The following is a 570,767-nucleotide window of genomic DNA, read 5'->3' as shown; positions in this document are numbered from 1 at the left end:
GTGTGTGTCTTTATCCAAAAATGAAAAAAGATTCTTTTAGTAAGGATTATCCCTGCACATAATTACTTTATTACCCCACCACTCTCCACAAGCACTTCTTTCTGGCACCAACCTGGTGGGGAGGAATGATGGAAGAGTGAGAAACAGGTAGGGAAAGGAGATTAAGAAAAAGAGAGGCTGGGGAGATCCCTTACAGTCCAGTGGTTAGGACACAGCGCTTTCACTGCCATGGCCCCGTGTTCAAACCTTGTTCATGAAACTAAAAAATGTGTTAGTTCAATCATGTGTGACTCTTCACGACCCCATGGACTGTAGCCTACCAGGCTTCTCAGTCCATGGAATTCTCCAGGCAAGGGAACTAAGATCTCACAAACAAACAAACAAACAAACAAACAAAAAAAGACATTGATAGGCAAAACTGCTGTGATGAAAAGAGTTGAGGAGTAAGGGAGATTTTCTTTCCTCCAAAGAATTACCAACTGTGTTCTTAGGGGCCTCATTTTCTCTTCCCTGTAGTTCTCTTCCATTACTGAAAGTTAGCTCGAAATGCACAATTCATCAGCTCTGTGGGAAGAGGGAATTTCAGGAAGTCTTTACACAATTGAAGTGACTTGCAAGGACAAGGTGTCATATAACTCAGTTGTCTTAGATGGAGATTAAAGCATTAAAAAGTCATTTCCAGGACCTCCCCATCATCATTCACATTTTAGTTTTAAGTCCCTATCCTGTAGTTGTAACCTTTGGGGTCACTGCCATTTCAGGTTAGTGATTATTCCCTTTAATCACAGTCCACATGCCAGAATGAAGCTGAGATCCTCTCTTTTTCCTCTCTTAACTTCACAGGTATCTGAAATAACACGACCCTTTTGCAACTGTGCGTCAGAGCCTTAACTTGGCTGTAGGGTCGAAATTGCAGTTCTCCTTTTCCATTGTTTCTACCCGAGTTTTGGAGGCTGCTTCATTCATTCATTCATCCTATAAGTAATTATTGAACATCTATTATGTGCTAGGTAGGCACTTGTTTGAATGCTGAGAAATCAAAAGTAAATTAGACAGATACCATCTCTGTTTAAATAACATTTATTGGGTAGGGGCTTTATGCATTAAGCAAATGAATAAATAAAATGAATGCGTTAGAGATGATAAACGTAATGAGGAAAACAAAACAGGATAATGTGATAGAAAGTGACTAGAGGGCTCCTTTGGTCAATATTTTTACTCATTTGCCTAATCCTATTACATATGCAAGATAGTTTGGAATTACTTCACAAATATACTATCAACAAACCTACTAAGTAAAGTTCAAGATTTTTTTCCACCAACTTTTGATTTGGCAAGTTTTCAATTCTACAGAAAAGTTGCATGAATAAAATGGTGAACGCATGTATTCTTCATTAATATTCACCAGTTCTTAACATTTTGCCACAATTTCTTGATATCTATAAACTATCAACTTTCTTGGTCGCTCTCTGCTTTAAATCATTTGGAAATTAATTGCAGACATCATGAACTCCACCCATAAGCATTTTAGCATATATCTCATAAGAACAAAAGCATTCTTGCATATATACTTACCATATTAAATATATATATATGTTACATATAATATATATTTAATATATACCATATTTAATTTATATATGTACTTACCATATTTAATATATACATGGTAATATATAATTACCATATTTAGGAATTTTAACAATAACACTATTATCTATTATTTAAACAACATATATTAAAATTTCTCCAATTGTCCTAATAACGCTCAGTATAGCTTTATAAAAATAGAAATAAAGAGTCAAATCATAAATTGCATGTAACTGTTCTTGCCTCTTTAGTCTCCTTTTATGTAGACTAGTCCCAGCTTTAGTTTTTCTCTCAGGACACTGGCATTTTTGAAGAGCCCAGGTCAGTTGACTTTCAGACTGTCCCTCGATTGGAATTTGTCTGATTGTGGAAGGCATCTCTAAAGGGGCAACTTTCAGCTGAATCCTGAATAAAAAGAAGGATTCAGCCATGCAAAGATCTGGGGAGAGTGATTTCTGGCAGAGGGAATAGGAACCACAAAGGCGCTGAGTTGGAAACAAGCTTGTGTTTGAGGAAGAGAAAGTAGACCAGAGGGGCTGGAGCCTAGATATTGGTGGTGCGGGGAGTGGTATGAGATAAAGTAAGATAGTTAGACATGACTCAGAGCCCTATACATCATGGGGAAGAGTTAGAATTTTATTCTAATTGCAATAGTAAGCTACTAGGAGTTTTAAACAGTTTGGTGACATGATCTGATTAGAATTTTCTTTTAAAAGTAGTTTTTATTATTTTCTAAAAATTTTACTTTATATGCAGTTTAAAGAGAGAAAATTATTTGTTACAGCTGTCAGTGTCCCCTGCCCCCTTTATGTGCTGTGCTGTGCTTACTCTTTGCGACTTCGTGGACTGCAGCCTGCCAGGCTCCTCTGTCCATGGGATTCTCCAGGCAAGAATACTGGAGTGGGTTGCCATGCCCTCCTCCAGGAGATCTTTCCAACCCAGGTCTCCCGCATTGAAGGCAGATTTTTACTGTCTGAGCGATCAGAGAAGCCCACTCCTATTATCTACTTCCCAGAGGCAACTACTTTCAACCCCTTTAGTCGAATAGCATGCTTATAAAGCTAATGCATAATTTTCAGATTAAAGCATTCTATGGAAAAGGGGAGGTTAGCTCATCATCACCATCAGCCGTCATGCACACACAAACTTCCCATTTCACCAGTTTCCTGGTATAATTATGTCATAATTTAATTACATCCATATTCAGTGTTTACATTATTATTACTAGGGAAATTCTATTCACAGTAAAGTTATGTAGTATTCTGTGATTACCTTTGCTTTCTTGCACATCTGTTTGTTTTTAATGGAGCTGATAATTGTCTTGTTTATTCAATTTCTTAATTTTCTATATACTCAACATTACTTCATCTGTAACCTGTTCTCCAATTAACTAAATCTTCTCCAAATATGTGGAGATTGAAAGCATTGAGAACATTGACTCTTCTATCAATTTCAACTTCTGGAGACATTCTTTTGAATTTCTCCAGTATGGCCTGTTTGCTCTGTAGATTTGTGGCACTGCTCTCATCCCATGATATCCCTAAATAATTTTGAAGACATTGCTTCATGGTGTTCTAGCTCCTAACTTTTAAGAAACCTAAAGCCATTCTTATATCTGATATCTTACAATGTGCATCAGTCGTGTCTAACTCTTTGCAACTCCATGGACTGTAGCCTGCCAGGCTCCCTGTACATGGGATTCTCCAGGAAAGAATACTGGAGTGGGTTGCCATTTCCTACTCCACAGGATCTTCCCGACCAAGGGATTGAATCCAGGGATCCTGGGGCTCCTGCATTGGCAGACAGATTCTTTATCACTGAGCTACCTGGGATATCTTATAAGTGACCTTTAATTTTTTTCTTCTCTGGAAGTTGTTAGGTTTTTTGTTTTGCCTTTAATATGCAATATCACACTGAAAGACCCTAGTGCTTATCTATTTTCTTCCATTGTGGTGGGCATTTTGTGGGCCCTTTAAATTCTAAAACTGTCCTTTAAATTATGATAAATTTTCTTTATTTATTTCATATTTTTTCTCTCCAATTTTTCTGACTTTTTTTTTGGAATTCATGTTATTCTTACATTGGGCTTCCTGCACTGATCTCATAATTTGCTTATATTTTATTTTCTATCTTTCTTTGTCTCTTTGTCTGTTTTACTTCTGAAAGATTTCCTCAGTTTTATCTTCTAAACCTTCTGCAATACTGACACTAGCTACCCAGAGTTAGCACAGACTTCACTGGTTAGGTGCACAGTTCCCAATAAGATCACCCTCCTTTGATACACCAGCCAAAATTCAGGGGTCTCCACGTGACTCACATTTCTGACCAACTGATTACAAACTTAGGGGTTCCCAGTATCCTCTCAGACTTGGTAATTCCCTAGAACAACTCACATAACTCAGGAAAGTGTTATGCTTGCAATTACATTTTTATTATAAAGGATGCAAATCAGGACTAATCAAGTGAAGAGATTCATAGGATGAGGTCTGGGCGAGGGGGGGAGTATGCAAAATGAAGCTTCCATGCCCTCCCTCCCATGATTCCATGGGATCAGGATGCATTGCTTTCCTGGCATATTGATGTATTCACCAATCAGGAAGCTCACCTGAGCTTTCCTCTCCAGAGTTTTTATTGTGGTTTCATTATGTAGATATGTTTGGTTGAATTATTGAACTCAATCTCCAGCTCTCCATTCCCTCCCCAGGTATCAAGTTGGATTTATATAATCTGGCTCAAAGCCCTGCCTCTCTAGTCACATGGCTGGTCATTCCAGCACAGTCAGCTCCCATCCTGAAACTATCTAGAGTCATACCATCAGTTACCTAATTAGCATAAATTTAGGCACAGTCCCAGAGACCTACCATGAATAACAAAGACAATCCTATCACTCAAGAAATTCCAAGAGTTTAGAAGCTCCATCCCAGGATCCTGGGATAGAGACCAGATAAATTCCTTATTTTATGACACTTTCTAATAAGAAATTCAAAAGCAGGAATTTTTTTTTTTTCAGTGGGTTTTGTCATACATTGATATGAATCAGCCATAGATTTACACGTATTCCCCATCCCGATTCCTTTTTAAGAGTAATTTTTTGTTTTCTGAGTGTTCTCTCCCCCAACTCTTATGTATCATCCTGTTCTTAGTTGGTGGAGGCATCAGCTTCTGGAATCTCTTTGAGGATAATATTTTTTTTCTCTCCCTATTTCTTTTTTTTTTCCATTTATTTTTATTAGTTGGAGGCTAATTACTTTACAATATTGTAGTGGTTTTTGTCATACATTGACATGAATCAGCCATGGATTTACATGTATCTTCAACAAAGGAGGCAAGAATATACAATGGAAAAAAGACAACCTCTTTAACAAGTGGTGCTGGGAAAACTGGTCAACCACTTGTAAAAGAATGAAACTAGAACACTTTCTAACACCATACACACAAATAAACTCAAAATGGATTAAAGATCTAAATGTAAGACCAGAAACTATAAAACTCCTAGAGGAGAACATAGGCAAAACACTCTCCGACATAAATCACAGCAGGATCCTCTATGACCCACCTCCCAGAATATTGGAAATAAAAGCAAAAATAAACAAATGGGAAGTCCCTATTTCTTTTAAGTTTTTGATTTATTTGTTGATTTAGATCTCTACCTTGATATCAGAGACTTTCCTCAGATACCTCATCATCCTTAGCTTTCTGCTCATATTTATGAGTAAGTTCCTAAAAATTGTGATTAGAAGATCGGGGTGCTTAGTTGAGACTTGCAGACTGTCTCAGTACACTAATTTTCTATTGCTGTGTAACAAATTACCACAAACTTTGTGGCTTAAAATGAGACATTGATTATCTCACAGTTTCTATGCATCCAGGGGGATGGAGTATAGCTGGGTCTTTTGTTCAAGGTCTCACAGGGTGAGTCAAGGTGTGGGTCAAGATGCATTCTCATCTAAAAATTTGGGGAAGAATTTGCTTTCAGACTCATTCAGGTTTTTGGCAGAATTTATTTCCTTGTGACCATATACTTGAGAACCCTGGCTTATTGCTAGCTATTGGCTGAAGGTCACCCTTAGGTCCTAGAAGCCACCCACAGTTCCTTAAGGCTGCTGGCAGTTCTTTGCCATGTGGAATTACCCAGCATGACTTCTTATTTCATCTAGTTCAGAAGAAGAGACTCTGGCTCCAATCTGCTAAGCAGAACTTTATATATCATAACTTAAAGATGGGAATGAATCACCTTTGCCATATTCCATTGGTTAGAAGCAAGTCACAGGTTCAACAGCATTTAAGAAAAGAAAATTATACAAAGGCATGAATATCAGGAGGTGGGACTCATTGACAATCACCTTAGGGTCTATCTACCATGAGAAGCTTCACTGCAAGATAATCTGGTTGAGTCATTTCACTGGACAACCACACATGCTAGCATCTTTAAGTCTTTTCTTAGACTTCTCACATTCTTAAAGGAGAATATTCCAATACTCTGCCTGACAGTTGACTGCCAACATTCCAAGAACCAAGTGAAATAAGGGGCTAGGGGTCTCAACCATCAAAATGTGAAATTTTTAAGCTTTCCATATGATATCTCTGCCTCAGCTATGCTCAATGTTTCCCCAGTCCAGAGAACTTCTGTTTTACTCTCTCTAGAGAATAAACCTCACATCTTCTGTTAAGGAGGAGGGCAGAGACAATCACCTAACTGTGTGAAGTTTTATAGGGGATCTTGGGATCTAACTGCTTAATAAAAATTTCAAGTAATACTCTTCTTTTAAGCCTCCCATTCACCTTCACTTATAGAAGTACTGATACCACTGATTGCTAAGCCTTTGGGGTTCTTTGTTTCAAGTTGTGTAGCTTATCAACTTCCCCCACTGCCAGTTTTGGATTCAATTTCCTCTGGTATGCAAAGGCAGTTTTTCTTGTATTTCTATTTTCTAGCTCAAAAAAAAAGATGTTGTTATCATCATCTCTTCCCTAATTACTGTCATTGAGTTTGCCAAAGGAGTGGAGGTAAATGTGTATGTTCAAATTTTTATGGTCAGTGGGATGTTACGATTTACATGCTAAGAAGATTACACTGACCTTTTTGTGAAGAATAGACTAGGAGGGAGGAATAAGAGAAGGTGGGAAAGCAATTAGGTAGCCAGTCAAGAGCTATTTAAGAGAAGAAATAGAGCTTGATGGTAGATTGAGTGTGTGTGTGTGTGTGTGTGCGTGTGGTGCGTGTATGAGAGAGAGAGGGAGGGGGGAGAAAGAGAGAGAGATGTCACTGATGACTCTCAAGCTCGTGTAGCAGGATGGATGGTACTTTCATCTATTTTTTGATTTACTGTCAGGTTGTTTTCCAGGACTGCTATCAGCTCACTTATCTCCCCTAACTACCACAATTGATGTCACCACAAAACTGACTCAGAGAAACCTAACATTGCCAGGCACACAGTAATCATGTTAAATTAAGTTATCTTAATTTAAACAGCACCACCAGCAACAACAACTACAACAGTGGCTCCCATTTATGGAGTAATTATTATAAGCCTTGTTATACCCTTTCTAGATATTATTTCATTTAATTTCCCCAACAGCCCTGGGAGGTAAATACCCACTATGGTTTATTACTGTTGGATCCTTCAAGTGGATACTTTCTAAATCAATCAAGGTCTGGGGAGAATAGTTTCCCTAAAAATTGTGTCAGGTCTCTAGAAGTGATAAAAGGGCATTACGTGAGCCATCGTCATTCCTAATCATTTGCTGTACATGGATTTGCTGTACCAAACCTGTGGTAAGAGACATCTGCTCTTTATCAATACTCCCTCCCCTGCCCATGAACCACTTCCTCCCATTCTTTCCTTGCCATTCTTTCCTTTTAAAATCCTTTCTTATGCTTTATTCCATCTGCAGCACAGAACTGCAGCCTTATTCTACTCCACAACTTCTTCGTAGGAGAAATAGAGACTTAGAATGGAGATGAAGAGGACTTTGCAAGCTAATGTGCAATTTGGGGAATAAAGCACTTAAGAATGGAAATGTCTTAAATTGTTCACGTGAACATAGCTTGCAGGAAGACAACCAAGGGGGTCTGGGAAAAGTGATTTTAATGCAATTTGGAACTTTTCCTGAGCTTCCTGAGAAATAGAATAGTTGGAAGAACTGGGAATAATATACACTAAATTAATTCACCATTAATTACTTGGGGTTGTGACCCTTGGGAAAACCTAGGAGGATATCTTAGTCAGCTTGTGTTGCCATAACAAAATGTGATAAACTGGTTGACATTATTAAGCAATAGGAATTTATTTCTCACAGTTCTGTAGGCTGGGAGTCTGAGATCAAGATGGCTGGGTTCTGGTGAGAGCTCACTTCCTGGCTTGCAAATGGCTGCCTCCTCACTGTGTCCTCATACAGTGAAGAGAGAGCAAGCTTTCTGTTGTCTCTTCTTTGAAGGGTATTAATCCCTCCACCCTCAAGACCTCATTTTTAAAATTTATTTTTATTGAAGGGTAATAGCTTTGCAGAATTTTGCTGTTTTCTGTCAAACCTCTCCAAACAAACTCTCAAGACCTCATTTAAGCCTAATTACCTCCCAGAGGCCCCACCTCCAAATCCCATCACATTAGGGGTTAAGGCTTCAGCATCATGAATTTTCATAAGACACAGTTCAGTACATGGCGGAAGATCAAACTCCGTTTTGTGGGGTCCTCACTGAACCTCCCCCTCCCCTCAGTGTTAATCAGTAGAGTGAGAACATAAGGCACTGAAAACAAAGTCAGGCTGTTGTCTCAAACACAGGTGAGGTTTGCATGCATGTCCATGTTTTCCTAGGTACCACTAGCTATGGCAGTGCCTGTAGAGATGACTCACTCTTTGCCTTTAACCATTTTGTTTCTGCTGAGTTCTGGTTAGATTTTTAGTCTTTCTCCGTAAATTTCTTTCTTCTGTGCTATATTAAGCTTCATCAAGACATACTTTTGGTATGATGATAAAAGAGATGACTAGATTGGTTGACTACATACTTAAATATCATAGATTTTCCTCCCTTGATAAAGGTCTTTTTTTATTTGACTAGTGAAGGTGGATGAGTGGAAGTCAGAGGATAGAGTTCTTAAAAGAGATTTGACTTCTTTGGAGTCAAGAATGATGAGGGAAGATTTTGTAGTCTTGACGACATCACACATGTGCTCGCTCTCTCTCCTCCATGGAAACTGAAACGTGTGAATGAGACTCAATAAGTCAGCTAATCCTGACTCCCCCCCCCCTCCACTCCCACCTCTACCACTAGCCTTAAGGGTGAGTGTTTTTCTTCTGCACTGAGAATGAATGTACTAAAGAATGAAAAAAAATCACAGTGCCATAAGTAACTAAGTAACTTAGTTTCTGGGTTATTACAGTTCAGGTTGCTGCTATAGAATCTTCCATTATTGCCCTAGGCACCTTTATAATAGAGTTCATGCAGCCATTGACTGTGAACCCAGACGTTTGAGTTTCAACTAATTAATGAGTCTCAATGCATGCATGCAACTCTGGATAGGGAGTAGTTTTTATTAATTTTTTTTTCTTTGGTTTAGTGCCTGTTTAGGCAGTCAACCATATTCACCCTTTCACCAAGCATCTATTGAGCATCTACTCTATGCCAGTTACTGTAATAAGTATTGAAGGTGTAAAGACACATGTGCTGTGTTGTCCTCAGTCACTCAGTTGTGTCCAGTCTTTGTGATCCTATGGGAGGGACCCCCCACCCCCGCCATAGCCAACCAGGCTCTTCTGTCTATGGGATTTCTCAGACAAGAATACTGGATTGGGTTGTTATTTCCTTCTATAGGGGATCTTCCCAACCCAGGGACTGAACCTTCATCTCATGAGTCTCCTGCATTGGCGGGGGGATTCTTTACCACTGTGCCACCTACAATTTACTGCCTTCCATACTGCTAAAGCTCCATAGACAGATCTCCCTCTAAGACAAAAGCATGCACAAATCACTGAAATACAGAATAATAGGATTAGATGCCTAGATGAAATGATAACTCAGAAGAGGAATAATCTATCTTTGCTCCAGGGGAACCAGAGAAGTGTTCATAAAGGAGGTGACAGTTGAGATATGTTTCGAAGAAGGAGAAAAAGGGAAAAGTCATTCCAGGCATAAGAAAAGGTATTTGTGAAGAAACAGAAATATAAAGGGGTTTAGAATATTCAAGGATCTGTAACAAGTTCAGTTTGACTGAAGCAATGTCAAATGATCCTGCTAGAAGGGGAAATTAGGGTGATTATGAAGGACATCCTTAAAGAACTTGGTTAGCTTTGAATGTTCATAGGCAGAAGCATCAGATAACATTATTGACAACTGACAAAGTTCACTCCAACAACTACATGGAGGACAGTTTGGAAAGAGGCAAGAATGAATGCAGGGAGAGCAATTAGAAGGCTGTCAGAACAATCCAAGTGAGAGGTGATAAGGGTCAGAACAAAGGCAGTGACAGTGGAAGTAATAAGGAGGTAATATGATTAAGAGGCAATTCTAAAAAAGATTATAACAGTATTTTGTGGCTAACTGAATGTGGTTGCTGGGGAGAAGAAAAAGTTTTGTGTGATTCCCAGATTTCCACTTTAGGTGACTTGATAGATGACAGGGCCATAAGTTGGCTGAAGAGATCCAGTAGATAGTTGAACACATGGGTCTAGAGTAGAGGAGAGATGTGTAGGTTGGAGGTAAAAATGTATGTATCATCAATGTAGTAGTTGTGGCCATGGAAGTAGGGAAGATTTCCCTGGTAAAGTTTGCAGACATATAAAATGGGCATTGTGAATAGGACCTCTAGAAATAGCAATCTTTAAGGGATAGGCACAGTTTGTTGAAGGAAGAGAATGAATAATGAGAGAGACAGAAGGAAAACCTGGAGATATGAAAGGCCTGGTTCCCAGTGTCAACTACTACGTAGAGGTCAAGAAAGATGATGATAGGAGAAGGGCCCACATGATTCAGTACTAGAGAGCATATTCAGTAGAATTGCACCAGAAGAAACCCAGGCCAAGGGGGTTGAGACACAAATGGGAGAAAAGGAAGTGGAGACTGAGAGATTACCCTTTTGTGTTTACTTTGCATTGTGGATTTATAAACATTCCAATAACAAAACTTGCCCTGAGAGTCTATTGTACACTGAGATGCAGTGATTAGCAACAGATTCTTTTTATCTGAATCTCATATTTAGTATTTCTTTTTGTATATTGTACTGTGGTTTACATAACATACACATAAGTAAAGATACATATATGAGGGTGTCTTTGGTTTCTCATAAGGTAAGCACAATTACAGTGTAGGAACTCCCATCTGGAGAGTAAGGTCCAAAGACCTACTGACTCCTTTGGTTTAAGAAAAGCTTCTACCTACATAAAAAGCTCCCTAACCTAGCGGGAATGTTATTCTGTAGGGTATGAATCCTTCCTGGAATCATCTGAATTAATACATGCTGGGAATATTGCTCTTTCTGTGTGCCTTTTATAGGCATAAAGACTTCTCTGCAAATCAAGACTGAGGAGCACTTCTGAGTCCATCAGGGATCCTCAAGGCAGTTATGAAGACTAAACTCTGAAATCCATGGAGGAACCATCTCAGACGCTGGTGCTTAATCCTTTCCTCACTCTATCACACCAGGAGTGGGGTTGTCTGGCTTGCAGTATCAGAAACGATAATTCAGTTATAGCCAAGAAGAGAGATAATAATGATGGGCCACTTTTATTAAATAGCCAGACGTTGTCCTCAACATTTTACATCAATTAAGTAAATTACTGTGTTTCCAGGATACAGATGTGGAAACAAAATTAGAGAGGTCAAGTGACTTGTCCTGACAGACTACTTTTTAAGAAGTGTGGTGGTAAAGGAAGAGAGAAAGTGGAAAGAACAGTTTTGGAGAATACAGGTGTATTTTGCCATTTAACTGAATTCTTATTTGAACTCTGTCCTCTTTGAAGAAGATATAGATTGTGTGCCTAGTCCAGTGTCAAGGGAACACTGGGAACGGATAAGAGATGAAAATGGCAGACGTCCTGACTTTGTGGTGCAAATGGAGTATTTGATGAGGCAAGAAACAGACAAGTAGAAAAGTGAAAACTAAATGGTGCTTCTTAAAGTTTGGTTGTAAGGCAGTTGCTTGGAACTTAAAGTGCACTTCATATCAGGAACTTGCTAAAGATGGGTAGTATAACAGATGCATCCACAAATACAATTTGTCCCATGACATAGCTGAAATGCTGTATATTTGTTATAAAAATTAGTATGATAAATAATGTGCTTTTGCTGTTGTTCAGTTGCTAGGTCATGTCCGAATCTTTGTGACCTCATGGGCAGCAGCAAACTAGTATTCCCTGTCCTTCACTATCTCCCAGAGTTTGCTCAAATTCATGTCCACTGAGTCAGTGATGCTATCCAGCCATCTTATCCTCTGTCACCCTCTTCTCATTTGGTTTCAGTCATTCCCGGCATTAGAGTTTTTCCCAGTGAATGGGCTCTTCGTATCAGGTGGCCAAAGTATTGGAGCTTCAGCTTCAGTATCAGTCCTTCCAGTGGCTGTTCAGGGTTGAGTTCCTTTAGGATTTACTGGTTTGATCTCTTTAAGAGTCTCAGAGAATCTCAAGAGTCTTCTCTACACCACAATTTGAAAGCATCATTTCTTGGGCACTTAGCCTTCTCTTTAAAGAATGTTTTTAAAGATTCTTCTTAAAGAATCCACCAGCAATGTGGGAGAACTGGGTTCAGTCTCTGGGTTGGGAAGATCCATACATGATTACTAGAAAAACTATAGCTTTGACTCTATGGACCTTTGCTAGCAAAGTGATGTCTTTGCTTTTTAATATGCTGTCTAGCTTTGTCATAGTTTTCCTTCTAAGGAGCAAATGCCTTTTCATTTCATGGCCACAGTCAACGTCTGAAGTGATTTTGGAGATCAAGAAAATAAAATGGGTCACTGATTCCACTTTCTCCCCCTTCCATTTGCCATCAAGTCATGGGGCCAGACGCCATGACTTAGTTTTTTGAATGTTGAATTTTAAGCAGAATTTTTCACTCTCCTTTTTACCCTCATCATGAGGCTCTTTAGTTCCTCTTCCATTTCTGCCATTAAAGTGGTATCATCTGCATATCTGAGATTGTTGATATTTCTCCCAGTAATCTTGATTGCAGCCTGTGATTCATCCAGCCCAGCACTTTACGTGATGTACTCTGTTCAGTTCAGTCACTCAGTCATGTCCAACTCTTTGCCACCCCATAAACTGAAGTATGCTGGGCTTCCCTGTCCATCACCAACTCCCAGAGCTTTCTTAAGCTCATGTCCATCAAGTCGGTGGTGCCATCCAACCATCTCATCCTCTGCCATCCCCTTCTCCTCCTGCCTTCAATCTTTCCCAGCATCAGGGTATTTTTCAGTGAGTCAGTTCTTCGTATCAGGTGGCCGAAGTATTGAAGCTTCAGCATCAGTCCTTCCAATGAATATTCAGGACTGATTTCCTTTAGGATTGGCTAGTTTGATCTCCTTGCAGTCCAAGGGACTCTCAAGAGTCTTCTCCAAGACCACAGTTCAAAAGCATCAATTCTTCAGTACTCAGCTTTCTTTACAGTCCAACTCTCACATCCATACATAACTGCTGGAAAAACCATAACTTCAACTTGACAGAAGTTTGTCTGAAAAGTAATGTCTGCTTTTTAATATGCTGTCTAGGATGGTCATAACTTTCATTCCAAGGAGCAAGCTGCAGTCACCATCTGCAGTGACTTTGGAGCCCAAGAAAATAAAGTCTGTCACTGTTTCCATTATTTGCCCATCTATTTGCCATAAAGTGATGGGACCAGATGCCATGATCTTCATGTTTTGAATGTTGAGTTCTAAGCCAGCTTTTTCACTCTCCTCTTTCACTTTCATCAAGAGGCTTTTTAGTTCCTCTTCACTTTCTGAGATAAGGGTGGTGTCATCTGCATATCAGAGGTTATTGATAGTTCTCCCTGCAGTCTTGATTCCAGCTTGTGTTGCATCCAGCCCGTCATTTCTCATGATGTATTCTGCATATAAGTTAAATAAGCAGGGTGACAATATACAGCCTTGATGTACTCCTTTCCCAATTTTGAACCACTCCATTGTTCCATGTAAGATTCTAACTGTTGTTTCTTGACCCACATACAGATTTCTCACAAAACAGGTAAGGTGGTCTGGTATTCCCATCTCTTTAAGAGTTTTCCACAGTGTGTTGTCATCCACACAGTCAAAGGATTTGGCTTAGTCAATGAAGCAGAAGTAGATGTTTTCTGGAATTCCCTTTCTTTCTCTGTGATCCAACAAAGGTTGGCAACTTGATCTCTGGTTCCTCTGCCTTTTCTTAATCCAGCTTGTACATCTGGAATTTCTCAGTTGACGTACTGCTGAATTGTAGCTTGAAGGATTTTGAGCATAACCTTGCTGTCATGCAAAATGAGCACAATTGTCTGGTAGTTTGAACATTCTTTGGCACTGCCCTTCTTTGGGATTGGTATGAAAACTGACATTTTCCAGTCCTGTGGCCACTGCTGAATTTTCCAAATTTGCTGAAATATCGAATGCAAGACTTTAACAGCATCATCTCTTAGGATTTAAATAGCTCAGCTGGAATTCCATCACCTCCACTATCTTTGTTTGTAATAACGATTCATAAGGCCCACTTGACTTCATACTCCAGGATGTCTGGCTCTATGTGAGTGACCACACCATCATGGTTATCCCAGTCATTAAGACATTTTTTGGTACAGTTTTTCTGTGTATTCTTGCCACCTCTTCTTAATCTCTCTGCCTCTGTTAGGTCCTTAACATTTCTGTCCTTTATCGTGCCCATGCTTGCATGAAAAGTTCCCTTGATATCTCCAATTTTCTTAAAGAGATCTCTAGTCTTTTGCATTCTCTTGTTTTCCTCTACTTCTTTGTATTGTTCACTTAAGAAGGCCTTCTTATCTGTCCTTGTTATTCTCTGGTACCCTGCATTCACTTGGGTATATCTTTCCCTTTCTCCCTTGCTTTTCACTTCTCTTCTTTCCTCAGCTATTTGTAAAGCCTTCTCAGCAACCACTTTGCCTTCTTGCATTTCTTTTTCTTTGGGATGATTTTGGTCACTGCCTCCTGTACAATTTTATGAACCTCTGTCCATAGTTCTTCAGGCACTCTGTTTGCCAGATCTAATCCCTTGAACTTATTTGTCACCTCTACTGTATAATCATAAAGAATTTGATTTAGGTCATACCTAAATGGCCTAGTGATTTTCCCTGCTTTTTTCAATTTAAGCCAGGATTTTGCAATAAGGAGCTGATGATCTGAGCCACAGTCAACTTCAGGTCTTGTTTTTGCTGACTGTAAAGGGTTTTATCATCTTCGGCTGCAAAGAATGTAATCAATCTGATTTCGGTATTGACAATTTGGTGATGTCCATATGTAGAGTTGTCTCTTGTACTGTTGGAAAATGGTGTTTACTATGACCAGTGTGTTCTCTTGACAAAACTCCTTTAGCCTTTGACCTGATTCATTTTATCCTCCAAGGCCAAACTTGCCTGTTACTCCAGGTATCTCTTGACTTCCTACTTTCGCATTCTAGTCCCCTAAGATGAAAAGGACATCTTTTTTGGTTTTAATTCTAGAAGATCTTATAGGTCTTCATAGAACTGATCAACTTCAGCTTCTTTGGCATCAGTGGTTGGGACATAGACTTGGAATACTGTGATGTTGAATGGGTTGCCTTGGAAAAGAACCGAGGTCATTCTGTTGTTTTTCAGATTGTACCCAAGTACTGCATTTATGAATCTTTTGTTGTACATGAGGAGTACTTATTCCATTTTTCCTAAGGAATTCTTGCCCACAGTAGTAGATATAATGGTCATCAGAATTAAATTTACCAATTCCTGTCCATTTTAGTTCACTGATTCCTAAGATGTTGATGTTCTCTTTTGCCATCCCCTGCTTGACCACATCCAATTTACCTTGATTCATGGACAAAACATGATCCACCAGAGGAGGGGATGACAAACCACTCCAGTATTCTTCCCATGAGAACCCCATGAACATGAACAGTATGAAAAGCAAAAAGATATGACACTGTATTATGAGCCCACCAGGTGGAAGGTGTCCAATATGCCACTGAGGTAGAGCAGAAGGCAATTACTAATAGCTCCAGAAAGAATAAAGTGGCTGGGCCAAAGCAGAAATGACACTCATTTGTCTTTTTTTTTTCTTTTCTTTTTCCATTTATTTTTATTAGTTGGAGGCTAATTACTTTACAACATTGTACTGGTTTTTGTCATACATTGATATGAATCAGCCATGGGTTTATATGTATTCCCCATCCTGATCCCCCCTCCCACCTCCCTCTCCACCCGATCCCTCTGGGTCTTCCCAGTGCACCAGGCCCGAGCACTTGTCTCATGCATCCAACCTGGGCTGGTGATCTGTTTCACCATAGATAATATACATGTTTTGATGCTGTTCTCTCGAAATATCCCACCCTCGCCTTCACCCACAGAGTCCAAAAGTCTGTTCTGTATTTCTGTGTCTCTTATTCTGGTTTGCATATAGGGTTATCATTACCATCTTTCTAAATTCCATATATAAGCGTTAGTATACTGTAATGGTCTTTATGTTTCTGGCTTACTTCACTCTGTATAATGGGCTCCAGTTTCATCCATCTCATTAGAACTGACTCAAATGAATTCTTTTTAATGGCTGAGTAATAGTCCATGGTGTATATGTACCACAGCTTCCTTATCCATTTGTCTGCTGATGGGCATCTAGGTTGCTTCCATGTCCTGGCTATTATAAACAGTGCTGTGATGAACATTGGGGTGCATGTTTCTCTTTCAGATCTGGTTTCCTCGGTGTGTATGCCCAGAAGTGGGATTGCTGGGTCATATGGCAGTTCTATTTCCAGTTTTTTAAGAAATCTCCACACTGTTCTCCATAGTGGCTGTACTAGTTTGCATTCCCACCAACAGTGCAAGAGGGTTCCCTTTTCTCCACACCCTCTCCAGCATTTATTGCTTGTAGACTTTTGGATAGCAGCCATCTTGACTGGCATGTAATGGTACCTCATTGTGGTTTTGATGTGCATTTCTCTGATAATGAGTGATGTTGAGCATCTTTTCATGTGTTTGTTAGCCATCTGTCTGTCTTCTTTGGAGAAATGTCTGTTTAGTTCTTTGGCCCATTTTTTGATTTGGTCATTTATTTTTCTGGAATTGAGCTTCAGGAGTTGCTTGTATATTTTTGAGATTAATTCTTTGTTCGTTGCTTCGTTTGCTATTATTTTCTCCCAATCTGAGGGCTGTCTTTTCACCTTGCTTATAGTTTCCTTTGTAGTGCAAAAGCTTTTAAGTTTCATTAGATCCCATTTGTTTATTTTTGCTTTTATTTCCATTATTCTGGGTCATAGGGGATCCTGCTGTGATTTATGTTGGAGAGTGTTTTGCCTATGTTTTCCTCTAGGAGTTTTATAGTTTCTGGTCTTACATTTAGATCTTTAATCCATTTTGAATTTATTTTTGAGTATGGTGTTAGAAAATGTTCTAGTTTCATTGTTTTATGAGTGACTGACCAGTTTTCCCAGCACCACTTGTTAAAGAGGTTGTCTTTTTTCCGCTGTATATCCTTGCCTCCTTTGTCGAAGATAAGGTGTCCATAGGTTCGTGGATTTATCTCTGGGCTTTCTATTCTGTTCCATTGATCTATATTTCTGTCTTTGTGCCAGTACCATACTGTCTTGATGATTGTGGCTTTGTAGTATAGTCTGAAGTCAGGCAGGTGGATTCCTCCAGTTCCATTCTTCTTTCTCAAGATTACTTTGGCTATTCGAGGTTTTTTTGTATTTCCATACAAATTGTGAAATTATTTGTTCTAGTTCTGTGAAAAATGGCACTCATTTGTGGATGTGTCTGGTGGTGAGATAAAGTCTGATGCTGTAAAGAACAATATTTAATAGGAACTTGGGGTGCTAGATCCATGAATCAAGGTATATTGGATGTGGTCAAGCAAGAGAAATAATGCACTAATAATTAAAATTATAAAGTTTATTAAGATGTGTTTAAGTGCTGGTACTTGAAGAGAAACTGGTTTAATTAGGAATGGGATAAAATAAGATGAAGGCCCATGAGTAGAGCTTCTGAATAGGACTTTTGGCATTTTTAAGGACCTTAGAAGATGTTGCACAGGTTTTATTTCTACCATATTTAATTTCACTTTAAAGCACATGTTTCTGAATTCATTAATTTGGTTGCATCAGCACTGCTTTTACACTCATCAACCATAATTATAATCTTTGGTTGAATCAGAAATGAAAAAAGAAGAAAACATTAAGGCTATCATAGATCCTTGGGTACCTAGGAGTAGGTATCATAGATTCTTGGTTACCTTTTCACCTCCTATACACTTGGTCCATAGTTTCCATCCAGCCTGTTTTCTCCCTAGTTGTATAGCTCTTCCATTTTCTTTCTGCCTTGGTTTTTCCCTCCCCCAGACTGCTTCATCCATTTCTTTTATCTGGAAATCCTGAGGTGACTTCTCTCTATATATTTTTACCTAGCCTCTGCCCTCTTTTATAAAATTCCCAATAAATGCCCAACATGACCACAAGATCTTTGCTGCTTCCACTTTCCTTGAAGTAGAAAAAGTTGTAAGCTTCCAGTCTTACCCATTTTGACCCATATTTGGACAAGAGAAAATGAGGGAGTCTTTTAGGGTCAATGGAAAAGTACCAGAAGAGAAATGCAGCTGTGCTTGAAGATATAAGAATATTTATGAAAAAATACCAAAAGGAGAAATACATGGTGGAAGAGAGACAAAAAGGAGGTAACACAGGATTCCTAAGTGGGAAGAAAATATATGTATGGTAGAAAATTTCAGAACAGATGATGTCCTGAAGCAGGAAAGCTGTGTTATTCTACAGAAAGGTCTTGATGTGGGTGGTGATATGAAATTGATTGTTTGAAAGGTTAAAAACCAGAGAGTGTCTATGAGCCAAAAGAGGAAATAAAGTTGCTGAAAGAAATTATGGACTTGGAAGTTACAGTGAAGTAAACTGGTCAGAAATAGTTTCACAGAGGAGAGAGGATATAATGATCATAAAAATAGTAAGACTCAGATATATAGAAAGGGGAACTAAAGAGAAGCAGCATTGTAAATATAGGCAGCAAATTTATATTTAAGGGAAGGTATTTCTGATTGAAGTGGAGTTTCTTAGGGGAAGTAACTAATGTTAAAATTAGAAAGGTAGAAATGGACTGGATTGTGACTTTAAGTGTCAGGTCAAAGAGTTTATATTTTATTGTATATGGAATGAGGAGCTCATGATAATTTCTTGATCAAAGTGGAGGTGTATGAAACTCAGATCAACTATGGTTGTGAGGATTGATTAGAGGAGGTAGAGGACTGAGGCAGTGAGATCAGATAGGACGTTAACCTGAGTTGATATTAGAGGAGGTGGGAAAAGGAGAAATGTAAGAGACATTACCAAGTAAAATTTACCAAAGTTTTGTAACTAACTCGATGAGGAGGAGGGCGAAATTGTGAATAGTTAACAATGACCATTAAGTTTGAGCCAGAGTAGAGGATTGTAGAAAGGAATTTATCACAGGAAGCAAATGGACACGTGCAAAAGTTGTTCATTGTGGCATTATTTGAAGTAGCAAAAGCTTTAAGACAACCTAAAGGTATATATTAATCAGGATAATAAATGATAGATATTGTAATAAACAACCCTGAAATCTCTATGACTTGAAACCATAAAAATATACTGTTTGTTCATATATGACCAATGATATATTGTTCACACAGATGGTCCAATGAAGTCAGTGAGGGATCATCTGCTTCTCACAGTCATCCAGATATCCAGTTTCTGCCATCTTGTAAACCACTATCTTCCACATAAGGGCCCCATAGTCACAATAGAAGGGAAAGAGAGAGAGCAGAAGGACTTGTATTTTAGCACCAAGGTTTAGCAGTAGAATGTATCACTTCCATTCACATTCCATTGACCAGAACTAGTCATATTGCCCACCTGTAAATTTTTATGTGTTTAGCAGGAAAACAGAATAGGTCACTGAACACATAACAGTGTCTCTGACACAAGGTACATCAATAGGAAATGACTAAATAAGCTGTGGATGTCTTCTATGTGATACTATTCAACACTTAAAAAAGAGAATGCGATATATCTATGTAGACCGACATGGAAATATCTACAGAATAATTTGTTGATTGAAAAGAACAATTTTTCGAAATATCCCACCCTCACCTTCTCCCACAGAGTTCAAAAGTCTGTTCTGTACTTCTGTGTCTCTTTTTCTGTTTTGCATATAGGGTTATTGTTACCATCTTTCTAAATTCCATATATATGTGTTAGTATGCTGTAATGTTCTTTATCTTTCTGGCTTACTTCACTCTGTATAATGGGCTCCAGTTTCATCCATCTCATTAGAATGTATATTATCTATGGTGAAACAGATCACCAGCCCAGGTGCGATGCATGAGACAAGTGCTCGGGCCTGGTGCACTGGGAAGACCCAGAGGAATTGGGTGGAGAGGGAGGTGGGAGGGAAGATGGGGATGGGGAATACGTGTAACTCTATGGCTGATTCATATCAATGTATGACAAAACCCACTGAAATGTTGTGAAGTAATTAGCCTCCAACTAATAAAAAAAAAAAGAAAAGAAAAGAACAATTTTTAAATGATACATTGCAATATAACACTGAGATGAAAAAGCCAAAATGCCTTTGTTTTCTATAAGTAAATATTCTGTATGTATATATGTCCATGTGTAGAAAAAGATCTAGAAGTGTACCAAAACCCAAACTGTCAACAAGGATTATTTCTGAGGAGGAGAGGAGTGGACCTTGACAATTAATGGTATGCAAAATGAGCCTCATCTGTAACATCAAAAAATTTATAAGGAAAATGAATGCATATATTGTGCATATGGTCAAAATTTATATAAAAAGATGTATTTGGTTTTATTGTAGTTTTATTTGTTTCAAAAAAGGATTATAGGTGTGAGTTTAGTTTTTGATTTGCTGAGTTTAAAGAGCTAATATAATATCCAGGTTGTTGTTGGTTGTTGGGGTCTAACAGTCAGCTAGAGATGCAGGTTTGGAACTTTGGGAGAGAAGCTGGGGTTAGGGGTGTTGACTAGAGGCTAGTAGTGAAGCCAAAACAATGTAAAGGACCTCAAAGGCAATACTCCTCAAAGCACCAGACTGTGATGAGAGCAGACACTTTGGGTAGAATGTAAATTAATGCACTGCTTCCTTCATCGAGAAAGCTTTGTTACCCAAAACCGCCAGATGGGCTAATCTATGTGCTTAATGATGTGAGTGATTTACATTCTGGACAAGCTTCTTATCTTACTGTGGACTAGTAACTAAAAATTTGAGTATCAGTACTGGTACATGAACTATGGTTTGTGTAGCAGTGCTCTGTGGGAGAGACAATGTAGAGACATAAGGGATTTCCCTTGTGAACCTTGGACTGTGACTGTATTTGGAGGGGATAGGAGGAAAAGAGAAAAATATTATGGCACTACACTAATGGGTAGTGTTCCTGGAATCAAGTGAGAGAAACTTTGAGGAATGGAAGGAGAGTGGTCAACAGTATCAAATGCTACAAAGAGGTAAAGAATGAGAGAGGGAAAGTCATTGGAGTTGACTGTGTCTGTGTATATGTGTGTGTGTGTGTGTGTGTGTGTGTGTGTGTGCATGGGTGCACACATATGCATATGTTTGAGAAAACCTACAATGTTATAAAGCATGAATTCTGTGTCATGAACTGTGCCATATACTCTACAATTATTATTTCATTTCATGGGTTTACTGATAAAAGTAGAAGAGTATAGGAGAGTGATGGGGCTAGAAGCCAGAAGGCTGGAGATTAAGGAAAGGGCAAATAGATGAACATAGACAGTTTTTGCAGAGAAAGTAGGTAATACAAAGAAGAAAACAGAATACTGGGTAGAAATGTAGGGAGAAGGGAATTCTATGGTGCTCACTTAGAATGATGTTTTCAGTAAGGTGGTAGGCAGGATTGCATGGGGGGGGGGCTTGACTGAGCAGAGAAGGTGTGTGATGAATACTCTAGGGAATGTAATGGAGAAGCCAAAATCTATGTATAAAATGACTTCAGTATATGAAAACAAAAACTCAAGGTACTGGATGCAATGCAGTTTCCTTGGTTTAGAGTGTACTCTACTTCAAATCCCACACAAAGTTTCTTAACTTCCTTGTATCATTCAATTACAAGTTCAATCTCTTTAAGGAATTTCCCCAAATCTCTTTTTCCTTGGGATGTATTGTTGTCACTAAGTTGTGTTGTTGTTGCTAAGTCATGTCTTACTCTTTGTGATGCTATGGACTGTAGCCCGCCAGTCTCCTCTGTCCATGAGATTTTCCAGGCAAGAATACTGGAGTGGGTTGTCATTTCCTCCTCCAGGAGATCTTCCTGACCCAGGCATCAAACCAGCATCTCCTGCATTGCAGGCGGGTTCTTTACCACTGAGCCACTGGAGAAGCTCCTTTTAGGATAGTGGCAAATTAAAAGGAGGATATTTGAGTTGTCCCATAGTCATGGGGAAGGGGAGACCAGTGGTGATTCACTTGCTGTAGGCCAGGCAACTAACTGGCTTCACCTTAGACATTTGCCATTCTACCTAATCACTATGTGTTCTATGCATGTGTCAATTGAGATTTGGCTGGTCTTTTTGGCTGGCAGACAACCTTGAATATTGCTATAGTCTATGGGTTTGAGAACCTCTGGCTTTGAGGTCCAGGTACTCGGTAGCACCTAGGCTTTCTGTTTATAGGCTTTGACTAGCTGACCAGCCCTTTTAGAATTTCTCTATCCCTAAAGTGTCAGTTTTTTAAGGCAATCCTGCTGTTCTCAGATTTCCTTCTGAAGCTAACCGGTTGTTCTTTTTATCATGATCACTATTATCATCAGCACCTCCCTGTTTCCTACTTTAATTTTCAGCCTCTGAAAAGGTATGTAGGTGAATGAAGACACTGACCTATGGCTCTTCTCAGCACTGGAAAAGATTTCTTCTTCTAGTGTGACAGAAATTTCCTGTCACCCTGAGTTCTTTATATACTGTTGCTTATAGTAAAATTATGTATAGGTTTTCAAGTCATGCTCTTAATACACACTGAGGAGTTTCTAGAATTTACATGTATATGTACAGTTGAGTCTCTTTGCTGTCCACTTAAAACTATCACAACATTGTTAATCAGCTGTGCTCCAAAACAAGATAAAAAGTTTAAAAAATAGAATTTAAAACATCCTCATTTCTCTCAGAAAATCCAGAATATTATGACTCCTATTGGGTATAGACAAAAAATTAATTTAAAACTTAGTTTAAAATATTAGACTTTGACCCAGTAATTCTATTCTTAAGAATTTATCATATTGATAAACATCTATGTATGCAAAATGATGTATGGTCAGGATTACTCACTATAGCATTTATTTGTAAAAGCATAAGATAAGGAATTGAACTGCCCACCAATTGGTTATGGTTACTATAGGCAGTAAGGGTGAGGTACTGCTGCTGCTGCTGCTGTTAAGTCACGTCAGTCGTGTCCGACTCTGTGCGACCCCATAGACGGCAGCCCACCAGGCTCCCGTCCCTGGGATTTTCCAGGCAAGAACACTGGAGTGGGTTGCCATTTCCTTCCCCAGTGCATGAAAGTGAAAAGTGAAAGTGAAGTTTCTCAGTTGTGTCCGACTCTTAGCGACCCCATGGACTGCAGCCTACCAGGTTCCTCCATCCATGGGATTTCCCAGGCAAGAGTACTGGAGTGGGGTGCCACTGCCTTCTCCCAAGGGTGAGGTAGTTTCATACATATCATTATGAAACTATACAGAAATATTATGTAAAAGAAGCAAGGTTTACAAGAGTGTAAACTATGTATCTTTTGTGTACACAGAACCGAATGACAGAGAGAAAGGGTGGAGGTCACCAGCAGGGTGGGAGGAGGTAGGGGGAGGAGATTCATGTAAAATTATATCCTTATGAATTTTGTAACTAAACATGTGTTTCACATACGAAAACAAAACTCAAAGCTGAAGAAAATGACTTTAGCATAATTTTATGACCTCTGTTATCAAGGCTCAGAAGGGCAGAAATCACAAATGCACATGGTCGGGGTTACTTGTGTGTTGATAGAAGGTTAAGATGGTTGAGTAACTGATGCTACAGGGCTTCTAGCCAGTTTCCTTAATCTTGAATTTATAATAGCTTAATTTCTTTCAGGACCCTATTTCAAACAGACAGCTGTGACAACTAAAAAATCCCTCCTCTCAATTGGGATGTCACTGATGTGTTGGTAGAAAAAGCTTTGGAGCCTTTCAGTTCCCTCCTTCTCAAAAATAAATCTGAAAAGAAAACTAAATCATGTAATTAAGTCCATAGGGGCATTGTCTCTGCCCATCCATAAGTGGCTGTAACACCAAAGGATAGATGGGAGCCTGTCTGACCCAAAAAGAGACAGAAGATTGGGTAGGATTCAGTGCGGGGTGAAAGTGTCACACATCACAGCCTGGGGATAAGGACAATTGAAGAGATCATAGTGGGGGAATGGAAGACCAACCCAAGGTGACTAATAGCAATACAAAGATGACAGCGACTGAGCTCAAGGATCATATAATTCCCAATAGAATTTGCAGTATGACTCTCAAAATAGTTTCTGTGCAGATTCTGTTCAGTTAGTAAGTATTGGAAATTTCACAACTTCCCAGATCCTTATCCCCATCAAAGCTCCTGAATCATTTGAAATCTACTGTGCTTTCTTTTTCCTTCTCCCTGTTTTTCCTTTATCCCTTATCTTTGTGTCCATTGTTTTATAGCTTTTGTCGGGTATGCTTAAATTTGTGGACCACCAGAGTAGTTCCCGACAAACTTGTGAGTCAAGGCAATGAATTGGTTATTTCAAGATGGGTTATTTCAGTTCTGTCACGACTGGCAATGTAACCTTGGGCAAGTGCTTTCTGGACTTCACATTCTAAAATTTTAAAATGAAGAGTTTGAACTAGATCAACCAACGGTGTGCATTAGAAAATCTAGTTGCCCAGGTCTCCTTGTTGGAGCCGCGATAAATACGGACTAAGGCCTAGGTGCCTTGTTTTAAAAAGTGACCTCAGCTCAGTTCAGTTCAGTCACTCAGTCATGTTCGACTCTTTGCGACCGCATGGACTGCAGCATGCCAGACCTCCCCGTCTATCACAAACTCCCAGAGTTTATTCAAACTCATGTCCATGGAGTCGGTGATGCCATACAACTATCTCTTCCTCTGTCATCCCCTTCTCCCAACTTCAATGTTTCCCAGCATCAGGGTCTTTTCCAATGAGTCAGTTCTTCGCATCAGGGGGCCAAAGTATTGGAGTTGCAGCTTCAACATCAGTCCTTCCAATGAATATTCAGGACTGATTTCTTTTAGGATGGACTGGTTTGATCTCCTTGCAGTCCAAGGGACTCTCAAGAGTCTCCTCCAACACCACAGTTCAAAGCCATCAATTCCCGGCACTCAACTTTCTTTACAGTCCATCTCACATCCATACATGACTACTGGAAAAGCCATAACTTCGACTAGATGGACCTTTGTTGGCAAAGTAATGTCTCTGCTTTTTAATATGCTATCTAGGTTGGTCATAACTTTCCTTCCAAGGAGCAAGTGTCTTTTAATTTCATGGCTGCAATCACCATCTGCAGTGATTTTTGAGCCCCCAAAATAAAGTCTCTCACTGTTTCCATTGTTTCCCCATCTATTTGCCGTGAAGTGATGGGACCAGATGTCATGATCTTAGTTTTCTGAATGTTGAGGTTTTTTTTTTTTAGTTCAATATGATTTTATTTAAAAATCTGCAAAGCCAAAGGAGGGATCTGATGTTTTGTTAAAACAATTTTCACAGTATATATTTCAGCCTTTTTAGCTTTGTGTTGAATAACAACAGAAAAGGAAGTTTCTGTTCAAGACCCTAACTCCAGCACAGCACACTCAGCCAGGCACCCTGGATCCAGTGGCTGGGCGGGTCACCCTGGCCTGAGCTCACAGTGAATCCTCCCCCTTGAATGGAGCCCCAGTTCTTCCCCAGGCACACACACTTATTTTCACTGCTCTCCACAGGCCCTGAGAATCCTTCATCTTAAAGTTGAGAAAAGTGCGAAAGGATTCCTTAACTCATTGCCTGTAATACTGGTTAACTCCCGACAACCACAAGTATAAAATACTTGAAATGTATAAGATGTTCCATGTTGAATGGAACAACTTAAATTTTAAAAAATTAAGTCAAGTAACATGCTTTCATGCTTTAAAACGTTACTTAATAAAACTTACTGAGACAAGATATATAGCACTTTCTTGTATCTGGTATTACAAACTCCTACTGACGATAGCTACTTGATGGTTGAAAAAAATAAAAAAGAGAAGAAACCGTACATATTGTTTTATAAACGATGCCTGAAGGAATGTCATGTTGTAAATTTTGTTACTAAGATTAAGCCTGGAAAAAAAATGATCTACAAAAGCAACACCCATGTTCTTTTAAATGATGAGGTAGATTTTTTCCTATGCAGCAAATGGAAGATAACCGAAAATGCATACAACTCACAAATCTTCTTTAAAAAAAAAAAAAACAGTTCAGGTTATAGTCACTTTCACAAATAAGACATTTATAAACCACGAAGTGGAGAGGTCATACTCAGGGAAGCTCCACACTTTATGTGTTACTCGGAGATTCGATAATCAGTCTTGGATCTATTAACTCTCTCCAAAAAACGCTTATCCTCTTCTCCTGCGTCACAGCGTACTCCACTACCTCAGCTCTATTTTTGTTGTGATAAACCAAATCAAATTTCCCAGGTTCTTTCATGGCAGGTAAGGATTAAAGAATTTCTATGTCTACTTGCTCGGTCTCCGGGTTATGGCTTAATATTCTTCCTTCCTTGTAGTCAGAGACATCAGGAGAATAATCGGATGTTAGTTCCAAAAGCTTAAATGCAATCTTTTCTCCAACTTGAGGGGCAGCTGCTAACAATGGTAAGAGACTGTAGTCCTTCTTGTGTGTCTCTATGGGATTCTGGATAATGGTAGATGAATTTGTCACCATTTCATTCAACTGTTGTTGCTTCTGATAGTCGGCGTTTCTATTTAAAACATAGGAAAAAAAAAATAAAACATAGGGAACAGCATGCCCTCGTCCTCGACCTCTCCCCCGCATACCCCGCCCCCTCGCTCCTTTCCAGGAAAGAAGGTCCTCTCCTCTACCCCAACCTCTTCCCAAACTGGCGGGGAAAGTCACGTTGGGAGGGGGACACAGGACCTGTCTGCCACTGTTTGGGTCCGACTGCTTCCATCCAGTGGCGTTTGGAACCTGTGATGATGGCCCTGGACAATTTCTTGCTACAAAGAGGCCTACAGTCTTTAAGAACTCTGCAGTACACTCGGGGGTGCTCTTTGGCATCGCGCATTGATCGTCTGACTCTGAACTAGAGTCTGAACTAGAAGATGATGTTCTGGAGGTCTTGCCCTTGACAGGGGCTGAGGTAAAACCAGTTTTTGGAGCCATTTAGTTTGCAGCTGTGGTTTTCACAGAGGATCCGTCTTTTGACATGTCAGTCGAGATTTTCTGTGAGGAATGTCTGACCTCCAAGATGACGTTGCTGACAGCATCACTAGTTGATTCGTGGTTAAGACTCAGACTCCGAGGAGGAATCAGGACTGTCTTTTGTAAGGACGACCATGCCACCTTTCCGGTTGGCTTTCACAAGGCTGTTTCTAGCAGGAAGAGCTTTAGGGCTGCACTTCTGGATGGTCCACTCTTTCACAGACTGTGCTTTAGAAGACTTGGGAGTCTTGGCATGCTTTTTATATTCACGTTTCTCCTTCTTCTTTGGCAATTTTTTTTCAGTCTCTCCATCATCAACCTCCACCACATCACACGTGGCTTTGTTCTTCCTCTTGTTTTTTTTCCCCACACTCTGCTCTGTGGCGGCTTTCGGTTCTAGATCCAAGGTCTTCTCACTGTTACTGTTCTCATGCCTCTTCCAATGCTTCTTTGAATTTCTGTAATCTGGTTCGGTTTCTTCATCTTCGTCCAACTTAAATGCCCGCTTCTTTGCTTTTCTAGGTAATAAACGAGTATTGTCCCCATTACTAACTGTTACAGGACTCTCAGCAACTCCTCTCTCTTCTAATTTAACTCTGAGGCAGTCGTTGTCTCCTACCAGGCGCTCTCGGCGGGGGGCAAGAGCTCCCCCTCCAAGTAGAGGCCCAGGAGGGCCCCGGAACTGAAGCCGAAGCGCTGGTGGATCAGACTAATGAGGTCCGTGACGACTCGGCATCCGTTCAGGTCGATGAGAAGCCAGAAAGACGTGCAGTGCGGGGCGCCGGGCGGCGGGTAATCGAATTGAAGCCGTAGCCTAACCGTCTTGTTGAGTTTTAAACCAGCTTTTTCACTCTCCTCTTTCGCTTTCATCAAGAGGCTCTTTAGTTCTTCTTCACTTTTTGCCATAAGGGTGGTGTCATCTGCATATCTGAGGTTATTGATATTTCTCCCGACAATCTTGATTCCAGCTTGTGCTTCATCCAGACCAGTAGAGACTACATCTCATGATGTAGTCTGCATATAAGTTAAATAAGCACCGTGACAATATACAGCCTTGATGTACTCCTTTCTCAATTTGGAACCAGCCTGTTTTTCCATGTCCAGTTCTAACTGTTGCTTCCTGACCTGCATACAGATTTCTCAAGAGGCAGGTCAGGTGGTCTGGTAGTCCCATCTCTTTTTAGAATTTTCCACAGTTTGTTGTGATCCACACAGTCAAAGGCTTTGGCATAGTCAATAAAGCAGAAATAGATGTTTTTCTGGAATTCTCTTGCTTTTTCAATGATCCAACGAATGCTGGCAATTTGATCTCTGGTTCTTCTGCCTTTTCTAAACCCAGCTTGAAGATCTGGAATTTCATGGTTCACGTACTGTTGAAGCCTGGCTTGGAGAATTTTGAGCATTACTTTATTAGCGTGTGAGATGAGTGCCATTGTGTAGTAGTTTGAGCATTCTTTGGTATTGCCTTTCTTTGGGTTTGGAATGAAAACTGACCTTTTCCAGTCCTGTGACCACTGATGAGTTTTCCAAATTTGCTGGCACACTGAGTGCAGCACTTTCACAGCATCATCTTTCAGGATTTGAAATAGCTCAACTGGAATTCCATCACCTCCACTACCTTTGTTCATACTGATGCTTCCTAAGGCCCACTTGACTTTGCATTCCAGGATGTCTGGCTCTAGGTGAGTGATCACACCTTCATGATTATCTGGGTTGTGAAGATCTTTTTTGCATAGTTTTTCTGTGTATTCGTGCCCCCTCTTCTTAATATCTTCTGCTTCTCTTAGGTCCATACCATTTCTGTCCTTTATTGTGCCCATCTTTGCATGAAATTGTTCCTTGATATTTCTAATTTTCTTGACCAGATCTCTAGTCTTTCTCATTCTATTGATTTGCTGTATTTATTTGCATTGATCACTGAGGAAGTCTTTCTTATCTCTCCTTGCCGTTGTTTGGAACTCTGCATTCAAATGGATTTATCTTTCCTTTTCTCCTTTGCCTTTTGCTTCTCTCCTTTCCTCAGCTATTTGTGAGGCTTCCTCAGACAACCATTTTGCCTTTTTGCATTTCTTTATCTTGGGGATGGTCTTGATTCCTGTCTCCTGTACAATGTCACGAAGTTCTGTCCAAAGTTCTTCAGGCACTCTGTCTATCAGATCTAATCCCTTGAAACTTTTTGTCACTTCCACTGTATAATTGTAAGGGATTTGATTTAGGTCATACCTGAATGGTCCAGTGGTTTTCCCTACTTTCTTCAATTTAAGTCTGAATTTTGCAATAAGGAGTTCATGATCTGAGCCATAGTCAACTCCTGGTCTTCTGAAAAAATGTGGTCCACTGGTGAAGGGAATGGCAAACCACTTCAGTATTCTTGCCTTGAGAACCCCATGAATAGTATGAAAAGGCAAAATGATTGGACACTGAAGGATGATCTACCCAGGTTTGTAGGTGCCCAATATTCTACTGGTGATCAGTGGAGAAATAACTCCAGAAAGAATAGAGATAGAGCCAAAGCAAAAACAACACCCAGCTGTGGATGTGACTGGTGATAAAAGCAAGGTCCAATGCTGTAAAGAGCAATATTGCATAGGAACCTGGAATGTTAGGTCCATGAATCAAGAGAAATTGGAAGTGATCAAACAGGAGATGGCAAGAGTGAACATCAACATTTTGGGAATCAGCGAACTAAAATGGACTGGAATGGGTGAATTTAACTCAGATGACCATTATATCTACTACTGTGGGTAAGAATCCCTTAGAAGAAATGAAGTGGCCGACATAGTCAACAAAAGAGTCCAAAATACAGTACTTGGATACAATTTCAAAAATGACAGAATGGCCTCTGTTTGTTTCCAAGGCAAACCATTCAATATCACAGTAATCCAAATCTATGCCCTGACCAGTATGCTGAAGAAGCTGAAGTTGAATGGTTCTATGAAGACCTACAAGACTAACACACAGAAACGATGTCTTTTTCATTAGAAAGTGAAAGTCGCTCAGTCGTGTCCAACTCTTTGCGACCCCGTGGACTGTAGCCCACCAGGCTTCTCCGCCCATGGGATTCTCCGGCAAGAATACTGGAGTGGGTTGCCATTTCCTTCTCCAGGTGATCTTCCCGACCTAGGGATCGAACCCAGGTCTCCCACATTGCAGGCAGACGCTTTAACCTGTGAGCCACCAGGGAAGCCCCTTTTCATTAGAACTAACACCCAAAAAAAGATGTCCTTTTCATTATAGGGGATTGGAATGTGAAAGTCGGAAGTCAAGAAATACCTGGAGTAACAGGGAAATTTTGCCTTGGAATACAGAATGAAGCAGGGCAAAGGCTAATAGAGTTTTGTCAAGAGAACGCACTGGTCATAGCAAACACCTTCTTCCAACAACACAAGAGAAGACTCTACACGTGGACATCACCAGATGGTCAATACCGAAATCAGGTTGATTATATTCTTTGCAGCCATAAAGTGACCTAGGTGATTCTAATACATTCCTCCAACTGAGAAACATGGGCAACAGATCATCATGAAGGGATTTCCAGCTGTAACATTACATAGAGAGACATGTGTATGTGTGTGTGTGTGAGAGAGAGAGAGAGAGACAGAGAGAAAGAGAGACAGCCAGATAGGACTTTCACTGTCTGGAAAGAAAGCTATCTATTGTTTACAAAAGTCAAAACTGGAGACCTGGCACAGTAAAGTAAAACTTCTACGTTTTCAATATACAGATATGTTCTGAAAGACTTAGTAGCTAATGCATGCACACTCTTAACTGGCTTCCCCAAAGAAACAACAAAATAAGAAAAGAAACAGGGCAGAATAAAAGCAGGACCTTCCTGGGAATATGAATATGGAGATATGTCAACCATAGGCCCAGCTCTTTAGAATCTTGCATTATATGCCCCATCTTTTCCTAGCTTGCTGACACTTGGAAAGGACTCCCAGAATCACTGACATTAAGGTATAAAGAATTATTGTGTTTTGAAGTCTTATTCTGCCAGGGATGTTTGTATTTTGAGCAGCCTATGCCAAAGGACTATATTTTGAACCAATGTTTCTTGGAAAATTAGGGAAATATTGTCTATCAGGGGATCTGAATCTGGCTTCTGGATACCTATGATGGTGTTGTTATAAGGGGGAAATAAATAATTGAGAGTCTAGAGTGGAAGTGGATAGCTATTATGGGCATCAAGCATAGCACAGAGAGTCTTAAGAAGCAGTGGGGAGAGGGGCTTTGCATAAGCCCTATGTGATGCATTATTACCTCCAATGGTAGCTGGACTGTAGATAGGCGTTTAGGAAAGTTGATATGGATGTTCCAGAATGCAGAATTCCCAGGCATGTACTTTAATTAGTGGGAGAACTGAAAAGGCCCATGTATCTATGTTCCATCATTTTTGAAATGAATTGTTGGTGAGACAATATTTTACAGCTGTTCCACTGAAAGGAAAAGTCCCTCCCAGTCAAGTGGATTCACTGTTAAAACAGATCTATAGGCTCCATATTTCCCATTAGCCCTCAAATCCCCAAGGTGTGAGCTCAGGCTTGAACCAGTGCCAATAATGTGATTTGGACAAGACCCAAAAAGCCCTAGAAAAGTCCTGAACACATCCCCTCCAGGGTTGGCTGTTTGCCATTGTGGCTTTGATGAGCAGTCAAGAGGAGATTCTCCCCTTGGGCCTTCTTATGTTGCACACAGTAGCTGCATAGTCTCTAGATGAAGAGCAGGCATATAGTTTTTATGATTGGAGGGGCAAATTCCTGGCTCTAAAAAAAGCAACCCTACTTTGTGCTTCTCTGTAGGCAGAGCCTCAGTCTCTCAGCTTCCATAATCCCCTATTTAAAATGCAGTTGCTCTGGAAGAATTCACACCTTATTATCATCTAAAATCTCTTGAACTGCTTTTAGATGTTCTTTGAAAGCAAACCTCCAGTTTAGGGGTTTTGTGCAGTGGTCCTTAGCAAGGTCTCTAGACTAATAGCAGCAGTAGCAGCTGGGAACTTGTTAGAAATGTAAATTCTCAGAGTCCCCCCAGACCTAAAACTCTAGGGGAAAAACCTAGTAACTTGTGTTTTAGCTCATGTTCTAAGTCATTCTGATGCATGCTAAGATTTGAGAACCCGTGGTATAATGAAAGCACTTGGGCTTTGGGGCCTGACAGAGCCGGGTTTGAATCTGGACTCCATGCTACTTGGGTAACTTTGGATAATGACAGCAGCTAATATTTATTGAACAATGATGTACTATTTACTAGATAATGTGTTAAGCACTTTCACAGGATACGTGTGTGTGTGCGTGTGTGTGTGTGTGTGTGTGTGTGTGTAATCCCTGTGGATTTTCACCATGACTTTAGAGATGAGGAAGCTGAGGCTCTGAAGGGTTAAGTGATGGAGCTCAGGTCAGGTAGTCTGGCTTCAGAGTCTGAACTTTTAAACTTCTACTTAACTTGAGTCTCAGTTTTTTCGTTTGTAAAATGAGGCCAGTATTATCCTTCTTTGGAGAGTTTGGAAAAATAGAAGTAACATATCTCTGGACCAATTCTTCACAGATAATCCAGCTCAGCCCTGTTGAACTGGTGCTTTTAGAAAGAGCCTTTCTGTACAACCTACAGTATAGACAGTGCTTTTCCAGAACATGTCACCAATAGGGCAGCAGGGGCGAGATGCAGCTGTAGGAAGAAGTGGCACAGAGCCTCCTTCCTGCTTCCTAAGTTGCAGCTTTAATCTAGGCTAGGCCCCTTCCCACTTGCCATCCCCACCTTTCATCTAGGCCTAATGGAGTTAAGGGAAGAAGCCCTCTCCATGGAAACTCCTCCTCCGCAGTGATTCAGGCAGGCCTCCAGGGATCCCCTTACTAGGAAACTGGTGCTGTGCTGTACTCCTCCATCAGTGAGCTCTGGTGGGAACAAGATTGATGGAGAGGCCTCTCCCCAAACAGACCTCCCGCAAACAGTTTGAAGATCCACACCCTGTTAGTAGAAAGGAGAGGTGACATAAAGCCTTGGAAAAAAATTCCTTTCCTTTTCTCATCTTCTTTACAGCTCCAATTTGGCCTGGCAGAAAGGTGTAAGATAGATCCCTTCCTATGCTTTCTATTGAAAGGTTGCCATGGAGACCAGACCAAGCCTCTGCCTTTAGCCATTTGGTAGTCAACTAATAATTCTTGGACTGCTTTCTTCATTATTGTGGCCCCCTTCCCCAGGGACTATCCCTAGCTCATTGTTGCACACAGTAGGTGCACAGCTTATTCCTTCATTTAACCATTGTTAGTTGAGCATCTACAATGTGCCAGGCTCTATTCTTAGGTTCTAGAGAATCAGAGGTGAATAACACAAATAAATGCTTGCTGGACTAAATTAAATTGAGTCAGATTGAATTTTTCAGCCTTTGGAAAGACACTGAACTATCTCAGTACTGAAAAGTATCCCAACTGATTTTCACAATAATTTATTTCATGAATATTTATTAAAGACTTACTCTGTACGAGGCACTATTCTAACTGCAGAGGATACAGCAGTGTACAAGACCTTTGCTTTAATAGAACTTACTTTCTTAAAGAAAAAGACACACAGTAAGTAAGTATATAAATAAAATAATGATATTAGATGGTGGTAAGTGCTGTAAAGTGAAGTGAAAGTCGCTCAGTTATGTCTGACTCATTGCGACCCCATGGACTATACAGTCTGGAAATCTCCAGACCAGAATACTAGAGTGGGTAGCTTTTCCCTTCTCCAGGGAATCTTCCCAACCCAGGGATCGAACCCAGGTCTCCTGCATTGCAGGCGGATTCTTTACCAGCTGAGCCACAAGGGAAGTCCATGAATACTGGAGAGGGTAGCCTATCCATTCTCCAATGGATCTTCCTGACCCAGGAATCAAACTGGGGTCTCCTGCATTGCAGGTGGATTCTTTACCAATTGAGCTATCAGGGAAGTCCAAGTGCTATAAAGGTAATGACTTTAGAAAGTGACCAACGTTGGGATGAAGGATTTCTTTAAGTAAAGTGGTCAGGGTATGGTATTTAACTGGAGACCAGGAAGATGAAAAGGAATCAGCCTTGGGAAGAGCTAAGAGAAGAGCATTCAGGGCAAGGAAACTATTTGCAAAGTCTCTAAGCTGGGAATAGCTTGACTTGTTCCAGGAACTGAACAACAATCAGAGTGAGGTGGAGAATAGTTAAGAGAAGTAGGTAGGGTTTGAGTCATCTGAGATCCGCTAGACTGAGATAGGGAGTTTGTATTTTTGCTCTCATGTTGTGTGAAGCCATTGGAGAGTTGCAAGCAGTATACATATATGATATGATTTATGTTTTCATTAGAAAACTCTGGCAAACTGTGTGGGAAGCAGATTGTGCAAGGGAAAGTGTTTCTACTGGGAGACCAGTGGAGTAGAGATGGCAATGTTCTGTTTAATTTTTCAAAGTTGTGACCAAAGTATGCAATATAAGCAAGAAATTAAAGACTGAATATACATGTCTTGAGTTTAAATTAGTGCCTTGCAAAAGTGTCAGGCTATGTTCATTATGCTGCCTCTCATCTCAGTTAACTGTAGCCCTCTCAGGTTAGAGCTAAGACCAAAAAGGTCTCTCTAATTTGCAACCCTTTTCCCATATGTGTGTGTGTGTGCATGCATATGACATCTCAGTGTCTTCTCATTTAGTTCTCTAAATTAATTCTGGCATACACACACACACACACACACACACAAATATATATAGGTTAATTCTGACCATTTCATATATATATATATATATATATATATATATATATATATATATTCTGAGAAGCAAAACGGTAAAATTGAAAAATTTGAAGTAATCACAAGAGTACGCTTCTTTTTGCAGTAAGAAAAATCTATTTATGAACTATTGGATTTACAAACCAGCTAAACTAAGAGATAATTACTCACATTACACCATCCATATTTTTTTTTGCTGCCCCCAAACATTTGCTAAGGGGTTCTTTAAAATAGCAATTTCTCTAGTGCAGTTAAGTTTTTGTTTACAGATCATGAACCAATCATTGCTAATCATCAGCTGTGTGACAGTGGGGCTAGAGGGCAGAAAAATTCAATTCAATTCAACAAACATTTATTGAGGTCTACTTTGTACAAATAAGGAAGAGTGTAGGTCCTAGGGAAAATACAGAGATAGATAAGGTCAATTCCTTGCCCCTAGAAGCATGAAACATTGTGAGGGAAGACATCTTGTACACAACTAATTATAACATGAGACAGCCTAGAGTAGAGGTCTGTAAAAAAGTGCTATAAAACATGGAAAGAACAATTTGTCCTGACTGAGGGAGGTAGGGGAGGCTTCATAGAAATGAATTTTCTTTCATTTGTTCATTTAATAGCCTTCATTTTGCCACTGTGCCAGAAACTGTGATGGATGCCGAGACGACCATGGTAAACCAGACCATAAACAAGCCAGTACAATCTAGTGTGATCAGGACTATGAGAAGGATAGTAAAGGGTGCTATGGGAGTAAAGAGGAATGACATCAAATTTAGCCTTGTGTGGCCTTGGAAGAAAATTTATGACAAAACTAGACAGCATATTAAAAAGCAAAGACATCACTTTGCCAACAAAGGTCCTTATAGTCAAAGCTATGGTTTTTCCAGTAGTCATGTATGGATGTGAGAGTTGGACGTAAAGAAGGCTGAGCACTGAAGAATTCATGCTTTTGAACTGTGGTGCTGGAGAAGATTCTTGAGAGTCCCTTGGACAGCAAGGAGATCAAACCAATCAATCCTAAAGGAAATCAACCCTGAATATTCATTGGAAGGACTGTTACTGAAGCTGAAGTTCCAATACTTGGGCCACCTGATGTGAAGAGCTGACTCATTGGAAAAGACCCTGATGCTGGGAAAGACTGAGGGCAAAAGGAGAAGTCAATGGTAGAGGATGAGTTGATTAGATAGCATCACCAACTCAATGGACATGGATTTGAGCAAACTCTAGGAAATGGTGAAGGACAGGGAAGCCTGGTCTGCTGCAGTCCATAAGGTCACAAAGAGTTGGACATGACTTAATGACTGAACAACAACAACAAGAATATAGGTTAGCAAAGTAAGAGCTGTGATGAAAACGGGGGACAGTGTTCTAGACAGAGGAAACAGCATGTAATAAGGCTTGAGGGTGTATACAGGGAAAGGAAGACAGAGACAGAGGATATGGCGACTGAAGATAATAATTTCCCGACATTTTATTGTGTTACTATAGTTTGAATCTGCAGCAAGAGATTTTGTACAGCTGCTCCTTAGCAATCAGGTTCTTTTCATTAGCCATTGGTACTGTAGTGTCTTTGGTTAAGTCAAAGAAATATCCAATAACAAATACTGCAGTAGCTACCACCATTCTTATATTCATAACTAGTCCTGGGTAGGTTGGGAAAGAGAAGTAAGATGACCATTCTTGGGTGTTTGTTTTTTCCATAGCAGCATTGTATCAAATTAGTCATTTTGCTTCAGATAATGGGCTTCCTAGGTGGTTCAGTGGTTTAAAAAAAGATTCACCTTCCAGTGCAGGAGACACAGGTTCAATCCCTGGGTTAGGAAGATCCCCTGGAGGAGGAAATGGCAACCCACTCTAGTATTCTCACCTGGAAAACTCTATGGACAGAGGAGCCTGGTGGGCTACAGTCTTTAGGGTCGCAAAGAGTTGGACACGACTGAATGGCTAAGCATGCATGCAATGTCAACAGGATTCTAGAGGACAGTAACACGTACACAATTTTTTTTCAGAGATTTGTACCCCAAACCAATCCTTGTGGATCTTCTAGAGGTTATTGCCTTCATTTAAAAAGGGACAAAGTAGGACCTTTTATGGGGCTTTCAGAGTTAATGGAAGTCTTATCATTTGTGACATGTTCCAGAGATAATAAAGACAACCGATTACTTTTATATATTTCAGAAGCACTATATTGTAATCATTTTCTACATTTTAATACTTCAAAAAAAATCTGCACAAGCATATACTTAACTTTGTTCATTGGAAACAACAGATACAAATAAAACAACTTTGTGTGTGTGTGTGTGAAATATAGCATACACACAGAAAAATGCATGAAACATAAATTGTTTAACATTCAGTTCAGTTTAGTTGCTCTGTCTTGTCCAACTCTTTGTGACCCCATGGACTGCAGCATGCCAGGCTTCCCTGTCCATAACCAACTCCCAGAGCTTGCTCAAATTCATGTCCATCGAGTCGGTGATGTCATCCAACCATCTCATCCTCTGTCATCCCCTTCTCCTCCTGCCTTCAATCTGTCCCAGCATCAGGGTCTTTTTCAATGAGTCAATTCTTCCATCAGGTGGCCAAAGTATTGGAGTTTTAGCTTCAGCATCAGTCCTTCTAATGAATATTCAGGACTGATTTCCTTTAGAATGGACTGGTTGGATCTCCTGGCAGTCCGAGGGACTCTCAAGAATTTTCTCCAACACCATGGTTCAAAACCAGGGAACCCACTTACACTGTTGGTGGGAATGCAAACTAGTACAGCCACTATGGAGAACAGTGTGGAGATTCCTTTAAAAACTGCAAATAGAATTGCCATATGACCCAGCAATCCCACTCCTGGGCATACACACAGAGGAAACCAGATCTGAAAGAGACACGTGCCCCCCAATGTTCATTGCAGCACTGTTTATAATAGCCAGGACATGGAAGCAACCTAGATGCCCATCAGCAGACAAATGGATAAGGAAGCTATGGTACATATACACAATGGAATATTACTCAGCCATTAAAAAGAATACATTTGAATCAGTTCTAATGAGATGGATGAAACTGGAGCCCATTATACAGAGTGAAGTAAGCCAGGAAGATAAACACCAATACAGTATACTAACACACATATAGGGAATTTTAAAAGATGGTAATGATAACCCTATATGCAAAACAGAAAAAGACACAGATGTACAGAACAGACTTTTGGACTCTGTGGGAGAAGGCAAGGGTGGGATGTTCTGAGAGAATAGCACAGAAAGAAGTATACTATCAAGTGTGAAACAGATCGCCAGCCCAGGTTGGATGCATGAGACAAGTGCTCAGGGCTGGTGCACTGGGAAGATCCAGAGGGCTGGGATGGGGAGGGAGGTGGGAGGGGGGATCGGGAAGGGGTACACATGTAAATCCATGGCTGATTCATGTCAATGTATGACAAAAACCACTACAATATTGTAAAGTATTTAGCCTCCAACTAATATAAATAAATGAAAAACAAAGAAACAAACAAACAAGAGCATTGATTCTTCGGCGCTCAGCTTTCTTTATAGTCCAACTCTCACATGCATACATGACTACTGGAAAAACCATAGCTTTAAACTAGATGGACTGTGGTCAGCAAAAGAACGTCTCTGCTTTTTAAAAGGCTGTCTAGGTTGGTCACAGCTTTTCTTGCAAGGAGCAAGCTACTTTTAATTTCATGGCTGCAGTCACCATCTGCAGTGATTTTGGAGCCCAAAACAATAAAGTCTCTCATTGTTTCCATTGTCTCCCCATTTATTTGCCATGAAGTGATGGGACCAGATGCCATGATCTTAGTTTTCTGAATTATTTCAATGTAAACAACTGCGCCCCCTGGAAACCAATGGAAAGTGTGCACCATTGGATCTGTTATAATGTGTGCACCTGTGTGTATGTACATGCGTGTTTGCACATTTGTGAGCGTGCATTTCTGTGTGTGTGTGTCATATTTTCAAAATGAAACATGGTTGATCACATAGTGGACAACCATTGTTGTCATTGCTATCAGTATTGTGCTGGAAGACTGGTGTGCCTTGTCACACTTTGTCCTCATAACTGCTGCACGGAGATGAGATGAGGCTCATAGTGGTTAGTGACCTGTTCATTTTCATCCAGGTAGGCCTTACATAGATCACTCATCTGCATCCAAAGACTGGGCCCTCTAAAAGAAGGCTAGTGGGTGAGGGGGATAAATCAGGCTGTGGCTGACTCCTTATAGGAGGATAGGAGAGTTTGCAAAGGAAAGAGCTTTAAATCATAGTTATCAGAAGGGCACGACAAGCTGCTCTTGCAGATGGGTCTGGGCAGCTAAAGTTTCTAGATAGAGTTGATCCCTGCAATAAGTGCAGATTCCTATATTTACCATTTACCAGCAAGTCACTTCAGTTCTCCAAACCTCAGCTTTTTTTTACATTAAAAAAATTATTGAGACATAGCTGATTTACAAATGTTGTATTAATTTCTTTTGTACAGCAAAGTCACAGAGTTACTCAGTTATACACATACACATGACTGGGTGTTTGTGTGTATATGTATGTGTGTGTGTGTATATATATATATATGTGTGTGTTTATATATATATATATATATATATATATATTCTTTTACATTATGCTTCAGTATTTTTTAACCTATAAAATTGTAATATAAACTGTACCTCACACTTGCTGTGAGGATTAAATGTGACAATTGATATGAGGAACCTTTGCAAACTAGATTGTGTCTCACAAGTGTTAGGTGTCATTATCATCTCCTAGACCTATTTCTGTTAAGGCATTTCTAAGGACCTTTTTGATTGTGTGCAAAATAAGATTCATCCTTGGAAACTCCTTAGAAACTCTTTAAAATAATACACAGAGTTTATTTGTTTTAGTGAAAAAATAAAAATAAAAATGCCTTAAAATCAGCCTTTGTCCTAAAATGTGAGGTTACATTTTGTAGGCAGCAGAGCTGTCATCATTCAGTAGGAATATATTAAGGGGTTCTTCTAGGAAGGTAGGTTGACTAAGAACAGTTTTGTGATTCCCAATATGGTCTCCAAAGCAATAAGCAGCCTTCAGCCACCATTACTGGGAAGTTGCCATTCCTTTCTACTTTAAGACAGTTTCTTGGAGAATAAGATCAATCCGCGATTTATCTGAAGAATACTGGGATTTTCTACTTAGTTAATTCACTCACTTTACTGTTTTTTGAGCACCTATTATGTGTCTAGCTCTGTTTTAGGAAGAGCTGTGGTCAACAGATCTCTATACTCAATGACTACCCAGAAAAGGCAACAACCTGTATAATCAGACTCTCAGAGCAAGATGGATACCATAAACAGGGCAATCAGAGTCCCAAGTGGTGAGGGGCATGACTGAGGCTTGGTGTGGTCTGGAGGATCAAGCATTCATGCAAACAGAGATAGGCATAAACTCTGCTAGGTCTGTCATATCTCTGAAGAGAATTTTATTCTTTAGCTCTCACCTAACTTTCTACAGCAGAGAAGGCAATGGCAGCCCACTCCAGTACTCTTGCCTGGAAAATCCCATGGACGGAAGAGCCTGGTAGGCTGCAGTCCATGGGGTCGCTCAGAGTCGGATATGACTGAGCGACTTCACTTTCACTTTTCACTTTCATGCATTGGAGAAGGAAATGGCAACCCACTCCAGTGTTCTTGCCTGGAGAATCCCAGCGACAGTGGGGCCTGGTGGGCTGCCGTCTGTGGGGTCGCACAGAGTCAGACACGACTGGAGCGACTTAGCAGCAGCAACTTTCTACAGCAGTATGCATATGTACCTGTGTGCACACGCACACATATACCTATCCCAAATCACACAGAATCCTTGTGAATACTCACAATGGGCCAGGCACTGAACTAGGCATTTAGGGCACAATGATGACTAAGGCTATGTCTCATTTGGCTCTCCACCTTAGGCACCTCTTAAAATAGCTGGACCTCAAGTACTTTTTAGCTTGAATCTTTGCCACATGCTTCTCTTTGGCCTTTTCCCAGCTTCTTTAGGGCTTCAGTTTCTGGTTTTCCTCATCATTTCTTTTCTTTTTCTTCTTCTTCTTCTTCTTTTTTTTTTTTTTTTTTTACTATTTCCCCCCTCTTTTGATGTCCTTTTTATTTTGAGCCTGTTGAAAAATGAATGCAAATACCTATAGCTGATCCTTGCAGACAGCCCTGAGCCACCCCTTGCTGACTTAGAGTTGCTCCACACTGTACTACCCTGGAGTCCCCTTCATTACCCTAGCCAGCAGCAGGCAGAAAGTCAGCACTGCTGATTTTCTTCTCCATCTTCATCATTGTTATCATCAAACATCCCCAGGGTGTCTAAAAGTATTTCTCCCACCCCTTTTTCTTCTTTCCCTCCTTTCCTATTTGTTAGTTCTTCATCTCCCTGCTCCCATCTCTTTAACATGTATAAATCTTTTATTTTTCAGTGGCAATGAGCTTTCAGACCATTCCGTTTTTTTTCTCTGGTGTTTCATCTAGTTCTCTGATTTCTAGTCTATTATCAGCCAGATATCAAAAGTGATCTGCCTCTGGACAGCTACAATATATACAGTGCCTATTTTTGCTGCATGAGTTTCATCAGATTACATGTTTATATGTGCCTCAGCATGCCTTCAGAGAATCAAGCCCACTCTTAATTATATGCACTACTCGAGGTTATCATTGATATTGATAAACTCTGAATTCTCTCTTTTTGTCTTAGAGATGGATTTAAGAGTTTCCTTACCTTATAGCCACCTCTTTTCCTAATTCTGTTTTTCTTGGGCCAATATTAGAATGAGTTTGCATTTCCTGAGCACATAAGAATTATTGGCAAAGGGAGAAGGGGAGCCTGGTGGTTGGGAGTGGAGGTGCCTGGATGCAGCCTCTGCAACTGGGAGGAGGGGCAAACAAGGGCTCTAAATGACCACAGATAATTCACAAAATAAATGATCCACAGGCTGATAATCAAGTGGCGAATATGCTTTAAACACTGCAGCAGGCTTCAAGCCATGATGAAGTGCTTTTTGGCGCTGCTCTTGTCACAGCTGTGAGACTGCTTTTCATAGTGAAGCAAAACAGCACTGTAGACACTAACTGGGCTGCAGAGGCCAGCCTTTAAGGGGCCATCAGTGGGTCTAATGCACTGTGTCCAAAGGATGAGACAAGCTTTGACCACCAGAAAAAGCTGATAGAGAGTCAAAAGTCCAAAGGTTATAGGGGTCCTCAAAGTCAAGAGCTTCTGAAAATTACCGTATTAACTATAGATTGCATTTGGGGACTGGGGAGTTCAGAGATCTGGGTTCAGTCTCATCCATGTGGGCTTTGGGTTTGAAGTAGGGCCTTAGGACCAGAGAAATAGATTCTTAAGAAAAATAGAGATGGACAGACTCCCTGTTGTAATGCTTGGACTAATATAAAAAAGTGAGAGGAAGTGGGAAAAGGGAAATCAGTTTTAAGGAAGTGCTATAACTCAGAGGTTATACAAAAGCTTTGTGTTTAGCCTTAGCATTGCCAATGGATTGCTAGTGAAGCTCTTTTAGGTCCCATCAAGTGGTGGGGCTAAGACTGCAAATACTTGTGTTTTATCCTTAAGATGCATGCTCTTCTTTGAAGACAGAATGGGTCTTAAAGTTAATGACATCTTCCAATGGCCCTCAGTCATTTTGCATTTTGATGGTTTTGAAATTTGGAAGTAGCCTTCACCTGATGCCATCTTAGACTTGAAATGTACTACTGTGCCTTATCTAAGTCAGGAAGGCACATAATGGGGACAGAACTGAGTTGCAGTGATTCTAGCTATGAAAATCTGAGCTAACGAGGGTTGCCATTCCTTTAGACTTTTTTTTGACAGCTACACCCTACTATTGACTGGAATGGGGATACCTGTCAAACCACACACTATATAGTTCTTATTCAGGCTGGTGTTAAGATACACTGCCCATCATACATTGTAAAGCTTGTTCTTTTTTTTTTTTCTTTCTTTATTTTTTTTCCATCTATTTTTATTAGTTGGAGGCTAATTACTTTACAATATTGTAGTGGTTTTTGCCATACATTGACATGAATCAGCCATGCATTTACATGTATTCCCCATCCCGATCCCCCCTCCTGCCTCCCTCTCCATCCCATCCCTCTGGGTCTTCCCAGTGCACCAGCCCTGAGCACTTTAAAGCTTGTTCTTGAGACTCAAAGGCAACCCCTTACATACATTCCTGTTCACTTTTCTTTCATTCAACTCATTATCCCATTCATTCACTCAGAAAACATTTAGAGGGCTAGGTCCTGTGCCAGGGCTGAGATACAAAAACAGCCCCATAACTTCTACATATTGTGGGAGGAATAGACAATTAAAAGACTAATCGATGAATGCTAAGTTGATGTCATGTTTAGAGTTACATGGAAGCACATAAAAAGGGTACCAAATCTCAGTTTGGGCTTGGGAGGGATGAGCCTAGAGTGATATATTCACTTAACTTCTTATTAGTTGTGTGATCCCTCTGTGCCTCATTCTCTTTATCAATAAAACGAGGATAATTATATCATCCATCCATGGAATTGTAGGAATAAAATGAGTTGATGTGTGTGGAACTTTACATATGTGTTAAATACATCAAGAAAGGCTCTTCAGGGGTTTGAGTTTGAGCATTTGAGTAGTTTCTTAAAAGATGAAAATATTTATTTTAAAAGGGCAGGACAAATTGTTTCAGGCAGTAGAGATAGGAAGAACATGGTACATTCTGAAAACTACAAATTTAATACAGCTTAGACTGCATGAGCAATGTCAGAGGAGAAAATGACAGGGAAAGTGTCAAAACATGGGACTGAACCTTGTTTACTATGATAATGGGTTTCAATTGGATCCTGAAGGAAGGGGAAAGCCTTTGAAAATTTTTTTGTCTTTTTTAAAAAATTAATTAATTTTACTTTACAATATTGTATTGGTTTTGCCATACATTAACTTGAATCCTCCATGGGTGTACATGTGTTCCCCATCCTGAACCCCCCTCCCACCTCCCTCCCCATCCCATCCCTCTGGGTCATCCCAGTGCACCAGCCCTGAGCACCTGTCTAATTTTTAAGTCATAATGATCCATCCTTTAACCTATGAGATAATTACTATCTCGCATTACAAATGATGAAGCTGATGCACTGAAAAATTAAATAACTTGCCCATATCTATGTAGCTAGTAATAAACTGAACTTGGGAATCTAGGCTACAGAGTATGTATGTTTAACCACTATATCCTTAACCACTCCTTCAAGAATACAAGCAAAAAATCACTTTTCAGGTGAAAAATGACGAGTTTAGTTTTTGACATGTTAAATTTCTGGTACTTATAGATATTTACGTGTTTATGCCCTGCAGGCAACTGGATATACACATGGAGAGTTTGACCAAGAAAGCTGAGCTTGATAGGTCTGAAAGTCAATATTGATAGAGCATAGAGTGCTAAAATTAGAAATCTGATGTAGAACCTGGGAAGCTCCAAAATTTATCAAATGTGTGGGGAAAAGAAATCCATAATGTCAACTAAGAATGAGCAGCAAGATGATTCTAAAGAAAAGCAGAGAGTAGGATAACAATCAAAATATGAGAATTTCAAGAAGGAAGGTGTAGTTGACAGAGTCAAATGTTGCAGGGAGGTCAAATAAATCAAAGATGTAAGATGATTATTTGGGATTATGGGATTTGTATTTCCAGTAAGATTGAGTAGACATAGTTTTCCTTATTCTGCCCACCTGTTGTGCTTGTACTCAGTCACTGAGTCATGTCCGACTGTTTGTGACCCCATGGACTGTAGCCCACAGGCTTCTCTGTCCATGGAATTTTCAAGACAAGAATACTGGAGAGGGTTGCCATTTCCTACTCCAGGGGAACTTCTTGACCCAGGGATCAGATCTGCTAAAAACCCTGGAAATTTTCTGTAGAACAAAAAGACTATTAGGTAGAGAGAAGGCAGACCAGCTAGAAACTTTGGATCCAACGGAATGACATAGAGATGAATCCTCTGAACTGAATTCCGTTGTGTTTCATATATCCCAGCTTGGGTGTTACAGAAGCCAACAACAATAGGTACAGGAAAAAAAGGCCTAGAAAATCTTGTTATCTCCAGACAAAAGACCAGGAAAGGGGGAAAATAGCAAGAAAGAAAACTCCAAGTCAACAGCACAGAAAACTCTGTGGACCATTCCCCCACCCGCATTGTCAACAAAGACAAAATGAGTGCAGCCTTTCACCCTGACCAGGCTGTAACAAGGTACCCAACCCCACACCACCTCCTGCCAGGGAAGTGTCAGAGAGTGTGAAGTGGGAAGTTGGGATTTTCATCCTACCAATAGGTGACAGGACCACCCTTCCAGGATGTCAGTGAAAATCACAGGGAGAACTTGGACTTTCATTTCCACCTGGCGGTGATGACAGACCTCACCCCCTACTTGCTGGAGTGAAGTCAGAGGAAGCCTTGTGGAGAGTTGAGACTTTTAACAATACTCCCCCTACATATCCATCAATGGAGGCCTATGGAGAACCTGGACTTTAATTCTTGCATGAAAAAACCCACCCCTCCCACACCAGAGCAGTATCAGAGAAGACCTGTAAAGCAAAAAGTTTAAGTAAAAACCCATGTCCCACAACAAAATACCCCAAGTGTCCAGATTTCAATTTTAAAAAATGACTCTTCACATTAAGAACTAGGGTAATCTCCACTTGAATGACAAAAAACTATCAACAGACACCAACAGCAAGATGACACCAAGAGATGTTAGAATTATCAAAACAAATATAAATAGATGTCATAAAAATGCGTCAATGAGTAATTACAAACATCCCTGAAATAAATGATAAAAGAAAAACTTTTAGCAAATAAATAGAAATTCTCAGCACAGAAATGAAAGATATAAAGAAGAAGCAAGTGGAGATTTTAGAACTTATAATACAATAACCAAATTCAAAAAGTCAATGGATGGGTTTAATATCAGGATAGAAAAGGCAGAGGAAAGACTCTGTGGACTTGAAATTAGAGCAATAGAAAATACCCAATGTGAATAATAGACTGAAAACAAAGAAGGCCTCACTAACTTCCATGTTATTGGTGTTCCAGAAGGAGAGGGAAAAAAGGGTGGGGCTAAAAAAGTATTTGGAGAAAAATAAATGGCTGAAATTTCTTCTAATTTGGCAAAAGACACAAACCTACAGATTCAAGATGCTAAGTGAACTCAAAATATCCATGCCAGGAAATCTGTGCCAAGACACATCATTTTCAAAGTTTTGAAAACTAAAGACAAATAAAAACAATCTTAAAGTAACAATAGAAAAATAATGTGCTTCCTACAAGAGAAAAACAGCTAGAATGAGAGTGAATTAACCATTAAGGTTGGGAGGAAATGGCACAGGATTTTTAAAGAATGTTAAAAAAATAATTTCTGAATCAGAATTCTATACCTAGTAAAATATGCTTTAGATATGATGGAGAAATAAAGACATTCTCAGAGGAAGGAAACTGGGGCTAGCAGACCTATTTACCTTAAAAGAATGGCAGGGAAAGTTTTCAAAACAGAAAAGAAATTATAAAATAAGGGATCTTGAAACATCAGGAAGGAAGAGCTGCCAACAGAGCAAAAATATAGGTAAATACAATAAGCTTTCTATTATGGAAAGAATGGTGTACTTCCAAAATTCATATGTTGATGTCTTAACCTGTAGGACCTCAGCATGTGACTGTATTGGAGATGGAGCCTTTAAAGAGATGATTAAGGTAATATAAGGTCATATGGGTGGACGCTGATCCAATGTGACTGGTGATCTTATTTATAGGAAGAGGAGCTTAGGACACAGACATGCACACAAACCAAGAAAAAATCATGTGACCACACAGCAAGACAATGATCACCTGCAAGCTAAGCAGAGAGGCCTTGGGAAAAAACAAACCTAAAAAAATGCCTTGGTTTTAGACTTCTAGCCTTCAGAACTGTAAGAAAGCAAATTTTTGTTGTTTAAACCACCCAGTTTATGATATTTTGTTATGGAAGCCCTAGGGAGTTAATACACTTTCCCTCTCATAAGTTTATAAATTGTACTTGATGGTTGAAGAAAAATGATAACACTGATGCTGTACTCAATGTATATAGAGGGGATATTTAAGACAATTGTGTTATAAATGTAGGAGAGCAAAGAACATAAAAAGAAGTAAGGTCTCTATACTTAACTGTAACTAGAAAAGCACTGACACCAGTAGAATGTGTTATTATACATGTATAATGGAGAACTAAGATTAATCACTCAAATGCTATACAAATAAATAAATTAAAACTAAACTAAAAAGTTCAATTAAATTATAGAGAGGGAGGGCTTCCCAGGTGTTACTAGTGGTAAAGAGCCTGCCTGCCAATGCAGGAGACTTTAGAGACACAGGTTCAATCCCTGGGTTGGGAAGATGCCCTAAAGGAGGGCATGGCAACCCACTCCAGTGATCTTGCCTGGAGAATCCCATGGACAGAGGAGCCTGATGGGCTACGGTCTACAGGGTCATGAAGAGTCAGACACAACTGAAGTGAATTAGCACAGCACAGCAATTTTTAAAAAGCTGTAAGAGTGCTTACCTTTATAATGGAGACATTCTCACCCTTCGTGTTATTTCAATTTTCTTTCTTTCTTGATTATGTTTAAAATAAAAGAGGCTAATTATAAATTAAAAAAAAAACAAAACAGAGAACTGAGAAACCAAATAACAGAAAACCAGATTTGCTAAAAATAAAATTGTAGGCTTAAGCCCTAGTATCAATAATTACATTAAATTCAAGTAGTCTATCTCAATTCAAAAACAGAGATTGACTGAATTGAAATAAAAAATTCTAACTAAATGCCAACTACAAGAAACTCACTTCAAATATAATTATATATATATATAATATATGATGAAATTAAAAGTATGGAAAAAGATATATTATGCAAGCATTAATTAAAAGAAGGCAAGAAGCTTGCCTGGTGACTCAGTGGTAAAGAATCTGCCTGACAATGTAGGAGACATGGCTTCAATCCCTGGTTCAGGAAGATCTTACATACTGCAGAGCAACTAAGCCTGGGCACCGCAACTGTTGAGCCTGTGCTCTAGAGACCGGGAACCAAAACTTCTGAAGTTTGCTCACCTTAGAGCCGATGTTCTGTAACAAGAGAAGCCACCACAACGAGAAGCCCAGTGCACCACAACTACAGAGTAGCTCTCCACAGCTAGTAAAAAAGCCCGAGCAGCAACAAAAACCCATCCCAGCCAAAACCAAACAAACAACTTTTTTTTAAAACAGAAGAAAGCAAAAGGGGATAAATTGAATTTATGTAAGGCAGATTTCAGAGCAAAAAATAAAAATCACCAGGAACAAAGAGGAATATTTGTGGTTGTTCAGTCACTAAGTTGTGTGGGACTCTTTGGGACCCCATGGACTGCAGCACACTAGGCTCCTCTGTCCTCCACTATCTCCCGGAGTTTGCACAAATCCATGTCCCCTGAGTCAGTGATGCTATCTAACCATCTCATCCTCTGTCGCTGCCTTCTCCTTTTGCCTTCAATCTTTCCCAGTGTCAGGATTTTTTTTTCCCAATGGTTCTTTGCCAAAGTATTGGAGCTTCAGATTCAGCAACGGTCCTTCCAATGAATATTCAGGGTTGACTTCCTTTAGCATTAACTGGTTTGATCTCCTTGCTGCCCAAGGGACTCCCAAGAGTCTTCTCCAACACCACAATTCGAAAGCATCAATTCTTTGGTGCTCAGCCTTCTTTATGGTCCAACTCTCACATTCATACATGACTACTAGAAAAGCCATAGCTTTGACTATATGAACCTTTGTTGGCAAAGTGATGTCTCTGCTTTTTAATATGCTGTCTAGGTTTGTCATAGCCTTCCTTCCAAGGAGAAAACATCTTTTAATTTCATGGCTGCAGTCACTGTCCACAGTGATGTTGGAGCCCAAGAAAATAAAATCTGTCATTGCTTCCACTTTTCCCCCTTCTGTTTGTCATGAAGTGATGGGACTAGATGCCATGATCTTAGTTTCTTTTTTTTTCTTAGTTTCTTTATGTTGAGTTTCAAGCCAGCTTTTTCATTCTCCCCTTTCACCCTCATCAAGGGGCTCTTTGCTTTCTGCCATTAGAGTGGTATCATCTGCATATCTGAGGTTGTTGATATTTTTGCTGGCAATCTTTATTCCAACTTGTGATTCATCCAGGCCAGTGTTTCACATGATGTACTCTGTGTATAAGTTAAATAAGTAGGGTGCAGTATACAGGCTTGTCGTACTCCCTTCCCAAGTTTTAACCAGTCAGTTGTTCCATGTCCAGTTCTAACTGTTGCTTCTTGCCTACAGATTTCTCAGAAAATAGGTAAAGAGGTCTTGTAATCTCATCTCTTTGAGAATTTTCCACAGTTTGTTGTGATCCACACAGTGAAAGGCTTTAGTGTAGTCAATGAAGCAGAAATCAATGTTTTTCTGGAACTCCCTTGCTTTCTCCATGATCCAACGAATGTTGGAGATTTGATCTCTGGTCCCTCTGCCTCTTTGAAACCCTCCTTGAAACTCTTGTATTATTACAAGAGGAATATTACATCATGATAAAATGATCAATTCATCAAGAAGACATAAGAATTCTAAATGTATAGAAACAAACCAACAAACTACATAATATTTGAAGCAAAAATTGATGAAACTGAAAGAAGAAATAGACAAATCCTGAATTATAATTGCAGACTTCAAATATTCTCTCTCAGGAATCAGTAGAACAACTTTTCAGAACATTAACAAGGATTATAGAAGAACTCAACAGGATCTAATTGATGTTTATACAGTATTTTACTCCAAAACGTCAGCATACGCATTCTTTACAAGTGCTCAAAGAATATATACCAAGAGAACCCATGCCCTGAGTTATAAAGCAGACCACAAGAAATTTAAAAGAACTGAAATCATACAGAATATGTTCTATGACTCCAATAGAATCAAGTTAGAAATCACTAACAGAAAGACAAGTGTTTATTTCAAGGATTAAAAAAAAATGGCTTCATTATTTGAAAATCAAGCAATGTCATCCAGCACACTGAGGCTAAAAGACAAAATATAAGATGTTGATATCAATTGATGCGGAAATACAATTGACTAAATTCAACACTCATTCATAACAAAAACTCTCAGCAAACTAAGGATGGAGCGAGACGTCCTAAGGTTGATAAAGAACATATACAAAAGATCCACAGGTAACATCATAATGGTTAAAGACTGAATGTTCTCCTAAGATCAAAAAACAAGGCAAGGATTTTTGTTCTCACCATTGCTACTCAACACAGCACTGGAAGTTTTAACCAGTTCAATAAGGAAATAAAAAGATAGGAAAGGAAGAAATACTATTTTCTCCATTTCCAGAAGACTTGATTGTCTATGTATCAAATCTCAGGGAAGGTGCAATAAAACTCCTGGAACTAATCAGTAAGTTCAGCAAATACATAGGATATGAGGTCAACTACAAAAGTCAATTTTATTCCTATACATCAGCAATGAACATGTAGAAACCAAAATTTAAAATACAATACCATTTACAGTGGGCTTCCCAGGTGGTGCTAGTGGTAAACAACCTGCTTACCAATGCAGGTTTGATTCCTATATTGGGAAGATCCCCTGCAGGAGGGCATGGCAACCCACTCCAGTATTCTTGCCTGGAGAATCTCATGGACAGAGGAGCCTGGCAGGCTACAGTCCACAGGGTCAAAAAGAGTCAGACACAACTGAGGCAACTTAGCATGCACACATGCACCATTTACAATATCACTCAAAAATAAAAATTAAACACTTAGGTGTAAATCTAACAAAACATGTATGAGATTTGTATGTTGAAATCATAAAATACTGATGAAAGAATTAAAAAATATATTTAAATGGAGATATAGATTGTGTTCATGGATTGGAAGATTCAACCTAGTAAGGATGACAATTCTCCCTAAAGTGTTATACACAGGTTTAATGCAGTCCCTATAAATCCCAACAAGATTATTTGTAGACATTAGACAAATTTTTTATTTTATATAGAAATGTACAGGATCTAGGATAGTTTAAAAATTCTTTGTTTTTAATTGCCTCAAACTGGAAATAATAATTATATCCTACACAGATGAATGGGTAAACTATCGTATATTTATACCATGGAATACTATTTGGCAATGAAAATGAATGAACCATTCAACAACTTGGATGGATCTCAAAGGAAATGTTTTGAGTGAAAAAAGCAGATCTCAAAAAGTCACATACTATTTGCCATTTATATGACATCTTCAAAATCACAAAATTATAGAGATGGAAAACAGTTCCATGATTAACCAGAGTTAAGGATAATGGGGGTAAGGAGGTGTTTGGAGTGTAAAGGAGTAGCATGATGAAGACCCTTATGGTGATGGTGTAGTTCTGTATCTTGATGCAGTGGTTATTACAGGAATCCACATGATATGATGACATGGCACACACACATTGTACCAATACAATTTCTTATTTTGATTTTGTACTATAATTAAGATGTGATCATTGGGGAAAACTGGGTGAAGGGTACATGGGACCACTCTATAATATCTTTGTAATTTCCTGTGAATCTGTAATTATTTCAAAATAAGTTAAACAAAAATTTGAAAAAACAAACATTGTCCAAGTAGTCATTGGAGACATTGAAAAGGGCCATTTCAGTAGAAAAGGAGATGTTGAAGGTAGAGAAGAGAGAAAAGATAATGGAGCAACATTCTCAAGGAAGCAAAATATGAGATAAAGGGTACAGATAGAGAAATAAACCTTGGCTTGAAGGAGATACGTCTTTTCCTCTGAGGCATGAGGGATAAGTTTAGGGTAGTTGCAGGTGAAGGTAAGTTTCTAGGAAGAGAAATAAAGTTGGGAGAATTTCTATCCTGATGACCTCTGCTTTCTTAGTAAATAGGAGGCAAGTTCATCTACTGAATGTATTGGGAGATATGGTGGGTAGGGGACTTGAAGTACTTGGTGAAAGTTTCAAACAGCCACTGATGGTATTGAAAAAGGAATCTGATTAGGGTAGCATAGGAAGATTTTCTGGTCATTTGAAGATCAGGCAAAGATTGGAGATCAAGATTTTTTTGTGTGATTTTTCACACAAAAATCAGATTTGTGTGATTTTTCTCTGTCACACTCAGCCTAGGATAGGTGAAGAAAAGGCAGGTGACCCTTATAAAAGTTTGATTGCTAGGGTGCAGTGGAGGGACAAGATGGAAAGGCAGTGTCAGAGAGAGGACAGTAAAGAGGTGAAATTTATTGCTCAAGGGTCCTATGGTGGTTAAAGGAAGCAACAAGTTTCAGTGAGATTGAAGAATTGATGTCCTAGGGGTTAGGGAGTGAGAGAGTTAGAAACATAGGAAAGCCTGGTCAGATAATAGGATATTCAAGTGCAAGTTTTAGAAATGGAACTGTTCCAAGTGCTAAAAAAATGTCTAAGGTGTGGTTACAATTGAAGCAAGAAAGAGAAGGTCACCAGAGTCTCTTATACAGAGTGAAGGAAGTCAGAAAGAGAAAGACAAATACTGTGCATATGTATGGAATTTAGAAAGACAATACCAACAATCCTACATGCAGGGCAGCAAGGAGACACAGATGTAAAGAACAGACTTTTGGACTCAGTGGGAGAAGGCAAAGGTGGGATGATTTGAAAGAATTGCATTGAAACATGTACACTGCCATATGTAAAACAGATGACCAGTTTAAGTTTCATTCATGAAGCAGGGCACCCAAAGCCAGTGCTCTGAGACAACCCAGAGGGATAGGATGGGGGAGGTGGGAGGGGGTGATCAGGATTGGGGAGACACATGTATCCCTGTGACCAATTCATGTTGACTTTGGCTAAAACCATCACAATACTGTAAAGAAATTATCTTCCAATTAAAATAATTTTTTTTAAAAAAGCAGAAAAAAAGAACTCTGAGCCCACATGGATTAATGGGTTAGTGACCACTGAAGTCCCCTGAGGATGGCACTGAACCTTGTATGAGACAGGAAGAAACTAGGCGTAGGATCCAAAGTCTTAAATAAGTGTGGAAGAATGACCAGGAGGTTTTTGCATGGTATTGACCACTTGCTGAAAGTGTAAACCTCAAAAAATGATTTTTTTTTAATATGAGGAGTAGTTCTTTGGAAGCAGCAGTGGAGAATTAGAAAGACCCTTGATACCATCTCCTGACTATAGCACACTTAAAAGGACTTAAGGAGAAGTGGTATTCTTAAGTGAGATTCATTCATGCATTTGTACATTCATTCATGTGATAAATTGTTACAGATCAGAGACTGTATAACCTGGTCTGCCTGGGGTCAGTCCTGGTTCATGCATATTTCACTGATATAATTGTTAAAAATTACCTCTGTCACTCTCAAAATGTTCCAGTTTGGATGATAAATTATATGGTCATTCTAGTTATAGAGTACTTACGGCCTGGTTAAGAGGAAAGATTTTTGTGCCTCCTTATTAAGTTTTCCATCACACCTGATTTCATTTACATGTTTGGGGATGCTCATTCACCCTATCGGGAATCATCAAATTCTACTATCAACCACCCTCATTTCTCCAATTGTTGAAAAAAATATCAGGAGAAACTGTCTGGCACACAGATATGCCCTGCTTGTAGCATTTCCCTAAGTTAAAAGTTCCATAAATAAAGAAAACGAAGTTAGTCTGCCATGGCTAACACTTGATAAGGCCTACTTATTTTTTTATTTTTTTAAAAATATGTTTTTAAACTACCAATACATTTAGAAATATGGACCTGGGTTAACATCAGACACACTGGTCAATAGTTTATGGAACTCCTTTTCCCCCATTTTTTGAAAGTCAAAATTATATTTTTCAATATCTAGTATTTTAGAATTTTTCCCAGACTTCATTCCTACTTGTCACCCCCTCCCCTTCAAAAACCCTTTAGTTTTCCCTTTCTGACCTCGTGATATACAACCAACAATTTGACACTTAGCTGACCTTAAGTAATTTCCATATTTTGCTTTCTTGCCTTGGGGACTTTGCACATGTTATTTTCTTTGCCAGGAATAGCCTTCCACCCCTTCCTAACTCTCTCTTTTGCCTTGTTAATTCCTGCTTGTCCTTCAGTCATTGCCTTAGCTATCACCACCTCTCAGAAGTCTTTTCAGCCTCCAGGAAGCATAAAAGTGTCCCCTCCTTTATGTTCCTATAGCACTGTTCCACTCCATGATAACCTTTATTCAATGTCTATAGTGGTGTGTTTACTTGTCTGTGTTTTTCACCAGATTATGAGTTCCATGAAGCCAGAGACTTTGTCTTGTTTATCATTGTATCCCTAGCCACCTTGTGCAATGCTTGCCTCACAGCAGACACCTAACACACACACACACACATATATATATATATATAGAGAGAGAGAGAGAGAGAGGGAGAGAATAACTGAATGACCAAAAGTTCTAAACCAAGTTGTTTAAAATGTTTTCTTTTGCAACTATGAATATACAATTGGGATCATGGAGTAGAATATTTTAAATGAGGTCTGATCTGGAAAACCCAGGCCTTTAGTAGCCAGATTCACTTGCTAGAGCTGTTTTCCTCACCCACATAGGATCTCCTTTGGGAGAGCAAATTAAACATCATGTCTCACCTACATCTCTCACAGACTTACATAGTATGGAATACATAAAAGCATCTCAAAAATACTTTTCAATTTATAGATGATATTAGAGTGTCATTTTGACTGCATGTTATTTGGTGCTGTCTCCATTTAATTACTTCAGATAATGAGATGAAAAGCCCATTTCTTGCTATGACGGCCAGACCTTTCTCACAGGCATTTTCCTCTTTTGTTTACACCTATTTCTGGATCTATCTACTCCCTGATTCCTGGAGATGAGTTTGGGGGTGGGAGATGGCATTTGGCTCTGGTGTCTCTTTGTCCCAATTATCCTCAGTTCTAGACCCACACAGATAGTATGAGTGACCAATTGTATGGGGAGCACTGGTTCCTGACCTAAAAGCCCAGATCCCATAGTAATTCATTAGGCAAATACCTTTCCTTTATGAACCACAGCATCTTTATCTGTCAAGGGGAGGATTCAATTAGCTGATTTCTTAGTTCTAAAATTCATCTGATTCTTTCCTTTGTAGCTTTACTTCTAACCCCACAATAGGCAGCCATCACTGAGGCTTCCAACTTACCTCAAAATTCTGTCATGCCTCAGATTTAAATCATATCAAATAGATCCCCGGGAAGCATCCCAATGTGTAAATTATTAATGTTCCCACCACACAGTCTCCGTGTGAGTATTTACTTAATATCACTGGGTATCTAATCCTGACAACAAATCATCATTTGAATGGTTTACTGATGTTTTCTCTTCCCTTCAGTGATTCTGCATAATGTCTTTCTTTCACCTTGAGGATTGTGTAATTCTTTCTTCTCCCGTGAGACTCTGATAGTAAACAGCAAAGGGAATGTCAACATCTGAATCTCACCTTTAATGTTTTTCTTTCTATTCTTTTACAGATTGCTGCATTTTCCTCTATTCTCTATCCTCTTCTACCCCTGACCCCCTCAAGTCATTCCCACACCTAGAAGCTTGTCTTTTGCCCTCCCCAATCCATAGTTCCAAGCAGCTGTAGCCACAGTTCTGCTCAATGAAGTTCTTAATATGCTTCCTGATCTGGTTTTTCCCAGAGGGGGGAAAAAACTTCCCAGATATATTGGCTCTGTGCTCTGGGGATTGATCAGCAGCTGTTGCATCCTTCACCTTCTCTCCAGTCTTTGCTATCCAGTACTCCACTCACTCTCACCCTTCACTTTCGCCTCTTATCTCCCTTCCCCTCCCCCTTCCTCTCCTCCTTTCTTTTCCCACAACAGTTGCTTCAGGCTTGGTTTCAGCCAACACTTTTCTCTGCCTATAGGTTGGAGAAGCTCTTTACTTTCTCTGAAATCCTCAGAGCTAACTCCCATTCATCACCTCTACTGGGGGTGGGTGCCGCAACATTGATTTGATTCAAGATATAATGAAGTCAAGCTTCAGAAAAACACTTAGAATGGTAATTCTCTAACTTGTTACAAGCCACTCTCTGTACTGCTTTGCAGATTGGAAACTTGTGAAGGGAGGTGTGATCTAGTATATGCATCATTTCTTATTCATGATAGGATTGGAGAGTGCCCACTTCAATTAGTGTATGCCTTTCTGCAAGCTGGGGTGTCCTGGTCAGCTTAATCGGCCTCTGGAATGATGGGCTAAATTCCAAATGTGTGGGGGAACCTGAGTTGAATTTCACTGAGTGGCAGGCAGCGAGCGATTCGTATATCAGATGGAAGTGCCTTTTGTTGTTGTTCAGTCACTAAGTTGTGTCTGACTTTTTGCAACCCCATGGACTGCAGCATACCAGGCTTCCCCGTCCTTCATTAAAGGAAGTGCCTTTAGGAGACACAACTGGGACCAGCCCCTCATGTCTGCTCTACTTGGCTATCTATTAAAACCAACTAAAAAACATTAGGGAAAATCATTCACCAAAGTGACCTGACAAATGTTAATAACATATAGTCAGCTATTTTGTTATAAACCGAGGCAACAGAAGTGAAAGATAAGTTGAATAGTGAGGCGGTCAGGAAAGACATTGATTTTGACAACCCATATCCAACAAATCAACAGGCTTGTTGCTGGAAGGACAGTGACTTCTCACAGGGGAGAAGGGAAAGGCTACCTACTCTAGTATTCTGGCCTGGAGAATTCCATGGACTGTATAGCCCATGGGGTTGCAAAGAGTCTGACACGACTAAGTGACTTTCAGTTTCACTTTCAGAACACTCTTTCACTCCTTACCTTGTGTCCCTGCAGTTCAGAACTAGAAGATGTCGTGCTTTCCCTCAAGCTTCCTTAAATGGGACACCCCCATCATGAGTTAACTCTGCCAATTCTCTTTGGCATGGTATCTCTGGGTGGAAAATAGGGCAAACTGAGGAGAAATGTAAGGATCTAGTGTCAGTCATTGTGCATTTCTCTAGGATAAGGTTGAGGGGGTTCATCATGGAGTATCCCTAAAAAGATTAACTATGCCCTTGTTAGATTGAGTGACAAGGGTGAGGGAGAGGTTTGTGACCTCAGTGCCGCTTAGCTGCCATCCACCCACACTTCTCTGACCTTAGAGTAAAGCAGGGGAAGAAAAGAGGTAGTGAGAAATGCTGGTTTCCCCTGCTGACCCCAGTTCTCTTTTCCTTTTCTCTATTATACCTATCCCAGTCTCAACTTTACAGGAAGAATTGTACTAATGCTCTGGTAGAATTGGGAAAGCAAATGCTTCCTCCTAGCTAACTAGGAGGCCTAACATAGTGGAAACAGCCTAGTATATATGGTTTAAGAGACAGATGACTCATGTTTGAATTCTGGCTCTAGTCTCCACCATACCACCCTGAACACACTCGATCTTGTCTGAATTCTGACTGTATCATTTTTTGCTCTATGTGAGTGAAAGTCGCTCAGTCGTGTCTGACTCTTTGCAACCCCATAGACTGTACAGTCCATGGAATTTCCCAGGCCAGAATACTGGAGTGGGTAGCCTTTCGCTTCTCTAAGGGATCTTCCCAACCCAGGGATCGAACCCAGGTTGCCCGCATTGCAGGTGGATTCTTTACCAGCTGAGCTGCAAGGGAAGCCCAAGAGTACTGGAGTGGGTAGCCTATCCCTTCTCCAGCCGATCTTCCCAACCCAGGAATGGAACTGGGGTCTCCTGAATTGCAGGTGGATTCTTTACCAACTGCACTATCAGGGAAGCCCTTTTGCTATATGATCTAGTGCAAATTGCTTAATTTCCTTGTGTTTCAATTTTATTTTCTGTAAAATAATATGGCAATATTAGCACCTACCTCAATGGGATGTTAAGAGGATTAAATAACTTACTAAATGTAACACCCTAAGAAATATGCCTTATAATTAATAAGGCCTATATAAGAGTTTGCTCCCAATATTCATGGAAGAGCCCTAAAACTGAAGTTAAACTGATCTTCATCATTTATAAATCACTTCACTTCCTGTCTTCAGCATCATTACTATAAAATGGGAGAAAAACTCTTCTTATGATTTTTTTGAGTACTAAATGAAATAATATACATCAAATGTACAGCGCATAAGAGGCATGTGGAGATTCTTTTTTTATCCTCCATCTTTTATTTCTTATAAAGAACCAATGCTTTAAGCCCTGGCAACCCATGCCCTTAAGCCTCAAGATCCTTTCTTTAACTTGTTTTCACTAAAAATTCTAAAATCAAGTGATCTCTGCCAACTGTATTCCATTTCCATTATTTATTTAGGTAATGGCATTATTACTGCCATTTATTATGCATCCATTTATTGAAATGGCACTGCAGTGGCTGCTGAATGGGGCTGTGCCACCATCTCTGAGAAATGTTTTCTAACACCTTTACCTTGCCCACCCTTCCCTTGCCCACCCTACCCCCAGTCAATTCTTTTCTCTGTGCTTCCACAGCACTTTATGCATGATTTTACCTGTATCACAGTTTATTGAATGAGTGAGTGATGAAAGAAAGACAGAAAGACAAAAAGAAGCTTATCTCAGCTTCCAGAATATGCAGATATCATCCTGCCACTAATGACTAATGAAATTGATGATCAAGCCACACTACCTTGCCTAATATCACCCATAAACATGATTTAAGTTTGTTTCTGTTTGATATTCAAGGTGAAATTGTGGATTAAGTTGGAAGCTGATTTTTATTGAATAGATATTTATGATACCTCTTTCTTGCCAGTACTATGCTACTAGGCACACTGGAACTATAAAGATAAATAAGACAGAGTTGTTCTCCTCAACTGGCTCAGAATTAAGCTAGGGAGCTAAGAGAAACATGTGAAGACAAGCCTAAGGACATCAGCCAGTGGAATGTTGGGAAAAGTGTGGTCTTAGAGATTACATCAGAGAAGGCAATGGCACCCCACTCCAGTACTCTTGCCTGGAAAATCCCATGGACAGAGGAGCCTGGTAGGCTGCAGTCCGTGGGGTCGCTAAGAGTCGGACAAGACTGAAGCGACTTAGCAGCAGGGATTACATACCCCAAATGGGAACCCTGTCTTCTCCATTTATGAGCCATTAACAAATAACTTAGCCTTGCTATGCCTCAGTTTCCTTATTTATAAAATGAGGCTGTTAATCAAAGTACTTAGCTCTGAGCTTCATGGGAGGATTAAATGAGATCATGCATTTAACTGCTTAGCATGATACTTGGGCAAACACTAGGCACCTCAGTAAGTGTTAGTTGCTAGTAGTAAAGTCATCAGTTTGATGAAGACATTAAGAATGCCAGAGTTGAGAGGCAAATAGATCAGTGTGGGCTGGAGACCAAGTCACTGCAGCTCCATTTTGCAGGGTATAATTTCACTTAGAATCTGATTAAGAGAAGTGCTAAGAAAGGGGAAATGGCATTTCAAGCAAGGGATACAGTGTTTGTGAAGGTGTGCTGGGGAAAGATATATTTGGGGATCAGTGGATATACTACTCTGAAGAAGGAAGTTTATGCAAGGGAGGGTTGGGCAATAAGGGAAGGGGAAAAAACTCGAGGAAAAAGTACATTCAGACTATACTCAAATCCTGGATATACTACTTCTAATTGTAAGATTTTAGATAAGCTACTTAATCTCTGTATTCCAGTTTCCTCATCGTTAAAATTCACTTCCCTGGGCTTTCTTCAATGTTTCCCTTGTCCCACTCAGTCTTCCTAGAAGGCATTGTCTCAAGAATTCTATGTGAAATAGCCCATTTAATCTTGACCATAACCTTATCATGAAAGTGCTCTTATTACACTCTTTTCGTAATTGAGGAAAGTGAGACAGACAAGTTAAGTAACTCAATGAATATCACACAGTGATAGGGACACAAGTTGAACTCAAGCCCTTTTTTTTTTTTTTTAATTTGAAAGCTAAGGGAAAGCAAGCAGCATGCCAGTGTATTGAAAGAAATAGGTTTACAAATCATGGCTGTCTGATCTAAAGTTTAGGCATAGTTTGTCTTGGCTGATACAACCGGCTAATTACCCTACCCATTAGTTAAATAATGATAGCTACCCTTATTGAATATCAATGTCCTATGACTTAGGCACTTTTAATACAGTCTTTTATAAACATATTTTCTTGTCACAGAAACCCTAGGAAGTAGGTACTATTAGTCACCCTATTTTAGAGGAGGAAATAGGGACACCAAGAGTTAAATCATTTACCCAAGGCTAAGAACTGAAATTTGAATTGAAGCAGCCTGGTTCTAGATACTGCTTACTGAGTCATAAGGCAGGATAGTTCATAATAGATGAGGCTGGTTTTAGGGATAATGTTGAGAAAACAAAACAAAGACAATTATGAGAGTGAAGTTAGTTTCTTGTTGTATATGATTGTTCTTATACAATTTCCCTTTCCTGCTTACACATTCTGACATTCCCTTGTCCATCTATTTGGGGGCATTTTGGTATGTCTCATGTGTCAGAACAGGCTTATAGTTGACTTGCATGTGGAAGGGGGTCATCTCTACAGGAGATTAAAAGTTACCAAGAATCAATTCACAGAGCAAAGACAGGCCCCTGTCTGGCACATTTTCCATACCCACACATTAGGACCATTGTAAATGGGCCTGGTAAGTTGAAGACTTTGAATGGCATATGTTGTGGTGTTTGGTTCTTTTTCTAGGTGTAGAGCCTGTCAGCTCTATAAAGACAGCCTGGCAATGCTTTATACAAATAAAGGAAAAGATATCCACTGTTTTCCCTCTTGTTGTTGAAATAATTAGGAAGAACAGTTAGGGATAGTTTGAGGTCATATTCACCCAAGAAGTTCAAAGTCTGGCTATTTGCAGTCCATAGTTATTATTTTGTTATATTCTGTTTAAGAAACTTGAAAGGATGGACACACATCTCATGGAAGAGCAAATAAAGAGAATCTTAGGTTTGTTAGTAAGTAACCTCAGGAAAATGGAAAACTTTCTTTTAGCATATTCTGTATTTTGTTTCTGATGTTTGAACCATACTCAGGACCCTCAGGACCCCATGACACTGATTGGATGAATCCTACAACCCCGTCTCTCAATTATATGAATTATGAAGCTTGCGGTAGAGTTGTGATTTGGTTCTATCACTTGTTTCCAGCAAATGATTTTAGATATAAGTCCATTATCCTTTGGATCCATTGAGAAGATGCTGTATTTCTCTTAACTATACTAAGAAATACATCTCTATTCTATTTCTGCAATATACTAATTTGATCATATGTGAAGAAAACAGTATTCTTATTAAACAGAGAGCAATCAGAGGTGGTTTTTTTTTTTTTTTGTAGTAATAATTACAGCTCCATTCCTCTCTCCCCATAACTTCCACTATTTCTGGAAAAGGGTTGGGGGAAAGCAAAGGAGCACTAGTTCAAGCAGAAGCAAAAAGGATGCTTCAGAAGCATCTTCCTAAATGGGGCAACTATTGAGTTGGGCAACTATTGAGTCTTTCCTAGAGAAGAGGGAAATATACTCACTTGTCTCGAGGAGTTTACACTGTATAGTAGTTAGGAAAATCAGACTAATCCTTATAAGAATAATTTTTAAGTCAATGTTAGGTAATTCTGGGAGGAAGAGAATAGAAGCTGAGAAATTCTTCATACCCAAACCCCACTCTCTGAGAGACCTCAAGATGTGTCCCTCATTAATAAAATCTCTAAGAAACAGGTAAATCTTCCAACATTTCTTCCTCACACAAATTGTTTCAGATGGCTTCCCACTAATTTTCCAATGATCTTCATTTTTCAATGATCTTTCAAATTGTCTCATTGCATAATATAGGCAACTTTTGTTAGGTGCTTGGAATAACCCATTTTTTTCCAACATATATTTGTTGAGTACCAACTATATTTGTGGTGCTATTCTAGGAGTTGGGGATATATCAGTGGAAAAAAGTAGATCAAAATCTCTGCTCTCATGAAGTTTATATTCCACTGGGACTATGTTAATGATCCTTACTGTCACCTATAGTAACACTTTATGCGAGGGTTCACCCCACAGATATTTGCTCAAAAATAAAATATTGAGCATAGACCTGAACAATTAGGAGAGTGAGCTGGAGGAAGAGTTTTACAGCTATAAGAGCAGCAAGTGCCAAAGCTCCTACATGAGAGTGTTCAAAGAACAGGTTAGTGGAATGGAAAGACACTAGTATGGCTGGAATGCGAGGGATAAAGGAGACTGGACTCAAATTTCTATTGAGCACTCACTGTATGTTTCTTACTGTGCTAAGCATCAGTAATACAATGGGAAGCACAACAAATACAATCCCTGGCCCTTCCCCCATCTTACAGTCTAATGAGGGAGATAGACATCAATTAAATAATCACTTAGGCAAATCGAAAGGTCCAACTTTGAAATGTGCTGGGAAGAAAGACTTCCACGTGCTATGAGAGAATAATTATGAGGGCCTAATTGAGACTGGAAGATCAAGCAAGGCTTCTTAGGGGAATTGCTATGTAGTAGAGATTTGAGAATGAACAAGAGCTAAGTAGGTGAAGAAAAAAAACATTTTAGGCTGAAGGAACAGTGTATTCAAAGACCCCCATGGCAACTGAGACATGGGAAGGAAGAAGGTCTGAAAGAAGGCTGGTGTGACTGATTGTAGAGAATAGGGGATGTATGTTTTGAGGTGTGGTTGGAGATACAGTAGGGGACAAGCCATGGAAGGCCATGTTAAGAAGTTTTGTTTCCTAAAAGCAGTGGGAAACCACTGAGTAGCTTAAACATGTGTATCACAACCAGATTGGCTTTCTGTAAAGGTCCCTCTGACTGCAGCGTGGATTGGTTGAAGGTGGCAAGTATGTATGTGGGAGGATATTTTGGTAGTCAGATGAGAGATGGTGGCTTGGACTATGGAGGAGGCAGTGGAGGCTTCTATGGCAGGAGAGAAGTAGGTGAATTCAGAATATATTTGCAAGGTTGGGCTTACAGGATTTGTTGAATAAAGTGGGAATGAAGAGGTAGGATGTGTCAAAGGAAATTTCCTAGGTTTTTCACCTGATGCAGATAGGTGGGTGTTGGTATTATTTATTCATTGAGTTTAGGAGTACAGGAAAAGGATAGACCATAATGTGGAGGAGAAGGTAATGATTTCTGTACACAGATATGCTGCTGCTAAGTCACTTCAGTCATGTCCAACTCTGTGTGACCCCAGAGACGGCAGCCCACCAGGCTCCCTCGTCCCTGGGATTCTCCAGGCAAGAACACTGGAGTGGGTTGCCATTTCCTTCTCCAATGCATGAAAGTAAAAAGTGAAAGTGAAGTTGCTCAGTCGGGTCCGACTCTTAGCGACCCCATGGACTGCAGCCTACCAGGCTCTTCCATCCATGGGATTTTCCAGGCAAGAGTACTGAAGTGGGGTGCCATTGCCTTCTCCATTTGTAACTCTAGTGTAAGATAAAAAGAAGGTGATCATACTACAGTTGATTAAATAAGAAGCAGAATGTGTTTTGCTGTTGAGTTCATTTTCTTGCACCTTCAGCTCATGCACAGTCCAACACCCACACTATCAAGGTACAAGAAGGGAACTTACTAATCACATCCTTTTGTGCATTTTTTTGGCTGTTTCTTTCAACAAGTAGGATTTAGCAAAGCTTTTTCCTAAACCACAAATTTGAGACTAATGATTTGTCTTGAAATTGTTAAAGCATTTCTTCTCTCATTCTGCTGTTTCATAATAACCTCGGTTTTATTTTGAATATTGAACTTGGTTTTGATTTAGTTTATTTCTAATTTGGAGGCAAGCAATAAATAACATTTTTTTTGTGTTGTCGAAGCAGAAATATTTATAATCAAACTGTGAATATCTGTTTATGCTACATTTATATATACTGAAGAGAAGACTGTCACCTAAGTTGCTGGTTGACTGAGTCTGAATAAGTTGATGCAAATTTAATCAACAGATTGGATGGAAACGGATTGTCACCTGCTAATTGAATGGAATACCAGAGGAGGAAAGATTTAAAACTTACTTGTCTTTTGCCAAAGGGATAAATCTGAAGAAAGTTTTTTAAAAATGTCTTTTTAAAAGCTGAAATAGCAATTTTCAACTCATTGCTTTTGTGGCAAGTGACATGAAAATGCATTTTTGTGTCCAATTTCTCTACGTTGTTTTGCTGCCATAAAGTTTCTAGGTGCCAACTGGGATGTCTTCTTGCCAAGAGAAGGAAGAGTTCTTGTCTGATAGAGAGTATCAGTTGGACAGCTGTCATTTTCATCTGCTTATTTGGAAAGTTGAAGTTTACCTACATTATCTGCATGCTTCTTGCCAAAGAAATCAGCAACAGGAAGGTGAGGATTGAGAAGGACAAGAGTTCTGTTAACATACTTAAAGGTCTGCTGCAGACTTTTCTCCCAATAGTAGGGTTTCAACTGTTTCCAGCAATGTCCAGTTATTCTCTACCCAAGACCCCAACCTTCCAACCTCTTTTAGCTACAAGGTGTGTTTTTTTCTATGTTATTGATTTATTTCCTTGCTTGACTCCGTTCTACCCCTTAATCTCCAAGTAAGTTTGGAGTGCCTTTTATTCAACCCCTAATTGTGGACTGGATTCATGAGTCAGGAAGATACTTTACCGATACTGCACTGGCTAGGTAAAAAACACTGGTGCAATCAATGGAGAGTCATCAAGGGCACTGTGTGAGCAGTCATCTATTCAATACCAAGATGACCACTCAATTCTCTGGCGAAGGCTACACCCAAATCATCCCAGCATGCTTCTATTTTAAAATTCCTAGAAAGTTTATTTTTTATAATTACAAAATAAATTACTGATATTTATAAAAGAAAAATGCAAAATACACAAAGACTATAAAATCACATAAAAGATAACTTATGCTGATTTGGTTTACCATTATCTTTCTTTTGGTCTTTCACGGATGTTAGAACTTATTTCAATTACTGCTGCAAAATTTAGTGGCTTAAAACAATAATAGTTTCTTAAATTTCATTATTCTGCGGTGTTGACAAGGCAGTTTTGTTTCATGTGCTGTCAGTTGAGATGCTAGGATGACTGTGATGTGCTGTACTAAGTCGCTTCATTTGTGTCTGACTCTTTGCGACCCTATGGACTGTAGCCCACCAGGCTCCTCTTTCCGTGGGATTCTCCTGGCAAGAATACTGGAGTGGGTTCATGTGCCCTCCTCCAGGGGATCTTTCCAACCCAGGGATTGAACCTTTGTCTCTAAAGTCTCCTGCATTGGCAGGCAGGCTCTTTACGACTAGCGCCACCTGGGAAGCCCTCTGGGATGACTTGAAGGTCCAAAATGATCTCATTCAAATTACTAACTGTTGGCTGAGAAATCATCTGGACTGTTGGCTGAGGGCTTGGTTTTCCTTCATTCAGCCCTCTTCACAAGACTGCTTGGGCTGCCTCATAGCAAGACAGTTGGATTCAATAAGGAGAGTACTAAGTGGTGAAAACAGAAACTTCAGATCCCTTAAGACCTGACTTCAGAGGTTACAAAACATCATTTCTGCCACATACTATTGGTGAAAATGAGTCACAGTGCCAGCTCAAAATCACTGTGGGATGGGAACTATGCAAAGATGTGAACACTGAGAAGTATGGTTCACTGGGGGTCATTTTTGGAGACTAACCACCACAAAGCACATCCTGTCCCTTGATTCCAACAGTCTTGCTTCTCTGAAGCTACAGCTGGGCAGATTTGCAGGGATGAGGATGATGGTGGTGGTGGTGTGTATATGCATGGGAGTGAGGATCAGTTGAATGTGCCACTGGGCTCCCTGACATTAAATGATTCCTAATTTACGGTTTTTGCCCTATTTCTAAGTAGCTGACCACTGAGGAAGTTGATGAAAATTGAGGTCTCAAATATCACTTCCTCAAAGAATTCTTGGGGAATTCCCCTAGTTATTCTCTACTTTCATGTCATCATAGTTTTCGTAATTTCTATTATATATTTTTGTTCTAGCTCTGACATTTTATTTTTTTATTTTATTTTTATAAATTTATTCATTTTAATTGGAGGCTAACTACTTTACAATATTTTAGTGGTTTTGCCATCTATGTGATTACTTGTTTTATGGTGCCTTATTCACAATCCCATGTATCACATGAAGGCAGGCACTTAATCCGTCTTGTTTAGGCCAGTACCTGGCACAGAGTTTGATAGAAAGTAGGCACTTGTTGAATAAATGGGTGGCTGAAAGGGAACCTAGATGTCTATCCTCATCACTCATTCAATCACAAACGTGCAACCAAAGTAATCTGGTCCTAGTTTATAAATAGGAAGGTCTTAATAACTATCTTCCCCAAATCTGTGGGAGATAGGGTGATAGAGGGAAATTTCACTCAAACTAATTCCTGTTGTGACATCAGTTTTCTTTTTTAAAAAAGTAATTTTGTTTATTTGTTTCCTTATTTATTTTTCACTGCTCTGGGTCTTCATTGCTGCACGGGCTTTTCTCTAGTTACAGAGAGCCGGGGCTATTCTCTAGTTGTGGTATGCAGGCTTCTCATTGCGGTGGCTTCTCTTGTTGCAGAGCAATGGGTCTAGGACACACAGTTTTCAGTAATTGTGGCATGTGAGCTCAGTAGTTGTGGTCCCTAGGCTATAGAGCACAGGCTCAGTAGTTGTGGCACATGGGCCTAGTTGCTCCACTGCATGTTGCACCTTCCCAGACCATGGATCGAATCTGTGTTCCCCACAGTGGCAGATGGATTCTTTACCACTGAGCTACCAGAAAAGCCTTTGACATCTGTTTTCTAGATGAGAAGTCCATTTTCAGGTTCTGTATTGGAAATCTCAGTTTCCTTCCCAAGATTTGTCTATTTCCAGTGGCTCTGAATTGCTAGCTGGATGTGTCATGTTTACCCTCAATATAACCAATCCTATTTCAGCATTCCAATGCAGAGTAAGTCATCCTTAGTTGCTCTCCTTTGCTCCCCAGCAATCCAACCAAGTCACCAAGTCACATTAATTTTATCCTTCAAATAACTCTCAGATATATTCTTTTGTCTCTAGTCTTTCTGCCCCTGCCTTAATTTGGCAACCATCATGTATGTTTCAATCCTATTAACCTTCCATTCTCTGACATTGATACCAACATTTCCAGTTACCTTTGATGTTTTGTTCATCTTCTCTTTTCCATACCCAGTCAAGGTCAATTCTCTCTTCTATGTTATATTCTTATGGTTGCTATCATAGACTGGATCTCTGTTATTTTTATGTATTGGACATTTATTTTACATACATATTACACCTTTATATACATATATATACACACACATACAATTCATTCTTTAAATTCAACATTCATTGAGCATCTACTCCGTACAAGGCATTGAAGATACAGCAATGTTTGTGACACAGTTTTTGTCTTTGAGGAACATAATAATGATTGTTATTGGAATCTGTTACTGCTATTAAAGGTCCTGTTTTGAAACAGAGCACAAAGCAACAAACTGTGTCTGATGGATTGAGACATGTGAAAAGATAGGAGTAGAGAAATTGCAGGCAGGCAGGTCAGATAGAACAAAGGAAACTACATTTGAACTGACTCTTAAAGGAAGAGGAGTTCAGTGATCAGGGAAAAGAAATGTGTGAAAAAAAGAGGAAGCAAAGCACATGAAAGCTATCAGGGAATGAAAAAAATACATTAAATATGGCTGGAAAACAGAGTATGCAGGAAAGAGAGGAAAAAGATGAAGCTGAATGTTGAAGAAGGACCATAATTCTATAAGGGACATGTATAATGAACTATGTAGGCTTTTATTTGAATTGAAGGATTTTAAGTGGGGCAATAATATGATTAGATTTACATTTTAGAAAGCTCAGTCTTATGGTCAGTGTGGAGAATGAATCCATATGAGAGATGATAAAAGTGGAGAAAGGTTTATGCAGACAAGCAATGATGGGGTCCTGAAGTAAAGTGATGGTGTGAAAGTTAATAACAGAGGACACAGTGCAAGAGGAACAAGGAGAAAAGACTGAAACAGAGAGATTAGGTAACATAAGGACTGAAGTAAAAATGTGTCAATTTGGTGGCTTTAGCCAAAGTGATATCATGTAGTGGTAGAAACTGAGACCAGATTCCAGTGTGGGAGGTGAGGAAGTAGAGACAGGGTAGACAAATATTTACAGGCACATGGAGTGATGAATATGAACTAGGATGATGTTTATAGGAGAAAAATGGGTTAAATGGACTCTTTCGTTGGCTTGATATTGTTTTTTAGTGCATGAGAATTTAGGGTATATATTCACTGAGAGGGAAAAGTCTGCAGAAATAGAGGTTGACTTTACTGGAGAAAAACAGGGAGTAGCTGTTGGAAAAGACCCCCGTTGGAGGTGAAAGGAGATGGATAGAATGGAGCCCAAGAGGAGAGTGGTATACCTTTCACTCCCATTCCGTAGTAGTAATAAGGTGATCTTAGAATCAAATAACCCTAGGTTAAAATCCCAAATTAGCCACTTGCTGTCTGGATGAACTTGACAAGCACTGAACCACTCCAGGCCTCAATTTTCTCAGTTACTAATTGAGGATAACTAAACCTTTTCTCACACAAGAGAAGACTCTACACATGGACATCACCAGATGGTCAACACTGAAATCAGATTGATTATATTCTTTGCAGCCAAAGATGGAGAGGTTCTATACAGTCAGCAAAAACAAGACCGGGAGCTGACTGTGGTTCAGATCATGAATTCCTTATTGCCAAATTCAGACTTAAACTGAAGAAAGTAGGGAAAACCACTAGACCATTCAGGTATGATCTAAATCAAATCCCTTATGACTACACAGTGGAAGTGAGAAATAGATTTAAGGGACTAGATCTGATAAACAGAGTGCCTGATGAACTATGGACGGAAGTTCATGACATTGTACAGGAGACAGGGATCAAGACCATCCCCATGGAAAAGAAATGCAAAAAGGCAAAATGGGTGTCTGAGGAAGCCTTACAAATAACTGTGAAAAGAAGAGAAGGGAAAAGCAAAGGAAAAAACGAAAGATATTCCCATTTGAATGCAGGGTCCAAAGAATAGCAAGGAGATATAAGAAAGCCTTCCTCAGTAATCAATGCAAAGAAATAGAGGAAAACAACAGAATGGGAAAGACTAGAAATCTCTTCAAGAAAATTAGAGATAGCAAGGGAACATGTCATGCAAAGATGGGCACAATAAAGGACAGAAGTGGTATGGACCTAACAGAAGCAGAAGATATTAAGAAGAGGTGGCAAGAATGCACAGAAGAACAGTAGAAAAACGATCCTCACAACCCAGATAATCATGATGTTGTGATCACTCACCTAGAGCCAGACATCCTGGAATGTGAAGTCAAGTGGGCCTTAGAAAGCATTACTACGAACAAAGCTAGTGGAGGTGATGGAATTCCAGTTGAGCTATTTCAAATCCTAAAAGATGATGCTGTGAAAGTGCTGCACTCAATATGCCAGCACATTTGGAAAACTCAGCAGTGGCCACAGGACTGGAAAAGGTCAGTTTTCATTCCAATCCCAAAGAAAGACAATGCCAAAGAATTCTCAAACTACCACACAATTGCACTCATCTCACACGCTAGTAAGGTAATGCTCAAATTCTCCAAGTCAGGCTTCAGCAAAACTTGAACCGTGAACTTCCAGATGTTCCAGCTGGTTTTAGAAAAGGCAAAGGAACCAGAGATTAAATTGCCAACATTCGCTGGATCATCGAAAATGCAAGAGAGTTCCAGAAAAACATCTATTTCTGCTTTATTGACTACGCCAAAGCCTTTGACTGTATGTGTAACAATAAACTGTGGAAAATTCTGAAGGAGATGGGAATACGAGACCACCTGACCTGCCTCTTGAGAAACCTGTATGCAGGTCAGGAAGCAATAGTTAGAACTGGACATGAAAAAACAGACTGATTCCAAATAGGAAAAGGAGTATGTCAAGGCTGTATATTGTCACCCTGCTTATTAAACTTATATGCAGAGTACATCATGAGAAACGCTGGGCTGGAAGATGCATAAGCTGGAATCAAGATTGCCAGGAGAAATATCAATAACCCCAGATATGCAGATGACATCACCCTTATGGCAGAAAGTGAAGAGGAACTAAAAAGTCTCTTCATGAAAGTGAAAGAGGAGAGTGAAAAAGTTGGCTTAAAGCTCAACATTCAGAAAACTAAGATCATGGCATCTGGCCCCATCACTTCATGGGAAATAGATGGGGAAACAGTGGAAACAGTGTCAGACTTTGTTTTGGGGGGCTCCAAAATCACTGCAGATGGTGATTGCAGCCATGAAATTAAAAGACCCTTACTCCTTGGAAGGAAAATTATGACCAACCTAGATAGCATATTAAAAAGCAGAGACATTACGTTGCCAACAAAGGTCCGTCTAGTCAAGGCTATGGTTTTTCTAGTAGTCATGTATGGATGTGAGAGTTGGACTGTGAAGAAAGCTGAGCACCGAAAAATTGATGCTTTTGAACTGTGGTGTTGGAGAAGACTCTTGAGAATCCCTTGGACTGCAAGGAGATCCAACCAGTCCAACCTAAAGGAGATCCGTCCTGGGTGTTTATTGGAAGGACTGATGCTGAAGCTGAAACTCCAGTACTTTGGCCACCTCATGCGAAGAGTTGACTCATTGGAAAAGACCCTGATGCTGGGAGGGATTAGGTCAGGAGGAGAAGGGGACAGCAGAGGATTAGATGGCTGGATGGCATCACCGACTCGATGGACATGTTTGAGTAAACTCCAGGAGTTTGTGATGGACAGGGAGGCCTGGCGTGCTGTGATTCATGGGGTCGTAAAGAGTCAGACAGGACTGAGTGACTGAAATGAACTGAAACCTTTTTCACAGTGTAGCTGCAAGGATTGCATGTGACAGTAAGTGCTCAAAATCGTAGCTATCATTACTAAGAAAAATGGATAGGGACAAGCTAGAGATAAATTTGGCAGTAGAAAGTCAAGAATGGAAGGCATTCCTACCTAAGTCCTTTAACTTATCTCAAAAAGGTCAGTTGCTGAAAGTGCAAGCAATGGGGCAGTTATGGGGCTGAATAAATGTATTTAAGAGCTTGGAACATGTTGAGAGGAAAGAGAGAGGGAAGTGCTGAGGAACAAGATTGCTGAGCAACATCAACAGCCCTGACTTGTTTCCTGTCCTCCAGTTTCTTGGCTTCAAACCCATCTTGTACAGTGACACTTGATTAATATTCTCAAAAGGACACATTCAGCATGTCACTCTTATATATGTCTGCTAAATAAGTCCATGCTTCTTGGTTTGACATTTGAAGCTATCTACATTCAGATGTCTTCCTATCATGCCAGGTTCTATAAATCTATAAACTAAGTGAACTCTTTACTGTTTCCCATATATGTTTTCTATCTTCTGAATTCTGCACCTTTGTTTATACTACTCACTATATCCCCAACCCGCGGTTAACTCCAGAAGTTTATAAAGTGTAAGCTTCAGAGTCCTGAGGAACTGAGCTACAATTCAGTTACTGCCACTGATCAGCCATATAATCTTAGGCAAGGGCTTTGCTTCTCTGTGCCTCAGTTTCCTCATGTACAAAAAGAGATTATAATAATACAAATTGTGCAGGGTTATTGAAAGTGCTGCACTAACATGTGAAAAAAAATGGTAGAGTATCTAAGTGGTAACCATCACTCATGTACTTAAGAAACTCACTCACTAGACTAGAATCAGCCTGCAATGCAGGAGACCCTGGTTTGATTCCTGGGCCAGGAAGATCCGCTGGAGAAGGGATAGGCTACCCACTCCTGTATTCTTGGACTTCCCTTGTGGCTCAGCTGGTAAAGAATCCGCATGCAATGTGGGAGACCTGGGTTTGATCCCTGGGTTGGGAAGATCCCCTGGAGTGGGAAAGGGAAAGGCTATCCACTTCAGTATTCTAGCCTAGAGAATTCCATGGACTGTATAGTCCATGGGGTTGCAAAGAGTAGGACATGACTGAGCAACTTTCAATTTAACTTTAACTTAGGCTGGAGTAGGCACTGTGCTAGGACTCATGGATACAGTGATGAACACTACACTTGAAACCTACAGGCCTAGTGAAGGAGACAATGCCTCGTTTAGTATAGGCATATCAAGGATGGCCTCACAGAAGAGTTGGTTTTCAAATGAATTTTAAAGAATTTATAGACATTGTCAGGCAGTCAAGATATGTAAGTAGGGTACCCTAACTTTTTGAAGAGCTTCTGAGAAGATGAGAAAGCAACCAAAAGCCTGCTTCATTTGCTGAGTAGCACAAAGAGATCATTAACTTGTTGGAATTGTTATCATGAGAAATGGAGACCTAATCTAAAGCAAGAAAGATGTTCATTAACAGAATATTTGGTAACTTTGGATATATGATTGGAAGAGATGGAGGAAGGCAGAAATTGGTAAGAGATACAATCCGATAAGTGGTCAGGGGCAAAGTCATGTAGGGCTTTATCAGTCAGTCAGTCAGTTCAGTCGCTCAGTCGTGTCCAACTCTTTGTGATCCCATGAATCGCAACACGCCAGGCCTCCCTGTCCATCACAAACTCCCGGAGTTTACTCAAACATGTCCATCGAGTCGGTGATGCCATCCAGCCATCTAATCCTCTGCTGTCCCCTTCTCCTCCTGCCCCCAATCCCTCCCAGCATCAGGGTCTTTTCCAATGAGTCAACTCTTCGCATGAGGTGGCCAAAGTATTGGAGTTTCAGCTTCAGCATCAGTCCTTCCAATGAACATCCAGGACTGACTTCCTTTAGGATGGACTGGTTGGATCTCCTTGCAGTCCAAGGGATTCTCAAGAGTCTTCTCCAACACCATAGTTCAAAAGCATCAATTTTTCAATGCTCCGCTTTCCTCACAGTCCAACTCTCACATCCATACATGACCACTGGCAAGACCATAGCCTTGACCAGACGGACCTTTGTTGGCAACGTAATGTTTCTGCTTTTTAATATGCTATCTAGGTTGGTCATAATTTTCCTTCCAAGGAGTAAGGGTCTTTTAATTTCATGGCTGCAATCACCATCTGCAGTGATTTTGGAGCCCCCCAAAACAAAGTCTGACACTGTTTCCACTGTTTCCCCATCTATTTCCCATGAAGTGATGGGGCCAGATGCCATGATCTTAGTTTTCTGAATGTTGAGCTTTAAGCCAACTTTTTCACTCTCCTCTTTCACTTTCATGAAGAGGCTTTTTAGTTCCTCTTCACTTTCTGCCATAAGGGTGATGTCATCTGCATATCTGGAGTTATTGATATTTCTCCTGGCAATCTTGATTCCAGCTTATGCATCTTCCAGCCCAGCGTTTCTCATGATGTACTCTGCATATAAGTTTAATATGCAGGGTGACAATATACAGCCTTGATGTACTCCTTTTCCTATTTGGACCAGTCTGTTGTTCCATGTCCAGCTCTGACTGTTGCTTCATAGAACATAAGAAATTTGAATATTATCCTTCTGGTGATGAGGAGCTGTCATAGAATTTTCAGCAGTAGTCATAAGACTGGAAAAGGTCATTTTTCCTTCCAATCCCAAAGAAAGGTGATGCCAAAGAATGTTCAAACTACTGTACAATTTCTCAATTTCACATACTAGCAAGGTAATGCTCAAAATCATTTAAGCTAGGCTTCAGCAGTATGTGAAGTGAGAAATTCCAGATGCACAACCTAGATTTAGAAAAGGCAGAGGAACAAGAGATCAAATTGCCAACATTCGTTGGATCATAATGAAAACAAGGGAATTCCAGAAAATACATCTACTTTTGCTTTATTGACTACACTATAGTCTTTGTGTGGAGCACAACAAATTGTGAAAAATTCTTAAAGAGACAGGAATACCAAACCACCTTCTCTGTCTCCTGAGAAACCTGTATGCAGGTCAGGAAGCAACAGAACCAGACATGAAACAACAGACTAGTTCAAAATTGGGAAAGGTGTATGTCAAGGCTGTATATTGTCACCCTTCTTATTTAACTTATACGCAGAATATATCATGCCAAATGCTGGACTGGATGAATCACTGGCTGAAATCAAGATTGCTGGGAGAAATATCAACAACCTCAGATATGCAAATGATACCATTCTAGTGGCAGAAAGCGAAGAGGAAATAAGAGTCTCTTGATAAAGGTGAAAGGAAAGTGAAAAAAAAAAACTGGCTTAAAAATCAATATTCAAAAAACTAAGATCATGGCTTCTGGTCCCATCACTTCATGGCAAATAGAAGTGGGAAAAGTGAAAGCAGTGACAGATTTTATTTTCTTGGGCTCCAAAATCACTGCTAATATTGACTGCAGCCATGTAATTAAGACACTTGCTCCTTGGAAGGAAAGCTATGAAAACCTAGACAGCATATTAAAAAGCAGAGACATCGCTTTGCTGACAAAGGTCCATATAGTTAAAGCCATGGTTTTTCCAGTAGTCATGATTGGGTGTGAGAATTGGACCATAAAGAAAGCTGAGCACTGAAGAATTGATGCTTTTGAATTGTGGTGTGGAAAAGACTCTTGAGAGTCCTTTGGACTGTAAGGAGACCAAAGAAGTCAACCCTAAAGGAAATCAACCTTGAATATTTTTTGGAAGGACTGATGCTGATACTGAAACTCTAATATTTTCACCACCTGATGCAAAGAGCTGACTCATTGGAAAGGACCCTGATGCTGGGAGAGATTGAGGACTGGAGGAGAAGGGGACAACAGAGAATGAGATGATTGGATAGCATCAATTGGATAGCCTCATGTCCAATTCAATGGACATGAGTCTGAGCAAACCCTGGGAGATAGTGAAGGACTGGGAAGCCTGGTGTGCTGCAGTTCATGGGGTCAGACACAACTTAGTGACTGAAAAACAACAAAATAACATCATTTATATATATTATAGATACCTCATTCTGACTGCTGTATCAAGAATGGGGAGGTACTGGGGCTGGACTAGAACATGGAGACCATTAGGTAAAGGGTATACATGATGGTTGCCGAATTAAGGCAGGGGCAGAAAGACTAGAGACAAAAGAATAAATCTGAGAGTTTTAAAGATAAAACCTGAGAGTTTTTAAAATTTATTTATTTATTTTAATTTAAGGCTAATTACTTTACAATATTGTGGTGATTTTTGCCATACATTGACATTAATCAGCCATGGGTGTACATGTGTACATATTTTAAAAAGGACAAAATTAATGGGACTTGGTTACTTGATTGGATTGCTGGGGAGCAAAGGGGAGCAATTAAGGATGACTTACTGGTTTCTGTACTGAGGAGTTTGTGGATATGGAGCAATTTATTGAAAATGAAAATACAGAATGAACAGGTTTCAGGGGAGATAGACAATAAGGCTTGTAGATGTTGAATTTGAAGAGCCCAGGAAACATCAGTGTGAAGATTTTCAGTAGGCTTTTGGATACACAAGTATCAAGTTCCAGGCAAGATAATATAGATGTAGATTTGGTAGGCACTTTATTATCAGAAGTACTTGAAATGAAGAGGGTGAATTTACTTTCCAAGGGAGAGTTTATAGAGGAAGAAGCAATAACAAGAAGAAGAGTCTGGGAAAACTCTTCATTTAAGAAGAAGGTAAATAAAGAAGAGTCTAAAAGAATATCAAAGCATAGTTGGAAAAGTAGGAGGAGACTCAGGAGCGAAAGACATTACAGAAACCAACATTGGAGAGAGTTTCAAAAGGGGATTGGTCCAATAAGTCAGATTCTGCTAAGAGTTGCAGGTGTAATTAGAACTGAAAAGTTTCCATTGCTTTGACTGAGAGGAGATTACCAGGAAACTTACCACATAGGAATAGTAGGGGCAGGAGCCAGACTTCAACAGGTTGAGGAGGGAAAGTAAGGAGGAAGTGGAGAGACTAAGTGTAAACAACTTACTCTACTCAAGTGGTTATAAAAGGGAAAAGGACGATCTTTCAACTTCCAGAATGGCTATGGAGCTGAAGGAAATTTCTCCCTCAGAAAAACATTTAGTAAGCTGGCAAAATTATCAAAGCCTCTGGAGATTGATCAAAGGTCTTAAAAAAGTTGAGAAATGTTTAGTTTTAAAAAATATAAAAACAAGAATAGTGGAAAGAGGCCAGGGCTTTTGAGGCAGATATTGCAGCCATCCCTGGCAGCTCTGTCATGCAGAACTATTTCAACAGTCTCTGCTGCCAAGTGACGATTCTCATCTCCCCAGACCCCTGGGGTGGAAGAGCTATTTTGTGTGCTTTTGGAAGTTGGTAAACTTCAGCAATTCATTTTCCATAGCTCTGTTATGTGGAAGATCTATATACAATGGGTGGCAGTAGCCAGGATGCACCTGTTCCCCACCCCAACTCCCGCGATATATGGAGAATCCAGGCAGGGTAGGGCAGCTGATGAAGAAAATAGTCCCTCTTTCCAGCAGAGCTCTGTCTTATGAGAGAGTTGTTCCAAAACACTTAGTAGTTGAGTCATAACTCCCACAATGCCAAGATTTCCAGGGTAGAAGACCTATTCCATGTAGAATCAGTGACCAGTGAACATTGCAGATCCTATCTTCTCCAGCTCTTAACTGCAAAAATGCATACTACATTGTGTCAGCAATTGGGGATGACACCAGTGCCTCCTGCATGTACCAGTGCCTCCTGCACACTCAGGCACACACACACATACACCACTGACTCTAGAGGGAGAATCTAGGTGGAGTATCTAGTACCTAACAGGTTTCCCATTTCTTATTCCCACTCCACCCACCAGCTCCTGATCTATGATGCAAAATTTCTTCCCAGAAGCAGATCTAAGCAAGCCTAAAAGACTGGCAACACTGTATCTCTGTTAAGGAATGCAACTACAATTAGATCAGACCATGGAGCAATTTATGCTGCAGAGCATTCTTGAAAACTACACAGCAATGGTTAGCAATTGACAGAGGCCAACAGCTGGGTATAATACTAATAGGAGCAGATTAGCCACAAGTTTAATAAGAACATCAGGGAGAGAGATAGTCAAAGAGAGACATATTAAAACTACAGCCATTCCTAGTGGGCAGGAAAACTGTGCATGTCTAAGGCTGTACCCTCTGAGGAGCAACAGAAGCTCTGTATCAAGGGAGAAATAGACTTCACTGAAATAGTCTGACTAAGTCACAAAACAAACAAACAAATAAGCAATCAAGCAATAAAAACCTAAATGGGAGAGAGGGAATTTATATCCAGAACTGTTTTAATATATTATCTAAAATTTCCATTTTAACAAAAAAATTGGGACATGCAAATAAACAGAAAAGTATGATCCATATACAGGAAAAAAGCATGCAATGGAAACTGCCTTTGAGGGGACCTGGATATTGACTGAGTAGGCAACGACTCATTATAAAGATGTTCAACTAGGTAATTAAAATCTTTCTTAAAAATTAAAAGAAGTATGATGACATATCTTACAAAATAGATAAATTATAAAAAAGAATCAAAATGAATTTCTAGATTTGAAAAGAACAATAACCAAAGTGAAAAATGTCAGTAACAGGGCTCAACAATAGATCTGAGTGGGCAAAAGAAAGAAAAAAAAAAAAACAGTGAACTTGAAGATAGATTAAAAATATTAGGCAACCTGAACATAGAGGAAAAAGAGTGAAAAACAATTGAACAGGGCTTCAGATAAATATGGGACTTCATTCAGTATACCAATATATGCATAGTGGGAATACCAGAAGGAGAAGACAAAGAGAAATGAACAGGAAAGTACATAGAAATATTGGTTGAAATCTTCCCAAATTGATCGAAAATATTAATCTACATATGCAAGGAGATCAATAAAGTCCAAGAAGAATAAATTTAAGAAGATCCACATACAGACATATCGTAGTCAAAATGCTGAAAGACGACAAAGAGAAAATCTTGAAATCAGTGAGAAAAAATTGATTCATTATGTTCAAGGAAGACACAATAAGATGGATAAATGGCTTCTCATCAGAAACAATAGAGGCCAGGAAGCAGTGACATGACATATTAAAAGAGGTAAAAAGTCTGCCAAGCAAGTGTCTGATACAGCTGACCTTTCAACAGAAAGAGTTTGAACTGTGTCAGTGCACTTTTACATAATTTTTTTCAGTAGTCAATACTGTTGTACTACACAATCTATGGTTGATTGAACCCAAGGGTGCAAATATGTGGTTCCTCTGTATCTACAGATATAAAAGAATCACATATAAAGAAGACTGACTTTAAGTTATATAAGGATTTTTGACTTCAAGGAAGGTTGGCACCCCTAACTCCTGCATTGTTCAAGAATCAACTGGAAGAAGAAATAAAGACATTCTCAGATCAGCAAAACCTGAGAGAACTTCTTATTAGCAGACATGGTTTGCAAGAAATACTAAAGTTCTTCAGGCTGAAAGCAGGTGACACACCAGATAGTAATTAAAATCCATAAGAAAGAAATGAACACTTATAAAGGTAATTATGTAAAAAATTATAACAGTATAGCCAATTTAAAAGCAAATTTTTCAACAAATATGCAAAGTCTTAAACATCATCTTGCAACCACATATCCCACCTCAATGTGCTGGCAAGATCATATGCAAATCTAATAGCAGATCAAGCACTAAATAACTTACAGCGAGGAGCCTAAAGTGACCTAAAGCCATTCAATGACACGAGAAACATACAGAATGTATTCAAATGAGCTATAGGACACTTGCACGAATGAAATTGTCATGGGCCCATGATATTTCCAGGTAATACTTCAGTGATTTTCTTACACCATTGAATATACTTGAATGTCAAAGACTCTCCTTCTGTCCTAGGCTCATTTCAGCAGGAGTCAAGACTACCAGACCAAGGTAAGGCACTATTCCAACATTTCTGTTTTACCTGGGAAACAAATGTTACCTAAAGCAAATCCAGAGGGAGAACTGCCTTGCAGCAATGAAGCCTGGTGCTAACAACTCTTCCTGTATCTCCTACAGTCAGTAAGGTGTGCTGAAATGCCCTTGAGGTACATGCTTCTCACTGTAAGTCAGTCCCACACGTGCAGGAGACACCTGAGGACAGCAAGTCACAACCCCATCAAAGTTACCTCCCAAACAGGGGAGTTTGAGTCCTTTGCAAACACAAGTGTCACTTATGATGATAAGAATAAACAGATATTCTCCATCTTTACCTTAAAGAAAGTGGTAACTCTATGGCATCATGACAAGTTGAATGTAGGTTTTTTTTTAAATTGAATTCTGGAAGAACTACATGGAGAAGGAGGCCAGATAAGCTCAGGATCAACAAACTTCTGAGCCCATGCTCACTGCAGGATCCTTGAGACTACTGCTTTGCTTAACTTTGTACTTTGCTCACCACAAAGATCTTTCTTTTTGAACAGTCTTTTGTAGCAAAGTGGACAGTAATATTTTGCTGCTTGTGGATATTGTTCCTCATTAATCCTCCTTGCCGTCTAATATCTATGTACAGATTGACCTAGCATCTTACCCCAAATCCCTCTCATTGTAGATCTGCTGCCTTTTGGGTATAAGACATAAGATCTTAGAGAAATTTTTCTTATCCCAGTATGTCCCAGTACACAGGAATTGCCCAATAAAGCTTATATGTTGGTTAGTTGATATTTTAAAAAACAATCATATTTTGAGCCTATGACATGTAGAATGTGATCCATTTGATAATAAAAGGGCAAAGGATGCAGGCAGGGAAAGAGCTGATTTGGAGTAAGAAAAGGACAACAGATGGTAACTTGAATGCATAGGAAGAAATAAAGACAACTGAAAATAGTTAATTAAAAAGGCTACTATAATAAACTGTATAAAATATACTAGCTGTTCTTTCTTCTCTGAGTTTCTTTCAAGTATATAAATTTATACAATATGATAATTAAAACAATATGCATTGGTTTTATCATATATAGATAAGTATGTGCATACTCAGTCACTAAGTCATGTCTGACTCTTTGCGACCCTGTGGACCATAGCCTGCCATCCTCCTCTGTCTATGGGATTTTCTAGGCAAGAATACTGGAATGGGTTGCCATTTCCTCTTCCAGGGAATCTTCCCAACCCAGGGATCAAACCCACATCTCCTACATTGGCAGACGGATTCTTTACCACTGAGCCACCCGGGAAGCCCAGAATAGCACAGAAGAGGGGAAGATACAGCTTTATAGGAATAAAGTTTCTACATCATACTGGAATTTATTGTTTAGTTGCTCAGTTGTGTCTGACTCTTTCCGATCCCATGGACTGCAGCCCACCTGGCTCCTCTTTCCACGTGATTTCCCAGGCAAGAATACTGGACTGGGTTGCCATTTTCTACTCCACATACTGGAATTAAGTTAGTATAATTCTAAAGTAGATTCTTATACTTTAAGAGGTATTTGGCAATTTCTAGAGAAACCAGTAAGAATATGACTATGAATACATAGTGAAAAAATCATTAATGATACTAAAATGTTTCACTAAGGATACTCACTTAATGCAAAAAAGGTATTAAAGGACAGAAACGACATGGGGCATACAGGAAACCAAAAGTAAAACAAGAGACACAAATCCAATCTCTCAATAGTAACATTCAATGTTAATGGATTTGAAAATTCAAAAAAAAAAAAACAAAACAAAAAAAAACAAGATCACCAAATTGTGTAAAAACACAGGCCCACTGAAAGAATGGTATCCAATCATAGGATTATGGAATATTTCCCTTCCCCTCACACCTAACTGCAACATCAAGAGTGTTCCTTTATAATAACAGTCAATCACAGCTAAAACAACAGTGAACACTTGTCTAGGACAACAGGGGAGACAAAAATGAGGACACTACAGGAAATTGAAATTTACTACAGAAAACATTAAAGATAGCCTAACTCCTAGCTAGATAAATATAAAATCTCACACTAAAGGCATACTTACTTCAGTTCCTATTTACCTGATACATCATAAATCCAGACACCCTGGAATGTAAAGTAAAGTGGGCCTTAGAAAGCATCACTATGAACAAAGCTAGTGGAGGTGATGGAATTCCAGTTGAGCTATTTCAAATCCTAAAAGATGATACTGTGAAAGTGCTGCATGAAATATGTCAGCAAATTTGGAAAACTCAGCAGTGACCACAGGACTGGAAAAGGTCAGCTTTCATATACACTATGGAATATTACTCAGCCGTTAAAAAGAATTCATTTGAATCAGTTCTAATGAGATGAATGAAACTGGAGCCCATTATACAGAGTGAAGTAAGCCAGAAAGATAAAGAACATTACAGCATACTAACACATATATATGGAATTTAGAAAGATGGTAACGATAACCCTATATGCAAAACAGCTTTCATTTCAATCCCAAAGAAAGGCAATGCCAAAGAATACTCAAGCTACCGCACAATTGCACTCATCTCACACGCTAGTAAGGTAATGCTCAAAATTCTCCAAGTCAGGCTTCAACAGTACTTGAACCATGAACTTCCAGATGTTCAAGCTGGTTTTAGGAAAGGCAGAGGAACCAGAGATCAAATTGCCAACATCTGCTGGATCATCGAAAAAGCAAGATAATTCCAGAAAAACATCTATTTCTGCTTTATTGACTATACCAAAGCCTTTGACTGCGTGGATCACAATAAACTGTGGAAGATTCTGAAGGAGATGGGAATACCAGACCACCTGACCTGCCTTTTGAGAAACCTGTATGCAGGTCAGGAAGCAATAGTTAGAACTGGACATGGAACAACAGACTGATTCCAAATAGGAAAAGGAGTATGTCAAGGCTGTATATTGTCACCATGCTTATTTAACTTATATGAAGAGTACATCATGAGAAATGCTGGGCTGGAGGGAGCACAAGCTGGAATCAAGATTGCTGGGAGAATATCAATAACCTCAGATATGCAGATGACACTACCCTTATGTCAGAAAGTGAAGAAGAACTAAAGAGCCTCTTGATGAAAGTGAAAGAGGAGAGTGAAAAAGTTGGCTTAAAACTCAACATTCAGAAAACTAAGACCATGGCATCCGGTTCCATCACTTTATGGCAAATAGATAGGGAAACAGTGGAAACAGTGGCTGACTTTATTTTTCTGGGCTCCAAAATCACTGCAGTTGGTGATTGCAGCTATGAAATTAAAAGATGCTTACTCCTTGGAAGGAAAATTATGACCAACCTAGACAGATAGTATAAACCAAAAAAAATGTAGAGACATTACTTTGTCAACAAAGGTCCATCTAGTCAAGGCTATGGTTTTTCCAGTGGTCATGTATGGATGTGAGAGTTGGACTATAAAGAAAGCTGAGTGCTGAAGAACTGATGCTTTTGAACTGTGGTGTTGGAGAAGACTCTTGAGAGTCCCTTGGATTGCAAGGAGATCCAACCAGTCCATCCTATCAGTCCTGGGTGTTTATTGGAAGGACTGATGTTGAAGCCGAAACTCCAATACTTTGGCCACCTGATGCGAAGAGCTCATTGGAAAAGACCCTGATGCTGGGAAAGATTGAGGGCAGGAGCAGAAGGGACGACAGAGTATGAATTGGTTGGATGGCATCACCAACTCAATGGACATGAGTTTGTGTAAACTTTGGGAGATGGTGATGGGCAGGTAAGCCTGGCGTGCTATGGTTCATGGGCTCGCAAAGAGTCAGACACGACTGAGTGACTGAACTGAACTGATACATCATATCTGAAAGTGAAAGTTGTTCAGTCGTGTCTGACTCTTTGCAACTGTACAGTCCATGGAATTCTTCAGGCCAGAGTACTGGAGTGGGTAGCCGTTTCCTTCTCCAGGGGATCTTCCCAATCCAGGATTGAACCCAGGTCTCTCACATTGCAGGCAGATTTTTTTATCAGCTGAGCCACCAGGGAAGCCCACATCATGTCTAGTTTTCAACAAAAACTTACAAGGGGAGGTAAAAGGCAAAACAAAATGGAATGCTGACTGGTAAGAGTGTTTTGCACATTTACAGCTTTGAGCCATATGGTAACAATTTGTCTACACAGGTTATACAAATAATATGATTTATGTTGAACACCTAATTTTTCTTGGAATTAGATAGCAATAATGGTTTTATTACATCTGTGAATGTAGTAAATGCCCTTGAATCATACACTTTTAAATGGTTCATTTTATTTATATGAATTTTACCTCAATAAAAAACAATAGCAATTTTTATAATAAGGCAAATGATTTTAATAAACATTTCTCATAAAAGCCATATAACTGGCTATTAAACATATGGAAAAATTCTCAACATCAGTAGTTCTTAGGGGAATGCAATCAAAACCATGATGTGATACTACTTCACACCCACTAGGATAGCTATAATCAAAAAGATAGATAATGACAACAGTTGGTGAGGATGTAAGGAATTAAAACACTCCTGTATTTCTGGTGAATATGTAAATCAGTGCAGTTTCTGTGAAAATCAATTTAACAGTCCCTCATAAAGTGAAAAAGAGAATTATTATATAGTCCAGCAAATCTGCTCCTAGATATATACCCAAGAAAAATAAAAACTATGTTTTATTTTCACATGATGTTTATAGTAGCATAATTCATAACAGTCAAAAAGTGGACACAACCCAAATGTTCATCAAGTGATGAATGGGTAAGTATAATGTACACCCGTTCAATGAAATATTATTCTACAATAAAAAGAAATTAAGAACTAATATTCATTACAACATAGATAAATCTTTAAAGTAATATTCCCAATTTTAAAAAAATCACAAAAAATAAAATAATATGAGGAGACAAAGCAAGCATCAAAACAAGATTCAGATACGGTAGAAGGTGTGTTAATAGAACTTCCAAAATTGAAATGCAAAGAGAAAAAAGAATGAAAAAGCCATAACAGAATATCTAAGAACTGGGGAAAATTAGAAAATGTGTAACATTTGTGTAATAGGAATACCAGAAAGAAAGTAGAGAAAGGAAAAGAAGAAATATTTAGAGTAATAATGGCTGGGAATTTTCCAATATTAATGACAGACAGCAAATCATAGATTCCAGAAGCTCAGAGAACACTATGCTGATTAAATATCAAAGGATCTGTACATAGGCATATCACATTCAAACTGCAGAAAGTCAAAGATAATAAGGAAATTTTAAAAGAAGCCGGGGGGGGGGGGGGGACTTTACCTGTAGAGGAGCAAGTGTAAGAATCACATCAGTCTTCTCTTCAGAAATAATACAAGCTCAAAGAGAGTAGAGTGAAACATTTAAGTTTTGAAAGAGAAAAATCTATTCTTTCAGAGTTTTTCATCCTTCAAAAGTGAAGGAAAGGTAAAAGTTGGCTCCTCAAACCAACGGAAAGTGTAGCAATTTGTCACTAGTAAACCTTCCATGTGAGAAATGTTAAAAGAAGAAGAAGGAAAGTGATATGTCAGAAACTCAGATGAAAGAAAAGTGTTAGAGAATAAACGAAGATACAATAACATTGAATTTTTCTTATTCCTAGTCAGTCTAGCAGATAGGAGTTTATTCAAAATAACAATAATAATAACAATGTATTTGGTGATCATAGCTTATGGATAGGTGAAATGAATGACAGCAATGTTATAAGGAATGAGTGGGAGGAATTGGGAATACTTTGTTATAAAATATCCACACTTCTTGTGAATAAATATTATTTTATTTTATGATATTTTCAAGTGGACTTAGATTAATTGTAAATGTATACTGCAAACTCTAGGGAAACTACTAAAAATACAAAAGAAATATAATTGATATGCTAAGAAAGTAAAGAAAATGGAATAATACAAAATGCTCTATTAAAATCAGAGGAAGCAGAGGAACAGAAGATAAAATAAGAAAAACTAGTTTAGAAGTCATTGAAATTGAAGACAGAAAATTTACAGAAAAAAATTAACAAAACTATAAGTTGATTCTTTGAAAAAACTGGCAAAATTACTGAACTACTCAGCAGATTTCCACAAAAAAGGAAAGAAGACATGAATTACTTATATTAGAAATAAAAGAGAAGTTATCACTGCTGATCACTGGTATTAAAAGGATAATAAAGGAATATGGACAACTCTCTGTCCACAAATTTGATAACGTATATATAAGGGACAAATTCTTGAAAGACAGAAACTACCAAAACTCACACAATGAGGAACAGATATATCCATTATATAAATTAAGTCAATAGTTGATAACGTTCCAAAACAGAAAACACAAGGCTCAGATGGTTTCTCTGGTGAATCTACCAAACATTCAAGAAAGAAAGAAATGAATTCATTTGAATCAGTTCTAATGAGATGGATGAAACTGGAGCCCATTATACAGAGTGAAGTAAGCCAGAAAGATAAACACCTCTTTCATCACTTTAAGTATGTCCTGCCATTCCCTTCTGGCCTGAAGACTTTCCTTTGAAAGATCAGCTGTTAACCTTATGGGAATCCCCTTGTGTGTTATTTGTTTCTTTTCCCTTGCTGATTTTAATATTTGCTCTTTGTGTTTGATCTTTGTTAATTTGATTAATATATGTCTTGGGGTGCTTCACCTTGGGTTAATCCTGTTAAATCTCTGGGTTTCTTGGACTTGGGTGACTATTTCCTTCCCCATTTTAGGGACGTTTTCAACTATTATCTCCTCAAGTATTTTCTCATGCCCTTTCTTTTTGTCTTCTTCTGGGACTTCTATGATTCGAATGTTGGGCTGTTTAACATTCTTGCAGAGGTCTCTGAGGTTGTCGTCATTTCTTTTAATTATTTTTCCTCTCTGCTTCATTTATTTCCACCATTCTATCTTCCACCTCACTTATCCTATCCTCTGCCTCAGTTATTCTACTGTTGGTTCCCTCCAGAGTGCTTTTGATACCAGTTGTTGCATTATTCATTATTGATTGACTCTTTTTAAATTTCTTTTAGGTCCTTGTTAAACATTTCTCGCGTCTTCTTAATCCTTGACTCTAGTCCTTTTATCTGTAACTCCATTTTGTTTCCAAGATTTTGGATCATCTTTGCTATCATTATTCTGAATTATTTTTTCAGGTAGACTCCCTATCTCCTCCTCTTTTGTTTGATTTGGTGGAAATTTATCATGTTCCTTTACCTGCTGAATATTTCTCTGCCTTTTCATTTTGTTTAGATTGTTGTGCTTGGAGTGGCCTTTATGTAGGCTGGAAGGTTGTGGTTCCTCTTTATTGTGAAGGTTGCTCCCTGTGGGTGGGGTTGGAGTATTGTCTTGTCAAGGTTTCCTGATTAGGGAAGCTTGTGTCGGTGTTCTGGTGGGTGGAGCTGGATCTCTTCTCTCTGGAGTGCAGTGAAGTGTCCAGTAGTGAGTTTTGGGGTGTCTAGGGGTTTGGTGTGACTTTGGCCAGCCTGTATTTTAATGCTCAGGGCTGTGTTCCTGCATTTCTGGGGAATTAGTGTGGTATGTCTTGCTCTGGAACTTATTGGCTCTTGGGTGGAGCTTGGTTTCAGTGTAGGTATGGAGGCTTTTGAATGAGCTCATGTCAATTAATGTTCCCTGAAGTAAGGAGTTTTCTGGTGTTCTCAAGTTTTGGAGTTAAGCCTCCTGCCTCTGTCTTTCAGTCTTCTTACAGTAGCCTCAAGACTTCTCCATCCATACAGCACAGATGATAAAACATCTAGGTTAACGGTGAAAAGATTCTCCACAGTGAGCAACACCCAGAAGGGTTCACAGAGTTACATGGAGAAGAGAAGTGGGAGGAGGGAGATAGAGGTGACCGGGAGGAGAAGAGGGGGAGTCAAAAGGGGAGAGAGAGCAATCTAGCCAGTAATCAGTTCCCTAAGTGTTCTCCACAGCCAGGAACACACAGAGAGATTCACAGAGTTAAGTAGAGTAGAGAAGGAGGAGGGAGGAGGTGGAGGTGACCTGGGGAGAAAATGGAGAGTCAAAAGGGGAGAGAGCAATCAAGCCAGTAATCACACCCCTAAGTAAAAATGGGTACTGAAGATTAGATTCTTAATGGTACAAATACCCAAAAGCAAAGATTAAAAATCTAGATTAGAGATTAGACTCTCAAAATACAATATTAAAATACATAACAAAATCAATCACAAAAATTAAAATATACATATGAAATTTGATTTAAAAATAGGGTCTTTTTTTGAAAGATAATAGTAGGTTAAAAACACAAATTAAAGGAGTAATAAAGAACTTAAAAATAAAATTTTAAAAAATTTAAAAAAATGATAATAGTAAAAATACATCTAGGAATTTCTCTGGAGCTGTTGAGGGCAGTGTGGGGTCAGTTCAGTTTCAGATAGTTCCTTGTTCCAGGTTATACTTCTTCTCAAGGTCTATAGGCCCCTTCCAATGCTTAGTCAATGTTAACTACAGGGTTTTAATCTGTTGCTCCTATCATTTCCAGAGCAGTTCCCCCTTCTTCATGTTTTTGTTTGTTTGTTTGTTTGTTTCCTCTGTTTGCAAGTCTCTTCAGTATCTAATTTCTGCCCTGACACAAGGGGGCAAAGGTGGTCACTTATTTTGTCTCACTTGTTCAGTTGTGTTGTGTGGAGGGAGGAACACTGCAAACAAATATCACTGGAGTGTGTGGGGAGTGCGCACAATGTACGGACCACACTGGGTTCGCCCCAGCTCATGGCAGTGTGTTCTTTCCCAGTCTACACTGCTTACGCTCCAGGTTGCTCTGTCCAAAGCGGACCCTGTGTTTTGTGCACTTCCCAGGTTTAAGCTGCTCAGGTTCAGGTTCAGGTTCTCAGGTACTCCACAAAGGCACAAACTTGGCTAGGCATGCATTTTGTGCCCTTCCCAGGTCCGGGCAGCTCAGGCGACCAGGTGCTTGGTGAGTGCATTGTACTAGGTGGGTCGTGTGTCTTAATCACCTCCCCAGTCCCAGCCACTCGGTTTCCTGGGTGCACTACAAGAGGGCCATCTCAGGTGTGCTGTGTATCTCCTCTGGGGAGCTGGTCTCAGGCTGCAGCCCTTCTGGCAGATGTCAACCATCCAGGATCCCAGGAAGACTTGGTTAGTAACTGGGAGCCTGCTCACAGTTTGGTGCAGGTTGCCCTCTCTGGAGCCGAGATTGCCTCTTGCCTTCTGGCTCTGGCTCTCGCTTGCCTGCCTCTCTCCCTCCAGCCAGGGGAGGGGCCAGTCCGCAGCTGGCTAGCTCTCCTTTGGTATTCGCTCAATCCTTTGTTCTGTGAGTGGGCCAGGCTGTGCCTTAGGTTAGAGCTTTTCGTGGGAAAGTTCTCTCGCTCTCTTTTATTTCTCTCTCTCTGGCTATCCCACAGTTTGGGTTGCAATCTCACATTAGCTGCCTGAGATTGTCCTCAGGGAATTCAGGCCTGGTCCTTAACTAAGCATGCAACCCCCTCCTCTGTCCAGCCCCTGCTTGCTGGTGGCAGATGTGAGTGTCTGGGCCACTTCTCCACTGGGAGTTGCGGTTAGGCACGTATTCTGTGGGGTTTTTTTTTTTTTTTTCCTCTTGGTTATGCTGCCCTCTGAGATTCCAAAATTCCCCACAGACCCGCCGGTGAGAGGGTTTCCTGCTGTTTGTAAACTTCTTCCCCTTTGCAACTCCCTCCCCAGGACGTTCTCTGTCCCTAACTCTTGTCTCTTTTTTTGTATTTTATATTTTGTTCTACTTCCTTTTGAAGAGAATGGGCTGCCTTTCTGGGTGCCTGGTGTCCTCCGCCAGCGTTCAGAAGTTGTTTTGAGGAAGTTGCTCATCATTCAAATGATCTTTTGATAAATTTGTGGGGGAGAAAGCAGTCTCCCCATCCTATTCTTCTGCCATCTTAGAACCAACCTCTGACCTGACGTCTTTACTATAAAGTTGCAGTAATCAAGATAGCATAGTATTGGAAAATAAAAAGATAAATTGATCGATGGAACAGAATAGAGATAATTACTGTAATGTTATAGTAATCAAGACAGTGTGGAAGTGTCAAAGTGATAGATAAGAATAGAATAGGAAGTCCAGAAATACATCCACAAAAATATGGCCATTTGTTTTTTTACAAAGGTGCAAGAACAATTCAATAAAGAATGGATAGTCTTTTCTACAGTGTTAGAATAATTGGATATTCATAAACAAATAAGTGGACCTTTATCTAAACCTTACATAAAAATTACCTCAAAGTAGATCATAGATCCACTCTAAAACTTTCAGAAGGAATCATAGGTGAAAATCTTGTGGCTTGAGGTTAGATGGAAAGTTCCTAGACACAGTAACAAAAGTGAGATCTGTAAAAGAAAATGTAGACAAGTTGGAATGCATCAGAATAAGAAACTGATACATAGAAGACACTACTAAGAGTAAGAAAAAGCAAGCTACAGATTGGGAAAATATAGTTTCAAATCATTTATCCAACAAAGGGCTTATATTCAGAATACATAGTGACATATAAAACTCTCAAACTCAACAATAAATCAAAAAACCTAACTTTTAAAAGTGAAGGTGGAGGGGGGGACTTGAACAAATATTTCACCATCTGGATATGAGGATGTCAAATTAGCACATAAAAGATACTCAATATCTTCGACTATTAGGAAAATGTAAGTTAAAAACCATGTTGAGATAACCACTACACATGTATTATAATGGCTGAAATAAAAATTACCAACAATACCAATTGGTGAAAGTGTCAAGCAACTGAAGCTCTCATACAATTCTTATGGGAATGCAAAATAGCCACTATGGAAAATGGTATGGCAGTTTTTTCACAAAATTAAACTTTGATTTACCACATGACTTGGAAATCTGATTCCTAGAGAAATGAAGAACAGCAATAACAACTATATTCACACATAAATCTATACATGAGTATTTAGAGCAGCACTATTCATAATCACCAGGAAGAAGGGGGTAAATTCAGATGGCTTTCCACAGGTGAATAGATAAACTCTTGGACATCCATACAATGGAATATTATTCAGCAGTCAAAAGGAATTAACTACTGATACATGCAACAACTTAGATGAATTTCAAAGACATCATGCTGAGTGAAAGAAGCCAAGTCACAAAAGGTTACATATTGTATGATTCCTTTTATATGACATTCTTGAAAAGACGTAACTATAGTAATAAAGAATAGATCAGTGGCTTCCAAGGGAGTGATTGTGTGTGTTTATACATAAAGGCAGAACTTGAACTTATTTTTGGTGGTAGTGGAACCATTTAACCTCCTTATTGTGGTGATGATATGTGGAGAACTTTTTAAAAAGTTAAAGAACAAAGATGGTAATTGATTTCTTTAAAAATAAACAAAACTTCCCCTAAAACAAAGTCAGGATTACTCTGGCTGCTGTTTAAAGATTTGACTGTAGGAGTCAAGTATAGAATTAGGGAGAATGGCTGGGAAGCTTCTAAAATAGTCTAGTCTAAAAATCTTGATAAGTTGTACTAGTGTAGCAATGGCGGGCTGAGTGAAATTTGATTGAATTTGAGATATACTTTGGAGGTGGAGCCAGTAGGACAAGATGACAGATTGGACAGAGTAATAAGTGGAAAAAGTGCATTTCCTTTCATTATCTTTCTTGGAACAGCATTACAGAGATTGATTGACATCATTATTTTATCCTGCATTTATCCATTAGGTAAACTTTCTTTATTAAGCTTTGTTCAGGGTGTTGAAGGTCCAGAAATTATTAACATAGAGATCATTAAGACAAATTTCTTGTTTTCAAAGATCTCAAGCTTTAGTCAGAGACAGATATACAAAGGGGAATTTATAGTATGGTGTGAAAAGACTTATATGATGGAGTTAAGCCCTGGGGAGTGTGGAGCACTTAACAGTGGCACTTATTTCATGCTTGACTCATTTGAGTCCTCTCAAAGAAGGCTTTCTGTTTACTTGGCAGTGGAAGATAATAGCATCAGTTGTAAAGTATTTTTTATTTAATAAACTCTATTGTAAGCATACATTCATTTGTTTAACAAACATTTCAATATCAGCTACAACACTTACATGCTAGGCAGTGAAAAACATCCATATGTAAGTAACATATGATTCCTTTATTCAAGAAGTTTGAAATCTAGAAGAGATAATGGTACAAATATACAAATAACTGTAAAGTGGGGTAGAAAACAAAGAATACTATAAAAAAGACAAATGGAAATCCCAGTTTCCATATTTCTTATTTGTTTGATTTTGGCTCAATCACTTAACCTCACAGAACGATAGTTTCCTCAACTTTAAAATGGTGTAACACTACTTACCATGTAGAATCTTTGGGGTGATTGAATGTGAAGATACCTATCATAATGCCTGCAATAATTCTGAGGTTGGAACTCAGCATATGCCATGGAAACAAGTTTTGTGGATGAAGTGACACAGAAGTTGTGGCATGGAGCTAGTTATTGACAAGTGGAATATTGGGAGGCCAAAACCAAGAATGTGCCTCCCTTAACATCTACTCCAGAATAAACTAAACCTCATCATTTATGCCTCTGGCTACTGAACAACTTCCTCACTTCTGTTTGTTTTTGTTCTGTTAAATGTAAGACCAGAAACTATAAAATTCTTAGAGGAAAACATAGGCAGAACACTGTCTGACACAAATCACATCAAGATCCTCTATGACCCACCTCCTAGAGTAATGGAAATAAAAAAACAAAAATAAATGAATGGGACCTAACTAAACTTAAAAGCTCTTGCACAACAAAGAAAACTATAAGCAAGGTGAAAGACAAGCCTCAGAATGGGAAAAAATAATAGCAAACAAAACAATTGACAAAGAATTAATCTGCAACATATACAAGTAGCTCATGTGACCTAACAGAAGCAGAAGATATTAAGAAGAGGTGGCAAGAATACACAGAAGAACTGTACAAAAAAGATCTTCACAACCCAGATAATCACGATGGTGTGATCACTCACATAGAGCTGGACATCCTGGAATGTGAAGTCAAGTGGGCCTTAGGAAGCATCACTACAAACAAAGCTAGTGGAGGTGATGGAATACCAGTTGAGCTATTTCAAATCCTGATGCTGTGAAAGTAGCCAAAAATGATGCTGTGAAAGTGCTGCACTCAATATGCCAGCAAATTTGGAAAACTCAGCAGTGGCCACAGGACTGGAAAAGGTCCATTTTCATTCAAATCCAAAAGAAAGGCAATGCCAAAGAATGCTCAAGCTACTGCACAATTGCACTCATCTCACACGCTAGTAAGGTAATGCTCAAAATTCTCCAAGCCAGGCTTCAGCAATACATGAACCGTGAACTTCCAGATGTTCAAGCTGGTTTTAGAAAAGGCAGAGGAACCAGAGATCAACTTGCCAACATCTGCTGGATCATTGAAAAAGCAAGATAATTCCAGAAAAACATCTATTTCTGCTTTATTGGCTATGCCAAAGCCTTTGACTGTGTGGATCACAATAAACTGTAGAAAATTCTGAAGGAGATGGGAATACCAGACCACCTGACCTGCCTCTTGAGAAACCTGTATGTAGGTCAGGAAGCAACAGTTAGAACTGGACATGGAACAACAGACTGGTTCCAAATAGGAAAAGGAGTAAGTCAAGGCTGTGTATTGTCACCCTGCTTATTAAACTTGTTTCATGAGAAATGCTGGGCTGGAGGGAGCACAAGCTGGAATCAAGATTGCCGGGAGAAATATCAATAACCTCAGATATGCAGATGACATCACCCTTGTGGCAGAAAGTGAAGAAAAACTAAAGAGCTTCTTGATTAAAGTGAAAGAGGAGAGTGAAAAAGTTGGCTTAAAGCTCAACATTCAGAAAACTAAGATCATGCCATCTGGTCCCATCACTTCAAGGCAAATAGATTGGGAAACAGTGAAAACAGTGGCTGACTTTATTTTTCTGGACTCCAAAATCACTGCAGATGGTGACTGCAGCTATTAAATTAAAAGACGCATACTGCTTGGATGAAAAGTTATGACCATCCTAGACAGCATATTAAAAAGCAGAGACATTACTTTGCCAACAAAGGTCCATCTAGTCAAGGCTATGGCTTTTCCAGTGGTCATGTATGGATGTGAGAGTTGGACTATAAAGAAAACTGAGCACAGAAGAATTGATGCTTTTGAACTGTGGTGTTGGAGAAGACTCTTGAGAGTCCCTTGGACTGCAAGGAGATCCAACCAGTCCATCCTAAAGGAGATCAGTCCTGGGTGTTCATTGGAAGGACTGATGTTGAAGTTGAAACTCCAATACTTTGGCCACCTGATGCGAAGAGCTGACTCATTTGAAAATTCCCTGATGCTGGGAAAGATTGAGGGCAGGAAGAGAAGGGGACGACAGAGGGTTAGATGGCTGCATGGCATCACCGGCTCGATGGACATGGGTTTGGGTGGACTCCGGGTGTTGGTGATGGACAGGGAGGCCTGGTGTGCTGCAGTTCATGGGGTCACAAAGAGTCAGACATGACTGAGCGAGTGAACTGAACTGAACTGAACATGAGGCTCAATATCAGGAGAAAAAAAAAAAAAACAATCAAAAAGTGGGCAGAAAACCTAAACAGACATTTTCCCAAAGAAGACATACATAAGGCTGATAAACATATGCAAAGGTGCTCAACATCACTCATTATTAGAGAAATGCAAATCAATTTTACAGTGATGTTTCATCTCATACCAGTCAGAATGGCCATCATCAAAAAATGTACAAAGAGTAAATGCTGGAGATGGTTTGGAGAAAATGGAACCCTATTACACTATTGATGGGAGTACAAACTGTTTTTCACTTTTTATAGTGATATAATTTACAAATCATAAAATCACACTTTGAATGTGTATAATACAATGTTTAGTATATGCAAAGCTAAAATTTTCATCACCTCAGAAAGAAATGCCTCAGATTTACACTTCAGGAAAGATGAATAGACATACATTTCCATATTCCCCAAATTAAATACAGATAAAATCATGTACATTATATTTAAAGTAAAAATTAGATGCATTGAAAAAGTGAAATAAAGAAGACAGTACAGGAGTCCTTTCCCACAAGGGGTCAACAGAAACCAAGTGGAGAACCTGAACTTCCACATCTAGCTGGCAGCAATGAGGTGGCACAAAAAGAGTTGTGTCACAGACTTTCTAAAACGTAAGGTTCTGATTTTCAAAACAGAATACCAGAAACATCTATGTTACAATTGAAAATCAACGTAACAAAACCAAGATTTCAACTTGAATGACAAAAACCAATCAACAGATGCTAATAAGATGACACAGATGTTAGATTTATTTGACAAATATTTTAAAACAATTGTCATAAAAATGAGTCAATGAGTAATCATGAACATAATTGAAAAATGAAAACAAAAGAAAACAAATTTCATTCTTGGATATTTATCCCAGAGAAATGAAAATTTATATACACACAATAGCCTGTATACAATTGCTCATACTAGATTTATTTGTAATAAGTGCAAAAAGGTAAATAAATGCCCAAATGGGTGAATGGTTAAACAAAATGTGGTACATCAATAGTATGGAATACTATGTGGTAATAAAAAGTTATGAACTATTGATGTATGCCACCACTTGGATGGATCTCATGGGCACTTCACTAAGTAAAAAAAGGATAGCTTCAAAAGATGACATACTGCATTATTCTATTTATACAACAGTCTTGAAATGACAAAACTATAGAGATGGAAAATAGACTACCAAAGAATAAGGATTTGGGGAATAGAGTTGGTAGATATAATCATAAAGCGGTGACATGAGGGAGATAGTTGTAGTGATGGAATAGTTTTGTATTCTTGATTGTAATGGTGTTTACACGGATCTACACATGTGATAAAATGACACAGAATTACAGTTGATCATTGAACAACATGAGTTTGAACTGTGAAGGTCCACATACATGTGGATTTTTTTCAATAGTAAATACTACAGTACTATATGATCTGTGCTTGGTTGGATCCAAGGATGTAGAACCATGGGTATGAAGGAACCATGGATTCAATGTAACTGCATATACTGAGGGCCAGCTATAAGTTATTTATGGATTTTTTACTTCATGGAAGGTTAGCCCTCCTAACCTCCATGTTGTTTAAAGGTTAAGTGTACAGACACACTTTTTAGCAATGTTAACTTCTTGCTTTTAATATTGTACTATAGTTACATAAGTTATAAACATCAGAGAAAACTGGGTGAGGAGTATATGGAATATCTTTCTACTATCTTTGCAACTTCCCATGGATCTTAATTTTTTTAAGTTTTATGTGTACAAAATAATCCCTATTACACATTAACAGTTACTCCCCATTTGCCAGTCCTTCCTCACTCCAGCCCTAAATATATGGTCTTTTGCGACTAGCTTCTTTCACATAACATAATGTTTTTAAGGTTCATCTACATTGTACCACATACTACTAGTTCATTCCCTTCTGTTGCCAAATATTCTGTCATAGAAGTATGCCTTTTTTTTTTCATTCACCAGTTGATTGAAGTTTTGTTTGTTTCTACTTTTTGACTATTATGAATAATGCTGCTATGAACATTCATGTAAAAGTTTTTGTGTAGAATTTTTTCAATTCTCTTAGGTAAATATTGATATCTAGGAGAAAGTTTGCTAGATCATATGGTAACTCTATGTTTAAGATTTTGAGAAACTATCAAGAGTTTTTCAAAGTATTTGAACCATTTTACATCTCCACTAGTAATATATGAGATTTCCAATATCTCCACATCTTCACCAATGCTTATTTTTTGTTTTTTTGATTATAGGTGACTGGTGAGTGTGGAGCATTATCTCATTGTGATTTTGATTTGCATTTGCCTAATAACTAATCATGTTGAACATCTTTTTATATACTTATTGGCCATTATGTATATCTTCTTTAGAGAAATGCCTATTCAAAAATTTTTGCCCATTTTAAAATCAGGTTATTTGTCTTCTTAGTGTTGAGTTCTAAGAATTCATTTTGTAATTTCCACACAAGTCCTTTCTCAGGTATAAAGATTGCAAATGCTTTCTCCCATTTCATGGATTGTCTTTTCACTTTATTGATGGTGTCCTTTTGTGTAGGTAGATGATTCACATTTAAAATGATTATTGATATGGTTAGATTAATATCTACTATACTTGTAACTCTTTTGTATTGATGTTTGTTGCACTTGTTCTTTTTTCTGAAGTCAAGGAATTTCTTCATTGTCATTTTACTCACCATGGGATAGAGTTAAGAATCCCAGGCCCAATACCCAAGGCCCTTGAACTTCTGACCCCATTATTAACTTTTGCAAAGTTTTCATTTAAAACAGAGTGGCATATTTCACCAGTCTCTTGCTATGAATTCAATTTTTCTGCACCCATGCCCTCTTTCATGTTTCCTCTACAGTCTCCCTTTCACTGCAACATATACAATATACCATCTCATTTTTCCATGTATTTGAATAATAACCAAACTTAAAGACATTGTCTGGGATATATTTAATGTATATTTATTTATACTATTTTAATACTATTTATATTTGTTTATAACAGCAGCTTATGTATTAAAAGTTTATCTCATGCCAAACACTGTGCTTAATACTTGGCATGCCTTATATAATATTTAGCCTATGTTTTAAAACATTAATTCTACTGTTTTATTTCACAAACAGCCTTTGAGTGTTTAAAAGGTTATGGTTAAATAAGTCAAGACATCTAAAAGCCAAAGGGGGGTGATATAAAAAAGAAATGTCAGAATGAGTGCTAGCACACAAAAATTTCTCAATAAATATTTGTTGAATGAATGAGGTTTTTGCAAGTGTTATCTCCTCCATGAGGCTTTATAAGACCACTTTAAGTCACAAGGCTTTTTTCTTGTGAAATTTCATAGATTTACATCTGAGCCCACATATTCAGCAGATAGCTGTTTCTCCTTAGGAAAGTTCTTGTCTCATTTCTGTGATTTTCATTTGGTTTTACTATTATTTGTTTCTCTCTTCCCCCTTCTTGAAATCAGAGGGTGTATTGTATAACAGCAAGAATTCATATTTGTTAATAATCTCTTCATTGACAGGGGTTGATATTGATATAAATAAAATGAAGTTTCTGTTTGTTTCTACATTGCTTTCTTGGAAACTAGATGGAAGTATGTGTTTCAAGTTTATTGTAAGTGTGATGGATTGAGAATAGGGGAGTGACATAATCTGATTTATGCTTCAAAATTTTTCCTGAAGGAGTTCTGATTCCAGGTAGATTGAGGAAATATATGCCCAGCCTTTCTCTCCAGTTGAGTATAACTATAAAACCTGGAAAGAATTTATATGCAGTTATTTGAGAACTGTGAAAAGTAAATATCAGCAGGGGAAGACTGCCAGAAATCAAAGTAACACTGAACTAATTGCAAATTTACTATTTTTCCTCTTCTGGAATATTCTGACGTAAAGTCAGTTCAACTCAAAACCTAAAAGTGAGCACCGTAGTACAGACAGAGAAAGATTATAGGAAAAAACATTATACTCTTGGATCAACAAAAGAAAATAGGAACTCTTAGAACTCAGAAAGAAGAAGAAATCCCTTGGTTCTTTTTTTCCCCCTTTTTCTCCATTTTCTCATGCCCCAGCCTACAAGTGACTCCTCAGTAGCAGATAAAGTAGCAGTGGATGTGAATGGCAACAGGAAACCAAAGGATCCAACTCTATGAAAAAAAGAAAGTTTCTGCTCTGTTCAGTGGAGCTGTGATGCTAAGAAAGCCAGGCCAAATTCCATTGATTATCCTACATGCCCTCAATTCTCCTGTTGATTTGACTCCAGGTGCAGCACAATCACAGAAGTGGGCAGTTTGGTGATGGAGGACAGAAAAGGGGAGACCCAGGAAACCAGAAAACACTAGGGAGATAGCAGATAAGGAATATGTGAAAATGATCCCATAAAAAGTGTTTTGAATTCTTGGACAAAAATCCTGACTTGATCATGCATGGGTTTTATCTCCATTAGCATCACACAGATTTTGAGAACTGAGATAATGAACAGAGTGCAGTCCAAGTTCTAGACTGACCACTGGGTGGTGCACACACAGGACAGATCTGGATAGCACTGCAAAAACTTTGAAAACTAAACTGACATTGGAACCACAGCCTACAGAAAGTAGGTCGGAAATTGTGGCTTGAACTAAACAAGGTCAAGTGTCTGCTGAAACAAAATATCAATCTTTTCTATAGGATTTAAACAAATTCTAAAGTCCCACAACAGAGTAGTTAAAATGTCCAAATTGTAATCCCAAATTACTAACATACAAAGAATGATGAAAATCTCAACTCACATAGGAAAAGAAGCAAACAAGATGGCACAAACATTGGAATTATGGCTTCCCTGGTGGCTCACTGGTAAAAGAATCCACCTGCAGTGCAGGAGACCTGGGTTTTATCCCTGGGTCAGGAAGACCCCCTGGAGAAGGAAATGGCAACACACTCCAGTATTCTTGCCTAGGGATTCCCATGGACAGAGGAGCCTGGCAGGCTACAGTCCATGGGGTCACAAAGAGTTGGACATGACTTAGTGACTAAACAACAGCAAACAACAAAGTGTGTATTATAAAAATGCTTGAACAGAGAACTTCTGGTTTCAGTTCCAATATGCAAATAACTTAGAAATGGTCACTCCAACCTTCACAGTAAGAGTTAAACAAACTTAAAATCAACTACTTGTCTTAGATTTATCAGAGTTGAGGTAATAGAACAAACTGCTATCCTCAAATTTGGAGAGATAGAGACCTACAGAGGAACACAGCTTACAAGGAGCAGAAACTGCTGGAGCAAGGAAATGGGAGGAAGACTTAAATGATCATTTCAGTGAATTTCTAGAGTTTCCATGTGAACTATCTTGAGAATTAAAAGCACCTGAGAAATATCTAAAACGTACAAAGAACTCTTAAAACTCACCAATAAGAAAACAAACAACTTGATTAAAACACAGGATGAAGATCTTAAAAGATACCTCTTCAAAGAATATAAACAGATGGCAAATAAGCATATAAAAATATACTTCATATCATATTCCACCAGAAAAATACAAATTGAAACAAGGAGAAACCACTATACACCTATTGCAATGTCCAAAATCCAGAACACTGACAATGCCAAATGCTGGAGAAGATGTGGAGCATCAGGAATTCTCATTCATTGCTGGTGGGAAAGCAAAATAGTATAGCCAGTTTGGAAGACAGCTTGGTGATTTCTCACAAACCTCAATATACTCTTAATATATCAATTTTACCCCTTGCTATTTATTCAAAGGAGTTGAAATTCTATGTCCCACCAAAACCTGCATCTGGATGTTTATAGCAGTTTTATTCATAACCTCCAAAAACCTGGAAGCAACCTAGATGTCTTTCAGTAGGTGAATTAATGAATGAACTGTGGTACATCCAGGCAATGTAATGTTAGTCAAAGAAGATATTATTACTCCCAATTTACAGATGAGAAAACTGGGGATTGATGAACTGATATGTCCAAGGTTGTATACAATTATCTGGAAGAGTTCATATTCTAATTTAGGCCTGTCAGATGCCAAAAGTCTGTGCTCATTCTATTGTACCAAGTTCAGAAAAAGAGTGAATCAGATTCATTTAAAGATTTATTGACTTCATAATTTTATTATTTTCTAAACATTTTTATTAAATTATAATGTGCATACAGAAAAGCACATGGGTAATAAGGTAATAAATAATCACATACTGAAACTACCCATGCAACTGAAACTCATAAAGAAGCAGAACATTCTCTTTCTCCCATTCCCCAGCTCTCAAAGACCTCCTGTTCCCTTTCCAGTCACTATTACTGACCAATGAAAACCACTATCTTACTTTGATCATTATATATTAATTTTGCCTATTACTGAACTTCATATAAATGGAATTATATAGCATACTCTTTTATGCCTTTTTATGTAGCTTCTGATCAACTTTTCTCGCTGTCCATCTGTTTATTGTTTGCATGTTTAGATTATTCATTGTCATAAGCAGTCCATTGTATGCCTATAGAAGAATATATATGCATTCATTCTATTATTGGTACGTTGTACAGAGTTCAGAGCTATCACAAATGTACTGCTATAAACATTCTTGTGCATGTCATCTGGTAAATGTAACTACATTTTTGTTTGAGTAATCTTCATTGGGTAGTCGGAACTGGTAACAGGGCAGAGAAGGATGGAAATAGAGCGGTTGGAAGACTACTGCAAAAGGTCAAGCCTAAGCTGCGATTCATGGGGGTCGCAAAGAGTCAGACACGACTAAACGACTGAATTGAACTGAACTGAAGCTACTGAAGGTAAAGAAAAATACAATAATGATGGGACTGGAGAGAAAGGAATAGAACAGAAAGAAATAAAATTGCTTAGATATAGAGATCAGTTGGTGCTAAGGAATAAAATTGACAAAAAAGTCAAATATGAGAAAAAATTTTAATCTATTTAAAGAGGAAAGAAATTTGGTTACAATGCTCATTGGCAGAGGGGGTTTACATTTGTTTCAGTATTATTGAGATATAAATGACATATACCACAGTATAAGTTTAAGATGTACAACAGAATAATCTGATTTGCATACATAGTAGTCCCACTTATCTGCAGATTTGTTTTCTTTTTTTCTTGATATTTATTTATTTATTTTTTAAATATAAATTTATTGCTTTAATTGGAGGCTAATTATTTTACAATATTGTAGTGGTTTTGCCATACATTGACATTGATCTGCCACACGTGTACATGTGTTCCCCATCCTGAACCCCTCTCCCATCTCCCACCCCATCCCATTCCTCTGGGTCATCCCAATGCACCAGCCCCAAGCACCCTGTCTCATGCCTCAAACCTGGACTGGCAATCCATTTCACATATGATAATATACATGTTTCAGTGCTGTTCTCCCAAATCATTCCACCCTCGCCCTCTGCCACAGAGTCCAAAAGACTGTTCTATACATCTGTGTCTCTTTTGCTGTCTTGCATATAAGGTTATCATTACAATCTTTCTAAATTACATATCTATGTGTTAGTATACTGTATTGGTGTTTTTCTTTCTGGCTTACTTCAATCTGTATAATAGGCTCCAGTTTCATCCACCTCATTAGAACTGATTCAAATGTACTTTTTTTAATGGCTGAGTAATATTCCATGGTGTATATATACCACAGCTTTCTTATCCATTCGTCTCCTGATGGACATCTAGGTTGCTTCATGTCCTGGCTATTATAAATAGTGCTGCAATGAATATTGGGGTACACGTGTCTCTTTCAATTCAGGTTTCCTCGGTGTGTATGCCTAGCAGTGGGATTGCTGGGTCATATGGCAGTTCTATTTCCAGTTTTTTAAGGAATCTCCACACTGTTCTCCATAGTGGCTGTACTAGTTTGCATTCCCACCAACAGTGTAAGAGGGTTCCCTTTTCTCCACACCCTCTCAAGCATTTATTGCTTGTAGACTTTTGGATAACAGTCATTCTGACCGGTATGAGATGGTACTTCATTGTGGTTTTGATTTCACTTCTCTGATAATGAGTGATGTTGAGCATCTTTTCATGTGTTTGTTAGCCATCTGTATCTCTTCTTTGGAGAAATGTCTGTTTAGTTCTTTGGCCCATTTGTTGGTTGGGTCGTTTATTTTTCTGGAATTGAGCTTCAGGAGTTGCTTGTATATTTTTGAGATTAATTCTTTGTTCGTTGCTTCATTTGCTATTGTTTTCTCCCATTCTGAAGGCTGTCTTTTCACCTTGCTTATAGTTTCCTTTGTTGTGCAAAAGCTTTTAAGTTTCATTAGGTCCCATTTGTTTATTTTTGCTTTTATTTCCAATACTCTGGGGGGTGGGTCATAGAGGATCCTGCTGTGATTTATGTTGGAGAGTGTTTTGCCTATGTTTTCCTCTAGGAGTTTTATAGCTTCTGGTCTTACATTTAGATCTTTAATCCATTTTGAGTTTATCTTTGTGTATGGTGTTAGAAAGTGTTTGTTTCATTGTTTTATGAGTGGCTGACCAGTTTTCCCAGCACCACTTGTTAAAGACATTGTCTTTTATCCATTGCATATTCTCGCCTCCTTTGTCAAAGATAAAGTTTCCATAGGTATGTGGATTTATCTCTGGGCTTTCTACTCTGTTCCATTGATCTATATTTCTTTGTGCCAGTACCATCTGGTACTGGTCTTTGTGCCAGTACCATCCTGTCTTGATGACTGTAGGTTTGTATTAGAGCCTGAAGGCAGGCAGGTTGATTCCTCCAGTTCCATTCTTCTTTCTCAAGATTGCTTTGGCTATTCGAGTTTTTTGTTTTTTTCCCATACAAATTGTGAAATTATTTGTTCTAGTTCTCTGAAAAATGCCGTTGGTAGCTTGATAGGGATTGCATTGAATCTATAGATTACTTTGGGTAGTATACTCATTTTCACTGTATTGATTCTTCCAATCCATGAGCATGGTATGTTTCTCCATCTGTTTGTGTCCTCTTTGATTTCTTTCATCAGTGTTTTATAGTTTTCTATATATAGGTCTTTTGTTTCTTTAGGTAGATATATTCCTAAGTATTTTATTCTTTTCGTTGCAATGGTGAAAGGAATTGTTTCCTTAATTTCTCTTTCTGTTTTCTCATTGTTAGTGTATAGGAATACAAGGGATTCCTGTGTGTTAATTTTATATCCTACAACTTTACTATATTCATTGGTTAGCTCTAGTAATTTTCTGGTGGAGTTTTTAGGGTTTTCTATGTAGAGGATCATGTCATCTGCAAACAGGGAGAGTTTGACTTCTTCTTTTCCAATCTGGATTCTTTTTATTTCTTTTTCTGCTCTGATTGCTGTGGCCAAAACTTCCAAAACTATGTTAAATAGTAGTGGTGGGAGTGGGCACCCTTGTCTTGTTCGTAACTTTAGGGAAAATGTTTTTGATTTTTCACCATTGAGGATAATGTTTTCTGTGGGTTTGTCATATATAGCTTTTATTATGTTGAGGTATGTTCCTTCTATTCCTGCTTTCTGAAGGGTTTTTTTTTCATAAATGGATGTTGAATATTGTCAAGGGCTTTCTCTGTATCTATTGAGATAATCATATGGTTTTTATCTTTCAATTTGTTAATGTGATGTAACACATTGATTGATTTGCAGATATTGAAGAATCCTTGCATCCCTGGGATGAAGCCCACTTGGTCATGATCTTTTAAATATGTTGTTGGATTCTGTTTGCTAGAATTTTGTTAAGGATTTTTGCATCTGTGTTCATCAGTGATATTGGCCTGTAGTTTTCTTTTTTTGTGGCATCTGTCAGGTTTTGGTATTAGGGTGATGGTGGTCTCATAGAATGAGTTTGGAAGTTTTCCTTCCTCTGTAATTTCCTGGAAGAGTTTGAGTAGGATAGGCGTTAGCTCTTCTCTAAATATTTGGTAGCATTCAACTGTGAAGCCGTCTGGTCCTGGGCTTCTGTTTGCTGGAAGATTTCTGATTACAGTTTCAATTTCCATGCTTGTCATGGGTCTGTTAAGATTTTCTATTTCTTCCTGATTCAGTTTTGGAAAGTTGTACTTTTCTAAGAATTTGTCCATTTCTTCCAAGTTGTCCATTTTATTGACATATTGTTGCTGATAGTAGTCTCTTATGATCCCTTGTATTTTTGTGTTGTCTGTTGTGATTTCTCCATTTTCATTTTTAATTTTGTTGATTTGATTCTTCTCCCTTTGTTTTTTGGTGAGTCTGTCTAATGGTTTTTCAATTTTATTTATCTTCTCAAAGAACCAGCTTTTAGCTTTGTTGATTTTTGCTATGGTCTCTTTTGTTTCTTTTGTATTTATTTCTGCCCTAATTTTTAAGATATCTTTCCTTCTACTAAACCTGGGGTTCTTTATTTCTTCCTTTTCTAGTTGCTTTATGTGTAGAGTTAGGTTATTTATTTGACTTTTTTCTTGTTTCTTGCACATAGTGACTGCAGCCATGAAATTAAAAGACGCTTACTCCTTGGAAGAAAAGTTATAACCATCCTAGACAGCATATTAAAAAGCAGAGACATTACTTTGTCAACAAAGGTCCGTCTAGCAAAGGCTATGGTTTTTCCAGTGGTCATGTATGGATGCGAGAGTTGGACTATAAAGAAAGCTGAGCACAGAAGAATTGATGCTTTTGAACTGTGGTGTTGGAGAAGACTCTTGAGAGTCCCTTGGACTGCAAGGAGATCCAACCAGTCCATGCTAAAGGAGATCAGTCCTGGGTATTCATTGGAAGGACTGATGTTGAAGCTGAAACTCTAATACTTTGGCCACCTCATGTGAAGAGCTGACTCATTGGGAAAGACCCTGATGCTGGGAAAGATTGAGGGCGGGAGGAGAAGGGGACGACAGAGGATGAGATGGTTGGATGGCATCACTGACTAAATGGACATGGGTTTGGGTGGACTCTGGGAGTTGGTGATGGACAGGGAGGCTTGGGTTGCTATGGTTCATGGCGTCGCAAAGAGTTGAACACAACTGAGCGACTGAACTGAACTTATTTCTTGAGGTAAACCTGTGTTGCTATGAACCTTCCTCTTAGCACTGCTTTTACAGTGTCCCAAAGGTTTTGGGTTGTTGTGTTTTCATTTTCATTCGTTTCTATGCATATTTTGATTTCTTTTTAGATTTCTTCTGTGATTTGTTGGTTTTTCAGGAGCGTGTTGTATAGCCTCAATATGTTGGATTTTTTAATAGTTTTTCTCTTGTAATTGACATCTAATCTAAATGCTTTGTGGTCAGAAAAGATGCTTGGAATGATTTCATTTTTTTAAAAACTTACCAAGGCTAGATTTATGGCCCAGGGCGTGATCTATCCTGGAGAAGGTTCCATGTGCACTTGAGAAAAAGGTGAAATTCATTGTTTTGGGGTGAAATGTCCTATAGATATCAATTAGGTATAACTGGTCTATTGCATTATTTAAAGTTTGTGTTTCCTTGTTAATTTTCTGTTTAGTTGATCTATCCATAGGTTTGAGTGGGGTATTAAAATCTCCCACTATTATTGTGTTATTGTTAATTTCCCATTTCGTACTTGTTAGCTTTTGCTTTACATATTGTGGTGCTCCTATGTTGGGTGCATATATATTTATAATTGTTATATCTTCTTCTTGGATTGATCCTTTGATCATTATGTAGTGTCTTTCTTTGTCTCTTTTCACAGACTTTATTTTAAAGTCTATTTTATCTGATATGAGTGTTGCTACTCCTGCTTTCTTTTGGTCTCTATTTGCATGGAATATCTTTTTCCAGCCCTTCACTTTCAGTCTATATGTGTCCCGTGTTTTGAGGTGGGTCTCTTGTAGTAAACATATATAGGAGTCTTGTTTTTGTATCCATTCAGCCAGTCTTTGTCTTTTGGTTGGGCCATTCAATCCATTTACATTTAAGGCAATTATTGATTAGTATGATCCTGTTGCCATTTGTTTTTGGGGGTTCGAGCTTATACACCCTTTCTATGTTTCCTGTCTAGAGAAGATCCTTTTGCATTTGTTGGAGAGCTGGTTTGGTGGTGCTGAATTCTCTCAGCTTTTACTTGTCTGTAAAGCTTTTGATTTCTTCTTCATATTTGAATGAGATCCTTGCTGGGTACAGTAATCTGGGTTGTAGGTTTTCCTCTTTCATCACTTTAAGTATGTCCTGCCATTCCCTTCTGGCCTGAAGTGTGTTATTTGTTGTTTTTCCCTGGTTTCTTTTAATATTTGTTCTTTGTGTTTTATCTTTGTTAATTTGATTAATGTGTGTCTTGGGGTGTTTCACCTTGGGTTTATCCTGTTTGGGACTCTCTGGGTTTCTTGGACTTGGGTGACTATTTCCTTCCCCATTTTAGGGACGTTTTCAACTATTATCTCCTCAAGTATTTTCCCATGCCCTTTCTTTTTGTCTTCTCCTTCTGGGACTCCTATGATTCGAATGTTGGGGCATTTAACATTGTCCCAGATGTCTCTGAAGTTGTCCTCATTTTTTAAAATTCTTTTTTCTTTTTTTCTTCTCTGCTTCTTTTATTTCTACCATTTTATCTTCTACCTCACTTATCCTATCTTCTGCCTCCGTTATTCTACTGTTGGTTCCCTCCAGAGTGTTTGTGATCTCATTTATTGCATTATTCTTTATATATTGTCTCTTTTTTATTTCTTCTAGGTCCTTGTTAAAGATTTCTTGCATCTTCTCAATCCTTGTCTCCAGGCTATTTATCTGTAACTCCATTTTGTTTTCAAGATTTTGGATCATTTTCACTATCATTATTCAGAATTCTTTATCACATAGATTCCCTATCTCTTCCTCTTTTATTTGGTTTGGTGGGCATTTATTCTGTTCCTTTACCTGCTGAGTATTTTTCTGCCTCTTCATCTTGTTTATATTGCTGTGTTTGGGGTGGCCTTTCTGTATTCTGGCAGTTTGTGGCTCCTCTTTATTGTGGAGGTTCCTCTCTGTGGGTGGGGTTGGATGGATGGCTTGTCAACGTTTCCTGGTTAGGGAAGCTTTTGTCGGTGTTCTGGTGGATGGAGCTGGATTTCTCTCTGGAGTGCAATGAAGTGTCCAGTAGTGAGTTTTGAGATGTCAGTGGGTTTGGTGTGACTTTGGACAGCCTATATATTGAATCTCAGGACTATGTTCCTGTGTTGCTGGAGAATTTGCATGGTATGTCTTGCTCTGAAACTTGTTGGCTCTTGGGTGGTGCTTGGTTTCAGTGTAGGTATGGAGGCTTTTGATGAGCTCTTATCAATTAATGTTCTCTGGAGTCAGGAGTTCTCTGGTGTTCTCAGATTTTGGACTTAAGCCTCCTGCCTCTGGCTTTCAGTCTTATTCCTACATTAGCCTCAAGACTTCTCCATCTATACAGCACTGATGATAAAACATCTAGGTTAATGATGAAAGTTTCTCCACAGTGAGGGACACCTTGAGAGGTTCACAGAGTTACGTGGAGAAGAGAAGAGGGAGGAAGGAGATAGAGGTGACCAGGAGGAAAAGAGGGGGAATCAAAAGGAGAGAGAGCAAGCTAGCCAGTAATCACTTCCCAATGTGCTCTCCACAGTCTGGACCCCTCAGAATTGTTCAAAGAGTTACACAGAGAAGAGAAGAGGGAGGAAGGAGACAGAGGTGGCCAGGAGGAGAAAAGGGGGAATCAAAAGGAAAGAGACGGTTGCAGCCAGTAATCAGTTCCCTCAGTGTTCTCCACAGCCCGGAACACACAAAGAGATTCACAGAGTTGAGTAGAGAAGAGAAGGTGGAGGGAGGAGATAGAGGCAACCTAGTGGAGAAAAAGGAGAATCAAAAGAGGGAAAGAGTAATCAAGCCAGTAGTCTCACTCCCAAGTAAAAATGGGTACTGAAGAGTGGGTTTTTAAAGGTACAAAATTGATAACAAATACCAAAAAGCAAAGATTAAAAAGCTAGAGTAGACATTAGATTCTCAAAAATACACTATTAAAAAAACAAAACAAAGTCACAAGAATTATAAATTATATATATGAAGTTTGCTTTAAAATAGGGTATTTTTTTGGCAAGGTAACAGTAGGTTATAAAAATGAAAATTAAAGCAGTAATAGAGGACTTAAAAATGAAATAATATTTTTAATTTTAAAAAATGATAATAGTAAGAATATATCTAAGAATTTTTCTGGAGCTGTTGTGGATAGTGTGGGGTCAGTTCATTTTCAGATAGTTCCTTGATCCAACTTATACTTCTCAAGATCTATAGGCCCCTTCCTATGTAGTTGGTGTTAACTACAGGGTTTTAATCTATTGCACCTGTCAGTTCCAAAGTGGTTCCCTTTGTTTATTTTAGCTTCTTCTGTTTGCTGGTCTCTTCAGTGTCTAATTTCCACCCTGACACAAGGGGGCGATGGTGGTCACTTTTTAAGGCTCACTTGTTCAGTGTGCTGTGGGGAGGGAGGAACACTGCAAACAAGCATCACTGGCGTGTGTGGGGAGTGCCCGCAGTGTCTCAGCTGCACTGGGTTTGCCCCGCTCACGGCGTGTGTGCTTTCATGATCTACACTTCTCAGGCTCTAGGTTGCTCTGCTGGGAACTGTCTGAGGTGGGCCCTGGGTTGCGTGCACTTCCCAGGTCTAAGTCGCTCAAGTTCGGGTTCTCAGGTACTCCACAAAGGTGCAGAGTCAGTTGGGCCTGCGTTTTGTGCCCTTCCCAGGTCTGAGCAGCTCAGGTGACCAGTTGCTTGGTGAGCGCAGTCACCCCCAGGTTGGGGGTGAGTCTTATTGCCTCCCCCGTCCCAGCCTCTCCGTTTTCTGGGTGTACAATGGGCGTGCCTTCTCAGGTGTGCTGTGTGTCTCTGCTGGGGATCTGATCTCTGGCTGCGACCCTCCCGGTGGATGTCAACCATCCAGAATCCCAAGAAGTCTTGGTTAGCAATGAAGCCTGCTTGCAGTTTGGTAGAGGATGCCTCTCTGGGGCCGTGATTGCCCCCTTCTGGCTCTTGCTGCCCCCGCCTGCCTGTGTCTGGCAGGGGGTGGGGCAGTCTGCTGCCCTGCTGGCTAGCTCTGCTCAGTCCTTTGTTCTGTGAGCGGGCTTGGCAGTGTCTTAGGTTAGGGCTTTTCGCTGGATAGTTCTCTCTCTTGCCCTCTTTTTTTTTTTTTTCCTCTCTCTCTCTCCCTCTCTGGCTGTCCTACAGTCTGGGTTGCTCTCTCACGTTAATTCCCTCAGATTGCCCTCGGGGAATTCAGGCCTGGTCCTTACCTTAAGCAATGCAGCCCGCACCTCCCTGTCCAGCCTCCGCTTGCTAGTGGTGGATGCCAGCATCTGGGCTGTTTCTCCACTGGGAGTTTCCATTAAGCATGTAATCTGTGGGGCTTAATTATTTATTTATTTATTTTTCCTCCCGGTTATGTTGCCTTCTGAGATTCCAAGACTCACCACAGACCCGCTGGTGAGAGTGTTTCCTGGAGTTTGGAAACTTCTCTCTTTTTTAAGACTCCCTTCCCCAGATGGATCTTCGTCCCTACATCTTTTGCCTCTCTTTTTATCTTTTATATTTTGTCCTACCTCCTTTCGAAGACAATGGACTGCCTTTCTGGGTGCCTGATGGCCTCTGCCAGCATTCAGAAATTGTTTTGTGGAATTTGCTCAGCGTTCAAATGTTCTTTCGATGAATTTGTGGGGGAGAAAGTGGTCTCCCCGTCCTATTCCTCCACCATCTTAGGACCCCCCTCCTGCAGATTTGCTTTCTATGGCTTCAGTTACCTGTGGTCAATTGTATGCAGAAAATATTAAATAGAAAATTCCAGAAACAAATAATTCACAAAGTTAAAATTTTTAAGTTTTAAATTCTAAGTAGCATGATAATTTTTTAAAATTCAAGTATGGTTGGTTTAGGGCTTCCCTCGTAACTCAAGTCAGTAAAGAATCTGCCTACAATGCAGAAGACCTAGGTTCAATCCCTGGGTCGGGAAGATCCCCTGGAGAAAGAAATGGCAACCCACTCCAGAATTATTGCTTGGAGAATCTCATGGACAGAGGAGTCTGGTAGGCTGCAGTCCATGTGGTCATAAGAGTTGGACACAACTTAGTGACTAAACCACCATAGTTGCTTTGTAATATTATATTAGTTTCATGTGTACAACATAGCGATTCAGTATTTTTATAGATTATACTCCATTAAAAGTTATTACAAGATAATGGCTGTATTATACAATATTATATATTGTATATACATACAATATATAAAATTATTATATCATATATTATAGTATATATATTATATTATGCAATATAATACATTGTATTATACAATATACTATATTATATTATACAATATATACTGTATTATACAATATACTATATATATTGTTGCTTATCTATCCTATATATAGTAGTTTGTATCTCTTATTTCCATACCCTTGTCTTACCCCTCCACCCTTCCCTCTCCCTGCCCTTCCCTCTCCCCACTAGTAACCACTAGTTTGTCATCTCTTTGAATCTGTTTCTGTTTTGCTATATATATTTGTTTTATATTTTAAATTCCACAATAGGTGATAACATAAAGTATGTCTTTCTCTGCATGACTAATTTCACTAATTACTCTAAATACATCCTCATTGCTGCAAGTGGCAGAATTTCATTTTTTATGGTTGAGTAATATTCCATTATATATATATATATATATATATATTCCATTTGTCTGATGCACCATCCAGCTTTCTCATGCCTGGGACATGAATCATCCCTTTGTCCAGTGTATTCTGTCTGTTGGTCATTTAGTCACCATTTCAATTATCCAATCCACTGTTGAGGTAATCACAGTGCTTGCATTCAATTCAGTTCAGTTCAGTCACTCAGTCATGTCTGACTGTTTGTGACCCCATGGACTGCAGCATGCCAGGCCTCCCTGTCCATCACCAACTCCCAGAGTTTACTTAAACTTATGTCCATTGAGTCAGTGGTGTCATCCAACCATCTCATGCTCTGTTGTCCCCTTCTCCTCCCGCCTTCAATCTTTCCCAGCATCAGGGTCTTTTCCAATGAGTCAGTTCTTTGCATCAGGTGGCCAAAGTATTGGAGTTTCAGTTTCAGCATCAGTCCTTCCAATGAATATTCAGGACTGATTTCCTTTAAGATGTACTGGTTGGATCTCCTTGCAGTCCAAGAGACTCTTAAGAGTCTTCTCCAACACCATAGTTCAAAAGCATCAATTCTCTTGAGCTCAGCTTTATTTATTGTCCAACTCTCAAACGCATACATGACTACTGGAAAAATCATAGCTTTGACTAGACGGACCTTTGTTGGCAAAGTAATGTCTCTGCTTTTTAATATGCTGTCTACATTTTTCATAGCTTTTCTTCCAAGGAGCAAGCGTCTTTTAATGTCATGGCTGGAGCCACCATCTGCAGTGATTTTGGAGCCCCAAAATAAGCCTTATTTTATTTAATAATGGCCCCAAAGGACAAGAATAGTGATGCTAGCAATTTGGATATGCCAAAGACAAGTTATAAAGTGCTTCCTTTAAGTGAAAAGTTAAAAGTTCTTGACTTTATAAGGAAAGAAAAAATCATATGCTGAAGTTGCTAAGATCTACAGTAAGAGCAATTCTTCTATTCATGAAATTGTGAAGAAAATGGAAATTCATGCTAGTTTTGCTGTCATATATTGAACTGCAAAATTTATGGTGATAGTGTATAAATGTGCAGTTAATATGGAAATGGCATTAAATTTATACAACAAGATATTTTCAGAGAGGAAAAAGAGAGTGAGATCAGTCACATAACTTTTATTGTATTGTTGTTGTAGTTGTTCAGTCATCCAGTCGTGGCCAAATCTTTGTGACTCCATGAACTGCAGCATGCCAGACCTCTCTGTCCTTCACCATCTTCCAGAGTTTGTCCAAGTTCATGTCCATTGCATCAATAATGTCATCCAGCCATCTCATTCTCTGACATCCTATTCTCCTTCTGCCTTCAATCTTTCCCAGCATCAGGGTCTTTTCCAACAAGTCAGCTGCTCACATCTGGTGACCAAAGTACTGGAGCTTCAGCTTCAGCAACAGTCCTTCCAATGATTATTCAGGACTGATTTCCTTTAGGATGGACTGGTTGATCTCCTTGCTGTCCAAGGGACTCTCAAGAGTCTTCTCCAGCACCACAGTTTGAAAGCATCAATTCTTTGGTGCTCTGCCTTCTTCACAGTCCAGCTCTCATGACCCTATGTGACTATGGGAAATATCATAGCCTTGACTATATGGACCTTTGTTTGCAAAGTGATGTTTTTGCTTTTTAACACAGTCTAGGTTTGTCATAGTGTTTCTGTCAAGAAGCAATCATCTTCTAATTTCATGGCTGTAGACACCATGCACAGTGATTTTAGAGCCCAATCTGTCGCTGATTCCACCATTTCTCCTTCTACTTGCCATGAAAGTTGTTACAATGTTCTATTTTATAAGTAGTTTTTTTGTTTATCTTTTACTGTGCCTAATTTATAAATTCAGCTTTAGCATATGGTTTTGTTGTTCAGTCATTAAGTTGTGTCTGACTTTTTGCGAACCCATGGACTGTAGCATGCCAGGCCTCCCTGCTCCTCATTATCTCCTGGAGTTTTATCATATGTATGTATGGGAAAATTCATGGTATGTATATGTTTCAGTACTATCCATGGTTTCAAACATCCATTGGGGATATTGGAACAGTATACACCATGGATAAGGAATAATGTGAAATAATTGGCACAGTAAGTTTAGTTAACATACATCATCTCATATAGATACATAAAAAGAACAAAATGAAAAAAAATATTTCTTAGGATGGCAACTTTTAGGATTTACACTCTTGACAACTTTTATACATACCATACAGCAGTGTTATACACTGTACACCATATTGCAAATTACATCCCTAGTACTTATTTCTCTTATAACTGGAAGTTTGTACCCTTGATCATCTTCCTCCAATTCCATCTCTTCTGCCCCCTGCCTATGGTAACTACAAATCTGACCTTTTTTTCTATGAGTGTTTTTTCTTTTGATTCCACATCTAAGTAAGATTATATAGTATCTGTCCTTCTCTGTCTGATTTAGCATAATGCTCTCAAAGTCTATCCATGTTGTCACATATGGCAAGATTTCCTTCTTTCTGTGGATGAATAATCCATCGTGTGTGTGTGTGTGTGTGTGTATAGCAACTTCTTTATCCATTTATCTGTCGATGGACACTAAGTCTGTTTCCATGTTTTGGCTATGATAAATAATGCTGCTGTGAACATAAGCATGCATATATCTCTTTGATATGGTGTTTTCGTTTTCTTTGGATATATATGAAGTGGAATTATTGGGTCATGTGGTGTTCTATTTTTAATTCTTTGAGAAAGCTCTCTATTTTTTTCCCCAAAATGTCTGTAACACTTTACAATCACATCAAGAGTGCTCTAGGGTTTCCTTTTCTCCACATCCTCACCAGGTTTAATAACTATGTTTTTTTTGTGCAAGACATTCTAACAGGCATGAAGTGATATCTCATTGTACTTTTGATTTGCACTTCCCGGCGATTAATGATATTGAGTATTTGTTCATGTACTTGTTGGCCATTTGCATGTCTCCTTGGAAAAATGTCTTTTCATGTCCTTTGCCCAGTTTTAATCGGATTGTTAGGTTTTTTGCTGCTGAGTTGTTTGAATTCTTTATATAGTTTGGATATCAATCCCTTATCAAATATATGGCTTACAAATAATTTTTCCCATTCCATAGGTTGTCATTTCATTTTGTCGATCATTTCTTCTGCTGTGCAGAAGTGCTAGTTAGTGTTAGCATGGTATAATTTTTTCCATCCATTTACTTTTTCTAGTTTTTCAAAAATATATATTGTATTAAAGAATAGTTGACTTACAATGTTTAAGGTGCACAGTGAGGGGATTTAATTTTACAAATACACATAGATTATGTTTGAAATTATTTTCCATCATAGATTATTATAAGATATTGACTATAGTTCCCTATGCTATACAGTCCACCTTTGTTGCTTGTTGTATATCTATTTTTCAATTAAAAACCTAGCATTCTATTTATACTAAGTCAAACAAGTGAAATCAAAATATCATAATTTTTTAGATAGACAAAAATTCATGTTTTCTAAAGTATATATTATACATATTTATATATATATGTATACAAAAGCTTTCCCACTACACTTGATAAAAGCTTGAGAAAGAACATAAAAAAAAAAAGAGATGGAGAAATTAGAGAACATAAACTAAATGAAATGGGAGCACTGAATATGAACTAGAAAAAGTGAAACAAACTAGGCAAAAGTAAAAGATCATCATATAGCTTAGTTGTTTTTTTTTTCCATTTATTTTTATTAGTTGGAGGCTAATTCCTTTACTCTTACACTGTTGGTGGGAATGCAAACTAGTACAGCCGCTATGGAGAACAGTGTGGAGATTTCTTAAAAAACTGGAAATAGAACTGCCATATGACCCAGCAATCCCACTGCTGGGCACACACACTGAGGAAACCAGATCTGAAAGAGACACGTGCACACCAATGTTCGTCGCAGCACAGTTTATAATAGCCTAGTTGTTTTTAAACATGACTGCTCATTAGAAACATTTGGAGCTTTGGAGAAAAAAAGCAACACCCAAGGATTTGTATTTTTTAAAAAAATTCAAGATAATTCTGATACACATCTGGATTTTAAAAAGTTATTGCAGGTTTTTCTAGTTTTGGCAATATACAGTTCTATTATTTTTCTGTTGATCAATCATGATACAATGGTATTAAGTGAGTAATAGTTATATAATCACAAGAATAAAAGATCAGTTTTCACAATCAGTAGCCAGACAAAAAATAAAAGATAATTACAATTGCAAGCCATAATGGGAACATGGTTAACTTAACAATATAAAATAATTACATACAATTTGGGGAGTCAAGCAGAGTGATGTAGTAAGTGAAAGTGCATACATGCACATGTTTTCATCCACCTGGTCAGTCTATATCTTTTGGTTGGTGTATTTAGTCCATTTACATTTAAGGTAGCATCTATATGTATGATCCTTTTACCATTTTGTTAATTGTTTTGGGTTTATTTTCTGTAGGTCTTTCCCTTCTCTTGTGTTTCCTGCCTAGAGAAGTTCCTTTAGCATTTGTTGTAAAGCTGGTTTGGTGGTGCTGAATTCTCTTAACTTTTGCTTGTCTGGAAAGCTTCTGATTTCTCTATCAAATCTGAAAGAGAATCTTGCTGGGTAGAGTATTCTTGGTTGTAGGTTCTTCTCTTTCATCACTTTAAATATACCATTTAAAGCCATTCTCTTCTGGCTTGTAGAGTTTCTGTTGAGAAATCAGCTGATAACCTGATGGGAGTTCCCTAGTATGTTATTTGTTGTTTTTCCCTTGTTTATTTTAATATTTTATCTGTCTTTAATTTTTGTCTGTTTGATTACCATGTTTCTCAGTATTCCTCCTTGGTTTATTCTTCCTGGGACTCTCTGTGCTTCCTGGACTTGGCTGACTATTTCCTTTCCCATATTAGGGAAGTTTTCAGCTATTATCTCCACAAATATTTCCTCAGATCCTTTCTCTCTCTCTTCTCCTTCTGAGACCTCTATAATGTGAAATGTTGGTGTGTTTAATGTTGTCCCAGGGGTCTCTTAGGCTGGCTTTGTTGCTTTCCATTCTTTTTTTTTCTATATTCTGTTCTGTGGCAGTGATTTCCACCATTCTGTCCTCCAGGTCATTTATCCATTCTTCTGCCTCAGTTATTCTGCTATTGATTCCTTCTAGTATATCTGCTTGTATCTAGTTTCTATCTAGTGTATCTCTGTTTGTTTTTTCTTTAGTTCTCCTAGGCCTTTGGTAAACATTTATTGTATCTTCTCAATCTTTACCTCCATTCTTTTCCTGAGATACAGGATCATCTTCACTATCATTATTCTGAATTTTTCTGGAAGGTTGCCTATCTCTACTTCATTTACTTGTTTTTCTGGGATTTTATCTTGTCCATTCATCTGGGACATAACTTTCTGCTTTTTCATCATGATTAACTTTCTGTAATATGGTTTTAATTTTAGCCACTGTGAGACTGTGCTTCTTCTTGCTTCTTCTGTTTGCCCTCTGATGGATGAGGCTAAGAGGCTTTTATAAGCCTTTTGATAGGTGGGACTGGCAATGGGAAAAACTGGGTCTTGCTCTGGTGGTCTGGCCTTGCTTGGTAAAGCTTTAATCCATAACAAGACAGGAGGAAGGGGTATAGATGGAGTATAGTCAAGACCCACACCCCTGGGTCGATGACCCACAAAAAAGGGAGGATAATTACAATCGCAGAAATTCTATCCAAGGAACAAGTGGTCCAAACCCCACATCATGCTCCCCAGACTCAGGATCCTATACTATGAAGACAGTCCTCAGAATGTCTGGCTTTGAAAGCAAATAGGTTTCTGTACAGGAGAGCTGAAGGGCTGTAGGAAACTGATACTCTGCTCATCAATGGCACATGCAAACTCTTACACATTCCAAGTCCCAGGACAGCAGCAATAATTTGAAAGGAACCTGAGTTATATTCACTTGCTAATCTTGGTGTCTCCTGAAGGGAAAGAGGCTACTGGGACTTACCTTGGAGACAGAGACACTGTGGAAGCCATTTTGGGGAGCTCATTCTACCACAAAGACACTGGTGCTGACAATGATAGCTCTGGAGTCCTTCTTCTAGCCTATTAGTACTGGGTGCTGGTACCAGCCCTGGGCCCCCTTGGCCTGGGAACCACCTAGCTCCAGTTCTACTTGTCTGCACAATCAGATGCACCAGGACTTGGCCCTGCCCACCAGCAAGCAGGCAGTCCAGCATGAGGCAGGCCTGAAAGCCAACTGGTCCAGGGACCAGCCACACCCATCTGTGTACCCACAGTACACTAACACCTAAGGGCCCACATAGGTGGCACCCTTAGAGCATACAGCTCTGGTGACAAGAGGGAGTATGCTGCTGAGTGCAGTAGAACATATCCTACATAAGTCCATTTCTCTAAGATCAGTAAATGTAACCAAACCTGCATGACACATAGAAATAAACACAAGAACTTAGGCAAAATGAGATGACAGAAAAATAGGTTCAAAACAAAGGAATAAGACGAAATCCCAGAAGAACAAAGCCAAGTGGAGATAAGCAATCAACACAATAAAGAGTTCAAGTTAACAATTGTAAAGGTGATCAATGAATTCAGAAGAATGAATGAACATAGAAATTTAACAGAGACTAAAAAATATAAAGAAGAACCAAACAGAACTCAAGAATACAATAACTGAAATTAAAAATACAACAGAAAGAATCGTACTGTTCATGGCATTCTTGAAGCAAGAATAGTGAAGTGTTTTGCCATTCCCTTCTCCAGTGGACAATAGAACTCTCCACCATGACCCATCTGTATTTGGTGGCTCTGCATGGCATGGCTCATAGCGACATTAAGCCACACAAGGCTGTGATCCATGTGATCAATTTGGTTAGTTTTCTGTGATTGTGGTTTTCATTCTGGAGGCTGTGGGATTATAGCTCTTGCTTCTTCCATCCCTCCTCTGATAGATGAGGATAAGAGGCTTGTGCAAGCTTCCTAATGGGAGGGACTGGCATGGGGAAACCTGGGTCTTACTCTGGTAGGCAGAGACATGCTCAATAAATCTTTAATCCAATTTTCTGCTGATGCGTGAGGCTGTGATCCCTTCCTGTTAGTTGATTTAGTGGAGGTGATGGAATTCCAGCTGAGCTATTTCAAATCTTAAAAGATGATGCTGTTACAGTACCACACTCAATATGTTAGCAAATTTGGAAACCTCAGCAGTGACCACAGGACTGGAAAAGGTCAGTTTTCATTCCAATCCCCAAAAAAAGGCAATGTAAAATAATGTTCAAACTACTGTAAATTGTGCTTATTTCACATACTAACAAGGTAATTCTCAAAAATCCTTCAAGCTAGGCTTCAACAGTACATAAACTTTACATGAACTTCAAGGAGACCAAACCAGTGAATCCTAAAGGAAATCAACCCTGAATATTCATTGGAAGGACTGATGCTGAAGCTGAAGCTTCAATACTTTGGCCACCCGATGTGAAGAGCTGACTCATTGGAAAAGACCCTGATGCTGGGAAAGATTTGAAGGCAGGAGGAGAAGGGGACGACAGAAGATGAGATGGTTGGATGGCATCATCAACTCAATGGACATGAGTTTGAACAAACTCTGGGAGATAGTGAAAGACCGGGAATCCTGGCACACTGCAGTCCATGGGGTCGCAAAGATTTGGACATGATTAACAGAACAGCGACAACATGTACAAACCTCATGGTTCCTGCAAACCAAAAACCTATGCACAAAGAGGAGAAAGGAATCCAAACATATACCAAAGTTCGTTATCAAGTCATAGAGAAGAGAATAACAAAAACACTACCAAAAAACCAGAAAATAGTTAACAAAATGACAGCATTTATATACCTATCAAGAATTAATTTAAATGTAAATGGATAACATGCTTCAATTGAAGACAGGTAATGGCTGAATGAATTAAAAACAATACATATAAATGCTGCCTACAAGAGACTCATTTCAGATCTAAGTATGTACATACACTGAAAGTGAGGAGATAGAAAAAGGTATTTCATGCAAATGGAAACAAAATGAAAGCTGAAGTAGCAATACTTATATCAGATAAAATAGATATACAACAAAAATTGTAACAAGAGACAAAGAAGGACATTAAATAATGATAAAGATATCAATCCAACAAGAAGATATAACATTTATAAACATGTATGCAACCAAAACAGAGACTTCCCTGGTGGTTCAGACGGCAAAGCGTCTGCCTACAACGTGGGAGACCCAGGTTCAATCTCTGGGTCAGGAAGATCTCCTGGAGAAGGAAACGGCTACCCACTCCAGTATTCTTGCCTGGAAAATCCCATGGACAGAGAAGCCTGGTAGGCTACAGTCCATGGGGTCGCAAGAGTTGGACACGACTGAGCGACTTCACTATGCAACCAAAATAGGAAAAACTAAATATATGGGCCAAATATTAACAAACTTAATGGGAGAAGTTGACACTAACACAATATTAGTAAGAGGCATTAGCATCTCATTTACATCCTGAATAGATCATCCAGATAGACGATCAATAAGGAAATGCCTTAAATGACATTAGACTGATGCATTTAATATACATGTAGGACATTTCATCCCCAAGCAGAAGAATATACATTCTTTTCAAGTACACAAGGAACACTGTCTAGGATAGATCACATGATATGCTCAAAACAAGCCTCAAATCTAATAAAATTGAAATCATTCAAGAATTTTTCTAACAACACCAGTATGCAAGTGGAAATCAAGCACAAGAAAAAAAATTGCATATGACTAAGACATGTGACTTAAAGACCTTCTAGAACTAACACTAAAAAAAAGATGTCCTTTTCATCATAGGGGACTGGAATGTAGGAAGTCAAGAGATACCTGGAGTAACAGGCAAATTTGGCCTTGGAGTACAAAATAAGCAGGGCAAATGCTAAAAGACTTTTGCCAAGAGAACACACTGGTCATACCAAACACTGTCTTCCAACAATACAAGAGACGACTCTACACATGGACATCACCAGCTGGTCAATACCGAAATCAGACTGATTATATTCTTTGTAGCTGAAGATGGAGAAGCTCTATATATTCAGCAAAAACAAGACTGGGAGCTGACTGTGGCTAAGATCATGAACTCCTTATTGCAAATTCAGACTTAGAGAAAGTAGGGAAAGCCACTAGACCATTTAAGTATGACCTAAAACAAATCCCTTATGGTTATACATTGGAAGTGACAAATCTATTCAAGGGATTAGATCTGATAGATAGAGGGCCTGAAGAACTATGGACAGATATTCATAACATTGTACAGGAGGTGGTGATCAAAACCTTCCCCAAGAAGAAGAAATGCAAAAAAGGCAAAATGGTTGTTTGAGGAGGCCTTACAAATAGCTGAGAAAAGAGAGAGAAGTAAAAGGCAAAGAAGAAAAGGAAAGATATATCCAAATGAATGTAGAGTTCCAAAGAAGAGCAAGGAGAGATAATAAAGCTTCCCCAAATGATCAAAGCAAACAAATAGAGGAAAACTATCGAATGGGAAAGACTAGAGATCTCTTCAAGAAAATTAGAGATAGCAAGGGAACATTTCAAGCAAAGATGGCACAATAAAGGAAAGAAATGGTATGGACCTAAGAGAAGCAGAAGATATCAAGAAGAGGTGGCAAGAATATACAGAAGAACTATTTTAAAAAAAGATCTTAATGACTCAGATAACCACAATGGTGTTATCACTCACCTAGAGCCAGACATCCTGGAGTGTGAAGTCAAGTTGGCCTTAAGAAGCATCAGTATGAACAAAGCTAGTGGAGGTGATGGAATTCCAGTTGAGCTATTTCAAATCCTAAAAGATGATGCTGTGAAAGTGCTGCACTCAATATACCAGCAAATTTGGAAAACTCAGCAGTGGCCACAGGACTGGAAAAGGTCAGTTTTCATTCCAATTCCAGAGAAAGGCAATCTCAAATGTTAAAACTACTGCACAGTTGTACTCATCTCACACACTAGCAAAGTAATGCTCAAAATTCTTCAAGCTAGGCTTCAATAATATGTGAATGGAGAACTTCCAGATTTCAAGTTGGACTTAGAAAAGGCAGAGGAACCAGAGATCAAATTTCCAACATTCGTTGTATCATAGAAAAAGCAAGAAAATTTAAGAAAAACATCTATTTCTGCTTCATTGACTATACTAAAGCCTTTGGCTCTGTGGATCACAACAAACTGTGGAACATTCCTAAAGAGATGGGAATACCAGACCACCTTACCTGCCTCCTGAGAAATTTGTATGCAGATGAAGAAGAAACAGTTAGAACCGGACATGGAACAACAGACTGGTTCCAAATTGGGAAAGGAGTACGTCAAAGCTGTATATTGTCACCCTGCTTATTTAACTTATATGCAGAGTATATTATGTGAAATGTCAAAATAGATGAAGCACAAGCTGGAATCAAGATTGCTGAGAGAAATATCAATAACCTCAGATATGCAGATGACATCAGCCTTATGGCAGAAAGTAAAGAAGAACTAAAGAGCCTCCTGAAGAAAGTGAAAGAGGAGAGTGAAAAAACTGGCTTAGAACTCAAAATTAAAAAAATGAAGATCATGGCATCCAGTCCCATCACTTCATGGCAAATAGATGGGGAAACAATGGAAATGTGACAGACTTTATTTTCTTGGGCTCCAAAATACTGCAGATGGTGACTGCAGCCCTGAATTTAAAAGACTTTTGATCCTTGGAAGAAAAGCTATGACCAACCTAGACAGCATATTAAAAAACACAGACATTACTTTGCTGACAAAGGTCCATATAGTCACAGCTATGGTTTTTCCAGTAGTCATGTATGGATGTGAGAGTTGGGCCATAAATAAGGCTGAGCACCAAAAAATTGATGTTTTTGAACTGTGGCATTAGGGAAGACTCTTGACAGTCACTTGGACTGCAAGGAGATCAAATCAGTCCATCCTAAAGGATATCAACCCTGCATATTCATTGGAAGGAATAATGCTGAAGCTGAAGCTCCTACACTTTGGCCACCTGATGTGAAGAACTGACTCATTGGTAAAGACCCTGATGCTGGGAACGATTGAAGGCAGGAGGAGAAGGGGATGACAGAGGATGAGATGGTTGGGTGGCATCACCAATTCAATGAACGTAAGTTTGAACGAGCTCTGGGAGTTGGTGATAGACAGAGAAGCCTGTAATCCAAGGGGTGGCAAAGATTCGGACACGACTGAGTGACTGAACTGACTGAAGACATGTGAAGCCTAAACAATATGCTACTAAATATACTGAGGAAGTCAAAGAGGAAATAAAAAATATCTGGCAACAAATTAAAAGAGAAACACAATAATCCAAAAACCTATGGAATGCAAGGAAAGAATCTTTAAAAGGAAATTGCAGTGACACAAGCCTCCCTCAGGAAATAAGAGAAATCTAAAATAAACCATCTAACCTTACACCTTAAGGAACAATAAGAAGAGCAACAAACAAAACCAAAACTTAGTAGGAAAAAAATAATAAAGATCAGAGCAGAAATAAATAGAACTTAAAAAATGTAGAAAAGATCAATGAAACTGAAATCTGGTTCTCTGTAAAGATAGAGAAAATTGATAAACCTTTAGCCAGACTCATCAAGGAAAAAGAGAGAAGACACAAATAAATAAAATCAGAGAGAGAAGTTACAACTGGTATCACAGAAATGCAAAGAATTGTAAGAGATTCTTAAGAACAATTATATGCCAATAAAATGGACAATCAAAAAAAGGGGACACTTTCTACAAATGTATAACCTCCTCTTATGGCAGAAAGTGAATAAAAACTAAAGAGCCTCTTGAAAATGAAAGAGGAGAGTGAAAAAGTTGGCTTAAATTTCAACATTCAGAAAACTAAGGTCATGGCATCTGGTCCCATCACTTCATGGCAAATAGATGGGGAAACAGGGCTGACTTTATTTTTCTGGGGTCCAAAATCACTGTGGATGGTGATTGAAGCCATGAAATTAAAAGACACTTACTCCTTGGAAGGAAAGTTATGACCAACCTAGATAGCATATTAAAAAGCAGTGACATTACTTTGCCAACAAAGGTCCATCTAGTCAAGGCTATGGCTTTTCCAGTGGTCATGTATGGATGTGAGAGTTGGACTATAAAGAAAGCTAAGCACCGAAGAATTGATCCTTTTTAACTGTGGTGTTGGAGAAGACTCTTGAGAGTCCCTTGGACTGCAAGGAGATCCAACCAGTCCATCCTAAAGGAGATCAGTCCTGGGTGTTCATTGGAAGGACTGATGTTGAAGCTGAAACCCCAATACTTTGGCCACCTGATGTGAAGAGCTGACTCATTAGAAAAGACCCTGATGCTGGGAAAGATTGAGGGCAGGAGGAGAAGGGGACAACAGAGGATGAGATGGTAGGATGTCATCACCGACTCGATGGACAAGGGTTTGGGTGGACTCCGGGTGTTGGTGATGGACAGGGAGGCCTGGTGTGCTGTGGTTCATGGGGTCACAAAGAGTCGGACATGACTGAGCAACTGAACTGACTGAACTGATAACCTCCCCCAGACTAAGTGAGGAAAAAAAAATAGAAAATATTAACAATTATGTGTAATGAAATTGAATCTGGAATAAAACAATATTCCCAATAAATAAAAGTCCTGAACCAGACCATTTCATGATTAAATTCTACCAAACATTTAAAGAAGAGTTAACATAAATCCTCCTGAAATTATTCCAAAAAATTTAAGAGGAAGGAATACTTCTGACCTCATTCTACACGGGCAATGTCACACTGATGTCAAAACCAGGTAAAGATACCATAAGGAAAGAAAATTACAGGTCAATATTGGTTGTAACTTTTCTCTGATGAATATAGATCCAAAAATCCTCAGAAAAAGACAAGTCAGAAAAAACGTCCCCTACATATGAACCTTCAAATTATGAACTTTCAAAGTTGTGAATGTGCTTTCACATATCCAGTCGTGTAAGTTAGTTCACATGTCTGGCATACATTGTCATGTGCATGCATCCTCCTCAAGTGGTTGTGCCTTTATGCACAATGTGTAAAGTATTGTGTGGAATACAGTAGTATACTATCTTTATTTCAGACCCAGGATATCCAGAATCAAGCATAAAAGCAGTGGTGTTGTAGTAATAGTACTGCTAAGAAGCATCAAGTGATAGTGATAGAAACAAAAGTGAAAATAATTGAGAGAGTGGAGTGCAGTGAAAAGATGGTAGATGTTACTCATTCCTTATAACATTGAACTCTTTGCTGTGCAACATGAGGAGCTTGCTAATGAAGATGTGATGTAACTGAAGGCCCAGAGAAAGGTCAAAGAAAAGCAGGAAGAAGTAGTAACTGAGGAAACAAAGAGAGTCACAATTCAGGAATTAGCAGGGGATTTTTTTGTTTGGGGAGGCATTGTTAGTTTCTGAGGCCCAGGACAGCTGTTCAGAATGCAATCCAGTGATACCATATGGTCTATGATGAGAAGAAAACGGCTACTACCCAGATATCACGGATCATTTTTTCAAGAAGGTAGATAGAATTGAAACCAGCAGGGAACCAGAACCTGTGCCATCAACATCAGTTATGAGTGAAATTACAGCTTGCCCTCTGTCTCTTATTGCTGACAATCCTTAAGCTCTAATATCTCCTACCTCCTCTCCCTCCTCCAGTCAGTAACTCTTCTTGTTTGTTCACTTAATGCTGGCCCCTGTATGCCAGCTGTTGTACTGTACTCCGGTACTTTTCAAGGTACTATACTGTAAGAGTAAAAGTGTTTTCTTTATTTTTTGTTTTTTTTTTAATGTATCATTTGTGTTAAAAGTATTATAAACCTGTTACAGTCCAATACTATATAGCTGATTGTGTTAACTGAGTATCTAGGCTAACTTTGCTGCACTTTCAAACAAATTGCACTCTCAGAATGAAACTCTTCCACATGTAGGGAACTTACAGTATTAGCAATCCAAATTAACAGTACATGAAAAGGATCATACACTATGATGAAGTGGGATTTATCCCAATGTTTCAAATCTGGTTCAATATTGGCAAAACAATCAGTGTGATACACAACATTTACAAATAGAAGAAAAATTATATAATAATCTCAATAGATGAACTTTTGACAAAATTCAGCATCCATTTACGATAATAACTATCAACAAAGTGGTTATAGAGGTAACATGAAAGTGAAAATGAAAGTCACTCAATTGTGTCCGATTTTTTGCGATCCCATGGACTATACAGTCCAAGGAATTTTCCAGGCCAGAATACTGGAGTGGGTAGCTGTTCCCTTCTCCAGGGGATCTTCCCAACCCAGGGATTGAATCCAGGTCTCCTGCATTGCAGGAGGATTCTTTACCAGCTGAGCCACAGGGGAAGCATGCCTCAACATAATTAATGCCACATATGACAAACTAACAGACAACATCATACCCAGTGGTGAAAAGCTGACAGCATTTTCTCTACGATCGGGAACAAAACAAGGTTGCCCACTCTAGCTACTTTTTCTCAACATAATATTTGAAGTCCTCAACAACAGCAATCAGACAGGAAAAAATAAATAAAAGGAATCTAAATATTAATGGAAAAAGCAAAACTGTCACTGTTTACAGATGACATGATACTAAACTTACTATATAAAATCCTAAAGATGCCACCAAAACATTAGTAGAACTAATAAATAAATTCAGTAATACTGTAGGACACAATTTAAAATCGAGAAATTTTTTGTGTTTCTCTAGACTAACAGTAAATTATTAGAAAGAGAAATTAAGAAAATGATCTCATTTGTAGTTGCACCAAAAGAATAAAATACCTAGGAATAAATCTATGCAAAGAGGATTTGTACCCAGAATCCTATAAGACACTGGTGAAAGAAGTTGAAGGTCATACAAACAAATGGATAGATACACTGTGCTCATGGATTGAAAGTATTAATGTTGTTAAAATGACCACACTACTCAAGGCAATCTATAGATTCAATGTAATCTATATCAAAATACCAAAGGCATTTCATTTTCACAGAATGGCCACAAATAATACAGAATTTGTTTGGAAACACAAAAGACCCTTGATAACCAAAAATTCTTGAGAAAGAAGAACAAAGCTGAAGGTCTCACACTTCATGATTTCAATATATACTACAAAGTTACAGTAATCAAAACTGTACAGTATTGGCACGAAAACAGGTACATAGATAAATGGAACCAAATAGAAAGCCCAGAAATAACCCCATGCACCTATGTCAATTAATCTATGACAGATAGAGCAGGAATAAATAATAGAGAAAACACAAGTGGTGCTGGAAAAACTGGACAGCTACATATATCATATCCAACTTTTTGTGACCCCTTGGACTATACAGTCCATGTAATTTTCCATGCCAGAATACTAGAGTGGGTAGCCATTTCATTTTCCAGAGGATCTTCCCAACCCAGGGAAGGTCTCCCATATTGCAGGTGGATTCTTTACCAGCTGAGCCACCAGAGAAGCCCATAAAATAATCAGTTTGCTTCTTAACACCATACATTAAAATGAACTCAAAATGGATTAAAGACTTAAATGTAAAACCTGTAAGACCTGAAACTATAAAACTCCTAGAAGGAAACATAGACAGTATGCTCTTTGGCATCTGTCGTAGCAATATTTTTTTGCCTATGTCTCCTCAGATAAGGGAAACAAGAGCAAATATTTTAAAAATGGGACCTAATCAAACTAAAAACTTTTCACACTGTGAAGGAAACTGTCAACAAAATGAAAATGCAACCTACTTAATGGGAGAAAGTATTTGCAAAAGGCATATCTGATTTGGGGTTAATATACAAAATATACAAAGAATTCACACAACTCAACATAAAAAAAAACTAGTAAAAAATAGAGAAACTGAATAGACATTATTGAAAAAAAGACATACAGATGTACAACAGACACAGGAAAAATGCTCAACATTAATAATCAACATGGAAATACAAATTAAAACCACAGTGAGATATCACCTCAAATCTGTCAGAATTGCTATCATCGAAAAGACCACAAATACAAGGATTTGTATATGGAGAAAAGGGAACCCTCATGCACTGTTGGGATTGTAAATTAGTGCAGCTACATGGAAAATAGTTTGGAGTGTCCTCTGAAAGTTAAAAATAGAATTACCGTGTGATCTAGCAATTCTACTTCTGGGTATTTAAAAAAAAACAAAAACAAAAACAAAACCACTAATTCCTAAAGTCAAATGCTCTTCAATGTTCTTTGCAGCATTATTTACAACAGCCAAGATATAGAATCAATATGTTCTTTGTTCATATTGTCTTTCACTCTTTTTTGCCTTTTGTTGTTTTAATTGAACAATTTTATGATTCTGTTTTCTCTCCTTTCTTAGAATATCAGTTATACATTTTCAGTGGTTGTCCTAGAATTTACAGGGCTTCCTAGTGGCTCAAATGGTAAAGAATGTGCCTGTATTGCAAGAGATTCCTGGGTTGGGAAGATCCCCTGGAAAAGGGAATGGCTAACCACTCCAGTATGCTTGCCTGAAGAATTCCATGGACAGAGGAGCTTGGTGGGCTACAGTTCATGGGATCGCAAAGAGCTGGACATAACTGAGTGATTAACACTTTAGAATTTTCAATATACATTTGTAACTAATCCAAGGGTATTTTCACATAACATTGTACCTCTTCAAAGGTAGTGTATCTTATAACAACAAAACAATCCTTGCTCCTTCTTCTTATCTCTAGTATCATTCTTGTTATTTCGTTTATATATAATTATAGGGGACTGGAATGCAAAAGTAGCAAGTCAAGAAACACCTGGAGTAACAGGCAAATTTGGCCTTGGAGTACGGAATGAAGCAGGGCAAAGGCTAACAGGGTTTTGCCAAGAGAATGCACTGGTCATAGCAAACACCCTCTTCCAACAATACAAGAGAAGACACTACACATGGACATCACCAGATGGTCAACATCGAAATCAGATTGATTATATTCTTTGCAGCCAAAGATGGAGAAGTTCTATACAGTCAGCAAAAACAAGACCGGGAACTGACTGTGGCTCAGATCATGAATTCCTTATTGCCAAATTCAACTTAAAATGAAGAAAGTAGGGAAAACCACTAGACCATTCAGGTATGATCTAAATCAAATCCCTTATGACTACACAGTGGAAGTGAGAAATAGATTTAAGGGACTAGATCTGATAGACAGAGAGCCTGATGAACTATGGACGGAGGTTCATGATATTGTACAGGAGACAGGGATCAAGATCATCCCCATGGAAAAGAAATGCAAAAAGGCAAAATGGTTGTCTGAGGAGGCCTTACAAATAGCTGTGAAAAGAAGAGAATGGAAAAGCAAAGGAAAAAAGGAAAGATATTCCCATTTGAATGCAGAGGTCCAAAGAATAGCCAGGAGAGATAAGAAAGCCTTCCTCAGCGATCAATGCAAAGAAATAGAGGAAAACAACAGAATGGGAAAGACTAGAGACCTCTTCAAGAAAATTAGAGATACCAAGGGAACATTTCATGCAAAAATGGGCTTAATGAAGGACAGAAATGGTATGGACCTAACAGAAGCAGAAGATATTAAGAAGAGGTGGCAAGAATACACAGAAGAACTGTACAAAAAAGATCTTCATGACCCAGATAATCATAATGGTGTGATCACTCACCTAGAGCCAGACATCCTGGAATGTGAAGTCAAGTGGGCCTTAGAAAGCATCACTACGAACAAAGCTAGTGGAGGTGACGGATTTCCAGTTGAGCTATTTCAAAACCTGGAAGATGATGCTGTGAAAGTGCTGCACTCAATATGCCAGCAAATTTGGAAAACTCAGCAGTGGCCATGGGACTGGAAAAAGTCAGTTTTCATTCCAATCCCTAAGAAAGGCAATCCCAAAGAATGCTCAAACTACTGCACAATTGCACTCATCTCACATGCTAGTAAGGTAATGCTCAAAATTCTCCAAGCCAGGCTTCAGCAATACGTGAACTGAGAACTTGCAGATGTTCAAGCTGGATTTAGAAAAGGTAGAGGAACCAGAGATCAAATTGCCAATATCTGCTGGATCATTGAAAAAGCAAGAGAGTTCCAGAAAAACATCTATTTCTGTTTTATTGACTATGCCAAAGCCTTCGACTGTGTGGATCACAATAAACTGTGGAAAATTCTGACGGAGATGGGAACACCAGACCACCTGACCTGCCTCTTGAGAAACCTGTATGCAGGTCAGGAAACAACAGTTAGAGCTGGACATGGAACAACGACTGGTTCCAAATAGGAAAAGGAATATGTCAAGGCTGTATACTGTCACCCTGCTTATTTAACTTATATGCAGAGTACATCATGAGAAACGCTGGACTGGAAGAAGCACAAGCTGGAATCAAGATTGCCAGGAGAAATATCAATAACCTCAGATATGCAGATGACACCACCCTTATGGCAGAAAGTGAAGATGAACTAAAAAGCCTCTTGATGAAAGTGAAAGAGGAGAGTGAAAAAGTTGGCTTAAAGCTCAACATTCAGAAAACTAAGATCATGGCATCTGGTCCCATCACTTCATGGGAAATAGATGGGGAGACAGTAGAAACAGTGTCAGACTTTATTTTGGGGGCTCCAAAATCACTGCAGATGGTGATTGCAGCCATGAAATTAAAAGACACTTACTCCTTGGAAGGAACGTTATGACCAAACTAGATAGCATATTAAAAAGCAGATACATTACTTTGCCAACAAAGGTCCATCTGGTCAAGGCTATGGTTTTTCTAGTAGTCATGTATGGATGTGAGAGTTGGACTGTGAAGAAAGCTGAGCACTGAAGAACTGATGCTTTTGAACTATGGTGTTGGAGAAGACTCTTTTTATTTTCATTTATTTTTATTAGTTGGAGGCTAAATACTTGACAATATTGTAGTGGTTTTTGTCATATATTGACATGAATCAGCCATGGATTTACATGTATTCCCCATCCTGACCCCCCCTCCTACCTCCCTCTCTGCCCGATCTCTCTGGGTCTTCCCAGTGCACCAGGCCCGAACACTTGCCTCATGCATCCAACCTGGGATGGTGATCTGTTTCACCCTTGATAATATACATGTTTCGATGCTGTTCTCTCGAAACATCCCACCCTCGCCTTCTCCCACAGAGTCCAAAAGTCTGTTCTGTACATCTGGGTCTCTTTTTCTGTTTTGCATATAGGGTTATCATTACCATCTTTCTAAATTCCATATATATGTGTTAGTATACTGTAATGGTCTTTATGTTTCTGGCTTACTTCACTCTGTATAATGGGTTCCAGTTTCATCCATCTCATTAGAACTGATTCAAACGAATTCTTTTTAATGGCCGAGTAATATTCCATGGTGTATATGTACCACAGCTTCCTTATCCATTCATCTGCGGATGGGCATCTAGGTTGCTTCCATGTCCTGGCTATTATAAACAGTGCTGCAATGAACATTGGGGTGCACCTGTCTCTTTCAGATCTGGTTTCCTCAGTGTGTATGCCCAGAAGTGGGATTGCTGAGTCATATGGCAGTACTATTTCCAGTTTTTTAAGAAATCTCCACACTGTTCTCCATAACAGCTGGACTAGTTCGCATTCCCACCAACAGTGTAAGAGGGTTCCCTTTTCTCCACACCCTCTCAAGCATTTATTGCTTGTAGACTTTTGGATAGCAGCCATCCTGACTCGAATGTAATGGTATCTCACTGTGATTTTGATTTGCATTTCTCTGATAATGAGTGATGTTGAGCATCTTTTCATGTGTTTGTTAGCCATCTGTATGTCTTCTTTGGAGAAATGTCTGTTTAGTTCTTTGGCCCATTTTTTGATTGGGTCATTTATTTTTCTGGAATTGAGCTTCAGGAGTTGCTTGTATATTTTTGAGATTAATCCTTTGTTTGTTGCTTCGTTTGCTATTATTTTCTCCCAATCTGAGGGCTGTCTTTTCACCTTGCTTATAGTTTCCTTTGTTGTGCAAAAGCCTTTAAGTTTCATTAGGTCCCATTTGTTTATTTTTGCTTTCATTTCCAATATTCTGGGAGGTGGGTCATAGAGGATCCTGCTGTGATTTATGTCGGAGAATGTTTTGCCTATGTTTTCCTCTAGGAGTTTTATAGTTTCTGGTCTTACATTTAGATCTTTAATCCATTTTGAGTTTATCTTTGTGTATGGTGTTAGAAAGTGTTCTAGTTTCATTCTTTTACAAGTGGTTGACCAGTTTTCCCAGCACCACTTGTTAAAGTGGTTGTCTTTTTTCCACTGTATATCCTTGCCTCCTTTGTTGAAGGTAAGGTGTCCATAGGTTCGTGGATTTATCTCTGGGCTTTCTACTCTGTTCCATTGATCTATATTTCTGTCTTTGTGCCAGTACCATACTGTCTTGATGACTGTGGCTTTGTAGTAGAGTCTGAAGTCAGGCAGGTTGATTCCTCCAGTTCCATTCTTCTTTCTCAAGATTACTTTGGCTATTCAAGGTTTTTTGTATTTCCATACAAATTGTGAAATTATTTGTTCTAGTTCTCTGAAAAATACCGTTGATAGCTTGATAGGGATTGCATTGAATCTATAGATTGCATTGGGTAGAATAGCCATTTTGACAATACTGATTCTTCCAATCCATGAACACGGTATGTTTCTCCATCTGTTTGTGTCCTCTTTGATTTCTTTCATCAGTGTTTTATAGTTTTCTATGTATAGGTCCTTTGTTTCTTTAGGTAGATATACTCCTAAGTATTTTATTCTTTTTGCAATGGTGAATGGTATTGTTTCCTTAATTTCTCTTTCTGTTTTCTCATTGTTAGTGTATAGGAATGCAAGGGATTTCTGTGTGTTAATTTTATATCCTACAACTTTACTATATTCGTTGGTTAGCTCTAGTAATTTTCTAGTAGAGTCTTTAGGGTTTTCTATGTAGAGGATCATGTCATCTGCAAACAGTGAGAGTTTCACTTCTTCTTTTCCTATCTGGATTCCTTTTACTTCTTTTTCTGCTCTGATTGCTGTGGCCAAAACTTCCAAAACTATGTTGAATAGTAGTGGTGAGATTGGGCACCCTTGTCTTATTCCTGATTTTAGGGGAAATGCTTTCAATTTTTCACCATTGAGGGTAATGTTTGTTGTGGGTTTGTCATATATAGCTTTTATTATGTTGAGGTATGTTCCTTCTATTCCTGCTTTATGGAGAGTTTTAATCATAAATGGGTGTTGAGTTTTGTCAAAAAATATGGAACGCTTCACGAATTTCCATGTCATCCTTGCGCAGGGGCCATGCTAATCTTCTGTGTATCGTTCCAATTTTAGTATATGTGCTGCCGAAGCGAGCACGGAGAAGACTCTTGAAAGTCCCTTGGACTGCAAGGAGATCCAACCAGTCCATCCTAAATGAGATGAGTCCTGGGTGTTCATTGGAAGGACTGATGCTGCAGCCAAAGTTCCAATACTTTGGCCACCTGATGCGAAGAGTTGACTCATTGGAAAAGACCCTGATGCTGGAAGGGACTGGGGGCAGGAGGAGAAGGGGACGACAGAGAATGAGATGGCTGGATGGCATCACTGACTTGATGGGCATGAGTTTGAGTAAACTCTGGGAGTTTGTGATGGGCAGGGAGGCCTGGCGTGCTGCGATTCATGGGGTCGCAAAGAGTCGGACACGACTGAGCGACTGAACTGAACTGAACTGAACTGATACTTAAATATATATATATATATTTACTATATATATATACACACACACTATATATAAGCATATATTATTTATACACTGTATCTGTTTTTATTTTGAATAAACTGTTACCTGTTAGCTCAACTAAGAAAAAGAAAACTTTTAATTTTATCTTTATTCCTTCTTTGATACTTTTTCTTTCTTCCTGTAGATTCAAGATTTTGACCTATATTATTTACCTTCTCTCCATAGAACATCTTTTAACATTTCTTGAAAAGTAGGTCTACTAGCAACAAATTCCCTCATTTTTTCTTTGCTTGAGAAAGTCTTTATTTCTCTTTCACTTTTGAAGAATAATTTTGTTGGGTACAGAATTCTAGGTTAGTAGTTACTTCCTCTCAATACTTTAAATATTACATTCCACTCTCATCTTACTTGTATGGTTCTGAAGAGAAATTGGATATAATTCTTATCTTTATTCCTCTATAGGTAAGGTGTTTTCTCCCCCTTTGGCTTCTTTTAGGATTTTTCTTTATGTTTTACTTTTTGTAACTTGAAAATGATATACTTAGTTATTGCTTTTTGGATATTTAACCTGCTAGGTATTCTTTGAGCTTCCTGCATCTACGTTTGGTGTCTGACATTAATTTGCAGAAATTCTCAGTCATTATTGTTTAAAATATTTTTTTAATTCCTGTCTTCCTTCTCCATCTGATATTCTAGTTCAGAAGGTTTTCTTAGTCTTTGGATTTTTTTTAATCTTTGTTTTCTTTTAGGTTTTTTAGGATTCTACTGGTATATCTTCTAGCATAGAGATCCCCTTTTTACCCATAACTAATCTACTAAGAGGCCTATCAAAGGGATTCTATGTTTTTGTTATAGTGTTTTCTTATCTTTAGAATTTCATTTTGTTTCTTTTTCTGGGGTTTCTATCCCTCTGTTTGCATTGATCATGTGTTCTTGCATGCTGTCTACTTCATCAATTAAAGCCCTAATTGCAGTTGCTTTAAATTCTCTGTCTGGTAATTCCAACACCCTTGCCATATCTGGTTCTGTTGCTTGGTGTGTTTCTTCAAATTGTATTTTTAATTTTTGACTTTCCTTATAATTTTTTTCTTGATAGCTGGACAAAATATACAAGGTTAAAATATGTTGCAAATAGGCCTTTATTAATGTAGAGGTGAAGTGTGGGTGTGGGAAGCATACTATAGTTCTATGAGTAGGTTCTAGTATTTTATTACGCATATACCTCTGGATTTTGAACTTCATGAGTGTTTCTCAGTCTTTTTCTCTCTCCTTTAGTGGGAGAGCATGACTAGAGACAGCTAGATTTGTATATTTCTCTTACACTGGAACATTCTGATAATATTCTAGCAGGTTACTCGGATTAATAAGGTTTCCCTGAGGGCAGCCCTTGTTAAGAGCAGTTCTCTGGAGTACCTCAAAATGGTTCTTTTTCCCTACCCTCTGCTGGAAACCTGAGGGAATTTTTCTCTGGTACTTACTATGGAAACTGATTGAGCTCCTGGAGGTAAATCCCACAGTACGCTGGGACCCTACCACAACTGGGTTGCTATGGAGTTTTTAAGAGTTTTCTGCATTTAGACTCCAGCAAACTGTCAACTACAGTTCCAAACCCCTGGCACTGGTTCCCATGGTGATTTCTGCTGGTAAGTCTCTGCTGAAGTAATCTATGATAATCTTTATTTGGCTGTCTGTCTCTAATCTTAGCAGCAGCAGTTTGCCTTGTGTCTTCTTTGCTTTGTGTCTTCATTTCTCTCATGGATTCAAGAAGATTTGTTGATGCTTTGATCTGTTCAGCTTTTTACTTGTTGTTAGGATGGAGTGGCAATTTCCTAACTCTTTATGAGGAACCAGAAGCAAGAAGTTCAATTATTATATTTTTAAACTCTGGGATTTTAATTTTCTAAGAAGCAATAGTTTCTGAGTTCAGTGTTTGATATTTGTTCTGACCCTAAGAGGGCTCCTCAAGCTGTGTTTTTCCCAAGTTCTCTCTTGTAAACTAGCCTGCCCACAGCCTAGACTGTATCTTTATTAAAATCCTTGAACCTCCTCCCAATCCTCTCAACTGCTTTTCACTGCAACCTCCACCACTCTTGAGAGTTTCCTTAGGTTTGTACATCTTCAAGATCTGTTGCAAATAGAATCAGTTCCTTTGGTAAGAGATTAGGATCTGTCTGTTTTATGGTTGCTTCTCTCCCCTGCACCCCAGGCAAAATCCCAGAGCCAATGCTCTGGAGCTGGATGAGGAAATGGCAATCTTCTCTCTGAGCAATATTCCCACTCCAGGAGCTAATCTTCTGGTGGAGGGGGCACTTAGTAACCTGAAGTCCTCTTGGCTTTCCTTTCCTGCCATGGAATTCCCACCTCATGAGGCAGGGAAAGGACAACAAGGGCTCCAGTATTCTCAGCATGCCTCATTAAGGCTGAGTCTCCATGCCATGAGTGGAGGCTGCATGGAAGAAGTGAGACACCACCTCTTGACCACAGTCACCCAAGACTTAGGCTTAGCAATGGGTAGCTGAGGACAGGATGTGAAACGCTGAAGTCTTGCTTCTCATGGGAAGAAAATCCTCTGATTGGGAGCTGAGGGAGAGGGAACTCTGTGTTATCAGCTGCAGAAGTCTGGAGTGCAGTTACCCAACTTGCACTAAAATGGGGATGGAGGATGTGGTCTTGGTTCAAACACCACAGATTCTTACCATTTTAACTGATGTTTTGCAGCTTTTCTTAAACAGATGCTTCTTCATTTGCTATTTGCTCTTAGGACCATTTCCAGAGATTTATTGTTTTCAAAATACTTTTCACCAGTTTCACTGGGGAGTGGTCAGTGGAGCTCCTCACATTGCCATTGCTGGAAGTCAATCTCCACTGAGGAGTTTTAAGCTTGATATTGACATGGTGAGTTTTGAATTTCACTCTAGTCATTTTGTGTAGGATAGATTACTAGGGAGATATGGTGGAAATTCAGGTAGACCAGTTAGGAGATTGTTGTCATGTTCTAGGCATGAGATGAAGAAGCCTAAACTAAGGCAATAGCAGGGGGAAGGGCCAATAATTTAGGATTGAAAAGGCCCAGGGATATTGAGTAACTTAAAGTGATAAAGTGAAGTCACTCAATCATGTCTGACTCTTTGCAACCCCATGGACTGTAGCCTACCATGCACCTTCATCCATGGGATTTTCCAGGCAAGAGTACTGGAGTGGGAAAGAGAGAGAAGTCAAAGATGATTCCCAGGTTTCTGACTTGGGTGATTAGTGACTAGTGGTGCCATTTTCTGAGACAGGGAAGACAAATGTGAAATAGACTTTGGACAGTGAGAATTGATGGAGAATACAGTTGTTGACTGGAGAAGGAAGTGGCAACCCACTCCAGTATTCTTGCCTGGAAAATCCCATGGATGGAGGAGCCTGGCAGGTTACAGTCCATGGGGTTGAAAAGAGTCAGACACGACCGAGCGACTTCACTTTCACTTTCTACAGTTGTTGAGATGTGTTAGAGATCTGTTGAACATCCACGTAGAGGTGAAATGTAGATTGTGTACATAGGTGTGGAATTGAGGAGAGCGATCTAGGCTGCAGACATATGCTTGGGAGACCATCACATGGGCTCAGTGGTGGGCTGGAGCTGGCTTGTAATGGATCATATAAGACTGATAAATCTTCAGAGATTTAGTGAGCTGGATGTTAAATATAATAGTTATTGAGATTTAAACTATATAAATTTATTAAATTTATTAAAAAAGAAAAGTTAAAAACTCAAAACTCACCACTTCCTATTTATTATTTTCTATGCTCTTGAGGTTATTTACATTTTTGTGTTTGTATGGTGGAAATGTTATATAATGGTATGCTATCTTGTATGTCTTTCCATCTCTGTGTTCAGTGATGTTCTGCTGGTAACTTGAAACCCAACCTTCTGGAGGTATTTACGCAATGGAAATTAGCAAACACTATAAATCAGGAAGTTTTTCTTTTCCCTCAGAGAACCCGTGGTTAAATATTTACCAGCACAACACTTCATGGCAGCCATTAACAGAGAGGTGGAAATTAAAATTATGTGAATTGATGTGATCACTCTGGTAGAGTAAGTACAGAGTGGCATGAATTGGATTTTGAAGAGAAACTTCAAAACCTCAAATCAGAATCCCCCATAACCCCCTCAAATCCTCAGGCCAGTATTTTTAAAAAAGGAGGAAAGATACACTTTTCTCATATATAGCTAAGGCACCCAGTCAAGAAGACAAAATGTTAGCAAGTTAGGTTAATCTGTCTCCTAGAGACCAGGCAGAGAGTGAGAGGTGAACAAGTCGCCTGGACAAAAAATCTCACCCTGAAATCCAAGCTGAGCTATAAAAGAACAGGAATGCCTGCATTGCTTAATTGGGCAAGAGCGGGGAAGGCAGCTGGGAAGAGTTTTCACAAAAAAGGAAAACAGCTAGCAACTCCTTTATTCACACATTTATGCATCTCCAAAGGGACTTACTGAGTATCTTCTAGGTTCAAAGCATAGGCTGGGGACTGTAAACAGAGAGTGGGTAATATGTCCAGGCATTAAGTACTGGAAAGTTGTGATGGTCAAAGAAATCTTGGAGGATGTGGGGTTTGAGCTGGGCTTTGAAGGTTAGTTAAGAAGTACCTGGAAAGAAGAAGATGGGAACTCTTCAAAGAAAATGTAACAGAAATAAGAAAGGCCCAGAGCCAAGAATAATACTACTTAATACTTAGAGAATTCTTATTCAATGCCAAACACCATTCTAAGAGTTTTATGTGCACTATCTCATTTAATCCTTGAAACAAGCCTATGAAGTAGAGACTATTATTATTCCAATTTTACAGATTAGGAAACTGAGTCAACACAATAGGAAAGTAGCCAAAATCGCATTATGAATCCAGACAACCTGGTTCTAGAGCTACAGTCTTAACTAATACCCTACTTACCTCCTGGAGTGTACAAGATATTTTCATGAGGGTGTGTGCTGATAGAGGCCGAAATGGGATAGCCGTGAGATAGGAGAATTTGATAGGTAAATAGGGAGCCAACCTCAAAGGATTTTATATTCTAGAGACACTTGCAACAATTATAGAATAAGCTAGGCCGACCCAGCTTTGAACCCTGAATCTGCCATCGATAAGCTGTGTGGCATAGGATAAATTCAGTGGTGGCCTCCATTTCCTCACCTTTCAGATGGGTATGTCCATGCTAATTCTGTTAGGTTGCTGTGAAGATTAACGAATAACAGTTTATAATGTGTCCAGCACAGAGTAGGTCACCATCAATGGAGGCTATCTATTACTTTATGACTGGTACAGTACACAGCAGAGCTTTTGGAATAAATGTTTTAAAGTTTTTTTAGTTAGTGATTCCTCAAAGGCCATCAATGTAGAATTTCTGGTGAAAACATTCACTTAAAAAAATCATTTCTTTTCCTGGTAGCTTGTCCCTCAAACTACTGAGAAACCTATAGTCTTGGGTTGCTGATGCCTTCCAGTTGGCAAGTATAACCAAAGACAGGCTTGGGCTAGGGAAACTGCCCCACATGTGTACCCACCATTCCTAGGGAGTTACTAATGGGGTGAGGACAACTAGAAATAAGGAGGCTATAGCTCAACTTCTCTTCTTGATATTGATCTATATGTCACTGTTAGACTCTGGAGATTGTCCTGCCCCTTTCATCTACCCTAGTCCAGTTCTGGGAAGATAGCAGTGAATAACTGTGGAAACGCATGGTCCAGAGATCCAGGTGGGACTCGACTTCTCCTTATTTCCTCATACACCCTCTTTCCTCGCTAAAGAAGTATCATTTTATTTTGTGGATCTCCTAAGGAAACTCCTAACTTGCCTAATGTCTTCCTGGAAATGCAGTTGTTAGAGGTGCATAATTGAAAGCATGACTAGAATTAGCTGCTATTCTCAAGAATCTTGAAACTGTAAATCCTGATAGTCAGGACTCAAAAAATCAGAGAGGGGAGAAGAAGTAAAACCTCTTACTTTTCATGTGTCTGAAAATATCTGAATGTAGAGTTGTTACCTAAAATAGAAAACTAAAGAATTTTTCCCCTTCTGGATTCCAAATATCTGCTATGGGACCTGAGGTACTTCTTAAAGATGACCTCTAACTGGTGTAGAGTGTTCCTTTCTCTGACGTTCTGTCTGCAGGCTGACAAGTAGCCTTTGCTGACCTTCTGCACGAAGGGTCAGGGAAATCACACCATTTCCTTTTCAGGCCATAATGACTGCCTTATCCAGCAGGCAGAAGACTGCAAATGGTCTCAAATTTCATGATATTCTGTTTTCTTGCAGTGGTTCTGGGGCAGGTAATTTGAATCAGGATAGGGCACCTTCACTACAGTGACTCAATAATTCTGTGGTTTCACCTCTTTCCTGTAATTCTTTAAGAGGCCAGTAGACTCTCCAGAGTATTCTAGAAGTTGTATTAAAACTGATACAGGAAGAAAGAATGAGAAGTAATGGCAGCTGCTAGGCCAAAGAAATTCTTGGGCCCAACAGGGAGTGTTATGGGGGAGTCTGAGCCAGACATTCTTGACTTTTCTCTTTCTCTCACACTTTACAGCTATGCTTCCTTTACAACTGGGTTTACCTTCAAATTTTCTCAAAAATTGACCATGCTTTTATCCTTTTCACCAGTACCACCTTGTTTTAAGCCACCATTCACTCCCTGTAGTCTCTGTATTCGCCGCTCCATTTTCCTTACAGAAGCCAGAGGGAGACTTTCAATTATCAAGTCACTCCTCTGTTTCAAATCCTGCAATGACTTATTATCTCATTCAGAATAAAAGTCAAAGGTCTTGTAATGGCTTATACATCCCTGCCTGATTTGTCCCCTCTTCATCTCCACAGTATCAGGTCCCACTACTTTGCCTCACAGTCACTCTTCTCCAGCCACCACACTTGCTTCCTTGCTGGTCCTTGGACATAAACAAGCATGCCCCTACCACAAGGACTTTGCACTAGCTGTTTTCTTTGCCTGGAAAAATCTTCTCTCAAATATTCAAATAATTCACTCCCTCACCTTCTTCAGATCATAATTAAAATAATGTCCTTTTTCAGTTAGCTTTTCCCTGACTGCTCTATTTAAATTTGCAATCACCCCTATACTCCTTTTGCCTCTTCCATGTTTTATTTTTCATGTGCATGGGCATTTGTGTATGCTTAAGTCACTCAATCATATCCAACCCTTTGCGACCCCATGGACTGTAGCCTGACAGGATTGTTGGTCCATGGGCTTTCCCAGGCAAGAATGCTGGAGTGGGTAGCCATTCCCTTCTCCAGGGGATTGTCCAAACCCAGGGACTGACCCTGGGTCTCCTACATTGCAGGTGAACTCTTTACTGTCTGAGCCACCAGAGAAGCATGTAGCACTTGTCAGCTTCTAATATACTACTTTTCACTAGTTTGTTTAAAGACTGTTTCTCCCCTGCAATATCAGCTTCATTAGGGCAAGGACTTTTGCTTTTAACAACAACAACAACAACAACAACAACAAAACTGTGTTATCTCCAGCACCCAACACAGGGCCTGGCATTAGTGCTCAATAAGTATTCATTAAATGAATTTTCTTAAAAGATACCCATTGTTCAGGAAAAACTCCCTTTCCCTAGTTAGTTCTTAGTTTCCCCATTGATAATACAAGAGGGTTGGATTGGGAGATCTCTCAGGTCTTTGGCACCTCTAAGACTAAATTCAGAAATCTGGGTCTCCACAGCCAGATTTCTTGGGCTACTTTTCACTTTCTACCTTGGGGCAAGTTACTTCATCTCTCTGAGCCTCTTAGTTTTCTTATTTGAAAATGAAGATAATAAAAAATAGACCCTTTCTCCAAGAGTTGCTCTGGAGACTAAATAGGATCATTATATAAGCACTTTGACACAGTGCATGGCATTCAATAAACATTAACTATTGCTTTTAGGGAGATCATTAACAAGTAGCCACATTAGCAGCCTTCCTTAGGTTCAAAACCAGCTTCAGTCACTGATGGTATGGGAGAAAAGAGGAAAAAAAAACCCTCCATAACAAAAAACTCACCTGGGTTTCATATGCAGCTTATATGCAACTCACATGCATACAGCTGGCCTCATCCTCCTTTCCCATCCCATTACTAAGCTAGAAGAACAGCTCATTCTTTTGTAACCTGATGTCCCTGGATAAGAGGGAGGGCTAGAGAAGAAACTGACTACGGTGATTGCCATGGCCACCTGCTCTATGTCATTCTACAGAGAAGCAAGCCTTGAGGGTGTAGTTATAATTACCCACAAACCTAGTTATGAGTGGCTTCAATCAGGGTGTGTGGAACACATATGGTCCCAGTCACAGAAGTTGTGCTAGGAGGGCAGAGGATGACATTCAAAATCATCATGAGAAAACAGCTGACCTGTTCAGAGTAAGGCAGGTTATAGGCTACCAGAATGAAAACTAGAAAGGATAACCAATGAATAAGCCTATTAGTAATGATTATAACATTAATAATACCTTACATTTCTAGCATATTTGCTGTGTTCCAGATGCTTTTTAAATTATTTATTTATCCCATGAATTCAGTGATTCTAAACCTTAGTTGCACATTGGAGAACTTGAAAAACTGTATCAGGGTCCAAGCTTCACTGCACCAATTAAATAAACATTTTTGTCGAAAAATATTAAAATATTAATTAAAATATTAATATTTTGTCAAAAAATATTTAAAAATCTCCCCAGGTAATTATAATGTATAGTCAGGATTGAGAACAATTGAGGCATATATATAACATATACATTTTACAGGTGAGAAACTTATTAATAAGTTCAGAAAATTTGTTCCAGGTCATCCAGTGAGGAATCAGCAATAGGCTATACTGTCTCACATATAGTACTGTATACACTCTGTACCACACAGGGAAGGCTTGAACATAGAACTTGGGGCCAGAATTCAATTTTAACAGAACCAGGTGCATCATGATGGGGCCAGATATAGCTGGGCTGAACCCCTTGAACCACATACGCATCCTGGGGTCTAGGATGCCATACTCCAAAGACTAGTCAAGCAGTATCATAGGCATCTGCTGCAGTTTGGGGATTTCCTGCTTCAACCAAGATAGCCTCAGTATCGACTCAGTCACCTGCCCTGGTGATATTAACACAAAGGTATCCTACTGCCATTTACCTCTTCAACTTCCTTTGCCCATCAGATCCAGGCTGCATGCAACAACAGCAGTGACATTAGGTAATTATTTCCTTAGCATGCTATGTGTACATCTGGAGGGTTACAAGATGATCTAGGAGGTAAATGGATAAGCATCAACAATTTTTCAATAGTCATTTTAATGTAATTGAAATAGGTACTGGAGTTTGGACTTCCCTTGTGGCTCAGCTGGTAATTGTGTATATATATATGTGTGTGTGTGTGTGTATGTGTGTGTATGGTGAGGGACAGGGAAGCCTGGTGTGCTGTGGTCCATGGGGTCATGAAGAGTTGGACACGACTTGGTGACTGAATACCAACAACATATTATATGTATATATATTCAGCCCATGATTGCTTAGAATAAGGCTAGGTTGATTTAAAATATTGAAAAGTGACTTGAGTTAAAGAAAAAATTAAGTAAATAATAAACATAGATGTGGTTGGCACAAGAATATGGTTCCAAAATTCAGAACAAGATAGATGAATGGCTGAAGAGGAAGAACACTGTTTAGAGGAATTTATCTATTCACTCAATCATTTAATCACTGAACAAATATTTATTGGATAACAAGTATGTGCCAAGAAACATGTTAGACATAATATAAATGAATAACAAGTGGTTCTTGCCTTCAAGGAGCTCACATAAATATAAATGTACAAGAAACATTTTTGTCAAATGCCTTTGTAATAAATGTATCCCTAGATAATGGGAGAAAAGTAAACATACAATGGCAATTCAATATAAATAAGCAAAAAGCATAGTGGAAACATATGAGGATGGGCAGGTTAAGGAGACAGGGACAATGGAGACTTGAGAAGATTTCCAAGAAGAGGTGATTTAGTCATGCAAATATGAGAGGGAAAGGATGCCAAGTTGAGGGCATTATGAACAAATAATAGAAGTGAGAAACAATAGCATGTAAATGTGTAATGGTTGGTTAAGGGGGAAAGGATAAGATGGATTATTCAGTTGAGAGCATGAAATACACAGTGGAAATGTGGAGAGAGAGAGCTGGGAGGATCTGCTGGAGCTGGATTATTGCACTCCATGAAAATTGGTTTGAACCTTATTTTTTGGACAAGCTTGGCTTTGTAACTAGGCTGGAGAGAAGATATTCAAATTCTGGTTCTGTTACTTTTTTTTTTAGTTGTGTGTCCATGGGCCTAGTTGTCCTAATCTTTCTGAGATTCAGATTTTTTATTTGTCAAGTGGGAAAATTAGTAGTTCCTTAGCATTAATTGTAGAAGGTTAAATGGAATATCATTTATAAATCACTATTCATGATGCTTGGCACACAAAGTAAGACCTACCCCTTGACTGTTCTTCCTTGGTTTTCCTTTTTAGAGATGTTATCAGCATTTGGTTTTTTTGTTGTTGTTGTTTGTTTGTTTGTTTTATTTTTTATTTTTCTTTTTTTTCAATTTCTCCTTTATTTATTTATTTTTCAGTGGGTTTTGTCATACATTGATATGAATCAGCCATAGATTTACACGTATTCCCCATCCCGATCCCCGCTTCCACCTCCCTCTCCACCCATTTGTTTATGAGTCTGTATTGCCCTCTCATCTGTCTCCATATTCAACACCTGCCTGGAGTAGGAAAATGGCAACCCGCTCCAGTATTCTTGCCTGGAAAATTCCATGGACAGAGAATCCTGACAGGCTACAGTCCACGCAGTTGCAAAGATTCAGATATGACTGAGCAACTGAGTATGCACACCATGTAGAAAACCATTCACCTATTTTATTTCACTTAATTTGCATAACAGTACTGATGGCTCAGATGGTAAAGAACCTGTCTACAGTGCAGGAGACCTGGGTTCAATCCCTGGGCCGAGAAGACCTCCCTGGAGAAGGGAATGACAACCCATTCCAGTATTCTTGCTTGGAGAATTCCATGGACAGAGGAGCCTGGCAGGCTACAGTCCATGGGATTGAAAAGAGTCAGACACAACTGAGTAACTTTCATATACATACACACACTGATGACAGGATGACTGTGTAGTGAAAAGTGCAGGGCTACTATACCAAACTGACTTCAGCTAGAGCAACTATGCTTTGCTTTTCCCAAAACATTTAAGGTATAACAAACAAATGCCACATTTCTTTATTTTCTTTCATAGATGAAAATCATTAATAATTGTTTTCCTGAATATGTAGGAGGAAAAGGAGCTGAAGACATAGGGTCTATATACTAGGAATTTGCTCCAGTGACCCCTGCTAGGCTGTGAGTTTGGCGGCATTGTTGGCATTTTTCAGAATTTATGTGTTTTGTTCCTCCAGATTCCTTTTTAAAAATCTGGTTAAAAAACATATAACATAAAATTTACCATCTTAACCATTTTAAATGTACAGTTTAGTAGTGTTACGTATGTTCACATTTCTGTGAAATAGATATCCAGATTATTTTTAGTCAAAAGAAACACTATATTAATATGTTCATTTTGTGGTAATTTGCTGATGTGTAAACTTAAGATTTGTTTACTTTTCTGTATTTATGTTATACATCAAGAAAATGTTTTCCTAAGTGATAATATTGAATAAAACACCAGTGACTATTTCAGTTAATTTATTGGTGAATAACCCAGTTGGCTGTAGAAGTGAGAGATGATGTTAAGTTTCTTAAATGTAGAGCAAGAACAATATTTTTTAAAATCCTCTAAACAATTTAGAAAAAGAAAGATTGTTTCAATACTAAGACATCTTAACTAGCATAAAAGAGAAACAAGAGGGCTTCTGGTCCAGATAAGATGGCATAGAAACATTGCTCTCTGCTCCTCTCTACTAGGTACAACTATAAATCCTGGAAATACACCCCTTTGTTCTGTAGTCCTTGAGACATCCTTCCCTAGTGAGGGGTACTGGGAGGCCAGGGAGTCTTATGCAAGTGGGACCCCTCTAGAGCAAGTGACCCAGCTTAGAAACTTCTTTACATTCATGGTCCTAAGAATCCCCTCCCCCACATAGACTGGCCAGGCTTCCCTGGGTGAAGAAATGCAGTCACAAGTGGCCTAAGTGCAGAAAGTGTTCTTCGTCATGGAGACTTCCTTTCTCCACTTAAAGGCACCATACAATCTAGCCTAGAGAAGCAACTTTTGCCTGCACAAGCTAAACCAGCATAAACCACTTGGAGCCCATCAGGTACCAGTTAATCCAAGCCAATCAAAGCACAGAAAAGGCTCTGAAGATTAAACTGTTATTGGAATCATGGCCCACAAAAATTGGCCAGGACCTATGTGCTAAACCTAAACAAGTAGACTGCCTGATAAAATGGAGGATTTGCATAGGACTAGACTTTCCTAACACAATAGCCAAAATTTCTAGAATACATTAAAGAATCACCTGTCATACAAAGAACCAGGAAAATAACTTTAAAAGGAAAAGACAATCGAATGACGCCAACACGGAGATGAATCATATGTTGAAATTGTCTGACAAAGATGTTAAAGAAGCCTTTATAAAGATGTTTCAATGAGCATGCTAGAAACAAATGAAAAAATAGAAAATCTCAGCAAGGAAATAGAAGTTATAAAAAAGAACAAAATGCAAACTGAAAAATATATTAATAGAAAAAAGATATCTCTAGGTAATCATGCTAAATAAAAAAGCCAATCCCCAAAAGTTATGTACAATATGGTTCCATTTATGGAAGAAATTTTAAATGACAAAATCATAGAAATTGGCAACAGTTTACAGTTGTCAGGACTTAAGTTTTGGTTCTGGGGAGGGTTGTCAGAGGGAAGTGTGTATGGTTATAAAAGGGCAAAACAAGAGATTTTTGCAGTGATGGAACTATTCTGTATCTTGACTATGATGTGGAGACACAAAAAGTGATAAATTGTGTAGAACTAAGTACACACTTAAATGAGTACAAGTAATGCTGGATAAATTTGAATGAGATCAGTGAATCGTATCAATGTCAATATCATGGTTGTGGTACTGTAATATAGTTACCATTGGGGGAAACGGAATGAAGGGTCCACAGGATCTCTCTGGATTATTTCTTACAACTCCATGGGACTATAATTATCTCAAATTAAATGTCTAATGAAAAATAACACAACTTATGTTTTAAATGCTTAATTAAAATAAAATCGATGCTCTGATTTATGAAATAAAAAAATAGAATGTTATTGTAACTGTGGTCTTGCTTCGTCTTATGTTACTCCTGCTGTTGGGATAAACTTTGAATACAGATGCTTTCTAGTATAAGTAGAATTTTGAAAGTTTCATTTTTGAGCAATGTTGAGGTATACAGACCTGAAGATTTATTGCAGAACTTAGTGTAACTTCAGAGTTAGTATTATGTTTAGCAGCTAAAACAATATTGGTTTTTAACTTATGTGTTAGGCTCATTAGATGAAATGTCATATATATCCATTTTTCATTGTTCAGTTGCCAAGTTGTGTCCAACTATTTGCTACCCCATAGACTGCAGCACGCCAGGCCTCCCTGTCCCTTACCATCTCCTGGAGTTTGCCCAAGTTCATGTCCATTGAATCGGTGATGCCATTCAACCATCTCATCCTCTTTTTAAATAAAAGTGCAATATCCATTTTTAAAAGTTCAAATACCATATTAATTTGCACGTTTTCCTCGCTTGCCCAATATTTTACTTATACAGTGGTGATATAGAGAGAATTATGTGTTTCTATAGTTTAATATTCTTCATCCTCAGCAGATTTTAATATGTATTTCTAAAGTACAGACATCATCACTTTTAAATATTTGAACAGAAAATTGCATAGGAGAAACACTTGATTGTTTTGGACATTTTTATTCATGTATTATTACAGATCTTTAACTTATCTTTCTGAGTTAGAAGTGTTAATATCCAGTGTTTCACAAGTTTCTGTCATTTTAGCAAATAACTAATAGAAGAAAGAACTCCCTATGTATGCTCTGAAAATGTGCAAGTTTCAATTCTTGAAAACTGTCTGCTGGTAAAGTACTATTAACAATTCAATAATAAAAAGACAACCTAATTAATAAAAAAAAAGTGCAATAAAATCTATGCAGATTAAGTTAGAAAAATTAATGCATCCTATTTGAATTCCCACTCAGCAGTATTGGCCAGAAGTCTAATATCAATTGCTTTGTGGGATCCTTTCAACTCCTTTCAATTATATCAGAATCTTGGGTTTAGACAGTCCAGGAAGGACCTGGTAATCAGGCTCTAGCAACAAAGATCTCATTGTTCCTCTTTCAGGACAGTATGTCCCCTCTCCATCTTGACAACTAATCTCATCTCCACGATGAATTTAGATGAGAGTTCACTGTGTATCTGTATCACCTGGGAGCTTGTTAGATATGCTACAACCTTGGATTTGCTCCAAACCTCCTGGTTCCATGGTTTCTTTATTAATCTATTCCACTGAAAAGAAAAAGAGAAAGCTATTTGGAAATTAACTTAGTAGTATATTGCCCTGCCATACACATAAAAATTTAATTTGCAAAAGAAGAGAGTGATCCAATTGCAGGGAAAGCTTGATAAACGTCAGTCCTGATAATGCTAAATATCTGTTTAGATTGTAGTTTACTCTTTCCAGTGGATCGTTGTTTGGCTTAGAGTCTATGCCAGGGTCCCAAGGATCCTGAAATATAAAGAAAAACTGAAAATGCTTTTGGAGGAAGTGTTGCACAATTGAGGAAGAGTAAAATTAGATATAATATTCAAAATATTTTAACAACTGACTTGGCATGGACAATAATCAATCAAAAGAGACATTAGTGCTGGATCATGGAGAAGTCTGGCAGAATCTTAGGGGAAGGCCTAGAAGAGTAGCAGAAGGAGTTGGAGAGCCTCAGTATTAAATAGCTATTTACTGGCTAGTATGAAAATATTTAAATATTTTTACAATCAGTATGACTGAAATCCTGTATACTAGCTTCATATAAGGCCTGGATATATTTATCATTTTCATCCTCTCTAATGGGGTTACATGCATACTCTTTGCCATTTTAAATAGTTTAATAAGATTTCTGAAAAAAATTTTTCCTACCCTGAGGTTAGTGTAGAGTTTGTCTTTTGCTTGGGTCAATTCTGCCTGGCTTCGCACTTTGCTAGGTGCTGAGGACACTGAATATTGGCTCTAAAGGAGCTTATACTGAAAGGTGTGTGTGTGTGTGTGTGTGTGTGTGCGTGTGTGTGTGCACACTCAGTCAGAACCAACTCTTTGCAATCCTATGGACTGTAGCTCATCAGGCTCCTCTGTCCATTGAATTGTCCAGGCAAGAATACTGCAGTAAGTTGCCATTTCCTACTCCAGGGGATTATCCTGACCCAGGGATGAAACCTGTGTCTCTTGTGTCACCTGCATCTCCTGAATTGGCAGGTGGATTCTTTACAACTGCACCACTTATACCCAGAGAAGGGGCACTATAAACTGATTTGATCTCCTTGCAGTCCAAGTGACTGTCAAGAGTCTTCCCTAATGCCACAGTTCAAAAACATCAATTCTTCGGTGCTCAGCCTTCTTTATGGTCCAACTCTCACATCCATACATGACTACTGGAAAAACCATAGCTTTGACAAGATGGCCCTTTGTAGGCAAAGTAACATCTCTGCTTTTTAATATGCTGTCTAGGTTTATCATAGCCTTTCTTCCAAGAAGCAAGTGTCTTTTAATTTCATGGCTACAATCACCGTCCAGAGTGATTTTGGGGCCCAAGAAAATAAAGTCTGTCACTGTTTCCATTGTTTCCCCATCTATTTGCCATGAAGTGATGGGACTGAATACCATGACCTTCGTTTTTTGAATAGTGAGTTTTAAACCAGCTTTTTCACTCTCCTCTTTCACCTTCATCAAGAGGTTCTTTAACTCCTCTTAGCTTTCTGCCATAAAGGTGGTGTCATCTGCATATCTGAGGTTATGATATTTCTCCCAGCAATCTTGATTCCAGCTTGTGCTTCATCCAGCCTGGCATTTTGCACAATGTACTCTGTATATAAGTTAAGCACAGTGACAATATATAGCCTTGACATACTCCTTTCTCAATTTGGAACCAGTCCATTGTTCCATGACCAATCCTAACTGTTGCTTCTTGACCTGCCTACAGGTTCCTCACGAGGCAGGTAAGGTGGTCTGGTATTCCCATCTCTTGAAGAATTTTCCACAGTTTGCTTGGTGTACACATTCAAAGGCTTTGGCATAGTCAATGAAGCAGAAATAGATGTTTTTCTGGAATTCTCTAACTTTTTCTGTGATCCAATGGATGTTCACGGTTTGGTTCCCATGCCTTTGCTAAATCCAGGTTGTACATCTGGAAGTTCTCAGTGCACATACTGTAGAAGCCTAGCTTGAAGGATTTTGAGCATTGCTTTGCTAGCATGTAAAATGAGTGAAATTGTGCGGTAGTTTGAACATTCTTTGGCATTGCTCTTCTTTGGGATTGGAATGAAAACTGACCTTTTCCAGTCCTGTGGCCACTGCTGAGTTTTCCAAATTTGCTGGCATATTGTGTGCAGCACTTTAACAGTACCATCTTTTAGGATTTGAAATGGCTCAGCTGGAATTCCATCACCTCCACTAGCTTTGTTCATAGTGATGCTTCCCAAGGCCCACTTGACTTCACACTCAAGGATGTCTGACTCTAGGTGAGTGATCATATCATCGTGGATATCCTAGTCATTAAGATCTTTTTTGTATAGTTCTTCCATATATTCTTGCCACCTCTCCTTATTATCTTCTGCTTTTGTTAGGTCCATACCATTTCTGTCCTTTTTTGTGCCCATTTTTTCATGAAATGTTCCTTGGTATCTCTAATTTTCTTGAAGAGAGCTCTAGTCTTACCCATTCTATTGTTTTCCTCTATTTCTTTGCATTTTTCACTTAGGAAGGCTTTATTATCTCTCCTTGCTATTCTTTGGAGCTCTATATTCAGATGGGTATATATTTCCTTTTCTCATTTGCCTTTAGCTTCTCTTCTTTTCTCAGCTATTTGTAAGACCTCCTCAGACAACCATTTTGCCTTTATGCATTTCTTTTTCTTGGGGATAGTTTTGATCACTGTCTGCTGTAGAATCTTAAAAACCTCCTTCCATAGTTCTTCAGGCACTCTGTCTATCAGATCCAATCCCTTGAATCTATTTGTCACTTCCACTGTATAATCATTAGGGATTTGATTTAGGTCATACCTGAATGGCCTAGTGGTTTTCCATACTTTCTTCAATTTAAGTTTGAATCTTGCAATACAGAGTTTACGATCTGAGCCACAGTCAGCTCCTGGTTTTGTTTTTGCTGACTGTATAGAGCTTCATCATCTTCAGCTACAAAGAATATAATCAATCTGATTTTGGGTATTGACCATCTGCTGATGTCCATATGTAGAGTCATCTCTTGTGTTGTTGGTAGAGGGTGTATGGTATGACCAGTGTGTTCTCTTGGCAAAAATCTTTTAGTCTTTTCCCTGCTTCATTTTGTACTCCATGGCCAAACGTGCCTGTTACTCCAGGTAACTCTTAACTTCCTACTTCTGCATTCCAGTCCCCTATGATGAGAAGGACATCTTTTTTTTTCCGTTTATTTTTATTAGTTGGAGGCTAATTACTTTACAATATTGTAATGGTTTTTGCCATACATTGACATGAATCAGCCATGGATTTACATGTATTCCCCATCCCGATCCCCCCTCCCACCTCCCTCTCCACCCGATCCCTCTGGGTCTTCCCAGTGCACCAGCCCCGAGCACTTGTCTCATGCATCCAACCTGGGCTGGTGACCTGTTTCACCCTTGATAATATACATGTTTCTATGCTGTTCTCTCAAAACATCCCACCCTCACCTTCTCCAACAGAGTCCAAAAGTCTGTTCTGTACATCTGTGTCTCTTTTCCTGTTTTGCATATAGGGTTATCATTACCATCTTTCTAAATTCCATATATATGCGTTAGTATACTGTATTGGTCTTTATCTTTCTGGCTTACTTCACTCTGTATAATGGGCTCCAGTTTCATCCATCTCATTAGAACTGATTCAAATGAATTCTTTTTAATGGCTGAGTAATATAGGACATCTTTTTTTGATGTTAGTTTTAGAAAAATTTTAGGTCTTCATAGAATTGTTCAACTTCATTATTAGTGGTTGGGGCATAGACTTGGATTACTATGATATTGAATGGTTTGCCTTGGAAATGAACCGAGATCATTCTGTCATTTTTGAGACTACACTCAAGTTCTGCATTTGGACTCTTTTGTTGACTATGAGGGCTACTCCATTTCTTCTAAGGGATTTTTGCCACAGTAGTAGATATAATGGTAATCTGAATTAAATTTGTCCATTCCTGTCCACTTTAGGTCACTGATTCCTAAAATGTTGATGTTCACTCTTGCCATCTCCTGTTTGATCACTTGCAGTTTACCTTGATTGATAGAATGTGAAATGAAGGACAGGAGAGATTGTTGAGGCCTGGATCATGCTTTATTGGAATGCCAAGGAGTTTGGAATTTATCCTGTAGTTACTGGGGTGCCATTGAAGAGTTTTAAGTGGGGTATTAATATAATCAGGAGAGGTGGCAAGAATACACAGAAGAACTGTACAAAAAAGATCTTCATGACCCAGATAATCAGGAAGGTGTGATCACTCACACTCACCAAGAGCCAGACATCCTGGAATGTGAAGTCAGGTGGGCCTTAGAGAGCATCACTACTAAAAAAGCTAGTGGAGGTGATGGAATTCCATTTGAGCTATTTCAAAACCTGGAAGATGATGCTGTGAAAGTGCTGCACTCAATATGACAGCAAATTTGGAAAACTCAGCAGTGGCCACAAGACTGGAAAAGGTCCGTTTTCATTCAAATCCAAAAGAAAGGTAATGCCAAAGAATGCTCAAACTACTGCACAATTGCACTCATCTCACACGCTAGTAAAGTAATGCTCAAAATTCTCCAAGCCAGACTTCAGCAACATGTGAACCGTGAATTTCCAGATGTTCAAGCTGGTTTTAGAAAAGGCAGAGGAACCAGAGATCAAATTGCCAACATCCATTGGATCATCGAAAAAGCAAGAGAGTTCCAGAAAAACATCTATTTCTGCTTTATTTACTATGCCAAAGCCTTTGGCTGTGTGGATCACAATAGACGTGGAAAATTCTGAAAGATGGGAATACCAGACCACCTGACCTGCCTCTTGAGAAATCTGCATGGAGGTCAGGAAGCAACAGTTAGACATGTATTTAAGAAAATTCAGTCTTGTTGTTAGTGCTACTACATTGCACAGTGTGAATAATGTTACCTGGAGTTATACAGTGTGGCAGTCCTGCTTGGCAGCATCAGGAAAGATGAATTTAAAGAAAGCCATTGCAACATTCTAGACAAAAGTTAATGAGTGTCTGAACTAGGGCAACAGTAATGAAGAGGAAAAAATGATTCAAAGAAAAGGTAGCAAGTTAAGGTGGCATGTCTTGGCAGGTTTGGATGAAGTGACAAGGAGAAATGAAGGATGGTTCTCAGGTTTCTGGGTTTGGTGACTAGCTGTTACCGTAAACTGAAGTTATGGTATCACATAGAATATTAGTAAGGTTGGGATTTGAAGGACATGTGTGTAGATCTGGAGAGAAAGGTGGAGCTGTCCATTAGGTAATTGAATATATATCATAAGCTTAGCCAGAAACAGCTACATAGTTTGCAAGTTCCACTGCAAAATGAAAATGTAGATCCACTTGTTCAACAATTAAGAATTCAAGTTAGTGACAACAGAGTATTAATCCAAGTGCAGGACCCTCCAGAAGATAGTGAGGGACAGGGAGGCCTGGCATGCTGCAGTCCATGGAGTCATAAAAAGTTGAACACAACTTTGCGACTGAACAGGACCCTTCTATGATCTCCCACAGTATACACGAGGCCAGTCCCAAACTTAGCAGATAAGTCAGGGTTGTTGGTAAGATTTGGGGTTCATTGGTGTATAGATGGTTTTTTTAATCCTGAGAGTGGACAAGATTAGCTAAAGAGAACTTTTAGAGTGAGAGGAGCAGAGGGTTGAGGATAAATTCCAGGGGACACCAACAGTTAAATAATAGAAGAAAGAAGGCCCCCAGTGGCAACTGTGTATGCAGGAGAGGTAAAAGTGAAGAGAACACATTTTGGATCCAGACTGCCTAGGTTCAAATTCTCCCCCTGTCACTTAACTTGATGACCTTTGGTGCCTCGATTCCTTTACTTGTAAAAAGATGATAGCAACACTATCTATTTTATAGGGTTGTATGAGGAACAAGTTGATATATGTATGCTTAGAACGTTGCTGAGGACACAGAAAAAAAAGATACATGATGGTTAACTATAAAATATGCTTCTTCTTAGTAATAGTATATAAGCAAAAGGAAATCTGGGAAACAGCAGTGTCCTGGAAGCCAGATAAGGAGAGGATTTCAAGGAATTTGATTACTAATATAAAATGCAATAGAAAGTGCCAAAAAGATGACACCTGAAACAGCCAATGATGATTGTGAGGAAGGTCACTGTTGAACTTAAAGAGAGGGGGCAGTGAGACAAAGTGTGGAAACCAGATTTTAGTTGATTGAAGAATGAAATGGAGAGAGAGAGTGTGTGTGTGCATGTGTGTGTGTGTAAATTAACCTTTTAAAGTTTGACTGTGAAAAGAGAAAGGGAGGTGGAAGGGGAAAAAGAAGAAGGAAAGAAAAATGTGGGGGCATACTAGGTTGCTTTAGCATATTTATAGGATGTAACAGTGGAATGAGAAGTCAAAGATGTTAGAGAAAGAGGATAATTTAGTTGCAAAGTGGCTTAGAGGAGACAGAAGAGATACCATATCTTTGAGGCTAGATGAACATACACACAGATACATTGACCAGCAAGCAGGGGAAGGGAGTGGCAAGCTGAGAAAGTTTGTCAGATAGCCTCCATTCTTTGTTTTTAAAGATTTTTAAAATATTGAAATGTAAGTATCATACATTAATCATGAGTATATTACTCAATGAATTATGACAAAATGAATACATGTGTATTAGTATAACCATCACTTGAGATAAAAAAACTGTCAGCACCCAGAAAGGGCATCCTACCTGGGTTCCTTCCTATCACACACCCCTCCACCCTGCTAAAAGTTAAATATGATGTAGCTTTTTATCATTTATTTATACCTTCACCATCTAGGTATGTATCCTGAAGCACTGTGGTTAAACTTTGCTTGTCTTGTATGACTGGATTATATTTGTGAGATTTATCTATGTTGTTTCATGTACTATAATACTTTTGTCTTTGCAGAGGCATGGTAGTTTGTTGTATAAATCAGAAAAAAAAATATCACTCCACACTGAAGGGAATTTATTTATTTTAAATTGGAGGATAATTGCTTTACAATGTTGTGTTGGTGTCTGCCATATAACTATATGAATCAGCTATGATTATACATATACGCCTTCCCTCTTGAGCCTCCCTCTCCATTCCCATCCCACCCCTCTAGGTCATCACTGAGAACCAGGCTTGGCTCCCTGTGTTATATAGCAGCTTCCCACTAGCTAGCTATTTTACACATGGTAGTGTATATATATGTCAGTGCTACTTTGTCCATTCCTCCTATTCTCTCCTTCTCTCACTGTGTCCTCAAGTCCATTCTCTATGTCTATGTCTCTCTTCCTTACCTGCAAATAGGTTCATCAGTAATAGTTTTCTAGATTACATATATGTGTGTTGATATATAGTGTCTGTATTTCTCTTTCTGACTTACTTCATTCTGTATAACAGGCTCTAGGTTCATCCACCTCACTACAATTGACTAAAATTCATTTTTTATGGCTGAGTAATATTCCATTGTATATATGTACCATATTTTCTTTATCCATTCATTTGTTGATGGACATCTAGATTGTTTCCATGTCTTGGCTATTGTAAATAGCATTGCAATGGACATTGGGGTACATGTGTCTTTTTGATTTGTGGTTTTCTCAGGGTATATGGCCCAGTAGTGGGATTGCTGGGTTGTATGGTAGTTTTATTCCTCATTTTTAACAGAATCTCCATACTGTTCTCCATTGTGGCTATATTAATTTACATTACCACCAACAGTGCAGGACAGTTCCTCTTTTCTACACATCCTCTCCAGCATTTATTGTTTGTAGATTTTTTGATAATGGCCATTCTTATTGATGTCAGGTGATAACTCATTGTAGTTTTGATTTGCATTTCTCTAATAATGAGTGATGTTGAACATCTCTGCATGTGTTTATTGGCCATCAAGAATTTAGATTGTGTCTAGCTTTAGGCTGTTATGAATAAAGTTTCATATCATTTGTGTATATATTCACACATTTCTGTTCTGTTCATTACTGAGGATGTACCCATTGAGTCATAGTATTTTAATTGATGATACCAAACTGTTTTACAAAGTGCTTGTATCAGTTTTCATTCCCACCAGTAGTGCATAAAAGTTATTATTGATTCATACCCTTTTCTATAACTGGCATTTGTCATACTTAAAATTTTATATCTACAAATGGGTGTATTTTATGATTATTGATCATTTGGATTTCCTTCTTTGTTAAGTGACTTTTCAAGCCTTTTCCTCATTTTTCTAGGGGCTGTCTCTTATCAGTGTATGTGAAATCTTAAAAAAAATGTTAGCTATAAGTCCTTATGGATTTCATGTTTTGTAAATATTTTCTCCCTATTCCAAGAGTATGAAGATATTTTCATACATAATTTTCAAAGTTTTTTAGTTGCTTTTTAGTTCTATAACCTATAGATTTGATAATATACCAATACCTGGTGTTGGTTTGAAATATATAATAGGGTTCCATTTAGTTTTGTCTACCATATAGATGTCCCATTGCCTTAGCACCATTTATCAAAAAATCTTCTTTTATCCATTCCTTTGTAGTACCATTTTGTTATAAAAACAAGTGTCCACATTTCTGAGAGTGCTTTGGTATATTCTAGTGTGTCTCATTGGTTTACTTGTCTGTATTTGTGCCAATACCGCACTTCCTTATGACAATAAATCTATAATAAATCTTGGTATAGTTTTTTTTTTTTTTAACATTCTCTTCCATTGTAGATTATTACAAAATTTTGAGTATAGTTTCCTGCCCTTGTTGGTTATCTATTTTACGTATAGTAGTGTGTATCCATGGAGAAGGCAATGGCAACCCACTCCAGTACTCTTGCCTGGGAAATCCCATGGATGGAGGAGCCTGGTAGGCTACAGTCCATGGGGTCGCGAAGAGTCGGACAGGACTGAGTGGCTTCACTTTCACTTTTCACTTTCATGTACTGGAGAAGGAAATGGCAACCCACTCCAGTATTCTTGCCTGGAGAATCCCAGGGATGGCAGAGCCTGGTGGGCTGCCGTCTATGGGGTCGCACAGAGTTGGACACGACTGACATGACCTAGCAGTAGTAGCAGTAATCCTTTGGTAAGCATAAATTTGTTTTGTATGTCTATGTGTCTATTTCTGTTTTGTAAATAAGCTCATTTGTATCTTTTTTTTTTTTTAGATTTCACATATAAGTGACACCATAAGATATTTGTCTTTATCTGGCTTACTTTACTTAGTATGATAATTTCTAGGTCCATCCATGTTGCTGCAAATGGCATAATTTCATTATTTTTTATGGCTGAGAAATATTCCATTGTATATATGTACCACATCTTCTTTATCCACTCATCCGTTGATGGACACTTAGGTTGCTTCCATGTCTTGGCTATTGTAAGTAGTGCTGCTATGAACATTGCAATGCATATATCTTTTTGAATTATGTTTTTCTCTGGATATAGGCCCAGGAACAGGATTGTAGGACTATATGGAAGCTCTGTTTCTAGTTTTTAAAGGAACCTCCATACTGTTCTCCATATTGGCTGTACCAAGTTATATTTCTACCAACAGTGTAGGAGAGTCCCTTTTTCTCCACACCCTTTATAGCATTTATTATTAATATTTGCAGACTCTTTGATGTTGGCCCTTCTGACTAGTGTGAAGTGATATTTCACTCTAGTTTTGATTTGCACTTCTCTAATAATTCTAGTAATTGCAATTCTCTAATAATCTAATGATGTTGAATTCATTTCATATACTTTTTGGTTATCTCTATGTATTCTTTGGGGAAATGTCTTTTTAGATCTTCTGCCCATTTCTGATTGGGTTGTTTTGTTTTTTGGATCTTGAACTGTATGAGCTGTTAATATATTTTGGAGATTAATCTCTTGTCAGCCACATTATTTGAAAATATTTTCTCCCATTCTGCAGGTTATCTTTTTGTTTTGTTTATGATTTTCTTTACTGTACAAAAGCTTTTAAGTTTAATTAAGTCCCACTTATTTATTTTTGCTTCTGTTTCCATTACTCTAAGAGACAGGTCCAAAAACCTATTGCTGCAGTTTATGTCAAAGAGTGTTCTGCCTATGCTTTTCTCTAGAAGTTTTATAGTCTCTGGTCTTACATTTAGGTCTTTAATCCACTTTGAGTGTATTTTTGTTTATGGTGTTAGAGAATGCTCTAACTTGATTTTTTACAGGTTCTGTTTTTCCATACCACTTATTAGAGAGACTATCTTCTCTATTACATATCTTTGTCTCCTTTGTCAAAGATAAATAGACCATATTATGTGACTTTATTTCTGAGTTTTATATTCTGTTCCATCGATCTATATTTCTGTTTCTGTACCAGTACCATACTCTTTTGGTTACTATAGTTTTGTGGTATAATCTGAAGTCAAGGAGCCTGACTCTTACAGCTCCATTTTTCTTTTTCAAGATTATTTTGGCTGTTCAGGGTCTTTTGTGTTTCCATACAAATTTAAATTTTTTATTCCAATTCTTTCAAATATGCCATTGGTAATTTGATAGGAATTGCATTAAATCTGTAGATTGTCTTGGGTAATATAGACATTTTGAAAATATTGATTCTTCCAACACAAGAACACAGTATATCTTCCTTTTGTTTGTTTCATTTTCAATTCTTTTCACCAACATCTTATAGTTTCAGGGTATGGTTATTTTGCCTTCCTAGGTGGTTTTATTCTTAAGTATTTTATTCTTTCTGATGCAATGGTAAATGGGATCTCTGTGACCTCATTAATAAGCCCTAATCCCATTCATTATAGCTACACTGTCATTACCTAATTGCCTCCCAAAGGCAATAAATATATATGTATATATTTATATATATTTTATATATATTATATATATATTATATATTATATATATATTATATTTATATATATTATATATATATAAATGTATTCAGTCTATAGAAATGTATCCCAATTAATTTTCATGATTTTTCTTAAAGTGTTATTGCACATAATTTGCTAGATTTGCTACTGTGTTCAGAACAGTTTTTGATTCTATTGTAGAGGTGTCTTATAAGAATTTTGTTTTCTAACTCTTTGTTAATGGAATGTAGAAATATACAGTCCTCCTTCAGTATCTGAGGGCTCATTGACTCCAGGACCCACTGTGGACATTAAAAGCCACAGATACTCAAGTCCCATAGTCAGCCGTCTATATACATGTGTTCCACATTTATAATACATGGATTCAACCATGGATTATAAAAAGTACACAATCCAGGTGGTGGTGGTTTAGTTGCTAAGTCATGTCCAACTCTTGTGACCCCATGGACTGTAGCCTGCCAGGTTCCCCTGTCCATGGGATTTTCCAGGCAAAAAGACTGGAGTGGATTGCCATTTCCTTCTCCAGGGGATCTTCCCGACCCAGGAATCGAACCTGGGTCTCCTGCATTGCAGGCAGATTCTTTACTGACTGAGCTATGAGGGAAGCCCACACAATCCACAGGGAGATCAAAATGGCAGACTAAGATGTGGAGTTCACCTCCCTGCGACAAACACATCAAAAATATGTTGATGTGTGGAACAAATCTCACAGAAAACTAACCAGAAATTAGGATTCCTTTACAACCAAGATTTTAAGAAAAATACACAGGCAATTGGGTAGGATGAGAAGAAAAGCATTGATTTGGGACCTGTGCCCCTGAGAGGGAACTCAGAGGAAAAGGGATATTGCTCAGCCTAACACTCCCTGGGGAATGAGCAGGTTGAGCCACAGATTGCTTGTCCCAGTACTGTGGTCCTACATATAGGAGACAAGCTCCCTTGGCTGCTTGGATAACTTCTGGGATAGATAGAAAGGCTGGAGATACCTAGGCTTTACTTGTGAGGAGTGTGCAAGTGCTGGTGTGCCACCAGCAGGGTGGAGAGAGTTCTGCTCTAGCAACTACCACCTTACCATACTCCCTAGCTTGAGCTGAGTGAATGCTCTAGTCCCATTCACTCCACATCACAGCTTGGCACTGGATCCAGGGTGGCCAGGACCTGGAAAATACTATATCTAGGGATGCAGAGGTGACCTGGGGGCCCAGGATATAGCTCAGGTGGGATATAGCAGCCATTGTTGGTGCTTACTCAAATGATATCCCAGAAAGAGCCCTGACTTATGATGGCAGTGCAGTGGCTGGATTTCCCACAAGCATCTCAGTGCACCCCAGCCCAAGCCAAACTCACTCCAAGCCACAGAGCAGCATTAGATTGGCCACAACTAGGGAAAAGACATGTCTGTGTGCTGCATCTGAGCATAGTCATATTCACCTACAGAGGGAGAGCATCACACCTCTGTAAGCACACAACCCCACTTGCTTTAGTATGCCCCTCCTTTGGGGCAAAGGTCCCAGTATGGGGAAAGGGAAAAACACACACTTAAAGGGAACAGTGCCAGCTTGACCCTGACCCTCAGGGCTTTTGCTCCAGTAACTTGGGAGCAGACTCCACCCCTGAAAGGGTGGTGATGGCCACTGAGCAGAGAGGAAGTCCTTCTACACAACTTTGGCAGGCTATAGCTCCTCCATCACCATCTCCACTCCCTACCAAGGTGATATCTGCCAGCACACCCTGAAGAAAGACATGACTGACATTCACAACAAATCCATCCCTCTCAAGAAAGGCACTGGGCACTTGAAGTCTGCATAAGGACATGCCCTCATAAGAACACCCATTCAAGACCACAATAGGTAACTGTTTCACCTAAATTCATAGAGACAGAGAAAGATAAGTACAATGAAAAGGCAGAGAAACAACTCTCATTTGAAAGGGCAAGAGAAAACCCCTGAAAAATAAATAATAAAATGGAAAAACAACTTACCAGATAAAGAATTCAAAACATTGGTAATAAAAAATGCTTACTGAATTGGGAAGAGAATTGATCTAAACAGAGGTCATTTTAACATGTAAAGATAAAATACCAAAAAAAAAAGAAAACGCAATCAAAATAACACTATAGAAACAGACAGAAGAATGTGTAAGTGACCTGGAAGATAGAATAATGGAAATCACCCAACTAGAATAGCAGACAGAAAGATAAATGAGAACAAATGAAAGCAACATATGAGATCTCTGGGATAACATTAAACATGCTTACATTTGCATTATAGGGGTTCCAGAAGGAAAGGGAGAGAGAAGGGTATTGAAAATGTACTTGAAAAATTATGGCTGAAAATTTCCCAAAGCTAAAGAAGGAAATAGATATCCAGGTACAGGAATCAATGGAGGATCTCAAACAAGATGAACCCAAACAGACACACACCAAGATGTATAATTCTTAAAATAGAAAAAGTTAAAGAGAGAATTCTAAAGGCAGCAAAGAAGAAAACAGAGTCATGTACAAAAGGACACTGATAAAGGTATCAGCTGATTTCTATGCAGACACTTTGCAGGCCAGAAGGAAGTGGCATGATATATTGAAAGGACTGAAAGGAAAAAAGCCTGCAACCTGGGATACTCTACCCAGTAAGACGATCATTTAGAATAGAAGGAGAGATAAAGAACTTCTCAGACAAGCAAAAACTGAAATAATTCACCCATACTAAACCTTCCATAAAAGAAATGTTGAAGGGTCTTTTCTAAGTGGAAAAGAAGCAAGAATCTATAGGAAATGGAAAATCCCAATAGGAAAGGCAAATGTACAGTAAGGATTTAAAGATCGCCTAAATAATCCACTATGTAAATTAAAAGACAAAAATTGTAAAAAGCTACTGTAACTAAAATAAACAGTAAAGGAATAGGCATGAAGATGTGAACTATGACATAAAAAGCACAAAATATGGGGGAAGGGAGTGGAAATGTAGATCTTTTAGAATATATTTGAAGCTAAATGACAATTGGTTTAAATCAAGTAAATAAAATTATGGGTCAACTTATATGAACCCCAATGGCAACCATAAATCAAAAACCTACAATAGATACACAAAAACCAAAAAGGAAGGAATGCAAGCATACTACTAAAGAAAATAAACCACAATGGAAGAAACGAAAAGAAAGAATGAACAAAAAAAGATCTACAGAAACAATTGGAAAAACAACAAAGTGGCAATAAGCACATACCTATCAATTATTATTTTAGATATCAGTGAGCCAAATGCTCCAACTATGGTGAGTGATTGGATAGAAAAAACAAGACCTTCAATATGCTACCTACAAGAGATTCACTTCAGGACTAAAGACACACCCAGACTGAAAGTGAGGGTGTGGAGAAAGATATTTCATGCAAACATAAATGATAAAAAACCATAGCAATACTAATATCAGACAAAATATACTTTAGAACAAAGACTGTAACAAAAGACAAACAAAGGTACTATATAATGATAAAGGGATCAAAACAAAAGGAGGATGTTGCATTTGTTAACATGTATGTACCAAAATACAGGAGTATGTAATTATAAAAAGCAAATACTAACAGACATAAAGGGAGAATCTGGCAATAATAGTAGGGGAATTTAATATCCCTTTTACATGACTGGACAGATCATCCAGACTGAAAATCAATAAGGCAACAGTGGTCTTAAACGACAACATAGACTAGTTAGATTTAATAGACATCTACAGAACATTACCTGCCTGCAATGCAGGAAACCCCAGTTTGATTCCTGGGTATTCCCACTCCAGTATTTGTGGGCTTCCCTTGTGGCTCAGCTGGTAAAGAATCTGCCTGCAATGCGGGAGACCTGGGTTCAATCCCTGGGAAGATCCCCTGGAGAAGGGAAAGGCTACCCATTCCAGTATTCTGGCCTGGAGAATTCCATGGACGGTATAGTCCATGGGGTCACAAAGAGAGGACATGACTGAGTGACTTTCACTTTCACTATAGAACATTACATCCAACAACAATAGAATACACATTCTTTTCAAGTGCACCTGAAATTGTCTCCAGGATAGATTGCATACTAGGCCACAAAACAAGCCTCAACAAATTCAAGAGGATAGCAATTTTATCAAGCATATTTTCTGACACAATGATATGAAACTAGAAATCAACAGAAAGACAAATGGGAAAATAACAAAGCAGAGAGTAAACAATGTATTACTAAAAAACAAATGTGTCAATAAAGAAATCAAAGAGAAACTCAGAAAATACCTTGAGACAAATAAAAATGGAAACATAACTGTCCAAAAAGTTGGGGAAATGCTACAGGAGCAGTTCTAATAGGGAAGTTTATAGCAATACAGGCTTTCCTCAAGAAACAAGAAAAATTTTAAATATACAACCTAACATACCACCTAAAAGAATCAGAAAATAAAGAACAAAGCCCAAAGTGAACAGGAGGAATATAGTAAAGATCAGAGTGGAAAGAAATAGAATATTTTTTAAATATAAAAAATGAAACAAAGAGTTGATTTTTGAAAAGATAACCAAAATTGATAAACCTTTACCCAGGCTCACCAAGCAGAAGACAAAAATAAGCAAAATTAGAAATGAAAAAGGAAAAGTAACAACCAATACCATAGAGATACAAAAAAAATCATGAGAACACTATGAACAGTTGTATGCCAACAAATTGGACTACCTAGAAATGAGGCAAATTTCTAGAAACATACCGTCTACCACAACAGAATAAAGAAGCAACAGATAATTTGAACAAACTGATCACTAGAAGTGAAATTGAAAGTGTAATAATGATCATAATAATAAAACTCCTAGCAAACAACATTTCAGGGCCAGATGGCTTCATAGAGGAATTCTACCAAACATACAAAGAAGAAATAATGCCTATCCTTCTCAAACTATTCCAAAAAGTTAAAGAGAAGGGAACATTCCCAAATTCATTCTATGAGGACACCATTACCATGATACCAAACCAGATAAAGACACTACAAAAAGAAAATTACAGGCCAATATCTTGGATGAATATATATACAAAAACAATTGACAGAATATTAGCAAACTGAACCCAGTAATATATAAAAAAGATCATACACTGTTATCAAGCTGGATTTATTCAAGGGTCATAAGGATGGTTCAATATCCTGAAATCAATTAATGTCATAAACCAGATTAACAAAAGGAAGGATAAAAATCACATGACTATCTCAATAGATGCAGAAAAAACATTTGACAAAATTTAACATCCATTCTTGATTAAAACCCTCATCAAAGAGTATGTAGAAGGAACCTATCACAACATATTAAAGGGCATTTATTCAAACCCACAGCCAACATCACACTCAACAGTGAAAAGCTGACAACTTTTCCTATAAATTCAAGACAAGAATGCCCACTCCTGCTACTTTTATTTAACATAGTACTGGAAGTCCTAACTACAGTAATCAGAGAAGAAAGATAGAAAAAAGTTTCCACATGGGAAGGGAAGAGTTAAAACTGTCACTATTTTCAGAAGACATGATATTCTATATAAAGAACCTTAAAATCTCTACCCCTAAATTATTAGAACTCAGTGATGTTTCAGGATACAAGATTAATGTAAAGAAATCTATTGTATTTCTACACACTATAATGAAATGTCAGAAAAAGAAAGCAAAAAAAAAATTCAGTCTCATTTAAAGTTGCATGAAAAAATATAAAATACTGGGTTGCCAAAAAGTTCATTTGGTTTTTCCATAAAACATTACCAAAAAAACCTGAATGAACTTTTTGGCTAACCAAATACCTAGGAATAAGCTTTCCTGGTGGCTACTGCAATGCAGAAGACCTGGGTTTGATCCCTGGTTTGGGAAGATCCCCTGTAGAAGGGACTGGCTACTCACTCCAGTGTTGTTACCTGGAGAATTCCATAGACAGAGGAGGCTGGCAGGCTACAGTCCATGGGAACACATAGAGTTGGACTGAGTGACTAGTACACAGGCTTAATCATGAATGAAAGATTTATACTCTGGAAACTATAAAACAGTGATGAAGGAAATTGAAGATGATACAAAGAAATGAATAGATATCCCATGCTAGTGGGTTAGAAGAATTAATACTGTTTAAATGGGCATACTACCCAAAACAAGTTACAGATCTAATGCCATCCCTATCAAAATACCCATGACATTTTTCACAGAACTAGAATAAATAATCCTAAATATCATATGGAACCACAAAAGACCCTGAGTCCTCTTGAGAAAGAACAAAGCTTGAGGTATAACTCTCCCAGACTTCAGACTATTAGTAATCAAGACAGCATGTTACTGACACAAAAATAGACACATAGATCAATGTAACTGAATAGACAGCCCAGAAATAAACCTACACACCTATGGTCAATTAATCTATGATAGAAAAGTAAGCATATACAATGGGGAAAAAGCAGTACATTTTTATTTATTAATTTTAATTGGAGTGTAGTTGATTTACAATGCTGTGTTAATTTCTTGCTCTACAACAATGTGAATTAGTCATATGTATATGTATATCCACTCTTTTTCAGATGTCCATTCCATTTAAATCACTGCAGAGCACTGAGTAAAGTTCCCTGTGCTTATACAGTAGGTTCTCATTAGTTATCTATTTTATGTATAGTGTGTATATATGAAAAGACTGACTCCTTAACAAGCGGTACTGGGAAAACTGGACAGTCATGTGTAAAACAATGAGATTAGGATGTTATCTCATACCATATATAAAAACAAACTCAAAATGGTTTAAAGAACTAAATATAACAAAATGCATAAAACTCCTAGAAAAGAATCTGGGTAGACCACTGTTTGACATAAATCATAGTGATTTTTTTGGATTGGCCTCCTAAGGCAAAATAGGTAAAAGAAAAAATAAACAAATGGAACCTAATTAACTTAAAAGCTTTTGCACAGCAAAGGAAACCATCAACAAAATAAAACAACAACCTACAGAAATGGGGGAAAATATTTGCAAGTGCTGTGACTAACAATGGATTAATATTCAAAATATACACAAAGCTCATAAAACTCAATGTTAAAAAGAAATCACTAAAGAAAAGCAAATCCAAACAATGAGGTACCAACCCACATCTGTGAGAATGGAATGCAAGTCAAAACTACAATGAGATATCACCTTACACCAATCAGAATAGCCATCATTAAAAAGCCTACAAACAATAAATGCTGGAAAGGGCGTGGAGAAAAGGGAACACTCTTGCAATGTTGGTGGAAATGTAAATTGATACAACCACTATGGAAGACGGTGTGGAGATTCCTTAAAAAACTAGGAATAAAACCACCATATGACTCGGCAATCCCACTCTTAGGCATATACCCTGAGGAAAACCAAAATTGAAAGAGACACACGTATCCCACTGTTCATTGCAGCACTATTTACAATAGCTAGAACATGGAAGCAACCTAGATGTCCATCGACAGATGAATGGATAAAGAAATTGTGGTATGTATACACAATGGAATATTACTCAGCCATAAAAATGAATGCCTTTGAGTCCGTTCTAATGAGGTGGATGAACCTAGAACCCATTATACGAGTGAAGTGAGTCAGAAAGAGAAAGATAAATACTGTATTCTAACACATATATATGGACTAGAAAAATGGTACTGAAGAATTTATTTACAGGGCAGCAATGGAGAAACAGACATATAGAATAGACTTATGGACATGAGGAGAGGGGACAGGAGGGTGAGATGTATGGAAAGAGTAATATGGAAACTTTCATTATCTTATGTAAAAGAGATAGCCAATGGGAATTTGCTGTATGGCTCAGGAAACTCAAACAGGGACTCTGTATCATCCTAGATGGGTGGGATGGGGAGAGAGATGGGAGGGAGTTTCAAAAGGGAGGGGATATATGTATAACTATGGCTGATTCATGTTGAGGTTTGACAGAAAACAGCAAAATTCTGTAAAGCAATTTTCCTTCAATAAAAAATAAATTAATTTTTAAAAATGGAAAGAAAAAGTAGTCCACAAATAACAAATGTTGTAAAGAATGTGGCGGGGGGGGGGGGGGGGAAGGGGTCTCTTGAACTGTATTGGTGGGAATGTAAATTGGTGCTACCACTACGAAAAAAAGTTGGAGTTTCCTCTGAAAACCAAAAATAGAACTACCATATGATCCAACAATTCCACTCCTGGGTATATATCCAGAAAAGCCAAAAACATTAACTTAAAAAGATAAATGCACTCCAATGTTCATAGCAGCACTATTTAATAGCCCAGATATGGAAGCAATCCAAGTGCCCATCAACAGCCAATTGGCTTAAGAGATGTGCTATATATATATACAATGGAATATTACTCAGCAATAAAAAGAATGAAATTGTAACAGTTGTAGCAATATAAATGTACCTAGAGGATACTATACTCAATGAAATGTCAGACAAAGACAAATACTGTATGATATTACTTTTATGTGGAATCTAAAAAAAAATATAAATGAATGTATATACAAAACAGAAAAAGGTTCACAGATAACAGAAAACAAACTTGTACCAAAGGGGAGAGGGAAAGGAGGAAGGACAAATTAGGTGTATGATATTAATAGATAAAACTACTGTGTATAAAATAGATAAGCAACAATGATATACTGTATAGCACAAATAATTATAGATATAATCTTATAATAACCCATAATGGAGTAGAGTCTGCAAAATAATAAACTACTGTAGACCTGAAACTAATATTGTAAATCAACTATACTTTAATAAAAAGGAACAAAAATAACAATAGTACACAACCCATGATTGGATGAATCTGTGGATGGGGAACTGTGGATACAGAGGGCCAATCTAATTGAATTTTAGGTTTTATTTTAAATGTAGATATGTTAATGTTTCTCTTTTCGGTGTTCAGTTATGAATTTAGACAAATGCATAATATTGTCTAACCATCACCACAGTGAACACACAGAGCAATTCCATCACACCCCAAAATATCTTTAAACTTCTCTTTTGTAATTAAAACTTCCTCCCCAACCCTTAACCTCTGTCACTAATGGATACATTCTCCAGTCTTATAGTTGTGCCTTATATATATCGAATCCTATGTAGCCTTTTAAGTCTGGTTTCTTTAATGTATCAATAGTTCCCTTTTTATTGATGAATGATAGTCCATCATATGGATGTGCTACTGTTAATCCATTTATTGTTTGAGAAATAGTTGAGTTGTATCTAGTTTTGGCAATTAAGAATAAATCTACAACAAACATTTATATACAGATTTTTGTGTGAAGATAAGTTTTCATTTCACTTAGGCAATTATCCAGAAGTAGTGTTTGTGGGTTTTGTGGTAAGTTTGTGTTTAAAAGAAACTGCCATATTGTTTTTCAAAGTTACTGTACCATTTTTCATTCCCACTAACAAGGTATAATAGTTCCAGCTGCTTTGGTCCTTGACAGCACTTGATAATGTCAGATTTTTAAAAAATTAGCCTTTCCGTTATGGGTATAGAGGTATCTCAATGTGGTTTTAATTTTCATTTCCCTAGTAACTATTTACATTGAGATTTTTTTCACTTTGCCAAGCACCTTCATAGAAAATTTGCTAAGATAGTACATAGTTCTCATATATCCCATGCCCAGTTTCTCCTAATATTAACATATTATTAGTAAGGAACATTTGTTACAATTAATGATATAGTGGTGACACAGTATTATTAAATAAAGTTATTACTTTATTCAGACTTCCTTAGTTTTTACCTAATATCCTGTTTTGTTTCATGATGACATCTAGGATACCACATTTCATTTAGATGTCATCTCTATAGGTTCCTCTTAGTTGTGACAGTTTCTCAGATTTTCCTTTTTTTATGATCTTGAGAGTTTTAAAGAGTACTGGTCAGATATTTTAGAAGATCTTTCATACCTGGGATTTGTCTGATGTTTTTCTTATGATTTCACAGGAATTATTGGTTTTTGGAGGGAGACCACAGAGGTAAAGTGTCTTTCTCATAACATCTTACCAAGGGTAAATAGTGTCAACATGACATATAGCATTTGATGTCAATCTTGATTACCTGACTGAGGTAGTGTTTGTTAGGTTTCTGCACTGTAAAGTTAATTTTTTCCTCTTTTCTGTACCATAGTCTTTGGAAGTCATGATACACAGCCCACACTTAGAGAGGGGAGTTATGTACCTCTTCCTTGGGGGCAGAGTAGCTACAGAAATTATTTTGAATTCTTATGCATGGAACATTTGTCTTCTTCCCATTTATTTGTTTATTCCATCACTTATATCAGTATGGATTTATGGATATTGATTTTGTACTTTGGGTTATAATCCAAAAAAATATATATATATAATCTATTTTATTTATAAAATTATATAAAATATATATATAATTATTATATAGAAAGATAATCTATTTTATTTTTTTATTTTTTTTTCAATTATTTTTATTAGTTGGAGGCTAATTACTTCACAACATTGCAGTGGGTTTTGTCATACATTGACATGAATCAGCCATGGAGTTACATGTATTCCCCATCCCGATCCCCCCTCCCACCTCCCCCCTCACCCGATTCCCCTGGGTCCTCCCAGTGCACCTGGCCCGAGTCCCTGTCTCATGCATCCCAACTGGGCCGGTGGTCTGTTTCACCATAGATAATATACATGCTGTTCTCTCGAAACCTCCCACCCTCGCCTTCTCCCACAGAGTCCAAAAGTCTGTTCTGTACTTCTGTGTCTCTTTTTCTGTTTTGCATATAGGGTTATCATTACCATCTTTCCAAATTCCATATATATGTGTTAGTATAAGATAATCTATTTTATTTTGTTGCTCAAATTGTTCCAGCTTTGGCCTTTGGGAGCTCTTTCATTTGATGCTTATGTCCCTTTGATATACCTCCATCATTGTGGCTTTTTTGAGGACTTACTTTCTGGTGCTCCAAGATGCCTGTCCTAGAATCATCCATTTCTGCAAATATCCTTTGTTTCTTTTACTGGAAAATGGTATTAAAAACCAAGAGCTGGGTGCTGGGTGTACTTGTTGCTACTAGGGTATCATTGTTTCTAGGCCTTTTCAGTGGATAGAGCTGGGGAATATATGTATGTAGACTAACCTATGTACACACATATTTCTACAATGATTTTTCTTCCAAGGAGCAAGCAAAAGATGCTTGCTTTTTAGAAGAAAAGCTATGATAAACCTAGACAGTGTATTAAAAAGCAGAGACTACTTTGCTGACAAAGGGCCATACAATCAAAGCTATGATTTTTTTCCAGTAGTCATGTACGGATATGAGAGTTGGAGCATAAAAAAGGCTGAATGTTTCACTATAGATAATATACATGTTTCGATGCTGTTCTCTAGAAACATCCCACCCTTGCCTTCTCCCACAGAGTCCAAAAGTCTGTTCTGTACATCTGTGTCTCTTTTTCTGTTTTGCATATAGGGTTATCATTACCATCTTTCTAAATTCCATATATATGTGTTAGTATGCTGTAATGTTCTTTATCTTTCTGGCTTACTTCACTTTGTATAATGGGCTCCAGTTTCAGTCAATGTATGACAAGACCTACTGCGGTATTGTAAAATGATTAGCCTCCAACTAATAAGAATAAATGGAAAAAAAAAGGCTGAATGCCAAAGAATTGATACTTTCAAACTGGTGTTGGTGAAGACTCCTAGGAGTCACTTGGAATGCAAGGAGATCAAATCAGTCAATCCTAAAGGAAATCAACCCTGAATATTCATTGGAAGGCCTGATGTTGAAGCTGAAACTCCAATACTTTGGCCATCTGATGCAAAGAGCTGACTTGTTGGAAAAGAACTTGATGCTGGGAAAGATTGAAGGCAGGAGGAGAAGGGGACGATAGAGGATGAGATGGTTGGATGGCATCACTGACTCAATGGACATGAGTTTGAGCAAACTCCGGGAGATCATGATGGACAGGGAAGCCTGGCATGCTGCAGTCCATGGGATCACAGAGTTGGACATGACTGAGTGACTGAACAAGAATGATTTCTATATCAGTGTCCATATTAAACATGAGTTTATACTGATGTCTCTAATATTAACACAGTACTACATAGTTCATTTTAGCCTTTCTCTCTTGTTTATCTATAACCTCCTATTCCAACAGTAAGAAACCTGGCTCCCATTGTCTGCTGTCCCTTTATTTGTTGAAATTCTGGTATACATGTGGTTTTAGAATTGTTAGCCTGTACCGTTGTGAAAAACAACTTGTGGTAAAGTGCTTATGTAAAATTACTTTTATCATTAGTTCTACAGTGTGTAGTCTAGTAATTTTCAGTTTCTTAGATTAGAACATCCTTTCCCCATCCCCTTCAGTGAGGTTGTGTCATACTTTGGTAACAGTTAAATAATTTTGTCACAGTCTACATTCCATCCTGAGAGTCCTAATTTCCTAGTTGATTTTTTCATTTGCATACACTCAGGTTTACTCTTTATTTTGTAACATATAGATTTTGTCAAATAGGCAGTGTATCTACCAGTACAGTATTATATAGCATAGTTTCATGGCCCTAATATATCCTTTGTGGTTCACCTAGTCAATCTTTGCTCCTCCCTAACCCCCTGGCACAGTCATCTGTTTTCAGTCTCTATAGTCTTCACGTTTTCAGAATGTCATATAAATAAACTAATAGCTTTCTCTGACTTTTTCACTTAGCAATATGCATTTAAGATTTATCCATGTCATTGTATAAGTTAATAGCTTAATCCTTTTAATTGCTGAATAGTGTTCTATAGTATGGATGTACTGCAGTTTGTTTATCCATTTACCTTGAAGGACATCTGAGTTGCTAACAGTTTTTGAAATTATGTGTAAAGCTGCTATAAACATTTGCATGCAGGATTTTGTGTGGACATAAATTCCCAAATCAGTTGGGTAAATATTTAGGAACAAGATTGCTGAACTGTGTGATCAGACTAAGTTTAATATTGTAAGAAACTGCCAAACTGTCATCCAAAGTGGCTGAGTACCATTTTACATTCCCACCAGCAATTAACAAGAGCACATGTTGCTCCTCATCCTCACTAGCAATTGATATTATCAGGGATTTTATCTATTCTAATAGGCATGTAGTTGTATCTCATTGTTGTTTTAATTTGCAATTCCCTGACAAACATATCATTTGAACATCTTGTCATATGCTTATTAGCCATCTGTATATCTTCTTTGGTGAGGTATTTGCCATTTTGCCCATTTTTAAATTGTGTTGTTTTCTTATTAATGAGTTTTAAGAATTCCTAATGTATTATGGATAAAAGTCTTTTCCCAGATATCAGTTTTGCAAATATTTTCTGTGGCTTGTCTTTTTATTCTCTCAACAGTGTTCTTTACAGAGCAGAAGTTTTTAATTTTGATGAGTTCCAGCTTACCAATTTTTTCTTTAATAGCATGTGTTTTTGGTGTGGTATATAAGAACCCCTTGGTCTAATCAAATGCCACAAAATTTTTCTCTCTTTTTTTTCTTTTTAAGAGTCATAATTTTCCATTAAAATTTTAAGTTTATGATCCATTTGAATTCATGTTTATATAAAGTGTGAGGTACAGATCAAGGTTCTTTTTTAAATATGTGGATATCCAAATGTTCCAGCACCATTTGTCGAAAAGACTATCTTTTTCCATTAAATTGCCTTTGCATCTTTGTGAAACAAAAGTTGACTCTATTTATATTGAACTATTTCTAGTTCTGGTATTTTGTTCCATTGATCTATATATGTGCTGATACAATAATTACCTTGATTTTTATGGGTATATAGTTAGACTTAACATTGGATAGACTGATTCCTCCAAATACCACACTGTTTTCATTACCATAGCTTAATAATTAATACTTGAAACAAGATATTGTGAGTTCTTCAACTTTGTTCTTTTTCAAAATTGTTGCAGCTATTTTTGTTTCCTTACTTTTCGATATGAATTTAAGAATCATATTGTTAATATCTAGAAAAAATCCCATTGGGATTTTAATTGGGTTTGCAATGAATCCATATAACAATTTTGGGGGAGAACTGACCTCTTAACAATATTGAGTTTTCCAATCCATAGATATGGTTCATATATCCATTTATTTAGTTTTTATTTGATATTTTTCTTAAATGTTTTGTAGCTTTCAGTGTACATATCCTAAACATATTTTGTTAGTTTCTTTTTTTACCTATTTCATTTTTCTGGTACAATTGTAAATTATACTGTTTTTTTTTTTTTAATTTTTTTATTAGTTGGAGGCTAATTACTTCACAACATTTCAGTGGGTTTTGTCATACATTGATATGAATCAGCCATAGATTTACACTTATTCCCCATCCCGATCCCCCCTCCCATCTCCCTCTCCACCCGATTCCTCTGGGTCTTCCCAGTGCACCAGGCCCAAGCTGTTTTTTAAAAAACATTTGACTTCTGGTTGTTCATTGCTGTGCTGTGCTTAGTCACTCAGTCATGTCCGACTCGACTCCTGCCAGGCTCCTCTGTCCGTGGGGATTCTCCAGGCAAGAATACTGGAGTGGGTTGCCATGCCTTCCTCCAGGGTATTGGGAATTCCCAACCCAGGGATCGAACCCAGTTCTCCCACATTGCAGGTGGATTCTTTACCATCTGAGCCAGCAGGGAAGCCCAAGAGTACCGGAGTAGGTAGCCTAGCCCTTCTCCAGGGGATCTTCCTGACCCAGGAATGGAACCAGGGTCTCCTGCATCGTGGGCAGATTCACCAGCTGAGCTCCCAGAGACCTTGTTAAACTCATATATTAGTTCTACTAGCTTTTTTGTAAATTCCATGAAATTTTCTACATAGAAAATCATGTTATCTTTGAATAGAAATAATTTTGTTTCTTCCTCTATATTCCGTATACCTTTTATTTTTTCTTGCATTATCACACCAGTTAGGACTTCCAATATGGTACTAATATGAGTAGTGAAAATAAGGATGCTTGTCTTTTCCATGGTCTTAAGGGAAAAGTATTCAATCTTTTATAATAACTGTGATTATATCTATAGATGCTTGTCATTAGGTTAAAGAAGTTCTTTCTAGTTTTAGTTAGCTGTGAGTTTCTTTTTAAGTTTTATTGAAGTATAATTTACATATCATAAAATTCAGCTATTGTAAGTATACATTTCAGTGTTTTTAGTACATTCATAGTGCTATGAGGCCACCACCAAATCCTGTTTTTGAGTATTTACCACCATCCCCCAGTCCTAATTTCTTGAATCCCTTTGTAGTCAGGCCCTGCTCCCATCTCCAATCCCAGGCAAAACTGCTTTCTTCTCTAATAATTTGTCTTTTTCAGGATATTTTATATAAGGAACACACTACTTCTATTTCCTGAATTTTGCTTCTTGTGGTAGTGGGTTTCCCCACTCCCAGTGCTGTCAGATCTGTCAGTGTTCCTAGGTGAGCAAAGGGAGTCTTCAACTACAAAATACAAAGAATGCTTTCCAGGTAGAGAAAGACTCAGTGGCTGAGTTAACCAAAGGCTCTGTTAAAAGGAGCACAGACAGGTCCAAACCTCCTGAAGAAAAAATCTGATGCCGTAACTCTTCAATTTCGACAGATCCTTAAGAAGATAATAGAGACTAAAATGTTGATGGGTGAAGTGATGAGAGAAGCTGCTTTTTCACTTGCTGAGGCCAAGCTCACAGCAGGGGACTTAAGCACCACAGTTAGCCAAAATGTAAATAAGGCCCAAGTGAAGATTGGAGCAAAGAAAAATAATGTAGCATGTGTTACATTGCCAGTATTTGAACATTATCATGAAGGAACTGACAATTATGAACTGACTGGTTTAGCCAGAGGTGGGGAACAGTTGGATAAACTGAAGAGGAATTATGCCTGGTGGAACTGGCTTCACTGCAGACTTCCTTTGTTACTTTGGATGAAGCTATTAAGATAACCGACAGGCATGTAAATGCTATTGAACATGTCGTCATTCCCCAGATTGAACGTACCCTTGCTTATATCATTACAGAGCTGGATGAGAGAGAGCAAGAGGAGTTCTACAGGTTAAAGAAAATACAGGAGAAGAAAAAGATTCTCAAGGAAAAGTCTGATAAGGACTTGGAGCAACGGAGGGCAGCTAGAGAGGTGATGGAGCCTGCTAATCTCCTGGCTGAAGAGAAGGATGAAGATCTTCTGTTTGAATAAGCTTTCCTGCTCTCGTTCTTTCAGAAGGCCTAACATGTCAGCATTTTAATTCATGGTGTGTAGGTTTGTTATGTGTGGCTATTTATTTTTTGGCTTAAGAATTTCACCAGTTGTAAAAATTTCCCTGGATGTCTGTTTATGGGATCTACCTTTTCAGAATCATAATTAAGCAACAATTAATCACCAATGAAATTTGTAGGACCTGTCCCCAAACCTGTAGAATTTATGCTGCAGAAGTGTCACCCTACTTCAATTATACATTTGTTACAAGTCATCTGCTTACTGAACATAATAAGAAAATCCCTTTAGGAAGCAGCAGTGATCTCAGGCCAACACACGTTTGTAGGCCAGCTACTCTGGAGCACCCTTTGTTCCTACCTGCTCACACACCTTGGCACCATTGTCTGAGATTGCTACAGCCATTCTTGTGTTAGTTACTATGGGACGTCTCTCCTTAAGCTTTAGGAAAGCCTTCACTTATTTTTTCCTTGAATAACAGGTCTCTGTCTTGTCTGTCATGGGAACAGTTCTGCCAATTCAAATGTGACTATGATATAAACAGTAAAATGATTTAAAAATGAAAAAAAAAAAAAAAAGAGAGAATGCTTTCCAAACTGGGTCACTTATTGTGGTGGGATCGCCTCTGCTGGTGCCACTGGGCATCTCTAAGGTTAGAGAAGAAACTCTCTGGCCCACAGAAATAAAGATTATTTTCCCTGGCCACCTTTTATTTTTGAACTTCCCACTTGATAACCCTTACCATTGCCACTGGGCCTGACTGGAGTTGTCAGCATAAAATACCCATTTAATCTGGAAGAAACTTGAACCTACCTGAGCCACCTTCATCCAATATGTTCGGGTCAGGAGATGCCAGGCTTGGTTGCCTTCTATTGCTGAGTGAAGAGTTGTAAGATGCCCATCTGCCATATCTTTCCTCCAGTACTGGGGTCTTTAGCCAGTCTACTTTCCTCTATCATTCAGAGTCCCCCTATGTTTGCTTCTTGTGTCATATTATAGTTGTTCTTACAGAGAGAGGCAGGGAGAAATGAGTCTCTGCCATCTTGTCTGATCAAAGTCCCTAGATAATTTACAATTAATTTAACTATTGATATGTTAGGGCTTAAGTCCTTCATTCTGTGTGCTTGGTGGGAGTGGTTTATGTTCTTTTTATTCTCTCCACTCTCTGTTTTCTTTTTCATGCTTTCCTATGGGTTACTTCAAGATTTTTTAGAATTTCATTTTGAATTAGCTAGTGTCTTTTTTAGTGCATTTCTTCATATAGATTTTTTAAGCGGTTGCTGTAGATATTATGTATGCATATACATACATAATATGTATGTATGTATATATAATGTATATTATGTATAATGTATGTATGTATATATATTATGTATAATGTATGTATTATGTATAATATTATGTATGTATGTATAATACTATACATATTACATATTATATAACTTATCAAAGTCTATAGGTTGTGTAGACATTTTATTAGTTCCAGTGAGGTGTGTGTGTGTGTGCTCAGTGCTCAGTCATGTCCAATTCTTTGCAGCCTCATGGACTGTAGCCCGCCAGGCTCCTCTGTCCATGGAATTTTCCAGGCAAGAATACTGGAATGGATTGCCATTTCCTATTCCAAGGGATCGTCCCAACCCAGGGGTCGAACCCATGTCTCCTGCATTGGCAGGTGGATTCTTTACCACTAACACCACCTGGGAAGCATTTCTCTTTAAATTTAATAAACTTCTCCCATTCATAAAATAATTTTATCAACTATTTCCTCTATATACCCTGAGACTCATATCAGACAATATTATAATTTTTATTTCAACTATCAAACATGATTCAGAAAAGTCAAGAAGAGAATGAAAGCTTATTACATTTACCTATAATTTTGTTCTTCCATTGTTCTTTCTTCCTTTCTGATGTGCTAAGATTCCTTTTTAAAATATTTCTTTTAGGAGAAAAAAAAATAAAATATTTCTTTTATGCATCAAGAACTTCCTTTAGGCACAGCCTAGGCCTACAGATGAAAAAATTCTGTTAGTTTTCCTTTGTCTGAGAATGTCTTGATTTCTGCTTCACTCCTGAATGATATATTCACAGCATACAGAGAGTGGCCTATGATTTTCCATTCTTGTCATTTCACTGTCTTCCTTTTCCTTTGACATAGGATTCAAAGTCCTTCCAGGGCCTGTCTAGCGCAACTGTAAGTATAATTTTCACTGTGTTCTATATTGTGCTCCGGGACTGCCATTCCCATGTGAGAGAGTACTTCTGGTATTGTGTAAGGTGTGGTTTCTCAGTCCACTGCTGAAAATAAGAGGGATTGAAAGGGCTTGATGAATGTGGTGCAGATTTGAACAGGCACTGAAAAAATGGGAGAGGAAGCTGACAAACAGATAGCTGAGTGGTGCCGGACCCAGCTAAAAATAAAAGCCATTTGTTATGGTGACTTCAGTCTGCATGGCTGTGGTTTTTGCAATCTAGAATAGAGGACAGTTGGAGACAATAGTGAGAGGATGTTTAATGAAAGCTTTTGATGTTTTGCTCTTCTATTTCCTCTAATTGTCAAGGTACCTACATTATCTACCTTCATAATAGGAATCAACAGAAACATCCCAAACCACAGCTAACAGTATTTGTGGACATAGCAGAGTATATCAGGCAGCAAAAAAAAAAAAAAAAAAAAAAAAAAGCCCTGCTTGGTTGAGTGAGTACTTGAAAATAGGTGTGGGTATTGGTATCACTCTTCCATCCCTTTCAAATCCCCAAGGCTTGTGGATTACTACCTGGGAACACTGGATTCTCAACAGTGCTGCTTATTTCAAAGAGTATCAAGATGAAGCCTTGATCATAGCAGCAAATGGGACTGATCAACAGGTTCTATAGTATCTGGTTCTCTTTCTCCCACTCCTCAAACACATTGTGGCTGACACAAACTGAGATAAAGTAAAACCTGTATATGTATATGTATGTACACATACACGTAAAAATTGAACTTAAGAATATCAAAGACTAACAAAGAATATAAAAAATAAAATTCTCTACAAAGGAAATAAGTAAATTTATAACAGACTTCTTATTAGCAAAGTTAAATATTACAATCAAGTAATACTTTTAAGAGACTGGATCTATCATGTTTTAACCTATAATTTTATATCCAGTCATTATTCATTTAGATATAGTCAAATAATAAATATATTTGGGGGCATACAATGTCTCAGAAGTCTTGCCACACAAAGATCCTTGTTGAAGACAATTTTGGAGGAAGTTTTCAAATAAGAAAAAAAAAGAGATGCTTCAAGAAATATGGGAAGTAGGGATGATTAAATATCATGATATAGTTTATTGATGATTTGAAAAATTAAAAATATTGAGCAGAAAGTAAAAGTAACCCCCAGTAACCCAGAACTAAAGTTTTAAACATCATCAGAATGATGGAGTAGGTGTGATAGAACCAAAAGACATAAGAACATTTTCAAATACTTGTATTGTTAAGAGGAAAATATATTGATAAATTAATAGGAGTAAATAAACCCAGGTGTTAAGGGAAACCACAATAAGAACAAAAGTAGGATGTATAACTTCTAAACTGGGAAATGAAAATTCCATCTATCCTGTAGAAAGCAGGAAAGAAGAAAAAGATAACTGAGTGAAAAAGGATTTCCAATGTGGATTTTGTATAGGTGTTGAAAAATACACTGTGTGGTCATGGGTGACAGTGGCTCAAGAGAAATGGAATTGAGGCAGTCAACAGAACTGAGAATCTAAGGCGCTGGGTGACATGCCTGCATGGATCCCATTGCCAGAAATGAGAAATTTTATCCTCCTTTGAGACTTCTGTTGCTGGAATTTACCATTCTCTATCCTCTTTATCAAATCATATAATTTCTGGGGAATCATAAAATTAACAGATTTTACCAGAGAGGGATACATGGAAAGTACAATCTTCAGGGGAGTACTAAGTCACAGTTAAAGAGAGATAAATAAATAAGGGCAACAAAGAACATTTTCACAGTCTGAGCTTGCTATTCTGTGCAATGGAATTCCAGGGAGAACTATAGAAAAAATTTTAAAAGCAGGAAATCAGTAATGAGAAGTGGATAAGGAATTCATGATTAGAGTATAAATGTAGGAAGAGTGTAGGTGATGGTGTGGGGATGTGCTTGCCTTTGAGTAGTGTCTGTGTATTAAAGGATGAAAAGTGTGGATGAAATTGGCTGTCCACAAACTCTCCAACATTCATGCACATAGTTTTGGACCCAGAATGAGCTGAATTGTTAGATGGAAAATAACCCGATACCAGCAACCCTGACTGCATCACCACCACTTCCTCATTCTAGTTAACTTGCAATATTAACAGCAAAGATAAAGCCCCCTCCAGCCCTATTCTTCATTCCATCTCTTTGCTTTTTCTCTGATCTCCCACTTCTCTCTTATATCCCTGTATCACATTACTATTAATACTTACTACATTTTGGACAGTAAGGTGGCTAGATCAGATGTCAACCATCAGATGTCAAATGGGTTACAACCATTGGTCAACCCATTGGATTTTAGACAGAGGTTGCCACCTTGTGGTTGAAGACCAATATAACCAAGAAAGGACTGGTAAAACAAATGTGACTTGAATTTTGGGTTTCACACTTGAGATGAATCAGAATTACCTGGAAGGCTTGTTAAAACGTGTGCTGGGCCCCACCTCTATAGGTTCTGATTCAGTAGGTCTGTATTGAGAGTAGAAAACTTGCATTTCTATCATGTTCCCAGGTCACGCTACTGTTGCTCCTTCAAGAACCACAGTTTGAAAACCACTGCTTTAGATAAACCTCATTCAGGATACGTAGACCTCCATTTTGCCATCCAAGATTGATAAAATTGGAGTTTAAATTTAGGTATGTTCAACTCCAAAGTACATGAACATTTCACTACACTGTTATTAGGAAGTGCAGATGGTGCTGCTTGGGCAGCAATCTCGTTCATATTCTGTATATCTGGAAAGGGTAACCACCTAATAAAGGAAAGAATAGTATCCATTCTTTCTGCATAGATTAAATGAACCATGTTATAATAATTCCCCTATTGTTGGGCATTTAGATTGCTTCCAAATTTTTACAATTATTAAAAGCTTAAAGTGAACTTCCTTGTTCATAAACGCCTCTCTTGCTATTTAATGATCACCTCAGATGGAATAATTTTAATGCACTTTTATGATGCTAACAATCTCCCTTGCCATGAGGGGTGAGGATGGGTAGTAGGAGTAAGGGAGATATGGAAGCAAACCCTGTTACACCAAAAGTACTGCTATAAGCAAAACTGGACACTGGCCCCTATTCTTCTGGAGATTAGAATTCAGCATAATACTCAAACATTAATCAACTAGTCATACAAATAAATGTAACACTGTGGCCAAAAAATGTTATGAAGGAGAGTTACAACAATATGGTAGGCAGTGTGATAGTGCTTAGAAATGTTGTTCCCAGATTATAATGATAAAATTTTAAAAATTGATTACTAACACTTTAACAATACAATATATTCTTTGATATAATTTCAAATTTACTCTTGTATACAAGAATTTCAATATATGAGGATTTAGGGTTTGGCCTCAGCTTTGGCTAAATATTATTTTTGATACCTGGCCAAGCAGCATTTGTCCAAATTGTGAATTAAGTGAGCCTCTACCACCTACTTGGAACCGCCATGTCTCTCTGGGGTGAACAGGTTTTGAGGTAGCCCCTTAAGAGTCCTATCACCTTGTATTCACACTTCTGTGTAATCTCCTCCCCCATGAATGTGGGCAGAACAGTTGACTTGCTTTGAACCAACGGAAGATGGCGAAGGTGATGAGATGTCGATTCGGTGAATATACGGCATTATGTAAGACTCTGTCTTGCTAGTTGGCTTGTTTTATTTATTTCTATTTTTTTGAACTGATATCTAATTGACATGATATAGCATTAGTTTCAGGTGTACGACATAATGTTTTGATTTTTTTATACATTGCAAAATTTTATACATTTTGCAAAATGCAAAAATACTAGACCATGATAGGTCTAGTCATATTCTGTCAGCATGCAAAGTTATTACACTATTGTTTACTATGTAGCCTACACTGTAGATTATATCCCCATGACATTTATTTTATAAGTGGAAGTTTGTACTTAGTATCTCTCACCTATTTCACTCATTCCTCCACTTTCCTCCCCTCTGGCAGCCACCAGTGTACTTTCCGTATCTCTGTTTTTGTTCTGTTTGTTCATTTTTTAAAATTTCTCATATAAGTGAAATAATGAGGTATTTGTCTTTCTTTATGACTTATTTCACTTAGTAAAATACCCTCTAGGCCCTCAGCGATCAATGCAAAGAAATAGAGGAAAACAACAGAATGGGAAAGACTAGAGACCTCTTCAAGTAAATTAGAGATACCAAGGGAACATTTCATGCAAAGATGGCACAATAAAGGACAGAAATGGTATGGACCTAACAAAAGCAGAAGATATTAAGAAGAGGTGGCAAGAATACACAGAAGAACTGTACAAAAAGATCTTCATGACCCAGATAATCATAACGGTGTGATCACTCACCTAGAGCCAGACATCCTGGAATGTGAAGTCAAGTGGGCCTTAGAAAGCATAACTACGAACAAAGTTAGTGGAGGTGATGGAATTCCAGTTGAGCTATTTCAAAACCTGAAAGATGATGCTGTGAAAGTGCTGCACTCAATATGCCAGCACATTTGGAAAACTCAGCAGTGGCCACAGGACTGGAAAAGGTCAGTTTTCATTCCAATCCCTAAGAAAGGCAATCCCAAAGAATGCTCAAACTACTGCACAATTGCACTCATCTCACACACTAGTAATGCTCAAAATTCTCCAAACCAGGCTTCAGCAATATGTGAAGAGAGAACTTCCAGCTGGTTTTAGAAAAGGCAGAGGAACCAGAGATCAAATTGCCAATATCTGCTGGATCATCGAAAAAGCAAGAGAGTTCCAGAAAAACATCTATCTCTGCTTTATTGACTATGCCAAAGCCTTTGACTGTGTAGATCACAATAAACTGTGGAAAATTCTGAAGGAGATGGGAATGCCAGACCACCTGACCTGCCTCTTGAGAAACCTGTATGCAGGTCAGGAAGCAACAGTTAGAACTGGACATGGAACAACTGACTGGCTCCAAATAGGAAAAGGAGTATGTCAAGGCTGTATATTTTCACCTTGCTTATTTAACTTATATGCAGAGTACATCATGAGAAACGCTGGGCTGGAAAAAGCAGAAACTGGAATCAAGATTGCCAGGAGAAATATCAATAACCTCAGATATGCAGATGACACCACTCTTATGGCAGAAAGTGAAGAGGAACTAAAAAGCCTCTTGATGAAAGTGAAAGAGGAGAGTGAAAAAGTTGGCTTAAAGCTCAACATTCAGAAAACTAAGATCATGGCATCTGGTCCCATCACCTCATGGGAAATAGATGGGGAATCAGTGGAAACAGTGTCAGACTTTATTTTGGGGGGCTCCAAAATCACTGCAGATGGTGATTGCAGCCATGAAATTAAAAGACCCTTACTCCTTGGAAGGAAAGTTATGACCAACCTAGACGGCATATTAAAAAGCAGAGACATTACTTTGCTAACAAAGGTTCGTCTGGTCAAGGCTATGGTTTTTCCAGTGGTCATGTTTGGATGGGAGAGTTGGACTGTGAAGGAAGCTGAACGCTGAAAAATTGATGCTTTTGAACTGTGGTGTTGGAGAAGACTCTTGAGAGTCCCTTGGACTGCTAGGAGATCCAACCAGTCCATCCTAAAGGAAATCAGTCGTGGGTTTTCATTGGAAGGACTGATGCTGAAGCTGAAGCTCCAATACTTTGGCCACCTCATGCGAAGAGTTGACTCATTGGAAAAGACCCTGATGCTGGGAGGGATTGGGGACAGGAAGAGAAGGGGACGACAGAGGATGAGATAGCTGGATGACATCACTGACTCAATGGGCATGAGTTTGAGTAAACTCCGGGAGTTTGTGATGGACAGGGAGGCCTGGCGTGTTGTTATTCATGGGTTCACAAAGAGTCGGACATGACTGAGCGACTGAACTGAACTGAGGCCCATCAGTGTTGTGGCAGATGGCAAGATTTTGTTCTTTTTATGGCTAGGTAATATTCAATTTTGTCTATTGATGGGCTCTTAGTTTGCTTCCATATCTTGGCTACTGTAAATAATGCTGCACTGACACTGGAGTATGTGTACAGTATCTTTTTGAGTAAGTGGATTTTGTTTTCTTTGGGTAAATACCCAGAAGTAGAATTGCTGGATTGTATGATAGATCTATTTTTAATTATTGACAAACCTCCACACTGTTCTCCTAGTGATTATACCACTTTACATTCCCACCAAGAATGCATGAGAGTACCCTTTTCTCCACACCTTCACCTAAACTTATTATCTATTGTCTCTTTGATGATAATTGATGATGATGATGATGATTCTGACAGATGTGAGGTGATACTGCTTTGCAGTTTTGATTTGCATTTCCATGATGATTGGTGATATTGCATATTTTATGTCTTTTAGTCATCTGTATGTCCTATTTGGGAAAAGGACTATTCAAGTCCTCTTCCAACTTTTTAATTGGGTTGTTTGTTATGTTGATACTGTGTTTTATGAGTTCTTTGTATATTTTAGGCACTAATCCCTTATTAAATATATCATTTGCAAATATCTTTTCCCATTCAGTAGGCTACCATTTCATTTTGTTGATAGTTTCCTTCATTTTGCAAAAGAGTTTTAGTTTGTTGTAGTCCTCTTTGTTCATTTTTGCTTTTGCCCCTTGCCTGAGGAGAGAAATCAAAAAATATATTACTAAGATTGAAGTCAAAGTGCATACTGCCTATGTTTTCTTCTAGGCACTTTATGGTTTTATGTTTTTCAGGTTTTCATAAAACCATTTTATGGTTTCAGGTCCTACATGTACGTCTTTAATTCATTTAGTTTACCTTTATATATGGTGTGAGAAAGATGTCCAGTTTGAATCTTTTGCATGTAGCTGTCCAATTTTCCAAACACCACTTTTTGAAGAGGCAGTCTTTCTCCATTGTATATTCCTACCTCATCTGTCATAGATCAATTGGCCATATACATGTGGGTTCATTTCTGGGCTCTCTGTTCTTTTACATTGATCTATGTGTCTGTTTTTGTGTCAGTACCATACTGTTTTGATTGCTGTAGCTTTGAAATATAGTTTGAAATCAGGAAGCATGTTACTTCCAGATTTATTCTTCTTTCTCAAAATTATTTTGGCTATGTGGGGTCTATTGTGTTTCCATACAAATTTTAGAGGCTGATGTTAGCTGTAGGTTTATTCTAGTTCCATGAAAAATGACACTTTTTTTAAAATAAGGATTGCATTGAATCTATAGATTGCCTTAGTAAGTATGGTCATTTTAGCAATATTGAGTCTTCCAATCCATGAGCACACTATATCTTTTCATTTATGTCATCTTTAATTTCTTTTATCAATGTCTTATTTTTTCTGAGTACAGGTCTTTTGCCTCATTGGTTGCATTTATTTTTAGGCATTTTATTATTTTTGATGAAATTATAAATGGTATTGTTTTCTTAGTTTTTATTTCTGATAGATTTTTATTAGTCTAGAGAAACACAACAGATTTCTATATGTTAATTTTGTGTCTTGCAACTTTACTAAATTCACTTATTAATCTAATAGCTTTTGGCAGAATGTTTGGGGTTTTCTACATGTAGCATCATTGTCATCTGCAAACAGTGACAGTATGACTTTATTTCCAGTTTTGTATTCCTTTTTTTTTTTTCTTGTTTGATTGCTGTGGCTAGGATTTCCAATACTATGTTGAAAAAAGTAGCGAGAGAGTGTATCCTTGAAACATTCCCAATCTTAGAGGAAATGCTTTCAGCTTTTCACCATTGAGGCTGATGTTAGCTGTAGGTTTATTATGTTGAGGTATGTTCCCTGTATACCCACTTTATGGAGAATTTTTATCATAAATGGATGTTGAATTATGTCAAATCTTTTCTGCATCTATTGAGATTATTATATTATTTTTGCTTTTCAGTTTGTTAATGTGGCAGATCATGTTGATTGATTTGTGGATACTGAGCCATCCTTGCATCCCTGGAACAAATCCCACTTGATCATGGTGTATGATCTTTTTAATGTATTGTTGAATTCAGATTGCTTAGTTTGGAACACATTTCTTTGTCTTCTCGTTTTGCCTAATCCTTTGTGTTTATTTCTGTGTATTAGGTTTGTCAGTTACATTCCCTGATCTTGAATAACTGGCCTTATGTAGGATGCATCATATGTGGCCCAGCTGTGCATTCCCCTTTGGTGACCAGAGCTCTATGTTCTAGGGTTTCCCCTATGTGGGTTGGGTGGGGAGCTCTGTTATGGTGGGCCTGATTACTGTCTGTGCACTGGTAGGTGGGACTGACCCCTGGCCTATTTGGCTGCCAGGCCCTGCCTTAAATGGTGGCTGCCAACCCACCAGTGGGCAGGGCTAGGTCCCAGCATGGCTTGCTCTGTGGCCCAATGGGTCCTGGTGTTCGTGCCAGGATTGCTAGTAGGCAGGGCTTGGGACACAGGGTGGCTGGCTGTGGGGTCTGTTTGTCACGGGTTTTGTGGGAACCTACTAGTGGGTGAATATGTCCCTGGTGCTCTTAGGTTAGAGAGAACTCTAAAAGTATGCTTTCCAGCACCAGTGTCCTCATGGTAGAATGAGTTTCCCAGTATCTGTGTTTGCAGAGGGAGTACCAGTTGCCACCTGTCTCTCCAGGTTCTCCAAGATTGGCAAATGTTTCTGACCTTGGTTACTTTCAGATTACTTCCTCTGTGCTGGCACTTTGAGCATGTTAGAATTTTTATATGCCTTTTAATAAGAGAGTCTCTGTTTCTTATAGCTCTCCAGCTCTCCCATATACAAGACCCACTGTCCTTCAAAGCCAGAAGTTTAGGGGCTTATCATCCCAGGCAGGATACCCCAGGCTGAATAGCCTAATGTGGGGCTCAGACTTCTCACTCCTTGGGAAGAACCTCTGTAATTGTCATTATCCTCCCATTCTGGGGTTGCCTACCTGTGTGTGGGTCCTGATTATATTTTCCCTTCCACCATTCTCACTGTGGTTCCTTCTTTATATATTTAGTTGTGGAAAATATTTTCTGCTAGTCTTTAGTTATCACAGATAGTTGCTCCAAAAATAGTTTTTTGGAGTAATTTTGGTGTGTCCTTGGAAGGAGGTGAGCTCAGCATCTTCCCACCCTGTCATCTTGGCCATATTACTAGCTAAATTTGCAGTCTCTCACTCTCCGTTGCTGAATTGCAAGAAGCGGCCTGCCGTGATTCCTAAAGCAACAAGAAAAAGAATTCTGCTAATAACTGGACTAAGCTTGAAAGTGGCACCTTCTCTAGTTGAGCCTCTAGATTAGAGACCAGTCTTGGCTAAGGCTTTTATTGCAGTCTTACTGAGAACCCAGATAAAGTTTGCCTGGATTCTTGATACATAGAAACTTTGAGATAATAAATACATGCTGTTTTAAGTCGTTAAGTTGTAGTGGCATCATAAATTAATACATATTCTCCACAGCACTTCAGCCCCTGTAACATGTATTCAACCATCTCATTCTTTTATATGCCACCCCTTCTACTTGGAATTTTCTTCCACCTTCTTCATTCAACTTTTGCCTGGCTAACTCTTTTGGGTTTTAGTTTAATTATCATTTCCTTTGGAACAATTTCTTTAAACTCCACTTTTGAGATTTACCTTCCTTGAAAAATCTGAGGTGGCAAAGTTGACATACTGGTTTTAAGCCATCCTCATAAGATGTAAACAATTCCCATGCAAGATATTTTTTTTTCTTGAAAGAAGGATAAAATTAATAACTAAAAATTAAGTATGTACCTAGAGGTATTTTGTTTATTATTATGAATGCTAATACCTCAAAGAAGTCTACAGTTTAGAATTATAATATATTTAGATCTCTGTTACTTAACATTTTAAAAGAATTTTAGCTCAAAACTGAAATATTGTTCTCCCTAAGGTTGTCTAGTGATAATCTCAAAATTTGTATTAATTACCAATATATTTCTCTGTTTAACTATTTTAAAGTTAAGCTTTATAGAGGTAAAACTAATGGGTGTTACAATCAGCATCCATTTTTGTTATATTTTGCTTTTACCATAATATACATTTATTCTTCAACTGATGGAAAGAATTGAAACATACAGAATATATAACAATATTTTATCTTCAAGTTCCATCTAAAATGCTTGTCTATATTTTAAAGTGAATGTTAAGATATTAACAATAAGTCCTACTGACTTCCCTTGTTCATATCACTATCATTATTATGCTAATGAATATGACAGTTGATCACAGAATTATTGATTACATACAGCTTAAGAATGCCAGAAGTTTTTGGAAGATTGTATTATATATTCAAAATTATTTATTCCTTCCCCACCCTCTAAGAAGATTACACCTTACTGCCCTATTGTTTTGGGGATTGGCCAGCCATGTGACTAACTTCAGTCAACAGAATGTAAGTAAATGTGGTGTATAGACTCCAGAATGGTCTCCATGATCCTCACCTCCTGGTGTTCATGCCCTTTTGCAATCCCTACCCCCTGAGTGAAGATGGGACTTGTAAATGCCTCTAACTGATAAAATGTCAAAAGTGGTGAAATGTCACTTTCGTGATTATATGACATGATATAAGATCTAGTCTTGCTAGGAGAATTACTTTAGAGACTCTTTTTGCTAGCTTCATGAAGTTGTTCGCTCTGTTGTCACATTGCAAGGAACTATGGCGAGGCCTCTAGCAACTGCAAAAGCACTGGAACTGTGGGTAGCCTCTAGGAGCTGAGGGCAACCTTTAGAAGAGGAAGGTAGCCTTCTGCTGACAGTCAGCAGTAGCTGGTGAAACCTTTAAGCAGTGGACTCAGCTAAGCAGTGTCCAGACTCCTGACCCACAGGAAATATGAGACAATAAATGTGTTGTTGTAAGCCACTAAGTTTTTTATAATTTATCATATAACAATAGATAATACAGTGGATATGGTATGCCTCATATCAGAAAAGGTTTAAACATCCTTTCATGGTTTGGCTCTGTCTCTTTCAAGCTTAAGACTTTCAACAAGAGAAGAGTGGGCCAAAGGATGTGGTAGTTCCTTTAGTTTGGGTCATTAAATGAGAAGATTAATGAGGCCACCTGAACCTAGCCAAACAGCAAAGCTGTAATTAACCATTAGCCCTCACTAAGAATCACAGGGAATGTTTGTTGTTCTAAGCCACTGAAATGTAGAAATTGTTTGTTGCTGCAACAAAAACTAATTAGTACAAAGTTGAAGAATATATTTGGCTACTTGGTCTTCAAATATCAAAGCCAAAGCTAAGGAGTGATATCATCAAGATGGTGAAGTAGGAGACCAAGCCTCTGTATTCCCACAAATATTAACAATTACACAGCTATTCATAAATAGAAACAGCTCTGGGAGACCACAAGAGTCCACTTAAGAAACTTTAGCAACACAACAGAATTAAAAAACCTAAGAATAACCACACAAAGAGAAGGAAGAACAGCTTCATTTTGCCTTCATCATCCCATCCCCCAAGCTGACATTACTCAGTGCCAAGAAGTAACTCTCCAGCTAGGAAGAGTTCCATTGCCAGGAAAGGGAGAGTAGGGGTGACTGACCAGCTTCCCCTGCCTTTCAAGGCACCAAATGGAGGACCCTTTTCAGTTTTTTCTCACCCAGAGACCAGCAAAGCTGAAAAATATAGAAGTGGAAAGGAACAAGGAAGGAAGCAGGGCTACCAGTATGAGCTATGCAGCAGGAGGGTTCATGTTTCCCAGTGGCCTGCTCTGTAGAGGACCCGGCAGGTTTTGCACTAAAGAAACCAGTGGTCAGCACAATCCGTGTGGATCTCATGCAGATTTCACCATTTTTCGACCCAGGGATATTTGCAATCACAGATGCCAGCTACCCAAGACCCTCTTAGCTCCTTCTGCCCTCTGCTCCTACTGGAGCCTGAGATCTACACTAGTAGCCAGCCCAGACCTCTTTAGCCATGTGAATGCAAGACACCAGCCTAGATCCCTGTGACTGTCCCTAACTGCTATGTGAGTGCTTGGGGCTAGTTCCTCTAGCTGTGTACTTGCACGCCACCATCCTACCTCTCATCACTGGTCTCTACTGCGATGCCTGTGTCCAATGCAGGATCCTGTAGTCAAGGTCCTTACGGCTACTTATAGGTTTAGATTTGGCCTTATATTCGGTCACTAGCTAGCACCAATGGGCTCACCTGCAGCTAGCTTCCCCTTGTCCCCTAGCTATCTGCATGCTCCTGGTCTGACTCTCATCACCTGAATCCAATGTCATGCACATAACCATGTGGAGATCCTGTAGCTGCTATAGTGTGTGCCAACAAACAAGGCCCCTGAAACTGCTGTGGACCTGGTTGTCTCCTGTCTTTAGCCTGAATCACTGATCTCACCTACTGCTGCTGCTGCTGCTGCTAAGTCACTTCAGTCGTGTCCAACTCTGTGCGACCCTATAGACGGCAGCCCACCAGGCTCTGCCATCCCTAGGATTCTCCAGGCAAGAACACTGGAGTGGGTTGCCATTTCCTTCTCCAATGCACGAAAGTGAAAAGTGAAAGTGAAGTTGCTCAGTCGTGTCCAACTCTTTGCAACTCCATGGACTGCAGCCCACCAGGCTCCTCCATCCATGGGATTTTCCAGACAAGAGTACTGGAGTGGGTTGCCATTGCCTTATCCACACCTACTGCTAGCTCCTGCATTTTTGCACCTGTATAACTCTACCTGGTTCCCTTCCCCAGCCTCCACTGCCATGTATGCACTCATGAGGAGACTCTATAGCAACAGGAGTGAATGGTGATAGCCAGGTATTCCATGGTTGCCAGTAAACAAAACAATTGGCCCAAGCCCTTTGTTGGTCCTGAACCCCACCACTGTGTATGTCTGTAGGGAGCCCTTCCCACTATACAGGAACCTGAAGCTGGCCCCCATAGCCAAGCATGGGCATGCCACCAGCTCCAGCTACCACTACTGCCTGTCCTGGTTCCTAGCTGCTAGATCTGGAGGTAGAGCTGAGGATCCCACCAACCCTTGTAGCGACTGCAACCCACCAAGTTCTCACCACACATTTGTTGATGCTGTGGACCCCAGAATCTTGAGCTGGCATCATGACTACCCTCAGACCTGGAGCCACACCCTGCACTTGTGCCCTACACCACTAGATCCAGGGTCATATCATGTCCCATCATGCCCCACTTGCGAGTGAAGGCCATACCTTACCAAAGTCAGTCCATAAAGCCTGGAAAGGGTGACTGTGTCCTCAAATGTACAGGAACCTATGCAAGACTACAGGGATCACAAAGAATCAGAGAAATGTGATACCACCAAAAGAACATACTAGACTTCCAGTAACTGACCTCAAAGAAATGGAGCTATGTGAATTGCCTGACAAAGAATTCAAAATAGTTTTTCTAAAGATGCTGAGGGAACACAGATAAACAATTTAACAAAATCAGGGAAAAAGTAAAAAAACAAGATATAAAGTCCAACAAAGAGACAGAAAGTATAAAGAAGAACAACAAAAATTTTGGAGCTGAAGATAAAATGACTGAACTGAAGAATTCAATAGAGAGCATCATCATCAGATTGAACCAAACAGATCAATGAGCTTAAAGACAGATCATTTGAAATTATTGAGACAAAAGGAAAAAAAGAATGAAAAATGTGTACAGGATTTATGGGATATCATTAAAAGAAACAATCTATGGCATTATTGGAATCTCAGCAGGAGAAGAGAAGGAGAAAGTTTAAATAAATAATGGCTGAGAAGTTCCCAAATCTGGGGACAGATTTGGATATTCAAATGCATAAAGCTAGGAGGCCACTCAATAATATCATTCCAAAACAATCTTTTCTAAGAAACATTATAATAAAATTGTCTAAAATCAAATACAGAAGAAATTTTCAAAGGAGCAATAGAAAAAAAAAATCTTATACAAGGGAATCCAGCAGAAACTTTGCAGACCAGGAGATAATGAGATTATATACTCAAAGTGCTGAAAGGAAAATCTGCCAACCAGGATGACTTTACCTAGCAATGTTGCCTTCAGAGATGAAGAGGAGATAAAGACTTCCACAAAAATCAAAAGGTGAGGGAGTTCATAACCACCAGAAATTGCCTTACAGGAAATGCTAAAAGGAGTTCTTCAAACTGAAATGAAAGGATGATAACGAGTAATATGAGAACATAAAAAAATATATAACAAACTGGTAATGTTAAGTATGTAGTCTGATTTAGAATACTCTGATACTGTAATATGATGGTGTGGTCACTCACCTAGAGCCAGATATCCTGGAGTGTGAAGTCAAGTGTGCCTTAGGAAGCATTACTATGGAAAAGCTAGTGGAGGTGATGGAATTCCAGCTGAACTATTTCAAATCCTAAAAGATGATGCTATTAAAGTGCTGCACTCAATATGTCAGCAAATTTGGAAAACTCAGCAGTGGCCACAGGACTGGAAAAGGTCAGTTTTCATTCAAATCCCTAAAAAAAGCAATTCCAAAAGAATGTTCAAACTACCACACAATTGTGCTCATTTCACATGCTAGCAAGGTAATGCTCAAAAATCCTTCAAGCTAGGCTTCAACAGTATGTGAACTGAAAACTTCCAGATGTACAAGCTGGATTTAAAAAAGACAGAGGAACCAAAGATCAAATTGCCAACATTGGATCATAGAAAAAGCAAGAGAAATTCCAGAAAACATCTATTTCTGCTTCATTGACTATGCTAAAGAATTTGACTGTGGATCACAACAAACTGGAAAATTCTTAAAAAGATGGGAATACAAGACCACTTTACCTGCCTTGTGAGAAACTGTATGCAGGTCAAGAAGCAACAGTTAGAACTGGACATGGAACAATAGACTGGGTTCAAAATTGGGAAAGGAGTACGTCAAGGCTGTATATTGCCACCCTGCTTATTTAACTTATATGCAGAGTACATCATGTGAAATGCTGGGCTGGATGAATCACAAGCTTGAATCAAGATTGCTAGGAGAAATATCAATAACCTCAGATATGCAGATGATACCACCCTAATGGCAGAAAACAAGGAGGAACTAAAGAGCCTCTTGATGAAGGTAAAAATGGAGAGTGAAAAAGCAGGCTTAAAACTCAACATTCAAAAAACTAAGATCATGGCATCTGGTCCCATTACTTCATGGCAAATAGATGGTGGAAAAATGGGAACAGTGACAGACTTAATTTTCTTGGGCTCCAGAATCATTATGGACAGTGACTGCAACCATGAAACTAAAAAGACGCTTGCTCCTTGGAAGAAAAGCTATGCTAAACTAAAGAGTATTCAAAAGCAGAGACATCACTTTGTGGACAAAATCCATATAGTCAAAGTTATGGTTTTTCCAGTAGTCTTGTATGGATGTGAGAGTTGAACCATAAATGAGACTGAGTGCTGAAGAATCAATGCTTTTGAATTGTGGTACTGGAGAAGACTCTTGAGAGTCCCTTGGATAGCAAGGAGATCAAACCAGTCAATCTTAAAGGAAATCAACCTTGAATATTTATTGGAAAGACAGATGCTGAAGCTGAAGCTCCAATACTTTGGCCACCTGATGCAAAGAGATAACTTACTGGAAAAGACTCTGATACTGAGAAAGATTGAAGGCAGGAGGAGAAAGGGGTAACAGAGGGTGAGATGGTTGGATGGCATCATCAATTCAATGGACATGAGTTTGAGCAAACTGGGGGATAGTGAAGGACAGGGAAGCCTGGCATGTTGTAGTCCATGGGGTCAGAAAGAGTTGGACGACAACTTAGAGACTGAATATCGACAACAATACTGTAATATGGTGCTATGTTGACCACATAGATTTAGTATAAAAATTAAAGGACAAAAGTATTATAAATAGCTACAAAAATCTTTTAATGACTACATAGTATAAAAACATGTAAATTTGGACATCAAAAACAAAATGGGGTGCAAAAGGGTAGAGTTTTTGTATACAATCAATATTTAGTTGTTATTAACTTAAATATACTGTTATACTCCCAAAAAAAAGTGTTTCCAGTAAGCACTGAGGTAACTGCAAAATAAAATTCTATGAATAATAGATGAACACAAGATAAAAAGAAGGAAGTCAAAGTATACTATTGTGGAAAATCATCAGTTCACAAAGGAAGACAGTAAGGGGAGAAAAAAGGAGCAAAAGAACTTCAAAACAGTCAGAAAACAATAACACTTTGATAGTAAATTTTTGCATATTAATAATTACTTTGAATGTAAATAGATTAAATTCTTCAATCAAAAGGCAGAAGGTGACTTAATGATTAAATAAAAATAAGGCTTATCTATATGTGAGCTTCCCTGGTGGCTCAGATGGTAAAGCGTCTGCCTGCAATGCGGGAGACGTGGGTTTGATCCCTGGGTTGGGAAGATCTCCTGGCGAAGGAAATGGCAACCCACTCCAGTATTCTTGCCTGGAGAATCCCATGGACGGAGGAGCCTGGTAGGCTAAAGTCCATGGGGTCGCAAAGAGTCAGACACAACTGAGTGACTTCACTTTCACTTTTATCTATATGTTACCTATAGGAGACTCACTTCAGCTTCAAGGACACATGTAGGCTTAAAGTGAAGGAATGAAAAAGATATTCCAAAGAAATGAAAACCAAAAGAGAGTAGGGGTACTATACTTATATCAGACAAAACAGACTTTATTTTTTTATTGAATGAAAGATTTTTAAAACTCTAAAATTCTTTGTAATTATATATTTCACACACATGATTTCATATAATCCCATAATCCTTTTTTCCCTCTACCCCTGTATTGTCCCCCTTTCCTCCCCTTTCCCCACTGGTAACCACTTATTTTTTCTCTATATTTGTGAGTCTGTTCCTTTTTTGTTTTATTCGATAGTTTGTTGTATTTTTAAAATTTTGTTAACACCAAAAAATTTTGTATTAGAGCTTAGCCAATTAACAATGTTGTGGTAGTTTCAGGTGAACAGTGAAGGGACTCAGCCATACATATGCATGTACCCATTCTCCTCCAAACTTCCCTCCCATCAAGGCTGTGCATATCATTGAACAGAGTTCCATGTGCTATATAGTAGGTTTTTGTTGGTTATCCATTTTAAATATAGCAGTGTGTACGTGACCGTGTATCTTTTAGGTTCCACCTATAAGTGATGTCATACAGTATTTGTCTTTCTCTGTATTACTTATCTCACCTAGCATAATGCCCCCCAAGTCCATCCATGTTGGTGCAAATGGCAAAATTTCTATCTCTAGACAAAACAGACTTTCAGTCAAAAATTGTAATGAGACAAAGAAGGCCATGATAAAGGGCTCAATTCATGAAGAGGATGACAATTATAAATATATGTGCACCCAACATCAGAGCACCTAAACATATTAAGCAAATACTAACATTTCTGAAGGGAGTAACAGACAATAATATGACAACAATAGGAACTCCAATATCCCAGTTTCAACAATGGATCTAGATCACCCAGATAGAAAATCAACCTGGAAACATTAGACTCAAGCCATGCTTTAGACCAAATGAACCTAACAGACATACACAAAACATTCCAACACCTGCATAACACACATTCTTCTCAAATGTACATGGAACATTCTCCAGGATATATCATATGCCACAAAATAAATCTCAGGAAATTTAAAAAGACTGAAAGCACATCAAGTATCTTTTCCGACCACATGATAAATTAGAAATCAATAAAAGAAGGAAAACTGGAAAATTCACAAATATGTGGAAATTAAACAACACACTCCTAGACAATCTATGAGTCAAAGATGAAATCAAAAGGGAATTAAAAATATCTTGAAATAAATAAAAATGGAAACACAAACACCAAAACTTATGTTGAAGCAAGAGCAGTACTAAAAGGAAAGTTGATGGTTATAATGCCTACATTAAGAAAAAAGAAAGATCTCAAATAAATAACCTCATGGAACTAGAAAAACAAAAACAAATTAAGGCCAAATTTAGCAGAAGTAAGTAGATAACAAAGATCATATCAAAAATAAGTAAAATAGAGAATTAGAAAAACAATAGAAAAGATAACAAAATCAAAAGTTGGGCTTTTAAAAAGATAAACAAAACTGATAAACTTTTAGCTAAACTTACTAATAAAAAATGAAAGATGACTTAAATAAATAAAATTATAAATGAAAGGACAAACATTAAAAAGGGTAATAAGAGACTACTATGAATAACTATATGCTAACAAATTGGATTACCTAGAAAAAAATGGATAAATTCCTAGAAAGATACAACCTACCAAATCTGAATCACAAAGAAATAGAAAATCTGAACAGACCAATAAGTAAGGAGATTGAATCAGTAATCAAAAACCTTCTGATAAAGAAAAACCCAGCATCAGGTGGCCTCCTGTGGGCAAAATCGACCAAACATTTAAAAAAGAATTAATGCCAACTCTTCTCAAACGCTTCCAAATAACTGAGAAGAGGAAACACTCTCAAACTCATTTTGAGGCCAGCATTACACTGATACCAAAGCCAGATAGTTTAATTCAGTTCAGTCGCTCAGTCGTGTCCAACTCTTTGCTACCCCATGAACCACAGCATGCCAGGGCTCCCTGCCTATCATCTACTCCTGGGGTCCACCCAAACCCATGTCCATTGAGTCGGTGATGCCATCCAACTGTCTCATCCTCTGTCATCCCCTTCTCCTCCTGCCCTCAATCTTTCCCAGCATCAGGGTCTTTTCAAATCAGTCAGCCCTTCACGTCAGGTGGCCAAAGTATTGGAGTTTCAGCTTCAACATCAGTCCTTCTAATGAACACCCAGGACTGATTTCCTTTAGGACAGACTGGTTGGATCTTCTTGCAGTCCAAGGGACTCTCAAGAGTCTTCTCCAACACCACAGTTCAAAAGCATCAATTTTTCGGCTCTCAGCTTTCTTCACAGTCCAACTCTCACATCCATACATGACCACTGGAAAAACATAGCCTTGACCAGACAGACCTTTGTTGGCAAAGAAATGTCTCTGCTTTTTAATATGCTATCTAGGTTGGTCATAACATTCCTTCCAAGGAGTAAGCGTCTTCTAATTTCATGGCTGCAGTCACCATCTGCAGTGATTTTGGAGCCCCCCAAAATAAAGTCTGACACTGTTTCCACTGTTTCCCAATCTATTTCCCATGAAGTGATGGGACCAGATGCCATGATCTTAGTTTTCTGAATGTTGAGCTTTAAGTCAACTTTTGCACTCTCCTCTTTCACTTTCATCAAGAGGCTCTTTAGTTCTTATTCACTTTCTGCTGTAAGGGTGGTGTCATCTGCATATCTGAGGTTATTGATATTTCTCCTAGCAAACTTGATTCCAGCTTGTGCTTCATCCAGCCCAGCATTTCTCATGATGTACTCTGCATCATGATAAGCCAGATAAGGATACTACAAAGAAAGCAACTACAAACTAATATCCCTAATGAATATAGGTGTAAAAATTTTCAACAAAATACTATCGAATCGAATCCAACAGCATATTGAGAGGATTATACACCATGATCAGGTGAGATTTAGCCTTGAGATGTAAGGATAGCTCAACATATACAAATTGATAAATGTGACACACCACATTAATAGAATAAAATGCAAAAATCATATGATTATCTCAATAGAGGCAAAACAAGCATTCGAAAAAGTTAAACATCCTTTCATGATAAAAGAGCTCTCAACAAACTGGGTATAGAAGGGACATACCTTAACACAGTAAGAGCCATATATAAAAAACTCATAGCTAACATTATTACTCATTGGTGGAAAAGTAGAAAGCTTTTCCCTTTAAAGTCAGGAACAAGGGTGCCTACTCTCACCACTTCTATTCAACAAAATACAGGAAGCCTTAGCCAGAGCAATTAGGCAAAAAAAGAAAAAAAGAAATAAAAGGCATTCAATTTGGAAAGGAAAGAGCAAAACTCTGTTTGCAGATGACATAATGTTGTACATAGAAAATCCTAAAGATCCCACTAAAAACTGAACTAATAAAACATTCAGTAAAATTTCAGGATATAAAATCAACATGCAAAATCATTGCGCTTCAATATAATAACAATTTAAAAGAAAAGAATCCCATTTACAATAGCATCAAAAACAATAAACTATTTAGGAATAAACTTAACAAAGGAGGTGAAATATTTATATACCAAAACCTATAAGACATTCAATTTCTCAATTGAAAAAGACACAAACAAATGAAATGATGTCTCATGTTCATGTATCAGAAGAATTAATATTGTTAAGATGCCCATACTACCCCAAACCCTCTACAAATTCAACACAATCCCTATCAAAGCTCCAAGTGTAACTTTTTCACAGAAATAGAAAAAGCAATCCTAATACGAACCATGTGGCGGTTTAGTTGCTAAGTTGTGTCTGACTCTTGCGACCCCATGGACTGTAGCCTGCCAGGCTCCTCTGTCCATGGGATTCTCCAGGCAAGAATACTGGAGTGGGTTGCCATTTCCTTCTCCAGGGGATCTTCCCGACCTAGAAATTGAACTCAGGTCTCCTGCATCACAGGCAGAATGAGCTGCAATATGGAACCATGAAAGATCCCCAGAATCCAAAGCAATCCTGAGAAGGAACAAAGCTAGAGACATCACACATCCTGATTTTCAACTATATCACAAAACTGTCAGTCAGTTCAGTCACTCAGTCATGTCTGACTCTTTGCGACCCCATGGAATGCAGCACACCAGGCTTCCCTGTCCATCACCAACTCCCAGAGCTCACTCAAGCTCATGTCCGTTGAGTCAGTGATGCCATCTAACCATCCCATCCTCTGTCATCCCCTTTTCCACCTGCCTTCAATCTTTCCCAGCATCAGAGTCTTTTCCAGTTAGTCAGTTCTTTTCATCAGGTGGCCAAAGTATTGGAGTTTCAGCTTCAGCATCAGTCCTTCCAAGGAATATTCAGGACTGATTTCCTTTAGGCAAAACTGTAGTAGTTTTGTAGTGCAAAACTGTAGTAGTAATCAAAACTGTATGGTATTGGCATAAAAACAGATATGTAGACCAATGAAACAGAATCAAGAGCCCAGAAACAAATCCATGCATATATGGTCAACTAATATTTGACAAGAAAGCCAAGAATAATCAATGGGGAAAGAATAGCCTCTTCAATAAATATTGCTGGAAAACTGGATATTCACATGCAGAACTATGAAATTGGATACCTCTATCTTATACTACTCACAAAAATAACTCAAAGGATATTAACGACTTGAATGTAAGACCTGAAACCATAAAAATTCTAGAGGAGAACACAGGTGGTAATTTCCATGACATCAGTCATGGCAATGATTTTTTTTGGATTTGACACCAAAAGCAAAGGCAACAAAAGTAAAAATAAAGAAGCAGGACTACATCACACCAAAAGGCTTCTGCACAGCAAAAGAAACACTCAACAAGATGAAAAGCAATGGGAGAAAATATTTGCAAGCCATATATCTGATAATGGATTAATAGCCAAAATATATAAGAAACTCATATAACTCATATAATAGCCAAAAAACAAGCAGTCCAGTTGAAAAACAGCCTGGGGACTTGAATAGACATTTCTTAAGAAAAGATATACAAACAGTCAACAAGTGCATTTAAAGTGGCTCAGCATCACTAACCATGAGGGAAATAAAAATCAAAAGCATAATGAGATATCAACTTGAGTCTGTTAGGATGACTTATTACCAAAAACACAAGAGATGACAAATGCTGGTAAAGACATGGAGAAAAGAGAACTTTAGTGCACTGTTGGTAGGAATGTGAGTTGGTACAGTCACTATGAAAAACAGTATGAAGACTCCTTGAAAAATTAAAAATAGAACTACCATATGATCCAGCAATCCCACTTCTATTTTCAAAAGAAATGAAATACTATCCTGTAGAGATAGCTACACTCCCATGTTTACTGCAGCATCATTTATAATAGTCAAGACATGGAAAAAAACTTGCACTCCTTGCTGGATGGATAAACAAAATTATACACACACACACACACACACATATAGTATTTTCTATATACAACATTATGTCATCTGCATGTAGAAACAATTTTACTCCTTCTTTTCCAAATTGAATGCTTTTTATTTTTCTTTTTTGCCTAATTGCTCTGGCTATCACACAGACACACACACACACACACACACACACACACACAATACATAACGAAATATTATTCAGCCAAAAAAGAAGGAAACCTTTCATTTGCCACAGAGTGGATAGATCTTGAGGGCATTACACTACATGAAAAAAATCAGTCACAGAAAGACAAATAGTGTATGGTCTCACATATATAAAATCTAAAAACATCAAACTAACAGAAATAGAATAAAATGGTGGCTTCCAGGGGAGGGGAGTTGGAGAAGTGAGAAGATGTTGGTCAAAGGGTATAAACTTTCAGTTATAAGATGAAAAAGTTCTGGGAATCTACGGCAAAGCACAGTGACTACAGTTAACAAGACTGGATCATATACTTGAAAGTTGCTATGAAACTATGTTTTCACCACAACAACAAGAAGAAAATGGTAATCATATTGGATCAACAGTGTTTTAACTAACCTTATTGTGGTAAATATTTCACAATATGTATGTGTATCAAATAATCAGAGGTCAAACTACCAACATTCGCTGGATCATACAGAAAGCAAGGAAATCCCAGAAAAGCATCCACTTCTGTTTCATTGACTATGCTAAAGCCTTTGACTGTGTGGATCATAACAAACTGTGGAAAACTCTTAAAGAGATGGGAAAACCAGACCATCTTACCTGTCTCCTGAGAAACTTGTATGCGGGTCAAGAAGCAACAGTTAGAACCTTGTATGGCACAACTGACTTGGTCAGGATTGAGAAAGGAGTATGACAAGGCTGTTTATTGTCACCCTGTTTATTTAACTTATACATAGAACACATCATGTGAAATACTGGGCTGGATGAGTTACAAGCTGGAATCAAGATTGCTGGGAGAAATAACAACAACCTCAGATATGCAGATGATATGACTGTAATGGCAGAAAGCGACGAGGAACAAAACACCCTTTTGATGAGGAGTAGAGTGAAAAAGCTGGCTTAAAATTAAATATTAAAAAAATAAGATCATGGCATCGGGTCCTATCATTTCATCCAAATTCAAGGGGAAAAGGTGGAAGCAGTGACAGATTTCCTCTTCTTGGGCTCTAAAATCACTCCAGATGGTGACTGCAGCCATGAAATTAAAAGACACTTGCTCCTTGGAAGGAAAGCTATAACACACCTATACAGTGTATTAAAAAGCAAAACCATCAATTTGCTGACAAAGGCCCATATAGTCATGGCTATGGTTTTTTCAGTAGTAATGTATGGATGTGAGAGTTGGACCATAAAGAAGGCTGAGTGCCAAAGAACTGATGCTTTTGAACTGTGGTGCTGGAGAAGACTGTTGAGAGTCTCTTGGACAGCAAGGAGATCAAACCAGCCAATCTTAAAAGAAATCAACCCTGGATATTCACTAGAAGGACTGATGCTGAAGCTGAAGCTCCAATACTTTGACCACTTGATGCATTAGATTTCATAGTGCCAATAAATCAACAACTACAGCGGGGGTGGGGGGGAGAAAAAAAGTAAAAACAAAAATCCAAAAGAATATTTAGAACAAGTCAAAACATAAGAATAATATATATTTTTCTTGAGTCACTGCTGTCAGAGTCCTTTCCCTTGCTGGGAGTCATAGTCCACCTCACCTCCCTAGGATGGCCTCCAACACTGTGCTGGTCTCTGGACCTGCTGTGGGGGCAGCTCAGGTTCTAATCTGGTCCTACTTCTGTGTGTTTTTGCCTCCAATGTCTACAGCTATCAGAACTAGTGTGTTTTCTTTTGTGGGAGCTCTCAGTGTCCTTTTATATATTCTATAGACACAGAGTCTGCCTAGTTGATCATGTTGATTTAATCTGCAGCTTGTACAGCTGGTGGGGAAGTTTTGGGTCTTCCTTAGCCACACTGCCCCTGGGTTTTAATTGTGGTTTTATTTCCCCAGTGGGTCATCCACTGGGGTTTGCTCCTGATGCTGCCCTGGGGGACTTGGGTCTGCCCCAGTGAGGGCCAGGTGTGGAGGTGGTGCAGCTGCCTGGGTCACAGGGGTTCTGGCAGCACCAGGTACTCATGGGAGTTGGCAACTAGAGCAGCAGGAAATATAGTGTTCTAGAAGGATATGGCAACCAGTGTTGGCCAATACATTCCAGTATTCTTGCCTGGCGAACTCCCCTGACAGAGAAGCCTGACAGGCCACAGTCCATAGGGTCGCAAAGGGTTGAACAGGACCAAAGCAACCCTGAGTGCATAGACGCAAGTCTTTTTTTTGGTTTGTTTGGCCTGTGGCAGCTCTGCCCCAGTGAGGGTTGAGCATGAAGGTGGTGCAGCTGCCTGGGTTGCCAGGACTCTGGTGGCACCAAATGTGCAGGGACACGGACTGCCTCCACTGCAGGAGTCATGGCCCTAATAGAGTCTTTTTTTTGAACCTCTAGTAGCTCACTTATTGGAAAAGACCCTGATGCTGGGAAAGATTGAAGGCAGAAGGAGAAGGTGATAGCAGATGAGATGGTTGGATGGCATCACCGATTCAATGGATATGAGCTTGGGCAAGCTCCAGGAGATAGTGAGGGACAGGAAAGCCTGGTGTGCTGCAGCCCAAGGGGTTGTGAAGAACAGGTTGGCAGCTGAACAACAAGTCAAATAATCACATTGTACACCCTGAACTTACACAATATTTTATGTCAACTATATCTCAATATCCTGGAGGAAAAAAAGCCAAAGCCGTAAATGAAGCAGCTTGGCCAGATAATGAGCCTGATGCCAAAGTGATGTATCCTTAGACACTGGAGCATGCAGAGTCTCATTGGTGATGGGTCTGGATTTGGAATCTGTTTAAATGACTTAAACAAGAGAAGAGGTCACACAGTCATATTTCAATTTTGGCAAAATTGCCCTGCGTACAGCATGAAGAATAGACTATAGTGGGCAAGACATGATATATGGAGAACAGCCAGCAGGCTAATACTCTAGGTCAGAAGGCAATAGTTATGGAAATAGAAGTGAATGGGAGGAGAACAAGACAGTGGAGGAGTAGGTGGACATGGAATACATATCTCTCCATGGATACATCAGGAATACACCTTCAGACATAGAAGTACATGCAGAATACCAGCTGAGAGCAGACAGGAGTACCTGACCAGCAGAAAAGAATGTGCAGAATCGTGCAAAACTTGCCTCAGCAGCTGAACAATAGAGAGCTGGCCCATCAAGTAGCTGATGCACTGAACTACAGAGTAGGACTCCACCCAATGTGTCGCTTTAAGTGCCTGACGTGCTGATCTACAGAGTAAGACCCAAGCCAGTAGGACAGAAAAGGACCCCAGGCAAGGGAGCCCTCTAAGTGCCTGAATGGGCAGAGCAATGGAGAAAGACTGGCCAAAGAGGCCTTCTGATCACAAGCTACCAGAGGCTCAAACCAAGACTCTAATTAAGCTTTTGAGCTTTTTTTCCCCTCAGTCACATTTTTTACTGTTGTTATAAACCTCTGCCTCTATGTTGGGCTTTTGCAGTTCTGTGGAGTTTTCTTTTTCTTTCTTTCTTCTTTCTTTTTTTTCCCTCTTTTTATAATTCTAATTTTTAAAAAACTATTATTATTTTTCTACTGTAAAGAGAAATATTGCATAGGAACCTGGAGTGTTAGGTCCATAAATCAAGGCAAATTGGAAGTAGTCAAACAGGAGATGGCAAGAGTGAATGTCGACATTCTAGGAATCAGCGAACTAAAATGGACTGGAATGGGTGAATTTAACTCAGATAACCATTATATCTACTTCTGTGGGCAGGAATCCCTTAGAAGAAATGGAGTAGCCATCATAGTCAACAAAAGAGTTCGAAATGTAGTACTTGGATGACAGAATGATCTCTGTTCGTTTCCAAGGCAAACTATTCAATATCACGGTAATCCAAGTCTATGCCCTGACCAGTAATGCTGAAGAAGCTGAAGCTGAAACGGTTCTATGAAGACCTACAAGACCTTCTAGAACTAACACCCAAAAAAGATGTCCTTTTCATTATAGGGGACTGGGATGCAAAAGTAGGAAGTCAATAAACACCTGGAGTAACAGGCAAATTTGACCCTGGAGTACAGAATGAAGCAGGGCAAAGGCTAATAGAGTTCTGCCAAGAGAACACACTGCTCATAGCAAACACCCTCTTCCAACAACACAAGAGAAGACTCTACACACGGTCATCACCCGATGGTTGACACCGAAATCAGATTGATTATATTCTTTGCAGCCAAAGATGGAGAAGCTCTATACAGTCAGCAAAAACAAGACTGGGAGCTGACTGTCGCTCAGATCATGAACTCCTTATTGCAATTCAGACTTAAATTGAAGAATATTGGAAAAACCACTAGACCATTCAGGTATGACCTAAATCAAATACCTTATGACTATACAGTGGAATGAGAAATTAATTTAAGGGACTAGATCTGATAGAGTGCCTGATGAACTATGAACGCAGGTTTGTGACATTGTACAGGAGACAGGGATCAAGACCATCCCCAAGAAAAAGAAATGCAAAAAAGCAAAATGACTATCTAAGGAGGCCTTACAAATAGCTGTGAAAAGAAGGGAAGCAAAAAGCAAAGGAGAAAAGGAAAGATATACCCATTTGAATGCAGAGTTCCAAAGAATAGCAAGGAGAGATAAGAAAGCCTTCCTCAGCGATCAATGCAAAAAAATAGAGGAAAATAATAGAATGGGAAAGACTAGAGATCACTTCAGGAAAATTAGATCTGAGAGAATAGCATTGAAACATGTATATTATCAAGTGTGAAACAGATCACCAGCACAGGTTGGATGCATGAGACAAGTGCTCAGGGCTGGTGCACTGGGAAGACCCAGAGGGATGGGATGGGAAGGGAGGTAGGAGGGGGGACCAGGATGGGGAACACATGTAAATCCATGGCTGATTCATGTCAATGTATGGCAAAAACCACTACAATACTGTAAAGTAATTAGCCTCCAACTAATAAAAATAAATGAAAAAAAAAAAGAAAATTAGAGATACCAAGGGAACATTTCATGCAAAGATGGGCTCAATAAAGGACAGAAATGGTAGGGACCTAACAGAAGCAGAAGATATTAAGAAGAGGTGGCAAGAATACACAGAAGAACTGTACAAAAAAGATCTTCATGACCCAGATCATCACAATGATGTGATCACTCACCTAGAGCCAGACATCCTGGAATGTGAAGTCAGATGGGCCTTAGGAAGCATCACTACGAACAAAGCTAGTGGAGGTGATGGAATTCCAGTTGAGCTATTTCAAAACCTGAAAGATGATGCTGTGAAAGTGCTGCACTCAATATGCCAGCAAATTTGGAAAACTCAGCAGTGGCCACAGGACTGGAAAAGGTCAGTTTTCATTCCAATCCCAAAGAAAGGCAATGCCAAAGAATTCTCAAACTACCACATAATTGCACTCATCTCACATGCTAGTAAAGTAATGCTCAAAATTCTCCAAGCCAGGCTTCAGCAACACATGAACCGTGAACTTCCAGATGTTTAAGCTGGTTTTAGAAAAGGCAGAAGAACCAGAGATCAAATTGCCAACATCATCTGGATCATCAAAAAGGCAAGAGAGTTCCAGAAAAACATCTATTTCTGCTTTATTGACTATGCCAAAGCCTTTGACTGCATGGATCACAATAAACTGTGGATAATTCTGAAAGAGATGGGAATACCAGACCACCTGACCTGCCTCTTGAGAAACCTGTATGGATGTCAGGAAGCAACAGTTAGAACTGGACATGGAACAACAGACTGGTTCCAAATAGGAAAAGGAGTATGTCAAGGCTGTATATTGTCACCCTGCTTATTTAACTTATATGCAGAGTACATCATGAGAAACGCTGGGCCGGAGGAAGCACAAGCTGGAATCAAGATTTACAGGAGAAATATCAATAACCTCAGATATGCAGATGACACCACCCTTATGTCAGAAAGTGAAGAAGAACTAAAGAGCTTCTTGGTGAAAGTGAAAGAGGAAAGTGAAAAAGTTGGCTTAAATCTCAACATTCAGAAAACTAAGATCATGACATCCGGTCCCATCACTTCATGGCAAATAGATGGGGAAACAGTGGCTGACTTTATTTTTCTGGGGTCCAAAATCACTGCGGATGGTGATTGCAGCCATGAAATTAAAAGACACTTACTCTTTGGAAGGAAAGTTATGACCAACCTAGACAGCATATTAAGAAGCAGAGACATTACTTTGTCAACAAAGGTCTGTCTAGTCAAGGCTATGGTTTTTCCGGTTTTTCCAGTGGTTATGTATTGATGTGAGAGTTTGACTGTAAAGAAAGCTGAGCACTGAAGAATTGATGCTTTTGAACTGTGGTGTTGGAGAAGACTCTTGAGAGTCCCTTGGACTGTAAGGAGATCCAACCAGTCCATCCTAAAGGAGATCAGTCCTGGGTATTCATTGGAAGGACTGATGTTGAAGCTGAAACTCCAATATGTTGGCCACCTGATGTGAAGAGCTGACTCATTGGAAAAGACCCTGATGCTGGGAAAGATTGAGGGCAGGAGGAGAAGGGGATGACAGAAGATGAGATGGTTGGATGGCATCACCAACTCGATGGACATGGGTTTGGGTGGACTCCGGGTGTTGGTGATGGACAGGGAGGCCTGGCGTGCTGCGGTTCGTGGGGTTGCAAAGAGTCAGACACGACTGAGCAACTGAACTGAACTGAACTGAATGCATATATACAGAATCTAGAAAAATGGTACTGAAAAATTTATTTACAGGGAAGCAATGGAGAAACAGACACAGAGAATAGACTTATGGACATGCGGGAGAGGGGAGAAGAGAGTGAGATATATGTTGAGAGTAACAGGGAAACTTTATTTATTACCATATTTAAAATAGATAGCTAATGGGAATTTTCTGTATGTCTCAGGAAACCCAAACAGGGGCTCTGTAACAACCTATAGGGGTGGGATGGGGAGGGAGATGGGAGGGAGGTTCAAAAGGAAGGGGTATATGTATACCTATGACTGATTCATGTTGAGGTTTGACCGAAAACAACAAAATTCTGTAAAGCAATTATCCTTCAGTAAAAATACATAAATTAAAAAATAAGTGAATGGATTTGATACATAATTAGGCTACTAAACTGATAGCACATTGTGATGGATTCCATGTGGAAGGAGTGAGAGCAAGTAGGATGTTCAAGACGACTCTAAGAGGTCTGGCTTTCCTGATTGGTTGGATAGGGGTATCATTCACTGAAATATAGAGAACACTTGAGGGAACCAGTTTGGTGAGGGAAAGGTTACATTCAGTTTCATACATGGGGTTTAAAATGTCATTGAGTCATCCAGATAGATATAAAACTTTGGAACTAAGAGAAGATCTAAGCTAGAGATACAAATTTGGTAGGCAGCTTTATATGTGAGGTAAACTGTAATCATGGGATGGATGAATCTTCTGATGGGAGAGAGGGGAAGTGAGAACACAAGAGGGATGAGAGAATGTAGTGAGAAAACAAGAGAGGCTGGCATCAGGTTTTAAGACACTCCAATATTCAATAATTATGTTGAGGAGGAGAAGCCAGTATATTTCCAGAATATGAGGCTCACAGCAAAGGCTTCAGGAATGCCTCACTCTCATAAAACATTACTACCCTGTATTTCTGAAGTGTTTACAATGAGCTAGGGCCACTGTTGGAGAAGGCAATGGCACCCCACTCTAGTACTCTTGCCTGGACAATCCCATGGATGGAGGAGCCTGGTAGGCTGCGGTCCATGGGGTCGCTAAGAGTCAGACATGACTGAGCATCTTCACTTTCACTTTTCACTTTCATGCATTGGAGAAGGAAATGGCAACCCACTCCAGTGTTCTTGCCTGGAGAATCCCAGGGATGGGGGAGCCTGGTGGTCTGCTGTCTATGGGGTCGCACAGAGTCGGACACGACTGAAGTGACTTAGCAGCAGCAGCAGCAGGGCCACTGTCATAAGTATTAGTGGTATAAGTTACTTCTTGCTCTCAAGAAGCCCACAGCCTAAAGTAAAAGAAAGCATAAAAATTTTCTTATTCAAATATAATACACTCTTATTAGTATAATAAAGGGATACTTTTGAAAAAGGTGAAATCTGAGTTGACATCAAGGGACAAGCTGAAATTAGTTACATGGGGGAAGTTAGGGAAGACATTTTCAGGGAGAGGAACATGTCTCTCTGAAAACACAGAGGGATGAGACTGCATGACCTGTTTGGAGAATTGGATAGAGCTGACAATGAATGTGAGGAGGTGTCAGGAGTCCTAGCTGGAGAAGAGATAGATTCACAGGAGATAAATCACAAATAGCCATGTACGCAGTGAGTCAGGCCTTCATCCTGTGGGCAGTGAGGTCAGTTAGAGGGACCTGGCCATGTGTGCCATTTGCGAGCCTGGTGTGGAGAATGGTGTTACATGCACCTTATACTCAGAGCCTGGAGCCAGGAAGGATGTTACTTGTTTAATAACCACAAAAGTATCCCCTCCACAGACCTGACAAAGGAACACTTGGTCTCAGAGGGAGAGCAGAGATGGCTCTAGGTCTAAGGGTCTGATTGCCATTACAGCAAGGTCCGGAAAACATGTGATTTTTCTCATTTTCAGATTGTTCGGTAACAGACATGGTTTAGACTATGCTTTGTCAAAATTGAATTTGTCTGATTCTTACAACAGACTTCCTTAATATCAGACTGTGCAAAAGTGACCAAAGTTATGTAGTAAATGCATTGCATTATCTAATTTATCCACAATTTTGTTACTCTTCTCTATCTGCCTCTCCTCACTCTTACCATGGCCTCCTTTTGAAAGAAAAATGAAGTTTTCCTATTTGTAAAAGGTGTTTAAGTATATAGTCATGTATGAGACTTCTAAACAGTAGCTCTTTAAGTTTAGCCCAAATAAGAGATTTCATTCAATTATAATTTACCATTTGTTGCATTTAATAGTTGGTTTGTTCTATTTTACTTTTCTTAAACTAAAAAATGTGGACAAATCAGATTATTTTTTTCTAGCACTTTGACTTATTCACATTTAACCTAATGCATTTTCAAGTTGGAAAGATTTCTCACTCATGGCCTTTTCCCAAATTATTTCCTCTGCAAAAAACATGAACAACTCAGTACCTGAGGGAGTGAGTTCCATTAATTATCTTTTTTAGATGGAAAGTCAGTAGCTGGGAGGAAAATGGGAATTCAAACCTTGTTATTTTATTCAGTTAGCAGCAGTGAGCAAATCCAGGATGAAGGGACATATTTAAGAAACTTAGTTTACAAAGAGAGCATGATCTTTTAAGATTTTTACATTGCCCAGTAGGAGAGAGGCTTTTGTCAAGAAACCTTTAGTCAGTGGCTATGTTTGAACCATGCACAAAATAGGCACTAGTTCCATGTGATATGTTAGTTATCTTTATTAATAGTAGAATTTAGCCTTTCTGTCTAAAGCATCCCTAAATCAACTTCTTCAGGGATACTGGTTTGCTATCCTTTTGCTAGGCATTTTTAAAAAACCCCATTATAGGACTTCCTAGGTGGTCCAGCGGTTAAGAATCCATCTGCCAATGCAAGGGACATGGGTTTGATCCCTGGTTCAGGAAGATTCCACATGCCTCAGGGCAACTAAGCCCGTGTGTAACAACTACTGAGCCTGTGCTCTGCAACAAGAGAAGCCACTCTAGTGAAAAGCCCAAGAACCACAACTAGAGAGAAGCCCCGGCTTGCCACAGCCAGAGAAAGCCCACATGCAGCAACAAAGGCTCAGAGCAGCCAAAAATAAATAAATATTAAAAAATAAAAATCCCATTACAAATTCCATTCAGTCAGAAAATAAGAATATTGCTGCCAAAAAGTAACATAAAAATATTTTAGTTATTTCAGTAGCAAAAAGTCATGAATTTATTAGCCTATTGTTAATAGCCATGGAATCCAGGAAAAAGTTGTTTTGCCTTACTCTGTGGATCACAACAAACTGTGGAAAATTCTTAAAGAGATGGGAATACCAGACCACCTTACCTGCCTCCTGAGAAACCTGTATGCAGGTCAAGAAGCAACAGTTAGAACCAGACATGGAACAACAGACTGGTTCCAAGTTGGGAAAGGAGTACATCAAGGCTGTATATTGTCACCCTGATTATTTAAATTATGTGCAGAGTTCATCAAAAGAAATTCTGGACTGGAAGAAGCACAAGCTGGAATCAAGATTACAGGGAGAAGTATCAATAACTTCAGATATGCAGATGGCACCACCCTTATGGCAGAAAGTGAAGAACTAAAGAGCCTCGACAAAGGTAAAAGAGAAGAGTGAAAAAGCTGGCTTAAAACTCAACATTCAAATAACGAAGATCATGGCATCTGGTCTCATCACTTCATGGCATGGCAAACGGATGGGGAACAATGGAAACAGTGACAGACTTTATTTTCTTGGGCTTCAAAATTACTGCAGATGGTGACTGCAGACATGAAATTAAAAGACGCTTGCTTCTTGGAAGAAAAGCTCTGACAAACCTAGACAGCATGTTAAAAATCAGAGACATTACTTTTCCAACAAAGGTCCATACAGTCAAAGCTATGGTTTTTCCAGTAGTCATGTATGGATGTGAGAGTTGGACCATAAAGAAAGCTGATCACCAAAGAATTGATGCTTTTGAACTGTGGTGTTGGAGAAGACTTTTGAGAGTCCCTTGGACTGCAAGGAGACTAAACTAGTCAATCCTAAAGGAAATCAATCCTGGATATTCATTTGGAAGGACTGATGCTGAAGCTGAAGCTCCAATATTCTGGCCACCTGATGTGAAGAGATGACTCACTGGAAAAGACCCTGATGCTGGGAAAGATTGAAAGCAGGAGAAGAAGGCGGCAACAGGGGATAAAATGGTTAGATGCCATCACTGACTCAATGGACATGAGTTTGAGCAAGCTCCAGGAGATGATGAAGGACAGGGAACCCTGGCACACTGAAGTCCATGGGGTCACAAAGAGTTGGACATGACTGATCGACTGAACAACAACATCAGGGTAAAAAAATGACTATGTGTATGTGTTTCTATATATAAAGTATTATGGAATTGTCTCATTAGTATGGAAGCCTCGTGAAGATGGACAATTTACCTATTTTGTTCAGTTCTGAATAAAAATCAAGTGTTTAAAAGCCACAGACATGTTGTAAAGATTAAATGAGAATTTGTGTTTAAAAATTGTATATCTAGATAGGAAAAAAATAGTGGCAGATATGTAAAAGTGCCTAGCCTAGGATAGGGAACTCAATTACATTTATGTTTATGCCAAATCTACAGAGAAATTTTGAGAAGTAGATAGCCATCCTCAAATTGGAGCCCAAGTAGTCCACAGGCTAGATAATTTGTTCCCTGCTGCTCTGAATGGGATATGTTCTGAGGAATACAGGTGGTCATCTTGCAGGCAGCTAATAGATGACATTGTTCCCATTAGATGGTAATATTGATCCAGCCAGAAAATTCTCACTTACTATGAAGATCTTCTTAGTCCGAAACATTTTCTCTGCTAGTTCAAGGAAATCTTGACCTGGTACACAGAGCAGGATGGGTGAGGAAGGGAACCACCTTTTACTGAGGACCTACTACATGTCTAGCTTTACCAAGGCTACAGGGAAGCCCTTACTTTTCTTTATATTGCTTTGCTTCAAACTCACCTCAATAAAAATAATATATCTAGCAGCTAACATTTATTGAATATTTACTGTATGGCAGGCATTATTGTGGCTGCTTCATACGGATTATCTCATTTAATCTTCATAACACTTTGAGGTGGTACTTTTTATTAGCCCCCTTTTAGAGATGAAGCTTGAGAGGGGTCAAGTAAGTCGTATAGGTAACATAGTAAGTTGGTGGAGTCGGGATCTAAAACCTGATTTATTTGCCTAAAGAGCTGAAGTCCTCATCCATTCTGCTATACTCCTTGTCTAGAAAGATTGCCCTCTTCTATAGGTCCCATACCTATTATTTGCAATGAAGTCACGAGACAGAGCTGAGACTACTCTTACTCCTTGTGTTGCTGGGTCTGCCAAGTCTGCAAGGGAAAGGATGTAATAAATTCCCTCTTAAAATAAAAATGATGTAAAAATTGTATCTTTCAGGCTCAGACATGAACTACATGCTTACCATCAATTCAGATTTTTGTCAATAGGAATGAGACTGATAGAAATAGTCAAAAATTTTTAAAAAAACACTTTTGAGAAATAATTCATATACCATAGAGTTCACTCATTTAAAGTGTACAATTCAATGGTTTATGGCATATTCACAGAGTTGGGTAACCTTGATGGCAATCTAATTGTAGGATATTTTCATCACCCCCAAAAGAAACTCCATGCAGTCACTCATTTCCCGCATCCCACTAGCCCTTGGTCACCACTAATCTGTTTTCTGCCTCTGTAGATTTGCCTATTCTAGACATTTCATATAAATGGAGTCACACAATATGTGACCTATTGTGACTGGCTTCCTTCACTTAGCATAACATTTTCAAAGTGAATCCATATTGTGGCAGATGTCAGTACTTCATTCCTTTTTATGGCTGAAAAATAATCCACCGATGTTTACCCCTTTGTCAGTTGATAGATATTTAGGTTGTTTCTACTTTTTGGCTGTTATGAATAATGCTGCTTTGAAGATTTGTGTACATGTTTTTGTTTGAATGCCTGTTTTCAGTTCTCTTGGGTGTAACCGAAGAGTGGCATTGCTATGTCATATGGAAACTCTATGTTTAACATTAAAAGAAACTGACAAATTAATTTCCAACATGGCCACATCACTTCACATTTGACCCAAAAGCAATGTATGTGTTTCAATTTCTTCATATCCTCACCAACACTTGTTAGATTTTATTATAGTCATCATAGTAGGTATGAATTGGTATATCATTGTGGTTTCGATTTACAGTTCCTTAGTTTTGAGAATTTTCCTCTGTGCTTACTGATCATTTACATATATTCTTCAGAGGAATGTCTATTTTGATAAAAAAAAAGTCTACCCATTTTTAATTGGTTATTTTTGAGTCATAAGAGTTCTTTACATGTTCTGAATAAAAGCCCAATATTATATACTTTTCCAGTTATGTGGACTGTCTTCTCACTTTCTTGATGGTATCGTTTGTAGCAAAGATGTTTTTAAATTTTGATATACTCCAACTTATTGATATTTATGTCACTTATGCTTTTGGGGTTTTACCTAAGTAATCATTGCCTAAAACAAAGCCAGGAAGATTTATTTCTATGTTTTCTTCTAAGAGTTTTATAGTTTTAATACTTACATTTAGTTTTATAATCCATTTCAAGTTAATTTTGCTGTATGGTGTAAGGAAGAGATTCAACTTCATTCTTGTCCATGTGGATATCTAGTTGTCCCTGCATCATCTGTTGACTATTCTTTCTCCATTCTATTGTCTTGGCACCACTATTGAAAATTAACTGATCATCAATATGAGGATTTATTTCTATACTCTTAATATTATTCTATTTCTTTATATGTCTATCCTTGTGCATATATCATACTATCTTGATTACTGTGGCTCTGTAGTGAGACTTGATTTTGAAATTGAGAAGTGTGAGTCCTCCAGCTTTGTTATTTTTAAAGACTATCTTGACTATACTGGGTCCCTTGCAATTCCAAATGAATTTTAGGTTTGACTTTTCCATTTATGCAAAGAAACCAGCTAGGATTCTCAAAAGGATTCTCAAAAGCATTCAATGCAATGCTTGCATTGAATCTGTAGGTCAATATGAGTGGTACTGTGATACAAATAATATTGTCTTCCAATCCATAAACATAGGGTGTCTTTATATTTATTTAGATTTTTATTTTTTTCTTTTTTTCATTTATTTTTATCAGTTGGAGGCTAATTACTTTACAATATTGTAGTGGTTATTGCCATACATTGACATGAATCAGCCATGGATTTACATGTGTTCCTCATCCCGATCCCCCTCCTGCCTCCCTCCCCATCCCATCCCTCTGGGCCACTATGGAGAACAGTGTGGAGACTCCTGGAAATAGAACTGCCATATGACCCAGCAATCCCACTCCTGGGCATACACACCAAGGAAACCAGATCTGAAAGAGACACGTGCACCCCAATGTTCATCACAGCACTGTTTATATTTAGATTTTTAAAATGTCTTTCAACAATGTTCTTAGCTTTCAGTATAAAATTCTTATACTTTTGTTAAATGTATTAAGTATTTTATTCTTTTTGATGCAACTATAAATAGAATTGTTTTCAGATTGTTCATTGCTAGTATACAGAAACAGAAGTGATTTTATATATCAATCTTGTATGCTGCAACCTTGCTAAATTCATATAGGCAGGTAGTTGTCAGAAGTATGAGAAGAGCAATGATATGTCTGGATTAGAAAATAATTAGTTGAATAAATAATGACTAGAATGATAGTTACTCTGTACTGAGCCTGTTTGTGACAAGTCAGTGCTTCTCATCTTTTAATATGCACATGAATCTCCTGGGAGTCTAGTTAAAATGTAGACTATTGTCAGTGGGTTTTGAATGCAAACTGGGATCCAGCCTTTCTAACAACCTCTTAGTAGATAGCTGGTGGCTATCATTTCTTATTTTTAAGCCACAGCAGTCCTGTAAGATACATATTACTGTTCCCATTTAATAGATAAGAAGATGAACTCAGAAGCTGAGCAAATAAGCCAGATTCATAGAAGTGGCAAAATCAGGATTAGAAAACAGTTCATTCTAATGCCCAAACTGGGCTCTTTCCACACCACTGCACTGGATACCTACAGTAGGATGAGATCAGTTGGGATATGAATAATGTATGGATGGGAGGTACAAGTAAGCTTTTCAGGGTCACAGGACCTGCCTGGAGTGCATCTGGGTCTGAATTTTGAGGTTATCTTGGAGAACTGATCAGCATCTAAGAGTAAAGGTGTGAGACCAAATTATCAGGTAGAAGTCAGATGATACTAATAGACAGAATTCAGGATTGGAGGAGGTCTGCAAATTGGCTCACCTCTGATCAGGATCGACTCCAGAACTGGACTCTGTATACTGCTGTGGTCTACACTTGAGATCATGCCTATTGTTGACTCTTTATGAAAAATTTTCAATTATTGTACTGGGGATAACGAATGGTGAAGTATCAGTGCTATCCCTGAGGGGCCAGGGTAAGGGTTTAGGGCTCTGGGTAAGGCTCTGATCATATGGTTATCTATGAAGGACTATGGATAGGTGACCAAATTCCTTTCCATCACATTAGTCAAAACACATGAGAATTATTTTTTTGTCCTTAGCACCTTTTATTGAAGCATGACCCTTGATGACAATCTGGCAGGCATTATCAATGTCAGCCAAGAAGGGACTGGTGGAGGACACAAATGTAGAAACAATAAAATTCAGAAAAATAATAGCTTCACATGGGATAGATGCCCCCCCAACAGTTTTACAACAAACACTTGTTCTTTTTCTACAGAAATTGCCCCTGCCCCACCCCCCTCTAAAGACCTACTAATCTGCAAAGAATATAATACGCTGTTACAGAAATATTACTGGCATAGACAATTCCTTTGGCAAAAACAGTGGGAGACACCAAGCCCCAGATAGGAGGAAGTAGTCCAGAAATGCGCCTAGCTTCCTCCATTTGGGGCCTGCTACTGGCAGAAGAGCACCTTTAGGGAGACTGGGGTTAAGGCTGAGGCTCTGGTGCCCCTTGGCAGCTTTTTGGCACATCAGGTGAAATGGAGAACAGAACCTGAATCTGGCCCTTGAAAGTGGCTTTTCATCTTTTCGCCCTCTCTGTTCCTTGGCTTCCAGTCTCTCTCTCTCCCTTTCTGGGGCTTTATTTTCAGTGTCTCTTGTCCTTTCTCTTGGGTTCCCCTTGAGTATTTACTGCTCTACCCTGGCTGAGTCTGCAGCTGGTAGGGCTCAAGGAGACTCAATTACCCAGAGCCCCTTACATTGATTCCTCTCTATATTTCAACCACTGTGCTTACCCATTATCCACTGTGGCCCATATGGGTATTTGAAAGGAGAAGGCAGATGTCAAGACCAATAACTCTGTCTTTAGAGAAGTCCCTCAGCCTGCCTTCCAAACTGCTACTCCTGGCAGGTGGAGGCCTGAGCCCAAGAAATGAGAACAGGCAAGAGACACTGCATCTCAAGTACTATTGGCAACTTTCTAGTGCTATCACCACAGTGAGCCTGCCACATCAGCAGTGTGGGGCATCTGTGCCCGGGAGTTCACCTTTGTCTGCCAAGCTTCACTGCTCAATACAGTTTGGGAATTCTTTTATTAAGTGCTTTGGAAATTGACCCTCTGTGTGAAGAAAGCCTTCTTGTGCTCTGATTCCAATTTTAGAATAATTGGAGGTGGGATAAGGGACACAAACAACCAGAGTCAATGGTACTTTTTCAGTTCAGTTCAGTCACTCAGTCATGTCCGACTCTTTGCGACCCATGGACTGTAGCACGCCAGGCCTCCCTGTCCATCACCAACTCCCAGAGTTTACTCAAACTCATGTCCATTGAGTCGGTGATGCCATCCAACCATCTCATCCTCTGTTGTCCCCTTCTCCTCCTGCCTTCAATCTTTCCCAGCATCAGGGTCTTTTCAAATGAGTTAGTTCTTCGCATCAGATGGCCAAAGTATTGGAGTTTCAGCTTCAGCATCAGCCCTTCCAATGAATATTCAGGACTGATTTCCTTTAGGATGGACTGTTGGATCTCCTTGCAGTCCAAGGGACTCCCAAGAGTCTTCTCCAACACCACTTTAGTCTGATACACTTAAGGTACAATCATTCTGATGCTGGGAGAAGGAAATGGCAACCTACTCCAGTATTCTTGCCTGGGAAATCCCAGAGACAGAGGAGCGTGGTGGGTTACAGTCCATGGGGTCACAAAGATTCAGACACAACTAGGCACAGCACACAGCATTCTAATGTGGACTACAAAAGCCCAGACCATGGTCATGGTGTCCATGTAAGTGGCCACTTTTTTCCCTGGGCTCTATTCCCAAAAAGTTGTTCTGGCTAAAAAAAGGAAAAAATCTTAGAATGATGGGCTACATTGGCTTATTGCCCCAGTTGAAGGACATCTCAGCCTGCTCACTCTTTGTCTAAGAGCCTGTTAAAAATAAAAAAGATGGCAATCACAGCCTCTACTCGAAGTACTCCCCCATATTCCTCAACCTTGGCTTAGATAAACCTAGCCTTTTCATAAGCCATCAGCCATCCTGAATAAAGTATAATCCTCCACTTGATGGGTTGATATTTTAACAGTGGTTCTGACAGCAACAGTGTACTTCAGGGCCCCCCCCCTCCCCCAGGACACCCTGCTGGCAAGGATTCTTCCATTGTTTCCAAATACAATGAAGAGGAAACAGAAGCTAGCAACCAGTATTTGTAGCAGCAGCAGAGTTCCTTGGCAAATTCTTTGGTTGAATGAGGCACCTCTGCTGCTACAGTTAACCTCCAAGGACCCGGAGGAACTCAGCAGTAACTAGAAGCGATGCCTGGGCTGTCTGAGCAGCATTGTACAATATCAAGCATGGGCCCCAGTTAACAAGTAACAGGGAACTGAGCTGGATAACAGGGCAGGGTTTGGCCACAATTCCTTTCCTGCCATCAGTCACCTGGGGGCTTTTCCAGGACAGAAACTGGCTACTGGTGATAGGACCTTCACCATAGGAGCAGCATTCATTATCTGTGTGCCTAAGATCCTGGATTATAACTTGCTCTGAGGGGTTGACCCTGGCTGGAGCTTCCAGCTATCAATGAATTTCGCTTCCTTGAGCCAGGCCACAGGCTAAGAAAACAATTAGATAGAGGAGCTCTTCCTGAGCTCACCTCTACGCCTTCCTTAGCTTGGAAATGGTAAAAAATGAGTGAACCTTTGTCCCTTTCTTTGGTTTCAAGAAAAAGTAAGCAAGAAAAAATTGAAGCCTATTGGGGAACTCTAAGCTCATGGTCATCCAGACTTCAAGGGAAGTATAGGGTCAGGCCACAGCTCTGAGCTGGAAGTGAGAACTCCTCCCTCAGACTCTTGTCAGCTATGGTGGGAAGAATTCAAGGCCTTGGTGCCCACTTACCTAGCGATGGTGGATTCAGGCTGATCTGCAGAAAACACTTTCTTTCTCAGTTAACTTCCCACTCTCTAACTCCCCTCTTAACTTATTAGTTTAAAAAAGAAAAAAAAATAATAAAGACATAAAAATAAATAAACTCAAAAGGCCATTTAAAATATAACAATCCCCTCTCCTCCGATAATAAAACATGTATTGAGAAGTTAGCTTTAGTAGAGCTATTCCCCATAGTATGAAGCCTTTAGGATAGGCACGGAACCCCCAGTAATGAAAGGCAAGATGAAACCTGAAGTGGTAAGTCAAAGCCTTAGAACAAGGGGAGGGCCATACTAGCCGGGGCTAAAAATAGGCCTCCTATCCCTCAGTTAGATGCTGCGGAAGGTGGGAGTAGAGCCAGCTTCTTTAAGCATAGCTCCTTCTAGTAGGGTACCTGGGGATTCTCAACCTTTGCTCACATTCTGTTAAATGTCATCTATCCGTCTGTGCTTTCTACTGCAAAGCTGCGGTGAGACCCTAAAGCTGGTGGTAGGTAAAGCCCTCAAGATAGTCAGCTCTCCCTGGGAAATGTGTGGGCCACAAGCCTTGGGACAGAGTGGAGCTGCATGGGCAACTGCTCTCTGAGACTTCAAAGTTTGGGTGGGTGGTGAGTGCAGGATGCTCCTGGTGTCCTAGTACAAAGAAGAATGAAGGCACTTTGTTGCTTCTGTTGTGGGGTGAGTACTTGGCCACGCAACCTGAGAAGCAGTGTGGTTGTATGATCACACTTCGCTTCAACTCCTACTTCTTGCTTCTGCTCTCTCTCAGGTAGAAGCTTGGGGCCTCCCCAGGCCTTCTTAGCTGGTTGGGAACACCACCAGGTTAAGGGGCAGTGAGAGAATATGGAACAAACTGCTAACTAACTGCTATCTACTTTGCTAATAAACTGCTAACAAGGACTGAAAGCACTTCCCACTGTGGTGGGGCAGGGATGGTGTAGGCAGTCTGCTGGTGGAAATTAGAAATTACTGGGCCCCAGGAGCAGGCTCTCCCTGAGACATTTGAGCTGTTCTTCCCCGAGCTTGATCTTCTCTTCCAGCTCTCGCTGTTCAATGATGAGAGCAGATTTCATCTTCACAAAGTGCTGGTAATCTTGGAGCTGGTCCTGAGGCAGGTAACGGGAGACCATGCCAAACACCAACTTCTCCCGGCGGTCCACATGCTCCTTCAGCTCCTTGGCGTCTGCCAACTGCCCTGTCAGCTGCTGTTTCTTCTCTATCAGCACCAACTGGGGAAGCAGAAGACCAATAAGGGCCATCCCAATCCAGTTATCTGATCAATGCAGTACCCTACCAAGGATGCTCCCACAAACCCACTAGCCCCTCTACTCAGTCATCAGGTCTAGATTTCCTGCCCTGAAGTCCACCTTCATGCAAAAGCCTTTCCTTTCTGTAGCAAGGGGAGGATAAACACAACAGCAATTCTGGACAGGGGGATGTGTGATCACTGCTTTCCATCTCTAAACTGCTTTTACTCTGTGGACCAACATTGGGGTTGGGGTGGAGGAAGGCTCTGACAAAGCCAGCTGGCACATGTTCCATCTGGTGAAAAACCATCACTGTGATGATGGTTTTCAAAATAGTTTGTGAGTGTGAGAGGATGTATCCATGTGTGTATGCAAAAGCATATGTGCCTTTTACTGTGGATTCAAATTTGTATCCAAAAACCACTTGGACAGGAAGAGGCAATGCAGTTTGGGCTCAAGAATGTACATAGAATGTTCCAAGCTATGAAATGGGCAGCCTCCTAATCTCAACTACTTGATACTACTATATCATTACTACTACTGGCAGCTAACACTGATTCAGTATTTACCTTGTTCTAGGCTCTGTTTTAAATTATTAACATAGATGACCTAATTTAAGTCTCACAACCTCATGAGGTAGGTAGTAGGGTCATCCCACTTTTGAAGAGATGGAGACAGGACGAGGTTAGGTGACTTTGCCCACAATCACACAGTTAATTAGTGCTAAAGCCAGAATTTCCACTTAAAAGCCAATGCCCATATTCTTCACACTATGGTCTACTGCCTCCCAGACTAGCCGAACCTGAAAGAAGGAGTCCTGGGAAGAAGCAGATGGCACTTCCTTTCATCCATACCCTGGAGACCTCAAGCCTACCTTCTCCTGGTTGGCCTCTGAATCGATGCTGTTGAGAGCATTCTCCACCCGTGCCAGCCGACCAGAGAGCGACAGCAACAGGTTGACTACTTTGTCCAGGTCCCCAATAAACAAACGGTATTTTTCAAATTCATTGGATTTGCAGAGGGCTTTTAGGTTGGCCTCCACCTCCTCCCCAAGGGCAGAATTGGCAGCGATGTCCTCCAGCAGTCCTCGCTGGGCCTCCCGCAGGACAGAAAGTTTTCTGCCAATGCTTTCAATAAGCTGTACCTAGCAGAAATAAAGCAAAGGATGAGAATGGGGACCGAAAGAAACAGATCTGTGCCTGGAAAATATGTTTTGAGATTCGAGTCACAGATGGTGGGCTCTACCCTCATCACTGGAAACAAAGAAAACCTGAGAGTCATGAGCAATTTCAGTTTTCTGGACGGGTGCCTTTTCCCCCATCCCTTCAGATCTGCTAGGAATCTCTGTCACCACCAAACTTCTTGGTGTTAGATGAGTGGTACCCACTGGCTAATTCTCATTTGCCAAATGTAATTTACTAAGTACTTGCTGTTTATTAAATATAAAAAGGAATGTTTGTGAGAGCATAGGTTGGAAAAGCACTGCCATCAAGTATTTCCCTGTGCTTCTTTAATTCTCCTTCACTCCATTTTAGTACCTCTGATGTTGATGGCACTGTGCTAGATCTTCTCCCACTCAGCTTGACTTCTGAGGCCTTTTGGTTAAGACTGGAGTTCTGGAGTCACAATGACTAGGTTTGACTGCTAGCTCTGCCACTTCCTAGCTATGTGACCTTAGGTGCATTTCTTTCTTCCTTCCTTTCTCTCTCTCTCTTTTTCGGCTATACCACACAGCATGCAGGATCTTAGTTCCTTGACCAAGGATCAAACTCGTGCCCCCCTGAAATAGAAGCATGGAACCCTAACCACTGGGCTGACAGGGAAGTCCCTAGGTGAATTTCTTTATGGTGTTTTATTTTATCTATAGTATGGGGGTAACTGCAATACCTATTTCACTGAATTGTAATAAGAGTTCAATGAGATAATGCATGCCAAAGGTTTAGCACAGACTGAGTACTCAATAAAAGCAGCTGCTATTAGTATTCAACCTGGCCTCACCCTATCATTCTAATCTCACTCCTCAGAACCTCTGAGGATTAGCTCCTCACACCGTGTTCACAACACTCACTCTCATGTTCCTGATTTGCTTATGAAGTTCTGCCAGCTCTTTATCTCTTCCTTCACTTTGGCTATTCCCATTCTTTCTTTACAGCCCAGTTTTGACCCACTCTCCCTACTGGAAGCTCCTGTCCCCATAACTCCTCTCTCAATTATCTTTTTCTTTTCTAAACTCTTCAGTCTTTTGAAATGAGAACACTTGAGAGTGTAATTTGAAGTTGTTCACTTTTTGTTTCCTGTATGTGCATCTGATCCCTCTCCTACTACTGACTAAGTTTCTCAAGGGAAGCACTATGTGTGTCTTCTGATTTGTCTCCCCTATAGGTGTAACCAGTTGAGAAACTGCACTTATGGAAAGGTAGTGTGGTAGAGTGGTGTTTTGGAGTTAGAGATATCTGGTTTTCAATTCTACCTCTTCCAAACTGTGTGACCTCGGACAAGATACCCAATCCTACTACAACTTCTGTTTTCTCATCTATAAATTGGAGAAGTGTGTCTCCTCCCCCTAACCCTCCATTGTTGTAAGGGTTAGGTGAGATCATAGAAGTAAAATACTTAGTATTGTGCCTGGTACATTAAGTGCTTGATACATATTTATTGATGGTTACTACTACTACTGCTACTGCAACTGCCACCACAATCACCAGGCACTCTGAGCTAATGGATACCTGTCTAGTTGCAAGGTCCTTACAAGAATAGACCTGTCCCAGGTTGCCCCCAGTCTTTGCAGTCAGTATCACATTATGGTTAATGGCAAGGACTCTAATGCCAGACTACATGAGTTTGAACTCCAGCTCTGACACAAAATAGTGGTGTGAACTTGAGCAAATTGCTCAACTTCTATGTGCCTCAATTTTACCATCTAAAAGATGGAGTATTACTAACCTCATAGTGTTGTCATGTGAATGAAATACATAACATAATTAATACATGCTACATGCTTAGAATATTGTCTTGTATATAGGAAATATCCTTCAGTGTACTCTTCCTGGCCAGGAACTCTCAGACCATAGGCCTGTAGTTATCTAGAGTATATTCCTTTCTAGTCATTTATTTAGAGATGTCCACGGTGACAAAGGACAAGAGAGTCCAAAAGTCTGTTCTATACATCTGTGTCTCTTTTTTTGTCTTGCATATAGGGTTATCGTTACCATCTTTCCAATGGGAGAAAGCGAGGGTGGGATGATATGAGAGAATAGCGTTGAAACATATATATCATCAAGTGTGAAACAGATCGCCAGTCCAGGTTGGATGCATGAGACAAGTGCTCAGGGCTGGTGCACTGGGAAGACCCAGAGGGATGGGATGGGGAGGGAGGTGGGAGGGGGGTTCAGGATGGGGAACACATGTAAATCCATGGCTGATTCATGTCAATGTATGGCAAAAACCACTACAATATTGTAAAGTAATTAGCCTCCAACTAATAAAAATTAAAAAAAAAAAAAAAAGGACAAGAGAGCCTGCTCTGAGTCTGGGCCAGTTGTCATATTTCAGAAGCGGTCAAAAGTCAGGAGACCACCATTATCTTAATGTAAAATGTAACAGGTAGACATTTAGGGAAAATCCCAAAACCCACTGGGAATTAAGGATCAATGATATGAATCAGGCAACACAATTAGATGCCAAGAGGCTCTCAGCTATATCCACACCCTCTGCTTTCCCAAACAAAACTCAATGCCAAGGACAAGGGAAGGCTGGGGGCCACATGATCAACTTGGAAAATCACCTACCTAACCCCAGCTCTTAGGCTCCATAGATCTGGAGGGATGAAAGTGGACACAGCCCTTTGCTTCTCAGCACTGGGGCTTTGCAACCTGAACTTCAACTCTAGGGAAAGTGTAGTGGATAGAGCTGTGGAGTCATCACAGACCAGCTAGAGCTGAGTGACTGTTCTGGGATATTGCAGATTGGTGACCTTCCTTACCTATTTTCTTCAGAGACAAAAACTGTCCTAGCCCACCCACAATCACTTCAATTCACTATCTGCTGTTCCGTGCTTTGCCATTTCTGATTATTTCTCGCTTCTTCTCGTCAGGCATTTATTAGGTTTGCTCCTAATAAAAAGGTCCTGGCTAAGCCAGGAGGAGCCTTGTCATGCTCAGGAAACATGGAATCCAAGGAAGCAGGCATCTGAATCAATAAGACTTTGATTCCACCATGCCTATTCTTTCCCTGACCCTTTGCTTCAGATTGGAAAGTGGTAGGGGTCTCTTGCAAATGGCCTTGAGCTTTTGTACAGGTCGTGTCCTTAATAAAAAATATGGGTAGAAGAGCAATTTACATTGAGCTCAGATGTCTACCAAGTAGTAAATTGGGCCTTTGAGGTTTCCATGGAAACCCTATTTGCTTATGAAATAAAAGGGGTAAGTGCAGGGAGGGCAGAGTGATTCCAGGAATTTGATTAGAAACCCATGCTAGGGGTACTTAGAGGAAGAAACGGGAGGCTTCAGAACAACACCACCATCTCGATTTATCTATTCTAGTATTTTTAAGAGATAATTGATTATCTTTGCAAATAAATATTAAAGTTGACTGGCCTATAATTTTTTTTCTTTCTTGGTCAGTCTGTTCTCTCCTCCAGAAAGTTACAGAGAATACAATCAATTGCTGCCACCGGTTAGAGCTCACTAGCAAAAATTTGGATGTGCCTTGGATAATAAGTTATTTAACAAGGTTTGCTTATTTCAGAGTAGAAAGTCAGAGAGCACTGACTTCGAGTCCTGGATTTACCCTTAGTCTGTAACCCTGGGTAATCTGGTCCTCTCAACTGGTAAAAAGAACACAGTAATGTCTACCTTGTAAAGTTGTTTTTAGGATTTGAGCAACACTGTGGTGATGATGATGATGATGGTTACTATTATTACTGCTATTGACTAGATCAAAAAGAGACTGGAGTTGCATTTGTGAGAAATCCAGAGAGGCTATTTGATTTCTATACTGAAGATATAGGAATGCACCAAGATATTCTGGAGAAGGTAGAAGGCAGGTCAACCTCTAGCCACACTCAAGCAAATGCTGAAAACCTCAAAGGCATGCCAAAAACATACCTTTTTTTGAGCCAGTTCGTGGTCAATTTCCTCCTCTCCTAGGCCAATCTCTAACATCTCAGGTTGGTCTTTCAACTTGTTCAACAGCTCTGCTTTGGCCACAGAAATATTGTAATAAGCTGAGTAAGAGGTAGGGATCCCTGGGGCCCCCTGAGGAGGTGAGAAGTGCTGAAAATCTTGTCTGTGGAAACAAAAAAATGAACATTTGAGTACCTCTGTTGAGAATCTGCTGAACTTTCTTCTTCTTTATTTCTCCATTTGTAAAATGGGACCCAGGTTCACCAAGGAGTTGTAAAATAAGGAAATAATGGACTAGGAGGGCCTGTTCAAACATAAACAGGCCATATGAAGGCTCTTTCCAGAAACCAAGTTAAGGCCAACTTGAACTGAGAAGGCTATTTCTACATCCCTGATTTCCACAGCTAGTAAGACTTCTTTAGAGATCAATGGGTTTGATCATTAATACCCTACTAAAATCCAGAAAAAAATAGTCTCCTAACATTCTGGGTTTATGATCATCAATGATTCTCCTTGGTTCATGGTCTCAATATATGGATACCTAGGAAGGGGCTACATGGTAAGAACATGCCTGAGACCTTAGCTATTCATCCTTTAAGATTGTTGGCCTCCCTCCTACCCATCCTGGATGCCAGCCCACCCCCAGGTCTATCTAGTCTGCTGGCTTACAAAGGCATCCCATGGCTTTCCTGGACACCCTCATCATTTCTTCTTTCTTGGCGGTGCCACTCCTGCTGGAAATAACCCCCCCCACACACACACACCGCAGCTCTCCCACAGCAAAGAGGTCACCCAGGACCTCAGCAGTTGTCACCATGTTGGAGGCTGGGTTTAGCACCCCTGCCAGAGACTTGTCATGGTGTACAACAGCTCTCGTGAGCTCTTCTGAGATTGCCTGATGTGGCGCAGGCCTTTGGCCTGAGAAGAGATAACATTTCTTCACTTCTGGTATATCCCCAGTGGCCCCAGCCTCTTCCATGGTTGCAGAATGAAATGGGAATAGAACAAGCGGTGACCATGGACTTGACAAGTGTAATAGCAAACCCTGTTGTCTTGGGTTCACTGAAGCCTGCAGGGTTGAGGTGCTGCTTATCCGAGCCCCAGCCCATGAAAGAGAACTGCTCCTCAGGAAAGAAGTAGCTCTGGCTCCAAGCTGGTTTGGGTTTGGACTCTTCCGCCATCAAAGCTTCTGGTCTGATGTGAGGAAAGAAATGAAAAGAAATGCTTCAATGTTAGGGTTCAGTAATGGAGAGGCAGATAATTCTGTCTATGGTTTATGTAAGGGGGAGACCCACACCCACTATGTTCTTGCTGCCTACCAGCCACCCCTACCCTCCACCTGTCTGTGTCACTGCCCCTTTACTAACCTCTAGCAGTTTGAAAGGAAAAATAGGAGAAACTCATTAGTCATTTTTGCAGCTATTTGCAGCTCTTAGATAAAGGTCAAAAATAATGGGTAAAAGGCTCCACAGCTATTTACTGATTCACACTATGCTGTCTCCAAATTCATCACACAAAAGAAATTTAGGCATGCCAATATTCCTCATCCTAGGTATTCATTTTATGTGTAGGTTTTTAAGCTAATAGCATGGATAAAAGACTGCTACTAGCTAATGTTCACATAGTGCTTACTATGCCCAGGAGCTGTCCTAAGATGTGTGTGTGTGTGGTGTGTATGTATGTGTGTGTAAATATAGATATAAAATGTAATGTTCATGACAACCATTTTACAGATAAGGAACATGAGGCACTGAGAGGTAAAGTGAATTTCCCAGGGTCATCAGACAGTAAATGGCAAATTCAAAATTTAGACCCAGGTGACCTAACTCCAGAATCTGTGCTTTTAGCCACTATATTATACTGCCAAAGGGACAACTTGACATCTTATAAAACCCTGCATGTAAGGAATTTTTTGGCTGGATTATATGTTAGCAGAGAAGAGAGAATGTTCTAGAGGGAATATGAATGTATGAACTTGGGGAATTCCTAAAAGAATTATATAAGAAAAATATTTAGGGCATGTGTGTGAGTTCAGAGTTATGAAATACTGAAAGCAAGCACAGAAGTTTTATTTATTTATTTATTTTAATTAAATAGCTTTATTGGTTGATGAAGCTAGAATAGCAGAACACTTGCATTGGCCCTTTCTGGGCCCTTTGCTATTTATATTTTGCAAACTTTCTTTTGGTGAAGTGAAGACAATGTTGCATATAAAAACATGGACATTAGTGTCAGACTGCCCAGCTTCTGATTCTAGTTTAGTCATTCACTAGTTAAGCAGCACTTGGAAACTGGCTTACTCTTAAAATACTTTTTTTACGTAAAAGAAATACTGAAGGTTAATTGAAGGCAATGATTTCAAATGTCTTGGCTAATAAGGTACTATCCTTATTGTGTAATATTATGGTTCCTACTTTTCTTTTTTCTCCATTTATTTTTATTAGTTGGAGGCTAATTACTTTACAGTATTGTAGTGGTTTTTGCCATACATTGACATGAATCAGCCATGGATTTACATGTGTTCCCCCTCCCGATCCCCCTCCCTACCTCATCCCTCTGGGTCTTCCCAGTGCACCAGCCCCAAGCACTTGTCTCATGCATCCAACCTGGGCTGGTGATCTGTTTCACCCTTGATAATATACATGTTTCGATGCTGCTCTCTCAAAACATCCTACCCTCGCCTTCTCCCACAGAGTCCAAAAGTCTGTAAAACTGGAGAAAAATTTTGAAAGTGGATGTGACTCAGTTCTCTAGCAGACATGGCCCTGTACTATATTATAGTGTATCATATCAGGCACTGTGTTCTAGGCTCCTTTCCTCGTTCACTCCATTAATAGGGCAAAGGTTATTGGAGATCTATAAGAACATCATCTGACTTTGATAACAAAATTTGATATGAAAAGCAGATTCCTTCTCCAGACCACTGAGAAGAAATGCATAGAGTCCATAAAGCAAACTATACCTGTACTTGAATCAGTTATCAGATTTAACCAACACTAGATAACTCCACTCACCTGCTTCTATGTATATCCTGACATTTTTTAACAAAAGAGTATGTAGGTTATAGAGATACTGTAGTTTAACTTGGCTGAAATTAGGATGTCTTTTTTTTTTTACATTTTAGATTCAAAATATTACACATCTACTTGCCCTTAGTACTACTTTCTCTTATAAAACCTTAAAGGCACTTCCTGCTGGGTAGAACTCTGTGCTCTCTGAGGGTCTGGAATAGGATCTTCTTGAGGAGTTCCCGGGGTGATGCAGTGGGCACAGTGAGCCAGACAATCTGGGTTCTGGCTACTTATGATCTTCTGCAACTTACGTTATATCCCTGTGCCTCACTTTCCTCATCTAAAAAAGTGTAGGAGACTAATGGTATCTATTTCATAGGTTTGTTGTGAAGATTAAGTCAGTCAATACACAAAAGTGCTCAGAACAATACTTGGCACATAGAGAATAGGCAAATAAATATTAGCTATGTTGGGAATGATGTTGTTCCTTAAATCTCCATCACTCAGAGAAGCAGATATAATTGATTTTTTGCCACCACAAGTCAGGTTTTTGTGCAAATATTTCCCCTCACATCCCACAGTCATTAAGAACAAACAAATCTGTGGAATAAGTTATAAAGTCCTTAGTACTAGCAATTTCCTTCTCTCTGGACAAGGTGCCACAGTGAATGGAAATACATAGAAGAGGAAGGACTAGGAGGCTGGCAGGGGTAAGCCTGGGGCCTTTAACTACTATCTCTGGTGCACGTTGCCTTCTAGGAGACATGAGATCTAAGTGAAGGCCTGGCCACTGCAGGAACCAGAGCTCCCTGAGAGGGGCTGCCCAGAATGGCAAAACAAGCATAGATTTTATTTTTTTTTCCATTTATTTTTATTAGTTGGAGGCTAATTACTTTATAATATTGTAGTGGTTTTTGTCATACATTGACATGAAAGAAGCATAGATTTTAGAGTCACATCTGGCTTGGAGTCTTTTCTGTGTAATTCAGAGTTAAGTAGTCCCTTATTTTAATCAGCTTTAGTTTCCTTATCTGTCAAATAAAGATAAGGGCTCATAGGATCATTGGGAGGACTCAATTAAATAATAGATATAAAATGATAAGCAGTGTCTGGCATAGAGCATATGCTTAATACGTGTTCATTCATTCATGTATTCATTCTCTCTTCCAAAATATTAAGTGTCGATTATGTGCTATGTTGGCTTACCTTTTCCCTGCTGTGATAGATAGCAATCCACAGTCACTTTCCACAAAGCTTTCTTTTGTGTATTTTCAAAGAATGGGGTTTAATAGAGTATTAGGTACTTATAAAATTATTAGAAGACCTGGAGCACAGGATTTTAGAGCAGCCTTAGCTATTCAAGGAGCTGCAATTTCCATCATAATCAGTGAGATGGGGAATCAAGTGGTCAATACTAGAACTTGGGCTCAGGATCAAAACCCCATCTGTGTTGTATTATTAACTTTGGGCTACATCACCGTTGCAATAAATAAACAACCTAGAAATCTCATCGGGTTAAAATGATAAAACCTTATTTCTTACTCATACAAAGTTCACTATAGATCATGGAAACTCCACGATGCTCTCTAATTACAATAAGAATGCTTTCAGATAGATGGACAGCTTGAGAAACAGCCATTAGAGATCTGATAAGAGATCTCCATGTCTGGGAGCCAGGGCCTGTAAGGGCTGGGCTTGTGGCATGTGAGGCTGGAAAGCTTCTTAGCTAGCTCCAGATATGGAGAATGCAACCCACTCCAGTACTCTTGCCTGGAAAATCCCATGGATGGGGGAGCCTGGTAGGCTACAGTCAATGGAGTCTCGAAGAGTTGGACACGACTGAGCGACTTCACTTTCACCTTTCACTTTCATGTATTGGAGAAGGAAATGGCAACCCACTCCAATGTTCTTGCCTGGAGAATCCCAGCAATGGTGGAGCCTGGTGGGCTGCCGTCTATGGGGTCGCACAGAGTCGGACACAACTGAAGTGACTTAGCAGTAGCAGCAGCAGCAGCTCCAGATAACCAATTAATGGATTTGTCCATCAGTAAAAGACACAATAACAAGGTACTTCTTATAGCAACAAAACTCAGGCAAGTTCCTTCTATAATGTTATTTAAGGAAAGCATTTAAAGGATAGACACCTGCCCCTTATCCCCACTCCCAGCAGAGAGTGGGTGGAGCTCTCTGCAGGAGGACTGGCAGAACTGAATGTCAAAGCTCTTTTATTTTGGAGCACAGAGGATAACCACACGTTGTGGGGCATGCTGCTGAGCATTGCCACGGTGACGGGAACAGTTCTCCAGTCAGACTACACTCCTGCTTCAGCCTCTCTGCCCAGACAGCTAACTCTGTCAACTACCACTTTTGGTAGTACCATTTGCTCACTGAAGCAAATGCTTCAGAGGAAAGAGGCAGAGGAAATAAGGGTGAGGTGATGAATAAAGTGGAAGGTGAAAAGAATGCCTTTGGCTGTTGTTAGGAATGGTCAACCCCAGGAACACCTTTGATTCTGGGCACAGGGGAAGAGTTTAGAAGCCCAGGCAGTCAGGTTGTGAGCTGGCGATTTATTCTAGAGAGCAAGCAAAAGAAAAGGCAGAAGAGGATTTGAACCAGGCTTCTGGAAAAAGGCAACAAAGGTTTAATGCCTTCTCCCTCAGGGGCCAGAAACTGATGAGTACCTTAAAGACAAACTAGAAATGATAAATACAGTATCTCAATAGTGTTATTTAGGGATAAGGTTAGTCGCTCAGTTAGTCACTCCGACTCTTTGTGACCCCATGGGATTCTCCACTCAAGAATACTGGAGTCGGTAGCCACGCCCTTCTTCAGGGGATCTTCCTGACACAGAGATCAAACCTAGGTCTCCTGCATTGCAGGCAGATTCTTTACCATCTGAGCCACCAGCTGAGCACCTACTATGTGCTAAGCATGGGGCTATGTCCTTTACGTGGATTATCCTCATTCTCACAAGAACCACGTGAAATAGGTAGAATCATGCCCATTTTCCAGGTGAGAAAAAATGAGACTGGGAATAGTTTCATTGGCCAGTTGAAGGTCATGCAGCTGGCAAATGGTGGAGGTGGAATTCAAACTCATGCTGCCCCCTCTTCAGGGACCTAATGTCTTTCATAAGCACTTACTTGGAATCAGTGGTCTCCTGCTCTGATGTCCTCCAAAGCCCACCAATGCCATAATAACAAGGGGGTTGAGCCTTTTCAGCTTGAGATCCCAAGTGGCCCCTTACTGGAGGCAGGAAATCGCTGGAACGCAGAGCAAAGGATCCTGGCTCTGCTGGGAGGCTTTGTGAGCCCTGCCTTGGGGCCTCCAGGTGGCCAAAGGCCGGAAGCTGGGGCTGCTCCAGGACCTCCTCAGGATGGAAGGCACCAGAACCAGTGGTTTCTGAACTGAAATACTGGGGTGGCAGCTCCTCCTCCTCCCCCGCTTCCTCCTCTTCTTCCTCCTCCTCTACCCCCTCCTCCTCCTCTTCTTCCTCTTCCTCCTCCTCCTCTTCTTCCTCCTCTTGCTGCTGCTTTTGCTGCTGTTGTTGCTGGGCTGCACGGAAGAGCCTGTACTTCTCCCAGTTGGGAGGAGGAGGGCGAGGAGGAGGAAAGGCCTTCTTCCTGGCACCCAGAGCATCTGGCTGGGTCTCATCAACTTTGTTGAAGAGCTCCTTCCTATGCTGCTCCCAGACCTGGGAGCTCTGAGGATCCAGGGTGATGTGGCTTTCTGAGAAGGCACGGCTGCGCAGCGGGCGAGGCATGGAGGCTAGGGAGCTCTCCTCTTCATAAACGGAGGCTTCCTCTGTTTTTTTGGAGGAGTGCTTAAAGTCTCCAAGGAGGTCAAGAGAAGAGACTGCTCGGTAGCTTGACAAGTCCAGTCCTGGGTTCTCAAGGCAAGGATGGAATGGGGTTGCCCATGAAAAGCTAGCCTTGGAATGAGCCATTTCCCTGCAAAACAGCAGATGAAGGCTGGATAAAACAAGCACACTGCAGATGGCCCCATAACTTTAGATAACCTCATTTATGTAAATTTTAAAATGGAAACAAAACAATATAGGTAGTAAATGTAAAAACAATATTAGTAATACTAATATATGATATATAACATTGATAGCTAACATCTAGGTGCCAGACATGGTTTTAAGTGATTTCCATGTCTTAACTTCTTTAATCCTCACAACAAGCCTAGGAAGTAGCTATTATAATTACTGTCCTGATTTTATGGCTGGGGAAACTGAGTCATAAGCAGATTAAGTCATTGCTCTGAGTCACAAAGCTATTAGCAGTAAGCGGCAGAACTAGGATTTGAACATGGAGAGTCTTGCTCCAAAGTCTGGATATACACACCACCCCACTCACTCAGATTGAATGTGCTGTGTTCTGGGGCTTGCAAGTGTAGTTATCCTGCTACATTTGTTGTTTTTAACTGTGAAACATATCAAATGTTTAAAAACATACAGAGATTGCTATAATAAATAGTCATGTCCCCACCTACTGCCCAGAATTAGGATATTTTAATACGTTGCCATCTATGTTTCATGATTTTTAGTTTTTAAATTTTATTTATTTATTGCTTTGACCATACAGTGCAGCATGTGGGATCTTAGTTCCTTGACCAGGGATTGAACTCATGTCCCTGGCACTGGAAGGCAGTCTTAACCACTGGACCACCAGGGAATTCCCCGTGAATTTTTAAAATAAATAAATAATACCCCTTTGTTTCACCCCCCCTACTTCTATAACCCTGCTGCCTCACTACATGCAAGCTATATCATGAATTTGGCATGTATACTTTCTGTCCATGTTCTCATGCCAAAACACATCAAGCAGGCCATTCAGAAATATCTGCTATTTTGGATTTTAAATATACCCTTCTAATACAATTCCAAACAGAATTTTCAACAGGAATTTTTAACTGTAGAATTTTGTTTTGTTAACTTGCAAAATAAAGAAGGATACAGCAATCCCTGTTTATCCACTGTTTCACCTTCCATGGTTTCAGTTACCTATAGTCAACCACAGTCCAAAAAATAGTAAATGTAAAATTCCCAAAATAAACAACTCAAAACTTTTAAATTGTGTGCTATTCTGAGTAGTGCGATGAAATCTCTATCTGTCCTGCTCCATCCTGTCCAGGATGTAAATCATCCCTTTGTCCAGTGGATCCCACCCATTAGCCACTTAGTAGCTATCTATGTTATCAGATGGACTGTCACAGTATCACAGTGCTTGTGTAGAAGTAACCCCTATTTTACTTAATAATGGCCCTAAGGCCCAAGAGTAGTGATGCCGGCAATTTAGATCTGCCAAAGAGAAACCATAAAGATCTTCCTTTAAGTGAAAAGGTGAAAGTTCTTGACTTAATAAAGATAGGGAACAAATCATATGCTCAGGCTGCTAAGATCTATGGTAAGAATGAATCTTCTATCTGTCAAATTATGAAAAAGGAAAAAAAAAGATTGTGCTCATTATGCTATCATACCTCAAAGTGCAAAAGTTGTGGCCACAGTGCATGATAAGGATTTAGTTAAGATGAAAAGACATTAAATTTGTGGATGCAAGACATGAATGGAAAACATGTTCTGGCTGACAGCAATGTGTTGCACCAGAAAACATGAAGCCTATGTGAAGACTTCAGCAAGGGATTCCCTGAAATAAGTGACTACTGTAAGTAAGGGATGGTTATAAAGACTCAGGAATAGGTTTGTACTGAAAAACATAAAAGTTACTGGAAAGGCTGCATCTGCCAATGAAGAAGCCACTGCCATATTTCTGGCAGAGTTGAGAAGTTGATCAAGGAGAGAGACAGAATTCACATAACTTTTATTGTAGAATATTTCTATAACATTCTACTGTATTATTATTTATTATTGTTAGTCCCTTACTCTGCCTAATTCCCCATTGGAGAAGGAAATGGCTACCCACTCCAGTATTCTTGCCTGGAGAATTCCATGGACGGAGGAGCCTGGCAGGCTATAGTGGGAGTCTCAAAGAGTTGGACACAACTGAGTGACTAACACACACCACCCAATTAAACTTTTTATCATAGGTACATATGTATAGGAAAAACACATAGTATATATAGGGCTCAGCACTATCCGTGTTTTCAGGCATCCACTGAGGGTGTTGGAATGTATCCCCCACAGATAAGGGGGGACTACTGTATAATAAAATGTATACTTTGCAACAGAAATGGGAGCTAAGTAAGGCATTAAGCATAATATAAAGCAATTGTAATTAAAACAGTGTTTTACTGATTAATAAAATGGAATTGAAAGTCCAGAGACATATTTAATATCAAACTATAAAAATGTATAATTCACCTTCCATAACAAGAAGATAGATTTATTAATATATTTTTAAGACAATAGCAGAGGAGCAGTGCTATTTGAAGCTGCACCATATATTATATATCAAAATAAATTCCAGATTCAAGAGTTAATGGTGTGTGTATGTAATTTTAATATGTGTTATATATGTATATATTATATACTTATAAGAAAAAACTATCAGAAAACTTAAAAGCTGTCAATTGTGAGGTGAAATAAGAAATTCTCATCTTGTAATAGAAAAGTATATCCAAGAAGAAGAAGTCCAGGTTTACTTAAATATGTATAAAAAGTCAAACTTCGATATAATAAAGAATGACCAAAGCAAAGGACATCTCTTTAGTCTCAGAGTTTGAAGAGTTAAACTCTCTAAGCCAGAAGATCTGGTTTCCTGCTTTAGCCCGTGAGCAATCAGCATCATGCTAAGTACTGCCTCGTGACAGGAAATTCCAGCAGTTGAATTAAACCATCAGACAGAATACCCATTCAGTAGTCATGTTGGAGCCTGAAAATATTTCCTTAAAAATAATAATACACATAATGGTGGCCAAAATGAAATAGAATGGAAAGCAAAATCTCCTTCACTCCCCTCATTTCCAGTCCCCATCATGGCTAGCTCATCCCTCATGTGGATCAGAAATTCATAGTCACACATTCCCCATTCTCTTCTCATTTGGACCTTAGCCCACCTCTAGCTTCTTAAGATTATAAAAATTCCTTGTGTACAAACTGTTCCACCTGGCATTTCCCCTGGTCAGGAAGCAAACAAACAAGACGGTGAGTGGGAAGTAATAAGATGATAAATGCTATCAGGCAGACAGGCCTTTCCTGACTGCCTAATCTAAAATAGAGACAACTTATCCTTAATTATCCTTTTTCTGTTTTGTTTTTCTCAGAGCATACATTCCCACAAGGGCAGAGATCTTGTGTGTGTCATTCATCTGATACCTAGTGCCTGGCACATAGTAGGCATTCAATAAATATTTAATAAATTAGGTAATTTAAAATATTCCAAGGGCCATGATACTCATATAATTTTAAAAAATGTTGAATTAAAGGCAAAAAATAATAAACAAGACAAAGAAGGGCACTATAATATTAATGATTAAAAAAGACAAGATCTAATTATCCTGAATCTTTATGTACCAAATAATATAGCATCAAAATTCATAAAGCAAATATATAGAAAATGTATATGTAGAAAAAAGCAGAAACAAAATAGGAGACTGTTTCAGCTGATGACAGATATGATAGTCAAAAGATAATGAAAAAAATCTAAATTTCTTCATATACCAAATACAGACTCTACTTTCTTTTCAAGGGCCCATTAAAAATTTTTTTATTGACTACATGTTAAACCGAAAAGTAGAAGTAGAAGAGCTACTACTGTAGCTCAGGCAGTAAAGAATTCGCCTGCAGTGCAGGAGACCCAGGTTCTATCCCTGAGGAGGAAAGATCCCCTAGAGAAGGAAATGGCAACCCACTCCAGTATTCTTGCCTGGAGAATCCCATAGAGAGAGAAGCCTGGCGGGCTACAGTCCATGGGGTCACAAAGAGTCAGACACAACTGAGCAACTAATACACACAGACTTGTATCTAGTCACAATACAATAACATTAAAAATTAATGAAAAACAAATATTCCTAGCACATAGAAAATGAAAGGGAGAAAATATCCTCAACTCTAGTCAAAAAGGAGACAATCTAAAATTGTAGACTACCTAGAAAATAACAATAATGAAAATATCAGAAGTGAGAGGATATGGATGATTAAAGCAATGGTTAAAAAATGATAGTCTTAAATACTTACATTAATACATAAAAACAAAATAAATGAATTATGCTTTCAACAAAAGAAGGTTAAGAGCCACAAAAATAGAACTAAGCAAATAAAACTAGTGGCAGAAATTAATACACTAGAAAACAAATGTTAAAACTAATAATTAAAGCCAACAACTTTCTTTATTTTTTTAAAGCCAACAACTTTCTTTAAAAGAAAAGACCATAAAACAGATTATCCACTTGCTAATTTAATTAAAAACCCTAAATGCACAAAATTAGAAATGGACAAATAACCACAGCTACAGACTAAATGAAAAGAGTAACAGAACACTTTGATCTACTTTATGAGAACAAATTTGAAAAGAGAATAGTTTTCTAGGAAAACAAAAATTACCAAAACTGACTGCAGAAAAATGAAAATATCTAAACCACCAGTTACCATAGGAAAAAAAATTGATAAATTTGACCAAAAAAATAGCATACTCCCATGTGAGTGAAGTGAAAGTCGCTCAGTCGTGTCCGACTCTTTGCGACCCCATGGACTGTACAGTCTATGGAATTCTCTAGGCCAGAATACTGGAGTGGGTAGCCTTTCCCTTCTCTAGGGGATCTTCCCACCCCAGGAATCCAACCCAGGTCTCCCACACTGCAGGCGGATTCTTTACCAGCTGAGCCACAAGGGAAGCCCTATACTCCAATGGTCTTGTGTTAATTCTGAAAGAAAGTAAAAGTGTTAGTCACTCAGTCGTGCCCAGCTCTTTGCAACCCCATGGACTGTAGCCCACCAGGCTCCTCTGTCCATGGAATTCTTCAGGCAACAATATAATACTGGAGTGGGTAGTCATTCCCTTCCCCAGGGGATCTTCTTGACCCAGGGATTGAACCCAGGTCTCCTGCATTGCAAGCAGATTCTTTACTGCCTGAGCCACCAGTGTTAATTCCACCAACCTTAAGCATCAGACAACCCATATGCTATTTACCCTTTCTAGATTTTGGAATCTAGAGAATAAAGGGAGATGAAAAGAATGCTGTATAATGTCAACACCAAAAACCAGCGACTAGAACATACATAAAGGAAAACCAGAGATTATTTTCATCAAAGAATACTAATCAAAACTCACCATTTTGCATGTAATAACAGAAATATTAGAACATTAGTAGATATAAGGAATTTATTAATAAACTACCAACACATATTAAAGGTTCAAAAAACCCTTTCTGAGAAGGGTGCATGATCCAAAAAGTTGGAAACCACTGGTCTGGGGCAGTTGCTCCTAAGCAAAGTAGCTCTTAATTGGAATTACCTGAAGATGTTGTTTAACATGCAAATTCCATGGCTCCACCTCTAAAAATTGAGATTTAATACCTCAGGAATCTATAAACAACTGCCCCAAGGGATTCTAATATCACTAGTTCAGGGGTCATACTATAGAAACAAAGATCCAGGGTGAAAAAGACGAGAATGTTGTGGTTTGGGGGAAGAGGTTTGGGGATAGAGTTATTTGTTCCAATTAGGTTGGCTTCCCATCTATATAGTATGTGCCCCAACCCTCAGTACACACATTCCTACCTTCTGTCCTTGCCTCTCCCACTTTTCCCCACCTTCATCTCCAATCTAGATCTTATGAGATGCAGGTGGTGAAAGCAACATCTCCAAAGGCTTTGGAGTTGGGTCAATGACCTGCAGCTGTGGTGAGAATAACCCCGCTCTGTGATAGTCATTAAATTTACCCCTCTTTCCTTCCCAGGGCACAGGGAAGGCAACAAAGCAGAGCGGAAAGAACACAGTGTTTAGAAAGACTTGAGTCTGACTTCTAGTAAAATTTAAAAATCTGTCTCCAGAACCCCAAAATTTTGTGACCTTGAGCAAAGTTTATTTATCTCAGTTTTAGTAAAATATCTATCTTACAAAGCTGCTGTGAGGATTAACCATATAAAAAGGACCTAGCAATGATACTAGGTACATGCAAAGGTGATTCATAAATGACAGAACTACGCTATTTTTGCCTGGAGAATTCCATGAACAGAGGAGCCTGGCGGGGAACAGTCTATAGGATCACAAAGAGTCACATACAACTGAGCGAATAACACTAGGATACTTACTGTTAGAGCAAAGTCACTTACTCAGGGTCCCTGCATATGGTTATACAAATTGTGCAATGTACAACCTTCACTGCTGTATGCTTCAGCCCTACTCCTTGTTCTCATCAAGAGAGTTGAACTGCACCATCCTCTGGTTAATGTTCAGCCCTATTCAATAGCCAAGAAACTAAGAGACTTTGGGTCTTAGCTCAGATACATGGTTGCTGAGACAGGAGGCCCTAGATTACCAAGGATTTTAACCATAGGTTCATTTACTCACTCTTCTCAACTACTTAAAAAGGAGAGAGAATAAAAGCCAAGTTTAGGCTTAAAAGCAGTGTGAAGATCAACAAGACTAGATATTGTAAGTTGTTTTTTGTTTAGGTATTAATCAGTTATGTCAGCCTTACAGAATTTACCTCTAAGTAGCCAACTACAGAACCAGTTGGGAGGAAAGAGCACACTCTTGTAGGGACATTCAGTGACCCAATCCACGGCACTGTAACACTATCCGTGGCACGGGGCTCCAGCAAGGCAACCTGGACATTGCTATTCTCTGCATAAATTCTAATTTGAAAAGCACATCCCTCCCACCAACATGGCCTGTGTAAGGGCAGCCTAAACCTTTCAGAGTCACTTACATGAGGGGAGCAGAAATAGGCAAGACTCCAGAAAAGGGGAAGGACTGCCCTCAAAGAGATCAGCTGGGCCAATGTGTATATACATCATTCCAAGCTGTCATTCAGTATTACACTGTGCAAGATGACCAGATCTAAGGGGAGCAAAACCCATAGTCCTTGCTTTCCAGGCACTAACAACTGAAGTAGACTGGTGAAGGCACGTATGCTAAGTCACATCGGTCCTGCCTGACTATTTGCAACCCCATGAACCATAGCCTGCCAGGCTCCTCTGTCCATAGGATGCTCCAGGCAAGAATACTGCAGTGGCTTGCCATTCCCTTCTCCAGGGGATCTTCCTGACCCAGGGATAGAACATGGGTTTGATCATGATCTGAGTCTCTTATATCTCCTGCATTGGCAAGTGAGTGCCACCTGGGAAGTCCTAGACTGGTGAATGGGAGGCTTCCACTGAAGTGTGTCAGGCTCAAGCCAAGAACAGTGTTCTCTAGAGGCCCTATATGCATAGAAACCTACAGTTTTCTTTGAGACCAAGTAAGGATTCTTCCCTAGAGTGGAGGAAAAGGAACTTCATTAAGGAAAAAGAACTGTGGTTTCTTACTTACTACTTACTATGTGTCAGGCACTGTTGTAGGCACTTCTGTGTATGTATTTCTATTACTTTTCACACAAGCTCACTGAAGTAACTATACCATTACTGCCAGTTTGAAAATGAGGATCCTGAAGCTTAGAAAGGGTAATTAATTTTACCAGCTCCCTAGTAGTAGTAGTGTCTAGACTGGAACTTGCCTTATTTGGCTCCAAGGGACAATCACATTGAAGCAAGGACTCCTGGAGTGAGGCAAAAGGTAGTTGCACTACATTCATCACAAGGTGTTCTCAAAGACTTTGGCTCCTTGCTGAAGACAGGGGAGGAAGCATGAAAGCTAAGTCTGAGAAAGGGCTTTGCTGACACCAGCCAAGGAGACTACATCTCAAAAACAAAAGCAAATCATGTGCCAAGTCCTGGGCTGTTATTCTCTTTTCCTCTTGGCACAGGTAGACTGTGCTGCTGATAAATAGATTTTCCCCTTTTGTTACAATCTTTTTGGGGGAGGGGTTCATAGTAATTGAAAATGAAAACCAGTATTTGCAGAGGCTGAAAAATCTCCTCCTGCCTCCTTTGGCCTTTTGAAGCTTCCTTGTTTGGAATTTTTATTTTTAACCTCACCACAATAGCTTGGCATTCCAGGATCTCAGCAGCAAGATGGCACAGTTCCAGCCCCATCTCCCCTTCCCCCTTTCTCAGCAGCCAAAAGATACGACTGCTCCAAGAGAAACAGCCACTCCCAGCTTATTGCTGAAGGAAATATTTGCAAGATCCAGGAAGTGAGACACAAGGAGGCTACACAGGGAGGGAGAAGGGCCCAAAACGCTTATTGTTGCCACCCTTCTCCGCCTTTGGGGCCACAGAACTTCAAGTAAGGAACAATTAGTCTGGCGACAGCAAATGCAAGTGGCAGGATTTGCCCTGAGCCTTAGACAGCCCCCAGGAATCTGGTGCAAACTGTCCTTCGAAGAGATCTGAGAAGTCCTTGCTTTATTGTGGCTATCTTGGGTGAAGCTTAGATCCCTCTCTCCAATAACCCCAGCTTGGAGTTTTCAAGAAGGTTTTCCCATTATTCCTCTGAATTCTATGTAGTGTCACAAACATGGTGCTAAAGGAGAGTAGTGATTGCTCTTGTTTACTCAAAGTCCATCATGTGTCAGGCACAGGGCTGGACAGTTAACAGACTCGATCTCATTTCATCCTTGAGACAATCTTGTGGCTTGAGCATTCTCTTGCCCATGTTAGAAATGACCTCAGGGAGGTTAAACAACGTAAGCAGCCAGGAGAAGTTACGACCAAGGTCCATCTGACTCCAATGCCCACGGTTTATACCAGCACAACATGCTGACTCTTCAGCATTCTCATAACCTTCTCAAGAGATTTAATAAAAGACATTTTAAGTGCATATAATGTATTGTCGAGAGGCCAAGAGGGTTTGATATCCACCAGCACAATTTAACAGAGGATTAGGCTGCCTGAGGTTCTTGAGGCTGTATTCTCTAATAGCCAGTGGTTCTGACACTTAAACATGCATCAGAATCACCTGGAAGGCTTATTAAAACACAGGTGGCTCAGTCCTATCCCCAGAATTTGATTTGGTAAATCCGGGGCAGGGTGGAGAAATTTTATTTTTAACAATTTCCAGAATGATGATGGTACTGCTGCTCCCAAATCATACTTTGAGATACACTGCTTTAACCAGTCATTATCTACCAGGTTTCCAACTTACTAACGTATCTTAAGAGGTATAAACCCATTTTAAAAAACTCTTAAAACGAAAAGGAATTCTAATTGACTATATACATACCACCCATGTGACAAGTGGGATGAAGATTTGCAAAATAAAATGAGTATACTGGAGGTCCACAAAGCTCTGGGAATCTTGATGCTATTTAAGGAAATTCAGTGCCCCACCACTGTTAAACAATGGATGTGCCAGAGGGAGAGAGCAATTTTTGTATATTTGAATCCTCATGTATACCAGGTATTGCTGCTGCTGCTGCTAAGTCACTTCAGTCATGTCTGACTCTGTGCGACCCCATAGACGGCAGCCCACCAGGCTCCCCCGTCCCTGGGATTCTCCAGGCAAGAACACTGGAGTGGGTTGCCATTTCCTTCTCCAATGCATGAAAGGGAAAAGGGAAAGTGAAGTCACTCAGTTGTGTCCGACTCTTAGCGACCCCATGGACTGCAGCCTACCAGACTCCTCTGTCCACAGGATTTTCCAGGCAAGAGGACTGGAGTGGGTTGCCAGTGTCTGCTCTGATACCAGGTATTAAGGTACTGAATTTCAAAGACAGGGGAATAGACTTAATACCAAAGTTACAAAGAACATAATTTTATCTCAAATAGTTTAAAAGGCAATCTGGGTGCTGAATTATGAACGGCAATTATTATTATAGAGTAGTTCTTCAGCATGCATGTATATACCATTTGAGGTTTTAACCTTTTAAGAGTAACCCTAAAGATCCATGAAGTGTAGTAACTTATCATTATGCAAAGGGTATGAATTTGACTTGCAAGATATTATAATACTGGTTTGCAGGGCACGTCACCAAGCAAAGGAGGGAGGCTAGTCAACCACTTGGCACTCACATGTCAATGTGGCTTGATGGGTCTCTATTTGCTGTCAAGGTACACAGGTGCACAGTAACCCTGGGAGAGAGAAAAAAAGTGCTTTTCTGTAATGCAAACTACTTGTCAACTAGCGCTGATGATGGAAGTGAAGAGCAATGTAAAGGTCTTGAGAAAGTAATGGTTCTAAGTCAGATAATAAAATGTTCATTAGTGGGAATGGAGGGAGAGGTTCTATGTTGTAGTGATGGTGACAAATTTGAAGATTCACAGAGATCTGGTGATGTACCCCCTCAGAAAAGTCAAGACAGATAAGCAGAAATGCTAGTTGATGGAGAATTCTAGCAAAACAAATTCTAGCTAACAGAGAGATCAAGCATGGCTGCTAAGTAACAGTCTGTCATTGGTACAGGGATTTTTCCAAAGCCCTTGATCTTTAACTTTGCAGGCCTACATCAAACCAATGTGGGCTGCCTCTTCTTCAGATTTTCTTTTTGTTATCAATTCCAGCAAGTTGACATGTACCCAAAGAACACATGCATTCAGCTCCAGCTGTTTACATTTTACCAGATGCCTTTCTGAATCTTCTTTGTACATGGCTACTATCAGATTCAACATGTGGTTTAGAATTTAGCCTTTTTTGTTGTTAATATTATTACAAATAGTCAAATCTGTGCAAGACCCAATATTTGTACACCCATCATAGTTAATGGCTATATTCTATACCAACATGATGATATATTAAATTGGTAAATCTTTTCCATGATTATAAATAGCACTACTACAAATATCTTTAAATAGCTTACTTTTCTCTTTTTAGATTATTTCCTTGGGGGGCATGCTGGATCAAGGAGTACGAACAGTTTTGTAACTCTTGTCACATATTTCTAGATTGTCTTTTAAGAAAACTGAACTAATTTATACTGCTCCATGAAACACATACTGTTTCCTCAAGTCTTGTCAAGATAGGGTTTTATAATTTCTATTTATAATTTCAATCAACTGTTGATAATTTAATATGCTGATTGTGACACCTTGAAGTTGTTTTTATTTGTACTTGTTTAATTGGTAGAGACGTTGTACTTTTCCATGCAATGATTTTACTGTCTTTATTTCCTCATGTGTAAATTGACTATTTTCTTTGTCCTTTATGAAGCTGAATCTGAAAGCTGACCTTCTATAATCTGTATCCATTCTTTATATTTTTCAGACAGTCAACTGTTATCTGTGATGCTGACCCCAGACATTTTTCTCATTCTCTTATTTAGCTTTTTATTACATTTTGTTGTACAAAAGTTTCTTTTCCCAACTTTTATATAAAAATCATCCATCTTGTCTCTGATGATATCCTCCGTTTAATAGGCACAAATTTATCTTCCACCCATTGCTGGAATGAATATGCTATTCCACTGGTCTGCTTTCTGAAATTTATACTATAGAGTATTTTATGTACTGTGGCTGTAAGTTCATTATTCTCCATATTGATACCTATAGCTCCCAACATTTATTGAAGAAAGATGATTGCTTTCCGTGGTTCACAGTTGCCTCCAGTGTGCTCTGTAGTCTTAGAATCTGTTTCTAGAATCTCTCTTTTTTATTTAATTTCACTGTTTGACATTTTTTCAACCCACTATCATATGGTTTTAATAACTGTCACTTTATGGCTAACTTTAAAATCTGATAGGGTAAGTCTACCACCATTACCTCTTTAAATAAATGTATTCTTTGGTCTTCCTGCCCACTTTTTCTTTCAGATAAATTTCACTATGAATTTGACAAGTTCTATAAAGCATCCCACAGTGACTCTAATCGGTAGTGTATTAAATCTATATATTAACTTAGGGAGTATTGTAATCATTACTGTATTAGTCTTCTCAAATTGAAGCAGAGAATAGCTATGCATTTATTCATGTCTTTATTTCTCCCATTAGAGTTTCTTAATTTTCCTTGAATAAGTTTTGTGTGGCCAGGATTAAATTAATACCCAAGTATTTAAATTCACTTTGTCATGCTCTTTGACAAATCCTTTCTTGCCTCTGAAGGTTGCATTCTTCTTAGCTGGTAAAGCCTTCCTGAAAAGTATATTCTACCTAATGAAATAAGATTCAATTCTCAATTACCCATTTCCTTTCACTCAATTGGCAAACAGGAAATGTGTACTGGATGGTCCGCACTCTGCTTATGATGTGGTATGATAAAAAGAAGGAAGAGAGCCCTAGGCCTAGAACTGAAAAACCTGGGTAGCACTCCAATTCTGTCATGTACTTGCTGTATAATTCCGGAAGTAATGGGCTCTGAAGTCAGATGCTTGTTTGACATTAGGCAAGTGACTTTAATCTTTCTGTGAATAAGTTTCACCGTTAAAACTGTGTCACTAAAGGGTAACTATCTTATAGGGTCATGATTAGTAATAAATAAAATAATTCACATGAAAATGCTTATAGCAGTGTCTGATATACAATAAACACTTAGTAAATGTTAGATATTATACCTTTTGTTGTTGTCATTAATAATAGTATAGCAATACCTTTCCTGAGTCTTAGCTTCTTTATCAGTCAAATGGGGAAAATAAGGCTTAACTGCACAGAGTTGCTGTGAGGATTAACTGCGGCTATATATGTGTAAATACACCCTACACATTTTAAAGGTCTGTGCAAAGTGGAAAAATGGAAAAGACCACAGGAGGCAATTGTAAGTACAGAAAACCAAGAGAGATGATCCATAAAATAACTTCTTTGAGCTATTAAATATTTCACATTTATGTACATTTTTCTCCCAGCAGAGCTACTCACCAATTTTTCCCCTCCTGCTAATATTAAAATGCATTTGCATTCTCTGCACACAAACTAAATAACAGTGGAGGGAGACAATCAAGAGCATAACTACCTGGAATTAAATTTTGTTGCAGGCTTCCAGGCAGAGTAGCTCAAGAATATACAGTTTATTTCCCCAACTATACTCATCATTCTAGTTGTGATAGAAGTGACATAAGAAAAGTTAAAAATGTGTGTGTAACTGGGGAAACCAGATCTGAAAGAGACACGTGCACCCCAATGTTCATCTCAGCACTGTTTATAATAGCCAGGACATGGAAGCAACCTAGATGCCCATCAGCAGATGAATGGATAAGGAAGCTGTGGTACATATACACCATGGAATATTACTCAGCCATTAAAAAGAATTCATTTGAATCAGTTCTAATGAGATGGATGAAACTGGAGCCTATTATACAGAGTGAAGTAAGCCAGAAACATAAAGACCAATACAGTATACTATTGCATATATATGGAATTTAGAAAGATGGTAATGATAACCCTATATGCAAAACAGAAAAAGAGACACAGATGTACAGAACAGACTTTTGGACTCTGTGGGAGAAGGCGAGGGTGGGATGTTTCGAGAGAACAGCATTGAAACATGTATATTATCTAGGGTGAAACAGATCACCAGCCCAGGCTGGATGCATGAGGCAAGTGTTTGGGCCTGGTGCACTGGGAAGATCCAGAGGAATCGGGTGGAGAGGGAGGTGGGAGGGGGGATCGGGATGGGGAATACATGTAAATCCATGGCTGATTCATGTCAATGTATGACAAAAACCACTACAATATTGTAAAGTAATTAGCCTCTAAATAATAAAAATAAATGTAAAAAAAATGTGTGTGTAGTCTGGGGAAGGTAAGTGGAAGCTCCATCAGAATTTCTCTTTAAATGTCATCTTTGCCCTTGACCTTTCCTAGGCCTTCTCATCTTCCTTGAGATCATAAACTATGATCTGCCACCTCCATATTCAGCATCAATATGACCTTCCCATTGACCTCCCCTTTCTGTTTTTAAACTTAAACCAGTTTCCCAAATCCTGATCAAAACTTCACTTCAACCAGAAGTTCTCATATTTAGCTTATATCAGAATTGCCTGGAGGGCTTGCAAAACACACATCTCTGGGCCATGTTGCCCCAGTTTCTGATTCGGTTGATCTGGGTAGGGGCCAATAATTTTCATTTCTACTTCAGTTCTTAGGTGATACTGAGGGTGTTGGTCCTAGGACTACATTTTTTAGTTAATTAATTTATTAATTTTTGGCTGCACTGGGTCTTTGTTGCTGCCTGAGGGCTTTCTCTACTTATGGTGAGAGAGGGCTACTCTCTAGTTGCATTGGGCAGGATTCTCATTGCAGTGGCTTCTCTTGTTGCAGGGCACAGGCTTTAGGGAATATGGGCTCAGTAGCTGTGACACATGGGCTTAGTTGCTCTGTGGCATGTGGGATCCTCCAGGATCAGGGATAGAACCCGTGTCCCATGTGTTGGCAGGCAGATTCTTAACCACTAGACCACCAGGGAAGCCCTAGGACTACATTTTGAGAACCACTAACTTAAACCTTTCTTTCCTCTCTAACTACCACCCCATTTCTTTCCTTCCTTTTCTTAGCCAACTTCTTTTTAGACAGTTTTAAATGTATAAATGTCTTTTCAGTTCAGTTCAGTCGCTCAGTTATGTCTAACTCTTTGTGACCCCATGGACTGCAGCACGCCAGGCTTTCCTGTCCATCACCAACTCCCGGAGCTTGCTCAAACTCATGTTTATTGAGTTGGTGATGCCATCCAGCCATCTCATCCTCTGTTGTCCACTTCTCCTCCTACCTTCAATCCTTCCCAGCATCAGGGTCTTTTCTAATGAGTCAGCTCTTCGCATCAGGTTGCCAAAGTATTCGAGATTCAACTTCAGCATCAGTCCTTCCAATGAATATTCAGGATTGATTTCCTTTGGGATTGACTGATTTGATCTCCTTGTAGTCCAAGGGACTCTCAAGAGTCTTCTCCAACACCACTGTTCAAAAGCATCAATTCTTCGGTAATCAATTTTCTTTATGGTCCAACTCTCACATCTATACATGACTAATGGAAAAACCATAGCTTTGACTAGATGGAACTTTGTTGGCAAAGTAATGTCTCTGCTTTTTAATATGCTCTCTAGGTTGGTCATAACTTTCCTTCCAAGGAGCAAGCGTATTTTAATTTCATGGCTGCAGTCACCATCTGCAGTGATTTTGGAGCACAAGAAAATAAAGTCTGTCACTGTTTCCATTGTTTGCCCATCTATTTACCATGAAGTGATGGGACCAGATGCCATGATCTTAGTTTTCTGAATGTTGAGTTTTAAGCCAGCTTTTTCACTCTCCTCTTCCCTTCATCAAGAGGCTCTTTAGTTCCTCTTCGCTTTCTGCCATAAGGGCGGTGTCATCTGCCTATCTGAAGTTATTGATATTTCTCACATAAAGATATGTGTTTTCGAGCACTCTTATTTTAAACTATTTTCCAAATCACACAGTAACATATAATCATTGCATTAAAATTAATGAAAAGAAACTGAAACCCTCCTATTTTGTTGTTGGAAGTATAAAATGGTACAGCTACTTTGGAAAACAGTTAGGCAGTTCCTTAAAAAGTTAACAGAGTTATCATATGGCCCAGAAATTCTACTCCTAAATATATACTCAAGAGAATATAAAACAGATGTCCACACAGAAATTTGTATTTGGCAGCATTATTCACAATAGCTAAAAAGTGGAAACAATCCAATGTCCATTAATGGATGAATGGATAAATAAAATGTGGTATGTCCATACAATGAAATATTTGGAAAAAATAGAGTATGAAATACTGTTACATGCTACACTAAAGATGAACTTCTAATGCATGCTAGGTGAAAGAAGCCAGACACAAAAGCCCATATATTATTTGATTCCAGTTATATGAAGTATACAGGATAGGCAAATTAATAGAGACTGAAAGTAGATTAGTGGTTGCTTGATGCTGAGGTTGGGAATAGTGACTAGAAATGAGAGCAATCACTCTCTATTTCTAACCTCAGACTCAAGTAACCACTAATCTACTTTGTATCTCTATGAACTTGCCTATCCTGTCATTTCATATAAATGGAATCATTAGTGGTTTCTTGAGGCTGAGGTTGGGAATAGAGAGTCATTAGAAATGAGCAAGGGGTTTTCCTGGTGGCTGAGATAGTAAGGAATCCGCCTGCAATGCAGGAGACCTGGGTTCGATCCCTGGGTCAGGAAGATCCTCTGGAGAAGGGAATGGCTACGTACTCTAGTATTGTTGCCTGGAGAATTCCATGGACAGAGGAGCCTGGTGGGCTACAGTCCATGGAGTCGCAAAGAGTCAGACACAACTGAGTGACTAACACTTCACTTTCACTTCAGAAATGAGCAAAAGGGATCTTTTTAGGGAGATGGGCATGTTCTAAAATTGGATTGTGGTGATGGTTACATAGTGTTAGATCCCTGGGTCAGTAACATCTGCTGGAGAAGGGAATGGCTACACCCTTTAGTATTCTTGCTTGGAAAATTCCATGGACAGAGGAGCCATGGGGTTGCAAGAGTTGGACACAACTGAGCGACTCACACTTTCATTTTCAAATTAACCAAAATTCACTGAATTGTACACTTAAAATGGGTGAATTTAGGATGTGCAAAGCTGTGTGCATTTCTTCTCTATGCATTCCCTTTACAGACCATCATGCCTTCTATTTTCTATGCCCACCATTTTACTAAGTTTGCTTTCTTAAAGCTCACTTGTGAGTTCAAACTGTCAAAGCCAATAGCAGTCCTCTCCTTATCTTCTGTGATGGTGCCCTGGCATACTTCTCTTTCTTATGACTCCAGATGCCTGCTCCTTCAATCTCCTTTGCTGGCTGTTCTTCTCCATCCTACTCTCGTTGGCTAGGTGATCAACAAGGCTGCTCAAAAGCATCTCTCTGTCTTCCTCTCTAACTTTAAATTCAACATATCCCAACTCAAACTTGTCATCTCTACCAAATCAGGTCCCCTTCTCACCTGCCCCCAATATGTCAGTAATCTTTTCCAAGTCACTGGGGCTCAGAATTATATTTTGGCTTAACTCCTTTCTTCCCAAATTCCAATCACTGAGTTCTTTCTACTTTTTTTCTCAAAAGTTGTCATGTATTTGTGAGCAAATAATCTGAACCAACAATTCACATGGGAAGCAATGCAAATATTAAATACATGAAAAATTTGCAAAACAGAATAATCAAAGTAAGCAAATTAAAATTAAAATAGGTACCATTTAAACCTACTTCATTAGAAAATTTTCCATGATGGCAAATTTTAGGGGAAACTGGTATTCTCATATACTGCTAATAGCAGAATAAAACACCTCCAGGGAAAGCAGTTTGGGAAATAAATCAAGAACAATAAGAATGTTCATTTTCTTTTAACTAGTAATCACAACTCTATATAATTGTTTTTAATGAGATAATTCAAAATTAGAAAAAGGTTATAGCTGCTCAAAATTTTTCAGCAGCATTACTTTATAATAGCAAGAAATTGGGAAAAAACCTAATTATCCACCAATTTGGGAATGATTAAGCAAATTAGAGCACATTAAGCTGGTAAAATATTATGCAGCCATTAAAATTTATAACTACTGAGGAAGCCTTAATGGCAACAGGAAAAATTGTTTACCAAGTAATGCCTAGTGGAAAAAGAGAAGCTGCTGCTGCTAAGTCACTTCAGTCATGTCCGACTCTGTGCGACCCCCTAGACGGCAGCCCACCAGGCTCCCCCGTCCCTGAGATTCTCCAGGCAAGAACACTGGAATGGGTTGCCATTTCCTTCTCCAATGCATGAAAGTGAAAAGTGAAAGTGAAGTTGCTCAGTCGTGTCCGACTCTTAGTGACCCCGTGGACCGAAGCCTACCAGGCTCCTCCATCCATGGGATTTTCCAGGCAAGAGTACTGGAGTGGGGTGCCATTGCCTTCTCCGAAAAGAGAAGCAGGACACATAAAATTATATCTACACAGTTATTATAATCATGAGACCCCTGCCAAACCTCTATACATATAGATAAAGACTGGCAGGGAAATGAAAACAATCAGCGTGTTAGGGTGGTTAAGAATTAGGATACTTTTTATTCTGTTTTTAATTTCCTGTAATATTGCTTTCACAATAAACATTTCCTCCCCCCCCCCCAATATCACACATATTTATCTGTCCCTTCTCCATTTCTATTGTACCCTACCTTCCCAATTCAGGGCCACACTCTTTCACGTCTAGATCACTGCCCCAACCTGGTCTCCTTCCAACCTATCTAGGCTGCAAATGCTGCCAAATTATCTAAAGTGCCATATTTACTATGTCACTTACCTGACCAATAATCTTCAATTGCCTCCATATTTGCCATCCCATCTAGTTTTCAAGGCCTAACTATCTGGGTGCAATACTTCACTCTTGACCCTTTTTCTCTACTGTTACTGTTGCTGCTGCTGCTCCTCTTCCTCCTCCTCTTTACAACTGACATTTACTGAAGGTTTATGGTGCCATATTTTGTCCTAAATGCTTTACATATGTTAACTCAATTAATCCACACAACAGTCACAGAAGGTAAGTACTCTCAGCCCATTTCAGAAATAAGGAAACCAATGGGATGGAGTGAAAGGTGGGGGGGCATGGAGAGAAAGCCACGTGCGAAGTTCACAGAGCTAGAGAACAGAAAGCCTGGATTTGAACCCATGCAGACTGACTTCAAAGGGCTTCCCAGGTGGCTTCCCAGGTAAAGAATCTGTCTGCCAGTGCAGGAGACATAAGGGACACAGGTTCAATCCCTGGGTCAGGAAGATCCCCTGGAGAAGGAAATGGCAACCCACTCCAGTATTCTTGCCTGGGAAGTCCCATGGACAGATGAGCCTGTTGGGTTACAGTCCAGGGGGTCCCAAAGAGTCAGTTACAAGGAAACTTCAGTCAGACTGAAGCAACATAGCACACAGACTAACTTCAAGGCTAGAACACTTAACAACCAGCAGGGTTTATTCCTGCAATACAGCCTGCTTAGTGTCCTCTCTGGGCCTTTCCTTGTTTAGACTCCAGCCTTCAGTTTTCTTAACCCTCAATGAACTTAAATAGGGCACAATGATACTTAACATGTATTGGCCCGTTATCATGTGTCAGGCTTTTCTTGTTTGTTTAAACCACTTTTCATCTTATAGCTACTGGCTTGAGTTGAAGATCTGGCATGTCTTCAGTAGCTGTGAGACCTTGAATAAGTTACTTAGCTCTGCTGAACCTCAGATTCTTTATCTGAGTCAATGGTTCTCAAAATGTGATCCCAGAACCAGCTGCATCAGCATCACCTGGAGAGCTTGTTAGAAATGCACATTTTGAGTCATGCTCCATACCTACTGAATCACACTCCCTGGGGGTGGGGTGGGAACTACCATCTATCCCAGTTTTTTAACAAGCCCTCCAGGTGTTTCTAATGCACACTCAAGTTTGAGAACCAATGCCCTAAAACAATGCCTATCTGACAGTTTTGGGGAATATAAAACAGAGTATGTATAACTTAGCTGGTGGCACCTAGGTTGTTTTGCAAATGGTAATTTATCATTACTGCTACTTAACTTTGTATAGATTAGTCTTCCTTGCTCAAGCTAGGGATGGGCAGGCATTATGCTTCCTGATGCTTTTCTCTAATATTTCCCTGCTTGCTTCAAAACAGACATTACACACACCAGGTTTTAAATAAAATCATCTTATTTGACTGGCTGATTAGTAACAGAGCCATTTTGGAGAAGCACCATGGCATAGTATAGTGTCTCTGAAGTTAGACTACCTGGTCTGAAGCTCCAATACTTTGGCCACCTGATGCGAAGAGCCAACACATTGGAAAACACCCTCAAGCTGGGAAAGATTGAAGGCAGGAGGAGAATGGGGGTGACAGAGAATGAGATGGTTGGATGGCATCACCAACTCAATGGACATGAATTTGAGCAAACTCTGGACAAGAGTGAAAGACGGGAAAGCCTGGTATACTGTAGTCCATGGGGTCACAAAGAGTCAGACATGACTTAGCGACTGAAAAACAACAACCGAGGTCTAACTGTGGGACATTAGGTAAATGAATTTATCTGTGTGTGCTTCAGTTTCTTCTGTCAACTGGCTCTCCAATTAATAGTATATACCCCTTAAGGTTATGGTGATATTTAGTATTCCCAAAGTGCTTTTATTGCTGCCTAGAATCGAGCACTGTGCTCAAGAAATGTTAAGTTAGCATTATGATTTTTTGTTATTTCACCCATTCAATGGTGGAAGAGGCTCTGTTTCTTCATTTGGTGAGCAAATGACAAAAATATCTCAAGCAGCTTCTCTGTGTCAGGCACTGTGCTAGGCATGGAGGCATCCATGACCAAGGTGTGGTCTCCTTTCTCGACAGTCTCAGTCTAATATGGGAAACTCAGCAGATCCACCAGAAAATGGTGAAAGTTCTCCAAGAACATGGTACAGGTCAAACTATGATGGGGAATCAAGACCAGCCATAGAATCCCATAGTATTCCCACGCAGGCCTTAGATTCCTGAGAAATTATGATGAGGGGTCCATTTGAAGGGTTTCCTCTGGGATCCTGATTGAAGCAGTTATAATGGAAAAAGCATGAACTTTGGGACCAGACCAACCTGGGTCTGAATCCTGGCTCCATCACTTAACTAGCTGTGTGACCTCAGCTAAGTTATATAACCTCTTTAGACCTCATCTAAAATAGGTGGTACAATTAACTGTTGTGGAAAATTAGATTATGGGTATAAGGAGATCCAACCCAATGAATGACACTTAGTAGATGATCAATAAATGTTGGCTTCCTCTCTTTCCATTGCCAACTGGAAAACTGATAGGTTTCCCAGACTTTGGAGGCAGAAGAAAACCAAAATTATTTCTGCCTGACTACCAAATCACAGGGGATAATGTGGAGCCCTGGAAAGAACCCTGTGATTTTCAGAGATCAGGAGACCCAGATTCTAGTCCTCTCCCTAGGTGCCCCCACAGAGGCACAGCTAAAAGCCATCTTCAATGCCTGTCCTTCATTCGTGGAGTTTGAGTAAAAGAATCAGTATAATTTTGGCTTCCCCAGTGGCTCAGCAGGTAAAGAATACACCTGCAATGCAGGAGATACCGGAGATGTGGGTTCGATCCTTGCGTTGGGAAGATTCCTTGGAGAAGGAAATGGCAACCCACTCCAGTATTCTTGCCTGGAGAATCCCATGGACAGAGGAGCCTGGTGGGATACAGTCCATGGGGTCACAAAGAGTCAGATGTGACTGAGCACCCTTACTAGACTGTGAGCTCTTTGAGGAAAGGGGTTGTGTTGAATACCTAATACTGTCCTGGAGAAGAACTGGCTGAAAAGTATATCACTGGATAGAAGAGAAATGTCACAGAAGAGGGGTTCCATCCAGGCTGATGGAGAGGACCCTGGAGGAGGTAATTGTCTCCTTGTCGTGATCACTATGATAGGTGGGCTCATCTCTTTGGAGCATGAGTGCCAGGTGCCATGTTCCCCACATTACAGGAGCAGAGTCTCTACTCTGGGCATTATTAAGGACTCTGCCTTTTATTAAATTATTGAATTAGTATAAATTATTAAAGGCATTATTAAGGGCTCTGCCCAAGCAACTCTTTCCCCTCCAGCCCAAGCTACATATACCATTTGTAAAAATGTCTCTACCTTCTTCAGGAATTCTAACCTATTGTTAGCAGGCTCTGCCTTGGATTTTTAATGAGCAGACCTGAAGCTCTCGATGAGTCCTATAAAAAGAAAGGTGGCAGAACACAAGAAACACTCTGAAGGAAAGGCACAGAAGTAGCTGGACAGCCTTGCCTCCTCTCTGGCCCCTGCAATCATCCAGTGGCCACTGGGAAGGTAAGCATAGTTTATGCCTGCCCATCTATGTTTCAGCATGGTCTAGTCCCCATGTCCTTGTGCCTGGGCACTTGCCTCAGGCCTCCGAGCTGATAAGCATAATGTCCTGCAACACTCCTGACTATGATGTATTTATTCCAAAATGTGCTACCAGTCAGTTAGGTCTATAGCCCAGCTGCCTGGGGGGCAGGCTGGATTCCATCTATACGTAAACCCCTTGGTATTGACACCAGACCAGGTTACTCAAAGGAAACAGAGCAAATAGAAAACCTTATCAATTTCCACAGAAACCTCAGAGGTACTAACTTACCCAACTCCCTGAGTGGTCAACTTACCTCCCTGACTGGCTGGTCTTCCTGTTTCCTGTTATTGGTTTCCATTTGTCCCCAGGAAATTCCTGCAAAGCAAAATTCTGATAAGTTAGGGAGCTCTGAGCAGCCAGGTAATCTAGATAGCTTCAAAACTGTGAATTGGTCAGGAGCCTGTCCAAGGCCAGGTGCCACCCCTGCCCCCCCTCCCCGCCCCAGCCAAGCTGATTCCTTTTACTCTCCTATGTAAGGTAGAGAACTATGTGCCTAGAGGGCTGCCTTTCTGTCAGGAGGCCTTCTGCACTGCTGGGGCCACGCAGAGTCTAAGATAGCATTCAGGGACCTCAGCAGTGTGGTCTAGAAACTCTGAGTTACCCTTTTTCTCTATTCCCCTCCCAAACCATGTTAAAAAAAAAAAAAAAAAACAGTTTAGCATGTTTGCTGTTTGTTCTGGCCCTTGCAAAGATCTTTTTATTTGCTCTGCCCAATGGACCTGCTCATTCCTCTAGTCTCTTCCACCACAGAAAGCATCTTCTCGGACGTTGCGGCCCTTGAGATGACTTTGAGAACTAAAGCTTCTGCTGCCGCAACCCTGTCCTGGGGGAGGCAGCTAAAGAACATGCACGCCAGCCCACCCCGATACTGTAGGGGTCCTTCCTCTTCCTCCAAGATCTGCTGACAGGGGCTGAGGTGGGCTCATTTCTGGGGAACATGGGTGCTGGGTGCCACATTCCCCATATTACAGGAGCAGACTTTTCACCCTGGGCATTTTATCCATAAGAGCTTTGCCCAAGCATTGTTTCCCTACAGCCCAAGCTGAATATTCCATTTGTAGAAATGTCCCTGCCTTCTATCCTAGCTCGAAGCCTAATGAAAATTTGCCTTTGACATTCTCTCTGATTTCAGCATTCCATACCTTCTACCTAGAGACTCAGAACTTGGTCCGTTGGGAATGCAATTTTTCCTAAACTGATCTTCCAAAGTCTCTCTCCCCAATGCTATTATTGGTCCTGTTCAAAGTTTTATTACCTTTGCCTCAGTAAAAAAATAAATTTTACTACCTTTTGTAGGTAAGATGTGGTTGTCAGTCATTCTGGTTAAGATATTTGTTGTTTGAGAGCAGCTATGTCACCTCCCAGGACCTCAAACTTCCTATCTGGCAAATAAGGACTGTGCTATCTAGCCTTGCTGGGTTCCCAGGAGTGAGGATAAAATGGGATGTGTGCAGAGAATGCCTAGTACAGCACTTGGCACGTAGGAGGCTAGGGATCTTAGTGACCATAGAATAGATGAGGTTTCACAGCTTTCACACAACCAGAGAAGTCTCTCTGCCTGTACCTGTCAAGTTAGAGCAGCAAAACCACTTGTTCAACTTCAGATTGTTCCTGACGCCCTTGTGAGATGTCCCTGCTTTCAAAGACAGTATTACTCATTCGGCCACAGTGGGAGCCAGGATTTCCTGTCCATTCCCTGTCTAGCCCTATGGGGAGTGCTCAGTAAATAGCAGTGTCCAAAGCAAACAAAGTCCTGTCCCAACTCTCAATCTCCCCAAGTCCCCAGTATCACCTTACATTATTTTCCCTGCCGAGCCACTTAGGTTGCTGTAAATTGTATGCACTCTTTGAATCAAAGAGGCAGTTATCTCCACAACTTGTTGCGGATGAGGATTGATTACGGTAGGAACTTGGTGCCTGAGTGAAGTTATACTGCTAGAAGACATCCTGCCAGACTGGAGAGGGCATGGGCTTTGCAATCAGCTTATGGAGAGGCAGCATAGCACAACTTGGAGCCTGGCCTCGGAGGCTACACTACATGGATTCAAATCCCACACTGTGTGTGACCTCAGGCAGACTACCCAGCAGTTTATCTTAGCTCATTTTCTCAAGCTATTTAATAGTGATCACAATAATAATAGTATCTATTTCTTGATGGCTTTGACAACCATGTGAGTTGATACATGTAAAGCACCTAGAACAGCACCTGGTACACAGTAGACACTCAAATGTTGGTAATCATTATGTTGTTCAAATCCTGGCTTTACCACTTGTAGGATGTGTGACCTCAGCTTTCTTAGCTGGAAAACAGGGTCCTATTATAACATATCTCATATAATTGCTAAATTAAATAATTTTATATATATGCAGAACTAACTGGCATGAAGCATGAAAGATTTAGATGTGTGCTGATTTCAGTTTTCTTAATGGCACCAAATAGGAGCCAGTTAGCTTCCCAACCACTTCCAGGGGGCATAACAAGCAGGATCTCAACCCTACTTCAGATAACCACCATCACAACTCCCTAGCCAGCTGAGCTGGGGAATCCTAACCCATGCTAAAAGTTTTTCCCATGTCTGAGGGGAAGGTGAGTTGAGCTGGCAGGGGTAGAAATGGGCATGAAGTGCCTCCTGGATGGCTGTCCACATGTCTAAAAGCCTAGCGTCTAAGCAGACCTACTTAGCTAATCTAACAGACATTAGGAGGCCAATATGTCCTTCCCTCAGAATATAAAAGAAGAGGCATGCATGGGCACAGACATACCTGTATTGCTGCTTCCAGCTACTACAATGTGCAAATTTCACTGCTTTCCTTCATGGAGTTACTGGCTGACAATTCTGCAACCATCTTCTGCTTATCCCACCCCCAACATTAACACTTTTTCTCCACTGTCTACTTGCAGATCCTTCTTTTGGCAAAAGTTTCTCAAGGTAAGCCCAAATCTCCCTTTATTCTAAAAGATAATAATTCACCCTTAAAAGATAATTACTATCTGGCAGTCACTGTTCTAAGTGCCTTGTATATGTTACATCATTTAATCCTCTCAACCAATGTATGAAATAGGTACTGTTATTATTCCCATTTTTTAGATGGGAATGCTTAAGAATTCAAACCCAGGTAGTCTGGTTCTACCATCATGCCCTTAAACCACTATTTTATATTTCCTCTCCTTCCCCCCCCTACATTTTATTATGAATATTTTCCAACATATAGAAAAGTTGAACAAGTTTACAATGAATATCTATATATCCACCATTGAATAGATTCTATAATTAGTATTTTACTATATTTACCCTATCACATATCTATTTGTTCCTTTATCCATCCACAAATTCATCTTAAATTCTTTATGCATTTCAAAGTACTTTACCCCATACATTTGAAAACTTAAATGAAATCAACAAATTCCTTGAAAGGCAAACTACCAAAGCTCATTCAAGAAGAAACAGATAGCCCAAATAACTCTGTATCTATTAAATAAATTGACTTTGTCATTAAAAATCTTTCCACAAAGAAAACTCTAGGCACACACGGCTTCAATGATGAATTCTAAGAAATACGTAAGAAAAAAAAAAAAAAGCCAATTCTATACAAACTTTTCTTGAAAATAGGAGAGAAGAAAACGTTTCCCAACTCATTTGGTAAGGTCAGTATCTAGATATGTAAACCAGAAATGGACATCATGAGAAAACTACAGACTAAAATCCCTGAAACATCAATACATAAACAAACAAACAAAAAAACCCTTAACAAACTATTAGCAAACCAAATCTGGTAACATATAAAAAGGCTAACATGTCATAACCAAGTGGGATTTATTCTGGCAATGCTAGGCTAGTCCTTGTTTCAAAAATCAATCAATGTAGGACTTCCCTGGCGGGGCAGTGGTTAAGAATCTGCCTTCCAATGCAGAAGACAGGAGTTCAATTCCTGGTCAGGGCACTAGGATATCACATGCCTTGGGGCAACTAAGCCCATGTGCCACAGCTACTGAGCCCACACCACAACTAGAGAGAAGCCAAAGCACCACAAGGAAGAGCCCAAGTGCCACAACAGATGATCTTGAATGCTGCAACTAAGACCCAATGCAGCCAAATAAATAATAAATATTTTAAAAATCAATCACTGTAATTCACTATATCAACTGATTAAAAGAGAAAAACTATATGATCACTCCATAGATACAGAAAAAGTATTTGAAAAAACGAATCCAACATCCACTCTTGATAAAAGCTATCACAATAAACTAGGAATAAAAGGGAATGTTTTCAACCTGTTATAAGGCACCTACCAAAAAATCTACAGCTAACATCAAACTTAATAATAAAAAATTGGGAACAAAGCAACAGTATCTGCTCTCACCACTTCTACTAAACACTGTATTGAAGGTCTTAGGGAGTGCAATAGGACCCCTTCTCCTAGAAAAGCCATACACTGTGGAAATGAAGACAAAATTATTTATATTTGCAGATTACATGATTGTCTCTGTAGAAAATCTTTTAAAATCTACCAAGAAAAGTGAGTTTGGCAAGGTTGCAGGATACAAGGCCAATATACAAAATTAAATAGCATTTCTATATGGTAATAAAGAATTTTAATTTGATCTTAAGAAAACAATATTATTTACAATGGCATTAAAACATGCAATCTTAAGAGATAAATGGAACAAATATGTGCAACATCTGTATGCTGAAAACTAGAAAATAAGCTGCATAGATCAATGCACTTCAAAAACTCAAGCATACATATCCCTTAAATAAAGTTCGATATTTGTTTACAATATTTTAGGCAAAATTTACTTTCAGTGAAATGCACAAACATTAAGTATACATCTGCTGAGTTTTGTAAAATGCATACACCTGTGTAACTCTCTTTTCAAGATATAGATCATCACCCAACAAAGTTTCCTCATGCTCTTTCCCAGTTAATCTCTGTGATACCTCCCACAGGCAACCACTGTTCTGAAATTTTTTTCCTATAGATTAGCTGTTTTAGAACTTTATATAAAGGAATAGTAGAGTACGTACTCTTTTATGTAAGGCTTCTTTTACCCCTAAGTGTCTTTCTTTTTCCTTTTTTATTTGGCTGTGCCATAGGCAGCATACAAGATCTTAGTACCCCGGCCAGGGATCAAACCTGTGTCCTCTGCAGTGGAAGCGCAAAGTTCAAACCACAGAACCACCAGGGAATTCCCTTGTTTCAACAAAGAATATGTACTGAGCAATTACATATGCTAAGTCATTCAGAAGTGTCAGTCTCTGCATCAACAGTTCAACACAGGAATTAACTTCTAGTTTGAATGCACCAGCCAAAAGGTGGCACTAGGAAAGCTATGGGGAGGGAGTCTGGCAGTGAGCTAGCAGTGGCATGGGAAGTCCTCCTAGAAATACCATGGGGGATGGTGGTGGCTTGTATTAGGGATGTAGATCATAACTAGGGTATAGTTACAGCCAATTTAGACCTGGGTCTCTTCTCCAGTCTGACAGACAGACTGGAGCAAAGGGAAAAGACTTGTCCTTCAGAAGAGCAAAAAAGTCAGACCTCTGGAAGTAAACCCTAGGAGACATTTGCAAATTTTGCAGCTCCAAATAGTTTTAAAGCAGGAAATGAAAGGCAATACAGTAAGTCCCCTACATACGGACATTCAAGTTTCAAAGATGCAAATACTGTGTTTGCATGTCCAACCATGTAAGTTAGTTCACGTGTCTGGTGTACACTGTCATGTGCATGCATAAGCGGTTGTCCTTTTCTGTACTTTACCGTACAGTACTGTATAGAGTACAGTAGTACAGTATCTTTATTTCAAGCCCAGGATTTCCAGAAGCAAGCATAAAAGCAGTACTGCTAAGAAGCACCAAGCAGTAACGATGGGAACAAAAGTGAAAATAACTGAGAGAGCAGAGTGACAAGAGGAAGAATAACTGAAGAGATACACGATGTAGGAAACGCCAGAGGGATTTTCTTTATCTGAGGAGGCATTGTTAGTTTTTGAAGCACAGGACCCAAATGTAGAATGTAGCATGCAACAAAGGTTGCAGCAGGCGTTCAGAATGCAATCTAGGGCTACCAGGTCATCTATGACAAAAGTAAAAGAGTTACTACCTAGACATCACTGGACTGTTTTTTTCAAGATGGTAGATAGAATTGAATCCAGCAAGGAACCAGAACCTGTGCCGTCAACGTCAGGCATGAGTGAAATTATACCTTGCCCTCCATCTCCTATTGCTGACGATCCTTCAGTTCTACCATCTCCCACCTCCTCAGCCACCTCCAGTCAGTAACTCTTGCCTGTTCACCCGATGCCAGCCCCTGTATGCCAGCTGTTGTACTGTACTCCTGTACTTTTCAAGGTACTGAGCCGTAAGATTAAAAATGTTAATTTTTTTGCATTTGTTTTTTATGTTTTATTTGTGTGAAAAGTATTATAAACCTATTACAGTGCAATACTATATAGCTGATTGTATTAGTTAAGTACCTAGGCTAACTTGGTTGGACTTACGAACACAGTCTCAGAGTGGAATTTATTTGTATGTAAGGGACTTACTGTACATGCTGTTTTGTATCAGGTACTGGGCCTGGCACTCTATGTTACACAAACTCATTCGATCCACCCAACTAATTCATAAGGCAGCCATTATTTTCCTCCAACTTAAAGATGAGGTAATAAGACTTTTATTTAGCACTGGCCATTTGATGAGGTAAAAATTCTTTTCTATTTCCCTTTAAAAAATCACAGAACTGCAACTCTTGGTGGTTGGATGACTTGCAAAAGGTCACTCTGATACCAATTATACAGTCAGGATATAAAGCCCACTTCTGTTGGTTTTGTGAAGCTAAGTTATTTTATTCTACCTCTAAAAATGATGATTTCTTGCCCAAAGTTAGTAAGATACCAGCTGGTGGACCCAGCACTATATAATTTTAAGGCATTATAATTGTTATATTTCGAATTATTTACCTAGCTTTCTCCTTGCAAAGAGAATAATGAAGATCATCCATCCAAGAACCAAGTCCTTACCTGCACTGTCGGCTTCCTGGATTTCCAAGTGTTGCCAGGTTTCAAGCTGCTGTCCTCGAGGGTACCATGCTGGGGATTATGACAGCAAGCTGAACACCGGATGCACTGGTGATGGTGGCACCGGCAATTGTAGCAGTTTGGAATCATATTTCTCTTTCGCAAAGCAGGACAGATTTCCCCAGAACAATAAATGCAAGGGTCATGGACTACAGCTCCCTGGACATTACAGGAGTAAGAGCACGTCCTGTGGTAATCAAAATCACCACAGTGTAGTGGCTTACAGCACATGGATTGTTCTAGACCTTTGCTTGCAAAACATTCTGTGTAAGTGGGAGTTTCTGACTGAAGGGGTGATATGGAATGATATGATTGGTCTGTGGCATGATAGGGTTGGTCTGTGGGGTGATATGATTGGTCCATGGGATGGTGCCTCAATTCTCTATAGCTGGAACTCATTGGCCGAAAGTTTTGGTCAATAGGTTTTGGTCTCTGGGTAAAAGTCTTGTTATGAGTGGTTAAACCTGGCAAATGAGATGTAGATAAGGATTTGCTACTCTCTTCAAAGAACTTTCGTCTGTCTGCAAAGGGCAAGAGGATGGCTTCCTCCCCAGCTTGGACAGTAGACACTTTCAATTCCTTGTCACCTGGGTTGGAAGGGCCTTCCATGGCTAGTGCCACATGTGGCTGCAGGTTGTGCTCTGGTGACCATCTCCAGTGACCTCCACAGACTCCATGGTGAACGTTTGTTTTTTCAGAGTCTGAGGAGGATGGGTCAGATGCTTTCCACCAGCTGTTTGGGTTCAAAGAGGACTGGCCAGATCTCTGGCCAGGACTCACTCGTCCCTCCAAGCCAATCCTAGATTCTTGACCCTCAGGGGCTTGACTGAGGCACTCTGAAGACCTAGCTCTGAGTATCATGCTCTTGTTGAAGAGCTTGTCTCTGGGGCTTGGTGGTTTTTTATATGAAGATAGAAGAGCTGAGTTAGAGGAAGGAAGTGGAGGACTTTCTAGGGTCTCCTCAGTCTCTTCCACTGGCTCCTTGGTGTAACACAGCTGTGACAAGGGACTCTTGCCTTTCTGGAGCTGGGCCTTCCTCCTCTGAATTTCATTACGTAGATTGGTAGCAAAACGTTCACTCTTCCGCCGGTTTTGGATCGAGCGGCCCCGGTACCCTCCATTTCGCCTACTGCCCACCCGGCCACACTCCTTGGGCTCACTGTCCCCTTCCTCAGTTGCCTCTGTGCTGCCAGCTACTTTAGGGTTTGAAGAACAGTCCCTGGTTTGTTGAGCAAGGGAGCCAGAAGACTGCTGGCTGACCAGTTCACTGTCAGCTCTGCTTGCTCTGTTTGGATCCTGGAAACCTCTTTCTGGATGGTGTCCATCAGCCTCTCCATGTGGAGAACTGCTTGGGCTCTGATGACCTGAACCCAGAGGTCTATCATCCACTGGCTTGGTCTTTCTCTCTTTGCTCAGCTGGTCCTGGGTTCCTCCTGCAGGGGCACATGGGCTTTTCTTGCTTGTGTGGCTACTGTGCATGTGCAAAGGGGATAGAGTCCACTCCTGCCCATCCTGCCCAGCTTGGAGCTCTGTCCCTTTGCTGTCCCTAGTATCGAGGTGCACACGCTGCAAGTGGGACACCAGCAGCTGTTCAGGGGCACTATGGCGATGCCCTGTGGGTCCTGTGAGGTGTGGAGAGCTGCCAAAAGAAGTCTTAGCTAGCTCTGCTGAAGCCTGGTTGAGTGGGCTGGAACCTATGCTGGAAGTTTTGTCATATGCTTTTGGGACTCCGACAGCTTTGGCTGAGGCCTCCATCAGTAGATGCTCAGAGCCCTTCTGGCTAGATTCAGGAGGTTGGCTGAGCTCACAGTTCTGATGGCCCTCATTTGTCACTTGGTCTTGCCCGCTGAGGCAGCAGAACCTATTAGGGTTCCTTGGGGATAGCATGGTGTCCAAGCTAGGTTTCTCCTTCTGTTGCAAGGAATCTATAAGCTCAGAAGCCCTGCACTGCTCTCCATTGAAGAGTTGGGCTCTGGAGGCCTGAAGACTGTCTCGCCTCACTGGAGGTTGAGGGGGACCCCTGACAGCCTTGGCAGGCTCTGAGTGGGAGACCTCCTGAGGACAAGATGACATCTGGGAGCTAGGAGTCAGGTGACCCCCACTGGTGCGCCAGCCACCTCCTGAGGTCTCGACCACATTAGGGCGACCATTAGGGGCTTTAGTTGGCCCTGGGCCTTGCATGATACAGTCCACAGAGGCTGGCTCCTCTGGCCTGAGGGAAAGGGCACAGTCAGAGGCATTTGAGCTGGCTGAGAAGGAGCTATAGGCTGAGTCACGCTGGTTGGGGTATGTGCTCTGGTCAATGGGCAAGAGATGGCCCTCATAGGTGGCTTGGCCTGGTTGCTCCAGGCTCTCCATACTGCCAATGGAGCTGCTTTTCTCAGTGCTGCAGTGCCGGGAGAGTGGACACCACTGCACACACACGTCACTGCAAGACACAGGACACATGGGTTAGTTAGCCACGTCACCAGATTACTTTCCCACCTTGGCCATCCCTGCCACGGGAGAAGGCAAGACAACCCAGAGGCACCATGCCACAAGGGAGAGGGAGATAAGGCAAAAGAGGAAGGAAGGGAAACAGAAAGAGCAGGACGCTGGGGATGCCACAGAAATGTGGTAAAATGGGAGACAAGACAATATGTGGAAGAAGAATAGGGCAAGATCCAAAGACTAACAGTGCGAGAACTCCACTAGGGGTAGTCCTCTGTTTCTCGGCCTTAAGTGAGTCTAGAATCGCTTCTGGCCTGTTGCTGTCCCCTGGGAGCCAGCTATCTGCTCTCTGCTTGGAGAAAGAAGCACAGACTATTAGCATTTGAGAGGGGCCCTAAAGGGCTGATTTAATTTCAGTCAGCCTATTTTGTAAATCAGTGGTTCTCAAATTTGAGCATGCATCCAAATCATCCAGAAGGTTCAATGAAACACAAGTGACTAGGCCTCATGCTCAGAGTTTTAGGTCTGGGTGGATCCTGAGGATTTTTACTTCTGACAGTTTTCTGGGTGATGCTACTGCTGTTGGTTCAGGGACCACACTTTTGAGAACCACTGGTTTCAAGCAAGCCCTACAAAGGGAAGTGATTGTGAGGGGGTAATTTTCTCAAGATTACCCAGCTATAGTTCACGGCCCAGACAGGGCCACAGTTTTAGCATTCCCCTGTTCTTTTCTTGATAATAGTAATCCTCACTGTTTACTGAGGACATATGATGTGCCAGACACTTTCTAATGTCTCGTTTCAAACTGAAGGGGAGAGATTATTATCTCCACTTGACAAATGAGAAAACCAAAGCTTAGAGAGGGGAAGTAAAATGACAAGCTCATATAGCTGCCAAAGAAGCAGAGATGGAATTTGAACCTGGGCCTCTGTGAGTCTAATGTCCTGGCTCTTCTGCTACACTGTCTGTTAAATGGAAATGATAGTGGTATCTGTATCAGAGGGTTGCTTTGCAGGTGAAATCAGATAATAAAAGTGAAGCTCTAGGTGCCTAGTGAGGGTTCAACACCTGGTTGAGAGTAGCACCTCTCTTGATTGTTGTTTTCATGATTATTGTTATCAGCATCCCCTCTACTATGACTACTGACATTATAGTGGCCCCTGCCCACCCAGGCTGCCCTCATCCCCCACAGCAAAGCCAAACTGGGGAGACCAATGATGGAACTAGGATCAAACACAATCTTGAATTTTAAGTACCATTTTCCATACACAAAGCCAAACTGAGCTAAGTCATGCCAGTAATTCCCTGTCACTAGAACCCCAAAGGTTGCAGGCGGCTCAAAAGGCCACAGTTCTGAACGCCAGAGCTGAGCAGTGGCAGGCACCCACAAGATCCTCTAGTTCAGCCTCTCCTAATTCCCGCTCACCGCCTTGCCCCTTAGCCACTCTGCTTACTTGACCTCTGGGCTAAGAATCCATCAATTCCTTGTTGGCAGGGAGATTTGCTATCCACCCCCACCACCCTTCCTGATGAAAACAGCCACACCCCCACTTAAACAGAAGCCAAGCTCAGAATGTGTTTCTGTGTATCCTTTCAGAACAAAACTGCCCCTGCCTCTGCCCTGAGCCCCTGGCTTCCATATCAAATAAAGATACAGAGTCCGGGCAAATAAAACCCTTAGCTTCCCTGAGCCTCATCAACAGAAATTCCTTCTCAGAGGGAAGATATTGCTGTGGAAGGGAAAAGGCAGCTTAAGCTAGCAGCTTTGCTGGCTCTGGGCTTGCTTAAAAAGCTCTCTGCATTTGCTGGGTAGCTCCCTAAATTGAGAGATCCTCATTGCGGGTGGACCCTGTTATTCAGGGAGGTCCCCATTCTGAAGGCTTTGGTTGTGTGACAGAGTTGGATGAAAAACACTAGATGTGGTCACTGTGAGTCGCTAGAGCTAGAGAAGAGGACCAGAACCCAGTCCCAGGGTCACCGACAACAGAGACTAGGATGATAGGGAGCCAGGGAAAGAGATTGCAAAGGAAATAAGGTGAAGAACAGGAAAGAGAAGTGTCTTGCAAGCCATGTGAAATATTTCAAGGAAACGTTTTCTAAAAGGAAAGGGACTGTCCCAAAGTCACAGAGAATTAGCAATAGATGATGATCGGAAGCCAGGCCCTCTGGACTGCCCCACCCCCCTTCACTTTCCAGGATAGCACTCTGGGCTCTATAGCCTCCAACGGGGACTAGAGCACTCCTGAGTGGCTGGGTGGTCTAGCCTCCAGCCTGTCTTGAAGGGAAGGTTCCAGACTCACCTCGTGTTGCAGCCGGAGTGCCAGGACAAGCTGAAGGCTTCAGAAGGGAAATGCATGGTGGTAGCCGCTTCAGGGCATCCCTCCAGCAGCTTGGCCACATGCCATGAGTGCGGCCTACTGACAGGGGCGTTTCTCCTACAGCAAAAAAGGGACAGGAAGTCAACTTAGGGAACCAGAGCTGAAATCACTTCCCAGGCAGCTTCCGCCCCCACCTCCTCTTTCCCTTAAATGAAGTAGCACATCTTGCAAGGAACTGGTGTAGGAATCTTAGCAGCTACCCACTCAGCTCCCAGAACTCAAATCTCCTTCATCCCAAAGACAATCCATGGACATACAGAATTTTAGAGTCATAGGGCTCTTTTGGTCATGGGTATATCCCAAGCATGTACAGCAATGCCAGACACATAGTAGATGCTCAATAATTATTTGTGGAATATTTGTTGCTCAATGAACAGTGTGCCCACTCTAAATTTTCTCTGAGAAAAAATAAATGTAGCCAATCTTCCCATTTTTCTCTAAGAAAGAAATAGGTAAATCATTGAGAAGCTTGAACAAGTCAACACCAACTGACTGTCAATTCTCCAGTTTTGGGCTCATTCAATTTGATAAGCATTTGTTGTCTGTGTACTGTGTACCATCTGTGCATACCTCTTGGGATACAGAGATCAATCAAGCATAGGCTTTATTCCTGAGAACTTACTGGTAAAGGCATTGAGAGAGGGAAGGACAAGATGGCCACAGAGGTGAGGCTGCTAAGTTTGTAGGTAGAGGTTTGGCAAGGAACCCTCATTTCAGCCAGGGAGAATAGAATAACGTGATAGATGGCATGGTACTAGGCTAACAGGGAAGACTGGCTATTCAAGGGCAGGGGTGAATAAAGAGAAACAGGTCTGAGGCCAAGACCCTGGATGCAACCACAGTACCTGTCTGGTGCGGGAGGCTGCAGCCACAACTCTTGCACTGACAGGCTTCTAAGGACCCATCCCTGTGCTCTGGTATATTTCACATGAATAGAAGCCACCCTTGGAAGTGGGGAAGAGCATGTATGGGGCACAGGTAGTGCCAAAGGATAAAGAGATGATTGATATGAGAGAGGGAGAGAAAGTGGGGAGGAGAAGAATAAGAGGAGGGGGGAAGGAAGAGGGCAGGGGGAAGGAAGGAGAGGGGAAGGGAAGGGAGAAGAGAGGAGAGGACAGAGGAGGAGAGGTGAGGAGAGGAGAAGAAACAAGGAGAGAAAGACAGATATCAGATGGGCCAGGTAGATGACAGAGGTAAGAGGGAAGAGATGGTACAGATATAAACAAATGACAGAAATGGAGAAGTCTGAGAAAGAGTACAGGGAACTATATAGGGAGAAATGGATGACAGAGAACAAGATGGCAGAGTAAGAGAAACAGATGATAAATAAAGGAGATGACAGAGAGATAAACAGATGATAGTTTATTTACTAATTTTTTCATTCAATTACTGTGGCAGGTTCCATACTAGACAGTGAGGAAGCAGAGTTGACTAAGATAAGGCCCCTGGTTTTCAACATGCTTGTTATAGAGTGGGATAAATCAGCTCTCTACCTCCCAGGAGCAGCAGTAGAGAGACTAGAGCTGAATCCATATTCATGGGGAATGCCCCTTATCCTGGCAGAAATACAGAAAATCCCAGCAGGGCAGAGCTCTAGAGGGCTAAGGCCTGAAAAAGTAGTCCTGAGGAAAATGGCCTTGCTGGGGAAAACATGTGTTGAGTAGTAACAGGCCAGACACAGAGAAGGAGATATAAAAGGAAGGGAACTGGAAGATGCCTGCCAAAGGTCAGGAACCAGAGCCACAGATCAGCAGCAGCAGTGAAAATTTATGGGAAGGAGAGGAAGTGAGGGCCACATATTTAACCACTGTTCTATTATGGATTTCAGAGTGCCAGCAGGGAGGCTGAAGGCACTAGAAGACCTTGGGGGAATGTGCCTGCTCCAGAGTTTCACACACAAAACCATGTTGCTAGAAATCTCTCCAGTGGCCGTTACCCAGGAGTCATCCATTAACAACTATTTATAAAGCATCTCATAGAAGTACTATGTACTAGTAGATACTAAGTACCATGTGTATCTAACTATATACCACAGTTCCAGGCACTAAGGATACAGTGGAGAACTGGGTACCTCTCTTATTTGAGGCTCTTCTTCCATATCCAGCATTTTTGAAGTTCTGAGTCCAGGGTTTAAAATGGTGGGCAGTCAGCCTTGATGCCACCTTTTTTACAACCATCCAATCCCTTATAGAGTTCTACTGAATCTTCTCTTACAATATCTCTTTGGCTTGGCCTCTTTCTCTCTCTCCCCACACCCATACTATTTTCACTGAGACTATTCCACATAACCACACTTCTCCTCCACAGAACCTGCCACCCACAGCTCCTGTTCTAGTCCAGGCCTTTAACATTTTGCGACCAAAATACTGTGTTAGTCTGGCATCCAGTCTCACCTGGTTTTACCTCCAGTCACTGCTTTTAGATCATATGTCAAATACCAATTGGATTGTGGTACTCTCCTATTCAAGAATCTTCACTGGTTGGACCTGACTTTCAAAGCCCTTTCTAAGCTATCTTTACCCACCCAACCTAACCTCTCATGTCTCTGCTCCAATCACACTCTGCAACCAGCTTTGTGCCTTTGCTTTTGGTTTTCTAGTAGAATCTAACACAGGCCCTGGAATTGGACATTGGTTAAAATCCCAGCTCCACCACTTACAAGCTCTGTTGTTTAGATAGGTGCCTTTACTTCTCAGAGGTCTAGCTGCTATGACAGTAAGATGGTGATGCTAGTACCTAATTAATAGGGTTGTAGTGTTCAAATGATATAATGCTTGTCAACTGCCTAGAACAGAGTTTCAGTTACGACTGTGTTCCCTTTGCCTGGAATGCCCCCTCCCATTTTGGTACTCTAAGCCCCACCTGTTCTTCAAGGTAGTGCTCAAGTAATGTCTATTCCATGGAGCTTGTCCTTAGTAATCTAGTCCCCACAATTTAGCCCATCAAAAATAATGTTTGATATTGATCATCATCATTTCATGTACATAAGTCTCACCCTAAGAACTATATCAAGCCCAAAGGTGATAAGACAAAGACAAATGAGTCAGATCTACTAAGTTCATAGCCTAACATTACCACTTTGGATGTGTGATTCTGTGTAAGTCACTTAACCCATCTGAGCTTCAGTTTTATTATCAGAAAAAAAAGAACAATAATCCTTACCTGGTTATGTTACTATGGGGATGAGGCAGAACATTCTCAAAGCTTCTGGGACACATACTGATGTATAGCATATGGTCAATAAGGAGAGGGTACTGTAATAAGAGTTGTTGGCTCAGACTTAGCCTTCTCGATAGTTCAAGAGTCCTTCCACCCAGATTTGCCCATCCACTCTAAGGGTTCCACTAGCATCACCCTTGCCAAACTTTGAAAGGTAGCTTACAAAGCCTCCTACTCTCTCCAGGGTTTCTCCAGGAGTGGGAAACAACCTTAAAGGAGATAGAAGCAAGAAAGTGGAGGCTTTGAGAACACTGAGAGAAAAGTACAAGCTACAGGGAAGAAAACCCCAGTGCAGGAACTGCAGTCAGAACAGGAGCCTTCTAATCCTAGATTGGGAAAGGAGAGGAAACCATCTATCGGGTCTAATACTTGGTCTACTATTATTCCTAAAGAGCCCTAGATTTGGAGTGAGTCCACACTCATATTCTAAACCTAGCTGTGTCACTGGGGGCACAGTCATTCTCTGAGTTGTAATTCTTTACTGGTAAAATGGAGACAATCAACAAATCTTACTCATGACTTAAAGTCTGGATTAAATGCAGTCCCACGTGTGAACTCACTCATCATAGTGCCTAATATACTATTAACTTAAAAAAATAACAGGGACCGTTTACTAGACACTTAAGATGTACCTGGCACTGAGCACTTTGCATGCACTAGCTGATTCAATCCTCACTCCAACCTTATCAGTAAGCACCATTATTATGCCCCCTTTTATGGGATGCGGAAACAGAGACACAGAGAGCTGAACTGCTTTGCCAAGAACACATAGCTAGTAACCAGTAGTTGAGAATGAGGCTCTGGTCCTCCAACCCTTGTTAGGATACCACATGCCCCCACCTCCCCAAAGAGGGATCTATCTCAAAGAGCTTATATACCTGAGTCTTCTCCTAGGCATTCCCTCAAGAAGCAGTCAGAAAAAGACAGTCTCGGTAGTCCTAAAGTTTAAACCATTCCCTCCTTAGGCAGTGGGAAGGAGGATGAGAAGAAATAAGCAAAGAGGTAAAAGAGAATGCCAACCACCAATCTAGCTATAGAGGCAACAGTCTCCTACCCTTTCTCCTAAGGCACTATTAAACACACTATCATTCATTGGGGCTTCCCAGGTGGTACACTGGTAAAGAATCTGCCTGCCAGTATAGGAGATGCAGGAGACGTGGATTCGATCCCTGGGTCAGGAAGATCCTCTGGAGTAGGAAATGGCAACCTCCTTCGGTATTCTTGCCTGGAAAATTCCATGGACAGAGGAGCCTGGCAGGCTACAGTCCATGGGATTGCAGAGTAGGACACGACTGAGCACACACACACACACATCATTCATTACCCCAAAATTCCTTTCTTAGGAAGCAAAAAGAAAGGGATATTGAAGAAAGAAAGCAGAAGGGGGAAGAAGGGTAGCAGCCATGATGGCCATGGCTACCAGTAGTACCTACCATGGAAGTTGCCCAGGATGGGGAGATAATTTAGGAGAGGGCTAGGTATCCAGCCAGCTCAGACGGTCCTCAACAACCCCTCCAGCCAGCCCCTGGGGCTTCTTTCTGCAGGCTGGATCCTCCCTTAGCTGAGACTCATTTGCCTTCCTTTAAAACCTTGTGAGAGAAGGGGCCATCAGCCCAAGCCCCTGAGTGTGCTCCAAGGGGCTCAGGCACAGTCAGGTCCCAATTCCAAGAACAGAAAGGAATAGCACCGAAGGCAAGGTATGGCCATCAGCCTGGTTGGGCCTAGAGGAGGCCACCACCTTAGGGAACGAGGGCCAGTGTCAAGAGCTGGATAGGAGTGAAGACGCTGCTCCAGAAAGTAGCCAGCACCCTGGTGGCAAAGGGAAGGATGAAAGGCAGTTCCAGCAGCACAAACAGCCCTCCTGTTCCCTACTCCAGCCTCCTCTGAGCTCTGGCCCACCCCCTTACATAGCTCAGAGGCCAATAAGGAAGCTGGGCCCCCAGCCACTGCTAGAACTCAGGAAAGGAGCAAGGAAATGATGTTTGGGAAAGATAAAGTGGGTGTCTAAAAAAGTTTTTTTAAATACACGCAAGTGAGAGAGAAAAATACCCCAGACACATACACTTAAAAGAATTCCTGTGCTTCCTGGACTGGGTTGACTCCACCCAGCCATCTCCGCAGGTCCTCTGAGCCCCAGAAAAGGAAAACCCAGATCAGCCAGGCCCAGCAGCCTCCAGGTCCAGCAAAGCAAGTAGCACTACAGCTGGTTTTACATAGCTGGGGGCAAGGAACCTAGAGATCTCCCAGGATGAATATCCTGTTGAGACAGAAAGATTCATAAACCATTCTGGACCGTATTTTCAGAGTCTGCCCATCCTATGGGCATCTGAGCAGACCCAGAGGAAACTGCATTTCACACCAGAGACTCCAACTCCAAAACAGTGCTGCTTGGAGTCAGCATCCCTGCCTCTGCCATGACTTTACTCTGACCTCTGGCAATTTACTCCCCCTGTCTGGGCTTCTGTTTCCTCTCTGCAAAATAAAACATTAAAGCCCATTGTCACAAACAACCTCTCCAACTATATGGCACACTCTGAGGTAACAGTCCTCAGCCCCAGGCTGGGGGTCCACATGATATCCTCACTGACCTATGCAACAGCCAGAACCCAGAGCAGCCCCACAGAAGTTTATTACATACCCTAAGCCCAAGCTCAAGCATCAGAATTTAATTCCTCTTGGGGATTCAGAGTTGGGATTTTTCCCTTCATAATACTCCAGGATCTCCAGGCCAGTTTCCTTTGGCCTCTGATCCCAATTTCAGCCACTTCTGGCCCCTGAGAGAGCTTATGGGGGCTTCCTCAGATCAAGAAATATCCCAGGGCCCTTCCTCTCTGGGGAAACCATGCCAGGTGACCCCTTCCCCACTCTGCCCTCTGGACCTCCTGGGGAAGTTTGAAAGGACTTTTGTTTACATGTGCCTATAAAAGGCAGGTGCCATCCAAGTAAGCCCACAGACCCTCCTCTGGTAATCAGAAGTCCTGTAAGGGGGGAGTTTGGGGATTTAGTATGCCTGCAGATCTGGGGTGGAGATTCAGCTTTCCCACACACTGATTGTTTGGCTTTGGGCATGTCACAGAGACTCAATTTCCTCATCTGCAATGCATGCTTGGCACACAAAAGGCATTCAGTAAAAGATATCCATTATTAATATCATCCTTGACCCCAAATAATAATGGATAAGGTACTTTTAGTGGCAAGAAAAAGAATTTCTTCAAGCCACATGAAGAGGAAAGCAAGAGGACTAATTAAGAGAAGGTTCAAAAATCAAGCCTAACTTTCTAGAGTAGCACTTCTCAAACTTCAGTGGCCAGACTAATCACCTGGCCATCTTGAATCAGATTTTGATTCAATAGATCGAGAGTAGGCTCCAGATTCTGACTTTCTACAAAGCTCTAGAGTGATGGTGATGCTGCTGGTGTAATAACCACATTCTGACAATACACTAGGGAATACAGTACCTTTGGCAATAGCACTACACTAGGGAATAACCCCTGCTCTGAAACAGCATCAGAATAAACAGTCGCTTCTAATCCCATTACTCAGGTCTGGGTACCTAGCCTTCCCAAATCTGGTCACCAAGTGCCTTTCTCCTTCCACTCTGTAACCCAGTCCATAAAAATGCTTCCCTGACCCCCATTTCCTAACAAAATAAAGAATAACAAATGTGATAGCAGCCTGGCCCTGTCAGTGGTCAGATGGGTTGAGGAAGTTTTGACTAGAGATGCAAGCATGTTTTGGGGATTGCCTTAGGTAGGGAGGCAGGATGGGAGTATGAGAGTTGGGGAGTCACCAGAAGAGGTGATATGATGGGCAGATGGACACAGGCAGTATATAATCAAGAAATCCTTGGGGAGAGGATGATAAGAGAGGAATTTGAGCAGTTTGGCCAGTTTGGGATTTAGAAAGGAGAGACCGGGAGGTGGGGTTGGGATAAAGTGGGTAACTTCTCACTTAGCAGAGCTAAGTTCCAGACAACATGAGCAAGCATCACCTCCTCTGTTCAGGGGAAAGTAAAGGTGACTGGGTCTTTTTTAAGCACTCAGAGGATAAGAACCTGGCCTGGAGCAAGGAGGGTGGGCACATGCATGTGGAAATGACAGATCTGTCATTAAGGCTCCCTTGTAAAGGCTGTTGTGAGAGGTGAGGGGAGGGAAGTGGACCAATTTTAGGAGGAGTCACTCTCTAGCTGCTCTAGAGGGCTGTCACCCCAATATCTTCCAAGAGAACTACTGGTCTCTGAGCCTAGCTCTCAGCAGACCCCTCAAGAACTACTTGGAGGGAGGAAGGCAGGGGGTAAGCAAAAAGAGAACCCTGGCTCTGATCCAACCCAGGGCAAGAAGGAAAATACGGCCCCTACAGCTTGCGGTTATGCATAGCCTAAGGTCTGGGTCGTAACCTACTGCAGGTTCTTTCCTCTTTTAAAAGTGTTTAGATGAGAAGCACAAAATGGTGTCCTTGATTAGCTCTGTTTACTTTCTATGGCTCTTCCAGCCTCTTCCGCCCCTACCAGCACATTCTACCTGCCCCACATGAAGGAAATGAAGGAATTCAAACTCATCTGGCCCGCTCAGCAGGAAGGGAAGCCTGTTTTGTCCACAGCTAGTGAACAAAACAATGCATGGCTTGTTTATCTGACAGAAGGAGGCAAAAGCCGCTTTATCACCATGAAGGGATACAGACCTCTGAAGGCCTCCTCACACCCTCACACTGTTAGCTGGAGGACCCTGTTGATCTGGAGACCTTCCTTATACAGATCCAACCAAGGAGCAACATGTATATGTATGTAAATGTGTGAAAGTGTATGTATGGGTAAGTATGCATGTGCATGTATGGGTAAGTATGTGTATATCTATGTATATGTGAGTGTATATACATATGTATGATTTTAAAGAGAACTTTAAGACAAGACCTTTCTTTTCAGTTGGGGAGCTATAATTTTGGTCATCTGAGATATAGGTACTTTATGTAGAGGGGACTTTTGGTACCCAGTTCTGCCGTTCCACCTTCCCCACTTCTTCTACCTCCCCTCCCCTCTTGGAATAGCCAGGTCAAGTTCTTTCATAAGGATCTGCTGAATCCCCTGCCTCTCCACCCTCTACCTAAGGATCCATTCAAGGCTAAAAAGAAACCCAGAGTAGTGAATAAGAAAGGAAAGGAATGCTGGGTTGGGAGTAAGACTCCCTCAAATGCTGTGATGTGTGTCAAGGGGTGTCTTTTGACTTTCCAAGTATGAAAGTAAAGAGCAATACCCTCATTTGGTTAGGGCTTTTACACTTGACTTTCTGCTTTCATTTCTCCATTTTTTCACATTAGAATCTTTAAAACACGGGGACACCTATTTTTCTAAAGGAGGTTGGAGGGAGGCAACCATATGAAAGAAGTGGGAGAGCTCTGCAAATATTAGGGGCTAGAAAAATGCTTAGTAGTTTAGAAACACAGTACTTAGAATTCTCTTTCAGACTTGGCTGTGAAGCATATTCTAGTTTACATATCTATGTAGAGGCAGATAAAACATACCCATCATAGACTGTTTCTTGTCAATAATCCCAAAGGCAAGGAGGTGGATAGTGTATATTTCGCAGCTTCTAGGAGCAAGGGGAGCAAGTCAAGAATCTGAATAATGAAAGAGAGTTTTTCTCTCTTCCCTGTATATATAAAAGCTAAGGGTGTAACACCAGAGGGCTGAGGGTGACTTCATATGAGCACACAGGGAAAATGACAATAGGTTCACAGAATACCATCTGTTGAGTCAGCTTCTGCTATGATGCCCAATTTCCTAAACCAACACCCAGAGTGATAAAGAAGGTGGAGCATGTTTGTCCTCCAGCCTTAGTTTCTATCAGTAATACCACAGCGTCCCTTGGGAATGAATGCAGGAATAATACAAGACTTCCTTTCTTTTCCTTTTAAGCCATATATCTCCTTCAGCTCAAACTCAGTATTGGAGTATCAATTTTCAGGAAAATGATGAACTCCATAAAGATTTTGCCCAAAGTCAAGTCTCAAAACCTTTAGAATTGCTTCTGGCCACTCCCTAAATGATCTCCACTACTAAATGCATGAAGCCCAAAGACAATGTCCAGTAACAGTGAGAACCTCAATAGAACCAAGAGAACCTACTCATTCTGCTTTGAGGAAACATGACAATGAGGATCAGTGTTCAGCAGAGCTGGAACATGGTAAGCAAGGTAGATAGTACAGGGACATGAGGCTGGGGAAGTGCGAAGGCCAGATCACAGAGTTTTCAAGGTCAAGGTAGGAAGTTTGTGTTTTATTTCCAGTGTAGTGGGAAATAAGCTACTGGAGATTGTTAAGTAGGTGGCAATGATCTAAGTTTTATAAAGATCTCACTAGGCTGATAGATTTAGGCAGGGCAGGAGTAGAAGCGAGGGAACCAGTTTAAAAAGGCTTTTATAGGTAAGAGATAATGGTGATTTGTTCTGGGGAGGAAGTTGTAGGGGTAGAGAAGAGAGGTTTGATTACAGATATCTTGGAGGTAGAGTTGACAATATTCATTGATGGATTGGATGTGGAAAGTGAGGGATAAAGAAGAAGTCATGCCATCAGGGTTGCCTGGCATCTGTACCTTCTTAGCACAGAATTCATGCCTGAAACTGAGTAATCAGTAGTTATTAAAAAGAAGTTAGCAGTCTTTATCATTCTTTTATTCAAGCATTGAGAGGTACTATGAAACATGCCAAAATGAAGAAGATATGATTCCTGTGCTCAAGAAATTTATAGTGTGGTAGGGGGTCAATATGGGGCTTCCCTGGTGGCTCAGATGGTAAAGAACCTACCTGTAATGGAGGAGACATATGTTCAATCCCTGTGTTTGGAAGATCCCTTGGAGAAGGAAATGCCAGTCCACTCCAGTTTTCTTGCCTGGAGAATCCCATGGTTGGAGGAGCCTGGTGGGCTATAGTCCATGGGGTTGCAACAGTTGGACATGACTTAGCAACTAAACCATCATCACAAGGGGATGAATAAAAATACCTATCTAACTATTCTATATACTAACAATAAAACGCTCAGAAAGAGAAATTAAGGAATCAATCCCATTCACCATTGCAATAAAAAGAACTAAATATCTAGGAATAAACTTACCTAAGGAGACAAAAAAACTGCACACAGAAAATTATAAGACATTAATGAATGAAATCAAAGACTACAAAAACAGATGGAGAGATATTCCATGTTCCTGGTGAGAGGGTAACAGGCAAGAAGGCCAGGGGTCTCCAAATGGAGGAAAGAGGCTGTAAGTGCCAGACATTTTTATCTCTCTTAAGCGGCAGGAAGAAACAAACCAGCGATCTGTTTTTCCTTCTCTATACAAATTTAAAAGGAGGTTTCTCTTAACATTCTGTGTTGCCATGACACCTGGTCTCACCTAAAGCTAACTACTCTCAAACTTTGAGTTAACCAATACATGCCTTTTTCGTATGGAAATGTTGTCTTAAGCTATGTTAATGAACCCCAGACTCTATCTTCAAGTTGGTTCCGCCAAACGGCCTAACTTACTTACTCAGGTATTGTTCCCCTAATCTATGTAAACAGAACTATTTGTTGGTATTCTGCCCTTCTACAAGATTCAAGTCAATCGTTTTATGGCCTGGGATGAATTATCTGATGCCATTCTAAATTTTATGACATTCCTTTCATTTCATTAACAGACTGTGAGTGACTATATAACATACAGCTAAAGACTAGGAGGGGGGTACTCTTTTGCCCCCTTCTGATGCCTATGTCAGAAGCTTTCCCTATCTCCTTTATACTTTAATAAAACTTTATTACACAAAAGCTCTGAGCGATCCAGCCTCGTCTCTGGCCCCGGATTGAATTCGTCTCCTCCGGAGGCCAAGAATCCCGCGTCTTATCGTTCAGCAACAACCTTTCACTGGGTAGGAAGAATCAATATTGTGAAAATGACTATACTACCAAATGCAATCCACAGATTCAATGTGATCCCTATCAAATTACCAATGGCATTTTTCACAGAAGTAGATCAAAAAATTCCACAATTCATATGGAAACAGAAAAGACCCCAAAAAGCCAAAGCAGTCTTGAAAAAGAAGAATGGAGCTGGAGGAATCAACCTGCCTGACTTCAGATTATACTACAAAGCTACAGTCATCAAGACAATATGGTACTGGCACAAAAACAGAAATATAGACCAATGGAACAAGATAGAAAGCCCAGAAATAAACCCATGCACCTATAGGTACCTTATTTTTGACAATGGAGGCAAGAATATACAATGGGGCAAAGACAGCCTCTTCCATAAATGGTGCTGAGAAAACTGGACAGCTACATGTAAAAAAAATGAAATTAGAACTCCTCCTAACATCATACACAAAGATAAACTCAAAATGGATTAAAGACCTAAATGTAAGATCAGAAACTATAAAAGTCTTAGAGGAAAACACAGGCAGAACACACTCAATGACATAAATCAAAGCAAGATCCTCTATGACCCACCTCCTAGAGTAATGGAAATAAAAATAAAAGTAAACAAGTGGGACCTGATTAAATTTAAAAGCTTTTGCACAGCAAAGGAAACTATAAGCAAGGTGAAAAGACAACCCTCAGAATGGGAGAAAATAGTAGCAAATGAAACAACCCACAAAGGATTAATTTCCAAAATATACAAGCAGCTCATACAACTCAATATCAGAAAAACAAACAACCCAATCAAAAAGTGGGAAAAAGACCTAAACAGACATTTCTCCAATGAAGACATACAGATGTCTAACAAACACATGAAAAGCTATTCAACATCACTCATTATTAGAGAAATGCAAATCAAAACTACAATGAGATATCACCTCACACTGGTCAGAATGGCCCTCATCAAAACATCTACAAACAATAAATGCTGGAGAGGGTGTGAAGAAAAGGGAATGCTCTTGCACTGTTGGTGGGAATGTAAATTGATAGAGCCACTATGGAAAAAGGTATGGAGATTCCTTAAAAAACTAGGAATAAAACCACGATATGATCCAGCAATCCCACTCATAGGCATATACCCCGAGGAAACCAAAACTGAAAGAGACACATGTATCCCATTGTTCATTGCAGCACTATTTACAATAGATAGAACATGGAAGCAACCTAGATGTCCATCCACAGATGAATGGATAAAGAAGTTGTGGTACTTATTTACAATGGAATATTACTCAGCCATAAAAAGGAACACATTTGAGTCATTTCTAATGAGGTGGATGAACCAGAACCTATTATACAGAGTGAAGTGAGTCAGAAAGAGGAGGATAAATACTGTATTCTAACACACATATAGAGAATCTAGAAAAATGGTACTGAAGAATTTATTTACAGGGCAACAATGGAGAAACAGACATAGAGAATAGACTTATGGACATGGGGAGAGAGGAGGAGAGGGTGAGATGTATGGAAAGAATAACATGGAAACTTACATTACCATATGTAAAATAGATAGCCAACAGGAATTTGCTGTATGGCTCAGAAAATTCAAACAGGGGCTCTGTATCAACCTAGAGGGGTGGGATGGAGAGGGAGATGGGAGGGAATTTCAAAAGGGAGGGGATATATGTATACCTATGACTGATTCATGTTGAGGTTTGACAGAAAACAGCAAAAATCTGTAAAGCAATTATCCTTCAATAAAAAATAAATTAATTTAAAAAATCTATGTAACTAAACGGAGTAGAATATCATGTCATAAAGGAAATGCTAACAAAATGAGAGTTTAAAAAAAGAACAAGGGTTTTACTGTACTGAGGACTATATTCAATATGTTATAAAACCTATAATGGAAAATAATTTTTAGAAAGAATATTATATATCTTTATGTATCTCCAAATCACTTTGCTGTACACCTGAAATTAACATGATATATTGTAAATCAACTATACTTCAATAAAAATTTAAAACCATTCATGTAATAAAAACATTATTAAGCAAGTTTTCTTTTTTGTTGTTGTTGTTAAAAATGCTATAAAATCAGTGGTGTCTAAAACCAGACAGTCAAGGAGGAAACAAAGAAGAAAGCACAGCTAGTTGAATCAAGGAAGACTTTGCAGAGCCTCTAATTTTGAAAACTCAGGATAATTTCAACAGGAGGAGACTGGGGAAGAGGTCGTGTGAGGTGTTTGTAAAAACAAGAGTGGGAAGAGCAGGAATATACTGAAGGAAGAACATAGAGTTTCTCTAAGGCATACAGGAAATAAAATTAGAATGATGCAACAACATGGTGAGCCTTAAGTGTTTATCATAACATTTACTTTACCAACAGGCAAGACAGAGGCTTTGGAGGTTCCAGGATAGGAGGAAAGATATGGTAAATTAAGCACTATGTTAGGAAGGTTATTCTCATAGCCATATGTAAGTTGAATTATGTGGATAAATACTGAAAGCATAGTGAAGTGAGTAGGTTAGTGCAATAGACTTAATAAAAGGTATAACTAGAGAGGTGACAGTGAGGGTGGAGTAGAATGAAAGGATGTGAGAAAGGATATAAGAGACAGAATCAAGAAACTTGGACTACTAATTAAATATGGAGGAAAGAGAAGTTAAGATGACCATAAAACAGCTAGTGGTATCACTAACTAGATTGGGAAGTTGAGAACCAGAGCTAGCTTCAGGAGACACGAGTTTGACTTCAGACATGAGCATGTTTGATATGCTGTCTAATGTAGATAGTCATGCCCCACAAGCAGCCTGATATCTGGGCTGCAGTGCTAGAAAGAGGTTAGGGTAGGGTATGGACACGTGATCATTATCCACAGAGAGGGGGCAGCCGAGGCTGTGGCAGTGCATGTGACTGCCCACAGTATATGCATGCAAAGGAAACAGAGTGGATGACATATCTCTACAGAACAGCTAAAGAGGAAGAAGAGCTAATCAAAAAGACAAAACAATAAAATGCAATTTTCAATGATATTGGCAATATATTTTTTTAAACTGTCAGCAAAGTTGCAGGGAAAGAAGCATTCTTATAAACTGCTGGATGGGAATGGATTGGGTGTTTGCCTTAAGGAAACTTGCCATATGTCATCAAGAGACATAAAAATGTTCCTACTGTGCTTGCTTTAGCTGACATATACTAAAATCAGAACAATATAGAGAAGATCAGCATGGCTGTCCCACAAGGATGACATGCAAATTTGTGAAGCACTGCATATTTTTTTCTAGAATTAGAGAGTGGTGGTGGCTATACAACCTTGTAAATATACTAAAACCCACTTAATTCCACACTTGAAAGTAATTAATTTTATGGTTGGTGAATTATATTTGTTTTTAAAAATGCTTGATGTATGAAGCAGGGCACCCAAAGCTGGGGTTCTGTGACAACCTAGAGGGATGGAGTGGGAAGGGAGGTGTGAGGAGGTTCAAGAGTGAGGGGACATGTGTGTGCCTATGGCTGAGTCATACTGATGTATGGCAAAAACCATCACAATGCTGCAAAATAATTATCCTTCAATTAAAATAAATAAATTTTAAAAAATGTTCCTACCCTTTAATCTAATATTTCCATTCCAAGGATTCTATCCTAAGAGAGCAATTAGAAATGAACATATTGATTTATGAGAAGTGTCAACGACTGCAGGGTTAATTATAATGTAAAATTAGCAATATCCTAACTGTTCAAAAATTTGGAAGTTAGGTGAAGTACTGTGTATCTACATGAAGAAATAATAGTCTACCATAGTTGTGTTGTTGTTTAGTTGCTTAGTCGTGTCTGACTCTTTGTGACCCCATCAACTGTAGCCCACCAGGCTCCTCTGTCCGTGGGATTCTCCAGGCAAGAATACTGGAGTGGGTTGCCATTTCCTTCTCCAGGGGATCTTCCCAAACCAGGGAGAGAATCCGCATCTCCTGCATTGCAGCCAGATTCTTTTTTCCTTTGTTAATTTGAGAAACATTTTTATAGCCCTTTGAGTACATGATTAAACTTTTTATTTTAAACACTTATCCTGTATGGAACTATATAAAGTGAAATATTTAAATGCACTTCTGTTTATTTTTTTACTTAAATAATACATTATTATTCATTCAATAAATATTTATAAGCTGGCGACCACATTCCAACCATTTTTTAGAATGTCTTTGTTCATGTACAAAACAAAAGTTGTTTTGAGGACTTTTGTATATTGCATATTTCTGTTTCTATTTCTCTCTCTATATCAGTGCCTCTAACATTCAGAAAACTAAGGTCATGGCATCTGGTCCCATCACTTCATGGGAAATAGATGGGGAAACAGTGGAAACAGTGTCAGACTTTATTTTTTTTGGGGGCTCCAAAATCACTGCAGATGGTGATTGCAGCCATGAAATTAAGATACTTACTCCTTGGAAGGAAAGTTATGACCAACCTAGATAGCATATTAAAAAGCAGAGACATTACTTTGCCAACAAAGGTCCATTGGTCAAGGCTATGGTTTTTCCAGTGGTCATGTATGGATGTGAGAGTTGGACTGTGAAGAAATCTGAGCACCGAAAAATTGATGCTTTTGATCTGTGGTGTTGGAGAAGGCTCTTGAGAGTCCCTTGGACTGCAAGGAGATCCAACCAGTCCATCCTAAAGGAAATCAGTCCTGGGTGTTCATTGGAAGGACTGATGCTGCAGCTGAAGCTCCAATACTTTGGCCACCTCATGCAAAGAGTTGACTCACTGGAAAAGACCCTGATGCTAGGAGGGATTGGTGGCAGGAGGAGAAGGGGACGACAGAGGATGAGATGGCTGGATGGCATCACCGACTTGATGGATATGAGTTTGAGTAAACTCCAGGAGTTTGTGATGGACAGGGAGGCCTGGTGTGCTGTGATTCATGGGGTCGCAGAGTCGGACACGACTGAGAGACTGAACTGAACTGAACTGAACTCCATCTCTATCTCTGTCTCCATGTCTGTTCCTATCGGTGCATATATTTTTTTAAGTTAATTTATTTTAATTGGAGGATAATTGCAATATTGGGATGGTTTTTGCCATATATCATCATGAATCAGCCACAGGTGCACATGTCTCCCTCCATCCTGAAACACTGCCCCCCCGCCACCTCCCTCCCCACTCCATCCCTCTGGGTTGTCCCAGAGCACCAGCCCTGAGTGCCCTGCTTCATGCATTGAACTTGCACTGGTCATCTATTTTACATATGGTAATATAAATTTTTAAATGCTATTCTCTCAAATCATCACACCTTCACCTTCTCCCACATAATCCAAAAGCCTGTTCTTTACATCTGTGTCTCTTTTGCTGCCTTGCATATAGGGTTGTTATTACCATTTTTCTAAATTCTACATATATGTGATAATATGCAGTATTGGTGTTTCTCTTTCTGACTTACTTCACTCTGTATAATAGGCTTCAGTTTCATCCAAATCATTAGAACTGACTCAAATGTGTTCCTTTTCATAGCTGAGTAACATTCCATTGTGTATATGTACCACAACTTCCTTATCCATTCATCTGCTGATGGACACTGAGGTTGCTTTCATGTCCTAGCTATTGTAAGCAGTGCTTCAGTGAACATTGGGGTACATGTATCTCTTTCAATTCTGGTTTCCTTGGTGTGTATGCCCAGCAGTGGGATTGCTGGGTCATATGACAGTTCTATTTCCAGTTTTTTAAAGGAATCTCCACATGATTCTCCATAGTGGCTGCACCAGTATGCATTCCCACCAACAGTGTAAGAGGGTTTCCTTTTCTCCACACCCTCTCCAGCACTTACTGTTCGTAGACTTTTTGATGGTGGCCATTCTGACCTGCATGAAATGATACCTCATTGTGGTTTTGATTTGCATTTCTCTAATAACGAGTGATGTTGAGCATCTTTTCATGTGTTTATTAGCCATCTGTATGTCTTCTTAGGAGAAATGTCTGTTTAGTTTTTTTTTTCCTTTATCTTTTTTTTTTTCAGTGGGTTTTGTCATACATTGATATGAATCAGCCATAGATTTACACGTATTCCCCATCCCGATCCCCCCTCCCACCTCCCTCTCCACCCGATTCCTCTGGGTCTTCCCAGTGCACCAGGCCCGAGCACTTGTCTCATGCATCCCACCTGGGCTGGTGATCTGTTTCACCATAGATAATACACATGCTGTTCTTTCGAAACATCCCACCCTCACCTTCTCCCACAGAGTTCAAAAGTCTGTTCTGTACTTCTGTGTCTCTTTTTCTGTTTTGCATATAGGGTTGTCGTTACCATCTTTCTAAATTCCATATATATGTGTTAGTATGCTGTAATGTTCTTTATCTTTCTGGCTTCTGTTTAGTTTTTTTGCCCACTTTTTGATTGGGTTGTTTGTTTTCCTGGTATTGAGCTGCATGAGTTGCTTGTATATTTTGGAGATTAATTCTTTGTCAGTTATTTTGTTTGCTATTGTTTTCTCCCATTCTGAAGGCTGCCTTTTCACCTTGCTTATAGCTTCCTTCATTGTGCAAAAGTTTTTAAGTTTAATTAGGTCCCATTTGTTTACTTTTATTTCTGTTACTCTGGGAAGTGGGTCATAGAGGATCTTGCTGTGATTTATGTCAGAGAGTGTTCTGCCTATGTTTTCCTCTAAGAGTTTTATAGTTTCTGGCCTTACATTTAGATCTTTAATCCATTTTGAGTTTATTTTTGTGTAGTATACTCATTTTCACTATATTGATTTTTCCAATCCATGAACATGGTATATTTCTCCATCTATTTGTGTCATCTTTGAATTCTTTCATCAGTGTTTTATAGTTTTCTATCTATAGTTCCTTTGTTTCTTTAGGTAAATTTATTCCTAAGTATTTTATTCTTTTCATTGCAATGGTGAATGGGATTGTATCCCCAGGACAAGATGGCTTCAGAGGTGAATTCTACCAAAAACTTAGAGAAGAGTCACACCTATCCTACTCAAACTCTTCCAGAAAAGTGCAGAGGAAGGCAAACTCCCAAACTCATTCTATGAGGCCACTATCACCCTCATACCAAAACCAAAGATGCCACAAAAAAGAAAACTACAGGCCAATATCACTGATGAACACAGATGCAAAAATCCTCAACAAAATTCTAGCAAACAGAATCCAACAACATATTTAAAAGATCATACATGATGACCAAGTGGGCTTTATTCCAGGGATGCAAGGATTCTTCAATATTTGCAAATCAATGTGATACACCATATTAATAAACTGAAAGATTAAAAATATATGATTGTCTCAATAGATGCAGACAAAGCCTTTGACAAAATTCAACACCCATTTATGATAAAAACTCTCCAGGAAGCACACACAAAAGGAATATACTTCAACATAATAAAAGCTATAAATGACAAACCCACAGCAAACATTATCCGCAATGGTGAAAAATTGAAAGCATTTCCTATAAAATCAGGAACAAGACAAGTGTGCCCACTCTCACCACTACTATTTAACATAGTTTTGGAAGTCCTAGCCACAGGAATCAGAGAAGAAAAAGAAATAAAAGGAATCCAGATTGGAAAAGAAGTAAAACTCTCATGGTTTGCAGATGATATGATCCTCTACATAGGAAACCCTAAAGATAACACCAGAAAATTATTAGAGCTAATCAATGAATGTAGAGTTCCAAAGAATAGCAAAAAGGGATGAGAAACCCTTCCTCAGTGATCAATGCAAAGAAATAGAGGAAAACAACAGAATGGGAAAGACTAGAGATCTCTTCAAGAAAATTAGAGATACCAAGGGAACATTTCATGCAAAGATGGGCACAATAAAGGACAGAAATGGTATGAACCTAACAGAAGCAGAAGAAATTAAGAAAACGTGGCTAGAATACACAGAAGAACTATACAAAGAAGATCTTAATGACCTAGATAACCACGATGATGTGATCACTCACCTGGAGCCAGATATCCTGGAGTGTGAAGTCAAGTGGGCCTTAGGAAGCATTACTACAAACAAATCTAGTGGGGGTGATAGAATTCAAACTGAGCTATTTCAAATCCTGAAAGATGATGCTGTGAAAGTGCTGCACTCAATATGCCAGCAAATTTGGAAAACTCAGCAGGGGCCACAGGACTGGAAAATGTCAGTTTTCATTACAATCCCAAAGAAAGGCAATGCCAAAGAATGTTCAAACTACTGCACAATCGCACTCATCTCACACGCTAGCAAAGTAATGCTGACAATTCTCCAAACCAGGCTTCAACACTATGTGAATAAAGAACTTCCAGATGTTCAGGCTGGATTTAGAAAATGCAGAGGAACCAGAAATCAAATTGCCAACATCTGTTGGATCAGAGAAAAAGCAAGAGAGTTCCAGAAAAACATCTACTTCTGCTTCATTGAGTACGCTAAAGCCTTTGACTGTGTAGATCACAACAAACTGCAGAAAATTCTTCAAGAGATGGGAATACCAGACCACCTTATATGCCTCCTGAGAAATCTGTAGCAGGTCAAGAAGCAACAGTTAGAACTGGACATGAAACAACAGACTGGTTCCAAACTGGGAAAGGAGTATGTCAAGGCTGTATATTGTCACCTTGCTTATTTAACTTATATGTAGAGTACGTCATGCCAAATGCTGTATTGGATGAAGCACAAGCTATAATCAAGATTACTGGGAGAAATATAAATAACCTTAGATATGCAGATGATACCACCCTTATGGAAGAAAGTGAAGAGGAACTGAAGAACCTCTTGATGAAAGTGAAAGAGGAGAGTGAAAAAGCTAGCTTAAAACTCAACATTCAAAAAACCAAGATCATGGCATCTGGTCCCTTCAGTTCATGGCAAATAGATGGGGAAACAATGGAAACAGTGACAGACTTTATTTTCTTGAGCTCCATAAGCACTGCAGATGGTGACTGCAACCTTGAAATTAAAAGATGCTTGCTCCTTGGAGGAAAAGCCCTGATAAACCTAGACAGCATATTAAAAAGCAGACAAATTACTTTGCTGACAAAGGTCTGTCTAGTCAAAGCTATGGTTTTTCCAGTAGTCATGTATGGATGTGAGAGTTGGACCATAAAGAAAGCTGAGCACCAAAGAATTGATGCTTTTGAACTGTGGTGTTGGAGAAGACTCTTGAGAGTCCCTTGGACTGCAGTCAATCCTAAAGGAAATCAGTCCTGAATATTCATTGGAAGGACTGATGTTGAAGCTGAAGTTCCATTACTTTGGCCACCTAATGTGAAGAACTGACTGACTGGAAAAGACCCTGATGCTGGGAAAGACTGAAGGCAGAAAGAGAAGGGGACAACAGAGGATGAGATGGTTGGATGGCATCACCGACTCAATGGACATGAGTTTGAGCAAGTTCAGGGAGTTGGTGATGGACAGTTAGGCCTGGTGTGCTGCAGTCCGTGGGGTCACAAAGAGTCAGACACAACTGAGCAACTGAACTGATTTAATGAATATAGTAATGTTGTAGGATATAAAATTAGTACACAGATATCCCTTGCATTCCTATACACTAACAATGGAAAAACAGAAACAGAAATTAAGGCAGGCAGATTCTGTACTGCTGAGCCACCAACGAAGCCCATAGTCTACTATTACAAAAGAGAAAAAACAGTATACAACTTGTATGTTGTTCAGCCCAACTCAAAAAAAAAAATATCCATATGCATATATTCATGTGCAAGCATACACATATTAAAAGGCTGTATGGGCATGTTCCTGGTGGTCCAGTGCTAAGATTCCGAGCTCCCAATGCACAGGGCCTGGGGGTGATCCCTGGTACGGGAACTAGATCCCTCATGCCACAATCAGGAGTTCACATGCTACAGCTAAGATCCGTTGCAGCCAAATAAATAAATAAATAAATAAAATTTTAAAGGCTAGATGAAAATGTATTAATATCTTACCATAAAGTATCTCTGTGTGTCAGAATTAAAGGATATTTTCATTCTTTATAGTTTAAGAAAATTTCAAAATTGTGTACATAACCTGTGTATTACTTTTAAATGAGAAAAGGTTTCCAAAGAAAAAGGACTCCCTCATACACAGACATATCATTTACCCTGGTAACTGTCTAATACAGCTGTCTGACACATTCTTAAGTTAGGAATCTGCAATTATACTTATGATCCCACTTAACTCTTTCAAACATCTGGATTTTGCCCTTAGGGAAATCAGCTCAGAACCCACCAACCTAGCAAGATGGTTTCCCTAACAAATGCTTTCCTGTTTGGAAGTAGATTCCTCTGCTTATTCTACTAATTAAAAAAAATTCTACCTGACATTTTTTTTACCCCAATATCAGCACTAGTTGCTGTTCTCTGCTGTGAGATGTGGCCAGAGCTGGAAGAACAGGAGCAAACTGAGAAGAGGCCAGTCAGAAGGAAAAGGAGATCAAGTCAAAGTCAGCATTAAGGCCACACTCATTGGGTTAAAAACATTTTACTACTCAGGGCCTTCTTGACTTTGGTTTCTTTCTAGGTGCCTGATGAACTTGATAGGACAAAGTTGGGTAGAGAGGTGACAAAGCACGGGAAAAGATGATGGGGGTGGCAGCAAGTACTATTTGTGAAGCCATAACTGCTAATATTTATAGTTCCCAAAGAACTTTCATGGACACCAGTCCATTTAATTCTTACAAGAACCTTATAAACCATGTTAGAAAAGAAGAACCTCCATGTCAGGTTCAGAGGTATAATCATATAAGACTTGAATCTAACTTATTTGCTTCCAAATTCCTGTTTTTTTCCTAAATGATAGTTCTCAAAGTTTGTTGTATAGAACAGCATCAGCATCACCTGCGAAACTGAAGGAAATGAAATTCTGGGGCCCCACTCCAAATCTTTTGAATTAGAAAGCTCTGAGAGTGGAGCCCAGCCATCTGAATTTTAACAAGCCCTCCAAGTGATTCTGATTCATGCTCAAGTTTGAGACCCATCACTCTAAAAAAATGCTACCATACATTTGAAACAAATTTTCAAATGGCTTCTTCAAAATACTGGCTGCTACTGCTTTTACTTATGTGGGGTCTTGTCTTCCAAGGCAGCCTGGGAACCTCCCTTCAACTGCCAGCAGCAGTTGTACACATAGCCAGCAGCTATGTACACAATAGAGGGCAGCTGCTTGAACAGAATTTGGGCTCCAGGGGCAGGAGCATTCTACTTCATGGTGAGGCACATCCCAGAACCAAAAGGACAGTTCCCACATCGCAACTTCCATTGTTGAGTGGAGACATGAGCTGGCAAGCAGCTGCCATATATCTATCTCCTCTGCTGAAGTTTCTCTTCATAAAGCTTTCACATGGTTTTATAATGCTCTGCATGAGCCCCTGGGAAATTCCCTGATCTGATGTATTTATGTTTACAAACCTCTAGCTCATCAGGCTTTTCATCTCTTTGTATTTCGGTTGGGTTTTTAAATGGATTTGGAAGCAACAACTGAGAAAAAATATACAGCAATTGAAACGAAATTATTTTCCTTCTGGGGAACCTGGACACCCAATTTCCTCACTGCAGGTAACTGTTCATTCTCTCTCTCACATACACACACAGTCATGTATATTCCTCCCCCATGAGATGGAGAACAAACAAATCAGTTACTTTTGGCAAAACTGGACTTGACATTTATTGGATTTTAACTTTTGTCAAGGTGATTTTCGTCAAATTGAAACCAAACTCACACATGGATATGGATTTAATTTGAAAATGCTGAAGCAGAAAGACAAAACCATGGACTGAGAATTATAAAATTTTCAAGATGCTAGGAGTGAACAGAATTTGTTGTATTTCCCCTTCTATAAGGCACTTGAATTGAATTCATTCATTTATTTATTCATTGATTCATTCATTAGTTATTGAGAGCCGAGAGAGCACCATTCAAGGTGCTGGGGACAAACCAATCAATAAAACACACAAAACAGTCTTCATGGAACTCAACTCTATAAATATAGAATATGACAGGTAGTGGTAAGTGCTATGAAGATAGAGCAGGGTAAGGGATAAACTGGCAGGTCTATCTATGTGAAGGCCAATTCTATTTCAGAGTGTGTGGTCAGGGAAGGCTTCTGTTAGGAGGTGATACTTGAACAACAGAAGTATTAATAAACAAAGTCACGGAAGGAGCCAAGCAAACACTGAGGGAAAATGTTCCAGGCAGAGGCATCAGCCAGAGCAGATCTTCAGGAGTCTAAAAGGGCTTCACAGGTGGTACTAGTGGTAAAGAACTAGTACCAATGCCAATGCAGGAGACGTAAGAGATGTGGGTTCGATCCCCGGGTTGGGAAGATCCCCTGAAGGAGGGCATGGCAACCCACTCCAGTATTCTTGCCTGGAGACTCCCATGGACAGAGAAGCCTGGCAGGATACAAAAAGTCAGACATGTCACAAAAAATCAGACATGACTGAAGCAATTTAGCGCACACACAGACAAGGAATTTAAAAAGTCTGCACTATGATCCTTGCCCTCAAGAAGCTCTCAATCTGTCATCCATTTGGGGAAACAAGCCAGAAGTACAGGAGACTTGAAAAGGGATGGGGGTTCTTGCTGACTCATATATACTTGTTCCTAATACTAACAAGCTATTTTTAGTAGAAAACAGCTCCAAAAGAGAAAAAGCTTGCCTTCCATGCCATTTTGAGAAGATTCTTTCACCTCATATTTTACGCTTTTTTATCTCAAAAGCACTTACAGTGTTTACTATGTATTACAAATATTAAAACACTTAATACTCATAACTATCCTATAAAGCAGGTATTACTATTGTCACCTCCATTATTCAGAGAGGAAAATCAGACATAGAGTAACTTGCCCAAGATCACAGATCTGCAAAGTCACAGAGATGGTATTCAAACTCAGGCAGCCTGACTCCAGAGTCCATATTCTTAACCACTATTCTAATCTCCCTTGCCTAAAGATATAAACATGGGAAAGGGGGGGGCATGATGAATCTAAAATTGAGAATAAAAGGGACAGTCTCCCAGATGTCCTAGGTGAACCAGAAGAGTTCTGGGGCCTATGGGAAACATAGGGAGAAGACTGAACTAGTTGAGGGGAAGAGCTAGAGAAGCAGCTCTTTCCTATGGGAAACTGAGAGGTCATGGGACTTTTGGGTATCCTGACCTGCCTAGCACAGAATACATAATGTCTAATAGCCTGCAGGGTCTTCCTGGTGGCTCAATGGTAAAGAATCCGCCTGCCAATGCAAGAGACACAGGTTGGATCCCTGAGTCGGGAAGATACCTTGGAGAAGGAAATGCCAACCTACTCCAGTATTCTTGCCTGGGAAATCCCATGGACAGAGAAACCTGGTGGGCTAAAGTCCATAGAATCGCAAAGAGTTGAACATGACTTAGTGATTAAATAACAACAACAAGAGCCTGCAGCCAGAGAAACCTACATAAAGGAGGTCAAGCAGGAGGTATGGTCCTGAAGGAAGGGTAGGAACTGACCAAGATGAAAAGTACTTCTCTATGGCTGATTCATATCAATGTATGACAAAACCCACTGAAATGTTGTGAAGTAATTAGCCTCCAACTAATAAAAAAATTAAAAAAAAAAAAAAAAAAAAGAAAGACAGTCAAGACCTGACAAAAAAAAAAAAGAGTAGCTTGTGAAAATCAAGTAAATTTGAGAAAAACATAGTGTTCTGAAGGTAGAGTGTATGAGGAGGGGTGGTAGGAGGTAAATCTAGAGAGGCAGGCTGAACAGAACGTAGAAGATCCAGGTTGCCATGCTAATGAATTTGGACTTTCCCCACAGGCACTGAGGAGCCAGTGAAAAACTGTAAGCATGATAATGGCAGAGTCGGATTTGTATTTTGGAAAGATGCATCTGCTAGCATTTTTTTTAGGGAGAAAGAAGCAGGTGAACCAGTTAGGAAATGAATGTTATAGTTCAACATGATCCATGATTCAGGGATAGAGTGGTAATGCAGATTTAAGACTTGTCTGAGAATGATCTAGGAGGTAGAACCAATAAATCTTGGTTCCTGGTTGGACAAATGTGAGAGATAATGGAAGGGGTCCAGAGTGTGTGCAGATATCTCACTTCAGCAAATGACTGAGTCTGTCACCAAGAAGAGTAGGGAGGGAAATTAGTTCAGTTTTGGACAAGTTGAGTTTTAAGTTTTTATATTTTTAAAGATAGAGTACCTGAGGAACTATGGACGGAGGTTCATAACTGTACAGGAGGCAGTGATCAAATTCATCCCCAAGAAGAAGAAATGGAAAAGGCCAAAATGGTTGCCTGGGGAGGCCTTACAGATAGCTGAGAAAAGAAGAGAAATGAAAGCCAATGGAGAAAAGGAAAGATATATCCATCTGAATGTAGAGTTCTGAAGAAAAGCAAGGAGAGATAAGAATGTCTTCCTAAGTGATCAATGCAAAGAAACAGAGGAGAACAATAGAATGGGAAAGACTATACATCTCCTCAAGAAAATTAGAGATACCAAGGGAACATTTCATGCAAAGATGGGCACAATAAAGGACAGAAATGGTACGAACCTAACAGAAGCAGAAAGTATTAAGAAGAGGTGGCTAGAGTACACAGAAGGACTATACAAAAAAGATCTTCATGACACAGATAACCAGGATGGTGTGATCACTCGCCTAGAGCCAGACATCTTGGAGTGTGAAGTCAAGTGGGCCTCAGGAAGCATCACCACAAACAAAGGTAGTGGAGGTGACAGAATTCAAGCTGAGCTATTTCAAATCCTAAAAGATGATGCTGTGAAAGCGCTGCACTCAACATACCAGCAAATTTGAAAAACTCAGCAGTGGCCACAGGACTGGAAAATGTCAGTTTTCATTCCAATCCCAAAGAAAGGCAATGCCAAAGAATGTTCAAACTACTGCACAATCGCACTCATCTCACACGCTAGCAAAGTAATGCTGACAATTCTCCAAACCAGGCTTCAACACTATGTGAATAAAGAACTTCCAGATGTTCAAGCTCGATTTAGAAAAGGCAGAGGAACCAGAGATCAAATTGCCAACATCTGCTGGATCAGAGAAAAAGCAAGAGAGTTCCAGAAAAACATCTACTTCTGCTTCATTGAGTACGCTAAAGCCTTTGACTGTGTAGATCACAACAAACTGCAGAAAATTCTTCAAGAGATGGGAATACCAGACCACCTTATATGCCTCCTGAGAAATCTATAGCAGGTCAAGAAGCAACAGTTAGAACTGGACATGGAACAACAGACTGGTTCCAAACTGGGAAAGGAGTATGTCAAGGCTGTATATTGTCACCTTGCTTATTTAACTTTTATGCAGAGTACATCATGAGAAATGCTGGATTGGATGAAGCACAAGCTGGAATCAAGATTACTGGGAGAAATATCAATAACCTCATATATGCAGATGACACCACCTTTATGGAAGACAGTGAAGAGGAACTAAAAAGTCTCTTGAAGAAAGTGAAAGAGGAGAGTGAAAAAGCTAGCTTAAAGCTCAACATTCAAAAAACCAAGATCATGGCATCTGGTCCCTTCAGTTCATGGCAAATAGATGGGGAAACAATGGAAACAGTGACAGACTTTATTTTCTTGAGCTCCAAAAGCACTGCAGATTGTGACTGCAGCCATGAAATTAAAAGATGCTTGCTCCTTGGAAGAAGAGTTCTGACAAACCTAGACAGCATATTAAAAAGCAGAGACATTACTTTGCCAACAAAAGTCCACCTAGTCAAAACTATGGTTTTTCAGTAGTCATGTATGGATGTGAGAGTGGAACCATAAAGAAAGCTGAGCACCAAAGAATTGATGCTTTTGAACTGTGGTGTTGGAGAAGACTCTTCAGAATCCCTTGGACAGCAAGGAGATCAAACCAGTCAATCCTAAAGGAAATCAGTCCTGAATATTCATTGGAAGCACTGATGCTGAAGCTGAAGCTCCAATACTTCGGCCACATGGTGCAAAGAACTGACTCATTGGAATAGACCCTGATGCTGGGAAAGATTGAAGTTAGGAGGAGAAGGGGATGATAGAGGATGAGATGGTTGGAATGCACCACTGACTCTATAGACTTGAGTTTGAGCAAGCTCCGGGAACTGGTGATGGACAGGGAAGCCTTACATGCTGCAGTCCATGGGGTCGCAAAGAGTCGGACACAACTGAGCGACTGAACTGAACTAAAAGCAGTATTTGTGAAAGGTAAACCATTCAAACGGTACAAAGGCATATACGATGAAAAATGAGTTCCCCATACTCTGGGGGAAACCATCATTAACATTTTCTTGTTTATCCCTAGGCAGTAGTATGACATAGTTTTAAGAACATAAGCTCTGGAATGAGACTGCCTAGATTTGAATCTGCCACTGCTTCTGTGTGCCCTTGGACTAGCTATTCAACATCTCTGCCTCACTTACATTATCTGTAAAATAGCTATTATAATAACAGGACATACAAAAAAGCATACTAGAGTACTGTTCAAGATCTTGCTGTTTGTGTTTAACAATATATGTTGGAGATAATTTTGTATCTGCATGTAGTTTTTCACAAATTTTTAATAACCACTTACTATTGTACTTGTGTGAATTTTCATACTTTATTTAACCTTTACTCAATTAATGAATATTAAGTTTGTTTCTAAATTTTTTAATGTTGCAATGAATATTTTTGAACAACTCTTCACACACACATATATGATTATATCTGTTAGATAAATTCCTGTAAGTGGAGCTCTGGTTCAGAGCATATGAATGTTTAATTGTGATAAAGTTGCCTAAAATCCAAAGAAGTTATGCTAATTTGCTTTTCCACCAACAATGTTTTAAAGCAGTGTTTTTCAAACTTTCACGTGCAAACAAATCACTTAGGGATCTCATTAAAATGCAGATTCTGATTTAGTAGGTCTGGGATAGGGCTGAATTTGTAACAAGCTCTCAGTTTATGCAAATACTGCTGGTCCAAGAATCACACTTCGAGTAGCAAGGTATGTATTAAGGTGTAAAAGTACACATTTCTCTACATGCTTGTCAAAAAATATGTATTACATGCTCTGATTTTTGCCATTCTGATTAGTGAAAGTTGTATTGGTGTTACAGTGAGAATTATTGATTAAATTAACCTATATTTCTTTAATTATGAGTGTTGTTGAGTATTTATTTTTATAAGCCAATTTTCTTCTTCCCTAGACTGGTTGTTTAGGTTCTTTATTTCCTATTCTTAAAATAATGGCCTGTTGATATTTTTCTTAGTGATTCTCAGTCTCAAGAGCTCTTTATATATATAGGGAACCAGCCATTTCTCATATCAGATACAAATCCTTCTCAGATTTTTGTCTTTGGATTCTGTTTATGTATTTTTGTGGTACTGTAAATTTTAACTTTCATGTAGTCAAATTTAACAATTTTCTCCTTTATGGCTTCCTTTGTGTCTTGCTTAGAAAGACCTTCAGTATTTACTAATAAAATCATACATTAAAAACCATACACTAAACTATGCTTTTGGATTAATTACTACTAGGTTCAATTATGGTCCATTGATATGTCTATTCATGTGCTAGTACCAAACTGTTTTAATTACTGTAGTTTTATAATATGTTTCAACAGGACTGGTTCCTTTCTCCTTATTACTCCTCCTTTTCAGACTTTTCCTGACTACTCTTATAGATTATATATATATATATATATATAATATTTACTTTTCCATATGTACTTTAGATGGGCTTCCCAGGTGGCACTATTGGTAAAGAACCCACCTGCCAATGCAAGAGACGTAAGAGATGCAGATTCAATCCCTGGGTTGGGAAGATTCACTGGAGGAGGGCATGACAACCCACTCCAGTACTGCTGCTGGGAGACTCTCATGGACAAAGGAGCCTGGCAGGCTGTGGTCCATAGGGTAGCAAAAGAGTTGGACATGACTGAAGCGACTTAGCACATATACTTTAGAATAAGCCTGGCTATGTTGGATTATCATGTGTTTGGGAGACATCTTGGTGGCAAAGTGTCACATGCTGTTGAAAATGATAATCCGGTGTCTAGGAGTATGATCTTCTCTGGATACAGAAACCTGAGAGTCATCAGTGATATCTGAAGCCTCTCAAAAAAGGTTCATAGAATGAGAAAGAGGGTCTGAGGCAGAACTCTAGGTTAGTGGTTCTCAAAGTTCAGTCCTCAGACCAGCACTACCTGAGAATTTCTTAGACCCTGACTGGATCAGAAACTTGGGTGGAAGAGGGGAACAATATGTTCCTTAACAAACCTTCCAGAGAATTCTAACACACACTCAAGTTTGAAGACATCTCTTCTAGGGTATACCTATAGTCAAGTCACAAATTAAGGAAAGAGAGCTGAAAATCAGTAGTAGGAAGAAAACCAGGAGAAAGATATATTTCACAATCAAAGAGAAGAAATTTCAGAAAAAAGTTAAATAGGTCCATTATTTATTAAGCAACTCTTTTTAAAGGGATTAAGATAAATATCATTATTCTCATCTTACAAATGAGAAAATTTTGGTTAACTAACTTACAAAAGGTCAGCCAGTTGATATGTGATTTGACACCAGTGCTATTAAATACCAATGGCTATGTGCCTTTCATTGTACTCCTTCTGCTACTGAAAAATTGCTGACTGAAAAAGAAGAAAAGATGCTCCTTGAGTTTTTTATTCAATCTGGAGGATACTGATTCATCTTGGTCCTACAGAGAAGACTGTCATGTAGTGGAAGAAGCCAGACTTCAGTGAGAAAACGGGAAAAAGAAAATGGAGGCAATGAGTGTAATGATACTTTTCAACTGCCTAAGAAGCTTGGCTGTGAAGGAAAAGAGACTGGTAATTGGAAGAGGATGAAAATTAAGGAGAGCTGATGTTTTTTAAGAGGAAGTAACTATCAGAAGATATTTGTGTAACTGAGATTAGTTTAGATTACGAGTAACATTCCATGGGTCTAGAACAATCACTGATCTTTATCTGGACCCCAAAACCACAGTAGTTCTACCTATACTCTACAATTGCCAATTGAATGTTTACATCTCCCATCAATCTCCTCAAATTAAAGACAAAACAAAAACAAACAAACACTGACATCAAGCCTCAGTTCAGTTCAGTTCAGTCACTCAGTCATGTCCGACTCTTTGTGACCCCATGAATCGCAGCACGCCAGGCCTCCCTGTCCATCACCAACTCCCAGAGTCTACCCAAACCCATGCCCATCGAGTCGGTGATGCCATCCAGCCATCTCATCCTCTGTCGTCCCCTCTACATCAAGCCTAGATCTTTCTAATTTATCTTTTTGTTGTGTCTTAAATCCCTAAAGATCTGACTAACTCAAACCATGTAACCATTGTTTACTTCTCTTCTTTGGCTTTTATATTGAATTAGTCTCCACATCCTAGCTTTGAAATATATCCCCTATTAATTCATCCTGTCCATTCCTACTGTCACTACTTTATATAAGCAATCATGTCACATAGCCTCCCTACATGCAGTCCAAGCTATACCAGTTTCCCACAGATACTAATTCTTATTCACCTATTCACAATCCTGCAATGACTCCTCATGGCCTACTAGATAAACTTTGCTTTTCTGGGCCTTCTATTAGATGGTTCAAATTCACCTCTCACTGATCCCCTTTATAAGTCTTAATCTGGGTGGGCTCACTTAATATTTCTCAAACCTACATACACATTTCTCTCCATCCTCTCTTTATGCCTTACCACATACTGTTTAGGAATTGAGCCAACCTCCCCTTCTTTTGTTCAAGTTCCTTGTGATGTTCTTCTTCCAATTTTTACAACCACTTGCTGCTGGTATCACTCATTTTGACAATCACCTACTTCCTTTCTCAACCATTTTACCTGTATGTGTTTTTCCCTCCACTAGAGTTCATGGCTAGAACACAATCCTGCTGTGAGCCCCACTAAACTATTTAACATATTGCTTATTGCTGTTCAGTCGCTAGGCTGTGTCTAACTCTTTGCAACCCCATGGACTGCAGCACGCCAGGCCTCCCTGTCAATCACTAACACCCAGAGTTTGCTCAAACTCATATCCATGGAGTCAATGATGCCATGCAACCATCTCATCCTCTGCTTCCCCCTTCTCCTCCTGCCCTCAATCTTTCCCAGCATCAGGGTCTTTTCCAAAGAGTTAGCTCTTCATATCAGGAGGCCAAAGTACTGGAGCTTCAGCTTCAGCATCAGTCTTTCCAATGAATATTCAGGGTTGATTTCCTTTAGGATTGACTGGTTTGATCTCCTTGCTGTCTGTATATGCTAAGCACACAAACTCAAAAACACATTAAATCAATGAAATTGTATTATGAGAACTTGGTAATTAAAGAGATATTTGGTGAATGAATGTTTAGAAAATGTCTTTCTTTTTCACTTTCAAATGTCATATTAAAAACAGTATACATTCACTAGCTAGGTATCCAATATCAAGTACTAATGTAAGTACATTGTCATGAAGTACTTATTTAACAATCCTTATGGATTCCTGTCAGGTAAGAATTACTTCCCTGAATTATTCATAAATACAAGACTATAAGATGGTTAAAGACTTGTCCAGTATTTCTACTGTGTACTCAGAGCCTGCAATGAAAACCCCCAAGTCCATTGCTCCATCCTCTATAACACAGGTTACTTTGTTTAATTTTTAAACAGGCTTCTATGTTTCTTAGTTGAATTATAAACATGGTTTTTCTATAGTCTTGATGTTAGAATAGCTTCTAACAAGACAGGTAAATAATGAATATAGTTATATCTCAACTTTAATGTCTAATAACAGTTACTATGAATAATGACAGAAAGTATCTGTGTGTCCCCAAAGTAAACTTGTGCCATAACACAAAGAGAGGTGAGATGCAGCAAGGTGCTATATTAACACTCATAATTATGCATTTTATGTTCCAAAAATGAATTGTTTGACAGCAAAGGAAAATGGCAATAGTAAGAATTATGGCAAAAGCAATAAGGTTAATCAACATATAATTGACTCTCAAATATTCACATTTCAGCTGTTTTCTTTTACTGTGCTTATGATTTATTATTTAGAAACATTATAAACTAACCTACTAGAATATATTTCCCTATTAAAGACACCCAAAATGAAAACACATTCATATCAAGTGAATTAATTTTTATGACACATAGACATATCAAGGGAGATATATATTAAGGGAGATTTTTGTTCCACAAATGCAATAACCTACACATAATGAGGTGTCAACTTCCTCAGAGTAATTTGTCTAACACACACTTACATACACACACAAGCACTTTGGAAACAGTTTAAACTTATTGGGAGAAAAAGACTAAAAAACTCTTTTTTCAATATCTCCTAATGCACACTTTATTAAACATAGCACAACCCAAAGAAACATGGGGAATGCAGAATACAAATGACAACATTTTCCCACTGACTGAGACTGACCCAGCTTCAGCTGAGAAAGGAAGATGTCTTCACCTACAGATGGCTATTGAATCCCTTAATTAAGATGCCAAAACCCATCAGTTCAGCTGCAAACAGACCCACACCTAGAACCTTAACTTTCACCCTATCCATGAGCTGATTAACTCAGATTATTCTGTCAAGATGAGCAAGCATTCCAGGTCAAGGCAAAGCTAAGGCCTGGGTGACTGTCCTCTCAGAGCAACTTACACTTTCTTTCGCTCTGAGCTCTACTGAGGTGCAAGCTTACTGCTGAAGATAATACTAACAAGGTGAGGCAAGTGAGAAAGCACGCACAGCCTATGGATTTTTAATGTCATAAGAGGATTTCTTGAAGATCTCAACTAAAATATCCAATTTAAAGCTTCTGAAAATGTTACAGAGACAGAAGTAAAATAGATAGGTAGGTAGGAACCAAATAAGGTATTATAGAGAGCAAATTATTATTTCAATACCATGGAGTTAGATGGACCTGACTATGAGATAATGGACATGTCAGTTACTTCATTTCTTTGTACCTTTGTCTTCTCACCTGTAATATGGAGATATGTTCATCCCTATACCTCATAACAGAGCTGTGATGATTAAATAACATGATGTATTTGAGAGCTCCAAGCACCTGATCTACAAGCATCTGATCTGTAGTAAGTGCTGGGATAGGAGGACAGAACTGACATTTACAGTATGTCTATTAAATCTGAAAGTAATCATAGTTCTGATTGTATTTCTTCAAACTTAGATGGGAAAGCACCTTGGAAAAACCCTTCAGCCTGAATCCAAATCCCTGTGGAGAACTCAGTTCATCCCTTACTAGTCTTAACATTTTCAAATGAACTACTTGGTAGAAAATGGATACATGACTATCTCAGTGAGTTGTAGAACTATGATAGATTTCCCATGACTGGAATTCACAGCAATGTGAATACAGGAAAAAGAGATGGATTCTGGAGTCACACACAGAGACCAGATTCAAGTCCTGGCTCTGGCACTTATTGGCTATATGGCTTTAGACAACTGACATGTCCATTTTGAGCCTTGGTTTTCTCAAGTAATATATACTTCGTACAACTTTGGTGAAAATTCAATAGATGTCACAGTGCCATTACTAACTAAATTCTCATGATCACATGAGATCTCAGCCAAGCAAATCACTCAGATCCTGGGATGTAATACACAAACAACACAGAGCTACTTTCCCTGTCCAGTTATGGCAAACCAATGGCTCTGGCAAGTGTTCAGCCTGATGAGTTATCAGGGAGGAAAGAAGAAATTCTTTTTACTGTGGCATGGAAAGGGGCTTCTAGCAATTCTTTCAGTTCTGAGAGATTAATCAAAATTGTGATCATGTAAGAGATCAATTATAGTCTCTATCACTTCATGAGTGCCCTCTTCCACTTAACCTTTTTTTTTTTTTTTTTTTTGGTGGCCTCTTAGTTCCCTGACCAGGGATCAAACCCAGGCTCCCTACAGTGAAAGCACAGAGTCCTAACCACTGGACCATCAGAGAATTCTCTCTACTTAAACTTTTAGTTTTTTAAACCTCAAGGTTCTCTCAAGAAGTACAGAGTAGCAAAGAATCACAGACACACACACACAGAGAGAGAGAGAAGGAAGTATATCACAAGAGAAAATTTTCCTAATTTCATACAAAATTGTGTACCAAGACTAGTTTTAAATTTTTGTTTCAAATGTTCCATTCTGTTGGAAGGGACATGGGTATACTTTAAGAAATCTATTTCTGAAGTGCAAAGACATACAACCTCAGGTAAGTAACTTTCTCTGTATGTAAATTTAAATCACACAAATTTTATGACTGAGAGAAAGAGGAGGGCAGGTAATATTCTGCTCTTTCCCCTAGGGTGAAAAAAATACCCTGTATAACTCCTCAAAGACTATTCAAAGGTATACATTAACTTTATACTTAACAAAATTGAAGGATATTCTGCCCCATCATCACAGGAAAAGAAGGAAGAATATATCTTTGCATTAGGAGCCAGAGACATAATCATTTTTAGCTGAACAAGGATGCCAGAACAGCAAACCAATGCTTTCCCTTTGATTAGCTGGAAAGCAATCAATGTACTCTTGCTAGATTGGAGCTTTCACTCAAAATAGAAACTGGCCTGAAGTCCAGAGCTGGCAGTTCAGGGACAAATCCCCAGAAGAGATCTTGACACTTGCAATAAGATCCAGGATTGGCATAATCATCAGGATCCAAGTTTAAGACTGAGGCTTGAAGAAGCTATTAAATAAAAAGGGCTGGTGAAAAATAATGACTGCCTTCAGGATTCATGTTTCTTTCATCAGCTAAAACAAACACCTTTGTTGCTGAAGGTTTGTTTAGTTTAGCTATTTTTAAAGACATTGGACTTTTATGTGTATAACATTCACTTTGCTGTACACCTGAAACTAACAAAACATTGTAAATCAACCATAATCCAATAAAATTTTTTTAAAAAGAAAGAAAATACCAAATATTATTTTTTAGTATAGATTTAGATTCACAGCAAAAATAAGGTACAGACATTTCCCATACACCTCTTGCCCCTACACATGCGTAATCTTCCTCATTATCTACATTCTTCCCCAAAATGGTACATTTGTTACAAGTGATAAACCTACCTTGGTACAATATAATCACCCTAAGTCTATAGTTTACATTAGGATTCACTCTTGGTGTTGTACATTCTATGGGTCTGGATAAACACATAATTACACTGTTTCTAACATTAGAGAATCATCAGAACAGTTTCACTGCCCTGAAATTCCTCTGTGTTCTGCCTTTTCATCCCTTCCTTCTTCCCTTGTAACCCTAGACAAGTATTTTAACTGTTTCTATAGTTTTGCCTTTTCAAGAATGTCATATAGCTGGAATCATACAGTAAGCCTTTTCAGATCAGCTTCTTTCACTTAGTAATACACATTTAAGATTTTCCCATGTCTTTTCATAGCTTGATAGCTCATGTATCAATATATTTAACACTGAGTAATATCACTTTGTCTAGATATACTATGGTTTATTTATCCATTCACCTACTGAAGGATATCTTGGTTGCTTCCAAGTTTTGGCAAGTATGAATAAAGCTTATATAAACATCCATGTGCATGTTTTTGAGTGAACACAAGTATCAATTTCATTTGGGTAAATGCCAAGGAGTGCAACAGCTGGATCTTATGGTAAGAGTATATTTAGTAAGAAACTGCCAAACAATCTTCCATAGTGGCTATATCATTTTGCATTCCCACCAACAATGAATGAGAGTTCCTGTTGCTCCACATCTATGCTAGACATTTATTATACTAAAAAAAGCTGACTGATTAAGAGAACTTCCATTCCAAGGAAAATATAGTCATAAGTTTCCTGGATTTTCTTTTTGAGTTATATAACCCAGGCTTGGAGCTGAGAAGCAACAATGGGTATGCTAATGGGCACAGACAAAATAAATCCCAAAAGAAGTCTGTTTTTCCTATGCAGAGAACCAGGATGGGGATAGACAAGCAAGACAGAAAACTTTTAGATATAACTGCTCTACTCCAACCAAACACCACAGAAAAACTGTGACCAGCATCTCCACTCACACCAACAAAAGTTAAGTGGAGAGCTGAGACTTCTACCCTGGTCAGGCTATCAGTTCAGTTCAGTTGCTCAGTCGTGTCCAACTCTTTGTGACCCCATAGACTGCAGCATGTTAGGCTTCTCTGTCCATCACCAACTCCCAGAGCTTGCTATGGCCAGGCTATACTGAAATCTTTTCTGACATCACCATGGCCAAGGTGGTAGCAGAAAAGACTGAATACTAGGATAGGATTTTCATCCATGCTGAGTGGTAGCAAGCCCTCCTCTATTCACAATGTCAATGGGGACCATGTAAGAAGAAAGAGAATGTAATCCCACCTGTGGTAACAAGGAGCCACTCCCTCTCCCTACTGAGGTGTGTCGTCCTTGTTCAGTTACTAAGCTGTGTCTGCGTCTTTGTGACCCCATGGACTGTAGCACCCCAGGCTCCTCTGTCCTCCGCTGTCTCCTGGAGTTTGCTCAAATTCATGTCGACTGAGTCAGTGATGCCATCTAACCATTTCATCCTCCGCCTCCCTCTTCTCCTTGTGCCTTCAATCTTTACCAGCATCAGGGTCTTTTCCAACGAGTCAGCCTTTACATCAGGTGGCCACAGTATTAGCTTCAGCATCATTCCTTCCAATGAATATTCAAGGTTGATTTCCTTTAAGATTGACTGGTTTGATTTTCTTGCTGTCCAAGGGACTCTGAAGAGTCTTCTTGAACACCACAGTTCAAAAGTATCAATTATTTGGTGCTCAGCCTTCTTTATGGTCCAATTCTCACATATGTACATGACTATAGGAAAACCACAGCTTTGACTATACAGACCTTTGTTGGCAAAGTGATGTCTCTGCTTTTTAACATGCTGTCTAGGTTTGTCACAGTTTTTCTTCCAAGGAGCAAGTCTTTTAATTTCATGGCTGCAGTCACTGTCTGCAATGATTTTGGAGCCCAAGAAAAAAATCTGTCACTGCTTCTACTTTTTTCCCTTCTAGGTGGTGTCAGAGGGGGCCTAATGGAGAGTTAGAACTTTCACTACCACCCAGCAGTAAGGAGGCCACTCTGCTCTCTGTGGTGTCAAAGGAGGCCACATGGGAAACACCAAGGACAGATTTAGCAGGAGAAAGGGGCCTCCCTCCTTGAGTATTAGTAAATTTCAACAGGGAATCTGGACTTTTACCTCCACATGCCAGCATGGAGGCAGCAACTCCTTCCCCCTGCCAGAGTGGTGTCAAAAGAAGCCAGCTAAAATGGAAACTTTAAATATGACCCAAAATTTCATAACATAATACTCAAAATGTCCAGATTTAAATTGCAAATCATTTGTCATACAAAGAATAAAGATTTCAAACTGAATTTAAAAAGATAATCAATAGACACCAATATCACAATGACAAAAATCTTAGAATCAAATGAGAAATTGACCATAATAAAGAGGCTTCAATGAGCAACTATAGACATGCATGAAACAAATGAGAAAATAGAAATTCCTATCAAAGAAATAGAAAATATGAAGAAGAACCAAATGGAAATTTTAGAACTTAAAATTATAATATTCAAAATAAAAATCTAGATGAATCGTCTCAATACCATAATGAAGGGAACAAAAGAATCAGTGAACTTGAAGACAGAGCAATAAAAATTATCCATTATGAACAACAGAAAGAATACAGACTGAAAAAAATAAAGAGAATTTAAGGTCTTATGGGACTATAATGAAATATCTAACATTAATGGCACTGGAGTCCCAGAAAGAGAGAAGAGAGAAAAAACAGGACTAAAAAACTACTTGAATAAATAGTACCTGAAAACTCCCCAAATTTGGCAAAAGACATAAACCTGGAAATTCAAGAAGCTAAGCAAACTCTAACAGGATAAACCCAAAGAAATTCATACCAAGACACATCTTAGCCAGAAGTCTCAGCTAAAGACAAAAGAAAATGTTAAAAGCGGAGAGAGATAAATAATATCTTACCTGTTTAGGAATAATTACTTGAAAGACATGATTCTCATCATAAATCAGTGCAGCCAGAAAGAAGTGGCACAATATTTTTCAAGTGCTGGAAGAAAAGAGCTATCAACCCAGAACCCTATATCCAGAGAAAATATCTTTCAGTAATGAAAGGGAAATCAAGACATTCTCAGATGAAGAAAAACTGAGAGAATTCATCACTGGCAGGCCTATTCTAAAATAATGGCTAAAGGAAGTTCCCTAAAAGAAAGGAAATGACAAGAGAAGAAATCCTGAACTATCAGGAAGGAAGAAAACATCATGAAAAATGGGTAAAAATAACAGACTTCCTTTTCCTCTTGAGTTCTCTAGATTTTGTTTGATGGTGGAAACAAAAATTATAGCAATACTTGATAGGACTGTAAATGTATGTAGCATAAATATTGAAAACAATTTTATTATAAATCAGGGAGGATAGAGGGTTGTAAAAGGAGATAAATTTTCTATACTTCACCCAAAATGGTAAAATGACAACACCAATAGACTGAGATAATTTATGTATATACAGTGTAATACCTATAGCAACCACTAAAATGTCTATATGAAGAGATATACCTAAAAACTAGATATAAATAAAAATGGGATTCTAATAAATGTTTAAGTAACCCACAGTAAGTTAAGAAAAAAAGAGTACAAAGAGAAAATTAAATAAAATGTTATACTTAAGCCCTAACACATCAATAACTACACTAAATTTAAATAGTCTAAATATACCAATTGAAAGATGAGACTGGCAGACTGCATAAAAACACATGACCCAACTACATATAGTCAAAAGAAACTCACATCAAATAAAATAATAGAGGTTGAAAGTAAAAGGATAGGAAATATATGTAAATACTAATCAAAACAAAGAAGGAATGGCTATATTAATTAATACCAGATAAAGCAGGTTTCAAAGCAAAGAAATTTACTAGAGAAAGAGAACAAGATTGCCAAATGATAAAAGGGTCAACAACCTACCACGATGAATTAACAATCCTAAATCTATGTATATCAAACAACAGAATGTAAAATGCATAAGCAGAAACTGATAGAACTGGAAGGAAAAATACAGAAATACACAGTTAATCTTGGAGACTTCAACGCTCCTCTCTGAGCAATTAATAGAACAATTGGACAGAAAATAATTAAGGATATTGAAAAATTCAACATTACCATCAACCAACAATATCCAATCTACATTTATAGACTACTTCTCCTAACAGTAGGATGCACGTTATTTTCAAGTGCTCATTGAACATTTACCAAGATAGACTATATCGTGGGCTATAAAACAAACCTGAACAAATTTAAAAGAACTGAAGCCATATACAGTATATTCTTTGACCACAGTGAAATTAAACTAGGAATGAATAGAAAACAAATGGAAACTAAACAATACACTTCTAAGTAATCTATGGATCAAAGAGGAACTCTCCAGAGAAAAACAAATTACATTAGTTAAATGAAAATACAATATATCAAAATTTGTGTGACAAAGATGAAGCCATGTTGAGGAAAATTTATAGCATTAAATGCTTATATTTGAAAAGTAAAAAAAAAAAAAAAAAAAAAAACCAAATAAATTATCTACACTCCCATGTCAAAAAGCTAGAAAAAGAAAAGTAAAAGAAACCCAAGGCTCAATGTCAGAAAAACAAACAGCCCAATCAAAAAATGGGCAGAAGAACTAAATAGACATTTCTCCACGGAAGACATAAAGATGGCTAATAAACACATGCAAACTGCTCAACATCACTTATTATTAGATAAAGGCAATTCAAATGTACAATGAGTTATCACTTCACACCAAGCAGAATTGCCACCATCAAAAAACCTATAAACAACAAAAGCTGAACCCTCCCATGCTCTTGGTGGGAATGTAAACTGATACAATCACTATAGAGAACAGTATGAAGATTCCTTTAAAAACTAGGAATAAATCTTACCATATGACACAGCAATCCCACTACTGGGCATAAACCCTGAGAAAGTCACAATTCTAAAAGACACATGTACCCCAATGTTTATTGCAGCACTACTTACAATAGCCAGGACATGGAAGCAACCTAGATGTTCATCAACAGATGAATGGATAAAGATGATATGGTACATATATACAATGGAATATATTCAGCCATAAAAAGAACAAATTTGAGTCAGTTCTAGTGAGGTAGATGAACCTAGAGCCTGTTATACAGAGTGAACTAAGTCAGAACAAGAAAAACATTGTATATTAACATATATATATATGCTTATATATATATATATATATGGAATTTAGAAAAATGGTATTGATGAATCTATTTACAGGGAATGGACACACAGACATAGAGAATGAACTTGTGGACACAGCAGGGTAAGGAGAGAGTGGAATGAATAGAGAAAGTAGCATCAACATATTTTACACTATCATGTATAAAACAGATAGTTGATGAGAAGTTTGCTATACAACACAGGGAGCCCAGCCTGGTGCTCTTTAATGACCTAGAGGGGTGGGATAGGATGAGAGGAGGGAGTCTCAAGAGAGAGTGGGTATATAATTATGGCTGACTAGCATTGTTATATGGAAGAAACCAACACAACATTGTAAAGCAACTTTCCTTCAATTAAAAAATACATTAAAAAAGAAATCCAAAGCAAGCAAAAGGCAGGAAATAATAAAGATAAGAGCAAAAGTCAATGAAATTTATATTTTAAAATTGGAGAAAATCAATGGGGGAAAAGCTGATTTTTTTTTTTCGAAAAGGATAGTACAGTTGACAAACTTCTAGCAAGACTGACAAAGGAAAAAGAGAGAAGATATAAATTACCAATATCAGGACTGAAACAAGGGCTCTCACTATAGACTTCACAGATATAAAAAAAGACAATAAGGGACTACTATGACCAACTTTATAAACATCAATATGACAATTTAGATGAAATGGACAAATTTCTTAAATACGACAAACTATCACACCTTACCCAATGTGAAACAGATCATTTGAATAGTCCTATAATTATTAAGGAAATTTAACTTGTAAATAAAAAACTCTCCCTGAAGAAATCCTCAGACCCAGATGGTTTCCCTAGAGAATTCTACCAAATGCTTAAAAAAGAATCAGTGTGTAGATTCCTTAAAAACTGGAAATAGAACTGCCATATGACCCAGCAATCCTACTCTTGGGCACACACACCGAGGAAACCAGATCTGAAAGAGACACGTGCACCCCAATGTTCATTGCAGCACTGTTTATAATAGCCAGGACATGGAAGCAACCTAGATGCCCATCAGCAGACGAATGGATAAGGAAGCTATGGTACATATACACAATGGAATATTACTCAGCCATTAAAAAAATTCATTTGAATCAGTTCTAATGAGATGGATGAAACTGAAGTCCATTATACAGACTGAAGTAAGCCAAAAAGATAAACACCAATACAGTATACTAATGCATATATATGGAATTTAAAAAGATAGTAACGATAACCCTATATGCAAAACAGAAAAAGAGACACAGATGTATAGAACAAACTTTTGGACTCTGTGGGAGAAGGCAAGGGTGGGATGTCATAAGAGAATAGCATTGAAACAAGTATACTATCAAGAGTGAAACAGATCACCAGCCTAGGTTGGATGCATGAGACAAGTGCTCAGAGCTGGTAAACTGGGAAGACCCAGAGGGATGGGATGAGGAGGGAGGTGGGAGGGGGATTGGGATGGCGAACACATGTAAATCCATGGCTGATTCATGTGAATGTATGGCAAAAATCATTACAATATTGTAAAGTAATTAGCCTCCAACTAATTTAAAAAAGTCAAAAAAACAGAATCAATGCCAATTCTACATAGTAACTTCTAGAAAATCAAAGAGGATGTAATACTTCTCAATTTATTTTATGAAGCTAGTAGTACCATGATATAAAAACCAGACAATGACAGATTTATAAAGCTACAAACCTCATGACACTTATAATAAAAAAAATCCTTAACAAAATATCATAAAATAGACTTTGGCAATATATAAAAAGAATGATATATTGTGACCAAGGGGGGTTTATTCCAGTGATATAAAGTTGGTTCAGTTTTCAAAAATCAATTTCATATACCACATCAACAGGCTAAAGAAGAAAACTCATATATTCATATAGAAAAAGCACTTGACAAAATCTAATATCCATTTATGATAACTTTCAGCAAACACGGAATAAAGGGGAGCTCCATCAAATCAATAAACAGCATCTACAAAAATCCTACTGCTAACATCATACTTAACAATGGAAGACAATGCTTTTCCTCTAATGTCAGAAACAAGGGAAGGATATCCACTCTCCCCACTCTAACTCAAATAGCACTGGAATTTATAGCCAGCACAATAAGGTAAGTAAAAGCAATAAAAAGACATTCAAATTGGAAAGGAGGAAATACAACTGTCCCTATTTATAGATGACATACATAAAAAATTCAAGGAATCTAAAAAACAAAGGAAATTCCTAGAACTCCTAAGTTCAGGTTTGAAGCCTACAAGATCAACACAGAAATCAATTGCATTTCTATAATTAACAACAGACATGAGGAAGCAAATTTTTTTAAAAATCTGTTTACACTGGCTGCAAAGGAAAAGGTGTAAATACTAGGCGTAAATCTAACAGTTAGCTGTATAGGACCTGTATGCTGAGAGTGACAACAATGCTGATAAAAGATATCAAAGATCTAAGTAAACAAACAGACTGTGTTCATGGATTAGAAGACTCAATACAGTAAAGATGTCAGTTTTTTCCCCAAATTCATACACAGATTTAATGCAGTTCCTGTTAAAATCTCATGAGGAATGGCTTATCATGTATAGTGGGGCCCTTTACAATGAGTAGGAGCTTACCAGTTAAAGAAGGGATGGGATACTACTCCAAGCAGCAAGAGTAGTATCTGTAAATGGCAAAGAGTTGTCAGAAGATACTGAAGTGAATCAGACAGAGAAAGACAAATATCTTATGATATCACTTACATGTGGAGTCTTTTTTAAAAATGATACAAATGAACTTATTTCCAAAACAGAAACAGACTCACAGACTTTGAAAACAAATTTATGTAATAACACAGGGGAAATGTCAGGGGAGGGATAAATTAGGAGTTTGGGATTAACATATACACACTACTATATATAAAATAGATAACCAACAAAGACCCTGTATGACACAGGGAACTCTACTCAATATTCTGTAATAATCTCTATGGGAACAGAATCTGAAAAATTATATATATATATTATATATATTATATATTATATATATATATTCTGAATCACTTTGCTGTACACCTGAAACTAATACAACATTGTAAATCAACTCTAGTCAAATATAAAATAAAAATTAAATTAAAAAATTAAGATACTGTGTGTTCAGGAAATGGTTACGATGTTCAAAGAGGCTGAAAGCATGAGATATGAAAGAAGACCTATTAGAATCAACAAGATTTGGTAACTGATTAGACAAAAGTGAAATGGGTAGCTAAGAGAAAGGAGGGATCAAGATGTTTCTCTAGGTCTTATCTTAGGGGACTAGGACTATTACATGAGATAAGGAACAGGAAAGGAAGGGGGGTTCTTGTTTGTGGAGGGGGGATATCACCATGTTGAGGTACCCTTATTTCTAGACAAAAATGTCCTTCAACAACTGAAAATATGAGTCTGGTATTCACAAAATAGTTTGGGCTAAAGTTGTAAATGGAGGAGTCATCAGTATTCAGGTAGTTGAAGCCATGGTAATAAATTATGTTATGTACTGAAAGGACAGACTGAGAAGCTAGATACGTGTATATGTGTGAAAGACAAAAAGAAACTGTTGGGGCAAAGTCCAAATGTTCTTTTCTGACTGCTTGCCATTCAGTCTTCACAAAAGTAGTTTAGATTCCCCTCAATGCATTAACATTTAGAGAACTCTGGCTGGAATAAAATAAAGAAATGAAAAGGCTGTAGTTCATCCATTTCTCAGCCATTGCTGCCAACTCCCTTCTCCTATTCTGTCTCAGCACAGCATCTCTGGGGAGGTAAAGATCTGCTGAGGTCAGTAAATAAAATTCCATAGCTTTCTTTGGTAAATTATCACTGATTACAGAAAATTATTTGGAAGTCCTCTAGAAGACCTAGCTAAAATTCCTTCTACTACAAATGATACCATTTCCTCTTGTGTTGTCCTTAGTGGAAAAAGAAAACAGTCAGACATCCTGTTGTGTGTGTCACAGAATGTATTTTCTGGTATGGACAGCTTGGGAAAGTAGTTTTTGTTTTTGTTGTTGTTTTTAAGAAATATAAAGTGGCTGAAGGGAAGTCTTAGGCTTGACAGGGAAAAGGGGGTGGTTAGAGGAGACCACGGGACTCAATTCCTAACATTCTAGAAAAGCAGATTTTTCCCCTAGAGAATATCTTTCAATACTTACAGGCAATTATTACATCATGTCTTCCTGAGTTGCAAAAGAAATATATAAAGAATCCAACACATGGCTTATTTACAAGGCAAAACTAATTCATGAACTAATTCATTAAATTGCTTGTGGAATGAGTTAAGCTGGTGTTTTTCTTTTTATTTTTTAAACCATCCATGGCAAGTGGCTATTTCTCACAGTCTGAAAACTTTATCTTCTCTGGGTTGAATAATCTCAATTCTTTTACAAAGTTCACCTGAGAATGACTTTTCTATACATTAATCATTTTATCACACTTCCTTGATCAACAAATTTTCTGAACCCATCTTTAGCTGTTATGTATGATAGGATCACTTTAACTCTCAGATCAAAAACTATGTTTAAATGTTGTCCAAAACATTCTGTTCTATGCAAGACATATAAGCCCCTGGACTAAGCATTTCAGACAAAAAAGTATCAGGCAGTCTTGCTAAAGGAAGTGAGCTGCCCTGGGATATTAGTCAAACCCAGTTATTGTATCCAAATTAAGCCAGTGTCTCCTAAATCCTGCTCAAAAAGCAGCAAAGTGGAAGGAAGAGAAGAAATACAAAAGAGAAAAACAATCTTCTGTTTAAGGGAAAGTAAGAAAGAGATTTTTATATATTTAGTGATATTACTTCTTTGAAACTATTCTTTTTATCTATAAATTCTGTCTGGTGTGGAAGGACCAAAAAATGATACAACAAAATCCAGAAGCAAGGAGGTGGAAAAGGTAAATTTGGAATTTCTTCCACTGGTTAGTTGCAACAGCAAAGGCTAGCGGAACAGCTTATCTATGACCAACACAGTGTGAATTATAGTTAATCACTGAGAGAGGCAGCCCTGGATGTTTTGGATACTGAGTAAGTACCAAGGATGAGGACATGCTGCCAAAGAGCTTTTTTATTTTTGTTTGCATTTAGATTTGGGGTTGGGTTGATAAAAGCAAGTGAAGGAGTATCATACCTGATAGTGCCTTAGCTGTTTATTGTTTTTAAAAATTGCTCTTAAATTGCCTGCTGTGTTGGTTAATGTTAAACTAAGCTGTTTTAACATCAATATCTATGATTTTTAAGAGAAAACATATAATTTTTTTCTTCCCAATGGGGTAAAACATAAAACAGAAAATTTGACTTATCTGGAGAGACTGAGTCTGGAAAAATAAAAAGGAAAGAAAGCTAATGCTTTTTAAGGTGCTAAGTGCCAAGTATCTTATCTACATGCTCATCCTTAGAAGAACCCATTGAAAAGAAACTGAGAAAGCTGATTCAAATATGTTAAGGAATATATTCAATCTATCAGTCCACTGCTTGTATTATACTGATGTTCCTTAGTGTTCTGCCCAAGGTGCCATTCGTTAACTCGTCAGATATTTCTTCATCAAATTCCAAGCTCTGGATCCATGTCCTGAAATCAATGGTAAACAACACTAGGTCTTTAGGGAGCTTCACCTGTTCCTAACGAACTCTTTAAGTTTTGAAGAAGATTATCTTTTGCCCCCCTTTCCCATTCCAAATTCTGTCATCTGCCTAATCAATGAACATTCTCTTTGTTATAGCCCTGTGATCAGCTCAAATATGAGTCACTCAACAGCAGAAAAACAAAATGATCAACCAGTTTTTTCTCTGACACAATCAACTAAATTAGTGTAGGAAAAAGCTATTAGGTCACATCCAGTCCATCCCTCTGGGAACTGAGCAAAACCACTCCTTGTATTATGTTACAGTATTTCTCAACTACATTGTTCTGCCTAATTGTAAATAATTCTAAATGACTCAGTGGCAGGGTTTCCACTATTTCCTCTCAAAGGTTAGCCCACAATCCAGTAATTTTCAGTGTCAAGATTGTTTCTCTGAGACTCAGCTAAAATAGCCAATGTCTTGATTTCATTTAATTATGCTCTGATCAACCCTGATCACAATCTCTGCAATTCCTCATTTGTTGCTGTAGTTTTACCCTTCAAATATAGCTATATGGCTATCAAACCCTATTCCCTCTCCTTTCCAAGATTCAACTGGCTGATTCTTAAGCTAACACTGGCAGAGAAAACTCTACAATCCTGTCACAACTTCTGGCCACCCCAGTGTTTCCTATTCTATGCAGAGAATATTATCTAATTTCTTGCAGTTTTGGGGTTACACCTTCCAGGTCTCTGCTTATACACTAGGCAGTGGTATGGGTGTCCAGGCATCACAGATTGCATTTGGATTTCTTCCTTTGTCATCACCATTATTCTATTTCAAATCCTAAAAGATGATGTTGTGGAAGTGTTGCACTCAATAAGGCCAGCAAATTTGGAAAATGCAGCAGTGGCCACAGGACTGGAAAAGGTCAGTTTTCATTCCAATCCCAAAGAAAGGCAATGTCAAACAATGCTCAAACTACCACACGATTGCGCTCATCTCACACGCTAGTAAAGTAACACTCAAAATTCTCCAAGCCAGGCTTCAACAATATGTGAACCGTAAACTTCCAGATGTTCAAGCTGGTTTTAGAAAGGGCAAAGGAACCAGAGATCAAATTCCAAACATCTGCTGGATCATCAAAAAAGCAAGAGAGTTCCAGAAAAACATCTATTTCTGCTTTATTGACTATACCAAAGCCTTTGACTGTGTGGATCACAATAAACTGTGGAAAATTCTTCAAGAGATGGGAATACCAGACCACCTGACTTGCCTCCTGAGAAATCTGTATGCAGGTCAGGAAGCAACAGTTAGAACTGGACATGGAACAACAGACTGGTTCCAAATAGGAAAAGGAGTACATCAAGGCTGTATACTGTCACCCTGCTTATTTAACTTATATGCAGAGTACATCATGGGAACGCTGGGCTGGAAGAAGCACAAGCTGGAATCAAGATTGCCGGGAGAAATATCAATAACCTCAGATATGCGGATGACACCACCCTTATGGCAGAAAGCGAAGAAGAACTAAAGAGCCTCTTGAGGAAAGTGAAAGAGGAGAGTGAAAAAGTTGGCTTAAAGCTCAACATTCAGATAACTAAGGTCATGGCATCTGGTCCCATCACTTCATGGGAAATAGATGGGGAAACAGTGGAAACAGTGTCAGACTTTATTTTGGGGGGCTCCAAAATCACTGCAGATGGTGACTGCAGCCATGACATTAAAAGACGCTTACTCCTTGGAAGGAAAGTTATGACCAACCTAGATAGCATATTAAAAAGCAGAAACATTACTTTGCCAACAAAGGTCCATCTGGTCAAGGCTATGGTTTTTCCAGTGGTCATGTATGGATGTGAGAGCTGGACTATAAAGAAAGCTGAGTGCCAAAGAATTGATGCTTTTGAACTGTGGTGCTGGAGAAGACTCTTGAGAGTCCCTTGGACTGCAAGGAGATCCAACCAGTCCATCCTAAAGGAAATCAGTCCTGGGTGTTCATTGGAAGGACTGATGCTGAAGCTGAAACTCCAATACTTTGGCCACCTGATGCGAAGAACTGACTCATTTGAAAAGACCCTGATACTGGGAAAGATTGGCGGCAGGAGGAGAAGGGGGTGACAGAGGATGAGATGGTTGGATGGCATCATCGACTCAGTGGACCTGAGTTTGAGTATACTCCGGGAGTTGGTGATTGACAGGGAGGCCTGGCGTGCTGCAGTCCATGGGGTTGCAAAGAGTCAGACACGACTGAGTTTCTGAACTGAACTGATTATTCTATTTCTCTAGGATATAGAAGCACCTCTTTGGTCATTTTTTTCCCCAACCAGTTGTTTTGAAGGTAGTAGAACAGATCCAGTTTCTCAGAAGAATATCTTAGAGGATTTAGTTGAATCTATCTGGGTGCAGAATTCATTCATTCACTCACATACTCAATTTTTATTGAAAACCAGCAGTGTCATATCCTGTACAAGTCACTAGGTATACCATGTAAATCTGTCATATTTCTCTTCAAGAACTCACAGTCTGGTAAAAAAGATAAATAGGTCTTTCTCTCCAATGTATTATCCCCTATCTCCTTTTCTAAAGAATGTTATTTACAAATATATTTATATCCCATTTACCCTCCACTGAAATTGGGCTTCTGCCCCTAATATTTTAACAGTCTTTACTGCCAATGTCAACCAATCATCTAATTAGCAAACCAAATGGCCTCTTTTCAATATTCATACAATTTGAATGCAAGAGCATTTGACCATTGATTGATGGCCTGCTAATTCTTAAAATCCTCTCCCTGCCCTTAGATTCCATGATACCACTCTCCCATAATGCCTGCTCCTACATCTCTGATGGTCCTTTCTCTTTTACATCCCCTTGCTCCTCTCACTCTCAGTTGATATCTTCCTCTTATTTTGATTTCAAAAGAGTAGTATTGAAAAGAGAACATCCTCATCTGTCCATCACTTCATTACCAACCTATCTTGACATGTTTCATGTTTCATCTACTAATCACTCATTTGTGGACCCCATGGACTGTAGCCCACCAGGCTCCTCTGTCCATGGGATTTCTCATACAAGAACACTGGAGTGGGTCGCCATTTCCTTCTCCAGGGCATCTTCCCAACCCAGGGATTGAACCCAGATCTCCAGCATTGCAGGTAGGTTCTTTACTGTCTGAGCCACCAGGGAAGTCATACCTCTTCTTAATATAGATCATGATCCTTACTTTTTTAATCAAAGTTCAATCCCCTACTAATCTGACCTCCCAAGGCTTTTGCTGCTGAAATTATCCCTTCTTTTCTATACCACTTATTTTTCCCTCACTACTGGATTATCCCATTAGCAGTCAGATATTTAGTACTAAACCTCCCAGTCTTGATTCCAATTGTCTCCCAGTTAACACTCCACTTTTCTGTACCCCTTCACAGCTTAACTCCTAGGAAAACTTGTTATCATCACTTCCCATTCTTTCATAAAACAATCCATTCAGGCTTTTATCTCCAGCATTCCATTGTTAAGATTACCAATCACTTCCATGTTGCCAAAATCAAGTCAATTCTCAGAATCAATGTCTCATTAACATTTGACACAGCTGACTACTCCCTCTTTCTTTAATCAGTTTCATCACTTGGGTTGCGGACACCACCTTGTTTTGGTTTTCTCCTACCACACTGGCCATGTCTCAGCTTTTTGGGGAGTGATCATCTGCCCTACCTCTAAATATTGGAGTACCCCAAGGCTCAGTCCAAGGACTCTTTGCTGTCTACACTTAACCCCTTAGAGGTTTCATCTAGTCTCAAAGCTTTAATTATCAGAGGGTGATAATTTAAATATTTAACATTGACATTTCCTGATTCATCTATCTAATTTCTTAGTAAATATTAGCATGTGGCTACCCAATGGAAATCTTAAACTTAACATGTACAAAACCAAGCTATTTATTTCCTATTTCTTCTTCAGTTCAGTTGAGTTCAGTTCAGTCACTCAGTCGTGTCCGACTCTTTGCAAGCCCATGAATCACAGCATGCCAGGCCTCCCTGTCCATCACAAACTCCCGGAGTTTACTCAAACTCATGCCCATCGAGTCGGTGATGCCATCCAGCCATCTCATCCTCTGTCGTCCCCTTCTCCTCCTGCCCCCAATCCCTCCCAGCATCAGGGTTGTTTCCAATGAGTCAACTCTTCGCATGAGGTGGCCAAAGTATTGGAGTTTCAGCTTCAGCATCAGTCCTTCCAATGAACACCCAGGGCTGATTTCCTTTAGGATGGACTGGTTGGATCTCCTTGCTGTCCAAGGGACTCTCAAGAGTCTTCTCATAAAAAAAAAAAAAAAAGAGTCTTCTCCAACACCACAGTTCAAAAGCATCAATTTTTCGGCGCTCAACTTTCTTCACACCACTCACCAAACATTCCTTTTCCAGTCTTTCCCACCTCAGTTTTCCCACCTTGATTTTCAGGCTAAAATCAGGGAATCTTTTATTCCTCACCTACCCACTCCATAGACTTCCCAGGTGGCACAGTGGTAAAGAATCTGCCTGCCAATGCAAGAGATGCAGGAAACCTGGGTTTGATACTTGGGTCAGGAAGATCCCCTGGAGGAGGAAATAGCAACCTACGCCAGTATTCTTGCCTGGAAAATTTCATGGACAGAGGAGACTGGTGGGCTACCCTCCATGGGGTCACAGAGTCAGACACGACTGAGCACACATGTGTGTGCACACACACACACACACAAACACTGTCTCTCTCTCTCTCTCTCCATACCATAACATTGCCCAACTTACCCCTAATCAATCAGCAACTCTAAAATAGATTCCACATCCCAACTACTTTCTACTATCTCCACTACTAAAATTTGAGCTAAGACATAACCACCTCTTGCCTGAATCAATTATACTCCTAACAAATTTCCCTGCTTCCTTTCTGCCCCCTATAGTCTGTTTTCCATACAGCAGCCAGGGTGTTCATCTCCAAGTTCAAAACGAATCACAGTGCTGTTCTACTTAGAACGGGTTCACTTTGCAATTAGAATAAATCTGAACTCCTTACCAAAGCTTACAAAGCCCTATGTGATTGTGTACCTGACTGCCTCTTCAACTTCATCTCCTTTTATGCATCTTTTTGCTTACTACACTCCAGTTTCAATAGCTTTCTTTCTGATCCCTGAATACACCATGCATTTTCCCATTTAAGGGTCTTTACACTTGATATCCTTCTGCCGGGAATGTTCTTCTCCCAAGATCTTTATATGGCTGCCTCTCTCTCATCATTTACTTCTTAGTTCAAATATCTTCAGAGAAGCCTTCCTTGAACTAGCTAAAGCCTCCTCTGCCACCATCATACCCACCCTCAGTCATTTTATATGCTCTTACACTTCTTTGTTTTCTTTTATAGCACTTATCACAAACTGATATTAAGTGAAGTGAAAGTCACTCAGTCGTGTCCAACTCTTTGCAACCCCATGGACTATACAGTCCATGGGATTCTCTAGGCAAGAATACTGGAGAGGGTAGCCTTTCCCTTCCCTGGGGCTCTTCCCAACCCAGGGATTGAACCCAGGTCTCCCGCATTGCAGGAGGATTCTTTACCAGCTGAGCCACAAGGGAAGCCCGGTAATACTGGAGTGGGTAGCCTATCCCTTCTCCAGGGGATCTTCCCCACCCAGGAATCAAACCAGGGTCTCCTGCATTGCAGGCTGATTCTTTACCAACTGAGCTATCAGGGAAGCCCAAAACTGATATCAGACAATATATTTACTTGTTTGTGATCATTGTCTACTTCCTCTACCCCACTAGAATATCAGCTTCATGAGAGAAAGAACTATTTTTCCTTTTGCTATATTCCCAGTTCCTATAAGAGTACCTGGCCCAGAGGATGGCCCTAGTAGATATTTGTCTGTTAAAGGAAGGAAGGAAGAGAAGGAGGGAAGGACAAAGGAAGAGTTCCTCTGCCTGTGCTTAGCTCTTAAATATACATTCCCCAGGATTTTGTCCAGTCCTCTTCCCTTCTCCTCTATACTACCCTTTTTGGAAGATCCCTCCCACCTGACCTATGACTTCAATTACCATCTACCCAACTAATTCTCCAGCTAATTATTGAGTCTTTCTTTCTTTCCCATACCCAAGAATTATAGTTACAGTTGCCTGCTGAACATTTCTATTAAGAGGTCTTATAGATGCTTCAATCTCTGCAAGTCTAAAACCAAGCTCTTTATTTTTCTTCCTTCTGATATAATGTATATAAAATACTGAGTTAAATGCTCAGTGTCTAGTAGGGACTCAATAAATCCTAGTTCTTACAACTCCATGTAGCCTATTATCCAAGAAACTTTAGACTCATCTTTGACTCATATTTATTTTCTTGAACTTACCATCTCAATTTCCAGATAGTAATATTTGGAAGTCTGACAACCCAACATCCCTGGGATTCTCAGCCTTTAATCCTCACTCCAGTAACCCTGATTGACCTTGCCTGGCACAAACTCATTCGATTCAATTAGCTATTCGATGAGTATCGAACTTGTATTCCTGCTAGGCACTATGATGGCTGTGTTAAAGATACAAGCATAAATAACACATGGACACCACCCAAAATTTACAGCGGGAAATGGATGAGTAAATATGCTTCCACAATATAGAATAAGCAGTTCTAGATGGAAGAAATCAGAGAGTATTGTTTATGGGAGGAAAACTTAATACGGTTCAGGGATGAAACAGCTAAGGAAAGCATGCTACAAGTGCTAAAGCCTTGGCCAAATCTTGAGTTAGCTAAGCAAACAAGCGAAGGGAGCAGTCATCATGATAGGAAGAAGGAGCAGAATGTGAAAAGACAGAGATATGAGAGATGATGTTATAGTTGGGAAGTTGTGCATAGCATGGGCATTCCATAGAGTGGAAGCTTGTATGGAGATTAAAAGGGTTATGTTCTAAAGGGCCTTGTTCAATCAAATTAAGGACTTTGGATTTTATCTTAAACAAATAGGGAACTTTGAAGTGTTGTGGTGAGTTAGGTTTTCATGACCAGATTCACATTTAAAAAGAAGACTCATTGTACTATGGAGAACAGATTCAATTCAGGGGGCGGGGGGAGAATATGGAAAGACTGACAGTAAAATAAACTAGCTGGGGGACTACTGCAGTGAACACATAAGTAAGGAGAAATGTGATAAATTTTCAGTGGGTAAAAACTGCCAAGACTTGGTCAATTAAATACAGAAGTGAATAGCTGAGAAAAATGAATTCACTGGAAAGTGTTTACCCATTGTATATAGAGGTATATAAGAGGAGAAGATTTCATCAGGCATTGGAGGTGGAGGTTGGTAAGTATGATACATACATGTGGAGTTTTTGATAAGTATTGGGGGCATACAAATATCCAGAAAGCAATAGGATACATAAGAGAGAAGTATAGAATAGAATGAGAATGAATTAAAAATCACTCAGATTTTATAGTGTGAGAAAAGTAGAGAACACTGTATAGAATTTTGGAGAATACAATACTTAAGGGGAAAGTGGAGGAATAGAAAAGAGAAAACAAAGAAAAACCAGGGGGAATATAGTGTTACCAGAGCCAAAGGAAGAGGAAATTTTGAGAACGAAGCAGTGTTCAGCAGTGTTAGGTACTGAGGAGAGGCTATAATCGGTTGGTGTCCCCCGCCCCCCCTTCCCCCGCCAAATGTATGTCCACTCAGAACCTTAAAGTGCAACCATATTTGGAAATAGGGCCTTTGCAGATATAACTAGTTAAGATAAGGTTATACAAGATTAAGGTTAGCTGTAAATCCAATAAATGGTATCCTTATAAGAAGGCCATGCAGACACAGACACAAAGGGGAAATGCTATGTACAGAAGGAGGCAGATACTAAAGTGATGTGTCTAAAAGCCAAGGAATGCCAAGAGTTGCTGGCAACCATCAGAAGCCAGGAAGAAGCAAGGAAGGATTCTTTACTAGAGCATTCAGAAAGATCATGGCCCTGTTAACACCTTGATTTCAGATTTCTGGTCTCCATAACTGTGAAAGAATCTCTGTTATTTTAAGGAACCCAGCTTGTGGTACTTCATTATGGCAGCCCTAGCACACTAATGCAGAGGTGGAGGAAGATAAGAATGGAAGAAAGACCATTGCTTTAAATAAGTAACAGGTCACTGGTAATATCAGCCACAGTCACTAGAGGAATGTAGTGGGGGACAATTAGATTCTTATGAGTTATGCTTGTGAGTGAAAGGTGGCAGAGTAGGAATAGTGAGTGTAGACAACTTTTCAAGGTAGTTTAGCATGAAAGAGAAAAGAGTAATATCTAAAGATAAAATAGGTCTGAAAAAGGTTATTTTCAAGATGGGAAAAACCTGAACTGGTTTGCAGACACAGAGGATGGACCCAAGGCAAAGAGAAGGATAACAGGGAAAAGGAAAAAAGGAAAGTGGGAATTAAAGAAACAAAATTTCTCTAGGAAGTAGAGGGGAATGAGGACCAGAACACAAGAACTGGGTATGCCCAAGTGAAAAGATCCACTTCATGGATTACAGCTTTGTTGTGGCAAAGAGGCTTGTGTAACTCAATGAAACTATGAGCTATGCCATACAGGACCACCCAAGATGGATGGGTCATAGTGAAGACTTCTGACAAAATGTGATCCACTGGAGAAGGAAAAGGTGACCCATTCCAGTATTCTTGCTGCAAGAACTCCATGGACAGTATGAAAGGCAAAAAGATATGATAGCAGAAAATGAGTCCCCCAAGGTCAGAAGGTGTCCAATATACTACTGGGGAAGAGCTGAGGGCAACTACTAATAGCTCCAGAAAGAATGAATGAAGTGGTTGAGTCAAAGTGGAAACATGCTCAGTTGTGGATGTGTCTGGTGGTGAAAGTAAGGTCTGATGCTATAAAGAACAATATTGCATAGGAACCTGGAATGTTAGGTCCATGAATCAAGGTAAATTAGATGTGGTCAAGCAGGAAATGGCAAGAGTGAACACTGACATCTTAGGACTCAGTTAACTATTAATAAAATGGAAAGGAATGGGCAGATTTAATTCAGATGACTATTATATCTACTACTGTGGGCAAGAATCCCTTAGAAAAAAATGGAGTAGCCTTCATAGTCAACACAAGAATCTGAAATGCAGTACTTGGGTGCAACCTCAAAAACAACAGAATGACCTTTGGTCATTGCCAAGGCAAACCATTCAACACCACAGTAATCCAAGTCTATACCCCAACCACTGATGCCAAAGAAGCTGAAATTGAATGGTTCTATGAAGACTTAGAAGACCTTCTAGAAATAACACCAAAAAGGTATCTTTTTCATCATAGAGGACTGGACCACAAAAATAGGAAGTCAAGAGATACCCAGAACTACAAGCAAGTTTGGTCTTGGAGTACAAAATGAAGCAGGGAAAAGGCTAACAGTTTTGTCAAGAGAACATACTGGTATAGAAAATACCTTTTCCAACAACCTAAGAGATGACTCTGCATGTGGAAAATCAGGTAGATTATATTCTTTGCCACCAAAGATGGAGAAGCTCTATACAGTCAGCAAAAACAAGCTGACTGTGGCTCAGATCATGAGCTCCTTATTGCAAAATTAAGGTTTAAATTGAAGAAAGTAGGGAAAACCATTAGCCAATTAAGGTATGACCTAAATCAAACCCCTTATGATTATACAGTGGAGGTGACAAATAGATACAAGGGATTAGATCTGGTAGATAAGAGTGCGGGAAGAACTATGGACAAAGGTTCACAACATTGTACAGGAGGCAGTGACTAAAACTATCCCAAAGAAAAGGAAATGCAAGAAGGCAAAGTGGTTGTATGAGAAGGCTTTACAAATATCTGAGGAAAGAAGAGAAGCAAAAGGCAAAGGAGAAAGGGAAAGATGTACCCAACTGAATGCAGAGTTCCAGAGGATAGTAAGGAGAGATAAGAAGGTCTTCTTAAATGAAAAATGTAAAGAAATAGAGGAAAACAATAGAATGGGGAAAACTAGAGATCTCTTCAAGAAAATTGGAGATATCAAGGGAATATTTCATGTGAGGATGAGCATAATAAAGGACAAAAACAGTAAGGACCTAACAAAAGAAGAGACAAAGAAGAGGTGGCCAGAATACTCAGAGGAACTATACAAAAAAAGGTCTTAATGACCTGGATAACCACAATGGTGTGGTCAGTCACCTAGAGCCAGACATCCTAGAATGTGAAGTCAGGTGGGCCTTAGCAAGCATTACTATGAATAAAGCTAGTGAAAGTGATGTAATTATAGCTGAGCTATTTAAAGTACTAAAATATGATGCTGTTGAAGAGCTGCACTCAATATGTCAGCAAATTTGGAAAACTCAGCAGTGGAAACAGGACTGGAAAAGGTCAGTTTTCATTCTAATCCCAAAGAAGGGAAATGCCAAAGAATGTACAAACTACCATATAATTGTGTTCATTTCACATACTAGTAAGGTTATACTCAAAATATTTCAAGCTAGGCTTCAGCAGTACATGAACTGAGAACTGCCAGATGTACAAGCTGGGTTTCAAAGAGGCACAGAAACCAGAGATCAAACTGCCAACATTCATTACATCACAAATAAAGCAAGGGAATTCCAGAAAAACATCTACTTCTGCTTCATTGACCACACTAAAGCCTTTGACTGTGGAAAAGTCATAGAGACCAGACCACTTTACCTGTATCGTGAGAAACCTATACACAGGTCAAGAAGCAACAGTTAGAACGAGACATGGAATGGCTGGTTAAAAAGTGGGAAAGGAGTACAACAAGGCTGTATACTGTCACCCTGCTTATTTAACTTATATGCAGAGTACATCATGCAAAGTGCTCACATGAATCACAAGCTGGAATCAAGATTTCTGGGAGAAATATCAACAACTTCAGATATGCAGATGATATCACTCTAATGGCAAAAAGTGAAGAGGAACTAAAGATCTTCTTGATGAGGCTGAAAGAGGAGAGTGAAAAAGCTGGCTTGAAAGTCAACATTAAAACAACAACAACAAAACTAAAATCATGGCATCTGGTCCCATCACTTCATGGCAACTAGAAGCGGAAAAAGTGGAAACAGTGAGAGATTTTATTTTCTTGGGCTCCAAACTCACTGTGGACAGTGACTGCTACCATGAAGTGAAAAGATGCTTGCTCCTTGGAAGGAAAGCTATGACAAACTTAGACATCATTTTAAAAAGCAGAGACATCACTTTGCCAAAAAAAGTTGGCATAGTAAAACTATGGTTTTTCCAGTAGGCATGTATGGATGTGAAATTTGGACCATAAAGAAGGCTGAGTGCCAAAGAATTGATTCTTTTGAATTATGGTGCTGGAGAAGACTCTTGAGAGTTACCTTGGACTACAAGGATATCAAACCAGTCAATCCTAAAGAAAATCAACCCTGAATATTCACTGGAAGGACTACTGCTGAAGCTTCAATGTTTGGCCACCTGGATGTGAAGAGGCAACTCGTTGGCAAAGTCCCTGATGCTGGGAAAGATTTAAGGCAAAAGAAGAAGGGGGCAGCAGAGGAGGAGATGTTGGATAGCATCACTGACTCACTGGACATGAATTTGAGCAAACTCCAGGAGATAGTGGAGGACAGAGGAGCCTGGCCTGCTGCAGTCCATGGGGTCACAAAGAGTTGGATACAACTCAGCAACTGAACAACAACAAAGTAAGAAGATAAACTTTTAAAAAGGTATATCCCTTGGATTTCAGGGAGATAAGGATAGGAAAAAAAAGAGTCATTTAGTGCCATTTATACAAGGTCTTCAACACTGGAATGAAGTGGCTGGACTTAATTTTGGAGGTGATTAAGGCTTTTTTTTGAGAAAGGGAATGACATGACCCAGGCTAAACACAATGGAGATCTCATAACTCATGAGGCTTACCCAGAGCACAATTACTGCTGATTGAAATGATTACAGAGATGTGCTTTAGGGATATTCATTTGGCAGAACTGCAGAAAATTGGTTGGAGTGCATCCAGACAAGAGGTAATGAGTATCTGGCAGTAGCAGGAAGAAGGCAAAGGAGATAGATGAGTTGGATATTAGAAACACTGCAGAAGAAGCTCAGAAAAGACTTGATTACAATTAGGGATAAAAGAGGGAGTGAAGAGAATTCTACAGTTGTGAGCCTGACTTCCAGGGGTGGGAAATATGCCATGGTCTGAAACAGAGACATTAGGCAGGGAAGTTGGGTACAGGGTAATACACACTTTGGAATAGAAATCTGCAGCTCAAAAATAAGGTAAAACTGGGCAGAGGGATCTGGCACACTCCTGAATCTAAGAGAGAGGTGAAACATTTGGATGTAGATCAATTCATAAAAGAGTTAGCAGAGGGAAAAGATAAGGTAAAGGATAGGATCATGAATGTACTTTGGGTGCAGAAAGAGTATGTTTCCCTCAAGTGCAGGAAGGCTTCCTAGAGGAGACAGCAAATGTGAGACATCTCAGAAATGGTAAAAAGAATGCTTGACTGGTAAGCAGAAGTTGCTGGTTTAGTGCTACCGCTGTCATTCCAAGCCATGTGAACTTAAGAGTCTTTTCCTACGCTAGGCATCAGTTTTTTTTCACCTATAAAATGAGATCACTGAATATCATGATTAGAGAGACCCCTTTTAGCTCGGACAGTACATTTTCTTTTGATCACAGCTTGACTTCAATGTATGGCCAGGCTTTTGGTTCAGCAGGGAGGGGTGAAAAACTTTCTAGGTCAAGGAACAGCATAGAAAAGGCAAAGAGGCAAACTTAAGGAATGAGAAATAAACCAATTTGGAACTAGTTGTTTTTCACAACTTGTGCTATCCAACTTAATGATGATTTGACAATTATGATTGATAATAATACATTGACTATGCTGTCAAAAGTGCTAGTTATTAAAAGGAAATATGTGTAATGAAGTTTTAACCAGTATTGTACTCCCTGCTAAAATCAGTACTGAAGGATAAGCACTGTCTTCCTTTTATTTACTCAGGAAAAAGAAAAGAACAGTCATCAAATGCCTAGTTTGTTTCAGGTACCTTAATATATTTGACTAAAATGCAATTTCCGTGAGGGCAAAATTTTCTCTTTAAGTCTGCTATATTAACCGCTATATGACCAATACCTAGAGTAATGCCTAGCACATAGTTGACACTCAATAAATATTCTTTGAATGACTTGGGGAAAATATACATATAATCTCATTTAATCCTTAAAACAATCTTACAAAAGAGGCATTAGTGTTCTCATTATACAGGAGGGAAAAGAATGGCTAAAACAAGTTACGTAAATTTGTTCAGTGTCATGCCAGGGTCAAATAGAATAGACTATAAGCTCCATATGGGCAGGGAATGTGTCTGTTTTCTTCTTTATGCTGTCCCCAGCAGTTAGCCCAGTATCTAGATTACAGAAGCATTCAATAAATATATTTTTTATTGAAGTATTTACAATGTTGTGTTAGTTTCTGGTATAGAGCAAAGTGGTTCAGTTACATATACACACACACACAAATGCACACACACATACATATATATATATATATACACATATATATTTTTTCAGATTATTTTCTATTATAAGTTATTTTAAGATATTGAATATAGGTCCCTGTGCTATATAGTAGGTCCTTGTTGTTTGTTTTATATATAGTACTGTATATATCTTTTGAATAAGAGGAAGCAAGCAAGCAGATACATACAAATGCTGTTCATTTTTCCTTATACAAGCCACATCATCACCAAAACTCAAAAGAATAATTGAATCTCAAGAATTCATCAATTGGCCTAACATTGTTCGCTTAAACATTCTGTGATTTTTTTATTCAGTCTCACTTGTACACACTAATGGTTTTCTTTCAGTCCTTTTAAACTTTAGATAGAATCGCAAGGTCTTCTTTTTAGAGAATGCTTTATACCAAGAGTCAGCAAACTTTTTTCTGTAAAGAGCTAGGTAGTAAATATTTTAAATTTTGAAGGCCATATGTTCTCCAAAGGAAATACTCAGCTTTGCCATTGTGGTTTAAATGCAACATGTAGATCAATGAACATGGCTGTGTTCCAATAAAACTTTATAAAAACAGGTGGCAGACCAGATTTTGCCACAGACTATAGTTTACTAATCCCTGCTCTATGAAAGTACTTTCATAGAGTACTTATGCCATCTCTTGCCTTTCTAGGACTTCTCTAACACTGCGTCAACTGTGAGGCTTCTCCTATCCCTGATATATTAATACATGACAAGACTAACACAGTTTTAATAAGTTTTAACAGTTTAATCCCTTACATTTATTTTTTTAATGTAATTTTTATTTTTTTTAACACCAAAAACATTTTGTATTGAAGGTTTCTCTGGTGGCTCAGATGGTAAAGAATCTGTCTAGGAAATCCCATGGACAGAGGGACCTGGTGGACTATACAGTCCATGGGGTCATAAAGAGTCGGACATGACTGAGCAACTAACACTTTCACATAGCCAATTAACAATGTTGTGATAGTTTCAGATGAATAGTGAAGGGATATATTCCCTTCCATTTAACTGTAGATGGCAGGGGTATGATCACAACAGAGAAAGATCAACTAGGGAGGTTGGCAGGTGGCATAAAGCCCCCAAATATGATAGGTCATTTTACTAACCATGTTGATGTAAGATCTGAACATCAGGTTTGCAGGAAAAAAAAACTAGAATTTTTTTTCTGATCAATGTACCTAGAGTTGATCAGTTAAAAACAAGCTCCAAATAACTATACTCATAAGGGACTGAACACAATCTCATATGTCAATTTAGGTGACCATGAAAACTATCAAGTGGACCAATTACATACATTCTCTACTCCCCTACATCAGGATGTGTAAAAAAAATTCTTAGTCTTTCTTATGTACCATAAAGTGTATCAGGTGCTGGGAACACAACAATGAATATGGAGCAGCTCCTCCTCTCATGGTTCTTCTAGTCTAGGGATCAGCACATTTTTTTCTATAAAGAGCGAAATAATAAATATATGTTAGGCTTTTCAGGTCGTAGAGTTTCTATGACAACTACTGAGCTGTGTGATCATAGTATAAAAGCAGTTATAGACAATATGCAAATGAACAGGCATGGTTCTGTTCCAATAAAGCTTTATTTATGGACAAAGAAATGTGAGTTTCATATGATTTTCACATGTTATGAAAGCCTATTTGTCTTTTGTTTCTTTTCCCCAACCATTTAAAAATACACCTTAAAAAACACTCTTAGTAACAGGCTATTCCAAAACAGGTGGTGGGCTGGATTTACCCCTGGGCTGTAGTTTGCCAACTCCTGCTCTGGTCTAATTGAGAAGATAAATGTAGAAACAGATCACTTCAATACAATGTGATAAAAGCTACTAGAGTTCTATGGGAGCCAGAGAAAGTCTATCTAACAACCAAAGGCCAAAGAAAGTACCCTAGAAATGTCTCCAGAGATAAATCTAAAAGGTTAATATGAAGGCATTAACTAAGGAATGAAAGGGGAAAGTATGCTCCAAGCAGAAATCAGAGAAAGATCAGAGTCACAGAGATGACAAATAGCATGAAATTCTTGGGGAATGGTATTACTCTAACACAAAAGACAAGTGTCAGATGAAGTTGCAGGTATGGATAGGGATGAAGATATACAATGTCTTGTTTACCATGCCTTTGGGTCACCTACAAATTTCCAGCAGGGGATAAATATAACTGGACCTGTATTTTAGATTTATTTCTGTGGCAACACTTTGGCAGACAAATCTGGGGAAGCCAAGAAGCTATGGAAATAGTCCAGTGGAGAGAAGATGAGGGCAAAAATGGTGGAAGTGGAGAGAGGATGATAAATTCTAGAAGTGTCTAAGAACAAGAAGCCAAAAATGACTCAGGTTTCTCACTTGGATGGCTAGGTAGATGAAAGTACCACCAACCACTATTGGAATGGGAGAGGATCTTATAAGCTAAAAATAAATTCATATTTATACACATTGCCTTTCAATTTTCTGTTGGGTTTTTCTGTAGAAATTTTTACCAGAATGCCATGCATCTGAACTTTGAGGAGAGATCAGAACTAGAGATATAGTTGTGAGCAAAGAGGTGGTAATTTAAACCATGAATGAATGCAGTTGCTCATATTAAATGAGTAGAGAAGTAGAGTCATAATGGTGATCAAAAGGAGACTGATAGAATAGGAGAAAATGATATTTGAGGCCTTGATGATATTGAAGAGGAGCAGTAAAGAGAATGGGGTATGTGAAAGCTAGGAGGAGATAAGGTTGTTTTCAGAGAGTTGAAGTTAGTCTTTCTCAACTGATTCCTGAGAATTAAGAGTTAAGGCCTCAAGACAGTGGTTCAGTAGGACTATGGTAGTGCCCAATAATTAGCATTTTTAAAAAGTTACTAAGTGATGTTCACCAGTAAGAACCACAGCCCTGAAGAATCCACTGTATGCAATGAATGAAAATTTCTCTTATGCACCGAGCACTCTCCTAGTCATGTGCCATCCTTGGGAAAATTGAGATAAAGTCACTCAACTTATCTTTCCTCTGTGATTCAGATAAGAAATTTCACTGGAGAAAGACTAGAAGGTGTCAGGGTTCAATGAATGAGTCACAAGACTCGAGCCTAGGTTAGACGTTTAATAAATATTTGTTGACTGAAAGGTTGGCACAGTCCGTGGTACAGTTGGGGGACTGAGCTGCTGGTATAGAAGAGTTTATCTCTGAAGTTAAGATCAAGGAACCATAAGCCTAAAGTTTGTGATTCTCTACAAGAACAATGAAATATTTCAGTATGACAGCAGAAACTGGGGACACATGTACACCCATGGCTGATTCACATCAATGTATGGCAAAAACCACTACAATACTATACAGTAATTCACCTCCAAATAAAATAAATAAATTAATTAATCAGTAATCAGTTCCCTAAGTGTTCTCCACAGCCCAGAACATACAAAGAAGTTCACAAGAGTTGGGTAGGGAAGAGAAGGGGGAAGGAGGAGACAGAGGTGACCTGGGCGAGAAAAAGGAGAGTCAAAAGGGGGAGAGAGTAACCAGTCCAGTAATCACACTCCTAAGTAAAAATGAGTACTGAAGATTGAATTCTTAAAGGTACAAAATTGATAACAAATACCAAAATGCAAAGGTTAAAAATCCAGAGTAGAGGTTAGCCTCTCAAAAATACACTATCAAAGCAAAATTACAAAAATTATACAACCATATATATATGAAGTTTGCTTTAAAAATAGGATTTTTTGCAATGTAATAGTAGGTTATAAAATGAAAATTAAAGGATTAATAGAGGACTTAAAAGTAAAAAAAATTAATTTAAAAAATGATAATAGTAAAAATATATCTAGGAATTTCTCTGGAGCTGTTGAGGGCAGTGTGGGGTCAGTTCAGTTTCAGATAGTTCCTTGTTCCATCTTACACTTCTCAAGATCTATAGGCCCCTTCCAATGTAGTTGGTGCTAACTACAGGGTTTTAATCTGTTGTACCTGTTACTTCCAAAGTGGCTCCCTCTGTTTATTTTGGCTTCTTCTGTTTGCAGGTCTCTTCAGTGTCTAATTTCCGCCCTGACACAAGGGGGCGATAGTGGTCACTTATTTAGGCTCACTTGTTCAGTCGTGCTGTGGGGAGGGAGGAACACTGCAAACAGTATCACTGGCGTGTGTGGGGAGTGCCCGCAGTGTCTCAGCTGCACTGGGTTTGCCCCCGCTCACGGCGTGTGTGCTTTCCTAGACTACACTGCTCAGTCTCCAGGTTGCTCTGCCGGGGAACTGTCTGAGGCGGGCCCTGAGTTGCATGCACTTCCCAGGTCTAAGCCGCTCAGGTTCAGGTTCTCAGGTTCTCCACAAAGGTGCAGACTCGGTTGGGTCTGCGTTTTGTGCCCTTCCCAGGTCCGAGCAGCTCAGGTGACCAGGTGCTTGGCGAGCGCACTCTCCTCCAGGTGGGGAGTGCGTCTTATCGCCTTCCCCATCCCAGCCGCTCAGTTTTCTGGGTGCGCAGTGGGTGTGCCTTCTTAGGTGTGCTGTGTGTCTCTTCTGGGGGACTGATCTCTGGCTGCAACTCTCCCGGCAGATGTCAACTGTCCAGAATCCCAGGTCTTGGTTAGTAACTGGGAGCCTGATTGCAGTTTGGTAGAGGATGCCATCTCTGGGGCCGAGATTGCCCCTTTCCAGCTCTAACTAGCGCCCTCCTCCCCCCCCCCCCCCCCCCCCCCCCCCCCCCCGCCTCCCTGCCTCTGGTGGGGGATGGGCTGGTCCGCAGCCAGCTAGCTCTCTGCTGGTATTTGCTCATTCCTTTGTTCTGAGAGTGGGCCAGCGTGCCTTAGGTTAGGGCTTTTTGCAGGATAGTTCTCTCTCTCTCTCTCTCTTTATTCTCTCTCTCTGGTTGTCCCACAGTTTGGGTTTCTATCTCATGTTAGTTCCCTCAGATTGCCCTCAGGGTATTCAGGCCCCATCTTTACCCTAAGCAATGCAGCCTGCGCCCCCCTGTCCAGCCCCCACTTGCTGGTGGCAGACACAAGCGTCTGGGTTACTTCTCTGCTGGGAGCTGCCATTAGGCACGTAATCTGTGGGTTTTATTTATTTACTTCTTTATTTTTTCCTAATGGTTATGTTGCCCTCTGAGACTCCAAAACTCCCCACAGACCCACCGGTGAGAGGGTTTCCTGGTGTTTGGAAACTTCTCCTCTTTTAAGACTCCATTCCTGGGATGGGTCTCCATCCCTAACTCTTTTGCCTCTCTTTTTGTCTTTTATATTTAGTCCTACCTCCTTTCGAAGAGAACGGGCTGCCTTTCTGGGTGCCTGATGTCCTCTGCCAGCTTTCAGAAGTTGTTTTGTGGAATTTGCTCAGCGTTCAAATGTTCTTTCGATGAATTTGTGGGGGAGAAAGTGGTCTCCCCGTCCTATTCCTCTGCCATCTCAGGACCGCCTCCAAGACTTCTGTTTAAATCTGTTTTCAAGTTTATAAAAGTTTTACAGTATCATCAGAGAACAGAGAAAGTGTGATTTCTACTTGTGAGAATTTGCAGAGGTTTTCTTTGTGGCATATCATATGATCATTTTTAAATGTTATCAGAATATTTGAAAACACTGTTCATAAAATATAATTTTTGACATTAATTTGGCCTTATGAATTATGGTTTTAAAGTCCTTGAAATATATATTTTAGGTCTACTTTATCTGTTATAGCTAAATTATGTTAAAGTCTCCAATATAGACATTTTTATAATTTTTCTTCTTGTTTTGCGGGTTATTTTCTTCACATATTTAGGTACTTCTTTTTTTCAAAAAAATGGTTCACGAATACAAATCCTTAACAAAGCTTGTATTTTCTATCAATGTAAAATGAATCTCTTGGGACAATTATGATTACATAGTTATTGGTCTTGTTTTTTCCCTAAATATATAAGTGACATGATTAGATGTCTATTTGGAGAATGGAATGATTGGAAGGAGGTGAGACTATAAGATGAGAAGCCAGTGAGAAGACTATTGCAATGGTCCAGGTAAGAAATGGGACTTCTGTGGTAGCTCAGCTGGTAAAGAATCTGCCTGCAATGAAGGAGACCTGGGTCTGATCCCTGGGTTGGGAAGATCCCCTGGAGAAGGACATCGCAACCCACTCCAGTATTCTTGCCTGGAGAATCCCCATGGACAGAGGAGTCTGGCAGGCTACAGTCCATGGGGTCGCAAAGAGTTGGACATGACTGAGTGACTAAGCCAGCACAGATAATAAATAATGAATAACTGGATTAAAATAAGAACTACAGAGAGAACTACAGAACTACTTGCTTCCAGCAAGTAGAATACTCAAGACTTGGTATAACTTGAATTGAAGTGGGTTGAGGCAAGAGAGGAGCACTGAGGGCAACACCTAGATTTCTGACTTAGTTAACCATTATCTAAAAAGCAATATAGGAGGAAGAGCTGGGCTGGGTTTTCAGAATAAGCCATTTACTAAAGTTCCTCCTTTATACTCATCCCCAAAATTCAAGTCTGGACCTAAAGCTCAGTGTTGAATCTTTGTCAGTTGATTGTTTTACTCAAGCAAAGACTTTCCACCTTAGTATAAAATACTAGGCTAAATATTAAATTTCAAGGAGATCATATTTCATTTATGTGCCAAGAGCTTTTTCATAAATTAGAAGAATAACTTCAACTAAGGAAAAGAAGGAATAAATGTCCTATACCATCCCCAGGGTAAAACATAGGTGAAAGTGAAGTTTTCCACAAGAGGGCAGTATCACCTAATAAATTATGTCACTGAATGCTTCTTCCAACAGGGGTTGAAAGGAGGAGGCTGAAAGGATAGAAAATGTAGGCTTAGGGAGTCATAGGACCTGCCACACCATGAAAACCAAACAGTCCTACCATTTCCAAGGTCATAATTATAGCCACTCCTAAATGACAGGGAGGCCTGGCGTGTTGCGGTTCATGGGGTCACAAAGAGTCAGACACAATTGAGAGACTGAACTGAAGTGACTAGCAGTGGCAGATGTCACCACGGCAGGGAGAATGAGGACATAAAACTCATCAATGGAGGATAAGTGACTGACACACTTGAAAACTCATTCTTATGACTGGATCAGAAGCTACTGCAGATCATATCCACACTCCTTCTAAGTGTTGATATCTCTGTATAACCAGTATTTCATAAGGGTCTTTATTTCCCATCAGATCTTTTTATTCCTAATGGTTTTCCAGCAAATCTTGTCTCTGAAGGTGAGGTTGCAAAGCACAATACAGTTTGTTGCTCTCTTTATTTCATAATGGTGGCTGGTTACTCCAATTATGCTTTCTTTATACCCCAGGGAAAGGAGTGGGACTGAAGTTCAGAGAACCCATGATAATAAAGGCACTTTACATAAATTGCCTCATTTAATCATCACAATAATGCTATTACATACAAACTATTATTTCCCATGTGACAGAACTAGGAAACAGCATACATGTGTCTGTCTGACTCCAAAATGACAGAGAGGGAAGCAGAGGATGGAACTAATTGAGAGAGTAGCATTGAAAGATATACATTCAGTTCAGTTCAGTTCAGTTCAGTTCAGTTCAGTCGCTCAGTCATGTCCAACTCTTTGCAACCCCATGAATTGCAGCATGCCAGGCTTCCCTGTCCATCACAAACTCCCGAAGTTTACTCAAACTCATGCCCATCGAGTCGGTGATGCCATCCAGCCATCTCATTCTCTGTCGTCCCCTTCTCCTCCTGCCATCAATCCCTCCCAGCATCAGGGTCTTTTCCTAATGCGAATGAGTAAACTCTTCGCATGAGGTTGCCAAAGTATTGGAGTTTCAGCTTCAGCATCAGTCCTTTCAATGAACACCCAGGACTTATCTCCTTCAGGATGGACTGGTTGGATCTCCTTGCAGTTCAAGGGACTCTCAAGAGTCTTCTCCAAGACCACAGTTCAAAAGCATCAATTTTTCGGCTCTCAGCTTTCTTCACAGTCCAACTCTCACATCCATACATGACCACTGGAAAAACATAGCCTTGACCAGACAGACCTTTGTTGGCAAAGAAATGTCTCTGCTTTTTAATATGCTATCTAGGTTGGTCATAACATTCCTTCCAAGGAGTAAGCGTCTTTTAATTTCATGGCTGCAGTCACCATCTGCAGTGATTTTGGAGCCCCCCAAAATAAAGTCTGACACTGTTTCCACTGTTTCCCAATCTATTTCCCATGAAGTGATGGGACCAGATGCCATGATCTTAGTTTTCTGAATGTTGAGCTTTAAGTCAACTTTTGCACTCTCCTCTTTCACTTTCATCAAGAGGCTTTTTAGTTCTTCTTCACTTTCTGCCATAAGAGTGGTATCATCTGCATATCTGAGGTTATTGATATGTCTCCTGGCAATCTTGATTCCAGCTTGTGCTTCTTCCAGCCCAGCGTTTCTCATGATGGACTCTGCATTTAAGTTAAATAAGCAGGGTGACAATATACAGACTTGACATATTCCTTTTCCTATTTGGAACCAGTTTGTTGTTCCATGTCCAGTTCTAACTGTTGCTTCCTGACCTGCCTATAGGTTTCTCAAGAGGCAGGTCAGGTGGTCTGGTAGTCCCATCTCTTTCAGAATTTTCCATGGTTTATTGTGATCCACATAGTCAAGGGCTTTGGCATAGTCAATAAAGCAGAAATAGATGTTTTTCTGGAACTCTCTTGCTTTTTCAATGATCCGGCAGATTTTGACAATTTGATCTCTGGTTCCTCTGCCTTTTCTAAAACCAGCTTGAACATCGGGAAGTTCTCGGTTCACGTATTGCTGAAGCCTGGCTTGGAGAATTTTGAGCATTACTTTACTAGTGTGTGAGATGAGTGCAATTATGTGGTAGTTTGAGCATTCTTTGGGATTGCCTTTCTTAGGGATTGGAATGAAAACTGACCTTTTCCAGTCCTGTGACCACTGCTGAGTTTTCCAAATTTGCTGGCATATTGAGTGCAGCACTTTCACGGCATCATCTTTCAGGATTTGAAATAGCTCAACTGGAATTCCATCACCTCCACTAGCTTTGTTCATAGTGATGCTTTCTAAGGCCCACTTGACTTCACATTCCAGGATGTCTGGCTCTAGGTGAGTGATCACACCATTGTGATTATCTGGGTCATGAAGATCTTTTTTGTACAGTTCTTCTGTGCATTCTTGCCACCTCTTCTTAGTATCTTCTGCTTCTGTTAGGTCCACACCATTTCTGTCCTTTATTGAGCCCATTTTTGCATTAAATGTTCCCTTGGTATCTCTAACTTTCTTAAAGAGATCTCTAGTCTTTCCCATGCTGTTGTTTTCCTCTATTTCTTTGCATTGATCACTGAGGAAGGCTTTCTTATCTCTCCTGGCTATTCCTTGGAACTCTGCATTCAAATGGGAATATCTTTCCTTTTCTCCTTTGCTTTTTGCTTCTCTTCTTTTCACAGCTATTTGTAAGGCCTCCTCAGACAACCATTTTGCCTTTTTGCATTTCTTTTCCACGGGAATGATCATGATCCCTGTCTCCTGTACAATGTCACGAACCTCCGTCCATAGTTCATCAGGCTCTCTGTCTATCAGATCTAGTCCCTTAACTCTATTTCTCACTTCCACTGTATAGTCATAAGGGATTTGATTTAGGTCATACCTGAATAGTATAGTGGTTATCCCTACTGTCTTCAGTTTAAGTCTAAATTTGGCAATAAGGAGTTCATGATCTGAGCCACAGTCAGCTCCCAGTCTTGTTTTTGCTGACTGTATAGAGCTTCTCCATCTTTGGCTGCAAAGAATATAATCAATCTGATTTTGGTGTTGGCCATTTGGTGATGTCCATGTGTAGAGTCTTCTCTTGTGTTGTTGGAAGAAGGTGTTTCCTATGACCAGTGCGTTCTCTTGGCAAAACTCTATTAGCCTTTGCCCTGCTTCATTCTGTACTCCAAGGCCAAATTTGCCTGTTACTCCAGGTGTTTCTTGACTTCCTACTTTAGCATTCCAGTCCCCTATAATGAAAAGGGCATCTTTTTTGGGTGTTAGTTCTAAAAGGTCTTGTAGGTCTTCATAGAATCATTCAACTTTGGCTTCTTCAGCGTTACTGGTTGGGGCATAGGCTTGGATTACCGTGATATTGAATCGTTTTTCTTGGAAATGAACAGAAATCATTCTGTTGTTTTTGAGATTGCATCCAAGTACTGCATTTCGGACTCTTTTGTTGACTATGATGGCTACTCCATTTCTTCTAAGGGATTCCTGCCCACAGTAGTAGATATAATGGTCATCTGAGTTAAATTCACCCATTCCAGTCCATTTTAGTTTGCATAGGTCAAATAGATAATCAGTGGGAATTTGCTATATGATGCATACAGCTCAAATCTGATGCTCTGTGACAAACTAGAGGGCTGGGATGGGATGGGGGGTGGGGAGAGGTTCAAGAGGGAGGAAACATATGTATACCTATAGCTGATTCATGTTGTTGTATGGCAGAAACCAACACAATATTGTAAAGCAATTATCCTCTAATTAGAAATAAATTTAAAAAAAACTTTCAAATTCACCAAGCTGCTCCTTCAGGAAGCCTTATTTAAAACCTAAATCATGACCTATCCAAGACAGTCAGTGACAGTGTGTCTACTGTATAAGACATTATTTTACATGTCATTTCTTACCTAGGTACATGGACATGCATATATGCTAAGTTGCTTTAGCAACTTTTGTCCAGCTCTTTGCAAACTCATATACTGTAGCCCATCAGGTTCCTCTGTCCATGAAATTCCAGGCAAGAACATTGGAGTGGGTTGCCATGCTCCCTTCCAGGGGATCTTCCCAACCCAGGGATCGAACCTGCATCTCTTATGTCTCCTGCACTGGCCAGCAGGTTTTTACCACTAGTGCCACTAGGTACATGGGCAGGCATGGCTTAATCTTAAGGACCAGCAGGTTTTAATAATATAATAAATCAGTGGGATCCTATATATTTTCATCCTTACTAACTGAGATAATTTGGACATAGAGCAGGAGAAAAATGGAGGAAATAAAAAATGGCTTGGTTTACTAAGGGTATGGTGGTCCCAGTCACTGAGATCAGGAGCTTATGAGAAGAAGATGATGTATTAGGTTTTGAGCATGTTTTGTGTGAAATGCTTCTGAGAAATCTAAGTATAAATGTCCAGTAGGAAGTTGGCCACAGGGGTCTAGGGCATAAGAGATATAGTCATCAACATACAGTTGATAGTTGAAACTTGGGGATCAGGTGAGATTTTTCCATGGTATATTAATGAAAATAGAAAGGGTAGAACTAGGGGAAACACTGGCATTTAAAAGGAATGGGCAGAGGAAGAGCAAGTGGTAGAGGAACCTCATTTAGAAAATGAACAGAGAGGTAAAAAAAGAAAAGCAATAGAATATCTTGAAAGCAAGAAAGGAAAGTTTCACAAAGAAGGGAATAATCCAGAGCAACAATGTCACATGCCATATGTAAGTCATATATGATGAAGACTGGAAATAACCCACTGACTTTGACAACTAGGAGGTTTCATATATATATATATATATATATATTATATATATATATATACACACACACACACGTGTGTGTGTGCGTGCATGTGTGTGTGTGCATGTGTGTGTATATAATGAGAGAGAGAGAAAGAGAGAAGTTTCAGTGGACTTCTGGGGGTCAAATTCAGACTGCAGTGGGTGGAAAGATAAATGATAAGTAAGAGAAAACAGTGAGTATACACTCTCCTTCTGGATATGAATTAAAAGAAGAGACTGGATATGAACTAATAAAAATAAATGCAAAAAAAAAGAAGATGGGGCAGAAGCCAGAGGGGGAAGTATGACTGCAGGAAGACACTTAAATTTTTTTCTAATAAAAATAATTAAGATGGAAAAGCTTAGGGATGTGTATAAGATAAAGGAAACAAACTAACAGAAGGGGAGAAGTATGAACTCCAGTAGTACAAAACAAATATACAGCAGCAAAATGAAAGGGAGACAAATGGAAACCTCACCAATAGGCAGATGCTTTGACAACAATAGAATGACTGTCTTTATTTTCCTCCTCTTTATGCCACTCTACTTACCTGGAAAGCTTTTCCCCTCCTGATGGTTTCTTATCAAATTCTACCCATCTTTTAGCTAAGATTCCACCTTCTCAATGAGATCTTACTCTAATCATCTCTTCTGAAGTGCCTTTTCTTTCTCTTGAACTCTGACAGCAATTTCGGTCAACAATTCATTTGACAATCACCCTTACCCTGTGGAATCTCCTTTATGGCTTTCTTAAAAAATGTATTGCTAATTAATTTGTCATACGTGTGTCTTTTCTACCCTGTTAGACTGCACACTCCTCAAGAGCAGGCTTCTTATCTTAGAGTTTGCAACAGCCTCCAGAGGGCCTACCATGCTGGGAATAGGGTCTCTTTAAGTATATGTGTTTCAGCAGTGGCAGCCTCGTGTGAAGGAGTAGATGGGAAAACAGTAGGTTAGATAGGCCCTTGGCGTGTAATGAGTCATTTAGTTCTCTCAAAGGCAAATAAGGATTCTAAGTCCTACAGAGGTAAAATAAATTTATCCAAGATAACATGGGTAGCATGTGACAGTACTAGGATTTGAACCAAAGGCCCTTTCTCTGATGCCATTCTGCTTCAGTTGTCTGCAAAATTCCGTTCATGTGAAACACCTCTTTCCTTGATATTGATAGAGACATACCTCTATTGAGGTTATTACCAACCAAGAGGTTTCAGTGGCCCCTGCACCTTACAGCAAATCTCCCTGTACCTTACCTCCTGACAATCAGCTTGAGGGTCCGGAAGGAGCCTTTGATGAGGATGAGAGCCTCTTGGCGGGAGCCATACAATGGAGTGCCATTGATATTCACCAGCTCATCACCAGTCCTCATCTTCTGGGACAAGGCTGCCTTGCCTCCATCTTCAATCTGTATTGTAGAGAACAAAACAGAAAGCAGGTGGTGAGGTGACTCCTTCCCCAAAATTCTACTTCCTGGCTCCTCCTAACCTCTGAGCCACATGAAGGCCTGGGGGATGACACCAAGATGCTTGAAAGAACAGTTAAGAAGCTGGTCACAGGCCATTATTTACTGAAAGCAAAGCCCGGGCATGCCCTCAAGAGAGAAGGCACCACAGATATAATGCAATCTCTGCCCTGGAGGAATCCACAGTCCATCTGGGGAGACAATGCTTCTAAATAACAAAATAATATTTTAAGAAACCTCAGTGTGTGAGCATAGGATAGCAATCCATGAACACTAAATTAGGGCCAGAAGAACGAGGCTCAAAATGACTTTTGTCAAGATTTTTTCTCTGAGTAGGCTCTGAAGTCTGACAAACTTGAGCATGAGTCTTGGCTCTAGTAGTTCCTAGCTGTGTGACCCCAAGGAAGTTACCTAACATCTCCATGTCTCAATGGCCCCAAATGAGAAATACAGAAAATAAGCGTCCCTACCTCACAGGGCCATTAGTTTATGAAGTGTCTGGGGGCAGTAAGTTCTCAGTGAATGTGAGCTCTGATTATTGCAGCAAGGGGGTTGACTCTGAAGACTTTGAAGGTGGCTTCCAGCTCAACCTTCTGTGAATGGAATCACAAAATATACAAAGGTCATTTATCAATACCTCTTCAACAAGTGCCTAGCACAATGCTTCCAGTGTCTGTCACACAGTGGGCACTGGTAAAACTTGGGAATATAGGTATTACCTGTTCCACCACAGCCTACAGAATTTCCACTGGTCAAGGGCAATCTTGGCAGGAATGTAGTGAGGCTGGGAGGTAGGCATTGAAACCAAAGGAAGAACTACCAACCACTGGAGTAGGCGAAAGCAAAGCAGAATGTCCCTTAAGGATCCTTATTTACATCAACTTTTGTATATTACATTTTTTCTATCACAGAGGTGAGTTCTACCTATGGCAACATTAATTTCATCCATGGTGACAGGAGTCATCTCATCCATCCTTTAATCTATTCTAAAGTTTTTGGTTAATTTTTGGTAAAGTTTTTGTATGCAAGGGACAACATGCTAACTGCTAGAGATACAGAAATTAATGAGGCACACATAGCTCCCAGATTCAGGTGTGGATTACCATCTAAAGTTCATACGTCCATGGAGATGGGCAGGTGAAAAAAGGTCCAACCTATGAATGGAATCAAGAAGAGATGTTTGTTTGTTTGTTTATTTCTGTCGGGGGCAAAAAAATTTGAAGATGATTAAACCATATAATTCTTAGGGAAAGTCAAGTTCTAAACTGGACAACTAAGGACTGGTTTTTGCTGCAGGTATTTTTACATTTATCTACTCTTGTTCCAATCTTTCTTTCAGTCTTTTATAGCATTGCTCCAATCTATCCCAATATTGTGTAAGTTAGAATATTGATGAGCTTTTGGTTGGCCAGCTCATGTGCAATTTGGCAGATGAGACCTCCTGAGCTCAGAGAAAAATGTTAATTCAGGATTTAAAAAATCCCATCAAATAAATTGAAGTTCTGACTTAAATCACAGACTGTTATTAAATTTATTGCTGATAACCCAACATTTTTTAAAATTAACCTTTGTCTGACAAATCATAGGTTAGCCAAGTGACATTGAATATATATACCTTTGTTCTAGTACCTGGGCCACCACTCAAGACAAAACAAGCCAATATTGGTAAATGGGGAACAACTTTCAGCAAATTAATTAGGATCTCTTATTTCCATTGTCATCATCATTATTACTTCACAGTCACTGCTGCCAAAAAAGAAAAAGAAGTAAAATGCTATACTTGAATGTCAGAAGTTCTATGTGAATGACTTATTCCTTTGGCATCCATGGAAAGTATCAGGCAGGATTTTCAACAGGCATTAGTTATCAGAAAGGGCTTCCTTAGGCTAACAAAGAACCATAAACAGGAGTCTAACTAATGAATACTAATAGATTTTTCCTGTTGATGTACATTAATCTTAATTCACTCTACCTATTTTTAAATTCACATAACTCAATTATCCATATTACCATTAACCACAGCAAGTCTTTCCTTCAATTCAGTTCAGTTCAGTTCAGTCGCTCAGTCGTGTCCGACTCTTTGCGACCCCATGAACCGCAGCACGCCAGGCCTCCCTGTCCATCACCAACTCCTGGAGTCCACCCAAACCCATGTCCATTGTGTCGGTGATGCCATCCAACCATCTCATCCTCTGTCATCCTGTTCTTCTCCTGCCCTCAATCTTTCCCAGCATCAGGGTCTTTTCAAATGAGTCAGCTCTCCGCATCAGGTGGAGAGCTTCAATATGTATTGATATTAAGTACCACCTCGGGTTTATTAAGCACTTTGTTATATCAACAAGATTTGTTTATTCTAGATGAAAAAATGAAAGGGGGTACCTCTTAAACCAAAATGCTTAATTATGGCTGCATCAAAAGCTCAGGCATTTTTCATTCCCTACTGCCACTCTGGCTGCCACCATCTGAATCCTTGCAGGGACTCTTTCTTGGAATGTAGCCTCAAGCCAATTGTTCATGCCACTTTTTCTGTTCCATGCCTTTTCTCAGTCATCAGCAGCATCACCTTCAGAACATGAATAATAATAATTCCATTTTAGCCCAAGTGTGAGGATTTGCAGACAACAAACCAGAAAATTATGGGCACTCAGCACAATCCCAAAGTACAGACAGGGCCAGATCAGGAAATGAAACTCCATTTGGTTGAAGAGCCCTTGGACTATACTTCAAACTAGCTCTTTCCCAGACCCAGGGAATTCACTGAGCTATACAACAGATTCCTTCTTACTCCTCCTGACTTTTGGATTCTCGTAAAAAGTATTGCTCACTGGTCTTCCTCCTCCTTCCTCCACCTCTATATTCATGGGATCTAGCATGTTTTCCATTTATTGTTTGGCATCCTGACAGCCAGTTCTCCAGGTCAATGGCTCAACCACATATTTGTTTATATAAAAGATAAAGCAGCTGTTCATTTTTTCTAGCAAGGAAAAGGAAAGAAAAGGGAAAGAAGAAAGGGCAAAAAAAACAATATGTATATTCTTCTATAAAAGATATTGTTTTTCCCTTCCTACAGTGCAACTTATAACTGGTTGGAGTGCAGGAGAGGTGTGAATCAACAAACATGTTTGGAATAGCATGTCCTGCTTGAGGGGCTATACAGCATCATTTGATGCTATCCATTCAGTATGGCTGGTCAACTTTCCAGCTCTTCCTGAATCAGCCCTTCAAGGTTTCTTTCTTGTTTCATTTGAAGTGTGGTGAATTCTCAGATTGTACCCAGACACACTGGAATATCAGTAATAAACACACATCTTTACAAAGACCAATGTAAACAATGGTTAACTTATGTGTCACTTTGGATTATTTAAGTGATCATTGGGCTCGCAGTGAGTGGCTCAAATAATTGAAAATTGATTGCATAGTCAAATAGCCAAAAGCCAGCTGGTGTTTGGAAAGTTGGGAAGGGATGATACACCTTGTGTGTGTCTGTGTGTGTGTATGTGTCTGTGTGTGTTCACTCAGTCGTGGCTGACTCTTTGCAACCCTATGGACTGTAGCTCACTAGGCTCCTCTGTCCATAGGATCTCCCAGACAAGAATTCTGGAGTGGGGTTGCCATTTCCTCCTCCAGGCCATCTCCCAGACCCAGGGATTGAACCTGTGTCTCCCATGTCTCTTGCATTGGCAGGTGGATTCTTTACCACTGAGCCACCTGGGAAGCCCAATTGACCTTGGAGAAGTCCCTTTCCCCTCCTTTGGCCTTTTCTACCCTTATTGGTTAAAAAGTGGGGGGTCTGACTAGATGACCTCTGAGGACCTGTGGATCTCTGACATTCAGTGACCTGTGTACAGTTAGCAAAGTCATGCATTATCATTCTGCTGACACAGATAATCCCACTGTGCTCTGCCTTCACTCATGTTTCTTTCCTATGAAACTGACTAAGCAACATCCATCTCTCATTTCCCTGTGGTATTTATCCATTGTTTCAGAGTGGTCCATCAAGGTTGAAACATTTGTAAAAGCACAGCTGGGATACTGAGAGAAATAGATTCCTGAAGCCCCATTTTGTGCTAATGAGCTGGTGAACTGGAAATTTTTGATGAATCCTCAATGAAGCATGAAATGCTCTAATATCTGTCAACAAAGTGACAAACTGGCTTCTTGAGAGTAAAGACAAAGAAAATGGACTTAACAGTATTTACTGGCTTTCTAGTAGCTTTTATACTAAACAAAAGATATTAGCAGATACTTGGGGTTCCCGGGTAGTGGTGAAGAATCTGCCTGCCAATGCAGGAGATGTGGGTTCCATCCCTAAACCAGGAAGATCCCCTGGAGTAGGAAATGGCAACCCACTCTAGTATTCTTGCCTGGAAACTCCATGGACAGAGGACCCTGGTGGGCTATAGTCCACGGGGTTGCAAAGTATTGGACATGACTGGATGACTAAGCACACACACATGGCAGATACTTGCTTAAGTTTTTTGACTAAACTAGGAAATATGAGAAAGTGAAAGAAAGAAAAGTTAAACCAGATTTATCTTGTGGAAAAAATGCATCAGCAGGAGAAATATCATCAGTAACAATAACCAGCAGGTACTGAATCCTTATTACAATAGTGTAAGAGCAGTATTAAAAGTCAATGGTGATTGGTTCAAGATGGTGGAATAGAAGGACATGTGCTCACCTCCTCCTGTGAGAGCACTGAGATTGCAACTAGCCGTTGAAGAACCAGTGACAGAAGGACGCTGGAACCCACCAAAAAAGATACCCCATGCCCAAAGACAAAGGAGAAGACACAATGAGACAGTAGGAGGGGCACAATAACAATAAAATCAAATCCCATATCGGTAGGGTTAGGTGACCCACAAACTGGAGAACAGTAATACAAAAGAAGTTCTACCACTATTGTGAAGATTCTGAGCCCCATATCAGGGTTCCCAACCTGAGGATCTGGCAAAGGGAGTAGAAATTGCCAGGGGATCTGACTTTGAAGGCCAGCAGGATTCAATTGCAGGACCTCCACAAGACTAGGGGAAACAGAGGCTCCACACTTGGAGGGCATAAACAAAATCTTGTGTGTATCAGGACTGACAGGGAAGGAACAGTGACCTCATAAGAGACTGAACTAGGCATACCTGCTGGTGTTGGAGTGTCTCCTGTGAGGCATGGGTCAGTGGCAGCTTGCTGCAGGGACAGGGGCACTGCCAACAGCAGTCCTGGGAGGTGCCCTTTGACATGAGCCCTCTTGGAGATCGCCATTAGCCCTAACATAGAGCCTGTAGACCCTAGGACTGGGTCACCTGAGGCCAAACCACTAACAGGGAGGCCATGCAGTCCCATCCATCAGCAGACAACTGGATTAAAGTTTTACTGAGCATAGCCCTGCCTGCCAGAGCAAGACTCAGTTTTTCCTACCACCACTCCCCCCATCAGGAACCTTGCACAAGCCTCTTAAATAGCCTTATTCATAAGAGGGCAATCAGAAGAAGCAAAAACTACAATCCTACAGCCTCCAGAATGAAAACCACAATTACAGAAAGTTAATCAAAATGAAAAGGTAGAGGATTATATTTCAGATGAAGGAACAAGATAAAACCCCAGAAAAACAATCAAATGAAGTGGAAATAGGCAAAGTTCTAGGAAAAGAATTCAGAATAATGATGAAGATGATCTAGGAACTTGGAAAAAGAATGGAAAAGATGCAAGAAATGCTTACCAAAAACCTAGAAGAACCAAAGAACAAGCAAACAGAGATGAACAATATAGTAGAAGGAATCAATAGCAGAATAACTGAGGCAGAAAAACAGATAATTGACCTGGAAGATGGAATGGTAGAAATTACTGTCACAAAACAGAATATAGAAAAAATAATGAAAAAAATGAAGACAGGCTAAGAGAACTCTGGGACAACATTAAACACACCAACATTCATATTACAGGGGTCCCAGAAGAAGAGAGAGAGAAGGGACTCAAGAAAATATCTGAAGAGCTAATAGTTGAAAATTTCCATAACATGGGAAAGGAAATAGCCAGAGAGGCCCAGGTAGGATAAACCCAAGGAGGAATACACCAAGACATAGTAATCAAACTGACAAAAATTAAAGAGAAAGATAAAATATTAAAAGCAACCAGGAAGAAATGACAAATAACATACTTTAAGGGAACGCCCATAAAGTTATCAGTTGATTTATCAACAGAAACTCTACAAGCCAGAAGGGAATGGCATGATATATTTAAAGTTCTGAAAAGGAAGTACCCACAACCATAAATAGTCTACCCAACAAGAGTCTTGTTCAGGTTTCACGGAGAAATCAAACGCTTTCCAGACAAGCAAAAGTTAAGAGAATACAGCACCACCAAACCAGCTTTACAACAAATGCTAAAGGAACTTCTCTAGGCAGGAAACACAAGAAAATGAAAAGAGTGACAGAAAAATAAATTCAAAACAATTAAGAAAATAGTAATAGGATAATTGGCAGAGGAGCCTAGTGGGCTCAGCCCATGAGGCTGCAAAAGAGTAGGACATGACTTAGAGACTAAACAATAACAACAACAATATGATTATATGTATCAGTAATTGCCTTAAATCTAAGTGGATTAAATGCACCAACCAAACGACATAGACTGGCTGAGTGTATACAAAAACTAGATTTGAATATATGCTATCTACTATATACCCACTTCGGATCTGGGGACACTTACAGACTGAAAGTAAGGGGATGGGAGAAACTATTCCATGCAAATGGAAATTAAAAAAAGAAGCTGGAGTAGCAATACCCCTATCAGACAAAATAGACTTTAAAACAAAGACTGTTATAAGAGATAAAGAAGGACACTACATAATAATCAAGAATTCAATCCAAGATGAAGACAGAACAGTTACAAATATATATGCACCAACATAGTAGCACCTCAATATGTAAGGTAAATACTAACAACCATAAAGGGAGAAATTGAAAGTAACATAATAACAGTGGGGAACTTTAACACCCCACTTTCATCAATGGACAGATCATACAGACAGAAGATTAATAAGGAAACACAAGCCTTAACTGACACATTAAACCGGGTGGAATTAATTGATATTTATAGAGCATTCCATCCAAAAGCAGCAGACTACACATTTTTCTCAAATGCACATGGAACATTCTCCAGGATTGGCCACATGCTGGGCTACAAGGTAAACCTTGGTAAATATAAGAACATTGAAATCACATAAAGCATCTTTTCTGATCACAATGCAATGAGACGAGAAATAAACTACAAGAAATAAAACTATAAAAAAATACAAATATGTGGCAGTTAAATAATATGTTACTAAACAACCAATGGATCACTGAAGAAATCATAGAGGAAATAAAACAATACCTAGAGAAAAATGAAAATGAAAGCGCAATAGTTCAAAACCTATGGGATGCAGCAAAAGCAGTTCTAAGAGGGAAGTTTGTAGCAATATGATCTTACCTCAGCAAACAAGAAAAATTGCAAGTAAACAACCTAAACTTACACTTAAAAAACTAGAGGAAGATGAACAAACAAAACCTAAAGTTAGTAGAAAGAAATCATAAAAATCCAAGCAGAAATAAATGAAATAAAGACAAAGAAAACAATTGTAGATATCAAAGAGCTTGTTCTTTGAAAAGATAAACAAAATTAATAAACCTTTAGCCAGACTCATCAAGAAAAAATAAGGGAGAGGACTCAAATCAATAACATTAGAAATGAAAAAGAAGAAGTTAAAACTGACCCCACAGAAATACAAAGGACCATAAGAAACTGCTATGAGAAACTGTATGCCAATAAAATGGACAACCTGGAAGAAATGGACAAATTCTTAGAAAGGTACATTCTCCCAAGACTGAACCAGGAAGAATTAGAAAATATGAACAGAATAATCACAAGCATTGAAACTGAAACTGTGATTATAAACTCTCAACAAACGAAAAGTCCTGGACCTGATGACTTCACAAGTGAATTCTTTGAAATATTTAGAGAAGAGTTAACACCTATCCTTCTGAAAATGTTCCAAAATTGCAGAGGAAGGAAAACTTTCAAACTCATTCACCCTGAAACCAAAACCAGACAAAGATACCACACAAAAAAATAAAATTACAGGCAATATCACTGATGAACATAGATGCAAAAATCCTCAACAAAATACTAGCAATCTGAATCCAACATTACATTAAATATATCAATCACCATAATCAACTGGAATTTATCCAGTGATACAAGGATTTTTCAATATCCACAAATCAATCAATGTGATACACTACATCAACAAATTGAAGAATAAAAACTATATGATCATGTCAATACAAACAGAAAAAGCTTCTGACAAAATTCATCACTCATTTGTGATAAAAAAAAAATACTCTCCACAAAGTGGGCAGAGAGGGAACATACTTCAACATAATAAAGGTCATATATAACAAACCTACAGCTAACATCACACTCAATGATGAAAAGTGGAAAGCATTAAGATCAGAAACAAGATCTCTAAGATCAGAAACAAGAGAAAGATGTCCACTCTTCCCACTTTTATTCAACATAGTTTTGGTAATCCTAGCTAAAGCAATCAGAGAAGAAAAAAAATAAAGGGAATCCAAATTGGAAGTTAAACTGTTACTGTTTCCAGATGACATGATACTATACATAGAAGATCCTAAACATGCTACCAGAAAACTACTAGAACTCATCATGAATTTGGTAAAGTTGCAGGTTATAAAATTAATAGACAGAAATCTGTTGTTTTTCTATACACTAACAATGAAAGGTCAGAAAGAGATATTTCAGAAAATTCCATTTACCATCACATCAAAAAGAATAAAATACCTAGGAATAAACCTATCTAAAGTGAAACTGTTAGTCACTCAGCCATGTCCAACCTTTTGCGACCCCATGGACTGTAAGCCACCAGGCCTGTCTGTCCATGGAATTCTCCAGGTAAGAATACTGGAGTGGGTTGCCATGCCCTCTTCCAGGGGATCTTTCCAACCCATGGATTGAACCCAGGTCTCCTGCATTGCAGGCAGATTCTTTACCATCTGAGCCACCAGGCAAGCCCAAAAGCAAAAGCTTAGTCTTCCCATGTGGTGCAAGTGGTAAAGAACCCACCTGCTAATGCAGGAGATGTAAAATACACGGTTTTTATCCCTGAGCCAAGAAAATCCCCTAGAGGAGGGCATGGAAACCCATTCCAGTATTCTTGCCTGCAGAATCCCATGGACAGAGGAACCTGGAGGGTTACAGTCCATGGAGTTGCAAAGAGTCAGACACAACTGAAGTAACTTAGCATGCACAGATCCACCTAATAAGGTGACAAAATATGTGTACTCTGAAAACTATAAGATATTCATGAAAGAAATTGAAGACGACACAAATAGATGGAAAGATATACCATGTTCGTGTATTGAAAGAATCAATATTGTCAAAATGCTTATACTGCACATGGCAATCTACAGATTCAATGCAATCTCTATCAAATTACCAATGGCATTTTTCACAGAACTAGAAGAAAAAAATCTTAAAATTTGCATGGAGACACAAAAGACCCCAAATAACCAAAGCAACCTTGAGAAAGAAAAACAGAGCAGAAGAATTAGGCTCCCTGACTTTAGACTATACTACAAAGCTACAGTTATCAAAATAGTATGGTACTGGCACAAAAAATAGATCAACAGAACAGGATAGAAAACCCAGAAATAAACCCATGCACCTATGGTCAATCTATGACAAAGGAGGGAAGACAGACAATTTTGCAAAGACTGTCTCTTCAATGAATGGTGCTAGGAAAACTGGGCAGCTACTTGTAAAAAAAACTGAAATTAGATCATTATTTAACACCATACACAAAAATAAGCTCAAAATGTGTTAAAGATCTAAATGTGAGACTGGGCACTATAAAACTCCTAGAGGAAAACATAGGTAGAACATTGACATAAATCACAGCAATGTCGTTTTTGATCTGTCTCCCAGAATAATGGAAATAAAAACAAAAATAAACAAATGGGATCTACTTAAATTCAAGAGCTTTTGCATAACAAAGAAAACAATAAACCAAGCAAAAAGACAACCCACAGATTAGGAGAAAATATTTACAAATGATGTGACTGACAAGGATTAGTCTCCAAAATTTACAAACAGCTCATGATGCTTAACAGCATCAAAGCAAACAACCCAATCAAAAAATGGGCAGAATACCTGAATAGGCATTTCTCCAAAGAAGACATACAGATGGCCAAGAGGCACATGAAAAGATGTTTAACATAGCTAATTATCAGAGAAATGCAAATCAAAACTACAATGAGATATCACCTCACACCACAAATAATAAATGCTGGAGAGGATGTGGAGACAAGGGAACCCTCCTACATTGTTGGTGGGAATGTAAACTGGTACAGCCACTATGGAGAACAGTATGGAGGTTCCTTAAAAAACTAATAATAAAGCTACTATATGACCTTGCAATTCAACTCCTGGGCATATATCTGGAGAAAAACATGATCCATGGATTCTTGCACCCTAATATTCATTACAACACAGTTTACAAAAGCCAAGACATGATAGACACGAACCTAAATGTCCATCAACAGAGGAATGAATAAAGATGTGGTACATATATACAATAGAATATTACTCAGCCAGTAAAAAAGGAAATAATGCAATTTGCAGCAACATGGATGGGCCTAGAGAGTGTCATACTGAGTGAAGTAAGTCAGACGGAGAAGGACAGATATTGTACAACATCTCTTATATGTGGAATCTAAAAAGAAATTATACAAATGAATTTACAAAATAGGAAGAGACACACAAACTTAGGGAGCAAACTTACAGTTGCAGGTGGGAAGAAAAGGGGTAAGGGATAGTTAAGGAGCTTGGGATGGACATGTACACACTGCTCTATTTAAAATGGATGACCAACTCTGTAGCACATGTAACTATACTCAATGTTATATGCCAGTCTGGATGGGAGGGGAGTTTGGGGTAGAATGGATACATGTAAATGTATGGATGAGTCCCTTCACTGTTCACCTGAAACTATCACAAAATTGTTAATTGGCTGTACCCCAATTCAAAATAAAAGTTTTTTAAAATGTCAATGGCATGATTGTGAATACCTTTGCTTGCTATGAAATATTTATTGGAAAAATTAGGCAATTAACTGAAACTTCGTTGTCCAGTTCTAGGGCTTCTAGCCAGGTTATACCACAGTCCTGAACCCACAGGTTCATCCAGTTGGTTGAATTCATGGATGCAAAATCATATATTTAAGGGAGGGCAAACTCTAAGATTCTTGAGCTTCCATAGACTTTGGTATCCACGGGGGTCCTAAAACCAATCCCTCATGGATACCTAGGGACCACTGTACCCGCCCATTCTCCTACCTCCACCAGCTTGTCTACTGTCTAAAAAGGCAAACAACATAGCTAATTGTGTGAATTAACTTTTTTGAACTACATAAATGGAAAAGGTCCACTCAGAATACAGTAACTATGAAAGTGAAAGTGAAGTCACTCAGTTGTGTCTGACTCTTTGCGACCCCATGGACTGTAGTCTACCAGGCTCCTCCGTCCATGGGATTTTCCAGGCAAGAGTACTGGAGTTGGTTGCCATTTCCTTCTCCAGGGGGTCTTCCTGACCCAGGGATCAAACCCAGGTCTCCCATACTGCAGGCAGATGCTTTCCCATCTGAGCCACCAGGGAAGCCCAACAGTAACTATATTGCTTTAAAAAAATAAGTATATCCTCTGGAACTTCCCTGGTAGTCTAGTGGTTAAAAATCTGCCTTCCAGTGTAGGGGACATGGGGTTCAATTCATGGTCAAGGAACTAAGATTCTACATGCTGCAGGACAACTAAGCCCACGAGCTGCAACTACTGAGCCACACACCACAAGAAGAGCTGGCATGCCCTGCTGAAAGATGCCGCAACTAAGACCCAATGCATCAAAAAAAAAAAAAAAAAAAAAGTATATTCTCTGAATGTCTTTTTATAACTTTTGGAAAGATTTTCAAGTTTTGAGTAACACTCCAGACAGCAATTCAGCAATTTGGCCTTTTCTGTGTAATCAGTAGAGAGAAAACGTAGAGATGGAGATAATCTGGCCTTGAGAAGTTTAACTATCAGGAATGGATCATCAAATAATAGATAAAGTCTGTGCTTATTCTGAAACTGAGTTTGACTTGCGGAGACCACAAGTTGGGGCTGTTTCTGATCTTCCCTCTCTTACCCCATTGGTATCCCCGAGAATCTGCTCATGCTAGGAGGAATTAATCAGAGTGACCTGGACAAGGGAGATGCAGGGTTTGAAACCTCTGCAGCCTATTTGCCATGGCTTTCAACAGTCTGGGCTGCAGACAAACTACCTGCCCTTAACTTGTTTCTTTATTTTTAAATTTTTAATTGGAGGATAGTTATTTATAATATTATGTTAGTTTCTGCCATACAACAACATGAATCAGCCATAGGTATACATACATCCCCTCCCTCTTGAACCTCCCTCTCACCTCCCATCCTTCTAGGTTGTCACTCTCTCCCTTCAAAATTCCTCCCAAACTCCAAAGTAGTCTAGATTTGAAAAACAAGAAACTGTCACTTCTAATTTCATCTTCCCTACCTTACCCCAGCTTCCCCAAAGGCAAAACAGTAAACAAAAGCCCCTCTCTGAAATAAATGAGAATTAAAAAGCATCAACCAACTAAAAAGATGTAAATAGGCATGGTTCTAAGTAGTAATTCCTATGTGGAACCAGATTGAGGACGTGGACACCAAAGAAGATATTCTTTCCCTTACCAACTAAGAATCCTACAAGGGGCTGCCCCAGAGTATAAAGTTCTGTGGATCAAAACCACTGGCTCTGCTGACCTTGGACCAAGGGAACTGTGCCCTAGAGTATGACCAATCTTTACAGACAACTCGTTCCTCCCAAGCTGCTTAACTGCCATCTATTTTACTAATCCTCATAAGGAAAGCTCTCAATGCGCCAAATCATTAAATTTCCCCAGGGATTATCCCAAGGCAAATTCTAAACATCTTTGCAAAAAACTCAGTCCAGAGCCAAGCTCAACTCTAAGAACTTGGTGATGAGGAAAGGGGTAGGGAGTTAAGAGCACTGTATCCTACATCAGCAAACAAAAGCAAGTTGGTCTTTGCTCCTACTAAGTTAATCAGTCCTGCTGTCTCCATAAGTCAAGTAAGGAAGAAAAAAAGTCACTGTGCAAGAGCAAACTCAGAGTTTCTTACATTATCAGCAAATATGCTCATTGGGATCCTGTTCACACTTTGTCAACTCTAGCCATTTATTGACACTGAAATTTTTTGCTGCCATTTAATGTTATCAGTGTTTGTCAAAAATGTTATTTAGCTTTTGGTGATTTAGAACAGTAGTCTGTAGGATGGATTTATATGCCCCAGGCTATACACAAATGATCTACTGGAAAGGGAGATAATGGAGTTCTGATTACATTTATGTTTATCTAATTAAAAAATAAACCTTATCAGTATTTAATATTGGTGGTGGTAGACTGTATCATCCTAAATAAAATTACGTACATTGGGGACATGTGCTCAAAACATTTTCACTGATATAAATTTGTACTAAAAAAAATTTGGCCAGACTTCAATGAGAGGGCTAAAACCATAAAGCTTTTAAAGGAAAACACAGAATATCTTTATGACCCTGAGGTGGGCAAAATTTTTTAGGCAGGATACAAAAAAGCAATAATCATAAAAGATACAGTGTTATATTGGAGTTCATCAAGATAAAAATGTTCCTTAAAATGTCACTAAAAATGTGAAGAGACAAGCCACAGACCAGAAACATATTCATAATGCATATATCTTACAAAGGATTTATATTCAGAAAATCAATAAGAAAAAGACAACCAATTGACAACTGGCAAAAGACTTAAACAGGAACTTCACTAAAAATATATGTACAACAATATGAACTCCACATTGCTGGTGGCAGTGTAAAATTGTACAACCACTTTGGAAATCTGTGTATCTAATCTAGGACCTAGAATTTGTATATCCAAGTATACCTAAGAGAAAGCAGTGTATGTGTCCACAAAAAAAGACTTGATTGTTCATAGTGGCTTTATTTACAATAGACAAAAACTAAGAATGATCCTGGGGCTTCCCGGGTGGTGCCAATGCAGGAGACATAAGAGACTCAGGTTTGATCCCTGGGTCAGGAAGTTCTCCTGGAGGAGGAAATGGCAACCCACTCCAGTATTCTTGTCTGGAGAATTCCATGAACAGAGGAGCCTGGTGGGCTACAGTCCATGGGGTTGCAAAGAGCTGGATATGACTGAGCGACTTAGCACACATGCATGCAAGAATGACCCATCAAGAGATACTTATACACAAATTAGCATACTGTCTAGCAACAAAAAAAAAGAACTATTGATACATGCAATGAAGTGGATGCCTATCAAAAATATTACATTGAGCGAAACAGACCAGACTAAAACAAATATTGTATGATTTTATTTAAAGAACAAGAACAGACAAAACTAATCTATGGTGATAAAAAGATTAGTAGTTACCTCTGAGAGGGTGTACTGACTGTGAAAGCACATGAGCATAACTTTCAGAGGTGCTAGAAATGTTTTACATGTTAATCTGGGAACTGATTACATGGGAAATATATATACATCTAAAATTCACTGAGATATGTGCATTTATATATATAGTGACATCTAAAATGAACATATTTTTATTTTGACGAACTCTAATACTGTATTTTTATGATCATTACTTTTTGTATCCTACCCAAAAAATTTGTCAATCTCAAATAAGTTATATACATATATATACACATGTGTATGTGTATATATATATATATATATATATATATAAAACACTTATCCTTTAATTTAAGAGATACTTTTAAGAACTCTACACTATACAGATTGTAGTTTTTGAGGTAGGGCCCAAGGATTGGGCACTATATTCACATACTCATAGCTTTAATCAAGGCAAAAGTATTTCACTCAAAGAGTAAGCCTTCATGATAGGGCTAAAATTTATGAATTTGCCCATTGTTCCTCTGGGCTTTGAGATAATATTCATCTGCTCCACCTCCCACCCAGCCACCCACCCCCTTCCAATAAAGTAGCTGATTTCAGTAGGAAATGAAGATGAAGACAAGCACTTTGTTTTCTTTATCTGTCAACTAGTAAAGATGAAAAGTTTAAATCATCAACTAATTTCTATATTGATATAAAACCAGAATCAATCCCTTATCTAATCTTGGAGCCATCCACCTTTGTTTCTCCTGTCTATCTCAGGTATGTCTCTTTGTCATGGTCCCTAGGATTCCTGCTACCCACTCTGAGAAGCAGAACTTTAGGTCAGGCCATTGTCACACTGGCAAGTATCTCTTCTTCAGATACCATTACTGCCTCCTACTGTATTACCTATGTTTCTTAGCTGTCTAATAAGCTATGAATTTCAGCGGTACAAGTGAGCAAAGACCCTTACAAAGCTGATGTAGTAGAGAGTGTTCAGGGAGGACTGAGGTGGAAAAAGATCGAAAGCTCAACAAATGGATATGGCAGCAGGTTAAAGACTTTGTTCCTGATTTCTAGAAGCAGTTGCCAGCAAAAGAGTTCACTATATACAACCATGATATAAGTTCCCTTGTACAGGGTTTTAATAGTCTAAAAACTTAAAGTCCTTGATGATTCCCCCTAGCATTAAGAGAGCATGGAGTGCAAAACTAGTGGCTGAGCCTAGGGGACTGAATATACCAGTAGTCTTTTATATACCACATAAGATTAAAAAACACTGTAAATAGGACACATTAACTTATTGGCATTTATGAACTGTGCATAAATGCTTATAAGAACTGCCCAAATTAAAAATAAATATGAGTGTTACTTTTATCACCGGATTACTACACAGAAATGGAAATAATTCTACTTGGATTAAAATAATCTCTCTCTAGTACCAAGCTACTTTTGATTTAAAAATTATTCTTCAACTTGGTCAATAGTGTCTTTTTAACTTGCTAGCTGAATGCAAATGGGTTAGATACAGCCTTCCAACCCAAGAGGAGGACATGATTAGCTATCCGGAATCTGAACCATACCAAAACCAGGTTCATTCAATAACTCATTTATGGTTCTCTGAAGCCTTTTATTTATAACCCATTATGAAAAAAGCTAAAGACAGTTTCTAAAGAGTCCATATATCCAACATTAGTCATTTCTGACTGGAAAAAAACCAAGGGACTAACACCCTTCAGGGAAGGGACAAAAGGCTGCCTCTGTAAACCACTAGGCATGCTCTACTGCCTGGAACCCACTTGTCCAGCTTCCTAGGAACCCACATGCCCTCTACCAGATGTGGACCAGGGGGTTGGGGGCTTACTTTCTATTGTCCACAGCTGGGCCTCTGCATTCCACTCCCAGAACACTGCCTCTGCCCAGGTCCCGTCCTGCAGCGGTGATCTGAATCTTGGGTCTTCACTTAGCTCTCAGAACAGCATCAGATAAAGAGTGAGTGAAACAGGCATTTAATTTCCTCCCATCCTTGTGCATAATTGCTAACAAAGCAAACAACTCCCATGGAAATAACCTACCAAGGTATACGTGGACATCGCAAAGGTTAACAATACTATTCTTTACTGACCCTAGGATAGATCCCATTTTAAATTAAACTGGCACACTGGCTGCTGCTTTGACATAATGCTATGAAGTTGGTAACAAGTAAGCCATTATACTGTTTAGTTCCAAGGTACTCTCCTATTTGTGTGGTGACTGAGAAGTGACATACCATCACTCTCTGGCTCACCGAAATGCATCAAATAACAGAAAACAAAACTGAGTTTCCACATATGGAAAAATCAAAAGGGAGAGGAAATGTCCTCAATTGTTCGTTAGTGTTGGGTGTGTGTTGCTTAGTCATGTCTGACTCTTTGCGACTCCTTGGACTGTAGCCTGCCAGGCTCCTCTTTCCATGGGATCCTCCAGGCAAGAGTACCGGAGTGGGTTGCCATTCCCTTCTCCAGGGGATCTTCCCAACCCAGACCCCAGATTGAACCGAGGTCTCCTGCATTGCAGGCAAATTCTTTACCAACTGAGCCACCACAGAAGCCCCTAGTGTTGGGTAGGGACTCATATCAGAGCACATTTTCCTTTGCAATACCAGGATTTCTTGGGAAAGAAAATAAGGAGGAAATGATGGACATTTGAGTTCAAGGTCTGAGGAATCAATAAGGGTAAAGCAGTTTGAAGCCTTTTCTCCTAGTTATCAGACTTGCTTTTCAGGTTAAGGCTTGATGAAAAGAAAGAAACAGACTTTTACTTCCTGTCCCTACTCACTCCCTCACTTCTTTAATCTTACACACAAGGGCAGATCCCTACCCCTTCCCCTATAATGGTTGACTTCTTCAGACCACATATTTCACAAACCTAGGCACTGAGGATATTCCTCATAGTCAAGGTTACTCTGGAGCTTTTCTTTCTCCCTCCAAACTTTCTCCATTCCTCCCCAGTCATTTTCCCTGTGTACATATACTCTTCCATCCCTACCTCTCTCTTTCCTGAGCATTTAGGCTTTGTTCTGTTTTAAACCCCCTACCCCCGTGCCTTTTTCTGGATTTCTTATGGGTAAATATCAAGTACCCTTATCATTAACATCTGGCACTTATGTTTACTAATTGAATCAGACAGACCAAGGAATGATTCTTATAGTGTAAATACAGTGTAAATTTTAAAATATATATTCTTACAGTGTAAAAAGCCCTACACAATCTGGCTATGACTGCCTTTTTGGCCTCATTTCCTACATATAGTGCAATCATACCAAACTTTCTGTTCTTCAGAGAGATCAAGCCTATCCTCACCTCAGGATCATTGCACTTGCTGTTCTCTCTGTTGAGAACATTCTTGTTTAGATCTTTATGCAGCATCTTTCATCATTCAGGTATCAGCTCAAATACCACAAGGCCTAAGAAAGGCTTTCCTTGACCACAAATATCAAGTAGATTCCTTCTCTGTTTCCTCCACCCCAACTGCCATCATTTTCCATCACACTGTATGTGTGCGTGCTAAATCACTTCAGTCATGTCTGACTCTTTGCGACCCAATGGACTGTAGCCTGCCAGGCTCCTCTGTCCATGGGATTCTCCAGGCAAGAATACTGGAATGGGTTGCCATGCTCTCCTCTAGGGGATCTTCCCAACCCAGGGATCAAAACTGGGTGTCTTAAGTCTTCTGCATTAGCAGGCATGTTCTTTACCCCTAGAGCCACCTGGGAAGCCCCCTCCATCACATTACCTTGTTTTATTTTCTTCACAGAATTTATCATTTTGCATTATTTTACTTATTCCTATATATGTTGACATTTGTCAGGATATTTGCATTATAATGGGAGACATAGTCAGACAATGTCTTTTTACAGTTCTATTACTAGACCTAGGAAAATAAAAGTCTGTATTGATCATGTAGTATTTGTTCAATAATCTTTGTTGAAATTAAAATTAGAAAGGATCTCAGGATATGAAACTAAAAGACACTTGCTCTATGGAAGGAAAGCTGTGACAAACCTAAACAATGTATTAAAAAGCAGAGACATCATTTTGCCAACAAAGGTCCATATAGTGAAAGCTATGGTTTTTCCAGTAATCATGTGAGAACTGGTCCATAAAAAACTGGGAATAGAACTGCCATATGACCCAGCACTGCTGCGGCTAGGCATACACCCCAAGGAAACAAGAACTGAAAGAGATACACATACCCCAATGTTCACTGCAGCACTATTTACAATAGCTAGGACATGGAAGCAACATAGATGTCCCTTGGCAGATGGATGGATAAGGAAGTTGTGGTACATATACACAATGGGATATTACTCAGCTATAAAAAGGAAAGCATTTGAGTCAGTTCTAATGAGGTGGATGAACCTGGAGCCTATTATACAGAGTGAAATAAGTCAGAAAGAGAAAGACAAATACTGTATATTAATGCATGCTGCTTCTGCTTACTCACTTCAGTCATGTCCAACTCTGTGCAACCCTATGGACTGCAGCCTGCAAGGTTCCTCTGTCCATGGGATTCTCTAGTCATGAGTACTAACATGAGTTTCCATTTCCTTTTCCAGGGGATCTTCCTGACCCAGGGATTTAACCTGGGTCTCCTGCATTGAAGGCAGATTCTTTACTGCTGAGCCACCAGAGAAGCCCAATATTAATGCATATATAGGGAATTTAGAAAGACAGTACTGACAATCCTACATGCAGGCCAGTAAAGAGACACAGCTATAAAGAACAGCCTTTGGACTCAGTGGGAGAAGGCGAGGATGGGATGGTTTGAGAGAATAGCATTGAAACATATATACTACCATATGTAAGCTAGATGATCAGTGCAAGTTTGATGCATGAAGCAGGGCACCCAAAGCCAGTGCTCTGGGACAACCCAGAGGAACAGGGTGGGGAGGGAAGTGGGAGGAGGGTTCAGGATTGGGGGGACACATATATAGCTGTGGCCAATTCATGCTGATGTATGGCAAAAGCCATCACAGTATTGTGAAATAATTATCCTCCAATTAAAATAATTAATTGAAAAAAAAGAAGGCTGAGCACTGAATCACAGTATTGTGAAATAATTATCCTCCAATTAAAATAATTAATTGAAAAAAAAGAAGGCTGAGCACTGAAGAATTGATGGTTTTGAATTGTGGTGCTGGAGAAGATGCTTGAGAATCCCTTGGACTGCAAGGAGATTAAACCAGTCCGTCCTAAAGAAAATCAACCCTAAATATTCATTGGAAAGACTGATGCTGAAGATCCAATACTTTGGCTACCTGATGTAAAAAGCTGATTCATTGGAAAAATACCCTGATGCTGGGAAAGACTGAGGGCAGGAGGAGAAGGAGGCGACAGAGGATGAGATGGTTGGATAGCATCATTGACTCAATGAATATGAGTTTGAGCAAACTCTGGGGGATGGTAAAGGACAAGGAAGCCTGGCATGCTACAGTCCATGGGGTTGCAAAGAGTTGGATATGACTGAGTGACTGAACAACAGCAGCAGAATATCATTCCATTCATTTGCCTGATTCTGGACAAGTAACATCATTTTTACTTTTCTGATCATATAACTGAGGTTCAGGGATGTTACATGACTTGCCCAAAATAGAAAATCTGGTAGTGTTAGTCACTCAGTCGTCCCCAACTCTTTGTGACCCCATGGACCCCTCCAGGCTCCTCTGTCCATGGGATTCTCCAGGCAAGAATACTGGAGTGGGTTGCCATTCCCTTCTCCAGGGGATCTTCCCGACCCAGGGATTGAACCCAGGTCTCCTGCATTTCAGGCAGATTCTTTACCATCTGAGCCACCAGGGAAGCCCATGATTAGGCTTCAAATATTTTCTTCTTTAAGAGTGTGACAAAGCCCATGTTTTCCATGGGTATATTGCTATTCATGATCCTTAACTAGAAACTCAAAGAGTTCTGACTAAAGAGGCACTTTAGTTTTCCAAGCCTTTAAAAAAACATCACTATTTCTGGCTCAGAATATTCCAGAATAATTGTCCTTGGAGTTAAACATCTCCTCTTTGTGGTGAGTGCTCAGAGGTGAATGCTAATTTGGTGGGAGGAATGAAGCTTTTAAGTAAACTTAGGTGCATGGCAACAATACCTTGTATCCCTATATGATTCTCTTTAGTTTGCAATGCTCCCAGCCTTCGGAAGTTAATTTAAAACACACACAAGCCCTCACAAAGAGACCACGAACACTAAAGGGATTTAACTGCTCCGGGCATCTGGGAATTCAAAGTAACATCTAGTCCACCTTCCTGTGTTAAAGAAATTACAACAGGCTCTTTCAGTCTACCATTCCTGAGAATTTTAAGAGCAAATTCAGATGATGGGCATAAACCATATTCTAATTTGATTTAGTGCTTAATTAACCAATTCCTCAGATCCTTAAAAAGGTGTGTGTGGGAAACCCTCACCAATGTTTGAATGAGAACCCTGACCCAATTTTACAGTGACTATAGTTCCTTCCTTAAAGGCCATTTGTTCAGTATTTAAGTGGAATTTAGGGTTTATACCTTTGTGAGGTTTTCCATATAAACATATTCATAAATCTGAAAAAAAAAATTGTGAAGCTAGGTTTCCTGATTTGGGTTTTAGAAAATGTGGCCACAATGATATGACTTTTAAAAAGTTAAAACGTCTGTAGTATGCATTCATCACTAATGGATAATAAGTGATAGGGAAGTTTTGTCGGGTCTGATTCAGATTACCTGTGGCTGCTGTGAATTATATGGAATTACAAAGAGTTTAATGGTTCTCTGGAAATTTGCCTTGGCTCAGTGCCAAGGCAGCTAATGCTTCAATCAAACTGTTCTCCCCACCCCCACCTGATGAAGTCTTCAATGACACCCTCATACAAATGAAACCTTTTTTTTTTTTTCCCATCTCTGTCTCTTTCTATTCCTTCTTTATGGCTGGGTACATTAACTGCTCCTATAGTTTTGCTGCAACAAACTGCCTGGCTAGTGTTTATGAAGAGGAGAGCCTTTAAGGTTTTATTAAAAAGGAGGAGCCAACAGTAAGAAGCTGAGAATAGGACAAATATCAGTTGGCCCTAAGCTTTTCTTCTGCAGCACCATCAGCTAGATGTATTTCATTCTGATCAGCAGAGGCCCTGAACCCATCCTGCAGCATGACCTAAGACAACAGCCTTCCCACACCACATGAACAACTCAGTAATGCATCCCACTGAAGGTAGGTGACCCCCAGAGAACCGTGTGGCAAGTTACTCTCCTCTACTTTAGGAACCAAACAGGCCCTGAGACTGGGATTCTGCCACAGATTTCTGGTATCACTTTCAGAGTTGGTGCAGTGGACAGAGGCCAAGCACACAAACAAAAGGACAAGACAAGTCCTCCGCAAACTTGCGATAAAAGGCATGTCCAACTCTGAAGTGCAATCACTCTGTAGACAGCAAACATTCTGGATCTAGTCTCTCACAGATCCCTGTTCACCCCAGCCCTCGCCCCCAGCCTCTCCTAAACCTCACATGGAGCTTCAGCATTAGCACCCCATGCTCTTTGACTAACATGATTCCTAGACTCTTTGCCCAACTGATTCCAAAGTCCCATTTACAGGCCATACTAAGGAGAAAGCTTATTTTTAGAGACTAGCTGTCATAGAACCAGCAGGAGGGAAGGGCAGAAACCACAGGATTCCTACTCTGTGCTGATTGCCACTAACTCATTTCAGCTGCTAAGGGGAGGCCCTGTTGGGGGGAGCTGGGAGAGGAAATGGGTTCCATGTATAGTCCACTTTAAATTGTTCACAACTGCATGCTCAAAAATAGTCTCTACTAAACATTTAGCATGCCCACTAGCACAAGTCATAAAGCTTTAGGCTTTGCTGCACTGTTGGTCCAAACTGCCTAAGCCACTTCCCCATGGCAAAAATGATTAAATGGTTGGCAAGTCAGATACATGCAGGAGGATAAAGGAGCTCCAAGGATGGTTAAACCTGGGCCCAGGAAGGATGGTTTAATATGACTTTTAAGCACATAAAGAATGTAGAGGGTGAGGACCAGCTGTTCTCAATTTTGACTGAAAGCAAAACAAGAGAAAAGAAACTGAAATCACAATGAGGGGGACTGATGTTAGCAAGAAGGAAGAACTTCCTTCCAGAGAAAGTAGGTAAATATTAGACTGAGTGGTCAGTCAATGAAGGATGTGGAATTTCCTTTTTTGGAGTGACTCTTCTGTCTGGGCTATTTCTGTGTGGTCCTTCCAGATGGGGGCAGGGAGGAGAGAGAGGCAGTCAGAGGTCCAGTTCAGTCCCTCTAGGCACTCGAAATCTCATAACATAACATTCAAGGACCTGTAACAGAGATCACTGAGAGATGCTTGGAGGAAAAAAAGCAACAAGCAGCTTGTTGCTGATCTCAAATGTTTAGATTCACCCCAACCCTTTAGCCCTTTCTACGAGCCTCTTTATGCCCTGACCTCCACAATCTCAAGAAAGAAAGGGAAGACTTGCTTTTGGCTCCCCAGGGCCCCTAAGCCATGCATATGGGAACAATATTTTCTAAGCCCAAAGCGGGACATGGTCTGACGATTATATTTATGGGGACAAGAGGACAGAATATGTGAAATCAGAGCTATCTTAGGAAATCTGGGACACATGGTCCCCATAGCCACATATTATCTCTTTCTAAAGGTCCTGACACAGGAGGGAGTGAAAACTATGCCATGTGGCCTGCGTTCTTTCCTTGTCTGCAGCAAGATCAGTTAGAACTGTGGAAAAGGCAGAATCATAATAGGCCCAGTACAAAGTGAAATTTCTGCTGTGCAGGTCAGAGAAAGAAGTAGTGTGGATATCTTCTCTAGTATCCCCTCCCCCAACTCTAAAACTTAGTAGGAACAAGCATACCATACACGGTAATGTAGTGTAGGGAGTGAGAGCCCGTTCTTATTTACAGTGTTCAACTATCAATAATACCATAAGGTTATAGAGGGGGAAAATGTAGTCTTGTATCAATATAAGAGGTCCTACTCATTCACTCATTCAAGCAGTGGTCCTCAAAGTGTGGTCCCCAAACTAGCAGCAGCAGGGTCTCCTGGGAGCCTGCTAGAAGCACAAATTTTCAGAACCCACCTGAGGTATGCTGAATATCAAATTCTGAGGGTGGGTCGCAATCATCTGTGTTTCAGTCCCTCAGGGTGATTCTGATAAACTATAAACTCTGAAAATTCCTGAATCAGAAATCCTAGTGGTGATCATCCCATTGCCCACCAGCAACAAAACCATTAACCAAAAGGACCAAAACCACAGGCAATATTTGGGAGGCCCATCAGTATCTCTGCTAATTCAGTCTAAATCCCTTTCACAATCCCCGGATCATAGAAGAGCCTGACTCTTACTACAAACCAAGGAAATGACAACCCACTCCAGTATTCTTGCCTAGAGAATCCCATGGATGGAGGAGCCTGGTGGGCTATAGTTCACGGGGTCGCAAAGGGTCGGACACGACTGAGCGACTTCACTTTCACTACTACAAACCAAATTACTTTAAGCCAAGGTTTTGAGGAGGTAACCCTGCTTATCTGTTCCAATAGGCCCTTTTCAAATAGGGCAAAGGCCCTTTGGGTTTCTCATTTAAAGCCTACTCAGGCACACACACACTCCTTTGGGTGTTCTGTGTATATTTCATCTCTCAGCCCTGGTGTGAGTTTCAATGAACTAACTGGAGCTCACTTTGAGGTCCAAGCCAGGAAGATTTTATCTTTAGCAGCATTATTTTTACTTTAAACAAACACAGATGAAAGAGTCACTGCTGAAAAGAGCAGGCCCTTATACATTACTGACATTAAATTACAATAAAATAAAACAAATTGTTTCACTTCAGTTTAAACTGATAAAGTTAAGGAGAAGTGCTTTCAGGTGAAATTTATCAAAGTGAAGGGCCCTGAGGACCAAATCCTGTTAAGTGCCACCTGGTTCATCCCCAGAGCAACAGTCAATGAGGAAAAGCAATCTCAACACAGCCTCCCAGTTAGAATCATTGACGTCTGGCTTTCAATGGAATTGAGGAAGTTGTATAGCACAATTAAAAGCAGTATACGTGAGAAAAATTATGTTGATGATAACGTTCCATATATTGATGGGGTCTGGGATACACAGGTGCAGGGTCTGTCAAAACTCACTCAATGGTATGCTAAAGATTTGCATATCTCATTGTATGTAAATATTACCTCAAAAGAAGAAATATAAACAAGGATAAATGATATGTATGCTGAAATGTTTATAGAGACCTCTAGTGATGTCTCCAATTTACTTTGAAGTGCATCAGAAAATAACAGGGGTTGATGGATGGATAGATGAAATCAATAAATGAACATATACATGATCAAATAAGTATAGTAAAATATTAATAATAGATGGGTATATGATAATGAGCCTGGCGGGCTACAGCCCATGGGGTTGCAAAGAGTCAGACATGACTGAGTGACTGAGTAAGGGCACATGTGATAATGATGAGTAAACAAATGTGCAATGTAAAATTCTTTCAATTCTTTCTGTATGTTTGAAAAACTCTGTTATAAAATGTCAGAAACATACTAACAGACCCAAAAACTGTTCCTGGATATAACTATCAAAAAAAATTTCATTAATTTACTCATTCCATAAACAATATGCATGAGCTGAGGCTTTACTGTGTGTTAGGCATGAGTTCATATCCTGGCTCTACTATTTAGCAGCAGAGTTTGACCTTGGGAAGTCACCTCTCTGAAACTTGCCTTCTTATCTATTCAATGGGGAGAATAATAACACCTTCCTCACAGAGTGGTTATTGGTGGAATTACATTGGTGAGCACTTAACTAGAGCTATATTGAGCAGGGAACTCTCAAAGAAGTGCTTCTTATTGTTCTACCCTGTGGGATCCACAGGGTCTCATCCTTGGAAATCCTTTTATGTTAGCTTCAATTCAATTGCTGTGCACTTTTTGTTTCTTGGAAATTGTTTGCAGCTTGGACCAAGACCTTAGATTATAGTGTTTGTACAAAACTCAAGTGTTTTAACCAACTCCCCTGACTAGATGTTATGGGTTTGCAAACTCCCTTCTGCAAATGAATAAACAAAAACTAGAAAGCAAGTTTTGGGGGACAGGAGTATAAAGTAAAATTTAAAGAAAAGATAGATGTTGCAATGTGGTCTAAGGTCACTCTGCCACATCCATTTGAACCCAAGGTCAAAATGTTGATCATTAGCCCACGGGCTCACCCTCTACCACAGCTCTGGCATCTTTTCCAGCTCTGGGATGATTCCCAACATAATAGAGAGCCCTACCATTTGGAGAACATGCCCACCCCTTCTTGCTTTTCTGTTCATTTTCTGGAAGGATTCACTTAGCATTCTTCCCCTCAATACAGATCCTCTCCTTCATACATTGGTGTGAGAAAGGTAAGCCATTCCATTTTCAAGGCCAGTCCCATGCAAGTGGTTGCTTCTGGCTTTTTTGAGTCCTTCAGCTGGGATGGGGCAACAGGCAGGCTGGTTGTGTCCCCCAGAAAAGTACTGTCAAACTTTGGGCTTGAGGGAGTAACTTAAGAACAGGCAGTGGGTCAGTACTTCAGGAGGTAATAAAGCACAGAGTCAGCCAAAGAACAGAAACCCAGGCCTGAGAAGCTGTCCACAGGGGTGTTTTGTGAGCCTCTGAAGCACAGGAAACCATGCACTAGAACTGCAGCAGAATTTTTAGTGGTCAAATCCAATCAGGCTCTAATTAAGGCATTTTAGGAAGCAGAAAGCTTTGGGCAGCAAATCTCTCTACACAAGAAAGTGGTGACAAATAACACTTTGTCACTGAGATTCAACATCTAACTCTGAAGGATTAGATACTTTTTACATTTTTCTTTTTATTGAAGTATAGTTAATTTACAATGTTAGTTTCAGGTGTACAGAAAAGTGATTCAGTTATATATATATTTTCAGATTGTTTTCCATTAGAGGAAAGATATACAGTAGGTCTTTGTTGCTTAATTTATATATAGTGGTGTATATCTGTTAATCCCATACTCCTAATTTATCCCTTCCCCACTTTCCCCTTTGGTAACCATAGTTTGTTTTCTGTCTGTGGGTCTGTTTCTACTTTGTAAATAACTTCCTTTGTATCATTTTTTTAGATTCCACATATAAGCAATATCATGACATTTGTCTTCCTCTTTAAAAAGAATGAAATAATGCTATTTTCCACAACATGGATGGACGTAGAGACTGTCATACTAAGTGAAGTCAGTCAGACAGAAAGACAAGGAGTAGATTCTAAGACTTTGCATACTCTCTCCTAGCAGCACAACTAGCAGGTTCAAGGAACTGTTAAGGTTGATGAAAACAGCATGTGAAAAAAACAAAGATCGCTTTATATTTAAAGAACATTTTATTGTTTTTAAAATGTACATAAACCATTTCTGAATACAGTTTTAGTTTAAGGTATATTAAGACAGCAACATAGGAGAAAGAATTGTAATTTTTAATGATAGCATATGTGAGACTCTACAAATAATCTTTTCTGAAAAAGCTGATACACATACCCAGTGATTAGGGGCCCAACCTTCTACAACTCTCAGAGGATATGCTATTATCATGAAGCAACTTAGGAGGATATTGTTCTATCAGTGAGGGTCAGTGTTCCATGACATTTTGAGGCCCATGGAGATGCTTAAGTTTCAGACTGCAGATGCGGATTGGAACCTGTAGGGAGCATATGTGGGTTAACCACAACATATGGAGATGAAGGAGGAAAGAATTCATCACCCCATTGTTTACTCATTGTTTTCTACAGACTCTACTCCTTAGTTTGCTCCTCAAGTATAAAGTAAGAAAGCTGTTTGGGGCTTTGTTAAATAAATAAATAAATAAATAAATAAGTGTGTGTGTGTTTGTGTGTGTGTGTGTGTGCGCACATGCGCGCTTGTACCAAATGATTCTTTTCTTATCTTCTTATTGTTTTATAAGCTCCTGACACTAGTCCTATCCCTTCCCTGTATAGCCTGGATAGATTAATAATTCCTGTGACTCCCCAGAGCTCTCTGTACACACCTCTACTGTCCCATGCACTTACCACATTGCACTGAAGATGTCTGTCCATGGGTCTGTCTCCTCTGCCCTACTGGGAACTCCCAGAGGGCAGAGACTATGTTTTTCTCACATCTGTTTCCTCAGCACCTACAGGTGTTTAGTAGATGTTCATTGGACTCTAAGGGAACTTGAGGGTATTAACTGAATTTTAACTTTGTAATCTAACAGTACCTTGTGCACAGTAGGTATGCCATGTACATGTCCTCTGATAAAAGTAATTTCTAACAGTCTTATGGTACTGTATTTGGCTTACCAAATGCTTTATCTTATGTCACATGATCCCTCCCCATCATGAGCTTGTTAGGAAGCAAGTCAGATATAACAATTGCCATTTGACACATTAGGGAACGTGCTCACACAGCAGTTAATGGGCTTCTGCAAGACCACACAGCTAATGTGAACTCAGTGTGTACTCTGAATCTACCCTACTGGTCTCCAGTGTTCATGTTCTTTACTATCTATATAGACGGAATTGAGAATGTTGGACACCAACATGGTTTCCTGGACTTCCTAGCTATTATATTTTTCTCTTTCCTGTTGGATAAGAACAAAGTAAACCAAGTACCTGCTGACAGTCATTATGAGCAGCTGAATCAACCCATCTTGATGCCTACCCTTCCCTGTTATGTGAGACTTCCTGTTATGTGAGATAATTTCCAGTTAGAGTCAGTTTTAGTTACTTGCAGCCTAAGTCATACCTGATGGATGAGGCTTGCTTCCCAAGGAACACTAAGTTCTTTGAAGATGGGGTCCAGCCATTCTCCCAGCTTGGTCTTCCCTATAGTCCTCACAGTTTAGCTGGCTACAGTGGACTATTCTTGTTGGGGTGGGGAAGATGGAACTCAGAGTGTCAGAAAGGTTCCGGAAACAAAAGTTAGCTTGTTGCTCAAGGGACTGCCAATTTTGAAAACATGCTAATGAGACAGAAGCTGGCAATCAAATCAAGACAGATGTAATGTATTCTCTACCTCCATCCTCACAAACTGGTGTTTTCCCTGGTAGTGCTAGAGGAATAAGGGGCAAGAACATTTACATCACTTCTAACAGATAGGCCTCATGCCCCCTTAGAGAGGTTTCAAGCCAACACCTACCCAGAAGGCAGTGATCTACAATTACTCACAGTAGGGCAGCAGTTTTCACACCCAAATCCCAAAGGGCTTTATAGCGCTGTGTGTAACGGAAAGTTCCAGAGACGTGACTTTATGTCTCAACTCTATTAAGCATACTTTGTGTGGTTAAGACACACCTTTGAAATATTTCCATTTCATTGTAAGAGAATGGAAATAGTATTTTCTCTTCCCCTCCAATTCAGGGACACTGAAAATGTGAATACCATTCAGGAGGGATGTAGTAAGACCAGAAAAGTGCCTTGCACCAACTTCAGGTCTGGACCCTGGAGTAGTTTACAGGATTACAAACAGAATGGTTCTAGCTACCAGTATTCTCTATGTTAAGAAACAAGCATGTATTGAGTGTCTACTATGTGTTGGATCCTGAACTGGGCTTTGAAATTATATGATGGAATCACTGTCTCTACCCTCAAGAAGTTTCTAGTATATTTGAGAGAAACAGGTGTATCAATCCAGATATAGAATATGAGAATTTCAGTGTTATTGCCATCTGTGGGGAGAACTTGTGAGAGATGAGGCCAGAAAAAAAATGAGCTTGGATGAAATGAACAGTGAACGCAGAGATAATCCTCAAAATATTTAAAAATGAGAACAGCAGGAGCACTGACCAAGTAGAACTGATGTAGATCAATGTACAAAACACTGTCCTCCAGGCTTCCTGCTATGCTGGGCACTATCCCTTTAGTTGCTGGGCTTTGAGGAGGTTAAAAAGGGCCCAGGAGTGGGGAAAAGGGCAGGAGAGGTCTTGAGGTAACAAAGAAGAAAAGCTGGTATTAAAATATTCCACAATATTAACAAGAGGTGTGGCTATTCCAGTACCATCACTTCATGGCAAATAGATGGGGAAACAGTGGAAACAGTGACAGACTTTGTTTTTTGGTACTCCAAAATCACTGCAGATGTTGACTGCAGCCATAAAATTAAAAGATGCTTGTGCCTTGAAAGAAAAGCTATGACCAACATACACATTATATTAAAAAGCAGAGACATTACTTTGCCAACAAAGGTCCATCTAGTCAAAGCTATGGTTTTTCCAGTACTCATGTATGGATGTGAGAGTTGGACTATAAAGAAAGCTGAGCACTGAAGAATTGATGCTTTTGAACTGTGGTGTTGGTGAAGACTCTTGAGAGTCCCTTAGACTGCAAGGAGATCCAACCAGCCCATCCTAAAGGAAATCAGTCCTGATTATTCATTGGAAGGACTGATGTTGAAGCTGAAACTCCAATAATTTGACTACCTGATGCAAAGAGCTGACTCATTTGAAAAGACCCTGATGCTGGGAAAGATTGAAGGCAGGAGGAGAATGGGATGACAGAGGATGAGATGGTTGGATGGCATCACTAACTCTATGGACATGAGTTTGAGTATACTTTGGGAGTCGGTGATGGACATGGAAGCCTGGCATGCTGCAGTTAATGCAGATGCAGAGAGTCGGACATGACTGAGCTACTGAACTGAAGTGAACTGAATTGTGGCTATTTTGGTGCCCTGCTTCAATGTCATGTGAATGAACATGTATGTTACCAAGGACCCCAGGAATTCCATGGGGGGTGGAAAGAGCACTTTAGCAGCAGTTTGAAGGATGAACTGGATTGAGGCAGCCTGCAATCAGGGAGACAAAGAGAAAGGCTTTGCAATACACAAAGGAAAATAGATAACAGGGCTTGCATGCCCTGTCATGCCCGTGGAAAACAGGCATGCATTTCTTTAAGCAGGCTAAAAGATGTTTGCACAAATCCCCATCTCTATATATCACTTTTGTTCCTAAGTGTTCTCCAGTCTTTATGCTGTCTTGGCGCTAATATCCTAGCCCAGTGCAAGCTTATGAATACATATATACACACACGTATACTTGTGTGAAAGACCCTGTTTAAAGTATACACACTCAACTAGTGGCAGGCAGGCTATAATTATGACAGGTAAGAGCTCTGTCAAGAAAAATTCATTCAAATACTGAGGTCATCCTATTCCCAGCTACAGGAGAATGAATGCAATATAAACATCTACCTTCACAATACCAACCACCCTTTCTACGTTTCCAAGCACAGTCACACAATTATCTCATTTGCTTTCTTAACAATGGTCCTTAGAGGTGGGTAAGACTGGTATTATTAAGTTCCATTGGATAGACTGGGAAACTGAGGTCCAGAGAGAAAGGACTTGCCCAAGGTTTCTCTGAATGGGTCAGTGGTACCACTAGGACTAAAATGCCTTCTGCCTCTTGTTTCTGTTCTGTTCTTCTGCCTCTCAGCCTTCCATGTAGCCTCCTTCAGAATAATTACTGATCATTCTTGCTCCCACGTCCTACAAACAAATACTAATTCTAATGTGCATTGCTAAGAGAGTACTTCAGATGACTCAGAGCCTCCAACCCTATCCTCCAGGGCCCTGCTCAAGTCTCGCCATCCTCTCCAGGAAATCTGTCCTGGGACTCCAGTTCAGTAACCTTAACCTGTTCTCCTTTAAAATTTACTTTGTATTATTGCCTTAATGCTGCCTTTATTCTCTCCTACTGTGTTCTAGAAGATTTCTCCATCTTTAACTTCTGGTTCCCTGGCTTCTTTTCTTCTCCCTGCCTAGCACAAGGTTTGGCACACAAGGGAACACTTAATAAAGCATTGTTAATGAATGACTGGATCCAGTAAAGCCCTGCTCTGGCATCAGAATGCCTGAAATTCCCAGTTCACAACAAAACACTCTGAATGTGTGTGTGTCCATGCACCACTCATCCAGTGACCCTGAGGATAACTAAATCAATGCTGTCAAAGTGCAGCATCAGCACATAGTTATTTTACATTCCAGTAGGAATTGAAGCAAGGCAACTTTTTTCCCTCTATTTTTTTAAAATAAATATTGCTCTCGTTCCAAGTGGTATATTTTTGACATCTTGTATACATTTCTGAAATAGAGTCCAGATGAGAAACGGGCTCATGTGTATGTCCATCTCAATTGGAGAACAGTAGATTCCTATTCACGGACAATTTAATTTCTGAAATCCCAATTGCGGAAAAAAGCCCAGGGAGAACGTTGCAGGAAAGAATGAAACCAACATGGAGTGACTGCTCGACGATCTCTTTGAGGCTTGAGGACAAGACTAGGACATGAGGAAGCGAAGAAAGAGATATTAAAATGTCACCTCTCCCCTCTCATGCCTGCCCATTAAGATTTCCAAGGGACATGAATGGGAAGGCAGCTGATGGCTGCTCCCAAGAAAGCAGGATACTTGCAAAACGCCCTTTAGACATTAGAGTGGGCAAAGGCAGGAAAGCCTCAAGAAATCAACCAGGTAAAGCTAGTCCCAGAGACCACCACCCACTATTTTGCCAAGAGGGAAATGCCTCCATAGAATCCTGAAGATGAAGGAACAATTTTTCTATCATCTCTTTTACAACATGCAACATTGCCCAAGTACCTGGCACTACCACATACCAGGTACTGTGCTTGGCACTTATAAACATCAACTAGTACATTCCCATTTTACAGGTGAGGAAACTGAAGTTCAGGGAGAAATTAAGTCGTTTACCCATTATCACACAGTCTGGCTGACTTCATAGTCTGAGTTCTTTCCATTGCACCACAGTGCCTTCCTGCGGTATATTCAGTGAGCTCTGGCAACAAGAAAAAAGCTGAAAACCACTCCCAGTGAGCACATGGTCTCAAATGATGGGTGAGAGATCATGTAATGGAGAAAAAGAGGAAAAGGGTATTCATTCCTGGCTGAAGGATTAGCAGATGCGAAGGGGCTGATGAGGAAAGAAAAAAAATGCCTTCAGGAAAATGGTAAATAGTTTGTGGGGTTACTTGAGAATGAGTACAGGTGACGAAACATGAGGCTAGAACAGTTGAGGTTAGTTTATAAAGGATCTCATCTATCATGTTAAAGAATGTGTTTTCTCTTGGAGGAGATGAGAAAAACTAGAAGAAAGGGAGTAGAGATCATATCTCTGTTTTAGAAAGAGCAGCGAGGCAACCATGTGGGTAAACAGTTCAGAAGAGGCACTGACTGGCTGCAGGGAGACCAAGTCAGGAAAGCGTGGTAATAGTCAAGATGACAGTCAGGTGGTAAAGCAAATGGAGGCCTGGACCAGAAAATGCTGCCTCCAGCAAAGTCACTGCAAGTCAGCCTCAGTCTAACTTCAAAGTGTGGATTCCAGGCTTTGTAGCATCTACCCCCACAGCCCCTGAACACTACATCTCTTGCTTCTGCCTCAAAACTAGTAACAAGTCTTATTTTGTCCTTTGGGGCCTTGCCATTTGTCTCCATCTTCTGAGCTGGCAGCTTTGTAGCTCCCCTGGGTCTAGCCTAGCCCAGCCAGCTGGGGAGGGAGGAGAGAAGTCAGGTAGGCTCCAAGCAGAAAGGGCCCTGATGAGCACATGTTTCACATTCCCCACACTGCACGGCAATTCAAAACCAAATCCTATGGGAATTGTTTTCTTAAAGATTTGGGACGGGTTTGGGGCTTCTTCTCTTTCTTTCTTTGTCTTCTTTTTTTATTATGTGTGTTTCTGGACTGCAGCTATTTCCTCTGTCCTTGAGTTAAGTAGTAGCAGAGGGGGAGAGAAAATGAAATTTCGAAGCAACGCTGAAAAGATCTTTCTGTAAAATTCCAGAGGAGGGAGGGGGCCCACAGCACTGCTCAGGGAAGGCCAGGGAATGTGGCTGTGGAAGGATGGCAGTGGGGTTTCAGCTAGGATAAATGTACAGAAGTCAGGCAAAAGCCTACATGAGGGATATGGTCCCTAACATGCAGGCCAGATGCAACCCTTGGCTCCTCTGCAATCAGCACTCTGATTGATTTTGCTCTGGTCATCCATCAGCAGCTGCTGTAGCACCAGCACAACCCACAAGGTGTGGGTTCTCTCTATTAACAATGGAAATTAAGTCACTAAAACGAACCAAAAGCACTTTATAGGTAAAGGCAGAACTGGAGAATCTTACAAAAACCTCCCAAGCTTCCCTCTCTATATAACTGTACAATTCTGAAATACAGCTTAGATAAGAAGCTGGGTCATGTGTACGTCTCTCCCAGCCTAAGAACAGTAGATTTCTGCTCATGGACAACTTCATTCTTAAAATTCCAAATGCATAAAAAAGACTAGGAGAAAATAGATAACCAACAAGGACCTACTGTACAGCACTGAGAACTATACTCAATATTTCACAATGATCTATAAGGGAAAAGAATCTGAAAAAGATATATATATATATATATATATATATTCATATATTCATATAATATCTGAACCATTTTGTTGTACACCTGAAGCTAACATAACATTGTAAATCAACTAGATTTCAATAAAAAATACCAGGAAAACAGGTTTTAGTTTTCATCTCACTCCCTTTCTATTAATATCATCTCCCTTGAGATATAATGACAAGTCTTATCCGAAGTCTTCTGACAATGTGTAGCATTTAGGGAAATAACTATTTACAATTTTTAATGAATAGCTTTGTTGAAATACAATTGGTCTTTTGTGCCTGGTTTCTTTCATTTAGCATGTTTTCAAGGTTCATCTTGTGGCATTTATCAGTACTTAAATACTCTTTATTACCAAATAGGATGCCATTGTATGGATGTATCATGTTTTGTTTATTCTGTCACCATTAATGGACATTTGGAACATTTCTAAATTTTGACTATTAGGAATGATGCTGCTAAGAATATAAAACATACAAGTTTTTGTGTAGATAAATGTTTTCATTTCTTTTAGGCAGATATCTAAGAGTATCTATTTATTTATATATGTCTTTCCTTATGCCAGTACCACATTGTCTTATTATATTAATTGAATACTAAATTTGAATTTAAGAGGCGTGAGTCCTCCAACTTTGCTCTTCTTCTTCAAGGTTATTTTGGCTAAACAGAGTACATGCAATTCAACATGTATTTTAGAATTAACATTAAATGTATATGAATGAATGAAATGAATATTCAGCTAGTCCTTTTCTGTAATATCCACAAATCAATCAATATGATATACCACACTAACAAATTGAAGAGTAAAAATCGTATGATCATCTCAATAGATGCAGAAAATTCTTTTGAAAAAATCCAAAATGTATTTATGATTAAAAACTCTTAAGGAAGTAGGTACAGAAGGAACATTGTTGTTGTTCAGTTGCTAAGTCGTGTCCAACTTTTCACAACCCTATGGATCATTGCCCGCCAGGCTTCTCTGTCCATGAGATTTCCTATGCAAGAATACTGGAGTGGGTTGTCATTTCTTTTTCCAGGGGATCTTCCCGACCGAGGGATCGAACCTGTATCTCCTGCACTACAGGTGGATTCTTTACCACTGAGCCCCTAGGGAAGCCCATAGAAGGAACATATCTCAACATAATAAAGGCCCCACAGTTAACATCATACTCAATGGTGAAAAACTGAAAGCATTTCCTCTAAGATCAGGAGCAAGATAAGAATATCCACCCTTGCCTCTTTATTCAATATAGTATTGGAAGTCATAATCACAGCAATCAGACAAGAAAAAGTAATAAAAAGAATCCAAACTGGAAATGAAGAATTGTCACTGTTTACAGATGACATGATACTATACATAGAAAATAGTAAAGATACCACCAAAAAGCTACTAGAACTCATTAATAAATTTGGCAAAGTTGCAGGGTGCAAAATTAATATACAGGAACCTACTGCTTTTCTATACACTAAAATAAACTAGCAGAAATAAAAATTAAGAAAATAATCCTATTCACAATTGCATGAAAAAATTAAATACCTGGGAATAAATCTAAGAAGGTAAATGACCTATACTCAGAAAATGATAAAGCACTGATGAAAGTGATTTAAGATGACACAGATACTTGGAAAGATATACCATGTTCATGGCTTGGAAGAATTTATATTATTAAAATTATCATACTACCTAAGGCAATCTACAGATTTAATGCATTCCTTATCAAAATACCAGTGACATTTCTCACAGAACTAGACAAGTAATTCTAAACTTTTAAACACAAAAGACCTCTAATAGCCAAAACTATCTTAAGAAAGAATAATAAAACAGGAGCTATCATGCTCCCTGATTTCAAACTATATTACAGAACCATAGTAATCAAAACAGTATAGTACTGGCACAAAACCAGAGAAACAGATCAATGGACCTAAATAGAGCCCAGAAATGAACCCACACTTATATGGGCAGTTAATTTAAAACAAAGGAGTCAAGAATATACAGTAAGAAAAAGGCACTATCTTCAATAAATGGTGTTGTGAAACTGGACAGCTATATGCAAAAGAATGAAAAAGGGGCACTTTCTTACAAAATTCAAAACTAAACTCAAAATGGATTAAAGACTTAAATTTAAGACCTGAAACCATAAAAGATGTCAAATATATCATAGACCATGCTCTTTGTTATAAGTCTTGGAAATGTTTTTTTTGTTTGTTTGTTTGTTTGTTTTAGTCTGTCTCTTCAGGCCAAAGGCAACCAAGCAAAAATAAATAAATGGGACTATATTAAACTAAAAAGCCTTTGCACAGTGAAGGAAACTACCAGCAAAACAAATAGGCAGTCTACTGAATGGGAGGAGATATTTATAAATAAAATATCCCATGAGTGTTTAATATTCAAAATATATAAAGAAATCACACAACTCCATTAAAAAAAAACCTGATTATAAAATGAGCAGGGGATCTGCAGAAACATTTTTCCAAGGATGGCATACAGCCAGCAGGCACATGAAAAGATGCTTAATGTAACCAATCAAATAAAAATGCAAATAAAAACCACCATGAGATATCACCTCATACCTATCAGAATGAGTGAGTGAGTGAAAGTCACTCAGTAGCATCCAATTCTTTGCAACCCACTACTATTAAAAAGGTAAGAAACAAGTGCTGGAGGAGATGTGGAGAAGAGGGAACTCTTGTGCACTGTCGGTATAAATGTAAATTTGTTTGGCCACTATGGAGGTATGGAGGTTCCTCAGAATATTAAAACTAGATCTATCATATGATCCACCCATTCCACTTGTGGGTATTTATTCAAAGAAATTGGAGATACTAATTTGAAAAGATATGTGAACCTCCTGCCCCATGTTCACTGCAGCATTGTTTACATTATTTACAAGATATGGAAGCAACCTAAGTATCCATTGACAGATGAATGGATAAAGATGTTTTTTGAAAATATTTTCTCCCAGCCCGGTGGGTTGTTTTCTCATTCTCAGTGTCTTCACAGTGCAGAATTTTTTAATTTTAATGAAGTCCAGCTTATAAACTCTTTCTTTCATGGATCATGGCTTTGGTGTTTTATTTAAAAATTCATCACCTTACCCAGAGTCCTTTAGGTTTTCTCCTCAGTTATCTCCCAAGACTTTTATATTTTTATATTCCCCATTAAGTCTATGATCTATTTTGAGTTAGTTTTTGTGGAGGGTATAAGGTTTTTGTCTTGATTATTACTGTTATTTTTTGCTTGTGGATGTGCAACACCATTTGTTGAAAGGACCACCTTTGCTCCATTGTATTATCCTTGCTCCTTTGTCAAGAAACAGTGGGCTATATTTATATGGGCCTATTTCTGTGCTCTTCATTCTGTTCCATTGGTCTATTTTTCTATTCTTTTGCAAATACCATGCTTTCTTGATTACTTTTGTAGTAAATTTTAATGTCAAGTAGTATCAGTCCTCCAACTTTGTTCTTGTCCTTCAACTTTGTTCTTGTCCTTCAATATTGTGCTGATTATCCTGGGTCTATTGCCTCTCCAAATAAACTTTAGAATTAATTTGCTGATATCCACTAAGTAATCTGCTAGGATTTTGACTGAGATTGCACTGAATCTATCTATCAGTTTGAAAAGAAATGACTTGACAATATTGCATCTTTCTATCCACAAACATGGAATATCTATCCATTTATTCAGTTCTTCAATTTCACTCATTGGACTTTTTGTGGTTTTCCTCATATAGTTTGTGCACATATTTTGTTTGATTTATACCTAAGTATTTCAAATGTAAATGATATTATGTTTTTAATTTCAAGTTTCACTTGTTCATTGCTGGTATATAGGAAAGTGATATACTTTTCTATATTAACCTTGTATCCTGCAACCTTGCTATTATTGCTTATTCACTTCAAGTTGTTTTGTCCCTTCTTTCAGATTTTTGATATAGACCATCATGTCATCGACAAATAGTTTTATTTCTTCCATCCCAAACTGTATGCTTTTCATTGTTTTACTGCATTATCTAGGACTTCTAGTACAATGTTGAAAAGGAGTGGTGAAAGAGGACATCTTTGCCCTGTTTCTGATCTTAATGAGAAAGCTTATCGTCATTAAGTATGATGTTAGTGCTATTTCCTTTTAAATAAACTTTTTAGAATAATTTAGATATACAAACTGCAAAGATAGCACAAAGATTCCCATATACCCTCCACACAATGTCCCCTATTATTAATATGTAACATTAATATGGTACATTTGTAATAACTAAAATTAATCAATGTTGATACATTATTGGTACCTTAAGTCCATACCATTCAAGATTTTGTTATTGTTTACCTAATATCCTTTTTTTGTTCTAGGATGCCAACATTACATTACATACAACATTACATTTAGTTGGCACATCTCTTTAGGCTATTCTTTTTCTTGACGGTTTTTCAGACTCCCCTTGTATTTAACAACCTTGACATTTTTGAGGAGTACTGGTTAGGTATTTTGTAGAAAGTTCCTCCACTGGTATTTGTCTGATATTTTCTTTGTGATTAGACTGGGGCTATGAATTTTATGAATTTTTATGGACTTTTATGAAAAGGTCAGTTTTCATTCCAATCCCAAAGAAAGGTGACCCCAAAGAATAGTGTGTTCAAACTACCACACAATTGCACTCATCTCACATGCTAGCAAAGTAATGCTCAAAATTCTCCAAGCCAGGCTTCAACAGAACATGAACTGTGAACTTCTAGATGTTCAAGTTGGATTTAGAAAAGGCAGATGAACTAGAGATCAAATTGTCAACATTCGTTGGATCATAGAAAAAGCAAGAGAATTCCAGAAAAAAAAAATCTCCTTTTGCTTTATTGACTACACCAAAGCTTTTGACTGTGTGGATCACAACAAACTGTGGAAAATTCTTAAAAGAGATGGGAATACCAGACCACCTTACCTGCCTCCTGAGAAATCTGTATGCAGGTCAGGAACAACAGTTAGAACCGTACAGGGAACAACAGGTTGGTTCCAAATTGGGAAAGGAGTATGTCAAGATTGCATATTGTCACCCTGCTTATTTAACTTATATGCAGAGTATATCATGCGAAATGCTGGGCTGGATGAAGGACAAGCTGGAATCAAGACTGTTGGGAGAAATATCAATAACCTCAGATACGCAGATGACACCACCCTGATGGCAGAAAGCGAAGAACTAAACAGCCTCTTGATGAAAGTCAAAGAGGAGAGTGAAAAAGTTGGATTAAAACTCAACACTCAAAAAACTAAGATCATGACAGCTGGTCCCATCACTTCATGGCAAATAGATGAGGAAACAATGGAAACAGTGAGAGACTTTATTTTCTTGGGCTCCAAAATCACTGCAGATGGTGACTGCAGCCATGAAATTAAAATATGCCTGTTCCCTGGAAGAAATGCAATGACAAACCTAGACAGCGTGTTAAAAAGCAGAGACATTACTTTGCCTACAAAGGTCCATCTTTGTAGTCCATAGTCAAAGCTATGGTTTTTCCAGTAGTCGTGTATGGATGCAGCAGTTAGACCATAAGGCGGCTGAGCACTGAACAACTGATGCCTTCGAATTGTGGTTCTGGAGAAGACTCTTGAGAGTCCCCGGGACTGCAAAGAGTTCCAACCAGCCCATCCTAAAGGAAATAAACCCTGAATATTCATTGAAAGGACTGATGCTAAAGCTGAAGCTCCAATACTTTGGCCACCTGATGCAAAGAGCTGACTCAGTGGAAAAGACCCTGTTGCTAGGAAAGATTGAGGGCAGGAGAAGGAGATGATAGAGGATGAAATTGTTGGATGGCATCACCATCTCAATGGACATGAGTTTGAGCAAATTATGGGAGATGGTGAAGGACAGGGAAGCCTTGAGTGCTGAGTCCATGGGGTCACAAAGAGTCAGACACAACCAAGAGACTGAACAACGAACAACAACATTATATGCCAGGTATTATAGGCACTGGGTTTAAATAACAGCCTTGTTAAGATATAGTTGAAATACATTAAACTATACATATTTAAAGTACATTATTAGATGAGCTTTGACATATATATGCACTGTAACTATAATTAAGACAGTGAACATATATATGTCAAAGCTCATTAATCCCAAAAGTTTCCTTCTGCCCTCTGAACCACCACATACCCTTTCCTGGCTCCCTCACAGACTGATCATCTTCCTATCACTATAGATTAATTGGTGTGCCTGTTTTTCACTTACAAAGCTGGTTGATGGCGAAGTTTATCCTTTACTAAGGAACCCTCCTCAGCCAGATTGTTCTTTTCTTGAGAGAACAGTTTAGGGTTTTCTTCTTGTCTCTAGGGCAAGATTCCTCAATAGGAAACAAAGATTCCAGCAACCTCCCTCCTCTCAAAAGGGAGCTCTGGTGACTGACTCACCAGATTCATGAATATATGTTTATAGAACCCCAAAATGGCAGCAGCATTTCACATCTGTGTGGGTTGGTAAATCCAAATATTAATACTTGCATTTAATATTAATAGTAAAATATTAATACTTGGCCAGAGTCACGTAGCACCTTACTCCCCAGAATTCTTTTCACTGTTTTTGCCCACATGGCACCAATGGCTATTAAGCTACCCAGTGAGTTCCCATTGCCCTTCAGGAGAATGACTATAAACTTCTAACAGAATCTGAAGCATCCAGGGTGGCTCAGATTCTATGTGAACCCAGGAATTGAGTCCCTATATCATGTACATGATATTGCTCCTTTCACTCTCCAACAGGGAAATGATACCGCACTCCAAGGTGCTTAACCACTATTACCTGGAATTGATCCTAAAAACAATGATTTGTTGCTTGCCTTCTGTATGCCAAGCACTGTGCTAAGTGGTACAGAACTGTTTATCTCATTTATGATACTCACAATAAGTCCTCAAGGTTGATATAATTGTTCCCCATTTACACAAGATAAAGCTGAGGTAAGGTGAGGTCAACAGACTCGTCTAGATCATATAACTAGTGAATGTGCAGAGGTGAAATTGAAACTCAGATCTGACACCAAGGGTGCCCTTTGTTCACTACCTTTTACTATAATGTCCGATTGCCAGGCATAGGGATCTCCCTCCACACCCCAAAATCCTCTCATGGAAGAGAAATCTAATGATATGGCCTTTCACCAGTGTGGCACTAAGAACCTCTTGGGTCCCTGTATTCTTATTGTTCTTACACAAACCTACATCATCCTGTCAGGGGAATTAAAAGTACCAATTCATATAAATGTTCCTCCTTCAGAAAGAACATGGAAATCATACTATCCAGAAAAACTGTGAATAAAATTCAGATTCAGGCTGTGATTTTAACTATTTCCAGGACAATGAACAACAAACACAAATTGGATTATATATTCCAAACCTCCATGATTAGTACCTTTGGATCTTGTAATACTTAAAAAAAAAAAATCTCACCAATGGTTAGCTATCCATGCAATATAAAACTCTAATTCAGTTTTGCTATGTCAGAAATTGGCAAAGATACCTACTGCAATATTTTTACAAGGACTAACTCACAAAATTGAATCTGGTTCACCAGTTTGTGTTATCTCATATAAAACCGCCTATTCTTTACAGGGCTAAAAAGAGATGGAATGGAAGAGCTACTTGGCTCAAACCAGAAATGCAAGTTCAAAGCAGTTACTAACTCTCCTCAGTAGAGGGCAGTGGTAGGCAGGACAAGGCTGGAAGGACGAGAGGGACATTAACTTCCATTGTGTACCCACTAAGCGTTCAGACACAGGGCTTAATGCTTGCTTAAGACATAGTATCATGAACCCTGACAATAACCCTATGAAGGAAGGAGAACTGGCACTCCAAGAGTCTCAGGGTAAATAAATTGAATACCTGGTGCCCTCCAATTTAACTATATCATACTGTTTCAAGAGAGGTACTGTTTCAAAGTCCCATAACTAGGAACTTATACTGATGATCTAAAATAGCAGACTCACCTAGAACATGGCAGGTCTCACATATGATGGGATTTTAAAGATCTGGACTGGCTGGAACAATGGGAAGCATTTAACAAGAATAATATGTAACAAGATACAAACTTCTGAGCCAGTGACAAGGTGGAAATTATCTATAGAAGTGGTTCAGAGGAACTTGACATATGGCAAACAGTTGAGAAACCCAGAGAAGATTATACCAGGGTGCCCAGCACTAGGAAGGTGCTCAAAAATGTTGAAAAATACTGAATATAGAAAATATGTCATGAAGAATCCAACACTGTCATTAACTGCCCAAAAGGCAGTTAGTTACTGAGAAGGTACAGACTATTTTGTATGGACCAGTTGGAGGTATATTTTAGTTCCTTAAAAGGAATAATCTTCTAAAAGACAGAGAAACCTCCAGAAGGGTGAGCAACTCAAAACCGTCACTAGCTGATTTGTGAGATTAGGTTATAAAGATGACCTCCAGGAAGCCGTTTAACTCCAGGGTGCTCAGATTTTTGAGCTGGTAAAGATTCAAAAATGACAAAACTAGACAGCATATTAAAAAGCAGAGACATCACTCTGGCAACAAAGGTCCATATAGTCAAAGCTCTGATTTTTCCAGTAGTCATGTATGGATGTGAGGGCTGCACCACAAAGAAGGCTGAGTGCTAAAGAATTGATGCTTTTGAACTGTGGTACTGGAGAAGACTCTTGAGAGTTCCTTGGACAGCAAGAAGAACAAACCAATCAATCCTAAAGGAAATCAGTCCTGAATACTCATTGGAAGGACTCATGCTGAAGCTGAAACTCCAATACTTTAGCCATCTGATGGGAAGAACTAACTCATTGGGAAAGAACCTGATGCTGGGAAAGATTGAAGGCAGGAGGAGAAGGGGACAACAGACTATGAGATGGTTGGATGGCATCATGGATTCGATGGACATGAGTTTGAACAAGCTCCAGGAGTTGGTGATGGACAGGAAGCCTGGCATGCTGCAGTCCATGGAGTCACAAAGAGTCAGATACGACTTAGAGACTGAACAAAAACAACAACAAAGATTCCTAGAATGGCCTCTTTACCCTTGTCAAGTGAAGATCTTAAGGTTTTCCAAGAAGTAACTGGTTGGTACACAACACTTAGAAACCAAAGCATTCCAACCATTAGAACAACTCTACTAAGAGGTACTTGTCCACTGACCTCCTAAAAAATTAATTAGAGGAGAAATTCTGAGACTGACTCACAAGAGGGAGCCAGTGGTGTTCCATTGGAATCTGGGCATTGGACCAATTCACTTGAAGGCTACAAAATGTACCTTTCCCTCAAAGAAACAAACACAAAGGGTCAAAAGTTTAATCATTTCTTTAAATAAGAAGTCCCTGAAATATACATACACAAGGTATGATATCAAATAAAGCCTACTGATGATGGTATTCAGAAATATGCAATCCCAGCCACATCTGGATAAATAATTCAGTTACTTAATTAGCATTTACCTGGTTCAGCCTGCTGTATGCCAGTCTCTGTTCTGGCTAATGGAGATAACAGATAGTAAGATACAATTCCCACCTTTGAAAAAATCAGAATGTAACAGAGAGATCTCCTCATAGATGATTTACTCCCTAGTATGAGCAGTACTAGAATAGAGATCTATACAAAAGGCTGTGGGACCACAGAACTGGTAAGGTCAGAATAAGGGAAAGATATACAGAGAATATATTATTTGTGCTGGACCTTGAAGAATGGTTGAGAGTTTACTGTATGAAAAGAAGATGGGGATATTCTAGGAAGGGTACAACATGTGCAAAGACAACGTGGTAGAAAAGATATTGGTGTACTTAAAGAAAATTGTCAGATACGGATTAGTCAGGGCATAGAATGTGTGGGGATTTATTCTTCATATTCTTGCTACAGCGAGATTCTCTCTAAAACTAGACTTTTGGGGATTAACATGTACTCACTACTATATGTAAAATAGATAATCAACAAGGACCTACTGTATGGCACAGGGAACTCTATTCAGTATTCTATAATAACCTAGATGGGAAAAGAATCTGAAAAAGAATGGATATATATATAATCACTTTGCTGTACACCTGAAACTAACACAACATTGTAAATCAACTATACCCCAATATTAAATAAAAACTAAATTAAAAAAAATAAAAGTAGACTTTCAGCAAGCTTACAATTGATGATATCCTGAACTGGCTTCTATTGCTGACTCCAGACTCGGCTGTGCCCCTGCCACTAGAAATCTAGTTTTAGAAGACCTCCATCATCTATCTCTTGAGGGTTATCAAAGCCACAGTGAACTGGTCTTGGACAACAAAGACATTTCTTTGGGACTTCAAGCTGGTCATAAGCCACCAACAAAAGCACGAAGCCACCTCATTATTTTGGCCTCTTCTAGGCAACACTTCAGGAAGGGAAGGCCTAAGCCCTGATCTATCTGCAATGAGACTCTAATACTGAGAGATCAGAAAGGAGTGCCACATGTGCCAGCTCACCTGGACAACATCAGCTACTAAAGGCCAATGCTTCTCCAGGGGAAAGTATATTCAGTCAGGAATCCTCATTGCCCTTTCTAACAGGATGAATTTCTGAATGTATCAGTAGCTTCCTTCTTAATATGGTTCAAAGAGGTCCTGTTTCTATGATTATACCTCTTCTGAAGCAGTCAAGTCTCTGAATTATTTCTAACTGCACTGACCTCAGTTGATTTTAAGGACTATAAGGGAAGAAACCTTATAACATTCATCATATTCCCTCATCACCCTCAAGCAAATGATCAGGTTGGAAAATGGTAGACAGTAGTAGTACAGTACTGGGCATTTAATAAAAGCTCCCTAACCACAGCTTGGTTAAGACTGTTCTGAAATGGGTTACTAGAAGAGATTGGCCATTAGATTTGTCAAGCCATTAAGATGCCATTTAATATACCACCCATATGCAACAGTAAGAGTCTTTCTCTTTTTTTTTTTGTCTTTTTCTCTTTTTTTTTTTCATTTATTTTTATTAGTTGGAGGCTAATTACTTTACAATATTGTAGGGGGTTTTGTCATACATTGACATGAATCAGCCATGGTTTTTGTTCAACAAAAAGGAGATGAAATTTAAAACTTGCCTTCATTATCTTCACCCAAGGTTTCATAAAGACACATATAGAAGAATGTATTTTTGGAAGCACTGCTATTTGAACTCTTCTTTCTTTATTCATTTGTAACAAGACAGCTGGTTTTGTTAAAACTTATGAGGCAATGAGAGAATTCTATCACTCTAACTGAAATCATGGACTCTATGATTATGGACTTTTAACAAAACCAACATAGTCCAGAATATAGATGGACTTATGTGGTACTACTGCTTTGATCAACGTGAAGTTGTTATGTGGAGTGATACAATAACAGAATAAAATAATACAACTTTTTATCTTCAAGAAAATCAGTCATTGAATGCTCAGCTATACCTCCTGGGGGAACAATAGCAAACTAGCATTTCTTCACCCACTGGTATAACTCAGACCCAGCCCTGCCAAAAAGGATGTGTCTCTTATCACTATGGTAAAATAATGTTAGCTAAGGAGCTAATGATATTCTGTATACCAAGCAGAGCTGGGATTCATTGCTAAATTTTGGATCAGTTTGTTTTTGAGGTGGTTTGGGGGAGGGTGACCATAGTCATTTTCTTTAGTAACATTGGGCTGTATTGTTGACAGCTCTTTGTTCACTTTTCCTACTACCCAACATGAAACTAAGCAATACATTAGGGAAGCACAAAGTCTGTTCTGACCTTAGAAATGTTCCTGATCATGTTAAAGATATGCTGTCTCTACTTTAAATTATTACTGTTTATCATTTTCATGAAACTTTCTTTTCTCTGACTGTTTTTTGAGAATAGATGTCATGTCTCCTTAGCTAAACAGTAAGGTTTAAGACAGCAGTGTAGGGCAGTGGGAAGAATGAGCTGTGAAATAAGCCATATCCAAGTCTGAATTCCCCCTCACTGGCTATAAGCCACATAAGTCCTAGAGGTATTAGTCCCCTCATTGATAAAGTAGGGAAGATGCTATCTACCCCATAGGATGGCCTTAATAATATGTTAAGTGCTTGGCACATTTCTTTAAGTAAAAGTTACTTTCCCCTTTCATCTATACTATTCCTATATCTGGGAAGATAAAGATAATACAGGGTGTTCTGATAAGGTATTCAGTAAATCTTGACTAAACAGAGAGGATAAACATTTTATTCCATACTTTTTGTGCCCAATATTTACAAAGATTCCTTGTTCTGATCACCATCTAGCTTTAAACCCAGGTTTAGTCACTCCTGGCTACACATGGTTCTTCAATAGCAGACTAAACCCTCTGGGAAATATGGTCCCTCGGCACTTACAATTTTGATAGAGCAGACAGTGTAAATCTGACCCACACCTCAATCCTAAGGAATATGCCTTTTTTCTTCTCTTTTGATACACTGGCTTAGAGCCACATCTTCTCCCTGGGGAAAGCAGACAACAGCTAATCTGTGATTGTTCTATTTCAGAACAGGAAGGTGGCCACCTGTCTTACTTTTCAGATGATTAACCCTATTATCTTGATTGCCTTTACAAGCAGTCTGAGGCCTGATGTGGCTTAAGACCTGCTGCAACGGCTCCTCCTGAAAAGTACTACCCTCTCATCCCTTCTTTTCTTTCTACCCTGAAAGGTTAAAAAAAAAGAAACCTGCCTTCTCCAAGGGCTTTAAAAACACATTTCTAAGTCACCAATCAAGGAAGATTACCTAAAAGCTAAGATAACTCCAAAAGCCCTCTATGTGAGAAAATAGATTAAAAATACTATTTTCCAAAGGAGAAAGCCCAGTTCCAGTTTTGAATCCTCCTTTGTGTCAGATAGCCTCTGCAATGACAGGGAGAGTCTGTCACTGCAAACTGTCAGGTGAGCTCAGGGCCTAATTCAGAGGCTTCATTAATTTGTGTCTCCTTCTGAGAGGACACAATCTAGGGAGATTCTTTTTACTTGATTACTCCTAGATATACTGCTGGGGCTGTAAACTCACCCATCCATCCCTTTCACAGCTGAATCATTACAGCACAGACACATTCCCACACACAGCCACACACATGACTGAACACTCTCACACAGACAGTTATACATACTCCAGAGAACAGAGGACAGACAGGGAGCCCCTGAGAGATGGACTGTCCTGGGAGAAGAAACTGAGTAATGGGGAAAGGTAGAGTATGGAGAAAAGAGAGAGAATTCCCACGCTAGTAGGTAGTTCTTTGCTGGTACTTTCCCTGGCTCACTTGAAGGTCTTGAATACCAGGGGCTTCTTCTTTGATGACTCTGAAATTCCCACCTTAAATCACTTTCTGCCTAAATTCATGGCCACTCTCCAGAGGTCTGTGACCTCCCTACCTTGAAGAATGTTTGCAGAATCAAAAGATGTTGTGCTTTAAGAGAGTTACTCTCCCAGAAGCAGTGGAGGAGACGTAGAAGGAACTTAAAGAACTGTTAATGTTAAATATATGCATGAGGTTCTAACCTCGTGATTTGCATTCCATGTAGGTAATAATTGAAAGAATAGCTTTCTGCTGAAGAAATTTCCAGGCTCATTCCTGCTGACATGCCTTTCCTCAACACCTCGCAGAAAGGTATCTAATACATTCCAGTATTCCTGACGGCAAGGCCTAGCACTGATCTGTCCTGTCCACCACCTACCCACTAGTCAGACTTGACTATTGAGCACTTAAACATGACTAGTCTGAACTGTGTTTGTAAGTTTAATATACACACCAGACTTCAAAATCTTAATATGCAAACAAGATTGCCATACATATCATTAATAGCATTTTATATGGATTACACGTTGAAATGCAACCATTTTGGATATATTGGGTTAAATAGTGATTAAATTTTTCCCAATTTTTAAATTGAAGTATAGTTGATTTACAATGTTTCAGGTGTACAGCAAAGTAATTTAGTGAAAAAGAATACAGACAATCTTTTTCACATTCTTTCCCATTATAGATTATTAGAAGATATTGATTACAGTTCCCTGTGCTATACAATAGGTCTGTGTTGTTTATTTTATATATAGTAATATGTATATGTTAATTCCAAACTCCTAATTTATCCCTCCCCCTCTTTACTCTTTGGTAACTGTAAGCTTGTTTTCTATGTCTGTGTGTCTGTTTTGTTCTGTAAATAAGTTCATTTGTATCTTTTTTTAGATTCCACAAATAAGTGATACCATGTTTTTGTCTTTGTCTGACTTACTTCATTTAGTATGATAACCTCTAGGTCCATATTATTATTAAAATTTATCTTGCCTTTTTTTTTTTTTGGCTATACTGCACAGCTTGTGGAATCTTAGTTCCCTGACCAGGGATTGAACTTGGGCCCTGGCAGTGAAAGCACATAGTTCTAACCACTGGGAAACCAGGGAATTCTGTCACCTATTTCTTTTTACTTTTTTAATGTGACTTGAACATTTACAATGGCATATACATAGCTCTCATTATATTTATATTGGACAGCGCTAGCCTAGAACCAGGCCTGCCACATAGTTGACATTCTATAAATGTCTGTTGAAGAACAAAACAACAACAAAAGGAACAAGAACTTTAACAGAAGTATTGAGGAATGGTTGGTTCAACGCTGGGTTTAATCCAATCCCTTTCAATCTCCTTCTGAGTCTCCAATCCTAAGAGGCAGAACTTGTATTGCTGGGACTCCTTATGTGACCCTTTAAAGCCCCTTTGGCCCCTTTAACTAGCATTAAATAGATTTAGCATTTTTGAAAGAACATTCTTAAAAGGAAAGGCTGTATTCATATGGCCCTAACTCATTTGATATAAGGTAAACATTTTAGGGGGAGCATTTCAAGTATCGAAAGCCAAAAGAAAACCTTTGGGAGTTGGATGTGATAGAGTTTTTAAAACCACTGCTTGAGATTCTATTCATCCTTTGGGGCTAAATAAGATATTCTTAACCAAGGGAACTTCCTGAAGCATTTGGGAAGAGGAAAGGTAAAGTTACTTGATGTCTCTTGTTAGCTCCAAATTACTAGGGATCATAGTTATAGGAAATAGGGGGAAATGGTGTTAGAATATGTAAGGGTTTCTAATGCCATTTCAGCAGAGGAAGATTCCCTTTCCCTTCAGAAGGTCTAAGCGTCTGGCATACAACAGAGCATGGGACTTACTAAATGTTCCCTGAATCAATAAATGATTAGTAACACAGAAAAAGAGGCACTGTAGTATAGTAGAGCAAGTACAGGATTAATTGTTGGGGAAAATTGGGGTTGACTACTGGCTCTTCCTCATACTAACAGTATAGCCTTGTGGGGCAATCTATGTAAACTCTCCAGGCCTTCATTTCCTCATTCATAAAATGGGCCTAATTAAGTGTCTCTTTCACAAGGTCATTATGAGGATTTAATATGTTAATGCATGTAAAATATTTATCTGTCTACATAGCATACCATTTTTATGTTTGTTAGTCTCCCAGTCATGTCCAACTCTTTGTGACCCCATGGACTGTAGCCTGCCAGGCTCCTCTGTCCATGGGATTCTCCAGGCAAGAAGACTGGAGTGGGTAGCCATGTTCTTCTCCAAGGGATCTTCCTGACCCAGGGGTTGAATCCTGCATTGCAGACAGATTCTTTACCATCTAAGCCACTAGGGAACCCTGGTGGGAACATACCATAAACACTCAATAATTGGTAGCTATTCCACCCAAAGACAGTGAAGAGGACTTCCTAAAGCATCTCATCACCATGTGACATAATTTGTCTTTACATAATAACTAATGAGATCTTTAGCTGGGAAAAATGTGAGGAGCCCCAGTGCTGATCTCTTAGAGATCTCTGAGGAAGAAAAACTTGCTTTCAAGCAGTAGCCAGGTCTGGAAGAGAGCTAAAGGCCTGGGGGTAAATCATCCATTTATCCACCCAACATATTGAGTGTCAAGCACTATTCTAGATAACAGGGATCTAGCAATATACGAAACAGACAAAGATCCCTGCTGTTATGGAGTTCTATTTCTAATAAAAAATTAGGCATAGATTTGTTTTCAGAAAATTGATTCAATCATTTATATTATGATTTGATTTGAAAACCACTACCTCCAGGGATGGCTGCTGCTGCTGCTAAGTCCCTTCAGTCATGTCAGACTCTGTGCAACCCCATAGACGGCAGCCCACCAGGCTCCCCAGTCCCTGGGAGTTCTCCAGGCAAGAACACTGGAGTGGGTTGTCGTTTCCTTCTCCAATGCGTGAAAGTGAAAAGTGAAAGTGAAGTCACTCAGTCATGTTCAACTCTTTGCGACCCCATGGACTGCAGCCTACCAGGCTCCTCTGTCCATGGGATTTTCCAGGCAAGAGCACTGGAGTGGGTTGCCATTGCCTTCTCCCCAGGGATGGAAGTAACCTCTCAAATGGACAGTTCTAGGTCTCACCTGATGCCCAAAATAATTGTGTGCTGCTTCAGCATCTCTCTGCCACTCCCCTGGAATAGTCAAGAACTCCTGGCTATTCAATTCAGTCCCTCCTTAGCTCAAACCAGTCAAAGGGATAAGAAGTTGCCCCACTTTCCCTGCCTGCTGCCCACAGAGAGATTACCCTAACATCCTCTAGCAAGCAAAATGCACCTCAGGAGATATGCTTATGTCCAGTCCTCAGAAGGTGAACATTATCTAGTTTCTAGTTGCACTACCACTGGAAAAATACATTATCTCATTCTCTCCCCTTAACAGTGGTAGTTTTGCCCTAGGAGGTACCATTGTATGATGAAATTAGCATGGGATTTGTCATCAAAATGATCAGGATTCAAATCCTAGCTTTGTAGTATACTGTGAGGCTTTGGGAAGACCATTTTAACTCTCTGAGCCTCTATCTACTCACCTATGAAAGGGGTATCTCCCTCACAGGGTTACGAGGAGTATATAAAGGGCACAGTGCCTAGCACAGAATTGGTATTCCAAAACCATTAATTCTCTTCTTCCCAAAGTCCTTCCAACTAAGTTGAGTAGTATTTCAGGGACAGTATGAAAGCTGTTCTTGGGATTAGGACTAAGCAATTGCCTCCCAGAAGGGTCAAACTGGCTAGCTTCCCAACTCTGCATTCAATATCATGTTAATAACTTGAAACTGATCATGGTGGCGGTATACCCAGTACGGAAATCACAATTTCTGCAAATCAGGTTTTATTCATTTAATTTCCCTGGAGATCCTGTTTACCAGCACACCACTGGCTTAAACCCCAAGACACAGGGACAGCTCAGGGACTAAGAGAAGGCAATTACACACTTCACATTTTGAAACAGAGACCTTTCAACAGGTTGAACAAATACTGCCATAAATATATCTCTTTAGAAATTCTACACAGAATATTTTATGTGCCACATTAAAAATTCTTATTGTTCCCCAAGTATAAAGATCAGAAACATAAGCCACCACTTGACCCATCACTGGGTCAAGTACACAGCAGGTGCTTAGTAAACATCTGTCAAATGCATAAACCCAGGAGATATTATTTGCCACTTTTCATCAAAGAAATAGAACCAGCAGTCTGAGAAAAATACTCATGATTTGGAAATGAAATAAAGCCTCAGGAGAAAAGATGAAGATGAGAGATGTAGGAGACAGATGAGACCACAAACCATAATGCTGGGAGAGAAAGAAGTTCTGGAAAGGTAAATAGGCTCAAGGCAAGTGAAAAGGTGGGATACAGAATCTAAAGAGATCCATGGAAGGGTACAGGAGGGGCACATGGAGGAAACTGACAAATGGAACTAGGTCCTGAAAAGGTAATAGGAATAAAAATTGGGGAGTTATACTTTTATCTGGGAATAGACTTTATAATTTGTTTTTGTGAACTTATTCTTTATAAAAATCATCACATTTATTATTACTTTCTCATCACTGATTTTTAATAGCTTTATTGATATATAACTTACATGTAACAAAACCCACCCATTTAAATGTACAATTTAATGAATTTTAGCATATTTACAGAGTTGTGCAACTATCACTCCAATGTAACTTTAGAATGTCCATCATCCTAAAAACCCTTGAGCCATTTAGTCAGTCAGTCAGTCCCCATTCCCACCCTAGGCAACCACCAATTACTCTGTCTCTATAGATTTGCTTAAAAAAATACACTCCATGTAGGAATTTAGAAAGATGGTAGCGATGACCCTATATGCAAGACAGCAAAAGAGACACAGATGTAAAGAACAGACTTTTGGACTCTGTAGGAGAAGGCAAGGGTGGGATGATTTGAGAGAAGAGCATCGAAACATGTATATTACCATATGTGAAATAGATCACCAGTCCATGGTCAATGCATGAGACAGGGCGCTCAGGGCTGTGTACCAGTATGACCCTGAGGGATGGGATGGGGTGGGAGGTGGGAGGGGGGGTTCAGGATGGGGGACACATGTACACCCATGGCTGATTCATGTCAATGTATGGCAAAAACCACTACAATATTATAAAATAATTAGCCTCCAATTAAAGTAAATAAATTAATTAAAAAACACTCCATATAAATGGAATCATGCAATTTAGCCTTATGTGTCTGACTTCTTCCATTAAGTATCATATCTTGGTTATTCATATAGTGGCATATAATAGTGCTTCATTTCTTTTCATTGCTGCACAATATTCCATTGTATGCATATACCATATCTTATTTACCCATTCATCATTGGATGGACATTTAGGGTGTTTGGGACAGTGTGAACAATAATATTATGAACATTCACATACAAGTTTTGATGTAAACAGACTTTCATTTCTCATAGGGTCACAAAGTCAGACACAGCTTAGCAACTGAATAACAACAAAAAATAGGTATCTCAGAATAAAACTATTGATTCATATGGAAATTCCGTGTTTAACATTTTACAGAACTGCTATTTTCCTGAGAACTGCATCATTCTGCATTCCCAATAACAATGTATGAGAGAGTTCCAATTTCTCCACATCCTTACCAACAGTTGTATTGTCTTTTTAAACAATTCTAAGAGCAAGAAATACTGTCTCATTGCGGTTCTGATTTTCATTTCCCTAGACAAAGGATGCTGAGTATCTATTTCCATGCTATTGGCCCCTTTGGAAAATACATACATTTTCTTTGGAAAAAAAGGTATTCAAATCCTTATCCTAATTTTTAATGGGTAACTTGTCTTTTTAGTACTGAGTTGTAAGAGGCCTTTATATATTTTGAATCCAAACACTTTATAAATATACCATTTAGAGTATATTCTCCCAGACTTTGGGGTGACATTTCAATTTCATGATGGTGTCTTTTAAAATGAAAAAAAGCTTAATTTTGATTAAGCCTAATTTATCATTTTTTTCTTCTATCACTTCTGCTTCTATATCACATCTAAAACTCTTTGTGGAAATCAAGATCATAAAGATTTACCTCAATGTTTTCTTTAAAGAGTTTTATAGTTTAAGATCTTATACTTAAGTCTATTATACATTTTGAGTTAATTCTTTATGTATGGTGTGAGGTCTAGGACCAAATTCATTATTTTGCATGCAGACAGCCTACTGGCTAAATACCTGTTTTAATCAATCCTATTGGCTAAATTCTGTTAGCTAAGCATCATTTCTTCCCTTTGAACTTTCTTGGAAATTTTGTCAAGAATCAGTTGGTCAAAAATGTAATAAGGGCTTATTTCTGGGATCTCCACCAATCTCCGTTAATATTATATGTCTGTCCTTAACGCCAGTACCACGTTGACTTGACCACCATGGCTCTGTAGTAAGTTTTGCAATGAGTAATTATAGGTCCTCCAAATTCCATCTTTTCAAAATTATTCTGGCTATTCTGGGTCTTTTGTATTTTTATGTGAATTTTAAGATCTGCTTGCCATTTTCTGCAAAAAAAACAAAAAAAAGAGAGAGAAAGAGAGAAAAAGTCATCTGAGATTTTGTTGAATCAGTAGACCCATTTGGTGAGTACTGACATCTTAACAATACTGTCTTCTAATTCATGAACATGGGATATTGTCCTATTTATTTAGGTCTTTTTTTTAGGTCTTATTTCATTGCTTTCACTAATATTTTATAGTTTTCAGTGTACAAGTCTTGTATTTTGTCAAATATATTCCTATTTATTTTATTTTTTGGTGCTATTGTAAATGGAAATTTTTCAAAATTTCATTTTCAGATTGTCCATTGTTACTGTACAGAAATACAAGTATCTTTTAATGATGATGTTGTATTCTGCAAACATAATGAATTTGTTTATTACTTTTAGTAGTTTTTTTTAGCAGATTCCTTGGAGTTTTCTATATATAAGGTCATGTTATCTACAAATGAAGACAGATTTACCTTTTATTCTCTGGTTGCCCTGACTAGAAGCTCCAGTGATATGCCAATATAACTGGTGAGAGCAGACATCCTCATCTTCTCATCTTAAGAGGAAAACACTCAGTCTTTTTCTATCAAATATGATGTTACTTGTAGGGTTTTCATAAATGCCCTTTATCAGCTTGAGTTCCTTTCTCTTCCTAATTTGTTGAGAGTTTTTATCGCAAATGGGTGTTGATTTTCATCAAATGCTTTTTCTGCATCTATTAAATTGATGATGTTCTTTTTCTACTTTATTCTATGAATGCAATGTTTATATCAACTCATTTTTGGATGCTAAACCACCCTTGCATTCTTAGGATAAATCTCACTTGGTCATGATGTATAATCCTTTTTGTACACTGTTGGATTCAGTTTGCAAGTATTTTGTCCTGGATTTTCACATAAGGAATATTGGTCTCTAGTTTGCTTTTCTTGTGATTTCTTTAGCTTTGGAATCAAGGCAATACTTGTAGAATTCATTGGATTTGTTCCCTCTTCTATTTTCTGGAAGAGTTTGTGAAGGGTTGGTATTAACTCTTCTTTTAATATTTGGGAGACTTCACCAGTGAAGTTATGTGGGCCTGGGCTTTTATTCTGGGGAAGATTTTAGAATACTAATCCAATCTCTCCAGTTGTTATAAGACTATTAAGATTTTCTATTTCTTCTTGTGTAGCTGTGACAATTTTAATTTTTCTAGTAATTTTTCCATTTCATCTAAGTTACCAAATATCTTGGCATACAGCTCTTCATAGTTTTCTCTTATCATCTTTATTCACTTTTCTGTAAGTTCAACAGTTGATGCTCCCTCATCATTCTTTTTTTTTTAGTTAAAAATTTTAACCTTTATTAACTGAAAAATGAAAACAAATTAAGGTCTGTAGTCTGGTTAACAGCAATGAGCCAATGTCAGTTTCCTGGCTTTAATATTATATTACAGTTATATAAGATTTCACCAGTTAGTGAAATCTTACATTATAATATAATTATATAATATTATCATATATAATTATGTAATATAATCATCTATAATTATATAATAATAGTATTTATAAATATATTTTATTATAAAGATAATATAAATATAATTACAATATTATAATCTTATATTATATACAGTTATATAAGATTTCACCATTTAGTCACCTTACATGCTAGGTAAGAGTACACAGGATGCTTTGTACTATTAATATTATTTATTTTTGTTTTATTTTATATTTAAATTAATTTATTTATTTTAATTCGAGGCTAATTACTTTACAATATTGTAGTGGTTTTTGCCATACATCGACACGAATCAGCCATGGGTGTACATGTGTCTCCCCACCCTGAAGCCCCCTCCCACCTCCCTCCCCACTCCAGCCGTTTGAGTTGTCCCAGAGCACCAGCTTTGGGTGCCCTGCTTCATGCATCGAACTTGCACTGGTCATCTGTTTTACATATGGTAATATACATGTTTCAATGATATTCTCTCATATCATCCCACCCTTGCCTTCTCTCTCACATAGTCCAAAAGTCTGTTCTTTACAACTGTGTCTCTTTTGCTGTCTTGCATATAGGGTCATCATTATTGTCTTTCTAAATTCCATATATATGTGTTAATATCCTCATCATTCTTGATATCAGTAATTTCATTCTTCTTTTTCTCAATCAACATACTTAAAGGTTTGTCAATTTTTATGGGATGAACTGTGTCAACCCAAAATTCATACATTGAAAGCTTAACTCCCAGTATCTCAGAATATGACTGAATTTGGATGTAAGGCCTTTAAAAGAGGTAATTAGGTAAAAATGATGCCATTGGGTTGGGCCCTAATTCAGTGTAAACGATGACCCTATATGAGAGATAGCAAAAGAGACACAGATGTAAAGAACAGACTTTTGGACTCTGTGGGAGAAGGTGAGGGTGGGATGATTTGACAGAATAGCACTGAAACATGTATATTGCCAGTCCAGGTTCAATGCATGAAGCAGGGTGCTCAGGGCTGGTGCACTGGGATGACCCTGAGGGATGGGATGGTGAGGGAAGTGGGAGGGAGGTTCAGGATGGGGAACACATGTACACCCATGGCTGATTCATGTGAATGTATGGCAAAAACCACAATACTGTAAAGTAATTAGCCTCCAACTAAAATAAATAAATAAATAAAGAGTAGGAAATCTGTACACAGAGACAACAAAGGCATGCATGTGTACAGAGGAAAGACCATGGGAGAACAATAAAATCAGGGCCATCTGAAATCCAACGAGAGAAGTCTCAGGAGAAACCTGACCTGTTGACACCTTGATCTTCAACTTCTAGCCTCCAGAATGTGAGATAATAAATTTCTTCCATTTATGCCACCACTGGAAAACGGATATTTTCTAATGTATCTTCTAAGTTACTTTTTCACTTTATTTCTTAAATTTATGTTATTTGTTTCTCTAGGGATTACAATATACACCATAACTTATCATACTCAGGTTTTATATTAATTCCAATAAAATATTTAAAAATTGCTTCACTGTAGCTCTACCCTCTACCTCCTCCTTTGTATTGTTAATGCTATATATGACTATATACTTTACAAACCCAACATCAATGTTGTAATTGGTTCTTTAAATAGTCATGCTATCTGAATGAACTAGGGAAAAATATGTAAAGTTTTTTTTTTAAATTGAACTTTAGTTATGACCAACCTAGACAGCATATTAAAAAGCAGAGACATTACTTTGCCAACAAAGGTCCGTCTAGTCAAGGCTATGGTTTTTCCAGTGGTCATGTATGGGTGTGAGAGTTAGACTATAAAGAAAGCTGAGCACCAAAGAATTGATGCTTTTGAACTGTGGTGTTGGAGAAGACTCTTGAGAGTCCCTTGGACTGCAAGGAGATCCAACTGGTCCATCCTAAAGGAGATCAGTCCTGGGTGTTCATCGGAAGGACTGATGTTGAAGCTGAGATTCCAGTACTTTGGCCACCTGATGCGAAGAACTGACTTATTGGAAAAGACCCTAATGCTGGGAAGGATTGAGGGCAGGAGGAGAAGGGGACGACAGAGGATGAGATGGCTGGATGGCATCACCAACTTGATGGACATGGGTTTGGGTGGACTCCGTGAGTTTGTGATGGACAGGGAGGCCTGGCGTGCTGCGGTTCATGGGGTCGCAAAGAGTTGGACACGACTGAGTGACTGAACTGAACTGAACTGATACTCTTTGTTTCTCCCTATGGGTTTGAGGTACTCTCTGGTGTCACCTTCTTGCTCTACTATCACTTCTCCCTGCTACTTTGTGCTGTCATTGTTAAGTATAATTCCATATGCTACAGGACCCAAAATTCAATTATACAGATTCTTGAATGCTATTGTTTTTTAAATCAATTAAGGAAAGATGGGAAGAAATATGCAGTTATACTGTTTTTATAGTTACTACACAATTATCTTTACCAGCACTCTGTTTTTCATGTGGATTTGAATTACTGTGTGATGTTGCTTCCTTTCTGCCTAAAGAACTTCCTTTAATATTTCTTGTAAGGCCAATCTGTTATCAATGAATTCTCTCCATTTCTGCTTATCAGGTAATGTCTTAATTTTGCCTACATTTCTGGAAGTTTTGCTGCACGTAGGACTCATTTTCTTTTTCCCCCTTTAAGCACTTTGAGATCAACCAGTCAATCCTAAAGAAAATCAACCCTGAATACTCATTAGAAGGTATGATGCTGATGCTGAAGCTCCAATACTTTGGCTACCTGATGCGAAGAGCCAACTCATTGGAAAAGACCCTGATGCTAGGAAAGATTGAAGGCAGGAGGACAAGGGGGTGACAGAGGATGAGATGGTTGGATGGCATCATCAACTCAATGGATATGAGCTTGAGCAAACTCTGGGAGATGCTGAAGCACAGGGAAGCCTAGTGTGCTGCAGCCCATGGGGTTGCAAAGAGTCACACAAGACTGAGTGACTGAACAAAACACTGAATATGTCATCCCTCTGCCTCTAGTCTCCATTTCATCTGATGAAAAGTCAGCTACTGATCTTATTGAGGTTCACTTATACATGATGAGTCATTTTTGTCTCTTTCTTTTCCCATGATCTTCCCTTTGGCTTTCACCATTTTAACTATGATATGCCTAGGTGTAGACCTTGCTTGTTTTTACAGGTGCAGACTAATATTTTTCACAATGTTTTTGCAAGTTTTCACCCACTGTATCTTCAATTTTTTTCCTACTCCATTCACCCTCCTCTCCTTCTGGTACTCCCATGATTAGTATGTTGGTATACTTAAAAATGTCACATAGGTTTCTCAGGCTCTGTTTATTTTCTTTCATGTTTTTTTTTTTCCTGTTCTTCAAATTGTATAATCTCTAATGATTTAACTTCAAGTTCACTAATTCTATCTTCTTCCAGCCTAATACTAGTGCTGAGCCCTTCTGATAAGTTTTTCATTTCTGTTATTGTACTTTTCAACTCCAGAATTTTCGTGTCATCGCTTATTAAAATATAATTTATATCCCTTTACTAATATTCTCTCTTTGATGTCTCATTGTTATATCTTCCTTTCATCATTTTTTAAACTGACTCCTTTAGTTCTTCAAAAATATTTATAATAGCTATTTTGAAGTGTTTGTGTTTGTTAAGTGTTCCACCTCCAAAAAGGTAATCTCTATTGCCTACTTACTCCCCATACTATGGTCACACTGTTTCTTTTCATTTGTTGTAATCTTTGTTGAAAACTGAGCATTTTAAATAATATTGTGTAGCAATTCTACATTCTGACTAGTCTCACCACCATCACTACCACCACAGGCCTTGTTGTCTGGTGGCTTGCCTGAATTAAGTTTTTAAAGTCTAATTCCTTTGCATTGTGTAACCTCTGATCTTACTGCTCAATTTTTCCTCTTTGTTTGTTTGCTTGTTTTTAACTACCTCAGACTTGCTCCCGGGTCAAGGAGTTCAACGTTTAGCTATTGATTGATCAGAGGCTGTGCTTATGTCCCTTGAGACCTTAAGGCTTCAGAACTTGCTGATGGGTCCTTGTGTTGCTTGGGAAATGCTTTTAAGTCAGCTCCACATTCAGGAAGTGTCTAGTAGTGTCAAATGCCCACTCTGGTTGCTTCTGAAGGAATGCAATGTAGCATACATACTCAGCCTTCCCCCCAACCCCCAGGGATAAGTATGATTTTAACAGGGTTCTTTTTAGCTCGCTCTCTCTGGTTCAATTAAACTTCTGGCTGGTCTGCCATCTCATCTGTTGCTCCTACTTTCATGGAAATATTAGCCTTCTACTAGTTGTTCAACACAAACATCTCTATTATTTTTGACAACACCTTCAGGATGGTGTGCCTCCATGCTCTGTTCCAAATAAAACCAGACCCCTCAACAGAGCTGCGGTGCTGACCCTCCAGTCTTGCCTAAACCCCTGTGCATAATTTCTATACTGTTTCCCTGCGGTAAGGGTGTAGTGACAACCCAGTTTTCCCTGGGTGATATCCAGCAAGAGCTGGAAGGTAGAGATGGGAGCCCCCATCTTCTTGGTATGCCCTTCCTGTTATGGAACAACCTCCACCCTCCAAGCAGGACCTGGAGGAGGCTGATTGCCTATGGTCTTCTATGGTTGCATCTTCTAGCATGGAACCTCTGCCCTATACATGGGAACTAGGGTGGAAGACCCCAGGCTCCTTGACCATGTCAGCCCAAAACAGAGCTTCCACAACTTGAAACTGAGTGTGTGGGAAGAGAGATGTTAGCAGCCTGTCCCCACTGAGGTGAAACCACTGCCCTGTGACTGGGAGTGAAGGGTAAAGGTAGCCCCATATTTTGGCTACAACTGTCCAGGGTAAAGCATCCATAGCATGGAGCTGGGTGGGAGAGATGTGACAACTAGGCTCCCATTGTTCTTAGTGAGATTTAGTAGATTTCCTTGAATAAATGCTTCTCAATATTTTGAATTCCTCTAGGTCAACTTCCAGAGAATTTAAATGGTTGGTTTTGATCATTTTCGTTAATTAAGTGGTTTTTCACTGGGAAGAAGGTCTGTTAAGCTCCTCACAGCCTCTCTGGAAGTTCTACTTCCAAACCACTAATTTTCAAGCCTCTGATTAAGATTTTTCTTAGCCTCTGGAAAACAATCCATTTTTAAATTTGTAGATGGACTGGGTCCACTTATCAATGGTTTAATTTCAACACTGTCGTCTTCATGCCCACAACCAGAAATAAAACACTTATCAAATTAATTAGGTATATGTTCATGTAAGCAGTCACATTTAAGTTAATTTTGTGTTTCATAGCCCCTTGTTTTTCCAGCAGAAGTTTGGAAGGAGCTGTTTTCCCATAACCAAATCTTCCTGATATCTGAACTTTACTCCTTCAAGCACCAGACACTTCATTATAGCCATCATAAGGGACTCACTCTAAAATGTCTCCTAAATAACTTAAGAAGTAGGTGATCCTAACTACTTGAAAGACAGAATAAAGGATTACTAAAAAGGAACCACCTGCAATATATCACAATGATATCACAAACTCTGTCAATTGTATAACGGTATCACACATATTGATAGACACTGTAAAGGGTAGATGTGATACTGCCAGGGAGTCCAAATATCAAAGTGGTGCACACGTTTACCTCACTCATATTTCAGAGAACAGTTCAAAGAAATAACAGCCTTCCCAATGAAATTGACTGGCCCAGAAATTCACTCTGATCATGGCACCTTCATACCTCTAAACCTTTTTCCATGCCAAAACAAAGGAAGAATCAGTGCCTCTTCTTGACATTTGAGGCCCCAACCTTAACTTTCCAGTCTCAATCTCCACAATTCCCCAACTTATAATTTTCTCCAACCACATTAGTTTCCCTTTCTACTACCTCCTCCTAGTATGTTTCCTTTATCTGCACCATGTCTTGCCAGTCTGGGAGCTTCTTGAGGTCAGGGATTAGGTCATCTCACCTCTAGCCCTAGCACCAGCATGAGGCATAGCAGAACAGATATTTAGTATGTGTTTTTTTTAAGGAATAAAATCTTTCCATGTGAGCCCTTAAATATCACCTCTATTCTGAGCCCTTTCCTTGTCTCAGGTGGAATCTCTCAGACCTTTAAATTCCCACAACTTCTGGCTTTTAACATCTCTAATAATACCTATATCAGTCTTCCTTGTGCTTTGTTATAATATATTTAAACACCTACCTTATTACCGTCACTGCCACCCTTCCATTCTTTAGAGAAACAGGAAGAGCACGAGACAGACACAGACAAAAGATAACACACTTGGAAAGCATGGGCTTCGCCTCCTTTTTTAAAAACTTTCCTATGGTACTTAGCACAATGCTTAGCACATAGGAGGAGTTCAAGAAATATTTGCCAAATTGAATTGCTAAAACATTTGGATATCAGTATGGAGATTTTACTTCAGATCCATACCTCATACCATACACTTCAATAAATTCCAGATGGGTCCAAGAATTAAACACAAAAAAGAAAAAACACCCTGGGGGAGTGGGAGGACAGAATCACATATTTGTCCCAGCTGTGGAGGAGTGGTAAATTTCTGAATATTGAAAAATGAAAGGAACATCAGAGACAGGATGAATGGATCTGAATACATAAATGTGAAAAAGAACACTTTTGCATAGTGAAATATAATAAAGCACACATAAAAATGAAAGCAACAAAATTGGAAAAATATGTGACAAATAGAACTGATAAAGTTGAACTATCCAAAATATAAGGAATGGATAAAAATGTTGGTCAATAGATTTTTCTTGATCAATGATCAAAGAAAATGAGTAAGGAAAGAGATGGCAAATTATGACATTAAGAAATGGAAAGCTTCATTAAATAAATAAAAATTAAAACAAATGGAGAGTATACACATATACCTACTAAACTAGCAAAAATATTAAAAATGATAGTATTCAGGACTGCAGGGCTGTAAGAAAATAGACATACAGTTTAATCTTTTGGGAGTACAGTCTGGCAACAGGCAACAGCTATAAAATAACTCATACCTTTGACCTGGTTATTATATGTTTAGTAACATATCAGAAAACAATAACTCTGAACAGAAGAAATGCAATTTGTACAGAAACCATTTATTGTGCCACTTTATATAAGAGTGAAAATTTTAAATAAGTTTAATCCCCAATTATAATAGAATGGCTAAACAAAATCTGGCATATCAATACAACAGAATACCACAATCTTATATTTTTGTGTGGAAGGCTATCTACCTATTCCGTATTGCCATATCTTTCTTTATATAATCTTTGTATCTCGGTTGTTAGGTACTCACTCAACTGTCATTGTGCCTATTTCTAGGGTAAACTACCTCCAGAAACCTATGTAGCCTGCTACCCCCAGTACTAATTTACTGCTTGTGTTCTGCTATAACTGAGGGAATGAGAGGTTCCCACTAAATTAAGGATCAGTGGGCCTCTCTGAAGTCAAGGCATGAGGGCCTCCTTCCCTGTACCATGGGCTTTGTAACAGCTGTTTCAAGATCTCAAAGCCTTCATCTTTTCTTAACTTATTACTGGGGTCCAGGCTATGTTCTGGACTTCAGGATAAGTGGGGCATTACTGCAAATGGTTTTGCCTTAATTACAGAGCCTTCAGTAAAACTGTTTGCATTTCATGAACACTATGTTTTTGAAAAGAACTCTTTCAGTTCCTACTACAAATATTTTCAAATGGAAGTACCTCTGATCAGGAAAGATAGCCTTAAACTCTATAAATTATAAGTCTTGAGAATACATGTGGCCATGTTATGATTAAAGAGAAACTTGGGGACAAGTAATAGCAAAATCATTTATTAAGAGTCATGCTCATATACCTATTATTAACTAAAATACATTTATTTAAACTTTTGGTTTCTTTGGTTTTATTACAGCTTACTACTGCTTTGAAATAATAATGTGCTTGAATTTCACAAACATATGAAAATTACAGTCATATTTATCATCAAAGACCCAATTTCAAACATTTCTCAAAGACCCAATCTCAAACTAATTTGTTAAAACAAATATCAGTTCTCTGTGAGTCATAGGTTTTAAGGCCACATATGATTAACCTTCAAATCTGAAATTAATGCAAGAACCAAATACAAGCCCTAACTTAAACATATTAGAGCCTTTCTGTGAAAGATCTAGACCAGTCCTATGAAAGAAGTGAATAGACACGTTAAAGGCAATTCAAAATAAATAGAAATAAGAACATTTTTGGTGAAAAAGGTGATTGCTGACAATGTTAAAAGAGAATGACATCTTCATTTTGACCATGGCAACCAACAAAACAAAACACTCAGAAGAGATTGAAGGCTTGAAAACTTGGCTGTGATGACACAAAGATAAAAAAAAAAATGAAGAAATACCCACCTTGGGTCTGTTCCCTGGATGGAGCCAGGGGTGTTAATTCTGCTTGTGTGACAGAAAAAAACATCCTAATAGTTCTGAAAATAATCCCTAAATGGGAGCCATTCCTTAATTTTGGTCATTCTGCAAATTGCTTTATTTCTTACATGTGAAAGCAATATCAGTGGTGGTGGTTTAGTTGCCAAGTCGTATCTCACACTTGTGACCTCCATGAACTATAGCCCACCAGGCTCCTCTGTCCATGGGATCTCCCAAGCAAGAATACTGGAGTGGGCTACCATTTCCTTCTCCAGGGGATCTCCCTGACTCAGGGATTAAACCTGCATCTCCCACATTGTAGACGGTCTCTGGCATTGCAAGTGGATTCTTTACCACTGAGCCACCAAAGAAACCCATGGAAAGCCATATTAGTGAATCTGTACATCTTTTCCTCTACCTGTGAACATAAGCTGCTTAGTGCTTTGGCCGGCAACAAACACTATGTACACTCTTGATTTCACTTTAATGGATCCAAAGATTCCCATATGTTGAGCTTCTGAAATAAAAATACAATGCAGGTTGATAGTCAGGAAAAGACTGAAGAGTTCATGGAACTGCTGAATTAAAACCCACTTTCAGAATCCCTATCTGCTGACATCTGGCACTGACACTCTGGTACACATTTATATGACTTATATTGCCAAGTTGATAGATTTCTCATGACCAAAGTTGGGTTTCTTGAACTCTTAGGACACTGGAAGAGAATATTTAGACAACAATCATATCAGCAGCAGGCCAGGAGGGTGAGACACCTGCAGGAGATACTGACTGAGCCATTTCCTAAGCATATCAGAAGGAAATTATTTCAATTCTTGTCACAGGATAGGCCAGATGCTCTGTCCTGCCCTTGCCTCATTGCGCTCCTCCTTCCAAAACAAAGGAGGAGGAAGGCAAGTAGAGAAGGAGGGAAGGGGGAGGAAGGGAGATGAAGAGAGAGGGAGAGGGGGAGAAATACTACAATTAGGTTAAAACAAAGATTAACAAGTGTAAGAAATAAAGGTTACTTTTGTATAAAATGAAAATATAAAAGGTCAGCGTTCAGGGAATGTTAACGTACTAGCTCAGTTACCCTCAGTTCATAGGCCTGAGTCATTTGGCTTAGCAAGCTCAGGGGAAAGTACCATAGCTTTGTCGCTTGCACTTTTATGAGGCATATCTGTACTGGTGGCAGCTAGCAGACTGGCAGGGCGACAAACTGGCATGCCCTCAGGTTATAAACTAATTATGGCACAATCATTCACTTGTTCTAGCCATTCTGCCAATTACTTCATAAATGGGGAGGACGGGACACTTGTCTAGGGGCAGTTCTGGAAATAAGACCTCCCTGGCTCAAGCCTTCCTTCCTAGGGAGTTATGTGGGACTCTGTAGGGCCATCGACAGTCTCAGAAGCCTAGGAGTCTATCCTTCTGCCTTAATAATCCATTCACTATTAAGTGTCTGTGTTGTACAAGACCCAGAAAGGAAATGCAAAAATAAGGAAGACTGAACTTTCAAAGGGCTGTCTAGAGGGGATGGGACACACATGAACCATTCAAAACCTCACTTTCTTAAGCCCACCTGCACATCTCAAACCCCACATTTTTCCTGAACAGAACAAAGAATCTTTGTTTCAACTTAATTGTAATATTTCTCCCCCTCTCCCCCCTTCTTGATCTCCCCTCCTCCCCCAGACCCTGCATTAGTCATCGACTCTACCCCCACGAGCTCTAGAAAAAAAATAAAGATATTCTCTTCCAGAGTCAGTGTAATCTTCCGTCTTTTCCCCAACACTACAAGATAAGGTCCCTGTTCATAATTCAGTTAAGGACTCCCTCAAGCCTGCTTGTCCGAAAGAGGGGCCAATCACATCCTGCCTATACTGCACACACAGTCAGGGTTCCTGATGAGATACACACAGATGAGATCCCTTTAATGACAAGAAGGCTTATCCATATCCACACAGACTTACAAATAACCTCAGGGAGTCAAGCACGCATACCCAGAAATGCATGTGAACACACGAAAAGGTATGTACACAGGTTTGCTTACAGTCAGAAGAGAAAGTAAACAGATTAGGGAGGGGTGGTGAAAGTTCACAGCTCAATGAGCTGGAGACCTGGGTAGGAAGGAAAAAGAGTAAGTCCAAAATACCCACAGAGTACTGCTTTTCGAGAAAGCAGCACACACAGAGCCAGTAGTGACAACTGATTTGGTGGAATTGGAGAGAATGGATTTGTAGCAAGAACTCAGGAAACAGTTGAGGATCAATAGGCCCCAGTGATTTCACAGTAATATAGTCAAGGTCCCAAAATAAATCATTTCCATGCTCATTATTGCTTATGGCAAACATCACCCAATTCAGATTTCAAGGTTCAAAGAGCCCAGGATCTCTGACAGGCATCATTGAAAACATTCCTTCAAGAAGCACTCTTTATAAGGTACAGGCTAGATAAGTACACAGGCATCTGCTCCCCACCACAGTCACATATTCTCCTGCTGCCTTTTACCCTCATACAGGCCCCCAGAGTCTGTTTGTATTCTCACACCTGGCCCCACCCTCTTGCAGAGGCCAAGAGCATCATTCCTGGATGAATGCCCAGCCTTTGAAGTCAGAGAGAATTCAGGCTTTTAGATGAGGAGATCCAGATTCAAGACTTCTCAACACACACTTCCCCTACTCAACAATTCTTATAATAAAGTTACACTCAAGAGGCACTCTGACTGCTAGAAAAACAGGGAGCTAGGAGTGGTTGGGTGAGTTAGTATATCTAGGTTGGCCTGAGCTCTGTGGAATGTCAGGCTGACTGGAAAGCTGAGTCTCTCCAATGAAGGTGTGACCAAGAGATCCTTAAGCTAGGCACCAACCAAATCAGCCTTGCCTTTTTATTAAATCATATTTAAATTGAAGTATAGTTAATTTACAATGTTGCACTAGTTTCAGTTGTACAGCAAAGTGAGATTATATATATATATATATATATATATATATATATATATATATATATATATATATAAAATATATGTTGCTTCAGTCGTGTCTGACGGTTTGTGACCCTATGGACTGTAGCCTGCCAGGCTCCTCTGTTCATGGGATTCTCCAGGCAAGAATACTGGAGTAGGTTGCCATGATCTCCTCCAGGGGATCTTCTGGACCCAGGGCTCAAACCCACATGTCTTTTGCCTGCACTGGCAGGCAGGTTCTTTTCCACTAGCACCACCTTGGAAGTACACACACACACACACACACACACACACACACACACACACACACACACACACACACACACACACACACACACACACACACACACACACACACACACACACACACACACACACACACACACACACACACACACACACACACACACACACACACCCTTCTTCAGATTCTATTTCATTATAGGTTATCATAAGATGTTGAGTATAGTTCCCTGTGCTATACAGGTCTTTGCTATTTATCTATTTTATACATAGTAGTTCAGTTCAGTCGCTCAGTCATGTGTGACTCTTTGCGACCCCATGAACCGCAGCACACCAAGCCTCCCTGTCCATCACCAACTCCCAGAGTCCACCCAAACACATGTCCATTGAGTCGGTGATGCCATCCAACAATCTCATCCTCTGTCGTCCCCTTCTCCTCCTGCCCTCAATCTTTCCCAGCATCAGGGTCTTTACAAATAAGTCAGCTCTTCGCATCAGGTGGCTAAAGTATTGGAGTTTCAGCTTCAACATCACTCCTACCAATGAACACCCAGGACTGATCTCCTTTAGGATGGACTGGTTGGATCTCCTTGTAGTCCAAGGGGCTGTATATGTTAATCCTAACCTCCTAATTTATCCCCCCCCACTTTCCCCTTTGATAACCATGAATTTGTGTTCAGAGTCTGAGTCAGTTTCTGTTTTGTAAATAAGTTCATTTTTATCATTTTATAGATTCCACACATAAGTGATATCATATGGTATTTGTCTTTTTCTGACTAACTTCACTTAGTATGATAAGCTGCAAATGGCATTATTTCACTATTTTTATGCCAGCCTTGCCTTTAAAAAAGTTTTTCTCCCCAATAACCCCCACACTCCCCATCCCACCCCCAGACACACAAATAAAGTTGCCAGGCACTCAGGCTTGGTTCTCAAGAGTGTAGCAGAACTCAGAGCACAGCTAGCTTAGGAGACCTTTATTCTAGTGCTTTTCTAGAATTAAAGATTGGCAAAGAAATAGGTCTGGACATTTGGTTAAAAGAGCCATATTTAAAAGCTATTGTTCCAATTTAGGATTACAAGAGGCTTTCTTCATCTTTAAAGTTTGGGAGAGGGAGTGAAGGTATAGATCCTCTAGGATAAACAGTAACCATCCACTTACACATGCATGTTCCTATAGGTGTGTTTCATGGGAATCAGAGAGAAATCGAGCCTTCTCCCCTCTTCCAGTCCCTAAGGTCATCAGTCTGCCACACCTCCAACACTAAAAGCTTCCTTCCATTCATTATTCCATTTAATACAAATTAACCCAGAATGTGTTGCAGTTAATGAAGGACATGATGTATAAAGTGTATTCTGCCTGACCTAGCAATTCTGCTTCTTCTATGAATATCTCTTAATAAAATAATTAGACAAGTGTGTGACAATATATGTATACAAATGGCCACCAGAGTACAGTTTATAAGAGCAAAACATTACAAGTGAATTACATTAATGTGGTTCTGTTAAAACACTTATAATATTCATCAAGTCATAAAGTGTGATATTGTAAAGCCATTAAAATGATTACACAGACTAGAAAAGATTTCTACAACGTATTATCAGGTATAAAAAAGTGGGCTACAAAACTATATATTCTATGACCTCATTTTTAATATGTGCATATAAACAGAGAAAAATTAAGTGTGAGATATACATATACCTATCCATCTGGTTATCTCTAAGTGGTAGAATATAACTTTCATTTTCTTCTTTAAATGTCTGTGTATCTTCTAAACTAATATTAAAGCAACAAACTATTATTCTTGATGACATGGGGAAAAAAAGCAATGTTCATTTTGAACAGGAGAGAAAATATGGTATGCAACAACAGCAGCTACCATTTACTGAGCAGTTATTATACACCACAGCTTCAAACACACACACACTGTATTTTAACCATCATAATAATATCAGGAGGTATGTAATATTGTCCCCCATCTTACATATGAAGAGTCTGAGGCTCAGAAAGTTTAAAAGACTTCCCAAGGTCACATAGCTAGAAGTGACAAAACTAGGATTTGAACTAAGGTTTCCTCTTGACTAAACCTCACGGTCTTATGTGCTGTTCTATCACCTTCCTTCTCAAGGGCCATTTCTCTCTTGAAGTACTCAATGTACCAAAGTCAGATTTTATATTTTTGAGTACTTATGTCAGAGAGACTCCATTAAGAGTATAAAACTGCTGCCATCTCAGAGCGAGGTTTCAAGAATATACAGAACCAGGTGCAAGGCCTGGTGCCAGAAGTCCAGGAAAAGCAGTAGTAGCCCAAATTGAAGTCTGGCCCCTAAAATCTCACAAAGGCAAGGAGAGTCCTTGCTTAAGTCAAACCTTGGCTTCCTCCATCCACCTATTCCTTCACTGACTACCTATCATGTGCCAGGAACTGTAGGGGTACAAAGATGAATAAGACAGACTCTGGGCCTTCAGAATTACTTCAGCACAAACTTCAGGATGAAATGGCCAAGGGGATATAGCAGGAAACTTGGAAAGACAAGAAGCAGGTGCCAAATCCTCCTTTACTATCCTTTAAAAGAATAGTAAATATATGAATTCAATCACCCAAAACCAGTTGACATTAACAAGCAGTGACTATGTACCAGGCTCTGTGTTGAGGGCTGTCACATATCTTACTAGTATTACTATTACTGTTACTACTAAGGAAAATAGCAACTAACATTTTATTAAGTGCTGACTGGTAGTGGCGGGAACTGAGCTAAGTGCTTTACATATAACATATATGTGCACAACCAGAAATCTGTTAACTTGGATTAAGGTAAAGATTTAATATAGAAACAAAATGAAATAAATCCAACAAACAAAATCTGTAGAATTTCCACAGATTCCCTTATTCACCACTAGAGATATAATGGTCATCACAGGGGTAAAATGGTTTGAATATGCAGACAACTCTGTAAGCACTTTTCATTTGTTTCTTTTTTTTTTTCTTATGGCTTGACACAACACACACTTACTCTCTCTCAGTTTCTGTGGGTCACTTTCCAGGCATGGCTTAGCTGGGTTGCTTGTAAGGCTTTAATCAAGGTGTTGGTCAGGACTAAGGTCTCATCTGAGGCTCAACTAGGAAAGAATCTGCTTCCAAGCTCATGTGACTGTTGACAGAATTCAGTTCCTTGTAGGCTCTTGGAGTCCTGCTGGTTGTCAGCTATAGACGGCCTTCATTTGCTTGTCATATGGCCTTCTTCATAGGTAAGTCATATTTATGGCAGTTTGCTTCTTCGAAGCCAATAAGAGAATAAGGATCCTAGACCCTTCCTTAGTCCAGATCAGAGACTCACAAACTTTAAAGAATTACTGTCTAGGGTTCTATACATAGATGTAGTGTTATTGCAATACAAGGAGTTTTCAGGGGGAATCTCCAATAATTCATGATTTTTTCTGTCTTGTGTGGCACTTTTAGTACCTGTCTTAAAGGGTACATAAGTTAATAATGATGATATGAAGATTATTAATATATGCCCAATAAATGATAGATCTTGCCTTAATATACTAAGCTTCACAAGAACCCTATCAGAGAAGTACACTTGACCTCATCTTACAGATGAGAAAATGAGGTTCAGAAAGGGTCAGCCCCTTCTGCTTCAGTGTGACAAAACCAAAGTTTAAACCCAGGTCTGACTGACACCAAATCTCCTTGTACAACTCTGTGAGAGGTACTTCCTTTCTGGTAAATAAATTAGGTTTTAGCTAAAAGGAATAACCAGGGCACAATAAGCAAGATGGATCAAAAGGGATGAGCATGAGGCAGATCCAAGGAAGAGTGGTGAGAAGAAAAGTGACACTATCAAAATGGGTCTTTAGGAAAATTAACCTCATAGTGGTGATACCTGTCCCCTGAGGCAAAGTTGTCTCTCATTTGAGGTAGGATACACCTACTATTGAGCTATTTCAAACCCTAAAAGATGATGTTGTGAAAGTGCTGCACTCAATATATCAGCAAATTTGGAAAACTCAGCAGTGGCCACAGGACTGGAAAAGGTCAGTTTTCATTCCAATCCCAAAGAAAGGCAATGCCAAAGACTGCTCAAACTACCACACAATTGCACTCATCTCACACACTAGTAAAGTAATGCTCAAAATTCTCCAAGCCAGGCTTTAGCAATACATGAACCATGAAATTCCAGATGTTCAAGCTGGTTTTAGAAAAGGCAGCAGAACCAGAGATCAAATTGCCAACATCTGCTGGATCATCAAAAAAGCAAAAGAGTTCCCGAAAAACATCTATTTCTGCATTATTGACTATGCCAAAGCCTTTGACTGTGTGGATCACAATAAACCATGGAAAATTCTGAAAGAGATGGGAATACCAGACCACCTGAGCTGCCTCTTGAGAAACCTATATGCAGGTCAGGAAGCAACATTTAGGGCTGGACATGGAACAACAGACTGGTTCCAAATCGGGAAAGGATTAAGTCAAGGCTGTATATTGTCACCCTGCTTATTTAACTTATATGCAGAGTACATCATGAGAAACGCCGGGCTGGAAGAAGCACAAGCTGGAATCAAGATTGCTGCGAGACATATCAATTACCTCAGATATGCAGATGACACCACCCTTACGGCAGAAAGTGAAGAAGAACTAAAGAGCCTCTTGAGGAAAGTGAAAGAGGAGAGTGAAAAAGTTGGCTTAAAGCTCAACATTCAGAAAACTAAGATCATGGCATCTGGTCCCATCACTTCATGGGAAATAGATGGGGAAACAGTGGAAACACTGGCTGACTTTATTTTTCTGGGCTCCAAAATCACTGCAGATGGTGACTGCAGCCATGACATTAAAAGACACTTACTCCTTGGAAGGAAAGCTATGACCAACCTAGACAGCATATTAAAAAGCAGAGACATTACTTTGCCAACAAAGGTCCGTCTAGTCAAGGCTATGGTTTTTCCAGTAGTCATGTATGGATGTGAGAGTTGGACTATAAAGAAAGCTGAGTGCCAAAGAACTGATGCTTTTGAACTGTGGTGTTAGAGAAGGCTCTTGAGAGTCCCTTGGACTGCAAGGAGATCCAACCAGTCCATCCTTAAAAGAGATCAGTCCTGAGTGTTCATTGGAAGGACTATGTTGAAGCTGAAACTCCAATACTTTGGCCACCTGATGCAGAGAGCTGACTCATTTGCAAAGACCCTGATGCTGGGAAAGATTGAGGGCAGGAGGAGAAGGGGACGACAGAGGATGAGATGGTTCGATGGCATCACCAACTCAATGGACATATGTTTGGGTGGACTCTGGGAGTTTGTGATGGACAGGGAGGCCTGGCGTGCTGTGGTTCATGGCTTCGCAAAGAGTCAGAAACAACTGAGTGAGTGACTGAACTGAACTGAACAGACAAGAAAGCCTAGTCTACAGAACAAGCTCCCTGTACTGGTGAAGACCTCCAAGCTGCTAACTGAAGGTCACTTGTCTCCTTGAGTTCCCAAACTGAGGACTCACAGCTGCATTCCTCGAGGTGATATAGGCAACTAGGACCCCAGTTCCCCATCATTGCATATTACAAAGTTCATGCTGAAGAAGACTGAACTCAGCCTCCCCAGTGTTTTAGAATGGTGTCAAGTAGCAATAGCACTCATTAAAAGTGTCCAAAATGTGCTATTTTCCACCTGAACCACCTGCATCTAATTTCATAAAAGACCAACTTGGGAGTAGAGAACAGAGCTCCTGAAAAGCAAAATGCCAAAGACCACGCACAGCTCCCTGTCTCCACCTAAGCTAACCTTTCAGGGGTGCTTCTCCCTTTAAGGTCTGTTGCCCCATTCAAGGAAGACTAAGGAATCTCCCTTATACTTTTTCATACTTTCTAGGACTGCAAAAAAAAAAAAAAAAAAACAACCAAAGATGACAAGACCTTCCAACCAGGTGTGTGTGTGTATGTGTGTGTGCCTCTGTGTGTTAGACGCTAAGTCATGTCTGACTCTTTTCAACCCCATGGACTGTAGCCTTCTAGGCTCCTCTGTTCATGGATTTCTGCGGGAAAGAATACTGGAGTGGGTTGCCATGCCCTCCCCCAGGGGATCTTCCCGACCCAGGGATCAAACCCAGGTCTCCTGTGTCTCCTGCATTGCAGGTAGATTCTTTTACCCATTGAGCCATCAGGGAAGCCCTACTTATATCCAAAAATATTTGAAGTACCTTACAATAAAAATTCTTATATCACAGGACCATAAAATTAAAAGAGGTTTAAAAAAAACAGAGGTGGAGATAATTATATTTTAAAAGAAGGAAACCTTTTGTTAATATATGCTTCATTGAAAACTCAAATTTGTTCCAACTTTCCTAGCAGCCAAGGCATAAAGGCAAACACTATAGGTTCTAAAACTTTGATCTGATAAAAGGAAAGAAGCTTACGTGTCAGGAGGAAAACTATTGGTTGGCCCTAGATTCTACATATGAATTATACAAAGGACAATTGAAAATAAACCCACAAAAGGCTGATATCTTCAACATCATTTTGGCAAAATGTAATCCTGTCATATAATCATTTCACAAATTGACTCTCACATCTTAAATCACCCTCCCTATGTAGACAATATTTTTCTTTTTCCTCTCTTGCTTCCCAGTACTCTTACTGAGGTACCTGTAAACAGGCAGTGCCAATGCCCTCCTGAAACTTCAGCTTTGGATCTGCTCCAAGTTCTTGGATACTTGGTTGGCATCTCAAAAATGCTAGGTCCAGATAGCAGAGAAAAATACCCATTTGGGCCTAGAACATGTTTAGGGCTATGTAGTGGTCAACTGCAGTAACTAGCAGCCTAGTTCCTTAGGAATAGCTGATACTGGGCTTTGAGTAGGAGAGTCGGTGGATTTAAGGGGCTTTTTCTACTGCAGCAATGTGCCTATTGGTCCAGAAGCACACACAAAAAAAAAGGACGAAAGAAAGAAAAGAAAAAAATCAACACCAAGCAGGCCAGACCAGAGGCAGACCCAGTATGGATTAAAGATCGTACTCAGGGGAAAAGAACTCTAGGTGTGAATACAGAGTGTGGAGCCAGGGAAGGGGGGTGTTAACCAGTAGACAGTTCAGTTTTTAGGAACAGTGCCAGAGCAAGGACTCCAAACCTGGAAAAATGTTTGGCTTTAATCATGGGAAAACCCCCAGTCCCCACCTCTAATGACCTGGAGGTGGGGTAAGTCTGAGGCAAGTAAAGAGAAATAAATGACATGCTGACAAGGGAAGGTATGAAGGAGGTTGAAGAAACAGTCTGGGAAGCAAAATTCTGAATAGCTAGTAAAAAAGGACATTTTTAACTTACTTAAGTTATAAGACCAACATCTGACAATGGGTGACAAAAAAAGAACAAGCCAAAGTCTTGATTTAGGAGCCAAAGTCTTGTTGAGGCATGAGATGTGAGGGAGGTGATGTCTAGTCCAGGCTAGGAGAAGAGGTGAAGGGTATGGCGTTGCAAAAGCCAGGCAGAAATTCCAACGAGAAAAGAAAGGAAAAGTAAAGAATTGGTACTCAACCATGGACCAAACATAACCATTATTACCCAATTTAATTGTCCCTACAACAATCCTGTGACCTAAGAATGATTGCCATCTAACAGACGAGGAAATTGAAACACAGGGAGTTGCTTCACAGAAATTACTCAGGTTAATTACATGGCTGGGTTTTCCAGGCAGTTCAGTGGTGAAGAATCTACCTGCCAATATAGGAGATGTGGGTTCAGTCCCTGGGTCGGGAAGATTTCCTGGGAAAGGAAATGGCAACCCACTCCAATATTCTTGCCTGGGAAATCTTATGGACGGAGGAGCCTGGGGTCCTCCCCAGGCTCCAGCAAAAGAGTTGGACACAACTTAGCTACTAAACAACAATTACATGGCTAGAAAAGAGATCTTCTATGCTTTGAACTTGTGGTTCCACAACTTGTAGTCTTTCAACACATCCTACTGAACAATGCCAGTCCTGCACAGTTAAGAAGCCAAGGACCCAAAACTGGTGGTGGCAGGAGGGGGAGGCAGCAGCAACTTTGCCTTGGTGGTCTAAGAAAAGCTTCTTTCCTGGACTAGAGCCAATCAAAACTGGATTTCTAGGCTTCCTGATATTCCTATTTTATTCTTTCTAAATATAACTATAAATATAGATGTGTATATATAGTTATATTTAAAACAGAATATACAGATGCATACACACATACATATATAATTGCCTATACATTTTAACTTTTTATTTAAATAATACCAATATATTAATCAGTTCAGTTGCTCAGTTGTGTCCGACTATTAATAATAACATTACACAGTAGTTATTATGTAGCAATCAGCATTACTGTACACCAAATACAGGACTAAGCACTTACTAGTTTAGATTGTTTCTTCACATCAGAAAATCTGCATATAAATTTTATCATTATCCACAATCCACAGATGAAAAATTAGGCATGGAGAGGTTCAATAACTTGTCTGAGGTTACACAAGAAGTAACTGACAGAATTTCAGTTCAACTCAGCCTCCAGATCCATACGACACTCCTTCCCAACTCTTCCATATAGATATGACAGAAAAGAGAGATAATAAGCAAGAAGAAGAAAACAAAATCACCTATAATAGCATAAAGGTATCTGCTTTTCTCTACAGACTTTCAAGCTACATACACTGGTGTTTTTATTTGATCTGTTCCTTAAGAATCCCACATGTGTCTGTCCCCAAAAAGCTGATAAACCCCTTGCAGGCAGGAGTTAGGCCTTCTATTTCATTTCTCCCCACTGTCTCACTTCAACCCCAGCACAGAATGGACCCCCATGAGGAGAGCCAAGCTCAGTGATGATAGCAGAATGATTTTCTGAATCCTGTAGCCCAGAAAGAACTCACTATGTCAACTGAGACAATGAGAGATGCTTGGGTAACTCCTCAAGCCCTAGGCTGACCCAATCTTTTATCAACCATTAAATCAGTCAGCTGTAACTCAGTAGAAGACTTCTTAAAAAGTTGATACATCTTTAAGTAAATTATCAGATGCTTGGACCAAGATAAATGTGCAAAGATGTTCTCCACAATGTTATTTATAATAGCAAAAAAAAAAAAAAAAGGAAATCTAAAAGGTCAATTACAAGTAAGCAGTAAATTAAACTATAATGCATCCATATGGGGCTTTACTACACAGTAATCTAAAATAAGTTTTTAAAAAGTTCCTAATGACAAGGAAAAAGAGCCATAATAAGTTAAGTGGAAGAATTTAAGAATACAGACAATATAGCCAAGTAGTATGACCTCAAATATATATTACTTTTATAATCAAAATATATTATTCTTAATGAGAAAAAAATCAATTTATAAAAACAAGATGAATAATTGCGACCCTTTTCACAGAGTCTTTTCTCTGACAATTAGCTTTGCCTTTTCTCAGACATAGTTTAAGTTGCTGCTACATTATCTCAGTTTTTTTTATTTTTCTTTTTTTCACAGTTTTGAACTTTACTTTTATCTCAGTTTTATTTGTAAAATGGGGGTGAAAGTAGCTACTAATCTCCCATAGTTGCTGTGCTGATGAAATGAGATAATGGACATGGAAGTGATTTTTCAAACCTTAGAGTACTCTTCACTTTTAACTATTACTGAGGAGATTCTAAGGGTGCTAAATTTTTGATGGTTTGCAGAAATCAATCTCTCTTGGGGCCAATCTGTCTCTTCCTTCCCATTTCCACTGCCATAATCACACTCCAGGCCTTACCTTCTCATTGTCTGAATTACCACACTAGTCTCTGAGCTGGATATCCTCCAGACTCTAGCCCCCACTACCCACCCCCCACAAAGCACCAAGAATCACCTTTCAGACTCTATTAATCCTTAGCCCAGACTCCCACAGGTTCCCAGGTACTCTTCACATATCACACCAATTTTTAAATCAATTTTTCTATGACATTCTCCAACTATCATACTAGTCCCAATGAAATCAGCTTAAAAGTCTTCAACAGGTCTTTGCTTAACTAGAAAGTATGGTATTATTACACAGTAGACCCTTGATGTGTCATAGCCTTCTACTTAAAGTGTGGTCTCTGGACCAGTATCATCAGCCTCACCGAGGAGTTTTTGGACAGGCAGAATCTCTGGCTTCAGCCAGACCTATTGAATCAAAGTCTGCATTTAAGAGTATCCAGCTGATTTGTATGCACAGTAATGTCTGAGATGCACTGGCCAAGGAGGCCCTAAAGCTGTCAAGGTAAAGTGAAGTGTTGACAGCTATAATTAACTAACATTCATTTACTCTTTCCAAGCTGTGCTTATGCCTCTCTCAAGTGTGTTTGTCCATCTCTTTTCTTGGATAGTAAGACTGTTTAAAAAGTACTAACTCACATAACCTATAAGGGAAAATTATCTGCAAAAGAATGAATGTATGTATATGTATAAATGAATCATTTTGCTGTATACCTGCAACTAATATAACATTGTAAATCAGATATTCTCCAATAAAATTTTTAATAAATAAAGTGGAATTGAAGGATAATATTTTCTTCAATTAATTTTGACAGAGGACAAATTTTTTTATGAAAAAACTACTCAGAAAAAAAACAATGTTGTTACATTTTTCCTTTGTCTCAACTCCTATAATCCAGGAGGTCCTCAGTAACTGATCATCAACTCAAAATAGCTCTAAAGCCCATATTTAAAAGCTACTGTGATCAAATGTATTTAATATGGCACAATGGTTAAGAACATGAGATATGAAGTTGCCAGCCTGGGATCACAAATCTGGCTCCACTATTTTCCAGTTTTTCGTTTGCAAGGCAAACCATTCAATAACAAAGTAATCCAAGTCTATGTCCCAACCAGTAATGCTGAAGAAGCTGAAGGTGAATGGTTCTATGAAGACTTACAAGAACTTCTAGAACTAACACCCCAAAAAAGGTGTCCTTTTCATCATATGGGACTAGAATGCAAAAGTAGGATGTCAAGAGAAATCTGGAGTAACAGGCAAATTTGGCCTTGGAGTATAAAATGAAGCAGGGCAAAGGCTAACAGTTTTCCCAAGAGAATGCACTGGTCATAGCAAACACCAACTTCCAACAACACAAGAGACAACTCTACACATGGACATCACCAGATGGTCAATACTGAAATCAGATGGATTATATTCTTTTCAGCCAAGATGGAGAAGCTCTATACAGTTAACAAAAACAAGACCAGGAGCTTACTGTGGCTCAGATCATGAACTCGTTATTGCCAAATTCAGACTTAACTTGAAGAAATTAGGTAAAACCACTAGACCATTCAAGTATAATTTAAATCAAATCCCTTACTATTATACAGTGGGAGTGGCAAATAGATTCAAGGGATTAGATCTGATAGATAGAGTGCCTGAAAAACTATGGACAGAGGTTCGTGACACTCTACAGGAGGCAGTGATCAAAACCCTCCCTAAGAAAAAGAAATGCAAAAAGGCAAAATGGTTGTCTGAGTAGGCCTTACAAATAGCTGAGAAAAGAAGAGAAGCCAAAGGCAAAGGAGAAAAGGAAAGATATACCCATCTGAATGCACAGTTCCAAAGAATAGCAAGGAGCGATAAGAAAGCCTTCCTCAGTGACCAGTGCAAAGAAATAGAGAACAATAGAATAGGCAAGAATAGAGATCTCTTCAATAAAATTAGAGATACCAAGGGAACATTTCATGCAAAGATGGGCACAATAAAGCACAGAAATGGTACAGACCTAACAGAAGCAGAAGATATTAAGAAGAGGTGGCAAGAATACACAGAACTATATAAAAAAAGATCTTCTTGAACCAGATAACCACAATGGTGTGATCACTCCCCTAGAGCCAGATATCCTGGAATGCAAAGTGAAATGGGCCTTAGGAAGTATCACTATGAAAAAAGCTAGTGGAGGTTCCAGTTGAGCTATTTCAAATCCTAAAAGATGATTCTTTTAAACTGCATTCAACATGCCAGCAAATTTGGAAAACTCAGCAGTGTCCACAGGACTGGAAAAGGCCAATTTTCATTCCAATTCCAAAGAAGGCAATGCCAAAGAATGTTCAAACTATCGCACAACTGTACTCATCTCACACACTAGCAAATAATGCTCAAAATTCTCCAAGCCAGGCTTCAACACTATGTGAACTGTGAACTTCCAGATGTTCAATCTAGGTTTAGAAAAGGCAGAGGAACCAGATCAAATTGCCAACATCCGTTGAATCATAGAAAAAGCAAGAGAATTCCATAAAAACATCTACTTCTGTTTTATTGACTATGCCAAAACCTTTGACTGTGTAGATCACAAGAAACTGTCGAAAATTTTGAAAGAGATGGGGATACCAGACCACATTACCTGCCTTCTGAGAAATCTGTATGCAGGTCAGGAAGCAAAAGTTAGAACCGTACAGGGAACAACAGGCTGGTTCCAAATTGGGAAAGGAGTACACCAAGGCTGTATATTGTCACCCTGCTTATTTAACTTACATGCAGAGTACATCATGCCAAAGGCCAGGCTGGATGAAGCACAAGCTGGAATCAAGATTTCCAGGAGAAATATGAATAACCTCAGATACACAGATGACACCACCCTTATGGCAGAAAGTGAAGAGGAACTAAAAAGCCTCTTGATGAAAGTGAAAGAGGAGAGTGAAAAAGCTGGCTTAAAACTCAACATTCAGAAAACTATGATCATGGTATCTGGTCCCATCACTTCATGGCAAATAGATGGGGAAACACTGGAAACAGTGACAGACTATTTTCTTGGGCTCCAAAATCACTGCAGATGGTGACTGCAGCCATGAAATTAAAAGACGCTTGCTCCTTGGAAGAAAAGCTATGATCAACCTAGACAGCATGTTAAAAAGCAGAGACATTACTTTGCCAACAAAGGTCCATCTAGTCAAAGCTATGTTCTTTTTTCCCCCGGCAGTCATGTATGGATGTGAGAGTTGGACTATAAAGAAAGTTGAGCGCTGAAGAATTGATGCTTTTGAACTGTGGTGTTGGAGAAGACTCTGGAGAGTCCCTTGGACAGCAAGGAGATCCAACCAGCCCATCCTGAAGGAAATCAGTTCTGAATATTCATTGGAAAGACTGATGTTGAAGCTGAAACTCCAATACTTTGGCTACCTGATGTGAAGAATTGACTCATTGGAAAATACCCTGATTCTGGGAAAGATTGAAGGTGGGAGGAGAAGGGGATGACAGAGGATGAGATGGTTGGACAGCATCACCGACTCAAAAGACATGAATTTTAGCAAGCTCCAGGAGTTGGTGATGGACAAGGAAGCCTGGCATGTTACAGTCCACGGGGTCTCAAAGAGTCGGACACAACTGAGTGCCTGAACTGAACTGAACTTTACAGCTAAGTGACCTTGGGCACTTAATCTCTACATTCCTCAATTTGCTCATTTGTGAAATGGAGATACTAATAAATATTCAAAAGATTGTGAGAATTAAATGAGTGAAACATTAGGAAGTGCTTAAAGAGCATCTACCACAATTACCACTATATATGTTGTTGTTTTGTTATTTTTATTCTTGGCTGCACTGGTCTTCACTGCTGTGTGGGATTTCTCTAGTTGCAGTGAGCAGAGGCTACTCTCTAGTTGTGGTGCATGGGCTTCTCATTGTGATGGCTTCTCTTGTTCCAGCATGCCAGCTGTAAAGTGTGTGGGTTTCAGTAGTTGTGGTACTCGGGTTCAGTAGTTAAATTCTCACAACTCTTCAGTGAGATTGATAGTAGTCTTCTTTTATAGAAGGTAGAGTTTAAACAGCTAAATTTGAATTCAGGCCTGAAGGATTTCAGAGTCTGTGTTTTCTAATGTGTATAAGCAGGGGCCTTTAAAGGCAATAGAATAAAGAAAGAGTTGATGGGTTTAAGAGATAATAAAGAATGATGTAAAAGTTAATAGCTTGACTGTTTGGAGTTCCTGGACTTTGGAAAAGATCTAGCTTTGTAAGAGTTCACAGGTTCACTGATTGAATAATTAAAATAGTATTATGGATACTGTACTCAGTGACCTAAACACAAAGCAGATATTTTGTGGAAGTTAAGCCAAAGGCAGTCATCTGGAATTTCTCCCTCAGTATTCCAGGCTAAGAAATGGGTAATGAAAACCTGTCTGTATCCCCAGTTACCTGGACTATCCCTCGACAGGAATTTAGGTACAGTTATTTCTATGTGGGAATCAGAGAATTTGAAACACACAGAAAGATTCGAGAGGCCCACAATATGTCTGCAACATTCCTGTCCTGGACATTGTTACCCAGGGATTCACCTGGTGACCATCATCACCACCACCAGTACTTAAGGCAAACCACACACTGTTCTTAAGAGAAGTCAGAGGAAGATAAGGCCTGAGATTAGGGCCAAAGCTAGGAAAGTAGTGTACTGCTCCCCTCCTGCTGAAAAGACTGCAAGGTGGTGGGGCAAGTGAGGGCCTTGGGGAGTATTCCAAACTCATAGCAAAGCAGTGACAGCATCTTGTAAAGAGAAAAGGCCCAGAGGCCAAAGATATAGCAAGCTCCCAATATGGTGTTTGACACATGGGTGAGGACCTCTTTGTATGGCTGCTTAGTAATAAATCCTTTGGGTAAGGAAGTATGTAAAAGAGTACTGAATCGGCCCTGTGTATACCAAGAGCAGGAAAACAGACACGGAATTCTCTGCGCATACAGGTAAGAGAACATTAGTCACCTAAATGAATAAGATAATTTTTAAAAGCCAATCAAAAAGTAGGCGGAGGTCATGGGACCCAGGATCAACAATATGGTATTCCAGGCAAAGGGTAAGAAAGCAAGTAAAAAGAACCAAAGATTTCATGGCAGCCTCAAAGGATGCTGCAGTTGAAATTGAGTCCATGTCCGCAGTGATAAGATCTGATTGGAAACCTCAATTTTAAAGAGTTAGAACAACAAGAAAATTGAGTCCTACCTGAAATGGATATTATGAAAAGTGCTATTAAAGGATGCATGAGACAAGTGCTCAGGCCTGGTGCACTGGGAAGACCCAGAGGGATCAGGTAGAGAGGGAGGTGGGAGGGGGGATTGGGATGGGGAATACATGTAAATCCATGGCTGATTCATGTCAAGTATGACAAAAACCACTACAATACTGTAAAGTAATTAGCCTCCAACTAATAAAAATAAATGAAAATAAAATAAAAAGAAAAAAAAAAAGAAAAGAAAGAAATTGCATAGCATCCAAGCACTGCAAAAGGTTCCCAAGCTGAGGGAATAAATCGAAACCTGGGTTCCACTTGGCAAGCCTGGTACCTCTCCACCAGGCTGAATGTCCCATGAAGAAAGGAGCATCATTTTGGAATTGACATAAAAGCACCATACAGGCTAGTGGCAGCTCAGGAGACTGTGTCCTCAGAGGGTTTCATAGACACAGGAGCCTGACAGGCTACAGTCCATGGAGTCGCGGAGTGAGACTTGACTGAGCGCGTACACACACACACACACACACACACACACACACACACACACACACACAGCTACAGAGACAAATATTAAAGTGCCAACCCCAAATAGATCCAGCTAATCTCTAACTCACTTGATCTCTTTTCAAGAACATATATCTTATAATAATACTAAGATATCGGTGCCTGTGAAGCTAAAACTCCCAACAGGGTTAAGAGTCAAACGGGTAGTTTAAAATTGTTTTAAAAGTCTGTTCTGTACTTCTGTGTCTCTTTTTCTGTTTTGCATATAGGGTTATCATTACCATCTTTCTAAATTCCATATATATGCGTTAGTATACTGTATTGGTCTTTATCTTTCTGGCTTACTTCACTCTGTATAATGGGCTCCAGTTTCATCCATCTCGTTAGAACTGATTCAAATGAATTCTTTGTGGGAGGGGGGATCGGGATGGGGAATACGTGTAAATCTATGGCTGATTCATATCAATGTATGACAAAACCCACTGAAATGTTGTGAAGTAATTAGCCTCCAACTAATAAAAAAAAAAAGAAGAAAGTTAATTTTTAAAACAGAAAAAAAAATTGTTTTAATCTGAAAATAAAATTGCTAGCATTCTAAATAATTTATTAAGCCCCATATCACATTTGTGAAGGGAAAAGAAAAGTTAGGATCAGAATGAGGCTGCCAGGGTCCTTAGCAACCTTAGTTTTCACTATTCACAACAGATGGAGGAAATGAGGCCTAAAGAACAGTAGGAACTTGCCCAAAGTAAGAAGTCAAAGTAAGATCATGTAAGTAATAATTTCAACTGTGGACTGGAGGGTTATTCTGCTTTACATAAACTAAAAATGTGGTGAAGGTGGAGTGGGATGGGATAAAGTGCCCTGAAGTCAGGGACCATACATGCTCTCCATTTCTAATTCTATACTTGAGATGAATTCAATAATTATCTCAAATAGTCAATTTGCTAAACCAAAAAAAAATATATATAATAATGCTCCCCCCAAAAAAGAATAAAACAAATAGGCAGAGAAGGAAATTACCAAAGTTTCAGAAGGAGCCTTACACACATAAGAGATGCCAAACTTTGGTTCACTGAATGCATAAGCAGTTTGGGGTAAAATAAGTTAGAAGACAGACAGGGGCCTGCCTATATATGTGCAGAATCACTGGGGAACTTAAATAGCCAGGTTACTAGGATTCCTCCAATCCTCCCCACAATAAAGTCCCAAATTGAACTCGCACCTGGGCATAATTCTCCTCTCCGTATCACCACCTACACCTCCTATCCTTCCAACTATTAGAATTAATTTGAAATTACTCAGGTATATATTCTCTTCGCCGGCAGAAGGCTCATCAAACTATACTGAGTTAAGCTGCAAATTTTCCTTCATTCTACATCTTTCTGTTCTAATTTAGACTAGGATGATAATAGGAGATTAACATGAAAAGGTCAATCTGATATAGACATCTCCATTTTTCTAAACAAAAATTCTTAATTTTGCTCCACACAGGTCATGTAAGTAGAGATGAAGTCCACTGCAAGTTAAAGAGGAGCAGGGAGCATAGGCAGGCAACTCCATAAATATTCATATATTTCCAGTGAGTGCTCTTGGTTAGAGGGACAGGGATGGGAGTGCAATGATGGGGGTGGTTGGACACTCCCAAGGAGGCTTTTGTCTGATCCAGGATACTTATACTTGAATGCTGAGAGACCAAGAGACCTCCCAACTACTCTAAATACAGTCTCAAAAGGGACAAGTATAAAGTAATTAATGCTTTTTATGATTTCTTTGGTAGTAAAGGGTTCTGCCTCTGGGAATATGGGCTCTAAACTATCAGCTCTGAATAAGAAAAGAGATCTGGAATTCACTGTAGACAGTTTACTGTAGACTGACACCAGCCTAATTTGTTCTTTCAGTCAAAATAAGTATTGGTCTAAGCATGTCAGGAATAGAAAAAGTAATTAGATGCCCCCTTCCCTCACTCCCTCACCTTACTCTGCCCTCAGTTCCTTCCTTCGATTTACCCTCATCTGGGATAACTGTGTACAGGTCTGGTCATCACATCTCAGGGACAACAGCATCAAGCTGAAGAAAGTCCAGGAAAAGGCTTAAAATGGTAAATTTATAGCCAATAAATAAAGTCCAAGTTCATCAATTAGTATACTTAGAAAATATATTACATAGTTTATATTATGTATAATACAAATATTATAAATAAGATATATACTATAAATGTTATATGTGTTATTATATATATAATACATAGAAATTATTATTATGTATTATATAATACAAAGTTTAGAATGATCTGACAATATGTTTGTTTTTAGATTTGGATAAAGTAACTGATAACAAATATTTTAAAAGGAAATTAATATTTGGAGAACATCACTTACTAAGGATGTTGGCTAGGAGGAGGGCCCAAAAGATGAACATTTAGGAGTTACATTCTGCCAGGTCCTGTACTAGTAACATTATCTCATTTAATTCTCACAAAAACTCTAGGCGTAGGTACTACTATGACCTCCATATTAGTGATGAGGAAACTGAGGTTTAAGCAAAGTTACATAACACATCTAACTTGCACACTGCTAGTTATTGATATGAAGAGAAGTGAAATCATCTTAACTTAGAGACGATATGATCAGTTAGGTAGAAAATTCTAAATTGCTTCAATTGTGCTAAATCGCTTCACTTGTGCTAAATCACTTCACTTGTGTCTGACTCTGTGCGACTCTATGTACTGTATCCCGCCAGGCTCCTCTGTCCATGGGATTCTCCAGGCAAGAATACTAGAGTGGGTAGCCATTCCCTCCTCCAGGGGAGCTTCTCAACCCAGGAATTGAACCCATGTCTCTAACATTGCAGGCAGGTTTTTCTACCACTAGTGCCACCTGGGAACCCCAGGTAGAAAATTCTAAGAAATCTACAAATAGGCAACTAAAACTAATAAGTGAGATAAGCATGGTTGCTGTCATTGTAGTTCAGTCACCCAGTCATGTCTTGGCAACCCTATGGACTGCAGCATGCCAGGATTCCCTGTCCTTCACTGTCTCTGAGTTTGCTGAGATTCATGTCCATTGAGTCGGTGATGCTATCTAATCATCTCATGTTTACATGACACAAAATCGATACACATAAATCAATAACATTTCTACGTACTAGCAATTGAGAATCAGAAAGTGAATTTTCAAAAAACAAACCATTTATAATAGCATCAAAAATATGAAATAGGGATAAATTTGACAAAAAATGTCCTAGAGCTGTAGACTGAAACTACAAAAAATAGATGAGATAAAGAATATTTAAATAGACGTACCCTGTTCCTATACTGGAAGAATCAGTATTTTTAAGGTGTAAATTCTCCCCAAAATGATCTACAGATACAGTGTAATCCCAATCAAAATTTGAGCAAGCTTTTTAAAAAGAAATTGACAAGTTGATTCTAAACATATGAAAATTCAAACAACTGAAAATAGCAAAAACACTTCTGAAAAAGAACAAAGTTGGAGAGATTGATTACACTACTTGAATACAAGACATTATAAATATATATTAATCAAAACAATGTCGCTTTGGCATAAAGATAAACATATAGGTCAAAGATAACATACTAGAGTGTCCATCTGTATAAAGTCAATTGATTTTTGATAGAGGTACTAGAGCTATTAAATAGAAGGATAATCTTTCAACAAATGTTACTGGAACAATTGGATGTTCACATGCAAAACAAATAAAAACAAAGAGCAAACCAAAAACTCTCAGCTGTTACCTCACACAACTAACGAAAATTAACCCAAAATGGATCCTAGACCCAAGTATAAGAGCTAAAACTATATAACTTATAAAAGAAAATATATCTGAGAAAACATAGTTACATTGGGTAAGGCAAAGACTTCTTAAACAGAGCAGAAAAAGCTGAAACAATAATTTAAAAAAATAATTAAACTGGACTTTATAAAAATTAAAACCTTTACTCTTTTTAAAAAATGTTTAGATGATTTAATAGACATTTCTTCAAAGAAGATATACAAATGGTCAAAAAGCACATGAAAAAATGCTGCTCAGTATCATTAGTCATTAAAGGAAATGCAAATTAGAAACAGAATGAGATATAACTTCACACCCACTAGTATGGAGAGACAGATCTAGAAAGAGATGGAGACAGAGATATAGACATCTTTTTAAAAAACCCTTTTACAAATGGAAAGACAAATAACAGACTGGGGGAAAGTATTTGCAGATCATATACACCCATTAAATGACTTGTATCTAGAATATATAAAGAACTCTTACAACTCAGTTATCAGAAGAGAAAAACCAATAACAATGGGCAAAATTCCCTGATAGCTCAGTTGGTAAAGAATCAAGTGTGAAACAGATCGCCAGTCCAGGTTGGATGCATGAGACAAGGGCTTGGGGCTGGTGCACTGGGATGACCCAGAGGGATGGGATGGGAGGGAGGTGGGAGGGGGGTTCAGGATGGGGAACACATGTAAATCCATGGCTGATTCATGTCAATGTATGGCAAAAACCACTACAATATTGTGAAGTAATTAGCCTCCAACTAATAAAAGTGATTGGGAAAAAAAAAAAAAAAAGAATCTGCCTGCAATGCAGGAGACCCTGGTTCAATCCCTGGGTTGGGTTGGGAAGATTCCCTGGAGAAGGGAAAGGCTACCCACTCCAGTATTCTGGCCTGGAGAATTCCATGGACTGTATAGTCCATGGGGTCACAAAGAGTCAGACATGACTTTTACTAAAGAAGATACAGCAAGTAAGCACACGAAAAGATGCTCAACACCACTAATTATCAGAAAATCACAGACTAAGACTACAAAGAAATACCAACACACACCTACTAGAATGGGTAGATTTTTCTAAATGACCATAATAAGTGTTGGTATGGAATGGAACTCTGTTATACTGCTGCTGTAAGATATTTTCAACCACTTTAGAAAATAATTTGGTAGCTTTTAAAAATAATAAAAATATACCTACCATATGACAGTCATTTCACTTGTTGATTTAACCAAAAAAAAAACACAAAAGCTTGTTTACACAAAGACATACATGTAGCAGTTTTCTTCATAAGAGCTAAAACTATTCATAATAACCAGAAACAATCCAAATGTTCAACAACTGAATGGATAAGCAAACTGTGGTACAGTCATGCATTGGAATAATACTCAGCAATAAAAAGAAACTGTTGATACATGTAAGAATATGGAAAAATATAGAAATATAGAAATTTATAGAAAAACATAGAAATATATATGCTGAGAGAAAGAAGACAGACAAAAAATACATACTAAATGATTCTGTTGACATGAGACAAGTGCTCGGGCCTGGTGCACTGGGAAGACCCAGAGGGAGCGGGTAAAGAGGGAGGTGGGAGGGGGGATCGGAATGGGGAATACATGTAAAACCATGGCTAATTCATGTCAATGTATGACAAAACCCACTACAATATTGTAAAGTAATTAGCCTCCAACTAATAAAAATAAATGAAAAAATAAAATAAAATAAAATTCTAGAAAATGCCAACTAACCTATAGTGATAGAAAGCAGTTGCCTGGGAGTTCTGGGGTGGATACTGAAGGGGCACAAAGAAAATTCTGGGGTGATACATATGTTTATTAAAGTTATTATGGTGATAGTTTCTTAGGCATTGTAAAAACTCATCAAATTGTATATGCATTTACACATGTATAATTTCAGTTCAGTTTAGTCATTCAGTCATGTCCGACTCTTTGCGACCCCATGGACTACAGCACACCAGGCTTCCCTGTCCATCATCAACACCCGGAGCTTGCTCAAACTCATGTCCATTGAATCAGTGATGCCATCCAACCATCTCAGCCTCTGTCGTCCCCTTCTCCTCCTGCCTTCAATATTTTCCAGAATCAGAGTCTTCTCAAATGTGTCAGTTATTCAAATCAGGTGGCTAAAGTATTGGAGTTTCAGCTTCAGCATCAGTCTTTCAAATGAATGTTGAGGCTTGATTTCCTTTAGGATGGACTGGTTGGATCTCTTTGCAGTCCAAGGGACTCTCCAGAGTCTTCTCCAACACCACAGTTCAAAAGCATCAATTCTTCGGCGCTCAACTTTCTTTATGGTCCAACTCTCACATCCATACATGACTACTGGAAAAGCCATAGCTTTGACTAGACAGACCTTTGTTGGTAAAGTAATGTCTCTGCTTTTTAATATGCTGTTGAGGTTGATCACAGCTTTTCTTCCAAGGAGCAAGCATCTTTTAATTTCATGGCTGCAGTCACCATCTACAGTGATTTTGGAGCCCAGAAAAATAAAGTCTGTCACTGTTTCCAGTGTTTCCCCATTTGCCATAAAGTGATGGGACCAGATGCCATGATCTTAGTTTTCTGAATGTTGAGTTTTAAGCCAACTTTTTCACTCTCTTCTTTTACTTTCATCAAGAGGTTATTTAGTTCTTCTTTGCTTTCTGTCATAAGGATAGTGTCATCTTTGTATCTGAGGTTATTCATATTTCTCCTGGCAATCTTGATTCCAGCTTGTGCTTCATCTAGCCTGGCGTTTCACATGATGTACTCTGCATATAACTTAAATAAGCAGAGTGACAATATACAGCCTTAACTTAATCCTTTCCCAATTTGGAACCAGTCTGTTGTTCCATGTCCAGTTCTAACTGTTGCTTCTTGACCTGCATACAGATTTCTCAGGAGGCAGGTCAGGTGGTCTGGTATTCCCATCTCTTTCAGAATTTTCCACAGTTTGTTGTGATCCACACAGTCAAAGGCTTTGGCATAGTCAATAAAGCAAAAGTAGATGTTTTTCTGGAACTCTCTTACTTTTTCGATGATCCAGCAGATGTAGGCAATTTGATGTTTGGTACCTCTGCCTTTTCTACCTCCAGCTTGAACATCTCGCAGTTCTTGGTTCATGTACTGTTGAAGCCTGGCTTGGAGAATTTTGAGCATTACTTTGCTAGCGTGTGAGATGAGTGCAATTGTGCAGTAGCTTGAACATTCTTTGGCATTGCCTTTCATTGGGATTGGAATGAAAACCGACCTTTTCCAGTCCTGTGACCATTGCTGAGTTTTCCAAATTTGCTGGCATATTGAGTGCAGCACTTTCACAGCATCATCTTTTAAGATTTGAAATAGCTCAACTGGAATTTCATCACCTCCACTAGCTTTGTTCATAGTGATGCTTCCTAAGGCCCACTTGACTTTGCATTCCACAATATCTGGCTCTAGATGAGTGATCATACCACTGTGGTTATCTGGTTCATGAAGATCTTTTTTGTATAGTTCCTCTGTGTATTCTTGCCACCTTAATATCTTCTGTTATGTCCATACCATTTCTGCCCTTTATTGTGCTCCTCTTTGCATGAAATGTTCCCTTGGTATCTCTAATAAAGGTGTAAAATATAAAATCAATCAAAATTGCCTCAACAAAATAGTTAGAATACTTGTAGGGACTTCCCTTGCAAGCCAATGGTTGAGAATCTGCCTGCCAATGCAGGGGACACAGGTTTGATCCCTGGTCTAGCAACTAAGATCCCACAGACTGTGGAGCAATTAAGTCCATGAGCCAGAACTATTGCAGCCCTTTCCCTAGAGCCTGTACTCTGCAACAAGAGAAGCCACTGCAATGAGAAGCCCATGCATCACAATGGAACTAGAAAGTGGCCTTGCTTGCTGCCACTACAGAAAGCTGCACTCAGCAAGAAGACCTAGAACAGCCAAAAATAAGTAACTAAATTAAAAAAAAAATAAAAACACCTGTATAATAGGAACTGGTTTCCCAAACAAATAAAATAAGTATGCTTATTTCATAGCCAAGCTTTACACAGTATATATAGTTCATTCTGGAAAATGAGTCTAAATAATGACTCCCAGATTCTTCTAATCCAGAAGATTATTAGTCAAAATAAGAGGTCATGAAGGCTGCACACTAATACATACTGTAGTAACTAGTATCATTCTCCTTCAGAACATATTACAGAAACAAAAGATGAAATTAAGGCTGGGCTACTTCGGAAGGACTGATGCTGAAGCTGAAATTCCAATAATTTGGCCATCTGATGCAAAGAACTGACTCATTTGAAAAGACACTGATGCTGGGAAAGATGGAAGGCGGGATGAGAAGGGGATGACAGAGGATGAGATGGTTGGATGGCATCACTGACAGGATGGACATGAGTTTGAGTAAGCTCCGGGAGTTGGTGATGGACAAGGGAAGCCTGGCATGCTGCAGTCCATGGTGTCGCAGAGTTGGATATGACTGAGCAACAGAACTGAACTGAACTTGCTAATAAGTTCTTCAATAGTTAAAAACTAATCTTGTTTTTTTTTTTAATTCATTTATGGAGACATAACCATAATTCAAGAAAGTAGAAGAAAAAAGAAGACGTGCGTTTCCCATATGGTTCAGTAATAATCACAACCAGTCTATGATGCCCTTAAAGAGTCTGATGGAATATATGAAGGGAGAAGAAAAGGGGGCCTTATGCAAAGTGTGTAGGAATATAGTGGGGGTTGACAAAGATATTATGTGGCCAGAGAGAGATATCAAGAACCCATTCTTTTACTTTGCAAAACCAACTAAGAGACCCTTAGGTTAGGTTGCTTATATTCATGTAAAATACCAGCCAATCCATCAGCAGACTTTTTTAAAGTGCCCACTAGTGATTTCTAGTTAATGCTCAGTGAACTGGAACACTGCAACTGGAACTGCATAAATTTTTCTGACTTTTGAAATGTAATTAAATTGGTACACACAGGGAATTAGCAAAAGTATCCTGACCCTTTAGAGAACAATGTGTTACCCACTGAATTTGTCTTGAAAGAAAGTAAAAGTGAAAGTCACCCAGTTGTGTCCCACTCTTTGTGACCCCATGGCTATACAGTCCATGGAATTCTCTAGGCCAGAATACTGGAGTGGGTACCTTTCCCTTCTCCAGGGGATCTTCCCAACCCAGGGATCGAACCCAGATCTCCTTCATTGCAGGTGCATCCTTTACCAGCTGAGCCACAAGGGAAGCCCTTTCTGGATAGTAAATTATGTTCTTGTATAACATGCTAGATAGACATATCTCACTCAAACAGATAAATTTAAAGTTTCTTCAGATGGAAATCATTTACAAAATACAAATGGGAGACCACAAATACTAGCAAAAGAAGGACAGAAATAGAGAAGAGCATAGGGAAGAAAGAAAACAGGAGGGGAGTGGGAGGAGGAAGTTCTGTAGGAAGCAGCGTCTTAAAGGGGCTTTATTACCACAGAAGACAAGGAAACTTTCTAATTCAAAAAGAATCACCCCCTCAATGACTCTCCCACCACCACCACCTTTCTTTCCCTCTAACTCCATTTTTACACACACTCTTATACACACTAAATTTTACAAGTTCAAGTGGCTTGAAATATCTATCCATACATTGATATGAAAAATCAAAATTCATATTAGTTTGAAGATAACATAGCAATAAATGTTAAGGGTAAGGGAGAGGGAAGATGAGAAGTAATAAATATTAAGCTAAAAGCTTATCCTCTAAGATCAGGAACATGACAAGGTTCCTCACTCTCAAGACTTCTACTCAACATAGAAATGTGTGTGTGTATGTGTGTGTGTATATATATATATATATAATGAATTATTACTCAGCCATAAAAAGAATGAAATATTGCCATCTGCAGCAACACAGATGGACCTAGAGAATATCACAGTAAGTGAAATAAGTCAGAAAATGACAAATATCATGTGATATTACTTATATGCAGAATCTAAAAAATAATACAGATGAACTTATTTATAAAACAGAAACTCAGACATAGAAAACAAACTTATGGTTAGCAAAGGGGAAAAGGGGGGAGGGATAAATTAGGATTATGGGATTAACAGATACATGCTGCTGCTAAGTCGCTTCAGTTGTGTCCGACTCTGTGAGACCCCATAGATGGCAGCCCACCAGGCTCCGTCGTCTCTGGGATTCTCCAGGCAAGAACACTGGAGTGGGTTGCCATTTCCTTCTCCAACTATATATAAAATAGATAAACAACAAGGACCTACTACATAGCACGGGAAACTATATTCAATATCTTGTAACAACCTATAATGAAAAATAAACTGAAACATATATACATATATATATCACTTTGTTGTATACTTCAAACTATCAAAACAGTATAAATCAAATATGCTTCAATTTTTTTAAAAAAGGAATAACTAAGCTGACTATCAAGAACAGAAAATAAAAGAAATTGAAGACACAAATGGAAAGATATACCATGTTTTTGGACTGTAAGAATTAATATTGATAACTCATTTAAACTATCTAAAGCAATCTACAAACTGAATGCAACTCTATCAAAATTCCAAAATTTTGTGAATACCAGAATTCACAAAAATAGAAAAAATTCCTAAAATTCATATGGAACTACAAAAGACCCTAAATAACAAAAGCAATCTTGAGAAAGAAAAACAAAACTAGAGGCATTGCACTCCCTGATTTCAAATTATATTATGGAGCAATAGTAGTCCAAACAGTACGATGCTGACATAAAAACACAACAGAATAGAACAGAGAAAAAACCAACAGAATAGAATACAGAGCTCAGAAATAAATCCATGCACATCCAGTCAACTAATCTTTGACGGGGTGCCAAGAACATACAACAGGGAATGGATAGCCTCTTTGATAAATGCTGTTGGGAAAACTTAATATTCACATGCAAAAGAATGAAACTGAATCCTTGTCTTATACCACTCACAAAAATAAACTCCAAATGCATTAAGACTTAAATGTAAGTCCTGAAACCATAAAACTCCTAGAAGAAAACATAGGGGAAAAGCTTCATGACATTGGTTTTGGCAACGATTTCATGGAAATGACACCAAAAGGATAGGCAGCAAAAGCAATACTAAACAAGTGGGATTATATCAAACTAAAAAGCTTCTACATGGCAAAGAGAATCAACAACAAAGTTAAAAAGCAATCTACAGAGTAGGAGAAAATATTTGCAAACCATATACCTGATAATGGGTTAATATCTAAAATTTATAAAGAACTCAAACAGCTCAATAGAAAAATAAAAAACAACCTAATTTAAAATGGGCAAAGGACCTGAAATACAAAGGACCAGCAGATTACATGAAAATGTACAACAAGAAATAGCAAATGTTGGCAATGATGTGGAGAAACGGGAACCCTTGGGTACTGTTAGTGGGAATACAAATTGGTGCAGCCATTACAGAAAACATTATGAAGGTTCCTCAGAAAAAGTAAAAACAGAACTACCATATGGTCTCCACTTCTGGGAATATATCTGAAGGAAATATGGTCAATATTTCATAGAGTATCTGCACTCCCATGTTCACTGAAGCATTAACCACAATAGCTAAGATATGGAAACAACCTAAATGCTCATTGACAGATAAATGGATAAACTAAGTGTCATGAGAACATGGATGAACTTGGAGGGCATTATACCAAGTGAAACAAGCCAGACAAAGAAAGACAAATTCTGCCTGGTATCATTTATATGTAGAATCTAAAAATAAAAGTCAAACTCATAGAAACATAGAGTAGAATGGTCACTGACAAAGGATATGGGGTGCAGGAAATGTGATGTTGGTCAAGCGGTTCAAAATTTCAGTTATAAGATAAATCAGTTCTAAGAATCTAATGTATAGCATTGTGACTATAGTTAATAACACTGTATTGCATAGATAAAATTTGCTGAGAGAGTAGATCTTAAGGGTTCTCACCAAAAGTATATCAAATTATCACATTGCACACTTCAAATATGTGCAACTTTACTTGTCAATCATATCTCAATAAAACTGTGGGAAAAAATTAAGGATTTTTTCTTAGCACAGAAGACAAAGAACCTTTCTATTCCCAAAGAACCACCTACATCCAACCACCCAACAACAACTACCACCTACTCCCCCTAAATTTCACACACACACACTCATAATCTCTAGATCAAGCAGTAAAGTATCTATCCTTCTATCTACCTTTCCATTGACATAAAAAAGCAAAATTTATATTAGTTTGTAGATAGCACAGCAATGAATATTAAGGGCTAGGAAGGAAGAGGGAAAATGAGAAGTAATAAATATTAAGGCAGTCATATTTGGGGACAGAGGCTCTAAGAAAATTCCTCCTTCATTTTTAGGTTGTTCTTCATTCAGCTCTTAGTTAAAATAAATATTTAATATCACAATATATAATTAATATTACAATATGAAATTGTAAATATATAAATTTTATATTGCATTTTATAAATGTATATATAAAATAATACATATGTAAATTACTATGCAATACATACTGTACAATATTACTACAGATGGCAATGCTTGAACTGTTTGGCTTTCTTGTCCCGGTCACTAATGGTGAAAGTGAAGTCGCTCAGTTGTGTCCGACTCTTTGCGACCCCGTGGATTGTAGCCTACCAGGCTCCTCCAACCATGGGATTCTCCAGGCAAGAATACTAGAGTGGGTTGCCATTTTTTGGGAACAAATGTACAAATCACAGGGCAATGAGAGAAATTAAATTTTGAGCCTAAGAAAGAAATCAGATTCAGAAAGCAAAGATTCATATAAACTTAAAATATGAAAAAAAATCTCCATGAGTAATATAAAACAGGTTCACACTGCTAATTAGAAAGAACATGGTGAGCTCTATCACAGAGGTAAAGAAAACTGTAAAGATTTTGTGGGAAGAAAAACGGAAGAAGAATGGAGGGATGTAAGAGTAGAATGGCACCAAAAAGCAAGCGTAATTTGTGTTGAGCCTCAAAGAATAGACAAGATTTATTCAGGTAGATAGGACTAGGAAGACACTGAAAGATGATGATGAACAAAGCAATGAGTATGTGTAGGAAATTGTGAGTTGCCATATTTGAGGCTTACTGTGTATGGCAGGGATTACGGACATGTGTTCTCAAGACAGCCTTTTTGGATTAACATCCTAGCTCTACTATCTACTAGCTGTGCGTGTGCGTGTGCTAAGTCACTCAGTGTGTCCAACTCTTTGCGACCCTATGGACTGTAGCCCGCCAGGCTCCTCTGTCCATGGGATTCTCCAGGTATGAATATTGGAGTGGGTTGCCACGCCCTTCTCCAGGGGATCTTCTGGACCCAGGGATGGAACCCACGTCTCTTACGTCTCTTGCATTGGCAGTTGGGTTCTTTGCCACTAGTACCACCTGTGAGGTCCTACCTGTGAGACTCTGGGTAAATCATTCAGAATTCTATATGCCTCATTTTCCTCCTCTGCAAAATGGGGGAGAACAATAAGAATTTATATGGTTGCTATATGGATTAAATAAGATAAAACATGTAAAATGACTGAGAACAGTGTCTAGCATCCAGTAAGTGTGCAATAAATATTAGCCTTTTTTTTATTTGGAAGAAATACAAAGGAAGTATAGAGGATGTAAGGCTAGGAGAGAAGGTAGAAACTATATTATGGAGAACTTGGGTTGCCAAATTTGAAGGGTTGGTACTTAAAACAAAACTGAAGTTTTTGAATAATAGAGTGCCATAAAGGCCAACTAACTGTTGTCAATTTGTGGTAGGAGAATTTTACAACTGTAGCTACCCAACAATGCAAAGGGCTGGCTCATGAGAAAGTTTTTACTATTAACAGAAGGGTTCAGGCACAGCCTGGTCAGCCAAATTCAAGGGCGTCATAAATGGTAGTAAGGCAGTGGGTGAGTGTTGGCCAACTTGAAATGCCTCTTTCAACTGTAAGTTGATTTCACATAAAGACTCTAGGAACAATATGGAGGAAAGATTTATGCAAGGCTAGGAGAATGGAACCAGAGCAACTATTTAAGTGAGAGGGCAGTACAGGAGTGTCAATGATAGTTTGCTCGTCTAGAATGTCAGAGTTGGAAAGAACTGCAGAGATCAACCTGCCAGTTCAGCTTATTCTCTGTACAGATAGGGAAATTAAAATTCTCAGATAGAGGAAGTGACTTAGAGGGTAAAATTTAAATGGGTGAGCCTAGAGGTGGGAAAGCTAGCCAGGAATCCAGAAGTCCAGAAATAAATAAGGGCTTGGAAGAGGGTGGGAGTCACAGGAATTGAAAGGAAGGGAGTAGATAAGAGGGCTATTTTGAAGGAAGAAGGACTGACAGTATGTGGTGATGGATTGGATATGGGGGATGAATAAGCAGTGACTCCAAGATTTCAATGCTAGCTGAGTAGGAGGCAGGAGGCCAAGGACAGAGCCTGTTTGGCAAGGGGAAGATAACAAGTTCCGCTTTAGATATATTGGGGTTTGTGATTTAAAAAGAGAAAGATTGTTCAAGTAGACATTGTCTATCAGACAGTTAAAGAGTTTTCTGTTTATCACTCACCTTGTCCCAGAGTGAGAGGCACCACAGACATTAGGAAGAATAGTCACTCTAAAATCCAAAATTTGAATACCAGCTCTGCTACTTACTGGTCCAGTGGATCATGGAAATTCTCTAAACTGCAATTTCTGTCTCAGAATAGGGATGGTGGCTTCCCTGGTAGCTCAGCTACTAAAGAATCCGCCTGCAATGCAGGATGCCCCGGTTCAATTCTTGGGTAGGGAAGATCCCCAGAAGGGATAGGCTATCCACTCCAGTATTCTTGGGCTTTCCTGGTGGCTCAGACAGTAAAGAAACCACTGCAAGGTGGGAAACCTGGGTTTGATCCTTGGGTCAGGAAGATCCTCTGGAGGAGGGCATGGCAATCCACTCCGGTATTCTTGCCTAGAGATTCTTCATGGACAGAGGAGCCTGGGGCGGGGGCGGGTAGCTACACTCCATGGGGTTGCAAAGAGTTGGACACGACTGAGCGACTAAGCACAGCACAGAATAGGGACACTATTAAGTATATCTCATACACCGTATTATTTAATCCTGAGAGTGTAATCCACATATTTAAAAACTTCCTAGGAAAGCTTGGGAATGACTGGTTTATATGACCCTCCACTTCTCCAATGATATGGTACACAGGACATAGGCAGAGGAATAGTTAATATTGGTATTAGGGAACATGAGGCACAAAAAGAGGATTAGAAACAAAATTCCAAACTATAGTGGGATAAGCATAGAATTTGTGGTCAGGCCAAGTTGGGTTCAAACCACAGCTCTACCACTTTCTGGCCGTGTTACTTTGAGAATGTTGTTTGGCCTCTCTGAGCCTCTTTTTTTTCATATGTAAAACAGGAGTTCTATCAGTTAATTTAGAGAAGTGATGAGAAGATTAGAGATTGTGCACATAAAATTCCCAGAACGTAATTGGCATTTAATCATGGTAGCTTTGATCATCCCTAGCCCAGAGTTAAGGCTCCCAAGCACATGAAAACAGAAAGCCAATTTCCTACTGTGTACTTCTATTCCCTTGCTCCTTCGAACCAGCCCTCAAAAAATAAAAGCACACCAGCTATCCCTTTGATTTTTCAAGCACCTATGAGGTCACCCAAAGCATTCCCGCCTGCCCTTTGAACTTTTCATTCATTCTCAAATGATTTACTGGCTGCCTGGCCTCCAAATGACCATGCTAGCAGTCATGTCCTTCCTCTCTGAGGCTCTGTCCTTTTGATAACTACAGTGCCCCTGATGGGGTTACCATTCCCACACTCTAGGAGCACGCTCCCAAGACAAAACTGTCAACTTTGGAAGAACCTTAACGGGAACAGCAGTGAGGAGCATGCTAACATTGTTTCTCCCACCAATGCCTGCAAAGACTGAATTACCTCCTCTAAACTTTCTCAGATTCTTGTACTCCTTGCAAACTTACTATATGATCCTGATAGGGACAAACATTTCCCTGGGGGGTCCCTTTGGAGGCCTGTTCCTAAACTTTGCTCCAGAGACCAAACTCTCCAGCTATAGTCTGGGCAGGACCAAATTAAGAGAAGCCCCCACAGTGTACCTTAAACTGTCACAGTAGTGCCAGTGTGAGCTTCAATGTGTTTCCTTTAGTGCCTTAACATAACCTAATTGACTTCCACAGAAACAGCTGCCAATTAGATGAGACCCCATTTGGAAGGAGGATGGAGAAGGTTCCTTTGGCTCTTTTCAGCATTCTCAGCTTTGAATAAAACAGTGAGAAAAGGCACTGGGTATAAATACCAGACGGTGACTCATACCCAAGGCTAGTCAGACAGAACGCGTTAGGGCTTGCTTAAGCAAAAGTGAAAATACACGCGCACACACAAACACACACAGAGTAGGTTCACATAAAGCCATCTCCTTTCAGTTGAAGCAATGAAACACTTGAGTCAGGCCGAAGACTCACAGTCTACCCTTCCTGAACACATAGCAACAAGAGGGGTGGCTGCTCTTTTAAGAGTCTCGCAGCAACGTTTCCCAACAGCAAGGGAATGCTGTAATCATCAGCCAGCAGGCCGCTCCCACAGGCGAGCCTCAGGAACACAGCTCATGCACACGAGCTGCAGTGGCAAGAAACCCAACCATAGCAAACCCAACTGCAGGCAGGTCTTGGACAAGCAGTTAGATGGCCCTAGCCTCCACTGCTGCCCTCTCCCTTCTCATCCAGGGTTGTGTCTGGGATCCCTCTCCATGTTCACATGTACCACTATTTCCTTCAATTTGTTCCCTCTGTCCTGAGTTCACGTGTGTGTGTGTGATCCAAGGCTCACCCCAGTTACTAGGTGTCACAGAGAGACTGGAAAACTCAGCTAGTATATTCAGCTCTTCAAGTCATTTCCTCTTTCTCATTTGGAATGAGGATAAGAAAGGGGAACATAACCAAAAAAAAAAAAAAAAAAGAAAGAAAGAAAGAAAGGGGAACATAACCAGCTATTCAGTACAAAAGTTTTACTTGACTCTTCCAGCAAATCATTATGGAGAGTCTACCCTGCTCTGTGCTGAAAACAGTAAAGATACAGGGGACATAGCCATTGTCCTCTAGAAGATTTGGGTCTAGCAAACTGGACACAGGGCAGTCAAAGATTTCTACTAGAAAATCAGAGGTCCAGGATTTCAAAAAGGGAGAGACTTTCCCCACCAAAAGCAGACTGAAATGATGTCCTTGAGTAGGGCTTGAAGCCCAAAAGGGAGGGGAGGGGAGCAGGTCTTCTGAGTGGCCAGTAAGTCACTCAAGGAACATCAGGATGGGAAATTTGGAGGCCAGAACTTCCTGGCTGTGCTGGGGGCGGGGGGTGGGGTGGAAAGGAAATCACTCTGTCTGAAAATCTGTGTCCTGGAAGGAGTGCTAGAAAGTAAAACTTGAGCCCAGTGGACAATAGTCCCTACACCAGGCTAAAGTAGTTTGGGCTCTATTTTGGAGGTAATAGGGAAATAGTAAATAATTTTAAGTGGGCGGGGGTGGTCAAAGGGAGGGAAACCATTGAGGAGGCAACTACAATAGTGTAGTTGTTTCAGAAGGAAGCTTCTTCCTGCCTATCCCAGTTCTTGCAAGGTCCTCCTTCAAAGTTGCCCTCTCTGACTGAGCTCACTATTTTAGAGCTCATTACTATGCATCTCTTTTAAGTTGGGTGAGATATCAATGACATTTCTTATTCTGAATGAGATTCCTAATGTTGTACTGAGGTTGGGTCAGGGAATTAAAAAAAAAAAGTAGAAGCTTCATCCCAAACTCCTAGTTTAGAAGAAAGGAACAATGATACATCATTTCCATCTCTGTAATAGCATTGGTTGGCTTGACCCCTCATCTTTTCTAAGATCCCAATAGAGTTGCTGCATGGGGAAAGAGGGAGATGGGAGATAGGGAGAAAGGAAGCAGGGGGGGGGGGAGGGAGGGAGGGAGGGGAGGAAAGAGAGAGGGAGAGAGAGATATGCCAGCACAAGGCAAAACCTGATCGTCAAGTGCTTTTCTGTGGCCTGTTCCAGATCACTGTCACATACAGGCTTAGACTAGAGCTCAGCCCTAAATTAGAGTTCTAACCTAGAAGACGGGATGGGAGGTGGAAGGGCCCCACCTGGGTCTTAGCAGTGGGAATTAACTCTCCCTGATCCTTAATTCTTTTGGCTTTTATTAGTGGCTGGAAGGGGAGAAGGATGAAACCTGAACCCTAATGCAGCTGAGAAGGGCTAAGAGCCAAAGCCTTCTTTAAGCAGATACAGTATGTGCAGGGCCTGGGCAGGTTGCAGAACACTGTGTATTTCTCCAGCCAAAGGCATGGGAAAACATGAAAATTACACATTTAACCCTTTACATCCAGAGAGGGAGAGTATCATCCTCCCACCAGACCTCATACAGCAGAGAGAAATTGGCAAGCTGGCTCTTGTAAAAGCCAGAGCACTTGGGTAGTCACAAAAATACCCCCAGCAGTTAGATATTCAAATCAGTTTCAAATATAAATTACAAGCTATTTTACCTGGCCAGAGAGAAGAGTTAGGTAAAGGAACCCATGTGCCCATGAGATTTGTAGTGTGAAATGAGTTTTGTATACAAGGAGGAAAGAAAGGAGAGTGAAGAGACCAAGTTCCATGGCACAAGCATCTTTACAACATTCCGAATTTCAGTTTTTCATCACACAGAAAAGCAAAAAACAAATTACAGATATAGAAAGCAAAGCTGAGAAGAATGGAGGTAGGCGAGGGACTGGCACACCCACCTGTACACAAAGTTAACCTTTCCTGAGAATTTTCTGTAAGTATACAGGGCATCGGGTTAGATAATCACTCCAAATATGCAAAAGTCTCTTAATAATAAAGTGCTGTTTTCTAGCCAGATTTGCAGCAATGAATTTGTGAAATACATCCCTACCTCCTTTTTATTTTAATGTAAAACTCAGGATGAAAGTACAGTGAAGACACCACTAAAAACAAATCATACTTGCAAGTTTAATAATGTTTTTTCAAAGATCACATTTTAAGAACCCTTGCTACTGCAGAAATATGAACAATGATATTCACAGATTAATAATACTCCACTATGTAGGGAGCATGAAACTACTGACATCAAAAATGCAATTCAGACTTGAAACTCCAGTGGAGTTTGCCTTATTAAGCCCACACATTTTACTTTTCATATACAGAACACAATCCTTAAACAAGTTGGCAAGACAACTGATGTTTTCTAACAGCCTCGAACCTTTTAACATTTCCAGCTTCAAGTCTAAATTTTCACATTTTTAATTTCTTCTCTTTTTTGCTTGTTCGATTGTTGGACTTCCCCATCACCTGAAAACACTCGGTTAGGCAGAAAGAACTGCAGCCAGTAATACCTCAGGTGACTAGGCAGCCTGCAGATTGGAGGAGATAGCAAGACCAAACTATGACCAGAAAAGCCCATTAAATAACAATGCTGGCCTGTTCCAATGTCTGTTGGGGCATGAGATTGTTTGGCAATTCACTCATTTACACAACAATCAGCAGATCAGTAAATCATCTGTGTTAATCATTATGTTCCTGAAACAATAATTTGTTGTTTTAACTGACCGGTGGCCTTAAATAAACAAATCTTTTTTTTTTTTTCCTGAACTGCCTATGGAACACCTTACCTTGATAATCCTAAAGTCTCAGAAGATCCAAAACTGAACTAAACCCAGTTAGCCCTCCCAATCTCCATCACCACCAAGAGCCTTTTAGATTAGAAATATTGGATTTATCTCAACTCCTGCCTGTCCCTCATTTCTTCAGATTCCAATGTTATATATTACCACTACCTCTGGCAACTTGCTAATGTATTAACAACAGTCAGCGTGTTGCCAAGATAACTGATTCCTTTAAAATGCCCCCTCCAGTTGTTCAGTGTAGGTCTTTCCTCGTGGAAACACATATATGGCTGTGGTACTGCGTTGCTGCTGCTGCCACTGCTGCTGCTAAGTCGCTTCAGTCGTGTCTGATTCTGTGCGACCTCATAGATGGCAGCCCACCAGGCTCCACTGCCCCTGAGATTCTCCAGGCAAGAACACTGGAGTGGGTTGCCATTTCCTTCTCCAAGGCATGAAAGTGAAAGTGAAGTCGCTCAGTCGTGTCTGACTCTTCGCGACCCCATGGACTGCAGCCTACCAGGCTCCTCCTTCCATGGGATTTTCCAGACAAGAGTACTGGAGTGGGTTGCCATTGCCTTCTCCGGTACTGTGTTAGGTGCGTTTTTTTTTTTTTTTTTTTTTAACACATTAACAGTAATCTTCCAAAAAAAACACAACAAAATGGGTATGTACTTCCAACCTGAGTCCACCCCACAGTCTGATGTTCTGGGTGCTTCAGAATAACTGACTCAAATGCATTCACCTTTATATCTCATTACTAGATAACAATCAAGGGTATCTCCACTGATCCACTTATCAGCCACACAAGCAGTAAGACAGTGTGCAAGTTACTTAACCTCTCTATGCTTCAATTTCCTCATCTGTACAAACGGGGTTAATAAAGGAGCTAATATGTATTAAGATAGAAAACCAGTGCCTGGCTCAAGATATGTACTATGAAAGTATTAATAGAAAACAAATAAAAGTGACATTTATGGGGCTCTGTGCTGGTTTCACAGGCCATAGGAAAAATAGCTCAGCTCCTAGAACAGGCACTCAATAAATTTAATGCATGAATTAACAAGTGAATAAATGAACAAACCACACATACCCAGATCCTGAGGAGCTCATATTCTTAGTTCACTGTAGGGTGAACCAACTGGCCTGTCATTTGTCTGTGTCCTTAGAACATGCAGCACTTGTACTAACTAAAATGAATGCCTTTCTTCCTCCCCAGCCTACCTAAATCCTATATAGCCCTCAAGACCTAGCTTCAATTCTTCCTTTTTCCACAAAGCTCCCAACCACATCAGCCTACAATGAAATCTCTTCTCACTGAACAAACGTTGATCTTACCTACAGACATAGAGAACAGACTTGAGGTTGCCGGGGTGGGGGGTGGTTGGGGAACAGATGAAGTGAGAAGTTGGGATTAGCAGATGCAAGCTATTATATATAGAATGGATAAACAACAAGCTTCTACTGTATAGCACAGGGAACTATAATCAATATCCTGTGATAAACCATAATGGAAAAGAATATGAAAAGAATGTATATATACATACAACTGAATCACTTTGCTGTATAGTAGAAATTAACACATCGTAAATCAACTATACTTCAATAAAGTTTTTGAAAATGTTGCTCTTAGAACCTAGCCCATGGTTTCAGCACTTAAAGTAAGGTTTTTGTTCCCTAGGCTTGCGGTAATGTCTCTCTTCAACAAAACAGTCATTTCCATGGAACAGGTCTTCCATGGTGACTATCTCTTATATTCTCTAGCACTTTACAAAGTACTCAACAAATACGTGTTGACTGGTGGACTGATTGATTGATTGGAGGCTTAACTGAGAGCTCTTAGGTAGGAGCCAAACAAGGCTTAGCATCACCTTTCAAATTGCTGTCTCTTGAAACATTAGCCAGGAATCATGTCTGGTCTTCCAATGTCTGCCAGCAGCAAACATCACATTAAAGATGTCCTGCCATTTCATACAACTTCCAAAGATTTGGTAACTTCATACACTTCATTGTTTAAGTTCAGAATTCCCTTAAGAAAATTTCTGTTTAATAAGGGACATCTGTGGAATGCTTTTCCTTTCTTCTTAAATTGCATACACATCTAGTATTTATATGAGATAAAGGATAAACTCAATCTCCCTCCCTACTGGAAAAAAGTGTGAACTTTATTATTTTATTTTGCAGGTGAGGAAATGGAGACACAGAAAGGAAAATGACATGCCCAGTGATGCACAAATATTGAATGGCAAATCTAAGACTGAACTTCGGGTCTTCTAAATCCAAGCTTATACTTCTTACTCTGATTTGAGATTTAGAACAAAATAAAACAATACCTTTCCTTTGATCCTGACCCCTGAGGGGCATGTATCGGTAACATTACCAGTTTTTGCAGCAGATTACATTTCTTTCGTTTTTTTTCTCTTTCCCTATCTCTTTCCCCAGCTTCCTCCATCATACTCTTACCTAGTTCTTCTCTCTCACTTATGTAAACAGCGTGGGATGTGAAGTCAGACAGGAGTCAATTTGAAGGTCAGTTTTTCCATGTGGAGTCTATCCCTTAATTTCTCCTGAGCCTCAGTCCCCTCATCTGCACAATGGGGAGATCAATATCTACCTCAAAGAGTTACTGTAAAATTAGATAAGAATATATTTAAAACTCCTAAAAGGAGCAGTATTTACCACACAGCAGGTTCACTATGCCTCCTATCCTACCATATCTAGGCCTGGATTGCCCGTTTTGTTTCAAGAGGTTGCTGAGATCCAACCAAATAGCATTGCCTCCATCCAGTTAGACACAAGCACACAAGTAGTGTATCCAAATCCTTGCCTGATCCACTTTCTGCCTGTTGCCTTGCTACTCCCTGATCACAATTTCTAATTAACACAGAGCTCCAACCTCTCAGTCAAGCCCTTCAAAGAACATGAGAGTCAAGACCTGATACTCACCTCTGAGGCTCCAAAATGTCATCACTCACCCTCTCAGTCAGATAAGATGCCATCAAAAACAGCCTACCTACAGAAGTTTGTAGAGGAGCTTTCACTTACATTAAACACACACACATACACACACAAATGGAAAGCAACAAGGCAGCCCAACAAAGATAAGGCTTTAGCTTGTCATCCTCTCATAAGTAAAGATGGGGCAGAAGCCACGAGACTCTAACACCTTTCCAGAATAACTAGTTGAACCAGCTTTCCTCCCAGCTTTACCTCATCTCACCCCCAACCTCCTCCCCACAAAGAAAAATCAATTTCTGATGGACCATGAAAGGCAGTATAGGAGAACCATTCAAAACTTCCCTGCCAGGGGTTCAGGAAGAGAGAAGACCATACAGTTGGGAATCTGCTGAGTGGCATTAGAGTGGAGGACAGAAGACACCACAAAGAGTCTGTCCATCACTGGGCTTAACCGTTGATCCTGTCAAATTAGTCCCACCTCCTGCATTCCTCACAGATGTAACATTAAAAGACTTGAGTGAAAGTTAACAGACCATGAGGCATGTCGTCCCTGAGAACATACCAGGAAACAGCCATTTGTGGAAAGATAGGAAGTAGGAGCGTAGAGGAAAGCAAAGCCCTGGATGAACTGCCTAATGTCAGTCAGCCTTTACACCTCCACAGCCTAAACTCTGAGAGAAGATCCTGGAGCTCATAGCATCCCTTCAATAAGGCAGAAGCTTGCCCCACAGAGAGGCTGAGAAGAAACAGGAGCGTACAAAGAGGTGAAGTAACATGCCAAAATTACTCAGCGAGTTGATAAGAGAGTATCAGGAATGCAACAGAGGTCCGGTCCTCCACTGAAACAGGATAGAGAGACACAGTGTGAGAAAAGCTCCCCCTGACCCAGCTACCAATTTGCTGAGTGTCGTCAAACTTTATCAGCCTTAACTCTGAACTTCTCTCCCCTCCCCCCACACACACCAGATGCATGGCTGAGCCAAGAGGGACAGAGCTGGTACAGCATACAAGAAGGGCCCACTGTGACCAAAAAAGAAAAAAAAAAACAAGCTGGGTTTTGGACAGTGGGCAGGGAAGCCAATGAATGAACAAAGAAGTAGTGGCACTTGAGTGAGACAGTCCCAAATGTAGGCCTCAAGCAACTCGGTGCTGGAGGGTGGAGACTGCAAACCAAAGGACGGACATGAAAGAAGGGTAGCCTAGATGCATGGAAAATGTGTCTCTGTTGCTACCAAGCAGTGTTCGGTCTATGGCATGGCACAGTCATGGACTTTCACTGAAAGAGGAGGGAGTAGAGATGAAGTCAAAGTGGGGCTTGCGGGGGTGGGGGCAGTTAGTCTCTGAGAAACCAAGTCATCTTGATCTTTGCAATTTTGGTGCCCAGCCAGGATGGCTATGTGCCCAAGCAAACATGCCAGTGTGATGTGAGGAAGAACAAATCATCCCTTGGAAAACTAATGCCTAAGACAATCTTTCCATTTGGCTTATTTATACTAGATGGGGTGAAGGGGTGTGAAGAGACAAACATCTATCCCATTCCCAGGTCTTAGAGCACAATTTTAGCAGGGAAATATAATACCTCAACTTTTTCATTAATGACTTAATTGAAGTCTGTCTAAAGCAGGTATTTCAGGGAAGCATCAAGAAACAAAATATTGCCCCCACAGAAACAGTGAAAGTGATCTAGATACCCACATAACTAATAAAAAGGGTCACTTGCTGATTACAAGATAACTCCGGTAAACCTGAAGTTCAGTTTCAGAGAGACTTAACAATGCAAACACTGTATGTACACACAAATTCTGGCCCCAGCACCAACGCTATGAGCACCTGGGCAGTGAGAGTAGTAGAATCCCCAAACCCACTTAGATCTGTGTAACAGAAATACCTACAGCACTTGTTATCCCTGACTTCCAGATTGTTTTCCAAAATTACCTTTGTAAATAAGCAAGCTTATTTGAAACTCTGAATGCAGTTCCCTGTAGACAGACTAGAATTGTAAATAAGCAAGCTTATTTGGAGCTTTGAATGCAGTTCCCTGTAGATAGGATATTATAAAAATGGTGGTTAGGTTCTGTGATTTTATCAGGGATATATTATGGACCAAAGAGCCCTATCCAGAACTGTTCTGAACATGGCAACTATCAAGAACTGTGTTAGAGGGACATGTTTCCTAGACTTTAACTCTCTTTTCCAAGCCTCTCATCCTTCAGTGATAATGAGTATTAAGCCCCATTTCAATACAATCCCCCATCAGGAGTTTAGTACCAAGAAAAGACATTTGCTCAATTCAGGTGACAATCTGGTAGATGTGAGGACATGGAGAGGGGGCGGCAATGAGACTGTGGATGCAAGACCTCCAGCAGGAGTGACTCCCGTGGGTATTCCAGGTACAGACAGAAGACCTCAGAACAGAGAAATAGCAGCAACAATAGGAGATTTGCAACCAGTGCCAATGACAATGTGCACAGAAATAAAAACCTAACAGGGTTTGAGACTGCTGTGTCTAAATTCCTACCCAGGGTTTCTGTAAGTTGGAGGCTTCTTGTATGTCATGTATTGTCAGCATCTTCAATCTCAAACACACCTATGTGTTCCACAAGGGGAAAATTAAGCTCAGAGAGGTTATACCTACAAATTCAAAGCCAGCAACTGGTTAAAGATCAAACAATCTGATGTTCTGGAGGTCTGATTTTTGAGCAAATACCACTTCCTTCTTCTATTATACAAATTCCTTGGCTATAACTCTTTGTAGAAACATATGCTCCTGGAAGTCAGGGCTTATGCCTTCTCTATCATCTCCCTTAGAACACTTTTCCCAAGGCTGACGTGGGCTAGGGAGAGGGCTAGAGACAATTCTAAATACATAGTGAGAGATGTGCCCCTCCCAAATCTCTTATGTAGTTGTCCGTATGCAGGTGCCTATGTAGAGGCCTTGGACAGGTTTGGCTTAGCAGCAGCATAGATACTTCCACTGAAACACTTTGCTTGATACAGAGTCTTCATATGGCATGGATGCCAGAAAGAACCAAAGTAGTCTTCAGTTGTTTTAAAGAATGGTCTGATTCAACTTCGGTCAGATGCTTCTCACTTACTGCATTCAGCTATGGGCTCTCTTAACTCAAGAGGAACATGGCCAGGCTGGAGGTTATCCAGAGTGGGAGCAGGAGGCTGGATCTCAGATCCCACAGAGAACAGCTAAAAGAGCTAAGGCTCTTTAGCCTAAAAAACTGAGACAAAGGGACACAGTCTTTGTCTTCAGACCTACCAAAGGTTGTGCTAAGTCAGAGAACTTGCTCTTTGTGGTCCCAGAAGGCAAAACTAGAACCCACAGAGAGTAGGCAGATGGAGAATGATTGCAGCCCAACACGAGAAAAAGCTGTCTACAGTCAAAACTTTAACACTGAACAGGACTGGCTAAGAAGGAAATGCGCTCCCCCACGACCAGAGGAGAACAAGCTCAGGGATACTGCATAGGAGGCTCATGGATCAATTAAGACCAGGTGACTTCCACAAAATCCTCCTCACTTTGAGAATCTGTGATTCCAGCCACCTCAAAGAACAGTATTCAGTTAGTAGGCCTGAGTTTAGTCTGCCCTTTGGTGGGGGTGCGGGAGGGTGTGTGGCTAGTGAGGGCAGCCCTTGACTTAATCTCTGCTGTTCTTCATTAACTTTTCTCAGACAGGTCAGCATCTTTTTGCCCTCTGGTTCTGAAGGAGCCTAACTATAAACACTGCGATGTTCCCTCTAGATAATCATTCCACAAACACCAACCTCAAATCTGAGTTTCTTTTTTTCTGTTAAAAACAAGTCCTGGGAGGAGATGGGAGAGAGCAAGAGGCAAAATCATTTGAATTTTGTTTAAAGGACAATGTTCAACTGTCTTCCAGCTGCAACTGAATTTTCTCTGTCTGAGGTTTTAGAGAAAGAAAAGCCTCTAACAGGCTTGGCCTTTTTTTTTTTACTTCAGGGAGCACACGTGTGGATCACAATAGGTTACTAGTTGTATTATGACAGCCCAGCAGGCCCCAAAGCAGTGTGTAGCCAAAGCTTAGCCAAGGGTTAGCAGACATATTACCCACTTTCTTTGCTTTACTACTTCTCACCAACCTGATTTGTTTTCCTTTGGATGGATTCCTACCCCATGTACCCAAAAGCCTACTTTCTGAGAGAGAAGAACAGTTGGGGAGCTGAGGCAGTAGACATCTTTGTTGATTCTAGAAGCAGAGATGAGGAAGGGATTCATCTAAGTAACCAGGGTGTACTAAGCTCCCAAAGAAGTAGACCTCATGAAGGTCCATTTGTGAATGCCAAGCCCTGGCCTGGGGGTGGTCCCGGCCTGCAACATAACTAAGACAGTTTCACAGAACTAGCACATCTCACATAACACTACCTGTGTACCCAACAAGAACTCAAAGTCACAGCCAAATCTACTGCCAGGCCTCAATCTGACTTGATCCACATCCTCTTGAAATCTCAGCTGCCACTTTGTGTGCTTCAGTGGGGATGAAGGAGAGACTAAAAACTTAAAGAGCATGCCCTGCCCTCTTCCTAGGCTAAGGATGCCACACAGTATTAAGGTTTGCCCAACTTATTCTCACATCATCTGTGCTAATAAAGATGGTGCAGGTAGGGCTAACCCCGTGTGGCATAGAAATCTTGGGTCCAAAGAGGATAAAATAATACAGCAACATCAGTACACACTAAGCGGAGGAGGTGAAACTTCTTTCTCCTCCAGGCTATTGCCCCACCCGACCTTACTTTGTTTCAGAGCAGTAAGTAACTAGTGGCCACTTCCATTACTGTGCCAGAGAGAGACTGTCACAAAAATGGACCAAGAAAATGGCAAATACATAGGATGAGTCTGTTTCTGCCATGTCTTGTCCTCCTCCCCAATTCTCCTCCTTCTCCTTTTCCTACATCCCCACACTGGTCTCCACCCTCAGCCAACCTCAGGGCACATTTCCAAGAACTCAAAATGAGTATAGGAATCTTACAATACAGCTTAGCAACTCTCTCTTTCACATACACATACCAGAGGAGGATACAGTTTGAATCTCTGAGACCTCTGAGAGGCCCTATTTGATGCATAATCACTGGCACCAGAACCTTGAAAAGGTCACCCATCCCCCAAAGTGGATCTTTTCCAGCGCAGGGAGCCTAATGGATGGATGACTGTCTACACTGTAGAGGGGATAGAGGGAGAGCCCTAGGTAGCAAACAGCCCAAAAAGTCAAATCTGATTAGAAGAGAATCTCCACTTCTTTCAGACAGGCTCCCTGGGTCAGTAAGGTATTAAGAGTATAAGATGCTAACCAAAGGCATGGGCCCAATTCTCTAGTGGGTCATGTTTCTTTGGAAACACCACAATGTATGAGGAAATCACACACCATTCCTTAATGCAGAGGATAATCAACAATAATAGTTGTTTGGGGGAGGGGTTGCTGTTTGTCTTTTTTTAAACATTTCTTCTTTGTCACTTAACTATTAAAAGAAGTGAAGAGAAGTTAAGACTATACCAGTCTCCACAACTTTGACAGTTGAATTCCCTCCTTCAGAGATATCACTGGAGCATATAGAAATTGATGACTTCTTCAACTTAATCATTTCCTAATACAAATGTTCCCCCATAGCAATTATGAAATACACTTTCACACTCTATGCATTCTTTTCCCACTAATCACATTTCCTCAAACTCCTCCACTCCCAAGATGTCTCCACCTGTTCCACAAGCTATCTCCAAGAACATATGCCACACCAGATCCAAATTTCTTTTGGGTTTTTTCCCATGACACCAAAGGAGGTTCTCCAATATTTCTCACCATGGTTCTGGTACCTTACCTCTGTATCTGCCTGACCTGAGATCATCATAAATGGTTTGGAGTGACCAAAACAGTCCTCTCCTACTTCCTGAGCCTAGACTCCACCAGGGAGTGTCTGCAACCCAGTCCTCACCTACTGTGGAACCACAGGCTGGCATGCAAAGGGTCAATGAGGTGGGAGGCTGCCAAGACTGCATACACCCCTCAGTGGTACTGCCCCATGTCTCTTCACAAACTGCAGTACCACCAGAAAAATCAAGAAACTCTTCAAGTAGAGGGTGTGGAGAAAAGGGAACCCTTGTATCCTGTTGGTGAGAATGTAAATCAGTGTAGCCACTATGGAAAACAGCATAGAGGATCCTTTAAAAACTAAAAATAGAACTACCATATAACCCAGCAATTTCAATCCTGGGTATATAGCTGGAGAAAACAAAATTTAATTCGAAAAGATAAACGCACACCAGCGTTCACAGCACCACTATTTACAATAGCCAAGATATGGAAGCAACCCAAGTTTCCATCAACAGGTAAATTGATGGGGGTGTGTGTGTGTAATACTATTCAGCCATAAAAAAGAATGATATATTGCCATTTGCAGCTACATGTATGGACCTAGAGAGTATTATGCTTAGTGGAATAGTCAAAAAGAAATACTATATATCACATATATGTGGAATCTAAAAAATAATACAAATGAATCTATATACAAAATAGAAACAAACTGACAGACATAGAAAACAAACTTATGGTTACCAAAGTGGATAGGGAGGTGGGGACAAATTAGGAGTATGAGATTAACAAATACAAACTACTATACATAAAATAGATAAGCTACAAGGATGTACTATATAGCACAGGGAATTATGTTCATTATCTTGTAATAGTCTATGATGAAATATAACCTAAAAAAAAAAAAGAATCATTATGCTGTATACCTGAAACTAACACAAATTGTAAATCAACTATACTATACTATTGCAGAGTGCTCAGTCGTGTCTGACTCTCTGAGACCCCATGGACTGCAGTCTGCAGGCTCCCCTGACCATGGGATTTCCCAAACAAGAATACTGGAGTGGGTTGCCATTTCTTACTCCAGGAGATCTTCCTGACCCAAGGATCAAACCCACGTCTGTTGTATCTCCTGCATTGCAGGAGGATTCTTTTCCACTAGCACCACCCGTGAAGCCCCAGATCAACTGTACTTCAATAAAAATAATAATTTTTAACAAAGAAACTCTCCAAGTAGTAGAAAATATGATTGATTTGGAGCCTACCACTGACTCACCATATGACATATCTATGCATGCCAGTCAATGCATCACAGCCTCAGTTTTTCCATCAGTTTCTCCACAACCTTCCTTGACTGCCTCACCTGGTGGCTGTAGAAGGCTAATGAAAAAAAAGAGATGTGGAAATACACTATAAAACAGTAACACTGCATGCAAATAGAACAAAGTGTCATCTTCCTCAGTCAGAAACCCTTCTAGGAAGAAAAGGGTCAAAGCTAGCACAGCAGAAAAGACTGGCTACTAGACTGTCACAGTCTTATTTAAAGACTTGAACCTCACAGTAGACATGGAGACATCTAAACCCAGGGAGGGCAAGTGATGTACCCAGGATCCTGGGGCTAGTGAGTGGTAGAGCAAGGATTAGAACCCAAGTTTTCAATCTGCCAATACAATTCTCTTTCTATACCCTTCCATCTCATCCCCACCAACGTGTGCAGACTGAGGCTATTTCCAAGAAGAAAGCTGTATCATTCTGAAGCATAAAGGGAGAAAAATTAAAAGGGGATTAATGAACTATGCCACATACTATCTAGGCAACAACAACAAAAAAATACAGGTAACCACTGCACTTTACAAAACTGCATGGCCCCTTTAAATATAGGGGCTAACCAGGTTATATGGGCTTCCCTGGTGGCTCACATGGTAAATAATTCGCCCGTAATGAGATCCCTGGATTGGGAAGATCCCCTGGAGAAGAAAATGGCAAACCACTCCAGTATTCTTGCCTGGAAAATCCCATGGACAGAGGAGCCTGGCGGGCTACAGTCCATAGAGTCGCAGAGAATCAGACACAACTGAGTGACTAACACACAACCAGGTTATATGGGCTTCCCAGGTGGCTCAGTGAAAAGAATCCACCTGCCAATGCAGGAGACATGGGTTTGATCCCTAGGTCAGGAAGATCCCCTGGAGAAGGAAATGGCAACCCACTCCAGTATTCTTGCCTGGGAAATCTCATGGACAGAGGAGCCTGGGGGGCTACAGTCCACGGGGGTGCAAGAGTCAGACACCACTTAGCCACTAAACAACAACAACAAACCAGGTTATATATATATAGGCTGGCTTTTCCTGTAAGGAGTCAAGCTATTTGGAATATATGGGAGAAATGATTTTACCCCCTGCAATAACCAAATATGTGTAATAATGAGCCTTCATATATAACAGGGGTCAAGTGTACCTTCAGCAGAAAGGGAATCATTAAAAGGCACCCTGCCTCTCAACACACGAGTCACTTCCTCAACAGCTTGGCCAAGGAAAGCCTCATCTACCCTCAAATAATCCCCCAGCTAGACCACAAATTGTTGGCTGCCCTGTGCTTAGTAACACCCCCTGCCATGTTTGTGCTGGCTCACAAAACAACCCAGGGCCACAGCAGCAACCACTCTCTGGGGTGCCTCTCAGGATGGGTGAGCCCTGGGCAGAGGTAGAGAATGACCCCTCCAAGGCAGGTTGTCTGGGCAGACTGGGAAGTCTGCATGTGGTGTCAGGATAAAAAGAAAGGGAGGAACTGCCAGACCATGGAGGGCTGCATAAACTGTTCTGACCTTGGTGGAATGGAGGGAGAGGAGGAGTTTGATTAGAAGAAAGTCCTGAAGGCCAGGATTCCCCTCCTCAAAGGGGTTGTTTGAGACTATTCAAATTAAAAAAAAAAATAAGGCTTATTACTCTCTCCAGAGAATACTGGAGTGGGGGGGGGGGGGTGGCATGACAGTAGGTGACAAAGTCATCTTTGGCTGGTTAGAAATAAATGACTAGTATTAGAAAAAAGGGTGCTGGGTGAAGATCTGGGCTGGTTATTGGTGTTTGGAGAAGCGAAAGATTCCAGTTTTCCCTGACAGCCCCTCAAAGTTTTGCCTCAGCATACCTCAGGCAGCTCAAGGTGATAGGCACAACCCGTGACAACTCCCCAGGATTGCTAACAGTGTGGCCCCAAGGCCTGAAGAACCCCCTACACTAACAAGTCAACCAACAATTTGGGGCCTGGCAAAAGGGCACAGCTTTCTGCAGGGGTGTGGCGGGGGGCATTCGCCTCCCCCTCCTAAGATGTGACCTACGTTAAGAAGCCAAAACAATAAAGTGACATTTGTTACCCGCAGAGAAACCACATCTTTCTTTCTCCAGCACAAATCCACGTTTTCCACCTCAACTGCAATTTGAGCGGGTTGGAAGGGGAAGGGCTTTTCAGAGAAACAAAAACAGTCTTAAAACAAAACAAAAAAAAATCAGAATAAAGTTCGTGAAGTTCACTCCCTTGGCCATCTGGTGCCTCAAGGTGAGTCGTCCTGCAAATCTCTCCTCCCAGTTACAGCCCCGGCGGCCCCCACCCCCTACCCTCACCCCTACTCGGGGATGCCTTGCTCAGGGGGGTTCTGGAAGGCTCGGGAGAGCACCTCTCCCCTGTCCTCAGCTGCAACTTGGCTTCCAGCAGACCACAGCCTCCTAAAACAAACAAACTCTGGCGGCAGCGGCGGCAGCTCCAGCACAGCTGCGCTCCATGGCGCAAAAGTTTCCTCCACGCTCCTCAACGTGCAGGAAATCTCGCCGGCGCTGGGGCAGGACTCCGGTGGGAGGGAAAGGCCGAGCCCAAGCCGCAACGCCCCGCCGGCTGAATGGATGTGCGCGCGTCCGGCCGTGGGAAGTGAGGCTGACGAAAGCCACCGACGCCTCATCTCCGTTCCCACACCGGACCCTCGCCCAGTAATCTGCCCAGGCGGGATGGCCCGGCGGTCGACACCGCAAAGAAAGCTGCCAAGCCGCCTTGCCTGTCCCTTCAGCCCCTCGCTGTGCCACAAGGGCGCGGGAACTTCCAAGGAGCAACTCCCAACAACTACCACTTCCTCCAGCTCCAACGGAGGGGAGCAAGCCGCCAGACGTTGGGGAGCAGAAGCGGCCCTCTCGGGGGTGTCTGCGCGCGGGGCTCTAGCCCCGGACCGGCCGCGCTCTCATCCCGCGTTCCCGCCACCCCGAAGGAGTGTCGGCGCCGGGGCTGATGGCCAGACCCCCAGTGCAGCTAATGCTCCACGGTGGGGGGAGCGGGCTTTCATCCCCAACTCCGGCCAAGTTTCCAAGCTGGTCTGAGGGCCGCGTCCCGCGGCAGCCCGAACACCCGCTCGCCCATTCAAAGTTGGGCACTGCTCGGACGGAGCAGCCAGTTCTTACCTTAGACACCGTGAGCGGTTCGCAATGCTCCAGACCCCCCTTAAGGGTGAAGCCCCAGGGCGCCCCCCCTTGCAGCTGCACAGGGACGTATTGGAAGGACCCAGGCCGGTTCTCCATCCTCCGCTCGGCTCAGGCGCGGCGGGACTCCTTTTCTGCAGGGGCTACGTTGCCTCCGCCCCCAGCGGCTCCGCCACCATCGCCCTCCAGCGCTACGCCACCCCTCACCGCCCTGCTCCGCCTACTCTCCTGGCTGGAGACGCTCGGGCAGAGAGCGAGCGCAAGGAGGAAATGACACGGAGCTGGAGAGAGGGGGGAAGAGGAGGGGGGGGGAAGGAGAAGGAGGAAAAAAGAAAAGAAAAGGAGAGGCGGAGGGATAGTGCGTAATGGACAAGAAAACGGAGCAATGGGAAGTGTCAGTCAGTGGGACCTCGCCTATAAGAACGCTGGGGAGTGGGAGTGAGGCGAGGCTTCACATCAATTGTTACATTGTTTCATTCAAGCAGCTTCCCCCCCCCTGCGCCCCCCCCCCGCCGGCTTTGGTCCTCCTCCTTACTGTCGAGTTCCCCGCCCCTCCAGCCAGCCAAGGCCAGGGGAGGTGAAAGTCGTTAGTGTGGATGGCCCGCGTGGCTGAGTGGGCTGAAATGCTGGTTTCCCGATTAGCGCGTTCATATTTCTCTGACTGCCTTTTTCTTCTGAAGGCCCCGAGAACCGGGTCCTGGGAGGGTTACAAAGCTGCTAATTTGTGGATCTTGCCTAGAGGGATGGAAAGTCAAGCAAGCACGCCAGGGAACACAGTGGGGCTGTGTGAGTAGGCTGCTCTGTGTGTGCGAGCTAGGTGTGTGGGGTCATTATGAAACATTGCCCTGGAGCATAGTTTAAATAAAGAAGCACTTTGAGGATGCCCCCTGCCCAGGCTCAGCCGCACCCTGGCTCAGCGCTGGCGTTTATGGTTTATGGGTAGCACTGTGCTTGTGTATATTCCAGTCATCTGGAGTTTCTGGCACGGCCTTGCACTTGCCCCACTGAGATGACCAAGCCAGGAATCAGCAAACTTTATGACTAGCAGTATTGTTTTCACTCCTAAACAAACCTACAGGAAAGAGCATCCATTGATAAGCTGGTCAATTAACAATGTTGTTCCTTTTGGAAGAATCGGCTTTTAGACAAGGGCCAGAACATCTCTGCTCATCTGTTCATGCTTGAGGCTGTAGTGTCTGAACCGAGCTTTTAGAACAGACCAAATACCCACGCTAGTAGTCTTCACAATATTCGAATTTGTTATCAAATCTTGGGCTGATTTCTCAGTCTTGACCTGGACACAGTTACCACGTTTTCTCTGGGGCCACATTCAGGCAGTGAGTTTTTAAAGAGCTTCACAGTAGCAAGGAAAGTTTTGACAACTCAGTCAACTCCATAGGACCCTCCAAGGTTCTTGCTTGTTTAGTCTCTCGATGCCTTCTTGTGCACTTTCTTCTTCATCATCAAGACACCATGACATCCTTCCTCCCACAGTCAGCTTTCTGCAGACAAGGTTGTCACTCTTTGCTTGCATTTCCTCACCTGTCACAGCCTCTTCAACACACTTCAGCCTGTGTGTGCCCCTTCAGGCCACTGAAATTTCTCTCACAGGCTCTCCTCCCTCCCCCAATCATTTCTTCTTTGCCTCCTGGACTGTCTTCATTATATGATGCTGACCTGACTTTTCTTTAATAAAACTGCAGTTTTTTATGTTTATAACCTGCTTTTGAAAAATCCTTTAGATGTGTATAACTGATTCACTTTGCTGTACAGCAGAAACGAACACATTATAAATCAACAGTAGCCCAATGATTTTTTTTAAATAAAGAATCTTGAAAGATGATTCACATAGGGAACCACCTTCAATCTTTAAGATTTTTAGACCTGCAAAAATCATTTCAATCATGTTCACTTATTTTTTTTTCCTTGGTTTGCATTTCTCCCACTAGAAAGCAGAAAATTTGAGAAAATGGCAGCTGGGTTTGTTGATTCTTGATCACATGTCAACCTATGACATAACACTCATTTGCTCTGTTCCACCTTGCAACTGAGCTTTTTTCCCTTCTTTTTAAGACTTCTATCTCCATGATTGTCACTTGATTAGAACTTAGCATGTTTCAGTTTCAGCATATTGAAATCCATAAATTTCAGTTCACAGGGTCTGTAGTTATCACTCAAGGTCTACTAGAATTATGTGTCTAGACTAAAAGAAAGAAGACTAGGAAGCAGGAGACACACATCTAAGTCCTGGCCTTGTCACTAACTAGATGGGTCATCTTGGGCAAATCACTGAACTGTTTTCAGTCTCATTTTATTCGTCTGTAAACATCAACTATTAAGTCCTGACCTCTGTCCCTCCCAGGTCTGTTGAAGACTAAAATGAAATAATACATATGAAAACACTTTTGCAAGGAAAGAGTCGAAATCCTCACAACATTATTATGAAAGCAAGCACTGAGCTAGCCTTTAACCAGTCTATCTTCATTGCAAGGCTTACTCCACACTGTCTTGCAGCACTCTTCAGTTTATCCTTTCCATTATTACAGCAAAAGAACATAAATTATCTAATCCCCAGTGAAAATATCACATAAGTAGCCATTTTAAACATCAGATGGACAGATAATCTTCTTTACTGATAAAAATCACTGCTAGGACTTCCCTGGTGGTACAGTGGATAAGAATCTGCCTGCCAATGCGAGAGACACTGGTTCAATCACTCATCTGGGAAGATTCCATATTAGGCTGCAGAGCAATTAAGCCCCCGAGTCACAACTGCTGAGCCCAGGTGCTGCAACTACTGAAGCCCATGCACCTACCTAAGAGCTTATGCTCCACGACAAGAGAAGCCACCACAGTGAGAAGCCCATGCACTGCAATGAAGAGCAGCCCATGATCACCGCAACTAGAGAAGCCTGTGCACAGCAACAAAGACCCATTGCAACCAAAAATAAATAAATAAAGTATATTTTAAAAATCACTGCTAGTAGCAGGGATCTCATTCTTTCCACAGTTTGTGGGAGCATGATTATGTAGTGGAAAGGATACTGGGTAGAATGTGAGATGCCTGGATTTTAAGCTGGTTCTGCCATTAAATTGCTGTATGATATTAAGCAGATGACTGCCCCTCTCTATAAATGGAAAAGATTGGGCTACTTGATTTCTTAAATTCCTCTACAGTTTAAAAAATTTTGGGATTACTTCCTGGCAAGTGGTTAAACATAGTATATGTGTAAATGAAGCCTTAATGATGGAGATGAACCATGTGAAAATAAAGCAATGAAGAGACCAGGGGTGTATTTCTGTGTGTGTGTGTGTGTGTGTGTGTGTGTGTGTGTGTGTGTGTGTGTGTGTGTGTGTGTGAGACAGTCAATGGACAGAAAATAAATTGACTCTAAAATACATTAAATTGCCTTTGGGTAAAAACATAGAAAGTCCAATTTGTTTTTGGTTGTTTAGTCGCTAAGTCATGTCCAACTCTTTTGTGACCCCATGGACTCTAGCCGACCAGGCTCCTTTCTCCATGGCATTTCCCAGGCAAGAATACTGGAGTGAGTTGCCATTTCCTTCTCTAGGGGATCTTCCCAACCCAGGGATTGAACCCATGTCTCCTGCATTGGTAGGTAGATTCTTTACCGCTGAGCCATCAGGGAAGCCTGGAAAGTCCACTAGGCAGGTAGAAGTAGGAAACCACATTATCAAGAGAGGAATAGTGATTGATAAAACACACTTGGATTATGGTTGAAGCCATTTGGAGTGGATAATCTCATGCAGGGATATATGGTAGGAATGACAGAATGATAGGAAAAGATGAATCCAAGATGAAATCTTGGATTATGCTATTTTTAAAATCATGCTAGTATTTAAAAGTCAAGAAGGATCACAAAGGATCTAAAAAGAAGCAGACAGGTAAGGTGGGCAGAAGTCCATCGGCAGAAACAGAGAGAGAAGTTTTTAAAAAAATCCTCACAAGAGTCTTTTCTTCTTTAGAAATCTATTGACCAATTTACCTTTTTGGAAGGAAGGAGATTGAAATAGCAATCATTCTCTGAACTATTTTACTTTTTAGCTCAATTGGAATACAATTTTCCTCAAAGCAGTGCCTCTAGCTCCTTTCTAAATTAAGGATTCTTTTGAGAGTCTAGGGAAAGCTATGCATGATCTCCCCTAGAAATTCCTAGAAATCTAAACATGATCATCCCATGTTGTATATAGTTCCTGCTAAGGCTTATAGACCCTAGCTTCAGAATCCTTGCTCTAGTAAAAGATCAGAATTTTTTCTATTGTGTCAAAAGCACATATGAAATCTACCCTCTGAACAAAATTTTAAGTGTACAGTAAAGTATCATTTACATGTGCAATGTTGTACAGCAGATTTCTAGAATATTTTCATCTTGCATGACTGAAACTTTGGACCCATTGAATAGTAGCATCCATTCCCACCTCTCCTCAGCTGTTGGCAACCACTATTTCACTCTGATTCTACGAACTTGACTGTTTTAGATTTTTCATATAAGTGGAGTCATAAAGTAGCTGTCCTTTAGTGATGAGCCTATTTCACTTAGCAAAGTTCTCAATGTCTATTCACGTTGTAGTATGACAGTATTTCCTTTTCAAAGACTGAATAATATTCCATTATATATATATATATATATATATATATATATATATATATACACATATGTATTCATATATATATTCATATATCTCACATCTTCTTTATCCATTCATTGGTCAATGGGCATTTAGGTGTTTCCACCTCTTGGTTCTTGTGAATAATGATGCAATGAACTTGGGAGTGCAAACATCTCTTCAAGATCCTGATTTAAATTCTTCTGGATAAACACCAAGTTGTAGGATTTCTAGATCACATGGTTGTTCTATTTTTAAGTTTTTGAAGAACTTCTATATTGTATTCCATGCTGGCTGCACTGTTTTACATTCACACAAACAATGTACAATGATTCCAATTTTTCAACCCTCTTGCCAACAATGGTTAATATGGTTTTTTTTAATAATGACCATTCTAACAGGTGTGATGTGAAAGGCATTGCATATCCCTGATGATTAGTGAGCTGTGCTTTTCATAAACCTGTTGGACATTTGTATACATTCTTTGGAAAAATTCAAATCTTTTGCCCATTTTTAATCTAGTTATTTGCTTTTTCTTTTTTCTGTTTCTTCTTTGCAATTGAGTTGCATAATTTCCTTATAGATTTTGAATATTAACTCCTTATCAGATATATGATTTTCAAATATTTTCTCCCATTCTATAGGTTGCCTTGTCTACAGTTTTTGTTGGTTTTTTTGTTTGTTTGTTTGTTTTGCTTTCTGTACAGAAGTTTTTTAGTTTGATGTAGTCCCATATATTTATTTTTGCTTCTGATTCCCATGCTTTTGGTGTCATGTCCAAGAAATTGTTGCCAAGACCAACATCATGAAAATTTTCCCTATGTTTTCTTCTCTTAGTTTTACAATTTCAGGTCTTATATTTAAGTCTTTAATCCATCTTGAGTTAATTTTTGTGAATGGCATAAGGTAGGGGTACAGACTCATTCTTTTGCATGTGGATATCCAGTCCTCCCAATATCATTTGTTGAAGAAATTATCCTTTGCCCACTGGATGTTCTCATTTCCCTTATCAAATATTGGTTGAAAGTCTATGCAGGAGTTTATTTATGGGCTTTCTATTTTCTTCCACTGGTTTATGTGTCTGTTTTTTTATGCTAGTATCCTATTGTTTTGATTACTATGACTTCCCAGGTGGCACTAGTGGTAAAGAACCCGCTTGCCAATGCAAGAGATGTAAGAGACTTGGGTTCAATCCCTGGGTCAGAAATATCCCCTGGAGAAGGGCACAGGTAACCCACTCCAGTATTCTTGCCTGGAGAATCCCATGTACAGAGAAGCCTGGTGGGCTACAGTTCATAAGGTCGTAAAGAGTTGGACACAACTAAAGCGACTTAGCATAGCACACAACACCTAGCTTTGTAATATATTTTGAAATCAGGAACTGTAGTGCTTCTAGCTTTGTTCTTCTTTCCCAAGATTGCTTTAACTATCTGGAGTCTTTTGTGGTTCCATACCAATTTTAGGATTTCTTTTCTATTTCTTTGAAAAGTGCCATTGGAATCTTGATAGGGATTGTATTCAGTCTATAGTGTCATCTGACCATAACAGTTCTTTTAAAGAGCTTACATATTCACTAAAACAATGTTTCAACAGAAAACTTAGTATTCATTCGTGCTAAGTCATTTCAGTCATGCCCGACTCTTTGTGGCTCCACAGACTGTAGTCCACCAGGCTTCTCTGTCCATGGGATTCTCCAGGCAAGAATACTCATGTGGGTTGCCTTGCCTTCCTCCAGGGGATCTTCCTGACCCAGGGATTGAACCCAAGTTTCTTACATCTCCTACATTGGCAGAAGGGTTCGTTACCCGCCAATTTACCTTACATTCAGAAAACAATCACTAACTGCTAGGTACCATTCAACACCGTTTTTCAAATATTTTTGGCAAAGATTACAAAGACCCTGCAAAGTAGGTTTTTGTAACTGCTTTCCAAGTGAGGAAACTAAGCCAGGAAGTGGTAAAACCAGGATTTCAAGACAGGGAGGCTGGAGAAGTATCCTATGATAACTTTATTAATAGTGTTTCTGTCATAGACCCCTCTTCTGCAGGTGAGGGAATGGTTTGGAATCTTCCATTCTGCTCTCTTCATATTTCCCTTTGGAAGTGCTTCTGTTAGAATAACTTTCTTGGCCTCTTTCTCCACCTTTGGGTGAGTTGTCAATTCTCTCGAGCTAAGTGAAGAGGGTATGAAGAAGCCTATTATGGATGTCTACATACTCCCAGGTTCTCCAATCAGTTTTTAACAGTAGTAAACAGATATTTTAAATCTCTGCCTCTCTGCTTCCTGTGTCTCTCAATTGGTTCTAACCTTGAGTGTGGATGAGAGTGTTAATATTCACCACTACCCCCCAAATATACCTACTCAACTCATTTTATGCAATTTGTGTGTACTGGGCCAGTTAGCTAGCTATTCCATGTTTTCTTCTGAATATCTATATGGACCTGTTTCTGAATGCAGCTCAGATTGCCTAGGTGCCTCTATATCTGTACATATATATAATAAGAAAGGTATGTGGGTGTTAGGCCCAAGTTCCATGTAGTCCTCAAGGGATATCATATCTGAGTATGTGCAGGAAAGAGAGAGAGGGAGAGAGAATGAAGATGTGTTCCTTAAACATGGCTTTGAGGGCCACTTTCCTATGGTGATCATAATAGTCCTTGAAGCAGGCTCTACCTCAAAAGACTACTTAATTCCATTTTCCCTGTTTCCTTCTGTTCTGGAGTCACAGACTTCCTACTTCCTGTCTGTGCGCTACTGCTACTGCTAAGTCACTTCAGTCATGTCCGACTCTGTGCCACCCCATAGACAGCAGCCCACCAGACTCCCCCGTCCCTGGGATTCTCCAGGCAAGAACACTGGAGGGGGTTGCCATTTCCTTCTCCAATGCATGAAAGTGAAAAATGAAAGTGAAGTCGCTGTCAGTCGTGTCTGACTCCTAGCGACCCCATGGACTGCAGCCTACCAGGCTCCTCTGTCCATAGGATTTTCCAGGCAAGAGTACTGGAGTGGGGTGCCATTGCCTTCTCTGTGTCTGTGTGCTAGCAGTCACTATTTCAGAAATTCTTTCTGTGCTGGCCCACAGACTGTTGGAAGATTATTTACAGACTAGGGAAGCTCATGGCAACCCACTCCAGTACTCTTGCCTGGAAAATCCCATGGATGGAGGAACCTGGTGGGCTGCAGTCAATGGGGTCGCAAAGAGTCGGACACGACTGAGCGACTTCATTTTCACTTTTCATTTTCATGCACTGGAGAAGGAAATGGCAACCCCCTCCAGTGTTCTTGCCTGGAGAATCCCAGGGACGGGGGAGCCTGGTGGGCTGCTGTCTATGGGGTCGCACAGAGTTGGACATGACTGAAGTGACTTAGCAGCAGCAGCAGGAAATCTCCCATTTCTCATAAGCAAATGATCCTATTAGAGAAATCTAACCTGTGTTTTGTGATTGTTATCTAGTGTACTATGGCACATATTTCTAAGGTACTCAGCACATTTTATTGTCATCTTTTTAATTTCATCACTCCATTGGGAAAAATAAGGTAAGAGTCAAAATTACAGTCACATTTTTTTACAGGTGAAACCAAAGGCAGAATAGATTCCTTGCTTTACTAATCATCTCTCCAGGCTTCCTTGGAAAAAAATTATTGGTGGGCCCAGAATATTCCTGGGCTAGTTGACTCATAGGCAAAGAGGGACTTGGAGAATTTTTTTTTTTAACTTGGAGCATTTTTTAATGAAACAAGACTATTTCATAAATGATATCAAAACGTGTTCATTTTTAATCTCATCAATTGTATCTATTGGACTATTCTACTTTGATTTATAAAGCCCTGTCTCTTCATTTATCCCCACTCTGCCCAACAATTACCTTGGCTCTTTTAACTGTTTCTCACAGAGGAGTGTTGTTGGAAAAGGGTGTTTGTTATGAGCAGTGTGTTCTCTTGACAAAACTCTGTTAGCCTTTGCCCTACTTCATTTTGTACACCAAGGCCAAACTTGACTGTTATTCTGAGTATCTCTTGACTTCCTACTTTTGCATTCTAATTCCCTGTGAAGAAAAGGGCATCTATTTTTTGGTGTTAATTCTAGAAAATGTTGTAGGTCTTCATAGAACCGATAAACTTCAGCTTCTTCAGTATCAGACACTGTGGCATAGACTTGGGTTACTGTGATGTTAAATGGTTTGCCCTGGAAACGAATCGAGAACATTTTGTCATTTTTGAGATTGCACCCAAGCACTGCATGTCAGACTCTTGGTTACTATGAGGGCTACTCCATTTCTTCTAAGGGATTCTTGCCCACAGTAGTAGAAATAATGGTCATCTGAATTAAACTTGCCCATCCTTGTCCATTTTAGTTCACTAATTCCTAAGATGTTGATGTTCAATCTTTCCAACCTCCTGCTTGACCACATCCAATTTACCTTGATTCATGAGTGACATCAGTGGTAAAGAATTCACCTTCCAAGGCAGAGATGTGTGTTCAATCCCTGGGTTGGAAAGATGCCCTGGTGTAGAAAATGGCACCCCACTCCAGTATTCTTGCATGGAAAATTGCATGGGCAGAGGAGCTTGGTGGGCTAAAGTCAGACATGACTGGGTGACTGAGCACACACATGGACCCAACACTCCAGGTTCCTATGCAATATTGTTCTTTACAGCATCAGACTTCACTTTCATCACCAGACACACCCACAGCTGAGCATTGTTCCCACTTTGGCCCAGTCGCTTCCTTCTTACTGGAGCTATTAGTAATTGCCCTCTTCTCTTCTCCAGTAGCATACTGGACACCTTCCGATCTGGGGGCAGGAGTGGTGGCTCATCTTCCAGCATCATATCTTTGCCTTTTCATACTGCCCATGGGGTTCTCCAGGCAAGAATACTGGAGTAGGTTGCCATTTCCTTCTCTACTGGGCCACATTTTATCAGAACTCTTTACTATAACCTGTCTGTCTTGGATGGCTCTGCATGACATGGTTCATAGCTTCATTGAATTACACGAGCCTCTTCACCATGACAAACTGTGGAAAATTCTTAAAGAGATTGGAATACCAGACTATCTTACCTGTCTCCTGAGAAACCTGTATATGTTACAATAAGCAACAGTTAGAACTGGACATGGAACAATAGACTGGTTCAAAATTGGGAAAGAAGTCTGTAAGGCTGTATAATGTCACCCTGTTTATTTACCTTATATGCAGAGTACATCATATAAATGTCGGGCTGGATGAATCACAAGTTAGAATCAAGATTGCCAGGAGATTTGTCAGTTATTCTAAATGCCCTGTGGACATCTAATAACAATGTGTGGGATACAAAATTTTAAATATATTTGTGTAGGATATAAGATTAATATAAATTAATATAATAGAAGTCTGTTATATTTAAATTATTAATGATATCATTCAAGATATTCCTATTATTATTTTTTCTGCACTTGATAAAATATTCTCAGAGAAATGTTAATATGTCTCATTATGATTATGTATATTTTTCTTTTCCCTTATATTTCTTTTGATTTTTGTGTTATGTATCTTTGTTTCTTTGTTGTTAGGTGTCTAATGGTTTATAATGTCTATCTTTGTGAATTGTACCTTTTATCATTAAAAACATTCATCTTTGTTTCATTTCTTTAAAAAAAAGATTGCTAGGAGAAATATCAAAAACCTCAGATATGCAGATGATACCACCCTTATGGCAGAAAGTGAAGAGGAATTAAAGAGCCTCTTTTTTTTTCAGTTTTATTTATTTATTTATTTATTTACTTTACAATATTTTATTGGTTTTGCCATACATTGACATGAATCCACCATGGGTGTACATGTGTTCCCCATCCTGAAACCCCCTCCCACCTCCCTCCCCATCCCATCCCTCTGGGTCATCCCAAGAGCCTCTTAATAAGGATTAAAGAGGAGAGCGAAAAAATTGGCTTGAAACTCAGCATTCAAAAAACTAAGATCATGGCATCTTGTCCCATCACTTCCTGGCAAACAGAAGGGGAAAAAGTTGAAACAGTGAAAAATTTTATTTTCTTGGGCTCCTAAATCACTGCAGAGAGTGACTGCAGCCATGAAATTAAAAGATGCTTTCTCCTTGGAAGGAAAGCTATGACAAACCTAGACAGTGTACTGAAAAGCAAAAACATCACTTTGCTGACAAAGGTATGTATAGTGAAAGCTATGGTTTTCCCGGTAGTCATGTATAGATGTGAAAGTTGGTCCAGAAAGAAGGCTGAGGGCCAAAGAATTGATGTTTTCAACTGTGGTGCTGGAGAAGACTCTTGAGAGTCCCCTGGACAGCAAGGAGATCAAACCAGTCAATCCTAAAGGAAATCAAGCCTGAATATTCATTGGAAGGACTGATGCTGAAGCTCCAATACTTTGGCCTGATGTGAAGAACTGACTTATTGGGAAAAACCCTGATGCTGCTGTTTATAATAGCCAGGACATGGAAGCAACCTAGATGCCCATCAGCAGATGAATGGATAAGGAAGCTGTGGTACATATACACCATGGAATATTACTCAGCCATTAAAAAGAATTCATTTGAATCAGTTCTAATGAGATGGATGAAACTGGAGCCCATTATACAGAGTGAAGTAAGCCAGAAAGATAAAGAACATTACAGCATACTAACACATATATATGGAATTTAGAAAGATGGTAATGATAACCCTATATGCAAAACAGAAAAAGAGACACAGATGTACAGAACAGACTTTTGGACTCTGGGAGAAGGCGAGGGTGGGATGTTTCGAGAGAACAGCATGTATATCATCTATAGTGAAACAGATCACCAGCCCAGGTGGGATGCATGAGACAAGTGCTCGGGCCTGGTGCACTGGGAAGTCCCAGAGGAATCGGGTGGAGAGGGAGGTGGGAGGGGGGATCAGGATGGGGAATACATGTAACTCCATGGCTGATTCATGTCAATGTATGACAAAACCCACTGCAATGTTGTGAAGTAATTAGCCTCCAACTAATAAAAATAAATGGAAAAATAAAAAAAAACCCTGATGCTGGGAAAGACTGAAGGCAGAAGGAGAAGGGGCTGCAGAGGATGAGATGGTTAGATAGCATTATGGACTCAACAGACATGAATTTGAGCAAACTCTGGGAGACAGTAGAGCACAGAGGAGCCTGGAGTGCTACAGTCTATGGGATTTCAAAGAGTTGGACTTGACTTAGCAACTGAACAACAACAACAACACAGAGGAGAGATCTATGGCAATGATAATTATTATTGGAGAGGGGGAAAAAGTCTAATGTGGCTGGTATTATTTATATACAGACTACATGAAAATGATAGCAAGATCCTCCCTCCAGTATACATCTAATAGTGTGTATGTTATGTGGAGCGGGGGGAGAGGAGTGGGATGTGAGGGTTGCAACAAAGGACAAAAAGAGTTTGATTCCTGGGGAATTTTGCCTACAGCTAGGGAAACACATTATGATAGAGGCCTGTTTTAAGCTATTATAATATTAGCATACAGAATACTGTAGCTAAGTCACTACTTTTGTTAAATAAATGCTGGTGAGTACATGCTGCTGGAGAAATATATTTCAATTTCTCCTTGGGTAACTTTATTAAAAAAATCCTTCCTTCTATTGCCATTTGGTTCAACCCATGCTTTTACCCATTTAGAAACATACCAATTGTGTCATGGAATCTCAGTATCTTGACTTCGTGTTCTGTTTGAGACTATAGATTTAGAATTTCTTCCTTCTTGAGCTGACAAATCTAGACAGTTTGTGTGTGTGTGTGTGTGTGTGTGTGTGTGTGTGTGTGTGTGTGTATACCAGGCTGCCATCTGCTGTGGTTGGTGTTCTCTGGGAAGGCTTGTTGGAGCAGGAGTTGGTTTGTTTGTATTCTAAGCTCACAGTAATGTCAGCCCAACTGGAAACCTTCAATTTGCCCTTGGGGAAATCAGTCATCTAGTACAGGTTCAGCTGAGCTATGATAGATGTTTACTGTTGCTCTACAGATGTTTTAGCCAGGGATTGACTCCATATCAAGGATATGAAAATCAGATGAACTGCTCAGATCCAAAATGTGGGCTTGAAGATGGCCTCTTCTTGGTACCCAGCTTGGGCAGGGTCCAAGACATGCTTTGAGCTGTTTGTTATCCATTTGGTTCTAGTTCTCAAATGCTGTTTTCTGTAAGCCATTCATTACTCCTTAGTCATCAATAAAACAAAATTTTGGTGCATATCAAGCATTTATCTTAATTACTTCAGACATTGGAAAGAAAAAAGTCACACATACACATATACACAAATTCCAGCCCTTTTACTTTTGAATAGTTTCCATCATTTTACCCTCTTATAGTAGCAGAGAAGGTAGACCAACACAATGGGCATTTGGGCAAAACAAAACCCCCACTATGGTTTTAATGAAGTTCTGGGGAAGTATACATATAGTTAAAGAGTCAAAATATAGATATAGATATCCTTCTTTTCCTTGATAGATTATTTTTACTCTAAAGCAAGTAGAAATGAATGCTATCTATTAAATACTGGCTACAGAGGAAACTGTTTTGCTTTAACTTAAATCTAGAATGACCTAGCACAAAGAGGAAAGAATAACCAGTTGCCTTTGTCCATGAGTTTCAGGTGGACTTCAGAAAAAATATGACTTTATCTAAATATTTTCTTTGGAAAAGTAGTCCCAGGCATGTGTATGTGTGCTTAGATGTGTATACATCCACCCTTTCACTTATATAGATATATGAACAAAGTCACACATAAGGACTCATGTTCAAATTTGGGAATGCCTGGCTCCTTTCTCTCAGAGTCTGGCAACTCAAATTGCTAAAGAAAGGGATTCCTAAATTCTGGAACAACTGTCAGGAATCTGACAATTATCTGATGTTCTAATATTGGGGGAATTTTCAGTGTTTTCTTTCACTGGTTTCAATTAAACTTCAGAAACCTGGATAGCATACTTCTCCCTTTTTCTTCCCAACCACTGACATCCACTCAACCATCAAGATCTGTCATTTATAGTCCTAAAATAGTTATCATATCCATCTACTTCTCTCCATGTCCACTGGCACTCCATCATCATCTTATACCTAGACCATTAGAATAGATTCCTAACTGGACTCCCTGATGCAGTTCTGCCCAGATGCCTTGAATTCATTCTATGCTTTGCAGGACTTTGTAACCAGGATACTCTTTCTAAAACACAAACTGTATGTAACACCTCTGTTCATTTTTTTTCAATGACTCTCCATTGTTTACAGAATAAAATCTAAGTCCCTTGACTAAGATCCTTCTTTTGTGGCTCCTGAATACATAGTGCTCTCCCCCCTGCCACCCAAAACTCTCTGCCAATCTCCCTGCACAACACACACTTAGACCTCCAGAAGTACCAAATTATGGGCGGTCACCCTAAGCACAATCTGTTCTCTTGTACCTTTAGGCCTTTTCACAAACTTTTTTCCTGCCAGGAATACCCTCACTTTATCCTTGTGCATCTGGCAAACCTCTACTACCACTTCAAGTCAATTCAAAGGTCACACTAGTAGAAGAAATCTTCCTTGATCAAGGTATTCTCTCTTGATGTTCCCACTGCTCCCTTTATATTACTCCACTGTGGCCCTGATGATATTTTATTGTAATTGTTTCCTCCTTTGGGCTGGATATTCTTTGAGGGCAGGAACAATGCCTGATTCTTCAATATGTTCCCCAGTGTCTAGCACAGGGCATGAATATAGTTGATGCTCAATCATCACTGAAATTATTGCCCTGGGCTTGGAAGACCAAAGACACTTTTGTCATAAGGAAGGAACATTCTGGTTAGTGTCTTAATATATCTCTTAATCATGGAATGGAAGATAATGATTACCTCCCATAGAACACCCAACAAATAGGACATCACAAAGAGGCTCCTCTGGTGATTCAGAATGCAAAGTGGATCCTGAGATTGACTAGACTCCAAGCCTAGAAAGCTTTCTACTTTGATACTCTTTGTTGGTACACGTTACTGGAAAACTGATAACAAAGAGAAACAATGAAAAACTTTGCTGAGCTGTAGAAAAGGAATATAAGGAACACAGATTACCATCTTCTTAACATGGTATTCTAGGTGCTCCACAAATTGGCCCCTGCCTTGCTCTCCAGCTTTGTCTCTCCCTCTTCTGACTCTCACTTTATTATTCAACCATGCCAAACTGCTTACAATATCCCTACCTCCCTCATTTTGCAGTGTTTCCTACTTCCATATTTTTACTCATGCTGTCTTTCTGCCTAAAATACATTTCTCTTTAGGTAGCTCCTGCATGCTTAGTCGCTTCAGTTGTGTCCAAGTCTCTGTGACCCTATAGACCGTGGCCTGCCAGGCTCCTCTGTCCATGGGATTCTCCAGGCAAGAATACAGGAGTGAGTTGCCATTTCCTTCTCCATTAGGCAGCTCCTACCAACACAAGATTTAGCTCAGGTCTTACTTCCTCCAGTAAGCCTTTCCTAACACACCACTGTATATGTGTGCATACTCTGGCATGTGCACAGAGTCTCGATATATGTTTGTATCAGTCACAACTCTTTTGCTTGCAAGTGACAGAAACACAGTACAAATAAGCTTTAGACAAAAGAAAAGGGTTATTGATACTCATAGAAAAGCACAGGGATGATTTTAGGCATAGCTAGATCCAGGTGCTCAAATGACATCATCAGCTATGTTTCTATTTCTTGGCTCTGATCTCTTCTGTGTTGACTCAGTTCTCACACAGGCCTTCTCTGCATGGTGGCCAAGATAGCCACCAAGAGCTAGGGATTTGCATCTTACCACTTAGCAACCCCAGTAGAAACACAGACCCACTTTCTCAAGAGTCCCAGCAAAAGCTCCTGAATTGAGTCTATCCTTGAACTAATAACAGCCAGAGAAACAGAATTCTCTGATTGGCCAGATGTATTAGTGAGGGCTCTCCAGAGAAATAGAACAAATTTGTTTGTTTGTTTGTTTATTATAGGAATACAATTAGGGAGGCTGAGAATTTCCCTAATTTGCCACTTGCAAGCTGGAGAACCAGGAAAGCTGGTAGTGTGATTCAGTCTGACTCTGATGGTCTAAGAACCAGGAGTGCCAATGTCCAAGGACAGATCAAGCAAAGAACAAATTTGTCCTTCCTCTCTCTATTCAGGTCCTCAACAGGTTGGATGATGCCCACTGACATTCATGAGTGTGATCTTTATTCAGTCTTCTGATTCAGGTGTCTGGAGACACCCTCATAAACATGCCCAGAAATAATGTTTTATCACCTGTCTTGGTATCCCTCATCCCAGTGAAGCTGACATTTAAAATTAATCATCATACCAGCCTTGGGTAATGTATCCATTTAGGTGGAATGAGCTCTGTTATCAGAAGAAAACATGTTGGGCAACAGAAGCACTATATGTTCATCCTTAGTTTTCCTCTTCTGTCCTCCCATATTCCTCTCCATTTCAATGCTCTGATCAGACAGTATCATTTGTATTTGCATATATGTCTGTCTCCTGCACCAGACTGTGAGTTCCTATGTCTATTTATCTCTGTATCCCAGAAGATAGTATCGGGACTTTGCTTCTAATAGGTTTTCTCAACCAATGAAGGATGAACCAATGGCTTTTTGGTGCATTTTGAACAGATGATTAAATTACATGGAACCCTGCTGCTGCTGCTGCTAAGTCACTTCAATCGTGTCCGACTCTGTGCGACCCCATAGACAGCAGCCCACCAGGCTCCCCCGTCCCTGGGATTCTCCAGGCAAGAACACTGGAGGGGGTTGCCATTTCCTTCTCCAATGCATGAAAGTGAAAAGTGAAAGTGAAGTTGCTCAGTCGTGTCCGACTCTTAGCAACCTCATGGACTGCAGCCTACCAGGCTCCTCTGTCCATGGGATTTTCCAGGCAAGAGTACTGGAGTGGGGTGCCATTGCCTTCTCTGACATGGAGCCCTACTGAAGGCTAATCCAGGCACACAATTTGATAATTAGGCAAATTAATAATATGACTAATTTATTTAATTAATTGCACAATTATTACTGGGTTACATGGTAAGGGGACATAAACAATGAATGGTTCATTCAAAATTATGTAATAAAATGCCTTCTATGTGTCAGGCACTATGCTAGAGACTAAGGTTAGCTCCTATTAGCCTTTTATCATTAATGAGAGAGAGTAGTGTATAGCAGCGGTCCTCAGTCTTGGGGATCTAATGCCCAATGATCTGAGGTGGAGCTGGTGTGATAATAACAGAAATAAATACAATGAATGTAATGTACTTGAATCATCCTGAAACCATCCAACCCCCACCCACCACCAGATCTATGGAAAAGTTGTCTTCCACGAAACTGGTCCCTGGTACCAAAATGTTGGGGACTAGTAGTGTATAGTGATTGTATGTGTGGGCTCTAGGGCCCGGATTAAAATCTAAGCACTTGCATTTACTAGTTAAGTGACCTGCCAGTTTACTTAACCACTGTGTCTACTTCCTTCTTCTGTTAAGCAAGAAGAGTACCTACCATAGAGGGTTGTTGTGCAGATTAAATGTAGAAATGGTAAAGAGCTGATAATAGTACCCAGAATATTTTTATGTCTTTAATAAGTGTTAACTATTATCATTAGCATTCACAGAACGTCCTCTCTACTTGAATATCATTTTAACCATTATACTTGGCCTGATACAAGGCACTTGGTTAGGAATTTAAAATTGAATGTGAATACAACTTCTAGGTTTTCAAAAAAAAAAAAAGTACAGAATAGAAACTTGTCTCAGCCCTGGCAGAGTTATATTTGGACATAGAACCTATGATCTTCACTCTCTTAGTGACCTTTTCCCTTTGGGAAGAGTTGGTGTTCCAGAAGAGCTAGGAGATGACTTAAATCTTTACATTGCCACTGCAGGTGACTCCTAGGAGAATCAGACTACAGGCAAACAATTTGGGTGACTAAGCAGAGTTTACTAACAACATGAAAGTGAAAGTTGCTCAGTCATGTCCGACTCTTTGTGACCCCATGGACTATACAGTCCATGGAATTCTCCAGGCCAGAATATTGGAGTGGGTAGCCTTTCCCTTCTCCAGGGGATCTTCCCAACCCAGGGATCATACACTAGTGCTAAGTGGGTTCTTTGATTTAATGAAGGGAACATGACATTTGGAGGCCAGCAAATCTGGGCCAGAATCCAAGCTTCTTTACTAACTGTGGCATCTTGGGTAATAGCAATGATCACAGGTCAGACTTTTGGGGATGCTTACTATGTGGCAATCACTGTTCAAAGCACTTTTCATATATTGTTTCCTTCAATCCTTGCAAACAAGGCTCTTCTTTTATTACCATATTCTACCAGTATATAGAAGAAACTGAAGGGCAGAGAACTAACGTGTGTAAGATCACATAACTAGTAAATGGGAAATGCAGGTTTCTGACCTAGACCCTCTTGCCCTAGAACTCATGCTATTAACTACCTTTTCATGCTGCCTGCCAACTCAATGTCTCCAAGCCTTAGGTTCCTCATCAGTAAAACTCAGCTTCAGTTCAGTTCAGTTCAGTTCAGTTCAGTCGCTCAGTCGTGTCCGACTCTTTGTGACCCCATGAATCGCAGCATGCCAGGCCTCCCTGTCCATCAGCTTAATTGCACCCAACTCATTGGGTTGTTGTAAGGATTAGAGATAAGCTGGAGGAAACATTTCATACAGTACTGAACACGAGGCAGGAGCTCTGAATAAGAGTTGTTATCATTCTGTCTCTATGTTGTTCCTAGGGGCAGTAGATCTGGACTTCCCTACTTTGTTGCCAGCACGGCTTCTTGATGCTAATTAGTATGACCACAAATGAGTTTCTGTATAAGGGAGGTACTACCAGGTTAATTACACAATGGAGGAAATTTTGATGCTGATGATGATTTTAGTTCTTCCTTAGACTGTGATTCTGTCTTCTGTGTCCTGGTTACATGTGCCACTCACCAGGTCCCTCAACACTGGCTGATGTCCCTCCCAACTCTCCATCTAAACTTGCCAACTGGGACTCCTGCCAGGTTGGCCATATTTCTACCTGTCATCTCATTATGGAAAAATGGATCTGGAAATGACTGAAATACCAGCCTGCTGGCAAATCTTCATCAACACAAATACATCTGAAAGGGATTTTAAATTGTAGCCAGTTGTTTCATTCCTTATTGGTAATTTTTATTTTCCTGTCATCTTCTCACTATTTTGAATATATAGCTAATCAAAGAAATAATAAAGGTTAAGACTCAACTAAAAACACAGGAAGAAAAATAGAAAAAAGACCCATACACCAGTGATGAACTTGCACTCTCACAACTTCAATGCAAATAGGTCTGATTCTTTGGGAAAGCAATTCGGTAATTTGCACTAAGAACCATAAGTATGTTCCTGGCCTTTGACACTGTAGTCCCTCTGGGGGTTCTATCCTAAGGACAGACTTCAGCAGAAGGGAAACACAAGTCTATAGGCACAAAGATTTTCAATGCAGTATAATTTTTACTAATGAGAAACTGGAAATAATCTTAATGTTGAACAAATTGATGTACATTAGGAGTCATCAGTAAATGACATAGGAAAGATAAAATATTAACTCTATAATGTTAAATGAATAAAGCAAACTACAAAATAGGTACAACCAGGTCCAACTGTCTTTATATGGACACAACCTAGAAAGCACTATAGAAAATGAAAATTCTTGCATTAGGATAATGTGTTGAATAATAGTCTCTTCCCCTCTACCTCAATTGAAGAATAATTTACAAAATTGTGTTGGTTTCTGCCATTCATCAACATGAATCAGCCATAGGTATACATATGTTTTTGATTATTGACTTTAGAAGTTTTAATGTGTGTTTGAGTAGAAGGTGGGGAGTGCAAAGGAGCTGGAGAAAGTATTTCAAATGCCAGCCCTCTTAATCCCATTTCCTGATCATCACCTTACAAGTAAAGCCAACTGAGAAACACACAATTTTGTCTTTCAATACAAAGATATACAGTAGCCATACCTATTCATCCTATCAGATATGCACACTCGGTCTGGTTCCCACTCCCCAGCCTTTCCTTTTCTTGTCCCATTGTGGATTACAGCAGGACACAGGAGCAAACACACTCATATTTCCATCTCCAAGTTGTCACTATCAGCTGTGTGGTTTTAAGCATGTTACTTTAACTTGCTTGGTTTGTTTATTTGAATACTTGGGCTAATAATGGTACTTACATTTTGGTGTGAGAATTAAATATGCAGATACAAAGGGCTTAATGCAGTACCAGGTATCATGTAAATGCTAAATGTTCATTTCTGGCTACAAAATTGGGATAGTACTAGTACCTACCTTATAAGGTTCATAGAGATGAAATGGGAGAATAAATTTCAAGCTCCTTGCATAATAGGTGCTAAATATATGGTAGCTGTCATTAAAATTGATGCACTGGGTAGTCTCATCTAGTAACAAAATTATTAGATGATAAAGGGGGTATTTAATGCTCATGCTGATACCAAGTAGATTGGTGCCTGGAGAGGCATACCTGTTAAAAATTCCTTCTAAGCAAGCACTATGAATCATAGTGATCTGAAGGTCAAGGGGAGCCCAAGATGGTGACTCAGCAGGGAAAACATGTGCAGAATAAAGACGAAGCTCTTTTCAAAACCATAAAGAAACTAGAAAGTAAACAGGATGATTAATGCAGATTGTAGAAATTCATGGGGCAGCCCCCAAAGGAATATGCTAAGAGGTCAGAGACAAGTCAGCTAGAAAACCTTAAAAGCAAACTTAGGAGTTGAGTAGAAGTGGGAGGTAGGATCTGAGCCCACAAAAGAAAAATGTTAATAATAATTGCTAATACTGAATCCATACTACGCGTCAGCATTGTGCTAAGCAATTCTTTTGTTATTATATCATTGTGTCTTCCTTATCATGCTATGAGGTAACTTTTTATTATTACTCCCACATTACAGTCGGCTCCCAGCTATGCCTGATGACAAAACCTTAAAGTATACCAAGTCTCCAAAGAGTACCTTTCGAGAATAAGTTATTGAATAAGGTTTGGAGGATCCAAAACAGAATTCATCATCTTTCCCTTGGAAATCCATCCTTCATTGTGTACTTCCCATCAGAGCACTAACATCAACCCAAGCCAGAAACTTGGGAGTCACCTTGATTTTTCATTCTTAATTGAATCAGCCACTAAGGCCTTACTAAATGCTTTTGAAATCTGTTACTTCCTCTCTGTCTCCTGTCATTCAAGCTCTCATTCCCTCCAAAGTGGACTATTCTAGTAGAGTCCTATCTGGATTTTCTGCCTTTAGTTTTGACTTTCTTGTAATCTAGCCTACAAACTGCAGCCAGCATGATCCCTTTTCTTGTACCTTTTTTTCCTACAAAACAATCTTGCTAACATGCAAAGCTGACCATATGATTTCTCTACCAAAGAACTTAGAGTTGTTCCATAATTTTCTTCTAAGTGATGTCCACAACCTGACTCTCCATGTCCTCCCGACTTGTACCTACTTCTCTGGCTTCATCTCCTTTCATTCTCTATCCCTTGAGCTTCACACAGCTCCTTCTTACTCATCTCGTTAGTCTATGGGCCTCATGACTTTGCTAGTGTCATTTCTTCTGCCAAGCTCACCCTTTTAAATTTCTTGCCTCTCAACCTTTAAGTCTCAGCTAGACATCAATACCTCCAGAAAGCCTTTCCTGACCCTTTACTGTGCTAATTGACTCTCCTCTACCCTCTGTCCTCCTCACCCCATGTCTAGTCACTTAGAGTATGTTGAAATGATCCACATGGCTATGGATCATGCCTTGTTCATCTTTACTCTCCTAAAATCTAGCGAGTCCCTGTCCATAGTTATGTTTTCATATGTGTCTTTGAACTGTTACAAGAACTTAGGTTGTGTATCCAAGCAATGCTAGAGGTGTAAAGACCAAAGCGACTTAGAAACAGCTACCATTTATGAAGGACCTCCTGTGCATGATGATCTTCACCTCTGACTGGCACTCACTAGCCCCATATTCTACTTTATTTTTCTTCATAGCTCTTATCATCTGTCATATTATAGATTTTATTTATTTAGTTGTTTGTGATTAGACTCCTTCCACTAAAGTATAACCTCTGCGAGGGTAGTAATAAGTGTCTTTGTTCATTGCTTCATCCTCAATGTGTACAGCAGTGTCTAGCATATGGGCTTCCCTCGTGGCTCAGAGGGTAAAGAATCCATCTACAATGCTGGAGACCTGGGTTTGATCCCTGGGTTGGGAAGATCCTAGAGGAGGGCATGGCAACCCACTCCAGTATTCTTGCCTGGAGAATCCCCATGGACAGAGGAGTCTACAGGGCTAAGTCCATTGGGTCCCAAAGAGTTGGACATGACTCAGTGACTAAGCACATGATATAGTAGGTTCATAGTAAATATTTTTGAATGAATATGGAAGGCTGGCATTTTCAATGTATAATCTCATTTAGTCCTCACAATAAACCTGCAAGGTAAGTATTAATGTTTCTACTTTACAGGTGAGGAAAATAAAGTTCCTCATTATCCCCCACAGAGAATAACAGAGATTTTGAGAAATTGGTATATTTATTGGGCCTATAAATTCAAAGATGATTGACTCAAAGATCAGGGCCACAAGATCTGGGGATGCAACATGAATGCCAGCCCAATAAAATACTTATTAATAAGTAAATCTCTGACAAGTTGAACTTAATAGAAAGACTGTGTACTCTCTTCCCAGAGAGAGACTGTATACTCCCACATTCTACAAATGAGTACAGTTTTATAGCTTGAATAGCTAATACTACATCTGCTGTTCTAAAAGAATCTGGGGCCTTGTGAGGACTTCCATAGGAAAATTATGAGCAAGGCCATTGGACCAAGGGTACGTGTTTTTTGGTTTTTGGTTGTTTTTTTTTTTTTTTTTTTTTCAGATGAGTCCCTAAGGATTTGCAGAGAAAGTTTGTGGTACAGAGAATTAGATTACCTTTGTATGGCTCCTGTAGTTCTAAACCACACCTACCTCCCCATTAGGGTAGATAAGAACAAAGCACTTTGCAAAAGGCCTTGCAAGGCTGACTCTAGTCAGGGTCTAAGTTGTTGCTATTGTGTCTGGAAGCTGGCCAGATCTCAATACAGATGACGTACCACTAGAATGCTTGAATTCTACCTTAAGTTTTGGCCTCCGTAGTCCCTTATTTCAATTATGGTTCCTTTCAGTTCATTTAGGATTTATTTTCAAGTTTCTGATCTATTTCTATTCTATATAAAATAGGAGGGGAGAAAAATCCAGGCTTAGGACAGACAGGTCTGTTCCTATCTATTCTTGAAACTTTTTTTTATTGCCCTAGAGAGGAAAAGTTTCACCAAAAGATAATCTAAAATGTAAGTCTTTTTCTCTGTGTTAGTTAAGCGCTCAGTTGCTTCAGTTGTGTCTGACTCTGTGACCCCATGGACTGTAGTCTGCCAGGCTCCTCTGTTCATGGGATTTCCCAGCAAGAATACCAGAGTGGGTTGTCATTTTCTTCTCCAGGAGATCTTCCCAACCCAAGGATCAAACCCAGGTCTCCTGCATTGCAGGTGGATTCTTTACTGTCTGAGCCACTAGAGGAGCCCCTTTCTCTGTTAGCTCTCTCCAAGAGAAAATATCTGGCATTTGTATCACACTTCATAATTCAATAAAGAGTGCTTTTCACTTATACTTATTCACTTCACTTATTCACTTCACTTATACTTATTCATTTTAATCATTACAATACTTTTCTAATGGACGAAAGTGTGACTTGGCAAAGACATATACTTAGTTCAAGGCCACACAAGTAGAAAAGGGTAGAATTTGCTTTGTGAGTTTTAAGCAATGGCAAATCCCAGCCTTTATATCTTATCTTTGAATACATTTCCCCACTTGGATGTCCCACTGGCCCTTCAAGCTACTGTGGTGAAAACTGAACTCATTATCTTTGTCCCCTACCTCCCAAACCTTGTTCTTTCTCTCTTTTCTATCACAGAGGACAGAGTCTTTATCCATCTTGATGCTTAAGTCAGGCATCTGAGAGTTAACCTTGACTTCTACTCCCATGGAGTCTCTCGAATGTTCCCTCATCAATAACACTGCCTCACTACCCTATCCAAGATTGTCACCTCCTGTCATCTGAACTGAGACAATGACCTCTTCACTGACTTTCTTGCCTCCATTCTTATCCTGCTTCATTCTCCAAGCCAGAAGGACCTTTCTAAATCACAAGTTAGATGAAATTATTAAAACTCTCCAATAACTTTCCATTGTCTTTAGGCTAAAGTATGAATTACTTAGTTTCCCATTACCTCCGCCCTCCTTTCTCTCCACCTTCCCTGTCATGAACTCTGCAGTCTACTGACTGAAAATTCTTGCTTCCTGAAAGGGACATAAACTGAGCTCATATTTATTGGGCACCTATGTATGTGCTAGGCTGTGGCCCAGGCATATCACTTCTTAAAATTTAATCATCAGCAACTATCCTTTGTAGTAGATCGTGACATTATCCTAATGTGACAGATAAAGAAACTGAGACAGAGAAAGGCTAACCCATTTACCCAAGGTGATGCAGTTAATAAGTGGCAGATTTGGGATCTCAGCCCAGGCAATCCAGTTCTAGAGTCTGTGTTCTTAAATACTATCCTATCTCTTTCACTCATTTCTGTGTGCCAAGAACATACTTCCTTCATTCTCACTGTCTACAGGCTAACCACTTTAAGGCTTAACCCAAGAATCTTTTCTGGGAAACATTCCCTGACCTTTCCACATTCCTATGCTATTTCTGATCCCCACCCCCAGCTGAATAAGCTCCCTTTCTTCTAGTGTCTCCTAGAACCCCTACATTCCTCTAATTATAGTACTTGACACATAGCTTATGTGCCTATTCATGAACTTCTTGAGGGCAAGAAGCTGGCTTTCAGTTCAGTTCAGTTCAGTGGCTCAGTCATGTCCGACTCTGTGACCCCATGAATCGCAGCACGCCAGGCCTAACTGTCCATCACAAACTCCCGGAGTTTACTCAAACTCATGTCCATCAAGTTGGTGATGCCATCCAGCCATCTCATCCTCTGTCGTTCCCTTCTCCTCCTGCCCTCAATCCCTCCCAGCATCAGGGTCTTTTCTAATGAGTCAACCCTTCGCATGAGGTGGCCAAAGTATTGGAGTTTCAGCTTCAGCATCAGTCCTTCCAATGAACACCCAGGACTAATTTCCTTTAGGATGGACTGGTTGGATCTCCTTGCAGTCCAAGGGACTCTCAAGAGTTTTCTCTAACAACAAAGTTCAAAAGCATCAATTTTTCAGTGCTCAGCTTTCTTCACAGTCCAACTCTCGCATCCATACATGACCACTGGAAAAACCATAGCCTTGACTAGATGGACCTTTGTTGGGAAAGTAATGTCTCTGCTTTTTAAAGTGCTATCTAGGTTGGTCATAACTTTCCTTCCAAGGAGTAAGCATCTTTCAATTTTCATGGGTGCAGTCACCATCTGCAGTGATTTTGGAGCCCAAAAAAATAAATTCTGACACTGTTTCCACTGTTTCCCCATCTATTTCCCATGAAGTGATGGGACCAGATGCCATGATCTTAGTTTTCTGAATGTTGAGCTTTAAGTCAACTTTTGCACTCTCCTCTTTCACATTCATCAAGAGGCTTTTTAGTTCCTCTTCACTTTCTGCCATAAGGATGGTGTCATCTGCATATCTGAGGTTATTGGTATGTCTCCCAGCAATCTTGATTCCAGCTTGTGCTTCTTCCAGTCCAGCGTTTCTCATGATGTACTCTGCATATAAGTTAAATAAGCAGGGTGACAATATACAGCCTTGACGTACTCCTTTTCCTATTTGGAACCAGTCTGCTGTTCCATGTCCAGCTCTAACTGATGCTTCCTGACCTGCATATAGGTTTCTCAAGAGGCAGGTCAGGTGGTCTCGTATTCCCATCTCTTTCAGAATTTTCCATGGTTTATTGTGATCCACACAAAGGCTTTGGCATAGTCAATAAAGCAGAGATAGATGTTTTTCTGGAACTCTCTTGCTTTTTCGATGCTCCAGCAGATGTTGGGAATTTGATCTCTGGTTCTGCTGCCTTTTCTAAAACCAGCTTGAACATCTGGAATTTCATGGTTCATGTATTGCTGAAGCCTGGCTTGGAGAATTTTGAGCATTACTTTACTAGCGTGTGAGATGAGTGCAATTGTGCGGTAGTTTGAGCATTCTTTGGGATTGCCTTTCTTTGGGATTGGAATGAAAACTGACCTTTTCCAGTCCTGTGGCCACTGCTGAGTTTTCCAAATTTGCTGGCATATTGAGTGCAGCACTTTCACAGCATCATCTTTCAGGATTTGAAATAGCTCAACTGGAATTCCATCACCTCTACTAGCTTTGTTCGTAGTGATGCTTTCTAAGGCCCACTTGACTTCACATTCCAGGATGTCTGGCTCTAGGTGAGTGATCACACCATCGTGATTATCTGGGTCGTGAAGATCTTTCTTGTACCATTCTTCTGTGTATTCTTGCAACCTTTTCTTAATATCTTCTTCTTCTGTTAGGTCCATACCACTTCTGTCCTTTATTGTGCCCATCTTTGCATGAAATGTTCCCTTGGTATCTCTAATTTTCTTGAAGAGATCTCTAGTATTTCCCATTCTGTTGTTTTCCTCTATTTCTTTGCAATGATCACTGAGGAAGACTTTCTTATCTCTCCTTGCTATTCTTTGGAAATATGCATTCAAATGGGAATATCTTTCTTTTTCTCCTTTGCTTTTTGCTTTTCTTCTTTTCACAGCTATTTGTAAGGCCTCCTCAGACAACCATTTTGCCTTTTTGCATTTCTTTTCCATGGGGATCGTCTTGATCCCTATCTCCTGTACAATGTCACAAACCTCCGTCCATAGTTCATCAGGCATTCTGTCTATCAGATCTAGTCCCCTAAATCTATTTCTCACTTCCACCGTATAGTCATAAGGGATTTGATTTAGGTCATACCTGAATGGTCTAGTGGTTTTCCCTACTTTCTTCAGTTTAAGTCTGAATTTGGCAATAAGGAGTTCATGATCTGAGCCACAGTCAACTCACGGTCTTGTTTTTGCTGACTATATAGAGCTTCTCCATCTTTGGCTTCAAAGAATATAATCAATCTGATTTCGGTGTTGACTATCTGGTGATGTCCATGTGTAGTCGCCTTTTATCCCAGCATATGTGTAACACAGTACCTGGAAGACAGTAAAGTTTTGTTGAGTAATTATTCGTCTCCTGGAAGAGCTGCCCTAAATAATCGGTATGAGTTCACATTGGCCAAAACATGCAGATCCCCAGGTGACAACCTTCACTATTCTCGAGCCCTGAGAGCCTTCACAAAACTAAATATGAAAGGCTTCTAAACTGGATGGGATGGACCATGAGCTGTATTTTTTAATGTTTTATTTGTACAGGTTTTCAAAGTTATAGAAAAACTATAAGAAAAAAAACTGTAAGAATAAGAATTATATCAAGAAGACTCAAATATCCTTTACTCCAATTAACCTCAGAGAAGGCAATGGCAACCCATTTTAAGTATGTCCTGCCATTCCCTTCTGGCCTGAAGAGTTTCCATTGAAAGATCAGCTGTTATCCTTATGGCAATCCCCTTATGTGTTAGTTGTTGCTTTTCCCTTGCTGCTTTTAATATTTGCTCTTTGTGTTTGATCTTCATTAATTTGTTTAATATGTGTCTTGGGGTGTTTCATCTTGGGTTTATCCTGTTTGGTACTCTCTGGGTTTTTTGGACTGGGGTGGCTATTTCCTTCCCCATTTTAGGGACGTTTTCAACTATTATCTCCTCAAGTAATTTCTCAAGGCCTTTCTTTTTGTCTTCTTCTTATGGGGCTCCTATGATTCGAATATTGGGCTGTTTAACATTGTCCCAGTGGTCTCTGAGGTTGTCCTCACTTCTTTTATTTTATTTCCTCTCTGCTTCATTTATTTCTACCATTCTATCTTCTACCTCACTTATTCTATCTTCTGCCTCAGTTATTCTACTGTTGGTTCCTTCCAGAGTGCTTTTGATCTCAGTTATTGCATTATTCATTATTGATTGACTTTTTTAAATTCCTTCTAGGTCCTTGTTAAATATTTCTTGCATCTTCTCAATCCTTGTCTCTAGTCTATTTATCTGTAACTCCATTTTGTTTTCAAGATTTTGGATCATCTTTACGATCATTATTCTGAATTACTTTTCAGGTAGACTCCCTATCTCCTCCTCTTTTATTTAGTTTGTTGGGAATTTATCATATTCCTTTACCTGCTGAATATTTCTCTGCCTTTTCATTTTGTTTAGATTGCTATATTTGATGTGCCCTTTATGTAGGCTAGAATTTTGTGGTTCCTCTTTATTGTGGAGCCTGCTCCCTGTGGATGGGATTGGACTAACGGCTTGTCAAGGTTTCCTGGTTAGGGAAGCTTGGATTCGTGTTCTGGTGGGTGGAGCTGGATCTCTTTTCTCTGGAGTGCAATGAAGTGTCCAGTAGTGAGTTTTGAGGTGTCTGTGGACTTGGTGTGACTTTGAGCAGCCTGTATTTTAATGCTTCGGGCTATGTTCCTGCATTGCTGGAGAATTAGTGTGGTATGTCTTGCTCTGGAACTTGTTGGCTCTTGGGTGGAGCTTGGTTTCAGTGTAGGTGTGGAGGCTTTTGGATGAGCTCTTGTCGATTAATGTTCCCTGGAATCAGGAGTTTTCTGGTGTCCTCATTTTGGACTTAAACCTCCTGCCTCTGGCTTTCAGTCTTATTCTTAGAGTAGCCTCAGGACGTCTCCATCCATACAGCACAGATGATAAAACATCTATTTTAATGGTGAAAAGATTCTCCATAGTGAGGGACACCCAGAGAGTTTCACAGAGTTACATGGAGAAGAGAAGAGGGAGGAGGGAGATAGAGGTGACCAGGAGGAGAAGAGGGGGGATCAAAAGGGGAGAGAGCAGTCTAGTCAGTAATCAATTCCCTATGTTCTCTCCACAGTCTGGAACACCCAGAGAGATTCATAGAAGAGAAGAGAGAAGAGAGAGGGGAGGGAGGAAGAAAAGAAAAAGGGGAGGGAGGAGATAGAGGTGATCTTGGGGAGAAAAGGGACAGTCAAAAGGGGAGAGACCAATCAAGCCAGTAATCACACCCCTATGTAAAAATGGGTACTGAAGATTAGATTCTTTAAAGGTACAAAACTGATAACCAAAAAGCAAAGATTAAAAATCTAGAGTAGAGGTTAGGCTCTCAAAAATACAATATTAAAAATACAAAACAAAATCAATCACATAAATAATATATATATATATATATATATATATATGTGTGTGTGTGATTTGCTTTAAAAATAGGGTTTTTTCCCTAAAGACTCTACCAGAAAATTACTAGAGCTAATCAATGAATATAGTAAAGTTGCAGGATATAAAATTAACACACAGAAATCCCTTGCATTCCTATATACTAACAATGAAAAAACAGAAAGAGAAATTAAGGAAACAATACCATTCACCATTGCAACAAAAAGAATAAAATACTTAGGAGTATATCTACCTAAAGAAACAAAAGACCTATACATAGAAAACTATAAAACACTGATGAAAGAAATCAAAGAGGACACAAATAGATGGAGAAACATACCGTGTTCATGGATTGGAAGAATCAATATTGTCAAAATGGCTATTCTACCCAAAGCAATCTATAGATTCAATGCAATCCCTATCAAGCTACCAATGGTATTTTTCACAGAACTAGAACAAATAATTTCACAATTTGTATGGAAATACAAAAAACCTCGAATAGCCAAAGTAATCTTGAGAAAGAAGAATGGAACTGGAGGAATCAACCTGCCTGACTTCAGACTCTACTACAAAGCCACAGTCATCAAGACAGTATGATACTGGCACAAAGACAGAAATATAGACCAATGGAACAGAATAGAAAGCCCAGAGATAAATCCACGAACCTATGGACACCTTATCTTTGACAAAGGAGGCAAGGATATACAATGGAAAAAAGACAACCTCTTTAACAAGTGGTGCTGGGAAAACTGGTCAACCACTTGTAAAAGAATGAAACTAGAACACTTTCTAACACCATACACAAAAATAAACTCAAAATGGATTAAAGATCTAAATGTAAGACCAGAAACTATAAAACTCCTAGAGGAGAACATAGGCAAAACACTCTCTGACATAAACCACAGCAAGATCCTCTATGACCCACCTCCCAGAATATTGGAAATAAAAGCAAAACTAAACAAATGGGACCTAATGAAACTTAAAAGCTTTTGCACTACAAAGGAAACTATAAGTAAGGTGAAAAGACAGCCCTCAGATTGGGAGAAAATAATAGCAAATGAAGAAACAGACAAAGGATTAATCTCAAAAATATACAAGCAACTCCTACAGCTCAATTCCAGAAAAATAAATGACCCAATTCAAAAATGGGCCAAAGAACTAAACAGACATTTCTCCAAAGAAGACATACAGATGGCTAACAAACACATGAAAAGATGCTCAACATCACTCATTATTAGAGAAATGCAAATCAAAACCACAATGAGGTACCATTACACACCAGTCAGGATGGCTGCTATCCAAAAGTCTACAAGCAATAAATGCTGGAGAGGGTGTGGAGAAAAGGGAACCCTCTTACACTGTTGGTGGGAATGCAAACTAGTACAGCCACTATGGAAAACAGTGTGGAGATTTCTTAAAAAACTGGAAATAGAACTGCCATATGACCCAGCAATCCCACTTCTGGGCATACACACTGAGGAAACCAGATCTGAAAGAGACACGTGCACCCCAATGTTCATTGCAGCACTGTTTATAATAACCAGGACATGGAAGCAACCTAGATGCCCATCAGCAGATGAATGGATAAGGAAGCTGTGGTACATATACACCATGGAATATTACTCAGCCGTTAAAAAGAATTCATTTGAACCAGTCCTAATGAGATGGATGAAACTGGAGCCCATTATACAGAGTGAAGTAAGCCAGAAAGATAAAGAACATTACAGCATACTAACGCATATATATGGAATTTAGAAAGATGGTAACGATAACCCTATATGCAAAACAGAAAAAGAGACACAGAAATACAGAACAGACTATTGAACTCTGTGGGAGAATGTGAGGGTGGGATATTTCAAAAGAACAGCATGTATACTATCTATGGTGAAACAGATCCCCAGCCCAGGTGGGATGCATGAGACAAGTGCTCGGGCCTGGTGCACTGGGAAGACACAGAGGAATCGGGTGGAGAGAGGTGGGAGGGGGAATCGGGATGGGGAATACGTGTAAATCTATGGCTGATTCATATCAATGTATGACAAAACCCACTGAAATGTTGTGAAGTAATTAGCCTCCAACTAATAAAAAAATTTAAAAATAGGGTTTTTTGCAAGGTAATAGTAAGTTATAAAAATGAAAATTAAAGGAATAATAGAGAACTTAAAAATTAAAAATGATAACAGTAAAAATACATCTAGGAATTTCTCTGGAGCTGTTGAGGGCAGTGTGGGGTCAGTTCAGCTTCAGATAGTTCCTTGTTCCAGCTTATACTTCTTCTCAAGGTCTATAGGCCCCTTCTAATGCTTCGTCAATGCTAACTACAGGGTTTTAATCTGTTGCACCTGTCACTTCCAGAGCGGTTCCCTGTTCTTTGTTTATTTTGGCTTCTTCTGTTTGCAAGTCTCTTCAGTGTCTAATTTCCGCCCTGACACAAGGGAGCGAAGGTGGTCACCTATTTAGGCTCACTTGTTCAGTTGTGCTGTGGGGAGGGAGGAACATTGCAAACAAACATCACTGCTGTGTGTGGGGAGTGCGCACAGTGTATGGACCACACTGGGTTTGCCCCAGCTCACTGGCACTTTCCTGGTGTGCTTTCCCAGTCTACACTGCTCAGGCTTCAGGTTGCTCTGCAGGAGAAATGTCCAAAGCGGGCCCTGAGTTTCATGCACTTCTCAGGTCTAAGCTGCTCAGGTGGAGGTTCTCGGGTACTCCACAAAGGCACAGACTTGGCAGGGCTTGTTTTGTGCCCTTCCCAGGTCTGATGAGCTCAGGTGACCAGGTGCTTGGCAAGCACACTGTCCCAGGTGGGCTGTGCATATTAATCACCTCCCCGGTCCCAGCCACTTGGTTTCCTGGGTGTGCCGCAAGAGTGCTATCTCAGGTGTGCCATGTGTCTCCTCTGGGCAGCTGACCTCTGAGCCTGGGTCTTTGATGACATCACTGAATTGCTGAATTAAGAAACCTGGGAATTTACTTGGCTATGTTCCATACTTCTTGCTATGTGAGATCATCAAATGTCTTTACTGTCTAAGTATGGATGAGTCAGGTATCTGTAGTTGCATCCCAAAGCACTGAAACAGAGGTCATTAAAAAAAGTTTGCTTGACTGGCTCAGGAAGTAATTAGAGGGCTAGCTTTGTGATTTCAGCCGTGCAGGTTTTGGAAAATGAGAGTGCTAGTGTCGGAAAAATCATTTTGCAACCACCACAGTAAAAATTGGTTCTGGTGAAGGTCAATGGGCATTAAATCTGAGGGGACATTTTAATGAGGAGTAGGTTATAGACTAGTTATATGGTCAATATTAAAGGCTGAAAGTTACCAGGGCTCCCAAGAAAGGAATTACTAATCTGGTAAGTTGAAGATGACCACGAGAACATAAAGCTAGGGAAGAATAAATGTGCTAGAGGAAAGGAAATTATTTGGGAGATGGGAAAGCATGTGAGGCAAGAATGCACAGCCTTTGGCATAAAAGGCTTGAGTCGGAGCTGCAGTTCTGATGATAATTGACAGGGTGAACATGGGCAAGTGGTTTTATCTCTGAGTTTCAGTTTTCTTGTCTGTAGAATGAGGGTGATAATGCCTACCTTAAGGTAGATGTTGCAGGATTAAATGAGGTGTCGTGGGCTTGGTTGATACACAATATAGCATAGTGGGTAGGCATGTGGGCTCAGATGTCAGATTCCCTCAGTCGAAAACCTTGCTCAGCCACTTACAAGCTGAATGACTTGAAAGTGAAAGTGAAAGTCACTCAGTTGTGTCTGACTCCACGCGACCCCATGAACTATATAGTTCATGGAAGTCTCCAGGCCAGAAAACTGGAGTCGGTAGCCTTTCCATTCTTCAGGGGATCTTCCCAACCCAGGGGCTGAACCCAGGTCTCCCACTGGACAAGTTAAATAATCCCTGGATTTCAGTTTCTTCAACATCAAATGGTGACTATAGTGAATCTACCTGAATGTGTGTGTGTGTGCTTAGTCGCTAACTCTTGTCCAACTCTTTTTGACCCTATGGACTGTAGCCCACCAGGCTCCTCTCTCCATGGGATTCTCCAGGCAAGAATACTGGAATGAGTAGCCATCCACTTCTCCAAGGGATCTTCTCCACCCAGGGATAGAACTTGGGTCTCCTGCATTACAGGCAGATTCTTAACCATCTGAGCCACCAGGGAAGCCAGTCTACCTGAATAGTTGTATTAAATTAGACACTACACATAAAGTGCTTAGAATAGTGTCTCGGTGAGTAAGTGCTTAGTAAATGTTAGCTGATATTATTAATGTGACAGGTATTTCAAGGATGATCACTGCATTATGAAAAAAACTGGTACTCAGAACTATCAGAAGAACAATAACAGTAATTAACAAACCCCAACTTACGATTTAAAGAAAACCTTTCTTGTCCTTCATCAGAAGCTCTTAGGACATATTATTAAGCTTTATAACACTGAATCTACTTTGTTACAAAGAGCTTAAGGGTCATGGTGTTGGAAATTAGAACCCAGCCCTTCACTGACTCTTTCTCAGCACGTAAATTGCTCTGTATATAGTGTGTGTGTGTGTGTGTGTGTGTGTGTGTGTGTGTGTGTGTTTGGAAAAACACTAAAATTTTTCCAAATTTGGCTTCTCACCATTGGAGTGATTGACCCTAAGTCTCATGTCCCCTCTCCTGGACAAAAGACCTGAGACTTAATCAGGGGTAATATTTTAAAATATCTAACTATCTTTGGTCTCAGCAGGAGCTGAATCTGGAAGGCCCCCTGCATGTGAGTCATTTCCCCATAGTTCCTAGATCATAGGGAGGCATGGCAGGAGCGTAGGGAGGGGGAGGTTCAAGTGGCCAGGGCCAAAGGAGTACTTGAGAGGCTTGTATTACGCTGCTTCAGTCATGCCCGACTCTTTGTGACTGTATGGATTGTAGCCTGCCAGGCTCCTCTGTGGAGTTATCCAGGCAAGAATACTGGAGTGAGTTGCCATTTCTTTCTCCAGGGGAATCTTCCCAATGCAGGGATCACACCCGCATCTCTTACATCTCCTGCATTGGCAGGTGGGTTCTTTACCACTAGTGCCACCTGGGAGGCTTGAGGCAGTGCTACTTACAAGCCAGTACAGAAGTATTTTAATATTTTAACCCCAGAGAACTTTAATCACAGTGTATATCAGTCCTGTATATCACTGTATATTACACTGTATATCAGTGTATACAGTGTAATCACAGCTGTATATCAGTCCTGGGCCTACTCTTAACCATCTATTCTGTGTCCACCCCTAGCACTGACATAGAGAATTCTTTAATTCCTTGAGATCCTCTTGCCAAATATAATTAGGCATACAGATAGTACTATGTTGTTGTTCAGTCGCACAGTTGTGTCTGACTCTTTGCGACCCCATGGACTGCAGCACGCCAGGCCTCCCTGTCCCTCACCATCTCCTGGAGTTTGCCCAAGTTCATGTCCATTGCATCTGTGATGCCATCCAGCCATCTCATCCTCTGACACCCTCTTCTCTTTCTGCCTATAGATAGTACTATGTGTGCTGTATGCTGTGCTTAGTTGCTCAGTCATGTCCGACTCTTTATGACCACATGGACTGTAGCCCGCCAGGCTCCTCTGTCAATGGGGATTCTCCAGGCAAGAATACTGGAGTGAGTAGCTATTCTCTTCTCCAGGGGATCTTCCCAACCCAGGGATCAAACCCAGGTCTCCTGCATTGCAGGCAGTTTCTTTACCATCTGAGCTGCCAGGGAAGCCACAGATAGTACTATAGTATTACAAAAACATGGTTTAAATAAGTCTCTAAAATCTTCTACCATCGACCTTTGAAAAGTGTGCTGATAGCACTACTGAAAGTGTTAGTCATTCAGTCCTGTCGGACTCTTTGAGACCCCATGGCCTGTGGCCTGCCAGGCTCCTCTGTCAATGGGGATTCTCCAGGCAAGAATACTGGAGTGGGTAGCTATTCCCTTCTCCAGGGCATCTTCCCAACCCAGGGATCAAACCTGGGTCTCCTACATTGCAGGCAGATTCTTTACTGTTTGAGCCACCAAGGAAGCTTTGAATAAATTGTAATCCAGTAATACCAGTCTTCTTCACCTCATCCTAAGTCATGCTGTTCTGTTGCTGCTTCATTTATACTTAAAGCTAATGTGGAGTCACTGGATATGGGGATTGCAACTTGCTGATGTGTTAGAGGTAAGCTAGAAGGTTTTCAAGTAGAAGGTATCTTGTGGTTTGAGAATGGCCAAGGGTTAAGGTAAGTCCTCTCAGCTGTTCACATTTCTCCAGTGTTGGCTGCCAAGTGTAGATAGTGCCCTGGGTCACTTCTAATCTCCTGCTCCCAGGATTGAACTTTAGATTCAAGGCACTGGGCAGGGGAAGGGGCCCCAATGTGGACATGGTGCCCTGACAGTGGCAGGAGAAGCAGCCCTGTGTCTTTGGGAGGCAGAGGTTTCAGTCTCCCACCTTGAACCTCAAAGGCTCCCCCTGGCCACCCCGGAAAAAGGTGAGGCTGAACCAAGGCACCCAAGTGTGAGGTACAGAAGGGTCCATCTATCCCACTTCATCTGTCCTCCTCCCTCCAGGCCCTCATCAGACTTGGGCTAGAACATTTTTCGGCTTACCTGCTCCCATCTCTCTACCTGGTGGAGGACTCACCTCCTCTGTCTTCTTGCTAAGCATCCTCAACCAGTTTCCAAGTGAACAGGGGCAGACCTGGAAGTTCCTTGCCTAAGCTGTCATAGGATTCCACTTGACAGAAAGTTCTTCCTGCTGGTGAGCCAATCCTGCTCCCCTGTAATTTCCTTCCCCACAGCCATGTTCTGCCCTCAGGACAACCAACCAGACAGGACTGCTCCTTGTTCTCAGGAATTGTCCTTCACATATTTGAACACAGCTACAACTGCCATTCTTGCTCCCAAGCCAGGCTTCTCTTTCCCAAACTAAATACCCCCATATCTTTCAATCACTCCCTATCGATGCCAAAGATGATGCTTATCTTGATGACTGAATAAGGCAGCTAATTGCCCAACTTGTGCAACTTGGGTTTGATTCATACTTGTGAAACATTGGGTAAGTCACTTTGCGTCTCTAAGACTCATTTCCCCCATGTGTATGTTGGTTTTCTTCGTGGTAATGGAATGTATTTACATTCTGTGCCAGAGCTAGTGGGACATAATGGCAAGGTTGCTGTTGTTGTTCAGTCACTCAGGTGTATCCAACTCTTTGTGACCCCATGAACTGAAGCACACCAGGCTTCCTTATCCTTCACTATCTCCCAGAGTTTGCTCAAGCTCATGTCCGTTGAGTTGGTGAATCCATCCAACCATCTCATCCTCTGTCGTCCCCTTCTCCTCTTGCCCTCAGTCTTTCCCAGCATCCAGGTCTTTTCCAACGAGTCATTTCTTCGCATCAGGTGGCCAAAGTGTTGGAGCTTCAGCATCAGTCCTTCCAATGAGTATTCAGGGTTAAACCTGACTAACCATATTTTTCCCCTAGATGTCTCATTATGGTGTTAATAGGTGAAGCTGCCCATATACTACAAAGAATTCAGTAATTGGTTCATGTCAGCTAACATATAGCTAACAAGATGTCTGTGTCATATCATTTGTCATGTTTTTGATTATATTCTTAATTTTGCATGTTTCCATGTTACCATTTTTTTTTTGCATTTTCTCTCTAATCTTCCACATTATTAATGGCTCAAAAGTGGTTCATTCGAGTACAAAATCAGTGATAAAAAACCACATTAGTTCAACATGCTAAGTTGCTTCAGTTGTGTCTGACTCTTTGCGACCCCATGGGCTGTAGCCCGCCAGGCTTCTCTGTCCATGGGATTTTCCAGGCAAGAATACTGGAGTGGGTTACCATTTCCTTCTGCAGGGGATCTTCCAGACCCAGGAATTGAACCCACATCTCTTATGTGTCCTGCATTAGCAGGTGGGTTCTTTACCACTAGTGCCACTTCTCAAGGTAACATTAAAAACATAAATAATGAACTTGATTTTGATATAAATATACAATGTGAAAATTGACACATTAGGACAAGTAAATATGAAAATACGATGATTTGATATAGCAGTCAAAAAAGCTTTTAATTTACATCGCTACTTTTTCATGATTAATAGAATTAATATGTGGATTTTCTATGATAAAAAGCGATTTCTGCTAATGTAGCAGCAGAAATCAGGAAAGAGGAATTTAAAACAATGACTATTTGAACACTGGCTTTTGTTGTGTGGAGATCATAGTGTTATTAAACTTGATCCATTGACACCACCATAGCCTTCATAACAGTTTCTTGGAAAGCACAGAGGCCACTCTGGTAACCAGTCATGTTTCCAGAAATGGCATAAAATAATACTTTCTAATACTAGATTGATGAATATTATTACTAACAAGGTAAGAGGCCCAGATTACAATGGCATAAAAAAAATTGCACTGCTTAGAACATATGCACTACATTCTTTTCTAAGATACTTATAACACTAACCACAAAGTCTGTGGCAACTATTATATTCATAAACATTCATAATAAACTTTTGGTGCAATTTTTTTGTTACTATCATATGTTGCATAATATTATTTGATGACACAGTGGAAGATTTTGATACATATTCAAGGAAAGGCTGCTGAATTTTTGTTCCATTAATCACTGAAATATCAGCCTTCAAGAGAAGATAATATTCATTTATGAACTACAGAAATGATCCCTGAAAGTATAGTCTTAATATTCATTTATGTAAAGATCATTTTGAAATGTGTGATAATAACTGAAAAAAAAGGCTAAAATCAATATTGACAAAGCATCAAGTATACATGCCACAAGGAAGGATCCTGCAGCCATATGAATAAAAAAAGTTGCACCTGAATGTCAATTCATACTTACAAGTATTCAAATAAAATTAGTGGTCAATAACATATGTCTTGACTTTTTTTGATTCAGTGTTGAAAATGAGGGTCAATATTGGAATTATGATAACATACCTCCCATTGGAACTGAAGCTCCAACACTTCGACCACCTGATACAAAGAGCTGACTCATTAGAAAAGACCCTGATGCTGGGAAAGATTGAAGGCAGGAGGAGAAGGAGATGACAGAGGACGAGATGGTTGGATGTCATCACCAACTCAATGGACATGAGTTTGAGCAAACTCTGGGAGATGGTGAAGGATGGGGAAGCTTGGCATGCTGCAGTCCATGGGGTCACAAAGAATCAGACATGACTGAGCGACTGAACAACAACCTCCCATTGAGTGTTCTTTTTTCATGATGCTAAGTGAAGAAATGGGCAGTATGTACAAGTCTATCTTCAACAAAGATAAACTCCCAAGTTTTTTGAGGAATGAAACAAAGCATTTCTTCACAACAGTGATAATACCAAAGACAATCTTAAGTATTTCAATAGAAGTTCAAGTGATATAGATCAGCAAGATATTTTGCATTTTGAACAGCCTGAGCTTTTCACTTCAGAGCTTAAATATTACCATTTTATGGTATCAGGATTTCTTTAGATGACTTAAATGTGATACAAATGCTTCAGTCACTAAGAGTTTGACTTGGTGATTTTCTTCACTTACTGGAGAAAGAAATTCGGCATATATTAAAATCGCCATGTAAAAATGCTGTAATAAAATGTGAAAAAAATATCTTCAGAGCTGAATTCAATCAAATAAAGGATTAGATTAATTTGCTACTATCTTCCAAGTTGAAACATTCACCTTTTCAGCTTTTCAGTGTAAATGTTTATCATCTCCCTATCTGATGGGGTGCTGAATGTAGCCTGTAGTGAGAAATCATTTAATAATTTCTAGGTTAGTGTTCTGTCTGAACATGAATATCCAAAACTATCTGCCAGAGCCAGCAAATACTCACTACCATTCCTAACAACTTTAATTTATGAATTGTTTTTTTTAATCAAAATATAGGTAAGCAAAGAAACCAAAGGGATGCAGAACCTGATGTTTAACTCCAGTCATTATTTATCTGGATATGTGTCTTGGTGAAATATTGAAAATTAATTACCATTATTCATTGATTTTTAAAATTCAGTTCTCTCATTTTAGTTAAGGTTTGCTATGGATATTTTGGTGTGAGAGAGAAAAACATGCAAGGCACTAACCTGTATAATATGAACTGGGGGCTGGGAAACTTTTCCAATCCAAATATCTCCCCTATGCCTAAATTTAGGCCACCAGAGTTGTTTCTTTTTATCTTTTCATAAACAAAATGAAAAATCTCACTGGCATCTAGCCCATTAAGCTTCTTTCAGCTATCAATGCCTTATTTCAGATGAACTTATTAGAACTTTTCCCAAGCAATTGATAGATGAGAATGAATTTTAATAGTGATAAAGGTAGGGCAAGGAAGACAGGCCCAGAGAATAGGATTAGAATCATCATCTAGGAAGCTATGAAACAATACTGATGCTCAACCTCCATCCTAGACAATCAAATAATAATAGTTCTAAAAGTTTGCAGATGATTCCATTATTCAACCAGGGTTGAGAACCACTAGTCCACATGCTTCCAGTCAGTTTTCTTTTATTGGTGGTTAAGGGGAGGGAGTGGATCCTGGGCTCCTGACAGGGCTGCAAAAGGGGAGATGTTGGGAAGAAAAGAGAATGGGAATGAAAAGGAAGGTAGGATGAACCCTTGTAATAAAACTGGTTTAATTTTCAGTTCAAATATTATTCAAATTCTTTAGTTAAGATGAAATAGATATGGTCTCTGTCAGTTTTGTGGAACACTTTGTAAATATGTCCACTATTAAGGGGTTTCTAAAGGGAACCAGCTAAGAAATTTGCAATAACCTAAACTGCTAAATGCTGGTAACCACGATGTATGTAAGCAATTCTCTGCTTGAGACACTCTTGGGGAAGGATGGAATGTGGAGTGAATGCTAATAGGGAAGGAGGAAACACACACACACACGTGAAAAAACTGCCCAGGCAAAATGGCTATAAAACTGTATGACTGAGGTAAACGTAGTAAGTGAGGCATTTTGTGTTACTCATGGAAGGAAAGGAGACATGTTAGAGGAGGGACATCACACTACAATGATAGTTGACCAACATCCATTATCTCACTTTGGTATATCTCTGCCTATTTGGGCTTCTCTGAGTCCTAGGTAGCCCAAGGATAGAGTTACCCACTGTACTGTGCTACTGCCTCACATCTGCTCATGAGAGCTCATAGTTAAATTTTCAGGAACTTTGCAAGGAAGTGGTTAAACTCAGTCATTGTTAAAAATTATATAAATTTACATTTAGAGAAGGAGCTTCCCAAGTGGCACAGTGGTAAAGAATCCATCTGCCAATGCAGGAGACACAGGAGACATGGGTTTGATCCCTTGGTCAAGAAGATCCCCTGGAGTAGGAAAGGGCAACCCACTCCAGTATTCTTGCCTGGAGAATCCCATGTACAGAGGAGCCTGGCGGTCTACAGTCTGTGGGGTTGGGTCACAAAGAGTCAGACATGACTGAGTGACTGAGCAAGCATGCACATTTAAAGAAAGGTAATAAATTCTCATTATTCATTAATTATTTTACTACATTTTTTATGATCTGTGATTTCAAAGTTATTTTTATCTGTTGTATCTATATGGTGGAAATATGATAACATGGTATACTACAGAACATCTCTTCTCAACTCTGCATTTAACCATGCCATGTTGATAGCTTCAATTTGGCCATGGTGAGAGTACTTCAGCTCAGTTCAGTCGCTCAGACTGTTTCCAACTCCACAGACTGCAGCATGCCAGTCTTCCATCCTTCACCATCTCCCAGAATTTGCTCAAATTCACATCCATTGAGTCAGTGATGCCATCTAACCATCTCATCCTCTGTCGTCCCCTTCTCCTCCTGCCTTCAATCTTTCCCAGCATCAGGGTCTTTTCTAATGAGTCAGTTCTTCTCAACAGGTGGCCAAAGTATTGGAGCTTCGGCATATGCTACAAATTAAGGTATTCCTCTCCCATCCCCCCACCCCCGAGAACTAGTTGTCAAATATTTACCAGCATACCACTGGACTTACTTCCCCTAAATCTCTAGGCAATCTGATGGCTATCATCTCAAGGGGCACACTAAGACTTCTCTCAATATCTCTGAACCCCAAACAGAATCTCCTTGTACAGCCTTGTAATTTGTTGTTACTCCTCACTGCCTTCTCATTCTCATTCTTCTCCCTCCGTCTCACTTTTTCTCCCTCCCTTTCTCTCTCTGTCTCTCTCTTCTGTCTCCTATCTTTATAAAGTGCAAGTTGCTCAGTCGCGTCCGACTCTTTGCAACCCCATGACTATATTGTCCATGGAATTCTCCAGGCCAGAATACTGGAGTGGGTACACTTTCCCTTCTCCTGGGGATCTTCCCAACCCAGGGATCAAACCCAGGTCTCCTGCATTGCAGGCGGATTCTTTACCAGCTGAGCCACAAAAGTATCTCTTTATCTGTTCTTAGGAACATGTATTGAACTAATTTATCCCCTTTAAGCCCTTAAAGCCACGAGTTCCAAACCCTTTTAAAAGCAAAGAAGGGAAAAAAAATTGGTTTTCACTGTAATCAGTGGAGATATGCTGGCAACTTTATCTCTTCACTTATTCATGCATTCAAGAAGCTTTTGTCAAGCATTTACTATGCGCCAAGCAGCTAGGTATTGAGAATCCTGAGACTGTTCTTATGAACCTCACAGTCTGAAAGGGAGACAGACAAGCAAATATGGAATAATCAGACACTATGATAAGTGCTGAAATGGAAATATGTATAGAGTGTTATGGAAAATGAGAGGAGTAAGCAACTAAAGTTTTCTAAAGAGAGTGAGGCCTGGGGACATTTTCACAGAATAAAACATTTGAGTTGGTACTAAATGATGAGTAGACACTCTTGAAGACAGGAGGAGAAGGGGACTACAGAGGATGAGATGGTTGGATGGCATCATAGACTCAATGGACATGAGTTTGAGCAAGCTCCGGGAGTTGGTGATGACAGGGAAGACTGGTGTGCTACAGTCCATGAGGTCACAAAGAGTCAGACACCGCTGAATTACTGAACTGAACTGAGACACTCTTAAGACTAAGGAGCCATGGAAGGGCATTCTGAAGACTGGAAACAAGGATTTGATGTATGGGCAAGCATCATAGTTAAAAATTGCCAGACTTAAGCAAGTGAAAGTCACTCAGTTGTGTCCAACTCTTTGTGACCCCATGGACTATACAGTCCATGGAATTCTCCAGGCCAGAATACTGGAGTGGGTAGCCTTTCCCTTCTCCAGCAGATCTTCCCAAACCAGGGATTGAACCGGGGTCTCCTGCATTGCAGGTCTGTTTTCTTTACCAACTGAGCTATCAGGGAAGCAACTTAAGCAAACATGAACACATAAAGGAGTTTAATGGAAGATTTGACAAAGATTTGGGGGAAAATAAAACAAAATACAAATTAGAGTGTTTCTTGGCATCCAGGTAGACAGGAATGGATGTGTGACCTTTTCAAGATACCACCATATGGCTGAAACAGTTCCAACTGTTTTCTGTCCTTGAACTCAAGATTACAATTACCAAGAGAGGATTTGTTTGGTATGCCATTTATCACATACCCATCCATGCCATGTATAGACTTGAGCAGAGTACTATGTATGACTGTATCACCAAAACTGCAACAAATGGGAGAAGGGCAGTTCAACAAAAGGTTGAAAAGCACAGTGTTTTCTAATTCAAGGGGCATCTTGACTGTAGCTGCATCTCTTCCTAAGTTCTAGTTTGTGCTGAGGAACCTTCTCTCAATTGGCAGCCTCTAAGATTAACTTGGCACCTAGGCAATAGTAACACTGCTTCCTCCCTGTTCTTTTGCAGTCCTCAGAACGATAGGCAGGTTTCTGCTATGGCTAACCTCTGGGTTGCCTCGCTTTCTCCTGTCTGGTCTCTCAGCCCTCCCACTTTGTTCCCTCTTTAAATGTCATCTGTTAGACACTTGATATAGGCTCTGTTTTCCTGACTAGATTCTAACTAGTGTACTTCTTATTTCTTTTGCCAGGGCAAAAATGACAAAAATCAACATAGGGGACCTCAGGGCTCAGAAGAGCCCACATATCAAAGCTACAAGTAGGGCTATTCACATACCTGGACTTTAATCTTTGAACCACTTGTGTTGAGCAAGATTGGCAGAAGAAGTTGAAAAATCACAGCAGTGTATCAAGGGCAAAAGAAATAGCTATACACGGTAACCAAACATTCACTAGGCTGTTGTTTTGTCCTAAGCCTCCATGGGGGGTACTTTTTTAAATGAGTTTTCCACTGACTTAGTTAATTATTATAGGCTTTTTCTTGTGACCTTGTCCCTTTTTTGGAAATAAATGCCTTGCTGTTGTTGTTTTAGCGTAGACTCATGCAGTGTCTCGGCTCACAGCATGTGTGCAGGGTGTGGTATGCAGACTCTAAGGGGAGCACGTGAGTGCAGGGGACTGGGTGTGCATGCCTTTGAGTCTGGTGACTCCAATTTAGGCTTTTAATCTATACTCTCATAGAGGATGAGGACACTGACCCTAGACAGTGAACCTGGAAATTTTTGCTGTCTCATAGGACTGGTCTTTTCCACCACATTCTCAAGTCCATTTCTGCAAATGATTACTCATTACTGGCCAAGAAAAATTCACCTGGCTTGGCATCAGGACAGAGGTAAGGCTGGCTTTAAACTCAAAATCTCCTCTAGTCACTCCTAAAGCTCCCAGGAAAAAAATACACTCTATAGTACACAAACAGTTTCAGAACAAAGTTCCTATTTTTTGTTCACCCTTACCATTTACAAACAGAACAAATATTCAAGCTTTTCCCACATGAAAATTCAGGAGCTTCCACTGCCTCCAGAACATCTTTTATTGCAGATACACTTGAATTTCCTTCAGTAGCCAAATTCTGGGTCTATGGCCTTTTGCATGGCTATTAAGCCCAGTAGTAACCTTGACTCTATACAGTTTAGTTCAATTCAAGTCACTCAATCATGTCTGACTCTTTGCAACCCCATGGACTGCAGCACACCAGGCTTCCCTGTCCATCGCCAACTCCCGGAGCTTGCTCAAACTCATGTCCATCGAGTCAGTGATGCCACTCTGTCATCCCCTTCTCCTCCCTCCTTCAATCTTTCCTAGTATCAGGGTCTTTTCAAATGAGTCAGTTCTTCGCATCAGGTGGCCAAAGTATTGGAGTTTCAGGTTCAGCATCAATCCTTTCAATGAATATTCAGGACTGATCTCCTTTAGGATTGACTGGTTGGATCTCCTTGCAGTCCAAGGGACTCTCAAGAGTCTGCTCCAACACCACAGTTCAAAAGCATCAATTCTGTGGCACTCAACTTTCTTTATAGTCGAACTGTCACATCCATACATGGAGAAGGAAATGGCAACCCACTCCAATACTCTTGCCTGGAAAATCCCATGGGTGGAGGAGCCAATAGGCTGCAGTCCATGTGGTCACAAAGAGTCGGACACGACTGAACGAATTCACTTTTACTTTTCACTTTCATGCATTGGAGAAAGAAATGGCAACCCACTCCAATACTCTTGCCTGGAAAATCCCATGGGTGGAGGAGCCAATAGGCTGCAGTCCATGTGGTCACAAAGAGTCGGACACGACTGAACGAATTCACTTTTACTTTTCACTTTCATGCATTGGAGAAAGAAATGGCAACCCACTCCAGTGTTCTTGCCTGGACAATCCCAGGGATGGTGGAGCCTGGTGGGCTGCCGTCTATGGGGTCTCACAGAGTCGGACACGACTGAAGCGACTTAGCAGCAGCAGCAGCACGTCCATACATGACCACTGGAAAAACCATAGCCTTGACTAGACGGACCTTTGTCAGCAAAGTAATGTCTCTGCTTTTTAATATGCTGTCTAGGTTGGTCATAGCTTTTCTTCCAAGGAGCGAGTGTCTTTTAATTTCATGGCTGCAGTCACCATCTGCAGTGATTTTGGAACCCAATAAAATAAAGTCAGCCACTGTTTCCATTCTTTCCCCATCTATTTGCCATGAAGTGATGGGGCTATGAGCTAAGTTTTTTTTTTAATGTTGAGTTTTAAGTCAACATTTTCACTCTCCTCTTTTACTTTCATCAAGAGGCTCTTTAGTTCTTCTTCACTTTCTGCCATAAGGGTGGTGTCATCCGCATATCTGAGATTATTGATATTTCTCCTGGCAATCTTGATTCCAGCTTGTGCTTCATCCAGCCCAGCATTTCACATGATGTACTGTGCATATACGTTAAATAAGCAGGGTGACAATATACAGCCTTGACATACTCCTTTCCCGATTTGGAACCAATCTGCTGTTCCATGTCCAGCTCTAACTGTTGCTTCCTGACCTGCATATAGGTTTCTCAAGAGGCAGGTCAGGTGATCTGGTATTCCCATCTCTTTAAGAATTTTCCACAGTTTGTTGTGATCCACACAGTCAAGGGCTTTGGCATAGTCAATAAAGCAGAAATAGAAGTTTTTCTGGAACTCTCTTGCTTTTTTGATGATCAGTGGATGTTGGCAATTTGATCTCTCATTCCTCTGCCTTTTCTAAATCCAGCTTGAACATCTGGAAGTTCACGGTACACATACTGTTGAAGCCCAGCTTGGAGAATTTTGAGCATTACTTTGCTAGTGTGTGAGATGAGTGCTATTGTGAAGTAGTTTGAGCATTCTTTGGCATTACCTTTCTTAGGGATTGGAATGAAAACTGACCTTTTCCAGTCCTGTGGCCACTGGTGAATTTTCCAAATTTGTTGGCATATTGAGTGCAGCACTTTCACAGCATCATCTTTTAGGATTTGAAATAGCTCAACTGGAATTCCATCGCCTCCACTAGCTTTGCTCGTAGTGATGCTTTCTGAGGCCCACTTGACTTCACATTCCAGGATGTCTGGCTCTAGGTGAGTGATCACACCATCGTGTTATCTGGGTCATGAAGATCTTTTTTGTAGAGTTCGCTTGTGTATTATTGCCACCTCTTCTTAATATCTTCTGCTTCTGTTAGGCCTGCACCATTTCTGTCCTTTATTGTACCCATCTTTGCATGAAAAGTTCCGTTGGTATCTCTAATTTTCTTGAAGAGACTCTATAGAGTTGGATTAGGCCAAGATCAAGTCCTAGTTTTCATGTGTCCATCCATACATGGTCTGGCTTTACTCAGACTTTGATTCACCTAGGTAAAATGTGTACTAGTATCAGGACTATAAAGCCAGGGTTGAGTGGCTGTGACTGTCCTATTTGGGAGTAGAAAAGGGAGATAAGAGTGGAAGTCAACTTACTGCTTGACTCCTGGCCTGAATTTCACAAAGAATCCTAACACAGAGATGCCAAAGCCCCAGTTACTATGCCCCAGGAAACTGAGCCACATCTTTTAGGCCACATGATAAGTTCTCAAAATTCATATTGCATCAGAATCACCTGGAGGCTTTGTAGGAGTTCTGTGCTCCCTCAGAAACATCCAAAAGCAAGTAAAACAGAACCAACTTTGTGAGAACTCTGGCAAACAGTCAAGGGTTTACAACAACCAGTCAAATGGTTAATCCAAAAAACACAACTTCAAAGTAGTAAGAGATCTTTGTGGCACTTTTACTTGCCCTTCTCTTAACTCCTCCCCTAGAGCAGCAGCATTTTTAGTCCATATTCCCAGTGTGGGATACTGGTCCCTGGTTCCAGAGGAAGACAAGAGCTTACAAATTATTGAGCATGTCTGTTTTAACCTGACTGGAGTTACCTGAAAGACTGACACAAGAGGCTCATCTCTATCTCATCTAACTTGAACTCAGGCTGGAAAAGCCTTGGAAATTTCTTGAAAACACAGCAAGCTGAAGTAAAAACCTACAGATACCTGGAGCAAAAGATAACTTTCAAAATATACAATAGATTGGTCTAAAGTGTGGGAACATATACTGAGGAGAGTTTCTTTGGGAAATTAGGACATTCAAAAGCACCATGCATGCAGGGGAATCTAAAAGGCCACATACATGCCTAGGGCAAGACATATGCTCAGAAAAGACTTGAGAAAACCCCAAACTTTCCCTTTGGGCTGATACCTAGGCTCTGTGCAAGCTTAGCTAAGAACCAGTTTGCAAAGTTTGAAAGAGGTATTTGTTTTAATCTGTGGTCATTCAAGGAAATCTCTGCCAAAATACTAGCTGAACACAAGCTAAGGAACAGACACTTCAGTGAACACACACACAATATACCAAAATTTATGGGATGCATCAAAGACAGTGCTTAGGAGAAATTTATAGCTGTAAATACCTATAATCAAAAAGAACAGATGCATAACACCAGCTGAGAGTGGAGAGGAGTACCTGACCAACAGAAAAGAATATACAGAACCACACAAAACTTGGTAGGATGAAAAGAACTAAGGGGAAGAACAGAGGTGTTATTAGGACTCAACCTATCCTTGGCAGGTGGGGGAACTGAAGCAGGGGTCCAATCCCCATATTGGGGCAATTGTCTGAATTAGAGGATAAACATTTAAGGCTGAGAGTGAAACAGCTGATCTGTGGCAGCCTAAATGGAATGACAATCATATAGTCCTTGCCACAGCCATACGTACCCTGGACAGGGATTCAGGTCCCCTAGAAGGCACAGCGGATATGAGCTGGAGTTTGGGGATTGTGGAGCAATCCCAGGGCTAGGGCTGCTATTGACTGCAGAGAGATGGACTGAGGGAATATGAGAGAGAAGACTGTGGTGGGAAATACCTGTGGATGAAAGCCAGGCATCTATGGAAGCAAGGCGATACTGCTGAGTCACATGTAGGGGGTGGAGCCATCACCATAGCCTCTCTCTCCCCACCTACCAACATTGGCAGCTGAACAATAGAGAGGCTGGCCCATCAACAACCTGATGCACTGAACTACAGAGTAGGAACCCACTCAGGGTGCTCCCTTAGGTGACTGATGCACAGAACTACAGAGTAGGATCCCACCCAGGATGCCCCTTTGACTAGGATTCCAGCCAAGGGGGCTCCTCTATGTGCCTGACACACCAAACAACAAAGGAGGAACCCAGAAGAACCTCTAAGTGCCCGAACAGGCAGAGCTACGGAGAAAGACTAGCCAAAGAGGACTTCTGATCACCAGCTAACAGAGGCTAGAAAAAAGACTCTGATAGGGCCATAACTCCTGCGGCTGAGGCAGTCCATGTCCCTGCACAATAGGCACTGCCAGGGTTCCTGTGACCCAAGCAGCTGTGCCATCTTCATGCTCAACCCTCACTGGGGCAGAGCTGCCACAGGCAAAAAAAAAGTCTTGTGTCTATGCACGAGGGGTTGCTTCCATCGTGTCCAACTCTTTGCAACCCTGTGGACTGTGTTTGGCCAGGCTCCTCTGTCAGGGGAGTTCTCCAGGCAAAAATAGGGAGTGTATTGGCAAATACTAGTTGCCATACCCTTCTAGAGCACAATATTTCCTGCTGCCCTAGTCACCAACTCCCCTGAGTACCTGGTGCTGCCAGAACCCCTGCAACCCAAGCAGCTGCACCACTTCCACACCTGGCCCTCATCAATGCAGACCCAATCCTCCAGGGCAGCCTCAGGAGTAACCCCAGTGGACGACCCATATGCAGAGGTGGAATTAAAACCACAATTGAAACCCAGGTGCAGTGCGGCAAAGGAAGAAGACCCGAAATCTTCCCACCAGCAGTAGAAGCTGCAGATTAAATCCACATGATCAACTAGGCAGGCTCTGTGTCTATGGAATATATAAAAGGCCATTGAGAGCCCCCACGAAAGAAAACGCACTAGTTCTGATAGCTGTGGACATTGGAGGCAAGAACATACAGGACTAGGACCAGATTAGAATCTGAGCTGCCCCCACAGCAGGTCCAGAGACCAGCACAGTATTGGAGGGCATCCTAGGGAGGTAAGGTGGACTGTGACTCCCAGTGCGGGAAAGGACTCTGACAGCAGTGACTCAAGAGAAACATTTATTATTCTTATGCTTTGACTTGTTCTGCAGTTTCTTTTCAATTTTTTTTTTTGTTTTTTTTTTTTCCTTGTTTCCCCACACCCCCCATTGTAGTTGTCGATTTTGTTTCTACTATGAAAATTAATTGAGCTTTAGAGCTTTTCTTAAATCATACTTTTTATTGTTATCAACCTCTGGGCTTTTGACAGTTCTGTGGAGTTTTTTTCTTTTTTTTCTTTCATCTTTTTTTCTTTTCTCTTTTTTTAATTTTAATTTTTAACTTTTTAAAACCTATTATTTTTTTTTCTATATTTACTCCTTTGTTCACTTTTCCTACTGTCCTTTTCCCCCTTCAGTTAATCTTTAATGTATATAAATCTTCTTTATCTACCTCTGTTTAACTTTGCATATCTATTTCTTTTCTTACTTTCCTTTCCTCTCAACATATTTGTTAGTTTTGTTTTAATCCCTTTATTCCCCTCTTGACACTTTGCTTTTGTTTTGTTTTCCAGTTTGTGCTTTAGTTAGTTTTGTTCTTAACTAGTAGATATAATTTTTGGTTTTCTCAGTTCACTGGGTCAATCTATTGTACTTTATTTTTGTTGGACTGTTTTGACTTTGCTTATGGGTGTATATGTTTATGTGTATATTCCATTATTTTATTTATTGTTTGCCTGATTTGTAACTGCTATTTGTCTGGGGTTCATCTTGGGTGTTTCATTTTTGGGTATTTGTTTTAATCTCACTTAATGCCATAACAAACCACTTGTGGAATCTTCATTCCTGACCAGAGATCAAACCCTGAGCCTTTGGAGTAGACACAATGATTCCAAGACCCTAAACTACCAGAGAACTAACCCTCAGTTCAGTTCAGTTCAGTCGCTCAGTCGTGTCCGACTCTTTGCGACCCCATGAATCGCAGCACGCCAGGCCTCCCTGTCCATCACCAACTCCTGGAGTTTACTCAGACGCACGTCCATCGAGTTGGTGATGCCATCCAGCCATCTCATCCTCTGTCGTCCCCTTCTCCTCCTTCCCCCAATCCCTCCCAGCATCAGGGTCTTTTCCAATGAGTCAACTCTTCACATGAGGTGGCCAAAGTAATGGAGTTTCAGCATCAGCATCAGTCCCTCCAATGAACACCTGGGACTGATCTCCTTTAGCATGGACTGGTTGGATCTCCTTGCAGTCCAAGGGACTCTCAAGAGTCTTCTCTAACACCAAAGTTCAAAAGCATCAATTTTTCGGTGCTCAGCTTTCTTCACAGTCCAACTCTCGCATCCATACATGACCACTGGAAAAACCATAGCCTTGACAGACAGACCTTTGTTGGCAAAGTAATGTCTCTGCTTTATAAAATGCTGTCTAGGTTGGTCATAACTTTCCTTCCAAGGAGTAAGCGTCTTTTAATTTCATGGCTGCAATCATAATCTGCAGTGATTTTGAAGCCCAAGAAAATAAAGTCTGACACTGTTTCCACTGTTTCCCAATCTATTTCCCATGAAGTGATGGGACCAGATGCCATGATTTTAGTTTTCTGAATATTGAGCTTTAAGCCAACTTTTTCACTCTCCTCTTTCACTTTCATCAAGAGGCTTTTTAGTTCCTCTTCACTTTCTGCCTTAAGGGTAGTGTCATCTGCATATCTGAGGTTATTGATATTTCTCCTGGCAATCTTGATTCCAGCTTGTGCTTCTTCCAGCCCAGCGTTTCTCATCATGTACTCGGCATTTAAGTTAAATAAGCAGGGTGACAATATACAGCGTTGATGTACTCCTTTTCCTATTTGGAACCAGTCTGTTGTTCCATGTCCAGTTCTAACTGTTGCTTCCTGACCTGCATACAGGTTTCTCAAGAGGCAGGTCAGGTGGTTGGGTATGCCCATCTCTTTCAGAATTTTCCACAGTTTATTGTGATCTACACAGTCATAGGCTTTGGCATACTCAGTAAAGCAGAAATAATAATAAATAGATGTTTTTCTGGAACACTCTTGCCTTTTTGATGATCCAGCGAATGTTGGCAATTTGATCTCTGGTTCCTGTGCCTTTTCTAAAATACCAAGGGAACATTTCATGGAAAGATGAGTCCCAAAGAACTAACCCTAGGGAATATCAAATAGTGAGAACTCACACAAAGGAAACCACTTGAATACAAGACCTGGCATTACCCTACCACCAGTAGCACCCTGTGCAGGACTCCTCATCCAAACAACAAACAAAAAACACAAAGCCAATCATAAGCAGACAGGATTACCATATCACACAGCCCTGCCTATCAGAGGAAAAACAAACAAACAAACAAAACAACTCAGCACAAAGCTTGGTATACCAAGCTTACACAAACCATTGCACCAACCTTTTTTTTTTTTTTTTTTTGAAGTTGCTCAGTCATATCCGACTCTTTGTAACTCCATGGACTGTAACCCACCAGGCTCCTCCATCCATGGGATTCTCCAGGCAAGAATACTGGAGTGGGTTGCCATTTCCTTCTCCAGGGGATCTTCTGGGCCCAAGGATTGAACCCGAGTCTCCCACATTGCAGGCAGACACTTTAACATCTGAGCCACCAGGGAAGCCCTAACCTTAGGAGGACAGAAACCAAAAGAAAGAAAGAATTCAACCTTGAAGCCTGGAAAAAGGAGACCTCAAGCACAATAAGTTTAAAATAATAATAAAAATTCAGAGAAATATTGCACAAATGAAGGAACAAACTAGAAACACAGAAGCCCAAATAAATGAAGAGGAAATAGGCAAACTACCTGAAAAAGAATTCAGAATAATGATAGTAAAGATTATCAAAAATAGTAAAACAAGATGAGAAAATGCAAGAAGCAATTAACAAAGACCTAGAAGAGTGGTGAAATAGCTCAACTGGAATTCCATCACCTCCACTAGCTTTGTTCATAGTGATGCTTTCTAAGACCCACTTGACTTCACATTCCAGGATATCTGGCTCTAGGTGAGTGATCACACCATCATGATTATCTGGGTCATGAAGATCTTTTTTGTACAGTTCTTCTGTGTATTCTTGCCACCTCGTCTTAATATCTTCTGCTTCTGTTAGGTCCATACCACTTCTGTCCTTTATTGTGCCCATCTTTGCATGAAATGTTCCCTTGGTATCTCTAATTTTCTTGAAGAGATCTCTAGTCTTTCCCATTCTGTTGTTTTCCTCTATTTCTTTGCATTGATCGCTGAGGAAGGCTTTCTTATCTCTCCTTGCTATTCTTTGGGACTCTGCATTCAAATGGGAATATCTTTCCTTTTATCCTTTGCTTTTCCCTTCTCTTCTTTTCACAACTATTTGTAAGGCCTCCTCAGACAATCATTTTGCCTTTTTGCATTTCTTTTCCATGGGGATGGTCGTGATCCCTGTCTCCTGTACAATGTCACGAACCTCCGTCCATAGTTCATCAGGCACTCTGTCTATCAGATATAGTCCCTTAAATCTATTTCTCACTTCCACCGTATAGTCATAAGGGATTTGATTTAGGTCATACCTGAATGGTCTAGTGGTTTTCCCTACTTTCTTCAATTTAACCCTGAATTTGACAATAAGGAGTTCATGATCTGAGCCACAGTCAGCTCCTGGTCTTGTTTTTGCTGACTGTATAGAGCTTCTCCATCTTTGGCTGCAAAGAATATAATCAATCTGATTTCGGTGTTGGCCATCTGGTGAAGTCCATGTGTAGAGTCTTCTCTTCTGTTGTTGGAAGAGGGTGTTTGCTATGATCAGTGCGTTCTCTTGGCAAAACACTATTAGCCTTTGCCCTGATTCATTTCGTACTCCAAGGCCAAATTTGCCTGTTACTCCAGGTGTTTCTTGACTTCCTACTTTTGCATTCCAGTCCCCTATAATGAAAAGGACATCTTTTTTGGGTGTTAGCTCTAAAAGGTCTTGTAGGTCTTCATAGAACCGTTCAACTTCAACTTCTTCAGCATTACTGGTTGGGGCATAGGCTTGGATTAACCTGATATTGAATGGTTTGCCTTGGAAACGAACAGAGATCACTCTGTCATTTTTGAAATTGCATCCAAGTACTGCATTTCAGCCTCTTTTGTTGACTATGATGGCTACTCCATTTCTTCTAAAGGATTCCTGTGCACAGTAGTAGATATAATGGTCATCTGAGTTAAATTCACCCATTCCAGTCCATTTTAGTTTGCTGATTCCTAGAATGTCGACATTCACTCTTGCCATCTCCTGTTTTACCACTTCCAATTTGCCTTGATTCATGGACCTAACATTCCAGGTTCCTATGCAATATTGTTCTTTACGGCATCGGACTTTGCTTCTATCACAAGTCACATCCACAACTGGGTATTGATTTTTCTTTGGCTCCATCCCTTCACTCTTTCTGGAGTTATTTCTCCACTGATCTCCAGTAGCATCTCCAGTGGCCACAGGACTGGAAAAGTTCAGTTTTCATTCCAATTCCAACAAAAGGCAATCCCAAAGAATGCTCAAACTACCGCACAATTGCACTCATCTCACACGCCAGTAAAGTAATGCTCAGAATTCTCTAAGCCAGGCTTCAGCAATATGTGAACTGTGAACTTCCAGATGTTCAAGCTGGTTTTATAAAAGGCAGAGGAACCAGAGATCAAATTCCCAACATCTGCTGGATCATCAAAAAAGCAAGAGAGTTCCAGAAAAACATCTATTTCTGCTTTATTGACTATGCCAAAGCCTTTGACTATGTGGATCACAATAAAATGTGGAAAATTCTGAAAGAGATGGGCATACCAGACCACCTGACCTGCCTCTTGAGAAACCTGTATGCAGGTCAGGAAGCAACAGTTAGAACTGGACATGGAACAACAGACTGGTTCCAAATCGGGAAAGGAGAACAACAAGGCTGTATATTGTCACCCTGCTTATTTAACTTATATGCAGAATATATCATGGGAAACGCTGGGCTGGAAGAAGTAGAAGCTGGAATCAAGATTGTAGGGAGAAATATCAATAACCTCAGATATGCAGATGACACTACCCTTATGGCAGAAAGTGAAGAGGAACTGAAAAGCCTCTTGATGAAAGTGAAAGAGGAGAGTGAAAAAGTTGGCTTAAAGCTCAATATTCAGAAAACTAAAATCATGGCATCTGGTCCCATCACTTCATGGGAAATAGATTGGGAAACAGTGGAAACAGTGTCAGACTTTATTTTCTTAGGCTCCAAAATCACTGCAGATGGTGACTGCAGCCATGAAATTAAAAGACGCTTACTCCCTGGAAGGAAAGCTATGACCAATCTAGACAGCATATTAAAAAGCAGAGACATTACTTTGCCAACAAAGGTCCGTATAGTCAAGGCTATGGTTTTTCGAGTGGTCATGTATGGATATGAGAGTTGGACTGTGAAGAAAGCTGAGTGCTGAAGAACTGATGCTTTTGACCTGTGGTGTTGGAGAAGACTCTTGAGAGTCCCTTGGACTGCAAGGAGATCCAACCAGTCCATGCTAAAGGAGATCAGTCCCAGGTGTTCATTGGAGGGACTGATGCTGAAGCTGAAACTCCATTACTTTGGCCACCTCATGTGAAGTTTGACTCACTGGAAAAGACCCTAATGCTGGGAGGGATTGGGGCTAGGAGGAGAAGGGGTCAACAGAGCATGAGGTGGCTGGATGGCATCACCGACTCGATGGACATGTGTTTGAGTAACTCCGGGAGTTGGTGATGGACAGGGAGGCCTGGCGTGCCGCGATTCATAGGGTTGCAAATAGTCAGACACGACTGAGCGACTGAACTGAACTGAGAAGATGGGTGAGGCTAAGATGGCAGAGGAATAGGATGGGGAGACCACTTTCTCACCCACAAATTCATCGAAAGAACATTTGATCGCTGAGGAAGCTCCAGAAAACATCTCTGAATGCTGGCAGAGGATATCAGGCACCCAGAAAAGCAGCCCATTGTCTTCAAAAGGAGGTAGGACAAAATATAAAAGATAAAATAGATACAAAAGAGTTAGGGATGGAGATCCATCCTGGGAAGGGAGTCTTAAAAGAGAAGTTTCCTAACACCAGGAAACTCTCACCGGCGGGTCTGTGGGGAGTTTTGGAATCTCAGAGGGCAACATAATTGGGAGTAAAAATAAATAAATAAAACCCACAGATTACATGCCCAGTGGCAACTCCCAGCAGAGAAGAACCCCAGACACACGCATTGACCACCAGCAAGCATGGGCTGAATGGGGCGGGGGGTTGGGGGGGAGCGGGCTGCATTGCTTAGGGTAAGGACCGGGCCTGAATGCCCCAAGGGAAATCTGAGGGAGCTAACCTGAGATAGCAACCTCAACTGTGGGATAGCCAGAGAGAGAGAAAAAAAGAGAGAGAGAGAGAGAACTCTCCTGCAAAAAGCCCTAACCTAAGGCACTGCCAGCCTGCTCACAGAACAAAGGACTGAGCGAATACTGGGGGAGAACTAGCAGGATATGGACTGGCCTATCCCCCGCTGGAGGCAGGGGGCAGGCGGGTGCCAGCCAGAGCCTGAAAGGGGCAAACTCGGCCCCAGAGAAGGCATCCCCTACCAAACTGCAAACAGGCTTCCAGTTTATAACCAAGACATCCTGAGATTCTGGATGGTTGACATCCGCCGGGAGGGTCGCAGCCAGAGATCAGCTTCCCAGAAGAGACACATGGCACACCTGAGACAGGTGCACTCTGGAAACCAAGTGGCTGGGACCAGGGAGTCAATAAGACACACTGCACCTGGAGAGAGTGCGCTTGCCAAGCATCTGGTTGCCTGAGCTGCTTGGACCGGAAAAGGGCAAAAAATGCAGGCCAAACCAAGTCTGTGCCTTTGTGGAGTACCTGAGAACCTGAACCTGAGCAGCTTAGACCTAAGAAGTGCATGCAACCCAGGGCCCACTCCCTGAAGAGAAACCTGAAGCCTAAGCAGTGTAGACTGGGAAAGCACACACTCCGTGAGCAGGGCCAAACCCAGTGTGGCCGAGACACTGCGAGCACTCCCCACACATGCCAGTGATATTTGTTTGCAATGTTCTTCCCTCCCCACAGCACGACTGAACAAGTGAGCCTAAACAAGAGACCACCTTCGCCCCCTTGTGTCAGGGTGGAAATTAGCCACTGAAGAGAACTGCAAACAGAAGAAGCCAAATAAACAGAGGGAACTGCTTAGGAAGTGACAGGTGCAAAAGATTAAAATCCCTGGAGTTAACACTGACTACATTGGAAGGGGCATATAGATCATGAGAAATATAAGCTGGAACAAGGAACTATCTGAAACTGAACCGACCCCACACTGCCCACAACAGCACCAGAGAAATTCCTAGATATATTTTTATTATTATCATTTTTTTATTTTAATTTTTCTTTTTTTAAAGTCCTCTATTACTCCTTTAATTTTCACTTTATAACCTACTATTACCTTGCAAAAAAAATACCCTATTTTTAAAGCAAACTTCATGTATATTTCTTATATTTTTGTGATTTATTTTAATATTGTATTTTTGAGAGTCTAAACTTTACTCTAGATTTTTAATATTTGATTTATGGTATTTGTTATCACTTTGGTACATTTAAGAATCCAATCTTCAATATCCATTTTTACTTAGGAGTGTGATTATTGGGTTGATTACTCTCTCCCCCTACTGACTCTCCTTTTTTTCCCCCAGGTCATCTCTATCTCCTCTCTCCCCCTTCTCTTCTCAGCCCAACTCTGTGAATCTCTGTGTGTGTTCCGGGCTGTGGAGAACACTTAGGGAACAGAATATGGCCTAGATCTATCTCTCTCCTTTTGAGTCCCCCTTTTCTCCTCCTGCTCACCTCTATCTCCTGCCTCCCTCTTCTCTTCTCTGGGTAACTCTGTGAACCTCTCTGAGCATTCCACACTGTGGAGAGCACATAGGGAACTGTTTACTGACTAGACTGCTCTCTCCCCTTTTGATTCCCCCTCTTCTCCTCCTGGTCACCTCTATCTCCCTCCTCCCTCTTCTCTTCTCCCTGTACCTCTGTGAACCTCTCTGGGTGTCCCTCACTGTGGAGAATCTTTTCACCATTAACATAGAAATTTATCATCAGTGCTGTATGGATGGAGAAGTCTTGGGGCTACTGTAAGAATAAGACTGAAAACCAGAGGCAGGAGGCTTAAGCCCAAAACCTGAGAATACCAGAGAACTCCTGACCCCAGGGGACATTAATTGATAAGAGATCATCCAAAAACCTCCATACCTACACTGAAACCAAGCACCACCCAAGAGCCAACAAGTTCCAGAGCAAGACATACCACACCACTTCTCCAGCAATGCAGGAACATAGCCCTGAGCTTCAATATACAGGCTGCCCAAAGTCACACCAAACCCATAGGCATCTCAAAACTCACTACTGGACACTTCACTGCACTCCGGAGAGAAGAAATCCAGTTCCACCACCAGAACACCGACGCAAGCTTCCCTAACCAGGAAACCTTGACAAGCCACTCGTCTAACCCCACCCACAGGGAGGAACCTCCACAATAAAGAGGAACCATAAACTGCCAGAATACAGAAAGGCCACCCCAAACACAGAAATCTAAACAACATGAAAAGGCAGAGATATACTCAGCAGGTAAAGGAAGATGATAAATGCCCACAAAGCCAAATAAAAGAGGAAGAGATAGGGAGTCTACTTGAAAAAGAATTCAGAATAATGACATAAAAATGATCGAAAATCTTGAAATCAAAATGGAGTTACAGATGAATAGCCTGGAGACAAGGATTGAGAAGATGCAAGATATGCATATCAAGGACCTATAAGAAAGGAAAAAGAGTTAATATATAATGAATAATGCAATAAATGTGATCAAAAACACTCTAGAGGAAACCGACAGTAGAATAACGGAGACAGAAGATAGGATAAGTGAGGTAGAAGACAGAAAGGTAGAAATAAATGAAGCAGAGAGTAAAAAAGAAAAAAAAATTGAAAGACATGAGGACAACCTCAGCGACTTCTGGGACAATGTGAAATGTCACAACATTCGAATCATAGGAGTCCCAGAAGAAGAAAACAAAAAGAAAGGCCATGAAAAATTACTTGAGGAGATAATAGTTGAAAACTTCCCTAAAATGGGGAAGGAAATAGTCACACAAGTCCAAGAAAACCAGAGAGTCCCGAACAGGATAAACCCAAGGCTAAGCACCCCAAGACACATATTAATCAAATTAAAAAATATCAAACACAAAGAACAAATATTAAAAGTAGCAAAGGAAAAACAAAAAATAACACAAAGGCGATCCCCATAAGGATAACAGCTGATCTGTCAGTATAAACTCTTCAGGCCAGAAGGGAATGGCAGGACATACTTAAAGTGATGGAAGAGAAAAATCTACAATCCAATTACTGTACCCAGCAAGGAACCCATTCAAATGTGAGGGAGAAATCAAAAGCTTTACAAACAAGCAAAAGCTGAGAGAATTCAGCACCACCAAACCAGCTCTTCAATAAATGCTAAAGGATCTTCTCTAGACAAGAAATACAGAAAGGATATATAAACTCGAACCCCAAACAATAAACTAAATGGCAACAGGGCCATACTTATCAATAATTCCCTTAAATGTAAATGGGTTGAATGCCCCAACCAAAAGACAAACACTGGCTGAATGGATACAAAAACAAGACCCCTATAATATGCTATCTACAAGAGACCCACCTGCAAACAAGGGACACACACAGACTGAAAGTGAATGGCTAGAAAAAGATATTTCATGCAAATAAAGACCAAAGAAAAGCAGGAGTAGCAATACTCATATCAGATAAAACAGACTTTAAAGGCCGTGAAAAGAGACAAAGAAGGACACTACATAATGATCAAAGGATCAATCCAAGAAGCAGATATAACAATTATAAATATATATGCGCCCAACATAGGAGCACCGCAATATGTAAGGCAAAGGCTAACAAGTATTAAAGGAGAAATTAACAATAATGCAATAATAGTGGGAGACTTTAATACCCCACTCACACCTATGCATAAATAAACAAAACAGAAAATCAACAAGGAAACACAAACTTTAAATGACACAATGGACCAGTAAGACCTAACTGATATCTATAGGACATTTCACCCCAAAACAATGAATTTCACCTTTTTATCAAGTGCACACGGAAACTTCTCCAGAATAGATCACATCCTGGGCCATAAATCTAGCCTTGGTAAATTCAAAAAAATTGAAATCGCTCCAAGCATCTTTTCTGACCACAATGCAGTAAGATTAGATGTCAATTACAGGAAAAAAAAACTATTAAAAATTCCAACATATGGAGGCTAAACAACACGCTTCTGAATAACCAACAAAACACAGAAGAAATCAAAAGAGAAATCAAAATATGCATAGAAACGAACGAAAATGAAAACACAACAACCCAAAACTTATGGGACACTGTAAAAACAGTGCTAAGGGGAACGTTCATAGCAATACAGGCTTACTTCAAGAAACAAGAAAAAAGTCAAATAAATAACCTAACTCTACACCTAAAGCAACTAGAAATAGAATAAATGAAGAACCCCAGGGTTAGTAGAAGGAAAGAAATCTTAAAAATTAGGGTAGAAATAAATGCAAAGGAAATTAAAGAGACCATAGCAAAAATCAACAAAGCTATAAGCTGGCTCTTTGAGAAGATAAATAAAATTGAAAAACCATTAGCCAGACTCATCGAGAAACAAAGGGAGAAGAATCAAATCAACAAAATTAGAAATGAAAATGGAGAAATCACAACAGACAACATCGAAGTACAAAGGATCATAAGAGACTACTATCAGAAACTATATGCCAATAAAATGGACAACTTGGAAGAAGTGGAAAAATTCTTAGAAAAGCACAACGTCCCAAAACTGAACCTGGAAGAAATAGAAAATCTTAACAAACCCATCACAAGCACAGAAATCAAAACTGTAATCAGAAATCTTCCAGCAAACAAAAGCCCAGGGTCAGATGGCTTCACAGATGAATTCTACCAAAGAGTAGAGAAGACCTAACACCTATCCTACTCAAACTCTTCCAGAAAATTGCAGAGGAAGGTAAACTTCCAAATTCATTCTATGAGGCCATCACCCTAATACCAAAACCAGATAAAGATGCCACAAAAAAAGAAAACTACAGGCCAATATCATTGATGAACATAGATGCAAAAATCCTTAACAAAATCCTAGCAAACAGAATTCAACAACATATTAAAAAGATCATACATCATGACCAAGTGGGCTTTATCTCAGGAATGCAAGGATTTTTTAATATCCACAAATCAATCAATGCAATACACCACATTAACAAATTGAAAGATAAAAACCATATGATGATCTCAATAGATGCAGAGAAAGCCTTTGACAACATTCAACATCCATTTATGTTAAAAAAAAAACTCTCCAGAAATCAAGAATAGAAGGATCATACCTCAAAATAATAAAAGTTATATGTGACAAACCCACAGCAAATATTATCCTCAGTGGTGAAAAATTGAAAGCATTTCCCCTAAAGTCAGGAACATGACAAGGGTGCCAACTTTCACCACTACTATTCAACATAGTTTTGGAAGCTTTAGCCACAGCAATCAGAGCAGAAAAAGAAATAAAATGAATCCAGATTGGAAAAGAAGAAGTAAAACTCTCACTGTTTGCAGATGACATGATCCTCTACATAGAATACCCTACAGACTCCACGAGAAAATAACTAGAGCTAATCAATGAATAGAGTAAAGTTGCAGGATATAAAATTAACACACAGAAATGCCTTACATTCCTATACACTAACAATGAGAAAACAGAAAAAGAAATTAAGGAAACAATTCCATTCACCATTGCAACGATAAGAATAAAATACTTAGGAATATATCTACCTATAGAAACAAAGGGCCTATATGTAGAAAACTATAAAACACTGGTGAAAGAGATCAAAGAGGACACAAATAGATGGAGGAATATACCATGTCCATGGATTGGAAGAATCAATAAAGTGAAAATGAGTATACTACCCAAAGGAATCTATAGATTCAATGCAATCCCTATCAAGCTACCAACGGTATTTTTCACAGTACTAGAACAAATAATTTCACAATTTTTATGGAAATACAAAAAACCTCAAATAGCCAAAGCAATCTTGAGAAAGAAGAATGGAACTGGAGGAATCAACCTGCCTGACTTCAGGCTCTACTACAAAGCCACAGTCATCAAGACAGTATGGTACTGGCACAAAGACAGAAATATAGATCAATGGAGCAAAATAGAATGCCCAGAGATAAATCCACACACCTATGGACACCTTATCTTTGACAAAGGAGGCAAGAATATACAGTGGAGAAAAGACAATCTCTTTAACAAGTGGTTCTGGGAAAACTGGTCAACCACTTGTAAAAGAATGAAACTAGAACACTTTCTAACACCATACACAAAAATAAACTAAAAATGGATTAAAGACCTAAATGTAAGACTAGAAACTATAAAACTCCTAGTGGAAAACAGGCAAAACACTCTCAGACATAAATCACAGCAGGATCCTCGAAGACCCACATCCCAGAGTAATGGAAATAAAAGCAAAAATAAACAAATGGGACCTAATGAAACTTAAAAGCTTTTGCACAATGAAGGAAACTATAAGCAAAGTGAAAAGACAGCCTTCAGAATGGGAGAAAATAATAGCAAACGAAGCAACTGACAAAGAATTAATCTTAAAAATATACAAGCAACTCCTGCAGCTCAATTCCAGAAAAATAAACGACCCAATAAAAAAAATGGGCCAAAGAACTGAACGGACAGCTCTCCAAAGAAGCATACAGATGGCTAACAATCACATGAAAAGATGCTCAACATCACTCATTATCAGAGAAATGCAAATCAAAACCACAATGAGGTACCATCTCACACCAGTCAGAATGGCTGCTATCCAAAAGTCTACAAACAATAAATGCTGGAGAGGGTGTGGAGAAAAGGGAACCCTCTTACACTGTTGGTGGGAATGCAAACTAGTACAGCCACTATGGAGAAGAGTGTGGAGATTCCTTAAAAAAAATGGAAATAGAACTGCCATATGACTTAGAAATCCCATTGCTGGGCATACACACTGACGAAACCAGAAATGAAAGAGACACGTGTAGCCCAATGTTCATTGCAGCACTGTGTATAATAGCCAGGACATGGAAACAACCTAGACGTCCATTGGCAGACGAAGGGATAAGAAAGCAGAGGTACATATACACAATGGAATATTACTCAGCCATTAAAAAGAATAAATTTGAATCAGTTCTATTGAGGTGGATGAAACTGGAACCTATTATACAGAGTGAGGTAAGCCAGAAAGAAAAACACCAATACAGTATACTAACACATATATATAGAACCTAGAAAGATGGTAATGATAACCCTATATGTGAGACAACAAAAGAGACACAGATATATAGAACAGTCTTTTGGACTCTGTGGGAGTAGGCGAGGGTGGGGTGATCTGAGAGAATAGCATTGAAATGTATATATTATCATTATGTGAAACAGATCTCCAATCTAGGTTCGATGCATGAGGCAGGGTGCTCAGAGCTTTTGAGCTGGGATGACCCAGCTGGGATGACCCAGAGGGATGAGATGGGGAGGGAGGTGGGAGGGAAGTTCAGGATGGGGAACACATGTAAACCCATGGCTGATTCATGTCAGTGTATGGCAAAAGCCACTACAATATTGTAAAGTAGTTAGCCTCCAATTGAAATAAATAAATTTAAAAATAAAGAAATAAATAAAAAAATACCTAGAAGAATTAAAGAATAAACGTACATAGACAAGCAACACAATAACTGAAATTAAGAATACTCTAGAAGGAATCAGTAGCCAAATATCTGAGGCAGATGATTGAATCAGTGAACTGGAAGATAAAATGTTGGAAATAACTGCTGTAGAGCAGAATAAAGTAAAAAGGATGAAAAGAACTGAGCATAGTCTTAGAGACATCTGGGATAATATCAAATGCACCAACATTTGAATTATAGGGGTCCCAGAAGGAGAAGAGAAAAGCAAAGGTTATGAGAAAATTTTTGAAGAGGCTATAGTTGAAAACTTCCCCAGCATGGAAAAGGAAATTGTCAATCTAGTCCAAGAGGCTCAAAGAGTCCCATCCAGGATAAACCCAAGGAGAAACAGGCCAAGACACATGCTAATCAAACTAACAAAGACTAAACACAAAGAAAGAATATTAAAAGCAGCAAGGAGAAGCAACAAATAACATACAAGGATACCCCATATGTGTAACAGCTGATCTTCCAACAGAAACTATGCAGGCCAGAAGGGAATGGCAGGATATATTTAAAGAACTGAGAGGGGAAAACCGACAGCCAAGATTACTGTACCTGGAAAGGATCTCATTCAAAATGGAGGGAGAAATAAAAAGCTTTTCAGAAAAGCAAAAGCTAAGAGAATTCAGTACCACTGAACCAGTTTTACAACAAATGTTAAAGGGACTTATATAGTCAAGAAATACAAGAGAAGAAAAAAGAGCTACAAAATCAATCACAAACAAAGAAGAAAATGGCAATAGGAACATATATATCAATAACAAACTTAAATGTAATGGATTAAATGCTCAAAACAAAAGACACAGACTGGCTGAATGGATTAAAAAAAAATAAGGCCCATGTATATGCTGTCTACAAGAGACCCACTTCAGACCTCAAGACTCATATAGACTGAAAATGAGAGGATGGAAAAAATATATTCCATGAAAAAGAAAAGCAAAAGAAAGCGGGAGTAGCAATCCTCATATCAGACAAAATTGACCATAAAATCAAGAATATTACAAGAGATAAGGAAGGACATTACATAATGATCAAGGGATCAATCCAAGAGGATGACATAACAGTTGTAAGTATCTATGCACCCATTATAGAAGCACCTCAATACATAAGACAAACAAACACTAACAGACATAAAAGGAGAAATTGATAGTAACACAGTAATAGTAGGAGACTTTACCACCCCACTCACACCAATGGACAGATCACCAAAATGGAAAATTAATAAGGAATAACAAGTCCTAAATGATACATTAGATGATATGGATCTCATTGATACCTCAGGACATTCCATCCAAATGCAGAAGAATACAGCTTCTTCTCAAGTGCACATGGAACGTTCTCCAGGATAGACCACATCTTAGGTCACAAACTAAACCTCAATAAATTTAAGAAAATTGAAATATCAAGCATCTTCTCCAACAACAACACTATAAGACTAGATATCAATTACAAGAAAAATCTGTAAAAAAAAAAAAAACCCAAACACTTGGGAACTAAACAATGCATTTCTAAATAACCAACAGGTTACGGAAGAAACCAAAAGGGAAATGAAAAAATTCCTAGAAACAAATGACAATGAGAACAGGACAACTCAAAATCTATGGGATGCAGCAAAAGCAGTTATAAGAGGGAAGTTTATAGAAATATAATCCTGTCTCGTGAAACAAGAAAAATATTGAATAGACAGCCTAAACAATTTGACACCTAAAACCTAGACACGTAAAACAATTTGAAAAAGAAGAACAAAAACACTCCAAAATTAGTAGAAGGATATAAATCATAAAGATCACAGAAGAGATAAGTGAAAAAGAAATGAAAGAAACAATAGTAAAGATGAATAAAACTAAAAGCTGGTTCTTTGAGAAGATAAACAAAATTGACAAACCTTTATAAAGCCAGGCTCATCAAGAAAAAAATAGAGAAGAATCAAATCAACAAATTTAGAAATGAAAAAGGAGAGGTTACAACAGACAATGCAGAAATACAAAGGATTAGAAGAGACTATTATGAACAAAAATATGGCAATAAAATGTATAACCTGGAAGAAATGGACAGATACTTTGATAAGTTCAATCTTCCAAGACTGAACCATGAAGAAATAGAAATTGTGAACAACACAATTATAAGCATTGAAATTGAAGCTGTGATCTAAAATCTCCCAAAAAACAAAAGCCCAGGTTTGGATGGCTTCACAGGAGAATTCTATCAAACATTTAGAGAAGAGCTAGTGTTTATCCTTCTTAAACTCTTTTAAAAAATTGCAGAGGAAGAAACACTTCCAAACTCATTCTATGAGGCAACCATCACCCTGATACCAAAACCAGACAAAGACAACAGAAAGAAAGAAATCTACAGGCCAATATCATTGATGAAGATAGGTGCAAAAATTCTCAACAAAATTTTAGCAAGGAATTCAGCAACACATTAAAAAGCTCATACACCATGACCAAGTTGGGTTTATTCCAAGATTGCAAGGATTCTTCAATATAAGCAAATCAATCACCGTGATACACCATATTAAGAAATTGAAAGATAAAAACCATATGATAATCTCAATAGATGCAGAAAAAGCCTTTGACAAAATTCAGTACCCATTTATGATTAAAACTCTTCAAAAAATGGGCAAAGAAGGAACCTACATCAACACAGTAAAGGCCATATATGATAAGCCTTCAGCAAACATTATTCTCAGTGGTGAAAAACTGAAAGCAGTCAGCCTAAGACCAGGGATCAGGAACAAGACAAGGGTGTCCACTTTCACCACTACTATTCAACATAGTTCTGGAAGTCCTAGCTACATCAGTCAAAGAAGAAAAAGAAAAGGAATCCAGATCAGAAAAGAAGAAGTAAAGCTCTCACTGCAGATGACATGATACTGTACATAGAAAACCCTAAAGATACTATCAGAAAATTACTAGAGCCAATCAGTGAATTTAGCAAAGTTGCAGGATACAAAATCAATACACAGAAATCACTTGCATTTCTATACACTAACAATGAAAAATCAGAAAGAGAAATTAAGGAATCAATCCCATTCACCATTGCAACAAAAAGAATTAAATATCTAGGAATAAACCTACCTAAGGAGACAAAAGAACTGTACACAGAAAATTATAAGACACTAATGAAAGAAATCAAAGATGACATAAAGAGATGAAGAGATATTCCATGTTCCCCAGGTAGGAAGAATCAATATTGTGAATAATGACTATATTACCAAACACAATCTACAGATTCAATGAGATGCATATCAAATTACCAATGGCATTTTTCACAGAACTAGAACAAATAATTTCACAATTCATATGGAAACACAAAAGACCCTGAATAGTCAAAGCATCTTGAGAAAGAAGAATGGAGCTAGAGGACTCAACCTTCCTGACTTCAGATTATACCACAAAGCTACAGTCATCAAGACAGTATGGTACTGGCACAAAAACAGAAATATAGACCAATGGAACAAGATAGAAAACCCAAAAATGCACTTATGGGTACCTTATTTTTGACAAAGTGTACCTTATTTTTGAAAAAGGAGGCAAGAATATACAATGGGGCAAAAACAGCCTCTTTAATAAATGGTGCTGGGACAACTGGACAGCTACATGTAAAAGAATGAAATTAGAACATTTCCTAACACCATACACAAAGATAAACTCAAAATGGATTAAAGACCTAAATGTAAGACCAGAAACTATAAAACTCTTAGAGAAAAACATAGGCAGAACATTCGATGACATAAAGCAAAATCCTCTATGACCCACCTCCTAGAGCAATGGAAATGAGAACAGAAGTAAACAAGTGGGACCTGATTAAACTTAAAAGCTTTTGCACAGTAAAGGAAACTATAAGCAAGGTGAAAAGACAACCCTCAGAATTGGAGAAAATAATAGCAAATGAAACAACTGACAAAGGATTAATTTCCAAACTATACTAGCAGCTCATATAACTCAATACCAGGAAAGCAAGCAACCCAATCAAAAAGTGGGAAAAAGTCCTAAACAGACATGCCTCCAAAGAAGACATACAGATGGCTAACAAACACATGAAAGATGCTCAACATTGCTCATTATTAGAGAAATGCAAATCAAAACTACGATGAGATATTACCTCACACCAGTCAGAATGGCCATCATCAAAATGTCTATAAATAATAAATACCAGAGAGGGTGTGGAGAAAAGGGAATGCTCTTTCACTGTTGGTGGGAATGTAAATTGATACAGTCACTATGGAAGAGGGTATGGAGATTTCTTTAAAAACTAGGAAGAGAACCACCATATGACCCAGCAATCCCACTCCTGGGCATATACCCTGAGGAAACTAAGAGTGAAAAAGACACATGTATCCCGCTGTTCATTGCAGCACTATTTACAAGAGCTAGAACATGGAGGCAGGCTGGATGTCCATTGACAGATGAATGGATAAAGTAGTTGTGGTACATATACACAATGGAATATTCAGTTCAGTTCAATTCAGTTGCTCAGTCATGTCTGACTCTTTGCAACCCCATGAATCGCAGCACGCCAGGCCTCCCTTTCCATCACCAACTCCCGGAATTTATTCAAACTCATGTCCATTGAGTAGGTGATGCCATCCAGCCATCTCATCCTCTGTCATCCCCTTCTCCTCCTTCCCCCAATCCCTCCCAGCATCAGGGTCTTTTCCAATGAGTCAGTTCTTCGCATCAGGTGGCCAAAGTATTGGAGTTTCAGCTTCAGCATCAGTCCTTCCAATGAACACCCAGGACTGATATCCTTTAGGATGGACTGATTGGATCTCCTTGCAATCCAAGGGATTCTTAAGAGTCTTCTCCAGCACCACAGTTCAAAAGCATCAATATTTCAGCACTCAGCTTTCTTCACAGTCCAACTCACATCCATACATGACCACTGGAAAAACCATAGCCTTGACTAGACGGACCTTTGTTGGCAAAGTAACGTCTCTGCTTTTTAATATGCTATTACTCAGTCATAAAAAAGAATGCATTTGAGTCAGTTCTGATGAGGTGGATGAACCTAGTGTTAAGGCAAGGGCAGAGAAAAAGAGAGTGAGCCGGGCAGACAGACAAGAAAAGGAAATTTATTAGAAGGAAAAGAGAGGATGACTGGCTCTTAAGGAGAACCAGTGTTCTCCCTTTCTGATGGAGTCCTTCATAGACCCCACCAATGAAAAATTCTCTGAAGGGATGGTCACATAACCAGAGGTCTGCAATCTGGTGGTCTTGCAGCTTTGAGAAGATAGGTGCCAGTGAGATAACAGATGCCATTTGGGCAATTTGGTCAGTCTCACAGATCACTGTGATTAATTCTTTCTTTGTGAGGTCAACATAATGAGCCATCTTATCAATGATGCCTCCATGTGGCCCTATCACCTAGAACCTATTATACAGAGTGAAGTGAGTCAGAAAGAGAAAGATAACTATCATATTCTAATGTACATATATGGAATCTAGAAAAATGGTACTAAAGAACTTATTTATAGGGCAACAGTGGAGAAACAGACATAGAGAATAGACTTATGGACATGGGGAGAGGGGAGGAGAGGGTGAGATGTATGGAAAGAATAACATGGAAACTTACATTATCATATGTAAAATAGATAGCCAATGGGAATTTGCTGCATGGCTCAGGAAACTCCAACAGGGGCTCTGTATCAACTTAGTGGGGTAAGATGGGGAGGGAGATGGGAGGGAGGTCCAAAAGCAAGGGGATATATGTATACCATGTTGAGGTTGACAGAAAACAACAAAATTCTTTAAAGCAATTATCCTTCAATAAAAAGATAAATTAAAAAATGAAGGCAATAAAGAGAATCAATGAAATGAAAAGCTGATTCTTGGAGAAGATCAACAAAGCTAACAAATTTTTAGCTCTTCTGACAAGAAAACAATCAATACCTAAAATAAAAATGAATGTGGGCATTACACTTTACATAAATAAGCAAGAATTAGAAAAGAATACTATGAATAATTCTATATAAAATATTAGATAACATAAATGAAATGGAGAGATTCTTCAAAATATACAAACTACCTAAGTATAAGTGACTCTAGTATAAGTGGAATATTTTAATAGAACTATCAAAAGTAAAGAGAATCAGTAATCAAAAGTCTCCCAACAAAGAGAAGTTAAAGACCAGTTTTCTTCAATATGAGTTCTAGCAAACATTTAAAAAATAATGAACACAAATTCTTCTCAAACTCTTCACAAATAGAAGAGGAGGGGACACTTTCTAACTCACTCTAGAGTCCAGCATTACCCTGATACTAAAGCTTGACAAGACACCACAAGAAAATAACAGATAAATATACCTTATGAACAATGTGAAAAAAAATTAAAAAGCAATTCTGTTTATAACATCTAAAAAAATAAACTAGGAATATGCTTAACCAGAGAGATGAAAAACTTGTATACTGAAAACTAGAAAACATTGCTGAAAGAAATTAAATAACTAAATAAATGGAAAACCATTGTCAATAATACCCAAAATGATCCAGAAATTCAACATAATTCCCATCAAAATTCCAACAACTTTTTTTTTTAGAAATGGAAAAGTAGATCACCAAACTCATATAGAATTGTTGTTGCTGCTGCTGCTGCTGCTGCTGCTGCTGCTAAGTCGCTTCAGTCGTGTCCGACTCTGTGTGATCCCATAGACGGCAGCCCACCAGGCTCCCCCGTCCCTGGGATTCTCCAGGCAAGAACACTGGAGTGGGTTGCCATTTCCTTCTCCAATGCATGAAAGTGAAAAGTGAAAAGTGAAAGTGAAGTCACTCAGTCGTGCCTGACTCTTAGCGACTCCATGGACTGTAGCCTACCAGGCTCCTCCGTCCATGGGATTTTCCAGGCAAGAGTACTGGAGTGGGGTGCCATTGCCTTCTCCAGTAGAGTTGTTAAGTGGATTTAAATAGCCAAAATCAACTTTAAAATAAGAAACTCGTTGGAGGACTCACACTTCCAGATTTCAAATCTTACTTAAAAGCCTACAGTAATTAGTGTTATACTGGGATAGGATAGACATATAGACCAATGGAATAGAACTGAGAGCCCAGAAATAAACCTGAACATCTATATTCAATTCAGTTTTGACAATGGTGTCAAACCAAATCAATGCAGAAAGAAGAGCCTCTTTGACAAATGATGCTGGGACCACTGGATTCATTTGAATTTGAATCCCTATCTCATACCATGTACAAACATTAACTCAAAATTCATGAATGTCCTAAATATGAGAGTTAAAACCATAACATTCTTAGAAGAAAACATAACTCATGACCTTGAATTTAGATATGGATTCTTCAGTATGACAACAGAAGTATGAGTAACAAAAGAAAAACCAGCTAACTTTCACTTAATCAAATTTTAAAACATTTTTTTCATTAAAGGAAATTATTTAGAAAGTGAAAAGACCTACAGAATGAGAGAAAATATTTGAAAATCATGTATCTGATAAGGGTTTAATATCTAGAATATGTAGAGAACTGCTACAATTCAGAAAGGGAGGTGGGAGTGGGTTTCAGGATGGGGGAGGACACATGTATACCTATTGCCGATTCATGTTGATGTATGGCAAAAGCCAGCACAATATTGTAAAGTAATTATTCTCCAATAAAAATAAATAAATTTTTAAAAAGCCCAACACATAAAGACAAACAACCCAAGTGAAAAATGTGCAAAGGACTTGAGTAGTTTCTTTAAAGAAGACACACAAATGGCAATAAACACACAAAAAATGCTAGTAATTAGGAAAATGCAAATGAAAACCACAATAAGACACCCCTTCATACCTACTATATTTGCTATATTTTTAAGTGAAAAATATCAAATATTTGCAAGGATATGGTGAAACTGGAACCCACGTACATTATTGGTGGGAACGTAAAAGGATTCAGTCACTGTGAAAAATAATTTGGTAGTTCCCCAAAAAGCTAAACATAGAATTACCACATTTCTATTCTGTATTCTGCTCCTAGATATGTATCCAAAAGAATTGATAGTTTCAAACAGTTACTTGCATACAAATGTTTATTGCAGCATTATTCACAATAGTCAAAAGTTGGAAGTAACTCTAGTGTTCATCAACAGACTAATGCATAAAAATGTGGTATAGCCATACAATGAAATATTATTCAGTCATGAAAAGGGATGAAGTTCTGACACATGCTACAACATGGATACACCCTGAAAACAATATGCTAAGTAAAATAAACCAGACACAAAGAACAAATAGTTTATAAAATATCTAAAAGAGGTAAATTCATAGGAACAGAAAGTAGATTAGTAGTTATCACAGTCTTGGGGGAAAAGAGAATGGGGAATTATTGCTTAATGTTTACAGAGTTTCTGTCTGGAGTGATTAAAAACTTTTGGAAATAGATACACTGGTGATACTACACTTGATCTTAGCCAAAAGGCCAAGAAGTGATCAAGAGGAGAAAAGAATACATGGAAGAGCTGTACAAAAAAAGATCTTAATGAACTGGATAACCATGATGGTGTGGTCATTCACCCAGAGCCAGACATTCTAGAATGTGAAGTCAAGGAGGCCTTAGGAAGCACTGCTGTCAATAAAGTTAGTGGATGCGATGGGATTCCAGTCATGCATGCTTAGTCGATCAGTCATGTATGACTCTTTACCATCTTATGGGCTGCAGTCCTCCAGGCTCCTTTGTCCATGGGGATTCTCCAGGCAGGAATACTGAAATGGGTTGCCATGCCCTCCTCCAGGGGAACATCCTAACCCAGGGATTGAACCCAGGTCTCCCACATTGCAGGTGGATTCTTTACCATCTGAGTCAGCAGGGAAGCCCAAGAATACTGGAGTGAATAGCCTATCCCTCGCTGGTGGATCTTCCTAACCTAGGAATCGAACTGGGGTCTTCTGCATTGCAGGCAGATTCTTTACCTGTTGAGCTACCAGGGAAGCCCAAGGAATTCCAGTATAGATATTCAAAACCCTCAGAGATGATGCTATCAAAGTATTGAACTTAATATGTCAGCAAATCTGGAAGACCCAGCAGTGGCCACAGGACTGGAAAATGTCAATCCCCATCCCAATTCCCAAGAAGGGCAGTACTAAAGAATGTGATAACCATGGGACAATTGTACTCGTCTCCCATGCTAGTGAGGTCATGCTTAAAATCTTGCATGCCAGGCTTCAGCATTACACAAACCAAGAACTTCCAGATGTCCAAGCTCGGTTTGAAAAAGGCAAAGGAACCAGAGATCAAATTGCCAACATTCACTGGATCATAGAGAAAGAAAGGGAATTCCAGAAAAATATCTACCTCTGTTTCAATGACTATGTTAAAGCCTTTGACTGTGTGGATCATAACAAACTGTGGAAAGTTCCTAAAGAGATGGAAATACCAGACCATCTTACCTGTCTCCTGAGAAACCTGTATGCAGGTCAAAAGCAACAGTTAGAACCCTGTATGGAGCAACTGACTGGTTCAGGATTGAGAAAGGGGTGTGACAGGGCTGTCTGTTGTCACCCTATTTATTTGACCTCTATATTGAGCACATCATGATAAGTGCCGGGCTGGATGAGTTACAAGCTGGAGTCAAGTTAGGCAGGAGAAATATCAACAAGCTCAGATTTGTGGATGATACCACTCTAATGGCAGAAACTGAAGAGGAACTAAAGAACCTCTTGATGAGGGTGAAGGAGGAGAGTGAAAAAGCTGGCTTAAAGCTAAATATTAAAACAACTAAGATCATGGCATCTGGCCCCATTACTTCACGGCAAATGGAAAAGGTGAAAGAAGTGACAGATTTCCTCTTCTTGGACTCTAAAATCACTGCAGATGGTGACTGCAGCCATGAAATCAAAAGATTGTTTCTTGGCAGGAGAGCTATGACAAACCTAGATAGTGTGTTGAAAAGCAGAGACATCAGCCTGCTGACAAAGGTCTGTATAGTCAAGGCTATGGTCCTCCTGGTGGTCACCTATGGTTGTGAGAGCTGGACCATAAAGAAGGCAGAGTGCCAAAGAATTGATTCCTTCGAACTGTGGTGCTGGAGAAGAGTCCTGAGAGTCCCTTGAGCAGCAAGAAGATCAAACCTGTCAATCCTAAAGGAAATCAAACCTGAATACTCATTGGAAGGACTGATGTTGAAGCTGAAGCTCCAGTATTTTGGTCACCTGATGCAAACAGCTGTCTCACTGTAAAAATCCCTGATGCTGGGAAAGATTGAGGGCAGGAGAGGGTGAGATTGTTGGATGGCATCACCAATGCAATGGACGTGAACTTAGGCAAATTTCAGGAGATGGTGAGGGACAAGGAGGCCTGGAATGCTGCAGTCCACAGGGTAACAAAGAGTGACTGGGTGACTGAATAACAACAACAACACTCGTGATGGTTGCATAACATTGTGAATGTAATTAATGCCACTGAATTGTGCATTTTTAAATGGTTAAAATGGAAAATTTTATGCTATATATATTTTACCACAATAAAAGGGTGGGGAGAGGAGGTGGTAAATTGCATGAGAAAAAATGACAACAGTAAAAATAACTTCCTAGTTGTGAAAAATAAAAATTTAAAACTTCAAGCCAACTTATTGTGTCAGGTTAATGATTACCTGGGAAGGAACAGGATACAAAGTAGTAAGAGGAAATTTGGGGGGGGGGTGATAGTTATAAGCATTATGTTGACTGCAGGGATGGTTTCATGATATATACATATATCATAATTCATTAAATCGTACATTTTTAAGACATGTAGTTTATTATATGCCAATTATACCTCAACAACATAGTTTTTTTTTTTAATGGAAACAGTTTCATTAGGTTGGTGCAAAAATAATTGCGGTTTTGCATTGTTGAACTTTGTCGTTGGATATTGAAATACATTCTTAAATAAATATGTTTATGTTATACACATTTTAATGCACATTTCTCGATTTTTTTGCTAATGACTTATTACTTGCTATTTATTTTATAGTATAGAAGTGATGTTGGACAAAAAGAACATTCAAATAATTTTTTTTATTTGAGTTCAAAATGTGTCATAAAGCAGCAGAGACAACTTGAAAGGTCAACAACACATTTGGCCCAGGAACTGCTAACAAATGTAACAGTGCAGTGGTAGTTCAAGAAGTTTTGCAAAGGAGACTAGAGCCTTAAAGATGAGGAGTCCAGTGGCGAGCCATCAGAAGTTGACAATGACCAGTTGAGAGCAATCATCGAAGCTGATCCTCTTAAAACTACACAAGTTGCCAAAGAACTCAATGTCGACCATTCTATGGTCATTTGGTCATTTGGCATTTGAAGCAAATTGGAAAGTTAAAAAGCTCAGTAAGTGGGTGCCTCATGAGCTGACCCAAAATAAAAAATACCACTGTTTTGAAGTGTTGTTTTCTCTTATTCTATGCAACAACAATGAACTATTTCTTGATTGGATTATGACGTGCAAAGAAAAGTTGACTTTATATAATAACCAGCAATGACCAGCTCAGCGGTTGGACAAAGAAGAAGCTCCAAAGCACTTCCCAAAGCCAAACTAGCACCAAAAAAAAAAAAAGGCATGGTCTCTGTTGGGTGGTCTGCTGCCAGTCAGATCCACTATAGCTTCCTCAATCCCAGCAGAACCATCACGTCTGAGAAGTATGCTCAGCAAATCAATGAGGTGCACTGAAACTTCAATGCTTGAAGCCGTCATTGGTCAACAGAAAGGGCCCAATTTTTCTGCAAGACAACACCTGACTGCACATCACACAACCAATGCTTCAAAAGTTGAACTAAGTGGGCTATGAAGTTTTGCCTCATCTGCCATACTCACCTGACCTCTCACCAACCTACTACCACTTCTTCAAGCTTATCGACAACTTTTCACAGGGAAAACGCTTAAACAACCAGCAGGAGGCAGAAAATGCTTTCCAAGAGTTTGTTGAATCCTGAAGCTCAGAGTTTTGCACTGCAGGAATAAACAAACTTATTTCTCATTGGCAAAAATGTGTTGATTGTAATGGTTCCTATTTTGATGAATAAAGATGTGTTTGAACCTAGTTATAATGATTTAAAATTCATGGCCTGAAACTGCAATTACTTTTTCAATCAACCTAATATAAAGCCTACATCTGTATAATCAACAAGACAGGCCCAATCTCTGCTGTCATGAAGCTTATACCTTAGTAAGAAAGATAGGTTTTAATTAAACAATCATACAAACCACTGCTTAATTAGAAACTGGGATGTATTATAGGAAGGAAAATTATGGGGAGTTCTGAAAGTATATTAATATCAAGCCTATTCTAGTCTAGGAATGACAAGGGAAGACTTTCCAAAGAAAACAGCCTTTGGGTTGAGGGTTGATGGATAAATAGCCATTAATTAAGCATGGATTAACGGAAGTGGAGGGGTGAGGAGGAGGCAGAATTTTAGTACAGGGAACAGCTTATGTAAAGGTCCTGGGATATAAAAGAGTTTGGCATGTTTGAAGAACTAAAAGAAGGCAAGGTGACTCAGGCATAATGAATAGGAAGAAAGTGGTAGGTGAAAAATCTACAAAGATAGGCAGGGTCAGATCATGTAGCATGATATAAACCATAGTAAGGATCTGGATCTTTATCCTAAGAAAAGTGTGAAATTATTGAATGATTTTAATTAGAAGGGTAACATGATTAAATTTAAGTGAACACTCTAGCTGTCAAGTGAAGAATGAACTGTAGGGGAACAAGATTAGAATCAGAGAAATCAAACAGGAGGCTCCTACAATGAATGGTCTAGCGAAGAGATGACAGTGGCTTGGTCAAGGGTGGAGGTAGTTTGCAAGAAGTGAACAGATTTGAGATATTTTTTAATGAATTGGAAAAGAGAGTGGGTTTTACTCATTAAAGAATGCTCTGCAAGAATTGTTATCCTCAAGCTATAGCCCACAGGCCAGATCTGGCCCATTGCCTGTGTTTATAAATAAAGTTTTATTGGAATAGAGTTACACCCATTGGTTTATGCATTGTCTAAGGCTGCTTTCATACAACAGCTTGAGTAATTGTGACAGAGACTATATCTAGCCCTCACAGCCTAAAATATTTACCATCTGGCTCTTTACAGGAAGTTTTCTGACTCTTAATCTAGGATGATGCTCTTAGATCTCTGGCTTATATGACTGGATGAATGGATGGATGTAGGGGAAGAAAAAGGCAGACAGGAAAGGAGAAAAGATAGAAGGAGCAGCTTCCCAGGGGATCAAGTCTGTGGTAATATAGGGGAATAGAGGATGTGAGGAGTGGTCCTAGAACAACGTAGTAGAGGTGAGAGTTGAGACCACAGTAACTGCATGGTATATACATGTATATACCATGTATTCAGACTGGCCAGAGAACTGAGTGGGAGGCTGGCAAGAAGTAAAAAGGAGACCCCTCTTTGTGCCGACATTGCTTTTTAAGTGGCTTAGTTAGGGATATTTACAGAAGATGTAAAGCAAGAAGGGCTATGACTAAGTCAGATCATGAGTCAGAATCCAAATCATAACATATGTTGAATTATTAATACATAATAAGCTCTACTCTAATTGTGTGTGATCTACAATGTGATTCCTCTCAATGACACTAAGAGATAGATTTTCTCATTATACCTATTCTACAGATAAGGAAACTGAGTCACAGAGAGGTGAAGGTAACAGTAAGTGGCAGGGCTAGAATTTGAACCCAGGTGAGACTCTGCTGTTAATCACAACATTATGAAAGCAAACAAAATAGAAGAGAGATCTAGCCTTGGGAGTGGAGATTCCTAGCCCTGTCTTCTGGAGAAAAATATCCAATCTACATTTGGGGGTATCACATTGTAAAGACACCTTTGCCTTGTTAAACAGGTCAGAGTTTTCATTAGCAAGTCTTCCTAGCATAATGTTCAAGAGACATTTCATGAGTAGGTGTCAGTGTCAGTGAGCACACATTTGGAGGCTCATACAGAGTTTCTTATGCTCCCTTCAATTGCACCCAACCCTGTAACACTCAGACACTAGAGCTGAGCAAGAAATGAAGCTGAAATTATACCCTCCCTCTTCTCTTCCAAGCTGCTACACTGACTTCTGAGGAGATATATTTTCTTTTTCCAGTCCCCAGATGCCAACCAAACTTCTCAGCACACCGACTGCCTAGCTGGAAAGAGATTCTGCCTTCCTCACTAGACAGGCTGCACTCATCACCACATCGGACCCTTGGATTATCTGTCCACAACCTAGATAGAGCTAAGCCCCAGCTGTTTATACTAGCTGCCCTCTCTCTCCTCACTTTCACCACCACCAAGAGGTCAGTCAGACAGATAGCAAAAAGCAACCTTTCAAGTAATGAAATTGGAAATATCTTGCTAGTCTGGGTTCTAGGAAAGAAGTTCCAGATACCACTTTTACCCCATTTATCTATTCCTGACACTCATTACTTCACACACTACCATTGCACTGGAAGCCTACTTGCTGTCCTCATTTGGGGGTCATTTTTCTATTTACCTTCCTCTTCTTCTCAGTTAGGTTTCCTGGAAAGTCTCTACTTGGCCTGAGGCTCTTTCTGTATTTCGAAAGACTCCTTCCTGGCTGCTGCTCCCAGATCAGCCTCCACCTAGAGATCTGCTTGGGACTGAAATTGGTCTGGTGTTGCCACATCTCTATTCAGAATGGAGTTTTGATTTTTTTTAATAGTCTTTTCATTTCCTCCTTCTTCAAGCCATCTCCTACACAATGTGTAGTATATTCTAAGTTCATGGTCAAGAGCAAAGCTTTACAGAGCCCTTTCCACTTCTGAGGAGCCAAGGAAAAAATGTGGGGGCCAGGGGTCATTGTTGCCATTGCCAGCCCTTCCTGCCTGGCAGCCTTGAAGCCCCTCTAGAAGGCCAGGTATGAAGTTGAAGTCAAGGAGCTTAATGATCAACGTGAATCACATTTGTAAATCTAAGATTCTTAATTTAGATTCAAAACATGATCTAGTAGAGGTTGTTAAGGGATGAGGGAGCTTAGCAGCAGCCTGAATAGAAAAGGTTTAAGGGTGTCAACCTCAATCCTTAGTGCAGTGTGTGGTGGTTATTAAAAAGTGATGAGGATACAGTAGTGAGAAGTACAGTGTCCATAGTAAGGAAGATGATGGTCCTGCTCAGGCCCAACTTCCAGCTAGTACACCATATGTGCTAAGTTGCTTCAGTAGTGTCCAACACTTGGTAACACTATGGACCATAGCTCGCCAGGCTTCTCTGTCCATAGGATTCTCCAGGAGAGAACACTGGAGTGCGTTGCCATGCCCTCCTCCAGGGGATCTGCCTGACCCAGGGATCAAACGCTCATTTGTCTCCTGCATTGGCAGGCAGGTTCTTTACCACTAGCACCACCTGGGTAGCCCCTACAGATAGCCATAGTGGTTGTTAAAATATTGAAATCCTTCCATCCTGATTGGTAAACAGTAGTACCACAGAAGCCACCAAGTGTCTCTTCTGTTACCCTAATGATCCCCCGAATCCTTGACCTTTTCATAGTTTGGAAATTAGTGAGTTAGTGCACAGCTCAACAGAAAGCTCATATATAGGACCTGCTTTAGTGCTGAGGTCACTCTGATGGGTCATGCTTTAATGGGCTACTAAATGTATTGAATATCACCTAAATACTTAAATTATCACTCTAAGTCCTGCTCTGCTCCATTCCAGTGAGAACATATCAGTTGAAGGTGAGAGCAATGATCAGGAAAATCACTTTGTAAAAAGCAGTAATAAAAGCATGCTCTCTACTAGGTGTTTTATATTCATGAGCTCATTTAAGCCTCATTATTAATCTATGAAGTTAAAATGAATATTACTATTTTTATGCTGGAGAAATTGAGTAATAGAGAGGTCAAGTGACTTACCCAAAATTTCATAGAGTGTGAATCAAACCCATGTTTCCAACTTCATTTATAAAAAATTTCCAGAATAGACAAATTGATAGAGACATGAAGTAGATTAATGGCTGTCTAGGCTTCAGGTGCTGGGGAGAAATGGGCTGATAGTAGGTACAAGATTTCTTTCTGATTGTGGTGATGGTTGCCCAGCCGTGTGAATAAACTAAAAGTATTGAGTTCTACAGGCTGCCTTGGTGGCTCAGAGGTAAAGAATCCACCTGTTAATACAGGAGATGTGGTTTCAATCCCTGGGTCAGGAAGATACCCTAGAGATGGGAATGGCAACCCACTCCAATATTCTTGCCTGGGAAATCCCATGGACAGAGGAGCCTGGAGGGCTCCAGTTCACATGGTCGCAAAGAGTTGGACACAACTGAGCAACTAGACAATGAAAACAATTGAGCTGTATACTTTAAATGGATGAAAAAATCATAAAGTATGTTAATTATATATCACTAAAACTCTGTGAGAGAGAGAGGGAAAGAGTCTGGCTAGGGAGCAAGAATGGCAGCTATAACTGTGTTCAAATATGTGAAGGACAATTCCTGAGAACAAGGAGCAGTCCTGTCTGGTTGGTTGTCCTGAGGGCAGAACATGGCTGTGGGGAAGGAAGTTACAGGGGAGCAGGATTGGCTCACCAGCAGGAAGAACTTTCTGTCAAGCAGAATCCTGTATCAGCTGAGACAAGAAGCTTCCAGGTCTGCCCCAGTTCACCTGGAAACTGGGTGAGGATTCTTGGCAGGAAGGCAGAGGAGGTGAGTCCTCCACCAAGTAGAGAGGTGGGAGCAGGTGAGCTGAAAAATGTTCTAGTCCAAGTCTGATGAGGGCCTGGAGGGAGGAGGACAGATGAAGTGGGATAGATGGACCTTTCTGTACCTCACACTTGGGTGCCTTGGTTCAGCTCTGTTTCTTGTTTGCCCAGCTTCAGCCCCACCTGTTTCCTGGGTGGCCAAGGGGATCCTTTGAGGTTCAAGGTGGGAGACTGAAACCTCTGCCTCCCAAAGACACATGGCTGCTTCTCCTGCCGCAGCCAGAGCACCATGTCCACACTGGGGCCCCTTCCCCTGCCCAGTGCCTTGAAGCTAAAGTTTAATCCCAGGAGCAGGAGATTAAAAATGATTCAGGCTGTCATGGGTTTGGCTCTTGTTGTCATTGCTTCTGATTATATCTGGGAAACATTGTTCACTTCACAGTTATTCTCTGGGTTCTTGGGAGTATACAGCATTATAAATGGTGTGTGGGTGAGGGAGAGGCTAGTAAGAGAGTGAATCTCTTTCAGGTTAAAGAGTCCGGGTGCCTGCCCCCGTTCTGTTGTAGAGGAGAGAGCAGAGGCCACAGAGAATAAATGATGTGTCCAAAGTCATAATGGATTACTGACTTAGTATATAGTGAATTAATGGCCAACCTAGAATAATTAAACATGGTTCTGTTTCTTGGCCCAGGATTACTTATTATCTATCTGTCATCTATCTATCATCTAACATCTGTACATCTATCTACATAGCCAAAGCTGTGTTTGATTAAAGAATAGAAGAAATGTCTTGAATACAGGTCATGTGTTATATCACATGAGGACTGTGTATCTGAAATAGACACTGTGCTCATTCCAACCCCCAAACCTTTACTCAAGTTGCTCCCTTGCCTGGAGTTTCTCTTCCCTTCCATTCTTGCCTTTTCCCTTTTCTCCTTTCACTAATCTAATCATTCTTCAAGGTCAAGCAGCTCAGTCATTTTTACCTTCCAGGATCTCTGAGCTCACTCATTTGGCCCTTTGATACGTTTTATAATGGGACACATGAGTTTATCTTTCCAGCTAGAGAGCAAAGACTAAGTCTTAGCCTTTTTTATCTACTATAATCCCCTTCTCCTGAGACTAGGTCCCAATGAAGTGCTTAGGAAATCCAGATTAAAATCCAGTACTGAGCAGTGGATGCAGTACAAGGCAGTCAAGCAGCTAGCCACATAGTTGGAGCTGTATATTTTTGTAGAAACCACATTAAAATTGCATATGTATAGCAGAGCCCTCACATCCAGTCTGAGGTCTCCTATGCTTTCCAAACCTTACTAAAGGCCTCCCCCAGCAGCCCCTCCTCTATTAAACATTCAATCAGCTGTTTGTGTGGCCATCCCTATTCTAGTCACTGTAGGCATTACAAAGTGAAAAGAAAATGTTAAACGATCTGCTCCAGGTTCCACACGGGAAAAATGTCTGCAACCTTCACTCACTGTTATCCCTCTAGTTCCAGTCCAGGCATTGTACTTATACTTAACCCAGCCTTCCTTAGATCAGTCCCTCAGTCCAATCCAGGCATAAATCTCTCCCTCTCTTCCCTTTCCTTTGTACCCTCCCACTCAAACCTCAGTCAGCAGCCGCCAGCATTAAGGGGCTCCAACAACCCGAATGGAGATTTTTCCAGACACTCTACCTTTCCCTCAATGTTAAAAAAAATGCATTTTTCTCACTTGAAGTTATTAGATCCCTCTTTCCCTTAGTGAGGCTAAGTGGATGAGGCCCTTGTCCTAGGCAGGCCAAAGAGGGTCACAGCTTGAGCAAAATCTAGCCACCCTTGTCTCTGGGAACCTAAGTATGTGTAAACTGCAATCATCTTCTTGGGCCCTTCCTATGCACTAGCCCAAGATATTTTAGAGCAGGGTGTGGTTATTTCCCTCCCTACTCCCTTTCTTCTTGGGAACCAGGGTTGCTGGACCACTGCTTGACTCCTTATCCTCTTCCCAACTTTTCTCTCTCACTCATGGTGTCCACAGTTGACCGTGTAGCCTGAACTGTAACACATTCATCTAACACAAGCCCCTCATTTGCTCTGTGCCTGGTCACTCTGTCTCAGGGGAGACAGTGCAGAGGGTGGAAACTTTTCTTAAGACTTCACAGCTCCTTTATTCTGGTCATGTCACTCTTTCTGCCAAACTCTGACCACCTCCTGGCCTCTTTTAGGGGTAAATGCCACATATTCGGAAGACTTTGTGGCCTACAACTTACATGAGGGAAGGTCTCTATTTATATAACACCGTGCTCACACATCATCTGGGGGTTGTAGGCCTCTTACCACTGGCAGAATCAACACTAGAGTATTTATCCAACTTTTGGGGGATTGCCATTTTACCTGTGAGTATAAAGTTAAGCTACATAGAACCTGACCTTCAGGGCCTGAACTTATTTGGGATATTTTCTAAGTTTAGTTGTAGTAGCTACACTGTGCTATCAAGATGACGGGTATTTCCACATCTTTTGCCTCGTATGATCCTTACAACAACCTTGTAAGATAAATATTCTCATCTCCATCTTCATAAGTGAAAATATGAAAGCATGATAACATTAATGACCAACATGTATCAAGCACTTGCTATGTCCCAGGCAGTGTTCTAAGCACTTTGTATTATTAACTCATATTTCCCTCACAACAACCTGTGACCTTGTTATTAAAATTTTCTAATCTTAAAGTTTAGGAAACTGAAGCCCAGAAAGGCTAAGGGATTTGTTTAAGGTCACACAGCTCGTAAGTGGTAGTGCCTCATTCTGAGCAGAGGTATTCTGGGTCAGCGTCCACATGTGTAAATACAATGCTATGTGGACTTTGGAAGTTTGAAAGGTTAACTCACTTGTTCAAAGCCACAAAAGTTGTTGAATGATAGATACTAAGCTGGACACTAGGCTTTCTGACTCCAAATTCTGTGTTCTTTTCTCTGTGTATTTGTTCATCCACTCATCCAATAAACATCTTTTAAGCACGGCTATGTAACAGACACTGTACTAGGCACTAGGCACAAAATTGCTGCTCATAAGGAACACACAGTCTGATGGGAGAAACAAACAAATAAACAAAAAGCAAACCATAGCATGGTGATTAAGACCATAGCTTTCTTGCTCAGTGTATCTGGTTCAAATCACACCACTACATATTAGCTGTGGGGACCTGCACCTTGATATCCTCATCCATAAAACAGGTAAAAATATCAGTACATTCCTTATTAGGTTTGTCATGGTGATGAGTGGATTAATATATACAATAAGGTTAGGAAGGTGCCCAGCACATAATGCATTAGATGTTCATATTATTGTTGTTGTTATTGTTAGTGGTGCTTTCTCTGTTCTATGTTAGAGACCTAATGGCTAGGAGAAGATTCTAAACCAGTGTTTGAGGAAGAGCCAGAAGATGCCTGGAAGGAGGACCAAGAAAAAACAGGCAGGAACCAGATCATTCATGGTCTTGAATGCCATGCATTACACCAAGCAAGCTATATGGCAGAATGAATTTGGAGCAGGGTATCTGAAGAGGTGGTTGACTAACACCTACATTTCTGCTATTTCTTTTTTTTTTTTTAATTTCTCCTTTATTTATTTATTTACTTTTTTTCAGTGGGTTTTGTCATACATTGATATGAATCAGCCATAGATTTACACGTATTCCCCATCCCAATCTCCCCTCCCTAACGATAACCCTATATGCAAAACAGAAAAAGAGACACAGAAGTACAGAACAGACTTTTGAACTCTGTGGGAGAAGGTGAGGGTGGGATGTTTCGAAAGAACAGCATGTATATTATCTATGGTGAAACATTTCCGCTATTTCAAGGAAGAGCAGGCTAGGTGATCAACCTGTGCATGTGGTGTAGTGCCCTCAGCAGCAAACCTTTTTTGCTAGCTCGGGCTCACAAGGCTGAATAGCTGTAAACAGACATGAACTACTGGTCTGTTTTGAAAGGAACTCTACTCTCCCTCAGTTGTCAGCAGCCTTCTGCTCCACCTGGCAGGTCATCACATCCCTATATAACCTCCACTGCCTCAGGCAGTGATCTAGAAGCAATAAGGCTATTGTACAATGGCTTTTGGAACTGATGTCTGTAAAGTGAGAATCTGGGAATGGGAGGGAGTGGAGAGAAAAAGGATGGACAAAGGACTGTCCACCTGGCTGCTGTTCAGTCTGAAGACAAAGGAGCCAGATATCTTAAGGATCTAGCTAGGATGTCTTCCAAACAGTTAGGATGTTTCAGTCTACCCACAGGGATTGTTTTTCATTAAATCATATATTCCAACATGGATCAGACAAGTCAGTATCAATGTTAAGGCCACTGTAGTTTTTTGGTTATTTGTTTCCTATCTTCTCTTTTTCTCAAGGTCACTACTTGAGCTGCTAGGCTCTGGAGAGGCTGGGAAGAAAAACAATAGGCATTCCTCACATTTGTATAGGGCTTTATGATTTACAAAGAACTCCCACATTCATTGGATTCTAAAGTCCCCCTCAAAAGGAGATGGGGCAAGCATTTGCATGGTTATCATTTCTTATTTTATAGATGAGCAAATCGAGGCAAAGAGAGAAGGCACACGCCCAGAGCTACACAGCTAATGGTGGAACTATAACTCATTCTTTGTTTGCTATACTTTGTAACAAGTTACCACAAACCTGGGCTTCCCTAGTACCTCAGATGGTAAAGAATCTGCCTGCAATGCAGGAGACCCAGATTCCCTCTCTGGGTCAGGAAGATCCCCTGGAGAAAGGAATGGTAAGCCACTCAAGTATTCTTGCCTGGAGAATTCCATGCACAGAGGAGTCTGGCGGGCTATAGTTCCTGGGGTTGCAAAGAGTTGGACACAACTGAGTATTAATACTTTCACTTTCACTACAAACTTAGGGCTTCCCAGATGGTGCTAGTGCTAACAAACATGCCTAGTAATGCAGGAGATGTAGGAGACATGGGTTCGATCCCTGGGTCAGGAAGATCCCCTGAGGAGGGCATGGCAATCCACTCCAGTATTCTTGCCTGGAGAATCCCATGGACAGAGGAGCCTGGATCCATAGCGTCCCAAACAGTTGGACACTACTGAAGCAATTTAGCATGCACACACCACAAACTTAGCAGCTTAAAATTCCAAATGTTTATTATTTCATAACTTATTTTGTTGGAAGTCTGTTCAGAAGGGCTTAGATTAATTCTCTGCTTAGGGTCTTGCAAGGTCACAATCAACGTGCTGGCCAGAGCTGAGTTCTTATCTGGAGGCTCTACTAAGGGACAATCTGCTTCCCCACCTGTGTGGTTGTTGGCAGAATTCAGTTCCTTGTGATTGTAGGAATCATGGCAGCTTGTTCTCAAAGCCAACAAGAGGAGAACAAGTCAGCTACCAGGGTGGTGTCGTATGCAGTTGGCCCTCCGTATCTGTGGGCTCCACATCCATGGATCAAAAATTATTAGAAAAAAAGTTCCAGAAATTTCCAAAAAGCAAAACTTGAATTTGTTGTGCTTGGCAATTATTAATATTTACATTGTATTCACAACTATTTACATAGAATTTATATTTTCTTAGTTATTATAGGTAGTAACCTACAGATGATTTAAAGTATACAAGAGGATTACATAGGTTTTGCACCAAAACTATACCATTTTGTGTAAGTGACTTGAGCATCCTCAGATTTTGATATCTGCAGGCAGTCCTGGAATGATTACACAGGCATGTGAGTGTCAGAAGTAGAGATTATGATTGCCATCTTAATATCTGTTTGCCATAGACTCCAACCCAGCTTTGTCTGAAATCCAGTGATCTTTCCACTGAATCACACTGTTACAATTACGGATGCATGGCATCCAGTCCTACTACTCCCAAATGTATGTACACCTATTAAAGGGCCATTTTTTTTAAAATTTTTTTTATTATTATTTTTTTTCCAGTGGGTTTTGTCATACATTGATATGAATCAGCCATGGATTTATTTTTTAAGCACAGAGGAGAGTAATTCTATGAAGCCTACTCTGCTCTTAAACCCGTGGCCTGGATCACACAGATTCTATCTTAGGTCTTAGGGTCCTAACAAACTGATAGATGGACACATCTCTACTTTCCTAACTTGGAAAAAACAATTCATTATTTTTAAAGATGGAATGCTGTTTTGGGACAATTTTGTGCAAAACCTAAGCTGTGGTCTTCCAATAAAGGATTCGTGCCTTTTCATTTTAGGAGACAGCTCTTCTTCTGACAAATTCCAAGTTATTTACAACGGCACAGGGAGTTGTGCTGTGTTTTGCCTCTTTTGCCTTTGCGGCTAAGTCCCATTAGTTTGATACCATTATTGTTGTTGTTGTTCAGTCACCCAGCTGTGTCTGACTCTGCAACCCCATGGACTGCAGCACACCAGGCCTCCCTGTCCCTTACCATCTCCTGGAGTTTGCCCAAGTTCATGTTCATTGCATTGGTGATGCTGTCCAACCATCTCATCCTCTGATGCCCTCCTCTCCTTCTGCCCTCAATCTTTCCCAGCATCAGATACTTTTCCAATGAGTCATCTATTCACATCAGATGACCCAAAATACTGGAACTTCAACTTCAGCGTCAGCCCTTCCAGTGAATGTTCAGGGTTGATCTCCATTAAGACTGACTGGTTTACTTCCCTTGCTGTCCAAGGGACTTTCAGGAGTCTTCTCCAGCACCAGAGTTTGAAGGCATCAATTCTTTGGCATTCTGCCTTCTTTACAGTCCAGTTCTCACCACTCTACATGACCACTGGGGAGACCACAGCCTTTACTATATAGACCTTTGTTGGCAGAGTAATGTCTCTGCTTTTCAATACACTGTCTAGGTTTGTCAGAGCTTTCCTGCCAAGAAGCAGTCGTCTTGTGATTTCATGGCTGCAGTCATCATTCGCAGTGATTTTGGAGCCCAAGAAGAGGAAATCTGTCACTACTTCCACCGTTTCCCCTTCTATTTGCCATGCAAATATTTGATCCCATTAATGACTGTCAAAGAAGATGAGGCCTTGGAGGAAAGAAATCAAAGAGAACTCTTTAAATCAGTCAGCTAGGACCAGAAAGCTCTCTGTAAATGGCTTCTTAAGTTTAGGTTTGCCTGCAAAGAAACCCCATAACTCTCTCCAGAAGCCTGTTCTTAAGTGACAATAGGGTCTACATCAACTATTCATTTCATTCACCCAGTCAACCACACAATAAATGTTTACTGAGCAATTCTTTGTTTAAGGCACTATTTTGCATGCATGCATGCTAAGTTGCTTCAGTCATGTCCAACTCTCTGTGACCCCACAGACTGTAGCCCGTCAGGCTCCTCTCTCCATGGGATTCTCCAGGAAAGGATACTAGAGTGGGCTGCCATTCCCTTTTCCAGAGGATCTTCCCAACCCAGGGATTGAACCCACATCTCTTATGTCTCTTGCACTGGCAGGCGGGTTCTTTACCACCAGTGCCATGTAGGTACTAGCAATACTGAGATTCCTTTGCTCAAGAAGTTCACAGTGAAGACTCAAACAAGAAAATAATCAAAGGCTGTAGAGCAGCTTTTATGTTTGTTTGGAATAACAAGGTAAGTTTATTATGCCATCTGGCTTATTGCACAGCAATGATTGTGTCAGATACTATTAGTAGCCCTGCAGTTCTTTTAAACAGTGTTACAGAAAAATACATCTAAACTATACTCTAGGTAATTAATAACTTGTGAGATTAAAAATCAGGTGTAGGGGAAAATTCCCAAGTTAGCACTGTAAAATTTCCCTCAACTACTAATTTGATCATCTAAAATAAATTTTTATAATTGGAAATCAGTGCCACAGAGTCATTTGAAGACTAGTACCTATGCTTTCACAATTTTCCCACTATACATGTACTTACCTGCTGTGATTAAGAATCATTAAATACAAATATACCACACAAAATTAGTATAACCTATCATAATTTTGTGTAAGTCAGACATTAATTTATAGCACATGCAATTTATTTTTTAAGTTTAATTTTTATTTTATATTGGAGTATAGTTGACTTACAATGTGCTAGTTTCAGGTGTATAGCTAAGTGATTCAGTTATTTGCTGTTGTTTTTGTTTAGTCGCTAGGTCATGTCCAACTATTTTGCAACCCCATGGACTATAGCCCATCAGTCTCCTCTGCCCATGGAATTTTCTAGGCAATGGAAGTGGAAAGTGGAATGGAAATGGAGTGGGTTGGCACTTCCTTCTCCAGGGGATCTCCCTACCCAGAGATTGAACCTGCACTTCCTGCATTGGCAGGTGGATTCTTTACCACTGAGCCACTTGGGAAGCCCATGATTCAGTTATACATACACATATATCCATTCTTTTTCAGATTCTTTTCCTAGATAGGTTTTTACAGAATACTGAGTTGAGTTCCCTGTGCTATATAGTAGGTCCTTATTGATTATCTATTTTATATATGTATATGTTAATCCCTAAATCCTAATTTATCCCTCCCCACCCCATATTCCCCTTTGGTAAATGGCTAAGATGTGGATGTAACCTAAATGTTCATTGACAGATGAATGGATAAAGAATATGTCATATACATATACACTGGAATATAACTCAGCCATTAAAAAGAATGAAATAATGACATTTGCAGCAATGTGGATGGGCCTATAGATTATCATACTAAGTGAAGTAAGTCAAACAGAGAAAGACAAATATCATATGACATCACTTATATGTGAAATCTAAAAAAAAATGATACAAATGAACTTATTTGTAGAACTGCTTTAATGGAGGTATGCACTGAACCCATGGGATTCTGTCCAAGGGCATCAGAAAAGAGGTGTGCTTACAAAAGATTTCAAACCCAAAGCTTCCAAGACTAGGCAAGTGAATAAACAGGTGGATACAGGGAGTAGCAGAGTTTCTACTAAACTAGAAGGTATAGTGGGTTTCCCTGATGGCTCAGTAGTAAAGAAAGTGAAAGTGAAAGTTAAGTTGCTCAGTCGTGTCCGACTCTCTGTGACCCCATGGACTGTAGCCCACCAGGCTCCTCCATCCATGGGATTTTCCAGTCAAGAGTACTGGAGTGGGTTGCCATTAACTTCTCCAGGCGATCTTTCTGACCCTGGGATCGAACCCAGGTCTCTTGCATTGCTGGCAGATGCTTTGCCATCTAAACCACCAGGGAAGCTGCCAAATCAGGAGATGGGGGTTTGATCCCTGGATCATGAAGATCCTCTGGAAAAGGAAATGGCAACCCAATCCAGTTTTCTTGCCTGGGAAATCCCATGGACAGAAGAGCCTGATGGGCTACAATCCATGGGGTCACAAAAGAATCGGACATGACTTATTGACTAAACAACAACAAAGAGGGTTTTGTAATAAAAAAAATGTAAACACCGTGTGATCCTAGTAAAATATAGCCTGAAAACTGCCCATTTGTGACCCAAGCATATATATATATATATAAAGTAGTACTGATGATAAGATTTAAATTATAACAACAAACTCTTCCATTGAGAGGTTACTGTGTACCAAATATGCTTGTAAATAATTTAAATGTATTAACTCATCTAATCTGGATAAAAAGCCTATTAGGTAGGTACTTTTATTAGCCCTGTTTTACAGATGGAGAGACAGAGACTCAGATATGTTAGATAATTTGCCTGAAGCCACACAACTAATAAACAGAACTGGAACTTAAATTCAGGAGGGAGTTTTAAAAGGGAGAGGATATATGTATACCCATGGCTGAATCATGTTAAGGTTTGACAGAAAACAGCAAAATTCTGTAAAGCAATTATGCTTCAATAAAAAATAAAGTAATTTAAAAAAACATTCAGATGGCCTAGTTTCAGAACTTACTATGTCTTTAGCTTCTGCTTAAAGATTATTAATGGTTTGAAAGGTGGCAATAGAGAATGCCATGCAGAGAAATGCAACAAATGTGGGAAATTCTACAAGAGATAGGAATACCAGACCACCTGACCTGCCTCCTGAGAAATATGTATGCAGACCAAGAAGCAACAGTTAGAGCCAGACATGGAACAACAGACTGGTTCCAAATCGGGAAAGGAGTATGTCAAGGTTGTATATTGTCACTGTGCTTATTTAACTTATATGCAGAGTACATCATGTGAAATGCCAGGCTAGATGAAGCACAAGCTGGAATCAAGATTGCCAGGAGAAATATCAAAAACCTCAGATATGCAGATGACACCACCCTTATGGCAGAAAGTGAAGAAGAACTAAAGAGCCTCTTGATAAAAGTGAAAGAGGAGAGTGAAAAGGCTGACTTAAAACTCAACATTAAAAAAACTAACCTCATGGCTTCCAGTGCCATCATTTCACAGCCAATAGATGGGGAAACAATGGAAACAGTGACAGACTTTATTGTCTTGGACTCCAAAATCACTGCAGATGGTGACTGCAGCCATGAATTAAAAGACGCTTGCTCCTTGGAAGAAAAGCTATGATCAACCTAGACAGCACATTAAAAAGCAGAGACATTACTTTGCCGACAAAGGTCCATCTAGTCAAAGCTATGGTTTTTCCAGTAGTCATGTATGGATGTGAGAGTTGGACTATAAAGAAAGGTGAGCACTGAAGAATTGACACTTTTGAACTGTGGTGTTGGAGAAGACTCTTGAGAATCCCCTGGACTGCAGAGAAATCCAACCAGTCCTGCCTAAAGGAAATCAGTCCTGAATGTTCATTGGAAGGACTGATGCTGAAGCTGGAACTTCAACATTCTGGCCACCAGAATATTGTGAAGAGCCGACTCACTGGAAAAGACTCTGATGCTAGGAAAGATTGAAGGCAGGAGGATAAAGGGATGACAGAGGATGAGATGGTTGTATGGCATCACTGACTTGATGGACATGAGTTTGAGCAAGCTCCGGGAGTTGGTGATGGACAGGAAGCCTGGTTTGCTTCAGTCTATGGGGTTGCAAAGAGTCAGACACAACTGAGCAACTGAACTGAACTGAACTGATGCAGAGAAATCAGGATGTGCAAAGATGTGCCTGGGGATTCTGAGGGAATTCAGAGTGTGTAAACAATGTAGTATTTCTAGAATAGCAAGTGTGCATATAGGGGTGCTGGTGGGAAGAACAGATGTGCCAGGATAAGGAGATGGATAGAAACAAATGAGGCTAGGTAGAAAAATCAACAAGCTACTTGTATGCTACACAGTGATGTTATTCATTTCTTCTTGTTGTTGTTTAGTCTCTCAGTCATAGGAAGAAAATCAACTCTGAGATCTGAAGTTGATTTCTCAAAGACCATGTGTAGCTGATAACTAGTCACTCTGAGCAAAACAGTTACAACTAATTTCATTGTTTTTTCTATCTAGGTTCATAGAAATAATTTGGGTGCAAGCAAATTATTGGTTCTCCCAGATAACTTACTTTTTTTATTATAGTACAGTTGATTTACAATATTATTTAGTTTCAGGTGTACAACATTGTGATTCAATATTTTTATAGATTAAACTCCATTTAAAGTTATTACAAAACAATGGTTATATTTCCCTGTGCTGTAAATATATCTTTGTATCTTCTCTATTTTATACATAGTACTTTGTATCTCTTAATCACATACCCTTAGCCTTCCCCTGCCCCTTCCCTCTCCCCTTTGGGTTTGGGGAAGCAGATAGAAACTTGTTTTTATCTTGGCATCCTTCAGCAAACACCATGCTATATAATTTCTTCCATCTTTTAATTCCACAAATGTTTATTGAGCACCTAGAGGAAGAAGAATATAAAAGAAAGCACTGGGACCACGTTCCAATCTATTACTCTGGATGACTTCTAAAATATTACTGAGAAAATAAATAGGAAATAATATCAAAGAAAATTGGAAAAGGCAGGACAATAATGGGGAAAGGTGGGCTTCCCACAAGATTGTAAAACTTCTTATAAAGTAACAATAATGGAAAGGCAGTGGTGCTTATCCAAATACAGATCAATAGACCATAAATATATTTAGTTATTATTATATTAATAATTATTAAAGTACTTGCCTGTATGATGAAGTGAAAAATATAAACTGATGTGTGTGGAAAGGATATTTAATTATTGCTATTAGGATAATAATTGAACAAGCATAGGAGAAAATATTAGATTTACATCTTAAGTACACAGAAGTAAATTCAAGGTATACTTTTAAAAATTCAATCATAAGAAACTTTGAAAAAAGAATTGGAATAATTTTTAGATATCCTTTGGAATTACATCAAATTTTTTTCCTTTATTTATTTATTTATTTTTTCAGTGGGTTTTGTCATACATTGATATGAATCAGCCATAGATTTACACGTATTCCCCATCCCGATCGCCCCTCCCACCTCCCTCTCCACCCGATTCCTCTGGGTCTTCCCAGTGCACCAGGCCCGAGCACTTGTCTCATGCATCCCACCTGGGCTGGTGATCTGTTTCACCATAGATAATACATCAAATTTTTAATTCAGTTTTTAAAAATTACAGAAGTATACATTTGAATCAGTTCTAATGAGATGTATAAAACTGGAGCCCATTATAGAGAGTGAAATAAGCCAGAAAGATAAACACCAATACAGTATACTAACGCATATATATGGAATTTAGAAAGATGGTAACGATAACCCTATATGCAAGACAGAAAAAGAGACACAGATGTATAGCACAGACTTTTGGACTCTATAGGAGAAGGCGAGGGTGGGATGATCTGAGAGAATAGCATCGAAACATGTATATTATCAAGTGTGAAACAAACAGACAAGACATACAGATGGCTAACAAACACATGAAAAGATGCTCAACATCACTCATTATTAGAGAAATGCAAATCAAAACCACAATGAGGTACCATTACACGCCAGTCAGGATGGCTGCTATCCAAAAGACTACAAGCAATAAATGCTGGAGAGGGTGTGGAGAAAAGGGAACCCTCTTACACTGTTGGTGGGAATGCAAACTAGTACAGCCACTATGGAAAACAGTGTGGAGATTCCTTAAAAAACTGGAAATAGAACTGCCATATGACCCAGCAATCCCACTTTTGGGCATACACACTGAGGAAACCAGATCTGAAAGAGACACGTGCACCCCAATGTTCATTGCAGCACTGTTTATAATAGCCAGGACATGGAAGCAACCTAGATGCCCATCAGCAGATGAATGGATAAGGAAGCTGTGGTACATATACACCATGGAATATTACTCAGCTGTCAAAAAGAATTCATTTGAATCAGTCCTAATGAGATGGATGAAACTGGAGCCCATTATACAGAGTGAAGTAAGCCAGAAAGATAAAGAACATTACAGCATACTAACACATATATATGGAATTTAGAAAGATGGTAATGATAACCCTATATGCAAAACAGAAAAAGAGACACAGAAATACAGAACAGACTTTTGAACTCTGTGGGAGAATGTGAGGGTGGGATGTTTCAAAAGAACAGCATGTATACTATCTATGGTGAAACAGATCACCAGCCCAGGTGGGATGCATGAGACAAGTGCTCGGGCCTGGTGCACTGGGAAGACCCAGAGGAGTCGGGTGAAGAGGGAGGTGGGAGGGGGGATCGGGATGGGGAATAAGTGTAAATCTATGGCTGATTCATATCAATGTATGACAAAACCCACTGAAATGTTGTGAAGTAATTAGCCTCAAAATAAAAAAAAAATTAAAAAAAAAAAAAAAAAAGAAACAAACAGACAAGACATACAGATGGCTAACAAACACATGAAAAGATGCTCAACATCACTCATTATTAGAGAAATGCAAATCAAAACCACAATGAGGTACCATTACACGCCAGTCAGGATGGCTGCTATCCAAAAGTCTACAAGCAATAAATGCTGGAGAGGGTGTGGAGAAAAGGGAACCCTCTTACACTGTTGGTGGGAATGCAAACTAGTACAGCCGCTATGGAGAACAGTGTGGAGATTTCTTAAAAAACTGGAAATAGAACTGCCATATGACCCAGCAATCCCACTCCTGGGCATACACACTGAGGAAACCAGATCTGAAAGAGACACATGCACCCCAATGTTCATCGCAGCACTGTTTATAATAGCCAGGACATGGAAGCAACCTAGATGCCCATCAGCAGATGAATGGATAAGGAAGCTGTGATACATATACACCATGGAATATTACTCAGACATTAAAAAGAATTCATTTGAACCAGTCCTAATGAGATGGATGAAGCTGGAGCCCATTATACAGAGTGAAGTAAGCCAGAAAGATAAAGAACATTACAGCATACTAACACATATATATGGAATTTAGAAAGGTGATAACGATAACCCTATATGCAAAACAGAAAAAGAGACACAGAAATACAGAACAGACTTTTGAACTTTGTGGGAGAATGTGAGGGTGGGATATTTCAAAAGAACAGCATGTATACTATCTATGGTGAAACAGATCACCAGCCCAGGTGGGATGCATGAGACAAGTGCTCCGGCCTGGTGCACTGGGAAGACCCAGAAGAATCGGGTGGAGAGGGAGGTGGGAGGGGGGATCGGGATTGGGAATACATGTAAATCCATGGCTAATTCATATCAATGTATGACAAAACCCACTGGAAAAAAAATAATAATAATAAAAAAAAAAGAGGAAAAAAAAAAGAATGCACATTAAAAAACAATAATAAAAAATAAAAATTACAGAAGTAGATCTCAATAGAATTTACTATATATTAAAATCTTCTTTATAGAGAAAAGGAACACAACTAAAAAGTAAAGAAATAGTTAAGGAAATCTGCACATAAAATACAACAGAAAAAGATTAATACCTATATGCAAAGGGATATCAAGAATGTACTAGAAAAATAGACAAATAACATGAAAATAATTCACAGAAGAAGAAATGCAAAAAGTAAATAAACATGTGGGGACAAGTTCAAGATCAGTAATAACAAAGGAAATATAAAGTGAAATAATAAATAGGAAGTTTTTGATACCTATTAAATCAGTCCCTAATGGTTTGGTCCTTCTAGAAAGCAATTGGGCAATATGGATAATCAATAAAAATACTTATATTTTTTGACCTAGTAATCTTACTCCTGAGAGTCAATCTTAAGGGGGTAATTCAATAGAAAGAAAAAGTTAAATGTGTGAATATTTTTATAATAGTAAGAATACAGAAAATACCTAAAACTCAACAACATGGCAAGGGCTATTCAAATTTAAAATGATAGTTATAAAACCTGTGCAGAAACATGAAACTGTATGTGAGAGGTAAGGAAACTAAAGGACCAGGATAGCCAAGTCAGTTCTCCCAGTTCACCCAGTCAGTAAATGGTAAAGTAGGGTCTTAAAGTCAAGCAATGCAGCAATCAGGGTCTGTCTGGTCACTCTACAATAAAAAATGTACCATAGACAGGTGGCATAAACAAAAGGGATTTATTTTCTCACAGTTCTGGAGATAGAAAAGTCAAAGATCAAGGTTGTGGCAGAATTCAGTTTTCAGTGAGAGCTCTTCTGATTTGCAGACAGCAGCCTTCTCCCTGTGTCCTCACATAGTGGAGAGCCGTATCTCTGGTGATTCAGCTTCTTTTCTAAGGACACCAGTTCTATCAGATCAGGGCCCCACTCTTATAACCTCATGTAGCCTTACTCACCTACTTAAAGATTCTATCTTTTTAATACTGAAAGCAGATTGATTATATTCTTTGAGTTGAAGATAGAGAAGCTCTATAGAGTCAGCAAAAACAAGACCAGGAGCTGACTATGGCTCAGATTATGAACTCCTGAAGGCAAAATTCAGACTTAAATTGAAGAAAGTAGGGAAAACTACTAGGCCATTCAGATATAACCTAAATCAAATCCCTTGTGAGTATACAGTAGAGGTGACGAATAGATTCAAGGGATTAGATCTGATAGACAGAGTGCCTGAAGAACTAAGAACTATTGTTAAGGTTTCCAACATTCTTCAGGAGGTGGTGACCAAAACCATCCCAAAGAAAAGGAAATGCAAGAAGGCAAAGTGGTTGTCTGAGGAAGCCTTACAAAGAGCTGAGAAAAGAGAGAAGCAAAAGGTAAAGGAAAAAGATAAAAATATACCAAACTGAAAACAGAGTTTCAGAGGACAGTATGGAGAGATAAGAAGTCCTTCTTAAGTGAACAATGAAAAGAAATAGAGGAAAACAATAGAATGAGGAAGACTAGAGATCTCTTCAAGAAAATTGGAGATACCAAAGGAACATTTCACGCAAATATGGGGCACAATAAAGGACAAAAGGACAGAAACAGTAAGGACCTAACAGAAACAAGAGATTAAGAATAGGTGGCAAGAATACACAGAAGAACTATGCAAGAAAGGTCTTAACAACCTGGATAACCACGACAGTGTGGTCACTCACCTAGAGCCAGATATACTAGAGTGTGAAGTCAAGTGGGCCTTAGGAAGCATTACTATGAACAAAGCTGGTGCAGGTGATGGAATTCCAGCTGAGCTATTTCAAACCCTAAAAGACAATGCTGTGAAAGTGCTGCATTCAATATGTCAGCAAATTTGGAAAACTCAGCAGTGGCCACAGGACTGGAAAAGGTCAGTTTTCATTACAATCCCAAAGAAAGGTAGTGACAAAGAAATGTTCAAACTATCACACAATTGCACTCATTTCACATGCTAGCAAGGTAATGCTCAAAATCCTTCAAGATAGGCTTCAACAATACATGAACTGAGAACTTTCAGATGTTCAAGCTGGTTTTAGAAAAGGCAGAGGAACCAGAGATCTAACTGTCAACAACAACTGTTGGATCATTGGAAAAGCAATAGAATTACAGGACAACATCTACTTCTGCTTCATTGACTATGCTAAAGCCTTTGACTGTGTGGATCACAACAAACTGTGGAAAATTCTTAAAGAGATGGGAATACCATACCACTTTACCTGCCTCCTAAGAAACCTGTATGCAGGTCAAGAAGAAACAAAACTGGACATGGAACAATGGACTGGTTCAGAATTGGGAAAGGAGTATGTCAGGGCTGTATACTGTCACCCAGCTTATATAACTTATATGCAGAGTACATCATGCAAAATGCCAGGCTGGATGAATCACAAGCTGGAATCAAGATTGCCAGGAGAAATATCAGCAACTTCAGATATGCAGATAATATCACTCTAATGGTAGAAGGCAAAGAGGAACTAAAGAGCTTCTGATGAGGGTGAAAGAGGAGAGTGAAAAAGCTGGCTTGAAACTCAACATTCAAAAAACTAAGATCATGGCATCTGGTCCCATCACTCAATGGCAAATGGAAGGGGGAAAGTTGAAACAGTGACAGATTTTATTTTCATGGGCTCCAAAATCACTGCAGATGGTGACTGCAGCCATGAAATTAAAAGATGCTTGCTCCTTGGAAGAAAAGCTATGACAAACCTAGACAGTATATTAAAAATCAGAGACATCACTTTGCTGACAATGGTTCATATAATTAAAGCCATGGTTTTTCCAGTAGTCATGCACAGATATTAGAGTTTGACCATTAAGAAGGCTGAGTGCCAGAGAATTGATGCTTTTGAACTGTGGTGTTAGAGAAGACTTGAGAGCCCCTTGGACTGTAATAGTCAATCCTAAAGGAAATCAAGCCTGAATATTCATTTGAAAGACTGATGCTGAAGCTGAAGCTCCAATTCTTGACCTCCTGATGCAGAGAGCTGACTCATTGGAAAAGACCCTGATGCTACAAAAAATTGAGGGCAGGAGGAGAAGGGGACAACAGAGGATGAGATGGTTCGATGGCATCACTGACTCAGTGGACATGAGTTTGAGTAAACTCCAGGAGATAGTAAAGGACAGTGAGTTGTGGTGTGCATGGGGTTGCAAAGAGTCAGACTTGACTGAACAACTGAACAACAACAACAAAAATTCTATCTCCAATGCAGTCCCACAGAGGATTAGGGCTTCCACATATGAATTTTGGGAAGACACAAATCAATTCAAAGCATTCTGTCCCTTTCCCCCAAAATTCCTATCCTTATTGCATGCATAATATATTCACTCCATCCTGAAAGCCCCCAAAGACTTAGTACATTCTAGTATCACTCTAAAGTCTAAAGTCTCATCTAAAAATCATCCAAACATGGTATGGGTAAGACTCAAGGTACAATTGATCATGAGGCAAAATTCCTCTCCAGCTGTGAACCTGTGAAACCAGGCAAGTTATGTGTTTCTGAAATATAGTGATGGAAAGAATAAAGGATACACATTCTCACTCCAAAAGACAGAAGTAGGAAAGAAGAAAAGGAGTAAAGGGTTCCAAGTGAGTTCAATACCTAGCAAGGCAAATTCCATTAAATGTTGTTTTGAAAATGATCCTCTTTGGCTCAAAGCCCTACCTTCTGAACCCACAGAGGTGGCAATCCCACCCCAAGGCTCCAGGCAGCCCTGTTCCCATGACTCTAGTCAAGGGTCATAGGGCTTGTTTGCACTGAGGGTACAACATCACTCTGAAACCAAAGAGGCAGCCCTGGTGGTCTCTCAATCACATTCAGAGCCATTTTTCTCTTTTCTTGAAGAATAGTGCATGTTTGAAGCCAAAGAGTCCTGTGTTCTGGTCCTGTGGGACCTAAGAAGTCTGACAGCCTTCCTTCAATTCACTTTTTCTGTCCTCTTTAGGCCCATCTGGCAGTGTTTTTGTTGGTGTAATCCCATCTCTCTTCCTAGCTTCTGCCCACATGGCTCAGCAGATCAGATCAAATTTCTGAGTGTGCCCATGATCTCCTTATCAAATGTTTGGTCAGCCATACCCTTACTGTTCTCTTCAGAACAAGCTTTCTCATTTTCTGCAATATGCATAGACTAAGTGTTTTCAAAATCTCAAGGTTTTGCTTCCTTTTTGACAAACAATTCCTTCTTAAATTCATCTCTCTCCTTTCACATTTTACTATAAAAAGAAAAGAGGATCCAAGCTGTATCTTCAATACTTTGCTTAGAAATCTCCTCTGCTAAATATTTGATTTAATCACTTTCAACTTCTACCTTCCACAAAACATTAGAACACAATTCACCCAAGTTCATTGCCACATTAAAACCAGATCATTGTTCCCCCAATTCCCAATAACCTGCTTTTCATTTCGGTCTGAGATCTCATAAGAATCTTCTTTAACATCTGTATTTCCAGCATGTACCTCAACACTCTTCCAGCCTCTACCCATTACCCAATTTTTTTGTGTGTGTGTTAAGCAAATATATATATATATATATATATTTTTTCATTTATTTTTATTAGTTGGATGCTAATTACTTTACAATATTGTAGTGGTTTTTGTCATACATTGACATGAATTAGCCATGGATTTACATGTATTCCCCATCCCGATCCCTCCTCCCACCTCCCTCTCTACCCGATCCCTCTGGGTCTTCCCAGTGCACCAGGCCTGAGCACTTGTCTCATGCATCCAACCTGGGCTGGTGATCTGTTTCACCCTTGATAATATACATGTTTCGATGCTGTTCTCTTGAAACATCCCACCCTCGCCTTCTCCCACAGAGTCCAAAAGTCTGTTCTGTACATCTGTGCCATTACCCAATTTTGAAGCCACTTCCACATCTTTTTGTTGTTGTTCAGTTGCTCATTTGTGTCTGACTCTTTGCGATCCCATGGACTGCAACATGCCAGGATTCCCTGTCATTCACCATCTCCCGGAGCTTGATCAAACTCATGTCCATTGAGTCGGTGAAGCCATCCAATCATCTCATCCTCTGTCATCCCCTTCTCCTCCTGCCTTCAATATTTCCCAGTGTCAGAATATTTTCCAGTGAGTCAGCCCTTCACATCAGGTGGCCAAAGTATTGGAATTTTAGCCTCAGCATCAGTCCTGCCAATGAATATTCGGGATTGATTTCCTTTAGGATTGACTGGTTTGATCTCCTTGCAGTCCAAAGGACTCTGAAGAGTCTTCAACAACATCCAAATTTCAAAAGCATCAGTTCTCCAGTGCTCAGCTTTCTTTATGATCCAACTTTCATATCTACACATGACTACTGAGGAAAATATAGCTCTGACTAGATGGATCATTGTTGGCAAAGTAATGTATTTTCTGTCTAGGTTGGTCATAACTTTCCTTCCAAGGAGCAAGCGTCTTTTAATTTCATGGCTGCAATCACCATCTGCAGTGATTTTGGAGCCCAAGAAAATAAAGTCTGTCACTGTTTCCATTGTTTCCCCATCTATTTGCTGTGAAGTGATGGTACTGGATGCCATGATCTTAGTTTTTTGAATGTTGAGTTTTAAGCCAGCTTTTTCACTCTCCTCTTTCACATTCATCAAGAGGCTCTTTAGTTCTTCTTCACTTTCTACCATAATGGTGGTGTCATCTGCATATCTGAGGTTATTGATATTTCTCCCAGTGATCTTGATACTAGCTTGTGATTCATACAGCCCCACATTTTCATGATGTTCTCTGCATATAAGTTAAATAAGCAGGGTGACAATATACAGCCTTGAAGTACTCCTTTCCCAGCTTGGAACCAGTCTGTTGTTCCATGCCCAGTTCTAACTGTTGCTTCTTGACCTGCATAGAGGTTTTGCAGGAGGCAGGTAAGGTGGCCTGGTATTCCCATCTTTTAAAGAAGTTTCTGTTTCCACAATTTGTTGTGATCTACACAGTCAAAGGCTTTAGCATAGCCAATGAAGCAGAAGTAGATGCTTTTCTGGAATTCTCTTGCTTTTTCTATGATCCAACAGATGTTGGCAATTAGATCTCTGGTTCGTCTGCCTTTTCTAAGTTCAGCTTGAACATCTGGAAGTTCTCAGCTCATGTATTGTTGAAGCCTAGCTTGGAAAATTTTGAGAGTTCTTTACAGGCTTGTGAAATGAGTGCAATTGTGTGGTAGTTTGAACATTCTTTGGCATTACCTTTCTTAGGGATTGGAATGAAAACTGACCTTTTCCAGTCCTGTGGCCACTGCTGAGTTTTCCATATTTGCTGGAATATTGAGTGCAGCACTTTAACAACATCATCTTTTAGGATTTGAAATAGCTGATTGGCTTAGTGGTTTTCCATACTTTCCTCAATTTAAGCCTGAATTTTGCAATAAGGAGTTTATGTTATGAGCCACAGTCAGCTCCCAGCCTTGTTTTTGCTGACTGTATAGAGCTTCTTCATCTTTAGCTGCAAAGAATATAATCAATCTTGTTTTTGTATTGGCCATCTGGTGATGTCCATGTGTAGAGTTGTCTCTTGTGTTGTTGGAAGAGGGTGTCTGCTATGACGGGTGTGTTCTCTTAGCAAAACTGTTAGCCTTTGCCCTGCTTCATTTTGTACTCCAAAACCAAACTTGCCTGTTACTCCAGGTATCTCTTGACTTCATACTTTTGCATTCCAGTCCCCCATGATGAAAAGGATATGGTTTTTTTTTTTTTTGGTGTTAGTTCTAGAAGATCTTGTAGGTCTTCATAGAACTGTTCAACTTCATCTTCTTCAGCATTAGTGGTTGGGGCAAAGACTTGGATTACTGTGATATTGAATGGTTTGCCTTGGAAGCAAACTGAGATCATTCTGTCATTTTTGAGATTGCATCCAAGTACTGCATTTTGGACTCTTTTGTTGACTATGAGGGCTACTACATTTCTTCTAAGGGATTTTTGCCCACAGTAGTAGATATAATCATCTGAATTAAATTTGCCCTTTCCAGTCCATTTTAGTTCACTGATTCCTAAAATATCAATGTTCACTCTTTCCATTCCAATTTACCTTGATCCACATTTTTAGGCACTTGTTATGTCAGCACTCTACTTATAGTTACCAAAATCTGTATTAAAAACATTCTCCAGAGAAAGAGAGAGAATAGGATATTTATATAATTTATTGTAAGGAATTAGATCAAATGCTCATGGAGGCTGAGATATCCCAAGATCTGTCATAGGCAAGCTGGAGACCCAGGAGAGCTGGTGGTGTAGACTCAATCCTAGGCCAAAGACCTGAGAACCAGGATAACCAATGGTATAAGTTCCAGTTTGTGAACCAGCAGGCTCAAAATCCCCACCCCCCAAATTGATTTTTTAGTTTGAGTCCAAAGTCAGGAAAACATCTGTGTCCTATCTCAAGTACTCAGGCAGGAAGAGTTCCCTATTATTCACAGAAGAGTAAGCATTTTTTGTTCTATTCAGGCCTTCAACAGATTGGATGGGCCAACCCGTATTAGGGAAAACAATCTGGCTTACTCAGTCTACCAGTTCAACCCTGGTGGCTCAAGTGGTAAAGAATCCACCTGCAATGCGGGAGACCTGGGTTCAATCCTTGGGTTGGGAAAATTCCCTGGAGAAGGGAATAGCTACCTACTCCAGTATTCTGGCCTGGAGAATGCCATGGACAGAGGAACCTGGCAGGTTCATGGGGTCACAAAGAGTTGCACACAACTGAATTTCACCAATTCAAATGTAATTCTTACCCAGAAACACCCTCACAAACACACCCAGAATAATGTTTGACCAAATGTATGGGAATTCAGTTGACACAAAATTGACCATCACAGTGGTTTAACCATGGAATTATTTTACCAATGCTCACCCTCCTTGATACTTGTTAATTGGTCCTTTGTACAACTTTCTTAATTATTTGCTGTTTATTTTTCCAAGTGTATTTTTCTGGATTCTAATTATTATTACTAGGATTTGCATCGCAATTTCCTTCATCTAATTCAGCCTTCACACTACTGCCAGGGAAAACTTCTTCATGTGAAAATAAATGCTGTTCTTCTCTTGATTAAAATATTTTGAGATTCCCAAACTCTCTAAACTCCTCAGTAGGGATACCAGACCTTTCGTGATCTGATCCCTGCCAATCAGTCTAGCGTCCTAACCCACCTCTCTTGGTGCATAACTAGTAATCTCTAATAAGTTACATAAATTTCCCCAAAGTGTGTTCTCTCTCCCATGATTCTGATCATGTTTATCCCTCTGCTTAGAATATCCCATTAATCTTCCTGTGCTAGATAAATTCTCTGTGAAGCTTTCCTTAACCCTGAAGTCTGGTTTAGGAACTGTCCTTCTGTGTCCCACAGTTTCCTGTATTTACATCTAGTCTGACACTTATCTCTGTGTGTTTATTTCCTTTTTGAATATCTGTCTTCTCTACTGAACTGCATGTTCTTGAGATCAGATACATGTATACCCAGCACCCAGCACGTTGTTTACTGACTCAATATATGTTTGTTGAAGAAATGAGTATATGTAACAGTAATGAAATGTGTAAAGAGGTTATTTTAATTATTTGGGGGAGAAGTATGAGATCCAGACTTAGAGTTGTGGCAATGGGGATGGCAAAGAAGGAACAGGTTTAAGATACTTTTGAGAAATAGAATCAATAGAAATGTGGAGACCAAATTTGAAGGCTAAAGGAGAGAAAGGAGTCAAGAATGACTGAATGATTGGAGTTTTTTGGCAGAGAAAGTGTTGGTGCAATAAAAGAAGGGAATACATGACGGAGAACTGGCTTGGGAAAGTAGATACATGTTGTTAGGACAAGAGTAGCAGATGACATCAGGAAATTCAGGCAGAGATGCCCAGCTGGCAAAAATACTAATTGGAGCTTGAGATTGAGATAAGGAAACCAAACTCACTCAGAGGAGATAGCTGATGCTGTGAAAATGTGATGGCAAAGGGTCTGCAGAAAGAGAAGAGAATTAGGAAGATAGTCATGAGGAAAACTTGCTCTGAATGGGCCAAGGGGAAAAAAATGATGCCTTGAGAAGCAGATAAAGAGCTCTCAGAAAGGTAATAAGAGAACCTGATATGTGCTGGCTCATGGAAGCCTAGGGGGAAGAAAAGGAAATTTCAAAGAGGAAGAGATCAGCAATATTAAAGGATCACAAAAAAAGAGAACAGAGATTTACACAATGTGAAGGTTGTTGAAACATCTGAGATAATATTAATAGTATTGTTTGAATAGCAGGGTCAGAAGTCAGTATAGAGGGACTTCCATGGTGGCCCAGTCATTGAGAATTCACCTTCCAATGCAGGGGGCACAGATTTAATCCCTGGTCGGGAACTAAGATCTCTCATGCTGTGGAGCAACTAAGCCCATGCACCACAACTACTGAGTCCCATGCCACAACTAGAGAGAAGCCTGTGTTCCGGAACGAAAGACCCCACATGCCACAACTAAGACATGACACAGCCAAAAATAAATTAATTAGTTAATTTAAAAAGAAGACAGTTTAGAATTACGTATTATGAAGTCAGAAATTTGATGGAAAAAGGAAGGAGAGAGACAGAAATACATCTCTAGGGAGTACAAGGGTTGAGAGAAAAGCATTTTTAATATGGCTATTTGTAGAGTTCCTTACATAAGCGATTGATCAATTTTTAAAAATCACTCAGTTGATTGCATGGCAAATATTATTTTCCAGTCCTTCCCACAAACTCACTCATACCACAAACTCTTACCAATCCTGTAAGAATGTCCATGTCAAGCAATATAATCTCATATTCTCAACTTCTATCTTACATGGCTGAAAGCAAAACCCTCCTAATGGGTCAATCAATAAAATTCCACTCTTGATGAAGAAATAGTTATGACTTCTGGTCTCCAGTTTCATGTGTTAAATGCCAAACCATATCCCTTCTTATGTAAAACATCTTTCCAGAGCACTTGTCTAGACCACCTTCTTCCTCTGATGACACCCTGCTTCGCTTTCTCTTTTTCCTTTCTCTCTCAATTTTACCCTCTTTTCTCCTTATCCACAGAGTATTCAGAGTGTCATAGTTTGTAAATAATAATTACTCTGTATAACATCTTGACTTGATGGTGGGAATGAGGGTACAATGGAAGAGAAAGTGATTAGAATGAGGAAAACATAGTGGCTTATGCAAAACAACTCAACAAAGCAAAGCTGAGCCAGACAAAGTGAGAAGCCCAGATTTTATGATATCACAGGCCCTATTACATCATCCACTTACATATTACCCCCAAACTCAGCTTACCCATAAAAGTATCCAGGCAATAGTTGCCAGCTAGAGGTGTACTTCATCCATGCAATGACCCTCCCCTCTACATACACAGTCTATAAGATCTGTTCAACCCAGACCTCAGGATTTCAAAATTCTTGTCCCTCAGGTCAAGATTCACCACTCTACCATTTTCCACAAATAGGGGAAATTTAACTAACATTGATTGACTATCACCTAGGCACCTGGCCTTCAATCTTCAAATGGGCAAAGTTGGTACTATTAGTTTCATTTTACAGGTGGGAAACTGAGGCTCATTGAGGGACTTTCCTAAGGTTATGTACCTAATAAGTTCGCAAAGGGGAATTTGAACAAAATGAGTCCAAGGTCCATACTCTTTCCATTACCCTTTGACAACGTCTATGGGAATTTTATTTACCAGGCTAATTTGTAACCTATGTTTCCCAAGCTTTATCTCTTATCCAGTTCTCCAACTTCCTGTTTCTTCAAAGAACTAACAAAATTCACCCATGGAAGAAAATTATTCTTAGCAGTTGATAGGGAGCAGAGTATAGGGAAAAAGTACAGTGGAGCTTAATTTGATTTTCTCATTCCTCCCTTCCTAGTCTAGTCCAGGTTCTTGGGAAAGCATAAACATCTTTTGACCTGGGATACTGGCCTCCCACAAACATCAATCCTAGCCATCCCAGGAGAGCCTGGTAGACTGGGTGAGTTTGATTTCCTTTCAGGTAGGTCTGAAAATGGCCAGAGGAGGAGGTATCTTCATCTTTCACCAGGTTTTATGATACCTGTGAGCCAGACTTCTGTCCCTCCATGGGTACTATGAAAAACCTGGTGTTTTTTTGTTTTTTTTTAATCTGTTTGTCTTATGGACTTGGTTTATGCTAGGGGATCCTAATCCACCCACGTCTGTCTTTCTCAAGCCCAAGGGCTCTACTGAAAATGATCTAGCTCTGGAAATGGCCCCAACTCCCTGCTATATCCCACTTAGTTCTCTACCCTGGGCATCTGGGATTGGGAGTATACATGATTCAATCTGCCTTTTCTAGGTCAACAACAGGAGAATTAAAATTGCTCAAAGTTTGTTTTAGGCGCTAAGTCATTTTTTTCCCCTGCCCTCAGTTATATTTCAGATTGGCTTGTTTCTGCTCCAGTGTCATCACAACATCAGTTCTGGGCAAAATGGTACTATTAACTTTTCCCATCAGCTCCCTTACACTTTCAGTTTCTCTTTCTGGCCCCCTTTTTCTTTTTTAGCACTCCTTTCCTCAGAGACTTTGAGTAATACCAAACCCTTGCTCAGGGAAGTAAAACTCATGGGATAAGTTCCAGTGATAAGTTAATAGGTGAGTGAGTGAGTGTTAGTCACTCGGTTGTGTCCAACTCTTTGCAACCCCATGGATTGGGGCCCGCCAGGATCCTCTGTCCATGGGATTTTCCAGGCAAGAATACTTGAGTAGGTTGCCTTTCCCTTCTCCAGGGGGGTCTTCCCCACCCAGGGATCGAACCCGGGTCTCCTGCATTGCAGGCAGTCTCTTTACTGTCTGAGCCACTAGGGAAGCTAACAGGAGTGATGGTTTAATATAGTGAGGAACTCAGTGATATCCTGAAATCCTACCATGTACATATGCTCTGACTTCCCCCAATAAATACCCTACTCATGACCATGTACAGCCATGTAGCCACTCTCAAAAATGGCCAAGGAAACTGAGGCAAACACATTCATTCACTTACTTATTCATTTAACCTTCTTCTTTTTTGTTTGTTTGTTTTGTTTTGTTTTGTTTTGTTTTGTTTTGTTTTGGTTGAACACCTCAGCTTAAGACATTCTAGGCAAGGGGAACAGCATGAGAAAATATGGGGGGGTAGTTAAGGGAGAGCTTGCCTGATTCTAAGAACTGTAAGTTCTTGAGCTTAAATGAAGTGTAGGGTACAAATGTGGGTCTTCCCTGGTGGCTCAGCAGTAAAGAATCTGCCTGCAATGCAGGAGACACGGGTTCAATCCTTGGGTTGGGAAGATCCCCTGGAGGAGGGAATGGCAACCCACTCTAGTATTCTTGCCTGGAGAATCCCATGGACAGAGGAGCCTGGTGAGCTACGGTCCATGGGGTCACAAAGAGTCAGATACAACTGAAGCGACTTAGCAGACATGTAGTATGCAAATGTGCATGAGAATATAGATGAGACCTGAGAAACAGTTACAGGTCAGATCAGAAAGGGCCTTGCTTTTCATTCTGAGGAGTTTAGGACTTTATCTTGAAGGTTGTGGAGAACAGTTGAAATACATTAAGCAGGACAGTGAGATGATCAGATGTATGTTTTAGAAAGGTTACTCAAGTAGTCACAGTGTGGATAATGTTGAGAAAAACTAAATACAGCTTCAAGATATCAACCAAATGTATAAAGAGGTCCTTAGCCTATAAAAGTTACCAGAAAATCCCTTCTTTTATAAGGGTCATCAGAAAAAATTAAATTATAGCTTACTTAAAAGCAGCTGAGAGCAGTACAGTTGTGTCTGCTCAGGACACCCCAAGGGAATCTGCTTTTGTTGGCAGTGGGCCCAAGCAGTCTATCTATGACCTGACCTTGACTAATGTGTGGTCCTTGGAGTCTGAAAAATAGAGTTGGTACATGATACTTTCCCATCAGCAGTTATGAGTATCTCTCAAAAAAGAAAAAAAACTTAGCATCGCCCATTAAAAAAACAACAACTTTCTGGATCCCACACATTCCTCTAGCTGTCACTTTATCTCTTTTTCCTCCTTTGCACCCACACTTCTGAAAGGTATTTCTAGTCTCTCTTGTTTATTGTCTCACCTCCTACTCACTCCCCACCCTGATACAATCAGGTTAATGCTACCATTACTTGACCAAATACAGCTCTCACTAAGGTTATCAATAACTTTAATGCTAAATCTGATGGTCACTTGCTTGTTCTCATATTCTTTTCTTAATTCAATGCAGTGCATAATTCAATATAGTTCATCACTTCCTTCTTGAAACTTTTTCTTTAGCTTCTGAGTTCAGCCTTCTCCTGGCTCTCTTCCTGCTCTTTTACCCTCTTAACCTCTACTCTATATCACAATGTTGGAATCATCTAAGTTTCACTGTAGACCCTTGCCTTTTCTCATACTGTGCTTTCTCCTCCAGATGAACTCAACCCTTCCCATGTCATCAATAATAACATATATGCCAACAACTCCCAGTATTTCTAGACTTCACTTTTAAACTTCAAAATAATGTATCCAATCACTTACTTGATGTGCATCTGAAGTCAAACTCATCCAAAACCAAACTCATTTTCCTCTTTTTCAAACTTGCTAAAAAGACCACCATTCCTCCAGTGACACATACCAAAATTCAACTATTCTTGAGATCTTCCTTTCCCAAATACAAAATAATTGCTATAGTCTAAATGGTGGCTGTATGGTTTGATCCCTGCTGAATTCTCTGGCCTCATTTTCTGTCCTGTGTTCATGTCAAACTTGCCTCCTTTCAATTCTTTCAGGACACCTGGGTGGGTTAATTTTTCTTTGCCTCAAACTTTTTATATTTATGAAACCTCTTTCCTGGAACATCCTTTCCATGAATTTTTACCTGATGAACTCCTACTTAACCTTTATGTCTCAACTTGAATGTCATTTCCTTGCATAAATCTTCCTGAACCCATCTGACTAAATTGGCTCTTCCATCACACACATCACATCTACTTCTGCTTCAATGACTATGCTAAAGCCTTTGACTGTGTGGATCACAAAAAACTGGAAAATTCTTAAAGAGATGGGAGTACAAAACCACCTCACCTGTCTCCTGAGAAACCTGTATATGGGTCAAGAAGCAACAGATAGAACTGGACATGGAACAATAAACTGGTTCAAAATTGGGAAAGGAGTATATCAGGGCTATATATTGCCACCCTGCTTATTTAACTTATATGTGGAGTACATCATATGGAATCCTGGGCTGGATGACTCACAAGCTGGAAACAAGATTGCTAGGAGAAATAACAACAACCTCAGATATGCAGATAACACCACTCTAATGGCAGAAAGCGAAGAGGAACTAAAGAGCCTCTGATGAGGGTGAAAGAGGAGAGTAAAAAAGCTAGCTTAAAACTCAACATTAAAAAAAACTGAAATCATGGCATCCTGTCCATCACTTCATGACAAATAGAAGGGGAAACAATGGAAACAGTGAGAGACTTTATTTCCTTGGGCTCCAAAATCACTGTGGATGGTGACTGGAGCCATGAAATTTAAAAATGCTTGCTCCTCAGAAGGAAAGCTATAACAAACCTAGACAGCATGTTAAAGAGCAGAGACATCACTTTGCCAACAAACGTCTGTTTAGTCAAAGCTACGGTTTTTCCAGTAGTCATGTACAGATGTGAGTGTTGGGCCATAAGGAAAGCTGAGTGTTGAAGAAATGATGCTTTTGAACTGTGGTGCTGGAGAAGATTCTTGAGGGTCCCTTGGACAGCAAGGAGATCAAATCAGTCAGTCCTAAAGGAAATCAACCCTGAATACTCATTGGAAGGACTGATGCTAAAGCTAAAGCTCCAATACTTTGGCCACCTGATGTGAAGAGCTGACTTATTGGAAAAGACCATGATGCTGGGGAAGATTGAGGGCAGGAGGAGAAGGGGGCAGCAGAGAATGAGATGGTTGGATGGGATCACCAACTGAATGGACATGAATTTGAGCAGATTCTGGGAGATAGTGAAGAACAGGGAAACTTTGTATGCTGCAGTCCATGAGGTCACAAAGAGTCAGACGCAACTTAGCAACTGAACAACAACAACAAATCACACCTTTCTCTCCCCCTGAATTATGCTCCCGTGGGGGTCCATAATTTTTCTCATAGCACTCCATTACAATTCGAAATATTGCTCTTTTGAGGTTGTCTACATACTATCTATCTCCCCTACTTGACTGTAAATTCCATGAGTACAGGGACACTACAAGTATTGTTCTCATCTGTGTCTTCCACACCGAGAACTGACTTAGCATGCAGTTAATAAATATTCATTCAGTGAATATAGATATGAATGAGTGAAAGCACAGGTTTTTCTCATAGAGCATATATTCTCCTACTAAAGAAAAAAGGCCAGGACTTCCCTGGTGGTCCTGTGGTTAAGAGTCTGCCTTCCAATGCAGAGGACACGTGTTTGATCTTTGGTGGGGGAACTAAGCTCCAATATGCGGTGGGGCAACTAGACATTCACTGCAACTGCTAAGCGCATGCACCTCAACTAAGACCCAACACAGCCAAATAAAACAAGTAAATAAATATGTTTTTAAAATGAAGAAGAAAGGCCATCTGAATTTGGGTGGCATGTTTCAGTATCTGATGAGTGGATAGTCTGAAAGATTGACATCTGTTTTTGACAATTCAGTGAAATTCTCAACAAAGTTCCCAAACACTTTTACAACCATTTTCCAAGTTGGAGCTGGATATTATACTTCTTTATTCTTTTCTTTTGGCCCAAGGCCTCTCCCCAGGGATTTATACCAGCTTTTCTTTTCCTTTTTTTTAATTGAAGCATACTTTATTTACAATATTATTTTAGTTTCAGGTATACAATAATTTTAAGTATTATATTCCATTAAAGTTTTTACAAAATAATGGTTATATTTCCCTGTGCTATACAATATACCCTTGTCGCTTATTTATTTTATACATAGAGGTTTGTGTCTCTAAATCTGCTACCCTTATATTGCCCCTCCCTCTTTCACTTTCCCCAGTGGTAACAACTTCTTTGTTCTCTGTATCTGAGACTCTGCTTATGTTTTATTATATACATTTGCTTTATTTTATAGATTTCACACATAAGTGATAACAGGCTATTTGTCTTTCTTTGACTTATTACACCAAGTGCAATACTCTCTAGGTCCATCCATATTTTCGGGAATAGTAGAATTCCATTCTTTTTATATGGCTGAGTAATAGTCCACTGTGTGTGTATGTGTGTGTGTGTGTATAAACTCTTCTTTATCCATTCACCTGCTGATAGACATTCAGGTTGCTTCCATGTCCTGGCTATTGCGAATACTTCTGCTATGAACATTGTACATACATGGAGTGCATGTATTTTTAAATTAGTGTTTTTGTTTTCTTCCAATATATACCCAGAAGTGGAATCGCTGGGTCATATTGTAGTTCTATTTTTAGTTTCTTGAGGAAAACTCCATACTGTTTTCTACAGTGGCTATACCAATTTGCATTTCCATTAACAGTGTAATAAGTTTCCCTTTTCTCCACATCCTCACCAACATTTATTATTTGTGTTCTTTTTGATGATAGCCATTTTGACAGGTGTGAAGTGATTATTTTACTGTGGTATTGATTTGCACTTCTCTGATAACTAGTGATGTTGAGTATTTTTCCATGTGTCTATTGGTCATTTGTATGCTTTCTTTGCAAAAATGCCTATTCAGGTCTTTTGTCATCTTTTAATAACATTGTTTGGCTTTTTTCCCTGGGTTGGGAAGATCCCCTGGGGAAGGGAATGGCTACCCACTCCAGTATTCTTGCCTGGAGAATTCCACGGACAGAGGAACCTGACGGGCTACAGTCCATGGGGTCACAAAGAGTCGGACATGACTGAGCAACTTTCACTTTCAATTTTACCTTTGGCTTTTTTGACATTTTGGTATTTTAATATCTTTATGACTGGTTATATATTTTGGGCATTAACCCCCTATTGGTCATATCATTGGCAAAATATATTCTCCCATTCCATGGGTTGTCTTTTCATTTTCTCAATGGTTTCCTGTGCTATGCTAAGTTTGATTAGATTTCATTTGCCTATTTTTGCTTTTGTTTATTTTGCCTTAGGAGACTGATCCAGAAAATATCGTTAAAATTTATGTCAAATAGTGTTCTGCCTATGTTTTCTTCTAGGAGCTTTATGGTTAAATGTCTTCATCAAAGTTTTATAGTTTTCAGAATACCTATGTATTTCACCTCCATAGTAAAATTTATTCCTAGGTATTTTACCCTTTCTGATGTGATCTTAAGTAAGATTATTTTCTTGTTTTCTCTTTCTGATGGTTCATCATTTCTGCATATAAAAGGAACAGATTTTTGTATATTAATCCTGTATCCTGCAATTTACTGAATCTATATATTAGCTCTCATACTTGTTGGTGGAGAATTTCTGTTGCTGTTCTCCAGTTGCTAACTCATGTCCAACCCCACGGATCACAGAGTGCTAGGCTCCTCTGTCCTCCCCTATGTCCTGGAGATTGCTCAAATTCATGTCCTTTGAGTTGGCAATGCTATCTAACCATCTCATTCTCTGCTGCCCACTTCTCCTTTTGCCTTCAACCTTTCCCAGCATCAGGGTTTTTTCCAATGAGTCAGCTCTTCACATCAGGTGACCAAAACTTTGAAGCTTCAGTTTCAGCATCAGTCCTTCCAAATTCATTCAGGGTTGATTTCCTTTAGGACTGACTGGTTTGATCTCCTTGCTGTCCAAGAGGCTCTCAAGATTCTTCTTCAGCACCACAATTTGAAAACATCAACTCCTCGGTGCTCAGCCTTAATTATGTTCCAACTTTCACATCTATACTTGACTACTGGAAAAACCATAGCTTTGACTGTATAGAACTCTGTTACCAAGTAATATCTCTGCTTTTAAATATGCTGTCTAGGTTTGTCATAGCTTTTCTTCTGAGGAGCAACCATCTTTATTTTCATGGCTTCACTTAACATCTGCAGTGATTTTGGAGCCCAAGAAAATAAAATCAGTCATTGCTTTCACATTTTCCCCTTCTATTTGCCATGAAGTGATGGGACAGAATGCCATGATCTTACTTTTTTGAATGTTGAGTTTCAAGCCAGCTTACTCACTCTCCTCTTTCAACCTCATCAAGAGGTTCTTTAGTTCTCTTTGCTTTCTGCCATTAGACTGGTATGATCTGCATATCTGAGGTTGTTGATATTTCTCCTGGCAATCTTGATTCCAGCCTGTGGTTCATGCAGCCTGGCATTTCACATGATGTACTCTGCATATAAGTTAAATGAGCAGGGTGATGATACAAAGGCTTGTTATACTCCTTTCCCAATTTTGAACCAGTCCATAGTTCCATGTTCTGTTCTAACTGTTACTTTTTTAACCCGCATACAGGTTTCTCACGAGATAGGTAAGATGGTCTGGTATTCCCATCTCTCTAAGAACTGTCCACAGTTTGTTGTGATCCACACAGTCAAAGACTTTAGCATAGTCAATGAAGCAGATTTTTTTCAGGAACTCCCTTGCTTTCTCCATGATTCCATTAATGTTGGAAATTTGATCTCTGGTTCCTCTACCTCTTCAAAACCCAGCTTGTACTTCTGGAAATTCTTGGTTTACATATTGTTGAAGCCTAGCTTGAAGGATTTTGGGCATAATGTTGCTAGCATGTGAAATGAGCGCAATTGTATGGTAGTTTGAACATTCTTTGTCATTGCCCTTCTTTGAGTTTAGAATGAAAACTGACCTTTTCCAGTCCTGTGGCCACTGCTGACATTTCCAAATTTGTTGACATACTAAATGCAACACTTTAACAGCACCACTCTTTAGGATTTGAAATAGCTCAGCTGAAAGTGCCTTCACCTCCATTAGCTTTGTCCATAGTAATGTTTGCTAAGGCCCATTTGACTTTGCATTCCAGGATGTCTGGCTCTACGTGAGTGACCAACACCATCGTGGTTATCTGGGTCATTAATATCTTTCTTTCATAGATCCTTTGTGTATTCTTGCCACCTCTTCTTTATCTCTTCTGCTTCTAATAGTTCCTTACCATTTCTGTCCTTTATCGTGTCCATACTTGCGTGAAATGTTCCCTTGGAATCTCCAATTTTCTTAAAGGATTTCTAGTCTTTCCCATTCTATTGTTTTCCTCTACTTCTTTGTATTGTTCATTAAAGACCTTCTTATCTCTCCTCGGTATTCTCTGGAACTCCGCATTCAGTTGCATAAATCTTTCACTTCTCTTTTTTCCTCAGCTTTGTAAAGCCTCCTCAGACAACCACTTTGCCTTTTTGCATTCCTTTTTTCTTTGTGAAAGTTTTTATCACTGCCTCAAGAACAATGTTAGGAACCTCCATCCATAGTTTTTCAGGTACTCTATCAGATCCAATCCCCTGAATTTATTCATCACTTCCACTGTATTATCATAATGGATTTAACTTAGGTTATACCTGAATATCCCAGTGGTTTTCCCTACTTTCTTCAATTTAAGCCTGAATTTTGAAATAAGGAACTGATAAATCACCATCAGTTCCAGGTCATTTTTTTTTCCCTGACTGTATAGAGCTTCTCCATCATTGACTGCAAAGAATATAATCAATCTGATTTCAGTATTGACTATCTGGTGATGTCCATGTGTAGAGTCATGTCCTGTGTTGTTTGAGAAGGGTATTTGCTATGACTAGTGTGTCTTCTTGACAAAACTTTGTGAGCATTTGCCTTGCTTCATTTTGTACTCTAATCCAAACTTCTTCTTTTTGCTTTTTCACACTGTTCATGGGGTTCTCGATGCAAGAATACTGAAGTGGTTTGCCATTCTCTTCTCCAGTGGACCACATTTTGTCAGAATTCTCCACCATGACCCATATGTTTTAGGTGGCCCTACACAGCATGGTTTGGAGTATCCTCATAGTCAAAAAGAGTCCCAAATGCAGTACTTGGGTCCAATCTCAAAAATGACAGAATGATCTTGGTTCACTTCCAAGGCAAACCATTCAACACCACAATAATCCAAGCCTATGTCCCAACCACTAATACCGAAAAAGCTCAAGTTGAACGGTTCTATGATGACCTACATGACCTTCTAGAACTAACACCAAATAAATGATGTCATTTTCATCATAGGGGACTGGAATGCAAAAGTAGGAAGTCAAGAGAAGCCTGCAGTAACAGGCAAGTTTGGCCATGGAGTATAAAACGAAGCAGGGCAAAGGCTAATAGAATTTTGCCAAGAGAATGTGCTGGTCATAGCAAATGCCCTCTTCCACCAACACAACACAAGAGATGACTCTACACATGGACATCATCAGATGATCAATACTGAAATCAGACTGATTATATTTTTCCCAGCCGAAGATTGAGAAGCTCTATAAAGGCTGCAAAAATAAGACCGGGAGCTGACTGTGGCTCAGATCATGAACTCCTTATTGCAAAATTCAGACTTAAATTGAAGAAAGTAGGGAAAACCACTAGACCATTCAGGTATGACCTAAATCAAATCCCTTATGATTATACAGTGGAAGTGACAAATAGAATCAAGGGATTATATCTGGTTGAGTGCATGAAGAACTATGGACTTAGATCTATGAACAGAGGTTCATAACATTGTCCAGAGGCTGTGATCAAAACCATTCCCAAGAAAAAAACATGCAAAAAGGCAAAATGTCTGAGGAAGTCTTACAAATAGCTGAGGAAAGAAGAGAAGTGAAATGCAAAAGAGAAAAAGGAAAGCTATATCCATCAGAATGCAGAGTTCCAAAGAATAGCAAGGAGAGATAACAAAGCCTTCCTCAGGGATCAATGCAAAGAAATAGAGGAAAACAATAGAATGGGAAAGACTAGAGAGCTCTTCAAAAATTAGAGATACCAAGGGAACCTTTCATGCAAAGATGGGCACAATAAAGGACAGAAATGGTATGGACCTAACAGAAGTAGAAGATATTAAGAAGAGGTGGCAAGTGTACACAGAAGAACTATACAAAAAAAGATCTTAATGATCCAGATAACCACGATGGTGTGATCACTCACCTAGAGCCCAACATCCTGGAATGCAAAGTCAAGTGGGCCTTAGGAAGCATCACTACAAACAAAGCTAGTAGAGGTGATGGAATTCCAGCAGAGCTATTTCAAATCCTAAAAGATGATGCTGTTAAAGTGCTACACTCAATATGCCAGCAAATTTGGAAAACTCAGCAGTGGCCACAGGACTGGAAAAAGTCAGCTTTCATTCTAATCCCAAAGAAAGGCAATGCTAAAGAATGTTCAAACTATCACACAATTGAACTAATTTCTCATGCTAGCAAAGTAATGCTCAAAATTCTCCAAGCTAGGCTTCAACAGTACTTGAACCAAGAACTTCCAGATGTTCAAACTGGATTTATAAAAGGCAGAGGAACCAGAGATCAAATTGCCAACATCCACTGGATCATAGAAAATACAAGAGAATTCCAGAAAAACATCTATTTCTGCTTCATTGACTATGCTAAAGCCTTTGACTTTGTGGATTACAACAAACTGTGGACAATTCTTAAAGAGATAGGAATACCAGACCTCCTTACCTGTCTCCTGAGAAATATGTATGCAGGTCAAGAAGTAACAGTTAGAACCAGACATGGAACAATGAACTGGTTAAAAATTGGGAAAGGAGAGGAACAAGATGGCGGAGGAGTAGGTGGACATGGAATATCTCTCTCTCCATGGATACATCAGGAATACACCTTCAGACACAGGAGTACATGCATAACACCAGCTGAGAGTGGACAGGAGTACCTGTCCAGCAAAAAAGAATATATAGACTCCTGCAAAACGTGAGATCAAGCCCTGAGCCTTTGGTGTGGGAGCACTGACTCCAAGACCCTAGACTACCAGAGAACTAATGCTAGGGGGTATCAAATAGTGAGAACTCACACAAAGGAAGCCACTGGAATACAAGACCAGGCATCACCCAACCACCAATAGCACCCTGTGCAGGATGCCTCATCTAAACAACAAACAAAACAAAAATACAAACCAAATCATCAGCAGACAGGATTACCACCTCACTCACCCTTGCCTATCTGAGGAAAAACAAACAAACAAAAACTCAGCACATCTCACCCTCTAAGAAGCTTACACAAACCACTGGACCAACCTTAGAGGGAGAAACCAAAAAGAAGAAAGAATTCAACCTTGAAGCCTGGGAAAAGGAGACCTCAAACACAATAAGTTAAAAAAAAATAATGAAAAGGCAGAGAAATACTACACAAATGAAGGAACAAACTAGAAACACAGAAGTCCAAATAAATGAAGAGAAAATAGGAAAACCACCTGAAAAAGAATTCAGAGTAATGATAGTAAAGATGATCAAAAACCTTGAAAGCAAAATGGAGAAAATGCAAGAATCAATTAACAAAGACCTAGAAGAATTAAAAAATAAACATGCAGAGACAAACAACACAGTTACTGAAGTTAAAAAAAAAACTCTAGAAGGAATCAATAGCAGAATATCTGAAGCAGAAGAACGAATCAGTGAGCTGGAAGATAAAATGGTGGAAATAACTTCTGAAGAGGAGAATAAAGTAAAAAGAATGAAAAGAACTGAGCATAGTCTCAGAGACCTCTGGACCAATGTCAAATGCACCAACATTCAAATAATAGGGGTCCCAGAAGAAGAAGAGAAAAAGAAAGGGTGTGAGAAAATTTTGAAGAGATTATAGTTGAAAATTTCCCCAACATGGAAAAGGAAATAGTCAATCAAATCCAAAAGGTACAAAGAGCCCCATACAGGATAAACCCAAGGAGAACATGGCAAGACACATACTAATCAAACTAACAAAGACTAAACGCAAAGAAAGAATATTAAAAGCAGCAAGGGAGAAGCAACAGGTAACATACAAGGGAAACCCCATACTTTTAACAGCTGATCTTTCAGCAGAAACTCTGCAGGCCAGAAGGGAAAGGCAGGACATATTTAAAGTACTGAAAGGGAAAAATCTACAACCAAGATTACTGTACCTGGCAAGGATCTCATTCAAAATTTATGGAGAAAGTAAAAGGTTTTCAGACAAGCAAAAGGTAAGAGAATTCAGTACCACCAAACCAGCTCTACAACAAATGTTAAAGGGACTTATATAGTCAAGAAATACAACAGAAGAAAAAGAGATCTACAAAATCAACCACAAACAATTAAGAAAATGGCAATAGGAACATATATATCAATAATTACCTTAAATGTAATGGATTAAATGCTCCAACCAAAAGACACAGACTGGCTGCATGGATACAAAAAGAAGACCCATATATATGCTGCCTACAAGAAATCCACTTTAGACCTCAAGACACATATAGGCTGAAAGTAAGAGAAAGGAAAAATATATTCCATGCAAATGGGAGCAAAAGAAAGCTAGAGTAGCAGTCCTCATATCAGACAAAATAGACCTTAAAATAAAGAAGGTTACAAGAGATACAGAAGGACATTACATAATGATCAAGGGATCAATCCAAAGGGAAGACACAACAGTTATAAATATCTATGCACCCAACATAGGAGCACCTCAATACATAAGACAAACACTAACAGACATAAAAGGAGAAATTGACAGTAACACAATAATAGTAGGAGACTTTACCACCCCACTCACACCAATGGACAGATCATCAAAATAGAAAATTAATAAGGAAACACAAGTCTTAAATGATACATTAGATAAGATGGATCTCATTGATATCTTCAGGACATTCCATCCAAATGCAGAAGAATACACCTTCTTCTCAAGTGCACATGGAACATTCTCCAGGACATACCACATCTTGGGTCACAAATGAAACTTCAGTAAATTTAAGAAAATTGAAATCATACCAAGAATCTTCTCTGACCACAACACTATGAGACTAGATATCAATTACAATAAAATAACTGTAAGAAATAAAAACACATGGAGATTAAACAACACGTTTCTAAATAACCAACAGGTAACTGAAGTAACCAAAAGGGAAATAAAAAATTTCTTAGAAACAAATGACAATGAAAACATGACAACTCAAAATCTATGGGAAGCAGCAAAAGCAGTTCTAAGAGGGAAGTTTATAGCAATACAATCCTACCTCAAGAAACAAGAAAAATATTGAATAGACAGCCTAACTTTACAACTAAAACAATTTGTAAAAGAAGAACAAAAACTCCGCAAAATTAGTTGAAGGAAAGAAATCATAAAGATCCGAGCAGAAATAAATGAAAAAAGAAATGAAAGAAACAATAGTAAAGATTAACAAAGCTAAAAGCTGGTTCTTTGAGAAGATAAACAAAATTGACAAACCTTTAGCCAGACTCATCAAGAAAAAGAGAGAAGAATCAAATCAACAAAATTAGAAATGAAAAAGGAGAGGTTACAACATACAATGCAGAAATACAAAGGATTACAAGAGACTATTATGAACAACTATATGGCAATAAAATGAATAACCTGGCAGAAATGGACAGATTCTTAGAAAAGCTCAACCTTCCAAGACTGAACCAGGAAGAAATAGAAATTATGAACAACCCAATTATAAGCACTGAAATTGAAGCTGTGATTAAAAAAAATCTACCCAAAAACAAAAGCCCAGGAACAGATGGCCTCACAGGAAAATTCTATCAAACATTTAGAGAATGCCTATCCTTCTAAGTAAGTAAGTAAGTGTTAGTTGCTCAGTCATGTCCAACACTTTGGGACCCCATGGACTGCAGCCCACCCGGCTCCTCTGTCCATGAGAATTTCCAGGCAAGGACACTGGAGTGGGTTGCCATTTCCTTCTCCAGGGGATCTTCCCAATCCAGGGATTGAACCTGGGTCTCCCACACTGCAGGCAGATTCTTTACTGACTGAGCTACAAGGGAAGCTTAAAACTCTTTCAAAAAATTGCAGAGGAAAGAACACTTCCAAACTCATTCTACGAGGCAACCATTACCCTGATACCAAAACCAGACAAAGACAACACACAAAAAAGAAAACTTCAGGCCAATACCACTGATGAACATAGATGCAAAAATCCTGAACAAAATTTTAGCAAACAGAATTCAGCAACACATCAAAAAGCTCATACACCATGCTCAAGTTGGTTTATACCAGGAATGCAAGGATTCTTCAATATATGCAAATCAATCACTATGATATACCATATTAACAAATTGAAAGATAAAAATGATAATCTCAATAGATGCAGAAAAAGCCTTTGACAAAGTTCAGTACCCATTTATGATTAAAACTCTTCAAAAAATGGGCATAGAAGGAACCTACCCCAACACAGTAAAGGCCGTATATGATTAGCCTACAGCAAACATTATTCTCAATGGTGAGAAACTGAAAACATTCCCCCTAAGATCAGGAATAAGACAAGGGTGTCCACTTTCACCACTATTATTCAACATAGTTCTGGAAGTCCTAGCTTCAGCAATCAGAGAAGAAAAAGAAATAAAAGGAATCCAGATCAGAAAAGAAGAAGTAAAGTTCTCACTGTTTGCAGATGACATGATACTGTACATAGAAAACCCTAAAGATACTATCAGAAAATTACTATAACTAATCAGTGAATTTAGCAAAAGTTGCAGGCTACAGAATCAATATACAGAAATCACTTGCATTTCTAATACTAGCAATGAAAAGTCAGAAAGAGAAATTAAGGGATCAATCCCATTCACCATTGCAACAAAAAGAATTAAATATCTAGGAATAAACTTACCTAAGGAGACAAAAGAACTGTACACAGAAAATTGTAAGACGTTGATGAAAGAAATCAAAGATGACATAAAGAGATGGAGAGATATTCCATGTTCTTGGGTAGGAAGAATAAAAATTGTGAAAATGACTATACTACCAAACACAATCTACAGATTCAGTGTGATCCCTATCAAATTACCAATGGCATTTTTTCACAGAACTAGAACAAAAAATTTCACAATTCATAAGGAAACACAAAAGACCCCAAATAGCCAAAGTAGTCTTGAGAAAGAAGAATGGGGCAGGAGGAATCAACCTTCCTGACTTCAGATTATACTACAAAGCTGCCACCATCAAGACAGTATGGTACTGGCTACATGTAAAAGAATGAAATTAGAATACGTCCTAATACCATATACAAAGATAAACTCAAAATGGATTAAAGACCTAAATGTAAACCAGAAACTATAAAACTCTTAGAGTAAAACACAGGCAAAACACTCAGTGACATAAATCAAAGCAAGATCCTCTATGACCCACCTCCTAGAGTAACAGAATTAAAAACAAAAGTAAACAAGTGGGACCTGATTAAACTTAAAAGCTTTTGCATAGCAAAGGAAACTATAAGCACGGTGAAAAGACAACCCTCACAATGGGCGAAAATAATAACAAATGAAACAACTGACAAAGGATTAATTTCCAAAATATACAAGCAGCTCATACAACTCAATACCAGGAAAACAAACAACCCAATCAAAAAGTGGAAAAAATACCTAGACATTTCTCCACAGAAGACATACAGATGGCTAACAAACACATGAAAAGATGCTCAACATCGCTTATTATTAGAGATATGCAAATCAAAACCACAATGAGATATCACCTCACACCAGTCAGAATGGCCCTCATCAAAAAGTCTACAAACAATAAATGCTGGAGAGGGCGTGGAGAAAAGGGAACACCCTTGCACTTTTGGTGGGAATGTAAATTGATATAACCACTATGGAAGATGGTATGGAGATTCCTTAAAAAACTAGGAATAAAACACCACCATATGACCCAGCAATCCCACTCCTAGGTATATACCCTGAGGAAACCAGGGTTGAAAAAGACACATGTATCCCATTGTTCATTGCAGCACTATTTACAATAGGTAGAACATGGAAGAAACGTATATGCCCATCAATAGATGAATGGATAAAGAGGTAGTGGTGCATATACACAATGGAATATTACTCAGCCATAAAAAGGAACACATTTGAGTCTGTTCTGATGAGGTGGATGAACTTAGAACCTATTATACAGAGTGAAGTCAGTCAGAAAGAGAAAGATAAATATCATATTCTAATGCACATATATGGAATCTAGAAAAATGGTTCTGAAGAATTTATTTACTGGGCAGCAATGGAAAAACAGACATAGAGAATACACTTATGGACACGGAGAGAGGGGAGGAGAGGGTGAGATGTATGGAAAGAGTAACATGGAAACTTACATTACCATATGTAAAATAGATAGCCAATGGGGATTTGCTGTATAGCTCAGGAAACTCAAACAGGTGCTCTATATCAACTTAGAGGGGTAGGATTGGGCAGGAGATGGGAGGGAGGTTCAAAAGGGAGGGGATATATGTATACCTATGGCTGATTCATGTTGAGGTTTGACAGAAAACAACAAAATTCTGTAAAGCAATTATC

General features: G+C 39.6%; 1 protein-coding gene, 2 non-coding genes and 3 pseudogenes across 9 annotated transcripts; 2 read left to right on the top strand and 4 right to left on the bottom strand.

Moving 5' to 3' along the window:
- Positions 1 to 25,810: 25,810 nt before the first annotated feature.
- LOC122690455 lies at positions 25,811 to 32,979 on the bottom strand (annotated as a pseudogene).
- A 98,042-nt stretch (positions 32,980 to 131,021) lies between these two features.
- Positions 131,022 to 131,128, bottom strand: LOC122690979. Its single transcript, XR_006340230.1, has one exon. It is a non-coding gene; the product is annotated as a U6 spliceosomal RNA (small nuclear RNA).
- A 41,231-nt stretch (positions 131,129 to 172,359) lies between these two features.
- Positions 172,360 to 173,037, top strand: LOC122690787 (annotated as a pseudogene).
- Positions 173,038 to 212,415: 39,378 nt separating this feature from the next.
- On the bottom strand, positions 212,416 to 449,805 carry SHROOM4 (shroom family member 4). 7 transcript variants are annotated; one of them, XM_043895367.1, is made up of 12 exons: positions 449,571 to 449,682; positions 335,105 to 335,227; positions 334,426 to 334,577; positions 262,238 to 262,372; positions 257,451 to 259,935; positions 250,686 to 250,747; positions 238,649 to 238,708; positions 227,776 to 228,582; positions 222,666 to 222,815; positions 221,604 to 221,784; positions 217,373 to 217,642; positions 212,416 to 216,480 (listed from the first exon to the last, which is right to left on the bottom strand). In XM_043895367.1, the coding sequence occupies exons 3-12, from the start codon at positions 334,539 to 334,541 to the stop codon at positions 216,211 to 216,213; spliced, it is 4,536 nt and encodes a 1,511-aa protein (XP_043751302.1). In that variant the 5' UTR covers positions 334,542 to 334,577; positions 335,105 to 335,227; positions 449,571 to 449,682; the 3' UTR covers positions 212,416 to 216,210. The 7 variants fall into 7 exon arrangements, with proteins under 7 accessions (XP_043751302.1, XP_043751300.1, XP_043751303.1 ...); XM_043895365.1 differs by lacking the exon at positions 335,105 to 335,227 and having other exon boundaries at positions 449,571 to 449,799; XM_043895368.1 differs by lacking the exons at positions 334,426 to 334,577; positions 335,105 to 335,227; positions 449,571 to 449,682 and adding exons at positions 265,478 to 265,569; positions 266,968 to 267,429.
- LOC122691050 lies at positions 276,594 to 276,697 on the top strand. Its single transcript, XR_006340297.1, has one exon. It is a non-coding gene; the product is annotated as a U6 spliceosomal RNA (small nuclear RNA).
- Positions 449,806 to 520,510: 70,705 nt separating the features above from the next.
- On the bottom strand, positions 520,511 to 520,600 carry LOC122690911 (annotated as a pseudogene).
- Positions 520,601 to 570,767: the final 50,167 nt, after the last annotated feature.

This window comes from Cervus elaphus, chromosome X (genome assembly GCF_910594005.1).
Source record: "Cervus elaphus chromosome X, mCerEla1.1, whole genome shotgun sequence".
In the NCBI taxonomy this organism is placed as follows: domain Eukaryota; kingdom Metazoa; phylum Chordata; class Mammalia; order Artiodactyla; family Cervidae; genus Cervus; species Cervus elaphus.
This window is presented reverse-complemented; position numbering and strand designations above follow the sequence as displayed.

What these genes read in the sequence shown, in the direction of transcription:
- SHROOM4 (XM_043895365.1), bottom strand. Translation starts at nt 449,687, where the DNA reads ATGGAGAACCGGCCTGGGTCCTTCCAATACGTCCCTGTGCAGCTGCAA. An exon ending in CACTCCGGCTGCAACACGAG is followed by an intron (nt 259,936 to 262,237) that starts GTGAGTCTGGAA and finishes TGTGTCTTGCAG; the next exon opens with TGACGTGTGTGTGCAGTGGT. An exon ending in CAGGAGACCACTGATTCCAA is followed by an intron (nt 222,816 to 227,775) that starts GTAAGTGCTTAT and finishes TCCTCACATCAG; the next exon opens with ACCAGAAGCTTTGATGGCGG.